General features: G+C 44.7%; 4 protein-coding genes and 1 long non-coding RNA gene across 9 annotated transcripts; 3 read left to right on the forward strand and 2 right to left on the reverse strand.

The window, feature by feature from the left end:
• The first annotated feature begins 1455 nt into the window (after positions 1–1455).
• Positions 1456–53878, forward strand: IRF2BP2 (interferon regulatory factor 2 binding protein 2). Its single transcript, XM_030198103.1, has 2 exons — positions 1456–2589; positions 51124–53878. Exons 1-2 carry the CDS (start codon positions 1761–1763, stop codon positions 51843–51845), a joined length of 1551 nt encoding a protein of 516 aa, XP_030053963.1. The 5' UTR covers positions 1456–1760; the 3' UTR covers positions 51846–53878.
• An 85542-nt stretch (positions 53879–139420) lies between these two features.
• On the forward strand, positions 139421–269005 carry EDARADD (EDAR associated death domain). Of its 5 annotated transcripts, XM_030198106.1 has the most exons (7): positions 139421–139500; positions 139911–140029; positions 200780–200841; positions 238236–238275; positions 246214–246311; positions 253637–253676; positions 268359–269005. In XM_030198106.1, exons 4-7 carry the CDS (start codon positions 238266–238268, stop codon positions 268757–268759), a joined length of 549 nt encoding a protein of 182 aa, XP_030053966.1. In that variant the 5' UTR covers positions 139421–139500; positions 139911–140029; positions 200780–200841; positions 238236–238265; the 3' UTR covers positions 268760–269005. The 5 variants fall into 5 exon arrangements, with proteins under 5 accessions (XP_030053966.1, XP_030053969.1, XP_030053964.1 ...); XM_030198109.1 differs by lacking the exon at positions 200780–200841; XM_030198104.1 differs by lacking the exons at positions 139421–139500; positions 139911–140029 and adding an exon at positions 150654–150793.
• On the reverse strand, positions 245856–308189 carry LOC115466691. The gene is made up of 3 exons (XR_003941581.1): positions 308112–308189; positions 247296–247593; positions 245856–246067 (listed from the first exon to the last, which is right to left on the reverse strand). It is a non-coding gene; the product is annotated as an uncharacterized LOC115466691 (long non-coding RNA).
• Positions 308190–310508: 2319 nt separating this feature from the next.
• Positions 310509–442732, forward strand: SLC30A6 (solute carrier family 30 member 6). The gene is made up of 14 exons (XM_030198110.1): positions 310509–310769; positions 320194–320280; positions 354283–354367; positions 356535–356577; positions 362944–363009; positions 364893–364973; positions 371737–371772; positions 379550–379644; positions 409760–409808; positions 423200–423319; positions 425902–426004; positions 435617–435664; positions 440114–440182; positions 442144–442732. Exons 1-14 carry the CDS (start codon positions 310740–310742, stop codon positions 442645–442647), a joined length of 1416 nt encoding a protein of 471 aa, XP_030053970.1. The 5' UTR covers positions 310509–310739; the 3' UTR covers positions 442648–442732.
• Positions 442733–461961: 19229 nt separating this feature from the next.
• TTL (tubulin tyrosine ligase) lies at positions 461962–560395 on the reverse strand. The gene is made up of 7 exons (XM_030198111.1): positions 559934–560395; positions 534791–534869; positions 529131–529363; positions 512125–512260; positions 502767–503036; positions 483748–483891; positions 461962–465654 (listed from the first exon to the last, which is right to left on the reverse strand). Exons 1-7 carry the CDS (start codon positions 560088–560090, stop codon positions 465540–465542), a joined length of 1134 nt encoding a protein of 377 aa, XP_030053971.1. The 5' UTR covers positions 560091–560395; the 3' UTR covers positions 461962–465539.
• Positions 560396–563567: the final 3172 nt, after the last annotated feature.

The following is a 563567-nucleotide window of genomic DNA, read 5'->3' on the forward strand; positions in this document are numbered from 1 at the left end:
CTTGATACTAGGGTTCACCTTGGGGGTCAGCACTCAAGAAAAAGATCTAGGTGTCACTGTAGATAATACGCTGAAATCTTCTGCTCAGTGTGGTGGCGGCCAAAAGAGCATACAGGATGCTAAGAAATATTAGAAAAGGGATGGTGAATAAAACCGAAAATACTATAATGCCTCTATATCACTCCATGGTGCGACCGCACCTTGAGTATTGAGTTGAGTTCTGGTCGCTGTATCTCAAAACAGATATAGCGGAATTAGAAAAGGTTCAAAGAAGATCAACCAAAATGATAAAGGAGATGGAACTCTTCTCATATGTGGAAAGGCTAAAGAGGCTAGGGCTCCTCAGTTTGGAAAAGAGATGGCTGAGGAGATATATGATTGAGGTCTACAAAATCCTGAGCGGTATAGTATGAGCAGAAGTAAATTAATTTTTTGCTCGTTCCAAAAGTACAAAGACTAGGGGACACTTGAGGAAGTTACAAGGAAATACTTTTAAATAAAATAGGAGGGAATATTTTTTCAGTCAACGAATAGTGAAGCTTTGGAACTCTTTGCTGGAGAATGTGGTAACAGCAGTTAGCGTATATGGGTTTAAAAAAGGTTTGTACACTTCCTGGAGGCCCAGCTGCTGAGAGACAGAGTCGGGCCCAGGAGAGAGCCATGCCTCCCTCCGCAGCTTAGGCTACTACCGGTCCCGCTCCCTTCACCCCACCTTTTCCCAAAGATGGTGGGCCTGAAAACTCATCTCTTCCCCGCCCTCTTTGGCTCCCCTCCGATATTCTCCCTGCTATCTTTGGCCCCCTCTGGTTCTCTTCCCCCCCAAACCTCAATCAAACCAAAAGAAATACCTGAGCTGGTGGGGATTCACAAGCCCCGCCATCTGAAGACCTCGTCCTGGCAGCAAGAACCCTTACACCTTGTGCAGCTGGTACCACTGACATGGCCGTCCTCTGAGCATGTGCGCAAACTGAAGCCCGAGGGGTAGGGCAGCAGTGGCTCTGGCTGACAGTGTGTAAGTGTTGTTTCTGCTGGGAGGAGATCTTAAGCTTGCAGATCTCCGCCAGCCAAGCCTATGGATCACTGATTTCAGGTGGGCCTGACCCCAAAGTCGGTCACCCAGACCATGACCCATCAATGGGTACCGAGCCTGACAGAGACAGACCCTCGGCACCTGGTGGAAAGGTCCATAGTCTGCTACTGAGACAGACATGGTGAAGCCACTTCTTGCCCTGGGACTGGTAGCATGGAATGTTACTACTATTTGGGTTTCTGTCAGGTACTTGTGATCTGGATTGGCCGCTGTTGGAAACAAGATACTGGGCTAGACGAGCCTGGCTATTCTTACGTTCTTATGCTCTCCATAAGAGTGCCGAATTAGTGCGCAGGCGCCGCCACCGCTGTTCTATAAAATGCGAGTCAGTCACCCAAACGGCATTATTTGTACCTCACTAGAAAATGACGTCACCGCTACGCCTCCAAGATTGCTGTGGTAGGACACACAGCGCATCTAGCTCATTGATCTCTCCCTAGCGGAATTAGGAAGCTTGGCTCTGACCTTGCTATCAAGTATGTTAGAGGTGTGGCAGTTGAGGCGTTAAACATTTCCGTTTGTTTTTGTTTTCGTCGTCCTCGTATGGCCAATATTCTCTGGTGACTGTAATTTTGGCCAATCAACGTGCTCGATCACCGACGCTGCCGTGATCCATGCTCCTACCTCGCTGCCCCGCCTCCCGCGCGAGCTGGGCTGCGAGCGCGCTGTCATGGCGTCGGCGGGCGCTGTGTGCAGGCGCCAGTCCTGTTATCTCTGTGATTTGCCGCGCATGCCATGGGCATTGCTCTGGGACTTTTCAGAGCCCGTCTGCCGGGGCTGCGTGAATTACGAAGGCGCGGACCGGATTGAGTCGGTGATCGAGGCTGCACGCCATCTGAAGCGAGCACACGGCTTTCCGGAAGGCCGCAGTGGAGGCTCAGGACAGCAGCAGCAAGTGGCGGGCAAGGAACCGCGCCCTCCGCCTCAGCAGCCATCCCTGGAGCGCTGTGTGACTGTGACTGCTGCCGCTACGGCTGCAGTGTCGTTACCCTACCAGCCCCGCCCGGGCTCCGAGTACGCGGCCGGCCCGCCGGGAAGCGGCCTGCTCTTTTCCAACGGCTTCCCCAAAACAGAGGAGACTTCAGAGCTCAACCGAGCGAGCCCCAGCCCGCGTGCCGTCAGGAGCGGTAGCAACAGCACCGCAGCCTCGACTTCTGGGCCTCTCGCTCATACTAGCAGCAGTAGTGGCGTATTACTGCCCGCGGCTGCCGCTCTGGGTTGCCGTGCGGCGGCTCTAGGGATCCCCCCGGCCTTGCTGACCACGGCAGCCGCAGTCGCCTCCTGTTCTTCGAGGCCTGAGACAGAGCGTGAGGCGAAGGAGAGGCAACGCGTGGAAGAGGGCGCACGGGCCCGGGCCGAGGAGTGGCTGAACAGGCCCCCGCGTACGGTCAGGGATACTCTGCTCGCGCTCCACCAGCATCAACCGCTGCAAGCTTTCAAGAAGGAGCCCGCGGCGGCGGCTAGCAGAGCCCCAAGCCTAGACAGTGTGTCCAAATCAGGTGAGAGGCAGCGCTGCGTATTCAATCTATGCTTTTAATGCTACTAAAGTTGGTGAAGGGGCGTTCTCTGCGAGCAAAATGTTGGCCCGCAGAGTTGAGCGAGGTGGGAGAGTTGGTTATACAAATAATCTCCCAAAGCTAAGCAAAAAATGTATGCTTTTCCAACAGCGTAACAAAGCAGATGTATGAAAGTGGAGCGGTTTCATATAGAGAATGGCATGGGCTCTGTCCTCATCTGCAGAAGCCTCAAACACTTTACACTTATGATTTTATATTTAAATGGTTTTTTTTAATTAAAGTATAAAAAGTAACAGTATGCTGTGAAACCGTTTATAAATCACAAATAAAAAAAAAACGGGGGAGAAATATGCCCTATGAAGAACTGCTATGATTTTTTTTTTTTAATCTGTGGATGAATGTCATCAACAATCTCGGGATTCAGTCTAACTTTCCTGTCTCCTACAGACCTTCCTGCAGTAGAAAATGTCTTCTTAGAAGATGTGCTGGTAGCAGAAATGTACAGGATCCCCCATACAGTGGCCAGCTGCTTGCTTTCCCAAAAACTCAAAATATCTGCATCACTGAAGCATAAACAGTCCAGTTCATTAATAGGCTTCAAAGTAGAAAATGACAAAGTTTGTCTCCAAGGGATCTATTACAGCAGGTCTCCATCCCTGTGTCATTCTCTAGTTTCTTAGAACCTTCTCTACTTAGAACCTTGCTAAAGTAGGAAGGCATTGGAGGGAGCTGAAGCTATACTTGTTACCTGGTCATTTTAACCTGGGGATTTATATATAGAACCATTGGTGCTAAGATATGGTATGCAGTTCTATAAGTGAGAATTTTAGAAAGTTAAAAAAAAAAACCTTTTTTGTACATTGTGATTATTTTACAGGTTTTTCTCCCCCTAATTTTTGAACTTAAATTTTTTTAAATTATTCATGTGGGTATAAATTGAGGTTTTTCTTATGTTCAAAATAGGCTAGAGAATTAGTGCTCCCCCCCCCCCCCCCTCATATTAACATTTAGGCCTTAGACCTCCATCCCATGTTTTGGTAATTGTTGAATTAATAATATTGAGCTCTCCCAACACCATTTCTTCCAGACTAATTCTGTAAACACATAATTGGACATCATATTTCTAAATATTCACCTTTATTTCATGTATCTGTATGTATCAGAAAACCCAAATATTTCCATTCTCTTCTATGAAGTGGAAGATTCTGGAGTTCCTGCTCCTAATCGTACTTGCCATGTAATAAGAGGTAATGGAGTTTGGTTAGTGAAGATAGGAGAAAATTCTGGGTCTTTCTTTATAGAGTAGGCAAGCTTGTCTCTAGGGTCAGAGGTTTTTCCTCTTCTTTCAGAGCAGTCAATACTAGGGAGAGGGGCTGCAGGAATCCAAGTGGATGCCATCAGTCTATACCAGGGGACAGTCTTCCTGATAACCAGCTAGGTCTTCGGTCTGGGAGAGTGGCTAGCTGGTTGGTTTAACACAGAAGGATGAGAAAAGAAGTTTGGCTAGACCTCAGAAAGTTTGGGTTGGAAGGCCAATAAAGAGTAGCCAAGCCTCAAAGGACTCGTGTGAAGAGTCCCAGAGCAGCAAAGCTGGATTGGGTTTTCAGGATATCTGAAAACCTAACCAAGCTTTTACTATATCTTGCCGTAGTACAGGCTTTGTACCAAAGAGAGCTTCCTTCTGGAGCTTATAGGTTGTAATCTGTGTAGGCAGCCGATTGATCTGTTCTTGCAAGCTGGGTTGGGTTTTCAGGATATCAGCATTGAGTGTTCATGGAGTGTTGTATTGCTCCCTTTGTTGTGTATGGATTTATCTCTGCATAATCATTATGAATATTTTGAAAACCTGATTGGCCAGGACACTGCTCTAGGAGATAAGTGAACTGGTAGGATTTTTCCTTTAAACTTAGAAACAGAGAAAAGTGAAGGCAGATAAACACCATGTGGCCTATCTGGTCTCCCCACTTTCCCTGTCTTCTCCCTTGGAGATCCTATGTACTTGTCTCAAGCTTTCTGGAATTCAGGTACTGTTTTAGTCTCCTCCATCTGGAGGTTGTTCTGTAAATTCACCACCAGTCCAGGCCATTTGATAGTATGAACTCTGAGGTGGAAAGGTGTGTTCTTTCACTATATCTTGCAGAGTTCACTGGGGCAATGTTTCCAAACAGGTTAGTTCTCTGCATACCGTGGCAGTAATAAACCTCATCCCTAAGGTGTGGGATATGTGGAGTATGATCTTAGTGATCTTAGTCTCAGATTTTATTTATTTATTTATTTTTTTTGTTACATTTGTACCCCGCGCTTTTCCCACTCATGGCAGGCTCAGTGCGGTTTACATGGGGCAATGGAGGGTTAAGTGACTTGCCCAGAGTCTCGAGGAGCTGCCTGTGCCTGAAGTGGGAATCGAACTCAGTTCCCCAGGACCAAAGTCCACCACCCTAACCACTAGGCACTTGCTTTAGTACAGACTTTGTACCAAAGAGAGCTTCCTTCTGGAGTTTATAGTTTGTAATCTGTTTAGGCAACTGATCAAGCTTGCAAGCTGCTTTTAATCTGGCCTGTGGCACCCAATTCAGAGTGAAATAATTTTTGTATCTTCACATTTTATTGGATCTCTGACAGCCAACTGAAAGAGTGTACGGTGCCCAGCTTGGGACTCTGAAGAAATCAAAAGAGGAGCATATTACAATAAGAACTGGGAAATTACAAAATTACAGTATACTTAAAATTTAAATATCTAAATAATGAGTAAAAAGAGATTCAATTTCTTTCTCAATCTTATATAATTTGCTTCTAATCTAACCCCATTTGGTAATAATTTTCAAATTTTATCTGACTGATAAGAATTTAGCAAAACATTTATTTTGTTTATAGTTCACCTGAGACATAGTTGAAAAATTCAGTCTTAACTAACTCAGCATGGAGACCTTTCCTTAATGATGAGCACAATAGCACAGACATAAATGGTGTAGGGGCCAAACCATAAATAACATTAAATATTAATACACAATTTAAACAGTACCCTTACTTCAGTAGGAAGCCAGTGCAACTGTTTAAGCAGAGGTGTCAGGCTATCACATTTTGTAACCTAAAAATCAGTCTTGTTGTATTTTGGAGTGTCTGCAGTCAGTGATAGAATAATTTAGAGCAGTGGTTCCCAAATTGTTTCAGTTCACGGCACCCTCCCCGGCCACACAGGTCTCCATCTTTTTCTCTGTACAAGTATAACAGTGCTAGGGTGTCCCTATAACCAGCCCCTCCAAATGACACACTGTTTACTTGGATGTAGTAGCTCTTAAGTTTGCTTTCGTTGTTTTGAATGGGAAGTGAAACAGAGGCTGACCTATTGGCTTCAACCTTTTGACTTCACTCCGTCTCCTGTTTTCATCCAGCCTCCTTGGCAGACGCCTTTGCGAGTCCTGAAAGCTGTCTGCTCCCTGTCCTCAGTGAAAGTGACAAAAAAAAAAGCACAGGGTCACAACAACCTTCAGGCATGTGTTGTTGGCTCTGCTGGTCCTCTGCCCCCGCTGATGTCAACTTCCAGTTCTGGGAGCAGAGGACCGACGGATCTGATAGCACATGCTTGATGGCTTCTGCTGCCCTGCGCTTTTTTGTTGTTGTTTTTCTGCCCTGCTGTCTGCAGTAGTAGTTCAGGCGGGAGGTCAGGATTTTCTGTTGCACCCCAGAGAGTTCGTTGCGGCGCACAGTTTGGGAAATGCTGATTTAGAGCATTCAGCATAAAGAAGATCTCAATAAGCAAGTTGACTTAATATAGGCGCTTTAACAACCAGCGCAAACTGTTCAAAAGAGGTATTTTATTATCCTTCTTGGTTGTCTCAACTTCCAAGAGATTCTTTTTGTTAATGTGTTTACCTGACTTGCAAAAGACATTTATTTAAAATATTTATAGACTGCACACTCTTTAATGCTGGTTCTAGATTTATGTGTGTGTGTGTATGTATGTATATATATATATATAAATTTATATTGTGGGAGGAGGGTCGCAGAATGGGAAATGGTGAGGGGGTTAGTAATCTAGGACGATCAGAGTCAAGGTATTAGATATTAATATTTACCTAGTATGGGCATAAGGACATAGGGGATGTTAGGTTGGGGGAATGGGGATATAGCTCTACCTAAAAGGTTTTATCCTGTAAATGGAATTGTGATTATTGAATCTTACTATATGTATTGCTGGTTTGTATTATTCAAAAAACTTTCAATAAACAGAACTTTTAATAACAACACCAAATGTCAATTCTCTTCTCATCTCCACTATCTATGATGTATTGTAAGCCACATTGAGCCTGCAAAGAGGTGGGATACAAATGCAATAAATAAATTAAATAATGCTGACTCATTTTCCAAACCAAGACTTTTAACCAGGGGTTAACCAGAAATTAAAAAAAAAAGTTCTGTAAGCTGGACTCCTTTCCTAATACTTACTCAAATCAGTACCTTCTTCTTTATTACAGACCTAAGTATTTACTTAAACTTTATTCTAGAACGCGGTTATTTTCCTATTGAAAAACGGCACCATTTTACTTCAATCCCAAAGTATTCCAGGAAAAAAAAGTGGTGACCTTACCAATTACCGCCCTATTGCATCAATCCCACTTTTTGTAAAACTGATGGAGAGCATGGTGACGAAACAACTTAATGATTACCTTGACAAGTTTTCTGTTCTTCACGAATCCCAATCTGGCTTCCGAGCCCTTCATAGCACAGAAACTGTGCTCATCACCTTACTTAATAAGTTTCGGCAGGAAATAGCGGTAGACAAAAGTATACTGTTACTACAGTTCGACATGTCGAACGCATTTGACATGGTCAATCACAACATTCTACTCAACCTCCTCGATAACATAGGGATCTGTGGAAATGTTCATAGCTGGATTAAGGGCTTCCTGTAGTCAAGATCTTACCAAGTAACCACCAACTCGGATTTATCACCTCCGTGGAAATCAACTTGTGGAGTACCTCAAGGCTCACCTCTATCTCCCACACTCTTCAATATAATGATGATTCCATTGGCCAAGATCTTAAGTAAGTTAGGACTTAACCTGTTCATATATGCTGATGATGTTACACTTTATATTCCCTTCAATTTATATTCCTGAGATCTCTAACGAAATCAGTCATGGTCTAAACACGATGTACTTTTGGGCAACCTCTTTCAAACTAAAACTGAATACTGAAAAAACGCACTGCCTTATCCTATCATCACAACACAAGTACAGACCTTCAACACCGTCACCCTTAACCTTCCCATCTTAGAGAGCCTAAAAATATTTTAAGTCACACTTGATCGCAACCTTTCACTTGAAAGCCAAATAAACTCCACTGTTCTTCTCGCTGTGGAAGCTAAAACGGTTAAATCTTCTTTCCCGAGAGAGGTATTTCGTCACCTAATACAGTCAATCGTTTTATGTCATTTGGATTATTGTATCTGAGTATATGCAGGTTGTAAAGAGCAACTTATTAAGAAAAACTGCAGACCGCCCAAAACACATTGGCAAGATTAATTTATGATAAAACCAAATTTGACAGTGCTAAACCGCTCTGAGAGAAATTGCATTGGTTTCCTGTCAAGGATCACATCACATTTAAAATCTGCTCCCTAGTACACGGAATTCTCTATAGTGAAGTCCCTGACTACATGATTGACCTAATCAGCCTGCCACCAAGGAATGCATTAAGACTATCCCATTCTTACCTTAACCGCATCATTGTAGTCTTTTCTGCATTTAGCTTAAGATATGTATAGGCCCACGCCTCTACTGTGTCGATACAGCTCAGAATCAGCAGTGTTGGAATAAACTCCTTACTCTCAGCCGGGATAAGAAGCGTAATGTCATCTGCGTAAATGTAATAATTCACTTTCAAAGTATACAAACAATTATTTAAATAACAGGTATTTAAATGTATGCACATTAATGTCTAAGGATTTCAAGCAAGGACTTTCTCTTTTAGACTTTATACTTTACACTTCGTTCTACAACAATAAAAATGTACGGAGTAAACATCAGTAAAGGTTTTAAGTTTAATGATACTTCAGTGGTGTGGATTAGTATTTTCCCAGGTTTTGAATTTTTATTTTGTTGTCATTCCAGCTTAGGCTTTGAAGGGAGTGCCTCTCCAAGTCTACAAAAATACTTAATACTTCTATTATACTGGTCACTTTTGCTGTTTAGTCCTCATCGTTCCATTTCATTTTATGTAATGCTTTCAGGCATGGCTGCTACTCATTCTCAGGGCTGGGGGGGGGGGGGGGGGCAGCATGAAGACACTACTTCTTGCAAATATATTCTCTACAAGTGTGCAGCACATGTGTGCAGCCTTCTGAGGAACTGTTGCTTTGGCACACCCTTGTTTGCAGTGGGCTTAGCAGTTCTACCCAACACCAGTGCCATTGTCCCCTTCCACTGCTGCTGAATTTTTTTTTCTTCTGCCCTCTCCAGTCTTCACCAGAAGACAGGCAATTTTCCAAAAGCTCTTTACAAGATGGGTGGTCTGTTTGAAAACTGTCCACTCTCCCCATAGGAGCCAACTTTTCAGAATTATTGGGGGTGCTAAGCCCAATGGAAATAACCCCTTCCTGGACATATAGAAGGAATTTTCTCAATATTGGGGGTGCTCAAGCACCCACAGAGTCGGCTCCTATGACTCTCCCTGCATGAAAAAGGCTATACTTATGGTTCTTTGAGTTTGTGTTGCTGTCAGAACCTATTGTTTTGACTTGCATGCTATTGTGGTAGCATTGCTTGTCTTTAATAACAAGGCATAATACCACAAGCAGTTTGTACAAAGTGACTCTTTAATGTAACCCCCTCCCCCCCATGCCACATACTAAGATACCAAATGGATCAGATAGAAATCAGATGAAGATTGATTTTTTGTGGGGGGGTGGGAGGTTGGTTCAGAGGAGGAATTAAAAAAACAAAAAAAAAGTATTGGAAACATGGCGGCTGCCAGATACATCCTCTCTATAGAGATGGGGTTGATGTAATAGGCTATGTCAGTGGTTCCCAAACTGTTTCAGTTTACGGCACCCTTGGTGTCTGAGATCTTTTTCGGCACCCCTCATCCTGGCCACACAGGCCTCTACTGCCTCCTCCCCCCCCACCGCTATACATCATATCCAATATTTCTCCCCCTCTTCCCCATGCACCATCTCTTCCACCCCTATGTCCCAACATTTCTTTCTTTCTCTCTCTCTCTCTCTGGTCCCTATACTCTCTCCATGCAGCATCTCCCCCTCCAACTCATGTCTAACAATTATGTTCCTCATTCCTCCTGCAGCATCTCTCCTTCTCTGCCCTACCCCACCCACAATTCTCCCTCAGCTGGAACTGGTCCCCGGCAGCGACAGTGATTCATGTATGGTGCCTGGCGTTAATCCAGGAGCCTCCCCTTGGTTTCGTGATTTTTTTTAACTTGCAGGATCAGGATTAATTGTGCTTACCTTTTGTTTATTTCTCTCTGCCAACTGTGTACAAAATCTTTCTCACTGATGGAGGACTGCTGTTTTCCTGCCTTACATGGCTGGGGCAAACTACCGATCACAGCTCAGCTGTGATTGGTCACGGAGCCTGTCTGGCCTAAAAGGGTGACCCTGATTTGGAAACAGAGCCTCACTCTTTGCTTCACAATCAGGATCACCCTATTAAGAGCCATACAGGCTCCATGACCAATCACAGCTGAGCTGTGAGCCATAGCTTGCCCCAGCCATGGTGTATGTAAGTTTCCTGAAACTCCATACAACTTTGTTTAGATATGTTGAAATTAGGTGATGTCCGGGAGCTTGGCTGTGAACCTCCCATCTGCCCCATGTCATCCCTGTGAGTTTGCTATGGCATACCGGGGTGCTGTGGCACACAGTTTGGGAAACGCTAGGCTATGTGTTAGATGAGCACTGAAGCCCAGCATGTGGTTTCCTAATGCATGTATAAATATTTTATGACAAAATGTGGACAAACATGAGCGCATGTAGGTTGTTATGGAAACATGCACGTTGGGTGTACTTTAGTAGAATCAGTGTTTTGTGTACACTTGTGTACATGTAACTCGTCCAGGTGCTGCTATGTTTTTTGTATGTCTAGTATGTTATGATAGTATTTAAATTTCACAGCCAGAGCATATCCACACTGCATTGATGATACAGTAATTCACAGTAATTCATCTTTCCTTGTCACCTGCAGCAGATGAGTCCAGGAACTGGTGGGTTAAGTCCGCCTACTAGCAGGTGGAGATAGAGATAAACAAACTGAAGACAGTGATGCCAGACGGCCGGCCCCTTTCTCAGTATGTCTCTATCTCCAGCAGGTGGTGGACGGCTTTTCTCCAGCTCCTGGATACAAGGCTGCTGAGGGTGCTCCTGGGCCGGTGGCCAGTTTGAGCGGGGGGTGGCGGACTGAAGGTGTCCCCTTTGGCAGCATGCCAAGGTTCTGGGTCCTTGCTGCACCTCAGATTTCCTCTGAACAGGCTTTTGCTGTTCTTTTATTTCCCTATTTGTTTCTGCCTCCTCACTAAAAAAAAAAAAAAAAAAAAAAGAGAACCATAAGATTTATTTTAACAAAAAAAAAAAAAAAGAGAGAGAGACAGAGGGGAGTTCGTTTTTTTGTGAGAGCAGGGCTGTGTTGCCTGCTTGTCTGAGCCCTGCCTGAGATTAGAGTAGCGTTTCTCCTGGACTCGTGTTGCAGGTCCCGTGCTTTCCTGGCTGTGGGTAAGTGCTGCAGGGTTTTTTGTGTACGGGGACAGATGGCAGCTGAGGCTGTTAAGTGGTGTTCCCGATGTGAGAGCGCGCTTCTCCGCCCGAGCCAGGTGATTCACGCGCCATTTTGCGGACTGCCGCGGAGACGGCTCCGGTAGCGGTTTTGGGCACAGTTCCTTCTCCGATGTTAGGGGAGTCTGGGGGACCGTCAGGCACTGCTGACAGTGGCTCAGGGACCATGGCTGCGGGTTCCTCCGCTTTGGGGGAGGGGCTTTCCCAGAGTTTGTTTTGCTCCTCCATCAGGCTTATTTGCTGAAGAGGACCTCCCCCCCCCCCCCCCCCCCCACGCTGCTGCTGCAGCTTCTGGCATTGAACCTCTTGGGGGGTCAGGGGGTAGTCAGGAGTTATTGGGCTTTTCCCCAGAGGATTTCTCCTCCCTTAAAAAGCATAGAGTTTCTTTGGGGTCTGATGAGGGGTCCTTAGTACAAGTGCCTGCAGCCTCCTCGGTGGTGGCTCTTTCTGAGCAGATGGCGCTAGAGGAAGTGGAGGATGGTGTCCTTAGTGACCAGGCAGAGGACTCTTCGGCTGTGAGGATTTTCCATAAGGAGGAGTTGTCCTCCTTTATTTCTCAGGCGTTGGAGGCCTTGAATATAGAGGAACCCGCAGGCCTCGGCTTCTCAGGCGGTCAACCCCAAGATGGCCAGTACCAGACGGCCTTCTAAGGCCTTTCTGGTGCATGAAGCTATAGAAGAGTTGATTTTGGCCCAGTGGATGGACCCGGATGGGGGGCTGAAAGTGGCCAGGACTATGTCCCGGCTGTATCCGGTTTCAGCGGACCGGTTGGAGCAGTTTGCTCTACCTAAGGTGGATTTCCTTGTGATGGCGGTCATTAAGAAGACTACTCTTCCGGTGGAGGGTGGTGTGGCACTCAAGGATATGGGACAGGCGTCTAGAAGCCTCTTTAAAACGTGCCTTTGAGGTGGCCGCTTTGACTCTTCAGGCTTCTGTTTGTAGTTCTTATGCGGCTAGAGCTTGTCTCAGTTGGCTGCACTCTGTCATGGATTCGGTTTCGGAGTCCGATATGCCAGGAGCGCCCCAAATTTCGCAGATGGATATAGGCCTGGCGTACTTGGCGGATGCCTTGTATGGTTTGGTCCGTGCTTTGACCAAGCTCATGGCTTTGGCGGTCTCCTCTACGCGTCTTCATGGTTCCGTCATTGGGCCACAGATATGGCCTCTAAGCAGCGGTTTATTAAATTGCCTTTCTGGGGGAAATTGCTTTTCAGGGAGGACCTAGAAAAGATTAAGGATTTGGGGGATTCCAAATCTCAGTGTCTCTTGGAGGATAGGCCCAGATCTGGTTCCAGGCAGGGAGCTTCGAGGTCGCGTTTCAGAGAGAAGCAACGGTATCGCCCAGCACGGTCTAACTCTGCCTTTCAGCGTCCTCGTTTTGGGCAGTGTTCTTCCTTTTGCAACGAGAAGCGTCCGGCCGGACCCCCCCCCCCCCCCTTCTCGTCAGGGGGTTCCTTCTCGAACCACCCAATGATGGGGTGCAGGTCCACTCGGGAGGAGAGCAGATTGGTGGTCGGCTTTCTTTATTTCTTCCAGGGTGGGCTAGAATTACTTTGGACCAGTGGGTCCTCGATATGGTGCGGGAAGACTAAAAGCTAGAATTCTTCTCTCCTGTCACAGACGTTTTTCTGGACTCCCGCTGTGTATCGTGGGCCAAGAGGACAGCACTTCTGCAATGTTTGCGAGACCTTCTGCACATAGGGGCTATTGTACCTGTCCCTCTCGAGTGGCGCAAAGGCCGCTACTCTATCTTCTTTGTGGTTCCAAAGAAAGGCGGGGCTTTTCGACCTATTCTCAGTCTCAGGAAAGTAAACCAGTTTTTATGAGTTCATAAGTACATACATAAGTATTGCCATACTGGGAAAGACCAAAGGTCCATCGAGCCCAGTATCCTGTTTCCAACAGTGGCCAATCCAGGTCACAAATACCCGGCAAGATCCCAAAAATGTACAAAACATTTTATACTTCTTATCCCAGAAATAGTGGATTTTCCCCAAGTCCATTTAATAACGGTCTATGGACTTTTCCTTTAGGAAGCCGTCCAAACCTTTTTTTAAACTCTGCTAAGCTAACCGCCTTTACCACATTCTCTGGCAACGAATTCCAGAGTTTAATTACACGTTGAGTGAAGAAACATTTTCTCCAATTAGTTTTAAATTTACTACATTGTAGCTTCATCGCATGCCCCCTAGTCCTAGTATTTTTGGAAAGCATGAACAGACGCTTCACATCTACCCATTAAACTCCACTCATTATTTTATAGACCTCTATCATATCTCCCCTCAGCTGCCTTTTCTCCAAGCTGGAGAGCCCTAGCCGCTTTAGCCTTTACTGATTGGGAAGTTGTCCCATCCCCTTTATCATTTTCATCACCCTTCTCTGCACTTTTTCTAATTCCACTATATCTTTTTTGAGATGCAGCGACCAGAATTGAACACAATGTTCGAGGTGCGGTCACACCATGGAGCGATACAAAGGCATTATAACATCCTCATTTTTGTTTTCCATTCCTTTCCTAATAAAACCTAACATTCTATTTGCTTTCTTAGCCGCAGCAGCAGCACACTGAGCAGAAGGTTTCAACGTATCGACGACGACACCTAGATCCCTTTCTTGGTCCATGACTCCTAATGTGGAACCTTGCATGACATAGCTATAATTCTCCGAGAACAAGCAGGCTGCTTGTTCTCACTGATGGTGACGTCCGCGGCAGCCCCTTCAATTGGAGATCTTCACTAGCAAAGGCGTTTACTAGCCCTCGCGCGCACACGCACACTGCGTGACCGTCTTCCCGCTCGAACTCGCTCGTGTTCGTCAGTCTTCTTTTTTCCGCGCTCGGGACGGCTGTGTTTATCGTTCTGTGCCCTGAGGAGACCCTCGTGCTTTTCTTGCATCCTTCAGCTTCGGAAGTCTTTTATTTTCTGGTTCGCGTGTTCTTAAAAAAAAAAAAAGAAAACCATTCCTTTATTTTCGAGTTTGTTTTTCCCGTACAAGTTTCCTTTTGCTTTCGAAAGTGGCCCGGTTTGCCATCATCATGAATTTTGACTTCGCCGGCATGATTTTTCCGCCCATATCATCGAAGCCTCCCAGCGGCTTCAAGAAGTGCACCCAGTGCAACTGGGCTATCTCGCTCACTGATAGGCACGCTTTGTGCCTTCAGTGTCTGGGGGCTGGGCACCGTCCTCAGGCCTGTACTCTCTGTTCTTTGTTAAAAAAGAGAACTCAGGCGGCGAGATTGGCCCAGTGGAACATTCTGTTCGAGGCCTCGCCTGGTGTTTCGACGGTATCAGTATCGAGGTCATCGGTCGGTGCATTGACGTCTGCGGTACCGAGGTCATCGACCGGTGCTCCAGCATCTACGGTACCGAGATCATCGTTGGTACTGATGTCAGAGGATGCTTCTTCGTCCGGAGTGCAGGTGAGGGCTGTCCATTCCCCTGCTGGTGGCGGTGAGCCCTCGAGTAGGTCTCCCCCTGCCTCGAGGGCTCCTGCGGTACAGCCCCCCCGGCCCCGAGGAAGAGGCGCTTGGATTCGATGTCCTCGTCGGTACCGGGAGGTTCCGGTGACGTGCTTTGTGTGAAGGCAAAGAAGCATCGGCACCGGTCACCTTCCCGACGTGGTACCGAGAGCTCTGGGTTGCTGAGGGAGTCGGCTCCCACTAGGCATCGACGCCGGGAGGACCGCTCATCCTCCGTTCAGGAGGTGTCAATGAGCTCTACCCTGGATAGCCCGGTACCGCCTCCGTGCCCCGAGCAGATTCTGAGTTCGTTGCCTGTACCGGACTCCCAGCCTTCCTCGACAGCCGCTCTAAACGAAAGCCTTGGGGCCATCCTTCCAGGGATCCTGGAGGAGCTGTTGAGCCCTTCTCCAGTACCGGGGGTGCTTGCGCCGCCGGTGCCGTCGAGTGAGGCGATTGCTGGTCCCTTGCCTGTTGTGAGGTCTCAGGTGCCGATACCGCTTACGGTGCCCGCGTCGGCTGCCTCCCAGGCAGACTCTGACGACGTCGATGGAGGGAGCTTCATCTCCTCCGATATGGGAGTCTACTTCTCAACGTTCCCACCGTGGCCACGTGTCTACGGAGTTGAGGCAGGCACGGCTTCGGACAGAGGTTCATGAACTAGTGTCCGACACCGATGGTGAGGCCTCGTGGGAGGCAGAGGAAGACGTCAGATATTTCTCAGATGAGGAGTCTGACAGTCTTCCTTCTGATCCCAGTCCCTCCCCTGAAGGACAGCTTTCTCCTCCCGAGAGTCTATCTTTCGCGGCCTTTGTCCAGGAAATGTCTCTGGCAGTTCCCTTCCCTGTGGTTACGGAGGATGAGCCAAGGGCTGAAATGTTTGAGCTTTTGGACTATCCTTCGCCACCTAAGGAATCGTCCACAGTACCCATGCATCATGTCTTCAAAAAGACACTGCTGGAGAACTGGGCGAAGCCGCTAACTAATCCCCACATTCTCAAGAAGATTGAGTCCCAGTATCGGATCCATGGGGACCCTGAGTTGATGCGGACTCAGTTGCTTCACGACTCTGGGGTTGTGGATCTGGCCCTTAAGAAGGTCAAGAGCTCTAGAGAGTATGCTTCGGCGCCCCCGGGCAAAGACTCGAAAACCTTGGATTCTTTTGGGAGGAAGGCCTACCATTCCTCTATACTCGTGGCCAAAATCCAATCTTACCAGCTCTACACGAGCATACATATGAGGAACAATGTGCGGCAGTTGGCGGACTTGGTGGATAAGCTCCCTTTTGAGCAAGTCAAGCCTTTTCAGCAGGTGGTCAGGCAGCTGAAGGCGTGTCGTAAACTCCTGGCCAGGGGTGTTTACGATACTTTTGATTTCGCGTCCAGGGCCGCTGCTCAAGGTGTGGTGATGCGCAGACTCTCATGGCTGCATACCTCCGACCTAGAGAATAGGATTCAGCAGCGGATTGCGAATTCTCCTTGCCGGGGGGATAATATTTTTGGTGAAAAAGTCAAACAGGTGGTAGAGCAACTCCACCAGCGGGACACCGCATTCGACAAATTCTCCCGCCGGGCGCCTTCAGTATCTAGACGTTTTTATGGTGGCCGAAGGACTGTTACCTATTCATCTAATGGGCGTAGGTACATGCTGCCCAGGCCAAGCCCCAGCGAGCTCGTTCTCGTCAACAGCGTGCAACTCAGCAGGCCCCTGCGGCTCCCCAGCAAAAGCAAGGGACGGGCTTTTGACTGACTCCAGCAGAGCATAGCTGGAATCAAAGTATCTGTGCCAGACGATCTGCCGGTTGGGGGGAGGTTAAAATTTTTTCTCCAAAGGTGGCCTCTTATAACCTCCGACCAGTGGGTTCTTCAAATAGTCAGGCTAGGATACTCCCTCAATTTGATCACAAAACCTCCAAATTGCCCACCGGGAGCTCAATCCTTCAGCTTCCAGCACAAGCAGGTACTTGCAGAGGAACTCTCCGCCCTTCTCAGCGCCAATGCGGTCGAGCCCATGCCACCGGGGCAGGAAGGGCTGGGATTCTATTCCAGGTACTTCCTTGTGGAAAAGAAAACAGGGGGGGGATGCGTCCCATCCTAGACCTAAGGGCCCTGAACAAATATCTGGTCCGAGAAAAGTTCAGGATGCTTTCCCTGGGCACCCTTCTTCCCATGATTCAGGAAAACGATTGGCTATGCTCTCTGGACTTAAAGGATGCTTACACTCACATCCCAATACTGCCAGCTCACAGACAGTATCTTCGATTCCGTCTGGGAACACGGCATTTTCAGTATTGTGTGCTATCCTTTGGTCTCGCCTCTGCGCCCAGGGTGTTCACAAAGTGCCTGGCTGTAGTAGTGGCGTCTCTACGCAGACTGGGAGTGTATGTGTTCCCTTACCTCGATGATTGGTTGGTGAAGAACACCTCCGAGGCAGGAGCTGTACAGTCCATGCAGATGACTATTCGACTCCTGGAGCTACTAGGGTTTGTGATAAATTATCCAAAGTCCCACTTTCTTCCTGTTCAAAAACTCGAATTCATAGGGGCTCTGCTGGATTCTCAGACAGCTTGTGCCTACCTCCCGGAAGCGAGGGCCAACAATCTTCTGTCCCTTGTTTCTTGGGTACGAGCGTCTCAGCAGATCGCAGCTTGGCAGATGTTGAGATTGCTCGGCCACATGGCCTCCACAGTGCATGTGACTCCCATGGCCCGCCTCCACATGAGATCAGCTCAATGGACCCTAGCGTCTCAGTGGTACCAAGCTGCTGGGGACCTAGAGGACGTAGCCTTGCTGTCCACGAGTTTTCTTCAGTCCCTCCATTGGTGGACAATTCGGTCCAATTTGACTCTGGGATGTCCTTTCCAAATTCCTCAGCCTCAAAAGGTGCTGACGATGGATGCGTCTTTCCTGGGGTTGGTAGCTCATGTCGATGGGCTTCACACCCAAGGGAGTTGGTCCCTCCAGGAACAAGGTCTACTGATCAACCTCCTGGAGTTACGAGCGGTCTGGAATGCTCTAAAGGCCTTCAGAGATCGGCTGTCCCATCAAATTATTCAAATTCAGACAATCAGGTTGCCATGTATTACATCAACAAGCAGGGGGGCACCGAATCTCGCCCCCTGTGTCAGGAGGCCATCAGAATGTGGCTTTGGGCTCGCCGGAACGGCATGTTTCTTCAAGCCACGTATCTGGCAGGCGTAAACAACAGTCTGGCTGACAGATTGAGCAGGATCATGCAACCTCACGAGTGGTCACTCAATTCCCGAGTGATACGCGAGATCTTCCAAGTGTGGGGCACCCCCTTGGTGGATCTCTTCGCCGCTCAAGTCAATCACAAGGTCCCTCAATTCTGTTCCAGACTTCAGGCCCACGGCAGACTAGCGTCGGATGCCTTCCTCCTGCATTGGGGGGGAGGGCCTCCTGTATGCCTATCCTCCCATACCTTTGGTGGGGAAGACTTTGCTGAAACTCAAGCGGGATCGAGGCACCATGATCCTGATCGCTCCCTTTTGGCTGCATCAGATATGGTTCCCTCTTCTTCTGGAATTGTATTCCGAAGAACCGTGGAGATTGGAGTGTTTTCTGACCCTCATTACTCAGAACGAGGGGGCGCTTCTGCATCCCAACCTCCGGTCACTGGCTCTCACGGCCTGGATGTTGAGAGCGTAGATTTTGCCTCCTTGGGTCTCTCAGAGGGTGTCTCCAGAGTCTGTCTTGCTTCCAGGAAAGATTCCACTAAGAAGAGTTACTTCTTTCTATGGAGGAGGTTTGCCGTCTGGTATGACAGCAAGGCCCTGATCCTCACTCTTGTCCTACACAGACCCTGCTTGAATACCTTCTCCACTTGTCTGAGTCTGGTCTTAAAACCAACTCTGTAAGGGTTCATCTTAGTGCGATTAGTGCATACCATTACCATGTGGAAGGTAAGCCGATTTCTGGACAGCCTTTAGTTGTTCGCTTCGTGAGAGGTTTGCTTTTGTCGAAGCCCCCCATCAAACCTACAGTGTCATGGGATCTCAATGTCGTCCTCACCCAGCTGATGAAACCCCCTTTCAAGCCACTGAATTCCTGCCATCTGAAGTACTTGACCTGGAAGGTCATTTTCTTGGTGGCAGTCACTTCAGCTCGTAGGGTCAGTGAGCTTCAAGCCCTGGTAGCTCATGCTCCTTATACCAAATTTCATCATAATAGAGTAGTCCTCCGCACTCACCCTAAGTTTTTGCCAAAGGTGGTGTCTGAGTTCCATCTGAACCAGTCAATTGTCTTCCCAACATTCTTCCCCCGTCCACATACCCGCCCTGCTGAACGTCAACTGCACACATTGGACTGCAAGAGAGCATTGACCTTCTATCTGGAGCGGACACAGCCCCACAGACAGTCCGCCCAAATGTTTGTTTCTTTTGATCCCAACAGAAGGGGAGTGGCTGTCGGGAAACGCACCATCTCTAATTGGCTAGTAGATTGCATCTCCTTCGCTTACGCCCAGTCTGGGCTGACTCTTGAGGCTCATGTCACGGCTCATAGTGTTAGAGCCATAGCAGCGTCAGTGGCCCACTTGAAGTCAGCCACTATCGAAGAGATTTGCAAGGCTGTGACGTGGTCATCTGTCCACATATTCACATTGCATTACTGCCTTCAGCAGGATATCCTTCGCGACAGTCGGTTCGGGCAGTCGATGCTACAGAATCTGTTCGGGGTTTAGAATCCAACTCCACCCCCCTAGGCCCATTTTCATTCTGTTCCAGGCTTCACTCTCAGTTGGTTGTTAAGTCAATCTCAGTGATGTCCTCGCCGTTGTGAGGCCCAATTGACCTTGTTTGTTGTTTTGAGTGAGCCTGTGGGCTAGGGATACCCCATCAGTGAGAGAGAAGCAGCCTGCTTGTCTTCGGAGAAAGCGAAAGCTACATACTTGTAGAAGGTATTCTCCGAGGACAGCAGGCTGATTGTTCTCACCAACCCACCCGCCTCCCCTTTGGAGTTGTGTCTTCCCTTGTCTTTGCTATTTACTGGACTGACGAACACGAGCGAGTTCGGGCGGGAAGACGGTCGCACATGCGCGGTGTGTGCGCGTGCGCTAGGGCTAGCAAACGTCTTTGCTAGTGAAGATCTCCGATTGAAGAGGCTGCCGCGGACGTCACCATCAGAACAATCAGCCTGCTGTCCTCGGAGAATACCTTCTACAGGTATGTAGCTTTCGGGTTCCTCTTTCCCACATGCATCACTTTGCACTTGCTCACATTAAATGTCATCAGCCATTTAGACGCCCAGTCTCGTAAGATCCTCTTGTAATTTTTCACAATCCTCCCGCGATTTGACTTTGAATAACTGTGTCATCAGCAAATTTAATTACCTCACTAGTTACTCCCATCTCTAGGTCATTTATAAATGTTAAAAAGCAGCGGTCTCAGCACAGACCCCTGGGGAACCCCACTAACTACCCTTCTCCATTGAGAATACTGACCATTTAACCCTACTTTCTGTTTTCTTTTAACCAGTTCTTAAACCACATTAGGACACTACCTCCTATCCTTTGACTCTCCAATTTTCTCTGGTCTTTCATGAGGTACTTTGTCAAACGCCTTCTGAAAATCCAGATACACAATATCAACCGGTTCACCTTTATGCACATGTTTGTTCACCCCTTCAAAGAAATATAGTAAATTGGTGAGGCAAGATTTCCCTTCACTAAATCCATGTTGACTTTGTCTCATTAATCCATGCTTTTGAATATGCTCTGTAATTTTGTTCGTAATAATGGTCTCTACCATTTTGCCTGGCACCGACGTTGGATTTACCGGTCTATAATTTCCTGGATCTCATCTGGAACCTTTTTTTAAAAATTGGCGTTACATTGACCACACTCCAATGTTCTGGTACCAAGCTCGATTTTAAGAATAAATTACATATTTCTAACAGTAGCTCCGCAAGCTCATTTTTCAGTTCTATCAGTACTCTGGGATGAATACCATCCAGTCCAGGAGATTTGATACGAAGCAGGGGAGGGTGTTTCTCCCCGAGGGTCGGAGGACCAAGTTATTTTTCCAAGTCCGGGCCTTGTTGAGTCATCGCTCTCCTCGAGTGTGGGACTATGTTCAGCTCCTCGGTTCCATGACAGCGACCTTAGAGGTCATTCCATGGGTGAGGGCTCACATGCGGCCTCTTCAGGTCTTCCTTTTGAGCAAATGTTTGCCGACATCGATGGATCATCAGCGGCGCCTTCTTTGGTTGAGCCGAGCCAGGGACTGTCTTGCGTGGCTCCGGCCGGCCAATTTACAGAAAGGCGTTCCTCTGGCTTCTCCCAATTGGGTGGTGGTCGTGACGGATGCCAGACTTGTTGTTTGTGGGGGGGGGGGGGGGCATTGTATACGTCGGGTAGCCCAGGGATCTTGGACCCCACTCGAAGCGACTTGGCCAATAAATTGCCTGGAGTTGCGAGCAGTCGCAAATGCGCTGTGGTGTTTTCAAGACCTTCTGCAAGGTCAGGAAGTTCGTGTGTTCTCGGACAACACCATGAAGGTGGCCTACATCAATCGGCAGGGAGGCACTCACAGTCTTCCCCGGGCAGAGGATGCGTCTCGTCTTCTGGTGTGGGTGGAAGCACGTGTTCTGTGTCTGTCGGCAGTGCACATTGCGGGTCAGGACAATATTTAGGCGGATTTTCTCAGCCAGAATCTTTTGGACGCAGCTGAGTGGACGCTGTCGGACTCGGTGTTTCAGTTGATCTGTCAGCATTGGGGAATGCCAGTGATGGATCTCATGGCCATGGCTTGCAATGCCAAAGTTCCCCAGTTCTTCAGTCGCAAAAGACAGCACGGAACCGCAGGATTGGACACACTTTCTCCAGCTCTGGCCGGAACAGCAGCTGCTATATGTTTTTCCTCCGTGGCCTCTGATAGGATTCTTTTCCGCATAGGCCGGCATCGGGAGCTGGTTGTTCTAGTGTCTCTAGATTGGCCCTGGTGTCCGTGGTATGCGGATCTCGTTCGGGTGCTCTCAGAGCCCCCGTTGTGTCTTCTGGTGACTCCAGATCTTCTGCATCAAGGACCAGTCCAGATGGAAAATCCCTCCCGCTTTGTTCTTATGGCCTGGCTATTGAGAGGTGGCAGCTGAGGAAGAAGGGATTTTCAGGACCAATCATTGCCACTCTTTTGCAGGCACGGGAGCTGTCTACTTCGACAGCGTACGCGCGAGTGTGGAAAGCTTTCTCAGCGTGGTGTGGTCTGCGTGCCGAGTCACGTTTTTGGGCATCCATTCCGGTTATTTTGGCGTTCCTTCAGGACGGTGTTCAAAGGGATTGGCATATAATTCCCTTCGAGTTCAGGTGGCCACGCGCTAGCCTGTTTTTGAGGCAAACTGGACAGCTCCTCATTGGCAGCTCACTCAGATGTGGTTCGCTTCCTGCGCGGGGCTCTTCGTCTTCGGCCTCCTGTGCGACAGCCGTGCCTGTCTTGGCATTTGATCATGGTGCTGCAAGCCCTGCAGGCCCCGCCCTTTGAGCCTTTGAACAAAGTCTCCGAGAAGGATCTTACGTTTAAGACTGTTTTTGGTGGCCATAGCTTTGGCTAGGAGGATTTCAGAGATTCAAGCTTTGTCTTGCCGAGATCCTTTTTTGCAGTTTTCTGAAGCAGGAGTGTTAATTCGGACGGTGCTGTCGTTTCTGCCAAAAGTTGTTTTGGCCTTTCATGTCAATCAGGCGGTTTATCTTCCTTCCTTTCGAAGAGAGGATTATCCGGAGGAGTTTGCGTTGCTTCGTTTCCTGGACGTGCGGAGAGCCTTGTTTAGGTACCTGCAGGTTTCTAACGCGTTTCGTCACTCGGATCATCTCTTTGTGCTCTTGGCTGGCTCAAAGAGAGGTGAGGCGGCTTCTAAGGCTTCCATTGCTCGCCGGATTAAGGAGGCCATCGGGGCGGTGTATGTGTTACACAGTCGGTCGCCTCCAGTGGCCCTGAAGGCCCATTCTACTCGAGCACAGGCAGCTTGTTGGGCGGAGGCGTCTGCCTTATCTCTGGAAGAGATTTGTCAGGCGGCTACTTGGGCATCCCGTCATACTTCTGTGAAGCATTACAGATTAGACATGTCCGGGAAGATGTGAGTTTTGGGGCGGGAGTGTTAGCGTGGGGAGCGTTGGCTTCCCACCCTACTTAGGGATTGCTTTGGTACATCCCACCAGTTCCTGGATTCATCTGCTGCCGGTGACAAGGAAGGTAAAATTTGTCTTATATGATGTTCTTTCGTTTAACCGCAGCAGATGAATCCAGGATCCCTCCCTTGCTCAGCTGACTGGTTTAGTTTTCCGTGTGGAGTAGATGGTTTTCCTTCCGGGTTCTTTTTTGCAGAGTTCAGACAGATATGGGAACACGGAAAGGATTCCGATTTGTGGAACAAACGGAAGTTGTTTCAAGTTTGTTGTTTGATTCTCTGTTTTTAAGAGTGAGGATGGTTTCTTGTTCTTTGTTTCGTGTTCTTGCTTGGTTACTGCTTACGAATGGCATACTAACTGAGAAAGAGGCTGGCCGTCTGGCATCACTGCCTTCAGTTTGTTTATCTCTATCTTCACCTGCTGGTAGGTGGACTTAACCCACCAGTTCCTGGATTCATCTGCTGCGGTTAAAGGAAAGAAAATTATCAGGTAAGACATAATTTTACCTTCTGCCTCTTTAACAAAAGAAGAAAAAAACGTTGTGGGTATTTCATGCTTGCACAGAGGATAGGAAACATGCATAAAAACCTCAGTATTGCTAGCCACAGAGGAATGAGCTAACATTTTACACAGACTACACACTAAAGCCCTGGCAGAAGAGAGAGAGAAGATCTGTGAGTCCAGCCTAAGTACATAACTATTACCATCAAGCCCAGTATCCTGTTTCCAATATCCCAAAACAGTACAATATATTTTATGCTGCTTATCCTAGAAATAAGAAATGGATTTTCCCAAGTCCATTTTAATAACGGCTTATGGACTTTTCTTTTAGGAAGCCATCCAAACCTTTTTTAAACCCCCACTCTGCTTTTACCACATTCTCTGGCAATGAATTCCAGAGTTTAATTACACGTTGAGTGAAGAAAGGAGGTAAGTAGTGCTGGGGGAAAACACTGTTGACACTTCATTATTTTGTTCCAAGCTGCAGTCACTCGGTTGTACATAATTTTGGGTTAATCTGTGTTATGCCCTTGCCGTTGCGAGGCCCAATTAACCAATGTTTGTTGTTTTGAGTAAGCCCGGATACTGGGGATTCCCGACTTGTGAAAAGATAGACTGCTTGTCCTCAGAGAAAGTGAATATACTTACCTGTAGCAGGTATTCTCTGAAGACAGCAGGCTTCATATTCTCACAATCCCGCCCACCTCCCATTGGAGTTGTCCTTGGTTATTTTTACTTTGTTTTTTTGCTTTTAATATTGAACTGAGGAGACGGCGTTCACATGACGGATGGGAAGGCACTCGTGCATGTGCAGTGGAGCGCAGCTCACGCTTCACAAAGCTCTACTTCCTTGTCATCTATACCAGACCAGTCCAGACTAATGGGTTGTGTCCATCTACCAGCGGAAGGAGACAGAGAAAATAGTTCCAAGTAAACTGCCCCGTCCTTGTCATCAAGCAGATGAAGCCATTACGTATGGGTTGTGCCCATCAACCAGCAGGGGGAGATAGAGAGCACTCAACTTTTCACAGTGCCTCATGGCCAGCCAGCTCCACTGCCTCTCCAGTATTCTCTATCTCCCCAAGCAGGGTGGCTGCAGCTTCTTCAAGCCCCATCAAAAATCTGCCTGGGTGTGGCTCCTGGCTTGCCAGTTGTTAGCCGGGGTGTTAGAGGCTATAGCAGCTTCACTTTGAAGGCACATAGGTTAGCCCTTTCCCTGCCTTACCCATGCCCCCGTGGATGTGGACATATTAGCTTGCTTTTCCCTGTCCTTTCCCACTCAGTGGATGCAGGCACATTGGTTTGCCTTTCCCTGCCTTTCCCACTCATCTGAGCCTCCGGAGTTCTAATTACCTCTGCTTTCCTCACAGCGTTAAAAAAAAAAATGGAACAGAGGTTTTCCTTTGATTCTTCTATGGGACCGGAGCTGTGATACTTGGTCCGGTGAGGTAAGAGTGTTTTCTAACTCCGGGGTGGGCCCGCGATCGGGGAGTTTTTGGCGTGAAACCGCCATTTTGAATTTTCCCACCGTTTTTGGCGATGGCTGCAGAGAATGTAAAGCGCTGTTCCCGGTGTGGCATGCGCAAATCAGCAGCGGGGCTCTGTAAATTGTGCTTTACAGGTTATCAATAGAAATCAAACAAAATAAAACATGGAAAAGAAAATAAGATACCTTATTGGACATAACTTAATACATTTCTTGATTAGCTGTACAGGTGTAAGAGCCGGCCCGAGCATGGCGAGCGATGATTCTTCCCGCTCAGAGCTGGCAGCGGACGCCATTTTGAATTCTCCGCATGGCGCGGCCTCCGTAGAGACGGAGAGCCCTGGGGGCGGGGGGGACCTCGAATTGAGGCTGTTCAGGGAGCGGCTAGTCCTGGACGGGATCTGGGTGCCCAGGGTGAGTTTTTCTCCCCTGATTTTGTGTTATTGCATAAAGCATACATGCTGAAAAGAGCTCTCCGTCAAGGGTGTCTCCCCCCCCCCCCCCCGGTGGATTCTGGCCTGGGACTTCCCGCTGAGGCTATTTTCCCTGATAATTGGCATAAAGAAAAGCGTAGAAGGGCTAATTCCCCTTCAGATTGTGGTGCACCTCCTTTTCCCCCCCATGGTCGGGCTGTGAGGATTCGGAGAGTTCTGGCAGGCCTTCGTGGTCTGAGGAGCCAGAGTCAGGTGCAGAATTACCACAGGATCTGGATGATCCCTCCGTGGTGAGGATTTTCCACCGTGATGAGCTGCCGGTGCTTATTTCAGATGCCCTACAGGTCCTTTCTATTGAAGAGCCTGCCAGTGGCACGGCCTCCTCTGTGAATCCTAGGATGGCTAGTACCAAAAAGCCTGCTCGAGCCTTTCCTTTGCATGACTCCATCCAAGAGCTTATTTCCGCTCAGTGGGCTGACCCCGAGGGACCTTTGAAAGTTTCCAGGGCTATGGGGCAATTATACCCTCTGCGTGAGGAGCATTTGGCTCGCTTTGCAATGCCTAAAGTAGATGCCCTAGTCACTGCGGTGACAAAGAGAACTACCCTCCCTGTGGAAGGAGGAGTTGCCCTGAAGGATATACAAGACCGTAGGCTGGAAGCAGCACTTAAGCGGTCCTTTGAAATTGCAGGTCTTACTGTTTGGGTGTCTGCATGCAGTTGTTATGCTGCTAGAGTCTGCCTGGCGTGGTTGCAACAGGCAGTGGAACAGCCCGGAGATGGAGCGGAGCCCTTCTCGGATGTGGCTCCGCAGCTGGAGTCGGGCTTCTCCTTTTTGGCTGATGCCCTTTATGATATTGTCAGAGCTTCGGCTAAACAAATGGCAGTAGCAGTGGCGGCTCGCCGTCTTATTTGGCTACGACATTGGGCAGCGGACCTGGCCTCTAAGCAAAGGTTGGTGAAGTTGCCCTTTCAAGGCCTTCTCCTATTTGGTGAGGAGTTGGAAAAAAAAATTGTTAAAGGCCTGGGAGATCCTAAACTCCAGCGCTTGCCCCAAGATAGGCCGAGGCCTTCCTCCAAGGGCCAGGTGGTCCACTTCTCTTATAGACCTTGCTTCTGTGAAGCTAGAAGGTACCGCCCGGGGCGTTCTGCTGGGTTCACTTCTCATGCCCGTTTTTCAGCAGAGGAACTCCTTTTGCCCGGACAAGCGTTCCGCAGCCACCGGCTGTAGGCCTGGAGTTCAGGGGCGACCCTCTCAATGATGGTGCGCCGACCCCCTCCTCACTTCCTGTCATCGGAGGATGTCTTTCCCTCTTTGCCGAGGAGTGGGCTAATATTTCCTCAGATCAGTGGTTTCTGGACCTGATCAGAGATGGCTACAGAACAGAATTCAACGCCCCAGTAAGAGACGTGTTTGTGGAGTCCCGATGCGGTTCTGCCGCCAAACGGGTGGCGGTAGAGGAGACTTTGCAAGGTTTGATTCAGTTAGGGGCCGTGTCCCTGGTACCTCCCGCCGAACACGGCTACGGCCGATACTCCATCTACTTTGTGGTGCCTCGAAAAGGTGGGTCTTTTCGCCCTATTCTGGACTTAAAAGAATTAAACAAGTCCCTGAGAGTGCGGCATTTCCACATGGAAACCCTGTGCGCCGTCATTGCTGTGGTACAGCCAGGAGAGTTTCTCACGTCTCTAGACCTGAAAGAAGCTTACTTGGCCCCCACACCAGAAGTTTCTGAGGTTTGCGGTGTTCGGAAAACATTTCCAGTTCCGGGCCTTGCCTTTTGGCCTTGCCACAGCTCCCCGAACCTTTTCGAAGGTAATGGTGGTAGTAGCTGCTTTGCTCAGGCGAGAAGGTATCAGGGTTCACTCGTACCTAGAGCAGACTCTGTAACAAAGAGCTATCAAGCTACAGCCAGAGTGGTCTCAGTACTTCAATCTACTACTACTACTACTACTACTACTTAACATTTCTAGAGCGCTACTAGGGTTACGCAGCGCTGTACAAATTAACAATTAAGGACGGTCCCTGCTCGGAAGAGCTTACAATCTAAAGGACGAAATGTCAAGTTGGGGTAGATAAGTTTTCCTGAGAAGAGGTGAAGTGGTTAGGTGCCGAAGGCGATATTGAAGAGGTGGGCTTTGAGCATTGATTTGAAGATGGGTAGGGAGGGGGCACGGCGTATGGGCTCAGGGAGTTTGTTCCAGGCGTGGGGTGAGGCGAGACAGAAGGGGCGGAGCCTGGAGTTGGAGGTGGTGGAGAAGGGTACTGAAAGGAGGGATTTGTCTTGAGAGCGGAGGTTACGGGTAGGGACGTAAGGGGAGATGAGGGTAGAGAGGTACGGAGGGGCCGCAGATCGAGTGCATTTATAGGTGAGTAAGAGAAGTTTGAACTGTATGCGGTATCCGATTGGAAGCCAGTGAAGTGACTTGAGGAGAGGGGTGACATGAGTATATCGGTTAAGGCGGAAGATAAGACGTGCGGCAGAGTTCTGGATGGACTGAAGGGGAGATAGATGGCTACGTGGGAGGCCAGTCAGGAGTAGGTTGCAGTAATCAAGGCGAGAGGTAATGAGAGAGTGGATGAGAGTTCGGGTGGTGTGCTCGGAGAGGAAGGGGCGAATTTTGCTAATGTTGTAGAGGAAGAAGCGACAGGTCTTGGCTATTTGCTGGATGTGCGCAGAAAAGGAGAGGGAGGAGTCGAAGATGACACCAAGGTTGCGGGCAGATGAGACGGGGATGATGAGGGTGTTATCAACTGAGATAGAGAGTGAAGGGAGAGGGGAAGTGGGTTTGGGTGGGAAAACAATAAGTTCAGTCTTAGACATATTCAGTTTCAGGTGGCGGTTGGACATCCAGGCAGCAATGTCGGATAAGCAGGCCGAGACTTTGGCCTGGGTATCCGCAGTGATTTGTGGTGTGGAGAGATAAAGCTGGGTGTCGTCGGCATAAAGATGATAGTGGAAACCATGAGAAGAAATCAGGGAGCCTAGGGAAGAGGTGTAGATTGAGAAAAGAAGGGGCCCAAGGACAGATCCCTGAGGAACTCCAACAGAGAGCGGGATAGGGGAGGAGGACGCACCATGAGAGTGTACTCTGAAGGTACGATGGGAGAGATAAGAGGAGAACCAGGAGAGGACAGAGCCCTGGAACCCAAGGGAGGACAGTGTGTCAAGAAGTAGGTTGTGATTGACAGTGTCGAAGGCGGCGGAGAGGTCGAGGAGGATGAGGATGGAGTAGTGACCTTTGGATTTGGCGAGGAATAGGTCATTGCAGACTTTAGATAGTGCTGTTTCTGTTGAGTGTAGGGGGCGAAAGCCGGATTGAAGCGGATCAAGGATGGCATGAGAGGAGAGAAAATCAATACAGCGGCTGTGAACGGCGCGTTCAAGTATCTTGGAGAGGAAGGGTAGGAGGGAAATGGGGCGGTAGTTGGAGGGACAGGTAGGGTCAAGTGATGGTTTTTTGAGGAGTGGAGTGACCACAGCATGCTTGAAGGTGTCCGGGACCGATGCAGTGGCGAGTGAGAGGTTAAGGATATAACAGATGGTGGGGGTGATGGTAGGAATGATGGTGTTGAGTAGGTTGGTGGGGATGGGGTCAGAGGAACAAGTGGTGGCTTTCGAGGAGGAGAGGAGATGGGTGATTTCCTCTTCGGTGATAGCAGGAAAGGAGGAGAAGGAGGCCTGGGTAGGTTGGATGACAGAGTGAGATATAGGCTGAAGAGGAGGAGAGGGAGTAGTGGAGAATTCGAGGTTGATCTTCTGGACCTTGTCACGGAAGTAGTGGGCTAGAGATTGAGGAGAGAGTGAAGGTGGGGTGGGAGCAGAGGGCACTTTGAGGAGGGAGTTGAGGGTGGCGAAAAGACGACGAGGGTTAGAGCTGAGGGAATTGGTCAATTGGATATAGTAGTCCTGCTTAGCGAGGAATAGGGAGGATTGGAAGGAGGATAGCATGAATTTGAAGTGAATGAAGTCAGTAAGGGTGCGAGATTTCCTCCAGAGGCGTTCAGCCGAACGGGCGCAGGAGCGGAGGTATCGGGTGCAAGGGGTCAGCCAGGGCTGGGGATTGGTACGTCTTGTGGGCCGGGGGGTGGACGGTGCAAGGGTGTCAAGAGCAGAGGAAAGAGTGGCATTGTAAGTGGAGACAGCTTTGTCAACGGATGTGGAGGACAAGATGGAAGGGAGGAGATCAGAGATAGTAGAGGATAAGGTGGGGGGGTCGACAGCCTGGAGATTTCTGGACGTAGTAGTTAGTGTTGGGCGAGATTGAGGGGGAGGGTGCTGAAGTGTGAATGTGATAAGGTGGTGGTCGGAGAGGGGAAGAGGTGAGACGCAGAAAGTGGAGGGTGAGCAAGTAGAAGAGAGGACGAGATCGAGACAGTGGCCAGATTTGTGAGTAGGGGTGGTGGGGCTCAGTTGGAGGTTGAAGGAGGAGGTAAGAGTGAGGAACTGAGAAACATACGAATCGGAAGGGTTGTCAATGTGGATGTTGAAGTCACCGAGAATGAGGGATGGGGATGAGGGCTCAAGAAAGACGGAGAGCCAGGCATCGAAGTCGGTAAGGAAGGAAGGAAGGGATTTCTCAGGGGGGCGGTAAATGACTGCAACTCTGAGTGGCAGTGGGTGGAATAGACGGATGGAGTGAATTTCAAAGGATGAGAAGCTGTGAGACTGAGGTAAGTGGAGAGGTTGGAAGCTGCAGGCGGGCGAAAGTAGTAGTCCGACGCCGCCACCGCGGCCGACTGGGCGGGGCGAATGGGAGAAAAGATAACCTCCGTGGCATAGGGCTGCGATTGAGGCAGAGTTGTCCGGGGTGAGCCAGGTTTCAGTTAGGGCGAGCAGGTGAAGGGAATGGGAGATGAAGAGATCGTGGGTGAAGGGAAGTTTGTTGCAGATTGAGTGGGCGTTCCATAGGGCACATGAGAAAGGGAGGGAGGAGGGGGGGAGGAGGGGAATAGGGATGAGATTGGAGATATCACGGGATCGTTTGCATAAATGAGATGAGGATGAGGACAGGTGTGGGGGACCTGGGTTGGGATTGATGTCACCCGCTGATAGCAGGAGAAGGAGCAAGAGAGTGCGGAGAAGGGTGGGTGATGAAGGGTGACGAAGGCGGCGAAGACGGGATGCGCTTAGGAGGAAAGGGGAAGGGTTCATGGCAGGAAGGAGGTGTTGAAGGTTGAGAGCTAGGAAGGAGGAGGAAGACAGTAGGGATGGTGAGGTGGTGGGTAGGTAGAGGAGGGTGGAAGAGGATAGGGATGGGTAGTGAGATCGTGTGGAAGACAGCGGTGAGAGGAGGAAAAGATTAGGGAGGGACAGGGCAAGGAATAGAATGTGAATGGGGGCCATGGGTAGTGACTGAGGTGCTCAAAGGGAAAGGTGGGCTGGGAAACAGGCAGGTGAGGCTAAGCAGTCGGGCAGGAGAGTGATGAGCTGGTAGGAAGATGGGCTGGGAGGCAGGGGGGTGGTAGACAGTCAGGTGATTGGTAGAAAGTCAATGATTGGCTAGTAGTCAGGTTGAGAGGCAGGCTGGAGTGGTTTTAGGCGGGTTGGAACAGCAGGAGCAGAAGTCTGGAGAGCTGGATCAGGCTGACTGGTGCAAGCTGGATTAGGCTGGAGTAGGCGGGCTGGAACAGCCGGAGCAGGTGGCAGGAACAAGCAGGAAGCGCTGGAACCGACGGAGGCTGGAGTAGATGGACTGGGATGAGTAGGAAGAGCTGGATCCGACGGAGCAGGGACGAGCAGGGGGAGCTGGATCAGGTGGGCTGGAGCAAGCTGGATTAGGCGGGCTGGAACGCGCAGGGGGAAGCTGGATCAGGCTGGAGCAAGCTGGGTTAGGCGGGCTGGAACAGCTGGAGCAGGTGGCTGGAACAAGGAGGAAGATGCTGGATCCGACGGACTGGGACGAGCAGGGCTGGATCAGGCGGAGTGGAACAGGGTGGCGAGCTGGATTAGGCGGGCTGGATCAAGCAGTAGCATGTTGGAAGAAGCTGGAATCGATGGAGCTGGAGTAGGCGGGCTGGATCAAGCTGTAGCATGCAGGAAGAAGCTGGAATCGATGGACTGGTACAGGGTGGTGGAGATGGGCTGGAGCGAGCAGGGAGAAGCTGGAGTGGTACAGGCTGGACGAGCTGGGTCAAGCTGGAGCAGAAGGCTGTGATAAGTAGGCAGGTGGACTGGAACAACAGGCATGGAAGCAGGAAGAAGCTGGATCATGCGCATGCAGGCAGATGGAGCAGATGAGGCAGAGCAGGCAGGCAGGGAAGCTGGGCCAGCAGACTGGTCAGGGACGAGGTGTGGCTGATGGATTGTTTCCCACGGTCTCCCCATTGAAAGGTGTTTACTGGCAAGATACCATCACCTGCACCCGGCAGATGGCGCAGGTGTCACACTCCACGTCCCAGCTCCACATGGCCACGGCGTTCCACTTCTTCAGAGAGAACATCTTGTCGACGCCCCCGGCTTTGGCGCTAGAAGAGCCAGCAAAAACGTGAGACTCTCTAGGCTGGGTTGTCAATATGGCCAAAAGTCACCTGACCCTCTCGCAATCTCTAGAATATTTGGGGGCCAGGTTCAACACAGACTCGAGCTATGTATACCTACCCGAGCTAAGGCGGTGCAAGCTTCAGAATCAGGTCCGTCTGCTCCTGAGGATGCCCCACTCGCGAGCTTGGGACATTGTCCAGCTGCTGGGATCGATGACAGCCACATTGGAAGTGGTGCCCTGGGCGAGAGCGCACCTGAGACCTCTACAGTATTCCCTACTTCAAAGATGGTCACCAGTTTCTCAGGATTATCAATGCAGACTTTCTTGGCTCCCTGGGGCCTGACTCAGCATGGAGTGGTGGCTCTTGGACAGCATGCTGCGGCGAGGGATGCCGCTGGCGCTCCCCGATTGGTGTCTAGTAGTGACAGATGCCAGCCTGAAGGGCTGGGGCGCACATTGCAAGGGGAAGCATGCCCAGGGTCTATGGACTCCCGAGGAGTCGGAGTGGTCCATCAACCGCCTGGAGTTGAAAGCGGTGTTTCAGGCGCTTCTGGCGTTTCAAGTGACCCTGGAAGGATTGGCTGTCAGTAATGTCGGACAAGACGACAGCAGTGGCCTACATAAGGCGGCACTCAGTGCAGAGCACTGGCCGCGCAGGCCGAACAGATTTGCCACTGGGCCGAGCTGCATCTTCAGTTTCTGTCGGCAGCTCACATTGCAGGTCAGAGCAACGTGCAAGCCGATTATCTAAGCAGGCATCAGATCGATCCAGCAGAATGGGAACTAGCAGACGAAGTATTCCTGCAGATATGTGCCAAATGGGGCAAGCCCGTGATGGATCTTATGGCGACAAGTTCAAATGCCAAAGTCCCGTGCTTCTTCAGCAGACGGAGAGATCCTCGCTCGGCAGAGTTGGATGCCTTGACTCAGCCCTGGCCTCCAGGCCTACTATATGTGTTCCCTCCGTGGCCCTTGATAGGGCGCGTACTCCTGCGGATTCGGCTGCACCCAGGAGATGTGGTCCTCATCGCCCTGGATTGGCCCAGGAGTCCTTGGTATGCGGACCTCCGACAGATGCTAGTGGAGGCTCCCCTTCCTTTACCTCTGGTACCGAACCTGTTGTCACAGGGCCCGGTAGCCATGGAGGAAGCCTGCCGCATTGGTCTTATGGCGATTGAGAGGGCGCAATTTAGGGACAAAGGCTATTCAAACACAGTCATTTCCACTCTCCTGCAGGCCCGCAAGCGTTCCACTTCCGTGGCTTATGCCAGGATTTGGCGCCAGTTTGAGTCTTGGTGTGTTTCAAAAGCGATCACACCCATGCGGGCTCCTGTCTCGCCGATTCTGGACTTTTTGCAGGATGGTGTACAAATAGGCTTGGCCTATAATTCTCTGTGGGTGCAAGTGGCAGCGTTGGCCTCCCTTTGTGGTAAGGTTGAAGGTGTGTCTTTAGCTGCTCATCCAGATGTGGCACGGTTTCTTAGTGGGGTGCTTCGGCTCCGGCCTTCCGTGTGAGCAACCTGTCCAGCTTGGAACCTGGGGCTAGTTTTGAAGGCCCTGCAGGCTTCTCCTGTTGAGCCGCTTCGGCGAACATCGGAGAAAGATTTGACACTAAAGGCCGTTTTTCTTGTGGCCATTACTTCGGCCAGACGGGTGTCAGAGCTCCAGGCGCTGTCCTGTAGAGACCCATTTCTGCAATTCTCAGAGTTCGGGGTCACGGTTCGGACCATGCCTTCCTTCATGCCTAAGGTGGTTTCAGCGTTTCACCTAAACCAGCCTATTTTCTTGCCCTCCTTTGATAAGGAGGAGTTTCCAGAATCTTTTGGGCAGTTGCACCTGTTGGATGTGCGCAGGACTCTGCTGCAGTGTCTGTGAGTTACTATCTCTTTCAGGATCTATGATCATCTGTTTGTTTTGCTATCAGGTCCTCGCAGAGGGTCTCCAGCGTCTAAAGCCACTATTGCCCACTGGCTCAAAGAAACTATCTTTTCAGCTTATCTGCTTGTCGGCCGGTCTCCGCCTGTAGCCTTTAAGGCGCATTCTACCAGAGCGATTTCTTCCTCTTGGGCTGAAACTGGAGCACTCTCTCGTCAAGAGATATGCAGTGCAGCAACATGGGCTTCTAAGCTCTGTTTTGCCCGACATTACAGGCTGGATGTGGCTGCTAGGAGGGATGCACGTTTTGGAGCACAAGTGCTAGCGCGTGGTGTGACCTGTTCCCACCCTATATAGGGATTGCTTTGTTACATCCCATACGTAATGGCTTCATTTGCTTGATGACAAGGAAGGGAAAATTAGGTTCTTACCTTGGTAATTTTCTTTCCTTTAGTCATAGCAGATGAAGCCATGAGCCCTCCCTGTATGATTGTCTGTGTGCTGTGAATCTGTTTCAGGTTCTGTTCTTGTTTCTTGAAGTTCCTTCCTTGGGAGAAAGTTGGAAAACAGTCTTCAGGATTCATGTTCACTTATAGGAGGATGAGTCCATTCCCTCCAGTTTATGTTTTGGAGGATGAGTTTATTCCCTCCAGGAGGTTGCGTGTATCCCCTCCAGTTATACAATAAGGAGGACGAGTTTATTCCCTCCAGGAGGATGTGTTCATTCCCTCCTTTTGAGTTCATGCCCTTGTTAAGGGGCCATCGTTCGCTGTGAGGAAAGTTCATGTTATTCCCATTGCGGTTTGCCATACTGCTTTGGAAGCTTCAAATACTGAAGAGGCAGTGGAGCTAGCTGGCCATGAGGCACTGTGAAAAGTTGAGTGCTCTCTATCTCCCCCTGCTGGTTGATGTACACAACCCATACGTAATGGCTTCATCTGCTATGACTAAAGGAAAGAAAATTACCAAGGTAAGAACCTAATTTTCCCATTTTCCAGCAATATGCCAGCAGAGTCATAAACCTCTACAGTTTTCCAGCAATATAAAGCCTGGATCTTTCAGGGGTGAGAACACAGACCCTGCATAGGCCATGTTTCGACTTGATGCCTTCTTCAGGGATCATCAAATGAAAAGGACTATATAAATGTATGTGTTCCAGACGAAATCAAAGTCAAACTCCAAAATTGCAGGAGAACTGAAATTGATGTGTCTCCAGCAGAAGGCCAAACAAATGTGGTCCAAGAGCAGTGAGGAAAGCATGCAGAGTATGGCTCTTGGAATTCTTTAATTGCATATGTTTGTGTCTGTGCATGTATTCATATCTGTTCTCTGTATTTGTGATTGGCAGTGGAGATGATAGGAAATGGCAGTTTTGATACGTGTTATTCCATTGCTATGTTATTGTGAATTGGTATTTGTATGTTGTAGCTGTTGGAGTTTCTTTTCCCATTTGAGGGCTGGCTTCATATCTTCCACCACATGCAGAAATTTCATTTCTGTATCACAAGGTTCGCCATCTCTCTGTGACTAGAGCTGTCCTCTAGCATGCTAACCCCCTCCTCCCCCCCCCCCCCCACCCTCCTAGCTTTATCATTGGTTGGATCCTATCCATACTGTCTGCTTCTAGTTACTCTGGAAACATTGAGACCAGGCGCACTCATAGGATTGGAGATCTACAGATAGAGTTGTTAAACATAGAAAAAGCCCAGATGTTAGCCAACCTTCTAGCTTCTGAACATGAATATAAAAATCAGAATCTAGAAAAGACACTGTTGCCAATTAGGGATGTGCATTTGTTTGAAAGATTTCCCCATGTCATTTCATGGTCTAATCTGAAATAACAGAAACCCATTCCCCATGTCATCTTTTTTTTTTTTTTCTGCTAGTGGTACATGCTGTCTTTTAAATAGTCCATACTGTTTGAGCATAAGCGTGCACTGTTTTAAAATAGGGCATGTTAATTATATCACCCTGAAACAAAATATATTCCACCTCCCTATTTTAACCCCATTGGTTCTTTTATATTCCATTCAAAGATTCATTTTTGTTCTTTTTTCCATAAACATTTCTTCTGATCTCCACCCCTCGGAAATTTAGGAGCTTCCAAAATCACAAAATACAAATCTTCCAACGCATGTTGATGAGTAATCCAACGTTGAGTAAGAGAGGCTTCTAATACCACTGTCCTAATACTGCCTAAATGTTCAATAATCCGTGACTGGATGGGTTGCATAGTATGGCCAATTTACATTTTAGAACAAGGGCATCGTATCATATATACTGATCCTTGGGTGGAACAGTCGGTTTTGCCCGTAGTTTGAATTGGAAATTGGATGGTGTACATCCAAAATTGAACTAGTTATATTTACAAACATTACAGTGGCCACAGCAAATGTGTCCATTAGGTGTATCTCATTTGTTATGTTTAATGACCAAAAACTGGAGCTTGTAAGGTGGTCTTGCAAATTCAATCCCCTTGAGAAAGCAAAACGTGGCAAATCTTTAAAAACATCCAATTGATGTCAAATGAACCAATTGTCTTTAATAATGTGCTTAATCTGAAACCCCCAAATCTGAATAGGGTAACACACATACTAAACCTGTATCACCTGATTTCCATGGTGATTGCAATAATAAATCCCTATTGGCAAAATAAATCTTCCACTGTGAAAAGTCAAACCTTCAAATCGAGTGGTTTTTAATCAAAAATACTATCTAGGAATTGTTGAAGGAAGGAAAGCCTCAGAGCCACAGACAAAAATTCTTTGCCCATCAAGCCAGATGATTTGAATGTTCATCTCAGCATAAAAAACCTCACAACTTAACGACATAAAAACACAACACAGTATACTATCTTGAATAGAGGTATCAAACTTATTTGAATACAACTGCAGTTGTAAGCTATGAGTCAGAGTAGGGTCCCACTGACTGTGGTCAGTGTACTATGAAGCTGCATCACGGAGTATAGGACTGAATTTTGAATGACAGCAAGCAAAACTTCTGTACTCACCTACGCAGAGTGGGTGGCTTTCATCGTGGATGTGAGTCTCCTTGGTTGGGGAGCTCATTGTCCGAATCATGTAGCTAAGGGGTTGGCCTGGTCCATCAATTGCCTAGAGACTGGGGTGATCGACCTGGCCCTACTGGAAATCCTGCCTCTCCTTTGTTTTCTTCCACCTTAGGGGATAAGCACTGATACATCCTGCTAGTCTGGTCTAGTAAGATGGTAAGGAAGGTGAAAGGTTTTACTTTTTTGGCAACATATTTTAACACTTTCACATTGAACATAACTATAATTATTTTTAAAAATAAAATTAAATCAGAAGTTTCATTCTGTAAAAACAGTATGCACCTTAAGAAAATACTAAAGGTAAACCAAACTTGAGCACATTAAAGGAAGCAATAGGTAAAACCTACTCTTACCTGATAATTTCCTTTGATTCCCTGTAGACCAGTCCAGGATCCACACTGGAAAACTGAGAGTTTTTGGATGTTCGTGTTCTTTGCCTTCCACTGGTTTGGAATGGTGTGGGAATTTTATCTGTTTCTACTATTACTTTCATCTTTGGCATTAGCATACTGAGAGGATACTGGCTACCATTTGCTATATTGGTGATGTCATTAAAATCTGCCTTCATCTGCTAAGGGGATATTGTCACGTCTGTGGCTGTGACCACCCTCAGACTTACCTTATTTCTGGGGGTCAGCTTCTAAGCTGGCTTCTGCCTATCCTTTCTGGAGTAGTTTTCCTTCTGTGTGCTGGCTGCTTCCAGCATGGCTCTAATTACTCCACTGTACTGTACCTGGGGGTGCTGCCTGAGTTAGCTCTACCTCTGTCTCCAGCCTGGCTCTGTGCTGCACCTAGGTATTCTAAGTCTCTCTATGTTCTTTGTGTGCTCTGCCTGCTCCTTGGTTTGTGCTCCTCTCACCCGCTGGTGATCAGAGCCAGCGGCTGCCATAGTTTGTCTTGCTGTTCCTACCCGTTCCAGACTTTAGCCGAGTCTGGTCCGGTTCTTCCAGGCTGCTGGACTTGTCTCTTTTGTTTGTGCCTAGACAGCCTCCGTAGTTGCTTACTGATGGCTGCAGCTGCTCCTCAGGTGTTGAAGGGCTTTATTAATCACTTAGAGACTGCAGCCTTGGCCTTTTCATCATCTAAGGTCCCTGGTATGTTAGAGTGCTCTGTGCACTGCTACCTTGTCCAGTTCAGTGTGAGTTCCTAGCGTGTGACTAGTTAGCTTGGGCATAGCTTTGCTTGTTAGCTTGTGTACAGCTTTACTAGTTTTCTTGTGTTTAGCTTTCTGGTTTTCCGGTGTGTGTTTTCCTTTGCTTCTGGAGCTTCAGCCCTAGTCCTGTCCGCTGCCAGTACTCCTTGCTACTGGAGCTCCAGCCATATCCTTGCTACTTGACCTGACCATTGCCTGAATCTGACTACTCTCTGCCTGCTGCCTGACCCGACTACTGCATGAACCCCGATACTTGCTGCCTGCTGCTTGACCTGACTACTGCCTGAACCCCGATACTTGCTGCCTGACCCGACTACTGCCTGAACCCGGATATTCTCTGCCTGTGGCCAGACCTGACTATTGCCGGAACATGGACATTCCCTGCCTTTCGCCTAGGTGCCTGGGGGCACTTCTGTATCCTGATTCCTGTTGTTCCTGCTTGCTAGTTCCAGTTCCGATATTCCTGTAAGCCCTGCCGGCTGCCTGAACCTGAGGGCTCAACCCTCGGGAAACGGTGGCTAAGCGTAGGTGAAGCCTAGATCCAGTGTGTTCCTGTCCAGCGGGTTCCGGTCCCGTGTGCTCCAGGCCAGTGGGCTCCACTCCAGTGTGTACCAGTCCAGTGCGCACCCGTCCGGTGCATTCCAGTCCTGTGTATTCCAGTGCAGAACTCCAGTCCGGGGTTCCAGTCCAGCCTTGCCTTGTCTCTGCTTTGATGGTGACCTTGCCTGCCACTGCCGTTCCACGGTACTGGCCCAAGGGCTCACAAACCCAGTGCTTCCAGGGAAGAAGCCCGACAGATATAACCAGCTAGTCTGGACAGGTCTGTCAGTGGTGGGGCCCGCTTGGGTGATCTGGGGTAAAGTGCAGCACTTTACTTCCATAACCTTTTCCTCCACCCTGAGCTGGTGTAGAGATTCACTGCTAAATTAAGTGTTTTTTTTTTTTTTAAACTTTGACTAATTGTTTTTCACCATTTTGCATGCTAGACTTCAATACAGTAGATTACTGCTGCTTTTCTCTTACTGCATGGGGAGTAAGTTTAGCATAGGAAAGCCGAAAATAATGTGTTTTAAGGGACAGCACAGCTTACTGCATTAAGGCATTTGTGTTTCCCTCTGATTTGGATTGGCACTACTTTTTTTTTTTTTTTAATCCTGCCCACAGTGCTGAAAGATCTCAGATAAGTCTGCTTTGGTAGTAATTGTTTTTGGGCACTATTTGTTTTTTGGGTATTTCTGGTGCATTATTTGGTTTTCTGGGTACAGCTTTAGATAGATTTTACAGGAAACACAGTCCACTAGTTTTAAGTTTAGGCCCACCCGCCCCAGGGTTGACACTTCTTAAATAGTGACTGGGTAGCCTTACTAACTATCTCACTACTCACAAATTTATTCCTGTTTCTGAAAGTAAACAATTCAGCTACTACTCATACTTATCCCAGCTACAACTCATGTCTCCAGTACATCTTGGCACTGTCTCTGCCTAACCTCAGTCACTACATATGAACCCATAAACACCTCAGTCACTACCTATGGCCCCTATACACATTCTCTTCCTTGCCCTGTCCCTTCCTAATCTTTTCCCCCTCCCTTTATCGCTGTCTACTGCAGGAACTCACTGCCCATCCATGTCCTCTCCCGTCCACTATTGCAATACCATATCCACCCCCGTCCCCCACCACCTCACCATCTCTCCTGTCCTCCTCCTCCTTCCTAGCTCTCAACCTTCAACATCTCCTTCCTGCCATTAACCCTTCGCCATTCCTCCTAAGCGCATCCTGCCTTTGTTGCCCTACCTCCCCCACCCCCCTCCGCACTCTCTTGCTCCTTCTCCTGCTATCCGCAGGAGACATCAATCACAACCCAGGTCCCCCACACCTGACCTTGTCTTATCCATGCAAACGATTCCGCAATGTCTCCAATCTCATCTCTATTCCCATCCTCCCCCCCTCTTCCCTCCCCTTCTCGTGTGCCCTGTGGAATGCCCGCTCGGTCTGCAACGAACTTTCCTTCACTCATGATCTCTTCATCTCCCGTTCCCTTCAACTGCTCGCCCTAACTGAAACCTGGCTCACCCCCGACGACTCTGCCTCAGTCGCGGCCCTATGCCATGGAGGTTATCTTTTCTCCCACTCTTCCCGTCCATTTGGCCGCGGAGGAGGCGTCGGGTTACTACTTTCGCCCTCTTGTAGTTTTCAACCCCTCCTCCTACCGCAGTCTCACTGCTTCTCATCCTTTGAAGTTCACTCCATCCATCTATTCTACCCGCTGCCACTCAGAGTTGCAGTCATCTACCACCCCCCTGATAAATCCCTCTCTTCCTTCCTTACCAACTTCGATGAGTGGCTCTCCGTTTTTCTTGAACCCTCATCCCCGTCCCTCATTCTTGGAGACTTTAACATACACGCTGATGACCCATCCGACTCTTACGCTTCTCAGTTCCTCACTCTGACCTCCTCCTTCAACCTCCAACTGAGCTCCACAACCCCTACTCACCAAACTGGCCATTGTCTTGACCTCGTCCTCTTCTCTACCTGCTCACCCTCCAATTTCTGCACCTCAGCTCTTCCTCTCTGACCATCACCTGATCACCTTCACACTTCATCACCCTCCCCCTCAGTCCCGCCCAACACTAACCACTACTTCCAGGAATCTCCAGGCTGTCGACCCCCCCCCCCCCACCCTATCCTCTAGTATTTCTAATCTCCTCCCTTCCATCATGTCCTCTGAGTCTGTAGACGAGGCCGTCTCCGCTTACAGTGCCACTCTGTCCTCTGCTCTGGACACCCTTGCACCATCCATCTCCTGTCCCACAAGGTGTACTAATCCCCAGCCCTGGCTGACCCCTTGCATCCGATACCTTCGCTCCTGCGCCTGATCGGTTGAATGCCTCTGGAGGAAATATCGCACCCATACCGATTTCATTCATTATAAATTCATGCTATCCTTCTTCCAGTCCTCCCTATTCTTTACCAAACAGGACTGTTACACCCAATTGACTAATTCTGTCAGTTGTAACCCTCGTCGTCTCTTCGCCACCCCCCCTCACTCCTCAATCGCTGGCTGACTACTTCTGCGACAAGGTGCAGAAGATCAGCCTCGAATTCACCACCAAGCCACCTCCTCCTCTCCACCCTTTAACCCACTCCCTCAACCAACCAACCCAGGCCTCCTTCTCCTCTTTTCCTGATATCACCGAAGAGGAAACTGCCCACCTTCTTTCCTCTTCGAAATGCACCACCTGTTCCTCTGATCCCATCCCCACCAACTTAACACCATCTCTCCTACTGTCACCCCCCCATCTGTCATATCCTCAACCTCTCTCTCTCCACTGCAACTGTCCCTGACACCTTCAAGCATGCTGTAGTCACACCACTCCTCAAAAAACCATCACTAGACCCTACCTGTCCCTCCAACTACCGCCCCATTTCCCTCCTACCCTTCCTCTCCAAGATACTTGAACGCGCCTGTTCACAGCTGTTGCCTTGACTTTCTCTCCTCTCATGCCGTCCTTGATCCGCTTCAATCCGGCTTTCGCCCTCTACACTCGACAGAAACGGCACTATCTAAAGTCTGTAATGACCTGTTCCTTGCCAAATCCAAAGGTCACTACTCCATCCTCATCCTCCTTGACCTATCTGCCGCTTTTGACACTGTCAATCATGATTTACTTCTTGCCACACTGTCCTCCCACTGTCCACCACCGGCTCCCGCATTGGGCTTACTGCCGCTTTGTAAAAGGGCCCCTTAGTAAATAAACATTTGCTTCTGTTTCTTTTGAATCTTTCTACCTGCAACTTAAATGTGATATAGTTGAATTTTCTTTTTCCTTTTAATTGGAAAATTTCAGCATCCCAAATAGTTAATTCTATAGCGTCCCACAGATCAATCCAGAGACTTGTGGGCTATGTTCCTCTACCAGCAGGTGGAGATAGAGAACTTCAGAGGTTTACTATATGTGGTCATGTGCAGTCACCTTAACTTCAGTATTCTCTCTATCTAGCAGGTGGATGGTCATATCTGTGCAGCTCTGGATTGCTTGGCTCCTGGTCTAGTCCCCTGGGTCTAGTCAAGCTTCTGGGGTCTGAGGTGGGTGCACACCTGATGGTGCCATGTCCCTCCCTTCCTCCCCATCAACCCCTCCTCTCTGCCTGATTGGGGTTTGTGGTTCTCACTCTCCTGACTTAAAAAAAAGTTTGAGGTTTCTTTTGCTTCGGTGCCCTCTCCTGCCTTAAAAAAAAAAAAAAAAAAAAACTGTCTAATTTGTCCAGCTTGGTGAACTAATGCCGGTTTGCAGTACTGGCTGAGGGGTGTGAGGGCCAACTTTACATGTGACAGCGATTCCTGAGGGGGTGAGTAGTCACCCTATCTGTGCTGGTGGGGCAGAGCAAAAGCGGCTTCCAGTGTGGGAGCCACTGGGCTGCTGCAGTTGCCCGTGCAGGAGATCCACTGTACAGTCCAACTCTGTGGAGTGGTGTGCTCCTTCCTGGCTCGTTTTGGCTGGTGCAGGGCAGTTTTCTTCTTGGGTGTGCATGCGCGCTTGAGAGCGCCATCTTTCTTGCCATGCCACATGGCAATGCTGAAGCACTGGCGCTTCCCTGGGGCCTGATTTGCTTGCAGTTCAGTCAGTTTTATATGTAGACTTTTCAGAAGATGGACTGGGGAACTGGGGTGGATCACTCCCGGTTTCTTTATATTTGGTATTTAAGGGCTTCTGAGAAAGGAGGCCTGGGGTGGTTTGCAGACTCCTGTGGGAGTCTTCAGGTCTCCCAAAGCTTTGAGTCTCCCGCAGCTTTCCAGGGGTGAGGTCAGAGACCCATTAGTTCCCTGCAGCTGTTCTGTGGCAGCGAGAGCCTTCAGCTGCAGCTTGGAAAGTACTGACTATCTGAAGGTCGTCTGGTAGAGATGCCTGTGCTTTAGTAGGTGATTTACACTTAAGAATATTTCTGGACCCTTCTTGAGGAGGTTAAGGGTGTGTGTACATCATTAATGGAGGGCAGAAAGGGATCAGGATTAGGGATCCTGCTCTAGGTTTTTCACTCTTTCCCTCTTCCTCTTTCTCAGAGCATGGCAGTACAGTTTGTATAGTTGGTCAGGCTTAGGGCTGTTGACTCCATGTTTCTGTGAGAAATGTTACATTTTGAGACTAGTGCAGGCCTCTCAGGTTTCTCTCAGTTTCTATGGTAATCCTTCACCCTCTGCTGCCCTGGTGGCATTTGCTGTGTGTGTACTGTTTACATCAAACTAGTTTTATTCAGGAGGGTGCCTGGCCTTTCAGCCTGAAAGTTACAGGTTCAAGGTTGGTTTTATCCATTCTATTAGAAACTGTGGGCTCAGCTAGGTTTTCCAATGGGGCATATTTTATTTCATTGGCTCTTACTGCTTGCCTGTCCAAGCAGTTCTTACATGACTGGAACAGTTATCACTACACTACTGTACTAAGGATTGCCCTCCTCTCTCTTTTTGCACACTGATACTGGCCGCACGTTTGCATACTATCCCCAGTTACCCCGGTATCTGCAGCGTACTTGGTACCTCTAGTTGCTTCTATAGCATTTTTGGCACCTTTTCATGGTATGGGGCACCTAGATTTCATGGAGTGGTCCAGGAACTACTTCAGTGTAGAGGTAGCTTAATAGTTGTTGCAGTCAGCTGAGAGTATGCACAGAGCTCTAGGGGTGCTGCTTCACGACCCACTGCAGCTTGCTATTTGTAGTGCACAATGGTGCAACAGCCATATTCTGCTACGCCATCTGGCTCTGGTTCTCAGCTGCACTTGTTAGCTCCAATGCGCAGCAGTTATAGTGCACAGTCACACCAGCCAATTCTTGTCCCTATCTGCAAGAAGTTAGCGCGAGCTTAGGCATCTGATGTGGCTTCCAAGTCACATTTGGCAACCTGCCTTTTGGAAGTAATCTTGGGCCTGGAGAAGATCTAAGGCAGTTGGGTAAAGACCTGAGGGACTTCCAAGTCTTGGAGATTGCCAGGGGACGAGTTTAAGGATGATTTTTAATCCTCTTGGTTTTGTCGTAGGTTTTGTGGGGCCAGGAAAACCACTTTCAGGGTTTCCACTTCCACTACGACAAGCCACCTGGCTGCTGATAGAATGAGCTCTGTTTCAATTCCAGGTCTACCTATGCCTGCTGCATCTTCCAATGATGGAGTCTCAGTTCACTCCTCAGGCAGGACTCCTGTACTGGTTTCAGGAGGAGTGGCCCAAGATTACCTCAGCTCAAATGTATCTTGTGTTTGAGCTTGCATGTAGACTCCAAGAAAAATCTGTAGTGAAGTCCAGGTTGTAACTGTGCAATAGAAAAACTGTCAGGCAGTTCTTGCCACCTTGCCAACGTTTCTTCCTGTAGGCACAGTTGAGACTGTCCCCAGTTGTATTTGGGGAATGGGAAGTTGTTCCCTTTGCTTTGTAGTTCTAACCAGGGAGCTTCCAATTCAATTTGGACGTCATAAGAGTCTAGGGTGTTTACGGTTCAACTTTTCACAATGGGAACCTTGCAGTATGTAATAGTTCTGTCTGGTGGGGAGAGTTTCTAGCCTCCCTGGACCTCAAGGAAACGTACTTTCATATTCCCAGTGCTACTTGCTGCAGAGGGATCTTAGTGATTTATAACCATGTCATTCAGCCTTGCCATTTTTGCAAGGTAATGATGGTAGTGTCAGCGTTCCTTTGTGAGGATGGATTGCAGGTTCATCCGTACCTCGTGACTGACTGATTTGCAGCTCTATCAAGAGACTCTGCAAATTTCGTCCAAGATACCTACTTGTCTTCAGTTCATAGGATTGGTAATCAGTGTTACCAAGAGTCAGTTGTTTCCAGCACGAATCTTGGCTTATCGGGGAGTGCTGTTCCATATAGGCTTGGGAAGTTTTCATCCTTTTGCTCCTCAGCAACAGGTGCCAACCCAAGTCAGGTTTTACTTTCCCTACCAGGTCCAGGATATGGGAATAGGTTCAAGTTATGGGCACAAGGTTCTCGTTCTTGGACATTCCCCCATGGGCCTGATTCCGTATCAGACCACTTCAGGGGTTCCTTCTCTGCTTTAGTCCCCATCTCTATGGTTCCCTTCAAGCCAGCTTAGTCTCAATGGGTGATTTCAACACAGCTTTCCGCTGATATTCAGAAGCTTTCTCTCCCTGGAGGTGGCTATCTGCAGCTTGTAGGCTGCTAGGGTGTGCCGTATCTGGCAGCAACAGAGTTCGGATCCCTTCCAGAAGGCAGGCAATTGACCGCCTCCTCACTTGCCAGAGGTAGAGTCGAGGCTGGCTTAGTTGCCAGTTTTCTTATATGATTTGTTTCAGGCATCAAATAAGCAGACGTTTTTGGCAGTCACAGCCTGTCGTTTGATGTGGTTGCGCTGCTGGGCGGTCAGTGCAACTTCTGATGACGTCTGGTTCATCTCCCTTTTCAGGGCAAGCTATTGTTTGAGGGAAGTTGGTGGAAGATCTGGGTGACTTATTGACTCAGCGTCTTACTGAGGGCATGTCTACAAGTTCTTTTCGGTTGGGTCAGGCTCGCCCTTATCTTTGACACCAGGACTATTGTCCGGGGCAGCCTAGTTTTCTTTAGCAATCCAGTCCAGGCAGGTTCTTGGAACTCCCGACTTCATCCGTTTGAGATCCTCTGGATTTCTACTGGTGATGGGGCGCACAGTCCTGTCTTTTCTGCATATGGTGGTTTCTGCCTTCCATCCCATTCCACCTTTGTCTCTTCCCACTTCTTGGATGTTCATCATATACTCCTATGCTATTTGGAAGTGACCAGCGAATTCCGTTGGTCAACTCTTCTTGCTTTGCTCAGGACCATAGGACGGTAATGCCCTTTCCAAAGCCACGCTGGCTCATCATTTTTAGATTGGCAGGTGTGGACATAGCAGTTCTGCTCCCCTTTCACCCCACCTAGCTACGCCTCTGCATAGTGGAGCAGTGTCTGGGATGACCCACTGAGCAGAAGTGACTCCTACATAGCCTTATGCACTGCTAAAGACTGTAGCGGTCTTCTAGTGCTCACCATTTTAAGATTAGATGCAGCGGTGGCAGGATCAGAAGCAGACATATTCAGAACCTGGAAAACCTTACGTATATAGGAGGGTGGCGACTCCTTACGAAACACCCACACTGCATTAGGATCATCAATTCCTGACCCGCTGAGCAGAAATGCCTCCTGACATACCCTCATGCTGTCCTCTGGCTGGTCACAAGGGGATCTGGCTTCAAGAGCCATAAGTAAGTACATAAGTAATGCAATACTGGGAAAAGACCAAGGGTCCATTGAGCCCAGCATCTTGTCCACGACAGCGGCCAATCCAGGCCAAGGGCACCTGGCAAGCTTCCCAAACGTACAAACATTCTATACATGTTATTCCTGGGATTTTGGATTTTTCCAAGTCCGTTTAGTAGCGGTTTATGGACTTGTCCTTTAGGAAACCGTCCAACCCCTTTTTAAACTGCTAAGCTAACCGCCTTCACCACATTTTTCGGCAATGAATTCCAGAGTTTAATTAAACGTTGGGTGAAGAAACATTTTCTCCTATTTGTTTTAAATTTACTACACTGTAGTTTAATCGCATGCCCCCTAGTCCTAGTATTTTTGGAAAGCGTGAACAGACGCTCACATCCACCTGTTCCACTCCACTCATTATTTTATATACCACAATGGCCGTTGACCGAGAGAAGCAATTTCTTCAGCTGGCCTCTGTATGGGATAGTCTCTCCCGTTGCGGTTGGCAGCACTTTCTTCCAGAGCGCAGTTGACTTCCTTTTCCGAGTCCTGTCTGGCTTCCGTGGCTGCCTTTTGCAGGTTGGCCACTTGGTCCTCTGTCCTGCTGTGGATGGCTTTTGCAAATCACCCACTTGATCTGCTGTCTTTCCCTTGTCAGGCTTTGCAGGCTTGGTGTGGCAGCGCTAGGCATTCCAGATTTGACGTGGCAGCGCATGTAACCATGGCCTGTGGAGAATTGCTCCAGTCTGCTGAGGTTGTAGTACCCCACCCCACTTGAGGACTTCTTTGGTACATCCCACAAGTCTCTGGATTAATCTGTGGGACGCTATGGAAGGTAAAATTAGTCCTTACCTGATAATTTTCTGTACATTAGTCAGAACAGATCAGTCCAGAGGCCTGCCCTTTGTTCTGGGTTGAGTGTTTTCTTCTAGTTGCCTCAGTTTCATCAGATTCCTTCATTTAATATTTGGTTACAAAAAAAAAACAAAAGGGAAAACAAGATAAATCAAACCTCTGGAATTCGTTGCCAGAGAATGTGGTAAAGGCGGTTAGCTTAGCGGAGTTTAAAACAGGTTTGGACAGCTTCCTAAAGGAAAAGTTCATAGACCATTATTAAATGGACTTGGGGAAAATCCACTATTTCTGGGATAAGAAGTATAAAATGTTTTGTACTTTTTGGGGGATCTTGCCAGGTATTTGTGACCTGGATTGGCCACTGTTGGAAACAGGATGCTGGGCTTGATGGACCTTTGTTCTGTCCCAGTATGGAAATACTTATGTACTTATGTAAAACATAAAGAAAACCTTTTGTTACCCTCCCGCAGTAGTGGTTGAGGAGCTTACATGGGCTTTATGCAGGCAGGAGAGGACTTCCTCTTTCGTCTTCGACTGCTTTGGTATTGACAATACTGAAGTTAAGGTGACTGCACATGACTACATATAGTAACCCTCTGAAGTTCTCTCTATCTCCATTTGCTGGTAGAGGGACATAACCCACAAGTCTCTGGATTGATCTGTTAGGACTAATGGAAAGAAAATTATCAGGTAAGTAATTTTGCCATGTTTACCCGATCCTTTCTTCTCCGGCACTTACATTCTTGTCAGTTTTAACCTTTTGCTGCAAGTTATGTATTGTCTGTCCTTTTCTGAGCTGGTTCCACCTGAGTTCCTGGAGGTCAATCCTACTTAACCACAGTACTGAGTTGGGGTCTCACTAGTGTCCTACATAAGTACTGTTTTACTTCATTTTATTGCAGACACCTCTACTTATATAACCAAGCATAATTTTCCTTGTTGCTTTATCAAAACTGATTGGCTACCTTGAGGTCATCTTTACCTTTACCTTTACCTTTAGATTGTAAGCTCTCTTGAGCAGGGACTGTCCTTCCCCATGTTTAAACTTGTACAGCGCTGCGTAACCCTGGCAGCGCTATAGAAATGCTAAGTAGTAGTAGTAGTAGTTTGATCAGTGATCTTCATTATTTTTCCAGTTGAGACCATTTTGGCAAAAATAATTTTGGTATGAGAATCAAGATCGTCAGGCAAAAGTGAACAGCACACCGGACACAAGGGATATTCCCCCTACAATGAGACACAACTAGCCTGGTGGCTTCCCCTTCTAATGTAGTCAGCCTGGATGCATGTATTTAGAGTGACTGACTCATGTAAATAAAACAAAATATTCCCTCACACTTTTTCTTTCCCTGGTCTTTCACCTGCCACATTTTCTTTCTAGCTGCTCTCCACTACGCATTCTTAATTGAACCCCAACCAGTCTCAGCCTTCACTATCCTGTTGCTACCCTTGACCTCTTCATGCTGGTCCTCGTACCATTTTTTTAAAATTCCCCCTCCCTTTATTTTCTTTAAAAACTTGGTGGTGTCCAGAACATCTCCTATCTTTTCTTCCAATACCACATGATTCTTCAGAGAGTTTGAACTTGCTGGTGCCCTGATTACCTCACTTCTCTTTTAGTCTCATGAGAATGATGTGAGAGTTGGGCGTTTGGGATGTACATAGCTCAATCTTGGAGCTATATGGCACAGACAGGGCAACTGTTATGCATGTAGTGCCAGCAGCAAGTCTTGGGACAAGGGGGAGCCTTTGTATGGGGGAAAAGTCACGTGACCACATTTGGACCCCAAGTCCTAGGCTCAATGGGGGCACCACTTTCCCCTGGACTTACAATAAAGAACACTCTTAGGTGGTTACTCCTAGATTATTTTTGTGTGCGACAGATCTGTATTTTCTCTTTCTGATATGTGGCTAGTACTGAAACTCCTCTCAAACACAACCATTCTTGCAACTTAATTATTAATTATTATTTTTTTCATTTTTGTTCTGTTGGAGATCTTTATTTACACAAGCATGTCCCCCCCCCCTTAATTTCCTTATCTTTGTTGCTAATTGAAACATTGAAGTGCCAATCCTAATACGAAGCTGTAGATTATCAAGTGGACATCATTTACCATTGATGGTTTCTGCCTTTCAACCATTTTTTCATCCAATATTTTGCTCTAGTTCCATACTACCAAGCTTGCTGGACAGTTTTACAGATTGAACAGTTTTGAAGCTTTAATTGCACTTCTCAAAGTTTATTTTGAGATATTGTAAGTTTGACATGTTGTCTTACTGTATCTCACTTTAGGCTGTGGATAGGAGAGCCATAAATTGAATTGAAAAGAAATGGGCATGGTATTGAAGCTCCAATCTGGATGTCAGTATGGCAACAGTGTCTTCAGCCCTGATCAGGAGGCAACAGCAGGCAGGCATTTTGGATGTCCACAATGAATATGGAAATTGCATGCACTGCCTCCATAGAATCTCTCTCATGTATATGTTGTGGGAGGTATTCCAGATCAACTTGAGAAATACTGCTTTAATTTGTGTTTGAAGGCAAAGCACTATTTCCCTTTTAATAGGGTATCCTCCATAGTTTTGCACACTATTTGAGGTTAAAGTGATAGGTATATAGTTTTCCATTACCCTTAGTTTGAAGGAAAACTTGGACAGTGTTGTGAGGGGTGTGTGGTGGCCTTATCTTATTTGTGTTTACACACCCCCATATTTCCCAGCTCCCGTCCCTAGTGCCTTAAACTTCCATACCAATCTCCATGCCAGTTTCCCTTCTTGCCCGCTCCCCGTCCCAATCTCACCCCCACCTCCACTCACATAATAATTCCCATTTGTATAACTACAGACTTTTCAGGCTCACCTCTCATTCTTCCTTGATTTCTAGGTTCCTTTATTTTTTTTTCTCTTCCTCTGTTCATATTTGTGGTTTCTTTTCCCCATTCCTTACCAGGGTGGCCAAACCTGCAGACAAAACCTGCAACATAGCAACACCATTGATTGTGTGTTACTGGCTCCTGTTGCTACGCCTCTCCTTGCAATTCTACATGATGTCCGGAAAAAAGGAGACCCTTTACATAGTTGCAAAATACTTTGCAATTGTTTAAGCATTTAGTATAACCTTAGAAAATACATTATTATAATGGTGTGTTTTTTTTTCTTCTTAATTTGTATTCAAAGTGTCCTCCTTCAACCTTGACACATTCATGAAGTCTTCGACACAACTGAGTTGTTGGCTTGATGAATTCTGAGGTTTCATTAATTATGAGCTCAATTTTTTTGTGAACTCGATGCACTGTGAGCTCGATCCTGTTGAAAAATAAAGTACTCAATTTCAGGCCAAAGGTTCTGCTGCAGTAGGATGTTTTTGGAATATTTGAAAAAAAAATGTTGTAGGTCCCTTTTTTTTTGGACACACAGTATAATTTGGCACCACTGAGGTCATGTGGTAAGAGCCTTTTCTATAGAAGAGCCAAGACACTTAAGATCTGTTATAGAATAAGTAGCATAACCCGTTATTGGCACACCTAATGTATACAACCACGCTCAAACCAGCCATAGATCTGACGTAAGTGCAGGTGCCTAAATGTGGCAGTGGCATGTCTAACTTACAGAATATTGTAAATTACACAGGTAAGTGGGATCCCTGCCTATGTCCTACCCATGCTTCACCACTGTGTATGCCCTCTTGCAAATATGTGCTGTGCAAGTTAAGCAGGTATTTGCAAAATATCACTTTGGCGAATTATTGGTATTTACGCTCATATATGCCACTATTGTGAATATTTACATACATAATGGTGTGTGAGAGAGTACCTAGTTTATAGAATTGTCCTTTCAGTGTTTGAGGTGTATAGGGGGCCTGAAGCACATATCTTTTGTGTAACCTTGTTGCCAGCTTGCTTTCTGCTAGTGCTACTGACTTTCACAAGAAATTGAAAGGAAGGATGGAGCAGCAGTTTTGTTTTAGTGACAGAATGTACAATCAGTATTTACTGAAAATGACCAGAATAACTTAAGCTTATGGTGTTATTTTCTTTTCTTTTAGGTGCTCGATCAGTAAAGAAAAGAAAAGCTTCTCCTGAGCCAGAATGTGAAGTTGGACCTCTTAAGATCAGTGGCGAAGCACAATCATGGTTGCCAGTGGTTGATGGCTTAAAAGTTCCCACCATGACTAGTGCATCTTTTGTGTCACCACCATCAACAGTTTCGCCACACTCCAGTCGTACCACACCACAGGAAGTCACGCAAAATGGCCAGTCTCCAATGGCAGCTTTGATTTTAGTAGCAGATAATGCTGGTGGTAATCTTGTATCCAAAGATGCTAACCAGGTCCATTGTACAGCCAGAAGAAATAGTAACAGTTCGCCATCTCCATCATCTGTGAGCCAAAGAAAGATTGGTCTTAGGGATGTGCCAAGCCAGGTTCAAAGTGGAGGAATGACACCACTTCCAGTAATGGAACAAGTCCATCCTCAAAGCATTCCAGACTCCTCCATTCCAAACAGTATACCATTATGTTGTACACTTTGCCATGAGCGCCTAGAGGACACACATTTTGTACAATGCCCTTCAGTACCATCACACAAGTTTTGTTTCCCTTGCTCAAGGCAAAGTATCAAACAGCAAGGATCCTCTGGGGAAGTATATTGTCCAAGTGGGGAAAAATGTCCTTTGGTTGGTTCTGGTGTACCCTGGGCTTTCATGCTGGGTGAAATTGCAACAATTCTTGCAGGTGATGTTAAAGTGAAAAAAGAGAGAGACTCTTGACTTCTTTTCTATTTTTTTAAACTTCCTTCATCTTGAAATAAAATGGCTTGAATTGTAAATATGTTCAAGAGATGGGAAGCATAGACGTCATAAACATGGCTGTATAATTTTCAGTTTCTGGAAACATTGTGTGTCTGTTTTTGAAGACACAGGGGAATCGTATTCTAAAGGCATTTTCTCTTGTTAATGTGTTATTTCAAGTACATTTTCTCTTGGCAACTGTTGTTTGGTGTAGTCTTAATTAAAATGCTTTGTAGACTGGTGAATAAAATGCTTTTAGCTGTATTGGTATTCACTTGTTCAAAATGCCAAATACATTTTCTCATATCTGTAAATATGCTTTGCAGTCTTATTTTTTGGTTATTCATTAGGTTCCCTAGGGATTAGCTATCTCAAGGCATTAAAATGGACAAACTTGTTAAAGAATCCAGATGAGGGGGTCAGTCAGCAATATCGATATACATTGTTATATTTTTCATTTATATTTTATAACAGATTTGTAGCAGTATTAATTTAACACTTCTAGGATCCATTTTTCTTTTGGAACCAATGACTTCTCATGAACATTGTTCAGTGCAGTAGATCACATAATGTTGCAAAACAATCATCCTTTCGTTACTATTAATAGAACTGTGACTTTGATACTCATTCACACAAGACAGTAATTGTAAGCTGTTGGAAACCTAGAATGTTATGTGGATTCTGTTAAAAGCACCTTAACCACATAAAATTTGTAAATGCTTGGCACTGTTGACATGGAAGTAAACAATTCATAGTGAAATGTCAACAGAGCTCCAGAAGTAGCAGTATACACTTAGAATGGTTTTAAGAGTAATTAACTTACATACTTGTGATCTGTTGGTTGTATACATACAAAATAGGATATTGCAGGTAACTAAATGATATTGATCCAGAATTTTAGCAACATTTTTCAGAACCCCAGTGATTGTGGTTGTCCTTATTACTGTATTCTTGCTGAGTTACTTTGTCATTATGGGAACCTTCAAGCTTTTGTGTTATACTGTCTGTGGACTTTGGCTTATCAGATCTGTATAGTAAATTTAGTATTGTAGTGGTCATGGATGCCCACATTTTCATGCATAGGTTAGTATGGAGATAACTGATTTTGTCAGGATTATTTTAAGGCCCATCAGTGGCATGTTGGGCATGGATGTAGGGAGTCCATAATTTCCATCAATAAGAAATACAATATGGTATTATATGAAAGTTATATGAAACTTGGAAACTCATTCGATTGGGATAGATATTAACCTGTAAAGGAGGATTCTTTATATCAAATTTTATAATACAGTCTTTAATAACTGGTATAGCCATTTCTTCAGGACATTTTTAAAATTGCTATTTGGGCATGATATGTTTTAAAGTAGGGAGGATGTAACCTGATGATTAGAGTATTAAACTGTAAGTCATCCTGGGTTCTGTAACCTTGGAGCTGTGTTTTGCCAGCTGCAATTGATTAGTAGAAATCTCCTCCTCTTCATCCTTTGAAAGTTTTATGTTATCCAGGTAGAGGAAATGTGCTGTTACGCCCCTCTAGTAGTGGAGACCTTGACTGCACGTTTCTGACGTATGAAATTGTAAAGTTTGTTGGAATTTTGTTTGAACAAAGCACATTAATAAATTCAAGTTGTGAGATAGGTTAAATGAACCATAAAAAAAGTTAAATCTCCAGTTACAACTTTTGTGGTGGATTTTTTTTAACCTATCTTTTTCTTCCCATCCAGAGTTGTAGTAGATAATCATCATGATATATCCCACTGAAGTGTAGTAACAATGGCTGTGTAAATATATCTTCTGTTTTCAGTATGACCATGTGACTTCTTAATATGTACATCTTTTTTGAATCCTGTTACTTGACTGTGCAATCTCAAAGTTTGTCATGCTCCTTTTGGCCCTATTCAAATCTAGACTAAAACCTCACCTTTTTGAGTCTGCTTTTAACTCTTAATCCCTTATTCACCTGTTTAATACCTATGTTTAATCACTCCCATAATAAATGAAACACTCTATCCCTTATTTGTCCTGTTTGTCTCTCTTGAATAGATTGTAAGCTCTGCTGAGCAGGAATTGTCTCTTATGTGTTTGTATACTGCGCTGCATAAGTCCAGTAGTGGCATATAAATAATTGATAGTACTATCAGGAATACAATTTGAGCTTGAATTCCAGTTTTGTATTGGAGCGCATTTGTTCAACTGATGGCAGGGATTCAGAAATTCATACAGGATTTACTCAAAATGGCTGAAATGTACTTACCCTGAAGCTTAGAGGGAAGGGGTAAGGGACAAAGGCAGCAAAAGAAACATGAAGAATGCATGTCCCTTATCTCAGTGAAGTACCCTTTCTCTTTTCCTTTTCCCCTGTTCCCTTCTACTCTTGTAATCCCCTCCCCTTTTCAATTCAGCCTTTCTTCTCCCAGTCCACTGATGGCATTAAATTTATTTCTTCTCATATTTCTACCTTTTATATTGAGTTGAATTCTCTTCAGTTACTGAGGTTTTTAAATATTATCCACATTTAAGTTGCAGCTTACTTATGTAAAACAACAAACTATATTTAGCAAAGCATAACTAGGTTCTCTAATGTCATGCCATTGTAAAAATAAGAGGCTAACATTTTTTTTCCTGTCAAATTTATTCTGTTTGCCAGGTTTTTCAGTGTTGGCTACTGCATTTTTAGCCAAGATGAGGAAAATCAAGCTATGTTCTAACTTTACTTGCTTAGTATCTGGGGGTGAACTATCCTTAACAGGTGGGTGTTATCCCTTCCTGCCAGCAGATGGAGGTAGAGAAACAGAACTTTCCCAATGACATCACAGGTATAACCTGTTGATGCTTAGGGGAAAGCTCCAGTATTTCTCTACTTCCAATAGATGGTGGGAGGTTCAGACTGGTGGTGCGTGTGATCCGTGCCCTAGCTTTCAGCAGGTGGAGGCAGATGAACAGCTTGGTCATGTCTAACTGCAGGCTTCCAGGTGGCTGGATCCATGGACCTGCTGCCCCCAGTCAGTCTGATGGCGACCACTGGGTGAGAAATACTGCTCAGAGGGTTTGGGTCGCCATCTTCCCCCTCCGCTGCCCTTGCATCTTTTTGGGTAGCTGCTTCCTCTCACTTCTCAAACATGCTCACCTTCTGCACTCAAGGCAGTCAAAATTGGACTGATCGTGCGTGGTTTACCTTTAGTTTAAATCATTTTTTATTGGTTGTAACAGACAAATAAAACAGTTTTGTGCCACAGAGTAACATTATACATGAACTTGTCAACCAGCAGGCTGAATCAGCCGATCAAGCTATAACAAAGTATTTTACATTTTCTCCCCTCCCTTCCCCTTCCCTTTCTAATGACCCTATAATTCACCCTATCGGTCACATGTTATTACTGCATATATAACAAAACAATAATTGACATACATCTGTCTAGATCATTCCAAAATAACCTCCTTCGTTCGATGTCAATTTATGTAGGGCATTTAGCATTATTAATCCTGAAGGGTCCCCCTCCCTACCCCCCTGTTTTATCTGTCCCCACGTGGTTTACCTTTATTCCCTGGCATACAGAATATAGCTTAAGTTAAAAATAAATATTTAAAAAAATAAATAAAAGCTTGTTGAAGGGGGCAGATGGGAACACAGCACACTCAACAGAGCTGGACAGATGATGGTGAGATTGCCAGGGTCCCAGGCTGCAGTTCGCTTTGGAAGGACCTGTATGCCTCTGCACTAGCCATGTGACTGGGTGTGCCAGCAGACTGACACTGTAAGGCCTGTATGAGTACAGCACTGTTTTCCTTCTTCCCCTGAAAAGGGAGGGTTCCTTATGAAGTAGTAAACATAGTGCAGTTAGACTTGTTCAAGAAAAAAAAAAGTGGGATATGTTTGTTCAGTATTTACTTTTCAAGATGGTCTTTGCTGTTTTGAAAATTGATATTGAAATTGAAGCATTCACTGGGTAACCAGACTTGTTTTGACCAGACTTTTTAAATTGGTACATATTTATATTTCAAGTTTAGCTATTGTGCATATTTTCCCTGTTACCTTCTTGAGTATGACACCTTTTAATGATGTAAGTGCCTCTTCACTTTCACTGGTGAGTATTAAATCAGTGCTAATGACATCTTTGTCAGACAGTTGCAGCTCATTTTAATCATAAGCTTAATTATATAATTTGGTGGGGGGTTAAAACTGTCCCTCATGGTGGAATTCACATGTAATCAGTAAAATGTGAAAAGGGTGCCAGTTTGCTGCAGTGACCTGTATAGTATGTGTGATTTTCTTTTTCTCGACAAGCAGGATTGAGTCTAGTACACAAGTGATGTCATTGGATGGCACTGAAATGCACAGCTATCCTGAAGTTGAGTATGTTTGATCTTTCCTGTGCTCAGCTTATCCCCTCTGTTATGTATGTTCTGCCATGTCAAACAGATGCAAAATAAAAGTCCTCCTGAAAATTTTTCTGGTGTTTACATTTACAGTCTTCTGGTGAAAATTCTATTTATGTTCCTTGTTAGAACCCTGAACTATTGTGCAGGTAAAACCAAGCTTCTAACCCTGCACAGCATCTAAAACAGAGGTTTTCAACCCAGTCATCGGGGCACACAGCCAGTTGGGGTTTTCAGGATATCCCTACTGAATGAGGATATCTTGAAAACCCCAACTAGCTAGGTGTGCCCTGAGGCCTGGGTTGAAAACCCCTGCTCTAAAAGAAAGATTGCAGACTTTAGTACTCATGTAAGTTGTCTCATCTGTTTGGTTTCAGAACATAAGCAGTAGGAGAGAACACTGTGGATGTATGTCCTCGTGAGCCAGGAGCTTCAGACTTGACAATCACTGGGTCCAATGACCCAGAAAAGAAGCTTTAACTTAGGAAGCAGAGCTTAGAAATCCATTCTGTGCACTTGAGCAAGTCCTCTTGGCTTGCTTCTGTTCATGCAGTGGCTTCAAATCTGAAAGGTCAGTGCTATACGTCCCTCTTTTGATTTAAATTTCACTTGCAACTTAACATAAAGCACAGGTGTTTTTATAGTATCACAGGTTTAAAGGGAGGGGGGGGGGGGAAAGGAATGGGACTTAATATACTGTCTTTCTGTGGTTTTTGCAACTACATTCAAAGTGGTTTACATAGTATATACAGGTACTTATTTGTACCTGGGGCAATGGAGGGTTAAGTGACTTGCCTATAGTCACAAGGCGATGCAGTGGGACTAGAACCCAGTTCCCCAGGATCAAGTCTGCTGCACTGACCACTAGGCTACTCCTCCATTCCCAAACAGTTTGTAGGTGGTTGAAAAGCACCATCATCTTGGCATAGGCCACCATAACAATGGCACTATCTTGAAGTGCAAACACCTCCATGCTCTTTGTGTTACCAGCACTGACTAAAGTCCTTACAAACTTCTGATGCAAATTTACTCTGGCACCAGTAGCACAGAAATGGAAGATGTGTTGACATCCTGATGCTGACCTAATCCACAATGCCTCAGACACTTCTGTGCGATGATGCTTTTGTGCAGCTGTCGTTTTGTTCACAGACTCAGGTACATAAGTACATAAGTACATAAGTAGTGCCATACTGGGAAAGACCAAAGGTCCATCTAGCCCAGCATCCTGTCACCGACAGTGGCCAATCCAGGTCAAGGGCACCTGGCACGCTCCCCAAACGTAAAAACATTCCAGACAAGTTATACCTAAAAATGCGGAATTTTTCCAAGTCCATTTAATAGCGGTCTATGGACTTGTCCTTTAGGAATCTATCTAACCCCTTTTTAAACTCCGTCAAGCTAACCGCCCGTACCACGTTCTCCGGCAACGAATTCCAGAGTCTAATTACACGTTGGGTGAAGAAAAATTTTCTCCGATTCGTTTTAAATTTACCACACTGTAGCTTCAACTCATGCCCTCTAGTCCTAGTATTTTTGGATAGCGTGAACAGTCGCTTCACATCCACCCGATCCATTCCACTCATTATTTTATACACTTCTATCATATCTCCCCTCAGCCGTCTCTTCTCCAAGCTGAAAAGCCCTAGCCTTCTCAGCCTCTCTTCATAGGAAAGCCGTCCCATCCCCACTATCATTTTCGTCGCCCTTCGCTGTACCTTTTCCAATTCTACTATATCTTTTTTGAGATACGGAGACCAGTACTGAACACAATACTCCAGGTGCGGTCGCACCATGGAGCGATACAACGGCATTATAACATCCGCACACCTGGACTCCATACCCTTCCTAATAACACCCAACATTCTATTCGCTTTCCTAGCCGCAGCAGCACACTGAGCAGAAGGTTTCAGCGTATCATCGACGACGACACCCAGATCCCTTTCTTGATCCGTAACTCCTAACGCGGAACCTTGCAAGACGTAGCTATAATTCGGGTTCCTCTTACCCACATGCATCACTTTGCACTTGTCAACATTGAACTTCATCTGCCACTTGCACGCCCATTCTCCCAGTCTCGCAAGGTCCTCCTGTAATCGTTCACATTCCTCCTGCGACTTGATGACCCTGAATAATTTTGTGTCATCGGCGAATTTAATTACCTCACTAGTTATTCCCATCTCTAGGTCATTTATAAATACATTAAAAAGCAACGGACCCAGCACAGACCCCTGCGGGACCCCACTAACTACCCTCCTCCACTGAGAATACAGGTGTTGGATTCTTTTTTTTTTTTGTAAATATTTTTATTGTAAGTGTGAAAGGCATATAACAGAACATTGAAATTTTCATACTTTGCAGCAAACATAACAGAACAGCAACTTCTGTCCATTAACTCTAGAACAAGGACATCTCCTTTATCCAGTATGATAAATAACTTTAAGCCACAGACAAATGCACATCCTATGTATACATGACAAAGATCACAACAGCTATTATCACACCTAACCTTCCACCTCATTTTTTGTTTTAATGTTTCCCCTCCCTCCCCGCCCCCCCCTTGCCCCCTGCCCTCCCCCCCTGCTCCTGGAGAAACCTGAGACCCAAAGTACAACATCTCAAAGCGTTGCCATAAATGCCCAAATCCCCGTCCACGCGGACCCAAAGACTTAGAGCGCTCCTGTTCCCAGCAAGCCATCTGCTTCATTCTGGCTAACCAGAGATTGACAACTGGGGGCTCTACTAGTGTCCATTGGGCCAATATTGTTTTCCGTGCCACCATAAGAGCGACACCCACAAACCGAACCTGAGAATATTGCAGGCCTTGATCACTTAATTCAGACTCATCTCCCAGCAGCAGTATCTTGTAAGACCACTCTATGGGGACTCCCAATGTGCACTCCAGCGATTCCACCACTGTGCTCCAGAACTGGGCTAACTTTGTGCACTCCAAAAAAGTGTGTATCAATGTTCCTTCTCTATGTTTGCACTTCAGACATGTACTATCCTCCCATAAGCCCATATGCTTACCCTTCTCCCGTGTTATGAACGCCCCATGTAACAACTTAAATTGCATTTCTTGCAAATTCGCACTAGGAGTTGATTTAAATGCCCATGTAAAATAATTGGAAAGCATATCCACTGTGATCTCTTCTCCCAACTGCTCCCCCCACCAACTCGCCAAGCCAGCAAAAAAAGTAGCATCTTTGTGTTCCTTTCCCAGTGCATACCACACCGCCAACCTATTCGCTGACTTCGGAACTTGACAAAACATCTTATCTAATCGGGTAAAGGTAGGCCCTTGCGATGCTGAAGTAGTCAAGGTGGCACAGTAGTGCCTCCACTGTAGGAAAGGAAAGAAGTCCACCCTTCCTAAGTTCCACTTAGCCTGTGCCTGTTCAAACGATGGGAGTAAACCCTCCTCAGATGTAATAAATTCCCCCACATACCGACAACCATTTCTTGCCCATACCTGGAACCGCGACACCCCCTGTCCCGCTGGAAAAGCAGGGTTATCCACTGCAGCCAGGAATGGAGATGCACCCGTCGCCTTACCCAAATATCCTCTTCACCACTCCCAAGCCCTCTGCAGCGGTTGAAGCAGAAACTGCGATTCTCCCTTCCTACCCATCCTCAGTTGTATCATGTTAAATGCAGAATATGATAAAGATTCGTCCTGCCAGATGGATTGCGGTGCATACCTAGCCGATCCCTCATGCAATTCATGAATCCACCTAAGTATAGCTGCCACGTTGTACAAGCGAAGGTCTGGAAAGTTTAATCCACCTTTAGTTCTGGGCAATGTTAGCTTGGCAAAACTGATTCTAGCCCTGCGCCCGGCCCAAATAAAAGTGCCTATAAAACCTTTGTAATACAGCTCATCCTTTTTTGTGATCCAAAGTGGCAACATTTGCAGAGAATACAGTATTTTTGGTAACATGACCATTTTAACGAGGGCTACTCTGCCTAGCAGAGAAAGCGGTAAGTCCTTCCATCGCTGACACAACGCCTTAAGGCTATCCAGCTTATCCTGGACATTCCTCCTGTAGATCACTCGCATATCTTTATGTAGATATACTCCCAGGTATTTCAACGTGCCCGTTGACCACGCCAAAGGGAAAGTAGGCAACTGCCTGCATGCACACGGGACAGACACCGGCAAAGCCTCAGACTTGTCAAAGTTTATCCGCAAGCCTGAAAACGATCCAAATTGTACGAGCAAAGCTACTAAGTGGGGGACACTTGCCGAGGCGTTGTCTAGGTAGATAAGCATGTCATCAGCAAATAAATTAATTTTAATTTCCTGGGACCCCAATCTAATCCCTTCTACATTTTTAGTCTGGCGAATTTTAATAGCAAAGGGCTCTAATGACAGTACAAATAGCATAGGTGATAGTGGGCATCCCTGCCGGGTGCCCCTTTCCAATGAGAAAGCTTGAGACATTGCCCCATTTATTAATATCTGGGCTGTAGGGTTACTATATAAAGCTCTAATTCCGCCCAAAAATTCTCCCATTATGCCGAATTGGGGCAGGACCCAGAACAGATAATCCCATAAGATCTTGTCAAAAGCCTTCTCAGCGTCCAAACTTGATTATTGCATCCCCCGGAGCCTTTCCCTTTCTTTGCAAAACTGTCAACGCTCTCATAATATTGGAAGAGGCGTACCTCCCTGGCACAAACCCTGCCTGATCCGTATGTACTAACTCAGGCAAGACCCTCCCCAGTCTACTCGCCATTATATTTGCAAAAAGCTTAATATCTTGATTCAAAAGCGAAATTGGCCTATAAGAGCCCAACTTCTCCTCATCCCTTCCGGGTTTAGGAAGTACTACTATATGGGCGTATATGAGACCTCCTCCCGCCCTTCCGGTTGTACATAAATGATGGCAGAGTTCCTGAAAAGGGGGGCAAATCTTGGCTCCCAAAATTTTGTAAAATTCAGGCCCTAGCCCATCCGGGCCCGGTGCTTTGGCTAACTTTAATCTCTTGATTGCCTGTCTAACCTCCTCACCCACTACTGGCTCATTCAGTTTATCTCTCTGCTCATTAGATAGCTGTGGTAGAGAAATATCCTTGAAAAATACCTCTCTCTGCACCCCGTCCACCTCTCCTTTATTGTACAGTGCTTTGTAAAATCTCACAAACTCCTCCTGTATACCTACATTCGTTGACACTATCTCCCCGCTAGGCGACTTTATCTTTGTTATGATCTTCCTGGCTCCTCTACTTTTCACCAGTGACGACATCAATTTCCCTGCTTTATTCCCCCAACGAAACAAATTGTATTTATATATACTGATGTCTTGGGCCGCTCTTTCATTCAAAATATCACTGATGCATCTTCTTGTCGCCCAGTACTCTTTCTTCGCTTCCTCATCTCTCTGACGGGCACATCTCCCCCTTAGCTGCTGCAGTTGATTGGACAGGGTCACCAATCTCTCATTCCTCTCCCTGTTCTTTTTTGCTGTGTACGCCAAAATGTGTCCCCTTAGTACAGCCTTCCCCGCTTCCCAGTACACAACAGGGTCTACTGTTTCCGGATCATTTTCCGTCATGTAATTACCCCACATTTGCAATAAGAAGGTATGAAATTCCAAGTCCAAATACAAGGTAGGGTTCATTCGCCACATCCTTGTCTCGCTTTCCTGCCTCCATTGTATATCCACCCATACTAAACAGTGGTCGGACACCGCCCCATCTACTATCTCCGCTGCACGCACCTTCGAAAGTAGGGAGGAATCCACCAATAAATAGTCTAACCTTGCATACACCCCATGCACCTGTGAGAAAAAAGTATAGTCGTAATCCTCTGGGTGCAGCACGCGCCATATGTCCAATAATCCTAGCTCCTTCATTAGAAAGTTTACCCCTTTATCCTGCCACCTTGAGGAACGTGGTTTTGCTGGCTTGCAGTCTATCAGGGGATCTGCAGTAATATTAAGATCTCCCCCGACTATCAATTTGTATCCGCTTATCGACACCAATTGCGCCAGTACCCCCGAAAAGAAAGAGTGAGAGTATATATTGGGTGCATATATAGAGCAAAGGGCTACTCTGTGACCCGCTACCTCTCCCAGCCAAAGAACATACCGTCCTTCCGGATCCTGAACTGTCTTATGTGTAGTAATGTGGTGCTTTTTATGAAACAGAATAACTACACCCCTTTGCCTATTGTTGAAGGATGAGGATACTATTTCTCCCACCCATCCTCGTTGTAATTTTCTGTGCTCCTGCTGCGAGAGATGAGTCTCCTGCATGAAAAGCACATCAAGTTTCATCCTGACACAATAGGACAGAATCTTAGAACGTTTAACTGGGGAATGGATTCCATCCACATTTAGAGACCCGAATCTCAAACTACCCATGTGGCTGTATGGGCCTAGTAAGCCTGCTATCTTTCCGAAATCCAGAGGTGGTGTCCCAGCTCACCACTTCCCACACAAAAATGGGCTTTGCCCTCTGCCTCCTCCGCCCTGCACATCTAGCCATGGTCCCTCGTCTTCCAGGAATAACTTTCCCTCCCCCCCCCTATTCTACTGCCCAACTCCTCACCCCCCTCCCCCCTCCCCTTCTCCCCTTCCCCTTCCCCTCCCCCACAGCCACCTTTCTTATGCCATTCACACACCCCATCCATATCCCATGCTCCCCCTCCACTCATATTCCCTTGCGCTTCCTCCCCCCTCCCCATCCCTACCCTTCTTCCCAGAACACCCAGTGTTACAATCCCTTCTCAAAGAAGCTGCTCCCCTCTCATTTCCCTCCCCCCAACCCTCCCTCTACCATGAACGCTAAACTTACAAGAGCACTGCTCAACAGCTGCTCCTCCACTCTCTAAACAAGTGTAAGATTACATCATCTAACAGTAAAAAGTAAAAAAAAAAAAAAACCATATCAGGTTAGATGCAACATTAGACTACATATAACAAGAAAACGAAGAATAAGAAGAAGGGAGAAAAGGCAAATTCATTCCACAGATGTTTCTTTCTCTTTCCTTTTCCCCTCCTCCCCCTTTTATATATAAGGTCCCCGAGTATCCAAGCAATACTGTCCTAAATTGCTCACACATCTCTACACCTCTGCTTCTCCTGGCAAACTTCTTGCACCCTACTTAAAGCAGTCTTCCGCTCCAATTGTAGCCTCTCCTGCTCCTCAGGGCAACTTATCCACGAAGGCTCCAAGTTCTTTTGGATCCGTAAAGAATAAGGTTTTGTTGTCATGAGTGAGCCTCACCTTGGCAGGGTAAAGGAGGGCAAATCGCAGTCCCTTGTCATACAAACGCTTGCAATGGAGGCCCATTTTCTTCCTTTGGTCGGATACTGACGCAGAGTAGTCCTGAAACAACAAAATCTGATGACCTCCACACGCCACTTTCTTCTTTCCCCGGAACGCCTGCATGATCTTATCTTTATCCGCATAGTTGAGGATTCGCGCCAGAACGGCTCGCGGTCGCTGGTCTCCCTCGCGGAGCGCTCCCACACGGTGTATTCTTTCAGCACGTAGTGTTTTCTCTTGGAGTTGTATATTCAGCTGCTCTGGGATCCCCTTTTCTACAAACTCCCATAGCTCTGTGTCCTTTACTGTTTCAGGTAATCCGATAATGCGAATGTTATTGCGCCTGCTGCGGTTCTCGTGGTCATCGACCTGCTGAGCCAGCTGCTTGCACTGGCCCTCCAACGCAGCTATCCGCGCCTCCGTTGTCTCCGCTCTGTCTTCTTGTCTAGAAATGCGTTCTTCAGCCAATTGCAGCCTCACATTCTGTCCCTCCAATGCCTCCGTGATATGATCCATCCCTGCCTGTAGTTTGGTCAATTTCTCATCCAACGCTGCAGTAATCTGATGGGTCAGGTCCCGGATCGTCTCTGCTGGCATCACGAGCTGCTGAGGAGTGCTATTTGCCGCCACCACCGCCATTTTAGGTCTCTCCTTCAATGCACTGTGTTTCCTCGCCCGCGGGGCCCTAGATGGCATACCCCCTCGCAAGCACTCCACCAGATTCCGTTTCCACCTCAAAAGAAGCGCTGCTTATTGCTGAAATCGCCAATGGTAGAGGGAAGATCACTCCGGTGAGTTTACAACATTAAATTAGCAGGTTTTTAACCGATGGGAGCGGAGCCAGCCTTCGGGACGTCCGTTCAGCTCCTCCACATCACGTGACCCCCACAGGTGTTGGATTCTAATCTATTTGATGTCTTCCTGGGCTGGATACTTTGGATTAGTCACTGTGTATTTAAAAACACTTTTATCAATGCCAGTTTCTTGGCATGGTGGGAAAGGGTCCTTGTGTTGGCTCTGCTGGATCAGCTCCTTGTATTCCTGCAGAAGCAGTTCAGTGACTTTGGGCTAGTATAGCAGGGTCATCTGATCCTTGAGCCTCTCATGTACCGGTAAAGCTCCTCAGCTTCATCTCTGTTCTTCCTAGCATCATAATAGTACCTGTTTACCTCTTATTCTGAACAACAAAACAGTTGCTCTTTTTTTCTCTCGTCTTTCCCATGATCAGAACGGTTTCAGGCTTGGTTTGAAAGTTATATGGATACTTTTGGGAAAAAAAAATGAAGATTTTCACTTGAGGGAGATAAAGATTTTGCTGGTATCCTAATCCCCTTTCTCTGATGAGGAATTCATGGTCTTCTGCAGCCTTATTATCCTCACTTGTACAGCACAGGGCAAGTGTTATTTCCTATTCCTCTACAATAAGAGGTGGAAATCTAGAACTAATGTGTCTTGGTCCATTGAAATTCTTGGAAGTGCTAAAGGCAATAGTTAGAGGTCCAGTACGTGGCCTACTGCAGATAAAGCAATTGAATGTACTTTTTAAAACTTCAATTTCAAAATATTACAGACCAAGTACACATGTCAGGAAAATGGCTCATGAACAAAAACAAGCTATATAAGAAGAATAGAAACACATAATAACAATATCACTATGTTATTCAGTCCCCTACCAATGGCAAACAAACCCACTTACAGGAAATATATTTATAAAGAAAACAGATGACAAAGATACATCCAGCACCTATACAATCTGACTAGCTATTACGTCTTGAAGTAGAAGCAGAAAGAGGAGGAGACTTTGAGAAAGGAACCTTCCTGGCCAAACAGCAGGACAGATGCTGGTGTTTGAAAACATTTAGTCCCCTGTTATTTAGTTATGCATTTACAGGGGCAATTAAGCCACATTTGTGCTCCCAGCTGCAAAAGTCTAGGTATCATTAACAGAAATTCTTTTTGCCTCTTTTGTGAGGTTCTTGCAATGTACATACAGTAACATTTTTTCATAGTGTGGTGGGTGCCTGAAACACCCCTCCAGGAGAGCTGGTAGAGTCAAAAATGGTGAGCAAATTCAAAAATGCCTGGGCTAGACACAGGGGCTGCCTAAATAGAGGATAGAAACACAACATGGCTGTTGAGCTGTTATGTTGGGCAAGAGTAATGGGAATTAAAGCTGAAAGCCAGACTACTATGGTCTATGTCCTGCAAATGGCAAAAGAGAGGTGAAGCTTTGCCAAATCCAGTGTTGTAGGTCACTTTGTCATGTGTTGTGAGTGAGGGTACGGTGCAGCTGAGTGGGGAGGGGAAGACATCTTGGCTGGTAAGCTGAATTTTGTCAGCAATACTTGGGGATGATATATGGTTATAACCAAGACTTCCATCGTGTTTGGCTGCCTATATGGTTGGCATGCTGGAGCCTTGACAACCAAGTGTTTAAGCATGGGTGGCTGTCACCTTGTTGGGCAGACTGGGTGGACATAAGGGTCTTTATTTGCTGATGCTTGTGTTACTGTGGTGACTTAGGAACATTTATAAATCTCAAAGTACATGTTCTCTGGATATTTTCCTAACTTTAAGTTTTTCATTTAGTTCAGAAATTTGCTGAACTTTAGACTATAATTACCTGCTTGTCTTCCTGAGTCCTCTGGTTTTCCAAAACACTAACTTGCTAAATTAATGGCAAGTATTGCTAGTTGTAATTTGTTGACAATTGAACACTGATCTGTTTTTGATTTTTCCTAACATCGCAAGAACCTTCCATATGTTTTGTAAGAGAAAAGATTTTGCTGTAATCAAAATAGGTTATAAACATTTAAACTTAACAGAAAAGGCTCCTGAAGTTTTAGGAAATCTGGGGCTAAAGCAGTCTCCTTCAATTCTTTTCTCACTTGCTCCACCATCCTCCCAACATGATCAGCTGATTTTGCAGTGTCTTGACTGAATAGAGATCCTGATACTTGCATAGCAATAGTGCTGTCCCCCACACTAATAACAGTAATGATGTCTTCTATGTGTGCCACATTTGGGAAGTATAGCCCATTGCACCAGGCTGTTACAGCTAATCAGGGCAAGTCTGCTCCGGATTCAAAGATGTGTCACCAGAGGGAAACAGGCAAATTTTCCCCCATCCCAACACCCAGTGCTGTTCTGGACTCTTGAGGCCTCAATATCTTGGAGTATAACCTTGGCACACCAATCACCTGAAGTCTCTATTATTTGTATGAAGTCTCTTTTATTGAATAAATCACAGTTAATTTATTCACAGACGTGTTCAGAGGTGCTGCTCCAGGATACAGAGACTCCTTAATCTGAGAGTTGTTGGGTTGGGGGTGGAGATCTGAGGAGAGGTAGTGATATTGCAGGGGTGGGGGGGGGGGAGGATAGTTGAACAGGTAGAAATGGTTCAAAGCTGGGTGACTGGGATGTGTGATATCTCATTAGGGAGGAGATATTTTCAACGTAAAAAACCAGGTTCGTTACAGGGAGTTTCAGCAGGACAGAGCTGTCTGGAATAAGATGGTGCATGCTCCATGTCTCTGGCTAGGTGGAGGAATGCCTCATGGCTGAAGGGACAAAGAGGTGTTGAGGCTTCACACGGGTTCAGGGAGGAGCAGATAGAGACCAATGGGGACAGAGCCTGCTATTGGGTAGCAAGGGGTGGGCCTAGAGGATGGCTCTTAATTGGAGGGAAAGGTCATACCTGGCTGACCTCCCAGGACAGAGATAGTGAGAATGACCAGGAAATGACAGCAGGAAGACGAAAGAGCCAAGCTTGGCAGAGAGAGAGAGGCGGTCTGGGCAGCCTCACAACCAGTGGTAACAGTTCTTACACAGCCAAGCAAGTGTGGTTGCACTGCCTGTGAACTACATTGCCCATGTATCTTTGCAGTGAGAAACTGCAGCAATGATAGTCCTCAGAACTGAGAATAACAGTAAAAGCATTACACACATTTTAGGATCACGTTATAAACTAGTGCGAGGCTGTCGGAGGACAGAACAAGCAGTTCCAGCAGCTTACCTAGTTGGCAAAGATGGAAGTCCATTGGATCATCACTAGAAGTTTGGGGGTGGGGGTGGGGGTGAGGAGACCCAGCTCCTACCTTACCGTTGCCCGTAAGCTAAAGAAATTTAGAAAAGAAGCAAGAGCTCAGAATGCTGCCCTCACACTGCCACTGTTAGGCACATCCGTTCTGGATTTTATGATTTAGCTCTACCTTTTTCAGTAGTAGCTCAAGGTGAGTTATGTTCAGGTACACTGGGCATTTCCTTATACCCAGAGAGCTGACAATCTAACCTTGTACTTGAGGCAATGAAGAGTTAAGTTGACTTTCCCAAGATCACAGGGAGTAGCAGCTGAAGCTGAACTGGTCCTGGTTTCTAATAGTTGAATGTTAAGTTTCAACCAACCCCTAAATTTCAACAGGGAGTACTCACATTAATTTGGTTCTGGAAAAGGTACAGAAAGGAAAGGACTTCTCCAGCATGTCAGTGGGACAAGATCCCAAGCACTTACACCCATTAGAATTGTTTCTTGGAATGTGCTTGCCTATCTACATGATACAATATATGCATACTATCCTGCTAAAGATCCAAGGATTTTCTTCTCATAAAAGTGAATCTACTCAATAATCATTCTCCGAGGACAAGCAGGCTGCTTGTTCTCACTGATGACGTCCGCGGCAGCCCCTCCAATCGGAATCTTCACTAGCAAAAGCCTTTGCTAGCCCTCGCGCGCCGATGCGCGCATGCGCGGCCGTCTTCCCGCCCGAACCGGCTCGTGCCGGCCAGTCTTCTTTTCTCCGCGCTCGGTACGGTTGTGCTTTGCCGTTCGTGCCCCGAAAAGTCGACCTCGCGTGTCGTTTTCGACTTGTTTCTGTTAGAAACTCTAAAAATTGTTTTGGAAAGACCTCTTGTGGTTTTTCCCTTCCTCAAGTTCGAGTTTTTTTTGCCCCGGTAAGTTTTCTTTCGTCGTCGGGGTAGGCCTTACTTAGGCCCCAGTCGAAATTTCCTTCCTCTAATTTTCTGGTGCCAAATTCCGCCATTTCGACTTTTGATTTCGCTGGCGTGATTTTTCCGCCCATGACATCGAAGCCTTCCAGCGGCTTCAAGAAGTGCACCCAGTGCGCCCGGGTAATCTCGCTCACTGACAGGCACGCTTCGTGTCTTCGGTGTCTGGGGGCCGGGCACCGCCCTCAGGCCTGTAGTCTGTGTTCCCTTTTACAGAAGCGGACTCAGGTAGCGAGGTTAGCCCAGTGGAACTTTTTGTTCTCGGGCTCTTCGTTGGCATCAGCACCGGAGGTATCGAGTGCATCGACGTCTTCAGCGTCCAGACCTTCATCCTCGGCCGCCAGTGCATCGAGTGCATCGAGGCATCGACCCTCTGCATTGGCGCTGAGACATCGGACGACTGTATCGACGTCGGTGGTACCGGGACCTCGTCTGCTGATGTCGGACGGTGGTGCTTCGTCTGGAGTGCAGGTGAGGGCTGTCCATTCCCCTGCTGGTGGCGGTGAGCCTTCGGGTGGGTCTCCCCCTACCCTGAGGGCTCCTGCGGTACAGCCCCCCCGAGATCGACCCTCTTCGGTCTCGGCCCCGAGGGAGAGACGGCTGGATTCTACGTCCTCGTCGGTGCCGGGAAGCGCCGGTGACGTGCTTCGCAAAAAATCTAAGAAGCATCGACACCGGTCCCCTTCCCGTGTCGGCACCGAGAGCTCTGGATCGCCGAGGGAGTCGGCACCCAGCAGGCATCGGCACCGAAAGGACCGCTCACCTTCTGTCCAAGAGGTGTCGATGCGCTCCACTCTGGACAGGCTGGAACAGCCTCCACGCCCGGAACAGGTTCTGACGTCGACGCCTGCATCGACTTCCATGCCTTTTTCTGCAGCCGCTCTGAACGAGAGCCTCCGGGCCGTTCTCCCAGAGATTCTGGGAGAGCTGTTGCGCCCTACCCTTCCGGTACCGGCGGTGCTTGCGCCACCGGTACCGTCGAGCGTGGCGCTGGCTGGTCCATCGCCCGGGGTGAGGTCTCCGGCGTCGGTGCCGCGTGCAGTACCGACTGCGGTCGCCTCCCCGACTACGTCGGCGGAGGGAGCTTCGCCGATGCGGGCGAGGGAGTCTACCTCTCGACGCCCCCATCGTGGACGTGGCTCCACGGAGTCGAGCCGGGCGCGGTTGCAGACACAGGTTCGTGACCTTGTGTCTGACACCGAGGGTGAGGCCTCGTGGGAAGAAGAGGAAGACATCAGATATTTCTCTGACGAGGAGTCTGAGGGTCTTCCTTCTGATCCCACTCCCTCTCCTGAAAGGCAGCTTTCTCCTCCTGAGAGTCTGTCTTTCGCTTCCTTTGTCCGGGAGATGTCTACAGCCATCCCCTTCCCGGTGGTTGTGGAGGACGAGCCCAGGGCTGAAATGTTTGAGCTCCTGGACTATCCTTCTCCACCTAAGGAAGCGTCCACAGTACCCATGCACCATGTCCTGAAAAAGACATTGCTGGCGAACTGGACAAAACCTCTAACTAATCCCCACATTCCCAAGAAGATCGAGTCCCAGTACCGGATCCATGGGGACCCAGAGCTGATGCGCACCCAGTTGCCTCATGACTCTGGAGTTGTGGATTTGGCCCTAAAGAAGGCTAAGAGTTCTAGGGAGCATGCTTCGGCGCCCCCGGGCAAAGACTCTAGAACCTTAGACTCCTTTGGGAGGAAGGCCTACCATTCTTCTATGCTCGTGGCCAAAATTCAGTCCTACCAGCTCTACACGAGCATACATATGCGGAACAATGTGCGGCAGTTGGTGGGCTTGGTGGATGCGCTCCCCCCTGAGCAAGCCAAGCCTTTTCAGGAGGTGGTCAGGCAGCTGAAGGCGTGCAGAAAATTCCTGGCCAGAGGGGTGTATGACACCTTTGATGTTGCGTCCAGGGCCGCTGCTCAAGGTGTGGTGATGCGCAGGCTCTCATGGCTGCGTGCCTCCGACCTGGAGAACAGACTCCAGCAGCGGATTGCGGACTCGCCTTGCCGTGCGGATAACATTTTTGGAGAGAAGGTCGAACAGGTGGTAGAGCAGCTCCACCAGCGGGATACCGCATTCGACAAGTTCTCCCGCTGGCAGCCTTCAGCATCTACCTCTACAGGTAGAAGATTTTTCGGGGGAAGGAAGACTGTTCCCTACTCTTCTGGCAAGCGTAGGTACAATCCTCCTTCTCGACAGCCTGTGGCCCAGGCTAAGCCCCAGCGCTCTCGCTCTCGTCAGCAGCGTGCGACTCAGCAAGGCCCCTCGGCTCCCCAGCAGAAGCAAGGGACGACTTTTGACTGGCTCCAGCAGAGCATAGCCGACATCCAAGTGTCAGTGCCGGGCGACTTGCCAGTCGGAGGGAGGTTGAAAGCTTTTCACCAAAGGTGGCCTCTCATAACCTCCGATCAGTGGGTTCTTCAAATAGTCCGGCAAGGATACACCCTCAATTTGGCCTCCATACCTCCAAATTGTCCACCAGGAGCTCAGTCTTACAGCTTCCAGCACAAGCAGGTACTTGCAGAGGAACTCTCCGCCCTTCTCAGCGCCAATGCGGTCGAGCCCGTGCCATCCGGGCAGGAAGGGCTGGGATTCTATTCCAGGTACTTCCTTGTGGAAAAGAAAACAGGGGGGATGCGTCCCATCCTAGACCTAAGGGCCCTGAACAAACACCTCGTAAAAGAAAAGTTCAGGATGCTTTCCCTGGGCACCCTCCTTCCCATGATTCAGGAAAACGATTGGCTATGCTCTCTGGACTTAAAGGACGCCTACACGCACATCCCGATACTGCCAGCTCACAGACAGTATCTGCGATTTCAGCTGGGCACACGTCACTTCCAGTACTGTGTGCTACCCTTTGGGCTCGCCTCTGCGCCCAGGGTGTTCACAAAGTGCTTGGCTGTAGTAGCAGCGGCACTTCGCAGGCTGGGGGTGCACGTGTTCCCATATCTCGACGATTGGCTGGTGAAGAACACATCCGAGGCAGGAGCCCTGCAGTCCATGCAGATGACTATTCGCCTCCTGGAGCTACTGGGGTTTGTGATAAATTATCCAAAGTCCCACCTTCTCCCAGTGCAGAGACTCGAATTCATAGGAGCTCTGCTGGACTCTCGGACGGCTCGTGCCTATCTCCCAGAGACGAGAGCCAACAACTTGTTGTCCCTCGTCTCGCGGGTGCGAGCGTCCCAGCAGATCACAGCTCGGCAGATGTTGAGATTGCTGGGCCACATGGCCTCCACAGTTCATGTGACTCCCATGGCCCGCCTTCACATGAGATCTGCTCAATGGACCCTAGCTTCCCAGTGGTTTCAGGCTGCGGGGGATCTAGAAGACGTGATCCACCTGTCCACGAGTTTTCTCAAATCCCTGCATTGGTGGACGATTTGGTCCAATTTGACTCTGGGACGTCCTTTCCAAATTCCTCAGCCACAAAAAGTGCTGACCACGGATGCGTCTCTCCTGGGGTGGGGAGCTCATGTCGATGGGCTTCACACCCAAGGAAGCTGGTCCCTCCAGGAACGCGATCTGCAGATCAATCTTCTGGAGTTACGAGCGATCTGGAACGCTCTGAAGGCTTTCAGAGATCGGCTGTCCCACCAAATTATCCAAATTCAGACAGACAACCAGGTTGCCATGTATTACGTCAACAAGCAGGGGGGCACCGGATCTCGCCCCCTGTGTCAGGAAGCCGTCAGCATGTGGCTCTGGGCTCGCCGTTACGGCATGGTGCTCCAAGCCACATATCTGGCAGGCGTAAACAACAGTCTGGCCGACAGGTTGAGCAGGATTATGCAACCTCACGAGTGGTCGCTCAATTCCCGTGTGGTGCGACAGATCTTCCAGATGTGGGGCACCCCCTTGGTAGATCTCTTTGCATCTCGAGCCAACCACAAAGTCCCTCAGTTCTGTTCCAGGCTTCAGGCCCACGGCAGACTGGCATCGGATGCCTTCCTCCTGGACTGGGGGGAGGGTCTGCTGTATGCTTATCCTCCCATACCTCTGGTGGGGAAGACTCTGCTGAAACTCAAGCAAGACCGAGGCACCATGATTCTGATTGCACCTTTTTGGCCGCGTCAGATCTGGTTCCCTCTTCTTCTGGAGTTATCCTCCGAAGAACCGTGGAGATTGGAGTGTTTTCCGACCCTCATCACACAGAACGAGGGGGCGCTTCTGCATCCCAGCCTCCAGTCTCTGGCTCTCACGGCCTGGATGTTGAGAGCGTAGACTTTGCCTCTTTGGGTCTGTCAGAGGGTGTCTCCCGCATCTTGCTTGCTTCCAGGAAAGATTCCACTAAGAGGAGTTACTTCTTTCTATGGAGGAGGTTTGCCTTCTGGTGTGACAGCAAGGCCCTAGATCCTCGCTCTTGTCCTACACAGACCCTGCTTGAATACCTTCTGCACCTGTCTGAGTCTGGTCTCAAGACCAACTCTGTAAGGGTTCACCTTAGCGCAATCAGTGCATACCATTACCGTGTGGAAGGTAAGCCAATCTCAGGACAGCCTTTAGTTGTTCGCTTCATGAGAGGTTTGCTTTTGTCAAAGCCCCCTGTCAAGCCTCCTACAGTGTCATGGGATCTCAATGTCGTTCTCACCCAGCTGATGAAACCTCCTTTTGAGCCACTGAACTCCTGCCATCTGAAGTACTTGACCTGGAAGGTCATTTTCTTGGTGGCAGTTACTTCAGCTCGTAGAGTCAGTGAGCTTCAGGCCCTGGTAGCCCAGGCCCCTTACACCAAATTTCATCATAACAGAGTAGTCCTCCGCACTCACCCTAAGTTCTTGCCGAAGGCTGTGTCGGAGTTCCATCTGAACCAGTCAATTGTCTTGCCAACATTTTTTCCCTGTCCCCATTCCTGCCCTGCTGAACGTCAGCTGCACACATTGGACTGCAAAAGAGCATTGGCCTTCTATTTGGAGCGGACACAGCCCAACAGACAGTCCGCCCAATTGTTTGTTTCTTTTGATCCCAACAGGAGGGGAGTGGCTGTAGGAAAACGCACCATATCCAATTGGCTAGCAGATTGCATTTCCTTCACTTACGCCCAGGCTGGGCTGGCTCTTGAGGGTCATGTCACGGCTCATAATGTTAGAGCCATGGCAGCGTCGGTAGCCCACTTGAAGTCAGCCTCTATTGAAGAAATTTGCAAAGCTGCGACGTGGTCATCTGTCCACACATTCACATCTCATTACTGCCTGCAACAGGATACCCGACGCGACAGTCGGTTCGGGCAGTCAGTTCTTCAGAACCTGTTTGGGCTTTAGGATCCAACTCTACCCCCCGAGGGCCCTGTTTGTTCTGTTGCAGGCTGCACTCTCAGTTGGTAAATTTTTTTAGGTCAATCTCAGTTATGTCCTCGCCGTTGCGAGGCCCAATTGACCATGGTTGTTGTTTTGAGTGAGCCTGGGGGCTAGGGATACCCCATCAGTGAGAACAAGCAGCCTGCTTGTCCTCGGAGAAAGCGAATGCTACATACCTGTAGAAGGTATTCTCCGAGGACAGCAGGCTGATTGTTCTCACAAACCCGCCCGCCTCCCCTTTGGAGTTGTGTCTTCCCTTCTCGTTGTCTTGCTACATATGAGACTGGCCGGCACGAGCCGGTTCGGGCGGGAAGACGGCCGCGCATTGGCGCGCGAGGGCTAGCAAAGGCTTTTGCTAGTGAAGATTCCGATTGGAGGGGCTGCCGCAGATGTCACCATCAGTGAGAACAATCAGCCTGCTGTCCTCTGAGAATACCTTCTACAGGTATGTAGCATTCGCTAAACTTACTGCCATTTTATCTGAAGCAGGTTACTGTGAAACTCATCCAGTCAGTTTAGAATGGTTTTTACACTTTAGAATATCAGCATCAGCCATTTTTGCCAAACATCTTACATGTTTAAGGGCATCTGGTCTGCAAGAGACTATCAGGTGAATTTTTGAAAGAGAAGGACGCCCATCTTCCGACACAAATTGGAAACAGGAAATGAGGGCGGGACCAGAGCTGAGAGACAGAGAAGGGAAAACTGAAGTAAGGGCCGAGCCTGCACGCTTTTTACCGTGCGAGGTAAGTCAGGATGACTTTTAAAATTCGAAGGGAGGGGGCCTGGATCTGGAAGGGGGGAGGGGGGACGCTGGAACTTCCCTTAAAAACATTAATGGCAGAAGGTGATTACCTTGCTAGCGCCCGTTTCATTTCAATGAGAAACGGACTTTTTTTTTTTTTTTACTAGTATATACTAAATGAGCTGATATGCCTGGACACTCCAGTCTCTTTTAGATAGGAAGCCACCAGCCTGCCTGATCAGTCTGGGAACTCTGCCAGTGCATGTATTCGAAGTTCAGTTAGCTGATAGGCACTGGCAGGCAGATAATCAGAAGACCCGCGCTGTTCCATACAGCGCTCTAAAAATAGTAATGGTACAGTGCAGGGCTATACTGCCCCTGTGATCAGAGATAATAGCATGCAAATTTAAGCACAGTATTATTTCTGATCATGGGGTAAAAGTGAGGGAGGATTGTGCCTGAGCTAGAGGTCTGCACGGGAACAGGGTTCACGGGAATCCCGCGGGTTTCCCCCTTGTCTGTGGGAGTGCTGCGGGAATGGAACCCTGGTCAGCGGGAGTGCCGCAGGGACGGAACAGTACATGCGGGATTCCTGCGGGGATTGAGGCCGGCCAAAAAAATGGAGGCTGGCCAAAAAAAAAGCCGCCCAAAATCCAGCAACCCGCACACGGCATGAAAAAGCTGCAGCGGGTCACGGAAAGGGGCCCACTAGCCAGCCACTACTAGCCTGGTAATATCAGTAGAGCGGCAGAATTTCAAATTTCAAACAAAGCATGGTTACACGAAGATTCAAAAAGAATGGCATGGTTACACTTTCTATGCTGCTGGTTTGCCCCTTCTTCTTTTAGTGGGCGGAGACACCAAGCTCTCCTCCAATGAGGCGCCACTCAGAGAGCAGGAGAATGAAATTTCTTGTCTTTTTTTGCCAGCCAGTTGGACTTCATTAATGATGACATACTACTGAGAACAGCAGGCTCCAGCCAGCGCTACCAGTGAATAAAGGCAGACTCTGACCATGCTTAGAATCAGACTCGTCATCAATCATCTCCGAGGAGGAAGCACTTGGATCAAGCAAATGGGCAGCACAGCAGCAGTGCTGTAGGAGGAGAGAGAGGAGGACAGCAGCAAGCAGCAGGAGGAGCACTGCAGGAGGAGAGGAGGAGGACTTCTCTCAGAGGTAGTAGGAGCAGATCAGCTGTGCCACAGAGGAGAGAGGGAGGGAGCAAGAGGGAGTAACTGGCACTGAAGGAGAGAGAACTGAAGGCAGCAGAAGTTCAGCAGCTGTGGTACTGTGACCAGAGCCAGACCAGAAGAGAAGGGGCAGTGAGTACTACTAGTGACTGTGAGTGACTGACTGAGTCATCCACAGAAGAGAACTGCACAGAGGTGAGCTCAGCTGACTACTTTTATTTTTTACTAGTAAAAAAGGCCCATTTCTGAAAGCAAGGAAACGGGCCCTAGGCAGGCAATTTCTCCCCCGTCCCCTCGACCCCCTCCCCATGCCGGCGAAAACTGCCCCCTGCTGCGGCGGCGCCATTGTGGACTACCTGTGGTGACGGGGGACCCAAACCCCCGACAGCCGAAGTGCTGTTGTGCCCTTCGCGTTGTTCATCTTCTTTGGAAGTTCCTCTGCGTGCGTCTGACGTCAGACGTACGCAGAGAAAACTTGCAGAGAAGATGAACAACGCGAAGGGCACAACAGCACTTCGGCTGTCGGGGGTTTGGGTCCCCCGTCACCACAGGTAGTCCACAACAGCGGTGGGGGGCGGTTTTCGGCGGGCCGGGGGGGGTTTGAGGGGGCCGTAGCGTGGGGGGTGACAGATGATTCCGAGGCAGGAATCAACTGTCCTGACATCAGTGCGTGTCTAACTAGCAGACCACCACCTCCAGGAAGCCACGGTCCCAAGCACAGAACGTTGGAGGTGAGAATTATTATATAGGATATGTATAGGCAGTTTATTTCTCTCATGGTGGAAATTGGCTGTTTGTGAGCTGTTTTACTGCAGCTAAAGCATTAGCATACCCACTTGTTTCTTCACTCATTAATATACTGAATCTTAGAAAAAGAGCAATAAATGCATAAAACAAACTGAGAATTATTGGTCACCCAAACAGCACAATGCCCTCAACAAAGACTATTTAAAATTTAGAAATACATACTTTCTTTTTTTATGGGGACGGGTGGGGACGGAGGAGATTACTCACGGGGACAGGTGGGGACGGGTTAGATTCTGGCGGGGATGAGCGGGGACGGGTTTGATTCCGGTGGGGATGGGTTGCATTTCTGTCCCCGTGCAACTGTCTAGCCTGAGCACATCCTCCCACACTTGTTTGACAGGTCCAGGCTGTCAAAAAACCCGACCTGTCAAATGGGCTGGAGGTCTGTGGGACCTACGGACTCCCCTCTAAAAAAAAATGAGGCCCTGGTGGCCTAGTGCTCTCCAAAGCCTACAACCCCCCCCCCCCCAATAGTGAGACGGGGGATTTGACATCCAGTGGACCTTCAAACCCCCTGAACCCCCCCCCCCCCCCCGACACGAGGGCACAGCGGGCTGGAGGGCCTCTAGTACTCACATTTACCTTTGATCATCAGGCCAAGGATGAGGAGGAGTAAAAAAAAAGTCAGCTTATTTCATTTAGAATACAGGGGTTCTGCAAGAGTTGATTTGTACTCCTACAAACCAACCTGGGATTCTGCCCTATCATTCCCAGGCTTCCTGCAAGCCTCTCTGTAGCTGCTTCCTAGCATAGCTGTACCAGCTGTTCCCTAAGTTCCAGCTACCCCGCTGAGAGACAAAGCCTGGCCCGGGGCAAATGTGTGCCGCCCCCCCTTCCATGCCTGCGCGTCCCCACCCCACCCCCAGGGCCTGCTTGCTTGTCTTCTCTCCTAGCTCCGCTCTGCTGCACAAGTCCTCTGTGGTTGGCAGAACAGAGTTAACGTGATAACTCTGCTCTATGGCACACGAGCAGGAGAGTCATGATAGCGTCATGTGGGCGCTGGGTCCCCCTTGCAGGCTGGGCCCTGGAGAATTTTGCCCCCTGCCCCTCCTGTCAGCGTCCCTGACCCCCTCTCTCAGCTCCATTTTATAATGTTTAAGCTTCATGTAATTGCCTGCGCAAACAGATAAGCTTCCCTCCTGATCTCTAGAACGAGTCAACAACCCTGGACTGAGAGAGTGGCCTAGTGTTTAGGGTGGTGGACTTTGGTCCTGGGGAACTGAGGAACTGAGTTCAATTCCCACTTCAGGCACAGGCAGCTCCTTGTGACTCTGGGCAAGTCACTTAACCCTCCATTGCCCCAGGTACAAATAAGTACCTGTATATAATATGTAAGCCGCATTGAGCCTGCCATGAGTGGGAAAGCGCGGGGTACAAATGTAACAAAAATAAATAAAATAAACTCTGCCCCAGAACTCTGGTAAAGGTGGTGGTGGAGGGGCTGTAAGTAAACAAACAGACTGGTAAATTACATTCAAAAGAATAAATCCTAACACCTCACTGTCTATACTATTCTATTATACCAATTAATTAAAAATCCACCCCAGTACCTGTCCATACACTTCCCCTTTTCACATCCCAAAACATCCAAACAAAGTGCAGCAGTTTTGGATGGATGTGATAAGGCCTAGTGGTTAGAGTACCGGTCTTGCAATCCAGAGGTGGCCAGTTCAAATCCCACTGCTGCGCCTTGTGATCTTGGGCAAGTCACTTAACCCTCCATTGCCTCAGGTACAAACGTAGATTGTGAACCCTCCTGGGACAGAGAAATATCCAGAGTACCTGAATGTAACTCACCTTGAGCTACTACTGAAAAAGGTGTGAGCAAAATCTAAATAAATAAATAAGGAATAAGACAGAAGAACACAATACAGCTGAAGGCATGCAAACTGTAGAGTACCAGCTATGATTTATTTTGAATGAAATACTCTAAAACAAACAAAGGTTACATCAGTAAAATACATCAATTAAAAGCTCATAAATCAGAACACAATAATTCCAAAGAGAAATCATATAGAGAGGCATTTTCGATATGACGTCTAAGTCAGACTTTAGATGTTTTGCAAAACATGTCCAAATCTGAATTAAAGTCTATCTTTTGTTTTCAAAAATATTGTTTCTAACAAGATTTTGTGTTTTGGATGTTTTGTTTTTTGGTCTATTAAAAAAAAAATGTCCAAGTGAAAAACGTAGAAAAGCCATTGGGCTGTTGTCAGGTTCTCAGGTTCAGAGCCCGCGGGGCCGGGCTCTGGAGCAAACGTGAGCCCTTGGGCTGCTGACGAGGAGCGACAGCAGCAGGCAAAACCCACCAACCAACACTGGGTAAGCACACCGGCAGGGACTGCAGGCACTGCCCAGCGAACCGGAACACCTGGACTGGAATCCCCCGGACTGGAGGACACAGGACTGGAACACTGGACTGCAATCCCCCGGACTGGAACACACACCGGACCGGAACACACTGGACTGGAGCTCACCAGACTGGAACACACACCGGACTGGAGCACACTGGACTGGTCCCCCGGACTGGAGGACACAGGACTGGAACACAGGACTGGAGCACGCTGGACTGGTCCGCACAGCTTCACCTGTACTTAGCTACTAAGCCCCCCAGGAGTTGAGCTTCTGGGTTCGAGTAGCCGACAGGACTTACTGGATACCGGGTGACATAGGGACCAGGACTGGAAACAGAAGTGCTCCTAACCCTAAACTGATCTACGTGCTCCCAAGCCCTAAACCAGCAGGAGTGTTCCTAACAGTAAACTGACAAAAGGACTTCCTAAGCCCTATACTAAACAGGAGCTCCTAATCCCTGCTCAAGAAAGGAACTTCCTAAGCCCTAAACTAACAGAGCAGGGAACTAAACACAAAGCTAACACAGGTGCTACTAAGCACCAAGCTACAAGCAGAGCTTTACACTAATAAGCTGAACACAGAACTAACCAGCTACCTAAGCACTGCTCTAGCAAGCTAGATACAACTAACAAGGTGCTTCCCAAGCACTACTCTGGCAAGCAACCAGAAGAGCTCCTAGCACTAAAAGGGAAGACAGGGGAGCCACAAGGAGGGAAGCTAACACATAAGCCAAAAGTGCTTCTAAAGCACCAAACACCAACAGCAAAGACTGCAATGCTCCTAATAGCACAAACACCAGAAGTACTTCTAACAGCAAACTCTGCAGTGTTCCTAACAACACCAAACCCTGAAGTACTTCTATCAACAACAGAGCTTCCAAAGCCCTACACACAGCAATGCTACCAAAACCAAGAGGGAACAGAAGGGAACCAAAAGGGAAAAGCAGGAAAGCTAAACACACAGTCACCAGTGCACACTGCACTAACACTAACCTGGCCCTTAGCAAAAGCAAGCAGGGAAACTAGACACAACGTCAGAAGTGCACACTGCACCACCCTACCTACAGCAAACACCACTGTTGCAAAGGCCCTGAAGGAAAGAACCCACTTCCTTATCAAGGCCCTCCCTGATGATGTCACACTCCCTAGACCTAGGCAAAAGCACACTGACCCAGAGAGGCCCAACCCACACCAATGCAAAACCGTGAAACACTTGAAGCCAGTACACCCAAAGAGAGTTAGAGCAACTCAGACTACACCCACAGCTGCAGTGAAGAGACAATTAGAGCCTTGCTGCTGGAAGCTGCCAGCACAGAGAGACAGAGCCAGCTCAGAAAGGACAGAGAAAAGAAACAGAAGCCAGCTAAGAAGCTGACCCCCAGGAAAGAGGTATGTTTGAGAGGGGTTCAGACCCCAATCATAACAGCACCTCCCCCTCAAGGCTCCCGTGTCCCCACGGGAGCTCCAGGTCTCAAAAGACAATTTAGGTCTCCATGGGTAGCTGTGATGAAATCTCCCAATGGGTTTCACAACATAAATCTGGGCGGCTGGGCAGGACGTGACAAGTACATCTGGAACTAGGAAACCAGAATGGCTTTGGCCGCCACGAGGCTCTTTAGAACGGCTGCTAGGCAGGATCAGAGTCTTGGATGCAACAAGTGGAGTCCTATTCAACAGGAACCATCTCTTGAAGGAGTCCACAACTTCCTTGACTTCCTGGCACTCCACTGTAGCAGCCAGAACTGGGCTAGAGCCTACACCCATCCTGGAATCTAAAGCCGGACAGGAACTCGAACAGGACTTCAGACTGGACCTTGCCTCTTGGCTGGAGCTGGAACTCAGGAGGGGTTCAACATCTTGGTTGAAGTGGGAACTCAGAGTAGACTCAGCATCTTGCCTGAGACTGCAATCTGATCCGGCCTCAGCATCTTGGCAGGAACTGCCACTCAACTCGGACTCAGCATCTTGACCGGAGTTGCAACTTGACCCGGACTCAGCCTCTTGCCTGGGACTGGAACAACTTGACCTGGACTCAGCATCTTGACCGGGACGGCAACTCTCACCGGACTCAGCATCTTGGCCAGGACTGTAACTTGACCCGGACTCAGCATCTTGCCCGGGACTGTAACTCAATTCTGATTCGGCATCTCGGCTGAACTCTGCACTCGGTGCAGACTCAGCACTCATCGTGGACTCGTCATCTTGGCTGGGCTCTGCACTCGGTGTAGACTCAGCACTCATCGTGGACTCATTATCTTGGCTGGACTCTGTACTCAGTGCAGACTCAGCACTCATCGTGGACTCATTGTCTTGGCTGGGCTCTGTACTCAGTGCAGACTCAGCACTCATCGTGGACTCAGTACCTCGGCTGGCCTCTACACTCAGTGCAGACAGCACTCATCGTGGACTCATCACTCGGTGTAGACTCAGCATCCCGGCTGGGACTGCAACTCGCTCCAGACTCAGCATCTTGACTGGAACCACCACTCGCTCCAGACTCAGCATCTTGACTGGAACTACCACTCGCTCCAGACTCAGCATCTTGACTGGAACTGCAACTCGCTCCAGACTCAGCATCTTGACTGGAACTGCAACTCAATCCAGACTCAGCATCTTGACTGGAACTGCAACTCGATCCAGACTCAGCATCTTGACTGGAACTACAACTCAATCCAGACTCAGCATCTTGACTGGGACTACAACTCGCTCCAGCCTCAGCATCTTGACTGGAACTACAACTCAATCCAGACTCAGCATCTTGACTGGAACTGCAACTCAATCCAGACTCAGCATCTTGACTGGAACTACAACTCGATCCAGACTCAGCATCTTGACTGGAACTACAACTCGATCCAGACTCAGCATTTTGGCTGGAACTCCAACTCGATCCAGACTCAGCATCTTGACTGTCAATGCTGCAACTCACTCCAGACTCAGCATCTCGGCTGCCACTGCTGCCACTCGATCCAGACTCAGCATCTTGGCAGGCAAAGCCCTTCAGGCTGGACTCAGAAGTTTGGCGGGAAAAATCAGGAAGCCACCTTCTTTCAGCTTGGGCTTCCGGAGTATCTCGTAGGGTTGGCTCCGAGAGGAGTTGGAAGCGGTAAAAGAACAGCTTGGTAGAGGGATCAATAGCAGAAACTGGGTTTTCTTCGAACCCTAGCCAGGAGACACGCCTTCTTTCCGCTGCAGCTTCAGGAGTATTCTTCAGGGCTGGATCAGACAAAAGTGCAACCCGGTAATCCTGGAGTGTCAGAAACGGATCCAGATCAAAAATGGGGTTGGAACCGGGATCCAAACTTGTACTAGGAGGCTTGGTTTGAAGCGCCACTTGAACTGGACTCCGAGGCTTGCGTGGAGGCTGGACTGGCACCGGAGGCTCGGTGAGAAGCCCCTCTCGGACTGGAATCGGAGGCTCGGGCCAGCAGCTTCCCACGGACTGCACTCTGAAGCTTGAGTGGAAGCGCCACTTGAACTGGCATCGGAGGCTCGGTCAGAAGCGTCCCTCGGACCGGACTCTGAAGCTTCGCTGGACGTGCTGCTCGGACTGGATTCAGAGGCTTGTCTGGGCGCGCTGCTGGGACTGGACTGGACTCCAGCTGAGCCCATAGCGTAGAATTCCCCAGACGTCTCCTCTCAGCGACCGCTTCAGGAGTATCCCACAAAGCTGGATTCAAGACAAGGCTGCGGCGATACTCAGCGAGCGTGATAAAAGGGTCCATATCTGAAACTGGGTTTTCAGTGATTCCAAGCCACCGGACACGTTTTCTCTCAGCTGCCGCTTCAGGGGTCTTCTTCAAAACAGGATGAGGACAAAAGCTTCCCACGATACTGACGAAGAGTCATAGAAGGATCAAGAACAACGATGGAGCTGGACCCCAGCTGGGTCAGCTGGGCGGGGGGTTCTTGCCGGGCTCATGGCCTTTGCAATCTGTCAGGTTCTCAGGTTCAGAGCCCGCGGGGCCGGGCTCTGGAGCAAACGTGAGCCCTTGGGCTGCTGACGAGGAGCGACAGCAGCAGGCAAAACCCACCAACCAACACTGGGTAAGCACACCGGCAGGGACTGCAGGCACTGCCCAGCGAACCGGAACACCTGGACTGGAATCCCCCGGACTGGAGGACACAGGACTGGAACACTGGACTGCAATCCCCCGGACTGGAACACACACCGGACCGGAACACACTGGACTGGAGCTCACCAGACTGGAACACACACCGGACTGGAGCACACTGGACTGGTCCCCCGGACTGGAGGACACAGGACTGGAACACAGGACTGGAGCACGCTGGACTGGTCCGCACAGCTTCACCTGTACTTAGCTACTAAGCCCCCCAGGAGTTGAGCTTCTGGGTTCGAGTAGCCGACAGGACTTACTGGATACCGGGTGACATAGGGACCAGGACTGGAAACAGAAGTGCTCCTAACCCTAAACTGATCTACGTGCTCCCAAGCCCTAAACCAGCAGGAGTGTTCCTAACAGTAAACTGACAAAAGGACTTCCTAAGCCCTATACTAAACAGGAGCTCCTAATCCCTGCTCAAGAAAGGAACTTCCTAAGCCCTAAACTAACAGAGCAGGGAACTAAACACAAAGCTAACACAGGTGCTACTAAGCACCAAGCTACAAGCAGAGCTTTACACTAATAAGCTGAACACAGAACTAACCAGCTACCTAAGCACTGCTCTAGCAAGCTAGATACAACTAACAAGGTGCTTCCCAAGCACTACTCTGGCAAGCAACCAGAAGAGCTCCTAGCACTAAAAGGGAAGACAGGGGAGCCACAAGGAGGGAAGCTAACACATAAGCCAAAAGTGCTTCTAAAGCACCAAACACCAACAGCAAAGACTGCAATGCTCCTAATAGCACAAACACCAGAAGTACTTCTAACAGCAAACTCTGCAGTGTTCCTAACAACACCAAACCCTGAAGTACTTCTATCAACAACAGAGCTTCCAAAGCCCTACACACAGCAATGCTACCAAAACCAAGAGGGAACAGAAGGGAACCAAAAGGGAAAAGCAGGAAAGCTAAACACACAGTCACCAGTGCACACTGCACTAACACTAACCTGGCCCTTAGCAAAAGCAAGCAGGGAAACTAGACACAACGTCAGAAGTGCACACTGCACCACCCTACCCACAGCAAACACCACTGTTGCAAAGGCCCTGAAGGAAAGAACCCACTTCCTTATCAAGGCCCTCCCTGATGATGTCACACTCCCTAGACCTAGGCAAAAGCACACTGACCCAGAGAGGCCCAACCCACACCAATGCAAAACCGTGAAACACTTGAAGCCAGTACACCCAAAGAGAGTTAGAGCAACTCAGACTACACCCACAGCTGCAGTGAAGAGACAATTAGAGCCTTGCTGCTGGAAGCTGCCAGCACAGAGAGACAGAGCCAGCTCAGAAAGGACAGAGAAAAGAAACAGAAGCCAGCTAAGAAGCTGACCCCCAGGAAAGAGGTATGTTTGAGAGGGGTTCAGACCCCAATCATAACAGCTGTAGGAGGGGCCAGCATTTTTAATAGACTGGTCTCACAGACATCCCAGGAGATAAATGGGGCACCCTAGTGGACTTCAAAAACATGCTCCAAGGTACACATTTCACCGTTGCTCCCTTATCTTGTCTGCTGAGTCCTCCAAAATCCACCCAAAACCCACTGCCCACAGCTGTATACAATAGCCCTTATGGGTGAAGGGGGCACCTATATGTGGGTACAGTGGGCTTCTGATGAGTTTTGGAGGGCTCACAGTTTCCACCACAAATTTGTATTCAGATTTGTGGGGGTGGGGGGGTGGGGGTGGGAGGGCGTCAGTGACCACTGGGGGGGGGGGTATGGGGGGGTCACCTTTGATTCCCTCCAGTGATCATCTGGTCATTTAGGATACCCTTTTGTGCCTTATTTGTTATAAAAACTGGTCTAGCTCAAAATGTCTTGGTTGTAGTCCTGGACACTTTTGTTTCATTATGGCTGAAAAACGTCCAAGTGTTAGGAACACCCAGATCCCACCTTTAACACACTCCTGATATGCCCCCCTTGTGATTTGAACGCACTTCTGACGGACTTCATAGAAAAATGTCTAAAAATTGGTTTTGAAAATACCAATTTGGATGTATTTATTTATTTATTTGTTACATTTGTACCCCGCGCTTTCCCACTCATGGCAGGTTCAATGCGGCTTACATAGTAGTAGGATTACAAAGTGTAGTACAGAGAGAGCAGGCTAAGCTTGGCAGAGTAATGGGGATGTGTAGATAGGTAATATTGTAAGGGAGAGGGGGTAAAGGAGATAGGAGGAGGTGCTAGTTTTAGGCTAGATTAAGATAATCAGGAAATAGGGTCAGGGTAAGCATAGGGAAAAGTTAGAGGAGACATGGTCTGAGTCATTGTCGTTGTCACAGGATCAGGTGATGAAAAGGTAGGTTTGTAGGGTTAGGTCGTGGCGTTTGGATAAGCTTCCTTGAATAGATGGGTTTTCAGCGATTTTCTGAAGGGTAGATAGTCTTTTATAGAACGAATGGGTCCGGGTAAGGCATTCTAGAGTTGACTGCCTTTGAAGGAGAAAAATGTCCAAATGCAGATTTATGCCACATTTTGGACGTTTTTTCTCTTCTAAAATGAGCTCCATAGCCTATTTGAAACCAAATATGTAAGAATTCAATCGGGATGACTAATATAAGTATCATAATCACACTTTTAAGAAAATAATGTATATACTAAGCTAATAAATACTTCTGTAAAACATCAGAAGTTTGTATCCTTGGTTTCTGCTGTCAGCAGGGATGTTTTATGGTTGAGGCCTCTGGGCCAGCCAGTACTTCGCAGCATCAACCTGTTTCTGGATCTACACTATCTGTTGAGTTTTACTGAAAGAAATCTGATCACAATGAGCAGAATAATAATGCTCACAAAGACAACTAGCTGGGGGATACAGAGCAAAATAACTGGGTGTCTCATAGAATTCAGGTACCCTCTAGCAGATGGGGAATATGCAAAAAGCAATTCTCACCGGCTTAAGACCACTGCCTCTCTCATGTGATCCTCTACATTATGGGCCCTGTTTACTAAGCTGTGCTGTAGGCATGCAAACCTTTTAGTGCCTGCTAAAAATTAGCGCGTGCTAACTGTAGAGACACCCATAGGAATATAATGGGTGTCTCTATCAGTGCGTGCTATTTTTCAGAATGTGCAAAGTAGCCATAAAATTTGATCCTGCAAGTTGTATGTCCCTAGGAGTTTTAGTCACTACATCTGTTTGGTTAGATGTGCATATTTTGCTGACTGCATTTACATATTGGACTTCTGGACTAAGCATGATTCTTATTGACAACAGTTATACATTGACCACGTTTCCCATTATCCTTTTTGCTACCCTATATCCATTCCTTTTCATCTTTCTACGCCTACCTCCCAATGCTCATTTCCTTCTAAACTCGAGTCCTCCTATGTTCAACTTACTTATCCGTTAACCCCATTAATTTTGCGTTTACCACAAACTGTATATTTTTCTTTGACTTTGTAATTCTTTATATTGTTACTATGTAAGCCGCATTGAGCCTGCCATGTGTGGGAAAGCGTGGGTTTCAAATGTAATAAATAAATAACAGCATGAAAGCCAAGACTGAATAATATGTAATTGGACAAGAATAATTTCTCTCTCACTCAGTTTCAAGAGTACAATTAATATGCAATATGCATTGGGACACACATTCTACATTGGTATTATCCCAAGTAATAGTTACTGGCACAGATGATTGTATAATGTACGGTCCATCCAGTCTGCCTAACAAGATATACTCATAGCATAAGGTATGATGTGATTTTACACTTAATCTTGATTTGTCTTTGCTATTTTCAGGGCACAGACTGTAGAAGTCTGCCTAGCACTGGACTTGCTCTCCACTTCTAAGATGTCATCGAAGCCCCACTCCAGCCCAGGGGTGTGCTGGTAAATTTTTAACAACAGGCTCTTTCTCCGAACGTAGCCAGCTCTGCAGTTGGAAGGGCCAGGGGTGGCCGGGGGGGGGGGGGGGGGGTGGGGGGTGGGGAGGGAGCAACACTTGCCTCTCTCTCCTCCCTCCCTTCGTGCAGGCACGCTAGGCATACCTTTGCTAGCAGCCAATAAATGGACTGCCATCACGCCCAACGTCTTGCTCTGAGCAGCATGCTGGAACTTCTCTCACATTCTCGAGAAGTCCCAGCGTGCTGCCCAGAGCTGGAAACAAGGAGCGGGGAGCAGCAGTAGTCTATTTACTTGGCTGGCAGGGCTCAGCATCCCCACCAGCAAAGTAAAAGATAATTCAGCAGGGGGCCCAAGCCCACATTTTGGGAGCCAGTTGTTAAAGTAGCCATGGAGGGCCCTACTTTAACAACCGGCTCTTGCGAACCTGTGAGAGCCTGCTCCAGCACACCATTGCTCCAGCCCATCTAAGCCTGTTCAGCCATGATCAAGGCACAGACCATAGAAATCTGTTTTGTTATCCAGCTACTGAATCTGAATCTGTTCAGGCACAATTAGGGCACAGACCGTAGAAATCTGCCTAGCACTGGCTTTGCTTCCCAATTACTGGTGTTGCCATCTAATCACCACTAAGTTTGTTTGTTTCCATGCCTTCTATACAGGATTCCTTTGTGTTTATTCCATGGAATTCAGAAATTTAGCAGCCTGCTGAACTCTGTATAATATTCTTTTAATTCCTGGATATCCCTGAGACTGTGCTATATATAGCGCTATAGAAATGTTTAATAGTAGTAGTAGTACTGTGCTTTCTTTTTTTTTTTAAATCAGTTTCCACTGTAACGGTAAGTGTCTGCTCATTAGAATCCTGTCTGGATTTCTGTCTCTTCTCTTTTTGCTCTTCAGTCTCCAGATAGTCTTCCCTATCTGTTCTGTAACTAACCCAGATCTAGTTACTACTGCAACTCATCTACTTCTCTATTTAAATCATGCACCACTGATCTTATGTTTGTGTGTGCTGGTACGTACATGACACTAGGTGGCAATCTTGCATCTCTTAATATCTCTCAACTCCTTACAACTTTTGTAATACCTATTGGTGAATGGAACAGCATTTGTCTTACTTCCCAATGGGGGTATTAACTGTTTATGCACCCAAAAAGCAGACTGCCAGTTACCACAGATTCGAAATATCTGGACTCAGTGATAAGCAATGAAGGTTCTAAAAAAAAATAAATAATTTTGTTTCATGTACTTTAGTACCAGCAGCAAAAGCTTCTAACTCTGCTTTCTGAGCAGAAGTGCTTGCTAGCAAATCTGTATTAGTGAGACATTTCCCTTGAGCTGAAACTGCTGCAGAAGCGGCTTTTCTGGTTTTCAAATATACCGTCAATGTACCATCAATGGCCCAAATCTGGGAAGGAGAAATTTCTTTTTCCTTGTCATTTGCCTCTTCGAGGAGTGGCCTAGTGGTTAGGGTGGTGGACTTTGGTCCTGGAGAACTGAGGAACTGAGTTCAATTCCCACTTCAGGCACAGGCAGCTCCTTGTGACTCTGGGCAAGTCACTTAACCCTCCATTGCCACATGTAAGCCGCATTGAGCCTGCCATGAGTGGGAAAGCGCGGGGTACAAATGTAACAAAAAAAAAACCCATAGGTAATATAAAAGGAGATTTCATCTTACCATGAGATGATTCACAGATATAGATAGCTCCTTCTGTGATCACTGATGATAACAGCTCACTAATGGGATCTGGTCAGCAGTCTGGGTCTATTTGTACCCCTCTACTAGAACAGTATAAAGTCCATTTCATTAAACGATTGCCAGAAATAGTCGAGGAATTAAATATCCCTGTCCGCAAACTTCATAGGGGAGACTGGGCGGCTAAATGGTAGATGACGTTTAATGTGAGCAAGTGCAAGGTGATGCATGTGGGAAAAAAGAACCCGAATTATAGCTATGTCATGCAAGGTTCCACGTTAGGAGTTACGGACCAAGAAAGGGATCTGGGTGTCGTCGTCGATAACACGCTGAAACCTTCTGCTCAGTGTGCTGCTGCGGCTAGGAAAGCGAATAGAATGTTGGGTATTATTAGGAAAGGTATGGAAAACAGGTATGAGGATGTTATAATGCCGTTGTATCGCTCCATTGTGCGACCGCACCTTGAGTATTGTATTCAATTCTGGTCGCCGCATCTCAAGAAAGATATAGTACAATTGGAAAAGGTGCAGCGAAGGGCGACTAAAATGATAGCGGGGATGGGACGACTTCCCTATGAAGAAAGACTAAGGAGGCTAGGGCTATTCAGCTTGGAGAAGAGACGGCTGAGGGGAGACATGATAGAGGTATATAAAATAATGAGTGGAGTGGAACAGGTGGATGTGAAGCGTCTGTTCACGCTTTCCAAAAATACTAGGACTAGGGGGCATGCGATTAAACTACAGTGTGGTAAATTTAAAACAAATTGGAGAAAATGTTTCTTCACCCAACGTGTAATTAAACTCTGGAATTCATTGCCGGAAAATGTGGTGAAGGCGGTTAGCTTAGCAGAGTTTAAAAAGGGGTTGGACGGTTTCCTAAAGGATAAGTCCATAAACCGCTACTAAACGGACTTGGAAAAATCCAAAATAACATGTATAGAATGTTTGTACGCTTGGGAAGCTTGCCAGGTGCCCTTGGCCTGGATTAGCAGCTGTCGTGGACAAGATGCTGGGCTCAATGGACCCTTGGTCTTTTCCCAGTATGGCATTACTTATGTACTTATGAGAATGTGGTCATTGGATTACAAGGGGAGCCATCCCCATTATGAGTTGGATTCTTCTAATGTCCTTACAGTAGCCCCATAAATCTGTTCATATGGACTCCATCCACTTTCTGTCAGGTCCTGTAATCTTGATCCAATTGCCACTAATGCCAATGACTTTATTCCTGGTGGCTTCTACTGCTACAAAGTGTATGAAAAAGCATTAGCTGTGCATCTGGGTCTAAGAATGAATGGCTGAGTAGGCTAAAATCTAAAGCATTATATTTAATTATAGGATAGATAGGCACATTAAAAGTGGATACTTCTTCCTTAATAACTCCTACATCCAGTAATCCTTTTATTATAGGATCTATACCCCTTTCTGCAGCTAAAAAATACTTATACTGTGCCATGTGAAAACTGGAAGTTGCATCAGAAGGGGTGGGACAGGTCAGAAGAAAAGCTCCGGGTCAGGCCCCCAGGCAGCATTTGTCTATTGGTAAGAAATTGGGGGGGGGGGGGGGGGGGACGGGATGCCCCCAATTGCCCCCTTCCCTAGGCCCATGATCTTTTTAGGTAAAAAGGGGTAATGATTACACTGTTTTGCTGACAATAAGAACCCCCCCCCCCCCCCACACACACATTTTCCCCTTGACTTAATTGCTGCCATGTTCAGAAGGCAATGGGGAGAAGAAAGCATGGTCAGCACTACCCAAGAAGGGTAAAACAATATTTCAACCTGATTCACCAAGAGCCGGAGATTCAGGCAGCCATTCCTTGTGATCTTACAAGTACATCTCCCTTACCCTATATTCTTTTTCTAATTACAAGCAACAAACCTCATAGCCAAAAGGAAATATAACAGTCCTCAGTCTTTGGAAAGAATTATATTTATTATTATAGATTTCTGCATAATTATATGAAATGAGAGCCATACTAGAATATAATCAAACAGATCTTATCTCATATGGCTGAATGATAGAGCATATGAGGGAGAATGCCTATAATGCTACTAGTGTTAGTAAACTTGGCAACTTTCCCAGGGGTTCATAGTCCTTGTCGAGCAATGAAAAATGATGATGTGTAAGTGAGGCAGGCAAGGAAATATGAAGTAGTTTACCCCAAAACTATTCCTGTTGTTTTTCCCAGAGTATCCTCCTTCTAAAGAGCCCCCTGAAAGAATCCCATCCCAGAGAACCCTTACCAGAGCATCCACCTCCCAAGGATCTCAGAAAGCACATTACTCCTGAATAATTCCTTGAAATCCTCCTCCCAAAGACCCCCCAGAATACCCTCTTCTAAAAATCCCCCTGAAAGAACCTTAGATCTCATCCCCCCAAATCTGCTTCCCACACCACCTCTGTTCCCACACTACCACAGCAAGAATTTAATACCAAACAGTTATAGAACTGAAATGCAGGATTTGTTGATAATGATAATACAATTTGGTGAGAGATATTTTCCAGTTTTTATGAATCAAAAAAGCTACCCTAGGTCAGTATCTGAATATTTAATGGTGTATCATTGGAATCAGCAAAAGTATTGGTTAGTTTAAAGACTGAACTTGTCCTGGACCACCGTGAATTTTAAAGCTTGAATTATTATTAACTTTTAAAGATTCCAAATACTTTTTTTAATTTGAAAATTCAAAATTATAGATCCATATAAGAATCATGCAAAGAAAAATCAGTGTTATACATTGTGTCAGCAAACAGAGCCTGCCACAGGACAGGCATGGAGCCAAAGGGGAGAAAGTCCTGGCTCAGCTGATTTTTAAAGGAAGAATCTGTATGTCCCTTTAAAGGCTGGGATGAGAGAAAAATGTGGTATGGATCCCCGGGACGGACGGAATTAGACTAAAAGCAGCCCAGGAAGCCTCTATGTTGTAGGAAGGCCTGGGGAAGGGGGAAAACCTAGGCCAGAATCCCAATAAACTGGAATGCTTGGAGGGGGAAAAAGCCTATAGGAAAGGTGTGAACCAGGAGGGGATGTGGCAAAGACAGGCACCATTCCAGAAACTTCTTGCCCAGGGTATAAAAACCCTAGTCAGACCAGGGAAGGAGAAGGAGAGAGAGAGAGGACCCAGAGCCTGAGAGGAAGGACCAAGGGCAAAGGCAGAAGCCGAGACCTGAAACATTATGGCAGAGTAGCTCCATGAAGAAGCCTGTTTTTCCAGAACCTCAGTGGATTTTTGTATAGTGAACTGATAAATGGGAAAGACCAAGGTACTGTTCTGTTTCAATTTAAAGGTTACCTTGGTGAGGGAAGCCAGCAATGGGAATTGGCATGCATTTGTTTTTGCTATTTGATTATTTTGTTTAACATCTGGTGTTGGAGGATAGGACAAAAATCATGTTGAGTGATGTTCTATCTAGGGTGTTTTAAAGCTGTGTTCATATTGATAAAACAAAGGAGCCAGCCTTAGTTTTTGAGTGTGATAGTGAACCTCCCCAACCGAGCTCAGCTGTCTCAGTTGCTGAGTGATTGCTGAAGAGACTTAAGTTACATATTTTCTAGCTTTGGCCAGAGAAGGTGCATACCCCACTGTATGCTGGGAAAGCTGGGTTTTTTTGTTCTAAGAAGTGGGGGAATATACTTAATCCACATATAAAGTGCATGAAAAAGAAATGGTTGTGGAGAAAGGACCTGGTCAGTATTGGGATTTGTTTATATGGATTGCTACACATGTAAAAGTGTCGTGGAGTTTTCTGCTCATTTCTCAAATTCTCACTTGATGCCTCAGCCTGCCAAATGATGTTCTGACTCTGCATAACACCTTCCTGGAAGCTTCAGTGTGACAACGTTCAAAGTGCTAAGTACAATAAAGATACAACCATATATAGAAAACTAAACCACTAATCTTATATAGTTCATCAAATATAAAGGGGGGAGGGAGCATAATACCACCACTGTATATTATTCCAAACTCAACCCCCAATAGGGAAAAATTAGGGTAATATTAAGTAGAAGAAATATCTGAAAATGAATGCAGTTATAATGGATCTATATATATATATATGGATACAGTGCATGTTGGATAAGCGCATGCTCTGTTTATCTGCATGCTGTACTTTGGTCCTGTTTTTGGGGCCATCAATTTCTATGGGGACAAACTGGTTTAGTGCACCACTGATTGCAAGATTCACTTATATGCATGGTTTAAGACTGCTCCTCTGCAGGAAAGACTCTGCATAAGCGTGTGCATGGAATATGGAAGCTGATTGGCATGTGACAACCAATGAGATTGCAAATTTACTGCCCCTTTATTTATTTATTTAGATTTTGCTCACACCTTTTTCAATAGTAGCTCAAGGTGAGTTACATTCAGGTACACTGGATATTTCTCTGTCCCAGGAGAGCTCACAATCTAAGTTTGTACCTGAGGCAATGGAGGGTTAAGTGCCCAAGATCACAAGGAGCAGCAGTGGGGTTTGAACCAGCCACCTCTGGATTGCAAGACTGGTGCTCTAGCCACTAGGCCACTCCTCCACTTCCATATTAATTTACACTGCATTGAACCCTATTAACGTAGATGTCCTGGCTGACTTAGGAATCACAACTATAAAATAATGAGATTTGAGTTAGCAATAGAAATCAAACAAAATAAAACATGGAAAAGAAAATAAGATGATACCTTTTTTATTGGACATAACTTAATACATTTCTTGATTAGCTTTCGAAGGTTGCCCAGTGTTGAGTTATAAACTGCATTGTTGAACCCGTAACAAGATGGTATATTAAGAAGCGTATTCTCAAAGCACAGACTTACAAAGTTCCACAGTAACCTATGGAACTTTGTAAGTCTACCCCCCCCCCCCCCCCCCCCCCCACTTACAAAGCCACTCTTTAACTGCCACAGGCAGAATAAGAGAAAGAATGTTGTTAGCGTGTACACTGGAGTCGTCGTCATGCAACTGTAAGACTTTAACACTGGCTGAACGAATAGAAGTTCTTTAAAAATTAGAAAACAAAGAAAGTCAAGCATCTATTGCTAAAGACTACGGTGTCAATCCCAGTCAAATTTCACGTATCTTGAAGCAGAAAGACCAGCTTCTGGAAGACTGGCAAAACAATACAAATTCACACTGGAAACGAAAATGGGCGGGAAAAGCTGAGGAGGTAGAAGATGCTCTTCTTCGGTGGTTTTCTCAAGTCAGGAGGAGACAGTTTCCTGTCAGTGGTCCACTGCAGTGGTGTACCAAGGGGGGGGGGTGGTGGGGGCGGTCCGCCCCGGGTGCATGCCGCTGGGGGGTGCTGCGGTGCGCGCCTGCTCTGAGTCACTGACTTCGCGCGTTCGCTGCAGCTCCCTCTGCCCTGGAACAGGTTACTTCCTGTTCCGGGTCAGAGGGAGCTGCAGCGAACGCGCGAAGTCAGGGAACTCTGAGCAGGCGTGCGCTGCGGCACCCCTCCAGTGGCGTGCACCCGGGGGGGGTTCCGCACTGCATCGGGGGGGTGCTGCATCCAGGGGGGGGTCCGTGCTGCATCGGGGGGGGGGGTGCTGCACCCGGGGGGGCGGGATGCCGCCCCGGGTGTCCGCCCCCCTAGGAACGCCACTAGTCCACTGCTTATGGAGAAAGCTAATCAGCTAGCTGAAAGTCTTGGACTAACTGAATTCAAAGCCACTGTTGGATGGTTGGAAAGATGGAAGGAGAGGAACAACATAAAATTCAAGAAACAGCATGGTGAAAAACAAGACGCTGATGACTTTGATTCTGAAAATTGGGTTGTTTTAGTTCTTCCTACCATCTTGTTTGCACCTCGTGACATTTTCAATGCTGACGAAAACGGTTTCTACTGGCGAGTGATTCCTGATGGAACACTTGCATTCAAACAAGCCGAAACTACAGGAGGTAAAACGTCGAAGGACTGACTGATGATCCTCCTTTGCTGCAATATGGATGGGAGTGAGAAGTTGGAACCACTCGTCATTGGAAAGAGCAAACAGTCCTGTTACTTCAAGAATGTTAAGCAACTTCCTGTGTCATATAAGGCTAATGCAAATTCATGGATGACGGGAAATTTGGAAGCAGTGGCTAAAGAAGTTAGACACTAGAATGCGGGCACAAAAGCGTCAGATTTTGTTGCTTTGTGATAATTGCACTGCACACAGTGATGATGTCAGGCTGTCTAACATCAAGGTGGTCTTCCTGCCACCAAACACTACCTCTCTGATCCAACCTATGGATCAGGGCATAATAGCCAATTTCAATCAACATTATTGGGCTCTTGTGCTACGTCGTCTGATGAGCATTATGGATGACCAGACTGGCAAGGATAAACGTGCTGTTGAACTGGCTCTTAATCTATCACTGTTGGATTCCCTACATATGCAGAAAGAAGACTGGAATCATGTTACACAGGCAACCATTGTGTACTGCTACAAGCGGGCAAGCTTTGTTAGGGATATGGAGAGGGATGAAACAGATGCAGCTGTTGCAAACGTGTCAGATGAACAGGCTATTGACATCCCAGCCTGTGTTACTGAAGAGGAGTTTCATCACTATGTAGGTGTTGATTATGATCTACAAACAGCTGACGACAGCACTGATGTCCAGATATGCGCCTACACGCAGGCAACGGCTGATGATGAAACACATGATGAAATGAGCAGCGAGGCACATGCTGATGAAATTAAACAACCTCCTCCTGTCACTTTTGCAAGAGCGCCCAGAAGCTAATAAAACACCTAATAACTTCATAATATGATGTACAGGTAATTTAACCCCTGAAGGGACAAAAAAGTGAGCCAACACTCCTGCATTATTTTCCTAACAATCATCATCTCAGACTTTTCAACATTCAGCAACAAACCATGTTGACGCATTCATACATTAATCTTATCCATATACCACTGTAATTGAGCTTTAAGAACAATACCCGCAAGAGGAAATAGGGAAAAAGAATTGGATATCATCCACATATAGACAATAGCCAACACTCAATCTTTGAAAAACATCCCTCAAGGAAGACATGTCGATATTAAATAATAATGCTAACAGGGCCAAACCTTGAGGAAAGAAAAATACAAAAATACATGTTCCCCACTATGTACATTCAATCTACATCCCTCTAAGTAGGTTGAAAACCAATTGAACACTGATTCACCCATCCCTAAACCAGCCAATTTTGTCAAAAGTAACTGAATATCTACCTAATCATATGCCTCAGAGATGTCCAATGAGACTACACAAAAACAAACATTCCAATCAAACCCTTTCCTCAATTCATCAACAGTTGAAAGCAATAGTGATGCTACCCCATGAACCTTCCAAAATCCATACTGGTTCAAGTCCAAAAAAACAGCTTCATCCACAAACTTCTCCAATTGCCCCAACACAACCTTTTGTAATACCTTACCCAAGAAGGGTATCAGAGAAATCGGCCTATAATTAGTCCTTAGTGGTGCTCATGATCTAGTGCAGGGGGTAACGATACGAGGGCCGCTTGATAACAGTGATCATAATATGATCGGTTTTGATATTGGCATTGAAGGAAGTGAAACTAGGAAATCAAGTACGCTAGCGTTTAACTATAGAAAAGGTGATTACGACAAAATGAGAAAAATGGTGAAAAAAAGACTGAAAGGAGCAGCTCGCAGAGTAAAAAACTTGCATCAGGCGTGGATGCTGTTTAAAAACACCATCCTGGAGGTTCAGGACAAATATATTCCACGTATTAGAAAAAAGGGAAAAAAGACTAAACGTCAGCCGGCGTGGCTAAACAGTAAGATAAAGGAAATCATTAGAGCCAAAAAACAATCCTTCAGAAAGTGGAGAAGAGAACCAACTGAAAGTAACAGGATAGATCATAAGGAATGCCAAGCCAAATGCAAAGCGGAGATAAGGAGGGCAAAAAAGGACTTTGAGAAGAAATTAGCGTTGGAAGCAAAAATACATAGTAAAAACTTTTTTAGATACATTAAAAGCAGGAAACCGGCCAAAGAGTCGGTTGGGCCGCTGGACGAAAATGGTGTTAAAGGGGCGATCAAGGAGGACAAAGCCGTAGCGGAGAAATTAAATGAATTCTTTGCTTCGGTCTTCACCGAGGAGGATTTGGGGGGGACACCGGTGCCGGAAAGAATATTTGAAGCGGGGGAGTCGGAGAAACTAAACAAATTCTCTGTAACCTTGGAGGATGTAATGGGTCAGTTCAGCAAGCTGAAGAGTAGTAAATCACCGGGACCTGATGGTATTCATCCCAGAGTATTAATAGAACTAAAAAATGAACTTGCGGAGCTACTGTTAGAAATATGCAATCTGTCCCTAAAATCGAGTGTAATACCGGAAGACTGGAGGGTAGCCAATGTTACTCCGATTTTTAAGAAAGGTTCCAGAGGAGATCCGGGAAATTATAGACCGGTGAGTCTGACGTCGGTGCCGGGCAAGATGGTGGAGGCTATTATTAAGAATAAAATTGCAGAGCATATACAAAAACATGGACTGATGAGACAAAGTCAGCACGGATTTAGTGAAGGGAAGTCTTGCCTCACCAATCTAATGCATTTTTTTGAGGGGGTAAGCAAACATGTGGACAATGGGGAGCCGGTTGATATTGTATATCTGGATTTTCAGAAGGCGTTTGACAAAGTGCCGCACGAAAGACTCCTGAAGAAATTGCAGAGTCATGGAATCGGAGGTAGGGTATTATTATGGATTAAGAACTGGTTGAAAGATAGGAAGCAGAGAGTAGGATTGCGTGGCCAGTATTCTCAGTGGAGGAGGGTAGTTAGTGGGGTCCCGCAGGGGTCTGTGCTGGGTCCGTTGCTTTTTAATGTATTTATAAATGACCTAGAGATGGGAATAACTAGTGAGGTAATTAAATTCGCCGATGACACAAAATTATTCAGGGTCGTCAAGTCGCAGGAGGAATGTGAACGATTACAGGAGGACCTTGCGAGACTGGGAGAATGGGCGTGCAAGTGGCAGATGAAGTTCAATGTTGACAAGTGCAAAGTGATGCATGTGGGTAAGAGGAACCCGAATTATAGCTACGTCTTGCAAGGTTCCGCGTTAGGAGTTACGGATCAAGAAAGGGATCTGGGTGTCGTCGTCGATGATACGCTGAAACCTTCTGCTCAGTGTGCTGCTGCGGCTAGGAAAGCGAATAGAATGTTGGGTGTTATTAAGAAGGGTATGGAGTCCAGGTGTGCGGATGTTATAATGCCGTTGTATCGCTCCATGGTGCGACCGCACCTGGAGTATTGTGTTCAGTACTGGTCTCCGTATCTCAAAAAAGATATAGTAGAATTGGAAAAGGTACAGCGAAGGGCGACGAAAATGATAGTGGGGATGGGACGACTTTCCTATGAAGAGAGGCTGAGAAGGCTAGGGCTTTTCAGCTTGGAGAAGAGACGGCTGAGGGGAGATATGATAGAAGTGTATAAAATAATGAGTGGAATGGATCGGGTGGATGTGAAGCGACTGTTCACGCTATCCAAAAATACTAGGACTAGAGGGCATGAGTTGAAGCTACAGTGTGGTAAATTTAAAACGAATCGGAGAAAATTTTTCTTCACCCAACGTGTAATTAGACTCTGGAATTCATTGCCGGAGAACGTGGTACGGGCGGTTAGCTTGACGGAGTTTAAAAAGGGGTTAGATAGATTCCTAAAGGACAAGTCCATAGACCGCTATTAAATGGACTGGAAAAATTCCTCATTTTAGGTATAACTTGTCTGGAATGTTTTTACGTTTGGGGAGCGTGCCAGGTGCCCTTGACCTGGATTGGCCACTGTCGGTGACAGGATGCTGGGCTAGATGGACCTTTGGTCTTTCCCAGTATGGCACTACTTATGTACTTATGTACTTATAATTACTCATTACTGAAACATCAAGACCCTCTTTCTTCAACAAGGGTTTAACAGTCGCTTGCTTACAACTATCTGGACAAATGCCAGCATCTAAAGATTTATTAACAATCTGCCTCACCACTGGCACAACCACATCTGCCAGCTGTCTAATAACACCTGACAAACAAGGGTCTAACAATGATCTTGTAGAAGTCACCTTAGCAATCACATTTCTCACCTCCTCCACCATAACATCAACAAACACAGACCATACCTCACTAGTAGCCCTTACGGTGTCCCCACAATTCCCATCAATATCCAAACACTGCACACTCAAAGATTGTAACTTATTTTCCAAATAATCTGCATACTGATCAGCACTTGGTCCAGCATCTACGTTTAACATTCTTATAACCATCAAATAAAAACCGTACATTTTCATACAGCTCTTTAGGTCTATTCAAAACATTCCCAATTTTCTTTTGGAAATAGGTATTTATTTATTTATGTAAGCATTCTTGTATCTCACTACTATTTAAAAACAAGTTTCGGTTCAAAGTGGCTAACAATTTACATTTTGGTGGAGTTACGATAGTGTTGTGCAATGTGGAGCGGGTATCCATAGTTTGTGTGGTTATTCATAGAATTTTTGAAGAGATAGATTTGAACTGGAAAAGGTAGTGGTAGCTTTTGTGTTCAATTGTAGAGTTCTGGTGATATTCATTCATACAGTTTTTGAAAAGGTAGATTTGAAAGGAAGTTGATGATATCTTTGTGATTAGTGTAGAATTTTTTGAAGAGGTAGGTTTTCATTTCTTTTCTGAATTGAAGAAGATTTGTGATGCTTCTTATGTTTTTTGGTATCGAGTTCCACCATTTGGAACCCAGGTAGCTAAATCTTGCTGTGTAGATAGTTTTTGTTTTTGCAGTTGGGTAGCTGTAGGAATAGATAGTTTCTGTTTTCTGGGCTGGCATTTCTTGAGGATAGTTCAATCATGTTAAGCATATATTTGGGTGCCATTCCGAATAGTATCTTAAAGATTAGGGTGATCGCTATGAAAAATATTCTTGCATTGACTGGTAGCTAATGTAGTGTTTCAAGTAGTGGGGTTGATCTTTCATATTTCAATTTCTTGCTGCCGTGTTTTGGACTGTTTGCAATGATTTTAGTGTGTTTTCCTTGCACCCTATGCTGCATTACAGTAGTCTAGTTGCGATAGTATTGTTGATTGATCAGTATTCAGAAAGATTGTCTAGGGAAATAGTCTCTTATTCTTCTCAGTTTCCATAGTGTTCTGAAGCATTTTGATATTACTGCTGATATTTGATTGTCCAGGGTTAGGTGTTTGTCGAGAATGATTCCTTGTATTGTGTTGTGTTTTGATGTGGTATGTTTGTTGGTTGATTATGAATTTTTGGTAGGATGTGGGGTTGTGTGGGATGGACAGTACTACGAATTTGGTTTTGCCTCTGTTCAGTGTGAGTTTGAAAGTTGTTGCCCATTCTTCCATGACGTCCAATCCATTTTTTATGTTGTCCTGTATGTTTGTGATATTGTTTTGGAAAGGTATGAAGATGGTGATGTCATCTGCATATATAAATGGGTTGAAACCCATTAACTCCAGTTTTTTTCTGATTGGCGTCATCATTACATTGAAAAGTATTGGTGATATTGGCAATCCCTGTGATATTGGCAATCCCACACTCAGAGATCCATGAGGCTGATGTTTGGTTGGACATCTTTAGAATGTATTTTATTTATTTACTAGTAAAAAAGGCCCGTTTCTGACACAAATGAAACGGGCGCTAGCAAGGTTTTCCTCGGAGTGTGTATGTTTGGGAGAGTGTATGTGAGAGTGACTGTTTGAGAGTCAGAGTGAAAGTGTGAGTGTGTGAGAGAGAGAGTGAGTCTGGGTGTGAGTGTGTTTGTGAGAGAGTGTGTGTGTGAGAATGAGAGTGTGTGCAAGTGTGTATGTGAGACACAGTGTGATAGAGAGTGTGTGTGTGTGTGGCCATCCATGCTCCTCTGTCCCCTGCCCCCTCCATTCATCCCTTTCCAGCATTTCCCCTCTTTGCCTGAGGCCTGCCCTGCAATCCATATCCATCCATGCCCATCTGTCCCCTCCATTCATCCCTATCCAGCAATTCCCCTTTCCCTGAGCTCTGCCGTCCCAATCCATGGCCATCCATGTTACTCTGTCACCTGCCCCCTCCATTCATCCCTATCCAGCATTTCCCCTCTCTGCCTGAGGCCTGCCCTGCAATCCATGCTCCTCTGTCCCCTGCCCCCTCCATTCATCCCTTTCCAGCATTTCCCCTCTCTGCCTGAGGCCTGTCCTGCAATCCATATCCATCCATGCCCATCTGTCCCTTTCATTCATCCCTATCCAGCAATTCCCCTTTCCCTGAGCCCTGCCCTCCCAATCCATGGCCATCCATGTTACTCTGTCCCCTGCCCCCTCCATTCATCCCTTTCCAGCATTTCCCCTCTGTGCCTGAGGCCTGCCCTGCAATCCATATCCATCCATGCCCATCTGTCCCCTCCATTCATCCCTATCCAGCAATTCCCCTTTCCCTGAGCCCTGCCGTCCCAATCCATGGCCATCCATGTTACTCTGTCACCTGCCCCCTCCATTCATCCCTATCCAGCATTTCCCCTCTCTGCCTGAGGCCTGCCCTGCAATCCATGCTCCTCTGTCCCCTGCCGCCTTCATTCATCCTTTTCCAGCAAGTCCCCTCTCTCCCTTCCATGACCCCCCCTCGCATCCATGCTCCTCTCTCTCCCATGTCCCAGCCTGGCCCGCCCTCTTCTCCTCCCCCCCTTCGCATCCATGCATCGGGTTTTTTTTTTTTTTCTTCTTCTTTTAAAATTTACCTCCGTGGCGGTTCTGGCAGCGAAGCGTCAGGGAAGGAGGCGGCGCTCCCGACGTCTAGGTTTCCCTTCGCTGTGTTCCGCCTTCTTTTGACGTCATCCTTGACGTCAGAAGAAGGCGGAACACAGCGAAGGGAAGGCTAGACGTCGAGAGCGCCGCCTCCTTCCCTGACGCTTCGCTGCCGAGCGATGCGATTGGTTGAGTGTCATTGCTCCGCCCTCGACGTCATCACGTTTGACGCGTGGGCGGGGCAGACACAATGCGATCTCACCCCCTTCACTTTTGGCTAAAAGAGGCTTCATAGAACGTTGGAGGTGCATTTTATATAGAGAGATTTGTTGCATTTGTACCCCACATTTCCCACCTATTTGCAGGCTCAATGTGGCTTACATAGTACCGTCAAAGGCGTTTGCCCAGTTGGTGGATAACAAATACAAAGTTGTATAGTGATTGTATGAGGTATAAGTGGAGGGTCGGAATGGATGAAGATTGTGTGATGTCCTGTTCGATCATAGTCATGCTGTGTTGGTAGGTGAAGAGGGTTACGTGGGGTCGTTGGGGTAGGCCTTTTTGAAGAGGTAGGTTTTTAGTGATTTCCTGAAGTTCAAGTGGACGTGGATTGTTTTCACAGCTTTTGGGAGCCCATTCCATAGTTGTGCGCTTATGTAGGAGAAGTCGGCTGCGTAAGTTGTTTTGTATTTCAGTCCTTTGCAATTTGGGTAGTGTAGGTTTAGGTAGGATCTTGACGATCTGACTTTGTTTCTTATTGGTAAGTCTATAAGGTCTGTCATGTATCCTGGGACTACGCCGTACATGATTTTGTGGACTAAGGTGCAGATTTTGAAGATGATCCGTTCTTTGATTGGGAGCCAATGCAACTTTTCTCGGAGGGATTTGGCACTTTTGAAGCGTGTTTTGCTGATCTTTAGGAAGCCATTGAACCATGTTGCTACTGCACCGCTGATTTCTATGTTGTTGAGCAGTGTCATTAGTGTGGTGTGGTCTACTAGGTCAAACGCACTTGACATGTCGAATTGTAGTAGTAATACATTTTGTCCTTGGCATATTATGCTTCTGAATTTTGTTATCATGGTGGTTATGACTGTTTCAGTGCTGTGTTGTGGTCTGAAACCTGATTGGGATTTATGAAGAATTGAGAATTTTGTCAAGTATTTCATTAGTTGCTGTTTTACTAGACCTTCCATCGTTTTGGTCAGTAATGGTATTGAGGCTACTGGTCTGTAATTTGTGATATTGCTGATCTCGCTGGTAGTGTTTTGGGGGATAGGTGTGAATACTAGTCTCCTTTGTCTGTTGGAAATTGACCTCTTTCAAACTTGTATGTGATGTGTTTGGTGAGATACTTGATGAACCAGTCTGGTGGGTTTTTCATCATGTTGTTGGGGCATTTGTCAAGTAGGCAGTATGCATGCACATATTTTGTCAATAGTGTCTTTACTGTGCCTAGTTAGGGTGGTTTGAACATGGTCCATATTCTGTCTGCTGCAGTGTGGTTGTTGTGTTTCACAGTCCTGTAGGTAGTCTGTGATGTTTATTTGTGCTTTTGCAAGGTTTGATCTTATGTTTGTTATTTTGTTTTTTGAAGTATTGTGCAAGCTTGTCTGCAGTCAGTGGTGTTTCAGTTGTCACCAATATGTTCTGGGGTTTCAGTAGTTTGTTCATGAGTTCAAATACTTTTTTTGTATTGGTCTGGCCAAGGTTCGTATACGTGCTGTAGTGTTCTCCTTTCGCTTTCTTTATGTTGTTTGTGCATGTTCTTATGGCTGGTCTCCATATGGTTTTGTTTGCGTCTGTTTTGTTTTTGGCCCATGCTCTTTCAGGTTTCCTACAGAGTTTCTTCATGTGTAGTAGTTTGTCATTAAACCAGTGACATAGTTGTTTTGTGATTTTTGTTTTCAGTAGTGCTGTTTTATTTAGTGTACTTTTGTTTCATCCCAGTTTCTCATGAAGTGTTTATCCTTAAGTGGTATGTCATTGAGTTCATTTATTGCTGTTGTCCAGAATATGTGGTTGTCTACTTTTCCTCTGGTTGTGAATGTGTGTTGGGTTCTTGGCTCTCTTTTCTTGCCGTTTTCTTTTCATTGTAGTGTGGAAGTGAGCTTGTTGTGGTCTGACCATGGTGCCTCTTCCCATGTGTGGTTTGTGAATATGTGGTTGTTACTGATTGAGAATCTGTGGGCTAGTATGTCTAATTGGTGTCCTTTTGTCTTTGATGAGATTCCTTGTGCTGTTGTGAAGTTCCATTGGTTTATGAAGTTCATTAGTGTTCTGGTGTTTGTGTCATTTTGTTTTTCTAGGTGCAGGTTTATGTCACCTATTAGTAGGACATTTGGGTGATTGGTGCAGATGTTTGATATAAAGTCCGTGAAATCATCTTGGGCATTTGTCCAGCTTCCTGGAGGGCAGTAGAATAATGTGATGCATAGTTGGTCAGTTAGTATTTTGTCGGTGATTTTGCATGCTAGGATTTCAATTATTGAGGATGTGTGTTTAGCGACAGGTTCTGCTGTGAAGAAGGATTTGTATATTATTGCAATGCCTCCTCCCCTTCTTTTGGTTCTGTTGACATATATTATTTTGTATCCTGGTGGGTATAGGTCTAGTAGTGCAGGGTCATATTCAAGGTGCAGTCATGTTTCAGTTATGAGCAGTAGTCCGAGTTGTTCCGTTTCTATCCAGTCTCTTAGTAGTGTTCTTATTTTTGCCAATCTCACATTTATGTAACCTATTTATATTGGGACATACTTGTTGTGTTTAATGTTGGTGTTTTTAACAGTTTGTAGTTGTCTGTGTGGTCTGCCTGTTTTGCTGTTGTAGTTTTGTTGGGTGTTGTTCATGTTTGGTTTCATGTTGTTGGTTGTTTGGCCACTGCGTTGTTGTTTAGGTGGCGATTGGGCTCTTCCAGTTGTTGGAGTGGACATCTTCTTCCTGTGATGCGTACTGGTATTTTGTTCCGTTCTATTGGAGTCATTGCTGGTATCCCCATTATCCATATTGTTATTGTATAGTAGAAGATCCATGCCCTTAAGTTGGTCATTTTTGAGGGTTACTTCTGGCTTAGTGGTGTTTGCATGTGACTATGTGTGTGTTTGGGCTCTGACGTGCTTGTGTTCATGTGTTGCATGGAGCTGTTTTTTGTTTTTTTCATTTACCTTGGCTGGGAGTTTGTCTGCATCAGTGAGAATGATCATAGAAGACAGGTAGATAGTACATACAAAACTATACCCACATCAGTGAAAAAAGTTCTGTTACAGTCACATCTAAAAGATAAATGAGCAGTGGAAGTTCTTGCTCAGAGAGTGGAGGATGCTGTGGCTAATCATGGCAGCCAAGAGGAGCAGCATAGAGGGTACATACTTGCCACATCATCCCTAGGTGAGAGGTCTTGGTTCTGAGCTGCTGTTCTTCAATGATGGGTCATGCAGCTCCGAATAGGGTGCCTGCAACTTCGTGTAGGGTGCCTGCAGTACAGGTGGTTGGCCATCCAGAACTGGGCTCTTGCAGGGCGTGGACCCTGACCCTGAATAGCAGCTCACCTTTTGTGGTTCATCTGTATCCAGTATTCCCGTGCTGCTGTATCCAGGTAGTTCCTTGTATCCAGGAGTGTGCTGCTGTGCTGACTCCTCGGCTGATTGTCGCCAAGCGTGGTGAGGATGAGACTACGCTGTCCTTCTGGGCTGGAGTGCGCTTTGGTGTGCCAATGTTCGATTGCACTGCCGATCTGCTTCTGCCTGCTCTGGGTTGCCGACACCGGACTGCTCTGTCGAGCCATGTGGCCTAGTTGATCCACGGGATGAGGATGGCTTCCATGCTAATTTTGCTCCTAGGTTATTCCGGACAGGTTATAGCAGTGCTCTCTGTCTGATTTGACAAGTTCATTTGTTTGCTGTTTGAAAGAAGGTTACAAACTCTGTTCTCTTTTTCTTTGCCAGTTTGGAATTACTGCAGGCAATGGAGAGGGGAGAGCGGGGGGAGATGAGCTGAATAGAACAGTTATTTTGAGACAGGAGAGTAATTGACCTTAAGCACTTCTTGGAATGCAACTATGAGAAAAGCTTCCACAATGCTTGTTTTAAATCTCCTTTATTTAAGTCAGAAACATTGTTTTTCTTGAGGCTGTATGAAGATCTTCTTTCAACCTCACATAAACTAAGATATTCACACAACTGAATCTGATAACTTTCCAAATCATCACCATCCGTAGACTTCCAAAGTCTCTCAGCCTGTTGTAGTTTACATCTCACCTGTACAATAGCAGCAGATCTCCAAGGACAAGCCTTATACCCACTCTTAAGGACAATCACCTTCACAGGTGCCACCACATCCAATGCTTCACTTAAAGTAGTATTCCAAACTACTTTAAGTGAAGCCTCATTCAATGAACAAATTTCAGAAACAATTAAATTGGCTACACACTACCAAGATCTCTATGTCAAAAAATGCGGCTGAATACTCAATTTACAATCATAACTCTTTTTTTGCACCACAGCATCAACAAAGTTGTAACTGAAAGTCAACATATAGTGATCAGTCCAATGGACAGGATTAATATCCACAGAATCACTCAAATTCACTAAAACATCTCGGGCTACAAAAATAAGTCAAGTACATGCCCAGCTTGATGGGTAGGTACAGAAACCAATTGTTTCACATAAAAAGCTGACAAACAATGAAACAACACATGACCTCCACAGTCATAAATAAGTGCTGTTTTGTTCTTAACAGACTTAACATTAAATTCCCTACTTTCTTGGCAGAAAAACAAATGTCATCACATTTTAATACCTGCACATTTTTCAATGATAGTCACTCCTGGAATCTCCCTTCTACAACTTCTAACCAATCGTAATGCCTCGTACCTCCCCCTCCTCATAAAAAAACTCAATTACAGCTATCCCCCAAATCCACCACCTGAAACCAATGCTACAAAGTTCCTCAAAATCAGCCCAAAGGAGTGTGACTAAGGAACAGTCACGCTCCTTTGTCAATGTGACAAAGACGGCGCCTGCTTCTCTGGCACGTTGCACCTCCATCGCCAACCTGGTTGATATAAACCTGGTGCCCTGGGATGATGTCATCAGCGTGGGCAGGGCAAGTTGGAGTCCCAACCAGGCCTGGCTCAAACAGATGGAACAAACTGAGGGGCTTCCGCAGAGATGACCCTGGAAGCAGCAAGTATGGCAAAGCAGCTCTCTCTACTACTTTAAGGCTTAAGCTGTAAAAAGGTCTTTCTCTTGGCCTGAGTAGCCTTAGCTATATCTGGGAACATCAATACTTTTTGACCACAGAAGAAACATTCCTTATATTAGAAACAGTTCTTAAACAAAAGTGTCTTATTTACTTCACTACTACTACTACTATTAAACATTTCTATAGTGCTACTAGACTTACGCAGCGCTGTACAAATTAACATGAAAAGACAGACCCTGCTCAGCAGAGCTTACAATCTAAATTGGACAGAGCAGTCCCTGCTCAACAGAGCTTACAATCTAAATTGGACAGACGAACAGACAGCTAGGGGTGGGGAAATTGCAGTGGTAGGGGTGATAAGTGAGGGTGTTGAGTAAGAGAGTCATGGTTAGGAGTCGAAAGCAGTAGCAAAGCGGTGGGCTTTAAGCCTAGACTTGAAGACAGCCAGAGACTGAGCCTGACATCTTCAGACCCCAAAACCACAATCAGAGTAGCTCTTGTGGGTATATTATCCATTGATGATTCCAAAAGAGTTGAAATATCCAAGCTGTCTGTTGATGCAATAGTATCATATTCACCCTCCATTTGCTCTTCCCACCTATCAGTGAGCACATAAAACATATTTGTGGTCACAATCTAGATTGTAAGCTCTGTCGAGCAGGGACTATCTTTTCATGTTCAAGTGTACAGCGCTGCGTACATCTAGTAGCGCTATAGACATGATAAGTAGTAGTAAATAATGAGGGCAGAGCTACCTTCCTGCAGAAGTCCAGAGTCAGTCTAAATGTGCCAACATTTTCCAGTTCTGTGATATATATTTATTTCTTCAAGTCAATTTTCAACAGCATTTTCTCAGTTATTACCCAAATGTGAACACACTTATAATGTTAATTAATAAATTTTGGATGTTACTGAATTCTGTTATTCTGTCTCACATATTTCCAGTTATGGCACAGTATAAGTAATCACAAGGATAAAATATAAGAAATGGACTCCATTAGGGGCGTATAGCCCAAATAGTTATGTTTAAACAAATGAGAGATCTGCATGAAAGAAAATATTTATTTTTATTATTTTGACTTATGAAAACCACTTGTCCCTGAAGCATGCTGAAAACAGATCTTCTCCCACCAGATCTCAGCGTTATGTAAAACAGGTTTTTCGAGAGGTCACGTGACGTTATGGTGGAGAGAAGACGTGTGTGAGCTTTTCTCCGTGGCCTGACTGCTCTTATCAGACTCAGTAATAGTATCGGAGCCCGGAACGGAATGTTTCCCGAGTTAACATTCGGCAGTGAATGAGTTATTACAAGTTTGTAACTTTAAAATAACAGGATGGCAGCGAAATCTGCACAAAAAGAGAAGCTCCGAGGAAAGGTAACCGAATACAAAATGGCGGCCTCTCCTCCAGAGGCAGGATCGTCGGTGTCGTCCGCGTGGATGAGCGAAATTACAACGGAGATGACGGTGGTGATGGAGGAATTGTTGGAACGACGCCTCGCCCCGCTTGATAAAAAATTAGACAACAAACTGGAACAACTAAGTTTGAAACTGGAGGAGCTGACCAAAGAATGCGGAGCATACCAAACTAGAACCAGCGAAGTGGAGGAAAAAATAACTGTAATAGAAAACCGCCAAACAGATTTAACAAACCAATGTAAGATAATGGAAGCTAAATTAGAAGACTTGGAAAATCGTTCCAGGCGGAACAATATTCGTCTGGTTGGATTACCGGAAGCTCTTGGGGGCCGCTCGTTGGAACGAGTACTTGAGCAATGGCTTACAAAAACAATTGACTTTCCCGCTGAATTGGGTCCCTTACGCATAGAGAGAGCTCATAGATTGGGAGTGCGACAAGAGGAGAAAAATAAACCAAGAGTGGTGATATGCAGAGTTTTAAATTTTGCACATAAGCAATTGATTCTACAGGCAGCGAGATCTGATAAAGCTCTGTACTTTGAGGAATCAAAGATCCTGTGCTTCCAGGATTACTCGGCCGCCATAGCGACAAAGAGGCGCGCTTTCTCGGCAGTGTGCTCCCAGCTGTTTAACATGAAGGTACGATTCTCACTTCAATATCCTGCTACTCTGAAAATTATATATAAAGGTACTACTAGATCATTTGTGTCTGATAAAGAGGCGAGAAAATACGTGGAACAACTGACGAAAACGGAGGGACGAGCACTGGCAGATGGCGGGCAAACTTGAGAGAGTACAAAAGTGCACTCCTAAAGGATTACAAAGTAAAATGGCATAAGCAACAAAGATTTGGTGCCGAGTTTAAAGTTGGAGATCTTTTGGAATAGCTGTGCAGCAGCTGTTTTATATCTAAAGTAAAGTTGAAACTTAAGTGTTAAAAGTTATAGTGTTAACGTTCTTCAGCCAGCAGCACATGCCAACTTACTGGATATAGGTTCTGAAGGAACCCACGGAGGATATCTTGGAAGATAAGGGCAAACTGCGAGACTTTTTGATTGGGAGGGTCCACAATTGGGGGTCTTAACCTATGGGAACATGTCAGACCCCTACAATTGGATAATAAATCCAGTGTGTATGCTTAAAGTCCGGAACCCTCACGTGGAAAGAGGGGAATCAGCGGCAAGTATTGAACTTAATACTGGAGCTAGGATATGGATTCGCTGTAAGGATCTTCCTTTAAATTTAAAAAGCAATAACTCTGGGATACAGGGGGAAAGAGGCTGTCGTTGAAATAATGTTTTAATGGACCTTAGCTAAAGATAACCAAGAACGTTAAATTGCAGGTTGCAACAAGTTCAAATTTGTTAATCACTGTATTACTGCAAGCAGAATTTGTAAAGAATAAGTTGACCCTATTAGGGTATTGTTGGGGGTGGGGAGACAATGGTTGTTATAAATGTGAGCTGGTTACTGGAATGAAGAAGGGGAGTAGAAGTATTGCATAGAAAAGGGTTAAAAAAGGGTTTAAGGGGAATAGGGTATTAGGGACTAGGAATGCCATAGAGTAGTGGGGTAAACGTTAAACGTGACGACTTCCTCTAGGGAAGTACAGAAGGAGGGGAAATTTGGGATTGGGATGGAAGGGGGGGAAGGGGGGGAAGGGGACATAGGGGGAGAACTAAAAGAGATGGAAAAACAGAAGGATAACAATCATTTTACTGGAGGAATTACAAGAGTGGTTGGAAAGACAGATCATATTTGGGATATGATGTGGTTGGATGAATGGTTTAAAAAATTAGAGTCAGAACAACAAAAGCATTATAAGACAGAGTGGAGCTATAGGCTGGGATGGCTCCACTTGATCACTACAATTGATCATCAGACATTAAGCAATGAACTAGGAGATGGGGGGGATTAAAGTAGTGACTTGGAATGTAGGGGGAATTCATTCGCCTATTAAAAGGTCAAAAATTCTACAATACCTTCAAAGAATTAAGGCAGACGTGGCCCTTTTACAAGAAACACACCTAACAGACCTAGAACATGCAAAGTTGGCCAGATGGTGGGTAGGAGATTGCATAGCTTCCGCAGCAGCGGGGCGGAAAGGGGGGGTAGCTATTTTATTTAGAAAAGGGATTGCCTCACAGATTCACCAGCTGCAGAAAGACCCGGAGGGACGATTTGTTTTTTGTAACGTAACTATTGCAAGAAGAAAACTTAGGTTAGGAAATATCTATGCGCCAAACACATTAGATATGAAATTTTACAAGAAATTGACTATGATTCTTAGTGCGAATAGCTCATTGCCTATGATGATAGGTGGCGACTTTAATGTGGCCTGGGACCCGCAGATGGACAGATCACACCCCTCGGTAGCAGGAGGACGTAACAGAACAAGGGGGTTACCAGACATGTGCAACACTTTAGATCTTATAGATGTATGGCGCACGTTACATCCTGGGGATAAGGAATACACTCATCAATCAAGGGCACACCATACACATTCTAGGATTGATTATCTGTTAGTCTCGAGAACATTTTTTACCCATATTAGAGAAGCTGTCATAGGTCCTTGTGTAATCTCTGACCATGCAGCAGTTTGGATGACTTGGCAGATAGAAAACTCAGATAATGATACAAGGGGGTGGTCGTTTCCCAGTTATCTATATGGCAATGAAAAATTCAGTGAATTCTTAGGTAAAAAGTGGGAGGAATACAAGCTATTTAATGAAGGAACAGTACAAAGTGCCTCGATTTACTGGGAAGCAGCTAAAGTGGTACTGAGAGGGCACATAATTAGTTTTGCTAGCCATTATAAAAAGTCTCGAGATAGAGAGATATTACGATTAGAGAAACGATTGGCTAAATTAAGGCAACAATTTGGGAGGGCACCAGGTGTTGGAGTGCGGAAAGACTTGGAAGCTGATCAAATAGCATTGAACTCATTACTCCATGAGCGAGCAGTAAAATCCCAAACATACTATAAATATCAGCTATACAAACATGGGGATAAGGGAGGCAAACTATTGGCAAGATTAGTGGCACCGCAGTATACATCAAAGCACATCCTAGGTATCAAAGATAGGGAAGGTAGAGTGGTGCGCACTGATAAAAAAATTCAAGAGGTCTTTCGCGATTTCTTTCAAAATCTTTACAAAGCAGGAGATTCGCAGGGTCTACAGGGAGAGGTATATCTGCAAAATGTGGTGACTCCTATATTAACGCAGAGAGAACGCTTAAAATTGAACACTCCTATTAGTAGAGATGAAGTTTATTGGGCCATTGGCCAAAGTAAGTTGGGGAAAGCCCCTGGACCTGATGGATTTAAGGCCGAATTTTATAAAATACTGGGTGAGCATATAACCTCCGCTCTAACTGGAGCTTTTAATGAATGGGTGGAGGAAGGGCACTTGCCTGATCGTTTAAACCTGGCTCAAATTATAATACTACCCAAACCTAATCAAGACCCATTGTTAGCATCTTCCTATAGGCCTATATCGTTGTTAAATAATGAAGTGAAGCTATTCGCAAAGATATTGGCTAACCGTTTAAACAAAGTATTGCCAAGGTTAGCCAACGAAGCGCAAGTAGGCTTTGTCCAAGACCGGTCTGTTACCAAGAACTTACGGTGTATACTAACGGCCTTGGAGAAGCTTAAGCAAGACCCGGAACCAGCCATATTGATTAGTTTTGATGCCGAAAAGGCCTCTGACCGGGTGGAGTGGGCATTTTTGTTCAATGTCTTGGATAGTTATGGATTCCAGGGTTGGTTTATACAAGCGATTAAGGCGCTATATTCTTCACCTAGAGCCAGAATAATGGTGAATGGAGGGAGATCTGAGGACTTTGAGATTAATAGGGGGACTAGACAAGGTTGCCCTTTATCTCCGTTGCTGTTTGCTCTTTATTTAGACCCCATGATCAGAGACATCCAAGACTGCCAGGCTATAAAAGGAGTGCAGATAGGTCGGCAGGAATTCAAGATTGCGGCATTTGCCGATGACCTGTTGGTCATAATAACAAAACCGAAATCATCCTTGGAAAATTTACTAGAGCTTATTCATGAATATGGGGATTATTCAGGCTTTAAACTGAATCTGGATAAATCAGAAGCTATAGCAGTAACATCAGATGCTCGTAAGCAGTGGACTGAGGGATTCCCTTTGACATGGGCGGAAAAAGCATTCCGATATCTGGGGATTCTTCTGGCAGCTAACACTGCAGAGATATACAAACTAAATATTAATAGACTCTTAGAGCAGACAGAAAGACAATTAGAAGCTTGGAATGTAGTGATGATGCCTTTGGGAGGTCGCATTAGTCTCATCCGGATGGTGATACTGCCTAGGTGGCTATATGTGTTGCAAATATTACCATTGCGACTCCTTAAAAAGGACATTAGGCAATTTTATAAAGCAGTGATGAGATTTTGCTGGGCAAAAAAGAAGGCAAAACTTAAGTTACAGTTTTTGATGGGTAATTGGAGTCAGGGAGGATTTGGCCTACCCCATCTAAGGTATTATAATATGGCCTGCTTGCTAAGATCCTTGAGAGATTGGCTGTTTGGGACTAGTATAAATGTGCCGCGTGAATTGGAGAGGGCCTTTTTTCAGCCTTTTGATTTAATTGCGTTATTGCATACCAGAAAACAGATGATACCAAAAGCTTTTAGACATAGCATTTTATTAGCGCCCCTCTGGGATGCATGGCAGTTTTTGGGGAGAAGTTTAGGGGGAGACCCGAAGATATCGGAATTAATCACGATCAAAGGGAATCCAGAATTCTTACCAGGACTTGAAAACTCGGTTTTTCAGCAATGGGCAACCAGAGGATATTGTAACTTAAAAAATATTCTGGATGCCTCTGGAGAAATCAAACCCTTAGGCCAATTACTTTCACGTGATGAACAGGGATGGGGGGATATTTTTGCATATAACCAGATCCGACATTATGTTCAATCCTTGGGTAAGGAGAATCTTGCAGCCATCTATTTCGGGAATACATAGAAAATTGTGGGTCTTGATTCCGAGAGAAGGGCTGGAGCATCTTCGGCAGCGATGGGAAGCAGATCTAAATCTAGACTTAACCAATTGGGATATTGACAAACACATTAAGAGGATACCTAAATTAGTTACAGGTGCCAGGTATAGGGAATGCGCTTTTAGGACAACCCATAGGGCATACTTTACACAAACACAATTGTTCCGATCAGGAGGGATTCACTCTCCAGTGTGTTTGAAATGTGGCCAACAGGAGAACACATTATATCATGCCTTTTGGGATTGTGTTAGAACACAGAGATTTTGGAGGGGAGTAGTGAAATTTTTATCTGATATTTTATCAACACAGATAACAGGTACCCCATGTCAGTTAATATTAGACTGTTTAGGATCATTTGGGGATTTGACCGCGGCTAAGATATTATTGTGCCGTAAATTGAGCTTAGTTGCTAGGAAATGTATATTACAGGTCTGGGTGTCAGAAAACCCACCAGAATATTGGCACTGGCGTAATCAGGCGCATCAATTGATGGCTTGGGAAGCGCGAGAAGCAAGAGGATCCTGCAAACGTAAAAAGCGATTCCTTAGCATTTGGGGCCCCCTTTTGGGGACTCTAACTCAGAAAGGTAGAAGTCATATTCTTAATTCGATGTGAACTCGTTAGGTTCTGGCACATGAAATGAGGGAATATTCTGTGAATTACAACCACACTCACATAAAACTATACAGTTGTTTTCCACGATAGGTAAGATAGGATAAATTAAAGGGTTAGGGAGGGGGGGGGGACAAAGGAAGGGAGGGGGGGGTATAAATATGTTCAATGGTGATTGGCAGCATAAAAGCATATGATCAGAAATGGGACGGAGAATCGATTAAGGAGAGTCACAAAGGTGCGGGGATTTACATGTTAGAGATGGCTCCAAAATCAATGATTGACATATATCATGAAGATGAAAATATGGGGCTACTTCTAATTATGAGGCATGATGGCTTCTTCTATAAGACACGGTTAGAGATAGGTTTAGTTTGATTTTTGTATAGTTAATTAAGAAGATATGAAAAGTTGTGTGGTCACCATTGGAACTGAAGACAGAGTACATCTAATGGAACAAGGGGGGGAGGGGGAGGGGGAACATAACTTGTTAAAAACTTAGGGATGGAATATAGTTATTGCAGAAAATCAAATGCTTTAGAGAATTATAGATGACCCTTGGTGCAGTAATACTAAGAATGTTGTAAATAATAAAATTGGTGGTGGTGGGGGGGGGGGGGAAATAAAAACAATACAATGGTGGGGGGGGGGGGGTAAAAATGTAAAACGTTTGATGACAGTAAGTAGAGATGTTTATTTGTTATGTAAACACCGAGCATGTTGCAATATTGAATTGAGGTTACTGTATTGAGGTAGATTTGTCTTTCTTGACTTGTCATCAATAAAAACTGTTGAAAAATAAAACAGGTTTTTCATTCTTAGTCAGCTCTGCTGAGTTTGAAAGTATTTTGATCATGATACTTTTCATTCTTTGGATCTCTCTCTTCTTGTCACCAGAATTGACTATTTTAATATTGCCTATCTTGGCTGTTCCCACTCAGATCTTAGGAGACTGCAAACACTTCAAAACACCACTATTAAACTACTATAGTTCACTCAAAGATAAGTACATAAATATTGCCATACTGGGAAAGACCAAAGGTCCATCAAGCCCAGCATCCTGTTTCCAGTGGCCAATCCAGGTCACAAATACCTGGCAAGATCCCAAAAAAGTACAAAACATTCTATTCTGCTTATCCCAGAAATAGTGGATTTTCCCCAAGTCCATTTAATAATGGTCTATGGACTTTTTCTTTAGGAAGCCGTCCAAACCTTTTTAAAACTCTGCTAAGCTAAACACCTTTACCACATTCTCTGGCAACATATTCCAGAGTTTAATCACACGTTAAGTGAAGAAACATTTTCTCCAATTCGTTTTAAATGTACTACATTGTAGCTTCATCGCATGCCCCCTAGTCCTATTATTTTTAGAAAGCGTAAACAGATGCTTCACATCTACCCGTTCCACTCCACTCTTTATTTTATAGACCTCTATCATATCTCCCCTCAGCCACCTTTTCTCTAAGCTGAAGAGCCCTAGCCGCATTAGCCTTTCCTCATAGGGAAGTTGTCCCATCCCCTTTATCATTTTTGTTGCCCTTCTCTGCACCTTTTCTAATTCCACTATATCTTTTTTGAGATACGGCGACCAGAATTGAACACAATATTCAAGGTGCGGCCGCACCATGGTGCGATACAAAGACATTATAACATTCTCATTTTTGTTTTCCATTCCTTTCCTAATAATACCTAACATTCTATTTGCTTTCTTAGCCGCAGCAGCACACTGAGCAGAAGGTTTCAACGTATCATCGACGACACCTAGATCCCTTTCTTGGTCTTTGACTCCTAATGTGGAACGTTGCATGACGTAGCTATAATTCGGGTTCCTCTTTCCCACATGCATCACTTTGCACTTGTTTATTTATTTTATTTATTTGCTACATTTGTACCCCACATTTCCCACCTATTTGCAGGCTCAATGTGGCTTACATTACATTATATTGTTCACATTAAACGTCATCTGCCATTTAGAAGCCCAGTCTCCCAGTCTCGTAAGGTCCTCTTGTAATTTTTCACAATCCTCCCGCGATTTAGCGACTTTGAATAACTTTGTGTCATCAGCAAATTTAATTACCTCACTAGTTACTCCCATCTCTAGGTCATTTATAAATATGTTAAAAAGCAGCAGTCCCAGCACAGACCCCTGGGGAACCCCACTAACTACCCTTCTCCATTGAAAATACTGACCATTTAACCCTACTCTCTGTTTTCTATCTTTTAACCAGTTTTTAATCCACAATAGAACACTACCTCCTATCCCATGACTCTCCAATTTCCTCTGGAGTCTTTCATGAGGTACTTTGTCAAACGCCTTCTGAAAATCCAGATACACAATATCAACTGGCTCACCTTTAACCACATGTTTGTTCACTCATTCAAAGAAATGTAGTAGATTGGTGAGGCAAGATTTCCCTTCACTAAATCCATGTTGACTTTGTCTCATTAATCCATGCTTTTGAATATGCTGTGTAATTTTGTTCTTAATAATAGTCTCTACCATTTTGCCCAGGACCTATGTCAGACTCACCAGTCTATAATTTCCCGGATCTCCTCTGGAACTTTTTTTTTTTAAATCGGCGTTACATTGGCCACCCTCCAATCTTCTGGTACCATGCTCGATTTTAAGAATAAATTACATATTACTAACAATAACTCCGCAAGTTCATTTTTCAGTTCTATCAGTACTCTGTGATGAATACCATCCGGTCCAGGAGATTTACTACTCTTCAGTTTATAGAACTGACCCATTACATTCTCCAGGTTTACAGTGAATTCATTAAGTTTCTCTGACTCGTCAGCTTTGAATACCATTTCTGGCACCGGTATCCCACCCAAATCTTCCTCAGTGAAGACTGAAGCAAAGAATTCATTTAATCTCTCCGTGTCACAACTGTCAGGAATGGTGAGCCCTTGGACCAAAGCTGGAGCGTTGGCAGACAAATCACCTGGGCTGACACAGGCAGGAATCCGAACAGACTGGACTAGGATAAACTAACAGACTCAACAAGGCAGGACAGAGGCAACCAAACACACTGGACAACACAAGAACCGGATCCAGACGAGGCAAGGAAAAGAAGGCAAAACTATGCCAAAACATTTCGCAGGACCCCCACGGTCATTCACAAAGGAAAAATATTCAACATTATGGAATCTTTCACATGTTCATCTTCCAATGTGGTATTTATCATTCAGTGTAAAAAATGCAATAAAGGCTGCTACATTGGAGAAACCAGTCAGATGCTAAAGAAGAAATTTAATTTACATAGACACCAAATAAATGCCAGTACCAATAAAGATGTCACGCCTGTGGGGCAGCACTTTACAAAACCAGAACACTGTACCAGTGACTTCATGGTAAGAATCTTAAAAGGGAACTTTAAAACAATACAGGAACGTAAGACCTTTGAAGTCAGAATGATTAAATATTTTGACACCCACCAGACAGGACAACAAAGATCTGGGTTTTCTAGCGCATTATAAACCATAAAATTGTACTGCTTTGTCACCCTCATGTCTCCATGCATATCTCCCTACCCCTCTTCCTGTCTCCCACCCCCATCCTGTTACACTGGGATGCTTTGATGTTTCACTTATATATACTGTCATCTACCAGCATTTGCTTATTTCCGATCTGATGAAGAAGGGCAACCTTCGAAAGCTAATCAAGAAATGTATTAAGTTATGTCCAATAACTGACTATAAATGAAGAGTTGTCCTAGGGGTGGGCAGGTGTTGGTGAGGGTGGGTGGGAAGACTAAACTAGATCCTGCATTGCCTGCTAGAGTCTATCTGTTAATGCTGTGGTACAAAGTTTTTAAAACTAAGGGGAAAAGACTATGGAGATTAGTTGATAAAATTTGCTTTTTTATATTTTTATTTTGTCTATCACTAACCTACAATTCCTCCTTTAGACCCCAATCTTTAAGTTCCCAAAGCACAAAGCAAAATAGTGTTCACTTACCAGAGAAATGTCCTCTTCTCTCATAACTTCTCAGAAAGTTAAGATGCATAGATAAACTGTCCTTAATGAAAGTGCTCCCATCTACTGTGATTTAATAGAATTCACACCTATGTTAGCTACAGATTGTTTAGTAAAGTCTGAGGTAGCAGCAATTCAATCAAGATAATCTCAGTCCTTCTCAACACACTATTTCACACATTCTCCAGTCCCACTGGCTTTGCTCTACCATGCTGAGCAGACATATTGGCAGGACCTAGAACAGCCTTCAGGAGGGGAATTGAAGATCTAGGTATTGAATATATTTCTCGAACTTGGCCTGCAGCTAGGTTTCCTACAGATGCTTGAGCCCCATTGCACAATGATTTAGTAATAGGAGCATCTACTTTAGTTCTGTCTGTGTAGAAAGGGTGCAGTGAAAAAGAAGGCACAGCATCTAGTCTGTTCATGTTGTGCTACTCTCAGTCCAGGTTTGTTTATTAAGCAAAGTGTATGAGAAGGGGTATAAGGTATACTAAGGCTAGCTAAAATAGGGTGGAGCTCCATTCAGAATGCCTTAAAGGCCAGTAGGAAAATTTTGTACTTGTTCCAATAAGGAATTGGTAACCAATGGTGGGCTTTCAACAGGGGGGTGTTTGTTCTATTTTGCAAGCATGGCAGAGGAGCTGGATGGCTGTGCTTTGAAGAGTTTGTAATTTATTTAGGGCAGACTAGGGGAAGCCTGAATAAATAATATTACAATAATTGAGCCATGTGATGAGTAGAGACAATAGAAGGGCATGAAATTGTATGACTGACCTTAATTGTCTCAGGACAAAATATCTAGATTTGAGCACTGTAGATATTTGGGGAAAGAGAAAAAATTGGGAATCTAGTGTAATGCCCAAATACCAAAAAGATTCTGCTGGAATGATCGAAGTACCCATGAGGTCTGTAGGTACTTCTATATCAGATAATCACACACAAAAGCAATTATTCTGGACTTGTTTGCTCAGGGATAGGACAGTACCTAATTGGCCTTTAGTTCTGCTAACTAGCTGTACCAATGAAAGAAACAATGCCACAGATGGAATCAATTATTATTTATTAGATATAAAAAAAATAATGTATGTGGCAAATTGCAAAGCAAGTTACAAAAATAAACTTGTACTACCAAAAATAGATTATCACCCATATATATATATATATATATATATATATAAAGAAATCTGATCAGCTGAATAACTCTCTGACAGATTACAGGAGTTTCAGGCCATGTTTCAGGCAGAGCTTGAGAGAAATGTCTTCCACCCTCCCCGAAATCCAAACATCTTCAGTGCGCATCACCTCACAGATCTGAGGTTTAGTCAGGTCATACTTCAGGCTGGCACTCATATTCTGGAACTCCACAGGGAAACCTTTCATTCCATCCTCAAGGACGTGACTCACCAACTCCACAGAAACTCCCTGTTTGACGAGGCAATCTGAACCCAAACAAGAGGGCTGTTGTAGGCCTCGGACAATAGAGATGTGGTGGGTGAGAGTCTTCATATCCAAGGTCAAGGGTAAGCTGCAAATTCCCACGAAAGGCATGGCACCTTGCCCAGGTACCTGCACAAGAGTGGAAGGACACTTGCCAGATGCAATCTGCATAAACTTCTCCAGACAGCAGTAAAATGGTTCTCCAATCACTGAGATGTCACTGAGTAACAACAAAGATGTCTGAAGTGGCTGAGTACTATTCAACTGGACTGTGACTATCAATTCATCATACTCCTGATTCAAAATGGCACATATGCCAGGATGGGACATAGCAGGATTGGAAAGAGAAGAAGAGGTTACCTGTGATACATCCTTGGAAGCATTCAGTTGATCACATGCAGCAGGCGAGTCTGTTAGAACAATCTCCAAATTATCAGCATTAAGAACAATGCCAGGCATCAGATCATTCTTGGCTCTGATTAACTTCAGCACGCTCCTGCCCACCCCCACCCCCCAGAGCTGTCTCCAAATGGAGCTCCAAAAGGCGTGGGTTTGCCGAACACTGGAAACTTATTCGAATGGAAGTATCTCTCAGCTCTATGGAGATGGAACTTCTGACTCTGCTCACGCACTTAACTCTCCCATAAGGAATTGGCCAGTTAACTTGTGACCAGATCACTTCCTGGACATATTCCAAAGTAGGCCTTAGCCTCTTCAAGGAATCATTTCCAAAGAAAAGGTACTTGTGAAGATGATGACAGGGTATGTGACAGTCCTTGTCTCAAGCTATAAAGGAAGCCAAACCTGCAGAGGTGTACCTAGGGTATTTGACACCCGGGGCTGGTCATTTTTTAAACCCCCCCCTCCAAAATCCAGTACTACGCATACAGAGAATACAAAACACTCAGGACCTATAGAGCAATTCTACCATACCATAATCAGTAATTTCTACGAGTCACACAAGGGTGTACCTAGGAAAAGGAAGCATCTTAAACAATGCAGTGAGCACTAGAACATCAATTCACCTATTGTAAAACGAAGATCGTTGATCCTGCACAGTCAATGCCAACTGAAAGCCATGTCTTTTTCACAGACACAGATACACCCTAATTCACTATAGAATAAGTAACCATAAACTTTCAATTTAGACAAAAATCAAACTGAACCCCCAAGAAGCCAGATTCTGCATACAATGCACACAGAAACAGAAAATGTCCCCTAGTACTGTGCAAAATATAAAGATAGCAGATGTAAATTTCACCGCTTTACAAATGAACAAATAGAAATAAATGGAAATGGGACTTGATATACTGCCTTTCTGAGGTTTTTGCAACTACATTCAAAGCAGTTTACATATATTCAGGTACTTATTTTGTACCAGGGGCAATGGAGGGTTAAGTGACTTGCCCAGAGTCACAAGGAGCTGCAGTGGGAATTGAATTCAGGATCAAAGTCCACTGCACTAACCACTAATACATTTAGCTTTCAGAGGCCAAAACCTCCTTCCTCAGGTCATTACAGTATACTATTGTTACAGTATCCTATCCTGACCTAAGGGGGGGGGGGGGGGTTCTTCTCTGAAAATTAGTCAAAATGTATTAAAATTAGTCCAATAAAAATATTACCTTATTTCCATGTTCTATTTATAAACATTTATTAACACAGCTACAATATTACTTTATCCTAAAGCAAAAAAAAGAAAAAAAATTATTTACAGTTTGTTGTCTCTGGTTTCTGCTTTCCTCATCTTCTCTTCACTCTCTCCCTTCCATCCAGCATCTGCCTTCTCTCTCTTCCTGCCATCCAGTGTCTGCCTTCTCTCTCTCCCTGCCCCTGCCATCCAGTTTCTGCCCTCTCTCTCCCTTCTATCTACCATCTGCCCTCTCTCTCCCTTCCATCTAGTGTCTGCCCTCTCCATCCACTATCGGCCCCTGTCTGCCCTCTCTCTCTCTCCCTTCCATCCACTATCTGCCCTTTCTCTCTGCCCCTTCCATCCGTCCAGGGTCTGCCCTCCCTCTCTTTCCCTTCCATCCAGGTTCTGTCCTCTTTCTCTCTCTCTGCCCCCCCCCTTTTCAGACCCCAGTTCCAGCCCCATTATCCCACCAGTTCCCAGTTTAAGCTTAGTTTCAGCCCCATCCCTTTTCTCCCACCAGTCCCTGAGCTTCAGCCCCAGCCACCTTTTCCCTGTCCCCTTTTCAGACCCCAGTCCCCACAGTTTTAGCCCCTGCTCCTTTTCAGCTCCAGTTCCAGAACTAGCCCCCTTATCCCACCTACCCTCCTTTTCAGCCCCCAGTTCCAGTCCCCTTCATCCACCTGCCTTGCATTATAGCCCCCCCTTTCCAGCCCCAGCCCCATTCTCCCCCCTGTCCCAGGCATGACCCCAATTCCAGCCCCAGCCCCCTTCTCCCATCTGAGCCCCCCCAACCCAGTCCCCACCTGTCTACCCTCAGCTCCCTCAACAGCCCCCTTCTCTCTGCCACCCAGCCCTCTGCAATGCATTTTAAAAACATCTGAATCAGCAGCACAGCGCCAGCGTGCAGCGCCTCGCATCCACCTGTGAAAGAAGCAGATTGCCTCAGGCCTTCACTGTGTCCCGCCCTCCTCTGATGTAATTTCCTATTTCCACGAGGGCGGGACACAGTGAGGGAAGGACCAAGGAAATCTGCTTCTTTCACAGGCAGATGCAAGGTGGTGCACGCTGGTGCTACAATGCTGATTCAGATGTTTTAAAAATGCATTACAGGGGATCAGTTGGCAGAGAGAAGGGGGCTGTCGAGGGAGCTGAGGGTAGGCAGGTGGAGACTGAGGACTGCGGCGCCAGCAGCATGAATAAAAAAACAGGATGGGGTGGGAGTGGAGCACTCCCCTTTATGCTTACACCTGGGGTGGACCGCCCCCACCACCCCACCCTTAGTATGCTACTGACCGGGGAGACCAAAGTTCATTATGGAAGATATCCAAAGACATGGCCACGGGATTACTGAGTCCACCATGCTGCTGGAGTACCTCTGTTTGGCAACAGGAATTTTGGACCTTTCAGTCCCCACCGAGTTGGCCAGGGATTGGGTGGTGAAGAGTGTGAAGGTGGATCACCTGTTCCAAGCTGCTGGAGTGAACTTGGAGGATCCAGAGAGTGTCAAGGGAGGGCTGGACATCCCCCCTGCTGGTAGAACACCTTTGTGAGCCTTGGATCATCCCAGGAAGAGCTGGTGGGGAGAAGCTCCCGAAGCTCAGCAGAGCAGATCGATACTTGGAGCAGATAGTCTGAAACATGTGACATCTTGGATATCCTATGTCCCTCTACATGTGATGAGCATGGTGGAGGTGCTGCATGAGAAATGGATCAGGGAGGCCATTTTTTTTTGTTTCAATTTGTTTATTGATTTTAACTTTTAACAAGAATACACTTGTTATGAAATACAGCCATAATACATTACATAGAAATTAAACCATATATTTTAAAGGAAATAACTCATAGAAGTAATAAATGCTTCTCAATATAGTCCAAATACATTGCAACATAAAATTATTTGCTTCCTTAGACCCCATAAATTGAGGAGGCAAAAAGAGTAAGAGAAGAATATATACAATAATTCATCAAAAAAATAACAAGTGGCGTAATATTCCCATAATTTACATTATTACAGCTGTTTAGAATCCAGAAAAGACTTTAGGCTATCAGGTGAATAAAAGGTGTATTTAACCTGACCCAATCTAATAAGGCATTTGCACGGATAGGCAAGGAAAAACGTCCCTCCTATCTCAGCAGTTCTTGATTTTAATGCCAAGAAGGCTTTCCTTCTCTGTTGAGTCGATTTCGTAACATCAGGAAAAATCTGTACTCTAATACCACCAAAACAGGTTCTTAAGTTCTTAAAATAAAGCTTCATTATGTTGTTTAAATCCTGTTATATAAGACAAAAAAGTGAGGAGAATGAGTGAGGATACCAAGAAAAATGTTTATTCACATAAAAAATGACCCGACACGGCCGTGTTTCGGCCCAAAGGCCTGCCTCAGGGGTCTTTATAACCTCAGGTAGTCTGATGTGAAACGTGCACTCTGAGAAAAATAGTGTGGGTGAACCCTTTTGGGTCTCCTCTCCTCTAGACAAATTTTTAGATATTAACCAGGAACTAGCCTGTTATACTCCTCTCGTAAAAGCGGTTTGCGATTACAAGAATGCTATAAGAAATGGCACCTCCTTTTTGTTTTTCCTTCGTTTAAATCCTGTTCAAATATTAAGGACACAATCAAAGTGGACCGTTCTGTTGACTCATCCAGTGATTGCTCAAGCATAGCTGAAATATTAGCAAGATCCAAATTAGCATGATGAATTTCTTGATTTTTCCCACTCTCTCCTTTAGGAGTAGAAATATAATATAATTTGTTAACTGGTGGAATTGCTTCCATAGGCATTTTCAATACTTCAGTCAAGTATCTTTTAAGCAAATCTAGCGGAGTAATCCCTAGGAGTTTTGGAAAGTTCAATAGACGTAAGTTGAATCTTCTATTAAAGTTTTAAATATATTCCATTCTTCTCCGAATATCATGATTATCTTTCACCACATTTATTTTAAATTATTGGAGAGAGTCTACATTTTTTTTTGAATATCAACTACTTTCCCAGCTATTTCTTCTTTTATCCGGTCCACCTTTGAATTTAGCTCTTGAAATTTATTATTAAAGTTACTGACTTCACCCGATGTTTGCTGTAAAGTCACATCCATCTCATTCAACTTTGCCCAAATCATTTAAAGATTTACCTCCTTCGTTCTCACCAAGGCTCCTGCCTCTAGACTCAGTGTCTTCCTTAGTGTTTCCTGACCCTCACTGTGTGTTCCACCCGCAACACTTCCGGTAGGGCGGTGCATCACATCGGGATCCGTCATCAATGCTGGGCAGGGAGGTGAAGAGAGAGATGTTTCCTCTCCCAGCAGGGCCTCCGCTTCCCCAGAGAGCCCCGCTATGGGATCCTCATCTCTATTTGGTTGGGAAACCGGCGCAAAAAAGCGGTCAAGGAGGGAGTCGAGGTAGGTGGGGGAACTAACCGCGTTGATCCCTTCCGTTTGGTATGGGGCATTATATCAACAGGAATTATTTCTCCAGTTCGATCCTCGGAGACGCTTCTCCACGCAACCTGTTACGCCGCCATCTTGAATCGCCCAGGGAGGCCATTTTTAACAGGATGCGTCCTAACCCCACTTACCCAGTCCACAGGCCAGAAGACCCCATTTTTAGACATTATATTGACTCTACTACTGAGACTGGCAGATTGGGAGATCTATCCATAAACATTATGTAGAGGTTATAAATCCATACTATATGAGTAAATACTACAGTATAACTAGTACCTTGCCAGGTGGGGCCTTGGAACACAAGCTAGATCCCAAGTGGTAGGGTTAAGGGACTGAGTGACTGAGCGGACTCAGTGTCTGATATTGCTTTGAATTAAAGTAATTAAATGGCTTCTGTATTGGTTCTGAGTTAGTATTGGTTATGTAATAATGTGATTCAATTCTGGAAGCAGCTTAAAACACAACTGTTTGTAGCAGCCTTTTATTGGCTGTGGGGTGTCACACTCTCTATTTTACTAAAGTTCAGCTGGATGTTTATTTGATGAAATTTGATTGTATGTTTGGTATTGTTATGATTTTTATTATGTATGTATTTTTGGAAACCACTTAGATGATTATCCAGCTTATAATCGAAAGAGAAAAACGCCTTTATTTCGACCCAAATCGGGAGATGGGCGTTTTTCTTTCAAAGGCGCCCAAATCGGTATAATCAAAAGCCGATTTTGGGCGTTTCCAACTGCACTCCGTCGCGGAAACATATAAAGTTGACGGGGGCGTGTCGGAGGCGGGACTGGGGCATGGTTATCAGCCGAGGAGAGATGGGCGTCTTTAGCTGATAATGGAAAAAAAAGGCGTTTTTACCGCGATTTTGGATCACTTTTTTTGGACCCTTTTTTTTCACGAACAAGTCCCAAAAAAGTGCCCCAACTGCCCAGATGACCCAAAAAAAACCCCACTTTAAAAACTTTTTTCCAAGCCTGTATGCCAGCCTCAAATGCCGTACCCACCTCCATGACAACAGAATGTGTTCGATCCTCTCACAGCCTTTCCCTGGGTCAGATGTGGCTCTCGGGTGCACTACAGGGTCACATCAGTATTGCATTGTGGTGGGTGTAGGGTATTGGGCTCCGTGATTTCATTAGCTTGTGTTACAGTCTCACGATGTTGGTAGTTGGTAGGCTCTTCTCCCATGGTGCTTTTCCCCCTGCCTACTGGGTCAGAGTGTGCCCTGTTGTGTTTCCTGTTGTAGTCCATGTGGTAGTGGCCATTTTTGTAAGCCAGTTTTAGTTCCCTCTCCTGTGTTAGCCACGTTAGACAACTTAGTTCTTACCTTGAATGTGGCTGAAAGAGGGCATTGTACAGCATTCTGCCAGCTCTGACCTACTGCTAATCTCAGTACCAGGGAGACTCATTGCCAGTGGGGCACAACCTCTGCAGTTAACTGTGAGTAAACGTGCTTATTCCAATAAAGGACGTTTTCGGAGAGATTAGTCTTCAGGTGTCAACTGGTGTGCCAATGTTATACAGCAGCAACAAGTCCTAGAGGCCTGCGTGTATGCAGGTCTCTGGAGCACTTTTAGTGGGTACCGCAGTGCACTTCAGCCAGGTGGCCCCAGGCCCATCCCCCCCACCTGTAACACGTGCTGGTAAATGGGAGGCTTCCAAAACCCACTGTACCCACATGTAGGTACCCCCTTCACCCCTAAGAGCTATGGTAGTGTTGTACATTTGTGGGTAGTGGGTTTTGGGGGAGGGGGGTTGGGAGCTCAGCACCCATGGTAAGGGAGCTATGCATGTGGGAGCTTTTTCTAAAGTCCACCGCACTGACCTAGGGTGCCCAGTTGGTGTCCTGGCATATCAGGGGGGCCAGTGTACTACCAATCCTGGCCCCTCCCACGACCAAATGGCTTGGATTAGGACGTTATTGAGCTGGGCATTTTTAGTTTCCATTATCGCTAAAAAAAAACAAACGCTCAGCTCAAAAACGTCCATTTTTTCGAAAATACAGTTCGGTCCGCCCCTTCATGGACCCGTTCTCGGAGATAAACGCCTATGGAGATAGGCGTTCGCGTTCGATTATGCCCCTCCACGTGGTATATACATTTTAAAATAAATAAATAAATACCTAGTGGAAAGAATGTTATATGGAATGTGAAGAAAAATGGTGGGTGTTCAAAAGGGAAGAAGATTTTTTTTTTTTTAATGTTGATGGGGAAAAACAATATGTTAAGTTGTTTGCAAGTATTAAAGCAAAGTTTTTGTGTTTAGATAAGGGATTATATTGAATAAAACTGGTTATTAGTAACGATGCTTGCTCTTCGATCACCAAGGGGTAAAGGAGAGTACAATGGGAAAAAGGGAGGTGGGGTTGATAAAATGTATTTCCCTGGAATAAATGGTGAATGATAACTCTTTGTTGGGAAAAGAAAAGAGAACATAAAATGGCTGTTGGGATATGGATTGTATAATGTAAAACGAAGGAAACAGTGGATCCAAAAAAGTCCTCAATCACGTGGTGTCTTCTTAAACAAGGTCTTTATTTGTGTTATTGATTTCAAATAAAGACCTTGTTTAAGAAGACACCACATGATTGAGGACTTTTTTGGATCCACTGTTTCCTTCGTTTTGTGTTTCTCCTGTGGAGAGGACACCTTCTGTGTGTGTTGGTTGTATAATGTAAACTCAGGGTGATTTGGTAAAACATATGGATAAATGTTTGCAGGAAACAAGAGAAGGTTTTGGGGAAAAATGATTATGTTTGATTAATAACTACTGATGTTACCCAGTTTTATTATTACTCCTAAGGAAAAAGGGGGGAGTAAAGTTGCCCTTGAGGTCAAGGGAAGATGAGTGCCTTTGATGGAACCAGAGAAATCATCTTTTCTTTACTGGGGGGGGGGGGGGGGGGGGGGGGGGAGAGTGTAATCACCCAATATATTGGAGATTACTAGAATTTATGAGAATCCTCACCAGAATTACTGGGGTGGGGGAGAAGCCCAATGCAAGGGGAGTATTTATGGGAAAGTTGTTGAGGGAAACGTTTGTGGGTTTAGATGAATAGGAGATGTCACATAGGAGTGGAGTTAAGAGTTAATAAAAGTTGTTGTTGTGCACAGCACATGGTCTTTGGTTGCTTTTACCCCCGCCAGGACCCGTGAGGAAGAGGGGTATCCTGGATAGTCCCAATAACCTAAGGCTGAATTAAGAAGAGGTTTTTGCCAACAAAAGCATTAATTGGATTGTGAGGAGTGCTCCGGGTGGGTAGAAGGGTTAACCTAACTCTGGAGCAGAATAGGAAAGAGCCTGTTTGGTGCCAGAGGTAGCAGCTCGTTGAAGTGTACCTTTGCAGGAGAGGACAGACAGGGAGGTCTGATCCTAACTGGGTAGGGCAGCTGGATAAAGCCCAGTGGGACATCTTGTTACAGAAAGCACTGCAAGCACAGCCTTGGCTTATTCTGTCTAAAAGGATGGGTTTTGGACTGGTGGAGCTGTAAATATGTAAATACCCTAGGATTTATAAATAGATAAGAATTAGAACTCTTACACCAAGAGTCTTGGACTGCACTTAAACCTCTTTCAGCAAATTAACTGATTTGGATACAAATTGAACTGTTTTGATATTGAGTGAACTGTTACCAGAAAAAATGAAGTTTGGATATCTGCCTGTGGTAGCATTGAAGTACAGTTTTGCATTTGTTTCATAAAACCTGGATTTGAGAATTTCTTTGGAGTGAGAGTGAAGTTTATTTGCTCCTAGACTAATAAAGAAAATAAGAGTAACAGTGTGGCTTACAACCCTATGGCCTTCTGGAGTAAGTCTAGCCCTGGCCTGTGCCCAGCTCAGAAACTACAACTTTTGAAGTGACCCTGTTTTGGGTGCTGACCTGAAGAGCTAGCTGGTGCCCAGAACTATATGGTGAGACCAGGGTTACACCTACAACATGCTGGAATGACCCCAAAGTTAAGAACTGCAGGGTGCACAGTAGTTTAACAAGTCATGGGACAGCATGTGGGAGAATCAATACCACATTTTGATAGTTTCATACAGAGCCAAACTAACAGTTCTGTTCAAAACGGTACATGTCCTCCACCTGTCTATCATGCATCTCCTCCAAAGACATGCTTGTGTGATATACACGCTGTCGAGGTCTGTTTGGGGGCCTTAAAACCTGGGGTCCCTCTGTCCTCCTTGTCTGTTCTTCATCCTCTCCTCTGGGTTGTGCCACTGCATGGGTGGCAGACAATTATGCAAGCATCAAGGGGAGACCGCCGTCTGAAGACATTTTGTTGAGAAGACATGCTCAACAAACCTCTGGAAACATGCTGAGAAGACACACTCAACAAACCTCTGGAAACATGCTGAGAAGACACGCTCAACAAACCTCTGGAAACACACCAATAAGATACGCTTAATAAAGTTTTGAAAGTACGCTGAGATGTGGTCAAGAAACCTCTGGAAACATGCTAAGAAGACTCACTCAACAAAGAAAGAAGCACTTCTCTTCCAGGATTTGTTCTTTCCGGCGTACTACTTCTGATTGGATAGAGAACATGGTGGTGGTGGTGGTGGGGGGGGGGGGGGGCTTATTTTCCCACTTGCCCTTTGGTAAAATGTTTTATCCTTTTTTTTGTTAGATTATTATACTTTTAAACAACACAAGCAGCACTTGTATGCTTTTCAAGTCGTATGCTGACATACATTGTCGCAAGGCATATATACATACACACTGCAAGCAAAAGGATCAAACACACTTTTGTTTTCGGTTTCGCTCACACACCATTTATTTTTCAATTTGTAAAACAAGACAAATCTACAGTTGTTAAATGGTGAAAGTTCAGTAACAGTCTTCTCCTGAACCCTACTGCCAGCCTGGACCTGGAGTTAATTTTCAGCATTAATTTTCATCTAAAGCCATCAAATCCCTCTGCACACGGTAGTGCTATTTTCTGAGTATTAGGAAGGAATGCCATATTATCTCATTTATATCCATTTGACTACATTAGAACGCCAGTTGCACAAATCTTTGGTGCGTTCGTTGCTTCTTGTGCTAGAACTGGTCCAGTGCTAATGGCCTCTAGTGCTTCTGAGCATTGGGGCCTGAGAAAAATGATCAGGCTTTGCACAAGGATATGTTCTTAGGCGCTGTGAAAAGCAGGATTCACACAATTCTGAAAACTACACCTCACACATTAGGAACAGGGGTTAGGGCATGGGCTTAACTTTAATGGACTTTTGTAGCTTTTTTAAATCATGAGGTAGCCAGAAAGAGGAGGTGGGGAAGGGGGGGATGTGTCTTTGACCTAGCAACAGGGATTGGTCGGGAATGAGAGTTTGCACATTTCAAATCACTCTAAACTAGGGGCTCTCAACCCCGTCCTCCGGACACATCAATAGGTTTTCAAGGTATCCACAACGAATACATATGAGATAAATTTGCATGCACTGCCTCAATTATATGCCAATCTACCTCATGCATATTCATTGTGGATATCCTGAAACTCTGACTGGCTAGGTGTGTCCCAAAGATTGGGTTGAAATCCCTCTGCTCTAAGCAGTCACACTTATGAATGAATGGCTAGAAATGTAAGGAGGGGTGGCAAAATTTTCTTCAGGTATATAAGTGAAAGGAGAATGACTAAAAAGGGAATTGTGAGACTAAAAGATACTGCGAACTGCTATGTGGATAATGATGAAGAAAAAGCAAATTTGCTAAATAGATACTTCTGTTCTGTTTTCACAGAAGAAAATCCTGGAGAAGGACTGCGAGGGACTGCAAAAAGTACAAATGAGATTGAAGTGGATAGAGCACTGTTCACGGAAGAGAGTGTGTATGAACAACTTGAAAAGCTAAAGGAGGACAAAGCCATGGGGCCGGATGGGATCCACCCTAGGATATTGAGGGAGCTCAGAGAGGTTCTGGCGGGTCCTCTTAAAGATTTGTTTAATAAATCCTTGGAGACGGGAGAGGTTCCGAGGGATTGGAGATCGGCGGATGTGGTCCCTCTTCGCAAAAGTGGTGATAGGGAAGAAGCTGGAAACTACAGGCCGGTAAGCCTCACTTCGGTTATTGGAAAAGGATAGTGAATTTCTTGGAAGCCAATAAGTTGCAAGATCCGAGACAACATGGATTTACCAAAGGGAAATCATGCCAAACGAACCTTATTGAGTTCTTTGATTGGGTGACAGGAGAATTGAATCAGGGACGAGCTATGGACGTAATCTACTTAGATTTCAGCAAAGCTTTTGACACGGTTCCCCACAGGAGGCTCTTAAATAAACTGGATGGGCTGAAGATAGGACCCGAAGTGGTGAACTGGATTAGGAACTGGTTGACGGACAGACGCCAGAGAGTGGTGGTGAATGGAATTCGCTCGGAGGAGTGAAAGGTAAGTAGTGGAGTGCCTCAAGGATCGGTGCTGGGGCCGATTCTGTTCAATATATTTGTGAGTGACATTGCCGAAGGGTTAGAAGGTAAAGTTTGCCTATTTGCGGATGATACTAAGATCTGTAACAGAGTGGACACCCCGGAGGGAGTGGAAAACATGAAAAAGGACATACGGAAGCTAGAAGAATGGTCTAAGGTTTGGCAATTAAAATTCAATGCGAAGAAATGCAAAGTGATGCAGTTAGGAAGTAGAAATCCACGGGAGACGTATGTGTTAGGCGGGGAGAGTCTGATAGGTACGGGCGGAGAGAGGGATCTTGGGGTGATAGTATCTGAGGATTTGAAGGCGACGAAACAGTGTGACAAGGCGGTGGCAGTAGCTAGAAGGTTGTTATTCTGTATAAAGAGAGGTGTGACCAGCAGAAGAAAGGGGGTGTTGATGCCTCTGTATAAGTCGTTGGTGAGGCCCCACCTGGAGTATTGTGTTCAGTTTTGGAGGCCGTATCTTGTTAAGGATGTAAAAAGAATTGAAGCGGTGCAAAGAAAAGCTACGAGAATGGTATGGGATTTGCGTTACAAGACGTATGAGGAGAGACTTGCTGAACTAAACATGTATACTCTGGAGGAAAGGAGAAACAGGGGTGATATGATACAGACGTTCAAATATTTGAAAGGTATTAATCCGCAAACGAATCTTTTCCGGAGATGGGAAGGTGGTAGAAAGAGAGGACATGAAATGAGATTGAAGGGGGGCAGACTCAAGAAAAATGTCAGGAAGTATTTTTTCACGGAGAGAGTAGTGGATGCTTGGAATGCCCTCCCGCGGGAGGTGGTGGAAATGAAAACGGTAACGGAATTCAAACATGCATGGGATAAGCATAAAGGAATCCTGTGCCGAAGGAATGGATCCTCAGGAGCTTAGTCAAGATCGGGAGGCGGGGCTGGTGGTTGGGAGGCGGGGATAGTGCAGGGCAGACTTATACGGTCTGTGCCCTGAAGAGCACAGGTACAAATCAAAGTAGGGTATACACAAAAAGCAGCAAATATGAGTTATCTTGTTGGGCAGACTGGATGGATCGTGCAGGTCTTTTTCTGCCGTCATCTACTATGTTACTATGTTACTATGAATGAGGGGTCATTAAAATGATCATAAATCACTGGAAGAATAATTCATCTCTCTCTTACCAAATGTGGTGGAATTGGATTATTTTAAAGAACTATGAATCTAACCTTTGATGTCATACATTCCCAAACTCTAGGAAATTATTAAAATGGAAAACGTTAGATACATATATTTCTAACTTATAACTTGCTAGATCAGCCTACTACACCTTTGTCTTTAGATTAATTCTTATTACTCATGCTTGTTTTTTGTGCTTTATTTGGTTATATTGTTCTCACAAATGTGACATTTATGTAATTCATATTTCATGAACGTTATTTATATTGTTAATATTTGAAACTACAATAAAATATTTAAAACAAAATGAGAGAGAAGTTGAAAAAACAGCACCTCACACTGTAGGAGTAGCAGTTCCCAAACCAGAGGGGGGAGGGGCTGCCTATTTGAGCATTCCATTAAATTCACTCTATAGAAGCAGCAGCAGCACCCAAATAAGCTGTATTTCACAGCTTGTAGACACACTCAAAAGGGAGGGGTGCTGGGGAGAGGAGGGACTGCCTGCTGCTTTTTTTTCATCAGGAAATCTGCTACAAAGCCTTGAAAGATGAGAAGTGAGAGGGGAACAGCACCAGTTGGTCAGTGCTTTGTTAAAAGCCTTATAAGACTATCACACATTGACAGGCTGTGCTTACTTTTACAAAACACAAAAAAGGTTGTTTAGTTTTTTCCCCCCTCAGTCTGAAATCATTTCGCTCCTGAGATAATGAGCAGTCAACCGTAAAAAACACAGCTAATTTAAAAGCTGGGGAAAAAAAATAAAACGAAACTGACTGAGCATACTCACTACCTGTAGTGTCTGCACAAACTGCATGCTCCTCCGAGAATGTAAGGGGCGGTGCCTGGTGACAGACATCATTTCCCATCACCTGACTCATCCAAGAACGCGGTGAGTACTGTACAATAGGAAGTGACCTTATGGACACTGCAATCTTGGATTTGTGCATCTCATACTTGCTGCCATCTTTAAAAGGGGTGTGACCTGGGCAGAGTTATGACATCACTTTCTGTGACAAAAAAACAGCACCACATGCCTTTAAAAATGGAACATAGTTCTTTAATGAATGAGCCTTGACAAAAAGACCCGACACGGGCCGTGTTTCGGTGACTAGCACCTGCGTCAGGGGTCACAGTGATGACGTGGAAAACTTGGGGAATAACTCGAATATATTCCTCTACAATATATTATTCCTTACCCCACGTCTCATATAGTAAAAGCTACAAAGCAACAAGGCAGAGCCTTTTGAGAGCACAGCTTTTCATCCGTTTGGATACAGAAAGTGAAAGTGCCTTGTTGCTTTGTAGCTTTTACTATATGAGACATGGGGTAAGGAATAATATATTGTAAAGGAATATATTCGAGTTATTCCCCAAGTTTTCCACGTCATCACTGTGACCCCTGATGCAAGTGCTAGTCACCGAAACACCGCCCGTGTCAGGTCTTTTTGTCAAGGCTCATTCATTAAAGAACTGTGTTCCATTTTTAAAGACCCGTGGTGCTGTTTTTTTGTTTGGACTTTAGTTTGTACTTCGTTCCCTCTCTTTTGTTATAACCTACTAGCCGTTGAGCCCGTGTAAACGGGCTAGTTTTGGAATGGGGGGGATCCGAGGCCCCCCCCCGAGGTCGCTGCTGCTCCGCCCCCCCCCCCCCCGGCCCGAGCACTGTCTGTTATTGAACTTGTTGGAATGTAATTGTATTTTACATGCATTGCCTGTCACCTATTATTTCTCTGTGATTACTCTGTGACCTCTGATGTGAATTACTTAGAGAGGTCACACAGCTATGCAACTTCCTGTTGGGGGTTAGATGCAGCAGATGCAGCACATGGAGCACATGGAGCTCATGATCTCTCCTAACCTGAGAGGATCTATGGTGGTGTGAGCATCCATTACCATCTAAGCACATGGAAGGAGCTGATAATACAAATGTATAGTAATATGTATATATAAGCCTGTCTGATTATAATCTAACTGCAAACTGTGAGTAAACAGATGTTTTGTTACTTCAACTTTAAAGTGACTCAGCAGTGAATTATTCAGGGGTGAATGAGAGAGAGATGAAGAAAGAAATTAACATTTCTAAAGCTGAAGCTGTGTGTACTAAAATCTGCTAATTATTTACTACAAATAATCCAACAAAAGGGTTATGGGCCCAGGCGGCGGGAATTGAGAAAGAAGAGAAATATTACCAGGCAGAAAAAAAGGCCACATTTTTCTCTTAAGTTTTAAAGGAAAGATTCAGTCTGTCTCTCTCTCCCCCCACACAGCAGACAGAAGGCTAAGAAAATGGCTGAGGGAAGAAATTCACCATTGTTCTATTCTCTCAAGGTGCCTAAATTAAATGAGTTTAATTATCAGCAGTGGGAACTAAGACTCATATGTCTCCTTCGAGCAAAAAGATTAAATATATGCTTAGACCAAGACAGAACAGCTGAAAATATGGCTGAATGGGACAATGCAAACTATTATGTGAAGTGCATGTTTTTTGAAGCTCTCTCAGAGAAACAAGCCATATTGCTGGAGGGAAAAGATACAGTGAAGGACATTTTATATAAACTGAGAACTATGTATGCAACTACATATGCAAAGCAGCAACCAATTTGGTTAGCAGAGTTGAATGAAACCAAATTAAGGGATAAAAGTAAATGTAATGATCACATTATGCATCTTATGTCTTCATTTCAAAAGTTAGAACTTTCAGGAATTCCCATGTGTGATGCATTGAAAAGAGCATTTCTTTTTACCTCACTATCAAAGAAGTTTGATGTTTTTAGGTCTGTAAATGAGGCCATTGAAGGGCAATCTTTTGAACAGACAACATCAAAACTAAGGCAGGAATGCATAATAAATGATTCTGAGGAGATGTGTTCTCAAAGTCAGTCAGAGAGAAATGAAACAAATTTCTTGGCAAAGAACAGAGGAAGGCGGAGCTATGGGAAAACTCCACCCAAGGGCAAGCTGATTTGCTACTCATGTGGAAAGGAGGGACATGTATCTAAATGGTGTAAGGAAACACAAAACACTCCCTCTAGCTCACCTAAGCCAATGGAACTAAAGAATTTTCAAACCAGGAAATGTATGAAGGACAAAGATAAACACAAGGGTTTTCTAATGGCAGAAAAATCTTTGACTATGGTAAATAATAATTCAAATGAAAGTACTTGGATTTTGGATTCAGGGAGCACATGCCATTTAACCAATTGTAAGGATTTCTTTCAGGAAATGTGTCCAGAGGAAGGTATTCTTAAAACTGCAAACGCAGGGACTGCTAAGATCCAAGCAAAAGGTATTGGATTCTTAAAATGCAAAGTGTCTAATGAAGTTAAAGAAATTCCTGTAAGTGATGTCTTGTATATTCCCCAAGCAGTTTGTAATATGCTTAGTGTATCTACATTAGATAAGAAGGGATTTGCGATTCATTTTGAAAACAGTAAGTGCACAATCTCTAAAAATGATGAAGTGTATGCTGAAGCTTTTATGCATAATGATGTTTATAAACTGAGCATTTCAGGTGAAGCCTCACATATGGCGCAAGTAAGGAAGAATGATGGTAAATGTAGTCTGGAAATCTGGCATCGCCGCCTGGGACATCGTGATTCTAAGGTGATCCAGGATCTTTACAGTAAGCAACTGGCCACCGGCATTCAGATAAGTGCAGATGCTGGTAAAATGGAGAAATGCATAGACTGTGTTACTCAAAAAGGTGTGAGACCCTCATTTCCTGCATACACAGGAAATAGGAGTAATAAAGTGCTGGACTTAATACACAGTGACTTATGTGGACCGTTTAATATCCCATCATTGGGAAATAACAGATTTGTGCTAATATTCTTGGATGATTTCTCTAGATATTGTGTGGCCTATTTGCTGAAAGAAAGGAGTCAAGTCACAGACATGCTGAAGAAATACGTAGCCATGGTGAGCAATAAATTTGAAAGAAAACCAAAGGTTCTTCAGACCGACAATGGTGGTGAGTTCACTTCACAAAGCATGCGCACATTTCTAGAACAAGAAGGCATTCAACATATCACAACAGTAGCTTATACACCAGAGCAAAATTCTGTTGCAGAGAGAAAATTTAGGTCAATTGTGGAAATGACCAGATGTATGCTGTCAGATAGCAATCTCCCTAAAAGACTATGGGGGGAAGCCATTCTCACAGCAGTGTACCTACAAAACAGAATGCCAACTAAAGGCGCTGAGCGCACACCACATGAGACATGGCATGGTAGGAAGCCAAACCTGTCACACATAAGAACATTTGGAAGTACAGCATATGCTCATGTACCAAAGCAAAGAAGGCATAAGCTGGATTCCACAACAGAAAGCGGCATTTTAGTTGGCTATGCTCCAGGACACAAAGGATATAGAATTTTGAATCTGAAAACTGGAATTGTTGGCATAAGACATGTTACATATTTTGATGAAAACAAAAGGGTTGATAAAGGCTGGATTATCCCAGATGAGCCTTATCATCCAGAATATGAAACTAGAACCATAATAGACATGCCAGTGTATATAAATGCCATACCAAGGCAGATGTCTGAAAGCAACTCATCTGTATCTAACGAGGAACAGGCAGAGGAAGCAGACACAGAAAGGATCATTGAAGAAGACAGTACAGTTGGAGAAGGGGAATCAATTGGAGAAGAACTCTCAGATTTAGAGGATGCGGAAAGGTCAGACCAACCTGTTGTCAGACGCTCATCCAGGGAAAACAAAGGTGTTCCACCCCCAAGACTGTCTTACCTAACAAAGTCAGCAGAAGCTCAAGAGCCCTTAACATGGGATGAGATTGAGAAAATGCCAGCAGAAGAAGCTGCTGAATGGCATAAAGCTGCACAAGAAGAAATTGATGCATTGGATAAAAATAATACTTGGATTCTTACAAAATTACCTCCTGGCAAGAAAGCTATAGGATGCAAATGGGTATTCAAGTTAAAAAGGAATGCACAAGGAAAAGTGGAAAGGTATAAAGCAAGATTAGTGGCAAAGGGATATCTTCAAAAATATGGAGAAGATTTTGATGAAGTGTTTGCACCTGTAGTGAAACACACGACAATCAGAACACTTCTGAGCATTGCAGTCTCAAAAGGCATGCAAGTCAAACACATTGATGTGAAAACAGCGTTTCTTCATGGAGATATAACTGAAGACTTGTACATGGAACAACCAACAGGTTTCATAAATACAAAACAAAGACAGCTAGTGTGTAAATTGAACAAAGGTCTTTATGGATTAAAGCAAAGTGCAAAATGTTGGAATGAAAAATTGCATGAAATATTGACAAATTTAGGATTTAAGCAAGGTGAAGCAGATAAATGCTTGTACACTAGGTGCACAAATGGACAATATGCATACATTTTAGCTTTTGTTGATGATCTGCTCATTGCAAGCAAAAGTGAGCAAGAGTACAAGGACATTGTAAAGTGTTTAAACCTCAATGTTGAGATAAAAGAACTTGGTAATGTGTCATACTATCTTGGTATAGAAATTGAGAAACAAAATGATGGTTCTTATCTTCTAAGCCAGAAGCAGAAAATAAATGAGCTTATTGAAAGTTTAGCTATGCAAGATGCCCAAGTTGTAAGCACTCCCATGATCACTGATTTTCTGAAGGATGAAACAGTAAGAGAACCTTTACCAGATAACATCCAATATAGATCAGCCATAGGTAAGCTTTTATATCTAGCTACCACATACAGGGCTGATATAGCAAATGCAGTAGGAATTTTGAGCAGAAGGGTCAGCTCACCTACCAAATCAGATTGGACTGCAGTTAAAAGGATGGTAAGGTATTTAAAGGGTACCATTGATTGTAAATTAAAGATTTCAGCCAATAGTAATCCAAAACTAATATGTTACTGTGATTCAGATTGGGCAGGGGATCATTCTGATTATAAATCCACAAGTGGATATGTGTTTATGTATGGAAATGTACAAATTTCATGGGCCAGTCATAAACAAAGTATTGTGAGTTTGTCTTCTACAGAAGCTGAATACGTGGCCGTATCGGAAGCGTGCAGAGAACTGATGTGGATTGAAAAACTTTTGCTGGATTTTGGAATAGCTGAACAGAAACCAATCCAGATAATGGAAGATAATCAGAGCTGCATCCGACTGTCACAGAATGACAAGGTTCAGTCATGCACCAAGCACATCGCAACGAAATACCACAACGTGCGAGAGTTGGCGAAAGAAGGGGTCATCAGTCTACACTATTGTCACACCAGTGAGATGACAGCTGACATCATGACCAAACCGTTACCCAGAGAACATTTTGTGAATCTGCGTATAAAGCTTGGACTTTGTATGAATAAATAATTGCATGACAGTTATGCATGAGAAGGGGTTTGTTGGAATGTAATTGTATTTTACATGCATTGCCTGTCACCTATTATTTCTCTGTGATTACTCTGTGACCTCTGATGTGAATTACTTAGAGAGGTCACACAGCTATGCAACTTCCTGTTGGGGGTTAGATGCAGCAGATGCAGCACATGGAGCACATGGAGCTCATGATCTCTCCTAACCTGAGAGGATCTATGGTGGTGTGAGCATCCATTACCATCTAAGCACATGGAAGGAGCTGATAATACAAATGTATAGTAATATGTATATATAAGCCTGTCTGATTATAATCTAACTGCAAACTGTGAGTAAACAGATGTTTTGTTACTTCAACTTTAAAGTGACTCAGCAGTGAATTATTCAGGGGTGAATGAGAGAGAGATGAAGAAAGAAATTAACATTTCTAAAGCTGAAGCTGTGTGTACTAAAATCTGCTAATTATTTACTACAAATAATCCAACAGAACTTACATTGCACCACGCAGACGCAGCAGGCACATCAGCAAAGCTGCCATCGGGACGGGCTTCAATCACTTTCTGTGACATCACCAAACGTGTGGCTTGGGTGGGGCTATGATGTCACTTAAGGCAATGTCATCAAAAGGGATGGGGTGGGGTGGGGTTTGGGCAGAGGATGGGCATGGCTTGGGCAGAGAGTGGGTGGAGCTAAGGCATATCCTTGATTCTGATTGACTGACAACTCAGAAGTGGGTATGGTAGCTTTCAAAATCAATTATGCCAAATAGCTTTGACAAAAGATATTGAAGTTTACTACTTTCTTATACTGTTGATGGTGAGGCATTGAGTTCTTTATGTTTAGATAAAAAGCACCGAGAGATGTGAAGGAAGTAATAATATTAAATTACTTTTAATTTAGGGTAGAGTACCAAGGTTTAAAATTTTGTCTAGTCTTCTAAATATCTTTAAAGGAGCGAGCTGATCTAAAACCCAAGTAATGGAGAAATTTCAAGACTGTACTAGTGAGATTTGTAAAATTAGTGGTAGAGGAAATAGAAGTGCAGACTTGAAATCCTCAATATGAACATTGCCTCTAATATGGCAAGAAGTGGAAGCAATCTCATTGCAGGTTAGCTTGAAGTGCTTGTTTGGAAACACAGCCTTAAAGGCGATGGTGAAATGGTTATGAGCAAGGAATGTGGGTGATAAGCAGATCCTGCAGGCAGCCTGCTCAATGGCAGTTTCATGGAAAAAGACAGTCCTATGTTTGAGCCTTGAAACGAGTGGGAACTTCCATCAGCCAAATAAATTCTTACCGTGGATGTGGCTGCAAGGAAATTGTCAGCAACTAGAGAGTAAGAAGTACTATTAATACGTAAACTGAAATCACCCAGGACAAAAATTCTGGATATGCTGCAAGTAGTGGTTAAGTCTACATAACAAATCACTTTTTGGCCTATCTCTCTCTCTCTTTTTTTTTTAGGTTTCAACAGTTTTTATTCATGAAGCACAAAAATGGTGTTTACATAATGTAAATATCACTACAATCAAACAACACACAGCAAGTACGGAAATTGTACGATATTACTCATCTCCATTAATCTTTTAACTTTATCCCCCCCCCCTTTGTACTATTAGCTAACATTTATTCAACAAAGTCTATTAACAGCAATTTCCCAACAACCCTTTCCCCCCATCTTTTCCCTTCTACCAATTGACACCATATGTTCAAATGCTTTGACCCCCAAAATCTCTCTTTTTTTTAAAATTAATGCCATGATATTTCATATTCAAATATATCCTTTATGTGTACATTAGATGAATGGTGGAATTCACTCTCTTTTCTAATGGCTTATTTTGTCTTATTTTAATGGGAATGTACCCTGTTTGTTTGTGAATGGATGGATTGTTCTTACTCATTAATGGGGTCTAGGGTGTTGTTGCTAAAAATCTCATCCTTGCATTTATCCTGCAGACCCTGTTGTCATAGAGGAGACGATGATGGAGCTGAATGCTTTGTTGGCTCATAAGAACAGTCGCCTGCAGGAGCTAACGGATCTGCTGCAGGAGAAGCATAAGAGCATGTAACAGGAGGTACTGGAATCCAGCTAGACTTTTTCCACCTATTTGCCATGTTAATTCTAGACTTGCTAGAACAATTAGGTTAACTTTTCATTTATTACCAGTAAGAGGCAGAGTAATACCTGATGAATAAGCGGGATTTATATAGTGTTTCCATGTCATTCCATAGACCAACCCAGAAAAACCTGGTGGTGCTATGTCCCTCCCCTCCCCTCTCTTTCATTGGCTTGCTGGTACTGGTCCAGTAATCTCCTGCCTCTAATATTTAAAAAAAAAATAAAAAAGGTTGAGAGGGCTCCAGTGTTTTCTAGACATCTGAACCAGAAATAACTTTGAGGGATTCCAGCAACAGCTTTTCTGTAAGTGCTTTTTTCTTTTAGCTCAGCCTTGTTATGACTGCCCCTGCTGAGCCCATTAAATGCTGTATCTGGTGCAGACACAGGCGGTCAACATTGGGACAATGGGACCGTTGTGTTCAGGGCCCTTCTGTTTCTCCCTTGTGTAACCCAGTGGTGAAATGTTTTTGTTTACCTGGGGTCCGGGGGGGGGGGGGGCTGCTGGCACAGGCAGAGTCATTGGTGACCAGCTCAGTGTCCCATTTTGACTCTGGAGGCAGTTCAGGGCTTCTGGAGGGGAACCACGCTTTCCTGTTGCTTTCCCAACACTGCCTGGCTGGATTGTGATGTTTCCCGGCCAGGCGCAAGCTGGAAAATGGATGGTTTTGGCCAGGGGTGTGCTGGTAAATTTTTAACAACAGGCTCTTTCTCCGGATGTAGCCAGCTCTGCAGTTGGAAGGGCCAGGGGTGGCCTGGGGGTGGGGTGGGGAGGTGGGGAGAGCAACACTTGCCTCTCTCTTCTCCCTCCCTTCGTGCGGGCACGCTATGCATACCTTTGCTGGCAGCCAATAAATGGACTGCCACCACTCCCAACATCTTGCTCTGACCAGCATGCTGGAACTTCTCTCACATGCTCAAGAAGTCCCAGCCTGCTGCCCAGAGCTGGAAACAAGGAGCAGGGAGAGGCAGTATTCTATTTACTCGGCTTGCAGGGCTTAGCATCCCCACCAGCAAAGTAAAAGATAATTCAGCAGGGGGCCCAAGCCCACATTTTGGGAGCCAGTTTTAAAGAAGCCATGGAGGGCCCTGCTTTAACAACCGGCTCCCAAAATTCTTAAAAACTTAACAACCGGCTCTCGCGAGCTTGTGAGAGCCTGCTCCAGCACACCACTGGTTTTGACCTTTGCAGGAGGCTCCAAGTGTGCGTGCCTTTTTGCTCGTGCATGGTAGCACTTCTGGGCTGGCACTAGGCCCAAAGTGAAGCTGGGGCCTAGATTTTTGAGGCATTCTGGCTGGGTACTGCGGTTACTGAGGTAAATCATAGTGTTTTACTGCTGCCATGGAGGGACCTCGGACCCAGATTGGAGGTGGAGGTCGAGTGTGGACCCTTCTGGGGACCAGGTAAGGGTTCTGGTGATAAATATGTTTTTTGTGTCGGGTATGCTGGCACATAAGGGGTTAACTTTTTTTAGTTTTATTTGTAGTTATGGGTTCCTGAGAACTTCTTTAGGTGAATTAGTGGGGTGGCTTTAAAAAAATATATATTTTTTTTTAATTTTTAGAAGTCTTTATTGAGCATTGAGAAACATAACATACAAAAAGTATACACTTAGGAAAAAGCGCATCAGAATACAAATGGGCAATTTAAGAACATGAACACACTGTTCCTATAACAAGCTGAAAGTGTTCTCAATGAAAGTTGGAGCACAACCTGATATGTACTTCTAACATTTTTGAAAAGGATTTAACTGTATAGTTCCCCCCCATCAAACTGTATTCCACCCTCATCCCTCCCCCCACCCAAACAGTAAACCCAACCCACCCTTATTCAAAATAAGAATGTTCCAGATAGGACCTCTGAGGCCAAAGTACCTTGACACTGTTCTTCTTGCTGCCTGCCTGAACCCATGCCTGGACCTTGACACTGTTCTTCTGTTTGCCACTTGCCTGAACTCATGCCTGGACTTTAATGCTGTTCTTCTGCTTGCTGACTGCCTGAACCCATGCCTGGACCTTGACCTGTTCTTCTGCTTGCTGCCTGCCTGAACCCACGCCTGGACCTTGACGCTGTTCTTCTGCTTGCTGCCTGCCTGAACCCACGCCTGGACCTTGACGCTGTTCTTCTGCTTGCTGCCTGCCTGAACCCACACCTGGACCTTGACGCTGTTTTTTTGCTTGCTGCCTGCCTGAACCCATGCCTGGACCTTGACACTGTTCTTCTGTTTGCCTCCTGCCTGGGCCATCCTCTGGTCTCCCACCTTGTCCTGAGCCTTGACCTCATCCTTGCCTTTGTTCTCTATTTAAGCCCTACCTACAGCCCGCATCCAGGGGCTCAACCGCTGGGGAATGGTGGTCACCGCAGGTGAAGCACAGAGCTTGTCGACTACTTCTCCCATCTCGGGATCAGCACAAGGGCTCACAACACGTGACAAAAGGGGAGCTAGCGACTTATGGAGATGAGGGCCCTTACTGGACTGTCGGGCAGAGTGGCGTTCTCCATCCTTCTGAAGCGAAGATAAAGCCTTACTCATTGCAACCAGGCTTTCAGGTATAACAAGTGATGAAAAAGGAAGCCAATTGTAAATCGGATGATAGCGGATTCTGCTATTGAAGGCAGGGAAGTGCGAGAACTATTGACTTAGGTGGACATCTAGCACCGTGACGTCACTTCCTCCTCTTAAGTGAAGAAAACCTGACGTTGGAGTTTGGGGTGATGTTAGGGTCTATGATGGGTCTTTTTGGAAAATTCTTGACAGAGGATATGTAGGGAAATTATTATTAATTTTCTTGAGTTGTTTCTGTGGAATTTGTGAAATGTAAATTAATTTTATTAAGAAAATTGAGGAGATGTCCTTAAATAGAGGGTCTTTCTAAAAACTGAAAGCATATGTCATTGAGTAAAGATGTGCTTGGCTGGAAATGTAAATTTGGACTTGTTTGACTTTGATTTACCTATAAAATTTTGTAAAAATTTCATTTTCTCATTATATCCTATGGGAAGTTTTAAAACTAAAATGGAGATTTCAACGAGGAGCAGGAGAGAACCCCCCCCCCCCCCCCTTTTAGCTCTATAAGCTATCTGATTTGTTAATGTTGGTTTGGTGGTGCAGCCAAGTCAAGGTTTCTATAGCAACATTATCTGTGAGTGACTCAGAAGTGCCCTGGAAGATGAAAGATGCAGACATGCTGAAGGCAGAAATGTAGCCAGGTTGAGGGTGCAGGGGGAGTGGAGAGCAGACTGCTGATGGCACCAGCGCTTAATTTAAAAGCAACAGATCGCATCAAAAATAGGTGCCGGCACTGTCGGAAGTCCGTTTGGGGGAGCGGCTGCTCCCCTGGTGACCCACCTACCTACGCCTCTGGCTGAAGGATTTCTGATTCTTCAGTGTGTGTAAGGTCTTGAATTGGTGACTGTGGGGAAAGAAATTGGTCTTAAATAGTATGATGTGACATGACATTAATGGTGAGAGAGTGCTTTTGCATGGTATTTGATAGAAGTGGATGAGAATATCAGTTCTGTGTAGGAAAATAGAGATACAGCTTATACAAGAGCAATTGTTTTTTTTAATACTGTGTATGTTATTATGTGCTGAGAGAAGTACAGGATGTATGGAGTCCAAGTATAGGCATACCACTAATGTTGGTTTGGTGAAAGTGAGTGGAGTTTAAAGTTTGTGCGGGTTCCAGAGTAAGCCAGGAAAAGAACACACATGGCTCTTCATTAGTGATAGGGAAAAGTGTCAACAGGATAGGTCCTGGAAATTTAGGGCTATAAAAATGATTATTTTCTTTCCCTATAGCTAGATAGGCCACAGTTATTTTAATTGTAAGTCCCTATGAGGTATTCTGCTTAAACAGGTAAGACAGGGTTTTGTTCCTTTTCAGTTGTTTAAGTTAGATGAGCTCTGCAGCCCAGCTGGGCGAAGGAATCATTAATGCTGTGCAAAGATCGTCACTGCCGATTCTGAGTTCCAACGTACAAGAAAGACCAAAGTGCTCCAGCCAAGAAAGATTACAGCGAAGTGAATCAAACACAAGCACTAGGAACAAGTTTAAAACAAGAGAAGGACAACAGAGTGGTATACAGTGGGAAGTACCTGAACCTAAAAGAAAATACATTTACACAAAGGATCAATTCTTATCACCAAGAGAGGATTTGAATTCTAGTATAAATTTGGTTAAAATTGAAAGTTATAGAGAACAACATAGCAATACTTATCTGATATTCTACTGAAGACCCATCTCTTTAACAAGGCATACAACAATGATCAACAAATATGAACTCCTGTACACATATCCAGAACTGCCTCTACAATATTTGCTTGCCAAACTATTATCATGTTTTTTGCTATCATGTTACCAACATCCTTCTGCTATTACTAAATGTATATTTCTTATATAATTCATATATATTTCTTAAATATTTCTTACTATGTTTGCTTGTTAAAATACTATCATGTTTTATCATTATCATGTTACCCAAAATCCTTCTGTTATCACTAAATGTATACTTTCTCATGTATTTCCACTATTCATGATGTATTGTAAGCCACATTGAGCCTGCAAAGAGGTGGGAAAATGTGGGATACAAATGCAACAAATAAATAAATAAATAAATAAATATTCTGCTGAATCCAAGGATTCAGAGGGTGCAAATTTCTGTAAGTGAGGAAATAACACATTTGTAAAGTTCAGGTGAACTAGCACTGCATTTGTACTTTTGTCAAAGTTTTGGGTGTTTAACTTGGAGAAGAATTTGTCATATTCAAATGAAATTGTTACATTCAAAAGAAATTGTTACATTCCAACTACAGCTATAAATAAAAATATTATTTATTGACAACTTACCTTTTTTGCGGCTAACTTTCCAACCTAAAGGCAAATCCTAAACTTTAGGGTTTTTTTCCTCCTTGCAGCTTTGAGCTGTGTGGATGTGGTTAGTTTATATTGCTTACCCTTTTTCTGAAACTCAGCTTCAGGTATCCGCCCACGACTACTAACATCAGGAACAGTAGAGCTGAGCTCCCTCTGGAACAGGGTAACGGCAATGCTAGGCTGATCCACAGCTGGGATTGAGTTTGGTGGCTGTTGGTGGTGTGCATTCTGAAACTTTGGCAGGCTCTGCACCTCTTCCCTTGTGCCACTAGCCATCTTGAATTTAGGTGCTCAGGCTCCTATGGCTATTGTGCTGCCATCTGTCCCTCACTCCTTGCCCTTTGGGCATGGTTTTTCTTCCTGTGAGCCTCGACATGGCTCTGACCTCGAGTAGGCTTCTGGTGCTGGAACAACCTCTTTCTCTCTGGTTTGTGCTCCTAATGCACCAGGTTTGTTTGTTTTTTTTTATTGAAGAGGGCAGAACCTCCTCAGGATGTTTTCCCTGCCCAGGTGAATATCCCTGGTCAGCCTCAGAAAAAGAGGCATTTGGAACCTCTTTGGGATGTAGATGAAGTCTCTCTGCCCTCCCATCAGGACTCTGAGGCAGCACTGTCAGTAGCTTCTGACTAATCCCTGCCTGACCATTTGGAGGAAGGTAAATTGTCTCCTTTGGAGAGGGATTATTTCACATCAGCTAGGTTCTTCCATAAGGAAGAGCTTTTTTTCCCTTTATCTCCAGGGTTCTGGAAGCTTTGAACATCTTTCCTCCAGAGCCGCAGAATACAGTGGCTAACTCCAATCCTATTATGTTAAGGACTAAGAAGCCCCTAAGACCTTCCATATCCATGCTGCAATGCAAAAATTCATTTCTGCTCAGTGGGACACTCCTGATGGGGGTCTTATGGTGGCCAGGGCTATTGCCCATCTATATCCCTTGCCTTCTAGACTGCTTGAAATTCACTTTGGTCATAGCAGTCACTAAGAAAACCATCCTTCCCATGGAAGGGGGTATTGCCCTGTAGGATGTTCAGAACTGCAGGCTGGAATCCGCTTTAAAGAGTGCCTTTGAAGTGGCGGCAGTCTCCTGCGCCTTCTACTGCCAATGGTATGGGACTACATGCAGGTTCTGGGGCTCATGCTGGATGTGGTGCCATGGGCCTAGTCACACATGAGGACTCTGCAACACTGTCTTCTCAGTCAGTGATCTGTTGCTACTTTGGATTACAGTCTACATGTCCCATGGCTGTCCAGGTGAGGGATAGCCTCTGTTGGTGGTTCTCAGAGGTGAATCTGCAGAAAGGCCTGCCTCTGTCTCCACTGGATTGGGTGGTCATTATCACAGATGTGAGTCTAACAGAATGGGGAACCCATTGCTGCCATCAAATGGCTCAGAGACTCTGGTCTCTAGAAGAATCTTCCTGGTTAATCAATCGCCTAGAATTGAGTGTGATCAGGAGGGTGCTACAAGCGTTCTCCTCACTGATCTTGGGCAAACCTGCTCACATTTTTTCAAACAACTCAACTGCTGTCTCTTACATTGCCTGCCGGGGGTGGGGATGAAGAGTGTGTTGGAAGCACAGGAGGCACAGCTTCTCTGCTGTTGGGCGGAATGCTGGATCCCACTTCTGTCCACTGCTCATATCACGGGTCTCTAGAATGTGCAGGCAGACTATCTCAGCAGAGGGCATATATGCCCTGCTTCAGGAGTGGCTGACCGATGTTCTCCTATATGCCTTCCCTTCCTGGCTTCTGATAGACAGAATTCAGGGCAGGATAGCTTGTCATTCAGGTCCAGTCATCCTGGTGGCCCTGGATTGGCCCAGAAGTCCATGGTATGCGGACTTCTTCGGATTCAGATCAATGATCCACTGCTCTTTCCTCAGCGAAGTGGACTCCTGACTCAGGGTTCCATTCAGATAGACGACCCATCTCCCTTTGGTCTTACAGTCTGGCTCTTGAGAGGAGATGGCTGAGGTGCAAGGGTTACCCGGAAAGACATTATTTCTATGCTCCTTCAGGTAAGGAAGTGTTCTATGTCAGTGGCTTATGCTAAGGTACAGAGGCCCTTCAAGTCTTGGTGCTCCTACAGAAATCTAGATCCTTTTCAGGTGACTCTCTCCCACAACCTGGCCTTTTTACAAAAGTGCTTCAAGAAGAGGCTGGCAATGAATACTCTGAAGGTACAAATTGCAGCATTAACTTGCATTAGAGGTTGCCTCCAGAATTCTTCCTTGGTGAAACATCCGGATACGGTGCATTTCCTAAAGGGAGTTAACTATCTACAGGGACTATATCTCTTCCACATACATGCTTGTGGGGTAAAATCCGCCCTTGGCCTTGTATGCGCACTCGACGGAGGCCCTGGCTACTTTGGTGGCCAAAGCTCAGTTTGTTTCCATTGAAGACATATGCAGATTAACAACGTGGTCCTCAACTCATACCTTTGCAAAGCATTATCGGCTGGGCATCCTGGGGAGGAGTGATGCAGCCTTTGGCATATATATTCTTTTGATTGGGCTGTCGTTGAACCTCCCAACTTGAGGACACTGAGATGTCCATTAACTTCCTATGGGTGTCTCAGTGTTTAGCACTAGCTGATTTGTAGCATTAGCTAAAAACACTAGCACTGCTTTGTAAAAGACCCCCTAAGTTTGTACCTGAAGCAATGGAGGGATAAGTGATTTGCCCAAGATTACAGGGAGCAGCAGTGGGATTTGAACCTTGGTTTCCCTGGTTCTCAGCCTGCAACTCTAATGACTAGGCTATTCTTCCTGAATGTAGATGCAAATGTTTAGTGGACTCACAAGCCTGTTTGCAGGCTTGTGTTGAGATTGAATACGCAGATGTGAGGGGATTGCTGAATTGTGAGAAGTGTAAGGGAAAATGATTTTTGAATTATAGTTTCTGAGGAAACCAGTATTTTGTGTTGAGCCCCTTGGTCTTAGCTCCATGCTGTTTGATCATGTTACTTTCCCCTTGTCTTAGTTCTTATTGGCAGTGGGGAAAGTTGTAGCTGTTGTGCACTATAAGTTACTTTCCCCATCTCTTTATTTTTGGTGAGATGTACCTGCTGCATAGTGCAGGTTATTTTCCCTTTGATTTTATTGGGGGTGGGGGAGTTGTAGCTGTTATACACTGTAAGTTACTTTCCCTATGTCTTTATTTTTGTAGCGTTGTACCTGCTGCATAGTGTGAGTTACTTTCCCTATGTCTTTATTTTTGTAGTGTTGTACCTGCTGCATAGTGTGGGTTATTTTCCTTTGTCTTTATTTTTGTAGCATTGTACCTGCCGCACAGTGCAGGTTGCTTTCCCTTCTCTTTATTTTTGTAGCGTTGTAACTGCTGCATAGTGTGAGTTGCTTTCCCTGTGTCTTTATTTTTGTAGCGTTGTACCTGCCGCATAGTGCAGGTTGCTTTCCCTTCTCTTTATTTTTGTAGCATTGTACCTGCTGCATAGTGTGAGTTACTTTCCCTGTGTCTTTATTTTTGTAGCGTTGTACCTGCTGCATAGTGTGGGTTATTTTCCTTTGTCTTTATTTTTGTAGCGTTGTACCTGCCGCATAGTGTGAGTTACTTTCCCTGTGTCTTTATTTTTGTAGCGTTGTACCTGCTGCATAGTGTGAGTTGCTTTCCCTGTGTCTTTATTTTTGTAGCGTTGTACCTGCCGCATAGTGTGAGTTACTTTCCCTGTGTCTTTATTTTTGTAGCGTTGTACCTGCTGCATAGTGTGAGTTGCTTTCCCTGTGTCTTTATTTTTGTAGCGTTGTACCTGCTGCATAGTGTGAGTTGCTTTCCCTGTGTCTTTATTTTTGTAGCGTTGTACCTGCCGCATAGTGCAGGTTGCTTTCCCTTCTCTTTATTTTTGTAGCATTGTACCTGCTGCATAGTGTGAGTTACTTTCCCTGTGTCTTTATTTTTGTAGCGTTGTACCTGCTGCATAGTGCAGGTTGCTTTCCCTTCTCTTTATTTTTGTAGCGTTGTACCTGCTGCATAGTGTGGGTTATTTTCCTTTGTCTTTATTTTTGTAGCGTTGTACCTGCCGCATAGTGTGAGTTACTTTCCCTGTGTCTTTATTTTTGTAGCGTTGTACATGCTGTATAGTGTGGGTTATTTTCCTTTGTCTTTATTTTTGTAGCGTTGTACCTGCCGCATAGTGCATGTTGCTTTCCCTTCTATTTTTGTAGCGTTGTACCTGCAGCATAGTGTGAGTTACTTTCCTTTGTCTTTATTTCTGTAGTGTTGTACCTGCCACATAGTGTGGGTTACTTTCCTTTGTCTTTATTTTTGTAGCATTGTACCTGCAGCATAGTGTGGGTTACTTTCCTTTGTCTTTATTTTTGTGGCATTGTACCTGCTGCATAGTGTGGGTTACTTTCCTTATGGTTTCTTAGGGTAGGCACAACAGTAATTTCAAAGCTGTTTGGAGTTGAGGTGTTCCATTTTTGGTTTCCATCCTCTTGCTCTTTTGTGGCTCCACTGTATTTATCCCATTCATTTTTGAATTCCAGTTCAATGTTTGCTTCCACAACTTCTTTCAGCAGAGAATTCACCATTTAAGGCTTATTTATGTATTTATTTTTGCAATAAACTTACATACAAATAACTTTGTAGCAAAGGAATGAATACCCGTCCACATCACTGGGGACAGAGAAGAGAAGAAACAAGGAATAGACCCCCATAGTGTGGATCTCGCCCCTAACTTTGGGTGTGAGCATGTACATCTGCTAAAACCTGGTGTAAATGCTGGTGTGCAACAAATGGTGGCTGGGCATGTGAATAACACTATTCTATAACATTGCGCCTAAATTCTGGGAATGCCCCTGATCTGCCCATGCCCTGCCCATGATAGAGGTATATAAAATACTGAGTGGAATGGAATGGGTAGATGTGAATCACTTGTTTATTCTTTCCAAATATACTAGGACCAGGGGGCACACAAAGAAGCTAGTAAGTAGAAAATTTAAAACAAATCGTAGAAAATATTTCTTCACTCAATGAGTAATTAAACATTGGAATTCATTGCCAGAGAATGTGGTAAAAGCAGTTAGCTTAGCAGGGTTTAAAAAAGGCTTGGCTAATTTCCTAAAAGTCTGTAAGCCATTATTAAGATGGACTTGGGAAAATCCATGCACATTCTAGGATAAGCAGCATAAAATCTGTTTTGCTGTTCTGGCATCTTGCCAGGTATTTGTGATCTAAATTGGCCACTGTTGAAAACAGGATACTGGGCTTGATGGACCTTCGGTCTGTCCTAGTATGGCAATGCTTATGTTCTTATAATGACTATCAAGTAAGGCCAATTATTGATTGCTAATTAGCTTGTGCACAGATCTGGGATCTGCGCCCACATTTGAGTGACCTACATAGTATCTGGGGGGGTGAATGCCTAGGTTCATGATCTTACATGATATTATTTGGAAAGATTTTCATAATTCCAAATATACACTAAAATTCAAAGCTATCTAACATAGAGGGGATGCAGGAGAAAATTATGAACACAGGTGTTGATAGTAAAGAATCTAGCTCAGCATTTTGTGATAAAAAGAAAGCACTTATACATTTTGATTGGGAAACTGGATAGATATACAGTATTCTTTTTAAGCAGGAAAGGGGGAATGTGTTAAAGATTTTAAACACACCCAGTAGGTGGTGTAAAGAAGCCTTTTTTCAAAGTTAAACCATCATTTAAAGAAAAGAATGCATAACTAGCGTATCACAAAACCAGGAAGTAAAGACCACAGAACAAGAAAGAACTTGAGGCTTATTGACTGCATTGTTTAATATTGTGAGCAAGAGTTCCTGGAACTTGAAATCCACATGGCTTCGGAGGATCCACCGTCTGAAAGTAAGGGTTTGGTAGAACATTACCTATGTTTGCAATGCCTCTTGAAAGCTGTAGGAATTTTCTACACTGTGGAAGCAGGGCATTTACAATGAGGATGTTTCAGCTAAATCAAAATAAAAGAGCTGTCACTAGCAAAATGAACAAGCTATGTTTCAAGAATATTTTAAAGGAGTCCTAACTTGAGTCTTGGCAAACTTCTCCTTCAAAAAAATGCCACTCTATACACATCTTTTACAATAAGCTTGCTGATATTATTTTCAAGGACCCATTTAAATCCGAATTCTAGTCTCAGCTTCTTCTAGTTATAGTCCACGTATGCTGTAAATTAGTTTAGTTTATTAGATTCTTGTTACACCGCCTTTCAAATCAAATCAGAGCGGCGTACAGGCTAAAAGCAAAAAGCAAAGGACCACCAGTATATTAAAAGACAGGAAAGTATTTGACATACTTGTCGAAGAAATGTGAGCTTTCTTTTTTAAAAACAAAGGCCTGTTGATGCATGAAGCAGTGATTGAGGTATAATGTTTAAATGTGCCATATGTTTAGTCTCTCACTGTTCATAGTCTAAGGGGTGTGAGGGGGAACATTATCAATGTGGGCTACTGCTAAGATGGGTTATTTTACCACAACTCTTGCTATTTTAGCACAGGCCCCATTTTATGTAATGAGACCTAGTTACTAATAACAGGGGTTAACAGTAAAATAACACATCTTAATGGTAGCTCACGTTGGTAGCTCTCATAGGGGTCCTTTAAGCTGCGGTATAAAGTGGCCTGCGGTAGTGTGGGCACATGAAATTGTCGCATACCGAGGCCACTTTTTAACCGCAGCCAGAATTTCCGTTAATTGAAATGGAAGTTGTAAATGAATGTGCGTTAATAAAAATATTGGCGTGCGGCAATTTACTGCCCAAGCCCTTACCGCCACATATTTAGCAGGCAGTAAGGGTTCATGGGCTAACCTGCAGTCATTGGAGAGCACACGGTGAAGGCCGATTACCGCCGGGCAAGCCTACACTGCATCTCCACACTAGAAAATGGAAAAATATTTTCTGGTGCGGGAAATTCTGCGTAGCAAACACAAAACTACCGCAGGGTGACTGGTGCAATCCATGGTAGTGCTGTTTTGCGGCCTACTGCATCTTAGTAAAAGTGCCCCTTAATGTTAAAGTCCCAAATTCTGCTCAGTTGCCTTTTCGAGGGTTAGTTTATAGGCATATATAAAGCCCTGTTGTTTTGGTGAAGCTTGCATTTATGCAGGACTCCAAACAAAAGAATTTAGTGGGAAAAGGCTGCTGTTTGTACATAAGTACATAAGTAGTGCCATACTGGGAAAGACCAAAGGTCCATCTAGCCCAGCATCCTGTCACCGACAGTGGCCAATCCAGGTCAAGGGCACCTGGCACGCTCCCCAAACGTAAAAACATTCCAGACAAGTTATACCTAAAAATGCGGAATTTTTCCAAGTCCATTTAATAGCGGTCTATGGACTTGTCCTTTAGGAATCTATCTAACCCCTTTTTAATCTGTCTTGTATAAAGATGAGGAAAGTATTGTGGTTGCTGTGTGAGTCCACTGAAATATGGGGAACTAAGGGTTAACAAACAATCAGCCAGTCATACTATTTTAATAGACAGACTTTGGAGAGCTAATTTCCCTTCATCAAGCCAGTGACAATACAATGCAACTACACTGCATTTAAACTGTGAACACATGCAAGTCAAGTCTTTTCATCTTCAGTTAGGTTAATAAGGCCTTTTTACTAAAGGACTTTAGAATTTGGGCTTAGAGTATCTTAATGCAGGACTTTCCCACATGCTAAACCCAGATTCAATTAGTAAAAGGGTCCCTAAATACAGCCTGTATGGTAATGAATGACATTATAGGAAATTCAGATTTGTTTTTTCAAAAACAATTCTATGCATCTAATTTTGATGCAAAGGACTTGTTATGGCATCCTTTAGGTATCCAGATATTACTTGTTAAAAATGGTTGAATATTTAAATGAGATGCCATTTACATGTCATTCATTACTCAAAATACTTATGTGTAAATGTACGTAGGTGCTTTATTTAGAAATATTAGTTGTTTTAATTTTATAGCAACAACTTATACAGCTGACATAAAATTGTTTATATTGTTTGAATGTCTAGATTTTTAAATGGTGGCCCATTTAAAAAAATGTTTTTAGTGGCTCAAAGAAATTGTTTTGTTAATTTTAACATAATCCCTGCTATTGTCGTGATAATTAAATGTTCTGCACGATGTGCCTTATTTTATTTTCCTAATAATCATATATCTTGATTCAGGTTCTAACCAGTGTGCTGTATTTTTAACTCAGACCTTGCCTTGGCTGTATTCTGGTTCTTTGCCATCATGTATCTACTGTGCCTGAATGTAGCTCCTCTTGAGCTACTACTGAAAAGGCGTGAGCTAAATGCAAATTCAATTATGGGCTTGATTAACCCTTGTTTCTTTTGTTCTCTAGTTTAATAGTGTCATATGTTTGCGGTTTCCTAAATATCAAGTGTTGTAAAATGATTTATTTGGGGCCTTTTGAATCATACAGGAGATAGACCCATTAGTACACCACTTCACCCTGACCTGGTCCATCAGGAGTTAGTCACCAATGGGCCCTTTTACTAAAGGGTTGGCACAAGGCAACAGGCTTGCCTTGCGCCAATCTGGAACTACTGCTGGGCTACTGCAGAAGCCAAGTGGTAGGTCCCACCCCCAGTATGTGCCATTTCTGGTGCTACAAAAATATTTTCGATGCTTACCTGGTGGTACTGCTGTCTTATCGCGGGAGCCCTTATTGCCACCTCAATGGGTCAGCAGTAAGTGCTTTCCTCCCCAAAAGGTTCACTTACTGCACAGCCATTTCTTTTCCTGAAAAAGGACAGCCTTTACCCACTGCAGTAAAAGGGGGCCTCAGCGCGCGCCAAAAACACGTGTTGACAATAGCACAGGTCACCTTTTACCACAGCTTAGTAAAAGGACCCCCCAACATTTGACAAAGTACCTCATGAAAGACTCCAGAGGAAACTGGAGAGTCAAGGGATAGGAGGTAGTGTCCTATTGTGGATTAAAAATTGGTTAAAAGATAGAAAACAGAGAGTAGGGTTAAATGGTCAATATTCTCAATAGAGAAGGGTAGTTAGGGGGTTCCCCATGGGTCTCTGCTGGGACCGCTGTTTTTTAACATATTTAAAAATGGTCTAGAGATGGGAGTAACTAGTGAGGTAATTACATTTGCTGACGACACAAAGTTATTCAAAGTTGTTAAATCTCGAGAGGATTGTGAAAACTTACAAGAGGACCTTATGAGACTGGGAGACTGGGCATCCAAATGGCAGATGATGTTTAATGTGAGCAAGTGCAAAGTGATGCATGTGGGAAAGAGGAACCCAAACTATAGTTACTTGATGCAAGGTTCTACATTAGGAGTCACTGTTATCGTTGCTGATACATTGAAACCCTCTGCTCAGTGTGCGGCAGCGGCTAAGAAAGTAAACAGAATGTTAGATATTATTAGGAAAGTAATGGAAAACTAAAATGAGGATGTTATAATGCCTTTGTATCACTCCATGGTGCGACCGCACCTCGAATATTGTGTGCAGTTCTGGTCACTGCATCTCAAAAAAGATATAGTGGAATTAGAAAAGGTACAGAGAAGGGCAACAAAAACGATAAAGAGGATGGGACAACTTCCCTGTGAGGAAAGGCTAAAGCGGCTAGGTCTCTTCAGCTTGGAGAAAACATGGCTGAGGGGAGATATGATAGAGGTCTATAAAATAATGAGTGGAGTGGAGTGGAGCGGGTAGATGTGAATCGCATGTTTACTCTTTCCAAAAAAACTAGGACTAGAGGCACACAATGAAGCTACAAAGTAGTAAATTTAAAACAAATCGAAGAAAATATTTCTTCACTCAACATGTAATTAAATTCTGGAATTTGTTGCCAGAGAATGTAGTAAAATAGCTTAGCGGGGTTTAAAAAAGGTTTGAATAGCTTCCTAAAAAAAGAAATCCATAAGCCATTATTAAGATGGACTTGGGGAAAATCCACTGCTTATTTCTAGGATAAACAGCATAAAATGTATTGAACTGCTTTGGGATCTTGCCAGGTACTTGTAACCTGGATTGGCCACTGTTGGAAACAGGATGCTGGGCTTGATGGACCTTCAGACTGTCCGCAAATAGCAAAACCTATGTTCTTAACATACTTACTAGGGATATTTACAGACAAACGATTTTCAGTTGTTTTCAGAATTTTTCCAATTTGGGGGATTTATATGATTACTTTCAAAAATTCAATTTAATAATATTTTTAGAATTAGCATCAGAAATGTTTAATGTATTTAAATTAATGGTAAATACGTTAACACCCCTGTCATGGGCGTAGTTTGGGAGGGGGGACTAGGGGGAGCAATACCCCCCCCCCCAACGAGCTGCCACCCCATTTTTCTGCCTGGCATCCCCAAGTGGTGCAGCTGCAACAGCATCTTTCTTTTTCTCCTTCCTCTGCCATCACAGCACTGGAGTCTTCCATTTCTTTCTCTCCTTCCAGCTCTGCGGCACCCGGTACCGCTTCTCCCCCTGTTCCCGCATAGGCAGGAAGTTGTAGGAGAGAGAAGGGCTTCCAGGAAAGGTCTAAAGCAGCGTGCATATTGCTTTCTAGCTGAGGCTGCCAGCGGCTTGGGGGATTGGAAGATTGGGGGGGGGGGCATACCGGGAGCCACGGGGCTGGAAGGAGATAAAGAACTGGAAGACTCCAGTGCTGTGGTGGTAGTGGTGGTGGCAGCAGCAGTGGGGGCTGGAACAAGAACGAGACAGGGGTGGTCCCGGGCGGTGAAGGGTAAAACAAATGAGATCATGGGGGGGGGGGGGGGAGATGGAACAGAAGATGGATGCAACTAGGGATGTGGGGGGAAGGGGAACACAGCAGAAGATGAGTGGGACTTGGTGATAGAATGGGAAAGGAAGAGGAGAGAGAAGAAATGAAAAAGTCAATCTGGACAAGAATTTGGAAGCCTGACACATGGAAAGTGGAAGAGAGTGAGACCAGCCCAACCAGAAAAACAATGTGCCCACATAACAAAGGTAGAAAAGAAAAAAAAATATTTTTATTTAATATTTTTTAAAGAATGAGATGTGCCTGCTTTGTGAAATGTACATTTATTTATGTATTTTTAGTTTTGTATTTTGCAGAGTACAGGAGAAAAAAAACATTTCTGTTTCTCTCTTACCAGTATTGCCCTGCTTGTAGAGTCTGGCTTTCTTGGGTGGAGGAGGGGAGGTTTCCATTTCAGTTTTTGTCTGAATGTTTTTTTTGTGGCTGTGTGTGTGTGTGTGTGTATATATATATATAATTTTATATATACACTAGTAAAACATACCCGTTTCTGGAGCAAATGAAACGGGCGCTAGCAAGGTTTTCCTCTCGAACCCCCCCTTCCCTACCCACCCCTTTGGCGTTGTGAAGCCACTGACCGCCATTGCTCCGCACCTTGTCAACGCACGCCACCTTCATCTCCTGAGTCATGAAGCCACTGATGCCATTGCTCTGCCCTCGCTCTGTGACGCCATTGCTACGCCCTCGACATCATCACGTTTGACGCGAGGGCGGGGCCCAGAGACAGTGATTTCGGTGGCTTCACCACCATGAACCCTTCGAACCCGAAGGAAGTGCCCGAAGGTCGTGACACTGACGTCAGTGTCCTCAGAACGTTGAGGGTGAGTTTTATTATATAGGATATATATACATACACATATGCTGGTTTCATATTCAGTGTTTTAGGCTTGTGTGTGTTTTGAATAACTATAATGAATATGTATAAGATGTATGTATGCAAATTAACATGCTAATGTGCCACACCCCATCATTTGCCCCCTCCCCCCAAATGAAACTGTCAAACTACGCCCATGACCCCTGTTTACAAAGCTGCATGACACTGCCAACACAGTCCATTCAAACTGAATGGGTTGTGACAACATTACCGCATCGGCAGCCACTAGCGCAGCTTTGTAAATAGGAGCCTCAATTTGTAGGTGGCTTCATGTATTATAATGCAAAATATTTACCAAGTGCTAAGCCTAGATTAATGTGGCACTTTTTGGGTGTGTTCCTTCTATTTTTTATTATAGGTTGTGCATTAATGTAACCATTAGTGCGCAGTACATGGAGGATGTTAACATGGGACCACTTATTGCCTCCTATTTAGGAGACGTTAAGTGCTCTTTTGTTATCTCTGTGTTAGCCAGTTAGCGTGCTATGGGTATGTCTACTAAAGGGCATTAAGCCCTAACATGAGCTTAGTACATATGAACACGCTTACTACAATGTATATTAAAGTGTTCTGCAGTAAGTACTTGTTTGCGTGTGCTAAACATGCAATATTTATTTTTTTGTATTTATTTTCTGGAGGGGACATGTCAGGGTTGAAGAATGGGCATGTATGTGATATCCAGCTAGTGCATTCCAGTTACTGCACGCTAACCAGTTAACGCGTTCATAATGCAGGAGCTCTTACTGCCTGCTAAAGAGGAGGCGGTAAGTACTCCCCTGTCAATTCTTTCGGGTTACACGTGCTAATGCCAACATTAGCGCATGACCTGAAAGACAAATACTGGAAATTGCGCTATTTCCTGGGCACACATGCTAAGTCCATTTAACGCCCTTTAGTAAAAAGGTCCCTAAAGTTTTTACGGTATGCTAATGAATACACATTGCTAACATTTACCTTCCCATTTATTCTTTAGCTTTGTGCTGGATGTTATTTAATAAATTCAGGGGTGCAGCCACAGGTGGGCTTTGGAGGGCCCTGGCCCACCCTCTTTGGGCTCAGGCCTACCCACAGCTATACACCCTTGACAGCGTTGGTGCTGCTGGCATGGGGGAGCAAGCTGAACTCCATGGTCCTGCATCTCCCTCCCCTCCTTCCCTTAACAAGCCTGTCTCAAAGGGTTGCCGATAGTGAATTTCACACACTGCCTGTGGCTGACCTGGAAACCTCCCCTCTACTGCATCCCCCCCCCCCCCCCCCCCCCCGATACAATTTCCTGTTTTTGCCTGGTTTGAATGTGACAGAGGGGAGGTTTCCAGGTCAGCTTCAGGCAGCATATAAGATTTGCTGCCTGTTGGATCTAGGAGCAGAAGGGAGTGAAGGAGAGATGCTGGACAATGGGAAGGAGGGAAGAAGGGAAGAAAGAAGGGACGAGAAGATGCTGGAGAGGGGGGAGTGGAAGGAACAGGAAGATGTCAGGCTATGAGGGTGGGGAGGGGAGCAGGTGCTGGGCTAGAAGGGTGGAGGGAGGAAGATACTGAGAATGGTGGAACCATGTCAAAGAGGCCAGGGAGGAGGGAGGTGGCAAGGAAATGAATGGGAAGAGGATAGTGATTACAGGGGGTAGAAATATGTTAATGGGAAGTAGATTACAGATGAAAGGGAATGGAAGGATGGTGAATGGGAGAGCTAGTGGGTGAAAGAAGGAGATGGAATTTGTTAGGTAGCTAAAAAGTAATAATAATAAGAAGGGTGATAAGGTGAAACTTGAGTGAACAGATAGGTAGTAAAGAAAAGAAAGAGCTAAACAGGAAAGATCAATATATCAGAGGCAGATGTAGTGAGTACAGGTGAGAGGAGAAAAGACAAATAGCAGATGTTTGAAGAAGAATTAGGAGAAGACAGACAGGAAAGCAGAAAAAAGAAATTGAAACCCACATGTTGGAAAATTAAAATGTTCAGATAACAAAGATAGATAAAAGCATTTTATTTTGAATTCATTAAATGGAATATGGTTTATGGTTTATTATGGTTTACTACTATCTTTGATATACGACTCTTCCTTAAACTAATAGCAAAGCAGTTCACAATATAATATCAAAACAGGTAAAATCATTATCAAAGGAATGCCATTTAATAACAGAAAAATGCAAATAGAGTATAGTTATTAGAACATAAAATATGATAGTAATGACATCAAGTAACAGATAGCTAATACACTAGACAGAGAGACTCACAAAGATCAGTGAATTCCAGGAGGCATAGACCCGTATAAGTTGTAGGCTTTCTCAATTAACACTTTCATTTCGGGAAAGGTGCATAGCAGATGTCTGTTTTGTGTTCAATAGAAAAGGAAATGCATTTCTATTTTTATTTCTCCAGTATTGCTATTTTTGTGATCCCTTGTTCTGTATTTTGTGAGGATCTGTCAGTATGATATTAATGGCAGACGGGGAGATCAAAGGGGAGACAGGGAGGAAAGGGGATTGGGAGGAGCCCTACATCAGCCCTGACCCTTGCTGTAGCTGGTAGGGATCTCCAAGCATTGAAGGTGCTGGCACTGAATACTGCCAGCACCTGCATAACAATCAGATCCTCCCCTTCAACGCCACCTGTACCACCCATGACCAGCCCTGCATTGAATTTTTTGATGGCTGATCATAGCTTATACTCACTAGCACTGCCCTGTTAAGTGCCATTGAATTGTGCCAGTTGGGTGGCCCTGAGTGATTTAAGCAGGCAGGAGATGCTCCCGCCTGCTTCAATCACTTTGAATATCGGTCCAAACTTCTTTTCCATGGCCAGAAACTGATGACTTTTTCCTGATGTTGCCTCTTCCACTCAGATGTGAATCCTAAGAGTGGTTGAAAATTAGGTATAAACTGTGTTGTTTCTGATTTTACATATTTTGGACTGCTTTGGGTCCTGCTGATCTGTACATCTGCTGTCTGAAATTTTGGAAGATGGAAATTAGAAAATAAAAATACAATTTTGGATGTACTCTGTAGAAGTTGTTGTTAACTTTTGAAATGTGTGTATCACTGGAGTCATGTGATGTACTGCATGATTTGTGCTTAAAAGACTGCAGGAAGTTTAGGGGATTAGAAGGCTTGTTGAAGTACAGTATTCATGATACTTAATTGTAACATAGTAACACGGAGGGGCATAATCGAACGGGGGCGCCCATCTATAAGGGCGCCCATCTCTAATGACGGCCCCGTAAATTGGCGTACCCGACCGTATTATCGAAACAATATGGGCGGCCTTCTTTTGTTTTGATAATACGGTCGGCGCCAACCAAATCTCAACATTTGGGCTGCCCTTAGAGATAGCCGGCATTGGTTTTCGCCGATAATAGAAACTAATGGCGGCCATCTCAAAACTGGCCAAATCCAAGCCATTTGGTCATGGGAGGAGCCAGCATTTGTAGTGCACTGGTCCCCCTCACATGCCAGGACACCAACCAGGTACCCTAGGGGGCATTGCAGTGGACTTCACAAATTGCTCCCAGGTGCATAGCTCCCTTACCTTGGGTGCTGAGCCCCCCAAATCCCTCCTAATCCCCACTCCCCACAAATGTACACCACTACCATAGCCCTTAAAGGATAATGGGGGGCACCTAGATGTGGTTACAGTGGGTTTCAGGTGGGTTTTGGAGGGCTCACATTTACCACCACAAGTGTAACAGGGGTGGGCCTGGGTCCGCCTGCCTGAAGTGCACTGCAGTACCCACTAAAAACTGCTCCAGGGACCTGCATAGTGCTGTGATGGAGCTGGGTATGACATCTGAGGCTGGCAAAAAATGTTTTTTATTTTTATTTTTTGGGAGGGAGGGGGTTGGTGACCACTGGGGGAGTAAGGGGAGGTGATCCCTGATTCCCTCCGGTGGTCATCTGGTCAGTTTGGGCACCTTTTCAAGGCTTGGTCGTGAACAAAAAGGGACCAAGTAAAGTCGGCCAAATACTCGTCAGGGCCGGCCTTCTTTTTTTACATTATTGGCCGAGGATGGCCATCTTTTAACCACGCCCTCTTGAACTTTGGCCAGCCCTGCGACGGAAAGCAGTTGAAGCCGGCCAAAATCGGCTTTCGATTATACCAATTTGGCCGGCCATCTCACGATTTGTGTCGGAAGATGGTGCCCTTCTCCTTCGAAAATAAGCAGGATAGTAACATAGTAGGTGACGGCATAAAAAGACCTGTACGATCCATCCAGACTGCCCAACAAGATAAACTCATATGCGCTACTTTATATGTATACCTGGCCTTGATTTGTATCTACCATTTTCAGGGCACAGACCATAGATGTTTGCCCAGTACTAGCCCCGCTTCCAACCACCAGTGCTGTCACCCAATCTCTGCTTAGCTTCTGAGGATCCATTCCTTTTGAACAGGATTCCTTTATGTTTATCCCACGCATTTTTGAATTCCGTTACCGTTTTCATCTCTACCACCTCCCGCAGGAGGGCATTCCAAGCATCCACCACTCTCCGCGAAAAAATACTTCCTGACATTTGTCCTCTAGTTCTACTACTTTCCCATCTCCGGAACAGGTTTGTTTGCGGATTAATACCTTTCAAATATTTGAACGTCTGTATCATTTCACCCCTGTTTCTCCTTTCCTCCAGGGTACACATGTTCAGGTCAGCAAGTCTCTCCTCATACGTTTTGTAACGCAAATCCCATACCATTTTTGTAGCTTTTCTATGCACTGCTTCAAGTCTTTTTTACATTCTTAGCAAGATATGGCCTCCAAAACTGAACACAATACTCTAGGTGGGGCCTCACCAACGACCTGTACAGGGGCATCAACACCTCCTTTCTTTGGCTGGTCACACCTCTCTCAATACAGCCTAGCAACCTTCTGGCTACGGCCACCACCTTGTCATACTGTTTCGATGCCTTCAGATCCTCAGATACTATCACCCCAAGATCCCTGTCCCCGTCTGTACACATCAGACTCTTACCGCCTAACACATATGTCTCCTGCAGATTTCTACTCCCTAAGTGCATCACTTTGCATTTCTTCGCATTGAATTTTAATTGCCAAACATTAGACCATTCTTCGAGCTTCTGCAGATCTTTTTTTATGTTTTCCACTCCCTCCGGGGTGTCCACTCTATTACAAATCTTGGTGTCATCCGCAAAAAGGCAGACTTTACCTTGTAAGCCTTTGGCAATGTCACTCACAAATATATTGAACAGAATCAGCCCCAGCACCGATCCCTGAGGCACTCCACTACTCACCTTTCCCTCATCCGAGCAAATTCTATTTACCACCACCCTCTGGCATCTGTCTGTCAACCAGTTCCTAATCCAGTCCACTACGTCGGGTCCTATCTTCAGCCTGTCAAGTTTATTCAAGAGCCTCCTGTGGGGAACCGTGTCAAAAGCTTTGCTGAAATCTCTAGTTTCCAGCTTCTTCCCTATCACCACTTTTGTGAAGATGGACCACATCCGCTGTTCTCCAATCCCATGGAACCTCTCCCATCTCCAAGGATTTATTAAACAAATCTTTAAGAGGACCCGCCAGAACCTCTCTGAGCTCCCTCAGTATCCTGGGGTGGATCCCGTCTGGTCCCATAGCTTTGTCCACCTTTAGATTTTCAAGTTGTTCATACACACTCCCTTCCGTGAACGGTCCTATATCCACTCCATTCTCATATGTACTTTTGCCAATCAATCGTGGTCCTTCTCCAGGATTTTCTTCAGTGAAAACAGAACAAAAGTATTTGTTTAGCAAATTTGCTTTTCCTTCATCATTATCCACTTAGCGGTTTGCAGCTTTTGGAGGGCAATTTGCCAGCCGTCTGCACTGGTGCAAAACTAGTGGGTGCTTGTTAGCTGTAGTCCTTCAAATAGTTTTCAAATGGAAAATGGAGTGGAGGAGTGGCCTAGTGGTTAGGGTGGTGGACTTTGGTCCTGGGGAACTGAGGAACTGAGTTCAGTTCCCACTTCAGGCACAGGCAGCTCCTTGTGACTCTGGGCAAGTCACTTAACCCTCCATTTCCCCATGTAAGCCGCATTGAGCCTGCCATGAGTGGGAAAGCGTGGGGTACAAATGTAACAAAAAAAAATACTTTGAAGATTGCCCAAAGAAGCAATACCCACTAGGGCTGTACCAAATATTCATGAGAAGTCCCAACATGCTGCTCAGAGCCAGAAACAAGCAGTGGGGAGCGGCAGAATCAGTGAAAGGAGATCCGGGGTGACAGTGAAGAGCTTGGCAAGACTTGAGGAAAGTCAACTGTGGAAGACCCGATGAGTCTAATGCATAATTTTGAAACATATAATTCAGGTACTTAGCTATGGGGGTGCCGACACTGAACATCTGGCACCCGCATAATTTTGAAAAAGGTTTCCCAGCCCTCCAAACCCTTTCAATTCCTTCCCCCTCAAAACATGTCCCCTTCCAATTCCCCTCCTCCCGAAACAGTCTCTTTTATGACCTGTCAGATTCTTGCATGCAGATTGTTGGTGGTCTTGTCACACATGGAGTGGCATTTTAGAAAGGACATACAAAGTAGGGCTCTTCAGCTTGGAGAGAAGATGCCTGAGGGGAGATATGATAGAGGTCTATAAAATAATGAGTGGAGTGAAGCAGGTAGACGTGAATAGCTTGTTTACTCTTTCCAAAAATACTAGGACTAGTAGGCACACAATAAAGCTACAAAATAGTAAATTTAAAACAAATCAGAGAAACTATTTCTTTACTCAACGTGTACTTAAACTCTGGAATTCTTTGCCAGAGAATGTAATAAAAGCAGTTAGCTTAGCGGGGTTTAAAAAAGATTTGGCTAGCTTCCTAAAAGAAAAGGCCATAAGCTATTATTAAAGTAGACTTGGGGAAAGTCCATTGCTTATTTCTAGGATAAGCAGCATATTGTACTGTTTTGGGATCTTGCCAGGTACTTGTGACCTGGATTGTCCACTGTTGGAAACAGGATGCTGGGCTTGATGGGACCTTCAGTCTGTCCCAGTATGGCAATACTTATGTACTTATGTAGAATTGTTAAAGGTCAGGATGCCTCAAGTTTCACTAGTATTTTAGAACAGGATCTGCCAAATAGAGCACCTTCTAAAATATATCCAGGAATAGACATGTATGCACTGGTTACATGTAGCCAGAGCATCCGTTTCACAAGCACCAGTATTGACAATACCAATGGGTACAGCACAACAACATAAAAGTCTATCTTATTGAAGCTGTCAGAGAGCCTGATATCCTTTGCTGGTCATTTTTGGGAGGGACAAGAAACACTGGGAGATTAAGGGGTATTGCACATACAGAATACTTTTCTAAAACCTAGTCATCCTGAGAAGCAGGTGTATATTGCAACATTGAAGTTTTTGGAAATAGATGTGAATCTACCTTCTGAAACGGGGAATATGCATGTATTTTTTTTGACCTTCTCTAGTCTCACTCAAAATATGCCCAAATCATGTCCCCTTGCTCTATGCACATTTTTGGATTTGTGTGTATATCCCATTTTTAAAAAATTAGAAGTAATATTCAGCCCGCAGCGGTCAGAGTTTTAAAAAATGTGACAGCTACCCCAGATATTTAGTGCCGGGCCGTGTCTGGGCACCAGCACCAAACATCTGGGACTAATTTAAGTAGGGGAGGCCGCCGGAGCTTATGCTGGTCCCGGGCAATATTCAGCATAAGGCAGTTGTGTGGGTCCCCGCTGAATATCAGCGGGGAACTGCATAACTATTGAAAAGATCTATGGAGCACTTGAAGCTGCTCCTGGCCCCTGAAACAACCCCCTGCTTCCCTTCCCCCTCCCCAGCTGATGACAGTCAGAACATCATTCTGCCTCCTGGAACAGCCCCCAACCTCCCCCCCCCCCCCCACAGTTTCGAGGCTCTCCTGGGCCTACCTTAGCACTCTAGTAGTCCAGCGGGGGCAGGAGCAAAGCCCATTCATACCTGCCTCCTGTGGCTTCTTGTAGAAAACAGCTGCCGTGACTTGTCCTAATTTCAGCTGCTTAGCTCTGCGGGTCCCAGCACTGAATATTGCTGGCAGCTGCATAACTACCAGCTCCTCTCCAGCACCACCCTCTGTACTGCCCCTTATCTGCCCACTATTTTTTGGGCTGGTTAGAACCAATATTCAGTGGCAGTGCCCATTAAGTGACGCTGAATATTGGCGGTCCAAGGTGATTTAAGCAATCATGAAACTCTCCTGTCTGCTTAAATCACTTTGAATATTGGATGGTTAAGATTTAAACATGTATGCAACTAACGCATACATCTGTAAGTCTAGAAAATGTAACATAGCAAATTGACAAATTCAAGATCAACAAATCACTAGGATCAGATGGCATTCATCCCAGAAGCCTAAAAAAGCTCGTGAAATTACTAACCAGTTATTGATCAAAATCCACAATATGCAAATAAATCTAACTTTCTATCATCAGGAATATGGGGAGGAAAAGACTTCAGGCACTCGATAGCCACTAATTCTCATTTAATAGTGGGTATCATGCTGCTCAACCTTTACTTTTGAAAATTGGCCAGGTTGTGGTTGAATTTGATTTATATCTCTGAGGCATATATCTCTAAAGCAAATACCAGGTTGTGGTTGAATTTAACCTGTTGTTGGCAATCTGTAACTTATCATTCAAAATGGCCACAATACCTGATGATTGAAGGGTAGACAATGTAACAGTTTTTAAAAAGGGCTTCTCAAGTGATCCAGGAAACTATAGACCTGTAAGCCTGATGTTGGTTTAGGGAAAAATGGTTGAAGCTATATGAAGAAAATAAAATTATTGACCATATAGATATACATGACTTGATAGGAATGAATCAGCATGGGTTTAGCAACAGGAAGTCTTGCCTTACCAATTTATTAGTTTTTTTGAAGGTATAACAAACAAGTGAATAATAGTGAGCAGGTTAATGTTCAGTATATTTGGATTTTCAGAATATGTGTGACGTCTTTTATGAGAGGCTCCTTAGGAAATTAAAAAGTCAAGAGATAGGAGGCAATGCCCTATTATGGACTGGAGATGGCTAGAACACAGGAAGGAGTAAGACTGAATGGTCAATGTAACATATTATAAATGATCTGTAGATGGGAGTGATGAGTGAAGTGACCAAATTTACAGATGATATAAAATTATTCAAAGTTGTTAAAACAGATGAGGATTGTGAAGAATTGCAGAAGGACCTTCTGAGACTAGGAGGCTGGACATCTAAATGGCAGATGACATTTAAAGAGCAATTCTATTAGCTAGGTGCCAGCATTTATGTACCCCCCCTCCCCAAATTGTATATATGGCACCTTAAAATTGGCACTGTAAAACCAAGTGGTTATCACTATTCTATAAACTACACCTAAAGTTAGGCATAGTTTATAGAATACGCTCACAAGCTGTTCTTGCACCTAAAATGTAGGCGCACCCAATTAGGCCACCTAAAACCAGGCCTAAATACCTGTGTCTAAGTTAGGCACAGATCGGGTGTATTCTATAATAGTGCGCATAGTTGTTTTTGAAATGCCGATGACCCACCCATTCCATGCCCATGGCCATGCCCCCTTTTCAACTGTGCACATTAGAATTTACGTGTACCACGTTATAGGATACACCTAGAAAGTTGTGCATATAAATTCTAATTAAAGCCAATTAGTGCTGCTAATTGGTTGTTAAGTCCCCATTATTGGTACTGGTTAGCTTGTTAATTAAATGTGCGTGAAATTTGGCCATGCAGGCAAATTAGCGCGTACAACTTAAGGTGCCATATATAATATTTGGGTGTTTGTGCACATAAATGTGTAGAATACTAGCACTTACAGACATAAGTGTACACTCACCCACAAAAATGCCAGCAGGGCAACTTAGCACTATTTTAAAAGGGCAAGCATAAGTGACATAGAGGGGCATAATTGAACGAAAACGCCTATCTCCATGGGCATTTATCTCCGAGAACGGGTCCGTGAAGGGGTGGACCGAACCGTATTTTGGGAAAAAATAGACGCCCATGTTTTATTCAACAATGTGTGAGCTGGGCGTTTTTGTTTTTCAGCGATAATGGAAAATGAAAGCGCCCAGCTCAAAAACGAATAAATCCAAGACATTTATTCGTGGGAGGGGCCAGGATTCGTAGTGAACTGGTCCCCCTCACATGCCAGGACATCAACCGGGCACCCTAGGGGGCACTTTTACAAAACCAAAAAAACAGGTAAAAGAGCTCCCAGGTGCATAGCACCCTTCCCTTGTGTGTTGAGCCCCCCAAATCCCCCTCAAAACCCACTGCCCACAAGTCTACACCATTACTATAGCCCTAAGGGGTGAAGGGGGGCACCTACATGTGGGTACAGTGGGTTTGGGGGGGTTGGACGACTAATAGCATTAAGCAGCACAATTGTAACAGGTAGGGGGGATGGGCCTGGGTCCACCTGCCTGAAGTCCACTGCACCCCCTAACAACTCCTCCAGTGACCTGCATACTGCTGCCAGGGAGCTGGGTATGACATTTGAGGGTGAAAATAAAAAGTTGTGAAACATCATTTTTTTGTGGTGGGAGGGGGTTAGTGACCACTGGGGGAGTCAGGGGAGGTCATCCCCGATTCCCTCCAGTGGTCATCTGGTCATTTAGGGCACTTTTGGGGGCCTTATTCGTGAAAAAACAGGGTCCAGGAAAAGTGTCCTAAATTCTAGCTAAAAACGCATACTTTTTTCCCATTATCGGTGAAATGCGCCCATCTTTGTTCGGCAGATAACCACGCCCCAGTTCCGCTTTCGCCACACCTCTGACACGCCCCCATCAACTTTGTCTGCATCCGCGACGGAGTGCAGTTGAAAACGTCCAAAAATCGGCTTTCGATTATACCGCTTTATTCGTTTTTGTGAGATAAACGTCCATCTCCCGATTTAGGTCGGAACTTGGGCGTTTTTCTCGTTCGATTATAAGCAGGATAGAGTGTAAATGCAAGGTGATCTTGAGTGAAGCATGGGTAGGACGTGGGTATGGCTATCAGTTACATATGTGCTTGCCACATTTACATAATCACAATTACTCTATGATTATAACTGGTTTAACTGCAGGTGTGTAAAGATTAGAAGTGCTGATACTGTGTTACGCTAGCGGCCTAAAACAGAACAGAGAATATGAATCAACAAAGTTAGACAATAAAATAAAATATTACAAAATCTTGCCACTCCATGGCTTGATTGAAACCAGAGAGGTCCATGAAGTTTGTTTTAAAAATTCATTGTTGCTATAATCTAATCTAATCTAATATAGGTATTTATATTCTGCTTAACCAAGTTGCAGCTCATGGCGGATCACAAAAAAATAAGAGATTGGCCTATAGTCCCAAGAACACATTGGTCATATAAAAATATAAAACATTAAAATCCTAAAAGTTAACTACTTAATAAGTACTGTTCAAACAAATAAGATTTCAGGAGGCATCTAAACGTATACCGACCGTCAACTGCTCTTAAGGTGCATAGTAACTTTTCCATAATTCTGTTCCTCTAACAACAATCGATCTTTGTCTTGTAGATTTCCAGCACAAAGAATTTGATGGAATTGTTAATTGAGTTTCCTGTGACGAATGCAAGGACTTAGTTGATGAATAGAGAGAGATTGCTGTGCAAAGATAGTTGAGTGCCAAACTATATAACATTAAAAAAATTTAATTAATTAATTAATTTATTTATTTATGGTTCATTTGTAACCCACATTTACCCACACATGCAGGCACAATGTGGCTTACAGAAAAATTAGGAAAAATTACAAACTGAGAAAATACAGTTAAACTTGACAAAGGATAGACAAGGGGAGCAGTAGCTAACAATGGGGAATTAAGCAGGATGGGGGAGTGCGGTGGGAATATTAATCAGCAGAGGAACTAGGGGAGTACGTTTTTAACAAAGTAAGTTCTCAGCAATTTTTTGAAGAGGATGTGGTCCATTTGTGTTTTGAGGTGCTGCGGAAGAGCATTCCAGTATTTAGGGCTCCAGTAGCGGAAAGAAGAGGTGAAAATCAGCTTATATTTGACGCCCTTGCAGTTTTGGAAGTGTAGTTGGAGATATGACCGTGCTGCAGGCGTGGCATTCCTTGGTGTAATAAAAGCTTAAACTGAATTCTAGATTTTATAGGAAGCCAATGTAATCTTAAAAGAAACAGGGTGGCATGGTCAGTGGACTTACCCCAAAGTACCAGCTTAGCCACCACATTCTGCATAATTTGAAGTCTGTGTAGCTGAGAATCAATCAGGAAGACCCAATAGGACAATATTGCAATAGTCCAGTGGACTCATAATAATTGCCAGCAATACCGTTTGCAATTGGGATGGATCCAAAAATGGTTTAATTCTATGTAATAGTTTTAAATTGGCAAATATTGTACTGAGAATTCCATTTATATGTTTTTCCATGTTTAAATTTCAGTCTAATATTTATTTATTTATTACATTTGTATCCCACATTTTCCCGCATAGCAGTAGGCTCAATGTGGCTTACAGGTTCCAGAGAGGAGAATACCAACTCCGGGAACATATACAAAGTGGAAAATAGAGTAACAGTAGGTGCAAGGAAGCTGATAAGGTTCTGGAAAAGAGAATACAACTCTGGGACGAATATATAGTAGCATATAGAGAAAAGTAATCCCAATGAGGCTGATAACAGGATTTTAATATCTGAATGGAAAGAGATTTCAGAGGACATAAATCTTTCCTTATGCATCTTTCTCTAGTTTGTGTGAACTTGGTCTCTGATAGTATGGTCAAATAATGGGGTCTCAACTGTCTATGTATGAATTCAGTTCCAGTGTTTCTCCATTCAACCACAAATGGTTATCCTGTTCTTACTGATACCCACATGGGCACATGACAAACTAGACATAAGAACATAAATGTTGCCATATTGGGACAGATGGAAGGTCTATCAAGCCCAAAATTCTGTTTCCAGCAGTGACCAATCCAGGTCACAAGTACCTGGCAAGATCACAGAACAATAAAACAGATTTTATGCTGCTTATCCTAGAAATAAGCAGTGGATTTTCCCAAGTCCATCTTAACAATGACTTATGGATTTTTCTTTTAGGAAATTATCCAAACCTTTTTTAAACCTGGCTAAGCTAACTGCTTTTACCATATTATCTGACAATGAATTCCAAAGATTAATTACATGTTGAGTGAAGAAATATTTTCTCTGGCTTGTTTTAAATTTACTACTTTGTAGCTTCATTGCATGCCTCCTAGTCCTAGTATTTTTGGAAAGAGTAAACAAGCGATTCAGGTCTACCCGTTCCACTCTACTCATTATTTTATAGACAACAAATGTGGTGTTCAAGTGAGTGAAACAGCATAGCCATAAGTTCTTCCCTGTGAATGGAGCATATGGAGACCTTTTCTATATCAGTGCACCTATATGTAGGTGTCTAGAGGATGTCTATGTGGTGCCTATTCTATAAAAGAAAGGTTTCATTGGTTCTCTGATGACCTGAAGAATAAGAAGCAACTTCTACATAGGAAGAAGCACCAGTGGTTTAAAATTGTATCAGAATATTTCTTCTCAAAAGTTGTATCTTTGATGTATACTTGAAATGCACAATAAAAAATTATATCAGAAACAGTTTCTTCTTGTGAAGAAGAAATGCTTCAACAAGACCATCCTTACAGTGTCATCAAGTTCTAAAGAATTGATTTTTATAATTAAGAAACTACCTGTTACTCCTGTTTTAGTATTAAACTGCACATTAACTAATGTTTCTTGTCAGCAATTTGCAGATGCTTCTGCAGCAAAGTAAAAAGGTTGTGGTTTCTTAAAACAAAACCAATCTTACTTTCTCCAGTGGATCATTGGTTGCACCTTCTGTGAAATGGATGGAGTTTTCTGCAGTTACAGTTAAATAAGTGATTGAAGTATTTATTTATACTTCTATACCAGAATTATCCAAAAACGAGTTTTGATTCAATGTGACTTACATTTAACAGTTGTTAGAGATTACATTGAATCAATTACATTTACAAGGTTGTATGATGCCGTGTTTTACAGTGGTTGGCAAGATAATTATTAGTGCTCATGGAACAGTCATTGGGTTTCTTGAGAAGATATGTCTTAGTTTATTTCTTAAAAGAAAAGATGCGTAACAGTTAGAGGTTCTGTTGTGTACTGTTATTCCAGAATGATTAGTTCATACCTAATAGAATTTCCTGAAGAGGTAGATATTTAGGTCTTTTCTGAACTGGAGTTTGTTCGTGATGCTTCTTATGACTATGGGGTCCTTTTACTAAGCTACGTAAGGCTCTACACATGCCCAATGTGCTCCAAAATGGAGTTCCTTCCCGGCTACCATGTGGCTCTTGCAGTAATTTCATTTTTGGCGCACGTCCAATACGCACGGCTGAAAAATAATTTTTATTTTTGGGCGTATCTGATGTGCGCCAAGTGGCATTTGGTGCGCGTAGGTCATTCTCCGAGGACAAGCAGGCTGCTTGTTCTCACTGATGGGGGTGACGTCCACGGCAGCCCCTCCAATCGGAAACTTCACTAGCAAAGTCCTTTGCTAGCCCTCGCGTGCCCGCGCGCACCGCGCATGCGCGGCCGTCTTCCCGCCCGAAACCGGCTCGAGCCGGCCAGTCTTCTTTTGTCCGCACTCGGTACGGTCGTGTTTCGCCGTGTCGGGCCCCGGAAAGTTGACCTCGCGCGTCCAAATTGTTTTTTGAGCGTGTTTTTCTCTTAGGAAAAGCTTTTCTAAAGTCGGGAAGTGTTCCGGAAACCCTCCACCGGGTTTCGTGTCAATCCTCCCCGTACTTCCAGCTTTTTGCCCCGGTAAGTTTTCTTTCGTCGTCGGGGTAGGCCTCTTTTTGGCCTCGGTCGAGATTTTTCTCCCTCTAAATTTTGGTGCTTCAATTTTCGCCATTTCGGCTTTTGATTTCGCCGGCGTGATTTTTCCGCCCATGACATCGAAGCCTTCCAGCGGCTTCAAGAAGTGCACCCAGTGCGCCCGGGTTATCTCGCTCACTGATCGACACTCGTCGTGTCTTCAGTGTCTGGGGGCCGAGCACCGCCCTCAGAACTGCAGTCTGTGTTCCCTGCTTCAAAGGCGGACTCAGGTAGCGAGACTAGCCCAGTGGAACGTGTTGTTCTCGGGCTCTTCGTCGGCATCGGCACCGGGATCTTCGAGTGCATCGACGTCGTCAGCGTCCAGACCATCCTCCTCGGCCGCCCTTGCATCGAGTGCATCGAGGCATCGGGCCTCTGCATCGGCGCCGAGACATCGGATAGCTGCATCGACGTCGGTGGTACCAGGACCTTGTCTGCTGATGTCGTCGGACGGTGGTGCATCGGGTGGAGTGCAGGTGAGGGCTGTCCATTCCCCTGCTGGTGGCGGTGAGCCCTCGGGTGGGTCTCCTCCTACCCTGAGGGCTCCTGCGGTACAGCCCCCCCGAGATCGACCCTCGTCGGTCTCGGCCCCGAGGAAGCGACGGGTGGATTCGACGTCCTCCTCGTCGGTGCCGGGGAGCTCCGGTGACATGCTTCGGAAGAAGTCGAAGAAGCATCGACACCGGTCCCCTCCCCGCGTCGGCACCGAGAGCTCTGGGTCGCCGAGGGAGTCGGCACCCAGCAGGCATCGGCACCGAGAGGACCGCTCACCCTCTGTTCAGGAGGTGTCGATGCGCTCCGCTCTGGACAGCCCGGAACAGCCTCCACGCCCGGAACAGGTACTGACGTCGACGCCTGCATCGACCTCCATGCCTTTCTCTGCAGCCGCTCTGAACGAGAGCCTCCGGGCCGTTCTCCCAGAGATTCTGGGGGAGCTGTTGCGCCCTACCCCTCCGGTACCGGCGGTGCTTGCGCCTCCGGTACCGTCGAGCGTGGCGCCGGCTGGCCCATCGCCCGGGGTGAGGTCCCCGACGTCGGTACCGCGTGCGGTGCCGACTGCGGCCACCTCCCAGGAGGGCTCCCCGACTACGTCGGCGGAGGGAGCTTCGCCGATGCGGGCGAGGGAGTCTACCTCTCGACGCCCCCATCGTGGACGTGGCTCCACGGAGTCGAGCCGGGCCCGGTTGCAGACGCAGGTCCGTGAACTTGTGTCTGACACCGAGGGTGAGGCCTCGTGGGAAGAAGAAGAAGATCCCAGATATTTCTCTGACGAGGAGTCTGAGGGTCTTCCTTCTGATCCCACTCCCTCTCCTGAAAGACAGCTTTCTCCTCCCGAGAGTCTGTCTTTTGCTTCCTTTGTCCGGGAGATGTCTACGGCCATCCCCTTCCCGGTGGTTGTGGAGGACGAGCCCAGGGCTGAAATGTTTGAGCTCCTGGACTATCCTTCTCCACCTAAGGAAGCGTCCACTGTTCCCCTGCATCATGTCCTCAAAAAGACATTGCTGGCGAACTGGACCAAGCCTTTAACTAATCCCCACATCCCCAAGAAGATCGAGTCCCAGTACCGGATCCATGGGGACCCAGAGCTGATGCGCACCCAGTTGCCTCACGACTCTGGAGTTGTGGATCTGGCCCTAAAGAAGGCTAAGAGTTCTAGAGAGCATGCTTCGGCGCCCCCGGGCAAAGACTCTAGAACCTTAGACTCCTTTGGGAGGAAGGCCTACCATTCCTCTATGCTCGTGTCCAAGATCCAGTCTTACCAGCTCTACACGAGCATCCACATGCGGAACAATGTGCGGCAGTTGGCGGGCTTGGTTGATGCTCTTCCCCCTGAGCAAGCCAAGCCTTTTCAGGAGGTGGTCAGGCAGCTGAAGGCGTGCAGAAAATTCCTGGCCAGAGGAGTTTATGACACTTTTGATGTTGCGTCCAGGGCCGCTGCTCAAGGTGTGGTGATGCGCAGGCTCTCATGGCTGCGTGCCGCCGACCTGGAGAATAGAATCCAGCAGCGGATTGCGGACTCGCCTTGCCGTGCGGATAACATTTTTGGCGAAAAGGTCGAACAGGTGGTAGAGTCTCTCCACCAGCGGGACACCGCATTCGACAAATTCGCCCGCCGGCAGCCTTCAGCTTCTACCTCTACAGGTAGACGATTTTTCGGGGGAAGGAAGACTGTTCCCTATACTTCTGGCAAGCGTAGGTACAATCCTCCTTCCCGACAGCCTGCGGCCCAGGCTAAGCCCCAGCGCGCTCGCTCTCGTCAGCAGCGTGCGCCTCAGCAAGGCCCCGCGGCTCCCCAGCAAAAGCAAGGGGCGAGCTTTTGACTGGCTCCAGCAGAGCATAGCCGACATCAAAGTGTCAGTGCCGGGCGACCTGCCAGTCGGGGGGAGGTTGAAAGCTTTTCACCAAAGGTGGCCTCTCATAACCTCCGATCAGTGGGTTCTCCAAATAGTCCGGCAAGGATACACCCTCAATTTGGCCTCAAAACCTCCAAATTGTCCACCGGGAGCTCAGTCTTACAGCTTCCAGCACAAGCAGGTACTTGCAGAGGAACTCTCCGCCCTTCTCAGCGCCAATGCGGTCGAGCCCGTGCCATCCGGGCAAGAAGGGCTGGGATTCTATTCCAGGTACTTCCTTGTGGAAAAGAAAACAGGGGGGATGCGTCCCATCCTAGACCTAAGGGCCCTGAACAAGTATCTCGTAAAAGAAAAGTTCAGGATGCTTTCCCTGGGCACCCTTCTCCCCATGATTCAGCAAAACGATTGGCTATGCTCTCTGGACTTGAAGGATGCCTACACACACATCCCGATACTGCCAGCTCACAGACAGTATCTGCGATTTCAGCTGGGCACACGCCACTTCCAGTACTGTGTGCTACCCTTTGGGCTCGCCTCTGCACCCAGGGTGTTCACAAAGTGCCTAGCTGTGGTAGCAGCGGCGCTTCGCAGGCTGGGGGTGCACGTGTTCCCATATCTCGACGATTGGCTGGTGAAGAACACATCCGAGGCAGGAGCCCTGCAGTCCATGCAGATGACTATTCGCCTCCTGGAGCTACTGGGGTTTGTGATAAATTACCCAAAGTCCCATCTTCTCCCAGTGCAGAAACTCGAATTCATCGGAGCCCTGCTGGATTCTCGGACGGCTCGCGCCTATCTCCCAGAGACGAGAGCCAACAACTTGTTGTCCCTCGTCTCGCGGGTGCGAACGTCCCAGCAGATCACAGCTCGGCAGATGTTGAGATTGCTGGGCCACATGGCCTCCACAGTTCATGTGACTCCCATGGCCCGCCTTCACATGAGATCTGCTCAATGGACCCTAGCCTCCCAGTGGTATCAGGCCGCTGGGGGTCTAGAGGACGTGATCCACCTGTCCATGAGTTTTCTCGAATCCCTGTTTTGGTGGACGATTTGCTCCAATTTGACTCTGGGACGTCCCTTCCAAATTCCTCAGCCACAAAAAGTGCTGACCACGGATGCGTCTCTCCTGGGATGGGGAGCTCATGTCGATGGGCTTCACACCCAAGGAAGTTGGTCCCTCCAAGAACGCGATCTACAGATCAATCTTCTGGAGTTGCGAGCGATCTGGAACGCTCTGAAGGCTTTCAGAGATCGGCTGTCCCACCAAATTATCCAAATTCAGACAGACAATCAGGTTGCCATGTACTATGTCAACAAGCAGGGGGGCACCGGATCTCGCCCCCTGTGTCAGGAAGCCGTCAGCATGTGGCTCTGGGCTCGCCGTCAGGGCATGGTGCTCCAAGCCACATATCTGGCAGGCGTAAACAACAGTCTGGCCGACAGGTTGAGCAGGATTATGCAACCTCACGAGTGGTCGCTCAATTCCCGTGTGGTGCGACAGATCTTCCAGGCGTGGGGCACCCCCCTGGTGGATCTCTTCGCATCTCAAGTGAACCACAAGGTCCCTCAGTTCTGTTCCAGGCTTCAGGCCCACGGCAGACTGGCGTCGGATGCCTTCCTCCTGGATTGGGGGGAAGGTCTGCTGTATGCTTATCCTCCCATACCTCTGGTGGGGAAGACTTTGTTGAAACTCAAGCAAGACCGAGGCACCATGATTCTGATTGCTCCCTTTTGGCCGCATCAGATCTGGTTCCCTCTTCTTCTGGAGTTATCCTCCGAAGAACCGTGGAGATTGGAGTGTTTTCCGACCCTCATCACGCAGGACGACGGGGCTCTTCTGCATCCCAACCTCCAGTCCCTGGCTCTCACGGCCTGGATGTTGAGGGCGTAGACTTTGCCTCTTTGGGTCTGCCAGAGGGTGTCTCCCGCATCTTGCTTGCTTCCAGGAAAGACTCCACTAAGAGAAGTTACTTCTTTCATTGGAGGAGGTTTGCCGTCTGGTGTGACAGCAAGGCCCTAGATCCTCGCTCTTGTCCTACACAGACCCTGCTTGAATACCTTCTGCACTTGTCTGAGTCTGGTCTCAAGACCAACTCCGTAAGGGTTCACCTTAGTGCAATCAGTGCATACCATTACCAAGTGGAAGGTAAGCCGATCTCAGGACAGCCTTTAGTTGTTCGCTTCATGAGAGGTTTGCTTTTGTCAAAGCCCCCTGTCAAGCCTCCTACAGTGTCATGGGATCTCAATGTCGTTCTCACCCAGCTGATGAAACCTCCTTTTGAGCCACTGAATTCCTGCCATCCGAAGTACTTGACCTGGAAGGTCATTTTCTTGGTGGCAGTTACTTCGGCTCGTAGAGTCAGTGAGCTTCAGGCCCTGGTAGCCCAGGCCCCTTACACCAAATTTCATCACAACAGAGTAGTCCTCCGCACTCACCCTAAGTTTCTGCCAAAGGTCGTGTCGGAGTTCCATCTGAACCAGTCAATTGTCTTGCCAACATTCTTTCCCCGTCCTCATTCCTGCCCTGCTGAACGTCAGCTGCACACATTGGACTGCAAGAGAGCATTGGCCTTCTACCTGGAGCGGACACAGCCCACCAGACAGTCCGCCCAATTGTTTGTTTCTTTTGACCCCAATAGGAGGGGAGTGGCTGTAGGGAAACGCACCATATCCAATTGGCTAGCAGATTGCATTTCCTTCACTTACGCCCAGGCGGGGCTGGCTCTTGAGGGTCATGTCACGGCTCATAATGTTAGAGCCATGGCTGCGTCGGTAGCCCACTTGAAGTCAGCCTCCATTGAAGAAATTTGCAAAGCTGCGACGTGGTCATCTGTCCACACATTCACATCTCATTACTGCCTGCAGCAGGATACCCGACGCGACAGTCGGTTCGGGCAGTCAGTTCTTCAGAACCTGTTTGGGCTTTAGGATCCAACTCCACCCCCCGAGGGCCCTGTTTGTTCTGTTCCAGGCTACACTCTCAGTTAGTTGGTAAATTTTTTTAGGTCAATCTCAGTTATGTCCTCGCCGTTGCGAGGCCCAATTGACCAATGTTATTGTTTTGAGTGAGCCTGGGGGCTAGGGATACCCCATCAGTGAGAACAAGCAGCCTGCTTGTCCTCGGAGAAAGCGAATGCTACATACCTGTAGAAGGTATTCTCCGAGGACAGCAGGCTGATTGTTCTCACAAACCCGCCCGCCTCCCCTTTGGAGTTGTGTCTTCCCTTGAAGTGTATTGTCTTGCTACATACTGGACTGGCCGGCTCGAGCCGGTTTCGGGCGGGAAGACGGCCGCGCGGGCGCGCGAGGGCTAGCAAAGGACTTTGCTAGTGAAGTTTCCGATTGGAGGGGCTGCCGTGGACGTCACCCCCATCAGTGAGAACAATCAGCCTGCTGTCCTCGGAGAATACCTTCTACAGGTATGTAGCATTCGCTTTACTGCTCAGTTACCGCATGAGACTTTACCACTAGGTCAATGGCTGGCGGTAAGGTCGCAGACCCAAAATGGACACGCGGCAATTTTGATTTTGCTGCATGTCCATTTTCGGCAAAAATTTTAGAAAGGCCTTTTTTACAGGCAAGCTGAACAATGGATCGGCGCATTCCCAAAATCTGCACCAACACTACCGCAAGCCATTTTCAGCACACCTTAGTAAAAGGACCCCTATGAGACTTGTGTTCCGCCATTTTGAGTCCAGGTAGCTAAATCCGGCCTTGAAGGTGGGCTTATATAGTACATTTTTGCTGTTGGGCAGGTGAAGTAGTAGGTAACATCTGGTTTCTCGGTTTGTATTTCATGGTGATAGTTTGATCATGTCTAGCATGTAGTCCGGTGACATGCCAAACAGTATTTTGAAGATGATTGTGCTGGTTTTGAAAAATAGTCTGACCTTGATTGGGAGCCAGTGTAGCATTATGAGCAGTGGGATAGCTCTATCATATTTTGACTTTTTGAATATCAATCTTGCTGCTATGTTTTGGATGGTCTGCAATGATTGTAGTAGTTTTTCTTTGCAGCCTACATATGCTGCATTACAGTAGTCTAGATGGGACAATATCAGCGTCTGTACTATAAGACAGAATGACTGTCTGGGGACATAGTCATTGATTCAGTGCTATAGCATTGTCTGAAGCCTGATTGAGAGCTGTGAAGGACTAAGTAGTGCATTAAGTATTCCATTAATTAATTTTTAAAAAATTGCTTTACCAGCGTGCACCTCAAATTTGGAGCATCTTTAAATTCTAGAGTCTTTTTAAAGACTGCCTTAGAGAAGCTCATGTTCAGATTTACAAGCTACTCCACAATTACCTACAAATACATGAGACTCCTGATGCAGGCACACTAGCCGAAACACAATGGCGTGTCAAGACCTTTTATGCAATAAAGCTTGAATTTGATACATTATCATCACCCACATGTTTTTTCTGGAAGAGGTCTGTTAACTGTGCTACTCCATTCTTCTTTTTCAGTGCTATAGCATGGTCTGAAGCCTGATTGAGAGCTGTGAAGGACGGAGTAGTGCGTTAGGTATTCCATTAATTGTTGTGCTACTAGTCCCTCCATTGTTTTTGTCAGCAGTGGTATTGATGCCACTGGTCTGTAATTAGTGATCTTTCTGGTAGCATCTTTAGGGATTGGAATGAGTATGATGTTTCCCTTGTCAGAAGGGAAATGGCCTTTCGAGAACATGTAATCTATGTGTTCAGTTAAGTGTTTGATGAACTAATCTGGTGGGTTTTTGATCATGTAGTTTAGACAGCTGTCTAGTAGGCGATTGGTGTGTGAATATTTTGTCAGTAGTCCTTTAATTGTGCTGGTTGTTGGTATCTTAAAGGAGGACCAGATCTGTCTGCCTTGATGTGGTCCTCATTGATTTCACATTTGTGTAGGAAATATATGAATGTTGTTTGTGTTGCAGCTAGGTTTGATCTTATTTTTATTATTTTTTTCTTCAAAATATTGTTGCATTGGAACAAAACAAAAACATCCAGGGCTATAAGTTGGACATTTTGGTCTAGACCTGTTTTATTAATGAATAAGCCACAAAAAAGTGCCCTAAAAGACCAGATAACCACTGGAGGGAATTAGGCATGACTTCCCCTCACTCCCCCCATGGTCACTAACCTCACCCCCCACCCCAAAATGTGATTAAAAACCCATTATTTACCAGCTTCTATGCCAGCCTCAGATGTTATACTTAGGTCCATTAGAGCAGCAGACAGGTCCCTGGAGTAGTCTACTGGTGGGTAAAGTGCATTGCAGACAACTGGACCCAGACCCATACCTCCCCCTACCTGTTACACTTGTGGTGGAAATGGTGAGCCCTTCAAAACTCACCAGAAACCCACTGTATCCACATGTAGGTGCAGTTGGGGGTGGGATCAATGGTGAGATGTGTACCTGGAAGCATTTATCTGAAGTCCACTGCAGTGCCCCCTAGGGTGCCCCATTGCTCTCCTGGGATGTCTTTGTGGCCATACTAAGAATGCTGGGTCCTCCTACATCCCAATGGCTTGATTTTGTGCATTTTTCACTTGGACCTTTTTTTTAATAGACCAAAAAGATAACCACATAGAACACAGAAACATCTAGAGCTCCCCTGCCCGCTTAACTAGCTTCCCAGTGCCTAACTGGGGATATTCAGCAGCACTTAATCGGACAGTGCCACTGAATATCCCCTGAAACCACCCAAACAAAAAGTGGGCAGGTCAGGAGTGGCGCTGGGCTCAGCCGACACCCGCATAGCTAAGCGGCTTCATTTAGAAGAGCTCTAGATCTGTCCTACTTAGCTATGCAAGTGTTGGCTTTGAATATCGGGGCGGCATGTGCATAATTTTTTTTCATTGTTAAAGAAAACCCAAAAAAGCCCCTGAACCCCCGAGCCCCCTGCCATCCCAATGTCCTCTTCTTCTTTCCCTCCCCTTCGCACATTAAGACCCTCCCCCTGCAAGACCCTCCACCCCCTGCCTCCCCCCAATGATGAAGGTAAGCCCCCCCTGGGCTTACCTACATTCCAGGTGATCCAGCAGGGTCGTTGGGGACAGGTGTGCAGCTCCCTCACTCCTGTCCCTTGCAGTGCCTGGGTAAAATGGCTGCTGCGACCTATTGCATGCAGACACCAGAAATGCAGATGTGGGGTGACAATTGAAGCATATTAGCTACATGTACTATAGCTTATTCTAGAGTGGCCCTTTCCACATTCCTAAATAATCATTTATTTTTGAGATATTGCAGCATTTGAAATCATTTGTTCATTGAATGTGTTTGGTAATTCACTTCACAGAGACATCTTCTTTATTTACTGTAATCTGCCTTGAATACTTTAGGATAACAGTGAAATGTCATATTCAGTATAAAATATCACACATTATAATACAGCTAACAACTATCCTGTTGTTATCTGTGAAGGTATATATAATAAATATAATAAGCTGAAAATTTCACTGTGTTGTATATCTCTTGTTTAAAGCATATTCAATATAATATTCAAATTCCACTGAATGTGATCTCTCATGGAGGAAAAAGACATCAAATGTCCCGGCTAAATGGTTTTGAATATTGGGGAGAGTTCAAATGCAAAGTACTTTGAAATCCAACCTGATCTCTTCTTATCATGATGCCCAAAAAGGATATCACTTCTGTATGGCTCTCTCAAGAAAAGCTGAACTGCAACCAAATATGAAACAAAACCAGATACACAATGTAGCATATGTTCTGCAACTTTTAACCTATCAGTAATGTGGAAACATTTTAAAGCACTGACTTTGGAAAATGCAGTATTTGTTTTTGATTGTGAAATTTCTTTTTGCATAGTGGACTTCCCTGAAACATAAAAATTCATTCCAAGCATTCTTGTGTAGACAGGAAAAAAATCTAGCACTGGCAGAGTTCATGTAACAACATAACAAGGGCGAATACTGGATATATTAACTTCTACCGATAGAGATTTTCTATTTTCGTTTGGAAAAATATGGTTATCCAGTTAGATGTCTACAGGCCCATAATGCTTAGTGTGTGATAACATTGTTATTGTGTGCAATCTGCTGCTTAGCAAATTCATAAAATGAGCTATGCAGCAGGCAAAAGGCAATTTATAACAAGGTGCCTGGTCAAAGCTCCATTCTGTCAAGGAACCTAGATGCCTACTTTCCTAACTAGGCTCTGGAATCTTCTCCAGAAGTTCTGGGAGGTGTGCAGGCCAGTCCTCTGGTGCACAAGATAGACTTGCTGATCATGGCGGAGGACTAGCCTGCACAATTCCAGAACCTTTGCTCTGTTAAAGTTGGGCAATGTCTTCCCAGTGATGTTCCTAGGTTGGCTGCCACCTGAGGCGAATCACTGCTGTGCCCCCTCCCAGTGCATCACACGCCCGGTGCATCACCCCCCCAAGTGATCAGCCCACCCCCCATGAACCACAACACTCCCCCGGCTCATCACTCGCCCAAGTGCATCGCTATTACCTCCTGGAGGTGCAGGGAGCAGTCATGTGGCTGTTGGCTCTGCCGGTTCCCTGCCCCGGAACAGGAAGTAACGTCAGAGGGAGCATGGAACTGGAGGAGCCGACAGGGAGCAGCTGCTTCCTGCACCCCCTTGCAGCATGCACTCATTTGAGCATGGAGACTTATGCTAACCATTGACCATGTGTAACTGTGAGCTTCTAAATGCCGAATATACATGCATACTGTATAATATTCTATTAGATACAACCATTTATGTCCTGCCCAAGCTCCACCCATGTGTATGTCCCCCTTGCAAATACAAGATATGCAAGATAAGCTCTATTCTTTAAAGATGCACCTGGGTGTAAATTTGGCATATAGACATGTATATGCGTTAGCATCTATTTTATAGGCTTGCCCCTCTTCCCGCATTAAGTTCAAACTCATGTTACTGATTTAGAAGTGCATTCACTCTGCAGCTCCTCCGTACCTCTCCACTCTTATCACTCCCTACGCTCCTCCCTGGGAACTCCGTTCATCCGCTAAATCTCACTTATTTGTACACTTCTCCTCCATTGCCAACTCCAGACTCCTTTCCTTTTATCTTGCTGCACCGTATGCCTGGAATAGATTTCCTGAGCCAGTACATCAAGCTCCAGCTCTGGCCATCTTCAAATCTAGGCTAAAAGCCCACCTTTTTGAGGCTGCTTTTAAATCCTATCTCTTATTTACTTGTTTGGCAACCATGTCTATTTTATCATTCCCACCTTAAGTAATTTCCTTATCCTTTATTTGTCCTGTATGTCTGCCTTGTTTAGATTGTAAGCTTTGTTGAGAAGGACTGTCTCGTCATGTTCAAGTATACAGCGCTGCGTATGTCTAATAGCACTATAGAAATGATAAGTAGTAGTAGTAATGATAATGGCATTATCAGGAACAAAGCGTTAGTACATTGTGACCCCTATTTCCTATCAGAATTAGGAAGAACTTGGGATACTGTTCTTAAAAGTATATATTTCTAAAAGCTTATACACAATGCTAGTGAACAAGTCAACTTACTTAAATTACTAGTAATCTTTTCTGTGTGCCATTTATCTTTTACAGCAATTAAAAACATACTGCTATTAAATTACGTATCTTATGGCAATCATTTTCCTTTTTTTTTTTTTTTTTTTTTACTGTGGATACAATTTTATTTTCATTTCAGTGTTAGAAGTTTAGGTAGCTGTTTTCCAACAATTTCAAGACAGCAGTTACATGTAGAAACATGAACTGACTGTCAATGGTGCATCCTAATCCTACATTTGTTGCAACATGAATTATATCAGTTTTCACTTGCTGAAGACATTTCAAGTTTAGCTAACAGTTCAATGTTTAAGCAAGCTTGCTGCCTGCTGTTGGATTAAAGGTCACAATTATTCATTGGCTGAGCTAATTACTTTTGATTTCTGTCTGGGTGTGAGACCCCGGCGAGGGTTATGGGGGTGACTCTTGGAATAACTCAGCTAGACAAGGTATACAAACGTGAAAATAAATGTTTTATTCACCTGAGCCCTAGGACCTGTTACCTCACAGGCCAGGAACCTCAGATGCAACAGTTTCTCTAGTTTAGTAACAGTCTTTGAGTAGGCTTCTGGCTAGTAGGCCAAGCAGTCTGTGGCTGGTGGGAATACCCCCGCCCTAAACACGGCCCACTAGTTCTCAGGTCTTCTGAGAACTTAGGTCTGGCTCCAGCCAGACCTCAGCATGGCTTGCACTCTTAACAAGAAGAAAAAGTTTGCTTACCTCAGCCAGGTTACAGCAGCTAAACGTATTCTGTACAGGCGTAGACTTATGCTTCAGCTCTTCTTTCCCTGGGCCTCCTTAACCTCAGCCTGGCCCTGTCTTTTAAACTCCCAGGTATTGACTCCGCCCCTCCCAGCTCACTTCCTCCTGGGGCAGGAACAGTGCTCTTAAGTGGCCCAGGCTAGTTAGAGAGGGACTTTTCTTAAGTGTGAGGGGCAAAGGTGTAACCAGGTTTTGACATCAGGGAGAACAGACTTTTCTAAAGTAGGTGCCAGTCAGTGTCAGCCAGGCAGCAGGCTGATGCTTTTGCTCAGGTGCAATGGTTGTGGCCAGCAATGATTAACACAGGCTGCCTCTGCTGCATCCTGCCTACGAGGAAACAAAGTTACATCAGGAGGCAGGATACAGCAGAGGTCCTGTGACTGGCTGGAGCAGGCAACCTGTCTTTTTAACTGCAATGGAAAAGTATTCAGATTGTGACCATCACCTCAGGAACAGTATATACACTCCTTCCACTACTAGATACTTTGTTTAAATCAAATGGGCTTTTGTTTGTGTGGTGACTCTACAGGATGTGGAGACCACTTGTCCTGAGCATTTTTAATTTGGGTGATGAGCCGCCAAATGCGGCCCTTGCCCCAGAGCCTGTTTTCAAATAGGGCCAGACACTATGAAGTAACACAAAACCCTGCAAAAAGGCACTTAAAACCTATGCAGAAAACTTACCACACTGTAACAGCCCTAACCCACCTATGAAAAAACAGTGCTATGCAAATATTACGCTGAGTCCTAGAGCACCAAACTTTCCAAACCATAACTGCCCTAACCCATCTATGAAAAGACAGTGCTATAAATATTAACTGGGCCCTAGAACACCAATATACCTGCTACTGGGAAACTGGAACAAGCTGGACTGTTACAGATTCCTACACAAACACTACATGCTAGCAGAATCCTTCACTTCAGTTGGAGGACATAAACAGAAAATCATCTGATACAGAATAGGGAACCACAAAAAAAAACAACAATGTAGACAAAAGCTGAAATGGAGACCGTCTCTATAAACAGTACAACACTAGTAAAAGAGAAACAGAAATGTATTTTCTCCTGTACTTTGCAAAATAAAAATAGAAAAAAATATACATTTCACAAAGCAGGTACATCTCAGTCCTTAAAAAGTATTAAATAAATATAATTGTTTTCTTTTCTACCTTTGTTGTCTGGGCATTTTATTTCTACAGTTAGGCTGGTCTCAGTCTCTTTTCCATCAGTCTTCTAAATTCTTTTCTGGGTTGGCCTTTCCATTTTTTTCTCTCGCCTCTTGTCTTCTTCCTTTCTTTCTCTACAGCTGTTTGACACTGATCTTTCATTTTATGTTTTTTTCCCTTGCTTTTCTCTTCTCTGCATGTGTCCATCCATTTGATTTTACTCTCATTACCCCTTTCTCTCACCTTCTAGTCCTTAGTCTCCTTTTCACTTTTTATCTACCCAATGGCTTTCCCCATCTCCCTCCCATTGCCCCCTCTGTCTCTCTCCTTTTCTAGTCTCACATCCCCTTCCTCATCTTTTATCCACACTCATAGTCTCCCATTCCCATCCTCTGTACTCATTCTCTTTCCCCTCATTTACCCTCCACTGCCTTTCATCCCTTCACCAACCTCAGCTCCATCTCCATCCCTGTTTCTCCTTCCTTCTCTTGCCTCCAGGCCGTTCTTCTATCTTTTACCCTATACCTCATGTCCTACTGCCTCTTCTGACAACCAACAGCAGCAGCAGCGATCCAAGAAAGGACAAACACTGCAAGAGTTTATCCAAATGTCAACTTCAATGGAAACAGGACTCAACCTTGCCAAGTTAAAAAAAAAACCTTTGTCAGGGGTCACATAGGTTTCCACAATACATTCACAGATCCAATGCTTGTACTGCAATATCTGCATAGAAAAAGCTCTTCTCCAATTCCAAAAGTCAATAACCAATCTTACTACCATCTTTTTAACCCCATTTCTACCCTCACACAATCCTTTCAGAGACCCATCCCCTTCCTCCCATACCCCTCTCTAGTACCCCCATCCCTTTTCATTGCCTCTCATCCTCTCCAATCTTCCAGTTCATTCACATTATGTCTCAAACTTCCCCCAACTTCATCCCCTTTTTTGCCCCTTCTCTTCTCCATTTCACACCCTCACTCATTCCCCCAACCCATCATCATATCCCCACTCATACTTGCCAATGCCAAATACGAGCATCCCTCAAGATGCCCATGCTATCTGTCCTATGCATAATTCCCTGCTCTGCTCCCCAACATGGTCTCTTCAATCACCAAGGCCTAGTCATTTTGTGATCTGTCCCCCTTCTATCCTCATCCCACCCATCTTCTGAACTGTCCCCCTTCTCCCCTAGTCCCATCCATCTTCTGCTTTCCAACATCTCTTGTCCATTTGACATTTCTTCTTTCTTCATGTCTACCATCATTCCCTCTGTGTTCTTATCTGTCATGCCTAGCACCTCCCCTCTGTGTCCCTGTCCCTATTTCCCTCATGTTTAGTACCTGCCCTCTTTGTCATCATCCCTACCCTGTACAGTTTCTACTCTCCTCCTCTCTTCCTTTTCTTCTGTACTCCTCCCCCTCCAGCCAGCACTTCCACTCTCTCCCCTGATCCTCTTCATGGTACCACATCTCTCTCTCTCAGGCTCCAGCATCTCTCCCTTTCTCCTCATGGATTCAGCTTCTCTTCATCCAAGCTCTTTCATGTTCCCCCTTCTCCCTGCCTGTGGTCTGGTGACATCTTTTTCCCTACCGCCTATGTGATGTAGCATCTCTTTTATCTTCCTCCCCATCTCCCTCCCTTTCCTGCATTACCCCCAGTGTCCCCATCTACCCCCTTTTCAGCATTACCCCTCATGTCCCCATTTTCCCTCCCTTTCAAGCATACCCCCCAGGTCCCCATCTTCCCCCTATTCCAGCACTATCCCCTCATGTCCTCATCTCCTTCCCTTTCAAGCATAACCCCCTCCCCTGGGTCCCCATCTTCTTCCTATTCCAGCATTATCTCCCCATGTTCCCATCTCTCACCCTTTTCAACATAATCCCCCAAGTCCCTATCTTCTTCCTTTTCCAGCATTGACCCTGTATCTCTATCTTCCCTCCTTTTTTAGTAGTGTCCCTCTGTGTCTCTATCTCCCCCTTTTCTAGCATTACCTCCCTTGTGTTCCCATCTCCCTTCCTTTCCAACATAATCCCCCATGTCCCCATCTCTCCCACAATTTTTCAGTAGTGTCCCTCTGTGTCCCTATCTCCCCCACCATTTTCCAGTAGTGTCCCTATCTCCCCCTTTTCCAATACCTCCTTCTTCCTTCAACCCCCCTGTCCAGTACTTCCTTATTCTTTCACCCCAATCCCAAAAGATACTAAGAAAAAAACATCTGAACTCGCCAACTACTGCCCAGTTGCATCTATCCCACTAGTAGTCAAACTGATGGAGAGCATGGTAACCAAACAGATCACTGACTACACGGACAAGTTCTCAATACTACATGAATCACAATCGGGATTTTGCCTCCTCCACAGTACCAAAACCGTGCTAGTCACTCTCCTGGCTAAATTCAAACAGGAAATAAGCTATTGACACATCCAAGGACATGGATTACTGAGACCAAGTCAGCACGGCTTTTGTGTGGGGAAATCTTGCCTGACCAATTTACTTAATTTCTTTGAAGGAGTAAACAAACATGTGGACAAAGGGGGTTGATATTGTGTATCTGGATTTTTAAAAGGCGTTTGACAAGGTACCTCATGAAAGGCTACAGAGTGAGATAGCCATGAAAAAGAATTTATTTTTGACAGCAAGGTGTTTCAGCAGAAATCAGGGATAGCAATGGGCGCGACATTTGCCCCTACAGTTGCTAATCTTTTCATGGCAGCATTCGAAGAGAAATGGATCTACACTTCAAGGCACTTCCAGCATGTTAAACGCTGGAAGCGCTTTATAGATGATGTTTTTTGCATTTGGTCCGGCACCACTATTACAAAAATTGAGGAAGCAATAGTTGCTAAACGATAAGAGGAATATTTTGATCACCATTAGATCCAATGCAGTCTGGCTTTATCAAATCAAATCAATTCTTGTGTACCGCTAATATCAAGGTGAGACAAAAGTCGAAAATGTTAGTGTGAGGTATGAGAACAATTAGAGACCATTGGTGCAATGCACGAGACCAAAAACATTATAGGAAAGGATAATGGATGATACTAGGAGGTAGAAGTCAGTGGATTGTTATGAAGCAGTCTTTGGGGTTTTTATCCTCTTCTTGAAGCTGAGATAGCTTTAGACCACAATTTAGTATGGAAACAGTTTTGGGAGTAGTTTTAACTGAAACTGATTCTGGACACTGGTACTGAAATTTTATTAATGCAACTGGATGTTGGACATGTCCACTGCATTTGATCTAGTTCATCATGATAGTTTGTTGAATAAACTGGTGGAGTTTGGAATCTCTGGTGAAGTGCTAAATTGGTTTTCTGGCTTTAAAAAAAAATAGAGTGGTTCAGGTTAATTGGCAAGGTGAACAGTCAACAGAATGGAACCTGAACCAAAGTGTCCCCCAGGGATCTCCCCTCTCCCCTATCTTATTCAATGTATATCTTAGTGGTCTGGGGAAGGTTCTTCAAACTTTCAGTATTCAATACTTTTCATTTGCAGATAATATTGTTCTTCTAATCCCTGTTCATGTGGATGTGGTTTCAATTTACACTTTGATGAGTAATGTCTTTGATGTCATCTACACTTGCATGTCTTGGAATCATCTTAAAATCAAGCCTGACAAGACTAATATTTTTATAGGTAGGAAAATCGCAAGAGCTGATGCCTCAAACTAATCCAAAATTGGCTGGAGTGGAAGTATTATTGAAATCTGATATTAAACTGCTGGGTGTTATTTTAGACTCCTGTTTAATCGATGGAGTTATAAGTCAATTCAGTGATTCGGAAATGTTTTATCAAATTAAAATTGTTAAGGTGACTCAAGCGTTATTTAGAACAAGATCAGTTTCAAAGTATTATCCAATACCTGGTTCTTTCTGCATTAGACTATTGTAATGTAATTTATATGGGTCTCCCTCAAAAAGTTATGTAGACTGCAAGCTGTCCAAAATGCTGCAGCGAAATTGATCATGGGTGGGAGGAGGATTGAACATGTGACTCCATATCTGATTCGATTGCATTGGTTACCACTGCAAGCTAGAATTGAATTTAAATTTCAGCCTGCTTGTCCGACATTGCTGATTGGATGTCTCAACGTCATCTAAAGCTGAACATGACCAAAACAGAACTTCTCATTTTTCCCCCTAAACCCACCTCCCCTCTTCCCCCTTTCTCTATCTCTGTTAATGGCTCTCACATCCTCCCTGTCTCCTCGGCTCGTAACCTTGGAGTCATCTTTGATTCCTCTCTCTCCTTCTCTGCACATATTCAACAGGTCGCCAAAACCTGTTGTTTCTTTATCTACAACATTAGCAAAATTCGGCCCTTCCTTTCTGAATATGCTACCAGAACCCTTATCCACACCCTTGTTGCCTCTCGCTTGGACTATTGCAATTTACTTCTCACTGGTCTTCCGCTCAGCCACCTCTCTCCTCTCCAGTCTGTCCAAAATTCTGCGGCACAACTTATTTTCCGTCAGAATCGTTTTACCCACACTAGCCCACTCCTCAAATCACTTCACTGGCTCCCTGTCCACTTCCGCATACAGTTTAAACTTCTCTTACTGACCTTTAAATGCATCCACTCTGCAGCCCCCCATTACCTTTCCACTCTTATCTCTCTCTACATTCCTCCCCGTGAATTCCGCTCACTGGACAAATCTCTCTTATCGTCCCCCTTCTCCTCCACTGCTAACTCCAGGCTTTGTTCCTTTTCTCTCGAGGCACCTTATGCCTGGAATAGACTTCCTGAACCTATACGTTTAGCTCCATCTCTACCTGTTTTCAAATCTATGCTGAAAACCCACCTTTTCACTGCTGCTTTTAACTCCTAGCTACTACTCAATTGCCCTCCCCTTGTCCCTTCCTTCCTTCTCACCCATTACTCTTCATCACCTATTACTTCATTACCCATTACTTTTCATCCCCCGTATCTGTCTTGTCTGTCTGTATTATTTAGATTGTAAGCTCTTTTGAGCAGGGACTCTCTCTTTGTGTCAGATGTTCAGCGCTGCGTGCGTCTGGTAGCGCTATACAAATGCTAATAATAATAATAATTTTTAAAATTCTGTATGGCTTTGCCCCGAGTTATTTATATGATTTTGTAATGCTAGATATTCCTTCCAGATGCCTCTGTTGAGAAAATGATATTACACTGACAAATTGTACTAAGGCTCATTGATTGTTGTGGGCCACAGAGCAATGTATAAGTGAGTGTGGGATGTTTGACCACAGAAATTCAAATCCTGGAGACAAGAATCTTAAAAAGCTTGTTTATTGATGAAAAGACTCGACACAACTGTTGTGTTTCGGCCGTCAGGCCTGCATCAGGAGTCTCAGATGCCAGGAAGAACAGCTGATATGTGCAGTAGGTAGCACGTGATGTGATGATCTGTTGTACGGGTCTTTAGCAGGGGCGTAGCCACGGGTGGGCCTGGGTGGGCCCAGGCCCACCCAGTTTTGGTTCAGGCCCACCCAGCAGTGGAGGCAGCGGAGCGGAGGGAGCAGGCTGAGCTCCGATACCGCATCTGCCTCCCCAGCCCGCCACTGCCCCGCCCCCCGCCGTACCTTTAAATATTACAGTTTATCTGGAGTCGCGGGCAGCCGGCATTGAAGACATCGGCAGGCTTACGCCGGTTCCAGCAGCCTTCCCTTCCCTCGTTGCAAGTCGCATGATGGCTCCGCCCTCTTCTGATGTATTTCCTGTATCTACGAGGGCGGAGCCATCATCCGACTTGCAACGAGGGAAGGGAAGGCTGCTGGAACCGGCGTAAGCCTGCCGATGTCTTCAATGCCGGCTGCCCGCGACTCCAGCAAAACTATAATATTTAAAGGTACGGGGGGGGGGGCAGGAAGGAAACAGGGCAGACGGGAGAGGAGAGGAGGGTTGCTGCACATGGTGGAAGAAGGGGAGAGGAGGGTTGCTGGATGGAGGGAAGGGGAGAGGAGGGTTGCTGGACATGGTGGAAGAAGGGGAGAGGAGGGTTGCTGGATGGAGGGAAGGGGAGAGGAGGGTTGCTGGACATGGTGGAAGAAGGGGAGAGGAGAGGGCAGGAGAGAGGAGGGTTGCTGGATGGAGGGAAGGGGAGAGGAGGGTTGCTGGACATGGTGGAAGAAGGGGAGAGGAGAGGGCAGGGGAGAGGAGGGTTGCTGGATGAAGGGAAGGAGAGAGGAGGGTTGCTGGACATGGTGGAAGAAGGGGAGAGGAGAGGGCAGGGGAGAGGAGGGTTGCTGGATGAAGGGAAGGAGAGAGGAGGGTTGCTGGACATGGTGGAAGAAGGGGAGAGGAGGGTTGCTGGATGGAGGGAAGGGGAGAGGAGGGTTGCTGGACATGGTGGAAGAAGGGGAGAGGAGAGGGCAGAGGAGAGGAGGGTTGCTGGATGGAGGGAAGGGGAGAGGAGGGTTGCTGGACATGGTGGAAGAAGGGGAGAGGAGAGGGCAGGGGAGAGGAGGGTTGCTGGACATGGTGGAAGAAGGGGAGAGGAGGGTTGCTGGACATGGTGGAAGAAGGGGAGAGGAGAGGGCAGGAGAGAGGAGGGTTGCTGGATGGAGGGAAGGGGAGAGGAGGGGTTGCTGGACATGGTGGAAGAAGGGGAGAGGAGATGGCAGGGGAGAGGAGGGTTGCTGGATGAAGGGAAGGAGAGAGGAGGGTTGCTGGACATGGTGGAAGAAGGGGAGAGGAGGGTTGCTGGATGGAGGGAAGGGGAGAGGAGGGTTGCTGGACATGGTGGAAGAAGGGGAGAGGAGGGTTGCTGGATATGGTGGAAGAAGGGGAGAGGAGGGTTGCTGGATGGAGGGAAGGGGAGAGGAGGGTTGCTGGACATGGTGGAAGAAGGGGAGAGGAGGGATGCTGGATGGAGGGAAGGGGAGAGGAGGGTTGCTGGACATGGATGGAAGAGAGGGAAGGGAGAGAGAAGAAATGCTGGACATGGATGGAGGGGATGGAAGAATGAGGAAGGAGATGAGATGAGGGAAAAGGAAGAGAGGAGAAAAACTGCACATGGATGAAGAAAATAGGCAGAAGCTGAGGACCAGAAATGAAGAAGAAAGGAAAGGAAGCCCTGGAAACGGAGTTAAGAGGACAGATAGCAGCAGAATCGGATACTGGGCCAGCATGATCAGAAAAACAGTCACCAGACAACAAAGGTAGAAAAAAATCATTTTATTTTCATTATAGTGTTTGGAATATGTCCACTTTGAGAATCAGGTGCTCAACATTAAAAGTTTATATTTATTTACTTATTTATGGCATTTTATCCCACATTAAACATGAATTAAATTGGAACCTGGAATCATTTAATTTTTTTTTCCTGGAGACAGTAATGCATTGCCCCCCCCCCCCCCCCCAGGCTCTCTCCCCGGTTATAGCCAGCTCTGCAATTTTGAGGGGAGGTGCGCACAGGTGGATGGGGGGGGGGGGGGGTGCAGAGGTGGACCGGGGAGAGAGCCTGTTGTTAAACATTTACCAGCACACCACTGTCTAGTGCCCACCCATCCAACCTGTTGGCCCACCCAAAAATTGACTTCTGGCTACGCCACTGGTCTTTAGAAAGACCTTTGGTGATGAGCTTGCTAGTAGACAAATCGAGTGTCGTAAAAAGCATGCTCATTAGTTGGTAAGGGAGCCAAACTATGGAATTATCTCCCAATGTATATCAGAAATATTAAGAACTATATGCTGTTTTGCTATAATTTGAAGACCTGGCTTTTTAGGAAATATCTGACTGGAGGTGCATGATGTTGTCTGCATTACGTTTTCTTGCTTCTATGAATAATGCAGTGTTATTTTATTGTAGGCTTTTCTTTTAAAGGATATATCTGTTTGGAAATCTTTGATTTTATTAATTTGTATATCGTGTAAGTGGGGTATGGCAGTGCTTGGATGGCTACTCCAGCTGTAAAGAACTAAGGCCGGTGCCAGGCAGATTTGTAGGTCTGTGTCTGTATATGGCAATCCGGTTTAGGATAAGGTGGAAAGGGTTTCAATGACAACTTCAGTAGCTAGAACCGAGGACAGTACTGGGCAGACTTTTATGGTCTGGGTTCCAGAAATGACAAGACAGATTTGGATAGACTGGAGTGGGCTTTGACGGCAACTCCAGTAGGTGGAACATAAGGATAGAGCCGGGCGGACTTCTATGGTCTATGTCCCAGAAATGTCAAAGAAAGACTCGTGATAAAGTAATATCACATTCATTGTTAATTTAATCATAAATTGATAATGAGTGTGACTGTTGAGCACACTGGATGGACTGTTCAGGTCTTTATCTGCTGACACTTACTATGTTATTATGTTACTATATGTATAATGTATTATGAATGCATTTTTCTTTCATACTGTAATCCGCTCTGAACTAAGAGCCGAGCGGAATATAAATGTGTTGAAATTAAATTAAATCTGCTTTACTGTACAAGTGTTCTTTGCTTGATTGTTAAAATTGATAATCTTACATAAATAATGTTCAAAAAACTTTTGGACAGGCTAGCTGGGTATGTGTGGCTCCCCACTTTCCAATGCTTCTAAGTCTCTAGTGTTCCCCTCAGGCAAGTGCCCGGGGGCCATGGCCTCCCATTCTCCCCTCAGTATGACACTGAAATCTCTCCTAGATATGGGTGGTAGAAGGGTCATTATACAGCTGGATCATTCTTCTGCCTTTAATTTATTATATTGCTTGCAACTTTTGAAAAGATTAAGGAATTTAGGTTTGAAGGAACAGTTTTGGCTTGGTTCACATCTTTCTTGGGAAATAGAAGACAGGAGGGCCTGTTTACTAAAGTCATTATCAATTCAAGATTCAATCAACAATGAACATGATATTATATACTTGATCATGGTCTTTCTTTGGTGTTTCAGGGACATAGACCGTAGAAGTGCGCTTGGCTCTGTTTTTATGTTCCAACTAGTGGAGTTACCGTGAAAGCTCACTCCAGCCTATCTGAATCCATTTTGTCATTTGCGGGACGCAGACCGTAAAGTCTGCCCAGTACTGTCCTCACATTCTAAATTACTGGAGTTCCATCAAAGCTCTCTACAACCCATCCTACAACCAGATTGCTGTATGCGGGACTCAGCCCATACAAGCCAGCCCAGCACTGGCCTTAATCGATACAGCCAGAGTTACTATCTATGCACCACTTGACATGCAAACACATATGCAACCCTTTACGTTTTATTTTTTATACCATTCATTTTCTAATTAGAGATCCTCTGTGTTCATCCCACACCTTTTTGAGTTCTGCCAGATTTTTTTCTCCACCACCTCCCTCAGGAGGGCATTCCAGGCGTCAAACACCCTCTCCGTGAAAAATAATTTTCTGATGTTACTCCTAAGTCTACCACTCCGCAACCACAATTCAAGTTCTCTGGAAAATATTTGTATCTATTTTAATACCTTTCAAGTATTTAAATGTCTATATCATATCTCCCCTGTCCCTCCTCTCCTCTAGTGTATACATATTCAGGTCTTACAGTCATATGTCTTTTGGCGCAAGCCCCATATCATTTTTGTCGCTTTCCTCTGGACCACTTTGAGACTTCTTTTATCTTTAGCAAGATATGGCCTCCAAAACTGAACACAATACTCCAGGTGGGGCCTTACCAATGACTTGTACAGGGGCATGAACACCTCCTTTCTTCTGCTAGTCACACCTCTCTCTATACAGCCTAGCAACCTTCTGGCTATGGCCACCACCTTGTCATACTGTTTCATCGCCTTCAGATCCTCAAATACTATCACTCCAAGATCCCTCTCCCTGTCTGTGCATATCAGCCTCTCACCACCTAACACATACATTTTCCTTGGATTTCTACTCTCTAAGTGCATCAATCTGCACTTCTTTGCATTGAATTTTAATTGCCAAACATTAGACCATTCTTCTAACGTTTGTAGATCCTTTTTCATGTTTTCCACTCCCTCTGGGGTGTCTACTCTGTTACAAATCTTGGTATCATCTGCAAAAAGGCAAACCTTACCTTCTAACCCTTCAGCAATGTCGCTCACAAATATATTGAACAGAATTGGCCCCAGCACCGATCCTTGAGGCACTCCACTACTCACCTTTCCTTCCTCTGAGTGAATTCCATTAACCACCATCCTCTGTCATCTGTCTGTCAACCAGTTCCTAATCCAGTTCACCACTTTGGGTCCTAACTTCAGCCTATTAAGTTTATTCAAGAGCCTCCTATGAGGAACCGTGTCAAAGGCTTCACTGAAATCTAAGTAGATTACATCTAGTGCATTTCTTCGATCCAATTCTCTGGTAACCCAGTCAAAGAATTCAATCAGATTCATTTGGCACAATTTTCCTTTCGTAAAACCATGTTGTCTCGGATCTTGTAACCTACTGGATTCCAGGAAATTTACTATCCTTTCCTTCAGTATTGCTTCCATTACTTTTCCAATCACCAAAATGAGGCTTAACGGCCTGTAGTTTCCAACTTCTTCTCTGTCACCACTTTTGTGAAGAGGGACCACATTCACTCTTCTCCAATCCCATGGAACCTCTCTCGTCTCCAAGGTTTTATTAAACAAATTAAAAGGATCCACCAGAACCTTTCTGAGCTCCCTCAAAATCCTGGTATGAATCCTGTCCAGTCCCATGGCTTTGTCCACCTTCAAATTTTCAAGTTCGTATACACTTCCGTGAATGGTGTTATATCCACTCCATTCTCATATGTACCTTTGCCAGTCAACCGTGGTCCTTCTCCAGGATTTTCTTCTGCGAACACAAAGCAGAAGTATTTGTTTAGCACATTTGCTTTTTCCTCATCATTTTCTACTGTCACATCTTATCTTTAGCTGGGGGTGACCAATGGAAATGACCTGCCTCTGGGGACCTTTGTGCATCGGGCCCTCAGTGGCTGAAGAGAGGTATGTGTGTGGAATGGCTATCTGAGCATGAATGTTGGTAGGTATGAATGTGGGTGGGTGTCCTTCTCCTATGATTGTGCAGGGCCGTGCCAACACAGTAAGCGGGGTAAGCACCGCAGGGGGGCACCGACCTCTGGAGGGCGCCATCACGGTGCTTACCCTTGCCGCTTACCTCAGCTCCGCCATGCAAGCAGTGCTCACTTTTCCTCCAGGCCCGCCCAGCGCGCCAGCCCCAGCTCCCATTGCCGACCACTGCTGCTTTTCCTGTTGAGCAGCAGGGCCAGTTCTACAAAAAGAAGAGTGCTCAGCTGACTGAGCTGAGCGCTAACATCAAAAAATGTTAAAAAAAAAAGTGCGGCACCACAGGCAGCCTTGAGGCATTGGCTGCTGGCTCTGCAGGCTCCTCCCGTCTCTTACGTCACTGCCCCTGGAGCGAAGCAGGGGCAGTGACGTAAGAGATGGGAGGAGCCTGCAGAACCAGCAGCCAATGCCTCAAGGCTGCCTGCGGTGCCGCACTTTTTTTTAAAAACATTTTTTGTCATTAGCGCTCAGCTCAGTCAGCTGAGTGCTTCTTCTTTTTGTAGCGCCGGCCCTGCTACTCAACAGGAAAAGCAGCAGTGGCCAGTAATGGGGGCTGGGGCTGGCGCTGGCGCACTGGGCGGGCCTGGAGGAAAAGACCAGGTACTAATAACAGAGAAAGACACTGGATGGAAGAATTGGGAGAGGGAAAACAGATGGAAGGATGGGGAGAGAAAGAGGGAAAACAGATGGAAGGATGGGGAGAGAAAGAGGGAAAACAGATGGAAGGATGGCAGAGAAAGAGGGAAAACAGATGGAAGGATGGGGAGAGAAAGAGGGAAAACAGATGGAAGGATGGGGAGAGAAAGAGGGAAAACAGATGGAAGGATGGGGAGAGAAAGAGGGAAAACAGATGGAAGGATGGGAGAGAAAGAGGGAAAACGGATGGATGGGGAGAGAGACACTGGATGGAAGGATGGGGAGAGAAAGAGGGGAGATGGATGAAAGGATGCAGAGAGAAAGGGGAGAGACTGGAAGGATGTGGAGAGAGAAGGGACACTGAACAGAAAAGGGTAGAGAGATAGAGAGACACTGGTTAGAAGGAGGGAGAGAGAGACATTAGATGGAAGGATCAGGAGAGAGGGTAGATGGGTGGAAGGATGGGGAGAGAAAGAGGGAAGACGCTGGATGGAAGGGTAGGGAGAAAGAGATGACACTGGATGGAAGGATGCAGAAAGAAAGAAGGGAAGACTACTGGAAGGATGGGGAGAGAGAGGGGAGAGCTGCTGCATGGAAAAGGGGAGTAGTGAAAGACTGGAGAATAAGAGGAAGGAGCATGGGGAGAACAAGGGTGAGAAAAAGATGAAAAGCCATAAGTAGATGAAGGAAATTAAAGAATGGATAGTAAGAATGAATTAAATCTGGACAGAGAGAAGCAGAAAAATATTGAAGAAAGCAAAGGAAAAGGAGAGCAAAATGACAAATGGCCAGGAAACCCTGGCAGAAGAGTTAAGCGAAAACGAGGGAAGCAGAATCTAGAGACTGGGAACAACACAATGTGAAAAAGTAAATGGCCATACAACAAAGGTAAAGAAAATAATTTTATTTTTAAATTTAGGATAAAGAGACCAATACTTCCTTCCTTAGGTCAGGAGAGGATACCGTAACAGCATTATACTGACCTGAGGCAGGAGGTTTTGGCCTCTGAAAGCTCACTGAAAAGGGTGTTAGGCTATTAAATACATTTTCTGATATCTGATGCACTGAAAAGCAGCACTTTACCCTGTGTGACAAATGCATCTGATTAGTGTGACTAAAGTTTGCTGGGGGAGGGGGGTAGAGAGAAAATTTTGTGCCCACCCACTTTGGGTTCAGGCCCATCCAAAATTGGCAGTCTGGCTACGCCACTGGCATGGCTATGACAAAAGCAATATAATGTACACTGTTCACACTCTTCCATGCGCCTTGGAGCCAGGCAGGTCCAGGGGGGGGGGGGGGTGCCAACTGATAGTCTGCAGGGGGCCGCCAGAGACCCTTGGCACGGCCCTGTGATTGTGTGTCCAAATGTGTGGCTATCTGAAGGTGTATGTGTGTGTATGTCTTCTTCATGTCTATGTTTGTCCCTCCTTGGGATTATATACTTTAATTATCTCTTTTCCAGCACCTTCCTGTGTCATAATTTGGTTTGTTTGATCTGATGTGTCCTGGTTACCAAGGAGGTGTGTATTCCTTTGAAGACCCAGTTCTCAAAGATAGCCTGCCTGGCTTCTCTTGTTAATCCCATCAGGGAGAGGGAGAGAGAGAGAGAGAGAGAGATCTTGTCTACTTACAATGACATCACCAGGGGTTTAGACTAGGGGAGGGGGGGTTCAGAGTTGTTGGCACTATCTTCCAGAGGCCTAGTTAGGCTAACTTTCAGGGTAGACCCTAAACAGCACAATGTCATGCTGACAAGGGTGACTGGGGTAGATGAGTTATATGGGATTAGGATGGGGGGAGCTGGATGGGTGGGGTGGAGAGTCTTTTTTATTATTATTATTTATTTATGCAATTACATTTACAAAGATAAAATAATCTTTGAAAGAAATAACACCAAGATTTTAAGGAAAATGAAATAAAGATAATATTTACAAAAACACAACCGAAAACTTGGTTAAGTAATCCATATTCTCCTACATAAGCATATAACTATGGAACTCACTACCAAACATTATGAAAACAAATCACGACCTAACAATCTTTCGGAAATTATTAAAAACCAATTTGTTCAAAAAGGCATACCATAATGACCCAACCTAAACACTGGAACCACACAGCACAACGAAACTCAAACAAGAACTGGACAAAACTTAACCCTTCCTCCTGATTACCCAATGTACTCATCACTTATTGATCCTTAATGCAATTACCACTCTGTATTTCTCATACCGGAACTGGCGATCGCCATTACGGTATCATGTAAGCCACATTGAGCCTGCAAATAGGTGGGAAAAATGCAATCAATCAATCAATCAATAAATAAATAATTAGGAGGGTCCATGATGAAATTCCAAAGGAAGTTGGACTAAAAGAAAATCATAGAAAGGAAAATACAGGTAGTCTTCCCTATTTTTTATCTTGGTCAGCTAAACAACTGGATCTACACCCATGCTACCCTGAGAGTTCAGAAAACTGCGCATTTGGAGATGTTCATAAAACACATATTTTTATCTATAAATAGAAGAATACATTTACAGGGAAAACATAGTTGAAAGCGAGCATTTAATGATAACACCTCTTGTCTCATTCCTATAAATGTCTTTCTCCTTTCCTGAGTCCATTTAGAAATGTTGGGGGAAATCTGAATTTTTCCTCCTAGAAAGGTAGGTTGAGATTTTTGAAAATATAGTCTCCAATAAAGCTCAATTAACTTGTAAGAACACAAAGGAAACCAAGAGTGTAGCTCTAGTTTTAACTTCCTCCTCTGCCTGTTCTATCAATGTAGAAAGATCCAAATTCTCCAGTGGAGTTTCCTGTGGAGATTGTTCATCCTGTTTTTCTTGAACTTTCTCTAATTTCGATGGTATTATCATATAGTATAATTTTTGAACAGGTGGAAGAGAGTTCTCTGGATAGTTAAAATTCTCCTTTAAGAATTTTTGAAACATGTCTCAAGGTGAAACAAATCTGAATATGGAAAATTAAGTATTCGTACATTTAAATTTCTCAATGAGTTCTCCAAATTTTCCACTTTATGATGAAGTAAAAGTCTATCTCCTGCAAACTGAGCTTGATTTTCTTGTATTTTAGTCATCTCAGCTTCCAGCTTAGTTTGTTTGGTAGTAGTAGTTTCAATAACTTTCTTAACCTCTCTAATTTGCAAAGCATTATTTAAGGCAACAGAAACAAAAGAAGTACAAATCTTATGCAGGGTTTCAAGGGCTGTCCATATTGATTCCAGCGAAATTTCTTGTGGTCTCACTAATGGCTGAATTGCAGAAGCACAAAGAGCAATTTCGTCCTTAGTATACGCTATAGAAATAACTTCCTTCCTCTGTTGCTTCCTCCGACACCATATCTAAAGAATGCTGGATCCCTAAGGGCTGTGGGGTTAAAGCGACAGAAGCAATCTTTCTCAGTGCTTCTGAAGATGAAGTATGCTTCCCCTTCAAGTCTTCATTTAAGTGAAGTCTCGGCACATTAGCTTCATCCGGTTACAGAAGTGGAGGGGTTGCTGGCCCTGCCGGGCTAAGTGACGACACACTTTCCAATCCGGGACTCTTCCTAGTCTTGGAAACAGAGGTGCCCGATATCGGGGAAGAAACCGCAAAGGCTGTTTTAGAAGTCTGACGAATGTGAGGAGTTTCTGGCTTCGGGCGAGGAAGTCCCTTTAGCTTTCCCTTCCTCTTCGGTAAACTCAAACAAGAATGAGAGGAAATGTTCAAATGTTAGAAAACTCAGTAGGAGAGCGTTCTTAACAGCCAACCTGTACAGACGCCATCTTGGATCCCCCAATCCGGTGGAGAGTCTTTATGATATTTTATTGATATTTGTAACATAGCTCAAACTTTTTGATGAGGCATGTCATCAATTTTTGCTAAATAAAATGAGGATTTACAAGCATTTTGAAAACTTGGTTCTCTGAATTTTTAGTGACAGGTTGAAGTTATTCATTATTTTTAACCTTTATTTATTTATTTCATCTATCGTGTGTTAAGTTGATATTTGTACAGTGATTGTTTTACATATTATAGGTATGTTAACTATGTTCTGATTATTTCGTTTTATTATATTTTATTTTGTGATCATGATGTAGACATTTTATAACTTGCCCTGAACTTGGCTGCCCATGTAAAAGCAGAACATAAATGCCTTTTTAAATTAAATCATGAATATTTAGCTCACACCTTTTCATTGGTACCTCAAGGCATGTTATGTAGTAGGTATTTTCCTATCCCCAGACAGCTTACAGTTTAAGAGGCCTATATATTAGCATTTGTGAGCTATTTTACAGCATATACATATTTTCTCAAGCATATTCATTGTGATTATCCTATAAACCTGATAAGCTATGAGGTCACCAGGACAAGTTTGAGAAGCCATAATTTATACATTCCAGGAGGAAGTTATCAACATGGGCTACGGTTAAGACATTTTATTTTACTGTTAACCCCAGTTATTAATAATTAGATCTCATTGCATAAAATGGGACCAGAGCTAAAATAGCACGAGTTAAACACGTAGTTACTAACATGGGCTACCATTAAGATGTGATATTTCACTTTAGCTTGTTGGGCATACTGGATGGACTGTACAGGTTTATCTGCCATCATCTACTATGTTACTGTTAACCCCAACTAGGCCTTATTGCATAAAATGGGACCTGTGATAAAATAGCACAAGTTAACAGGAGCACATGTTAGTAACTACACTCCTTAGCGGTATAAATAACGCATCTTAACAAGCACATGTTGATAACTTCACCCCTCCGTGTCATAAAGAAAACTGAATTAGGAAGCATGTGTGAATTTTTGCATTAGTATTATTTAGCACCCTCTGAAATATAAAAGATTATGAATATTTATGCATTATTGTCTCAGAGCTATACTATTTACCTTGAGCAAAGGATACGTATACATAGATTTGGTTATTTTAGTTTATTTAGAATATATTGTACTTTTCATGAAATCATATAACTGCATTTCCTCACAGCAATTTACGCAGCAAAAGAACCAGTGGAAGACACAGATCCTAGCAGTTTACCTTTACAAGTGGTATGTTTATTTGTATTCTTTAAACGTTGCATGTGCTTAGTTTAAAAATAATTGTTGCATAGATACAAAACAGAAATCGTTTTAAAATGGTGCAGTGGTTATTTGCTACTCAGCTTGTATGAATACTGTAAAGGTGATGCTGATTTATCATGTATATGTCTTTAAATGCTACAAATTTAAGTACAATTTTCCTTCATCACTATTATAGTAATTGACTTACTGTATAACTAATTTTTTTCCATATGGAAGAGTAAAATACTTCTTATTTCCAATAAAGCAATCAGAAAAATATTATCAGGTCAATATTTTATCTGTAGAGCAGCAGCCACTATACCGATAAGTGCCCTATACATTAATTTTCAGTAGCATTGACCCCAGGACACATATTGTGATGAGATTTCCGCACAGAAATCGAAGCGTATTCCATAACAATATGCATAACTTAATTAGTTAAACTAATTACTGCAGATAATTGGATGTTAGCAAACAATTATCAGCACTAATTGGCATCAATTAGAATTTTCGCATACTACTTGCTAAGCATATTCTATAACGTGGTGCACGTAAATATCAGTTGCATAGTTGAAATGCGGGTGTGGTTATGGGCATGGAATGGGCAGGACATGGGCGTTTCTAAAATCTATGTGCATTGTTATAGAATACACCCTCAGCTAACTTAGATGTTGGGATCTACACCAGGTTTTACTTAGTGTAACTGACCATGACTAAATATGGTCATATGGACCGGTGCTCAGTGTATTCTATAAACCGTGCAGAAATGTAGGCTTATTATATGAAGTATGTATATAAAGTATGCCTAATTTAAAACGTACCTTATAGACTATGCCTAAACGAATTTCATTTTGGTGCCAAATTTTTAGGCGTGATATATTGTAAAGAGGAGGTGGAACGATCTAGGGGACAAGAAGAGAAAAGGAGAGAAAGAGACTACAAATCCCAACATGCACTAAAGGAACCCAGTGGTAGGAGAGGGTACGTGCATTCCCGAGAGTCACCAGAGGAGGGCTGCAGGGAAAGGAGTAAGGCCGAGTCTCCAACCTGGTGGAGGAGGTGGTGGGACAGGGGGGCGGAGAAAGAAAAGATACAAAAGATCCTTAATGAAGAAAAGGGGAGGCAGCTGAGGGAAGGGCGGGGTGAGGAGAATATGGACTGGGCTCCTGAAAAGGGGGAGGAGGAGGCGGACCCATGCCCTATGGAACTGACTGAACCGGAGAACGCCCAGGAAGAGCCGATGGACTTTTCAGCGCTGGCTCAGCGAAAGCCCGGGAGATAACGGATGCCAAAGTGGGTCCAAGCGGGAGGAGGTCAGGTGAGAGTGTGACTGACCAAGAGGGTGGAGGCCCTTGGCTTTGTTCCCGCGCAGACCCAGAGCAAGAGAGAGAGAGAGGTACGGCGTGAAGGACTTGTTACGTGTTTGAAAAGCTAAAGAAGGACTGGGCTGCGGCTCATTGGGTTTTTGTTTCACAAGAGACACTTACCTGTGAAGAGAGAACAGGCCAGAAGTTTAATGTGGGGTGTTTTTTTTTTACTACAACTCTCCAGGAGAGGGAGAGGGGAAGCAGCCGAGAAACCCGGGACTGTATTATTGATTTGTTTTTTTGTGGCAAAGTTTTTCCTCTTCTAAGAGGTAGAGGGGAAGTAGCTGCTGAAGCCTGGGCTGTGTATCGCCCGGCTTGAAGAGAGTAAAAGTGTTGAGGACTGGGACTTGAATAAAAAGCCAGACCAAACGAGAGACTCTCTTTCTATCCCCTAAACAGTTTTCTTTGTGTTTTTTTTTTAATTGAACTGTACCTGAATTTGTTTGTGATTTTTGGAGCTGCGACGGATGAGTTAAGGAGGAGCGAGCTTACAATATAGAATCCAGAATATAGCTAATGCCACTGAAAATGATTACAGACCTGGCAGTAACTGGATAGTAGTGGGATGAATCAAGGGCGGAGCATGGGCATTCCATGCAATGGCACAGATAGTGTCAATATTCAGTCCACTATTTCTACAGCTATGCTGTCCTAAATTTATACGGACAGCTTTCCAGATACCCCCTCATTCTGTAACTTTAGCACCTAAACCTAAGCACCATTTGTACACTAAAATTATACTGGCCAATATTCAAAGTGATTTAGCTGGCTGCTGACCAGTTAAATTGCTTGGAGGTGGCTAGCCGCTAATTTTCAACAGCACTTAACTGGCTAGGTGCCACTGAAATTCATGGTTAGCGACTAATTCAAAACTGGCAATGTTGGGGGCTTTCCAGAGACGGAGTCAGCATGGCCACTTAAGTGGTAATATTCAGTCCTTCAGTGGCCAGGTTAAGTGCATAAATGGGACCGCATAAAAGTCTGTCCTATATTTTTACCCCAAGCTTCTCTCAGAGATTAAGCTGGATCTGGAATGCTGGTCTTTATTATCCCTGTTCTGATTTGGGAAAATAGCTAGAGTGCTCGTGAATATATTGCTGAGGCTGCTCTATCTTTTTCAAGTTTTGCCCATTCTGCTACCAAAAGCGTTTTTGCAGGCAGCCCTAGTCTCCTCTGGTTTATCTGGGGCAGTCGTTCTCCTAGGCTGGCAAAATGGATGTTCTATGAAGACAGGGAAATTTATTTTTTTATTTATTAGGATTTATTTACCGCCTTTTTGAAGGAATTCATTCAATTGGTGGTCTAGGAGTACCTAATCTTTCTCTTTACTACAAGGCTGCCCAAGCTAAAGTTGCAGTGAAGTGGCATCAGGATCTAGACTATAAGTAGTGGATCAAGTTAGAGCAGCATCAAGTGGGCACAATGAAACTGTCACACTTGTTCTGGCTTCCTCCTTGTTGTACTTTATCAGCTACAGCTAGTCCAATGATTCTTTGCACCTTTAAAATTTGGGACACCCTGGGTGGTAGGTCTGATTCTCAACTCTCTAGACATAAACCTATTGCTCAAAACCCTCTTTTCCCTCAGGGTTTAACTACTAGTGTGTTTGGGAATGGGAGCGGTTAGGCTTAGCACTTGGGGTCAATTATGCGATGAAGATCAATGGTGTCTCCCAACACCACCTGTTTGCCTATCTCTCTATATAAAACGCACCTCCAACGTTCTAATGAAGCCTCACTTACCCAACGTTCTAAAAGTGAAGGGGGTGAGATCGCTTTTTGTCTGCCCCGCCCACGCGTCAAACGTGATGACGTCGAGGGCGGAGCAATGACATTCAACCAATCGCATCGCTCTGCCCTCAACGTCATCAAGTTTGACGCGAGGGACGAGCACACATCGAACACACACGTTGCTAGGGACTTTTGGAGGCTTCAAAACAAGTACGCAGCTTCCCCTCGCCACCCCCCTCAAGGTCGCCTATTCAGTTTGACGCTTCCACTCTCTAAACGCCTGCGAGCGAGGTCGCTGCTTCCCCCATTCCCCCCCCAAAGGTCGCCTCTTTCAAACACAACCCCCCCAAATTCGCAGCTTCCTCTCTCAAGCCCCCCCCCCGAGGTTGCCGTTTCACATATCCACCCTCCCCCTTCAAAGATCGCCGCTAATCTTAACAACAACAACAAAAAAAAAAGAAACACAGACAGCCTTCAGCCATTGGCTGTCTGCGCTGCAGCCACTCATCTCTCACTGGCCCTGGAGCACAGGAACATGAACTTCAAAACAACTTCCTGGTACCTGCGCTCCTACGGAGACAGAAAGAGGAGAGAGGAGCAGCAGCACAGCACACAAATCAATGCATGAATGCTGCATGCACTGCCTGGGAGGCAGCACAGAAAAGAGGGAGGAGGGCTTTGGATGAAGAGGGGGGCTTGGGGGAGGGACAGCAGACTGGAATGTTGACGGTGAACACAGGGGGAGGAAGAGGAGCACAGAATGGGAAGGGGAATGCACCACCTGCTTAAAACACTCACACACACACACACACACACACACACACACACACACACACACACACTCTCTTTCAAACACATACACTCACTCTGAGGGGGGGGGGGGGACGGTGGCCTGGAACTTGGAGGGTGACTGGGGCGGTGAGAGGAGGGGAAAGAACAGCAGCACGGTAGGGGGAGGGGAATGCACCACCTGCTTAAAACACTCACACATACACAGAAACACACACACACTCTCTCCTTCAATCACTCACACACAAAGTCTACATATATCAAATGCACACTCACATTCTTACACACACACTCATTCTCACACACACAGCCTCACACAGTCACACACACTCGCACATTCACTCAGTCTCTCTCACACACACACTCTCACGATGAAAACCATGCTAGCGCCCGTTTCATTGGTCTCAGAAACGGGCCTTTTTTACTAGTTGTCAAATAATGCACCTTCTTTCCAAATGTGATTTTAAGGAGCGTTTGACTCAAGAGAGCAGGGCCGCCGAGAGCCGGGCCCGGGACAAGGCCGCCCCCGCTGAGGTCGCCAGGCCCCCCCTCCACCCGCTGAGGTCGCGTCGTGCCCCCCCACCCGAGGTCGCCGGGCCCCCTGATCTAATCTGAAGCGTTCGAAGCAAGCAGCAGCGGCAGCAGGGCAGACCTCTCTTTCCTTCCCTGCCCCGCCATCACGGACGTTACGTCAGGTGAGGGCAGGACATGGAAGGAAGGAGTGGCCTGTCCTGCTGCTGCTTGCTTCAAAGATGAAGGCGTTTCAGGTTAGTTCTGGCCGGAGCGACGGAGGGCGGGCGGGCCAGACTGCGGCGGCGCCAGGCCCCCCCCCCCCCCGGAGGACCGGGGACCTTTGTCCCCCCTTCTCAGCGGCCCTGCAAGAGAGCACTGCCTTGGAAGATCTTTGTGAGAGTACTACTAGGGGCTCTAAAGGGCTTATCTCTACAGTTTATAAATATCTCAGGAAGTTCACTCCTCAAGCTCTCACTCACCATAATTGGTGGGAAGCAGACTTTGGAGTGACTTATGACGAGTGGGATTGGTCTAAGATGGAGGGGGCTTTAGTTAAGTGTTCGGTAGTTGTTAATATCTAAGAGAGTAGTGTTATGGTTCTCTATTGCTGGTACTTGACACAGGTGCAGTTCCATAAATGTTTTCCCACAGTTTCACTCCTTTGTTGAAGGAAATGTGGGGAACGGGATACTATGGGGCACATTTGGTGGTCCTGCCTTAAAGTGCTTGCCTATTGGAAAGCCATACTTGGATGGGTTGGAAGATTCCATGGGATCCAGGTGTTTTTCTTTTTGGTAAACTGTACTGTAACCGGACTGATCAGCAAGTAAATCAGGAGGCTGTGATGCTGACTTCCAAAGCAAGGCAACTTTTATTAGCTAGCTGACACAGTACTAAGTTCAGACTCAGGATACTGCGCGCCAAGCATCATCTGACACTCATTCTTATACATCATTAGTGCTCATGCGCATAACGCATGTCATGCATCACACAAGCACATGCGCAATACAAGTACATGCGCAGTACAAGTACAGTTTAGTAGTTCTGTAGTTCTCACAGAGAAAGAATACGTCAGTTTCACAGAAAATGTTACTTTGAGAGAAAATGCAACTTATTATATTGTTTCAACACATCCACATATACAGCCTCTGTGTATTGATCACGAGGCTGCGCTGACAGAGCCAGCTGTCTCCCTTACAAGCCCTAAGTGCTGACTACTACAAATTGTTATCTTAGCTGCTGGTTAACAAATAGGTTTTACTATTAACAAGTTCAAGCTATCAGGTTTCTAGTTTAGACTCATTAGAGGAACTGTGATTCTTTTGGTTAAAACATAAAAGTATATTCAAAGTCCAATTCAAAGTCCAGGTATAAAAGATACATCAGTTCAACTAGTGCACCTCACCCCTACAGTACTGCATCTAACTTTGCCCCAAAATGCTCTATTTAGATATTGTTTTGTGAATGGGAAAGTGGTTTTGGCTAGAGCTTGGAAAACAGAAGAGGCACACTCCCACCCACAGTGGCTTAAATAAATTATGGTATCTTTATGAATGGAGGAGTGGCCTAGTGGTTAGGATGGTGGACTTTGGTTTTGGGGAACTGAGGAACTGAGTTCAATTCCCGGCACCGGCAGCTCCTTGTGAACTCTGGGCAAGTCACTTAACCCTCCATTGCCTGCCGCATAGAGCCTGCCATGAGTGGGAAAGCACAGGGTACAAATGTAACAAAAATAAAATAAAAATATAGAGCAATTGCTAGCACAGTATAAAAAAGCTCAGCAAAAGTAGAAGATCTGGGGGTCCCTTGGTCAAGTTACAATTTGTCTGATGTCCTTTTTTCTTTTTTGAGCTCTTTTGCTATGACCCTGTTTTTATGATTTGAGATTCTATTGGGCATCTGTAAATGCATGTACTTGGCGGGGTTTGTCCAGTGGGGGAAAGTAGTTTTGTCCAGTGGGGAAAAGTGTTGACTGGGTAGGTGAAAGGGTGGGTTGGAGTACATAAGTATTGCCATACTGGGAAAGACCAAAGGTCCATCGAGCCCAGCATCCTGTTTCCAACAGTGGCCAATCCAGGTCACAAATACCCAGCAAGATCCCAAAAATGTTTTTATATATGTATTTTTTTGGGCAGGGGGTATATTTCTCTTTGTTTAGAGGGTTGTAAAAATTCCTACAAAAATGAAAGTTGCAGAGTTCTGTACTTTGTCTCAAAGATCAGACTGCTGGTTCTGTTGCTTAATGTAAATTTGTTTGCTTTTCAATTCTTTTTGGATTTAATAAAAGACTTTCATAAATTTTAAAAAGTCTGTCCTATTTTTATGTGTTACCCCGTGGCCACTTACGTGCTGAATATCAACTTAAGCAGCTCTGTGTTGGCTGGCTCAAAAATAACCAGATATTCAAAGCTGAAAATCGGACAGGACCCAGCTTTGAATATCCGGGAATAACTCTGTTGGCGGTGAGCAAAACGCTCACTGCCGCCAGCTGAATATCAAGCCATAGAATACAAAATTTATATCCTTACACATGCAAGTGCTAGTTGGGCATTAAGAGCTATTTTTTAAATTGACATGCGGAATGTGCCTAGAGCATAAGTGCAAGGGGGTGTACATGTGGTCAGAGCATGGGCAAGGCATAGGCACAGCTCCCACTTACACATGTAACTTACATGCTAAAGTGAAAGAAACATTCACATGAGCTCAAATAGAAAAACAACAGTGGAGATGACAACTCGTCCAGATGTAATCAATGTCTTTTATTGAAAACCTTCATGCAGTTCGACTCAACACGGACATCAGGAGTCTGAACTAATGATGATTCCAAAATGAAAACAAAGTGCAAGCGTGCTGAATGACACAAAATCTATAATTGTGGCAAAACGTTTGAAGGCGCAAGACCACACAGTACATACTGTCAGCATAAACTTGAATTATATCAGCAACTACAAAAGATATAAATGGGAATGCAATCGACACGTCGTGAAATTCTCATGCAACAACCATAGCTGAGAATTTCACAACGTGTCAATTTCATTCCCATTTATCTCTGGCTTAGTTGCTGATATAGTTCAAGTTTATGCTGACTCCCGATGTAGGCTTCTTAGCCGAAACAGGCCCATGTGGAATCTAACTGCATGGTTTTCAATAAAAGACATTGATTACGTGCTAAAGTGATGCATTTAGGCATGCGGATTTACACCTCCTATTGACATGATGTAAGTGGGCATAGCTGCTGATTTATGCCAGTATTCTATAACAGAATCTAGTTGTCCAGATGCCGTTATAGAATTCACACAGCATGCTGCATCTAAGGACCAAACTTTGGTGCCCAGTTATAGAACTGCCCTCATAGTGTATTGAATATTTCTGATATCTGTACAGCAGCAGCTCTCACTGCTCCATAGCTATGTTCAATGCCACTTATTATCTGGATACTGGCACTGAAAAGAGGTATTACATTTAAAAGCCACAGCTTTACAATATTGACCCATATGACATTTTCCTTTCCACTAATTGGACCTGAAGTTAAGTTTAAAATAAATAAAATTTAATAATATTCAAACTTAACTTCAGGTCCATTTATTGGATAGCCTAGCTCATATTCCCACCTTTTTGTTTACACTTTACGTGCCGTGGGATCTATTGAGTTCTCCATGTACGTGGATTCTCTTTAGATTTTCCTCTCCACCAAACTGAAGAGGAGATTGGGTTTCACATTCCCCTTTTTTCACTATTTTCAATTCAGAATGAGGTCAGAGCACACTAAACATATATTTCAAACATTACACCATTTAGATGTTTGCATCTTTGGAAATGAGTTGGAGGGGGAGGAAGAGGTGAAATATTGTATATGGGGTCGAGGGAAGGGTGAGATGCTGCATGGAGAGGGGAGAGGGAGAAATATTGGACATAGGGATGGAGGGAAGGGAAAGATAGTACATGGGGAGAGAGGGAGAAATACTGTACATGATGTGTAGCGTGAGGGGGGGCAGTAGAGACCTATGTGGTCAGGGGCGGGGGGGGGGGGTGTGCCACAAAAAGATTCTCGGATTCTAAGGGTGCCTTCAACCGAAAAAGTTTGGGAACCACTGATCTATGCAATTGCTTCACAGAAATTCCTAATATTACAGTAATCAAGAGTTGTGAGAATAACTGCCTGGATGATCACCTGAAAAATAACTCTCTCCAAAAAACATTGTAGGGTATGTAATCATTTCAGCTTATACATAATCTTTTGAACCAAATGAGTAACGTGTGTTTCCATAGTCAAATTAGAATTGAACCCCACACCCAGAAGTTTAATTTCTGATGTAATAAGTATGTCAGAATTGTGAAGCTGTACAACCTCAGAAAAGTATATTTCTGATGTCCCATATCTTGTATCTTAGTTACATTACTAAAAAAGACACCTTTAAAACATTTGTTTTATCTGGATTAATCTTTAAAAAGCGCTGGGGCATCCAATCACATATTTCCAGAAAAATATCATTCAACTTAACCTTCATCGTATTAAGGTCTGTCGGTACTGGAAAAATCAAAACATCATCTGCATATAAAAATATTTAAATGTTTCATCTCCCTAGCAATAAACCCAATTCACTCATGTACACATTAAAATAATAGAGGATAAAAGAGATCCCTGAGGTACACCTTGGGTCATATGCCAAGGGTCAGAAAATTTATTCTGTCAACAAACCTTCAGATGTCTCCTTTCCAAGAAACCTTGGAGCCAGTGCATCGGGCACAAGGATCCAAAAATGCAGTATCCTTTAGCAAATCTATTCACAGTGGCTTTAACATACTCTTTATCCACTAATCAGAAAGAAGTCCATAAATGATCAACAGGTACATCTCTCAAAGAAACTCCAACGTTGAAAGGAGAAACAACAGGCGCAAAATCCACATGTGGGATAGAAGACAAAATCTTTTTTATTTCAAATTGAAAAAAATTTGCAAGGCCCTGAACTGAAAATGTATTAAACTTAAGATGATGAACCAATTAAAGAAGTTCTCTACTAGGATTTACACTTCTGCAAATACGTTCTGAATAAAACTTTCCTTTAGCTAACTTTATCTGCCCCTTGTAGGAGTAAAGGTAGGCTTTTCAAGTTTGGTATTCCTCCTCTCCCTGAGACTTTAGCCAACTCTTTCTGATTGCCTACGTTTGCATTTCAACAGTTAAATTTGGCGAAAACCAGGGATCTTGAACTTCCCTAATCCGCTTCAACCTTACAGGAGCAACTGCATCTAATACACTCCGAACAGCATTATCCCAAGTCTGAAATTTTTAACTTTGGTGAACATTCCTCTAAAGATAAAGAAGATAATTGAGAATCTACACCCCTTCACAAATGTGCAGCATCAATATGCCGTCTCATCAGAATACATTTCTCCTTCTTTGAGACTAGTGCAGATACTGTCATGAAATAGATGTTAAACTCTTGCAACATATGATCTGACCTTGGAACCCTTTGGGAGATCCAGTCTCCTACTACTAATTTACCCAACTCAAGACAAGAGGATACTATTATATCTAGCACATGTCCTGCTATATGAGTTCCCCCTTGATTAATCACAAAGAGCCCCAGATCACGAATTATCTCAGAGAAATAACATCTCCATTAGAGGTGAATTCAAAATGAAGGTTAAAATCCCTTAAAAGGACCAAATATCCCACTTTCAATTTTGCCTGCAAAACAAACGTGCAAAACTCTTCTGTCATGACCGACCATACACCTGTTGCTCTATAAACCAGAATAAATCCGACACTTGTAGAAGAAGGTAAAAATTTAATAAGAACCAACATACATTCCAACTCAGGGAGTTGAAGACAATCCACCATTTCTAATTCTAAAACATTGCTATAGCAATGCCCACTCCCCGCTTTCCCATCCTAGATGAAGAACAAAAAGCATAACCCCGAGGACATAAAAAGTTCTGAACTACAACATCCTCATAACATAGTAACATAGTAAATGATGGTAGATAAAGACTCGTACGGTCCATAAGTACATAAGTAATGCCATACTGGGAAAAGACCAAAGGTCCATCGAGCCCAGCATCCTGTCCCCGACAGCGGCCAATCCAGGTCAAGGGCACCTGGCAAGCTACCCAAACGTACAAACATTTTATACATGTTATTCCCGAAATTGTGGATTTTTCCCAAGTCCATTTTGTTTCAGTCTATGGACTTGTCCTTTAGGAAACCATCCAATCCCTTTTAAACTCTGCCAAGCTAGCCGCCTTCACTATGTTCTCCGGCAACGAATTCCAGAGTTTAATTATGCGTTGGGTGAAGAAACCTTTTCTCCTATTTGTTTTAAATTTACTACACTGTAGTTTCATCGCATGCCCCCTAGTCCTAGCATTTTTGGACACCGGTTTTGCTTCCCAATTACTAATCTCCGCTAAGGTTCCGTGGATCCATTCCTTCTAAACAGGATTCCTTTGTGTTTATCCCACACATGTTTGAATTCCATTACCGTTTTTATCTCTACCACCTCCCATGGGAGGGCATTCCACATATCCACCTGTGAAAAAATACTTCCTGACATTACTCCTGAGTCTGCCCCCTTTCAACCTCAATTCATGTCCTCTAGTTCTACTGCCTTTCCGTCTCCAGAAAAGGTTTGTTTGCAGATTAACACCTTTCAAATATTTGAATGTTTGCATCATGTCACCCGTTTCCCCTTTCCTCCAAGGTATACATGTTCAGGTCAGCAAGTCACTCCTCGTACGGTTTGCAAAGCAAATCCCATACCACTTTTTGTAGCTTTTCTTTGCACTGCTTCCAGTCTTTTTATATCTTTAGCAAGATACATCCTCCAAAACTGAACACAATGCCTGCCCGTGTTATCAATCCTGCACAGTGCATGTGGGTCATTCATTTACAATGTACTAGTTGACCTCACTTGATTGCATGAGGTCATGCACTGCTCCCTTTTCCAGATCATTCATGAGCGTAATTTTCTCAGTCTGTGTATGCTAAAACAGCCATGATCCAGTGTTAAGCTTAACTTTAACAGGATAGAGGTTCTTGTCACTGTAAGGATTCAGCTTAGATGTAAGCTATCTTCAAGCATGGCTTACAACACATAGAAGTTCAGGAAGAATTCCAAGTATTTTTAGTTCCGTTCTCAGGTAATTCACATCAGAAAACAGCTACTCAAGACTCAGGCCGACTCCAGTTACAACTCTGATTCTTCTGAGTCTCTTTAACTGAATTCTGCAGCATGGTTAAGCAGCTTTCCAGTAGCTGGGAACAACTGTTGTCTACTAGAGGTAGGATGCTGCTGTCCTTTGAACTTAAGTTTGGCCAAGAATTTATTGTATTGGTGAGATATAAATGATTTTAATAAAAACATAAAGGAGGGGTCACATGATGCCATGCACAACACTGCTCCAAAGCCTTCTGCTTAAACCCCCACACTCCCATTGCAAAATCAGTTACCCTTACTTCAAGGCTGGTGTGAAAAGGGCTGAGGATCATGATGGAGTATGTGGCGAGTGCCTGACTAGAGAAATGTATGGGAAAACTGTGTGTAAACACAAAGGGGAAACCTGATGGTATGAACCCAAGATATGGAGGAATCAGGGCCTGCAAGCTCCACAGTAAGTTTGGTCTCAGCAGCGGAGAGCACCAGTAAGGTAACAGCGGTTGTGGAGATGGTGATCGGGAAAAAAATTACAACAGATCTGTGATAAATTGGAGGCAGTAAGTTAAATCTTAGATAAATTGGGAAGTGATCTTGGAGGCTATCAACAATGCCTGGCTGAACTGAAAGACAAAGTGCAAAATACATCAGACAGAAGGGTGGTTAAAAGGTGAAACTGCACACTTGGAAGAAAAAATATAAGATTTAGAAAACTGCTCTATGTAGAGCAATCACTGCGTGGATGGACTGCCAGAGAATATTGCAGATGCAGAATTACAGAGCTTCCTGGAGAACTGGCTCATGCAGTCTCCAAAAATAAATACACAAGTAGGCCCGCTATGTATATAGCGACTGCATTGATTGAGGGTGAAATGCCCTAAGAAGACAAGGCCCAGGAATGTAATATTTAAGCTATTTAAATATATCCATGAACAGGCAATACTGAAAGCCCTCCAAGCAGGAGGTGCCCTCTCACATAATGGAAAAAAAATCCTATGTGTTCAGGATTATTCTGCTAAAGACACAGTGCTAGAAAACAGAGTGTAGGGTTAAATGGCCAGTGTTCTCAATGTAGAAGGGTAGATATTGGGGTTCCATGGGGGTCTGTGCTGGGACCGCTGTTTTTTTAAACATATTTATAAATGATCTAGAGATGGAAGTAACTTGTGAGGTAATTAAATTTGCTGATGACACAAAAGTTATTCAAAGTTGTTAAATCACAAGATGATTATGAAAAATTACAAGAGGACCTTATGAGACTGGGAGATTGGGCATCCAAATGGCAGATGATGTTTAATGTAAACAAGTGCAAAATGATGCATGTGGGAAAGAGGAACCTGAACTATAGTTACGTGATGCAAGGTTCCATATTAGGAGTCACCGACCAGAAAAGGGATCTAGGTGTTATCGTTGATGGTACGTTGAAATCCTCTGCTCAGTGTGCAGTGGCGGCTAAGAAAGCAAATACAATGTTAAGTATTATTAGGAAAGGAATGGAAAACAAAAATGAGGATCTTATACTGCCTTTGTATCACTTCATGGTGCGACCGCACCTCAAATACTATCTGCAATTCTGGCCACCGCATCTCAAAAAACATATAGTGGAATTAGAATAGGTACAGAGAAGGATGATGAAAATGATAAAGGGGATGGGTTGACTTCCCTATGATAAAAGGCTAAAGTAGCTAGGGCTCTTCAGCTCTGAGAAAACACGGCTGAGGAGAGAGGTCTATAAAATAATGAGTGGAGTGGAACGGGTAGATGTGAATTGCTTGCTTACTCTTTCCAAAAATACTAGGACTAGGGGGCATGCAATAAAGCTAGAAAGTAGTGAATTTAAAACAAATCAGAGAAAATATTTCTACACTCAATGTGTAATTAAACTCTGAAATTCATTGCCAGAGAATGTAGTAAAAGCAGTTAGCTTAGTAGGGTTTAAAAAAGGTTTGGATATCTTCCTAAAAGAAAAGTCCATAAGCCATTATTAAAATGGCCTTGGGGAAAATCTACTGCTTATTTCTAAGCTAAGCAGCATAAAATGTATTGTACTGATTTGGGATCTTGCCAGGTACTTGTAATCTGGATTGGCTACTGTTAGAAACAGGATGTTGGGCTTGATTGACCTTCGGTCTGTCCCAGTATCGCAACACTTACGTAATTATGTACTTATTTATTTATTTATTTATTGTACTTGTATCCTACATTTTCCCACCTATTTGCAGGCTCAATGTGGCTTACAAAGACCTGTTATGGTATCGCCATACCAGGGTCCAGAATACAATTGGTTTTAGAAAGAGTCAAGGAAAACAGGAGGATTTGGTCAAGCAGTAATAGAAGGATACATTCTGAATAAAGGTGGATAGGTGTTGTATTATAGTTGGTTATGGGTTTTCGTGGTAGGCTTTGTTAAAGAGATAGGTTTTCAGAGATTTGCGGAAGTTACTTAATTCGTTGATCGATTTCAAGTGAGATGGAAGTGTATTCCACAGCTGCGTACTCATATAAGAAAAGCTGGCCGTGCGTGTTAGTTTGTATTTTAGACCTTTACAACTGGGGAAGTGTAGGTTAAGAAAGGTGCGGGAAGATCTTTTAGCATTTCTGGGTGGTAGGTCCATGAGGTCTAGCATGTAGGTCGGGGCATCTCCGTGAATGATTCTGTGAGCAATCGTGCAGATCTTGAACATGACACGTTCTTTAAGAGGGAGCCAGTGTAGTTTCTTTCTTAGGGGTTTTGCACTTTCATATTTTGTTTTTCCAAATATGAGTCTGGCTGCGGTATTCTGGGCTGTTTGGTCTGTTCTTTACAGCCAGCGTAAAGTACATTGCAATAGTCCAGGTGACTTAATACCATTGACTGAACCAGGTTCCGAAAGATAGCTCTTGGGAAGAAAGGTTTTACTCTTTTAAGTTTCCACATGGAGTGGAACATTTTCTTGGTTGTATTCTTCACGTGATTTTCAAGTGGAGTTCATACCAACTTGTGCTCAACTATTTGCTAAAAAGATCTGGTTTGCTCTCTTGCACCCAGCCTGCTTGCATGTGAATTATGAAGGCACTGTACATATATTTGGGACAGCGAAGGCAGCAAGGAACTTTTTTCACCGCATCACTGCAGTTGCCTCTGAAAAATAGTGCTAAGCCCTTCTGGAAGCTTGCCGAGCTGGCGGACACTGGGCTGACTAGATGCACCAACTGACACTGAATTTCCTGAACAACTGGCAATGCTAGTGAGATGGCTGGTATGTTTAGTTTTTAAAGGTTCTATAAGTTCAGTGAATTTTTTTAACAGTTCTCAGTTTGATTAAAATACTGTCTCAGTGGTCTGTTTCTATGGGCTGTGGAGGAATGAAGCTCTGACGCAAGACATCACACAGTAACTCATTTATGGACAGAGAAAAGATTAAGTTATGTCAGTTTGGTGCTGGAGGATTAACAATAAGTCCTGGAAAGCAGATGCTCTTGAAGTTGGAAGGCTAACTTCCCCTTGGGAAGAGTTTCAATACAATTGTTTGATGGTTATTGGATCTCTACTTACCAACAATTGCTCTATGGAGATAAAAATGGATATTGGAGTGGAGCATGCTTTGCAACATGTAGTCTCTCTATAGCTTTTAATGTCTGAGTTTGGTTGATGGGGGATGGTGTCATCTTGGGAAAGTTATATGACTACCCACTAACAGTGCCAAAGAGATTGAATAAGAATTCATGGATATTGAAATGGAAATTGAGCACTAATATTGCCAGTTGAGATATTAATATCCAATTGTATGGTAGAGAGTTATGACTTCAGGTTGAATGCAACTATTTGGGATTCAAGCTCGATATAAGAACTTGTGTAGATGTGCTATGAATGTATGGATCAAATGAGCACCTGGACCTTTGATGGAAGGATGAATAAATGGCTGTGGTTACATGAAGTACAGGAACAGTGGAGGAATGTAAAGGGGGGGGGGGGGGGGGAGTTGAATGGGTGGGGATAGGTATGAGGAGAGACGTGGCTAGTATAACATGCAATTTGTTTGCCAAGAAAAGGGTATAAACAGTTTTATACATAAATAAATAAATATGCTTAGATGGATGGCAAAGAGGGAATGTGGTTGACTTGATACTTATTCCTAAGAACCATTCTCAGTTTCAAGGTTGCATAAGGCCTTACAGACCATAAGTCCCATTAGGGACTATCGAGATTTATTAACTTGATGGGAATGAGATTTAAAATGCTTAGTGGGTGCCTTGAATATTAAAGGATAAGTAGTAGCAATCCCCTCTTTAGTGCACAGTGCAGAATTGAAGACATGCTAGTTTAGGATCTTACATAAAGCTTACTTTTCTTAAGTACATGCCTATAGGTTGGCAGAAAAAAGTGAGCAGACCAGAAAAAAGACTAATAAGTCCAAAATATAGTCCAAAGAAGCAATTTTATTGAACAACAGCAGCAAAGGGGTGAAAACTGTGCCTGACTTAGCTAAGTTTTGCCCTTCTGGTCTGCATCAGAGCTGGTAAACATGTTGGTTAAGGGACAGAAACATTTTTACCAGCTCTGGTACAAGTTTTTATGGTTGCCCTGGGATTGGTAGCATGGAATGTTGCCATGATTTGGGTTTCTGCCAAGTACTTGTGACCTGGCTTGGCTAGATGGACCAGTGGTCTGACCCAGTATGGCTACTCTTATGTTCTTATCCTTCTTATTTCTCCATGATTGTGCAGGAGCAGTTTGGCTTGGGCTAGCCAAACTAACCAAATTCTGTCCCTGTCCTCCATCTCCTTTGTTGCTGATGCTGTGGGGAGCAAAAATTTGGTAGGGCCATAACCTCTGTGGCCCACCCTGTTCTACTGTCTATATAGTATTTTAAATGTGAAAGAGGATTATGCTTCTGTTTTTTTAAAGTCCTTCCTACATCCCCTGCTCCAGCTTTGGCTTTCCCTACCATCACCTCTCGCTCTCTCTCTCTCTCTCTCTCTGTCATTCATCAATGCTGGCAACCAGCTCTACTGTTGCATGTGTACTAGGCGCTCTTGAGGCTACTTCTTTGAAAAAGTTCAAACCTGAAGAAAATCTAGCCTGAACAGTTTTGGCATGGAGCCACAGTTTTCTGTTACTCTAGGTTGTGGAAAATTCTCACATTGATCAAAGATATTCCTTTGTCAGTTGTAATATTTTGCATAGCTGCAACCAAACTAAACTCCAAACAGCAACCTCTGTATGTCAAAGCAGCATGCACTGTCCTCTTTTCCTCATGGCTCAGCCCCCTTGCTGCAAAACTATAAAAGTAAGCTGGACACATGGGGGCCCTCTTATTAAAGTGTGTTAGGCTGTTAATGTAACCCCTTAAGGGGTTAAATAAATTAAATTACCTGGGTGGTCCGGTTGGAGTGGTGGGGCTGAGCAGCAGTTTTGGCATCACAATAGTGCTGGAGTGAGCTGCCGTGGTCCTGCATTGGCTGTGTCGGCATCTGGGCCCTTTGCGGAGCTCAGGTAGAGGGGAAGGCGTTGGGAAATCTGGCATTTGCGGGCGGCGTTTCTGGGGGGTGCTGTGGAGTGGAGTGACTTCTGGGCGGCGGTGGAGGACTGAGGGCGGTGACAGTGGCAGTGTTGGCAGCATCTGCGGTATTTGAGTGCCGCTGTGTGAGGAGCCGGCATTGTTGGCTGATGTGGGAAGGGTTTGTTTTGGGTGCGAGTTAGAGTGGCGATTATGGAGGCAGGGGGAAAGCCCAGGAGAGCCCTACTTGGCGTATGTCAGCATCTGATGTCATTGATGATGTCAGATGGCTGCGCACGCATCTGGGACTGGAATTTTCAGGCTTAAAGGAACCGGCTCAATTTACTGGGCACAGCCAGTTCCAAAGAAAAAGAGAGACCGGCATGGGACCAGGGCAAATGGGAGAAGTGCTCCAGTGCACTCTCCCTGCATTTTTTATTTTGTATTATGCTGGTGGGAACGTGGTGGCTGGCACTGGGCATGCATCAGAGTAGGACCGGGAGGAGCAGTGAGCATGAGACAGATGCCGGCTCATGACAGAGGTGTTCAGCGGCCGAAGATCAAAAAGGTATCAAAATTTGTATTATTTTAAATGCTGTTTTAAGATATCTGTGGGTAAACATGTTTATTATGTTTTAAAGGTGTATTGTGGAGGGGTTTTAGGATATTTTGTGGTGTGAGCTCATGGCTTAGAGCTCGAGCTCAGGACTGCTGCTGAAAATCCTAAACGGCACTTTTGTTCAGTTGGGAGGTGAGTTTGGTGCTGAACAGACCTCTTTTGGTGGTCTCAGTTCAGTAAAGTAAAAAAAATCTGTTTAAAAACAGATTGAGTTGATATTTCAGTTGATTGAGAAGTGTGAGAATGTCTGGGCTTATTTAATTAATTTAAGAAGCCTTGCGGGTTGTTTTAGGCTTCTGTGTACAGCGCTGCGTATGCCTTGTAGCGCTATAGAAATGATAAGTAGTAGTAGTAGTAGTGGTGTGTTTGACAGCTGAGGTGAGAAGCTCCTGATTTTAGAGTAAAACAACTTAATACTTCAAACAATATAATTATTTGTTTGTTCATTTGGTGTGGCATAGCAAGTTAACTTGTCACGCTAAGAGTTAATGTCAATTGAGTAATCTTATGTTCACACCTATACTTGGTCTTTCTGAAGTATGCTCTGTGAGGAATAATTGATTGATATATCTCTACAGAGAACCTAAATAAATTACTTTGGGAAATGTAATTAAATTGAGTTGGTATTTATTATAGCTGAGTGCTGGTTCTTGTCAGAGAACTTTAAAGTCTCTGAGTTTTTTATCATAAGCCCAGAAGTTGTATGTTAATGATAAATAAACTGAAATTTAAAATTTCTTTGGGAAGTTATTTGTGGGTGAGTTACCGAAGGGCTTAAAAATTATAAGTTCTTTTTATTGGGATACCTAATTAGGGAAGTAATATAAAATTGTGAAAAGAGTTCTTTGGTTTACTAAATTAGATAGGGAACAGGTTTCTCTTCCTTTGAGTTTTTAAAGGAAAGAGTAGTAGGTACAACCCGACCTGGTTCCAGTTATTTCAACACATCTAAGGTACCCAATGTTAAAAGAAAGACCAAGAACAAAAGAGACTCAAGAAAGCTTGAAGAAAAAGCTAAGCTCATTATTCAACTAGACAAGAACACAGAAAACTGAGATACTTAAGAGTCTACAGTTAAAGAATATTTAATACTTACCTGCATGATCGGTGAGAAACCTGTAAAACAAACAGCACACAAAGAATCAATTTCTACAAATTAAAATAGTTTAGAGGAAAATGGAAATGTTGAATCTATGTTAGAATACAAATTTTTTTAATTAAAGAAAAATACTTATCTGACAAATTTTCTGTGAGAGTTCTGAAGAGCAAAGTAATGGTAATCTATAGAATAAGAAAAACATTGTTAAGGATAATTATTATTATTTATTATTATTTGTTACTTTTGTATCCCACATTTTCCCACACATTTGCAGGCTCAATGTGACTTACATAACACCGTGAAGGCATTCGCCAAATCCGGTACAGGATAGGTACAAAATGTTGTATTGGGATAGGGAAGATATGTTGTATTGGGATAGGGAAGATAAGATTCAATCAAGTTGGGTTGAGGTAAAAGAGTTCATTAATGTCCAATACAATCTTTAATAGTGAAGTGTTGCAGGGTTGAGTCATTTAAGTTGGGTCATTTGGATATGCCCTTCCGAATAGGTGAGTCTTTAATGACTTTCTGAATTTTAGGTAATCATAAATTGTTTTCACCACTTGTGGCAATGCGTTCCACAGGCGCGTGCCTATGTAAGAGAAGTTGGACACATGAGGTGTCTTGTATTTTAGTCCTTTGCAATTTGGGTAATGAAGATTCAGGTAAGACCGTGATGAACTGGTACTATTTCTGATTGGGAGATTGATTAGGTCAATCATGTAATCTGGGACTTACATCCTGCACAGATTCCATTGCAGTAATCAATGTGGCTTAATACCATTGATTGAATTAGATTGCGGAAAACATCTCTTGGGAAGAAAGGTTTTAAACGCTTGAGTTTCCACATTGAATGAAACATTTTCTTTACGGTGGAGTTGACTTGGGACTCAAGTGTAAGATTTCTATCAATAATGACACCTAGTATTTTGAGACTATCACAGATGGGAAAGGAATGCTCTGGAGTGAAGTTGTGGGTTTAAAATTGTTGTATTGGGATGAGAGGATAAGGCAATGTGTTTTATCGGTTTTCAGCTTCAATTGAAATGAGTTGGCCCAAGAGTGCATGATGTTCAATCCATTTTTGATATCGTTGAAGATTTCTGATAAATCATGTTTAAAAGGGATATAGATTGTAACATCATCAGCATAGATGAATGGATGGAGACCAATATTCGATAGGGACTTGGCCAATGGGATCATTAAAATGTTGAAGAGTATTGGTGATAGAGGTGAACCTTGGGGAACTCCACAGTCTGATTTCCATTATGAAGATATATTTGTATTAGATTTAACTTGGTGGTGGTCAGAAAGCCTTTAAACCAGTCAAGTACATTTCCACCAATTCCAAAGTGATCTAAAAGTCGAAGAAGTATGCTGTGGTTGACTATATCGAATGTACTCGACATGTCATTGAAGTAGGAGAATGCTATGTTTGGTCACTAAATTCTCTATCAATTTAACTACAAGTGGGATAGATGCAACTGGTCGATAGTTTGTGATGTCATTTGTTTTTTTCTTTGCATCCTTTGGTATAGGGGTGAGTAAGATGTTGCCATATTCTTCAGGAAAATGACCTTGTTGGAGCACGTAGTTTAAGTGCGATGAGAGGTCATTTAAGAATTGATTGGGAGCAGATTTGGGGCAAGTGTCCAGTTTGCAATGTTTGTTGGAGAATTTGTGAAGAGCTAGAGTTACTGAGTTGGTGGTGAGAGGAGAAAATTTGATCCAGCTACGGTCAGTTGGGCATGAGCCAGAGTTAGAATCCATATCATTGATGAAATTTTCAATGTCGTTGCTATGTTGGGGAAGTGTATTGCGTAATTTTATTATTTTATCACAGAAGTATTTAGCGAGACTGTCTGCAGATGGGGTGTCTGAATTGTTGGCGATAATTGGAGTGGTATCCAATAGCTTATTCACGAGTTGAAATAGTTTCTTCGAATCATTGTATCCTGGGCCTATTTTGGATTTGTAATAAGATCTTTTGGATTGTCTTATTGCATATTTATATTTCTTATGTGCTTGTTTCCAAGCATTGAGTAAGATCTCATCCTTTAGTTTTCCCCATGCTCATTCCAATTTCCTAGTTTGTGTTTTGAGTTTTTTTAGTTCATTATTAAACCAAGGGATTGAATTTTGTCTTCTTGTTACTCTTGATCTTAAGGGTGCCGTTTCATCTAGTACGTGTTTGCATCTGACATCCCAATCATGGAGGAAATGAATGGAGTCTGTTTGTGGTTTCCACTTCTGATTGTATATCTGTAGCCAGAATACTTCTGGGTCTATTTGGCCTCTTGTGCTGTAAGTTGTGGTTTCTCGTGTATGGTGTGATACCTTCTTCCTCCAGGTCATGGATATGTTTAGTCGGTAATGGTCAGACCATGGAATCTCTGTCCATTTGGTATTATTAACTAATATGTTATTTTCTGTGGATAGTTTGTAGGAGAAGAGATCCAATGCGTGACCTTTAATGTGGGTAGGTTGCATTAGTGGCCACATGAGATCACATGAATGTAGGAATTCCACAAAGTCACGTGCATGAGTGGAGTTTGGGTCTTCTAGATGGAGATTTATATCACCCAGTATTAGTACATTTGAGTTGGTTACACTAACATTTGAAATGAAGTCCATTAAATTTGATTGGCATTCAATCCAGTTACCGGGTGGTCTGTAGAACAAGACACAATTCAGATGGTTGTGCAGGGATTTGTTGCAAATCCTGATTGAAGCAATTTCTAACTGGGTTCTTATTGATTCGGTAATAATTTCAGTGGTAAAGTTGGAACGGTAAATGAGCGCTATACCTCCCCCTCTCCTTTCATTCCTGGTCCAGTGACTAATTTTGTATCCCGGGGGACATAGATCGAGAATAATAGGATCTTTTTGATCATGAATCCATGCAGTGGTGTGCTGATAAATTTTTAACAATAGGCTCTCTCTCCGGTCCACCTCGGTGCCCCCCCCCCGTCCACCACTGCGCCCCCCCCCGTCCACCTCTGTGCCCCCCCGGTCCACCTCTGTGCCCCCCATCCACCTCTGCGCCCCCCAAAATTGCAGAGCTGGCTATAGCCAGTGGGTGGGGGGGGGCAATGCATTACTCTCTCCAGGAAAAAAAAATTAAATGATCCCAGGTTCCAATCTAATTCAAGTTTAATGTGGGATAAAATGCCATAAATAAGTAAATAAATATAAACTTTTAATGTTGAGCACCTGATTCTCAAAGGGAACATATTCCAAACACTATAATGAAAATAAAATGATTTTTTCTACCTTTGTTGTCTGGTGACTGTTTTTCTGATCATGCTGGCCCAGTATCCGATTCTGCTGCTATCTGTCCTCTTAACTCCGTTTCCAGGGCTTCCTTTCCATTTATTTCTTTCCTTTCCTCCTTTCTTCTTCATTTCTGGTCCTCAGTTCTGCCTATTTTCATCATCCATGTGCAGTTTTTCTCCTCTCTTCCTTTTCCCTTATCTTATCTCCTTCCTCACTCTTCCCTCCCCTCCATCCATGTCCAGCATTTATTCTCTCTCCCCTCCTCTCCCCCTGCCCTCCATCCACCCATGGCCAGCAGTGACCCTCCTCTCCCCTGCCCAGCATGCACCCATACCCAGCGACCCTTCTCTCCCCTGCCCTCCATCCACCCATGTCCAGCAGTGACCCTCCTCTCCCCTGCCCTCCATCCACCCATGCCCAGCAGTGACCCTCCTTTCCCCTGTCCTCCATCCACCCATGCCCAGCAGTGACCCTCCTCTCCCCTGCCCTCCATCCACCCATGTCCAGCAGTGACCCTCCTCTCCCCTGCCCTGCATGCACCCATGGCCAGCGACCCTTCTCTCCCCTGCCCTCCATCCACCCATGGCCAGCGACCCTTATCTCCCCTGCCCTCCATCCACCCATGTCCAGCACTGACCCTCCTCTCCCCTGCCCTCCATCCACACATGCCCAGCTGTGACCCTCCTTTCCCCTGTCCTCCATCCACCCATGCCCAGCAGTGACCCTCCTCTCCCGTGCCCTCCATCCACCCATGCCCAGCAGTGACCCTCCTTTCCCCTGTCCTCCATCCACCCATGCCCAGCAGTGACCCTTCTCTCCCCTGCCCTCCATCCACCCATGTCCAGCAGCTCCCTTCTCTCCCCTGCCACCCCCTCCCGACTTGTTTCACAAATTCTCCTGCTTCCTCCCTCCCTCCCGATCCGGTCCCTCACCGACCCTACCTTAGCCATCAAATTCTTCGGGGCAGGCAGTGTTGCCTGCCCGCTGTCATCGCTGACTTTCCTCCGCCGCCCGATCGCGCTTCAAAATGGCCGCCGAGACTTACAGAAGTCTCGCGAGGCCGCCTCTGGAAGTCTCAGCGGCCATTTTTAAAGCGCAAACAGGCGGCGGAGGAAAGTCAGCGATAGCAGCGGGCAGGCAACACTGCCTGCCCCGAAGAATTCGATAGTCAAGGTAGGATCTGTGAGGGACCGGATCCGGAGGGCAGAGGGAGGGAGAGCCGGCTCGCCCTTTCCAACAACCGGCTCGCAAGTCCGGCCAAAATTTAACAACCGGATCTTGCGAGCCGGAGCGAGCCGGCTCCAGCACACCACTGGATCCATGTTTTGCTGATGAAAAGTAGATCTAGATTTCCAGAGGTGATCCAGTCTGTTATAGATGTTCTTTTGTTTACTACTGATCTTGCATTAATATAACCCACTTTAATAGTTTGGTATGGGATTCTGTAGTTGGAGATATGTGGATATCCATTAATTGTTGCTCCTTAGTAAATGAATGTTTGTTATGATCAGTGCTTTTTTTGTGCCGGTACACAATGGTATGGCGTACCGGCACCTTTCTCTCCTCCTGTCCTCCCCTCTCATGATATCCAGTGATTCTCCACCTCTCCCCTGCCCTCCCATCGATGTGCAGCAATTCTCCGTCTCTCCCCTGCCCTCACCTATCCCATATCCAGCGATTCTTCATCCCCCAGCCGTCCTCCTTCACTGCCTGCCAGCCACCGTCGGACTCAGAAGCGAATGGTGCAGGCAGTGATTGGCTGGCAGCGCCATAGCTTCCCTCTGCGAGTCCCACCTATGCGGAAACAGGAAGTTGTAGGGGGACTTGCAGAGGAAAGCTACGATGCTGCCAGCTAATCGCTGCCTGCACTGTTCACTTCTGAGTCTGACGCTGGCTGGCAGGCAGTGAAGAAGGATGGCTGGGGGATGAATAGCTGGATATGGGAGAGGTGAGGGCAGGGGAGAGACGGAGAATTGCTGTACATCGATGGGAGGGCAGGGGAGAGGTGGAGAATCGCTGGAAATCATGAGAGGGAAGGACAGGGGAGAGAGAATTGCTGGACATCGATGGGATGGGAGGGAAGGGCAGGGGAGAGAGAATTGCTGGACATCGATGGGAGGGCAGGGATGAGATAATTGCTGGACATAGAGGGAGAGGAGAATCGCTGGATGGGGAGGGGAGGATAGGGAAGAGAGAATTGCTGGACATGGAGGGGAGGGCAGGGAAGAGAGAATTGCTGGACATGGAGGAGAGAGAGAAGAATCACTGGATGGGGAGGGGAGGACAGGGATGAGAGAATTGCTGGACATGGAGGGGAGAGAGGAGAATCACTGGACGGGGAGGGGAGGACAGGGATAAGAGAATTGCTGGACATGGAGGGGAGGGCAGGGAAGAGAGAATTGCTGGACATGGAGGGGAGAGAGAAGAATCGCTGGATGGGGAGGGGAGGACAGGGATGAGAGAATTGCTGGACATGGAGGGAAGAGAGGAGAATTGCTGGAAGGGGAGGGGAGGACAGAGAAGAGAGAATTGCTGGACATGGAGGGGAGAGAGGAGAATCACTGGATGGGGAGGGGAGGACAGGGATGAGAGAATTGCTGGACATGGATGAGAGGGGAGAGCAGGGGAGAGAGGAGAAATGCTAGAAATGGATGGAGAGGAGAGCAGAAGATAGAGGAGAATTACTGGACACGGATGGATGGATGGAGGAGTTGGCTAGGAGAGAGGAGAAATGGATGGAGGAGAGGGGAGAGAGATTTATTGCTTTATATTTATTTTTTATTTTTGTTACATTTGTATCCCGTGCTTATGGATACAGAGGAGGGAAGAGAGATGAGAAATGCTGGACATGGATGGAAGGGAGGAGAGAGGAGAAGTGCTGGACATGGATGGAGAGGAGGAAAGAAAAAAGAAGCTGCACATGGATGAAGATGAGGGAAAAGGAAGAGAGGAGAAAAACTGCACATGGATGGACAAAATAGGCTGGATCCACGTTATACCTCCTCCAGTCAGTTCCATGGAGGAGGACCCAGCTTTTACTTATGGATGCAGGGTAAGAAATGAAGACGAAAGGAGGAAAGTAAAGAAATAAATGGAAAGGAAGCCCTGGAAATGGAGTTAAGAGAACAGATAGAGAGCAGCAGAATCAGAGACTGGGACCAATATGGATAGAAAAACAAAGTCACCAGACAACAAAGGTAGAAAAAATCATTAAAAAATATCTTTAGTGTATCAAAAGTGTATTTACAGATCCCAACAAAATCATTTTATTTTCATTTTAGTGTTTGGAATTTGTCTTATTTTGCACTGGGTATACTGGAGCTGTAACAGCTTACAGAAATTATTTATAATGAAAAAAAAATCACATTATTTTTTCTCCTATACTAGTATAATATTTTCAATGATGTCTGTTTATATGCGCCATGGCTGGTATAAGGGGTGTGGCTAATGTGGGTGTGGCTATAATAGGGGTGGATATGAGAACAGCAGATACCACTGCAAACTGGCAGCTTAAGCAGGATGGCAGAGTGGATTGCTGCTACCTCCAGAAGGGGAGATCCTCTATGAGTTGTTTGTTCAAAGGCTAATTTGCTTTCTCCCAACAGAGTCACTGGTCCCACCCACTAAGTTTAAAACAACTGTTAGGTGGGGGAAGGGAGGAATTAGCTATTTTTGATGAACAAGAGAGAAATCTGATGGCAAATAAGTTTATCAATTTTGTGCTGAGAACAGCAGATACCACTTCAAATTGGCAAGTGGCAAGCTTGCTGTTATGATCGTGGTCAGAACCCCTCTCAAACTTACCTTTTTCCTGGGGGTCAGCTTCTCAGCTGGCTTCTGTTTCTTTTGTCTGTCCTTTCTGAGCTAGCTCTCTCTCTCTCTCTCTATGCTGGTAGCTTCCAGCAGCATGACTCTAATTGTTTCACTTTACTACAGCTGTGTGTGTGGACTGAGTTAGCTCTACCTCTCTTTGGGTGTACTGGCTTCAAGTGCTTCACGGTGCTGCATTGGTGTGGGTTGGGCCTCTCTGGGTTTCAGTGTGCTGTCTGCCTGGGTCTAGGGAGTGTGACATCATCAGGGAAGGCCTTGATAAGGAAGTGGTGTTCTTCCCTTCAGGGCCTTTGCAACGTTTGCTTGAGGTAGGGTGGTGCAGTGTGCACTTCTGACTTTGTGTCTAGTTTCCCTGCTTGCTTTTGCTAAAGGTCCAGGTTAGTGTTAGTGCAGTGTGCACTTTGATTCGTGTTTAGCTTCCCTGCTTGTTTCCTTGTGGCTCCCTGGTGTCCCTTTTAGTGCTAGGAGCACTTCGGGTTGTTTGGTGCATAGGAGCACCTTAGTTAGTTTGGAGTTGTAGAGCACTGCTTATACCTTGGTGCTTAGTAGCACCTGTGTTAGCTTTGTGTTTAGTTCCCTGCTCTGTTAGTTTAGGGCTTAGGAAGTCCCTTTGTTGAGCAGGGCTTAGGAGCTCCTGTTAGTTTAGGGCTTAGGAAGTCCCTTTGTTGTGCAGGGCTTAGGAGCACCCCTGGTAGGATAGGGCTTAGGATTGTCAGTTTAAGATTTAGGAGCACTTCAGTTAGTTGAGTACCTGGAGCACTCCTGCTTCAGCTTGTTCTAGTCCTGGTCCCTGTGTCATCCGGTATCCGGTAAGTCCTGCTGGCCACTTGAACCCAGGGGCTCAACCCTTGGGGGGCAGTGGCTAAGTGCAGGTGAAGCTGTATGGACCAGTCCAGTGTGCTCCAGTCCAGTGTTCCAGTCCTGTGTTCTCCAGTCTGGGGGATTCCAGTCCAGTGTTCCAGTCCTGTGTCCTCCAGTCCGGGGGATTCCAGTCCGTGTGTTCTGGCTCACTAGGTGGTGCCTGCAGTCCCTGCTGGTGCCGGTGTGCTTGCCCAGCGTTGGTTGGTGGGTTTTGCCTGCTGCTGTCGCTCCTCATCAGCAGCCCAAGGGCTCACGTTTGCTCCAGAGCCCGGCCCCGCGGGCTCTGAACCTGAGAACTGACACTTAAGCAGGAGGGCAGAGTGGATTGCTGCCTATCTCCAGAAGGGGAGATCCTCTATAATTAAAGTTTGATAATAAATAATAATAAATGTATTTTATCTTAAAAGTACAACACTTGCCTATTTGGGTTACTCACTTTAGATCTCTTCCCCTCCTATTTTGAAATAGGATGGAATGGTTAGTGTCAATATTTGGGCCTTTACTTCCATTTTGGTGAAAGTATAACTGAGGTATTAAATTGGATATAGTAGGATATACTAATCACTCTTGAAGATGGGGCCACATTAACATGAGGCTTAGCACACAATCACAGCTAATGCACAAACACGGTAACCGCCTTTGTAGTATTTGTAAGGTTACTGCACGATAAGTTAAGGGAATTTCGTGTTGGGGCAGATCTAGGCAGGGCATGGGTGAAGAATGGGTGCGGAGAATGTACAGCAGTTAGCACGCTGCACTTACTGTGCATTAACATTTGAACATTTGTCTTCTTTGATGCGGCAATTGCGCTGGCTTTCTGTGGTGCAAAGAGTTAAGTTTAAACTGCTGTTGTTAGTTTATTTGGGACTTCATCAAAACTCTTCCTGTTACCTAAGTGATGCATTGCACCCGGTTGCACATTTTACCCCACCTCCCCTCTGCTCTCCAGCCCTGCTGCAACTCCACAAACCTGGGATGGCAGGGGTCCCCAAGCCTTGACAGCAGAAGCCTTCGTGTGGCGATATTTGCCACCATGCTGCCTTCCCTGCTTTCCTCTCCCTCATACACATGCTCAGTTTTATCTAAACTGAGCATGCATGCCGGGGCTGGAAATCAGGGCAGGCAGCGCAGCGCTGAGTATTGCCACAGGAAGGCTTCTGCTGGCTGGGCTTGGGGACCTCTGGCAGCCCAGGTATTTGGAGTTGTGTTGGAGGGCAGAGAGTGGCGGGGAGGTGGGGCACAATATGCACACTTTTCTGACTTAGTTGTGATAAAAACAGGTCAAGACCAAAACACTTAAATTGTAGCCCAGGACATTTCTGTTTTGTTCCATTATGGTGAGAAAAATTTCCAAGTCTTAGGAACACCTGAATCCCGCCCCAACACACCCCTTTGTGATTTGAATGCGCTGCTGACAAACTGTATCAGATGGAGCCCTGTGGCACTCACTCCAGCAGGATATGCATGCATTGTGCACTGATGCACACTGACACACTCCCTAGTATCAACAGAGACACCATTTTCCAGGGCTAAGTGTATTATAGTTATAGATTTTTGGCTTTGACTCCTCTTCATTCAGAGATTGCGTTGTGTATGTTAACTGTACTCACTTCATTTTATGATATTCAGCGCTATTTAACCAACCAGGAAGGTTGCAAAAGAGACCGTAGTAGATCAGGTGTCCTTAAATAAAAATAAAAATCAGACAAAAGATTGCAAATTAATACTGTCAAGTACTAAGCATCATGTAAATAGGAACAACAAACATAGTTTGAAATGTCTATATGCGAATGCCAGGAGCCTAAGAAATAAGATGGGAGAGTTAGAATATATTGCACTAAATGAAAAATTAGATATAATAGGCATCTCCGAGACCTGGTGGAAGAAGGATAACCAGTGGGACACTGTCATACTGGGGTACAAATTATATCGTAGTGATAGGGTGGATCGATTTGGTGGAGGGGTACCATTGAGTGGCATAATCGAATGGGGCTGGCCATCTATAAGGGCGGCCATCTTCAAGGCCGGCCCCATAAAGCGGCGTCCCGACCGTATTATCAAAACAAGATGGCCGGCCATCTTTCGTTTCGATAATACAGTTGGAGCTGGCCAAATCTCAACATTTGGGCCGGCTTTAGAGATGGCTGGCATTGGTTTTCAGTGATAATGGAAACTAATGGCAGCCATCTCAAACCCGGCCAAATCCAAGGCATTTGGTCATGGGAGGAGCCAGCATTTGTAGTGCACTGGTCCCCCTGACATGCCAGGACACCAACCGGGCACCCTAGGGGGCACTGCAGTGGACTTCAAAAATAGCTCCCAGGTGCATACCTCCCTTACCTTGTGTGCTGAGCCCCCCAAATCCCTCCCAAAACCCACTTCCCACAACTGTATACCACTACCATAGCCCTTAAGGATGAAGGGGGGCACCTACATGTGGGTACAGTGGGTTTTAGGGGGGTTTGGAGGGCTCCCATTTACTACCACAAGTGTAACAGGTAGGGGGACTGCACCCACTAAAAACTGCTCCAGGGACCTGCATACTGCTGTCATGGAGCTGGGTATGACATTTGAGGCTGGCAAAAAATGTTTTTTTAATTTTTTTTAAGGTGGGAGGGGGTTGGTGACCACTGGGGGAGTAAGGGAGGTGATCCCTGATTCCCTCCGGTGGTCATCTGGTCAGTTTGGGCACCTTTTTGAGGTTTGGTCGTGAACAAAAAGGGACCAAGTGAAGTCTGCCAAATGCTCGTCAGGGCCGGCTTTCTTTTTTCCATTATCAGGCAAAGCCGGCCATCTCGTAACCACGCCCTATCCCGCCTTCTGTACCCTGCTGACAGGCCCCCTTGAACTTTGGCTGGCTCCGCGACGGAAAGCAATTGAAGCCAGCCAAAATCGGCTTTCGATTATACCGATTTGGCCGGTTTAGGAGATGGCCGGACATCTCCCAATTTGTGTCGGAAGATGGCTGACCTTCTCGTTCGAAAATAAGCAGGATTGTATATTAACGAGAGCCTTGAATAAAATAGATTGAAAATTCTGCAGGAAACAAAACACTTCTTGGAATCACTGTGGATTGAAATTCCATGTGTAAAGGGGAAAACGATAGTGATAGGAGTGTACTACCGTTCGCCTGTCCAGGATGAGCAGACGGATGCAGAAATGTTAAAGGAAATTAGGGACGCGAACAAACTGGGCAACACAGTAATAATGGGTGATTTCAATTACCCTGATATTGACTGGGTAAATGTAACATCGGGGCACGCTAGGGAGGTAAAATTCCTTGATGAAATCAAGGACAGCTTTATGGAGCAGCTGGTACAGGAGCCGAAGAGAGAAGGAAAAATTCTAGACCTAGTCCTTAGTGGAGCGCATGATCTAGTGCGGGAGGTATTGGTGCTGGGACCTCTTGATAACAGTGATCATAATATGATCGGATTTGATATTAGCTTTGAAGTAAGTATACATAGGAAATCAAATACATTAGCCTTTAACTTCAAAAAAGGAGACTATGATAAAATGAGAAGAACAGTGAAAATAAAACTTAGAGGAGCGACTGCGAGGGTCAAAAATTTACATCAGGTGTGGATGCATTTCAAAAACACCATCCTGGAAGCCCAGGCCAAATATATTCCACGTATTAAAAAAGGAGGACGGAAGACCAAACGACAGCCGGCGTGGTTAAAAAGTGAGGTGAAGGTTGCAAACTGCTGATTCAAGATGGCATCCGTGAGAGGAGGAGTGTTGTGAATGCTCTTGCTCCTCCACCGGCCTTCGCTTAGCTTTCTTTCGTATTCCCTAATCTATGGGAAAAGAAAGGGGAAGACAGGGGCTAAAGCCTCCTCTAGCCCAGGTAACATCCCAGCTATGCGACAGACAACGATGGAGGCGTTTTGCGCTCTAACGCAAGGAACACCATCACCGACCTTGGTTGGGTCTTCTGGATTTCCAGGAGACATTAGCTTCAAGACGGTGTCTTTGAGCCCGCCTCAACAAACGGCACCGCCGAGGCCCGCTGGAGGGATCATTCCGCTTGGAGAAGCGCTGCTAGCATTGGTTACGCCTACAGGAGGACCAGCGGGATCATCCATGCTGGAAAATTTAATATCAGGACAAAGCCTGGATGAGGTTGTTTCCCCGGCTTCTCCTATCTTGGCAACTCCCGCGATGACCTCTGGTGGATTTTTGAGACCTGCCGTGGTTACACTGGAAACCCTGTCAGATGCAATCCAGGCTGTTAGTTTGACTGTGCAACAACCCACTAACTCTTTTAAAGCTGAAGTGGCCGAAATTAAGTTGCAACATCAGGCGTTGGACGAGAGGGTGAAGATACAAGAAGAGAAAAGTGAGTTAAACCATTCTGAGATTAAAAAACTACAAGTATGTTCTGGAACATTATTGGCAGATACTGATAAGGTGAGTATTTAGAGAGCCAGTTAAAACGGAATAACCTGAGATTTTTGAATTTCCCAAAGTCACCCACGGTATCCGCAATAGAAATGTTGTGAAAGTATTTTCTAGATGTCTTGGGAATACCAACAGATTTATTTCCTCCAATTGTAACAGCGTATTATATAACGGGGTTAAAATTGCCTTCTGCCCCAACAGTATCACAAAATTTAACTGAATTATTGGAAACCTCGTTGGAGATCATTACTGAACGCACTACTTTTTTGGTAACCTTCGCCTTCAAGTCTGATAGAAATAATGCTTTGAGGCTTTACTTCAGAAATATTTCCCAACAATTTTTCGGGGCGAGGATACAAGTTTTTCTGGATTTGATTAGATCCACACAGAAACAGAGAAAAGAATTCCTGGCGCTGAGGTCACGGACTCTAGCACTAGGAGGAACTTTTATCCTAAAATTTTCCTGTACATGTTTAATTTCTTTAAATTCAGTTAACTATCCAGCTCATTTTCGAAAGTGATCGCTGGCCATCTTCTGACACAAATCGGGAGATGGCCGGCGATCTCGCAAAAGCGGCCAAATCGGTATAATCGAAAGCCGCTATTTTGACACCATCGCCGCTTTCCGGTCGCAGAGCCGGCGAACGTTCAAGGGGGTGTGTTGGCAGCAATGCGAAGGCGGGACATGGGCGGGGTTACGAAATGGCCGGCTTTAGCCCATAATGGAAAAAAAACCCGGTGATGAAGAGCATTTGGCCGCTTTTACTTGGTCCCTTTTTTTTCAGGTCCAAGCTTCAAAAAGGTGGCCGAACTGACCACATGACTACCAGAAGGAATCGGGGATGACCTCCCTGTACTCCCCCAGTGATCACCAACCCCCTCCCAACATAAAAAACAGGTTACAAATACTTTTTTGCCAGCCTCTATGCCAGCCTCAAATGCCGTACCCACCTCCATGACAGCAGAATGTGTTCTGTCCTCCGACAGCCTTTGCCTGCTTGTGATGTGGCTCTGGGGTGAGTGTGGCACCTTTTCTGTTATTTGCACTGCAGAGTCACATCAGCAATGCATTGTGGTGGGCATAGGTATTGGTAGTTGGTAGGCTCTGCTTTTCCCCCTGCTTACTGGGTCAGAGTGTGCCCTGTTTTGTTTCCTGTTGTAGTCCATGCAGTAGTGGCCATTTTTGTAAGACAGTTTTAGATCCCTTTCCTGTGTTACCCACGTCAGAGAACGTAGTTCTTACCTTGAATGGTGCTGAAAGAGGGTATTGTACACCATTGTGCCAGCTCTGACCTACTGCTAATTTTAGTACCAGGGGACTCTTTGCCAGTGGGGCACAACCTCTGATCTGCAGTTAACTGTGAGTAAACATGGTTATTTCAAGAAAGGACGTTTTCAGAGAGATTAGTCTTCAGGTGTGAACTGGTGTATCAAAGTTATACAGCAGCAATAAGTCCTAGAGGCTGTATGCAGGTCCCTGGAGCAGTTTTAGTGGGTAGTGGGTTTTGGGGGGGGGGGGGGACTCAGCTCCCAAAGTAAGGGAGCTATGCACGTGGGAGCTTTTCTGAAGTCCACCGCAGTGACCCCTAGGGAGCCCGGTTGATGTCCTGGCATGTCAGGGGGGCCAGTGCACTAAAAATGCTGGCTCCTCCCACGACCAAATGCCTTGAATTTGGCCGGGGTTTGAGATGGCCGATATAACTTTCCATTATCGCTAAAAAACGAAGCCGGCCATCTCAAACCCCGGCCAAATCCAATGCATTTGGCTGGCCGGAACCTTATTATCGAAACAAAAGATGGACGGCTATCTTTTTCAAAAAAACGGGTCTGGCCAGCTGTTTGCGGCGCTGCCAAAATACATCGCCGGCCATGTATTTCGCTGGCGCCGTTCGATTATTCCTCTCTATGTGTTCTTTGACCCGGCTAAATTGATGCAATTTATCTCCCTTAAGGAAAGTGACACAGTTGAGCAGTCCTTGACTGCTCCAATGGGTAGCTGAAACCACTGGTTGGGAATGTGTTCTATCCTCTCATAATATTTCTATTTGCCTGTAATGGGATTATTCTCTTTCAAGTATTTCCTTATATCTTGAATCTATACTTGTGGACTAATTTAAAAGTCATTGTTTTTCCTGTTATTTACTTAAGGATGTATAATTTATTATTTCATATTCCTGGCATTTATTTAATGTAAATGTATATTTGAAATCTAATAAAGAAAGAAAAAAAGTGAGGTGAAGGAAGCTATTAGAGCTAAAACACGACAGCTAGGCTTATCTTTGGAAAAACACGATTTGAAAGCACAAAACCTCTTCGTGAAAAACTACACTGGCTCCCAATCAAAGAATGCATTGCTTTCAAAATCTGCACTCTGGTTCACAAAATTATCTATGGTGAAGCCCCGGGACACATGACAGACTTGATCAACCTACCAACTAGAAACCCATCCGAATCAACAGAAACGTACCTAAATCTGCACTACCCAAGCTGCAAAGGACTCAAATACAAATCAACCTACATTAGCACACAACTGTGGAACGCATTACCAAAAGACTTGAAAACTACATACGATCACCTAAACTTCCGGAAAACACTAAAATCTAACCTGTTTAAAAAGGCATACTCGGCCAATCCAACATAAATGCCTGATATCTGCAACACAACAAAACTAAAGTACATAATGGACATACCACAACTCTTCCGTTATACGATGCCCTAATGTGGCTGTGCCACATGAACTTTATCTTACCACAACATCACTTTGTATTTGTTCACACCGGAGTCTGCAAACGCCCTCTCCGGTACTATGTAAGCCACATTGAGCCTACAAATAGGTGGGGAAATGTGGGATACAAATGTAACAAATAAATAAAAATAAATAAAAGAAAATTCTTCAGAAAATGGAAGAAGGAACTGAATGAAAATAATAAGAAACAGCATAAGGAATGTCAAGTCAAATGCAAAGCGCTGATAAGGAAGGCTAAGAGGGACTTCGAAAAAAAAGATTGCGTTGGAGGCAAAAACAAGTACATTTTTTTAAGGTATATTAAAAACAGGAAGCCGGCAAAAGAATCAGTTGGATCGCTAGATGACCGAGGAGTAAAAGGGGCGATCAGGGAAGACAAAGCCGTAGCGGAGAGATTAAATGAATTCTTTGTTTTGGTCTTCACCGAGGAAGATTTGGGTGGGATACCAGTGCCGGAAATGGTATTCGAAGCTGATGAGTTGGAGAAACTTAATGAATTCTCTCTAAACCTGGAGGATGTAATGGGGCAGTTCTACAAACTGAAGAGTAGCAAATATCCTGGACCGGATGGTATTCATCTCAGAGTACTGATAGAACTGAAAAATGAGCTTGCGGAGCTATTGTTAGTAATATGTAATTTATCCTTAAAATCAAGCATGGTACCGGAAGATTGGAGGGTGGCCAATGTAACGCCGACTTTTAAAAAAGGTTCCAGAGGAGATCCGGGAAATTATAGACCGGTGAGTCTGACGTCAGTGCCAGGCAAAATGGTAGAGACTATTATTAAAAACAAAATTACAGAGCATATTCAAAAGCATGGATTAATGAGACAAAGTCAACATGGATTTAGTGAAGGGAAATCTTGCCTCGCCAATTTACTACATTTCTTTGAAGGGATGAACAAACATGTGGATAAAGGTGAGCCGGTTGATATTGTGTATCTGGATTTTCAGAAGGCGTTTGACAAAGTACCTCATGAAAGACTCCAGAGGAAATTGGAGAGTCATGGGATAGGAGGTAGTGTTCTATTGTGGATTAAAAACTGGTTAAAAGATAGAAAACAGAGAGTAGGGTTAAATGGTCAGTATTCTCAATGGAGAAGGGTAGTTAGTGGAGTTCCCCAGGGGTCTGTGCTGGGACCGCTGCTTTTTAATATATTTATAAATGACCTAGAGATGGGAGTAACTAGTGAGGTAATTACATTTGTTGACAACACAAAGTTATTCAAAGTCGTTAAATCGTGGGAGGATTGTGAAAAATTACAAGAAGACCTTATGTTACTGAGAGACTGGGCATCTAATTGGCAGATGACGTTTAATGTGAGCAAGTGCAAAGTGATGCATGTGGTAAAGAGGAACCTGAATTATAGATATGTCATGCAAGGTTCCACGTTAGGAATCAAAGACCAAGAAAGGGATCTAGGTGTCGTCGTTGATGATGCGTTGAAACCTTCTGCTCAGTGTGCTGCTGTGGCTAAGAAAGCAAATAGAATGTTAGGTATTATTAGGAAAGAAATGGAAAACAAAAATAAGGATGTTATAATGCCTTTCTATCGCTCCATGGTGCGACCACACCTCGAATATTGTGTTCAATTCTGGTCGCCGCATCTCTAAAAAGATATAATGGAATTAGAAAAGGTGTAGAGAAGGGCGACCAAAATGATAAAGGGGATGGGACGACTTCCCTATGAGGAAAGGCTAAAGCGGTAAGGGCTCTTCAACTTGGAGAAAAGGTGACTGAGGGGAGATATGATAGAGGTCTATAAAATAATGAGTGGAGTTGAACGGGTAGATGTGAAGCATCTGTTTACGCTTTCCAAATATACTAGGACTAGGGGGCATGCGATGAAGCTACAATGTAGTAAATTTAAAACGAATCAGAGAAAATCTTTCTTCACTGAACATGTAATTGGGCTCGGGAATTCGTTACCAGAGAATGTGGTAGGGGTGGTTAGCTTAGCAGAGTTTTAAAAAGGTTTGGACGGCTTCCTAAAGGAAAAGTCCATTATTAAATGGACTTGGGAAAATACACTGTTTGTGGGATAAGCAGTATAAAATGTTTTGTACTTTTTTGGGATCTTGCCAGGCAGTGGCGTACCAAGGGGGGGGGGGCGGTGGGGGCAGCCCGCCCCGGGTGCATGCCGCGCCCCTGCTCTGAGTTCGCTGACTTCGCGCGTTTGCTGCAGCTCCCCCTGCCCTGGAACAGGTTACTCCCTGTTCCGGGTCACAGGGAGCTCCAGCAAACGTGCAAAGTCAGGGAACTCTGAGCAGGCGCGCGCTGCGGCACCCCCCCCCCAGCAGCGTGCACACAGGGGGGGGGTTCCGCGTTGCATCGGGGGGGGGTGCTGCACCCGGGGGGGGGGGCGGGGTGCCGCCCCGGGTGTCCGCCCCCCTAGGAACGCCACTGTTGCCAGGTATTTGTGACCTGGATTAGCCACTGCTGGAAACAGGATGCTGGGCTTGATGGACCTTTGGTCTTTCCCAGGATGGCAATACTTATGTACTTATGTAGGAATGGCTCCTGGCCAGTTAAATAGCACAACTGTCTATCATGAATATACTGCAGGAGATAGCCGGTTATCTCCCGCTGAATATTCATGGTCACTGCTTAATGGCTAACTGGTTGTATCTCGTGATATAACCGAGCTATCCACAAATATTCAGCACATCGCTGGCTACGTTTGGTGGCCAAATCGGACCTTCCAAATAGCAAACCTATCTTTTGCTGCTATAAACTTAACTGGCAAGCACTGAATATTGGCTTAGCCGGTTAAGTTTAAACTGATCAAAAATAAACCGGATATTCAATGCCAGTCATTGGAAACAGCCCAGAAACAATCTCTCACTGCTAACCACTGGCGTACCAAGGGGGGGGCGGTGGGGGCGGTCCGCCCCGGGTGAACGCCGCTGGGGGGTGCCGGGCCGCGTGCCTGTCGGCTGCGAGTTCGCTACGCTAAATTCTCTCGTTCACTGCAGCTCCCTCCCTCTGCCCCGGAACAGGTTACTTCCTGTTCCGGGGCAGAGGGAGGGAGCTGCAGCGAACGAGAGAATTTAGCGTAGCGAACTCACAGCCGACAGGCGCGTGCCGCGGCACCCCCCCCCCCACAGCGGCTTGCACCCGGGGGGGGGGGGGGCGCAACGGCGATCCGCCCCGGGTGTCGTCGAGGCTAGGAACGCCACTGCTGCTAACTGCGGGAGTTAGCCAAAATGCCGTCTGTGGTCTGAATATTGGCCCCCTAGGTATTTAATGAGCTGGATAAAGAGAGCATCTTTATCTCCTTACATGGAACTTACCTATCATTTCCCTTAGTGCTCTCACATAGTGACATTACACAGTGGTTAGATGAGTCCACGATCATTCCACCACAGAAAATTCCAGAAATTTTGCTAAACATTTCATTATATGGACTGTGATCAATTTTTTGATAATGTCTTTTTAACATGCCTAAATTGATAAAACCTTAGCTAATACCAATAAAATAAAAAGGCTTCATTTCTTTCTTTTTAACAGACAGAGAGGTACCCTGTTCAAAACACAGAAATGCCTAAAGGTATAGTATATTCTGGTTTTCGCTATTATAGACCTTTACATATTGAAGGAAAAAAGGAGTAAAGCTAATAGGAAAAGAAAGCTATATGATAGTTTGCATTAGTTTCTAGTTGCAGCTCAATCTGTTTTTAAAAAGGAGGGCTAGTTTATAACTTATGTGCTTCACAAGAGAAAACAAAGTTCAGAAGGATTCCTGGATGTTCTCTCAATGCTATTAGTGCACAGAAAATTTACTTTTTAAAATTCTCATCTGGTGTTTGGAAGAAAAGGAAGAACATGAGGATACAAACAGCTATGAGCAAGAAGGTATACCTAAGGAGAGAAAACTAGAGAGGTTTGGAGAAAGTGAACAAAAGGTGTTAGTCATTGTACATGGATATCTGAATCTGACTTTGGATGTTTTGCTGAAAATGTCCAAAAATCAAGTGGTGAATATGGCCATTTTCGAACCTGAAACAGATCTTTTTGTTTCAAAAATGGCCATTTCCTAGACATTTTCTAGATGTTTTGTGCTTAGTGAAAGTTGTGAAAAAATTGTATAGTCCCATTCTACTGACTCTATAGTACACAAAACTTTCAAAAAGGTTGCCCCTCCAAACTTTTATAGCCTTTATCTCTGTTATTTGTAACCCCACTTTTGCTACCTTTTCACTCAGTGGATCGCATTTATATACTTATGGATGTCCTCCAAAAATTTGAATCCTTTTTGGCTCATTCATTTCAACCCTATTAAAGTCAATAGGTGAAGCAAAGCAATGCATTTTGAATACTTCATGCCAAGACTCAGCAGAGCTGGTTGGGGTGAGACAAGCAAAGAGAGATGCTTGGAGTAAAGGTACATAAATCTCTAGTTAGACTGTGAAGTACAAAGAGTCACTCTAACCCCAGAGCACTATATACAAAGACACATGGCACATACAACCTGATGTAGTCCTTCAGTTACTAATATTACTACTTAACATTTCTAGAGCGCTACTAGGGTTACGCAGCGCTGTACAAATTAACAAAGAAGGACAGTCCCTGCTCAAAGGAGCTTACAATCTTCCTCAGTCCAGTCCAATATAGATCTTTCACTTCGGATGTGATGTTGACACACAGCCCCCTAGGTCTGATGAGAGCTCTCTTTTATAGAGAGATGAGGAGCCTTATCTATACTGCTGACATATGTTTCTATCAGTACTCTGGGATGAATACCATCCGGGCCAGGCGATTAGATACTCTTCAGTTTTTCAAATTGCACCATTACATTTTCCTGGTTTACAGAGATTTCTTTCAGTTTCTCTGACTTGGCAGCTTTGACTACCATTTCTGACACTGGTATCTTTCCCAAATCTTCCTTGGTGAAGACCGAAGCAAAGATTTCATTCAATCTCTCCGCTATAGCTTTGTCTTCCCCGAGTGCCCCTTTTACTCCTTGGTTCAACTGATTCTTTTGTCGGTTTCTTGCTTTTAATATACCTAAAAAAATTTACTAGGTGATTTTGCCTCCAACGCAATCTTTTTATCTAAGTCCCTCTTTGCCTTCCTTATCAGCGCTTTGCATTTGACTTGCCATTCCTTATGCTATTTCTTATTATTTTCAGTTGGATCCCTCTTCCATTTTCTGAAGGATTTTCTTTTAGCTCTAATAGCTTCCTTCACTTTTTAACCATGCCAGCTGTCATTTGGCCTGCCTTCCTCCTTTTTTAATACATGGAATATAACTGGCCTGGGTTTCCAGGATGGTATTTTTGAACAGTATCCACATCTGATGTAAATTTTTGATCCTAGCAGCTGCTCCTCTAAATTGTTTTCCACTGTTACCTGTCCCTCCAACTACCGCCCCATCTCCCTCCTACCCTTCCTCTCCAAGATACTTGAGCGCGCAGTCCGCAGCCGCTGCCTTGATTTTCTCTCCTCTCATGCCATCCTCAATCCCCTTCAATCTGGTTTTCGCCCTCTTCACTCGACAGAAACAGCACTCTCTAAAGTCTGTAATGACCTGTTCCTTGCCAAATACAGAGGCCACTACTCCATCCTCATCCTCCTCGATCTATCCGCCGCTTTTGACACTGTCAATCATGACTTACTTCTTGCCACACTGTCCTCATTTGGGTTCCAGGGCTCTGTCCTCTCCTGGTTCTCCTCCTATCTCTCCCACCGCACCTTCAAAGTTCACTCTCATGGATCTTCCTCCACCCCCATCCCCTTATCTGTTGGTGTTCCCCAGGGATCTGTCCTTGGACCCCTTCTCTTCTCAATCTACACCTCTTCCCTGGGCTCCCTGATCTCATCTCATGGTTTTCAGTATCATCTCTATGCTGATGACACCCAACTGTATCTCTCCACACCAGACATCACCGCGGAGACCCAGGCAAAGGTATCGGTCTGCTTATCCGACATTGCTGCCTGGATGTCCAACCGCCACCTGAAACTGAACATGTCCAAGACCTAGCTTATCGTCTTTCCACCAAAACCCACTTCTCCTCTTCCTCCGCTTTCTATCTCAGTTGATAACACCCTCATCCTCCCCGTCTCATCTGCCCGCAACCTCGGAGTCATCTTTGACTCCTCTCTCTCCTTCTCTGCGCATATCCAGCAGATAGCCAAGACCTGTCGCTTCTTCCTCTTTAACATCAGCAAAATTCACCCTTTCCTCTCTGAACAAACCACCCGAACTCTCATCCACGCTCTCATTACCTCTCGCCTGGACTACTGCAACTTACTCTTCACTGGCCTCCCACTTAGCCATCTATCCCCCCTTCAATCTGTTCAGAACTCTGCTGCACGTCTCATATTCCGCCAGAACAGATATACTCATAACACCCCTCTCCTCAAGTCACTTCACTGGCTTCCGATCAGATACCGCATTCAATTCAAGCTTCTCCTTCTTACCTACAAATGCACTCAGTCTGCTGCCCCTCACTATCTTTCTACCCTCATCTCCCCTTACGTTCCCACCCGTAACCTCCGTTCACAGGATAAATCCCTCCTCTCAGTACCCTTCTCCACCACCGCCAACTCCAGGCTCCGCTCATTCTGCCTCGCCTCACCCTATGCTTGGAACAACCTTCCTGAGCCCTTACGCCAAGCCCCCTCCCTGCCCGTCTTCAAGTCTTTGCTTAAAGCCCACCTCTTCAATGCTGCATTCGGCACCTAACCCTTACCGTTCAGTGAATCCAGACTGCCCCAATTTGACTGCCCCTATCGGACCGACCGTTCACTTGTCTATTAGATTGTAAGCTCTTTGAGCAGGGACTGTCTCTCTTTGTTAAATTGTACAGCGCTGCGTAACCCTAGTAGCGCTCTAGAAATGTTAAGTAGTAGTAGTTCTTCTCATTTTATCATAGTCTCCTTTTTGAAAGTTAAATGCTAACATATTGGATTTCCTGTGTATACTTACTCCAGAGCTGTTATCAAATCTGATCATATTATGATCACTGTTATCAGGCAGCCCCAGCACTATTACCTCCTGCACCAGATCATGCGCTCCACTAATGACTAGGTCTAGAATATTTCCTCCTCTTGTTGACTCCTGTACCAGCTGCTCCATAAAGCAGTCCTTAATTTTGTCAAGGAATTTTACCTCCCTAGTATTCCCTGATGTTATATTTACCCAGTCAATATCGGGGTAATTGAAATCACCCATTATTACTGTGCTGCCCAGTTTGTTAGCCTCCCTAATTTCTGTTAACATTTCTACATCTGTCTGTTCATCCTGGCCAGATGAACAGTAGTACCATCCTATCACTGCCCTTTTTCCCTTTACATATGGAATTTCAATCCATAGGGATTCCAAGATATATTTTGTGTCCTGCAGAATTTTCAATCTATTTGATTCAAGGCATTCCTTAAGATACAATGTTACCCTTCCACCAATTCGATCAACCCTATCACTATAATTTGTACCCTGGTATGACAGTGTCCCATTGGTTATCCTCCTTCCACCAGGTCTCAGAGATGCCTATTATATCTAATTTTTCATTTAGTGCAATATATTCTAACTCTCCCTTCTTATTTCTTAGGCTTGTGGCATTTGCATATAGACATTTCAAACTGTTTGTTGCTCTTATTTACATCTTGCTCAGTTGACAGTGATAATTTGCAATTTTTTGTCTGCTTTTTATTTAAAAAGACCTGATCTACTATGGTCTCTTTTGCAACCTCGCTATCGGGATACCCTATCTTCCCTGTTTTGGTGATATCTTTAAAGATACCTTGTTTTGAACCATGCACTTTTGATTGACTGTCGGCCTTCCCCCAGTTTCTAGTTTAAAAGCTGCTCTATCTCCATTTTAAATGCCAATGCCAGCAGCCTGGTCCCACCCTGGATAAGGTGGAACCCATCATTCTCGAATAGGCTCCCCCTTCCCCAGAGTGTTGCCCAGTTCCTTACAAATCTAAACCCTCCTCCCTGCACCATTGCCTCATCCACACATTGAGACTCCAGAGCTCTGCCTGTCTCTTGGGTCCTGCATGTGGAACGGGGAGTACTTACTGAAAATGCTAATCTAGAGGTTCTGGATTTGAGCTTTCTACCTAAGAGCCTAAATTTGGCTTCCAGAACCTCCCTCCCACATTTTCCTATGTGATTGGTACCCACATGTACCAAGACAGCTGGCTCCTCCCCAGCACTATCTAATAGCCTATCTAGGTGATGCATGAGGTGCGCCACCTTTGCACCAGGCAGGCAAGTGACTAGGCAAGTGACCAGGCAAGCCTCATATCCACCAGCCATCCAGCTATCTACACGCCTAATAATTGAATCACCAACTACAACAGCCATCCTAACCCTTCCCTCCTGGGTAGAATCTCCTGGAGACATGTCATCAGTGCGAGAGGATATTGCATCCCCTGGTGGGTTGGTCCTGTCTACAGGATTACTTCCAGCTTCACCAGGGTGATGCTCTCATTTTAGACCTCCCTCCTCCAAGGCAGCACAGGGGCTGCCAGACTGGAGGTGGGACTTCTCTACAACGTCCCTGTAGGCCTTCTCTATGTATCTGTCTGTCTCCCTCAGCAACTCCAAGTCTGCTACTCTAGCCTCAAGAGAATGGACTCGAACTCTGAGAGCTAGCAGCTCTTTGCATCGAGCACACAGATATAACCTCTCACCAACTGGAAGATAATCATACATGTGACACTCATTGCAAAAGACTGGATAGCACCCCTCTTGCTACTGAACTGCTGTCTGCATCTTAGTATTATAGAGTTATTTAATTAAAACTTCTTAAGTTACTAGGGATATCAGATGAACATAAAGAGCCTTAAGATTATATGGTGTAATATGTAATTTATTTAGTGTTTGCTTCTCAGAAACTATTAAAACTCTAATGAAAACTCTTCTCTTGTTCTAATTAGAATAATTGACTATAAATGAAGAGTTGAGCTAGAGGTGGGTGGGAGCTGTTCAGGGGATGGGAATGAGGACTGAAAAAGGCCCTGCTGTGCCTTCTAGAGTCCATCTGTTAATGCTGTAGCAGAAAATTAAAGTTTTAAAACTATGCAGAAAAGGGTATGGAGACTAGTTAATAAAATTTGCTTATTTTTTTTAAATTCTAACTATGTTTATCAATATCCTACAACTTCTCTTTTAACCCCAATCTTTAAGTTACCAAGCACAGAGCAAAATAATGTCACTTGACATTGTTTTGCCTCCTTGAGATCCTCAGATACTATCATCCTAAGGTCCCTCTCCTAAATTGTGTTTATCAGTCGCTCACCTCCAATCTGGTACATCTCCTTTGGATTTCTGCATCCCAAGTGCATTACTTTATACTTTTCGCATTAAATTTCAACTGCCAGTCCTTAGGCCATTCTCCTAATTTTTTATAGATCTCTTCTCATGTTTTCTATTCTCACCAGGGTATTCACTCTGTTTGTAATCTTCATGTCATCTGCCAAAAGGCAAACTTTTCCTCCTAACCCTTTGGCAATGTCACTCACAAATATATTAAATGAAATGGCCCCAGTAATAGTCCTTGAGGCACTCCACTACTCACCTTCTTTTCCTCTGAGCAGATTCCATTTACCACCACCCTCTGTCATCTGGCAGTCAACCAATTTCCAATCCAGTTTACCACTTTGAGTCCTAACTTCATACTGCTCAGCTTACTCATGAGCCTTCTGTAGAATTTGCTAAAATCCAACTAGATTACATCTAGAGCCACTGTCCCCTCTAAACTGAGTGGTAGTCCTCCACTTTTAGTCCTGCCAGTGGGGGGTGCTGTTCTACTATCACATTTTTAAGAACACTGTTTAGCGCATGTCCATTTTACAGTTCTCTGGTTTCCCAGTCAAAGAAATCAATTAGATTCATTTGATAGGATTTTACTTTGGTAAAAACCATGCAGTCTCGGATCTTGCAGCCTGTTAGATTGTATGTGGGATGGGTAATTGGATACAAAGCATTTTACATCCAAAACATCCTTTATAAAATTATTTTGGGGGCAATGTCTCCAAATAGGTTAATTTTGTGCTTATCATCAAGGTAATGAACCTCACTCCTAAGCCAGAGTATGTGGAGTATGGCCAATGGCGTACCAAGGGGGGGCGGTCCGCCCCTGGTGCACGCCGCTGGGGGGGTGCCGCGCACCTGTTGGCTGAGTCTGCTCGTTCCCTCCCTGCTGCTCCCTCTGCGCGCAACAGGTTACTTCCTGTTCCGGGGCAGAGGGAGCAGCAGGGAACGAGCGGACTCGGAGCCGACAGGCGCACGGCACCCCCCCCCCCCAGCAGGTAAAAATGCACCCAGGGGGGGTCGTGCTGCACCCGGGGGTGGGTGTAATTTTGCTGGGGGGGGGGCCCGCGCTGCACCCGGGGGGGGCGCATCGGCGATCCGCCCCGGGTGTCAGCCAGCCTAGGAACGCCACTGAGTACGGCATGTGCTACCTGTTGCTGGGGAAGTATTCCTGGTTGTGAGTTGGGGTGGCAGTTGTCACTACATGCATACTTTTGAATTTTTACTCAGAAAATGCACAAATTATCAGGCATAATATGTGCAGGTACTTTTTCCTGGGATAATTTTCATAGTGAAAAAATGCACATATTTTTACTATGGAAATCCTATCAAGTCCCTACCAAGTCTACTGCTAGGGTTCAAACTTCCATGTGCATACTTTTCTCTCAAGTATGCACATGGAAGTTTGAACCCTAGCAGTAGTACTATGAGAATACCAGAGTGATATTTTGATAGCAATGGGGCAGGCCATCCATTAGATGCTGGGGGCTATCTGAAAGGGGGAGGCAGTTATTTGAGGAATAACAGGGGGTTGGGGTGCTGATGAATGGATTCCACCCTGCTTGTTAAGTCATAATATAGGGATTCTACCCTACTTATGACTTAACATGACTAGGCTGTTCCTTATAATACAAATTCAACTAGTGACCCTAAGGGAGTGTCTAAAGCAGCAGACACCCTTTTTTCCCCCAGTACATTTCCTAAATCTAACCACAAGTCTTTTCTTTGCCTAGGAAGCAAGGCGCTACAGAAATCTCTAGCTTCCCTCTATGAGGCTCCAGCTGAAAAATAACTGAACAAAATAGTCACTGATCAAAATGTTCTTTATTTTATTTTCAATTAAAAAACAAAATTATGGAGTCAATATTGAAAAGCACTTATCTGGGTAAGAGAATCTTCTACCTGGACAAGTGTCAGTGAAAGGGATATCCAACAGCACTAACCAGATTATGTCACCAATGATTTCCTCTGACTGCCTCGGCAGTATCCAGAATCATGCCCAGCAAAGTCATAGTGCCATCAACAAAACGTTCGTAATCTAGGCAATTGCCTAGTCTGGCTAATGGAAGAATTGGCTCTGAGAGGGAACAAAAATGCACCAGAAAAGTTGCTCCAGTAACAATGGTTTAATTTCAGGGAATTGCTCTAGAAATGTCTCAAAAATGCTGATTCTGTTTCATGAACAGTATGTCACAATGTGCTAACTGTAACATTATGTTTTAGAGAATGAAAAATATTTATGTCCAACAGATCCAGTTACACTTCAAGTAACATCTGTTGCCATCAAGCCTCTTACTTCTGATTTTGGGAGAATAATGCAGGTAAGAAATGTATTATTAAAGTCTAAGGTATTATTCTGATCTTTTGGCCAGTGTTAACATAAAACAGAGTACCATATACTGAATGATTTAAACAATATAAACAAGATATGTACAAAACTCTAGAATTCTCAATTTTAATCAAGATTGCAATCCTATTCTTTTGTTATATTTACACTATATACTAAAAATACTTTACATGTTATTCTTCATAATAAATGTATTTCCTCTAAAGCAGTAGCCAGGGTATCTAAGTGAGGGCTGACACTCTACACACCATACCTCTGAGGCTCAGTTGGATAGGGGGAAAGGCAAACTATTAGGGTTACCATAATATTTCGTTGTAGCAAATGTGTCAGTGGCTTTTAGGAGGTCCTTTACAAAGCCACGCTAGTGTTTTTAGCTCACAGTAAAAATCAGCTGGTGGTAAACGCTGAGACACCTGGATGTCTCGGCGTTTACTGCCAGCTTATTTTTACTGCAAGCTAAAAATGGTAGTGCAGCTTTGTAAAAGCCCCCCTTAGTTAATGAACACATATCAAACAGTGTCTGACTTATGGTACTTTTCAAAAACTTCCAAATCTGAGCTTGACTAAGTCTGAGCCCAAGTACGCTTATCCCTAAACAACTTTCACTGGCTTCTGAGATACGTGTGAAAGTCTTTGCATGGCATATGCTTAAAGTTGTGCTGCATGAACAAAACTCCTGTGATAGATTCAAGCAGCAGGGAAACACCCCCCCCCCCCCTCCCACTGTGTCCAGATTGACTAATAGGCCAGAGATGGTTTCTCTCATTATGTGGGTAGGTGTTTTGGTCTTAGGCACATAAAAGAGGATATTATCCTAAAAATTAAAAAACCTGGAGAACATATCTGAAGAAGTCCAAAAGGAGGACATGTCTTCTAAAAAGAGAATGTATGGTAACCCTAATTAAGGCCCTACCTCTGTGACATCTTCTCTCTCACTGAGACAATGTCAGTCACTCACCAGAAACCCAATATTTCCTCCTCTTGTTGGCTGAGTGGCTGTTCAAATAAAAACAGAGTTTAAATGCTGAATTCTGTAAGTCAGCTGACAGTAGATTTCTGATACATTCCAGAAATTAAATAGGTTAGGCCAAAGAAGTATAAAATACTCAGATCCATCAACTTCTTCTTTCTTCTCCTCCTCTTGGGTTCCTGTGGCTAGTGGCCAGTCCTAAACTACCAGCCTTTGACACTTCCAGTTCATTCTCCTTTTCTCCTTGGTTCCTCAAACCTCTCCAGTACTGTAGCTTCTGAGGAATCTGTGGAAGACAAAACCCATATCAACATACACCAAAGTAAACATTCGCCTTGAGCACTGGCACTGCCAAGAAAGAGGGGAAAAGAAGGACCCAGTCCCATCCCTTACAAATGGTTTTATACTCACTATTTCACTGTTTAGATACCTCCCACATAGAACAATGTCAAATTATGTACCTTCCACCAAAACTCACTACTACTAAAACCTGTTAAACTTCCCAAATCATTAATAGTTAGAAGAATGAATTACCCCCTTACATAAATAGATAAGTCAAAAACCTTTCCTTTGCTGCAACAGCATTTAATCACATTTTTCTTTGCTCACAAGTGATCAGGATAAACCCCAAATAGGGACTATACAAGTTACTGTGAAAGTTTTACGTCAGATGTTAGCAGTAATTGAGAGACTAGCTTAGGAGTGAAGTTCATTCCTGTCCTGGTATGTGCAAAGCTAACATTTTTTAAGAAATTGCCCCCAAGGGGCTATACTTGGTAGGGAATCCTTTCTGGAGGTATAGATGGCTACTGTGGTAGGGACTAGACTCGCCTAAAGTATGTCAACCTTCAAAAGTGAGTCCAAAACAAATAGGCAAACATGCATTACTGAAACCAAGGAACACAACAAGATGCAAAATTCCTGAGGCATCAAGAAGCAAAACAAGACATGAACCAATGCAGGGCCTCAGGAAGACGAAGTGACAGGTCTCAGAGAGTGAAGATGCAACGAGTGATACAAGAAAGCTTGAAAATGGTTGACTTCTTCACAGCTAAGTTTCAATTTTAGAAAATCATGCAGAGTAAGAATGCACATTGCAAATTTTTTGGTTAAATTTGAAACCAGATCAATTGGCTTTATGATTTGTTTCAGATTTTGAAAAAATGATTTCCTTTTATTAAATTTCAGTCTATTCAAGTCAATGTCAATCTCTTCTAAAAGGCCTACAAGGAAAATACATAGCCTACAAAACTACTTCAACAATCCACACAGTTACCGCAGCTCACCTCTAACTTACCTAACACTTTCCGTCTATCCTCCCTTATCTAATCTTTAAACAGTAATAATTGTACTTGTTATCATGAAACGACTATGCCTATCTTCTCTTACCAACATTCAAACTATAAGAATCGTACCTGTTATCACGAAATAATTATGTCATAACCACACTCTGTAAGCCACTTTGAGCCTGCAAATAGGTGGGAAAAGGTGGGATGCAAATGCAATAAATATAATGAGGCAAGCAAATTTGCAATTTTACAGTAAAGTTTTACATCCATTTTTTACTGAAACTTTCCTAAAACTTGGTGGTAGGCATCTGCCATAGAGGCAACAGCACTCCAGGATATTACAAATAGCATGAAGACTCAATGAAACAAATAAAGGGAAAAGGGTACTAACAGTGGCATGAATATACCAAGCAATTTTGAGAGAGGCAGAGCAGCACAAACAGTGGAATTAAGACCACAAAGTGTGGGGAGATGGGCAAAACAGCACCGTACAGGAAAACCTAAAAGCACTGAAGAGAGATAAAGGGGCACCAACATTAGCAGGAATATTCCAAAACACTAGGAGAGGGGTAAAGTAGCATCAACATTGCCATGGAGACCTCAAATCCTTTCTGCACAGAAGCACCAAGAGGAGTTGCTCAGGTTGGAGTGTGCTGGGAGAAGAAGCTCATTTGAGGAGTGCATGAAGATTCGAAGTCTCTATAGACAGGTTTAGCCTACTTTCTGTCGCATTTAACAGAAGAATTACATGAAAGAGCTGCACTGTTGAATGGAAGAGAGGTCGCAGCAGCCATTTGCAAAGGCCAGCCACAAGGGGCAGGAGTGAGGGGGATTCACTCCTGCTCCCAATGACCCTTGCAGATCACCAGAGATATCAGGCAAGCCCATGGGGTGGCCTACCTAGACTTCATTGAAAGTTGGGGTAAATGGGCAGGAAGGGCCTTTGATGCCGGTGGACTGGGGAGAAAGGGTAGAAAAGAGGGGGGTTATTTTGGAGGTCTGGAAGGGGATCAGGGAAGTTTTAAAGATGAAAGAGAGATATGCAGGTCCCAACCAATATTTAGCCGTGTGGAGGGGCATAATCGAACGTCACCGGCCAAATAGGTCGCCGGCGATCTATTGTGGCGGCGGCGCTACAGCTGGCCAGAACCGTATTATTGAAAAAGATGACCAGCCATTTTTTTTTTCAATAGTACGGTTTAGCCCGGCCAAATGGCTTGGATTTTGCCGGGTTTGAGATGGCCGGGTTTGTTTTTCAGCGATAATGGAAAAAAATACCGGCGATCTCCAACCCGGCGAAATCCAAGCCATTTGGTCATGGGAGGAGCCAGCATTTGTAGCACACTGGTCCCCCTGACATGCCAGGACACCAACTGGGCACCCTAGACATGTGGGTACAGTGGGTTTTGGAGGGTTCCCATTACCAGCACAAGTGTTACAGGTGGGGGGGGGGGGATGGGTCTGGATCCGCCTGCCTTAAGTGCACTGCGGTACCCTCTAAAAGTGCTCCAGGGACAGAACTTGTTGCTGCTGTATAAGCTTGCCACACCAGTTGACACCTGAAGACTAATCTCTTTGAAAAAGTCCTTTATTTGAATAAGCACGTTTACTCACAGTTAACTGCAGATCAGAGGTTGTGCCCCACTGGCAAAGAGTCTCCCTGGTACTGAGATTAGCAGTAGGTCAGAGATGGCAGAATGCTGTACAATGCCCTCTTTTAGCCACATTCAAGGTAATAACTAAGTTCTCTAATGTGGCTAACACATGAAAGGGATCTAAAACTGTCTTACAAAAATGGCCACTACCTCATGGACTAACGGAAGTAAAACAGGGCACACTCTGACCCAGTTAGCAGGGGGAAAAGCAGCATGGGAGTACAGCCCAGTACGCTACACCCACCACAATGCATTGCTGATGTGACTCTGCAGTGCACCTAACAGAAAAGGTGTCACACTCACAACCAGGGAAAGGCTGTCGGAGAATAGAACACATTCTGCTGTCATGGAGGTGGGTACAGCATTTGAGGCTGGCATACAGGCTGGCAAAAAAGGTTTTTAATTTTATTTTTTTAGTGTGGGAGGGGGTTGGTGACCACTGGGGGAGTATGGGGAGGTCATCCCCCATTCCCTCCAGTGGTCATCTGGTCAGTTGGGGCACCTTTTTGAGGCTTGGTCGTGAAAATAAAAGGACCAAGTAAACCCGGCGAAATACTGCTTATCGCCGTTTTTGTTTTCCATTATCGGTGAAAGCCGGCCATCTGGTAGCCACGCCCATGCCCGCCCATGTCCCGCCTTCGCTTCACCGCCGACACGCCCCTTTGAACTTTCGCCGGCGAGGTGACGGGAAAGCGGCGATGCTGTCAAAAATGCAGCTTTCGATTATACCGATTTCGCCGCTTTTCCGAGATCGCCGGCCATCTCCTGATTTATGTCGGGAAATGGCCGGCGATCACTTTCGATTAAAAGCTGGATAGGTTCCGGTGGCCATCCCCATCACATTTAGCCCCGAACATTCAGTGCCGGTGCCTGGACATGGCTCATCACTGAATACTGGGTGTAATCTAGCTGGCAATGGTAGGCATTTAAAAAAATGTTGACCTCACCTAAAAGTCATTACATAGTAACATAGTAGATGACGGCAGAAAAAGACCTGCATGGTCCACCCAGTCTGCCCAACAAGATAAGCTCACATGTGCCATTTTTTGTGTATACCTTACCTTGATTTGTACCTGTCTTTTTCAGGGCACAGACCGTATAAGTCTGTCCAGCACTATCCCCGCCTCCCAACCACCAGCCCTGCCTCCCACCACCGGCTCTGGCACAGACCGTATAAGTCTGCCCAGCACTATCCCCACCTCCCAACCACCAGCCCTGCCTCCCACCACCGGCTAAGCTTCTGGGGATCCCTTCCTTCTGAGGAGGATTCCTTTATGTTTATCCCACGCATGTTTGAATTCCGTTACCGTTTTCCTCTCCACCACCTCCCGCGGGAGGCCATTCCAAGCATCCACCACTCTCTCCATGAAAAAATACTTCCTGACATTTTTCTTGAGTCTGCCCCCCTTCAATCTCATTTCATGTCCTCTAGTTCTACCGCCTTCCCCTCTCCGGAAAAGGTTCGTTTGCAGATTAATACCTTTCAAATATTTGAACGTCTGTATCATATCACCCCTGTTTCTCCTTTCCTCCAGGGTATACATGTTCAGGTCAACAAGTCTCTCTCCTCATACGTCTTGTAACACAAATCCCATACCATTCTCGTAGCTTTTCTTTGCACCGCTTCCATTTTTTAAACATCCTTCACAAGATACGGCCTCCAAAACTGAACACAATACTCCAGGTGGGGCCTCACCAATGTCTTATACAGGGGTATTAAAACCTCTTTTCTTCTGCTGGTCACACCTCTCTCTATACATTACTCCTCAGTCTTACACAGGCAATCTTACAGACTGTTAACCCAATCATAATACACTTGTTCATACCCATTGCAACCAATCAAAATGACTTTGATTCTGTGTAATAATTGTGGTGCTTTAGTTCCTAGGTACATCGTCTGGAAGCTTAAAGCTTGTCCTATCTGTCTTCAGCTTGCTAGTATAAAACAGGAGCTCAGCAAAATAATGAAGGAATTGGATGCAATTAGAGCAGCTTCTATCACTGCACAGAACCATACCAATTTCTCACCACTGCCTCAAAGAATAAAACCACCTAAGAATAGATAGATCACTGTAGGCTCAGGTAGACTTCAACATGTGGCACAGAAGCATCCACCCTCACAATTGTTGCCCCTACAGAATTCATTTGCTCCATTACAGCACTAAGATGCTGCAGAAACTAGAAGTAGAACTAAAAGCAATAAAGGTGTCCCAAGAGAAAAGACACCCCCTAAGCACTAATAATGAATCTCAAACCAGAAAACTTGCTGCTAGGTGATTCTATTATCAGAGGCATTAACTTTGAAACACAGCTCAAAGAGCCCAGCAAAATGAAATGCCTTCCATGCTTCTCAGCTACTAGGAGTACCAGACAAATACTGACCATAATCAGAGAAGAAACTAAGGAGTCTAACATTAATGTTGTTCAATAGTAGGAAAAATCTTTTCAGTTAAATGCATACAAGTCTGATGCAATTACACAACAAAATATGAAAAGCTTTCAAGGGAGTGTAGAAATTGAAGAGCCACTGTATGTTACCTTTCTAAGATAAGCATAGCCGCAGACCAGATTTTTGTAACATAGGATTTGATTGTTTATTTTTAGGTTCTACATTTAACAAATAATTCTTGTCTGTACAGTTTCCTTATGACCCAGATTTGAGTAAATCAAGATGTGTTTTCTATCGACAATATGTAGGCATCCACATTCTACATCCTGGATTTTAACATACAGTCACATTATGTAATTAGACCAGTTATTATGCCCAATTTATCCTTAACATGATCACAGTAATCCATCCATTCTCTCCATGTCCCAACAAGGTTATTCACAATAACTTCCCAAATTCACAGGAGGCGAGCCTCTTTCAATTGAAAAAAAGTTCTGGAATGAGGGGGGTCACTAGATGAAGGTGAAAGGGGATAGGAATAATCTAAGAAAATATTTCTTTACAGAAAGGGTGTTGCATGCATCTGCATGTGCAGGGTGAATCTCTTCATAAAGGCGGTTAATAATCCCAGTAAATAAAAAAACAATAAATAAATAAGTGCATGGAACAGCCTTCCAGTGTAGGAGATGATAAGGATTGTATCTGAATTCAAGAAGCCACTGGTCAAGCACAGAGGATCTCTGAGGGACAGGAATAGATATAGAGCTTAGTAGGTGATTATGGATAGGCAGACTAGGTAGGCCATGTGGTCTTTATCTGCCATGGTTTTATATACAACTTTGATAAAACCTACTATACTTCTAAGCAAGAGTTAAGAATACAAATTGATTTGATAAATTTGAGATAATGCTTATTTTGTTCAATACAGTATTTTGGATTATTTTGTTCAATTCAATGTTTTGGATCATTAAAGGCTTACTATCTTTACATTTTTAGCCAGAAGAGAATGATAGTCCTAGAAACACTGGAGAATCAGGTACACTATTTGCTTTTAACAATATCAGTGATAATGCTATTTAAGGAACTTATACATAAAAATGACTTTGTTATGATAGTGTGACATGGTTATGTTAATAATCACTACTACTAACTAACATTTCTAAAGTGCTACTAGGGTTACGCAGCGCTGTACAATTTAAACATAGAAGGACAGTCCCTGCTCAAAGAGCTTATAATCTAATCACTCTCAAAAGACTTGCCGACCAATATTCAAAATGAATTTACTAGCTGAAAATGGCCGCTGACTGGTTAAATCGCTTTTCCGCAGCTCTCTGGTCATTTTCAGCGGCACAGGGGCCCTTTTACAAAGGCGTGGTAGGGCTACCGTGTGGGTAGCGCATGCCAAATCGATTCTACTGCCGGTTCCCACAGTAGATAATAATTTTCTATTTTCTACTGCAGGGAGGCATTCCCTGCAGTAATGGGCAGCATAGTCACATTTTCATGCACTGCCCAATTACCACAGGGTTAGCGTGTGATCCCTTACCGCCTACTACATAGGTGGTGGTAAGGGCTCAGGCAGTAAATAGCCGCAGATTAATTTTAATATTAATGCATGGCCATTTACTGCCCCAATTTTAAAAAGGCCTTTTTCCTGCTGCGGTAAAAAGTGGTCCAGTGCATGCCAATTTCATGCACCAAAACTAGCACAGGCCACTTTTTACCACAGCTTAGTAAAAGGGTCCCTTAACTGGTTATCAATGCTGAAAATGGCTGGTTAGCGCCAAATTCAAAAGCGGCTAAGTTGTAGATGTTCCGTGACGGAGTTGGGTTAAGTGCCAATATTCAGCCCTTCACTATATATGTAAACCCCTTAAATCAGGCCACATAAATAGCAGTCCTATTTTTAAGCAGTTTGGCTTCTGCGCTCATAAGCTATTTATTTATTTATTAGAATTTAATATACCGCTCGCACTAACTAGCAGACCTAAGTGGTGTACAAACAAAATGATACCAAATCAAAACAAAAGTAAGAAAGGAACTACATTTTTAGGCAGAAAAGGTATACCCCATTCATGCTATGCATGCAAGGATCAACGTGTACAAACTATAAAAATCAGGAGGGGGAAGGACACAATCGGGAAGAAGGGAGGAGACAGAGGAAGGGAAAGAGAAGATAAAGGGTAAAATGGTTAAAGGTCAGTAAGCAACCACCCCCTCATCTTATTCAGAAAGGTAAACTTATGTTCTTACCTGATAATTTTCTTTGCTTTAGCTGCAGCAGATGTATCCATCAACTGGTGGGTTGTATCCATCTACCAGCAGGTGGAGATAGAGATCACTGACTTAAGTGAGTGGTATTGGACGACCAGCCCCTCTGTAAGCTAGTATATGGCTCATCACAAAGCAAAGGTAGGTCCATGCAAGTAGAAAACCTTCCTCACCATAAGGAGAGAAACAACAACAGAAGAAGAGTATAATCAAATAAAGATGAAACTCTTTCCAAACTCTTTTGAAACTTGTGTTTGAAACTGCAAGACACAAAAGAACTGGAACAAACAGGAACAACAAACACAAAGTGAATAGAGAAAAAGCGGCGGTAAGCTAGGGAGGGATGCTGGATTCATCTGCTGCAGCTAAAGGAAAGAAAATTATCAGGTAAGAACATAATTTTACCTTCCTTAGCGCAGGCAGCAGATGAATCCATCAACTGGTGGGATGTACCAAAGCAGTCTCTAGATAGGGAGGGACACCGTCACCCCCTTTGACAAGGCCGCTGTACCACAAGAAGCATCAGATCTGGCTGCTACGTCCACTCTATAATGCTTGGTAAAGGAATGAACGGAGGCCCAAGTAGCCGCCTGACAAATTTCTTGTAAGGACAAGACTGAAGACTCCGCCCACGAGGTCGACTGCGCTCTAGTAGAATGAGCACATAAAGGTTCTGACAAGCTCTGATCAGCCAACAAGTACGCTGAAGAAATAGTTTCCTTAAGCCATCTTGCAATAGTCGGTTTTGAAGCCGCTTGGCCACGACGAGAACCTTGAAGAAGCACAAACAAATGATCTGTCTTTCGGAAGTTGTTAGACATCGCCAAATAGCGAAGAAGGACGCAGCGCACATCCAAAAGATGAAGACTCCAAAAAATCATGGGAAAATCCTCTTCCCTAAATTCCAGAGATCATAAATTCCAGAGTCACACAGACCCATTCCATAGTGCATGACTGAGCTCATAATTCTACACTGGTTTGGGTAGCACTACAATTTGAGCATGAGTCAGCCTGACAGTAGTAAAAAGGTGGTGGCACAAAGCCTGAAAAGGGGGTGCTATTTTCCTGCCATAAATGTTATAAAATTCAGCTCTGAGTCCATTAGGGCCTGGAGCTTTTGCCAACTTAGGGCACTTAATAGCTTGGGATATCGCCAGGCCCTCAATAGGAGTGTTTAAAGCATCCCTTTGAAGCTGGGTTAACTGAGACAGGCCCAATCCCTAAAAAAGGAGTCCTGCTGAGTGCGGTCACTGGTGCTCTCATTGTAAAGAGCCTTATAAAAATCCACAAAGGCCTCCTGTACCTCTCACACAGCAGAGACCGGTTACCCTGCCAATGTCTGCTCCCCTGGGATCAAACTAATGTAAATAGCAATTTCACAGTTTTATTACCCCATCTGTGAAGATTGTACTTATATAAATGGATATCCTGAGCAGCCCTACTATTCAGGTTTAATGATCTGCTTGCGAAGTTCAATATATTCCCGCTTTACTGCAGCATCCGGAGTCAAAATATGAACACTACGCACCCTGTGCAGTTGTGCAGTCAAAGATAACAGGTGACTGTCCCGTGCCTTTCATACTCGTGTTGTATAAGCTAAGATTTTCCCTCTTAGCACCGCCTTGCTTGCTTCACAAAAATTATAGGATCAACGTCCTCTGAGTCATTTTCAAGCAAATAATGATCCCAAGCCTGATGGAAGAAGGCTCGAAATTGAGAATCCACCTAACGTCCACCCACACTAAACAATGGTCTGAAATAGCCCCATCTTCCATGCCAGCAGCTGTTACCTAGGGAAGAAAAGAGGGGTCCAAAGTACATAATCTAGTCGAGCATGTACCTGTGCACATGAGAAAAAAAGGTATAATCATGGTCCTCAGGGTGAAGAACACGCCATATATCCAGCAATCCAAGCTCATGCATTAAAAGACTGGCTCCATTATCCTCCCAATCAGAGGGCCGTGGTTTTGGAGGGCGGCAATCTATCAAGAGATCTAATGTAACATTAAAATCCCCCCCTACAATAAGTTGATACCCACCCACTGACGCTAACTGCACTAACAAGCAGGAGAAAAAAGGATGAGAATAGACATTAGGGGCGTATATCAAGCACAAAGCCACTCAGGCCCCCACAAGTTCCCCCGCCCATATGACTTACTGTCCATCAGGATCTGTAGAAGTTTATGCAGCTCCACATGATACTTTTTGTTGATTAGAATAGCCACACCCCTCTGTCTCCCATTGAAGGAGGAATAGGCCAACTCGCCCACCAAAGTGCATCGCAATTTTAAATGTTCCATGCTAGATAAATAGGTCTCCTGTAAAAACAAGGCATCTAGCTTCATTCTGGAACAATAGGATAAAACAAGACATCTAGCTTCATTTTGAAATAATAGGATAAAACATTTGTGTGTTTAATCGGGGAGTAGATGCCATCTACATTCAAGGATGCATATCTCAGACTACTACTACTACTACTTATCACTTCTATAGCGCTACCAAACATGAAAATACAGTCCCTGCTCAAAGAGCTTACAATCTAAATAAGACAGGTAAACAGACAGAACAGTTAAGAGGTAAGGGAATTAAAGAGGTGGAGTACAGGGCAAGTGAGTAGTGGCTAGGAGTCAAAAGCAGTGTCAAAGAGGTGGGCTTTTAGCCTGGACTTGAAAACGGCCAAAGACGGGGCTAGACGTACAGGCTCAGGAAGTCTATTCCAGGTGTGAGGTGCAGCGAGATAAAAGGAATGGAGTAGTAGAGGAGAAGGGGACAGACAAGAGAGATCTATCTGCAAAGCGGAGTGCCCGGGGGGAAGGGGGCGTAGGGAGAGACAAGAGTGGAGAGGCACTGGGGAGCAATAAGCCACGCCAGTCTAGGGTTACCATATGAAAGCAATGGAAGTAAAACCCAGACTGGCTCAATCTGTCCTCCTTTTTCTGGAGCCATATGGTAACCCTATGCCAGTCCAATACGCCAAGCAGTGCAGAAAAACAGTGAGGACAGTGTCCCAGCCGCACCATTTCTGCTAGACTCTTCAGAGTACAAAGTATACAAACATAAGCATAGCAAATTCCCAGACATCCCGAAAACCTGTCCAAACTCAACTTCTCCACCCCTTCACTACCCAACCACCCCCTATCACTCTTTTCCCCCCACAGACACTCAAACAGAGAAACCCACATACACAACCATCTCCACATTCTTGACCTACAAACCCACTAAAAGACCCTGATCTACCCCAAGAGCACCCCCAGAAACACTAAGTGCTTCACAGCCACTTCTATATCATCTCCTCCCCTCCCCTCCTCAATGGAACAAACCAATGTATACATACAACAATAGCAACTAGGCAAACCAAAAATATATATTTTTTCTTTTCCTTTTTGGCGAAGTGGATAAAGAAGGGCACATCATTCCCATGGGCCAGACAGACACGAAGAACATTTCAAAAAGAGTGTCCAAAACTCAAAAAATGTCCAAAATTCAGGCCCTCCAGTATTCTATCAGACATAACTCATACCCTGGTTCCATGAAGTAGTGACCCAAAGGAAGAAAAACACAAGTTCCAACATCCCCCACAGGGAGGGAGCAAAAGCGAAATGCGGCCTATGAACACATGTAGACAGACCAAATAGCCCATCCTAGACCAGTCAACGTTGCCATTCCAAGAAGGCCTTTAACTTCTCCGGCCTTTCCAAAAACAAGGTCTTACTGTTGTGCACTATGCTGACCTGCGTAGGATAGTGCAAAGAAAATTTAATCCCTTTATCAAACAGCTGGGAGCAGTAAGGAGAGAGACGCTTGCCTTGCGCAGCTCCGATACTTGCAGGGAAAAGTCCTGGACCAATAGATGCCTCAAACCCTGGAACATCACCTCCTTGCATTGTCAGTACTTTGCTATATGCTGGGCCTTCTCCACATAGATGAGGATGGGGGCAACAACCAGGTGGGGTCGAGCACACCAACATGATGGACCTGCTCAATCCGCAGCCTCTGCTCATCTAAATCCAGGCCAAGCTCTCGAGGGAGACTCTACCAAATTCCAGAGCTCTTGCTCCTTTACACCCTCAGGCAGGCCAACAATGCAGATATTATTGCTGTGGTTCTGGTTTTCCTGGTCATCAACCCGCTCCTCTAAAAGCTTGCAGCGGCTCTCCAGGGTGGTGAGTTTGGAAGTCATCTCAGAGGTGATATCCTCCTGCTGGGAGACTCGGTCCTCTGCCTGCTGGTTGTATGCTGCATGCACAGTCATACTCTCTTTATGTTTGTCCATAGTCAGATGCAACTTAGAAAGTTTATCATCTAGGATATCAGCCATATTCTTTATTTCTTTTATTGCCTCCTCCTGCAGCGCTATCAGCGGTGGGTCCTGAGTTCCCTTAGGCGATCTTCCATCTGTCACCATCTTGGCCATGTGGATGCCCACACACTCTGTAGCAGGCCACAGGGTCTTGGAGGGCATACCCACAAAGCACTCCCCAAACACCACCAGAATGCGCCTGCCGACAATGCATACTTAGAGGCGCCGACTCAAGCTCACTAGGGTTCAGCATGGTAAGAAAATGCAGGCAATATAGCAGATTTAGCAAGGTGGGAGGGAAGAGAGGTGTCTGCTCTGGTCACAGCCATCATGTGACCCCCCCCCCATAATCTAGTCTTGAGACAAGAAGTGACAAGACCAAGGAGGACAAGAAGTGACAAGACCAAGGAGTGAAAAGTATTCTGGTCAAAGTAACGACGTATAGTGCGTAATTGATGAAGCACGAAAAAAACTAGTTTTAGATAGGTACGATACATTCATTTATTTATTGCATTTGTATCCCACCTCTTTGCAGGCTCAATGTGGCTTACAATTCATCATGGATACTGGAAGTAGAAGAGAATATACATTTGGTTTACAGAGGGTTATGTGTTACATGGTGGTGAAATACATAATAGTATTAAAGCAGCAGACATTATAAGACAATACTGGAAGTTTTAAAGATTATACAGTTACACATGTTGATCTTTGTGATATATCTTGTCGAAGAGATAGGTTTTCAGTAGTTTTTGGAAATTGGTCAGTTCATAAGTCGTTTTCAGGTTCCGTGTCAACGCGTTCCAGAGCTGCGTGCTCGTATAGGAAAAGGTAGATGCGTGCATCAATTTGTATTTCAGACCTTTACACTTGGGAGGATGAAGATTAAGGAAAGTGCGAGAAGATTTTTTTGCGTTCCTTGGTGGTAATTCTATTAGGTCTGACATGTAGGCTGGGGCGTTACCATGGATTATTTTATGGACTAGGGTGCAGAGTTTGAATGTGATGCGTTCTTTTAGTGGAAGCCAGTGTAGTTTTTCTCGTAGGGGTTTCGCGCTTTCGTATTTTGATGAGCCGAATATTAGTCTGGCTGCCGTGTTCTGGGCCGTTTGGAGTTTTTTTAAGTATTTGCTCTTTGCAACCGGCGTAGAGTGAGTTACAGTAGTCCAGATGACTGAGTACCAATGATTGTACCAGATTGCAGAAGACAGTCCTTGGAAAAAATGCTCTAACTCTTTTTAGTTTCCACATTGAATGAAACATCTTTTTAGTTATGTTTTTCGCATGATTCTCAAGTGTTAGGTGTCGATCAATGGTGACTCCAAGAATTTTTAGGGTGTCCGACACTGGTAGATTTAGTTTCGGTGTGTTAATAGTAGTAAATTTATTCTTATTGTATTGCGAGGTGAGTACTAGACATTGGGTTTTCTCTGCATTAAGTTTAAACTGAAATGCATCTGCCCAGGAATTCATGATGTGCAGGCTTTGCATGATTTCATTGGAGATTTCTCTTAGATCCTGTTTGAATGAGATGAAGATCGTTACATCATCAGCGTATATATATATGGGTTTAGGTTCTGATTCGATAGTAGTTTGGCCAAGGGTGTCATCATTAGGTTGAATATGGTTGGTGAGAGGGGGGGATCCCTGTGGAACTCCGCATTCAGGTGTCCATGTAGCTGATGTGGTCAAATTTGATGTCACTTGATATGAGCGTGAGGTTAGGAACCCCTTGAACCAATTGAGAACGTTACCTCCGATTCCGAATTATTCGAGGATGTGTAGTAAAATTCCATGGTCAACCATGTCAAATGCGCTTGACATGTCGAATTGTAACAGTAGAATATTATTGCCGTTTGCTATCAGTTGTTTGAGTTTCGGTCATGAGCGTGACTAGTACGGTTTCGGTGCTGTGATTAGAGCGAAATCCTGACTGGGAGTCATGTAAAATTGAGAACTTGTCTAGATAATCCATAAGTTGATTAGTTACCAAGCCTTCTGTTATTTTGGTAATTAAGGGAATAGATGCTACTGGTATGTAGTTCGTTAGTTCATTAGCATTTTTCTTTGCATCCTTGGGTATAGGGGTGAGTAAAATATTACCTTTCTCTCTTTCTTATAACAGAAATTGTAAATGTTATATGAATTGAAATAAAATACATGAGAGGAGAAGGTCAAGTGAGAGTCTAAAATGACTCCTATATACTGAAAGGAATCAACTGGAAAGATGGTTGTACCAAAGAGACAAAGAGAAGAAGTAGGAACAGTCAAGCCACCAGTCAAGCTATGTGTTAGCCAGCTGAACAAAATCTGGATATTCAATGCTGAAACCCAGACAGGGCCCAGCACTCAATATCCAGGAATAACGCCAGTGGTAGGCAGCAAAATGCTCACCACCACCAGCTGAATATCAGGGGTTGGTTCTTGAAATGCAGTAACCTTATAACAGAAATTGTAAATGTTATATAAATTAAAATAAAAAATATGCCAGAGAGAATGCTTGCATACATATCTGAGTTAATACTTGCCAGTGGAGATGAGATGGTCATTGTAGTTACCAGTTCTATAGGCAGCAAAATGTCGTGGACACAACCAATATTTTGCCCAACACAGTATCCACGACTAGAGAACTTAGAAAAAGATATTCTGCTACCTCTAGGCAATTACAGTCATTAAGAATGCAGATAGCTGAGTGACTGGTGGATAAGAATTGCTTGGTAGTGTCTTTGCTTGTTACAAGGTGGTAGGCCCCACTGAAGACTTTGGTCAAAGAGTTTATAAATTATTATTTTCCATGTCTGGTGGAAAAGCATATAGAGTGTAAATGTAGGATAGAAAGGTGAGATGATGCAAGCTTCAAACAACATTTCAGACACAACAAACTGTGACTCAATACTTCAGCTGAGTCCTAGAAGCTAGATGTATGAGTCACAAGGATCATGCAGCTCATACTGTGAGACTGATCCTATGCCGAAAAAGAAACTGTGCTCTTAAGTGTCTTCTTTCCTGTCAGCTATGGGGGCTGAGACTCCAGGGTATGTGCTGGGGTAGGGTCTCAGGAAGGGCAAAAACCGGGAAGAAATTTAAAATACCTATCCACTGCTTTTTGTTGCCCCCCAGACTTCTGGCAATTTGCTGACTCTCCTTCAGTTTGATATCTCAGCAGCATTGGATGCTGTAGATCATCCAAAGTTATTACATAGACTTAGTGAGTTGGGTGTGTCAAGTTCCTTGTTAAATTGGTTTAGTGAATTTTTAACTAAGCAGGTATATTGAGTTAGGAAGAACAGTGTTACCTTTGCACCTTGACGCTCTATGGGGGTCTTTTACTAAGCCATGATAGCATTTTTAGCTTGCTGTAGAAATCAGCTGGTGGTAAATGCAGAGACACCCATGGGTGTCTTGGTGTTTACCACCAGCTGATTTCTACTGTGAGCTAAAAATGCTACCGTGGCTTAGTAAAAGACCCCCTATATGTGGAATCTCCCAGGGTTCACCACTTTCTCCCTTGCTGTTCAACATTTTTCTTAGCCCCTTAGGTCTGATCTTGGGGTATTCTGTTTATCATATGCAGATGATATTTTTTGCAGTGTCAAGAATTGACAAAATATCTCTTTGGTCTTGTGCAAATTTTTAAAAATTGAACAAAATAAAAACCCAAATGTTATGGTTCGGTAATTTTGACTTTCTGCCAACAAGAGAATTAGTCTTGGACATGGGCGAAATATTAAACTTTGAAAAAGAAACAAGGGTACTAGCAGTTATTTTGGACTCCAAATTGACCCTTTGAATCCCAGAAAAACTGCCTCACGAAAAAGTTATTTTTAAAACTGTGTTACAAGTCATCCCAGAGCAGGAAAGCTTTAAAAATATTACACAATCTATACTCCTTCTGCAGCTAGATTATTGCAATTCCTTGTACTGTACAGTGTCATCTAAGTTGCAGAAGAAGCTGCAGCTGTTGCAGAATACGGCTGCTAGGCTCATTTTTAATCCGGGCAGATCTGAAAGAGCAACACTCCTACTGGATTCTTTACACTGGCTTCCAGTCAATGTGAGAATAGCTTTTAAAATGGGCTGTTTTTTGATTTTTAAATAATTTTATGGGTTGAACTAAAGAGGTTACTAGGATTTTACATTTTCCTAGTACTCAGCCAGCAGTACGTATGATTCATAAGATGAAACAGTTTTCCTTCCCTGAAAGGAGTTAAATATAAAACACAGGCTGAACTGTCTTTTCCCTTTCAGGGAGCTAGGTTATGGAATAGTTTCCCTGGGCAACTTAGGGGCCCTTGTACTAAAGGTTTGCCGCGCAGCAACCCAGAACTACTGTCGGCCCAAAGCGGGTGCTGGCGGTAGTTCCACCCCCAGTGTGCACCATTTCTGGTGCTACAGAAAATCAGGTCTGATTTTCTAGTGCAGGGATTACTTGGCAGTAATGGGCCAATGCCAAGCCCTGCCTGGTTACTGCCAGGATAGTGCGGGAGCCCTTACCACGGCCTCAATGGGTAGCAGTAAGTGCTCCCCCCAAAATGGCCATGCAGCAAGTGCGAACTTACCGCATGACCATTTCTTTTTTTTGGCCTTTTTACCTGCTGTGGTAAAAAGGGCCCTGGAGTGTGTTAAAAATGGCTACCGCTGCTAGCGCAGGACCCCTTTTACCACAGCTTAGTAAAAGGGCCCCTTAGAGAACTATCATCCTATCTCTTATTTTGAAAATCTCTTAAAACATACCTTTATTCTTTATGATGTTAATTATGCTTTATTAATGGTGTATTATTATGCTTTGTAGCTTCCCTCTATTGTTGAGGTTTATTCTTTTTGTTATCGGTGTAGAACCCTGTGAAATATGTGGAATATAAGATCATTGATGGTATGGTATGGTAATTCTTGGAAGAAGAAGAAAGTCACAGATGGGAACTTCCTTCGTATGTTTGGCAGAAGAAAGGGATCATAGAGACAGCATGTAAATGGAATATGGATGGGAGGTGGTGGGACCATAACTGACTATTTCTAAGCCCAGTGGTCATTAGGGTTGTTGGTGAAAGTGGTCCATGCCATCTGGATATGTATCTCCAACAATTTCTGGTCCCCTTTCATGCGTATGACCAACTGCAACCTGACTAAATCCTAGTGCAGACATCTGAGTCAAGCAGTCATCCACTGCAGGTGCTGATAGTATCTACTTAATAGGGAGGTTAAAATCTAACACAATCAAGCAGAAAAGATCCACCTTCAAGTCTAATAGGAAACAATCCTAGAAAGGCCAGGGTCTAAGATACCAGGCAACTGGTTACTAACACAAAATAGTTTGCAGATTTAATTTTAAAAGCTTAAAATTCTCTAGCAAATCTACATACATTGCTGGCCCTGCTGTACAACTGTTATAACATCACCACCTGTACCCTAAATGCATGGTTGATGGGTAGTTGAATATGAAGGTGGGTACAACTGATTTACAACACTATCCCCCGTTTACTAAGCTGTCTAGCGGCTGCCTCCTGGCAATGCTGACACAGCCCATTCAAAGTGAATGGGCTATGTCGGCATTAGTGCACAGCAGCTGCTAGCGCGGCTTAATAAACAGGGGGGGGGGGATGCCTTTGGACATAAGCTAGATTTGAAGAATGAGAATGCCAAGCTGGTTTAAGATGAAAAGCAACACTGTAATTATCACATTGGCTTCTTCCCCATACAACTGGATTTGGTTTAGATTATGGGGGACATGTTAAAAACTAAACCAGCAGGAAAAATCAAAACCCAGACTACAAAAGGTAGTATAGATAAATAAAAAAAACCCCACCTCAGCAGGAAGAAAGACATCACTATCACCACACTGAGAAGTGCACCAAGAAGCACATACCTTTGATAAGAACATAAGCATCGCCATACTGGGACAGACCCAAGGTCCATCAAGCCCAGTATCCTATTTCCAATAGTGGCCAATTCAGGTCACAAGTACCTGGCAAGATCCCAAAAGCCTGAAACAGATTTTATGCTGCTTATCCTAGAAAAAGCAGTGGATTTTCCCAAGTCCATCTTAATGGCTTATAGACTTATCTTATAGGAAATTATCCAGACCTTTTTTTTTTTTAAAAGCCAACTGCTTTTACCACATTCTCTGGCAATGAATTCCAGAGTTTAATTACACATTGAGTGAAGAAATATTTTCTTCAGTTTGTTTTAAATTTACTACTTAGTAGCTTCATTGCATGCCCCCTATACCAATGTTCTACAGTTGCTATATTTCATGAAGCTAACAGAAGAAGATAATGACAATAGTAAGGGAGCAAAGAAATGTCAATCCTACACTTGTTGACCGCAGCTTTCCCATAACTTAGGTTCAACGCAGTATACAAAAGGAGCAGTATCTAAATTATACAGATACTTAAAACAACACAGCAAAAATAAGAATTATTATTTAAACCTGACCAAAAAGAGGAGTTTTGAGCATTTTGCAAAATGTCAGATAATTCCATTCCAAATGAATTATTGACGGAAGAGAATTCCATTCAGGAATTATAATAACCTAAAAAATTGAGTTAATCATCTTCAAAAAATGTAAGTTTCTAAAAGATGACGGACAGAGAATAAGCTGATTCCTTAAATGAGATGAGTGACCAAACAGTGAATTGGAGATCATATTAATTAATAAATGTGATGTAGAACCGTAAATAATTTGAAACAACAAGCAAAACGCCTTAAACAATATCCTTTCAGCCTCCGGGAGCCAATGTAGTTGAGCCATAAATCCTGATACACTGGTGAACTTTTGTAATCTAAAAATTAGCCTCACAACACTCTTCTGGATAAGTTGAAGATTTTAAAGATATTTACTGTTTAACCCAAAATAGAGTACATTACAATAGTCCAGATGCGGCAATATCAACATCTGGACTAAGAATAAAAATGCTTCTTGAGTAAAAAAGAAGACCGAATTAACCATAACTGCCTTATTCTCTCTCAGGTCATAGGGCAGATTAAGCAGCAATCAAATTTAGGGGGAACTTATAAACATGGGCTACTGTTAAGATGTGTTATTTTATCACTAGCTTATGCTATTTTAGCACAGATCCCATTTTATGCAATGAGATCTAGTTACTAATAACCCCAGGTTATCAGTAAAATAATCCATCTTAACAGTAGCCCACAGTGATAACTTCCCCCCTTAAACTGTTGTCACTACTGAAAGCATGGTTAGGGTAGGTTTCTGACTTGGAAGGGGCGTTATCAATCTGAAGGTGCTAAGTGCTCCCACATTAATATTTTTGCAGGTCTTGCATGCTAATGGACAAATTAGCAAGGAGCCTGGAAAGGGATAAAAGAAAAAAAAGCCCTATTTTAGGGATGTGTTAGAAATGAGCTTAGCTTATGGAAAATTCGTGCATTAAAATGAACTAAGCCCATTTCTTAGCACATCTTAGTAAAAAGGCCCTTAAGTTAGTGTTTTGACCTGGTTTTACAGCCTGCCTCATTGACACAGACTACTCAGTAATTACTATGGAATCTTTTGGATTTGTATTAGGTAAATGAGACTTTTATTAGAGGTTCATTATTGTCTAAGATACACAATGATTAAGATAAAAACCTAAAAAGAAAAAATACCTATCTATAGTTAAAAAGAAACAACCATTACATCACTGGTCACTACATCCAAGCAAAGCTAGGAGTTTCTAGACCAGGAAAAGAAGCAATAATAAACTATACATACATCACTGGTCCTTACATCACCCAGGCTTTTTACATCAGCTGAGAGAAGCCACTTTTTTAGCGAAGCCAGAGTCTCGTGACCAGGAGCGGACTTTCTCTGTGATATGTCCATCCATAGATGAGCTTCCCATTTCACTGGCAAAATTTTCCCTTTTTATTAGGCTTAGAACTCATGTTCAGAGCTAAGGAAAATTACAGAATGCTTGAGAGTTTCTCTGTTTTGGTAAACAAGCCATACTGTGGGAATGTGGGCACATTTTTCTCAGTCCAGGTGGCCAGTCTGAACTCGAAACAGGCTCCACCTTTCCCTTCACATACCAAATTAATTAGAGCTGTGTCTTATTTTCTTACACATTCCAAATCATTTTCACACAAACAGAATTATACACTTTAATGAGAAAGTGCACTGTCAGTCACTCTGATAGAGTTTGAAAGTAATTTTTAAAATCCTTCCATTACAGTTAGGTGTTCTGGCCTTAAAAAAAAAAAAGCTGACCCCTTTGTGTTCAAGAACTACAATCAGGAGTGGTCCAAGACAATCTGCCGCCTGAGGCAGAAAATAAGCTGTCGTGTTGACTCCTCCACCGCTGCCCTGCCCTTCCCTCTGTTCCCTTCCCTTCCCAACCCCCTTCCCCGAAATTACCTTTTACTTTTCTTGTATTTCAAAAGAAGCTGGTGACAATAACTCCCTTAGGCTGCCCTGCCGCTGGTCCTGGCTCCTTCTCTTTACTGCGGGCAGCCTGGCTCTCTGATGTAATTTCTTCTTTCCTCAGAAGCAGGCCGCCCGCAGTAGAGTGAAAGGGCCAGGACCGGCGGCAGGGCAGCCTATGGGAGTCGCTGCTGCCGCCTTCTTTTGAAAAACAAGAAAAGAAAAAGGTAATTTGGGAGAAAGGAGTTGGGGATGGCAGGGCGTGGGGAGAAGCCACCTCATGAGAGTGCTGCCTGAGGCCCCTACCTCAGGTGGCTTAATGGTAGGGATGCCACTGACTACAATTGTTTGTTTGTTTGTTTGTTTGTTTTTCAAGCACCAGATATCTATTATGTTGAAGTTTAAAATAAGATCACTAGGTAACAAAGATAGTTGCATAATGGCTATTATTAAAGTACGCATTTTATATAAACCAAGTGGTACGGGCGGTTAGCTTGACGGAGTTTAAAAAGGGGTTAGATAGATTCCTAAAGGACAAGTCCATAGACCGCTATTAAATGGACTTGGAAAAATTCCGCATTTTTAGGTATAACTTGTCTGGAATGTTTTTACGTTTGGGGAGCGTGCCAGGTGCCCTTGACCTGGATTGGCCACTGTCGGTGACAGGATGCTGGGCTAGATGGACCTTTGGTCTTTCCCAGTATGGCACTACTTATGTACTTATGTACTTATGTAAGCATGAAAATAAAGAAAAAAATTCACAATGTTTTAAATATATGTATTAATTTTAGATCTGATAACGATGAAGCCCTGCCAGGACACATCCTATCAAAACTGCAAATGTCCTATCGCCTTGCTCTCCACTCCAGCCATCAGTGATTTGTTGAATGATGAGGACATGCTATACCTGCTAAGGATTAAGCTGGATCCATGCCATTCCACTGTAAAAAACTGGAGAAATTTTGCTAGCAAATGGGGGATGACGTACGATGAACTCTGTTTCCTAGAGCAGAGACAACAAAGCCCTACCCTGGAGTTCTTGCTACGGTACAGTGACAGGACTGTGGAAGAACTGATTGAGCTGTGTAAGCTCTATAACAGGGTTGATGTCCAAAAAGTACTGCTGAAATGGATAGAGGAGGACTGGCCAAAAAGGAAGCATGCAAGCTGTAAAAAAAAATTTCCAATTTAAAGGACATGACAATTTTGTGAATTTGATTATTTGTAAGATCTACATTTAAAAAACAAAAGAACAAATACGTTTGCTATTATCTATGGAACACAAACATGATTTATGGCCTATAAGGATGTGCACATCTGCATGAAAACACTGAAGGGGGGGGGGGGGCGCTAGTGGAAGAAGTACAGTTTGTAATTTTTGAGGCAAGCTCTGTGAAATCACTTTTGGGTTCTGTGTAATTTTGGGGAATAAAATTAATTCTATTAGCTCTCTTGGGTGTGTGATGTGCCTCTGTTTAGATTTTCATAGCCGATATTGTTCCAGTGGTGTAGTCACAGGTGAGCCCGGGTGGGCTAAGGCACTTTGAATTCAGGCCCACCCAGCAGTGGCACAACTGTGATGTGGTTGGTGGGGATCCCCAACCCTGCCAGCTGAAGACTTGCGGCATCTCTCCCTCCCCTGACCTCCAGGTGATCAATGATCTCTTAACACTGCTCCCTCAACCTCCTGGTACCTTTTAAATCCTTCAGTTCATCACCAGCAGTGAACTCAACTCATACCCATTGGTAGCACTGGCCTTGAGCCTTCCATCTGATACAACTTCCTAGACCAAAACGTTGCATCAGAGGGAAGGCTTGGGGCCAGCGAGACCAGCAGGTATGAGTCACTGCTTGCTTCCAGCAAGGGAACTAAAAGGCATGGTTGGGAAAGTGGAGTTAAGAGATCCCTGATCACCTGGGGGGCAAGGGAGGAAGAGATGCCGGACGGGATGCAGATTTCTTGTGCCCAGCCACTTTGGGCTCAGGCCCACCCAAAATTAGGTGTCTGGCTACACCCCTGAGTTGTTTGTCATTTACATATGATCTCCTGAGTGATATGAATGGCTTAAAAGAAAGTTTACCCTGCCTGGTGCTATGATTAATCTACACTACACAGTAATCCACTGATATTTCAAATACCTTCTACCCTCAGTGCCCAACTGTTTCTTAAATATTTCAGGCTGAATATTCAAAGGAACTTATCTGTTTAGCAGCCGCCTCTGTATGGAAAGTCCCCTATCTGAATTTTCAGCCACACTAAATGATAATACTGCTGAAAATTCTATCTAACTGCACGGCACTATCCATGTAGAGGGTAAAGTATTGAAGGGGTGGAACGCCGGATACTACTCGAATACTATGAATACTAATGACCACCAGAACAACCTCATGTTTTGTGCCTACTGATGGACTTATACTTATGGACTCTAACTCTGCTTTTGGTCTTTTTAGCCATACTTTACTGATGCTCTGGACCTTTTGTGCCTTACATATAATAAGCCTAGACTAAGACTAGAACCTGTGCAGTTTAGACTTTTACTAGTAGCATGTATTTGTTAACCAGCAGCTAGATAACAAATTGTAGTAGTCAGCAATTTAGGGCAGCTGGCTCTGCCAGCCCAGTCTCGTGATCCCTGCATAGAGGCTGTATTGTGTAAATGTGCTGGAACACTGAAATAAGTTACTGTTTCGCTGCAGTTTATACTAGAAGTTAGATTTTGCAGAAACCAGCTGGAACTTGTACTGCTTATCAGTATATTGCCTTATATGGTATATGCAATGCCAAATAACTGTGAATAGACTAGAGGCCAGTGTTGGGAATAGAGGGTTGTGTGCAAAGCCAAAGATAAGTTTCGTTTCCTGGGTTCTGTGTAAGATCCTCTGTCTGTAACTGCGCATGACTACTGATAAGAGTGTATAAGAACGGGTGTCAGGTGACGCTCGGGGAGCAGTATCCCGAGATTACTCAGTGCTGTTCAATTGCTAGCAATAAAGCTGTCCTGCCTTTGGAACCAAATTTGTCTTTCGTCTCCTGATTTCCGAGCCTGTTTCATTGACGAGCCCAGCCAGGAGTACAAAAGGGAAATGGATTATATTCTTTCCCCTCCCCCACTGCACGGTTGTGCCAGGGAGGTCAGCTCCTCCGAACCGGGCGGTAAGTGGCCACCACTGAGTTCAGTGTCCACCCGGACGGAGGACTGGCCGACACTGGCTGGCTGGCAGTGGGGCTGTGAGGTTCCGGCAAGACACCTTTTTCTATTTCAGGGAGAAGCGTACGACGGCGCGGCCTGCGACCCCGGCGGACAGGCGAGTATACTCTACGTAGTGACCGGCCCAGTAAGGACCGAAGAAGAGGCGTGATCACCCTCTTTTAGCCAGTGACTAATACGGACTATTGGTAATACGGACTAGGTCCTGAAACTCACTAGGCTCCGACGACGAAACCGAACGGCGAATGGGAGGGTTTCTTGTGGCATATGAAAATGTAGACTCTCAGGCTTCTCTGAACTGCAGATTCCATGACCTTGTGTACACGAGCTGCATGAGCTGTAGAATGGAATGTGTTTAGATAACGTGCTTGAGAACCAGATAAACTGTTCAGCAGCTGAGGAGTGCAGGTTTTTTGTTGTCTTAGGCTGCTATAGCGTAAAAGCAGTCCAGGGTTTGGGACCCACTCATAAGACCACAGCCGGTGGTGGGAGTGGGCTCGAGGAAATAATTACTCCGGGTGCATGTTAACAGAGTGATATGAGCCTTTGAACTTAACCGTTGCATCATGTTAGAAGTTATTATAAGATACTAGAAAAAAAAAAAATGCCCGTTTCTGAGTGCAATGAAACGGACGCTAGCAAGGGGCCCCCTCCCTCCGTCCCTCGGAGCTACTTGCGTTACTTGTTTGGGGTTCGCGTTTGCCTCGCATTTCGGCCCTCGAGTGTTATAGCTCCGCCCTCGACGTCATGACGTTTTGACGTGTTGCCTTTTACATAGAGAGATAAGATTTTGTTTCTCTGAAACAGGAGAACTATGTATTCTACAGCAGACGGTGCAAGCTTTGTATATGCAGCACCAGGATTTCGTTGCTGGGGATAATGTTGTTTATCTTTCTTGAATCTGGTTGTTAAAAAGGGTATGACAATTCATGCTTTTCTTTAAGTCTTATGGGTATAGTATTACGGAGGTTAAATGTAAAGCCTCCCTTCAGGAATGCAGCCTTGATTTTCCTCCAGCTGTTTTTGTCACGCTATGTTAACTTTCAACTTTGTGATTTACTGAAAGGTGCATGACGGCATTTTCTGAGGTTTAAAATAAATAAATAGGAATTATTTAGCTGAGTTTTGGATTGTGTAGTTATTACAAATTTTATATACCTTGTATACCAGGATTTTGTGCTATCCCAGTGCCCTTCTAGGCAACTGCCTGGGTTGCCTCACTTTGTTTCTCTTTTATTACATTAGATTTAATATTTGTATTCTTATAGCTCCATGCTGCACTTGGGTTCAAAGCACGGTGCATCTGTTGTAATTTACTGTGAGATTTATGGTATCGTGTTCATTTACTGACCATAGTCCCTAAAGAATGTAAAGAAAACTACAGAAGGTATCCCACACCCCAAAAGCTAAAACATTGGATTTTAAAACTCAGATTTGTAGCTTATGTCAAAGTTACCGAGAGAGCTTGTGGCAGCTTGTTTACATTCAGTTTAAACAAACCCTGCATTTGGGAAAAAAAAAAAAAAAAAAAGGGGTCCAGTTTGTGCTTTTCTTCAGGGACATATCAGCTGCCTGTAGCCATGAGCAGTTGCCTTTTATGCAAACCTTATGAGTCTCGTAGGCAGTGCAAATCACAGCTGCTTAATTGTATTGCACTAAATTTGTTTTCCTCCACTGCAGAGGAGGGATGCAAATTCCTAAGTTATTCATGAGACTTGCAGACTATTTCTTGCCTATGCTCTGTACATACCTCAGTAGGATTTGTACAATAAATGTTTGTCTGGTGAAATATCCCACGTGTATGTTCTGTACCCCAGGTAATTGAGATTTCAGAGAGATAAGGTTTCATGTGGATTTTCAGTGTTCAGTTGTTTGCTTATGACGTCACTCTTCTTTCTTTTATTGATGACTTGCTCCCTCTGCTGATCTTTGTGTGTATTACATGCACAAGTTGCTTTGGGAAAGAAAGAAAGGAAAAAAAAAAAAAAAAAAAAAAGAAGACAGTCCCTGCCCAGAGGAGCTTGCGGTCTAGACTAGGGCAGATAGATAAGACTCACAATTACAGACTTTTGTTTTAATAATGTGATTTATGCAAGGAACCGTTTGTCTACTAACCTACTTAATGTGTTTAATTCATCATGCTTGTGATAAATATATCTGTGTTACTTTACCTTGGGCAATTGTGACTCCAGAGATATTGCCCCCTCCAGGGTAAAGGAATTTAGCTGAATGTTCAGATTAAGAAGTTGTTAATGTACCTTGAATGAGAATGCTTTGTGCTGCTATAGAACATTTCTAGGCACCTGCCTACGTGCTGACATCATCCTTGTTCTAACTTTTCTCCATAAATCATATGTCTCATGATTTTAGCTGGACGCTTAAACCAGGTTGTCCAGAGAGGTGAGGTGTACCATGATAAAGATCTAAATGTAAGTTTTAAATCATAGGGCATCACATTGTGAAGAAGATGGAAGCAAGTTCCCAGTCATTGACAGGTTACTGAGATGTTTGAAGCTTGTAAAAGATATACTGCCAATGTGCAAGTTGTGTGAATAGTGTGAATAACCACATGGCAGGAGTACATGATTATGTGCTATGAAAGTACACTTGTAAGTCAGATAGAAGGGTTGTGGAAGTGGATATATGTGGGAGTGTTTCAACAGGACTATACTGTTTGGGGATAGGCCACAGAATAGCAATTCATTTTATTCTGTATTACCTATCAAAAGAAGCATGAAATTTGAGTATAGAAGTAAGCTAATGGCATTTTGTTAAGGGTTTGACCAGATATTGAGTGAATTATTATCATTTATGCCCTGAGGCCTACATAGAGGCCCTGTATCGTTTGGAGTCCTCTTTCTTGTTTTTCAGGTTCATCAAATTGTCCTCTCACCTTAGTTGGCAGGCAGGACGTGACATCATTTGACTGTGATCCCTGATGGCACCAGTCTGTGTTAAGGCCTGCTGTCCACCATTCCTGAAACAGACCTGGCCACCGCATTCTCCTCTGTTCTCCGGGTTGTTGCCTATTACTGCAATGAACTTTCTAGAATTGTAACCTTTATATCCCAAAACAACTCTGTTAAGGTTGCACCAATGCTGGAAGGGGATTTTGGTTGAACTCATTTTGTTAGATAGACTGCTAAACTCTAGGCCAGCATTTGAACTGGTGGTCCATATAGGAATATTGCTATACATTCTCAATTGTAATGATTTCTTTTTGCTTACTTGGTATAGGCATCATCAGTAACGCCTCTGAAGCCACTGACTGTTTCCTGTATGATATTGTTTCAGGATCGCATGTATTGTCTCATGTTGCGAACACAAGATCCTAAAGTTCATCCAGTCCCACACACAGTATACCCTATGCAGCTCGACATAGCAACCCGCCAGAGATCTGATGATGTGCCAGATCAAATATGGACCGGGTGTCCAGTACGTTGGTGACCTGTTGATTGTGTAGTGTTCGCCTGAAGGTTCTTGACAGCGGGCTGCAAATGCCCCTGAAATCTGTCACCTGCTTGAAGCTGTGTGGAAGCCAAGAAAAGTCGCTGTGATGCACTGTAGGGCCCACACAGGGAAGACAGATTCCATAGCCCGGGGCAACCGACGTGCGGACGAGGCAGCCAAGAAAGCCTGTCAAGAACCCTACCCTCCTGAACCTACTCCTCATCCATCTCCCTGAAGAAACCCCCGCATTTACAGAAACTCCCCCAACAGGGAGTCTTGAAATTTACCAGAAGTCAGGAACCCCCGAGTACAGGCCCGTCCAAGACTTAAGGAAAGTCAACAACCAGGTAGCCTACATAGTTGCCCTCGTACCAAACCCATACTCCATCCTAGCCCAAGTGCCATCCCAGACCAAGTGGTACAGTGTCATTGATTTGAAGGACGCCTTCTTTTCCATCCCTCTTGCTGTCGACAGCCAAAAGTTGTTTGCCTTCACGTGGGAAGACTTACAGACTGGAAATAAACAGCAACTCACATGGACCCGGCTTCCCCAGGGGTTCAAGAACTCACCTACCCTCTTCGGTGACCAACTCGCCTAGGACCTGAAGACGTATCAGGACGAGTATGGGCCGGTCGGCCAATACGTGGATGACCTGTTGCTGGCCCGTGAAATGTTCACCGAATGTGCTGAAGCTACCCTCTACCTCTTGAAGACCCTGGAAGCCCAGGGGTACCGAGCCAGCCAGAAAAAGGCCCAGATATGCGAGATCGAAGTCGAATACCTGGGTTTTCGCCTACGAGAAGGAACCCGAAGGCTCGGTACCCCCCCCGAACCCAAGCTATCCGCAACCAACCCACTCCTGCAAATAAGAAGGAACTGCGGGCACTCCTCGGAGCCGCTGGATATTGCCGCATTTGGATCATCAATTTTGCTATCCTGACCCACAGTTTGTATGCCAAACTGAAGGGGCCTGAACTCGAGGGCCAAGATCTCCGGTGGGAGAAAAGCGAACTGACAGCCCTTCAGGACCTCAAGGATGCCCTTGCGGCCCCACCAGCGCTCGGACTGCCAGATGTGACTAAGCCGTTCCACTTGTTCATCGACGAAAAGAAGGGATTGGCACTTGGAGTCCTCACCCAACTGGTCGGCACCTGGCAACGCCCTGTAGCATACCTCTCCAAGGGCATGGACAACGTGGCAAGAGGATGGCCGATGGCGAAACAAGTCACTTCCTTATTGATCCATCACCTCCTGCTGAGATACGGCCTTCCCAGACAGATAAACTCCGACAACGGTCCTGCATTCGCCAGCGAAGTAACACAACAACTCAGTACAAGGCTGGGTCTCGATTGGAAGTTGCATTGTGCATGGAGACCCCAGAGCAGTGGAATAGTGGAGAGAGCTAACCGATCCCTCTTTAACCAACTGGCTACCGACCTCTGGGAGCCTCAAGAGTATCCTCGTCAGGGGGGGGGGCCTGTTCTTGTTGTCCTGCTTATTAATACCCTTGTCTCTCCCCTTAGTTTTCAGGTGTCTCCGCTCCACCATGGAAAGCATCGCTGACCGCCGTGCTGCTGCCCAACTTATGGCTCTCCAGATGTACTCCCCCATTCCCCAGTCTGATGAAGCTGACGATGAAGCACCTTGTGGCTGACGTGCACCTTTCACCTCCTGAGTCACTTAAGGGGCCAGTACCCTTGTGTCAGCATAAGACCGGATACAAAGGGGGGGGGATTCCACTAGGGGCCCTCCGTCTCAACCCCGGCGAAGCAACCAACGGCTGCGCAAGGGCTTAGGGCTCGCTTGTTGCCTCCCTCTCTAACTATCCTTGTCCTTTCTTTCCTTTTTCAGGGTTCATGGAAGTGATACTTTCCACCAGATGGATGTTCAAGTATCAAAAGGGGGGAATGAAGGGGTGGAACGCCGGATACTACTCGAATACTATGAATACTAATGACCACCAGAACAACCTCATGTTTTGTGCCTACTGATGGACTTATACTTATGGACTCTAACTCTGCTTTTGGTCTTTTAGCCATACTTTACTGATGCTCTGGACCTTTTGTGCCTTACATATAATAAGCCTAGACTAAGACTAGAACCTGTGCAGTTTAGACTTTTACTAGTAGCATGTATTTGTTAACCAGCAGCTAGATAACAAATTGTAGTAGTCAGCAATTTAGGGCAGCTGGCTCTGCCAGCCCAGTCTCGTGATCCCTGCATAGAGGCTGTATTGTGTAAATGTGCTGGAACACTGAAATAAGTTACTGTTTCGCTGCAGTTTATACTAGAAGTTAGATTTTGCAGAAACCAGCTGGAACTTGTACTGCTTATCAGTATATTGCCTTATATGGTATATGCAATGCCAAATAACTGTGAATAGACTAGAGGCCAGTGTTGGGAATAGAGGGTTGTGTGCAAAGCCAAAGATAAGTTTCGTTTCCTGGGTTCTGTGTAAGATCCTCTGTCTGTAACTGCGCATGACTACTGATAAGAGTGTATAAGAACGGGTGTCAGGTGACGCTCGGGGAGCAGTATCCCGAGATTACTCAGTGCTGTTCAATTGCTAGCAATAAAGCTGTCCTGCCTTTGGAACCAAATTTGTCTTTCGTCTCCTGATTTCCGAGCCTGTTTCAGTATGAAAAGTATTTGAGCATAAAGACCTTTTTTGTATATGTAAAAGGGATTTATAACATCACCCGAGTGGTTATGTGCAGTGACAAGGAGGTGCATGTTTTTATGCAGTCCATGTATAGACATGTTAAGGAGTGGAGTTTGGGTGAAGCACAGTCAGAATTGCAATTTACATGTAATATTTATGTGTAATCATTTTTATTGTCAACATATGCTGCATAGTACATCACAAGCACAAAATAAGACAGTACAGCATATAACAGCCATGTTGAGTTTCCATTAACCAAAAAACTTTACAACCCCAAAACCTAAACAAATAACTCCCCCCCTCTCCCCATGTCCCCCCCCCCCTTGTGAGTCAGTCAGATGTTCAAGATATAGCTTCTCGCTCGTGAGGGCATGGTCAGCCACAAAGGTTCCCATAGTTTACGGAACGCCTCCCCTTCCTCACTGTCCAGTGTCCGCACCCTGCATCTATCAAGCTTCATTTGCTGAATCATCAGGGCACGCCAGAGTGGCATAGGTGGTCTCAACTCCGACCGCCAGGTTTTCAGAATTGTGGAAATCCCAAATAGCATCGCCCACTGTACATATCTCTTAAACCCGGGTGGCGGTCTCTCTGTAAATTTGTAGATGTAAAATAGAATCAGAGGGTCACACACTAATGAGCACCCCCACTGTGAGTGCAGAGAGTGAAGAATATCCCCCCAGAATTGCTGCACCGAAGGACAGAGCCAGAACATATGTCCCAGTGAGGCTGACCCACTCCCACACCTGGTACAGGTCCCATCACAAGCTTCAGTTATACGAGCTACTCTCTTTGGTGCCAAGTATGTCCTCAAAAGGAATCTATATAACTTTTCACACTGTGGGACTGACAGGTGTTGTAAGTGAATTTTCCTAATGAAGTTCTTGCAATTCTCCAGAGTAAGCGTACACCCCAAGTCCTCTGACCAGCTTGCAGCCAGCCGCATATAATCTATTTCTTGGGTGGAGTCCTTTAGCTGCTGAAGATGAAACCGCAGGGGGACAGATTCTTGTGCCCCAAGCGAATAATTCTCTGTAAGAATATCTACTACATCTTCTGTGAGGTCAGACCACGTGAGAGAGGACACATAGTGCTTTAATTGTGTGTGCGCAAAATAGTGTGTGCCAGGAATGCCAAACTCTTCTGTGAGAGCAGCCAGTGTTTTGAGTTGCCCCTCTTCATTAACTACTTGAGACAAATAAACAACCCCTCTGTTCCTCCACCGGCCAAAGACACTAGCACCCAGCCCCGGAGGAAACTCTGGATTGTTACATATAGAAAGCAACGGTGTGACTTTGGCATTGAAATTGTGTCTCCTACACACCCACCTCCAAGTAGCTCTGAGTGAATACAATAAGGGATGGCGGTGGTATGCTAAGGGCGGTAAGCGAGAACCCGTGTGCAGGAGATAACTAAAATGTGTCCCAGGGAAGATTGTCGTCTCAGCCACCGTGTTGGAAAACTCAGCCGTTCCCCGAAACCAATCGTTGACATGCCTCATAGCGCATGTGATCGAAAGGTACCTTAAACTCAAAAGCCCCATCCCACCCTGTTCTTTGGGGGTGAAGACTACTGATAAGGGCAATCTAGGACGTTTCCCCCGCCAGAGAAAATTTTTCAACAGCCTGTTTAAAACCCGTTCTTCTTTCCCTTTCAAAAACAGTGGGAGCTGTTGGAAAAGGTAAAGCCACCTCGGGGCCATAAGCATGTTAAAGAGTGCAATCCGCCCCCACAGGGAGAGCGGGAGAGCCTGCCACAATGCCAATTTTAGTTTCATACTTTCCATCATTGGGCCAATATTGAGTTTGTATAGGGTCGACAGATCCCGAGGGATTATTATCCCCAAATATTTTAGTTTTGTATCTACCCAGCGTAGCGGGAAGCTCCCCTGCCATGTGTGTTGTAGCCCTACATCTAAGGCGAGTGCGCATGACTTCTGGAGGTTCAGCGAAAACCCCGAAAGAGCCCCATATCGCCTCACAACTTCCAAGGCATGTCGCAAAGACGCCTGAGGCTCCCGCAAGACCAGCAGAATGTCATCCGCATAAGCCAAGGTTTTCACCTCTTCACCAGCAATGTTCACCCCCCTAATTTCATCGGCACCATTCAGCGCCCATATCAGGGCCTCCAAGGAAAGATCGAACAAGAAGGGTGACAGGGGGCACCCCTGCCTTGTTCCCCTGCAAACCGGGAACCAATCAGATCTCTCCTCATTTGCTACCACTTGTGCACCTAGTCCTTCATATAAGGCTCTTATAGGGCGAACAAATCCTTCTGGGAACCCCATCCACTCCAACACCCTGAACAGATAACTCCAGTCCACATGATCAAAAGCCTTCGCTGCGTCTAGACTTACTAGCATACCAGGTTCTTTTTGACCATTGCAAAGGGCCATGGCTAAGAGAATTCTCCGCACGTGTCGGACAGAATGACGTTTGGGAATGAACCCCACCTGTGCTGGGCTTATGAGATCTGAGATATTCGCTGCTAATCTATTAGCCAGTATCTTTGCTAGTAGTTTGACGTCTACATTGATTAGAGAAATGGGGCGATAGGAGTCAGGATCCCCCGCCGGCTTGCCCTGTTTAAGTAAGATTGTAATCAGTGCCGTGTTTTCATGCTGTGGGAGCCTCCCATCGTCTATCACTGCCTGGTAGTACTCCATTAAAGGTGCGACTATGGACAACTGTAATGTTTTGTAAAATTCCCCCGAGAATCCATCTATCCCCGGGCCGACCCCAGCTTAAGGCTACGAATAGCATTTTGAAGTTCTTTTAGCTGCAGGGGCAATTCCAAGGCAGCTCGGGTCCCCTCATCTAACCTGGGCAACCCTGATCTGGACAGAAACCTATCCACCTCCGCCATGGGGGCCGGGCCCGCAGCTGTATACAAGTTTCTAAAATATTCTTGCAACAGCCTCAGTATCTCATTAGTTTTATTATGGATGTTCCCCTGCGGGTCCTTCAGTGTAGTGATAGTGCGATTTCCAGTCGGGGGGCTAACCATCTTGGCCAACAGACCTCCCTGCCTATTCCCATACTTATGCAATCTAAATTTGTGATAGGTAATATTCTTTTGTGTTTGTTCTTGTATTAAGGAATTTATGGTAACTTGCAGCGCTTCATAATTGTCCCTGTGTGTCTGTGAGGGGGAGGTAATGAATTTGCGCTTGGCGTCGCTCAGTTGCGCTGTCAGATTAATGATACTAGCGGCCACTTTTTTCTTTCTGGCCGCCATGTAAGAGATCACTTCTCCCCTCATCACTACCTTTGCCGTGCACCAATACAAGACTGGGTCCCCCCTGTGCTGCTGGTTGTGGAGAGAGAACTCCTCCCATTTTTTTTTTAAGGAAACTGGTGAAATCCACGTCCTTCACCAGGTAGCCCGGAAACCTCCAGTGCTTCGTTGTGTGAGTCCCCGCCCCCAAATTCTATGGTAATCTTCATCGGGGAGTGGTCAGAGATTATAATTTGTTCTATGGAGGCCTCCGTAGTACCTGGGAACAAAGATGCTGACACAAAAATGTAATCTAAGCGTGCTCAAGTCCCGTGTGCGCGGGATCTGTGTGTGAAGTCTTTGCCCTCTGGGTGTAGAGCTCTCCATGTGTCTATTAACCCAAGAGATGTCACGAAAGAGGATAGTAAGTCCTTCCCCCTACTATTATCTGCCCTCATGTTCCTCCTCCCCGTGCAATCCACCTCATTGTCCATGATTGCATTCATATCCCCTGCAAGAATTATCTCCTGGTCTCTAAACGGGAGGAGAGCCCGCATCAACTCAGGAAAAAAATCAGGTGTTTGGGGGGTGGGAGCATATATTGACAACAAGTACAGTTCTTTGCCCTGAATATTCAACCTGACCATCAGATAACGCCCCTCCTCGTCTTTAAACACAATTTCTGATGAGTACACTAAATGCTTGCGATATAAAATTGCCACCCCCCCTCTTCTCTGACCCGAGGATACATAGTCTACTTGGCCCACCCACATTTTCTTGAGCTTTTCGTGTTCTTCAGCGGACAATCTGGTCTCTTGAAGACAAGCTATGTCAGCATTAAGCCGCTTTAAGTGTGTAAGGACCTTCTTACGTTTTATGGGGGAGGAAATCCCCCCCACGTTCCAGGTTATAAATTTATAGGAAGCAATCCCTTATGAGTATGTAATCTTGCCACTGACATCCTGTGGACCGACTCTACGGGTATGGGAGCCCAGCCCCTCCCCCACACCCAGATGCCATCTTTGGCCCTGGTCACAGTAAACAAAACCTGCTGTGTTCCCTGCCCTCTGAGAATGTTGTGGTATGGCTCACAAGGTTCCTCTATCCCCTTTCTAAACCCAGCCCCCTCTGCCCCTCCCACCCCCCCTCCCTGCCCCGAACATCCCATTGCCCTTGGCGATGATTTTGCATGCATCGCTGGGATTCACTTTAATGCAAAGGGTCCCCTCCCCCATTAAAGTACCTACACATCCCTTACTTCTACTTATACCTAATGCCTCAAAAACCAAGACAGCATAGAAATGTGTAAACAAATAAATTCCCCTCTCGTTCACTGTCCCAAAACAGTCCAGTTTTATCACTCTTGTACAGTTACCGCCTCGTTGTCCTCCTTTGTGTCTGGGCTCACTCAAGTCTCACTGTTAAGGTCGGACTGTTGTTTATTAATGTATTCCATCGCAGCCTTGTCTGAGTCAAAGTTGTTCCACTTGCCACCAAGATAAATCTTTAAGGTTGCGGGAAAGGCTAGTGTGAAGCGGATCTTTTTCTCCACTAACTTCGAGCACACTGGGTGGAAGCGTCGTCTTTTTTCCTGGACGCCCGCTGGGTAATCCGGAAAGATCAATATCGGTACTCCGTTATATCTTAAGGAGTCTCTTTTAGCTCTGTATCCTTGCATTATTTCTTCCTTGTGTATGTAATTGTGAATTTTCACAATTACAACTCTTGGTTTCAAGGTCTCTTTTTGGAATCTGCCCAAGCGGTGCGCCCGTTCAATACAAAAGGCCCCGCGACTATCTGAGAGCGCGAACTCCTGTTGCAGCCATGTTTCAAGGAGGGCCCCCAGATTCTTTTCTGGGGTCGATTCTGGTATCCCCACTATTCTTATATTTGAGCGGCGGGCCCTACTCTCCAAATCTTCAAGCTTTTCGCCTTGCGTTCTTACTTTCTCTTCCAGAACTTTGAGCGCCGGCGTGCTTTTGTTCCATGTGTCTTCCGCCTCCGACACGCGGTTCTCTAGTTCTGTTGTCCGCCTCACCGTCTCCGTGATTCGCGCCTCCATCTGGCCCAGCTGCCCCGCAAGGGACTCAAATCGGGGCTCCAGGGCCGCCTCAACCGCTTTTGTGATTTGGGTAAGCTGTTTCACTGAAAACTCTGGTTGCGCCTCGTTCGTAGGGTCCGCCATCTTGGATTCAGCCGAGGCCGATGGCGACTTTCCTTTCTCGCCTTTAACACTTCTTTTTGCGGATCCGGGCGGCATCGGCACCAAATAGGCTTCCATACACTTCTCGCGCACCCGATCGCCGGATCAGTATAGCCCCAGAGGAGATTTCGAACAGTCTGCACTGCGATTATGGAGAGGGGACCCCGGAGCACAGCCTAAACGCTGCTGTTGCTCTCAGTGCATCACGTGATCCTCCACATGTAATATTTATAAAATATGCACTAGCATATGGACTCTACACAGGTATTTTATGCACTAACATTGACGCCTGCTTCTAAGCACGTATAAATGTTTGCATCTTCAGTTTAGATGCAATTTCTGCAACTTTGCCTCAAGCATTTTTTAACAAAATGTGGGTGTCTCATGTATCTTTGTAAAAATAGGATAGAAATAGGTACCTACTTGGCCTTTACACATGGACAACTTATATAATTACCCTCACCATGCTGGGATGGAGTGTGGGTGTTTGGAATACTGGGCTGACAACCAGGGAAGCACAGTTCAAATCTTACTGCTGCTGCTTGTGATCTTCAGCAAGTCACTTAACCCTCCATTGCCTCATCTACAAACATATGGGGCATATTTGCTAAGGTGTGCTAAGCAGTTAGCATAGGTTAATACACCGAAACCTGTGCTAATACCTAGCATGCAATCAAACAGCCACTACAGTAAAAGACCAGCGCTAGAGGGTTTGCAAAGAACTGGCCAGCTGTTTGAAGAACCAACAGGTGTTGGTTTGGGTGGGAAGAAGCGGGGAGGGGGAGGAGGCATGGCAGGGGACTGGGAGGGATATAGAAAATGCATGAGATAGATTTGCATATCAAGGGGGAAGTTCATGCCAGTGGCGTAGCAAGGAGGGCTGCCACCCGGGGCAGTTCGCCGTTGCACCCCCCCCCCCGGGTGCAGCACGATGACACCCTCCCTTGGCGCATCAACACCCCCCCAGACCCAGTGCCTACCCTCCTCACCTCCCTCCAACCAGCTCCCACACCCTACCTTTAAAGAAATTTTGGAAGCCGTGGAGAGGCGAGGCGCAGCGCCTCGCGCCTGCATGTAAAAGAAGCGTGGATCGTCATCGGGCCTTCCCTCACGCTGTCCATCCCGCCCTTGCGGAAATAGGAAGTTGCGTCAGCGGAGGGCGGGACGGACAGTGTGAGGGAAGGCCCGATGACGATCCATGCTTCTTTTATATGCAGGCGCGAGGCGCTGCGCCTCGCCTCTCCACGGCTTCCAAAATTTCTTTAAAGGTAGGGTGCGGGAGCTAGTTGGAGCTGAGGAGGGTAGGCACTGGTCGGGGGAGGGGGTGTTGATGCGCCGAGGGGGGGGTGTCATCGTGCTGCACCCGGGGGGGGGAGCTGGCAGGGAGCACCCCCCCCCCCCCGAGCTGACACTCGGGGCGTACCGCCCCTCCCGCCCCCCTTGCTACGCCACTGGTTCATGCCAATCTATCTCATGCATATTCATTGTGGATATCCTGAAAACCCAATGGGACTTGGTGTGCCCCGAGGACTGGGTTGAGAAGCCCTGTCAAGTCAAGGGAGAAGATTGGTGTTAAGACGAATGGGAAGTTGTGATTGTTTAGAGAGTTGTTTTTTTTTATAAATGTCTTTGGTTGTGCTTTAAAAAAAATTTCAATCAACAGTACTTATACAAAAAAAAAAAACTGCTTAGTGTGAGATGCAGCGAGGTATGGCAAAAATTGGTTGTGGCCTGCACATTGCACTAAGCATGTGGTAGGTAGTGTGTGCTGTCAAATGTGCAATAAACACAGGATAACATAACACCACCTCAGAAGGTGCATTTGTGCTCTTAGCACCTGAAAGTAAAGAACTTGTCTGCGTGGAAACTGTAGCAGGAATACTGGACAAAGCCCCAACAGTTACCACAGAGCCTTTGCGCGTAATAAGGTTGATATTCAGCCTACGGCAATCTGCATTTTCCTGACTGCTGCAGGCACTAAAGCTGGAAATTCGGTGCCAAGCCACGTCTGGGCACTGGCATTGAGTTTCTAGGTTTGCGGAGCCAGCTAACACATAGTGAGATATTCAGCATGTAGGGCTTGATTCTATGATGCCTGAAAAACCAGCGTGGAAACAAATACGCCTAGGTGTATTCTATAAGGTAGGCCTAAATTTAGGCTTACTTTATAGAATAGGTCAAAATTTCCATGTGGTTCATAGAATACGCTGATTGCCTGTCTGTGTGATTAAATTTAGTAGCAGGCAGTTGCGCCAAGCAAAATTTGGTTTAAATCCCAACACCTAAATTAGGCACGGATAAGGTTTATTCTATAACGCACATAGATTTGAGAAACACCCATGGCCCACCCATTTCACGGCCATGGTCACACCCCCTTTTCAACTATGTTACTTAGAATTTATGCACATCACATTGCAGAATTTATGCACATCACATTGTGAGCATAAATTCTAATTAATGCCAATTATTGTAAATAATTGCTTGTTAAGTGCCAATTATCAGCGCTGAGTGGCCTGTTAACTAAATAAGTTGTATGTGCAAATCTGGAATATGACTGGATTTGCGTGCGCAACTTAAGTTGTGTTATATAAAATCCAGGGGTAATGGCTATGGGGCACTGCATAAAGACAGGACTGACTTTTATGAGGTCCTGTTTGTGCAATTAACTTGGCTGGTTAAGTTCTGAATATCAGCACTTAACCAGCCAAGTGCTGACTCCGCCCGCAAAATAGCAGGTTTTGAGTTTGGCATTAGCCAGCTATTTTCAGCAGCGTTTACTGGTTAAGTGCCACTGAAAATGACCGGTTGGCCCCAAACAAGTGATTTAACCAGCCAGGAGCCATTTCTGGTTGGTTAAATCATGTTGAATAGCAATCCCAACATACCTTACTTTTGGCTGTTCAGTCGTTTAAGTGCAAACAACTAATGCTCTTTAGTAAAGATGCCCCTTAGATTGTAAGCCCTGTGAGAACACGGAAATACCAAGAGGGGCATAATCGAACGCGGACGCCCATCTCCATGGGTGACTATCTCCAAGGACGGGTCCGCGAAGGGGCGTGGCAGACTGTATTTTTGAAAAAGATGGGCGTCCATCTTTTGTTTTGATAATACGATTGGTGCCGGGCAAATGCATCGGATTTGTGCAGATTTGAGCTGGGTGGTATCGGTTTTCAGCGATAATGGAAACCGAAGCCGCCCAGCTCAAAAACGAACAACTCCAAGGCATTTGGTCATGGGAGGGGCCAGGATTCGTAGTGCACTGGTCCCCCTCACATGCTAGGACACCAACCGGGCACCCTAGGGGGCACTTGTAAAAAGTAAAAAAAAAATTAAAATACCTCCAAAATCCCTTACCTTGGGTGCTGAGCCCCCCAAATCCCCCCCAAAACCCACTCCCCACAACTCTACACCATTACCATAGCACGTATGGGTGAAGGGGGGCACCTAGATGCATTGGAGCCGACTCTGTGGGTGCTGTGGGTGCTTGAGCACCCCCAATATTGAGAAAATTCCTTGTATGTGTCCACGGAGGGGTTATTTTCATTGGGCTTAGCACCCCCAATAATTTTGAAAAGTTGGCTCCTATGCCTAGATGTGGGTACAGTGGGTTTTGGGGGCGGTTTGGAGGGCTCCCATTTACCAGCACAAGTGTAACATGTAGGAGGGGGATGGGCCTGGGTTCACCTGCTTGAAGTCCTTTGCACCCACTAACAACTGCTCCAGGGACCTGCATACTGTTGTGATGGAGCTGGGTATGACATTTGAGGCTGGCATACAGGCTGGCAAAAAAAAGTTTTTTAAGTTCTTTTTTTTTGGTGGGAGGGGGTTAGTGACCACTGGGGGAGTCAGGGGAGGTCATCCCCGATTCCCTCCGGTGGTCATCTGGGCAGTTGGGGCACTTTTTGGGGACTTGTTCGTGAAAAAAAAGGGTCCAAAAAAAGCGGCCCAAATTCTCGCTACTGCCGCTCTTCTTTTTTCCATTATCGGCCGAGGGCGCCCAGCTCTCCTCGGCCGATAAACATGCCCCAGTCCCGCCTTCACCATGCCTCCAACACTCCCCCGTCAACTTTGTTCGTTCCCGCGACAGACTGCAGTTGGAGGCGCCCAAAATCGGCTTTCGATTATACCGATTTGGGCGCCCATGAGAGAAAGGTGCCCATCTCCCGATTTGGGTCGAAATATGGGCTTCTTTCTCTTTCGAAAATAAGCCTGCAAGTGTACCTGAATGTAACTCACTTTGAGCTATGTGAGAGAGAGAGTGGTACAGCAGCAGGTTTCCCTACGAACACTCCCTCACCAATCCCCCCTGTTTACTAAGCCGCGTGGCAATGCCGACACAGCCCATTCAAAGTGAATGGGCTGTGTCAGCATTAGCGCATCGCAGCTGCTAGTGAGGCTTAGTAAATAGGGGGGTAGGGTTGCAGTTTAGTCACCTTATGGCAGGTGACATTAACCTCAAAACAGAAAAAAAACATTTTGCTAATAAGAAGTATGACACTAACCTGCCACGTCAGAGACTCAGTCAGAGGGGTGGTTAATGCAGAGCAGATCAGGGAGGCCCCAAGGATAGAGGTCTCTAGGATAGAGATACCAAGTGCAGAGGTCTCCTGGAAGGAGGCTCCAAGTGAAGGAATTCTCCCTAAAGTGTTGGCTGGGCTGCAGTACCTGGGGAGGAGTTCCAGGGAAGTAAGGAATGGCTCTAGCTTAGAGGTTTGCACCCTGTAGAAGCCCAGGGATTGCATGAGAAGGAGCAGAAGACTGCAAAGGTAAAGAAAGGCCTTTATTTTTCTGTGAAGACCCAGGTCCTGAATGTCCTAGTTGGAGCCAAGCTTGGATTTATGTATGAGTAACTGGAACTGTGCTGAAGAAGATAGAACTGTTGAGAAGGAAGTGTTAATGTGGTTGTTGCCCAGGGTGGAAATGAGTCTGTAACAGGCACACACTGTCTTGCTTTGATTACTTGTTCATCAACAAAAGCTTTTCCTTTGACTGTAAACTGTCCTTTGCCTGTGTCTGTGAGGTCCTGCAGCCAGCCACAAGCCACGTACCACAAGCTACTACTGAATAAAAAGGCTGTGAGCTAAATTCAAATAAATAGTTAGCGGTGATACTGAAATCCATACATCTAAATGGTTCAAGATAGGCCAAAAAACTTTCTGGTCTAGCTTAAACCCCTCTGCTAAACGGACAGTGGCTGAATATCATTGCTGTCCATATAACAGCAGTGGTTGGTGCTGTCCACAAATATTCAGGGTTGCCATCTATCTGGATAGCAGCATCAAATATACGTGGACTATTTAAATGGCGTAGCTGACATTTGAAACAAATGCTCACCACAGTGTTTAAATATTGACCTGTTCATTTTCACTTATACATTGTACATTTTCAGAAGTACATTATCAGAGCCAGTGGCCTAGCCAGAAGGCAATTTTTGAGTGGGCCAACAGGTTGGATGGGTGGGCACTACAACTTTTTTGAAAGAGAAAAAAAAGAAACCTGATGCACCCATGCTCTGTCCCTACCATGCTCCCCATAACTTCAATGAGGGTAGCAGTGCAGGTTTCAGTGGCTGCAGGCCAATTGAGAGCTAAGGGCAGTACAATAGACTGCACGTCAGCCCCATTGAGCCATGGTCCTCCAACACACATATGGTATTGAAGCCAAACACATTCTGCATCCAGAGGACCTCCTGGCCCTCCACCAACAATGGATACAGAGCACAGCAAGGACATTTCCCCATAAAACTCATCATATAAAGAAATTTTGGTTTCTAGTGTAATCTCAATAACAGACATATTATAAATTAATTTTTAAAAAATCTATAAAACAAAAGTCACTGAGAACCCACAGCAAATCTACAATGCCAACACTAACTTCCAAAAACAAGGATCCTACCTAAGAAAAGGAAGTGCATTAAATATTATAGTGGGGCCCTAAAATACAAATACATTTATCAGGAAAGCTGAACAAGCCACATTACTACAGAATGCTACATAGAAACGTCATACTAACAGAATACTTCACTCACACACAGAGAACACAAATGTCAAATACAGAATGTGACCACAAACTCTAGAAATATAAATTAAACAGAAACCCCAAGAAACCAGACCTTGCATGTAGTACAACACCAGAGAAACATGAAAGAAATGCATTTCCTCCTGGGCAAAATATAAAGACAGCACATGCCAGGGATGGTGTTAGGGGTTGCAACTAAGGCAATTGTGTCTGGTTCCCTGGCCAGAGAAAGCCCGCTTGCTGGAAGCTAAAGATGCAGCCTGGTAGTGGACTTTGGGGTCCTTTCCTAGATTTCTGTCCTGGACCCCAGCCATGTTTAAAATCAACTCTGGCAAGATGTACATTCCAAATTCAACATATTATATTCACAACATTGAAAATAAAATAATTTTTGTACCTTTTTGCTGTCTTGGTCATTTTATTTTTCAAATCATGTTGGTCTCAGTCTCTGGTTTCTGCTTCCCTCTGTCTTCTCTGAACTCACTTGCCAGGGTCTCCTGTCTATTTGACATTTCTTCTTTATCCATGTCCATCATCCATCTCTGTTTTCCTATATTTCCTTGTTCAGTATCTCCCCTGTGTTCATATCCCCTCATCCATCATCATTCCTCTGTGCACCTATGTACCCCATGCCCAGCATATCCCTTCTGTGTTCCTATTCTCCCCCTTGTCTGGTATCTCCCCCCCCCCTCTCTGTGCCCATATACCCCCTTCTCCAGTGTCCAGCATTATATCTTTATTCCATATCCACCCCCTTGTCAGGCATTGCCCCTATGTGCCTATATACCATTGCCATCCCCATACAGCATCTCACATTCGTGTGCCTGTCCCCATGCTCCCACCTAATGCCTATCATCTCCCTTCTGTATCTGTATACCTCCCTAGGTCCCTTTTCTCCGTCCTCCACACCAATGTGTCCCTCTCCTCTCTGATCCCACCCCAACCAGCTTCTCTTCCTCTCTCTTTCCTTCCACTTATGCATCTGGCTCTTTCTTCCACTATGGGTTCAGCATTTGACTCCCTCTTCCTTTATCCCCTTGTCCAGCATCTCTCTCCCTTCCCTCTAACCCCTCCCATAGGTCCAGCACCTTTCTCTCTTTGCTCCAGCCCTCTTTGCAGGTCCACACCTCTCCTTTCCCTTCAGCCATCCCCTGCATATCCAGCACCTCTCCTCCAGCCCCCCCCCCCCCCCACATGTCCAGCACCTCTCTCCCTTTTATCCAGCCCCCTACGTGTCCAGCTGTAAAAAAAAATTTCCAATTTAAAGGACATGACAATTTTGTGAATTTGATTATTTGTAAGATCTACATTTAAAAAACAAAAGAACAAATACGTTTGCTATTATCTATGGAACACAAACATGATTTATGGCCTATAAGGATGTGCACATCTGCATGAAAACACTGAAGGGGGGGGGGGGCGCTAGTGGAAGAAGTACAGTTTGTAATTTTTGAGGCAAGCTCTGTGAAATCACTTTTGGGTTCTGTGTAATTTTGGGGAATAAAATTAATTCTATTAGCTCTCTTGGGTGTGTGATGTGCCTCTGTTTAGATTTTCATAGCCGATATTGTTCCAGTGGTGTAGTCACAGGTGAGCCCGGGTGGGCTAAGGCACTTTGAATTCAGGCCCACCCAGCAGTGGCACAACTGTGATGTGGTTGGTGGGGATCCCCAACCCTGCCAGCTGAAGACTTGCGGCATCTCTCCCTCCCCTGACCTCCAGGTGATCAATGATCTCTTAACACTGCTCCCTCAACCTCCTGGTACCTTTTAAATCCTTCAGTTCATCACCAGCAGTGAACTCGACTCATACCCATTGGTAGCACTGGCCTTGAGCCTTCCATCTGATACAACTTCCTAGACCAAAACGTTGCATCAGAGGGAAGGCTTGGGGCCAGCGAGACCAGCAGGTATGAGTCACTGCTTGCTTCCAGCAAGGGAACTAAAAGACTTGGCATGGTTGGGAAAGTGGAGTTAAGAGATCCCTGATCACCTGGGGGGCAAGGGAGGGAGAGATGCCGGACGGGATGCAGATTTCTTGTGCCCAGCCACTTTGGGCTCAGGCCCACCCAAAATTAGGTGTCTGGCTACACCCCTGAGTTGTTTGTCATTTACATATGATCTCCTGAGTGATATGAATGGCTTAAAAGAAAGTTTACCCTGCCTGGTGCTATGATTAATCTACACTACACAGTAATCCACTGATATTTCAAATACCTTCTACCCTCAGTGCCCAACTGTTTCTTAAATATTTCAGGCTGAATATTCAAAGGAACTTATCTGTTTAGCAGCCGCCTCTGTATGGAAAGTCCCCTATCTGAATTTTCAGCCACACTAAATGATAATACTGCTGAAAATTCTATCTAACTGCACGGCACTATCCATGTAGAGGGTAAAGTATGAAAAGTATTTGAGCATAAAGACCTTTTTTGTATATGTAAAAGGGATTTATAACATCACCCGAGTGGTTATGTGCAGTGACAAGGAGGTGCATGTTTTTATGCAGTCCATGTATAGACATGTTAAGGAGTGGAGTTTGGGTGAAGCACAGTCAGAATTGCAATTTACATGTAATATTTATGTGTAATCATTTTTATTGTCAACATATGCTGCATAGTACATCACAAGCACAAAATAAGACAGTACAGCATATAACAGCCATGTTGAGTTTCCATTAACCAAAAAACTTTACAACCCCAAAACCTAAACAAATAACTCCCCCCCTCTCCCCATGTCCCCCCCCCCCTTGTGAGTCAGTCAGATGTTCAAGATATAGCTTCTCGCTCGTGAGGGCATGGTCAGCCACAAAGGTTCCCATAGTTTACGGAACGCCTCCCCTTCCTCACTGTCCAGTGTCCGCACCCTGCATCTATCAAGCTTCATTTGCTGAATCATCAGGGCACGCCAGAGTGGCATAGGTGGTCTCAACTCCGACCGCCAGGTTTTCAGAATTGTGGAAATCCCAAATAGCATCGCCCACTGTACATATCTCTTAAACCCGGGTGGCGGTCTCTCTGTAAATTTGTAGATGTAAAATAGAATCAGAGGGTCACACACTAATGAGCACCCCCACTGTGAGTGCAGAGAGTGAAGAATATCCCCCCAGAATTGCTGCACCGAAGGACAGAGCCAGAACATATGTCCCAGTGAGGCTGACCCACTCCCACACCTGGTACAGGTCCCATCACAAGCTTCAGTTATACGAGCTACTCTCTTTGGTGCCAAGTATGTCCTCAAAAGGAATCTATATAACTTTTCACACTGTGGGACTGACAGGTGTTGTAAGTGAATTTTCCTAATGAAGTTCTTGCAATTCTCCAGAGTAAGCGTACACCCCAAGTCCTCTGACCAGCTTGCAGCCAGCCGCATATAATCTATTTCTTGGGTGGAGTCCTTTAGCTGCTGAAGATGAAACCGCAGGGGGACAGATTCTTGTGCCCCAAGCGAATAATTCTCTGTAAGAATATCTACTACATCTTCTGTGAGGTCAGACCACGTGAGAGAGGACACATAGTGCTTTAATTGTGTGTGCGCAAAATAGTGTGTGCCAGGAATGCCAAACTCTTCTGTGAGAGCAGCCAGTGTTTTGAGTTGCCCCTCTTCATTAACTACTTGAGACAAATAAACAACCCCTCTGTTCCTCCACCGGCCAAAGACACTAGCACCCAGCCCCGGAGGAAACTCTGGATTGTTACATATAGAAAGCAACGGTGTGACTTTGGCATTGAAATTGTGTCTCCTACACACCCACCTCCAAGTAGCTCTGAGTGAATACAATAAGGGATGGCGGTGGTATGCTAAGGGCGGTAAGCGAGAACCCGTGTGCAGGAGATAACTAAAATGTGTCCCAGGGAAGATTGTCGTCTCAGCCACCGTGTTGGAAAACTCAGCCGTTCCCCGAAACCAATCGTTGACATGCCTCATAGCGCATGTGATCGAAAGGTACCTTAAACTCAAAAGCCCCATCCCACCCTGTTCTTTGGGGGTGAAGACTACTGATAAGGGCAATCTAGGACGTTTCCCCCGCCAGAGAAAATTTTTCAACAGCCTGTTTAAAACCCGTTCTTCTTTCCCTTTCAAAAACAGTGGGAGCTGTTGGAAAAGGTAAAGCCACCTCGGGGCCATAAGCATGTTAAAGAGTGCAATCCGCCCCCACAGGGAGAGCGGGAGAGCCTGCCACAATGCCAATTTTAGTTTCATACTTTCCATCATTGGGCCAATATTGAGTTTGTATAGGGTCGACAGATCCCGAGGGATTATTATCCCCAAATATTTTAGTTTTGTATCTACCCAGCGTAGCGGGAAGCTCCCCTGCCATGTGTGTTGTAGCCCTACATCTAAGGCGAGTGCGCATGACTTCTGGAGGTTCAGCGAAAACCCCGAAAGAGCCCCATATCGCCTCACAACTTCCAAGGCATGTCGCAAAGACGCCTGAGGCTCCCGCAAGACCAGCAGAATGTCATCCGCATAAGCCAAGGTTTTCACCTCTTCACCAGCAATGTTCACCCCCCTAATTTCATCGGCACCATTCAGCGCCCATATCAGGGCCTCCAAGGAAAGATCGAACAAGAAGGGTGACAGGGGGCACCCCTGCCTTGTTCCCCTGCAAACCGGGAACCAATCAGATCTCTCCTCATTTGCTACCACTTGTGCACCTAGTCCTTCATATAAGGCTCTTATAGGGCGAACAAATCCTTCTGGGAACCCCATCCACTCCAACACCCTGAACAGATAACTCCAGTCCACATGATCAAAAGCCTTCGCTGCGTCTAGACTTACTAGCATACCAGGTTCTTTTTGACCATTGCAAAGGGCCATGGCTAAGAGAATTCTCCGCACGTGTCGGACAGAATGACGTTTGGGAATGAACCCCACCTGTGCTGGGCTTATGAGATCTGAGATATTCGCTGCTAATCTATTAGCCAGTATCTTTGCTAGTAGTTTGACGTCTACATTGATTAGAGAAATGGGGCGATAGGAGTCAGGATCCCCCGCCGGCTTGCCCTGTTTAAGTAAGATTGTAATCAGTGCCGTGTTTTCATGCTGTGGGAGCCTCCATCGTCTATCACTGCCTGGTAGTACTCCATTAAAGGTGCGACTATGGACAACTGTAATGTTTTGTAAAATTCCCCCGAGAATCCATCTATCCCCGGGCCGACCCCAGCTTAAGGCTACGAATAGCATTTTGAAGTTCTTTTAGCTGCAGGGGCAATTCCAAGGCAGCTCGGGTCCCCTCATCTAACCTGGGCAACCCTGATCTGGACAGAAACCTATCCACCTCCGCCATGGGGGCCGGGCCCGCAGCTGTATACAAGTTTCTAAAATATTCTTGCAACAGCCTCAGTATCTCATTAGTTTTATTATGGATGTTCCCCTGCGGGTCCTTCAGTGTAGTGATAGTGCGATTTCCAGTCGGGGGGCTAACCATCTTGGCCAACAGACCTCCCTGCCTATTCCCATACTTATGCAATCTAAATTTGTGATAGGTAATATTCTTTTGTGTTTGTTCTTGTATTAAGGAATTTATGGTAACTTGCAGCGCTTCATAATTGTCCCTGTGTGTCTGTGAGGGGGAGGTAATGAATTTGCGCTTGGCGTCGCTCAGTTGCGCTGTCAGATTAATGATACTAGCGGCCACTTTTTTCTTTCTGGCCGCCATGTAAGAGATCACTTCTCCCCTCATCACTACCTTTGCCGTGCACCAATACAAGACTGGGTCCCCCCTGTGCTGCTGGTTGTGGAGAGAGAACTCCTCCCATTTTTTTTTTAAGGAAACTGGTGAAATCCACGTCCTTCACCAGGTAGCCCGGAAACCTCCAGTGCTTCGTTGTGTGAGTCCCCGCCCCCAAATTCTATGGTAATCTTCATCGGGGAGTGGTCAGAGATTATAATTTGTTCTATGGAGGCCTCCGTAGTACCTGGGAACAAAGATGCTGACACAAAAATGTAATCTAAGCGTGCTCAAGTCCCGTGTGCGCGGGATCTGTGTGTGAAGTCTTTGCCCTCTGGGTGTAGAGCTCTCCATGTGTCTATTAACCCAAGAGATGTCACGAAAGAGGATAGTAAGTCCTTCCCCCTACTATTATCTGCCCTCATGTTCCTCCTCCCCGTGCAATCCACCTCATTGTCCATGATTGCATTCATATCCCCTGCAAGAATTATCTCCTGGTCTCTAAACGGGAGGAGAGCCCGCATCAACTCAGGAAAAAAATCAGGTGTTTGGGGGGTGGGAGCATATATTGACAACAAGTACAGTTCTTTGCCCTGAATATTCAACCTGACCATCAGATAACGCCCCTCCTCGTCTTTAAACACAATTTCTGATGAGTACACTAAATGCTTGCGATATAAAATTGCCACCCCCCCTCTTCTCTGACCCGAGGATACATAGTCTACTTGGCCCACCCACATTTTCTTGAGCTTTTCGTGTTCTTCAGCGGACAATCTGGTCTCTTGAAGACAAGCTATGTCAGCATTAAGCCGCTTTAAGTGTGTAAGGACCTTCTTACGTTTATGGGGGAGGAAATCCCCCCCACGTTCCAGGTTATAAATTTATAGGAAGCAATCCCTTATGAGTATGTAATCTTGCCACTGACATCCTGTGGACCGACTCTACGGGTATGGGAGCCCAGCCCCTCCCCCACACCCAGATGCCATCTTTGGCCCTGGTCACAGTAAACAAAACCTGCTGTGTTCCCTGCCCTCTGAGAATGTTGTGGTATGGCTCACAAGGTTCCTCTATCCCCTTTCTAAACCCAGCCCCCTCTGCCCCTCCCACCCCCCCTCCCTGCCCCGAACATCCCATTGCCCTTGGCGATGATTTTGCATGCATCGCTGGGATTCACTTTAATGCAAAGGGTCCCCTCCCCCATTAAAGTACCTACACATCCCTTACTTCTACTTATACCTAATGCCTCAAAAACCAAGACAGCATAGAAATGTGTAAACAAATAAATTCCCCTCTCGTTCACTGTCCCAAAACAGTCCAGTTTTATCACTCTTGTACAGTTACCGCCTCGTTGTCCTCCTTTGTGTCTGGGCTCACTCAAGTCTCACTGTTAAGGTCGGACTGTTGTTTATTAATGTATTCCATCGCAGCCTTGTCTGAGTCAAAGTTGTTCCACTTGCCACCAAGATAAATCTTTAAGGTTGCGGGAAAGGCTAGTGTGAAGCGGATCTTTTTCTCCACTAACTTCGAGCACACTGGGTGGAAGCGTCGTCTTTTTTCCTGGACGCCCGCTGGGTAATCCGGAAAGATCAATATCGGTACTCCGTTATATCTTAAGGAGTCTCTTTTAGCTCTGTATCCTTGCATTATTTCTTCCTTGTGTATGTAATTGTGAATTTTCACAATTACAACTCTTGGTTTCAAGGTCTCTTTTTTGGAATCTGCCCAAGCGGTGCGCCCGTTCAATACAAAAGGCCCCGCGACTATCTGAGAGCGCGAACTCCTGTTGCAGCCATGTTTCAAGGAGGGCCCCCAGATTCTTTTCTGGGGTCGATTCTGGTATCCCCACTATTCTTATATTTGAGCGGCGGGCCCTACTCTCCAAATCTTCAAGCTTTTCGCCTTGCGTTCTTACTTTCTCTTCCAGAACTTTGAGCGCCGGCGTGCTTTTGTTCCATGTGTCTTCCGCCTCCGACACGCGGTTCTCTAGTTCTGTTGTCCGCCTCACCGTCTCCGTGATTCGCGCCTCCATCTGGCCCAGCTGCCCCGCAAGGGACTCAAATCGGGGCTCCAGGGCCGCCTCAACCGCTTTTGTGATTTGGGTAAGCTGTTTCACTGAAAACTCTGGTTGCGCCTCGTTCGTAGGGTCCGCCATCTTGGATTCAGCCGAGGCCGATGGCGACTTTCCTTTCTCGCCTTTAACACTTCTTTTTGCGGATCCGGGCGGCATCGGCACCAAATAGGCTTCCATACACTTCTCGCGCACCCGATCGCCGGATCAGTATAGCCCCAGAGGAGATTTCGAACAGTCTGCACTGCGATTATGGAGAGGGGACCCCGGAGCACAGCCTAAACGCTGCTGTTGCTCTCAGTGCATCACGTGATCCTCCACATGTAATATTTATAAAATATGCACTAGCATATGGACTCTACACAGGTATTTTATGCACTAACATTGACGCCTGCTCCTCAGCACGTATAAATGTTTGCATCTTCAGTTTAGATGCAATTTCTGCAACTTTGCCTCAAGCATTTTTTAACAAAATGTGGGTGTCTCATGTATCTTTGTAAAATTAGGATAGAAATAGGTACCTACTTGGCCTTTACACATGGACAACTTATATAATTACCCTCACCATGCTGGGATGGAGTGTGGGTGTTTGGAATACTGGGCTGACAACCAGGGAAGCACAGTTCAAATCTTACTGCTGCTGCTTGTGATCTTCAGCAAGTCACTTAACCCTCCATTGCCTCATCTACAAACATATGGGGCATATTTGCTAAGGTGTGCTAAGCAGTTAGCATAGGTTAATACACCGAAACCTGTGCTAATACCTAGCATGCAATCAAACAGCCACTACAGTAAAAGACCAGCGCTAGAGGGTTTGCAAAGAACTGGCCAGCTGTTTGAAGAACCAACAGGTGTTGGTTTGGGTGGGAAGAAGCGGGGAGGGGGAGGAGGCATGGCAGGGGACTGGGAGGGATATAGAAAATGCATGAGATAGATTTGCATATCAAGGGGGAAGTTCATGCCAGTGGCGTAGCAAGGAGGGCTGCCACCCGGGGCAGTTCGCCGTTGCACCCCCCCCCCCCCGGGTGCAGCACGATGACACCCTCCCTTGGCGCATCAACACCCCCCCAGACCCAGTGCCTACCCTCCTCACCTCCCTCCAACCAGCTCCCACACCCTACCTTTAAAGAAATTTTGGAAGCCGTGGAGAGGCGAGGCGCAGCGCCTCGCGCCTGCATGTAAAAGAAGCGTGGATCGTCATCGGGCCTTCCCTCACGCTGTCCATCCCGCCCTTGCGGAAATAGGAAGTTGCGTCAGCGGAGGGCGGGACGGACAGTGTGAGGGAAGGCCCGATGACGATCCACGCTTCTTTTATATGCAGGCGCAAGGCGCTGCGCCTCGCCTCTCCACGGCTTCCAAAATTTCTTTAAAGGTAGGGTGCGGGAGCTGGTTGGAGCTGAGGAGGGTAGGCACTGGTCGGGGGGGGGGGTGTTGATGCGCCGAGGGGGGGGGTGTCATCGTGCTGCACCCGGGGGGGGGAGCTGGCAGGGAGCACCCCCCCCCCGAGCTGACACCCGGGGCGTACCGCCCCTCCCGCCCCCCTTGCTACGCCACTGGTTCATGCCAATCTATCTCATGCATATTCATTGTGGATATCCTGAAAACCCAATGGGACTTGGTGTGCCCCGAGGACTGGGTTGAGAAGCCCTGTCAAGTCAAGGGAGAAGATTGGTGTTAAGACGAATGGGAAGTTGTGATTGTTTAGAGAGTTGTTTTTTTTGATAAATGTCTTTGGTTGTGCTTTAAAAAAATTTCAATCAACAGTACTTATACAAAAAAAAAACACTGCTTAGTGTGAGATGCAGCGAGGTATGGCAAAAATTGGTTGTGGCCTGCACATTGCACTAAGCATGTGGTAGGTAGTGTGTGCTGTCAAATGTGCAATAAACACAGGATAACATAACACCACCTCAGAAGGTGCATTTGTGCTCTTAGCACCTGAAAGTAAAGAACTTGTCTGCGTGGAAACTGTAGCAGGAATACTGGACAAAGCCCCAACAGTTACCACAGAGCCTTTGCGCGTAATAAGGTTGATATTCAGCCTACGGCAATCTGCATTTTCCTGACTGCTGCAGGCACTAAAGCTGGAAATTCGGTGCTAAGCCACGTCTGGGCACTGGCATTGAGTTTCTAGGTTTGCGGAGCCAGCTAACACATAGTGAGATATTCAGCATGTAGGGCTTGATTCTATGATGCCTGAAAAACCAGCGTGGAAACAAATACGCCTAGGTGTATTCTATAAGGTAGGCCTAAATTTAGGCTTACTTTATAGAATAGGTCAAAATTTCCACGTGGTTCATAGAATACGCTGATTGCCTGTCTGTGTGATTAAATTTAGTAGCAGGCAGTTGCGCCAAGCAAAATTTGGTTTAAATCCCAACACCTAAATTAGGCACGGATAAGGTTTATTCTATAACGCACATAGATTTGAGAAACACCCATGGCCCACCCATTTCACGGCCATGGTCACACCCCCTTTTCAACTATGTTACTTAGAATTTATGCACATCACATTGCAGAATTTATGCACATCACATTGTGAGCATAAATTCTAATTAATGCCAATTATTGTAAATAATTGCTTGTTAAGTGCCAATTATCAGCGCTGAGTGGCCTGTTAACTAAATAAGTTGTATGTGCAAATCTGGAATACGACTGGATTTGCGTGCGCAACTTAAGTTGTGTTATATAAAATCCAGGGGTAATGGCTATGGGGCACTGCATAAAGACAGGACTGACTTTTATGAGGTCCTGTTTGTGCAATTAACTTGGCTGGTTAAGTTCTGAATATCAGCACTTAACCAGCCAAGTGCTGACTCCGCCCGCAAAATAGCAGGTTTTGAGTTTGGCATTAGCCAGCTATTTTCAGCAGCGTTTACTGGTTAAGTGCCACTGAAAATGACCGGTTGGCCCCAAACAAGTGATTTAACCAGCCAGGAGCCATTTCTGGTTGGTTAAATCATGTTGAATAGCAACCCCAACATACCTTACTTTTGGCTGTTCAGTCGTTTAAGTGCAAACAACTAATGCTCTTTAGTAAAGATGCCCCTTAGATTGTAAGCCCTGTGAGAACACGGAAATACCAAGAGGGGCATAATCGAACGCGGACGCCCATCTCCATGGGTGACTATCTCCAAGGACGGGTCCGCGAAGGGGCGTGGCAGACTGTATTTTTGAAAAAGATGGGCGTCCATCTTTTGTTTTGATAATACGATTGGTGCCGGGCAAATGCATCGGATTTGTGCAGATTTGAGCTGGGTGGTATCGGTTTTCAGCGATAATGGAAACCGAAGCCGCCCAGCTCAAAAACGAACAACTCCAAGGCATTTGGTCATGGGAGGGGCCAGGATTCGTAGTGCACTGGTCCCCCTCACATGCTAGGACACCAACCGGGCACCCTAGGGGGCACTTGTAAAAAGTAAAAAAAAAATTAAAATACCTCCAAAATCCCTTACCTTGGGTGCTGAGCCCCCCAAATCCCCCCCAAAACCCACTCCCCACAACTCTACACCATTACCATAGCACGTATGGGTGAAGGGGGGCACCTAGATGCATTGGAGCCGACTCTGTGGGTGCTGTGGGTGCTTGAGCACCCCCAATATTGAGAAAATTCCTTGTATGTGTCCACGGAGGGGTTATTTTCATTGGGCTTAGCACCCCCAATAATTTTGAAAAGTTGGCTCCTATGCCTAGATGTGGGTACAGTGGGTTTTGGGGGCGGTTTGGAGGGCTCCCATTTACCAGCACAAGTGTAACATGTAGGAGGGGGATGGGCCTGGGCTCACCTGCTTGAAGTCCTTTGCACCCACTAACAACTGCTCCAGGGACCTGCATACTGTTGTGATGGAGCTGGGTATGACATTTGAGGCTGGCATACAGGCTGGCAAAAAAAAGTTTTTTAAGTTCTTTTTTTTGGTGGGAGGGGGTTAGTGACCACTGGGGGAGTCAGGGGAGGTCATCCCCGATTCCCTCCGGTGGTCATCTGGGCAGTTGGGGCACTTTTTGGGGACTTGTTCGTGAAAAAAAAGGGTCCAAAAAAAGCGGCCCAAATTCTCGCTACTGCCGCTCTTCTTTTTTCCATTATCGGCCGAGGGCGCCCAGCTCTCCTCGGCCGATAAACATGCCCCAGTCCCGCCTTCACCATGCCTCCAACACTCCCCCGTCAACTTTGTTCGTTCCCACGACAGACTGCAGTTGGAGGCGCCCAAAATCGGCTTTCGATTATACCGATTTGGGCGCCCATGAGAGAAAGGTGCCCATCTCCTGATTTGGGTCGAAATATGGGCTTCTTTCTCTTTCGAAAATAAGCCTGCAAGTGTACCTGAATGTAACTCACTTTGAGCTATGTGAGAGAGAGAGTGGTACAGCAGCAGGTTTCCCTACGAACACTCCCTCACCAATCCCCCCTGTTTACTAAGCCGCGTGGCAATGCTGACACAGCCCATTCAAAGTGAATGGGCTGTGTCAGCATTAGCGCATCGCAGCTGCTAGTGAGGCTTAGTAAATAGGGGGGTAGGGTTGCAGTTTAGTCACCTTATGGCAGGTGACATTAACCTCAAAACAGAAAAAAAACATTTTGCTAATAAGAAGTATGACACTAACCTGCCACGTCAGAGACTCAGTCAGAGGGGTGGTTAATGCAGAGCAGATCAGGGAGGCCCCAAGGATAGAGGTCTCTAGGATAGAGATACCAAGTGCAGAGGTCTCCTGGAAGGAGGCTCCAAGTGAAGGAATTCTCCCTAAAGTGTTGGCTGGGCTGCAGTATCTGGGGAGGAGTTCCAGGGAAGTAAGGAATGGCTCTAGCTTAGAGGTTTGCACCCTGTAGAAGCCCAGGGATTGCATGAGAAGGAGCAGAAGACTGCAAAGGTAAAGAAAGGCCTTTATTTTTCTGTGAAGACCCAGGTCCTGAATGTCCTAGTTGGAGCCAAGCTTGGATTTATGTATGAGTAACTGGAACTGTGCTGAAGAAGATAGAACTGTTGAGAAGGAAGTGTTAATGTGGTTGTTGCCCAGGGTGGAAATGAGTCTGTAACAGGCACACACTGTCTTGCTTTGATTACTTGTTCATCAACAAAAGCTTTTCCTTTGACTGTAAACTGTCCTTTGCCTGTGTCTGTGAGGTCCTGCAGCCAGTCACAAGCCACGTACCACAAGCTACTACTGAATAAAAAGGCTGTGAGCTAAATTCAAATAAATAGTTAGCGGTGATACTGAAATCCATACATCTAAATGGTTCAAGATAGGCCAAAAAACTTTCTGGTCTAGCTTAAACCCCTCTGCTAAACGGACAGTGGCTGAATATCATTGCTGTCCATATAACAGCAGTGGTTGGTGCTGTCCACAAATATTCAGGGTTGCCATCTATCTGGATAGCAGCATCAAATATATGTGGACTATTTAAATGGCGTAGCTGACATTTGAAACAAATGCTCACCACAGTGTTTAAATATTGACCTGTTCATTTTCACTTATACATTGTACATTTTCAGAAGTACATTATCAGAGCCAGTGGCCTAGCCAGAAGGCAATTTTTGAGTGGGCCAACAGGTTGGATGGGTGGTCACTACAACTTTTTTGAAAGAGAAAAAAACAGAAACCTGATGCACCCATGCTCTGTCCCTACCATGCTCCCCATAACTTCAATGAGGGTAGCAGTGCAGGTTTCAGTGGCTGCAGGCCAATTGAGAGCTAAGGGCAGTACAATAGACTGCACGTCAGCCCCATTGAGCCATGGTCCTCCAACACACATATGGTATTGAAGCCAAACACATTCTGCATCCAGAGGACCTCCTGGCCCTCCACCAACAATGGATACAGAGCACAGCAAGGACATTTCCCCATAAAACTCATCATATAAAGAAATTTTGGTTTCTAGTGTAATCTCAATAACAGACATATTATAAATTAATTTTTAAAAAATCTATAAAACAAAAGTCACTGAGAACCCACAGCAAATCTACAATGCCAACACTAACTTCCAAAAACAAGGATCCTACCTAAGAAAAGGAAGTGCATTAAATATTATAGTGGGGCCCTAAAATGCAAATACATTTATCAGGAAAGCTGAACAAGCCACATTACTACAGAATGCTACATAGAAACGTCATACTAACAGAATACTTCACTCACACACAGAGAACACAAATGTCAAATACAGAATGTGACCACAAACTCTAGAAATATAAATTAAACAGAAACCCCAAGAAACCAGACCTTGCATGTAGTACAACACCAGAGAAACATGAAAGAAATGCATTTCCTCCTGGGCAAAATATAAAGACAGCACATGCCAGGGATGGTGTTAGGGGTTGCAACTAAGGCAATTGTGTCTGGTTCCCTGGCCAGAGAAAGCCCGCTTGCTGGAAGCTAAAGACGCAGCCTGGTAGTGGACTTTGGGGTCCTTTCCTAGATTTCTGTCCTGGACCCCAGCCATGTTTAAAATCAACTCTGGCAAGATGTACATTCCAAATTCAACATATTATATTCACAACATTGAAAATAAAATAATTTTTGTACCTTTTTGCTGTCTTGGTCATTTTATTTTTCAAATCATGTTGGTCTCAGTCTCTGGTTTCTGCTTCCCTCTGTCTTCTCTGAACTCACTTGCCAGGGTCTCCTGTCTATTTGACATTTCTTCTTTACTACTACTACTATTTAACATTTCTAGAGCGCTACAAAGTGTACGCAGCGCTGTACAAACACAGAAGAAAGACAGTCCCTGCTCAAAGAGCTTACAATCTAATAGACAAAAAGTAAAGCATTTAAATTTAAAATATTTAAGCAGTCAAGCACAAGAGAACAGTCACAGAAGGACAGAAGATGTCCATGTCCATCATCCATCTCTGTTTTCCTATATTTCCTTGTTCAGTATCTCCCCTGTGTTCATATCCCCTCATCCATCATCATTCCTCTGTGCACCTATGTACCCCATGCCCAGCATATCCCTTCTGTGTTCCTATTCTCCCCCTTGTCTGGTATCTCCCCCCCCCCTCTCTGTGCCCATATACCCCCTTCTCCAGTGTCCAGCATTATATCTTTATTCCATATCCACCCCCTTGTCAGGCATTGCCCCTATGTGCCTATATGCCATTGCCATCCCCATACAGCATCTCACATTCGTGTGCCTGTCCCCATGCTCCCACCTAATGCCTATCATCTCCCTTCTGTATCTGTATACCTCCCTATGTCCCTTTTCTCCGTCCTCCACACCAATGTGTCCCTCTCCTCTCTGATCCCACCCCAACCAGCTTCTCTTCCTCTCTCTTTCCTTCCACTTATGCATCTGGCTCTTTCTTCCACTATGGGTTCAGCATTTGACTCCCTCTTCCTTTATCCCCTTGTCCAGCATCTCTCTCCCTTCCCTCTAACCCCTCCCATAGGTCCAGCACCTTTCTCTCTTTGCTCCAGCCCTCTTTGCAGGTCCACACCTCTCCTTTCCCTTCAGCCATCCCCTGCATATCCAGCACCTCTCCTCCAGCCCCCCCCCCACATGTCCAGCACCTCTCTCCCTTTTATCCAGCCCCCTACGTGTCCAGCACTTCTTCTCTCCCCTTCATTTCAACCCTCTGCATATCCAGCATATCTCCCCTTTCCCTCCAACCCCCCATATCCATCTCCTCTCCCCTTCCCTCCACCCCCCTGCAAATCCAGCACCTCTCCCCTTCCCTCAAACCTCCCCCCTGCAAGTCCAGTACCTCTCTCCCTTCCGTTATCTCCAACCCCCTGCCCCTCACAAGTCTAGCACCTTTCGCTTCCCTTCAAGCCCCTCCCCTCCAAGGGCCAGCACCTCCTTATCTTCCTTCCCCCCCAAAAAAAGTCCAGCACCTCTCCCTTCCCTTCAGCCCACTCCCCTTGCAGAGCCCGCTCCCCTTTGTCTTCCTCACCCCCCCCCCAAGTTGCATCATTGTGCTTTATTTAAGTAACAAGCAGCAAAATGGCTTCAAGAACAAATTGAGGAGGTCTTTTACTGAGGTGCACTAGCATTTTTAGCTCCCGCTAAAAATCAGCTGGTGCTAAATGCTAAGACGTCCAAATGGGTGTTTAGCGCCAGCTGATTTTTAGCACAAGCTAAAAATGCTAGCGCACCTTAGTAAAAGACTCCATTAATTTGATAGACCTAGATGGTGCTTGTTGGAAAAAAGTACTGGTGGATCCAGTGCTATTATATTTGTTTTTTCAGGCATATAATTGCCACAAGTAGTCAGGAAAAAATCTGGTAAGAAATAGAACTGTTTAAATGATTAAGAAAGTCCTAATAGTGACAGTCACCTTCTCAAAAATTGTTAAAATTGCTTATATGGTGTAATCTACCTTTCAAAATCCTTTAAAAAAATCCTATAAATTGGAGAAACTGGCATGACTGAGATATCAGTCCATACCAATTGGAAGACTTATTCCAAGTTTTGCATAAATATAATTAAAATCCACATACCAAGCTATTTTCAATTGTTTGGTCTTAGGGACACTTTTACTAATCTGTGTTATGCGCTAAGACGTGCAGCTTAAAATAGTATGCCGTGGGACGAGCTCAGCAGATCACCAGGAGTGGATAAGAAAGTTGCTTTATTAAAATTACATAAAAGACTCGACATGGCATTGGAAAAACTGGCACAAGATCACGCTAAACCCTTTTTTGCTACAGCTTAGCAAAAGAACCCTTAACAAATTTAAACTTGAACAAGCGTGTACTCAGCTACTTTCCTCCTGAAAGATTTGAATCTCAGATTCATAAACTAATTAAAGTAAAGGTACAGTAGATCACAGGTGTGAAGGCACAGAAAAGTATGGAAGAATGATTTTAAAACCAGCATGACTTTGGCAAATTAAGCAAGATTTTTGTCCAAGTCCATACTTGTTTCTTTGTCAGCTGCAGTCACTATACTTCATAGCTCACAGGGCAATCTAAACTCCTTCCAAAACTGCAGAGCACCCAGGTACAGACTCAATTAAATATTGGCCTTGTAATAATGTTTCATTTTATTTCACAAGCTACTTTACTGAACACACTTATCTCAAACTGGGCTTAGGTATAGGAGCATGTTTATTTATTTTAATTTTGGATTTAGCTCACATTTTCAATAATAGTTCATGTTTGTATAATTCTAAATATTAAGTACAAAGTATTATATAAAATCATCATGTGGAAATCATTAGCCTTAGCGGATGTATAACTGATATTAAAATTCTAAAGTCTCAGTTCTTGAAGATAGTTCTGAACCTTTGAAAGAATAACACTGTATTGACAAATGCGTACATTGATGAGCAATATATGTATTTTTCATAAATATATGATTGCACGGAGGAATACTACTACTACTACTACTACTACATTTCTAGAGCGCTACTAGGGTTACGCAGCGCTGTACAAATTAACAATTAAGGACGGTCCCTGCTCGGAAGAGCTTACAATCTAAAGGACGAAATGTCAAGTTGGGGTAGATAAGTTTTCCTGAGAAGAGGTGTAGTGATTAGGTGCCGAAGGCGACATTGAAGAGGTGGGCTTTGAGCATTGATTTGAAGATGGGTAGGGAGGGGGCACGGCGTATGGGCTCAGGGAGTTTGTTCCAGGCATGGGGTGAGGCGAGACAGAAGGGGCGGAGCCTGGAGTTGGAGGTGGTGGAGAAGGGTACTGAAAGGAGGGATTTGTCTTGAGAGCGGAGGTTACGGGTAGGGACGTAAGGGGAGATGAGGGTAGAGAGGTACGGAGGGGCCGCAGATCGAGTGCATTTGTAGGTGAGTAAGAGAAGCTTGAACTGTATGCGGTATCTGATTGGGAGCCAGTGAAGTGACTTGAGGAGAGGGGTGATATGAGTATATCGGTTAAGGCAGAAAATAATCTTTGAAAAGGTTCAAAAGATTAAAAAAAAACTTTTTTTTTGTCCAGCCATTTGCATTGCTGGGAATTCAAAGGAGTTAAGAATAATTAAAGGGTATCTGTGTGATAGTTTTCAGTTGTGTTGTACTACTATGTATGCTCGATATGTCTATTGTATCATTATTTAGAAAACAGAAAGGAATGCCAAATATTGTTTTGTGACAAGGCTAACATTCTGTATTCCCTAAAGAAGCAGTCAGGTCCTGAACTACAGGTCCCAGAAGCCCTTGTAAGAGGAGGAGAGGAGGGGAGGCCGGAAAATAGGGAATGGAACTCCCTTCCCACTAGGGGCAGCCTGGGCTCGAGGCGAGGTGAGCAAGGTACTCCTTTCTCCACTAGGGGGAGATGGAAGGTTGAAGCTCAGTTTCCCTGGCTTCACTGTCAATATATAATTCCCCCCCAGCTGTGATAAGGGAAGGGCAGATTTCCTGGAGGCTTTGGATCACCAGGGGAGAGAGGAGATGAATGAAGGGAGAGAGGTCATGGAGTATGTGGAGGAAGGAAGCAGCCTGGCCCTAGAGCAGCCTAAGGAGGAAGAGCCGGCTTCCATGGAATGGGAGTCTGCCAAGGTTGCTTGTTGTAGTCCCTGAAGGTACAGAAGGCCCTGAGAGTTGGAAGGGGGAGAAACTGCCAGCCCGGCCCCCACCTAGAGGTATAACCAGTTGGGAGAGGAGAAGGCAGGTGGCTGGCTATTACTGACAGGGCAGAGCCATTGGAAAATGATGTATTGTTTTGAGTTATGGGGCGGTAGGAGAGACCTGCTGGGCCCTATGGAACGGTGACTTACCCTTTTGAATAGGGAAGAATTAAAACCCCCATAGGGGGCCTGAACACGAGTGGAAGGTGGCTGAAGGATTCCTTTGGGCCTGGTAAATCCTGAGTGAGTAGAAAGACTGTGTTCCAAGGACTGTGTTTATTTTGGAGAAGAAGCTATCCTGAGGATTGTTGTTCTATGTTTTGTTTTGTACTTTTTTTTTTCTCTGAACAAGGATAAGGCCTGGGGGACACTATAACAGGGTTTATGGATTTGCAAACCCCCTGCTAATAAAACTTTCTTGATCCTGAGTTCCAGTGTTTGCAGTGTTGCTCCAGGAATCCAGGAGCAGTGAGCCTGCGGGCTCCCTTCCCCACGCGATAGAAGAGCGCCCCCTTCACTGTTTGACATCGTAAACTGCCGTGATCACCAAAAGCCTGGTAGTATAGCACATTTGATTTATTTATTAGAATTTATTTACTGCCTTTTTGAAGGAATTCACTCAAGAGGGTATACAGCAAGAATTAACATAAGCAACAGACAATTACAGCAGAAAAATATTCAAATAAAAATACAAAGTATGACATATTATACTAACAATGTCAACAATCCTATATAATAATTTGGACCTCTGCACTTCTGTCTGGCTGCCTGGGTTTGTAACATAGTTCCTATTGGTCCGCCCTGGGGATGATGTCATAGGGCTGACCAATGCACAGTTGCCAGGTGGGCGGTTTTACCGCCCAATTGGGCGGTTTTCCGCAACCCGCCGTGGGAAATTTTTGCCCGCGGCGGGTTGCGGTTTTTTGGGCTGGTTTTTGTGCTTCGGGCGGTTTTTTTAGGTGGCTTTTTCGGCCGCGGTGGGCGGGGTTAGTGACGTTTTTGGGCGGGGTTAGTGACGTTTTTGGGCGGGGTTAGTGACGTGGGAGGCGGGGTTAGTGACGTGGGAGGCGGGGTTAGTGACGGGGAAGGCGGGGCCGATGACGGCGGGGGCGGGGTTGATGACGGCGGGGGCAGGGGTGATGACGCGGGGGCGGGGGTGTCAGGGGCGGGGTTTGAGTTTGGGCGGGTTTTGGGCTGGATTTTGGGCTCCTTTAGGCTGGAAAAATATTTTCCACCTGGCAACCCTGGACCAATGGGAAGTGAGAGGGAAGGGAACCCAGCAGCAGCCACCGGAGGTGAGTAACGAAACGCTCCCCGAGTTCCATGATCCCCAACCTCCCTCCCTCCGCTCCCGTCGTCCGAGTTCCACGGGCCGCAACAGCCCCACTGCCGCTCGAATTCCGCGCCCCCCCTCTCCTCCCATTTCCACCGCCCAGCGCCTTCCTCCTCCTGTCTCTGTGGCCTCTGAGTGCAAGGAGGACGTGAGCGGGTGCCCCAGCCCTTCGTACGTGGCAGCTGCTGTTTAAAAAGTTTTACCTCCTGCTCGGCCGACAACACTCAAGTCCAGCAAGTACAGATGCCGCTTCAGACAGGCTGTGATTTGCTGTTCCTCTGGTCCCGCCCTCATTTCCTGTTTGCAGAAGGGCGGGACCAGAGGAACAGCGAGTATAGACGCCGCTTCAGACAGGCTGTGGTTTGCTGTTCCTCTGGTCCCGCCCTCATTTCCTGTTTGCAAAAGGGCGGGACCAGAGGAACAGCGAGTATAGACGCCGCTTCAGACAGGCTGTGGTTTGCTGTTCCTCTGGTCCCGCCCTCATTTCCTGTTTGCAAAAGGGCGGGACCAGAGGAACAGCAAACCACAGCTGGACGAAAATGGTGTTAAAGGGGCGATCAAGGAGGACAAAGCCGTAGCGGAGAAATTAAATGAATTCTTTGCTTCGGTCTTCACCGAGGAGGATTTGGGGGGGACACCGGTGCCGGAAAGAATATTTGAAGCGGGGGAGTCGGAGAAACTAAACAAATTCTCTGTAACCTTGGAGGATGTAATGGGTCAGTTCAGCAAGCTGAAGAGTAGTAAATCACCGGGACCTGATGGTATTCATCCCAGAGTATTAATAGAACTAAAAAATGAACTTGCGGAGCTACTGTTAGAAATATGCAATCTGTCCCTATCGAGTGTAATACCGGAAGACTGGAGGGTAGCCAATGTTACTCCGATTTTTAAGAAAGGTTCCAGAGGAGATCCGGGAAATTATAGACCGGTGAGTCTGACGTCGGTGCCGGGCAAGATGGTGGAGGCTATTATTAAGAATAAAATTGCAGAGCATATACAAAAACATGGACTGATGAGACAAAGTCAGCACGGATTTAGTGAAGGGAAGTCTTGCCTCACCAATCTAATGCATTTTTTTGAGGGGGTAAGCAAACATGTGGACAATGGGGAGCTGGTTGATATTGTATATCTGGATTTTCAGAAGGCGTTTGACAAAGTGCCGCACGAAAGACTCCTGAAGAAATTGCAGAGTCATGGAATCGGAGGTAGGGTATTATTATGGATTAAGAACTGGTTGAAAGATAGGAAGCAGAGAGTAGGATTGCGTGGCCAGTATTCTCAGTGGAGGAGGGTAGTTAGTGGGGTCCCGCAGGGGTCTGTGCTGGGTCCGTTGCTTTTTAATGTATTTATAAATGACCTAGAGATGGGAATAACTAGTGAGGTAATTAAATTCGCCGATGACACAAAATTATTCAGGGTCGTCAAGTCGCAGGAGGAATGTGAACGATTACAGGAGGACCTTGCGAGACTGGGAGAATGGGCGTGCAAGTGGCAGATGAAGTTCAATGTTGACAAGTGCAAAGTGATGCATGTGGGTAAGAGGAACCCGAATTATAGCTACGTCTTGCAAGGTTCCGCGTTAGGAGTTACGGATCAAGAAAGGGATCTGGGTGTCGTCGTCGATGATACGCTGAAACCTTCTGCTCAGTGTGCTGCTGCGGCTAGGAAAGCGAATAGAATGTTGGGTGTTATTAGGAAGGGTATGGAGTCCAGGTGTGCGGATGTTATAATGCCGTTGTATCGCTCCATGGTGCGACCGCACCTGGAGTATTGTGTTCAGTACTGGTCTCCGTATCTCAAAAAAGATATAGTAGAATTGGAAAAGGTACAGCGAAGGGCGACGAAAATGATAGTGGGGATGGGACGACTTTCCTATGAAGAGAGGCTGAGAAGGCTAGGGCTTTTCAGCTTGGAGAAGAGACGGCTGAGGGGAGATATGATAGAAGTGTATAAAATAATGAGTGGAATGGATCGGGTGGATGTGAAGCGACTGTTCACGCTATCCAAAAATACTAGGACTAGAGGGCATGAGTTGAAGCTACAGTGTGGTAAATTTAAAACGAATCGGAGAAAATTTTTCTTCACCCAACGTGTAATTAGACTCTGGAATTCGTTGCCAGAGAACGTGGTATGGGCGGTTAGCTTGACGGAGTTTAAAAAGGGGTTAGATAGATTCCTAAAGGACAAGTCCATAGACCGCTATTAAATGGACTGGAAAAATTCCTCATTTTTAGGTATAACTTGTCTGGAATGTTTTTACGTTTGGGGAGCGTGCCAGGTGCCCTTGACCTGGATTGGCCACTGTCGGTGACAGGATGCTGGGCTAGATGGACCTTTGGTCTTTCCCAGTATGGCACTACTTATGTACTTATGTACTTATGCTCTAAAAACTTGCAGCTGCAGCAAATCGCACAAATGAACACATCTGGCAAACTCAGCTGCAATAGTGCATCCTTTAAGGGGCAGTGGCGTGCCTTTGCTGTCGACAATGTAAATTTCATTGTCTCTTTCAAGCGGCAGGTGGCGCTAGAGCCACCTTGGGCAGCGCAGACCAGAAGGCTGTGGCCTTTCTAGCCAACAATTGTCTCGCTGGCAGTGCCTTTTTCCCTTGCTTTCCACGTATAGTCCTTGGCAGTAGATTGGGCTGCAACCTGCAGCGCAGAACGTCCCGGATCTTCTTTTCTCTCTCTGGTTTGTTTTCCTGTCGGGTCGTGGTTAAGGCTTCTGATTGGTTGACCCCGAGAGTCCGTCTAAGCTGTTCGTCACAGAGTAATGAGGAAGCCGGAAGTAGGTTTGGGTCTGCCCCCGGGAGGTGGGCGCCGGTTTGGAAGATGCTGCGGATTCCTGTTCCCGAAAGCCAGGTAGAGCTGTCAGACAATGAGGGATGCATGGACGAGGGCTGAGGATTCCTCATGTTCTTTTTGTGCCTGCCTTTTTGTCTCGTATAGGCTGGAAAGTTTGTTCTTGCTGTGCTAAGAGACGAGTCTCTTTCCCAGCCGTGTGTACTGTTACAGCAATATGTGCATGTGCCTCTTTATGTTGTTTTTCTATCTTTATTTTTTTAGTTCACCTAATTTTATTGAATTTGCAAATATAAGAACAATATAATCAATATTGAAACATAGTAACAGTGGAGACCAAATGGAACATATCGTTCAATATTTAGAAAAAACAATTTTTTTTTTTTTGGGGGGGGGGGGGGGAGAAGGGCACAAGCCCCACCAGCAGAAGCCCTCCTCTATCTGAAGCCTGGCAGTTAGCTGTGCTTCTCCTGGGATGCTAATGCACTGGCCACTTGCCTTCCCATGCTTAGGTGTCCCCCCCCCCCCCCCCAAGGCGTAGCCAGACTTGGTATTTTGGATGGGCCCTTCCACTTTAAAGTGCCCCCTCCTCCCCCGCCACACATATCTTCCTGGAGATATTCTTTAAAAACATAAGAGGGGTTTTTTCCACCTACCCCACATCTTCTCCCGCTCCTCTGTGGCATCCCAACATCTGCTCTCCTGTCTCTGAACTCCGTCTCTGCTTGATGTTGGTACTCCAGGCGTCCTCAGCACCTGCAGCAATTCATTCTTGCTGCTTGCGCCTGCCCTGCAGGTTTCCATCTGTCATGTCCTGCCCTTGCTGACGTCATTGCCCGTTTCCTGTCTGGCGGAACGCAGCAGATGGAAGCCTGTGGGGCCAGCGCAAGCAGCAAGAATGAATCGCTGCAGGTGCCAAGGACACCTGTACCATGAATCACTGCAGGCACCGAGGACGCCTGTCCTGACACTGGGGAGGTAAGGGGTTCAGAGACCAGAGTGCAGATGCCGCGACACCGCAGAGGAGAAGGAGGGAAGAGAGCAGTATGGCAGGTGGGTGGGCTTGTGCCCACCTAGGCCCATCTCTAGCTGCTCAACTGCCTCCCCCCCCCCCCCCCCCCCCGTGCATGCTCTGTTTTTGAGCATTCATGCGGGGTGGGCCTCCCTCATCCATACTCAAGTTTCCCAAAAAACGAGCATGTGTGAGGGGAGTTGCCAGCACGTCAACAGCCCAGGAAAAGCGCTGCCAACTGCTAGACCTCCCTAGCTTTTCACAGAGTAGGGCTTCTGCTGGTGAGGCTTGGACTTCTGCCAGCACCTCAGTTTGGGGGAGGCGGGTGAACTCAAACTGACTATGCTACTGTTTTTTTATTTTTAATTTTTTTTTTTACTACAATTTCAAAATTACATCAAACTCAACATTTGAATAGTAATTAGAATACAAACATAGGGAAAAAAAACTCCTTCCATAAAAAAATAGCACATATATAGGCAACAGACAATTTGCATTGTATTTTAGCACACAAAAAATGGAGATATCCAAGTGGTAAGGCTATAAGAGGAGTCAACAAAAATAAAACAAAACACATTTTCTGAAAAATACCTGTCTCATTAAACAGTACAAGCACTAAACTCAACTATATACTACCTCTACCAGTTACATTGCCTCGGTAGTTCCAACAGGTAGCTCTGTCTGATACATCTTCCAACGTTGTTTCTAGAATAGTCGTAACGTCCAGGTCTAATCCAAGAGCCTCCACTAGTTGTTGCTCCTTTTCCTGATGAGTTCTAAATGTCAGAAAGTAGCATTTAGCTACTGGTGGAAAAGCTTCTTGTGGAATGCTCAAAATAGTCCTAAAATATTTTTTTTAAAGTATCTCTTGGTAGTTCATAAGGAACCCTTGGAAAGTTCACAAACCTTAACCCTTTAGTGTCCAATGTTCCCATCAATCTGTTGTATAGCAGAGAGAGGGAACAAAGTACAAACGAAAGTCCAAATAGCAAAAGAAAAAGTGCCAGGAGCCTTCAAAAAAGGGACATAAGACCTTTAATCATATGCGTTGGTTAAACAATCTTTGGGTGGACCCGACACAGTCTGTGTTTCGGCGCACAGCGCCTGTGTCAGGGGTCTTTACAAAAAAACAGGTAGAGAAATACTTTAATGGAAAGACGCACTCTTTCAATCACGGAGTCAGTAAAGCATCAGATAACTATGATTCTGATTATTCTTTCCAATGTGCACCACCTTAAATTTCCTCTGCCATTTGGATGCCCGGTCTTCCAATTTCCTAAGGTCTTCCTGCAATATTTCACAGTCCGCTCATGTTTTAACAACCTTGAATAGTTTTGTTTCATCTGCAAATTTATTCACCTCACTCGTCGTCCCAATTTCCATATCATTTATAAATACGTTAAATATCAGTTGATTTCTACCGCAAGCTAAAAACGCCACTGTTACTTAGTAAAAGACCTCCTATGTGAGATAGCACAAGCAGGTTCATCAAGGCCCTTGATGTGGTTAAGTAGATCATGAAAAGTTATTGCATTATCCCCAATATATTTGCCTTTCATGAATCCAGCTTGATTTGTATGTATCAAATATGCAATACTTTTGCCATTATCTTTTCAGTCTAAATGTAATAATGAAATAGAATGATAGTTTTGCACTTTTGTATGATCTATTCCAGTTTTAGATAAAACCACAACTTTGAGCTTCAGCAAAACAGCCCTGATCTGTAGAATGTTCCCAGAGATAACGATATAGAGAACAATGTTTTGGAGTAATATTTTTAGAAAAAAACATGATAGAACTGCAGTGTATCTGTCAGGACCGAGTATTCGTAGCAAGGGATTTTATAGCCAAGGCTATTTATCTTCAAATATAAGAGCTCCCAAATTTTAAGCTTGAGAGGTAACGTGGAGGGGCATAATCGATCGTCGCCGGCGAAATAGATTGCCGGTGGTGCTACAGCTGGCCGGAACCGTATTATTGAAAAAGATGGCTGGCCATCTTTTTTTTTCGATAATACGGTTTAGCCTGGCCAAATGCCAGAGTTCGCCGGGGTTGAGATCGCCGGTTTTGTTTTTCAGCGATAATGGAAAAAAATGCTGGCGATCTCCAACCCGGAGACATCCAAAGCATTTGGTCATGGGAGGAGTCAGCATTTGTAGTGCACTGGTCCCCCTCACATGCCAGGACACCAACTGGGCACTCTAGGGGCCAGTGCGGTGGACTTCAGAAAAGGCTCCCACATGCATAGCTCCCTTGCTTTGGGTGCTGAGCCCCCCAACCCCCCCCCCCCCAAAAAAAAAACCCCACTACCCACAAATGTACAACACTACCCTAGCTCTTAGGGGTGAAGGGGGCAACTACATGTGGGTACAGTGGGTTTTGGAGGGCTCCCATTACCAGCACAAGTGTTACAGGTGGGGGTGGGCCTGGATCTGCCTGCCTTAGTGCACTGCAGTACCCACTAAAAGTGCTCCAGGGACCGGCATATACGCAGGCCTCTAGGACTTGTTACTGCTGTATAATCTTGGCACACCAGTTGACACATGAAGACTAATCTCTTTGAAAGAGTCTTTTATTTGAATAAGCACGTTTACTCACAGTTAACTGCAGATCAGAGGTTGTGCCCCACTGGCAAAGAGTCTCCCTGGTACTGAGATTAGCAGTAGGTCAAAGCTGGCAGAATGGTGTACAATGCCCTCTTTCAGCCACATTCAAGGTAATAACTAAGTTCTCTAACGTGGGTAACACATGAAAGGGATCTAAAACTGGCTTACAAAAATAGCCACTACCTCATGGACTACCGGAAACAAAACAGGGCACACTGACCCAGTTAGCAGGGGGGAAAAGCAGCATGGGAGTAGAGCCCAGTACCCTACACCCACCACAATGCATTGCTGATGTGACTCTGCAGTGCACCTAACAGAAAAGGTGTCGCACTCACCCAAGAGCCACATCACAACCAGGGAAAGGCTGTCAAAGGATAGAACACATTCTGCTGTCACAGAGTGGGTACGGCATTTGAGGCTGGCAAAAAAGGTTTTTATTTTTATTTTTTTAGTGTGCGAGGGGGTTGGTGACCACTGGGGAAGTGCGGGGAGGTCATCCCCGATTCCTTCCGGTGGTCATCTGGTCAGTTGGGGCACCTTTTTGAGGCTTGGTCGTGAAACTAAAAGGACCAAGTAAACCCGGCCAAGTACTGCTTAACGCCACTTTTTTTTGTTCCATTATCGGCGAAAGCCGGCCATCTGGTAGCCACGCCCATGCCCGCCCATGTCCCGCCTTCGCTAAGCTACCGACACGCCCCCTTGAACTTTCGCCGGCGATGCTGTCAAAAATGCCGCTTTCGATTATACCGATTTCGCCGCTTTTAAGAAATAGCCGGCCATCTCCCGATTTATGTTGGGAAATGGCCGGCGATCACTTTCAAAAATAAGCTGTTTAGTAACATAGTAGATGACAGTAGAGAAAGACCTGCAGGGTCCATCCAGTCTGCCCAACAAGATAAACTAATATGTGTTACAAATCAAGTTCAGGTAACACAAAAAAGTATCTGCCATTTTCAGGGCACAGACCGTAGAAGTCTGCCCAGCACTATCCCCGCCTCCCCCCATTGGCTCTGCCACCCAATCTCTGCTAAGCTTCTGAGGATCCATTCCTTCTGAACAGGATTCCTTTATGTTTATCCCACGCATTTTTGAATTCTGTTACCGTTTTCATCTCCACCACCTCCTGCGGGAGAGCATTCTAAGTATCCACCACTCTCTCCGTGAAAAAATGGTTCCTGACATTTTTCTTGAGTCTGCCCCCCTTCAATCTCATTTCATGTCCTCTAGTTCTACCGCTGTTCTCCTTTCCTCCAGTGTATACATGTTCAGGTCAGCAAGTCTCTCTGCATATCTCTTGTAAAGCAAATCCCATACCATTCTTGTAGCTTTTCTTTGCACCGCTTCAATTCTTTTTACATCCTTAGCAAAATACAGCCTCCAAAACTGAACACAATACTCCAGGCGGGACCTCACCAACGACTTATACAGGGGCATCAACACCTCCTTTCTTCTGCTGGTCACACCTCTCTCTATACAGCCTAGCAACCTTCTAGCTACGGCCACCGCCTTGTCGCACTGTTTCGTCGCCTTCAGATCCTCAGATACTATCACCTCAAGATCCCTCTCCCCTTCTGTACATATCAGACTCTCACCTCCTAACACATACATCTCCGTTGGATTTCTATTCCCTAAGTGCATCACTTTGCATTTCTTCGCATTGAATTTTAATTGCAAAACCTTAGACCATTCTTCTAGCTTCTGCAGATCCTTTTTTTTGTTTTCCACCCTCCCGGGTGTCCACTCTGTTACAAATCTTAGTATCATCCACAAAAAGGCAAACATTACCTTCTAACCCTTTGGCAATGTCACTCACAAATATATTGAACAGAATCGGCCCTAGCACCGATCCCTGAGGCACTCCACTGCTCACCTTTCCCTCATCCGATCAAATTCCATTTACCACCACCCTCTGGCGTCTGTCCGTCAACCAGTTCCTAATCCAGTTCACCACTTCGGGTCCTATCTTCAGCCCGTCTAGTTTATTCAAGAGCCTCCTGTGGGGAACCGTGTCAAAAGCTTTGCTGAAATCTAATTAGATTACGTCTATAGCACGTCCCTGATTCAATTCTCCGGTCACCCAGTCAAAGAATTCAATGAGATTCGTTTGGCAAGATTTACCCTTGGTGAAACCATGTTGTCTCGGATCTTGCAACTTATTGGCTTCCAGGAAATTTACTATCCTTTCCTTCAGCATCGCTTCCATTACTTTTCCAATAATCGAAGTGAGGCTTACCGGCCTGTAGTTTCCAGCTTCTTCCCTATCACCACTTTTGTGAAGAGGGACCACATCCGCCGTTCTCCAATCCCACTGAAGCTATCCCGTCTCCAAGGATTTATTAAACAAATCTTTAAGAGGACCCGCCAGAACCTCTCTGAGCTCCTTCAATATCCTGGGGTGGATCCCGTCCGGTCCCATGACTTTGTCCACCTTTTAGCTTTTCAAGTTGTTCATACACACTTTTCTGTGAACGGTGCTATATCCACTCCATTCTTATTTGTACTTTTGCCAGTCAATCGCGGTCCTTCTCCAGGATTTTCTTCTGTGAAAATTATCTACATAGCGGTTCGCATCATCTTTCAGTCTCACAATCAATCCTCTTTTTAGTCTTCCTCCTTTCACTAATATACCTGAAGAAAGTTTTGTCACCCCTCCTTACATTTCTACCCATTTTTTCTTCCGCTTTCGCCAGACGTATCTCTCTCTTGGCTTCTTTCAGTTTCATCCGGTATTCCTCTCCGTGTTCCTCTTCTTGAGTTTTTGTATATTTCAGGAATGCCAACTCTGTGGCCTTTATTTCTCGGCCACTTGCTTGGAGAATGGCTACTTAATGGTGGCATTGCAAAACAAAAACATATCAGTGTTGTAGAGCACAATTTCTCTTTCAGATGATACTGTTCACAAGCTGATTCAGGCAGACTCTTTTTTAATAATTGGCTTTGAACTTTGGTACATTTTACCATTAGCGCTGTCAGTGCCAACTTTGAAGAGACCCTGCAGGGCGGTTATAGATGCTTTAGTTGCAAATCTGGCAGTATTATGTCCAGCACAAGCATAATGCTTGTTCAAAATTTCAAGTCCGTATCTTTGTTTGCATGGAAGTTGTTGTGGTCTGAATATTGGTCCAAATATGTTCCGATGAGTCGCAACCAATTTTGATGCACACTTTGAGTCAACTTGTTTGACTGGATTTTGCATCCATAATGTTAAAATGTATTTCATCGGAATTAGCATCAAAAACTCTACAGGATTTGAATTTTTTTAGCCATTCTTATAAATGTGTTTTGGATTTTATTAGACCCCAAAAATGGCATTTTGGTAAATGTCGCGCGCTCATGGACTGACAACCTTTCAGAAAAGGGGGTCTAGATCTGCAACTATTGCAGTTAGAGACCTCAAATTTTGGGAAACTTTGTTAACACCTGACTCGCGCAACAGATAAAATTTGAACAAAATTGGAGACATAATGGTGGGAAGATTTAGACCACTTGGCAAGGAATGACCTAGTAGGGATCTGCAAACTGTACTCAAAAATGTAACTCACCTTGAGCCAGGGCTTGACAAATCCCAGGTGCCAGGTCACCATAGTGCCTACAAATTACCCTCTGGCTTTGGGAATTTCTTAGCGTCACTGAAGATTTACTGATAGGGCACGACTACATTTAGGGCCTTGTTTATTAAGGTGCGCTAGTGTTTTTAGCGTGAGCTAAACACTAGAGACACCCATATATTCCTATGGGTGTCTCTAGTCTTAGCACACATTAAAAACGCTAGCTCGCCTATAGTGTGGCTTAGTAAACAGGGCCTTTGGTGACAGCCACTAAATATATAAGTGCTTGTGAATATTCTGTGTGCTATGAAAGTTCATGAGTGCCTGAGTAGAAATATGAAGGGATATGTTGGTTTTCTGAATGATTGATTGTGCTGTTTTGTATTCCAGAATATATTATGAACTATGTATGGAAAGCTTCAAATGGGCCTTGTTATATTGATTTTTCCATCTGTTTGCAATGTTGTCTTCCTCTAAGGTAGAAGAGATAGCAACAGGCGCATAGGATCTCTGAGAGAGGAAAGGATAGTAGATGGTGTGGATGGACAGACAGGATACGCCATATGGTGTTTACCTGCTATCATTTTCTTTGTTTATCTGTAAATGGAACCAAGGCAATGTACAGCAGAAACAAAGAAAAACCAACACACTCCCATGTTGAAACCACAGGGAACAAAAGACAGGTGGAAATGACCACTCAATTAGACCAGGATGATGGTAGCAAAAGTCTTTATTGGGTTACAAACAAGGTCAAAAGTAGTCAGCGGACTCAACACAGGCCATGTTTTGGCAAATAAGCTTTTCTCAGTATTAAGTGGTTCAAGCTTACTTCTGTGACAGTTCAATAGCTGCTAAAGGCACATTTAAGTGCTCAGCTGTATGAAAAGAAGCAGTCAGCAGTGTGTGATCTGTAAGGACTACAGGGCAACTGAATCAGCACACTTGCTAATAAGTGTTTCAGCCAGGAAAATGTTGGCCATGGACCACCACTAAATTCAACCCCTGTTGCTGCTGATAGATTTTATTTATTTATATAAACTGCTTCCCAAAATAATTGTCCAAAGCAGTGTATGTTAAAAGAACCATGTAAAACAACCAGGTCTGTGTAATCAGCTTCGGTATAAATGTAATGACTCCAGTTTCAAAATAAAAACATACAACATATGGCAAATTTATCATTTTATTCTTATATATATTTTTGTCCACAAATGGAGAACTGCCACCAAAAAAGTGTGACTCTGCCATAATTTCTGCTGTCACGCCTGTTCTACATCTTTTACTGTCGGAAGCACTAAGAAGTGCCCTTGACTAGAATAAAGACATATACTTGTAAGGTACCCACTGTAAAGGCAGGACCCGATCTGAATGAAGTCTTGGAACTCATAGACAGAGGATGTAAAACTACTGTGAAGATGCCCTGATACGTATCTATCACAGTCGCAACTGTATATTTTAACAGCGGGAGATGATGAGCAGCAGCTATGAATATGTGGAGGGTGATTTTGTAACAGTGGGTCTATATTTAAGTGCCAAGAATTCATGCCAATGACCAGAATATCAGCATATACACACATGTGCACAGTAATTCGGGTAAGTGCTATTCTGTAAACTAGTGCCTAAATGCAATGGCTTGTAGCTTGAGGGTGGGCGTACACATGAGCAGAGTGTGTTTGTGTGTGGGGGGGGGACAGTTGTGTGTAAATTCATATGTTTGTTTATTAAGAGATTTGATATACTGCTTAGCCCATTAGCATATCAGTGATGTACAATAAAATAAATATATAATGAATAAACTTAGACATGCCAACCCCCACCTCCCCCGTAAAGCAAAAAAAATTGATTAAAACAAGTAATGTTAACACCGACGTGTTGGTAAGAAGGTGGCTTCAGACATATAATATGATATCCACAAGCCAATTGCAAGTCATGGGTTCTTTAATAGTGACTTAAATTATAGAATAGTATAATTTATGCCTATTTTGGAAATGAAGGCACAACCTTTACACCATCTTGATGACTGGTCTAAGTGTTTATGTCTAAAATATACACATGTATTTTGTTCTTCTATGCTAGGATTCTATAAAGCAAAGTAGCACCTATTTTCCTCTACAGAATAGGCTTCAAATAGGTGCCTTTTTGACACCTAAAAATAGGTTTAGAGAATTATCCCCAAAATGTCTAAGCCTCAGCTAGGAAAATAATAAGGACTTCATAAATATTTTGTTTTCCCAGGGCTCATTTGGGTAGTCCTCCCCAAAATAAACTTTGAACAACCAAGAAACTAACACATGTTTAATTGTTTGTGTGTATTTTTTTAGGGTACAATCCATCTTTTTCGAAAGTCACAAAGATCATTATTTGGCAAAGCGGTACAGGAATTTAGACTGGTAGCAGCTGACCGAAGGGTAAGCTCTTTTTTGGTTCTTTAATTAAGTAGTATTCTAAGATCAGGGAACATAATGCACAATATTGCTTGTGAGTAGAGCTCTGATCCATACTGCATAGCTTTGTTACCTTACCCTGACTCTGTCATCTAATCTCTGTGGAAATGCACAGCAGTGCAAATTGGTGAAAATATTGCTAAACTGTATTGTTCAGAATCTTTATTCCAGCGGCAGATGAGAAGTGATGGTAGGTGAAAAGCAATTCCTTATCAGGCCTCAACATCAAGTGATGTTACTGCTTTTGTTTTTTGTCTTTAAAAAAATATATATCTATATCATACATGCAAAAAAAACAAAACCCAAGGCATAAGAAATAAAAAGATACACAAAAACATATTTAGTTATCTTTAGCCCACAACTAGGAAACCAAGAGTTAAGCCATACAGATCAGCATATTACAAGAACATTACCAAAGCATTACAGGCAGAAAACATCAATTTAATATACCGTATTTTTACACGAATAACGTGCAAATTGTGTGCTTGTGTAAAAATAAACTTGTATAATCCACATGCATATAACGTTACACTAGTTTAGTTTTCTAAAGATTTCTAATTGCAAAATTATCACATTTGTTTTTAAGGGCTTTTCTTCTTAGGCATTATTAGCACATGAACCCTGCAAAAAAACTAAAAAGAAAAGGCTTTAAAAACTAATGCACTAATTTTGCAATTAGCGTGTCGCTTGTTCGAAGAGACTTATAATAAAAATCCTCCTTAATGACTTGATTCCATTCTGTATCTAAACCAACTAATACTGATCCCTCTAAATTGATTATGTTAATCACATTATCAGTATTGGTCATTATATCTTACCTGTTTTTATTTTGTGTTATGTAAATCATTCTACAGACCTACCTACCTAATTTCTTACACAGTAATATGTTAAATTAGACCAAACCTCTTACTCTGTTTATGATTATACCTTTTGCAACATAATGTAAGCCACATTGAGCCTGCAAATAGGTGGGAAAATGTGGGGTACAAATGCAGCAAATAAATAATAAAAATACACTGGTATAGTGTGCTCACGCATATGTGGTCCCTTTTATCAAGGTGTGGTAAAAGGGGGCCTGCAGTAGTGTTGGTGTGTGTTTTTGACGTGCGCTGATGCCCCCTTTTACCACAGTGGAAAAAAGGCTATTTTTTTTTTTTTAAGGAAATGACCCTTCGCTAATCACAGGGATTGGTGCATGGCCATTTCTGGGGGGAGCCCTTACCACCACCTGTTTAGGTGACGGTAAGGGCTCCTTTGCTAACTCAGCAGTAACTGGGCAGCACACGGCGCTACCTGATTACCGCTGTGTAAGCCCTGGCACTATAAAAGTACAAAATATTTTTGTAGTGCCAGGGCTTACACAGCGGTAATCAGGTAGCACCATTTTTGTAGCACCAGAAATGGCGTGCACTAGGGGTGGAGACTACCGCCAGACTCCTGTGGTAGCCCGGCAGTAGTTATGAATTTGCGTGTGACAACCCCAATGGCACGCAGCAAGCCCATTGTAAAAGGGCCCCACAGTGTGCAAGGGGTATGTGCAGTGTGTAAAAACTCATATAATGTGTGCATATAATTACTTCTCTCAACCTACAAGCTAAGGAAGCCTTTTACTGAGCTGTGTTAGGCGCTAACGCGTGCCTAATGCAGGAAAAAATGGAGTACCGTAGAATGTGCTACACTATCACTTGGTAGTTTTGTAATGTGCATGCACTAAAAAATGTTTCCCTTTTTTTTTTTCTGTGGAGGCATGTCAGGGGCGTAAAGTGGGCTAACCAGTTAGCGCATTCACATTACTGCATGCTGACTGGTTAGCACACAGATAATGCAGGAGCCCTTACTGCCTACAAAATAGGTGGTAGTAAGTGCTCCTGTGGTAATTTTTAAAAATGATCACATGCTAATGTCAACATTAGTGTTGTAGCTGGGTCCCCCTTCCAGAACCCAGCCAGGCTCGACCCTGCTTAGCTTCCTTCTTCACCCGACTGTTGCCTCGCTCCACACCACCTTGGCCTGTTCTGGGAACTCAGCGCTAGACCCCCTGAGAGCTTGCAGGACTTCCTCCTCTCTCTATTGTTTCCACAGAGGCTCAATCAAGGCAAAACGTTTATAAAAAAAACAACTTTATTTTCTTGCTTCCATTCAGCATAGACACAAAAGGAAAACACCTTACTCCCAGGTTGTTAAGGTTTGCTGCCAAAGTCTCATTCAGGGTTTAAACAGTCCATATAACTTCACTTTAGCCAAAATTACTTCTTTTAGGGAACAGTACATTATCAGAAAGAAAACCCAATAGCTTGGTAGGTTGCAGGCCCAGACCTTTTCAGTATGAAACAGTTTACACAGTCTTTCTTACAGCACAGCTACACAGCTTTGGTCCCACCTGGTTCAGACTGGGGTTTCAATTGTGCCCAGCCCTCTTTCTCTCCCAGGGGCTGCACCTGTTTCCTCTTTAGTAGAGATCTCCCCCAGCGCCTCAGTCTCTCTCCTCTGGTCTTCCACCAGTCTCTCCAAGGCACAGCTAGCCACCCTCTTACAGCAGCTTTTCGGGTTTGAGCCAGAGCTCCAATCTCCATCTGTTCCTCCCCTAGTCCTTCAGTAACCTCCATTTTATCCTCCTCTTCAACCTCTCCAGCTGGCCCTCATCACCTTCCTCAGAGACCATTTCCCAATCTTCTATCTCCTCCCCTAACTCTTGCACAGCTGGGTGGGGAAGAGAGGGATTCTGGGACTGGTAGTTCCTCCTCTTCTTCCTTAACCCGGCCAACCTCTCTGCCTCCGGTAGCACAGCTTTCTGAATGTGGGTGTTGTGCACATGAAGTCTGCCCCGTTGGGGTTCCCCGGCTGCCTGCACCCCCCTTCTGCGTGCCTTCCCGGATCCCCTTTCACCTACCCTCTCACAGTGTATATCCATTAATGCAAAAAAAAAAATCGGGGTTCTTACTGCCATGGTAAAAATAGGCCTTTAGCAACTAGGAAAGACCTATTGCTTCTCAACCTTTTGGCTAAGATCATGTAGCAACTAGGAAAGAGCTATATAAGGGTGCGCTAAGCCATGTTTTTATTACAGCTTAGTAAAAGAACCCCTGAATAATATGTTCCTGCAAAACAGGTTTATTCAAAAGAAAAGTAGGATCTAAAAAAGCATACTTTTTATTAGTATACATCACCAGACATTTGTCCTAAAATTTAAGGAAGAGATTCGCCCCCCCACAATTAAAACCTTGGGCTTCAGCTGCAGGAATGACTTCTTTGACGTCACAGATGAGTTTTGCCGATACGGCGTTCTGCAGCATAGAGGTTTTTTTTTTTTAATAAACCTGTTTAGTCATTCAAAATAAAGAACAGTACATGCGCTTAACAATTATTTCTCATTTCACAGACAGCGTAATCCGCATAACATGAAAGAATAACAACTTTTATATTTTTAAAGATTCCCTCCCCCCTCTTCAGGAATTTAGTACCCTGCTCCGAGCCACTGGAGTTAACATGTCCCAAAAGGGAGCCCATATTTTGCAGAACAGATCTCCCTTTACAGAAGCCAAATCCGTAATGCCTCTTCATTCCAATGAGCATACGTGAATCATAGTAGAACACCACTGTCCCACCGACGGGCACTCCGAGCCAAGCCAGTGCAGGAGAATCACCTTTTTCCCCATCAAGGTTGCCCTTTGAAGAAACGCTTCTAGACCAGATCGTGATTGCCCCTTTATACCAAAGTTACCGAACAGTTGCTTTGGGGAAGCTTGCCACCGGACTTTCCACATGTCAGATACATGAGTTGCCATAACATTCCAAAAATTTTGTATGTCCAGACACATCCAAAACATATGTCCCAGATTTGCGTCTCCACATCCACACTTAGGGCAATTATCTGTGCTTCGCAGGGTGGCGTGGAATGCCCGCCGGGGTGAAATGTGCAGTCTACGGGCAAATTTGTACTGAATTTCCCACCAGCACATGTTCACTGTCATTTGATAGGTTCGTGAAAGACAGGATTGGATTTGTTCCAGGGTTATCTGCTTTCCCAATTCTGCACTCCATTTCTGCGCCACCTGGGCCAAGTCATTAGGATTCACATGTTCTCTTAGATGAGCATGGAAATATTTCAACGGAATCCGCAATTGTTCATCCAGTCCCAACATAGCATTCCAGCAGTCCCAAGAATCCCCCGTTAGGGACTCCCTGGGTAAAGAGTTCACATAATGGCTTAATTGTATGTATGCAAATATGTCTCGTTCTTTCAGTTGAAATTCCTGACAGTTCATGATAACGTTTCATAACCCCTCGTTTATCTACCACCTGACTCAGATATAACATCCCCCTATCAGTCCAGTCTCTGAAGGTCTTAGAAGTGTCCCCCACCGGGAACTCCGGGTTGCCCCTGATGGGCAGCAATGGAGATACCGACTTACTCAGATGAAAGAATTTACAATGCCACCTCCAGGTTTGTCTCAAGGGCCGGAAAACCGGCGACACTGCACCTAAATTTTGTGTTCTGCCTACCGGGGCCTGGAGCCAGCTAGCAAAATGCATGGGCCCTATCCATTGAGTTTCGGTGGTCGTGTGGGAAAAGAACTGGGTACCCCGGAACCAATCTGACAGATGGCGCATCCCACTCACCACCGAGAAAAGCCGGAGATCCAACAGACCGAGCCCCCCTCCCTTATCTCTGGTGCACATTACTTTAGCTATGGGCATCCTTGCTCTCTTCTCCTGCCATAAAAATTGATTTAATTGCTTATGCAACCATCGTTCATCCTTAAAGGTCAGAAACAAGGGGATTGTTTGATATGTGTAGATCCAAACTGGGAATAACACCATATTATCTATCCTCCCTAGCAAAGAAATAGGGAGGGCCTGCCATCCTCTTAAGGCCTTCATAACACGTCCCTTCCGGTAGGCCATGTTACTCGCTTAAAGCGATTTTAATTTTATTGGGATTCTCACCCCTAGATATATCACCTCCTCCTTCGCCCACTGCAACCCCAAGGGCCCCACCCAATTTTCCCTTATCTCTGGATTATTTTGGAGAGCTACAGATTTCTGAAGATTCAACGCTAACCCAGAGTAATAACCAAATTCTTGTATGGCCGAAAGTGCTCTGCTCAGAGACTGTTGTGGCTGGGTTAACAGCAGGAACATATAATCCGCGTATGCCAATACCTTTACTGGCAGATGTGAGAGTTGTACTCCGGCAATATCCGGGTCCACCTCTATAGTACGAAGCAATGGCTCTAAATATAACAAAAATAATAATGGGGAGAGGGGGCACCCCTGTCTCGTTCCCACCCGAATGTCCAGTGGCGATGATTTTATTTCGTTTACTAGTATCCTCGCAGTAGGGCTCGTGTACAGCACCTTTATTGCCTCCCCAAACCAGCCCCCTATACCTACATAGTTTAGTACTTGGAACAAGTATTCCCACCTCACCCTGTCAAATGCCTTTTCGGCATCTAGGCTGACCAGCAATAAGTCTGCTTCCGTGTCTTTACAGTGTGCTATTGACAGGAGCACTTTCCTTACATTAAGTACGGAATGTCTACCTTTAAGAAATCCCACTTGATGTGGTCCAATCAGCGTGTCCATTCATTGTGTCAGGCATTCTGCTAACACTCGTGCCAGAATCTTTAGATCCACGTTAATTAGGGAGATGGGTCGATAGGAGTCTACTCTATCACTAGGTTTTCCGGGCTTGGGAATGAGAGTGATCAATGCCTCATTCTCACGAGCCAACAGAGACCCCCTCTCCACCGTTGCTTCGTAATACTCTATTAAGGCTGCACATGCATGTTCCGGCAACGTTTTGTAATATTCCGCCGAGAACCCATCAGGTCCTGGTGCAGAGCCTAAAGGAAGGGACTTGATGACCCGCTGAATCTCTTATGCTCGCAATGGTACCGAAAGGCGTTCCCTGCCTCCTTGCGGAAGTCGGGGAAGGCCTGCGTCCTCCAGATAGTCGTCAACGGACATGTCTGTGTACTAACCCCCCCCCCCCCCCCCAATACACCTCAGAGAAATAATTGAAAAATGCCTTTGCTATCTCGTTCGAGTCTCGCACCTGAGCCCCCTGTGGCGAGGTAATAGATGTGATCAGTTTCCTTTGAGTGCGTGTACGGGCCATTTGGGCTAACAACTTTCCTGGCTTGTTCCCATATCTTTGGAAGTTTAAGCCTCTCGTCAGCAATCGCTTTTTGGTCTGTTCATGAATCAGTGAATTTAAGGCCGCCCCCGTGGCAGCCCATGTCTCTCGAGTCGGAAAAACTTACTGACTTCACGGTAAACCTGGAGGCCGTAATGGGGCAGTTCAGCAAACTGAAGAGTAGCAAATCTCCTGGACCGGATGGTATTCATCCTAGAGTACTGATAGAACTGAAAAATGAGCTTGCGGAGCTACTGCTAGTGATATGCAACTTAGCCTTACATAGTAACATAGTAACATAGTAGATGACGGCAGAAGAAGACCTGCACGGTCCATCTAGTCTGCCCACGATAAACTCATACAGTATGTGTATACCTTACCTTGATTTGTACCTGTCTTTTTCAGGCACAGACCGTATAAATCTGTGCAGCAGTATTTCCCGCCTCCCAACCACCAGTCCCGCCTCCCATCACCGGCTCCGGCACAGACCCCGTATAAAAATCTGCCCTCCCCCATCCTAGCCTCTCAACCACCAACCCCTCTTCCCCCTGCCACCCAATTTCAGCTAAGCTTCTGTGGATCCATTCCTTCTGCACAGGATTCCTTTATGCCTGTCCCACGCATGCTTGAATTCCGTTACCGTTTTCATCTCCACCACCTCCCGCGGGAGGGCATTCCAAGCGTTCACCACCCTCTCCGTGAAGAAATACTTCCTGACATCTTTCCTGAGTCTGCCCCCCTTCAATCTCATTTCATGTCCTCTCGTTCTACTGCATTCCCATCTCCGGAAAAGATTCGTTTGCGGATTAATACCTTTCAAATATTTGAACGTCTGTATCATATCACCCCTGTTCCTCCTTTCCTCCAGAGTATACATGTTCAGGTCAGCAAGTCTCTCTTCATACGTCTTGGAACGCAACTCCCATACCATCCTCGTAGCTTTTCTTTGTACCGCTTCCATTTTTTTAACATCCTTCGCAAGGTACGGCCTCCAAAACTGAACACAATACTCCAGGTGGGGCCTCACCAACGTCTTATACAGGGGCATTAAAACCTCCTTTTTTCTGCTGGTCACACCTCTCTGTATACAGCCTAGCAACCTTCTCGCTACGGCCACCGCCTTGTCGCACTGTTTCATTGCCTTCAGGTCCTCAGATACTATCACCCCAAGATCCCTCTCCCCGTCCGTGCCTATCAGGCTCTCCCCACCTAACACATACGCCTCCCTTGGATTTCTACTCCCTAAGTGCATCACTTTGCATTTCTTCGCATTGAATTTTAATTGCCAAACGTTAGACCATTCTTCCAGCTTCTTCAGATCTTTTTTCATGCTTTCCACTCCCTCCGGGGTGTCCACTCTGTTGCAAATCTTGGTGTCATCCGCAAAAAGGCAAACTTTACCTTGTAACTCTTCTGCAATGTCACTCACAAATATATTGAACAGAATGGGCCCCAGCACCGATCCCTGAGGCACTCCACTACTCACCTTTCCCTCCTCCGAGCGAACTCCATTCACTACCACCCTCTGGCGTCTGCCCGTCAACCAGTTCCTAATCCAGTTCACCACTTCGGGTCCTACCTTCAGCCCTTCTAGTTTATTCAAGAGCCTCCTGTGGGGAACTGTGTCAAAAGCCTTGCTGAAATCTAAGTAGATGACGTCCATAGCACGTCCTTGATTTAATTCTCCCGTCACCCAGTCAAAGAATTCAATGAGATTCGTTTGGCACGACTTCCCTTTGGTGAAACCATGTTGTCTCGGATCTTGCAACTTATTGGCTTCCAGGAAATTCACTATCCTTTCCTTCAGCATGGCTTCCATTACTTTTCCAATAACCGAAGTGAGGCTTACCGGCCTGTAGTTTCCAGCTTCTTCCCTATCACCACTTTTGTGAAGAGGGACCACCTCCGCCGTTCTCCAATCCCTCGGAACCTCTCCCGTCTCCAAGGATTTATTAAACAAATCTTTAAGAGGACCCGCCAGAACCTCTCTGAGTTCCCTCAGTATTCTGGGGTGGATCCCGTCCGGCCCCATGGCTTTATCCACCTTTAGCTTTCCAAGTTGTTCATAGACACTCTCTTCCGTGAACGGTGCTCTATCCAGTTCGTTTTCAGGTGTACTTTTGCCAGTCCCTCTCGGTCCTTCCCCAGGATTTTCTTCAGTAAAAACAGAACAAAAGTATTTATTTAGCAAATCGGCTTTTTCTTCATCATTTTCTACATAGCGTTTTGCTGTATCTTTTAGTCTCACAATCCCCTTTTTAGTCTTTCTCCTTTCACTAATATACCTGAAGAAGTTTTTGTCTCCCCTCCGTACATTTCTAGCCATTTGTTCTTCCGCTTGCGCCTTCGCCAGACGTACCTCTCTCTTGGCTTCTTTCAGTTTCATCCGGTATTCCTCCCTGTGTTCCTCTACTTGAGATTTTTTGTATTTCTGGAACGCTAACTCTTTAGCCTTTATTTTCTCTTGCTTTTATTTACCCTCCTTACATAAAGGTCTGTGGCCCTGTTTATTACTTCTTTTAGCCTGGACCACTGTCCTTCCACTTCTCGTACGTCCTCCCAGCCCATCAGCTCCTTCCTTAGGTATTCTTCCATTTTGTTAAAGTCAGCTCGCTTGAAATCCAGGACTTTGAGTTTAGAGTGGCCGCCATCCACATGAGCCGTTACATCAAAACAAACCGTTTGATGGTCACTGTTTCCCAGGTGCGCAGCCACTCGGACATTTGACACACTATCCCCATTTGTGAGCGTGGTACCGGAAGATTGGAGGGTGGCCAATGTAACGCCGATTTTTAAAAAAGGCTCCAGGGGAGATCCGGGAAATTATAGACCGGGGAAAATGGTAGAGGCTATTATTAAAAACAAAATTACAGAGCACATCCGAGGACATGGATTACTGAGACAGAGTCAGCACGGCTTTTGTGTGGGGAAATCTTGCCTGACCAATTTACTTCAATTCTTTGAAGGAGTAAACAAACATGTGGACAAAGGGGAACCGGTTGATATTGTGTATCTGGATTTTCAAAAGGCGTTTGACAAGGTACCTCTTGAAAGGCTGCAGAGGAAATTGGAGGGTCATGGGATAGGAGGAAATGTCCTATTGTGGATTAAAAACTGGTTGAAGGATAGGAAACAGAGAGTGGGGTTAAATGGGCAGTATTCACAATGGAGAAGGGTAGTTAGTGGGGTTCCTCAGGGGTCTATGCTAGGACCGCTGCTTTTTAATATATTTATAAATGATTTAAAGATGGGAATAACTAGCGAGGTAATTAAATTTGCTGATGACACAAAGTTATTCAAAGTTGTTAAATCGCGATAGGATTGTGAAAAATTACAAGAGGACCTTACGAGACTGGGAGACTGGACGGCTAAATGGCAGATGACGTTTAATGTGAGCAAGTGCAAGGTGATGCATGTGGGAAAAAAGAACCCGAATTATAGCTACGTTATGCAAGGTTCCACGTTAGGAGTTACGGACCAAGAAAGGTGTTGTCGTCGATAATACGCTGAAACCTTCTGCTCAGTGTGCTGCTGCGACTAGGAAAGTGAATAGAATGTTGGGTATTATTAGGAAAGGTATGGAAAACAGGTGTGAGGATGTTATAATGCCGTTGTATCGCTCCATGGTGCGACCGCACCTTGAGTATTGTGTTCAATTCTGGTCGCCGCATCTCAAGAAAGATATAGTAGAATTGGAAAAGGTGCAGCGAAGGGAGACTAAAATGATAGCGGGGATGGGACGACTTCCCTATGAAGAAAGATTAAGGAGGCTAGGGCTATTCAGCTTGGAGAAGAGACGGCTGAGGGGAGACATGATAGAGGTATATAAAATAATGAGTGGAGTGAAACAGATGGATGTGAAGCGTCTGTTCACGCTTTCCAAAAATACTAGGACTGGGGGCATGCGATGAAACTACAGTGTAGTAAATTTAAAACAAATCGGAGAAAAAGTTTCTTCACCCAGTGTATAATTAAACTCTGGAATTCGTTGCCGGAGAAAGTGGTGAAGGCGGTTAGCTTAGCAGAGTTTAAAAAGGGGTTGGACGGTTTCCTAAAGGACAAGTCCATAAACCGCTACTAAATGGACTTGGGGAAAAATCCACAATTCCAGGAATAACATGTATAGAATGTTTGTAAGTTTGGGAAGCTTGCCAGGTGCCCTTGGCCTGGATTGGCCGCTGTCGTGGACAGGATGCTGGGCTCGATGGACCCTTGGTCTTTTCCCAGTGTGGCATTACTTATGTACTTATGAGTCTCTGGGGAGGGCTTCTCTATGTATCTTTTTTTCGCTAATCTGAGGGCCTGCTCCAATCGTATTATCCCTGCCGAGAGCCTCTTCACCCTGGCATTCATATATGCTGTTATCCCTCCCCGAATGTCTGCCTTCGAGGCTTCCCAAAAGACTATGGATGAATCACAGGAACCTTGGTTGTTCACCACATACTGGTTCCATTGTTCCTGCACATACTCTCTAATCGCCTGACGTTATACAAGAAAAAGGGGAACCTCCATGAGTAACTAGAGTCCCCTAGAGTTGTAAACGTAAAATCTGTCCATACCAATGCATGATCTGAGATTTCTAAAGGGCCGATCTCTGCTTGAGTGACTCCATAGAAAAAGGACTGCTGCATCAGGATATAATCTAGCCGGGACCAAGACTGGTGAACCCTCGACTGATGAGTATAATCTATCGTAGATGGATGAAATAAGCGCCATGGGTCCACCAGCCCTAGTGCCCTGCAAAAGACCCCCAGGCCCCTCTCTCCGCCCCTCCCCGCTGACCTATCCATTGAGGGGTTCATGGTCTGATTAAAGTCACCCGCCCACACCCACGGGGCGTCTGAATGTTGGAGCCCCAGCTTAATTAGGGATTGGAAGAAAGAGGGGGAATGCACATTTGGCCCATATATCGTGCATAAATAAAATTTACTCCCCCCACTCTCAGCTGTATCAATACTATTCTCCCTTCCCTATCTTTGAATATCAGCTTAGATTCGCATAGTAAGCCCTTCTTAAGCAAAATGGCCACTCCACTGCGCTTAGCTCCTGATGACGAATAATAACACTCCCCCACCCATTATTCAATTTTTCATGTTCCGAATCAGTCAATTTTGTTTCCTGTAAACATGCTATGGAGGCTTTATGATGGGTTAATTGAGCTAATATCTGGGAACGTTTTATGGGTGAGGAGATTCCCGCTACATTCCAAGATATCACCCGAATTGGCACCTTATTCACCGCAACCAACCAGTAAGACCCCCAGAGATTTTAACATATTTATACTCCCGGTGAGCCCAGCCCTCCTCCCCAGGAGGCCTATTTCTCCAGTGGCTCGTGATGTACCCTTCACTTTCTTTTTACCCTGCATTCCCAAAGAGACCCCACCCACCCCTCTTAACAAACTACCCCTCTTCATATTTAACGAGACACTACCATGCATGAGGCCCCCCCCCACCCCCACCCCTTTACACAGCGATATAATCATGTTTAAACCCACATATACTTGCAAGAACCAATCAGTTCTGATCTCTCTGGTTCTCCGAGTTACAAATGGATGCACACTTGCAGCACTCAGGTGCCTGATTGTTCAGATTCTCCTACGTTCATCGCTTGCTCCATCTTTACTACATAGTCTTTTGCTGCTGTTACAGAGTCAAAGGAGCTCCATCTACCACCATGGCGTATCTTCAAAACCGCTGGATACAGCAGCATAAACTTCGCCTTTAGCTCCGCCAGGCGCTGACAGACGGGATTGAACTGCTGTCTTTTTTCTTGCAATTGCGCCGAGTAGTCCTGGAATATGCGAATAAGGTGCCCTCAAATTTCGTCTCGTTTCTTTTCAGCCGGTAGCCATTGAGGATTTCAGACTTGTGCATGTAGTTATGCACTTTCAAGATCACTGCTCACGGGGTCTGGCGGCCATTTTGAATCCGACCCACGCGGTGTGCTCTCTCCAGACAGAGAGGCCCCGCCGAGTCAGACAGCGCGAACTCTGAGGTTAGCCAGCGCTCCAGCGTTGCAATCAGTACTCGGTCCCCCACTGTCTCCGGGAGACCTATGATTCTCAGGTTAGATCTTCGTGACCTGTTTTCCAGGTCATCCACCTTTGCCACCAACTTCTCCATTGACTCTGTTAACTTTTGGAGCTGCTGTGCCGCCGGGGCAGAGGTGTCTTCCATCTCTGACACTTGCCTCTCCAGCTCTCCCGTTCTCTGTGTAATCTCCGCGAGTGAAGTCTCGAATTGTGCTAGCTGGCCGGATAATTTGTCGAACTTTGGGTCCAGCGCTTTCGCTACTGCTTCTGTAAGCTGGGTCAGCTGTTCCACAGAGAACGCCGGCCCTGCCTGCGTCGGCCCTTTTTCGGCGGGTACCTCTGCCGCCTTCGATTTCTCCTTCTCTTTTTTAGCTCCTCTGCTCGCCATCGCTCATGCTGGGGATTCCAAAAACTTGTCCATAGACTTCCCTCACTGCAATCCGTCAGCTGGATGTTTTCGCCAGGTTTATTGGGTTATATTTAACCTTTTAGGGTGTTGGGGCCTCGGACAGAGCGGAGACACGTCTCACTCTCTCATCACATCACGTGCCTCTTCCACAGAGTTTTTTTTTAATCTACGGAAGCTACACAGCTATACCCCTCTTGGTTAAGCTATCAGCCACAACATGAGAGATTCAATAGACCCCTAATGCAGGCCTTTGTGCCGAAACACGGCCGTGTCGGGTCGGTTTTTAGCTGTTGATATTAAAGACTTCCTGACATCCTCTTTGAACTGTCCTCACTTCTTTTCCATTGCACTAAACAGACATCCATGTTTTAAACCACAGTGTATTGCAAGCTACTTATAATGGAGAAAATTTTGTTCGGTCACCAGAAGCATTCATTTTGCTCTAATAGCATCAGTCAAAGCTATCAGTGTGTTTTCCACACCTGAAGTGGATATGTTGACATCAGCCCAAAATGAATACTCCCAACAGCAGGGAGACATTCTCACAGTGTATGGGTCTTAAACATAACATGAGAATTGTTTATGGTGTAGTAAGGGGGTTACTTAAGAAGAGTAGCCAAGTGGCCATAGCAGTAGACTGAGATTCAGGGTTCCACTCCCCCCACTTACATTTCTTGTGACCTAGGGCAAGTCAGTTTGATGCAGGTACCAATTACATTGTAAGCTTTTTAGGGATTTCTTGTATCTGAATTCAAATAATGCCTTGTACATCATTTGGAAAGGTGGCCTAATAAAAGCCAAACCCCCCCCCCCCCCCCCCCCCAAAATTCATTCTAGATCAGTTCATACCAATGGTTATGGCCTCCTCCCAGCAGATGGAGACAGAACAAAACTGCTCATCTTCGCTTTATACGCCGATCAGTATTGCTCTGTCTCCAGCAGAGGAGATATCTGGACTGATGCAGCAAGGAAGATCCATGAATAAGCTTTAGTAGTAGAGGCCCTCATTGATCTGTTTCTACTACTACTACTTATCAATTCTATAGCGCTACAAGGCATATGCAACGCTGTACACCAAACATGAAAAAGACAGTCCCTGCTCAAAGAGCTCACAATCTAAATAAGACAAACATACAGACAGACAGACAACTAAGAAGTAAGGGAATTAAAGAGAGGTGGGGATAAAGGGACAGGGCAAGTGAGTAGTGGTTAGGAGTCAAAAGCAACATTAAAGAGGTGGGCTTTTAGTCTGGATTTGAAAACGGCCAAAGACGGGGCTAGACGTAGAGGCTCGGGAAGTCTGTTCCGGCCTGAGGTGCAGCGAGATAAAAGGAATGGAGCCTGGAATTAGCAGTAGAGGAGAAGAGGACAGACAAGAGAGATTTATCCACAGAACGGAGTACCCGAGGCGGGGCGTAGGGAGAGACAAGAGAGGAGAGGTACTGGGGAGTGGTAGAGTGAATGCACTTATATGTCAGTAAGAGAAGTTTGAATTGAATGCGGAAACGGATTGAAGTGACTTCAAGAGAGGGCTAATGTGAGCAGAATTTTGGACTGATTGAAGAGGAGAGAGATGGCTAAGTGGGAGACCGGTGAGAAGCAGGTTGCAATAGTCTAGGCGAGAGGTGAGAAGAGTGTGGATAAGGGTTCTGACAGAGTGTTCAGAGAGGAAGGGACGGATTTTGCTGATGTTATAGAGAAAGAAACGACAGGTTTTGGCAATCTGCTGAATGTGAGCAGAGAAGGAGAGAGAGGAGTCTAAGATGACCCCAAGGTTACGAGCTGATGAGATAGGGAGAATGAGAGTGCCATCCACAGAAATAGAGAGAGAGAGGGGGAAGAGGAGAGATGGGTTTAGGGGAAAAGATGAGAAGCTCGGTTTTGGCCATGTTAAGTTTCAGATGACGTTGAGACATCCAGGCAGCAATATCAGATAGGCAGGCTGATACATTGGTCTGGATGCTGGTTGAGATTTTGGGGGTAGAGAGGTAGATCTGGGAGTCATCAGCATAGAGATGGTATTGAAAACCATGGGATGATATCAGAGAGCCAAGGGAAGAAGTGTAGATGGAGAACAGAACTAGGGGTTAGTTTCTGGGAATTAGCCATGTTAGATTGTTCCTCCTTCTCAGGAACAAGTAGCTTGCTTCTTTTGAGGTCAAACAGTGTTTTTTTTGGCTGCTACAAGGCTGTTGCATAAAGTTGACTGGAGCCCTCAAAAGGCAGTGGCAGGACTGCCTGTCGAGAAGCTGCAGGGCCACTGCTGGAACATAGCAAGAGAATGACCAAAGGAGTGCCAGTGCAGCAGGACTACTGGAAAGGAGGTGGGTTGAAGCATAACACAGCCACAGTCTCAGGAACACTGCCCGCAGATATCTTGGAAGTGGCATGGCAGGACCACAGCAGTGCTGTTGCTGAAATCTTAAAGATGCTATAATAAAGCGATCAAGAGCTGCGGGGCACTAAAGAGCAGGAAGGCCGGTGGGTGGCAGCTTTGTTTCGTAATTCCACCCCCCCCCCCCCCATACAAGTTTTATGTAGGCTTTGGCTGAGGGGAAGGGGGCACATTTCTTGCTATATGTTTTCAATGCATGGGGATACTCTGTGGAAGCAGTGCTAAAAAAAAAAAAAGGGAATGGAAAGTTGTGCACAGACATTACTGTGGTTTTAACCCAGTTTTACGCAGGTTTTAGTGGCTGAGCAATGCTCAAATGGAAATGGTTTCAGCATGGGTATTAACTCACGCAGGAACTATTACTGCAGATTGCATTAACATGCATTATATTTCAACTGTTTTTTATTGATGGCATGACACAAACAAACATATTATAGTCCAGATACAACATCAAAAACTATCAACAGTTATAAATGCAAAGACAGTTATCAAAGTGTGCTTTTCATAGAATTTTCTCCCTCTTACTCTATCCGTTAACTCAATTCTGTTATTGTATAATAGATACAGCAATAAAAGATAAATTTTTTGTTTTATGAAAATGTGTTCATTCAGTGCAAACTACTGTACCAACAAATCCCCCCCCAGCCTCCCGTAAAACTGGTAAATACTGTTCTCGTCCATAAGTATTGCCATACTGGGAAAGACCAAAGGTCCATCGAGCCCAGTATCCTGTTTCCAACAGTGGCCAATCCAGGTCACAAATACCCAGCAAGATCCCAAAAATGTACAAAACATTTTATACTGCTTATCCCAGAAATAGTGGATTTCCCCCATTTAATAACGGTCTATGGACTTTTCCTTTAGGAAGCCGTCCAAACTTTTTTAAAACTCCGCTAAGCTAACTGCATTTATCACATTCTCTGGCAACGAATTCCAGAGTTTAATTACACGTTGAGTGAAGAAAACTTTTCTCCGATTTGTTTTAAATTTACTACATTGTAGTTTCATCGCTTTCCCCCTAGTCCTAGTATTTTTGGAAACCGTGAACAGACGCTTCATATCTACCCGTTCAACTCCACTCATTATTTTATAGACCTCTATCATATCTCCCCTCAGCCGCCTTTTCTCCAAGCTGAAGAGCCCTAGCCGCTTTAGCCTTTCCTCATAGGGAAGTCGTTCCATCCGCTTTATCATTTTCGCCGCCCTTCTCTTCACCTTTTCTAATGCCACTATATCGTTTAATTTTTAACACATGTAAGAGAAGTCAAAACATTTTAAGCATGCTGCAGCATTAATACTTAGAGTAAACAGATTTATACTGTCTATAATCTTATTTCAACCCCTCCCCAAAATCTCAATTCCCCGTTCTTATGGCCCTCCCAAGTTAATGAAGGCAGGTTAACTTTTATCAACAATGCAACCCCATTCCCTTCCAATGCCCCCCCCCCCACCCCTGAACCCCACCTTTACTCAAGGTAAGGATAGAAAACCCTCTAGGGAAAAAGAACCAAACAAGGATACCTCACAGTGCATTAAGAATAAGGCTCCTTCCCCGCTGAGACAGAGTGGCCAGGTAAGCGCCCCAAATTTTTATAAATCGCGCTTTGCGTTTGCAAGAACCTCTGGCCTCTCTCGCCTCCCAAGACAACAGCAAGTGCACAAGATTATGCCAGTGCCAAAAGTCGGGCAAACACGCCGACGTCCAAGTCTGCAAGATACATTTCCTCGCCGGCAGACACAATTTATGGAACAGTAAAGTGCCCTCCGCCATGGGCCCTCTAAAGGACCTAGGACAGTCAAGCAGCAACTGGATCGGGGTACCTTCAATTCTGCACGAGAGGATAGATATTCAGTGACTCACCGCCAGAAACGTTGGATCACTCCACAGCCCCAAAAGGCATGGAAAAAGGTATTATCTGCCAATTGACATTTAGGAGAAAGAGGTGACTGCAAGCCCCCCACCCTGAATAATTGAACTTGCATAAAATAGGCTTGATGTACCGTATTTTTCGGACTATAAGACGCACTTTTTTCCCCCCAAATTTGGGAGGAAAATGGGGGGTGCGTCTTATAGTCCGAAGGTAGAGATTTCCCTCCCTCCCTCCCTCAGAGTTCGGGATCGCCTGCCCGCCCGCCCTCCCTCCCTCCGAGTTCGGGATCGCCCTCCCCCCTGACCCTGTCACCACTTCTCCCTACTCACGCGATCTTTCCTGGTGGTGTAGTGACGTCGGGGCAGGAAAGATCCCCCTCTTTCCTGCCCAGCGCGCTGCTCTCCATCCTCCTGTATGCAGCCTGACGGTCTCGGCGAGATTCAAAATGGCTGCCGAGACTTCAATTCTCGGCGGCCATTTTCAATCTCGCCGAGACCGTCAGGCAGCATACAGGAGGACGGAGAGCAGCGCGCTGGGCAGGAAAGAGGGGGCTCTTTCCTGCCCCGACGTCACTAGACCACCAGGGAAGATCGCGTGACGTGAGTAGGGAGAAGTGGTGACAGGGCCGGGGGGAGGGCGATCCCGAACTCGGAGGGAGGGATTCGGACAAGACGCACCGGAGCACCTAGGTTTTAGAGGAGGGAAAAAGGAAAAAATTTTTTTCCTATTTCCCTCCTCTAAAACCTAGGTGCATCTTATAGTCTGAAAAATACGGTAACACTCGGAATGCGCATTCTCTATAACTTGCACTACTAAGAAGCTGCGTGATACTCCTAAGAGAAGCCAAAACATCCCAGGAAGCCAGAGTCACCCCCATATCCTGTTCCCACTTAGACCTAAGCAGATCTAATCTCCCAGACCTCCCAAAAGTCCACAAGGCTTTATGAATGCCAGATACAGCCGGGGCACTCTCTGAGATAGTATCAAAGAATTTAAGTAACAGAGCCCCAGTCTGAAAATGCAGCGCCTCCATATCTAAGGATCTAATGTAGTGTTTTAACTTACAATGCGCAAATGTATCCCACCATTGAATATTCTCTGGACCCTTCAATCGGTCCATCGACTTCAACCCTCCGTCGGCATCCAAAACACTTTCTAAGCCTCTAAGACCCAGCTCCTCCCACTTAACAAAAACTAGATTGTCCAAACCAGGCAAAAAAGCTGGATTACCCCTTAGAGACAACAACTCCGTGATTCGTGGGTTCCCTTCTAATCCTTTCACCAAGAACTGCCATGCCTCTCTTAGTGGACCCAACAGGACACTATTCCTCAAACGTCCGGGAATCAGAGATCTATCCATATGCAGAAGGGAAAGTAATTTATATGGAGCAAAGTACGCTGACTCAGAATTCAAAGGCATATGATAGAAGAATATAGCCAATCTCGGACATGTCTTAGAAGGCAAGCAATGTTATAAAGCCTTAAGTTATGGAGACCCAGCCCCCCTGGGCCTAACCCCCCAAAAGAAATGGACTTTTCACCCATGCCTTCTTCTTAGCCCAGCAAAAACGTGTAACCACCTGATTAAAACGCCTCAAATCTCTCTGTAATAGTCGCAGTGGTAAAGTTTGTAGCAGATACAACCACCTAGAGAGTACTGCCATTCTAATGATGCAGATTCAGCCTACCAGAGGCACAGGTAATGCATGCCATAGCTCTAGCCGTTGTTCAATCTTAAGCATCATCTGAGACACATTAAGATGGTACAGGTCTGCAACATTTGATGTCAGAAGAACCCTCAGATATCTAAAGGACCGATCTGCCCAGTGCAGAGGGAAAGGCCCCATCCAGGAAAGCCTGACTGCTGGTAACGTAGACAAAGCCTCTAATTTTATCCAAATTTAAGCAAAAACCAGTCCTGCAGATCAGTAAGCAGCACTAAAAGGTCATCAGCGAATGCTGCTACTTTAAAATACTCCCTGCCAGGACTTCCGGTGGAGCGGCGAGCCAAGATGGCCGCTGTAAGGTGAGCTCCTGCAGGCAACGACCAGGGATCATACCGATTAAAACAGCCCAAGCCCCCAGAACAAGACAGAGAAGACGGGTTAGTGCGGAGGAGAGTCCCAGGCTCATAATTGGGAACCGCGAAGCCGCTTGGTGAAGACGGAGCGGCGAAAAATGGCGATCGCGCACCCGGCTGCAACCACGTGGAGCCGGGGCCGGAGGAGGCCGGCGAGACGCGGGGAGCGGAACACCTAGCTCGACGCGGGCGGGAAACTTGGAGGCTCAAAGACAGAAAGGTCTCGCCGATGTTGCTGATGTGCTCGGGAGCGGGCGATTGAGACCGCAGCTAAGAGCAGCCAGATGAGAGCACGGCGGAGGACGGACAAGAACGTGGGGCAAAAGGAGCATAAGGTACCGTGCTATCAGGAGAAGATGGCGGAGAGATAGTGGGAAGAGAAGCGTGGGGAAACAAGAGCAAGGAATACAGCACCAATCCCTGTAAATGAACATGTGGCAATTGAAAAATAAAGAGACAGAGGAATACTTAGCATAGAGACCAAGAATAATAAAACAGTATCCAGCACAAATAACAAGCCGAGTTAACTCACTGCAGCTGAGAAACGGGGACAAAAACAGTATTAAATCAGTGGAATAGACTGTAGTTGCCCCGTGCATTGCTGTATGGCTACCAGAAGCTCCAGGAGAGAGCCGGAGAAGAATAAGAACGGGGGTACAAAGATGGCGGACAAAAATTCCCCACCGTCACCAACAGTGAGCTCTGTTTGGGCCACGGAAATTGTCACGGAGGTAAAAATGGCGGTGGAGGAAACCATGAACAATAAATTGCAGCAAATAATTGACAAGCTTGAAGGAATGGACCAAAGAATCACCACGTTTACCAACGAGTTCCAGGAGGTTCAACAGCGACTGGGAGAGGTGGAAACCTCCACGCAGGAGGCATCAAAATCCATCGAGCATTTACAAGCAATGGTGACAACCTTGGAAGACAAAGTGGACGACCTGGAGAATCGATCTCGAAGGAATAATCTTCGGCTGGTAGGCATACCAGAATCAATACCAGAGGCGGAACTGAGAGGTTTTTTGGAGCCATGGCTCACCAAGCTTTTGACTAACCAGAGTACCGCGGGACCAATTAAGATAGAACGAGCACACCGGTTGGGTCCAAGAAGAGAGAATAATACACGGCCAAGAGTGGTCATATTGCGAATGCTACACTATCAACATAAGATGGATGTGTTGATAGCTATACGGAAAGGAGGGAAGCTGGAGGTGGATGGACATAAGATACTGTGTTTTCAGGACTATTCTACCAAAGTGTCCCTCCAGCGCAAGCAATATTCGCAAATATGTGGGAGACTGCACAAAATGCAGATAAGGTTCAGTCTACTATATCCAGCAAAATTGAGAATCCAGCACAATGGTTCAGTCAGATTTTGTGACACGGTGGAAGCCGCTCAAGCATTCGTGGACCGGCTGGAGGAAGAAAGGCCGGGAACGTCGAGTAAAACCTGAGTAGTGCGGTGACAAGAAAAGAGAGACTGGTACAATAGTAAGAGGAAGAGCAGAAGTGGTGAGGAAACCAGAGACTATTTGATGCAGAGTTACAAAGTTTTGAAGATGTTGATACTGTTTGTAAAGTTAATAAGGTAAACTGAGGGGGGAGGGGATAAATGACACACAAGTAAGGATTGGTCTAGAGGGATCCCTGGTCGGAAGCACGGAAGTACAGCACTATAGGTGCCAATAAGAATATGGGGGAGATGGGTAGTAGGGGGGAGGGTGGGGGAGGGAGGGGGAGAGGGTTAATGTGGAACAAAATCTTCATGGTAACAGAAGAACAGGGGAATACAGGCAATATGGTAGGGGACACACGAGTTGAACATCCATGTAGGAACAGGATCAACTACAGGGGGTGGGGGTATAGGCTGGGATGCCCTCCCCACTTAATCAGAGAAAGAATCAAGGTAGTAATACAGCAAACTTACGATATCACTTAATGGCCCTTAAAGTAGTGACATGGAATGTGGGAGGTATTTCTTCACCGATAAAAAGGCAGAAGATACTCCGGGCACTCCACAGGCAAAAGGTGTCAATAGCATTACTTCAAGAAACACATTTAAATGCCAAGGAACATGAGAAACTATGCCGTTGGTGGGTGGGCTCATATTATGAATCCCCAGCGCAAGCAAAAAAAGCGGGAGTCATAATTCTAATCAAGAAAGGGGTGCAAATAACTACACACAAAGTAATAGCTGATGATGCGGGAAGATTTGTAATTGTACATTTAACTGTAGAACGTCAACCAGTGGTTCTGTGTAATGTATATGCTCCTAACACGTATAACAAAGCTTTCTACAAACAACTTTTACGTCAGTTAACAAGTTTTGAAGGAACACCCATGCTAGTTGGGGGAGATTTCAATGCAGTAGTGGATCCCACACTGGACAGATCACAGGGGGGAAGAAGAGGAGCAGGGATGGAATCAAGAGGACTGGAGGTGTTAAGTGAGGTCCTGGACCTGGTGGATGTGTGGCGAACACTGCATCCCGTAGAGCGTGACTATACTCACTTGTCTCGCGCACATGCCACCATGTCGAGGATTGATTTCATATTTATATCTCGATCAATATTTACTAAAATATGTAGTGCAGAAATAGGCCCCATTAAAATATCAGATCATGCAATGGTAATGACCGTATGGGAGCCTATGGAGAGAGAGATTAGACAGTTCCAGTGGAAGTTCCCTATTTGGTTATACAAAGATCAGGGATTCCGAGATTTTATAATTAAAAAATATAAGCAGTTCCAAGACACCAATCAGGCACATACAACAACTCCTATACTTTATTGGGACACGGCAAAGGCTGTGCTTAGGGGAGAGATAATCGCGTATACTAGCCATCAAAAAAAGGCAAGGGAGAAGGAACAGATTTGGCTAGAGAAGGAAATAACAAGGGTAAGACGGGAGTATGGACGCCAACATACTGTTACACTAAAAGCCCAACTCTTGGAACTGCAGCAGACCCTTAATGAGAGACTTCATAGAAAGGCCCAACACAACTATGGCTCTTATAAATATAAATTATATAAATATGCTAACAGAGGGGGAAAGATGTTGGCTAGGTTAGCAAATCCAAGGCAAGGACCCCCAAAAATTAACGCATTATATTCGGCCAATGGAACTTTAGAAAACAAAGATACCCAAATAAACAGAATTTTGCAAGGTTATTACAGGCAGCTGTATGATGTCCCTGATCCACCCCCGATGGATAGCGAAATGTATCTGGAGGGACAAAATCTTCCGAGAATAAATATAGAGAGCCAAGACATGTTAAATGCCCCCATAATGGAAGATGAAGTAGCATGGGCAATACAGCAGGGGCCTTTGGGGAAAGCCCCGGGTCCAGATGGGTATAGAGGAGAATTCTATAAAATGATGAGGGATGAAGTGGTGGTACCCATCACATTGATGTTTAATGCCATAGTGAAAGAAAAACAAATGCCTATCTCCTTGAGAACAGCTCAGATCATTGTGCTCCCAAAACCAGGAAGGGACACACAGAAACCAGAATCTTATAGGCCAATTTCGCTACTTAATTATGAGGCTAAACTATTTGCCAAGGTTTTGGCAAATCGTTTATCGCGAATTCTGCCAGATATTATTGAAGATTCACAGGTGGGATTTGTACAGGGGCGAAATATCACAAAAAATGTGAGAAAGATATTGGTAACTTTGGAGGCGGTAGCGGAGCGGGCCACGCCGTCGGTGCTGGTCAGCTTCGATGCTGAAAAGGCATTCGACAGAGTAGTATGGGACTTTATGTTCGGAATATTGGATGTGTATGGAATAACAGGGTTCTTTCAGGAGGCAATTAGAGCATTATACTATCTTCCACAAGCCCAGGTGTGGGCGAATGGAATATTGTCCCCTCCCTTTCCCATTTGTCGGGGAACAAGGCAGGGATGCCCACTATCACCTGTACTATTTGTATTAACTTTAGACCCATTGATTAGGAATATCCAACAAACACCCGATGTAAAGGGAGTTAGGATGGGCACGGAAACTTTTAAAATAGCAGCATTTGCTGATGATTTATTAGCACATGTGACTCAGCCAGAGGAATCACTACCAGCCCTCATCGAGTGTATGGCAGAGTACGGCGACTTCTCAGGCTTTAAGCTCAATCTAGAGAAGTCTGAAGCTATGCAGAGGGAGGGAGCCCAAGTTAGAGACTGGCAAAGACAATTACCATTAAAATGGGCGGCGGAATCGTTCCGATATTTGGGAGTGCGCTTAACTATGGATATAACTAATCTATATAAGATCAACATAGAAAAGCTGTTACAAGACACCAGCAGCTCTTTAGAGAGTTGGAATCATTTGCCTCTGTCATTAATAGGAAGAATCAATATGTTCAAAATGATTATATTCCCAAGGTGGCTCTGCATATTGCAGGTATTGCCATTGCATATCCTGGGTAAGGACATTAGAAAGTTAAATAGAATAATCCGAAAGTTCCTTTGGGGGGGGAAGAAATCAAAAGTTCGCTTTGAATATTTGTATGATGGATGGACACAGGGGGGAGTGGGATTACCCTGTATAAAACGATACAATCAAGCATGCCTGTTGAGACATCTTAGGGATTGGCTGCTCAATACCAACCAGTATACCCCGACTAGCTGGGAGAGAACACTATTTGAGCCCTGGCACTTGAATTTTATATTGCAGGCCAAAACAAAAAACTTACCATTAAACCTCCGTAAAAGTATATTGTTAAGGCCAATGAGAAGCATATGGCGATTGCTCATGCAGATATGGAAGCAAAACCCCAATGTTAGCGATCAGCTACCAATCAAAGGAAATGGGGACTTTCCACCCGGTCTGGAGAAAGGTATATTTGACAGGTGGTCAAGGGCGGGGATTACCTTACTCGAACATCTAGTTAATGAGGAGGGAGGGTTGTATGGCTTTCAGGATCTGCAGCAAAGAATGTCTTTAGCAAACCAGGATCATTGCTCATACAGACAACTACATCATTACTGGGGCAGTATGGACCAAGAAGCAATAGGCGCGAGGCTTGGTTGTAGACTTCGTGAATTCTTAAAGGGAGATGCACACGGGCAGGTATCAATATCGAGTTTACATAGAGCTTTAGTAGCACTGAGTCCCCCCCGTACCTATGAGATACTTAAAGAGGCATGGAGTAAGGATTTGGGATACGAATTGAAAGGAATAAATTTTGCAAAACTGATAAACGATATACCACATCAAGTAGGTGGGGCAGAGTTACAGGAGAGTCAATATAGGGTAATACACAGGGGATACATAACACAAAACCAAGCAGCAAGAGCGGGTTGGATAGGCGAAGCTCAATGCTCCAAATGTAATAGAGAAAATAATACCTTTTTGCATGCATTCTGGAAATGTGCTCGAATAAAAATATTCTGGAGAGCTATACAGAAGTATATCGAGCAGATCATAGGGCAAAGATTACTCCCCTCCTGGAGAGGAGTGTTGTTGAACAAAAGGGATGCATATGGGATAACAGACAGCTATATAGGGCTATTTTTATGCAAGGCATATGCAGTGGGGAAAAAATGCATACTTAAACACTGGATGCAGGAAGATCCACTTTCCTTTTGGTACTGGAGAAATAGGATGCATGAATTAATGCTTTGGGAGGCTAGGACGGCCTTTGGTAACTCAAAGAAAAGAAAGGAGTTTATTAAAATATGGAGTAAGTACTTGCAAAACATATCCCATAAAGCACGAAGTGCGGTACTAAATAGACTTGGAACGCCTTAGCCAGTGGGGTGTTTGGGAGATTAGCATTTCAGGATGTAAATGGGTATAGTCCTGTAATAGATATTGAAAAAGATTAGGTGCTATGAAGTTAAAAACGATCACTGTAAAGATGTCAACCCCCCGGGGGGGGGGGGGGGGGAGAAAAAAGGGGGAGGGGGAGGGGGAGGGGGGGGGGAGAAAATGATGATGGAAAATATTGATGAAGCAGTTATGATGTATGTATGCAACAGTGACCTGTTCTTAGGTTAATGAACTGTTTGAATTTATGAACCATGTTTATAATGTTTATTGTCATCAATAAAAACTGTTGAAACATAAAATACTCCCTGCCTACGGTGACCCCTTGAATAGCTGGATTAGAATAGATATCCTGAATGAGAGGATCGAGGTATAAAACAAAGAGCAACAGCGATAAGGGACACCCCTGCTGAGTCCCACGCCTAATCAGAAAATCCTCTGAGACTTGACCATTGACCATCACCCTTGCGCGGGGCAAAGCATGCAAGGTATGGACCACTGCCACAAACCAACCCTCAAAACCACAGGCTCCCAACACCACAAATAAAAAAAAAATCCCACTGGACACGGTCGAAAGCTTTCTCAGCATCAAAACTTACAAGTAAGGAAGGCTTCCGACATGCGCCCACAAACTCCAGAGAAGCTAGTATGCGCCTAATATGTTTTGCTACTGAGTGGTTTTGAACAAATCCAACCTGTGATTTATGAATGAGGGAGAGCAGGACCCGACCCATACGATTAGCCAGTATTTTAGCAAACAGTTTACCCTCATGGTTCAAGAGGGATATAGGTCTATACGACGCCGGCAAGGTTGGATCTTTATCTGATTTTGGCAACACTATAATTTGTGGTAAGTTTATTTGCCCTGGTAGAATTTGTGCATCCACCCAAGCTATGAACACCTTAGTTAAAGGCCCTACAATGGCATCACCCAGCAACTTGTAGAATTCAGCCCGGAGGCCATCCGGCCCCAGGGTCTTGCCCAACTGACAATGACTTATCGTCCAATAGACCTCATCGGGGTGAATAGGCGTGTTCAAAGCCTCGCGATCTGAGTGAGATAGCCAAGGAAGATCCAAGCTGTTCAAATAAAGATTACCGGGAAGGCCATCAGTTTCCTGTGGTGTGTACAAAGTTTGATAAGTTCTGAAAGCATCCCAAATTTCGTTATCTGTGTGAAGGAATCTCCCCGAGTGGTTCCTAATGGAAACAATGGCTCTAGATGCCTGCTTTCTTGCCATCAATCTAGCTAGCAACTTACCCCCTTTGTTACCATGTTTGTATAGTTGATATCTATAAAAGGTTTGAGATTTAACAGCTCGTTCATGTATTAAGGAATTTAGGCTGTCTGCACAGACAACAGTTCCTGCTTAAGAGATGTGTTTGGATGAGCGCCAAACCTCCTCCGCAAAGCCTTCACCTGCCTCTCCAGTCTCAATATTTCTCTATCTCTAGCCCTCTTAAGGTGACTTGAGTAACTAATGACTTCCCCTCTCAAAACCGCTTTTGCTGCTTCCCTAAAAAGTATTACTGTCACGGTCTCAGGCTCTCGGACACTGGAATAACGTGAGCCCTTGGGCTACTGTTGAGCGGCAGCAGCAGGCAAAATTCCCCAACCAAGACTAGGCAAACAAGCAAGGCAGGAGAAGCTGTAGACAGGCAAAGCTGGAACAACCAAACTGGAACCACAGGACAAGAACTAAAGCAGTAGGCAAGCAGGGAATAAGCAGGACAGAGCAACCGGTCTTCAGCTGCGCTTGACCACCGTTCCCCAGGGGTTGAGCCCCCAGGTGCAGGCGGCCGGCAGGACTTACGGGACTGAGCTACAGACAGACTGGACCAACAGGATTCTCACACCGGACACAGGATTCTAAGCAAGCTTAACTAAAACAGGGTTCAGTACTTCAGGGTTCAGGAGACTCAGACAGGGTATAGGATACAGAAACAAGCTCGACTGAAACAAGGTTCAGGATTCTCACACAGGATACAAGGTACAGAAACAAGCAAGGCAGAAGTGCTCCTATCAGCACCAAAAGGGTAAAGCAGGGAAGCATACAAGCTTAACTACATACAGACCAAACAAGAACAAGGCAAGAAACAAAGCAAGGCAGAAGTGCTCTTAACAGCATACCAAGGCAGAAGTGCTCCTATCAGCACCAAAAGGTAAAGCAGGGAAGCCACACGGGTAAAGCAAGGCAGAAGTGCTTCTAACAGCACACCAAGGCAGAAGTGCTCCTATCAGCACCAAAAGGGTAAAGCAAGGCAGAAATGCTTCTAACAGCACACCAACTAACCTCGACTTTTGGCGTTGCAAAGGCCCAGCTGAAAGGGCCAGGTGCAATTACAAGTGAGGTCACAGGTAAGGGTGCTGCTTAGTTCCAAACAACCCAACAAGTTTGGCAAGCAGGAAGATCCGAACCAGACTGGAATGACTTCTGAAACATGCTTGGGAAACAGCAAGAAAACAGTCTATAGCAGCCACAGGGTCCGACCACCAGGGGGCAAAGTGAGCACAGACATGGAAAATAGTCACAATCGTGACAATTATATCAGGTGCAGAAGACTCATTAAAGTGTATATATTGGCCTCCAGGGTGCCAATTCATCCAGACTGCAGCATGGTCTGAGATTGCGTAGGGGCCGATCTGGGCATCCACCACATTTGTAAAAAGCGAACAGGAGGTCAACAAATAATCAGTCCTTGACTGAGTTGCGTGCGCTCTCGACAGATGTGTGTAATCCTCTCTATCCAGCGGATGTAACACCTGCCACATATCTAAAAGGTCTAATAGAAAGCAAAGGTGCGGCAAGCCCCTTGCAGTCCATGACCTCAACCCCGACGGAGGATGCGAGGGTCCCATGCCATATTAAAATCCTCCCCCCACCCCCCAGAATCATAGGAAGCGAGTCTTCTCTAGCCAGAATTCCCACTAACCTCTTATAAAAAGCCTTGCCCAGCTGATTAGGGGCATAGATACTTCCCACTACAACCTCTTGACGTGCTATCTTGGCATTACACATAATAAAACGTCCCTCAGGATCCTTAACCATTTTGTTTACTTGAGTTAAAACACCCTTCCTAAAAAGAATGGCAACTCCCCCGCTTCTTTCCCAGTGCAGATACAGCCACACAATCTCCCACCCACCACTTCACCAATTTGGCATGTTCAGAGAAAGGTGTGTTTCCTGTAATAAGGCGATATCTGCTTTAACATGCTGTAGGTATTGCAGAATTTTTGAATGTAACTATTTTTACCATAGTGGTAGACAAGTAAATAGCAGATGCCAAAAAACCCATAGTCAAGCGAGAAAGAGGCCATCCTAGCCCTCGACCTCTCCTCCTCATATACCCATCCCACTAAAATAAGAGCCTTAAAACTGTCATCATCATTTCACCCACCCATATGATACTACCAAGGTTTTCCCTTCCTTGAGTAAACCCTTACCCTTCCCAAAGGTCCCCCCTCTCCCTTCTCACCCATACCCCTCCCACTATTCCCAGTACCTAGTCCTAAAATAGAACGAGCCACACCCAAGGCCCCCCCACAAATCCCTTTATAACAAAATTTTAAAAGAACCTTAATCCTAGTTAACCTCATTATACAGCAGTAACCCCACCAGCATACCCTCACAGACCCTCCCAAAATAATAGCCTCGTATACCAATTACACAACCTGCAGTCCCCTCTCATATCCCTTACTACCACAATACCAAAAGGGTCTACTCAAAAGCGAGTTATTCAGTTCAAAGATGAAGAGAGTGAAAGAAAAAAAAAAACATGCACACAGTTATCACAACTTCAGCATTCAAACTAAAAAAAAAAAAAAGGGAGAGTCACAAGCTGCTCCCTTAAGTCTCCAAATCTCAGTAGTCAACTCGCTGTTTGCTGCCAAGTAGATCTAGTAGCAGACCTATCAAGAAATCACTCGACCGAATTCTTTCCACGTGTCCTCACCGGGCCAAATGACTCACAAAGCTCTGTGCTTCTTCCACCAAAACGAAGGACTTTGTGGTTGATTGGTAAGTTTATTCTTAGTTTATTGGGGTAGAGGAGAGCAAATTTAATCTTGGGATCAGCCAACTGCGAACAAATAGGTGAGAAACTCCGTCGTTGAGCCACCATGGATGCAGCGTAATCCTGGAAGCAGAGAACTCTGTGATTATCATAGTGAAGTTCTTTTCCTCCCCTCAAAGCTTGCGGGATTGCCACTTTGTGATTAAAGTTCAGGAGCTGGCAGATAACCACACGAGGCTGAGTGGAACTAGGCTGTTCAGGACCCACCCTGTGCGCTCACTCTATCTGCAGCAGTCCCATCGAGGTCGGAATCGCCAGCTCCTTCTCCAACCAAGTTTCAAGGAAATCCCGAAGGTCTCTGTCACCCAGCAGTTCAGATAGACCCACAAAACACAGATTGTTCTTCCTAGATCTGTTCTCTAGATCTTCTAGCTTCTCAGCATAGGAATCTATCAGCTTTTGCATCTGAGAGTGCACCTCCTCAACTTTTGTAACTCGGTCCTCCAAGTCCCCTGTACGCTGCTGGAACATCGCTAAGTCTTGACTTAATTGTTCCACATTGCTATGTAGGCGCTCCAGCTTGGAATCTATAGAGCTTAGCATCTTATCTAAAATCAACTCCATCGCCCTGGTCACTTCAGCAACAATTTCCGCTGCCCAAGCCAATCCAACATAGCTCGCAGGATTCGCCAGCGCCGCCATCTTGTTTTCGAGTAGCCGATTTTTCTCTTTTTCTTTCCTCAGCACTTTAGATGCCATACTTCACTACAATCCAATCAGATTAGAGGAGAGACTTTGAGTTTTGAGGTGCTATGAATGTGGGATTATGGCAGGAGCAGAGCAGCTAGCAACCGCTCCGGATCATAGTGTCACGTGACTCCGCATTAACATGCATTCAAATACTTGTTAATGCGGTCATTAGGTATTCTGCAGCCATGTCTGGGGCAGCATAGAAGGGTTAGTTGAGAAAAAGCCCTCCTCCTGACTCAACCCCCTTCCCTGTGGTCTAGTGCCCCCCCCCCCAATTTCCTGGTAGTCTAGTAATCCCTTCCCTCCCCCCTCCCCAAAAAACATCCATGGTAATCTAGTGGAACCCCACTAACTACCCTTCTCCATTGTGAATACTGCCCATTTAACCCCACTCTCTGTTTCCTATCCTTCAACCAGTTTTTAATCCACAATAGGACATTTCCTCCTATCCCATGACCCTCCAATTTCCTCTGTAGCCTTTCATGAGGTACTTTGTCATACGCCTTTTGAAAATCCAGATACACAATATCAACTGGCTCCCCTTTGGTCAAATGTTTGTTTACTCCTTCAAAGAATTGAAGTAAATTGGTCAGGCAAGATTTCCCCACACAAAAGCCATGCTGACTTGGTCTCAGTAATCCATGTCCTTAGATTTGCTCTGTAATTTTGTTTTTGATAATAGCCTCTACCATTTTCCCCAGCACCGACGTCAGACTCACCGGTCTATAATTTCCCGGATCTCCCCTGGCACCTTTTTAAAAAATCGGCGTGAGGGGAGGGTTCTGAGTTGTGGGTGGTAAAGGATCCAGCCCAAGCAGGTGGGTTCCTGGGAAGTTACAGAAGGAAATATTCCTGGTTGTCGAATAACAGTAGGGGAGGTGTTTAGAGTTGATAAATGCTGTTGGAGAGAGCACAAGGTCTCTCGTTGCCTGTACCCCTGACAGGACCCTTATGGAGATGGGGGTGTCCTGGATGGGTTCAAGAAACTAAGGCTAATCAAAGAAGAAGGTTTCTTCCAGTAAAGCATTGACCGTTAAGTGAAGGAGTGCTCCAAGTGGGAAATGGGGGATCCCAGCCTGGGAGCAGGAACAGAAAAGAGCCTGTTTGGAGCCAAAGGTGGTAGCGTGGAGAGGTGCTTCTTTGGGAGAGGAATTGGACAGACAGGAAGGTCTGATCCAAAGGAAAATCTGCTTGCTGCACAAGTGCTGCAGGCACAGCCGTAGGTTGTTACACCCAGAAGGGATGGGTAAATGGACAGGAGGAGCTGTAAATGTGTACATATTGTAGGGTCCAAGAAAATACTCCTCAAGGCCTTTAAAATAATGTATTGTATCACACAGTGCAGGGACCAAATGAGTATATACAGCCTACCAAATATGTGAAGAAAGGGAATAGAGTCTGCGGTATGGCACAAGAGCACACACCTGTGCCAAACCATAAAAGCAATAAGGGGCAACAAAGCCTCCTCTGCCGTAGGGCTTCTTAAATCGCTGCAGTTAATTGCCCAATTATCCCTCAAATGTGCACAAAAATAACATATGAATCAGCCCAAGCTAATACAAAAAACGATAGCGCCAAATAGCATTTATCTTAGTGACACAACAGTTTATCAAATGGCTCAGCAGTTCACTTTCATACGGCTCAACAAGGAGCCTTGTTTCGCTTCTTCGTCAGGAGCCAGTTGCAAATTGTATCTGCTGCCAAAATTCTCATTCCTCCATTCCGGGTAAGTGAATGTTCAGCGCTGGCTGGTTAAGTTTATGGCAGGCAAAGATAGGACTGCTATTTATGTGGTCCAAATTTCCTGATAAGTTTAGCTGGCCAGCACTTGAATATTCGCTGATTGCTAGCTATATTGCGCGATATAGCTGGTTAGCTGCTATGCACTAAGCACTAATATTCAGCGGAGGTAACTGGCTATCTCGTGGTGATTACTAGCGCTTAACCAGCCAGGAGCTTTCCTGGTCAGTTAAATAATGCTGAATATCAGGGAGACTGCGGACCTTAAGGGCTTCCTTATAGTATCTATAGATACACCAATGCTAACTGGGGACAATTTAGAAATATCAAATTAAGTCTTTTGGTGTTGTGTGTAAGACTTCCATGCTATGGTGTATTCTTAACCAGAATAGCATCAGTTTCCTGAAGGTTCTTCATCTGCTGCTTTATCCAGTGACGTAGCCAGAACCTTTTTTTTTTTTTGGTGTGGTGGTGCAGCCCTAGGCTTGTCCCCTTCACCCATCATGCCACTCATCCATGATGGTATCCACTGATAGTAGCGGCAAGAGTCTGCCACTCCACTCCCCTAATATGCATGCACCTCGCACACTGAAATCTCGCAGGCTATATGCCCCACCCATGATCTCGCAAAATCATGAATAAGAAAGTGACTGTGAGGTGCAAAACGGATACAGTGAAGACTCTGAGACTGAGAGCTAGCTGACTACTAGTTAGTAGCAGTGATTAATGCTACCATCACAGGCAGTGGGCGAACAGCACTACTACCTACTGGCTGCACATAGAAGTCTCTGGAAAATTCACTCAGCTGCACGTGGAGGTCCCCACACACATGCACCAGTAGTTATGTGACCTCTGATGCTTTTAGCCCATTTTGTTTGTCAGACGTGAGCCCTCATCAGCCCGGAGAGAGAGGACTTAGTTCTGGGGAGACTTTCCCTGCAGACTGATTGCAGACTTGCAGAGCAGTGCCAGCCCATCTCTGCCAAGGAGCTGCACCAAGTCCTGCCGCCCTGGCAGCTGAAGATAAGTGAGCAGCACTAACGGAGGGGCTATTGGCAATTTGGTCAGGCTGCAGGAGCAGGAGTTCGCTGAACACAACATACACATGTGATGACTTCAGCACATAAGTACTTTCTCCTCCGAGTCCTCGCTTCAATCAGCGCAGCCGCACTAGTTTGTTGCTAAATTAGGAGGAGACGGGAGTGGGGGGGCCGCCTCAGAGGACTCTGGATAGGTTAAAGGCTGATGGTACAGCTCCACAGCCAATCATACTCCGGGGTGGGAGGCAAGACTAGGGTTTCCAAGTGATGTCAGATGCTGGCTTGCATTTGATTGGGCCCTGCTCAGCTGTTTTTGGGACTGGAAGTTCGGGCCCAATCAGTTGCAATCCGGGTCTGACATCTCCTGTAGAGGGAGAGAAATAGAGGTGTGGAAATAGTTTTTTTTTTTTCTAATACTTTCTAAACTTGTACTTTGTTATTAATTACCGAAATACAGTTTCCTTGTAATGTTACATGTAAAAAGTATGGTAAAAAAAAACCCGTACATCATTACAAGTAAAAGTACTGCTACTTTTACTTAAGTATTGTAACAAAGTTCAAGTACTTCATTACTACCCATCTCTGCTCTGGAACGATTCAGTTGGGGGGACCTTGAGCAGGGCTAGGCTGTATAGTAGCCACCCTAGAGGAGTCTGTTGCATGTCTCAGCCTGGATGAGCCCTCTCTCCCTCTTAGGCAGGGAGGGATCAGCAGTAAAGAACATCAATTGTGATTATTTAAAATTTAGGAAATTTCTAAAATCCTGGCTGTTTAACAAATATCTTTAATAGATTCTAGGAAGAAGTCCTAGTTGAATAGGGATCACTTATAATTGGGAAAAGCTTATTCTTAAGATATTCTATCAACATTTCTATTGTTTATTGAAATTAATTAGGAACAAATCTAATGCCAATTTGGGTTGTTTTTTTTAAATCAATGTTATGATAAGATAAGTATTGTTTGATGTAACTTGTTCTGTTTGAACTTATTAGTTTCTTTGCTTGTGAGCCATCTAAAGCTCATGGTCATAACAGTATGTAAAACTTTATTATTATGATTATTATAAACAGCATTTCTTTTGCAGACTGACTCAGGTGGTCCAGGGCTAGAAAACTCTTGTTTGATGAGACAGAGGGATAAGTTCTACCCCCACCCTTATGCTTGCCCATGATCTCAGAATGGTTCAACCAGACCCCCGTCCCCCATGTAGAGTCAGCCATTTCCCAACCCAAAGGAGAAAGAAACTGTGGATTACTGGTAAAACAGCTAGAAAAGTAGATGAAGAAATCCTCATGTGCCCATAAGGGCTCCCAAAGCATGTGCATCTTAGGTAGTACACGGATTGCATCGTGCCGCTGTCTAGGGAATGAATTTTAAACCAAGTGCTGACCTGCTCTGATGATGTCACCTGAGGGGCAGAATCACCAGTACCAACTGGGGGTTAGCCCCTCTCCTTGCTGGTATTTTGTTATGCTGAGGCCTTGTGCCACTATCAGTTTGAGTTCATAAGAAAGAACCTTGGAAAACAAACTCTGAAAGGACCATACCCTAAACTGCATTCTGGAGGTTATGGTTAGTACAGTACAAGGATGGCTGAAGCACCAATTAGAGGAACTACTGCTCAAGTTCTGGAATAGAACTCTCTACTTCGGATATGTTTATGCCCATTAATGGTATTTTTTTTTACACAGACTTTAAACCTGACTTTTTTTTTTAATTTCACAGTCTTGGAAGATTTTGATGTTTGGTGCCATAAATCTATTATGTATTGGTTTCCTGCTCATGTGGTGCAGTTCCACCAACAGCATGGGTATGTTAATAATTCTTTTAAAATGTTTAACAGGTCTCAATTTATCAGTGTTTAAACTTATAGATTGTTAATTGAATAAAAATAATGATTTATGATAACCAATGTGCTGACACTTGAGAATCTTTGGCCTGGAAGTTCTTCCTTTTCTCCTTTAACTTCCAGCTCAAATGGAACCACAGCTGCACTTCTGGTGCCATGAGCCTTTTTTCACCACCATCTAGCAATTTCTGCCTCTTTTTTTTCTTAACTAGACTCTCCCTCTCACTATGTATAGTCTGGTCATTACAGTGCTGATTCTGAAGCTGGAAACCATGCACCAGGGCTACATCCTTAAAATGACCGATTTCTTCTCTCCCCCCCCCCCCCCCAGGCAGTAAATGCTGTCTCTGCAGCACCCCAGCTGATCAGAGTGTGGCTGCCTGATCCAGGACCCTTTATGGAAGTGAGGAACTGAGATGCCCCAAATTGAGAATCTTCAGAAAAGGGTCACAAATTTTGATTTAATAGCCACTTGACTAATAAACTGAGTTGGCATTTCAGACTTTTCTTCTCTGTTCATTTGTACCCAGTAGAAATCCCATTAAGTAAGTATGATTGTGGTACTGGTATTGTTAAGCTTGGGATTGGAAGATAGGGAAGTGAATATCAGAAGTGTCTCAGTGATGGAAACAGAGTATGAAAGATGTGGCAGTGTTTGAACTACAGATATATAAGGCAAATCCTAAAAACATCTGTAATATGGCAACAGGTGGTGATAAAGTAACCTATGATAATTGAGAGACCCATGACATTAAGGAAGCAACCAAATTAAGAATTAGAATTCTAAGTGGCTGGAAAAAGGATTATGGGAAAGACTGGGGTGAAGTCTGAATGTATGAGAAGTGCAGGGAATGAATGAACAACAGGAAGAGGTAAGGAGTAGTAATGGATGTGTGAATGGAAGGGGGATATGTATAAGGGGTGAGTTCATTACTTTATTATTCTGTACTAAAGGTTAGTGGCAATATTACTTTGATTGTGTTAAGAGAACTAGCTATGACCTTACCTTGGTTTAATCAGATGTGTTATGAAGTCTTAAGGAATTAGAACCTCTGTTTGTTTCACTATAATAAGAATAATAAAAGTGGGTTCTTTCTGCCCCTGGTCATGGAAGAGGAGAGATGAAGAGAAGGTGCAGCAGATGGTACAGGGTTTTATATTTGGAGATGTCTACATTTGGCTTCACAATCCATTACAGTAGGAGTGTCTCTGTATGCTCACAGCCTGATATCTCTTATGACCTATATGTTTACCTTGATTAGACTGTAAGCTCTACTGAGCAGGTTCTGTTCCTTGTGAGCAGTTGTGCAATGCCGCATACACCAAGTAGTGCTATAGAAGTGATAACTAGTAGTAGTAATAGTGGTGATAGTTCTTTAATACTAGGTCTTAATCTTTAAAATGGCAATGCTGTTCTTTAAGTTACAGATGTCAGTTGAAGATACCTCCCCTTCCCCCATATTTACATGCAAGACACTACGTTATAGAATAGCACCTAGTGGACATTCACGCATAACAAGCAATTACTGATGCCTATAACTCACACAAGTGGCACGTATGCCTAGGTACGAATTTATAGAATTACCTCCTTAATATATTCTAATGAGTAGAGCTACCTCCCCACATCCCAGGTGAAGCTTGACTCCATAGGATTATGCCAGAGCACATGCCAGTGGAGAATAGTGGCCAGCACCCATTAATGAGTGGCATGCACCACTTTCATAGCAGGTCCCAGTGGCCTACAAAAGGATACAAAATAATCCAATATTGGCCATATGGATCCAGGTATTCTGCTTCTTCCTAGCAGCATCAGCATGAGCATCTTCATGCCAAACTTGCCCCCCCCCCCCCCAACAAGAGATAAATATGTATATTAAATAATATCAGCTGGAGTATGGATTGAATCTGGATTCGTTGTGATAGTAGTCTTGCTCAGTATGAAAGGAACATTTGGTTGACATTTTGGTTTATGTGCTTGTATGGACTGAATCATCATTGCTGTATCTATATGCAAATTTACAAATCTTTGAGTAAAGAAAAGTAAAAATGTTTATAAGTTCATCATAGTTTGTTGCCTGGTTTTTTTTTTTTTTGAATCAACTAATCCAAATTTTTTTTTTTTTTTTAGCTTTAACAGCATATACGTACCTCACAGTGTTTGATCTCTTCACGTAAGTACTTGAATGTAAATATTTTTAATGGCTATTGTTAAGATCCTAGATGGTACTTTTAGGTTATTTGCTTTTTAGGGGTATCTGCTGCCAGACTGGAGTCTCATGAAGACTGTGCAATATTGAATGACAATTGTTCTATTGTGTGTTTCAGGATTGTTGCGCACGTTGCTCTTAAAGAGAAATGCCCAGAGGGTCATGTGACGCTGTGCTCAGGAGCAGTAGCTAGTTTCTCTGCTCCTGCCACCTCTCCGTAAAACCTCTAATTTTAACATTGCAGACCCTCAGACTTTTGGGGTTTTCTTGCTTTATAAAGATCTCTGAGGGATGAGTTTTATGGAATTGGCGATTAACAGCTAATGGTGACCAAACATCTCTGGAAAGATAGACAAACAGAAATTACGTGGTGACAAGATGGTGGTGCCTGCTAGCCTGCTCAACTCTACTGTCGGCTCCGCGTGGGTAGCGGAGGTAACAACAGAAGTAATTGGAGCGATGGAGCATGTTTTGGATACTCTGTTGGGCCCCATGGACTCGAAGTTAGAACAACTTCAAAGTAATCTAGATCGCATTGCTGCGGAGTTAGCGACATATTGACACCGCACTGGGAAGCTGGAAGACATGATGACGAAAGTGGAGGAGGCCCAGATCTGCATGCAGAAAGTGTTGGATACTTATGAAGACAAGCTGGAGGATCTGGAAAATAGATCTCGCAGAAATAACTTGTGATTTGTGGGTTTGACAGAATCAGTCAATGAGAGAGATCTTCGTGGCTTTTTGGAATGCTGGCTACCGCAGCAATTGTCTCTCTCAGATTTTGTGGGCCCACTGTTGGTGGAGCAGGCCCATCGGATAGGCCTACGACAAGAGGGGTCCTCCGGCCCAGAGTGGTGATATGCTGCCTCCTTAAATTTGCTCATAAAACTGCAATATTACAAGCGATATGAAGTGGTAAAGAGTTAAGCTACGAGAGTCAATATTGTTTCCAAGATTATTCTTCAGCTGTAGCCACGCTAAGACGCAATTTCTCACCAATTTGCCTTCAATTATACAATTGGAAGATCAGATTTGCTCTCCTATATCCTGCCAAACTGTGCGTCTCACACCAAGGCGAGACAAAACCTATCTTTCTGTGGTGGAAGCCCAAAACTTTCTCCAACTACTGGGCTCTTTGGAGCAGAATGGGGGAAGCCCTAAGCTGTGATTTGCCTTCAGGAAAGAGCTGACAGTGAGTCAGTTGGAGGAATATGCAGCTTTTGGGATCTTATGCTTGTTTTGACGCAGCTATTGTTTCTAGCTGAACACAGGTTTTGGCAGTTAACCTGTCTCACAATGGAGCTGTTGACTGCTGTCTTTGACTACTAGACTGCTGATTTGGGCCTGGTTGCTATCTATTATGGGCGCTTCAAATCCGGCGTTGGACCTTGGGACGCTTTAAGAATTTTCAAGAAGATTGGTGGTGTTTTTGGTGTTTGTATTATTATTTTTTTTTTTTTGTTACATTTGTACCCCGCGCTTTCCCACTCATGGCAGGCTCAATGCGGCTTACATGGGGCAATGGAGGGTTAAGTGACTTGCCCAGAGTCACAAGGAGCTGCCTGTGCCGGGAATCGAACTCAGTTCCTCAGTTCCCCAGGACCAAAGTCCACCACCCTAACCACTAGGTCACTCCTCCACTCCATTATGAATAATGGAATATAAGTTTCAGCTATGGAGTCTTTTTTTTTTTTTTTTTTTTCTTTCTTCTCGTTAAAAGGACACGTTTGTACTTCAGGAGTTTGGGTTCATTGTTATTCTTATTAGCTTATGATCTTCAGCATGGTAGTTATTCTTCGCCTTGCACAGGTTAGACAAATCGTAGTTGATGGGGTAACCTGCGCTGTGTCTGGGCTTTTTGTTTATATATTATTGTACCCATTTGTACGTTGCTCGTTGCGCATAATTCAACTGTGTATCATTGTATGTGTTGCTGACTAGAATATGGTTTGGGAGTTGGGATCGGTTGGATATGAGAGCAGGTGCTGTACTAGGCTGCACATTTGGTTTGCTATTCTCTAAACATGTTACGAAATATTACAAAATATTATAAAATATTATAGAAAAATTGGACAGGAATCAGAGAATTAAAAGTCCTTTATTACTCACCCACCAGCACAGCATCGGATAGTTGTAACAAAGAAGTTGATTAAAGGAACATAAGGGATTGGATTGAACTTTGTTTGTTTATTTGCTATCCCCTCTTCCTAGAAACTAATTCTCTATATCTAAGAATCTTTCTTTCATCTAAAACTTATAGACAGTACTTTCACTGATGATGGTTTGGATTGGGAAGTGCGCGGGTGGTGTATGAATGACTTTTGTTTTTAATCTTCTCGTTAAAAGGATGTGTTTGTATTGGATTTTGTACTTAGTGCGGGAGTCTGGGTGGAGGGGATGTGAGTGGGTTCATTGTTATCCTTATTAGCTGTCATGATGAACCTCTTCTCTTTCTTTCTTTTGCTGGACCGAGTATGAGATCAGCTCTCCCAGTCACCCTCGGGCAGTAAGTTCCCAGAACAAACAAACAAACAAAGTTCAATCCAATCCCTTATGTTCCTTTAATCAACTTCTTTCACCATTCACTTTAGCTAAGTTTCAAAACACAGTTCAATTTAGCCAGGCTTCAAAATACAGTCCACTTTAGCCAGGCTTCATAGATCCACCAACATCATCTGTCAGCATTTACCTCCTGACATCCACCCACCGGATCTCTGTTGGCCACTGTGATTTCCCCTCGTGTACTTCTAGCAGTCACTCTCCTCCCCCAGTACTCCCTGCTGAAACTTCCATCTCCTCCAACTCATCTTCCTCTACTTGTTCTGATTCCTCCCACTTCATACTCTCATTCTCCCCACCCTTTTCCAGGTGTTCCACACTCTTCTCATCTGATTCCATTTCCCAATCAAGCTCCTCCCCTCCCTCCTTTTGAACCTGGTGGTTTTCCCTGTCCTGATTCCGCCTGTCTTGCAATGTTCTCTGGGACCTGTAGTTTCCCTGTTCTGTATTCCTCCTGTCTCGCAATGCCCTCTGGGACCTGTAGTTTTCCGGTTCCTCACATAGCTTATTATGATCCTCAGCATGGCATTTATTTTTCACCTTGCACTGGTTGGATAAGTTGCAGTTGATGGGGGAACATGTGCTGTGTCTGGGTTTTTTTTGTTTATATATTACTAGCCGTTAAGCCTGTAACAACGGGCTAGTTTTTTGTTTTCCTATGGCCTCCCCCCGTCCACCAACCCTGCTCTCTCCCCTGCCCTCCCCCCAGCGTCTGTTTCCCTCAGTTCCGCCCCCTCCTTCCCTCCCTGCTCCCTCTTCCTCCGATTTCCACGCCCATGTCCAAGCCCTCCTCCCTATTGGGCTGTACTGCTGGTGGAGGCGGGGCTTGGACTTCTACACTCTCAGCGTTCCGACTCTACTGCGCATTTGCAGGTGAGTCGGTCACTTGGCGTTTATATGTTTGATTGTACCCATTTGTACAGTATTCATGCATAATTCAACTGTGTATCATTGTATGGGTTGCTGACTAGAATATGGTTTGGGAGTTGGGATCGGTTGGCTACTTTCATGGATAATGGGATGGATCAGGAAGTGCACGGATGGTGTATGAATGACTGGGTTTTTTTGTTTTTTTTTTACAACAAATGGAAGCAGTGAAAGAAGATAAACTGATAAGTGTGATTTGTAAGGTTGGAGTTAGGAATATTTGGCTGTTAAGGGGTTAGATGGGGCGTTTAACAATGACTAGTTCCCTAGGGAACGGTGTGGAAGGGGGTAGTGGGGCAAGTAGGGTGGGGTCTTTTGGGTCATGGAGGGGTGGGATCAGGTACCATTTTTGTCTTGCAGTGGAGTTGTAGCTTAGGAGATTCGATATTATGTCTTCAGCAAATATAATATTGGGATATTATTTACCAAACATGGAGTAATATATGTGGAGAGAGGCCGTGAGCTGGGGTGGTCTCTCTACAAAACTAAATTGCTTATCTGTGAGCTTATCTTTACGATTTCTGCTTGGAATGTTGGGGGCATTCACTCTCCTATTAAGCGCTCAATTTTGCAGTATCTGCAGCGTATCAAAGCTGATGTAGTTTTTCTACATGAGCGTCACTACAAATCAATCACTGGAGGTTGGTGAGAAAGTGACCAGTGATTGATTTGTAGTGACTCTCATGTAGAGCACGACTTGTTCAGCATTATTGCTGTATGTCACTTATCTGAGGTCCTTTCCACTTTTCCTTATCACTATTTTTGAACAGGGTTCCCATTCATACAAACCCGCTCTTTTCTTGTTTGATATATTGCTAGATTGTAGCAATACAGCATAGGGGGGAGGGATAAGGGTGAAGGGTGTTAAACGAGAAATACTTGTTGACGACCCATTTTAGTGGCTTCATGTCTCTGCATTATATTGAGTGGTTTAAACATTTTATATCATGAAAGAGTTGTATTGGTTATGCATAAGTCAATAAAAATTGATGAAAGTAAAGAAATGTCCATTCTTACTTGTGCAGCTAGTATTTTTCATGCTTTGGCCATGTACCATATCACTTTGATTTCAGAAGAAATAACCTTGGAGAACAACAAATTCAGGAAAATTGCATTCTGGAGGTTAATATGATTAGTGCAGTGGAAGGATGGCTAAAGCACAAGACTTCTCCGAGGACAATCAGGCCTTCTTATTCTCACATCTGGGTGACGTCATCTGACCGAGTCCAGTGCGGACGTCGACTAGTAAGATAGAAAATTCTAGCAGCGTCCCACCGCACATGCGCTGGTGGCTTCCTGTCCGAAGCACAAGAGTGGGTCTTCCAGTCTTAGTTTTTCCATGGAGCTGACAGGATGCATTTTCGTGTTCTCTCCATCACGCTGTTTCTTATTCTCGTGAGTGCCTTCCCATGCGGGTCGCTTTTTGCCTATTCCCTTTATTTATTAAGTTATTTTTCAGCTGTTTTTCCTTTATTTTCACATGTGGCTGCGTAATTAGGCTGCAGCCCTATGCTCAATTTTGAACACTGCCCCTTTTTACTCAGTTCAAGATTGAGGAGTTTAATTTGCCCTGAGTATGGTGAAGAGTCTGATTGGGACCGCTCATGGGAGTCAGATGAGGATCCAGATTACTTCTCGGAGGAGGAGTAATTTGGAATTCCATCTGATCCCTCTTCTCCTCAAGAAAGACAAAAATCTCCAACAGAGGCGCTCTCTTTCACCAGTTTTGTAAGGGAGATAGCTGCGGCCATTCCATTTAAATTAGAGACCGAAGAGGAGCCCAGAGCACAGATGTTGTCTGTTCTGGGCTATAAGCCACCTCCCAAAGAAGAGGTCACAATACATTGCACCCTGTCCTTAAGGATGCCATTATTGAAGAATTGGGACCGCATCTAAGAAGGTGGATACACAGTATCGTATCCAGAAGACTCCCGGATTCAAGAAGGCACAATTGCCGCATAACTCCATGGTGGTCAATTCTGCTCTCAAATGGGCCAAGAGTTCTTGGTCTCATGCCTTAGTGCCCCTGGGACGAGAGGCTAGGACTTTGGATTTGTTTGGGAGGAAAACTTTTCAGGCCTTGATGCTCATTGCCTACATCCAATCCTACCAGCTGTACATCAGCCTTTACTTGGAGTCTGGTGAACAGTACATTAACTCTGGTGGACTCTCTCCCTTTGGAGCAGGCCGCATAGCTTCGCCAGCTGGCCAACAAGCAGATTGAGTGTAGGCATTATCTGGCCAGGGATGCGTATGATACTTTTGATGTTGTGTCCAGACTCTCTGGCATGGGTGTGGGTTTCACAGACTTTCATAGCTGCATGTCTATGATGTTGAACCAGCAGTTAAGGTGAGGCTATCAGATATACCTTGTTGAGAAAGTGGAGGAGATCGCTGACCTAAATTAAGAATGAATCTGATCCACATTCTCGGCGTACTCCTGCATTTTCTTCAGCTAGAAGATTTTTGACTGGGCCTTTTTCTCAAAGGCTAAGGTTCCTGCCTCCCGCTCATTTCACTCAGGCCCAGTGTCCCAGGCCTCACCAACCACGTCTTCAGAAGTCACAGCCAGCTTCCCAGTCAAAGCAGAGATTGAAATTGAGTGGAAACATTTACAGATTTTCTTTATCTATAACCTCATCTCTATCACCATCTTCCTGCACTGATATAACCTTTCTGAATTGGTGCATAATACCCTTTTGTTGGCCATTTTAAGTCCTGCCTAAAACTGCATATATTTGAGGTTGCACTTAAATCATTTGTATCATTATAGAATAGATGATTGCAATGTTGTCCAATTGGTAATAACTAGAGCTAATACAAATTTCACAATTTTTTTAACAGCCTTATAACTTGTTTGATTAGTTACTGGGTGATGATGAAGAAACCCAGCCAATTTTATTCATTCGGGTAAGTAACATTTCCTCTGGCTTAAAATTCTCATCATTTTTTTTCTCTATCTCTTCATTCCCAACCAGCACCTTCCTTGCTCCTTTTGTTTCTTTCCTTACACCACACGTTGTGCTGCCTTCTTTCTGCTGTCAACCTCTATTTCTGCCTCTTAATTTCTCATAACCCCTCTCCCCCAACTCAGTTCTTTAGTCCAAGTATTCCTGATGCTACTATATTGTGTCTCAGCCTCTGGCAGCTTACAAATCAGCACATGAAGCAAGTTAGTGCTATATGGCTTATTATGGGAACATTGGACACTAATGGGTTAATGAAAGTGCAGTGAGAACAGTACACGAGCAGCTGGTGCTATGCAGCCTGACAGGGGTTCTCAGCGTACAACTGATGGGCCGATGATCAAATTCCCATTTTGCTCTGAACAGCACTGTAAAATTAGCGTCGGAACAGCATAGGGAAATAAAGCCTCAATGATCAAAACTAATAGCATTCAAATTTATGTATGCTATTAGTTTTGATCTTCGGCGGCTTCTGCCAGGAGGATTGTGCCTGAGCATGCGCCATTTTGAGGTGGTGCCATGAGGAGGAGGAAGTGCTGGTCCCTCCTTCAACGTTTGAGGTACTGGTGAGGGGGTTGGGGGGCCCACCACTAGCCTTTGGCAGAGACCCTGACCTGACCATCCCTTGTTGCTCCGGGGCAAGGGGTGGTCCCACTGGACCACCGGGGTGTTTTTGTTATTTATGGGGGGTCCAGGGGTCTACTGGACCCCTGAGGCCTTACCCATTGGGGGGTTGAGGGGTCCCGGAGTCCACTGGATGCCCAGAACTGATGGTAACAGCCTGGGCTGCCTGCTTGCTTGGCCTGGATGGGGGGAAGGAGGAAGAGGGAGCCTTAACCCTAATGCTAGCTTCAAGCTGGCTTAGGTGTTAGGAGTGCCATTGTATCAGAGCGTAGTTCTCTGGTCCTGTGGGTGGAGTACCTATGAGCTCTGCGGAATTCCTTGGCATGCTTATTGTTTACCGTGCTAGAGCCCGCTGATCATTCAGCGCAGGTAAATGTCAATGCTGGTGGCCTCTAGCGCCCGCATTTACCTTTGATCATCTGCCCATGAGTGAGCTCTTTTATTCCCTCATTTGATTTCTTGGATCTTCCAAGAAAACCCTGAGATCTTTGCAGGTGGCACAAAACTGTGCAGTACATGTCCTAAATGACCTATCAAGATTTGACTGTGTTTCTACTTCTTTAGCATGTTTACACTGGTTACCCATAGAATTTAGAATTCAGTATAAGGTTTTATTGTGGGTTTTTCAAATGTTAATTAACACTATATGAAAGGTAATCTCCTCAAAGTTGCATTTGTATCAACCAACTAGCACTTTACGACCAACTGATTCAAATTTACTTTCTATGCCCTCCTTTTCATCTAATTTGGATAGATGAATCTAGGAATGTAATTTTTTATATTGCTGGCCCTAAATGTGGAATTCTTTGCCATCCTCTCTATGATATATTAAGAATCTGGAACTGTTTAAGAAACATAAAAACTGTGTTATTTCAGAGATCTTTTGGTGTGATCTCAGAGACCAAAATAGATAAATTTTACTGCTTAGTGAGATGGTTGAAATTTTTTGAGATGAAAGAGTTGCTTTTAATTTAATTCATGTGTACTAATTTGGTGTATTGATGTATCTCTGTTTATTTGTTTCATTTTAAGATGTAACTTTTTAATATTCTATTTTGTATGTTTTAACTGCTGAGAATTTCAGATCGTGCTGTCTGTGAATTTATAGATTAAGAAAAAAGCATTAACATTGTAGATATCAAAAGACTGGAATGCTATAAGCTCGGTATTTATATCTTTCAGAATTTGATTTTCCTGTTTCAGGTTTGAGAGATTTGAAGTGTTAGCAGTATTTGCTTCTACAGTTCTGGCACAGCTTGGAGCTTTATTTATACTGAAAGAAAGGTAGGATCACCGACACATTTGTGCATGAAAGATATTCCATGTTTAGTACAATAAAACTGTAATTAAAATTTAGGTCTTTTTACCACCATCCCAATAATCATACATATCCAAGTAAAAGATTGGAATGATAAAAGACCAGGCCACTTATGAGAAAAGCAATTTATTAACTTACCAATAGACACAACAAAAAGCACCAAGGGCCTCCAAAGAAAAGGGATCAAGTCTTTAATGGTATACGTTGATGAAACAATACTTAAATGGATCCGACACGTTCCGTGTTTTGGCGCCCAGCGCCTGCATCGGGTCTTAACACAAAATTGATAGATATTCTGATTGAGCAAACGCAGTCCTTCAGTCCAAAATCCTGACTTTGGCGTTATGTCTTAATCTTCAAATGAAGAAGTAAGGCAAACACGATAATAAATGGCTTCAAAAACAATGGGTGAGCTTAATTTCACGGGTGTTCAGCTAAGCAATAAAAAACAAAACTGAAGAGCTGAGGAGACTGCTGCATATTTATTAGACTTTCCTTACACCTTTTTCAGTAGTCAAGACCAGTGCTGTAACCACTAGGCCACTCCTCCAGTCCATGAAAGGGCCATGCATGCTCAGATCTTTACACTTAAGGTCCAAGCTCTTGGAGAGCAGTTCCACCCCTGCATCATCAGATGATGCCACCTACTTTTGTGCCTGACTGAATCCTGCTTATAATCAGAAAGTCTAGAATATGGTAATGACTTGTAGTGATTACCCTATAGATAGACTGCTGGAAAAACTAAATCATTTTATAATTAGTTTCCAAGTTTTATATATTTGTTAATACCACATGATTAGTTAGCCGCCTAAGCAGCTTGCAATATTTAACATTTTTTTTTTAAACTGTGGTTAAGATTTTATGATTTAGTTATTTTTATAACTCTTTTAAACAGTTTTCAATATTAAGGGATCCTTTTACAAAGCTGCAGTAAAAAGTTGCCTTAGCATGCCCTCATTTATTTATTTGGATTTTGTTCACACCCTTTTCAGTAGAAGCTCAAGGTGAGTTACATTTAGGTACACTGAGTATTTCTCTGTCCCTAGAGGCTTGTACCTGAAGCAATGGAGGGTTAAGAGATTTGCCCAAGATCACAAGGAGCAGCAGTGGGATTTGAGCTGGCCACCTCTGGATGTCTAGACTGGTGCTCTAACCACTTGGCTACTCCACTCCATGCACTAAGACCATTTTTACTGCAGCTGGAAAATGGCCTACTTTCCAAATTGACCATGTGAAATGTTGCCATGAGCATGTGGCCATTAACAAAAATTAGTGCATGAGCCCTTACCACTATCTATTTTTCTAGTCATAAGGGCTCATACGTTAATCCCATGCAATAATGCGTCTGCGTTGACTGATATGTGCTGTCATGCCCACTCTTCATCCCTCCAGACACACCCCCTCAGAAAATTTTTTGGGCGTGATTTGCACGTGCATGATGCCTCAGTGCCTTCCACAGTAAGACCTTTTAAGCTGCGGTAAGCGCACACTAGCATTTACTGCAGCTTAGTAAAAGGAGCCTTAAGAGATCCAAAACCCCATTTTGCATATAGCTTCGATACAGGAAATGGAATATCCAGGTCAGGACGTTCACAATTCCTTTATCGTTTTACATAAGACTCTGTTCTTTTATAAAATATGTATAAGGATGACAGCAAATGCACATTTTTAACTGGCATGTACAACAAAAGCATTGATTTCACAAAGACCATGGGGGGGGGGGGGGGGGGGAGAGGTGGCATCACTCGGGGTTTTACACATCTAAGTGCCAGTCTAGTAACATATTTATTTGTTGATACTTATATGTTCAGGGACTGTCTTTCTTCTATGTTTGTGCAGCGCTGCGTACGCCTTGTAGCGCTATAGAAATGCTAAATAGTAGTAGTAGTAGTAGTAGTTCTACATTTTCCAATACAGCAAGAGCCAGTTAAGAAGCTGAGTGAAGTAACTTTTTTTGTTTGAAGGTAGTGTTTAGGTACCACAGAACTAAGCACAGTTGCCCCCTCTGTCACTGTTAGAGACCCCAGGTTATGAGGTAGCTAACACTTAAGCGTGCCTCCAAGCAGGTGTAAATACCAGTGGGGAAACTTTTAAAAATATACATGTACTCCTTTTTATTTTTTTTTTATTTTTTTTTAATTTTTATTATTTATTTTTTCAAAATTTTCCATTATACAATATTCAATCAATCTTGAATATAACACGATACATGCAATAATAATATCATCTTTACTTACAAAATCAAAATTCTAAGAAAAAAAAGGGGTATAGTAACTATCGTCCACAAATAAAATGTAATTGACCCAAGAGGGAAAGAATATATATTTATAAGCTAATTTAACAAAGCTCAATCAAAATATTAATCAACAGATTGCGTCATATTCAGAATGACCTACTCCAAGCTGCTATACAGTGTTTCATTTGGTTCTAAATTCTCACAATCACACCCTCTTTGCTTTTCAAAAAGTCCTCCAATTGACTAGGCTCAAAAAACTGAAATTGTTTTGTTTGGTATAAAATTCTACAAACACAAGGAAACTTTAATTGAAAATTTGCACCAATTGCTACTACCCTTGAACGGAGTAGTAAGAATAACTTTCGTCTCTTCTGGGTTTCCCTGGCAAGATCCGGGAAAACCCTTACTTTGGAGCCCAAAAATAAAGAATTAAGATGTCTCAAGGACAGCCTAAGCACTGCATCTCTATCTATCTCTAGAGCGAATGTCACCAACAAAGTTAGCCTTTGGGTGACCACCTCCAAAGAAGATTCTAGGAACTCAGTTAGATTCATTCCACCTGTAGGATTTAAGTTATCAAGTACTTTACCAGTACTCTGTAAATAATATGCTCTTGTAATAGGTGGTAGTGAACTATCAGTCATTCCCAGAACCTCCACTAAATATTTCTTAACCATTTGTACTGAAGTAATAAGTGGCGATTTTGGAAAGTTTATAATACGCAGGTTAAGTTTCTTTGACTGGTTCTCCAAATACTCCAAGCGCTTAGAGGCAAAACACCTGTCCTTAATCAAAGATTGTTCCACAAGTTCCATTTTTGCAAATTTTTCGGAAAGAGTTTTAACCTCCTTGGCTTGGTAATCATTAATTTGTAACTGTTTTAATGCAGTTTCGGCTATAACCTTGATACTTTCAGTATTCTTTGCTATCAAAGTCTGTAAAGCATTGAGAGTGGAAGAATTCAGTTCCCAAAGTGACTCTAATGTCACTACAGCAGGTTTTTCTTTTCCCTCAAAAAACAGTTGGGGTGCTCTAGCAGTTTGTTCCAGGATACTCACAAGTGTAGTAGAAACTACAGGAGCAGAACTATCCTCTGGAATACTCAAGCTGGCAGCGTTTGTTCCAATTTCGTGTAGGTTCCCTCCCTGAATGCTCTCTTCTCCGAACGGGGTTTGAGCAGCAGGACTCATCACGAAGCGCTCACTTCCTGGTTGAGGGGGCGCTGCACGCAAAACAGGGCTCAAGGAAGCCCCGTTAACACTGTCGGCCAGCTCTGATACGCTGGCTCCAACAGCAGGGGTAGAAGTCACTTCTGAACCGGAGGCAATTCCAAACCGCTCGAGCGTCGGCTGTTGGAGCGAGGGTCTACTTCCAGGGAGAGAGGGAGTCTCCCTGACCTTCCCCCGTCTCTTACCCATCGTAATCGGCAGGCAAGAGTCTCGTTCCAGCGTTTGCTAGAGGTAGGTTGCAACGCGCCCGCTGACGCCGATCATACCGCGGCCATCTTGGATCGTCCGTAACTGACATGTACTCCTTTTTAAAGTGGAAATTACATATACATTGTTTTGGACTGCCCAAACCACATGCAGAAAACTCTCCCTTTGAATCTGTGTATCCTTCAGCTTATGCAGTCTACCTGTGGCATAGTCATTGGGGACCTGGGCCCCCCCCCCCAATTTGGGGTTTGGGCCCCCAAGGTCTGCTGGTTTGGCCACTGGGGGTCCCCAATCCCCTCCATCAGAAGCTTTCCTATGGTGGTATTCTGTGCAGTCTGTCCTTTCCCCCTCCCCCGCACACATGCTCAGTTTTAGTGAAACTGAGCGTATGCGAGCTTCGTGCATGTTTAATTAAAACCAAGCATAAGTGTGGAGTGTTTAAGCGGGGCATGCAGTGTGGCATCGAATATCACTCTCAACCCCCGCCAGCTGTGGTATGTGGGGTTGCGGCGGAGGTTGAGAGTAACAGGAAGGTGGGGCAAAATGTCCCCCCCCCCACACACATACTTTGGCTCAGCCCCCCCCCCCCCCCCCCCAAAAAAAAAAAAAAAAAAACCAACCCAAGGTCTGGCTACGCCTCTGCAGTCTACATGGAATTTATGTGTAGAATTGCCTTGCAAGGCTTCTAAAAAACCAAACAACTCGCCGATTATATACACAAATTCTCAATACTACATGAATCACAATCAGGATTCTGCCCCCGCCACAGCACCGGAACAGCACTAACCACCCTCCTGAACAAATTCGAGCAAGAAATAGCAATAGGTAAAAGCATACTCCTCCTCCAATTCAACAAGTCCAGTGCATTCAACATGGTAAACCATAATATACTACTAAGACTTCTAGACTACTTTGGGATTGGTGGAAATGTACTCAGTTGGATCAAAGGTTTCCTAACCACCAGAACCTACCAAGTGAAATCAAACTCAAACATATCATCACCATGGAAAGCAGACTGCGGAGTACCTCAAGGATCACCAGTATCACCGATCCTTTTCAACCTAATGATGACCCCATTAGCCAAGTCCTTATCCACCCAAAGCATCAACCCACACATCTATGCAGACGACGTTATAATATACATTCCTTTCAAACATGATCTGACAGAAATTACCAATGAAATCAAGCTCAGCTTGAATACCATGAACTCTTGGGCAAATGCATTCCAACTAAAACTCAATACAGAAAAAACACACTGTCTCATCCTCTCATCCCAATACAATACGAGCATACCCACAATCTTAGATACCCCGGATTACACCCTCCCTATTTCAGACAGCTTGAAAATCCTCAGTGTTACAGTCGACCGTCACCTTACACTTGAGAGCCAAGTCAACTCCACAATCAAGAAAACGTTCCACTTAATGTGGAAACTCAAGCGCCTGAAACCATTCTTCCCGAGGGCAACATTCTGCATGCTGACTACTGCAATGGAATCTATGCGGGCTGCAAAGAGCAACTCATAAAGACACTTCAGACCGCTCAAAACACAGCAGCCAGGCTTATATTAGGAAAATCGTGATACGAAAGCACCAAACCCCTTCGAGAAAAACTGCACTGGCTCCCAATCAAAGAACGGAGTGCATTCAAAATCTGCACCCTAGTCCACAAAATCATCTAAGGCGAAGCCCCGGGATATATGACTGACCTCATAGACCTACCAACTAGAAACACAATCCGATCAACACAAACATACTTAAACCTTCATTACCCTAGCTGCAAAGGACTCAAGTACAAATCAACTTACGCATCCAGCTTCTCCTATATAAGCACACAACTGTGGAATGCACTACCAAAAGCCGTGAAAACAACGTACGACCACCTCAACTCCCGTAAATCACTAAAGACCAACCTGTTTGAAAAGGCATACCCTACCGTCCCAACCTAAGTTCCTGAATCAGGCAATACAGCAAAACCAAAGCCCGTAATGAACAATATAACTCCTCTACGATTCCCTAATGTGTCTGTAACACATGACTCTTATTCGACCATAACATCACTTTGTATTTGTTTCATCACTGGAGTTGGCTAATGCCTCCACGGTACTATGTAAGCCACATTGAACCTGTAAATAGGTGGGAAAATGTGGGATACAAATGTAACAAATAAATAAAATGACCTCTTAAAGTTGTCATCCATGAGTTCTGCTGGTGATAGGTGGGTTAGGGGTGGAGAAGGGAATCCAGGCTAGCTGGATTTGCTCTTTCCTTGTCCTAGAGAGGATATCTGTGGGTTGGTGCTGAATGCTGTCTTTTCTGTGGACTTAACAGCCGATCTTCACTGGGGAAGCTGCTACATAGTCCTGTGAAGGGCAGTTTTCAAACAGCCCTTACACTTGTAAACTTCCTGGGCACAGTTAATGTGTGTACTCTATTCCAGTTACCAAAGAGAGAGTACAAGGGTTAAGAATATATGAATAGAAATTTAACAGTGGCCTCTCAAGGTTTTGTTACTACTACTATTTAGCATTTCTATAGCGCTACAAGGCATACGCACCCCCTTCCTCTCACCCTATAGCCCATTCAGCATCTTACTCTGTAAGAAGCTCTTTCCACTCAATGCCATGTGGGAGCCACTTTCACAGTAATGCCTGTTATAGATGCTGTTATGTTTTTGAAAAAATATTTTAGGGGATATTGTGTTACAGAAAGAGATATCTGAGAACTGCCACATTTTAAATTCCTAAGAAAGCTGGGAATTTACTTATTTAAAATGTTTATAGGCCACCTATTGCTAGCCATACTAGCTGGGTTACTGGAAAACATCTGAATCAATGAAACATGACATAAAATACACAAACATAAACAAAAGACAACACATCACCATCTTACTGACATTCCTAAGCATCCACTCTGAAGGTGTGTATTTTCTGTTAGTGTATAGATTAAGATATGATTCGTAAATTATTTGCAAATCTTTTTAAATACAGTTAAGAATGAGATTATTCATGATATTTATCTGAGCCCTTGACAGTTTTCTTGTTTCCTGGTTTTGTAGTGCAGAAAGGTTTTTGGAACAGCCTGAGATACACACGTGAGTACACATTCATAGTATTAAATGTCAGCTTTTGCATGTTTATTGATGTAGTTCTAGCTTTATATACTACATAAATGATTGAAGTGTTAATAATGGATAATTCATTGCATATTGTTACAGTGGTGGAAATAAGTATTTGATCCCTTGCTGATTTTGTAAGTTTGCCCACTGACAAAGACATGAGCAGCCCATAATTGAAGGGTAGGTTATTGGTAACAGTGAGAGATAGCACATCACAAATTAAATCCGGAAAATCACATTGTGGAAAGTATATGAATTTATTTGCATTCTGCAGAGGGAAATAAGTATTTGATCCCCCACCAACCAGTAAGAGATCTGGCCCCTACAGACCAGGTAGATGCTCCAAATCAACTCGTTACCTGCATGACAGACAGCTGTCGGCAATGGTCACCTGTATGAAAGACACCTGTCCACAGACTCAGTGAATCAGTCAGACTCTAACCTCTACAAAATGGCCAAGAGCAAGGAGCTGTCTAAGGATGTCAGGGACAAGATCATACACCTGCACAAGGCTGGAATGGGCTACAAAACCATCAGTAAGACGCTGGGCGAGAAGGAGACAACTGTTGGTGCCATAGTAAGAAAATGGAAGAAGTACAAAATGACTGTCAATCGACAAAGATCTGGGGCTCCACGCAAAATCTCACCTCGTAGGGTATCCTTGATCATGAGGAAGGTTAGAAATCAGCCTACAACTACAAGGGGGGAACTTGTCAATGATCTCAAGGCAGCTGGGACCACTGTCACCACGAAAACCATTGGTAACACATTACGACATAACGGATTGCAATCCTGCAGTGCCCGCAAGGTCCCCCTGCTCCGGAAGGCACATGTGACGGCCCGTCTGAAGTTTGCCAGTGAACACCTGGATGATGCCGAGAGTGATTGGGAGAAGGTGCTGTGGTCAGATGAGACAAAAATTGAGCTCTTTGGCATGAACTCAACTCGCCGTGTTTGGAGGAAGAGAAATGCTGCCTATGACCCAAAGAACACCGTCCCCACTGTCAAGCATGGAGGTGGAAATGTTATGTTTTGGGGGTGTTTCTCTGCTAAGGGCACAGGACTACTTCACCGCATCAATGGGAGAATGGATGGGGCCATGTACCGTACAATTCTGAGTGACAACCTCCTTCCCTCCGCCAGGGCCTTAAAAATAGGTCGTGGCTGGGTCTTCCAGCACGACAATGACCCAAAACATACAGCCAAGGCAACAAAGGAGTGGCTCAGGAAGAAGCACATTAGGGTCATGGAGTGGCCTAGCCAGTCACCAGACCTTAATCCCATTGAAAACTTATGGAGGGAGCTGAAGCTGCGAGTTGCCAAGCGACAGCCCAGAACTCTTAATGATTTAGAGATGATCTGCAAAGAGGAGTGGACCAAAATTCCTCCTGACATGTGTGCAAACCTCATCATCAACTACAGAAGACGTCTGACCGCTGTGCTTGCCAACAAGGGTTTTGCCACCAAGTATTAGGTCTTGTTTGCCAGAGGGATTAAATACTTATTTCCCTCTGCAGAATGCAAATAAATTCATATACTTTCCACAATGTGATTTTCCGGATTTAATTTGTGATGTGCTATCTCTCACTGTTACCAATAACCTACCCTTCAATTATGGGCTGCTCATGTCTTTGTCAGTGGGCAAACTTACAAAATCAGCAAGGGATCAAATACTTATTTCCACCACTGTATGTAGTGTTTTAATATTTTTCTGATTCATAAGTATTTTAGAATGGCAGTCCATTTATCATTTTTAAAATTAAATTAGTATAATATGAAATTGACTTGTATATGCATTCTTGACCATCATTTAAATAACCCATTATTACATTACATAGCTTAGTTCACAATGTGTGGGAAAGCGCGGGGTAAAAATGTAATAAATAATAATAAAGGAAATATCCCAAGCTTTTAGGTCACCTAGGAGCTTATTTTCAAAGCACAGACTTACAAAGTTCCATAGGTTACTATGGGGCTCATTTTCAAAAGAGAAAAATGTCTAAAAAGTATCATAAAGTAGTATTTGAATGAATTTCTTCTCAAAAGTCTATATCGGTATTTTCAAAACCTATTTTGCAGATGTTTATACAGTTTGCAGTGCGTCCAAATCACAAGGGGGTGTGTTAGGGGTGGGATTAGGATGTTTTAGGACATTTTACAACCATAATGGAACAAAACAAAAACGTCTAGGGCTAAAACTTCAACATTTTGGTCTAGACCTGTTTTTAGAATGAATAAGGCACAAAAGGTATCCAAATGACCAATTGACTAATGGAGGGAATCAGGGATGACCTTCCTCCCCCCCCCCCCAGGGGTCACTGGTCCTGTCCCCACCTCCCCCCCCCCCCCCCCCCCCCCCCACCAGTGGTCAGTGCAGTGCACTTTAGAGAGGAGGACTCAGGCTCATATTCCAGAGCCTATCTTCTACGCTTGTGATGGAAAGTGTGAGCCCTCCCACACTCACCAGAAGCCTACTGTACCTACATGTAAGTGACCCTTCACCGATAAGTGTATTGTAGTGATGTACAGTTGGAAGTGGTGGGTTTTGGAGGGCTCAGCAGACAGTATAAGGGCATAACATTGATGTGTACCTGGGAACTTTTATATGAGGTCCACAGCAGTGCTTCCTAGGGTACCTCATTTCTATCCTGGGATGCCTGTGTGGCCAGTCTACTAAGAATGCTGTTTCCTCCTATATCCCAATGACTTGATTTTGTGTGTTTTTCACTTGTATGTTTTTTTTTTCCCAAAAATAGACCAAAAGGATAAACGCACAGAGCACAAAAGCTTCTTGCATGTGGCCATTTTGGAAAAAAAGAAGATATATGTATTTCGAAAATGGCTATATTCACTATTTGGATTCTGGACATTTAGCGCAAAACGTCCAAAGTCCGACTTAGATGTGATATTGAAAATACCCCTCTACGTAACTTTGTAAGTCTTAAGTGCTTTGAAAATACACCTCCTACTCTCCCAGTAAACTAAGATTCACATACCCAGAGAGACTTCATCTCTCAGAATTCAGAACATGGCATTTACCAGCTCCTTATAGAATTACGCACTTACTGCTCATTCTGTAACTGGGTGCCTAAATTAAGCAGCTCTTGCATACTAAAATTTATAGAATACAAGTATTCACGCAGGTAATTGCAAATTTAAATGCATAAATGGCAATGCTGCACCTAAGCACTGTTCTGTAATTATGCTCTAAAATGTCTTAATGCGTATTTGTTAGGAGGCATTCACAGGGGAGGGGCATGTAGCTAATAGAACACTGTGAATTACATGTGTCAGTGTTGCAGTTAGGCATTTGCTTTTACTCTAGCCCAGTGGTTCTCAAACCTGGTCCTGGAGGCACCCCCCAGCTAGTCAGGTTTTCAGGTTATCCACAATGAATATTCATGAGAGAGATCTGCATTCAGTGGAGGCAGTGCATGCAGATCTCTCTCATGAATATTCATTGTGGATATCCTGAAAACCTGACTGGCAGGGGGGGATGCCTCCAGGACCAGGTTTGGGAACCACTGCTGTAGCCATAGATTTGGCACAACTGTTAGCATCTAACTGTATTCATGTTGATGTTGACTTATGCCAGTATTCTATAACGAAAATGACACACACGAGTGCTGTTAAAGAATAGGTACACTATACACTTAATCATAGTGCTCAATGGTAGCACCCAGTTATAGAATTACCCCCATACATATGGTGAGTGCTGTTTAATATCGCATGCATGTATATGTGTAAGCTGCATGGGGAATCAGCAAATATTGGTTCCTATAGGGGCTATCAGTACTTATATGTAAAGAATGTACATATTTATTTATTGAGCTTGATAGTGTATACCAAGCATATACCTATACAGTTTACAATAAAATATGTATTTGTAGCCTCATATAAAAACTCCCTAGCCCTACCCTCTCCAATATGGTTATAGGCCTATATAAGTATAGTGGAATACATGTATAACACTGAATTTATAAAGTTGCTGGATTAAAAAAAAGAAAACCATATATACGATGTACTAACTGTGGGGCATTTAGCCTTTAGAAGGGGTTCTAGATTTGCTGTATCTGATTGCAGCTTTCGAGAATTTTGAAATGATCTACTGCCAGGGAACTGTTTTCTTCATAGTAATGATGAAGGGACAGAAAGTTCTGAAGTATGTAAAAATATTAACTTGCATAGAATTAGTAGTTATCTGTAGAGAGATAAATAACAGACACCTTCTGCTCCTTGGAGCTTACAGGCTTGCCAAAATAGAGAAGATGCACACAGACAAAAACCAAATACATTATAATAGTGAGAGACTATTGGGAAGAACCAAACCAGATGTGTTAAGGTTGTTCTCCGAGGACAAGCAGGCTGCTTGTTCTCAAATATGGGGTCGACGTCCGCATCAGCCCAGGAATCGGCATTTTGCAAGCCAAATTTAAACAAAGTTTTGCCAGTCTTCTGGTGCGCACGCAACGCGCGTGCACGGATGATTTCCCGCCCATCGCGTGAGCGTACCTCAGTTTTCTTTTTTCCGCATTGAGGTGCGGTAGGATTTTTTCTCCGCTCCTCAGGCCCAGGGAAGAGTCTTCGCGAGTAATCTCTATTTTCTCCTATTTTTTCTTTATTTTATGTTTAAAAAAAAAAAGAGCTCCCGTAGTGTATTTTTAGTTTTGTCCCTTTTTAAAAGTTTCCTTTGTTTTTTCGACGTGGTAGGGTTATTCCCTCATATTTTTTTGTGCCCCTTTTCTTTAACAGGCACAATCGTGTCTTTTAATTTCGCCGAAGCCGTTTTCCCTTCCATGTCATCGAAGACACCCAGTGGCTTCAAACGTTGTACTCGGTGCAACTGGACCATCTCAGGTACCGATACCCATTCCTGGTGTATCCAGTGCCTTGGGCCCGACCATAGCCCAGCCGCTTGTAGTCTGTGTCTTCGTATGAAGAAACGGACCCAAGCGTCTCGAGAAGCCCAACGAGAGAAGCTTTTTGAGGCTTGGTCCAGTCCTTCGACATAGACATCGGTAACGAGGTCGGCGGTGTTGACATCGAAAGGAGCATCGACGTCGGTAAGAGAGGTAATGGCTGCTGAGAGGCCAAATCACACTGGGAGCAGTGAGGCGTTGAGCAGGTCTCCACCTGTTTTGAGGCCTCCTGTTATGCAGGCCCCCCGGGACCGACCTTCATCGGACCCGGCCCCGAGGAGACGTGAGGATTCCATGTCCTCTTCGTCGGTACCAAGGAGTTTCGATGACGGGTGTCGAGCGAAGGCGAAGAAGCACCATCATCATTCTCCTTCGATACACGGTACTGGGAGCTCCGGGGCGTCGAGAGAGTTGGCACCAAGAGAAACGCTCCCCCTCGATACAGGAGGTGCCGATGCGTCGGTCTCCTAGTAGCCCGGTGCCTGCTACTGAGCCTCCACCAATTCTGACACCGCCTGTTCCATCGACCCCGCATCCTTCTCCGATGGCGGCTTTCGACGAGCTCATCCGGGCCTTGTTTGCAGAACTTCTGAAAGGATTGCTGCACCAGTCAGCTTCGGTGTTGGAGGTGCTTGCGCCTTCTGTACCATCTGCTACGGTGTCTGGCCCTTCACCTGTGGTGAGGTGCCCGATAGCGGTGCTGCCTGCGGCATCGGCTGCCACCCAGGTCAACTCTCATTCGACGTCGGTGGAGGGAGCTTTGCCACAGTCGGACCGGGCGTCGGCCTCTCGACATCGCCATAGAGAACTTCGTTCCTTGGCGTCGAGGCAGGTTCAGTGTCGAAGCACCTTAACACAGGCTTTATCCAATACTGAGCAGGAGCGCTCGTGGGAGTCAGAGGAAGATCACCTTGCACTTGCTCACATTAAACGTTTAATGGAAGAAGTAACTAACTTGTTAGTCTCACTCACACAGACAAGGATTGACTCGGGATGCACATACTGCAGCAGGACATGTTTATCCACGCCTACCCTAGCTGAGATAATATTTAACCATCTTTCTGACCTCACGTGCAACTTTCTTCAAATCAATCACCTTACTTTCTAATTCTTCCTACTGTCTTACTCATCTATATGTTACAACTTTGCCTTACCCTTCACTACCAATTATAATGTTCTAGTACATATTGTGTTGTCATTGCAAGTAGTATACCATGCCATACTTTGTATTGTTGTTCGAATATTTTTACTGCTCTAATTGCCTATTGCTCATGTTTGATCTATTCTTACTGTACACCGCCTTGAGTGAATTCCTGCAAAAAGGCGGTAAATAAATCCTAATAAATAAATAAATGTTAATATTGTCTAAGGAGTTTAGAAATATCACCACCTAATGAATTGTTGGGTAAATGATCCAAGATCATACAGCTCAAATCTGCAAACTGATGGCCCTTCTGGTCACAGTGTTGTACCATAGGTGCTTGTTGTTTATTGTGTTTCAGTGTTTATTCTCTGTCATTCTTGTTCTTAATTGTCGTTTAGTTTGACCAATATAAATGAGATCACAAGGACAAACAGTGCAATATATGACTCTACTAGTATGTTTCAACTGAATATTTTTATTGCCTAAAGGCCACCAAAGCTCCTTCCCTTCATTCATGATGTCACAAAAGGAACAATGACCACACTTGTAGTGGCCAGCAGCTTGAGTAACAGGATTTGTCCATATGTCAGAATAAGAAATACATTTTTGAATGTTATGTTTTTTTTGGAACACGGGTAAAAGAGCATCGCGTCTTTTGAATTGTTTTTGACAGATGACCAGATTATTAGCTTTTTTCATTAGTGTTTTTTCTTTCTCTCTAGCATTGAGAGTTGTTTTCCACTGATGTTTTTGCAATCTACTGATCAGATCCTGTGATAGAAGCCCCTAGATGAGCTGTACAAGTTTTGGGCTTGTTGCCAGCTCAGGGTAGTTGAGGCTCATTTGGTTAATAGTTATTCTATTTCATTATGTGGTGCCCTTTTCCTGATGTGCATTTAGGCACCTGTCAAACCTTGGGTCTCCCTCATTCCTCCTTCGCTAGCAAACCCTAGCGCCAGCTCAGAGCTGGCGTAAGGTTTGCAGTGGTAGCAGCGCCCTTGTTTGGCGCGCTGCCCACAGATCATGAGGGATGAATGTGGGAGACCTTTGTTTGCATGCATTTGCATGCAATTAGCATTCAGAGACTTGCTGTTATTACATGCGTTATTACATGCGTTCACCGGCTCTGATCATCGGGCGGGAGTAAACACAGGCGCTAGTATGGTGCTGTTGGCCTCTAGCGCCCGTGTTTGCTTCTAATCATCGGCCCATATATGCTCAGCATAGTGCTACTACTAATACTTATCATTTCTATAGCGCTACTAGACGTACGCAGCGCTGTGCACTGAATATAAGAATAATTTGGAATCTCTAGATTAGATGCTTTAAATTTATTTCCTGGACATTTTGCTGAAAATGGACCTTCTTGTGTTTTAGACTAAATCTAAAAATAGAAAATATCTTTCTGATTGCATAGCCTTGCTGCTGTTATCTTCAGCAACCCACATTATTACATCTTGATTTGACAGCAGTTTACTTTTAATACATTCTTTCCTCTATTTTTATGAAAAATGTTTTGTGTATACCAAGGAACTGTTAGTTAGAGAAAATGAAAAATTTAATAAAGCAATTAAAAATATGGTTCCTAAATTGTAATTACCTAGTACTTATATTACTGATTCTGAATGTGTTGAATGAAATTACATGTGTACAATATGAAACCATGAAGTTTTTTTCTTTCTTTCTTTAGGGGGCGCCTCTTGGTTGGTACTTTTGTGGGTCTGTTTTTCAACCTAATTACAATGCTTTCAATTAGGAATAAACCATTTGCTTATGTCTCTGAAGGTATGTTATTAATCTAGTTGCAAGAATCTTGCTGAAATAATTTTAATCAGCCTGAATGTTTTTTTTTAATATATCTAAAAGAGAAGGAAAGGTGAATATTTATTTGAAATTTATCATTTACTAGTTTACAAAGAAAAATAACACTACAGATGTCTCTTGTCTGGTGGAGTCATATAGCTAGTGGCATACTCCTATACTCTAGAGCAAGGGTGGGCAGACTTTTTACATAGAGCTGCATTAGAAAAGCACTAGTGAACTGTGGTCTAGTGTCTCCTCTGCACTTCTGTCAAGCAAGCGGGGGTCTACCTTGGTGCTCTGGTTAGGGGGATGGGGTGGAATCCCACAGCGAGAGAGAATGAAGTGGTTTCTGGTGATCCAAAAAAGGCAGGTGACTGTATAAAATAGGCTTTCCAATTTAAAAAAAATTAAAAATAAGCCTAGATAACAACATAAGTTATTTTCCATAAGGCAAATAAACCCCAGACAGATTTTACAATGCTTGCGAAGAAGAAAAAGAAAAACGTGGAAGGGAAAGGAGAAATGCAAGTTCATTTATTGATTAATTGATCGATTGCCTGAGTTTCTTTTTTTGTTTTAATGTTGGAATGTCTCAATTTTTATATTATTCTCCCAGTTTAACTAACAAAACAAAAAGAGAGGCTTTGCAATGCTTAAAAAGTTCACATTGCAAAACCACTTTTTTTGTGGCCTAGAAATATAAAATAACAAAATTAAGGTTTTCCAATGATAAAATAAAATAACCCAGATGACAAAAATTATCCTTCATATTTCTCATTTCTCTTCTATAACTCTTTCAGCAAGGTTTATAGTAGATACTACTCTACAGTGGATTTTCATGAAAAGATTTTGCTTCTTTATTCTCAGACCATAATCTCATGCCTCATCTTGCAGGCAAGAATATGGGAAAGGAGTTATGGAAGAGCAATAGTGAGAGTAGTGTGCTAGTCAGTTACAAAAGGCGGAATTCAGTAAATGGTGCCCAATTGTTAGGTCTTTCAGGCAAAACTAGGTTTGTGAGCCCTTGGACCACTGCCGAAGAGCGGCAGCGGCAGGCAAAACCACCCCACACCCAGAGGCAAGGCAGAACTCTGACAGGGACAGCTAGACTTCACCTGCATTTGACCACCGTTCCTCAGGAGTTGAGCCCCTGAGTGCAGGTGGCTGGCAGGACTTACCGGACAGGGCAGGAACTGAATACCCACTAGGTTGAACAGGGACTGAGGGTCAGAGGGGAAAGGAATGAATATGGGCAGCAAGGCAGGAAACTGGGCTAGAACACACAGGCAGACAATACTACACAAAGCAGGGAAAGGATAAGCTAAAGGACGGGAACTGAAAGCTGCCAAGCAGCCACTGAACAGGGTACAAATACTGACAGACAAGAGACAGAACTGAAAGCTGCCAGGCAGCCACAAGTAAGAAACACAGAAAACCAAGAACTAGACACAGAAATGCAAGCAAGAAACCTAAACTAAACTACACACAGACTAACTAGAATCAGGTAAGAATCTCAGAGCAAACACTGGACAAGGCAGAAGTGCACATACCAGGGCCTTAGGCGATGCAAAGGCAAAGCAGAGAGTTTCAAAATGGCTAATAAGCCCAGCAGCAGCTGAGGCTCAGATGCAGCAATCACCAGGCAACTACGGGTGCTATGTAGGTTCAAACCAACCAAACAAGCAAGTCTGGCAGCCCAGAAGATCCGGACCGGACTGGGCTGAAATCTGGAAGGGGAAACAACACACAGACAATCCAATGCAGCCTCCAGGTCTGGCCGCCAGGTGGCGAGATAACTGAGAGCCTGAAACATGGGCAGAATCGTAACACCAATATAGGTGCCGGGAAGATCTGTGTTAAGTTAGTATTCTGCAAACTACTACTACTACTTAGCATTTCTATAGCGCTGCCAGGGTTACGCAGCGCTGTACAAGTTTAAACATGGGGAAGGACAGTCCCTGCTCAAGAGAGCTTACAATCTAAAGGTAAAAACTATGTAGTCAGTGTAGGTATCAGGAATGGGAAGGTGGTTAGGCACCAAAAGCAAGGGAGAAGAGATGGGCCTTGAGTAAGGACTTGAAAATGGGCAGGGAGGGCGCATGGCGTATGGGCTCAGGAAGTCTGTTCCAGGCATAAGGTGATGCGAGGCAGAAGGGGCGGAGTCTGGAGTTAGCGATGGTGTAGAAGGGTACAGAAAGGAGTGATTTGTCCTGAGAGCGGAGGTTACGGGTGGGAACATATGGGGAGAGGAGGGTAGAGAGGTAATGGGGGGCTGCAGATTGAGTGCACTTGAAGGTCAATAGGAGAAGCTTGAACTGTATACGGTAGCGGATCGGGAGCCAGTGAAGCGACTTGAGGAGAGGGGTGATATGAGTGTATCGGTTCATGTGGTAGATAAGATGTGCGGCGGAATTTTGGACAGATTGAAGGGGGGATAGGTGGCTAAGCGGGAGGCCAGCGAGGAGAAGGTTGCAATAGTCAAGACGAGAGGTAACGAGCGAGTGGACGAGGGTTTGGGTGGTCTGTTCAGAGAGGAATGGGCGAATTTCGCTAATATTATAGAGGAAGAAGCGACAGGTCTTAGCTGTCTGCTGGATATGGGCAGAGAAGGAGAGGGAGGAGTCAAAAATGACTCCGAGATTGCGGGCTGAAGAGACAGGGAGGATGAGGGCGTTGTCAACAGAGACAGAAAGTGGGGGAAGAGGAGAAGAGGGTTTGGGTGGAAAGACAAGGAGCTCAGTCTTTGCCATGTTCAGTTTCAGATGCCGGTTGGACATCCAGGCAGCGATGTCTGAAAGGCAGGCCGAAACTTTGACCTGGGTTTCAACTGTGATGTCGGGAGTGGAGAGGTAAAGCTGGGTATCATCAGCATAGAGATGGTACTGGAAACCATGTGATGAGATCAACGAGCCCAGGGAAGAGGTGTATATCGAGAAAAGAAGCGGTCCAAGGACAGATCCTTGAGGGACCCCAACAGAGAGCAAAGGGTGCTCTGCATGGCATGCCCTTTACAGAATGCTAGCTTTGTGCGGATCTTGTGCCTAACTTTGGGTGCAGCACTTACACCTACCAAAACTTGGTGTAAATGCTGGTGCCCCACTAGTGGAATTTGGGCATGCAAATGACATATAACATCGTGCCTAAATCGTGGGAATGCCCCTGACCCACCCATGCCCCTTCCATGGCCACACCCCCTTTTGAGTTGCGCCTTCTAAATTTTAGGCATGATGTTACAAAATTGGGTAAGGAGCAGATCTGCGTGTAATTTCCAATTCTCCGAGGACAAGCAGGCTGCTTGTTCTCACTGATGGGTGACGTCCACGGCAGCCCCTCCAATCGGAAACTTCTCTAGCAAAGTCCTTTGCTAGTCCTCGCGCGCCCGCGCAGCAGTCTTCCCGCCCGAAACCGGCTCGAGCCGGCCAGTCTTCTTTTGTCCGCACTTGGTACGGTCGTGTTTCGCCGTGTCGAGCCCCGGAAAGTCGACCTCGCGCGTCCAAATTTATTTTTGACGTGTTTTTTCTTCGGAAAAAGTCTTTTAAGTGTCGGGAAGTGCTTTGGAAACCCCCGGGTTTCAGACCACCCCTTCCCGTACTTCCAGCTTTTTGCCCCCGATAAGTTTTCTTTCGTCGTCGGGGTAGGCCTCTTTTCGGCCTCGGTCGAGATTTTCTCCCTTCTAAATTTTTTTGTGCTCTTTTTCCGTCATTTCGGATTTTGATTTCGCCGGCGTGATTTTTCCGCCCATGACATCGAAGCCTTCCAGCGGCTTCAAGAAGTGCACCCAGTGCGCCCGGGTAATCTCGCTCACTGATAGACACTCGTCGTGTCTTCAGTGTCTGGGGGCCGAGCACCGCCCTCAGAACTGTAGTCTGTGTTCCCTGCTTCAAAGGCGGACTCAGGTAGCGAGATTAGCCCAGTGGAACGTGTTGTTCTCGGGCTCTTCGTCGGCATCGGCACCGGGATCTTCGAGTGCATCGACGTCGTCAGCGTCCAGACCATCTTCCTCGGCCGCCACTGTATCGAGTGCATCGAGGCATCGGGCCTCTGCATCGGCGCCAAGGTATCGGGCGACTGCATCGACGTCGGTGGTACCGGGACCTCGTCTGCTGATGTCGTCGGATGGTGGTGCATCGTCAGGAGTGCAGGTGAGGGCTGTCCATTCCCCTGCTGGTGGCGGTGAGCCTTCGGGTGGGTCTCCTCCTACCCTGAGGGCTCCTGCGGTACAGCCCCCCCGAGACCGACCTCCTTCGGCCTCGGTCCCGAGGAAGCGACGGCTGGATTCTACGTCCTCCTCGTCGGTGCCGGGGAGCTCCGGTGACATGCTTCGGAAGAAGTCGAAGAAGCATCGACACCGGTCGCCTCCCCGCGTCGGCACCGAGAGCTCTGGGTCGCCGAGGGAGTCGGCACCCAGCAGGCATCGGCACCGAGAGGACCGCTCACCCTCTGTTCAGGAGGTGTCGATGCGCTCCACTCTGGACAGCCCGGAACAGCCTCCTCGCCCGGAACAGGTTCTGACGTCGACGCCTGCATCGACCTCTTTGCCTTTCTCTGCAGCCGCTCTGAACGAGAGCCTCCGGGCCGTTCTCCCAGAGATTCTGGGAGAGCTGTTGCGCCCTTCCCCTCCGGTACCGGCGGTGCTTGCGCCTCCGGTACCGTCGAGCGTGGTGCCGGCTGGCCCATCGCCCGGGGTGAGGTCCCCGACGTCGGTACCGCGTGCGGTGCCGACTGCGGCCACCTCCCAGGAGGGCTCCCCGACTACGTCGGCGGAGGGAGCTTCGCCGATGCGGGCGAGGGAGTCTACCTCTCGACGCCCCCATCGTGGACGTGGCTCCACGGAGTCGAGCCGGGCGAGGTTGCAGACACAGGTTCGTGAACTTGTGTCTGACACCGAGGGTGAGGCCTCGTGGGAGGAAGAGGAAGACCCCAGATATTTCTCGGACGAGGAGTCTGAGGGTCTTCCTTCTGATCCTACTCCCTCTCCTGAAAGGCAGCTTTCTCCTCCTGAGAGTCTGTCTTTCGCTTCCTTTGTCCGGGAGATGTCTACGGCCATCCCCTTCCCGGTGGTTGTGGAGGACGAGCCCAGGGCTGAAATGTTTGAGCTCCTGGACTATCCTTCTCCACCTAAGGAAGCGTCCACTGTTCCCTTGCACCATGTCCTAAAAAAGACATTGCTTGCGAACTGGACCAAGCCACTAAGTAATCCCCACATTCCCAAGAAGATCGAGTCCCAGTACCGGATCCATGGGGACCCAGAGCTGATGCGCACCCAGTTGCCTCATGACTCTGGAGTTGTGGATTTGGCCCTAAAGAAGGCTAAGAGTTCTAGGGAGCATGCTTCGGCGCCCCCGGGCAAAGACCCTAGAACCTTAGACTCCTTTGGGAGGAAGGCCTACCATTCTTCTATGCTCGTGGCCAAAATTCAGTCGTACCAGCTCTACACGAGCATACATATGCGGAACAATGTGCGGCAGTTGGCGGGCTTGGTTGATGCTCTCCCCCTGAGCAGGCCAAGCCTTTTCAGGAGGTGGTCAGGCAGCTGAAGGCGTGCAGAAAATTCCTGGCCAGAGGGGTGTATGACACCTTTGATGTTGCGTCCAGGGCCGCTGCTCAAGGTGTGGTGATGCGCAGGCTCTCATGGCTGCGTGCCGCCGACCTGGAGAATAGACTCCAGCAACGGATTGCGGACTCGCCTTGCCGTGCGGATAACATTTTTGGAGAGAAGGTCGAACAGGTGGTAGAGCATCTCCACCAGCGGGACACCGCATTCGACAAGTTCTCCCGCCGGCAGCCTTCAGCATCTACCTCTACAGGTAGAAGATTTTTTTGGGGAAGGAAGACTGTTCCCTATGCTTCTGGTAAGCGTAGGTACAATCCTCCTTCTCGACAGCCTGCGGCCCAGGCTAAGCCCCAGCGCGCTCGCTCTCGTCAGCAGCGTGCGCCTCAGCAAGGCCCCGCGGCTCCCCAGCAAAAGCAAGGGCCGAGCTTTTGACTGGCTCCAGCAGAGCATAGCCGACATCCAAGTGTCAGTGCCGGGCGACCTGCCAGTCGGGGGGAGGTTGAAAGCTTTTCACCAAAGGTGGCCTCTCATAACCTCCGACCAGTGGGTTCTTCAAATAGTCCGGCAAGGATACACCCTCAATTTGGCCTCAAAACCTCCAAATTGTCCACCGGGAGCTCAGTCTTACAGCTTCCAGCACAGGCAGGTACTTGCAGAGGAACTCTCCGCCCTTCTCAGCGCCAATGCGGTCGAGCCCGTGCCATCCGGGCAAGAAGGGCTGGGATTCTATTCCAGGTACTTCCTTGTGGAAAAGAAAACAGGGGGGATGCGTCCCATCCTAGACCTAAGGGCCCTGAACAAATATCTCGTAAAAGAAAAGTTCAGGATGCTTTCCCTGGGCACCCTTCTCCCCATGATTCAGCAAAACGATTGGCTATGATCTCTGGACTTGAAGGATACCTACACACACATCCCGATACTGCCAGCTCACAGACAGTATCTGCGATTTCAGTTGGGCACACGCCACTTCCAGTACTGTGTGCTACCCTTTGGGCTCGCCTCTGCGCCCAGGGTGTTCACAAAGTGCCTAGCTGTGGTAGCAGCGGCACTTCGCAGGCTGGGGGTGCACGTGTTCCCATATCTCGACGATTGGCTGGTGAAGAACACATCCGAGGCAGGAGCCCTGCAGTCCATGCAGATGACTATTCGCCTCCTGGAGCTACTGGGGTTTGTGATAAATTATCCAAAGTCCCATCTTCTCCCAGTGCAGAAACTCGAATTCATAGGAGCTCTGCTGGATTCTCGGACGGCTCGCGCCTATCTCCCAGAGACGAGGGCCAACAACTTGTTGTCCCTCGTCTCGCGGGTGCGAGCGTCCCAGCAGATCACAGCTCGGCAGATGTTGAGATTGCTGGGCCACATGGCCTCCACAGTTCATGTGACTCCCATGGCCCGTCTTCACATGAGATCTGCTCAATGGACCCTAGCCTCTCAGTGGTATCAGGCTGCTGGGGGTCTAGAAGACGTGATCCACCTGTCCTCGAGTTTTCTCGAATCCCTGTATTGGTGGACAATCTGGTCCAATTTGACTCTGGGACGTCCTTTCCAAATTCCTCAGCCACAAAAAGTGCTGACAACGGATGCGTCTCTCCTGGGATGGGGAGCTCATGTCGATGGGCTTCACACCCAAGGAAGCTGGTCCCTCCAGGAAAGCGGTCTACAGATCAATCTCCTGGAGTTGCGAGCGATCTGGAACGCTCTGAAGGCTTTCAGAGATCGGCTGTCCCATCAAATTATCCAAATTCAGACAGACAACCAGGTTGCCATGTACTATGTCAACAAGCAGGGGGGCACCGGATCTCGCCCCCTGTGTCAGGAAGCCGTCAGCATGTGGCTCTGGGCTCGCCGTCTCGGCATGGTGCTCCAAGCCACATATCTGGCAGGCGTAAACAACAGTCTGGCCGACAGACTGAGCCGGATTATGCAACCTCACGAGTGGTCGCTCAACTCCAGAGTGGTGCGCCAGATCTTCCAAGCGTGGGGCACCCCCTTGGTGGATCTCTTCGCATCTCGAGTGAACCACAAAGTCCCTCAGTTCTGTTCCAGGCTTCAGGCCCCCGGCAGACTGGCATCGGATGCCTTCCTCCTGGATTGGGGGGAGGGCCTGCTGTATGCTTATCCTCCCATTCCTCTGGTGGGGAAGACTTTGTTGAAACTCAAACAAGACCGAGGCACCATGATTCTGATTGCTCCTTTTTGGCCGCGTCAGATCTGGTTCCCTCTTCTTCTGGAGTTATCCTCCGAAGAACCGTGGAGATTGGAGTGTTTTCCGACCCTCATCACGCAGGACGAAGGGGCTCTTCTGCATCCCAGCCTCCGGTCCCTGGCTCTCACGGCCTGGATGTTGAGAGCGTAGACTTTGCCTCTTTGGGTCTGTCAGAGGGTGTCTCCCGCGTCTTGCTTGCTTCCAGGAAAGATTCCACTAAGAGGAGTTACTTCTTTCTGTGGAGGAGGTTTGCCGTCTGGTGTGACAGCAAGGCCCTAGCTCCTCGCTCTTGTCCTACACAGACCCTGCTTGAATACCTTCTGCACTTGTCTGAGTCTGGTCTCAAGACCAACTCTGTAAGAGTTCACCTTAGCGCAATCAGTGCATACCATTACCATGTGGAAGGTAAGCCGATCTCAGGACAGCCTTTAGTTGTTCGTTTCATGAGAGGTTTGCTTTTGTCAAAGCCCCCTGTCAAGCCTCCTACAGTGTCATGGGATCTCAATGTCGTTCTCACCCAGCTGATGAAACCTCCTTTTGAGCCACTGAATTCCTGCCATCTGAAGTACTTGACCTGGAAGGTCATTTTCTTGGTGGCAGTCACTTCAGCTCGTAGAGTCAGTGAGCTTCAGGCCCTGGTAGCCCAGGCCCCTTACACCAAATTTCATCATAACAGAGAAGTCCTCCGCACTCACCCTAAGTTCTTGCCAAAGGTCGTGTCGGAGTTCCATCTGAACCAGTCAGTTGTCTTGCCAACATTCTTTCCCCGTCCTCATTCCTGCCCTGCTGAACGTCAGCTGCACACATTGGACTGCAAGAGAGCATTGGCCTTCTACCTGGAGCGGACACAGCCCCACAGACAGTCCGCCCAATTGTTTGTTTCTTTTGATCCCAATAGGAGGGGAGTGGCTGTAGGGAAACGCACCATATCCAATTGGCTAGCAGATTGCATTTCCTTCACTTACGCCCAGGCGGGGCTGGCTCTTGAGGGTCATGTCACGGCTCATAATGTTAGAGCCATGGCTGCGTCGGTAGCCCACTTGAAGTCAGCCTCCATTGAAGAAATTTGCAAAGCTGCGACGTGGTCATCTGTCCACACATTCACATCTCATTACTGCCTGCAGCAGGATACCCGACGCGACAGTCGGTTCGGGCAGTCAGTTCTTCAGAACCTGTTTGGGCTTTAGGATCCAACTCCACCCCCCGAGGGCCCTGTTTGTTCTGTTCCAGGCTGCACTCTCAGTTAGTTGGTAAATTTTTTAGGTCAATCTCAGTTATGTCCTCGCCGTTGCGAGGCCCAATTGACCATGGTTGTTGTTTTGAGTGAGCCTGGGGGCTAGGGATACCCCATCAGTGAGAACAAGCAGCCTGCTTGTCCTCGGAGAAAGCGAATGCTACATACCTGTAGAGGGTATTCTCCGAGGACAGCAGGCTGATTGTTCTCACAAACCCGCCCGCCTCCCCTTTGGAGTTGTGTCTTCCCTTGAAGTGTATTGTCTTGCTACATACTGGACTGGCCGGCTCGAGCCGGTTTCGGGCGGGAAGACGGGCGCGCGAGGACTAGCAAAGGACTTTGCTAGAGAAGTTTCCGATTGGAGGGGCTGCCGTGGACGTCACCCATCAGTGAGAACAATCAGCTTGCTGTCCTCGGAGAATACCCTCTACAGGTATGTAGCATTCGCTTTATTGCCAATTAAGTGTCTGTTAACTCTAATTATTAACATCTAATTCACCATTTAATTGGATATTGTTTGTGCTGATGTTCCTGTTACCTCTGTCATTCCTGTGTCCTCTGCCCTCCACAGGTTCCCTACTTGCTTTACTGCTCTCCCTCTGTCTCCTCCCGCTGAAGGTTCCCTGTTGACTCTGCTGCTCTCTTTTTACCTGCTCTCGACTCTCTGCCTTCTCCCGCTGAAAGTGATGTCACTTCCTAATGGTTATATCTGCAATCAAGCTTCTAGACAAGAACTTGAGCCTGCCATGAGTGGGAAAGCGCGGGGTACAAATGTAACAAAACAAAACAAACAAAAAAAAAACTTCATTCGATTGTACATCAAATAGCAAACCCTGAAGCATCATGCAACTGGCCCAGGCTCTTTCTTTATTCTTTATAGCTAAGATTCGTGATTTTCAAAAATCATTTTCATCCTTTACTCCCTCAGCTGCAGTCCTGGCTCATCCTGATAATATAGCCAGTTCATCTGTATGGTCTTCGTTTCAGTTGCAACCTTTAACATCTCTTCGAAAAACATTGACTACAATTAAGACTACTTATGGATCCTTTGATCCTTTCCCTTCAATCTGGTTTAATTTACCAGAGTTGGATGTCCTGCCCACGACTTTACTTCTAGTTTGTCTACAGGTCAGTTCCTACCATATGGAAAACAGTTGTTGTTCGCCCTATCCTAGAAATCAAATCTTGATCCTTCGATCCCTATGTACTATCGTCCTTTATCTAACTTGTGTTATATCTCTAAAATCCTTGAAAAGATGGTTCTTACTCAATTATCATCATTTGTTGAAAAAAATCTTAGGGCCCTGTTTACTAAGCCACTCTGTAGGCACGTAAACTTTTTAGTGCATGCTAAAAATTAGCATGCGTAAACGCTAGAGACACCCATAGGAATATAATGGGTGTCTCTATTGTTAGTGCGTGCTAAACTAAAACGTTAGCACGCCTATAGCGTGGCTTAGTAAACAAGGTCCTTTGTGCTTCATCCTTAGACAATCAGGTTTTAGATCCCATTTTAGTACAGAGACAGTTATGGCAGCGAGATCCGCTCCTATTTAGATAAAGATTCCATAGTTTTAGCAGTATCACTTAATCTTTCTGCTGTTTTTGATTTAGAGGATCATTCATTGCTTCTCTCTCAATTGTCTGCCCTTGGTATTTCTGGCACAGTACTTAGTTGGTTCGCCTTCTTTCTGTCAAACCATACTTTCAAGGTCAGTCACTCAAGAATCAACTTCAGAAACTTAATTACTGCACTGTGGGGTCTCACAGGGCTCATTTTTTTTCTTGCATTCTTTTTCATTTATTTTTGTGTCCACTGGCTTCACTTATCCAAACTAAAGGAATATCTGCATATTTTTATTCAGATGATATCCTCCTGATCTATTCTACAAACCGGTTTTCCCCATCCATTTGTCCTCTCCAAGATTGTTTGAATTCAGTGGCTGAATGGCTTTTCCAAAATAGATTAGATTTAATTAAAGAAAAAAAATACTGTGGCCTGTTGTCAGTGGTTTGCTGTTGAATGTTTAAGAGCAGGCTCTATCTCCTCCTCCCCCTCCCCCCAAAAAGGCAATATATATGTATGCAAATTTATTATAAGTTTTATTGGTGCAAAGGTACAGTTTAGCAACCAATTTACAAAAAATATACAATATTCCTTACTATAAATTCCATATGGCCATGCAACCCCAAGACCCTGTCTTCTCTGGTACTCCCCTCCTTTCCTATAAGTCCACCCGGTTTTTTCCACTCAGTAAAATAACACAAAAGATGTACAGTTTTTCTGTTTTTTGTCAGTTGCGTTCTATTAGACACTTATTTGACCACGATCACTTTCATGCTCTTTTATGCTCTTTTTGTGTCAAGGTTAGATTATTGTAATATTGTTTATGCCGGTCTTGCACACTCAACTTTGGAAATACTTCAAACTCTGCAAAATATGTCGTTTAGACTTCTTTTCCACTTTCATCATTTTGAAAATATTAGTTATTTATAAAACATCATTGGTTACCGGTTGAACAAAGAATTATGTGTAAAGTTTTGTTGCTTACCTTCAAAGTGTTTAGAAGAGGCTTGCTAGATTTGTCATCGCTTACTATCCTTTACTCACCTAGCAGGGTTTTGCATTCTCTAAACGACCAACGTTTGGTACTTCAAGGATCCAAGACCGCACAACTTATTATGACGCAGTGCTTTTTATTTTTTTATCCTCTTTACCTGGAATAACCATCCTCAGTCTTTCCGCAGTGAGCTCTTCTTTAAAATCTTTAAATCCGCAATTAAGACCTGGTTATTCCATCAAGTGTTTAATAATTGGTAGGTTTAGGGTCTCTCATTATGGTCACTGTACTTGTCTTTGCCTTAATTTTTTTTTTTAATTTGAATTGTTTTTATTGACAAACTCAGTGTTTCACAAATAACCAAATACAGAGATATTTACCCCTCACTCCCCTCCCATCCCCCATCCCCCCTCCCTCCCTCGAAGCATGAATTAGTGTTCTTAAGTCAATTGGGTTACCTCTCAAATCTGAGTCCAAAGTTCCGAAGTAGTACTGTATCGACCTCTTCTCTTGTCTGTAAGTGTCTCCATTTCTCCAATCAAGGATAACTGCAAAATCCAGTCTACCTCAGTGGGACCCTCCGTCTGTTTCCACTGTCTGGCTATGACACACTTCGCTGCCGCCAGACACATTCTCTTAAAACGTCTTTGCCACATTACCCCTCATTTATTACCCAAACCAAGCAGGCACCACTGTGGTTCACAAGGGAATGGTTTGCCCGTGTGCACTGCTATCTTAGCAGCAACCTTTCTCCAAAATTCTTGTATTTTATTACAGGACCACCAAATATGTATGAAGGTGCCCTCCTCCTCACCACACCTCCAGCAACATTGAGACACCCCCGGGAACATAGCATGCAGTCGATGTGGAGTATTATACCACCTCGAAAGAACCTTAAAAGCATTTTCCTTTAACAATACACAATTAGAAGCTTTTTTGACTTCCAATACTATCACCATCCATTCTTTATCTGTAAACTCTTGTTGTAAGTCTTGTTCCCATTTAAACATATATGTACATTTCTCAAATACTCGTCCCCTAATATATTTATAAAAAATGGATATAGTACCTTTCATTTTCCCTAGTGATCCCCACATGTTTTCCAACCCCTCATATTACTACTACTACTACTACTTAGCATTTCTATAGCGCTACCAGGGTTACGCAGCGCTGTACAAGTTTAAACATGGGGAAGGACAGTCCCTGCTCAAGAGAGCTTACAATCTAAAGGTAAAAACTATGTAGTCAGTGTAGGTATCATGAATGGGGAAGGCGGTTAGGCGCCAAAAGCAAGGGAGAAGAGATGGGCTTTGAGTAAGGAATTGAAAATGGGCAGGGAGGGCGCATGGCGTATGGGCTCGGGAAGTCTGTTCCAGGCATAAGGTGATGCGAGGCAGAAGGGGCGGAGTAATCCCGCATCTCCATCCCTTCAGGATGCGGAGATTACAGGCCTTCTTCAACCAACCTTGTTGAGACATATAATGCTTAACTTGTAGATAGAAAAAAATTATCTGTATCTATTATCCCATTTTGTTCCTTCAGCTCTGCAAACTCCTTTAATTGGCCATCATCCAATAGGTCTCTAAAACAAAGCAAACCCCTCTCCGCCCATCTCCTCGCCACTGAATGTCCCATTCCTACTTGAAAACCTGGCTCCCCCCCTAACTGTGCATATGTGGAGTTGTTTCTGGACTGCCAAAATCTAGTCCAAAGTTTGGCCCATAGTATCAGGAGATGTCGCACAAAAGGATTAGAAGTCAAGCTACGATATGTGTTAGATGGGTAAGACCACCAAAGGATAGAATGCAAACTGTGGTGATGTACCATAACTGATCAAGGCGTGTCACCACTGAAGGACTTTCGCGGCTCCATGCCGAAATAAACTTTAGCTGTGCAGCCCAATAATAACATTCTAAATTTGGAACTCCCCATCCCCCCTAATTCAACCGACTTCCACAGCAACTTCCTGCTCTGTCTCGGCGCTTTGCCACCCCAGATAAACTGCATAACATAAGTACATATAAGTAATGCCATACTGGGAAAAGACCAAGAGTCCATCGAGCCCAGCATCCTGTCCACGACAGCGGCCAATCCAGGCCAAGGGCACCTGGCAAGCTTCCCAAACGTACAAACATTCTATACATGTTATTCCTGGAATTTTGGATTTTTCCAAGTCCGTTTAGTAGCAGTTTATGGACTTGTCCTTTAGGAAACCGTCCAACCCCTTTTTAAACTCTGCTAAGCTAACCGCCTTCACCACTTTCTCCGGCAACGAATTCCAGAGTTTAATTATACGCTGGGTGAAGAAAAATTTTCTCTGATTTGTTTTAAATTTACTACACTGTAGTTTCATCGCATGCCCCCTAGTCCTAGTATTTTTGGAAAGCGTGAACAGATGCTTCACATCCACCTGTTCCACTCCACTCATTATTTTATATACCTCTATCATGTCTCCCCTCAGCCGTCTCTTCTCCAAGCTGTATAGCCCTAGCCTCCTTAGTCTTTCTTCATAGGGAAGTCGTCCCATCCCCGCTATCATTTTAGTCGCCCTTCGCTGCACCTTTTCCAATTCTACTATATCTTTCTTGAGATGCGGCGACCAGAATTGAACACAATATTCAAGGTGCGGTCGCACCATGGAGCGATACAACGGCATTATAACATCCTCACACCTGTTTTCCATACCTTTCCTAATAATACCCAACATTCTATTCACTTTCTTAGCCGCAGCAGCACACTGAGCAGAATGTTTCAGTGTGTTATCGACGACGACACCCAGATCCCTTTATTGGTCCGTAACTCCTAACGTGGAACCTTGCATGACGTAGCTATAATTCGGGTTCTTTTTTCCCACATGCATCACCTTGCACTTGCTCACATTAAACATCATCTGCCATTTAGCCGCCCAGTCTCCCAGTCTCGTAAGGTCCTCTTGTAATTTTTCACAATCCTGTCGCGATTTAACGACTTTGAATAACTTTGTGTCATCAGCAAATTTAATTACCTCGCTAGTTACTCCCATCTCTAAATCATTTATAAATATATTAAAAAGCAGCGGTCCTAGCACGGACTCCTGAGGAACCCCACTAACTACCCTTCTCCATTGTGAATACTGCCCATTTAACCCCACTCTCTGTTTCCTATCCTTCAACCAGTTTTTAATCCACAGTAGGACATTTCCTCCTATCCCATGACCCTCCAATTTCCTCTGTAGCCTTTCATGAGGTACCTTGTCAAACGCCTTTTGAAAATCCAGATACACAATATCAACCGACTCCCCTTTGTCCACATGTTTGTTCACTCCTTCAAAGAATTGAAGTAAATTGGTCAGGTAAGATTTCCCCACACAAAAGCCATGCTGACTTGGTCTCAGTAATCCATCTCGTTGAATTTTTCTCAACTCTCCCCTAGGTACCTGAATTGGAACAGAAATAATATTCGAGGTAAGATATTCATTTGAATGACTGCTATTCTTCCCCACCAAGATATCCATTTACCAGCCCAACTGCCCAAATCTTTCCGTATTTGTTGATATAGCGGCTGATGGTTTAGGTGATACAACAGTTGGATCTGTACAGGTATCCTAACCCCCAAATACTTAATATCCCCTGTCCTCAACCTAAATGGGAATCCCTGCAAGAGCTCTACCATCCGGGACTGTGTTATAGATACCCCTAACAGCTCTGATTTATCATAATTTATTTTAAATCCAGATAGCCTCCCAAAGGCATTTAGCTCTGCCAGCACTATTGGCAGAGTAAAATTAGGACTTCGCACATCGTCGGCAAACAAAGCTAATTTATGTTCAAAATCACCTATTACTATACCTTTAATATCCACTGCCTCCCTGATCCCCTGCACCAAAGGTTCTATGTAGAGCGCGAAGAGCAGCGGGGACGTATAACCCCCATTTATTTTTAACCGTGCTGTGGGGTTTTCATATAATCTACTTAGCCACCCTAGGAAGCTAGACCTCACCCCCATGTGCTCCATTACCTTCCAGAGATAGGGACATTTTTTGTGCAGAAGGTTAAATACAAAAAAAAGTGCAGTCTGCTCTGGTGAGGAGTTACTTCCTCAGGAACACCAGCTGGCAGTTAGGAGTCCAGCTCAGTCACGGGGTGGGGGGCAGGGGGTAGGGGGCTGGTTGTGGGATCATGGAACGTCAATGGGTTGAATTCTCGAAATAAACTTAGTTTAGTGTACAGAGAGTTGCAGAGGAAGCACTGGGACATCATACTATTACAGGAGACTCACAATAGGTGCAGAGACGCCTGCTTACTTAAACACAGGGCTTATCAGGAAGGTATTGTGCACTTTGACAAACGAGGGGGCAAAGTTGGTGGTCTGGTTATCTATATCCGCAAGGGGATACCATTTATAACAGATGAGGTTTACAGGGATGAATTGGGAAGGTGTTTAGTGGTAAGGGGAATTCTTTGTGGGAGGGCGATGACCATAGTGAATATATACGCTCCAAACTAGGGCCAGGGAGACTTCTTTGACCATTTCTCAGAGGAGCTTTTTCGGTTTCAGAAGGGAGGAATGATTCTCGGGGGTGATTTTAGCACTTCCTTAACCTCAATGGATCACTCAAAAGGAGGGAACAGTATCAATGTAGCCTGTAGCAAGCAGTTGAGGACATTGGCCTCCAAACTAGACCTAGTAGAGGTCTGGTGGCTTAGACATCCAGGTCAACGGACATATACATTTTTTCCCACTCTCAGAATACCTATACTAGAATAGACATTGTATGGTGCAGCCGCACACTTTGGGACAATGTCATCGACTCAGAGATTGGCTCTATTACTATCTCAGACCACGGGCCGGTTGAGCTTGGGCTGAAGAGTTTGCGAGAGGAGGACCGTCTCCTTTTCTGGAGGTTGAAAGAGCTAGTGCTGGGTGACCAGAAAGTCTGTGGGGAAATTCGCAAAGTGATTCAGAGCTATTGTGCAATAAATGACACGGGTGAGGTTTCTGATTGAACCCTGTGGGACCCACTGAAAGCAGTAGTGCGCGGACACCTCATAAAGTGGGGAGCGCGTAAAAAACAGGAACGCGATACAAAAGGACTTGAGTTATGTTCTCGGCTTGTCTATTTGGAGCAGTTGCACCAGGCGGGAGGGTCTGTGGTGGAGCTACAAGAATTACGGCAGTGCCGTATGGAACTTGAGAAGCTCCAGGTTGAGAAAGTGGAATTCATGAGGAAAATACTCCAACATAAATTTTTTGAACATAGCAATAAATCGGGGAAGATGCTGGCCAATCTCCTTAGAAATCGACAGCGCTCTCTCACCATCACAAAAATTAAAGGCCCAGGAGATCAGATGTAACATGGGGATAGAGAGATCAGAGAGCACTTTGTAAAATTCTATAAGGATTTATATAGCAGGGAACTGAGAGCGGGGACAGAAGAGGCTTGCAAGAGTCTGGAGGGTTTGAGACTGCCTAAGTTATCCAGTGAAGAGAGCAGGAAGCTAGAAGCCCCATTCCAGTTAGAAGAAATTCAGTGTGCGATAAAAGGCCTCAAAGGGGGAAAGGCGCCCGGGTTAGATGGCTATTCGTGGAAATTTTATAAACTTTTTATGGGGGAAGTAGGTTCTTTGCTCACCAGAGTGGGTAATGCTTGCTGTGGGGGATAGTCGCTGCCGCCTAGTATGCATGAGGCGGGGGATATCCTTAATATTGAAGCCGGAAAGGGACCCAGCACTCTGTGGTTCTTATAGACCAATTTCATTAATAAATCTGGATATAAAAATATTAAATTAATTCACATTGACCAATCTGGATTTGTTAAGGGTCGACAGGTGGCTGATAACATTCGCCGGACGCTACATGTAATGTGGGAGGCCCAGCAGCAAGCATTGCCGGTAGACCTCCTGAGTACAGATGCTGAAAAGGTAATTGCCTGATGTAAGCCTGCCTTTAACATGCAAAGCAGTAAACAATGGAAATGTTAAGAGCAGTAGCACTTAAATTAACTGGGGCTCTTTTCAGCACTGTTTCTCTTCTGAGGTTTCAAGCTGCTGACAAGTTTCCTGCTTTTTGTTGTTTTTTGAGTGAAGGACGTCCGTAAAGGTCATCCTTGGCATGCACAGAGCAGCCAGCATAACGCTTGGCTGCTCTGCGCACGCTCGACTGGCTTCCAAGGGAATAGAGAATGCAAGTAAGCTACAACGAGCAGCTCATTTGCATTCCCTTTCCTTGATGCATGGCCGTTCCCTAACGATTCGCTATGGAATCGGTAAGGGAATGGCTCTTCCGAGGACTTTAGTGCATCTAGCCCTAGGTGCTTGCACAAGGGGTGACAACAAAGGAGCGTGATCAAAGAGCAGGTCGTGCTCCTTGGGGCACCTCCAGGGTGCACCCTCTGCCTTTATTCATCGTATTCTAGTTCTTCTTTTATTAACTTGCAAGTCATTTTTCCTTGTCTTGCTCCCTCCTGCTGTTCTATGTCCGCAGCTTCGATTGCCATCCTTATTTGTCCCCACTCTTTTCATCTTCCACATCCTCTGCCTGATGGCCACTGCCTAGTCCCCCTTTACCCCTCGTCCCACTCCCGAAACCTTGTTCCCTCGTCTGCTGTGTGTTGACCTGCTTAACGCCCGCTTGGTTTACCACAAAGGTTCCCTTGTCTCCAACCTTGTGGTACAGCACTCCTTTGACATACTGTATGTCACACAGACATGGCTCCGCCTAGATGACATCACAGCGTTACTCGACTCCTGTCCCCCTAATTATCTGCCCACTCTAAATGTGGGCCTTTCATATTAACTCCAAATAATCAATTACCCCCTAACAATTTTGATGTAGCCATTTTTCTCACAGTACATAAACACTGTTGAATCTTCAACAAGGTAAAAAGTTGATTATATTATGGTACAAGCAGGGGGGTGGAGGTACAGTGATGGCATCAGGTGGCTTCTTTGCTATTTTATTTCTATGTTAGTTAAACCCCTGAAAATGCACTTGGTGAAACGCGACTGCGTCGGGTTTGACGCCAGATTTGAGAAATGGTAGATTCAAGATGGAAGCCGAAAAGTGAAGATACATACCTGTAGCAGGTATTCGAGGACAGCAGGCTGATTGTTCTCACGATTGGTTCATCGTCCGCAACGGCCCAGGAGACTGGCAAAAACTTGCATAGCAAAACAAAGAATTCTTGAGAACGCTCCGTCGTGCGGGCCGAAAACACCGCGCATGCGTGAACGGCTTCCCTCTCGCGATGCAAGCGTGCGCTCTTCAGTTTAATAAAAAGCAAAATAGAGACCTGGAACAACTTCAAAGGAGAGGAGGATGGGTTTGTGAGAACAATCAGCCTGCTTGGCCTCTGAAAATACCTGCTACAGGTATGTATCTTCACTTTCTCCGAGGACAAGCTTATTCTCACGATTGGGGTATCCATAGCCCCCAGGCTCACTCAAAATGATGAACATTGTGAATTGGGCCTGGTAAATGGTGAAGACATAACAGAGGTTGACCTAAAAAGAAACACAACTAAGTGAGAGTGCAGCCTGGAACAGAACAGAAATGGGCCTAGGAGGGTGGAGTTGGATTCTAAACCCCGAAAAGATTCTGCAGCACCGACTGCCCAGACTGACTGTCGCGTCGGGTATCCTGCTGAAGGCAGTAGTGAGATGTGAATGTGTGGACTGATGACCACGTTGCAGCCTTGCAAATCTCTTCAATAGAAGCTGACTTCAAGTGAGCCACTGATGCAGCCATGGCTCTGACATTATGAGCCGTGACATGGCCCTCTAGAGTCAGCCCAGCTTGAGCATAAGTAAAGGATATGCAATCCGCTAACTAATTAGAGATTGTGCGTTTTCCGATGGCAACTCCCCTCCTGTTGGGATTGAAAGAAACAAACAATTGGGCGGACTGTCTGTAGGGCTTTGTCGCTCCACGTAAAAGGCCAATGCTGTCTTACAGTCCAAGGTGTGCAACTTGTCTTTACCAGGGCGGGTATGTGGACGGGGAAAAAATGTTGGCAAGACAAATTGACTGGTTGAGATGGAACTCCGACACCATCGTCGGCAAGAAGATGAGGGTGAATGCGGAGGACTACTCTGTTATGATGAAACTTGATATAAGGTGCATGCACTACCAGGGCTTGGAGCTCACTGACTCTATGAGCTGAAGTAACAGTCACCAAGAAAATGACCTTCCAGGTCAAGTACTTCAGATGGCTGGAATTCAGTAGCTCAAAAGGAGCTTTCATCAGCTGGGTGAGAACGACGTTGAGATCCCATGACACTGGTGGAGGCTTGACAGGGGGCTTTGACAAAAGCAAACCTCTCATGAAGCGAACAGCTAAAGGCTGTCCAGAGATGGGCTTACCCTCTACACATTGATGATAACTACTACTACTACTACTATTTAGCATTTCTATAACGCTACAAGGTGTACGCAGCGCTGCACAAACATAGAAGAAAGACAGTCCCTGCTCAAAGAGCTTACAGTCTAATAGACAAAAAATAAAGTAATCAAATCAATTAATGTGTACAGGAAGGAGGAGAGGGAGGGTAGGTGGAGGCGAGTGGTTACAAGTGGTTACGAGTCAAAAGCAATGTTAAAGAGGTGGGCTTTCAGTCTAGATTTAAAGGTGGCCAAGGATGGGGCAAGACGTAGGGGCTCAGGAAGTTTATTCCAGGCGTAGGGTGCAGCGAGACAGAAGGCGCGAAGTCTGGAGTTGGCAGTAGTGGAGAAGGGAACAGATAAGAAGGATTTATCCATGGAGCGGAGTGCACGGGAAGGGGTGTAGGGAAGGACGAGTGTGGAGAGATACTGGGGAGCAGCAGAGTGAATACATTTATAGGTTAGTAGAAGAAGTTTGAACAGGATGCGAAAACGGGTAGGGAGCCAGTGAAACGACTTGAGGAGAGGGGTAGTATGAGTAAAGCGACCCTGGCGGAAGACGAGACGGGCAGCAGAGTTTTGAACTGATTGGAGAGGGGAGAGGTGACTAAGTGGGAGGCCAGCAAGAAGCAGATTGCAGTAGTCTAAATGAGAGGTGACAAGGGTGTGGATGAGGGTTTTGGTAGAGTGCTCAGAAAGAAAGGGGCGGATTTTATGGATGTTGTAAAGAAAGAAACGACAGGTCTGATAAGTGTAGAAGGTATTCAAGCAGGGTCCGTGTAGGACAAGAAAAAGGATCTAGGGCCTTGTTGTCACACATAGTAACATAGTAGATGACGGCAGAAAAAGACCTGCATGGTCCATCTAGTCTGCCCAAGATAAACTCATATCTTGAATTTGTACCTGTCTTTTTCAGGGCACAGACCGTATAAGTCTGCCCAGCAGTATTTCCCGCCTCCCAACCACCAGTCCCGTCTCCCATCACCGGCTCTGGTACAGACCGTATAAGTCTGCCCTCCCCTATCCTAGCCTCCCAACCACCAACCCCTCTTCCCCCCACCTGCTCCGCCACCCAATTTCAGCTAAGCTTCTGAGGATCCATTCCTGCTGCACAGGATTCCTTTATGCATATCCCACGCATGTTTGAATTCCGTTACCGTTTTCATCTCCACCACCTCCCGCGGGAGGGCATTCCAAGCATCCACCACCCTCTCCGTGAAAAAATACTTCCTGACATCTTTTTTGAGTCTGCCCCCCTTCAATCTCATTTCATGTCCTCTCGTTCTACCGCCTTCCCATCTCCGGAAAAGATTTTTTTGCGGATTAATACCTTTCAAGTATTTGAACGTCTGTATCATATCACCCCTGTTCCTCCTTTCCTCCAGGGTATACATGTTCAGGTCAGCAAGTCTTTGGTCATACGTCTTGGAACGCAAATCCCATACCAGACGGCATACCTGCTCCATTTGAAAGAATAACACTTTTTTGTGGAATCTTTCCTTGAAGCAAGCAAGACTCGGGAGACACCCTCTGAAAGACCCAATGAGGCAATGTCTAAGCTCTCAACATCCAGGCCATGAGAGCCAGAGACTGGAGGTTGGCGGCCGACGCTGATGCCACAAGCGGCACCGAGGACGGGGACCTCACCACAGGCGAAGGCCCAGATGCCGCTTCCACAGCCAATGCAGAAGGTGCAAGCACCCCTGGCACCGAAGCAGACTGGCGCAACAATCCCTCCAGAAGCTCTGGAAGAAGGACCCTGATGCACTTGTCGAGAGCATCCATCGGAAAAGGCTGCGGGGCCGATGTAGGAGCCGGTGGTAGAATCTGAGGGGGCTTGAGATCCGGTACCAAGCTGCCAGAAGACCGACACATTGGCACCTCCTGTATAGAGGGTGAGCGGTCCTCTCGGCGCCAACGCTTCTCTGGTGCCACATCCCTTGGCTCCCCGGAGCTCTCGGTACCGTGCATGGAAGGAGAACGATGACGGTGCTTGTTAGCCTTCGCTCGACGCCCGTCATCGAGACTCCTTGGTACCGAAGAGGACGTGGAATCCTCACGCCTCCTCGGGGCCAGGTCCGACAAAGGTCGGTCCCGGGGGGCCTGCATAGCAGTAGGCCTCGAGACAGGTGGAGACCTACTCGATGCCTCGCTCCCAGCGCGATGTCGTTCGGCAGCCATTACCTGCGCTCTCGAAGTCAATGCTTCCCTCGATGTCGATGCCGACATCGAAGGACCGGACCGATCAGCAAAAAGTCTTTCACGTTGAGCCTCCCGAGACACTTTGGTCTGTTTCTTCATTAAAGAGCACAGCTTACAAACAGCAGGCAAATGTTCGGGCCCAAGGCACTGGAGAACACCACGCGTGGGGGTCGATACTCGAGATGGTCCGGTTGCAGCGAGTACAATGCTTGAAGCCGCTGGGAGTCCTTGATGACATGGATGGAAAAACAGCGGCTGCGAAATTAAAGGACTCGATCGTGCCAAATAAAAAGGCACAAAAAAGGAACAAAAGACTCGGCCAAGCAGCCCAAAAGGTGGCTGCGATGAAAAAGGAAACTTGAAGAAATGACGAAAACTAAGAAATTAGATGAAAAAATAAACTTTGTGTGTGTGTGTGTAATATTAAGTCAGAAGAAAAAAAGAAAAAAACGGAGAAGTGGTAAACGCTAAACCGAGTCTCCTGAGCCGAAAAGCTTGAGCAGAGTCGGGAATTCGTGACTGTCAAAAAAACTGAAAAAAGAAACTGAAGAAGGCACGCTCACGTCGCGGGCGGGAAGCCGTTTGCGCATGTGCGGTGTGTTCAGCCCGTGCGACGGAGCGTTCTCTAGAATTCTTTGTTTTTTGCCGGTCTCTTGGGCCATTGCGGACGACGACCCAATCTTGAGAACAAGCAGCCTGCTTGTCCTCGGAGAAAGGATGCTATAATTACGAATCACAATAGCAATGGATATAAATTTATGGATATAAGTTCATCACTCACCTACTGAAGGAACTGATGTTACTAGATTTTTATATGGACAAGCAAGTTATTATGAATGCCATATGGTCAAGCAAGTTACTGTTAATATTCATCTATGTTAATGCCAGCCGAGGATGGTTTAAAAATGGAGTTTATATATGGAAAGTGGTGTAAGGCTGTAGAGGAAAATTGTCTGTTGGTAACCTGAGTGTAGCTTGCATTTTTGTAAACATCATAACTTCAGGAGAAAGAGTGAGAAACCATTTTTTAATGTTAGTATGGTGTGAATGTGTATGAGTTTATATGCTAAAAGTAGCAAGGGGAAGTATAGTTAGGTCTAACTTAGAATTTTTTTGAAATATTTTGTAAGAAAATAAAGCTGAATATTAAAATATTACATGTAGCTACTTTTTGGATAGGTATTAATTTATGTAATTAGGTTGAAATTGATTTACTCATTAAGAAGGAACAATGAATATATGAGATCTATTTGCACTCACTGCTTCCATTGCATTAAAATAGATCTCTTACATATTCATTGTGGAAATCCTGAAAACCAGACTGAGTTGTGGACCTCAAAGACTAGATTTGAAGACCCCTGCTTTAAAGTGAGACTAGGGTCCAGATAAATGAACAACCCCTTCTAAGAGGCTTTGGGCTTCAAAGTGCTCAAAACCCATGAGACAAGAGTGAACACAGCATAACATAGTAACATAGTAGATGACGGCAGAAAAAGACCTGCACGGTCCATCCAGTCTGCCCAAGATAAACTCATGTGTATACCTTACCTTGATTTGTACCTGTCTTTCTCAGGGCACAGACCGTATAAGTCTGCCCAGCAGTTTTTCCTGCCTCCCAACCACCTGTCCCGCCTTCCATCACCGGCTCTGGCACAGACCGTATAAGTCTGCCCTCCCCTATCCTCACCTCCCAACCACCAACCCCTCTTCCCCCCACCTGCTCTGCCACCCAATTGTAGCTAAGCTTCTGAGGATCCATTCCTTCTGCACAGGATTCCTTTATGCACATCCCACGCATGTTTGAATTCCGTTACCGTTTTCATCGCCACCACCTCCCGCGGGAGGGCATTCCAAGCATCCACCACCCTCTCCGTGAAAAAATACTTCCTGACATCTTTCCTGAGTCTGCCCCCCTTCAATCTCATTTCATGTCCTCTCGTTCTACCGCCTTCCCATCTCCGGAAAAGATTTGTTTGCGGATTAATACCTTTCAAATATTTGAACGTCTGTATCATATCACCCCTGTTCCTCCTTTCCTCCAGGGTATACATGTTCAGGTCAGCAAGTCTCTCTTCATACGTTTTGGAACGCAAATCCCATACCATCCTCGTAGCTTTTCTTTGCACCGCTTCCATAGTTTTGACATCCTTCGCAAGGTACGGCCTCCAAAACTGAACACAGTACTCCAGGTGGGGCCTCACCAGTGTCTTATACAGGGGCATTAAAACCTCCCTTCTTCTGCTGGTCACACCTCTACCTATACAGCCTAGCAATCTTCTAGCTACGGCCACCGCCTTGTCACACTGTTTCGTCGCCTTCAGGTCCTTGGATACTATCACCCCAAGATCCCTCTCCCCGTCCGTGCCAATCAGACTCTCCCCGCCTAACACATACGTCTCCCTTGGATTTCTACTCCCTAAGTGCATCACTTTGCATTTCTTCGCATTGAATTTTAATTGCCAAATGTTAGACCATTCTTCTAGCTTCTTCAGATCTTTTTTCATGTTTTCCACTCCCTCCGGGGTGTCCAGTCTGTTGCAAATCTTGGTGTCATCCGCAAAAAGGCAAACTTTACCTCGTAACCCTTCGGCAATGTCACTCACAAATATATTGAACAGAATCGGCCCCAGCACCGATCCTTGAGGCACTCCACTACTCACCTTTCCCTCCTCTGAGCAAACTCCATTCACCACCACCCTCTGGCGTCTGCCCGTCAACCAGTTCCTAATCCAGTTCACCACTTCGGGTCCTATCTTCAGCCCATCTAGTTTATTCAAGAGCCTCCTGTGGGGAACCGTGTCGAAAGCTTTGCTGAAATCTAAATAGATTACGTCCATAGCACGTCCTTGATTTAATTCTCCCATCACCCAGTCAAAGAATTCAATGAGATTCGTTTGGCACGATTTCCCTTTGGTGAAACCATGTTGTCTCGGATCCTGCAACTTATTTGCTTCCAGGAAATTCACTATCCTTTCCTTCAGCATCGCTTCCATTACTTTACCAATAACCGAAGTGAGGCTTACCGGCCTGTAGTTTCCAGCCTCTTCCCTATCACCACTTTTGTGAAGAGGGACCACCTCCGCCGTTCTCCAGTCCCTCGGAACCTCTCCCGTCTCCAAGGATTTATTAAACAAATCTTTAAGAGGACCCGCCAGAACCTCTCTGAGCTCCCTCAATATCCTGGGGTGGATCCTGTCTGGTCCCATGGCTTTGTCCACCTTTAGCTTTCCAAGTTGTTGATAAACACTCTCTTCTGTGAACGGTGCTCTATCCACTCCATTCTCAGGTGTACTTTTGCCAGTCCCTAGCGGTCCTTCTCCAGGATTTTCTTCTGTGAAAACAGAGCAAAGGTATCTATTTAGCAAATTGGCTTTTTCTTCATCATTTTCTACATAGCGTTTTGTTGTATCTTTTAGTCTCACAATTCCGTTTTTAGTCTTTCTCCTTTCACTAATATACCTGAAGAAGTTTTTGTCTCCCCTTCTTACATTTCTAGCCATTTGTTCTTCCGCTTGTGTCTTCGCCAGACGTACCTCTCTCTTGGCTTCTTTCAGTTTCATCCGGTATTTCTCCCCGTGTTCCTGCTCTTGAGATTTTCTATATTTCTGGAACGCCAACTCTTTAGCCTTTATTTTCTCAGCCACTTGCTTGGAGAACCATATTGGTTTTCTTTTTCTTTTGCTTTTAGTTACTCTCCTTATATAAAGGTCTGTGGCCCTATTTATTACTTCTTTCAGCCTGGACCACTGTCCTTCCACTTCTCGTACGTCCTCCCAGCCCATCAGCTCCTTCCTCAGGTATTCCCCCATTTTACTAAAGTCAGCACTCTTGAAATCCAGGACTTTGAGTTTAGAGTGTCCGCCCTGCACTTCAGCCGTCATATCAAACCAAACCGTTTGATGGTCACTGCTTTCCAGGTGTGCACCCACTCTGACATTTGACACACTATTCCCATTTGTGAGCACCAGATCCAACGTTGCTCCCTCCCTCGTGGGTTCCGTCACCATTTGTCTGAGCAGAGCACTTTGGAAAGCATCCACAATCTGTCTACTTCTTTCAGATTTGGCAGATGGAACCTTCCAATCTACATCTGGCAGATTAAAATCTCCCAACAACAGCACCTCTCTTTTCTTCGCCAACTTATTAATATCAGCGATCAGATCTTTATCTAGTTCCTCCAATTGTGTCGGGGGTCTGTAGACAACGCCCACGTGGACAGAGGTTCCATCCTCTCTTTTTAAGGTGATCCATATCGCTTCTTCCTTTCCCCAGTTTCCTGTCATTTCAGTTGCTGCGATATCATTTCTCACATACAGAGCTACTCCTCCACCTTTACGCCCCTCTCTATCCTTCCTAAAAAGATTATAGCCTGGTATGTTTACATCCCATTCATGGAAACCATTGAGCCATGTCTCTGTGACTGCAACTATGTCCAAGTCTGCCTCCAACATCAGAGCTTGAAGGTCATGAATTTTATTGTTTAGACTATGAGCATTTGTGGTCATCGCTTTCCATCTACAGTGGGGGAAATAAGTATTTGATCCCTTGCTGATTTTGTAAGTTTGCCCACTGACAAAAACATGAGCAGCCCATAATTGAAGGGTAGGTTATTGGTAACAGTGAGAGATAGCACATCACAAATTAAATCCGGAAAATCACATTGTGGAAAGTATATGAATTTATTTGCATTCTGCAGAGGGAAATAAGTATTTGATCCCCCACCAACCAGTAAGAGATCTGGCCCCTACAGACCAGGTAGATGCTCCAAATCAACTCGTTACCTGCATGACAGACAGCTGTCAGCAATGGTCACCTGTATGAAAGACACCTGTCCACAGACTCAGTGAATCAGTCAGACTCTAACCTCTACAAAATGGCCAAGAGCAAGGAGCTGTCTAAGGATGTCAGGGACAAGATCATACACCTGCACAAGGCTGGAATGGGCTACAAAACCATCAGTAAGACGCTGGGCGAGAAGGAGACAACTGTTGGTGCCATAGTAAGAAAATGGAAGAAGTACAAAATGACTGTCAATCGACAAAGATCTGGGGCTCCACGCAAAATCTCACCTCGTGGGGTATCCTTGATCATGAGGAAGGTTAGAAATCAGCCTACAACTACAAGGGGGGAACTTGTCAATGATCTCAAGGCAGCTGGGACCACTGTCACCACGAAAACCATTGGTAACACATTACGACATAACGGATTGCAATCCTGCAGTGCCCGCAAGGTCCCCCTGCTCCGGAAGGCACATGTGACGGCCCGTCTGAAGTTTGCCAGTGAACACCTGGATGATGCCGAGAGTGATTGGGAGAAGGTGCTGTGGTCAGATGAGACAAAAATTGAGCTCTTTGGCATGAACTCAACTCGCCGTGTTTGGAGGAAGAGAAATGCTGCCTATGACCCAAAGAACACCGTCCCCACTGTCAAGCATGGAGGTGGAAATGTTATGTTTTGGGGGTGTTTCTCTGCTAAGGGCACAGGACTACTTCACCGCATCAATGGGAGAATGGATGGGGCCATGTACCGTACAATTCTGAGTGACAACCTCCTTCCCTCCGCCAGGGCCTTAAAAATGGGTCGTGACTGGGTCTTCCAGCACGACAATGACCCAAAACATACAGCCAAGGCAACAAAGGAGTGGCTCAGGAAGAAGCACATTAGGGTCATGGAGTGGCCTAGCCAGTCACCAGACCTTAATCCCATTGAAAACCTATGGAGGGAGCTGAAGCTGCGAGTTGCCAAGCGACAGCCCAGAACTCTTAATGATTTAGAGATGATCTGCAAAGAGGAGTGGACCAAAATTCCTCCTGACATGTGTGCAAACCTCATCATCAACTACAGAAGACGTCTGACCGCTGTGCTTGCCAACAAGGGTTTTGCCACCAAGTATTAGGTCTTGTTTGCCAGAGGGATTAAATACTTATTTCCCTCTGCAGAATGCAAATAAATTCATATACTTTCCACAATGTGATTTTCCGGATTTAATTTGTGATGTGCTATCTCTCACTGTTACCAATAACCTACCCTTCAATTATGGGCTGCTCATGTCTTTGTCAGTGGGCAAACTTACAAAATCAGCAAGGGATCAAATACTTATTTCCCCCACTGTACATTTCCTAGTATGTGTTTTGGTTTTAGTGATTTGGGGGTGTCTTTTCTCTTTGGGTACCTTCTTATCTTTTTGTTCCACCTTCCTTGCTTTTTCTTCCGCCTCAGTTTTATTTTCAGGAACATCGCGATGCTGTAGTGGAGCAAAAGAATTTTGTAGTGGCAACACTTGTGCTGGTGGATGCTTTTGTGTCACATGATGAAGTCTGCCTGAGCCTACTGTGAACCATCTGTTCTTATGTGGTTTTATTCTTTGAGGCAGTGGTGAGAAGTTATGATTCTGCACAGTCCTATAAGTTGCTTTAATTGCATCTAATTCTTGCATTACTTTACAGAGCTCTTGTTTTAAAGTAGATAGCTGAAGACAGATAGGACAAGCTTTCAGTCTCCAGATGATTTGCCTTGAAACTAAAGCACCACAATTATTGCAAAGAATAAAAGTCATCCTGATTGGTTGAAATGGGTATGAACAGGTGTACTATGTTGGAGTTAGCAGGCTGCAAGACTGCCTGTGTATGATTGAGGAGTAAAGTTAATGAGGTTTGGTTTGGCTATAAATGAGTGGCAAACCCTGGGGTGGGTGGGTTGTGGGGAGGGTGGGTGGGATTATAAGTCCCCAAGTGTCAGCTAACTGCTGTTGTCCTGACAGTCATGAATGCTTACCACTAGCACGTGATTTAAGTGATTGAACATGGGTGCAGTCTCCCAGGCATCTGTAAATGACAGGATTTGCTCAGATATTTCGAATCTGCTTTTTTGTGCAGGTGGATGAGAGGGAGGAGAATAGCGATATTCTTTTAAAAATAAATATGTCCCTTTTTGTCCTCCCCTAAACATACCCAAAGGTACACCATTTTTCAATATCACTAAAATACATACATTGTGAACTCTGCATATGCTTTTAGTTGCTCTGGGGAAAGCAGTTTTCAACAGACTAAATTTATCTATGATAAATCATTTTGAAAATCACCCTCGGGGTCTTTTACTAAAGCTTAGCACGAGTTATCTGCAGCAGGGCCCATAGGAATAAAATGGGCCCTGCTGCAGAAAACTCAAGCTAAGCTGTAGTAAAAGACTCCCTAAATGACTTGCTGTCATGGAATTTTAATACAAGCTGAGAGTGCATGCTACTTGGAGAGCTGTCAGGTAAAGGGTAACTTTGAAGCAGGAGTGAATAATCCGTGCACAGCACTATCCATGTGTTGGAATTATGGTTTACGGTTTATTAAACTTGCTATACTGCTTTACTTTTTCTAGAACAAAGTGGTGTACAATATAAATAAGTGAGAAAAGAAAATAGGAAAGATCACACCAATAAGATCAGACATCCAGAAAAAGGTGCCTAGGACTAAAAACTTGACTAATCCCCCTGGGAAGAGGTCCCAAAGGCAACAGTAAAGTAGTAAGACTTTAACATCTGCTTGAATCTAATTACGAATCCCTTGGCGGTCAATGCCTTAGGAAATGGTTCACCATCAATTTTCTCAAATCCAAACTGAAAGCACCTCAATTCGTAGAGGCTGAAGTAGGCATGACAACAAGCAAAGAATCACAGATCTTCTGTCTGAAATATGGGAAGTTAGTCAACAGAATTAGTTAATGGTGCTGGGCCTTTTGGCTTAAAGGGTTCATTTAATTTCCCTGGCACATTTCCACCAGGGACTCAATGAATTTTGAAGTCCCAATGGAATCAGACCACTCTGGTGGGCTCTCCTCAGGCCACTGCTAAATTAAAATTGAATTGTAATGATTTTTTGTTTTAACTATGGCAGAATGATTATTTTCGTTTTCCAGTATTTTAGAAATAATTAAAAAAATGTTTTAATATACATACATACTGGTATTTGAACAAATGTTTCTGTTTTGTGCAGCTGCCAGCACAAGTTGGCTTCAGGAGCATGTGGCAGATCTCAGTAGAAGGTAAGAACATAAGAATAGCCATACTGAGGACTTCATGATCAAAAGCAAACTCTGGCGCTAGAGGCTGTTAATGCCATACTAGCGCCAGAGTTTGCAGCCGACCCATGATCAGAGCCCTCGAGCGCCTGAAACACCGCACTCGAGGGCTCTCAGCTCAAGTAGCATGCAAATGCATGCTAAACAGGGCTTCTAGCGCAATAAGCTTGCAAATGCATGCTAATTGGCGCTTAATGCATTCATCCCCAATGATCAGCGACCAGCGCGCCAAAGATTGGTCGCTGGCCGCAGCAAAATCAACGCCAGCTCCGAGCTGGCGTTAGATTTTGCAGATCATTGGGGAGGAATGGTGAGCCCTGTCCAGCATGCAGTTGCATTCTGGCAGGCCCCCCTTCCCCCCCAAGGCAAACGTGAACGGGGGGGCTGGAGGTCCGGTGGACCTCTGGTCCCCCCGACGATCCCCCCCCCATGTTCACGGAGGGCTGGAGATCCGGTGGGTCTCCAGCCTCCGAAACCCCCAGAAATCGTTGATTGGTCGCCTCCGGCCAAAGGATCTCCCACTGTGATCCATCGACGGGGGTGGGGTGGGGGCTGGAGGTCCAGTGGACCTCCAGCCCACCCCAAATCCTCCCCCCAGCGTTGTCCTTAGATTCCCTGGTGGTCCGTGGTGTGCTGTGGTGTCGTGCCGGCCCCCCTCCTGGCCCCCCTACCTTTTGTTGGAGGAGGGACGCAGCCTGCCTGCCTCCCTCTTCCAGTCAGTCGACGCCCAAAATGGTGGCGCCCAGCCCCGCCAATTGCATCCTGGGATGCACTGGGCGGGGCTACAGACCATGTAAGGGAAGCACTCCCTTACATGGTCTGTAGCCCCGCCCAGTGCATCCCAGGATGCAATTGGCGGGGCTGGGCGCCACCATTTTGGGCGTCGACTGACTGGAATAGGGAGGCAGGCAGGCTGCGTCCCTCCTCCAACAAAAGGTAGGGGGGCCGGGAGGGGGGCCGGCACGACACCACAGCACACCACGGACCACCAGGGAATCTAAGGACAACGCTGGGGGGAGGATTTGGGGTGGGCTGGAGGTCCACTGGACTGGATCACAGTGGGAGATCCTTTGGCCGGAGGCGGCCAATCAACAATTTCTGGGGGTTTCGGGGGCTGGAGACCCACCAATCCTCCAGCCCCCCCCCCCCACCCCCCCCCCCATCCCGTCGGTGGGTGGGAGGGTGGGAGAGGGTTTGGCTGGCGGCGGCCACAACGTTTTCTGGGGGTTTGGGGGGGGGTGCTCGTTGTTCGGGCCTCGGGGCAGGCTGTTTGACAGGTTTGGGCTTTTGACAGCCCAGACCTGTCAAACAAGTGCGGGAGGATTGTGCTGAGCGCATGCTCCGCACAATTCTCCCGCACTTTAAACATGATAATCAAAGATAATAGCGCTGCTTAGATTTGCATGCATTATCTTTGATCATCGATGCAGAAAAGCCCTGCGCTGTCCCGGCGCTATTTTTAGGGCGCTGTTTGGAACAGTGCAGGGCTTTTGATCATCTGGGCCTGTAGCAGCATTCCATGCTACCAATTCCAAGGCAAGCAGTGGCTTCCCCTTGACTGTCTCAATAGCAAACTATGGACTTTTTCTCCAGGAACTTGTCCAAAACGTTTTTTAAACCCAGATATGCTAACCACTGTTACCACATTCTCTGGCAAGGGGTTCCAGAGGTTAACTATTCTTTGAGTGAAAACTATTTGTTTTATAAGTATTTCCATATAACTTCATTGAGTGTCCTCTAGTATTTTTGAAAAAGTAAAAAAATTCAATTCACTTTTACCCATTCTACACAACTCAGGATTTTGTAAATTTTATCTCCCCTCAGCTGTCTCTTTTCCAAGCTGAAGAGCTCTAACCTCTTTAGCCTTTCCTTATATGAGAGGAGTTCATCCCCTTTTTCATTTTGGTCGCTCTTCTTTGAACCTTTTCTAATTCCGCTGTATCTTTTTTGAGATACTGCGATCAGAATTGAACACAATACTCAAATCGAGGTTGCATCATGGAGCGATACAGAGGCATTATAATATTCTTGGTCTTATTTTCCATCCTCTTCCTAATAATTTCTAACACCCTGTGTGGTTTTGGGGTTTGTTTGTTTGTTTTTTTTGCTGCCGCCGCCACCGCACACTGGGTAGAAGATTTCAGTGTATTGTCTACAGTGACACCTAGATCTTTTTCTTGAGCGCTGACTCCCAAGATGGACCGTAGCATCAGGTAACTGTGATTTGGATTATTCTTCCAAATGTGCATCAGTTTGTATTTTTCCCTCGCGGCACCTTGTGCCTGGAATAGACTTCCTGAGCCTGTACATCTAGCTCCATCTCTACCTGTTTTCAAATCTATGCTGAAAACCCACCTTTTCACCACTGCTTTTGGCTCCTAGCCACTACTCAATTGCCCTCCCCTTGTTCCTTCTTACCCAGTACTTCCCTCGCCCTTAATTGTCTTGTCTGTCTGTATTTTTAGATTGTAAGCTCTTTTGAGCAGGGACTGTCTCTCTGTGTCAGTTGTTCAGTGCTGCGTGCGTCTGGTAGTGCTACACAAATGCTAATAATAATATTTGTCCTCATTAAATTTCATCTGCCATTTGAATGCGCAGCCTTCCAATTTCCTAAGGTGTTCCTGCAATTATTCACAGTCCGCATATGTTTTACCAACTTTGAATAGTTTTGTGTCATCTGCAAATTTAATCACCTCACTTGTTCTGATTTCCAGATCATTTATAAATATATTAAATAGCACCGGTCCCAGTACAGATCCCTGCAGCACTCCACTATTCACCCTCCCCCATTGAGAAAAATGGTTACTTAACCCTACCCTGTTTTCTGTCTAATAACCAATTCCTAATCCACAGAAGGATATTGCCTCCTATCCCATGACTGTTTAATTTTCTCATGAGGAATTTTGTCAAAATATTTCTGAAAATCTAGATACACTACATCAAGAGGCTCACCTTTGTCAACATGTTTATTCACGCCTTCAAAGAAATGAAGCAAATTGGTAAGGCAAAACTTCCCATGGCTGAATCCATGCTGACTCTGGCCCATTAAACCATTTTTATTATGTGTTCCATAATTTTATTTTTTACAATAGTTTCCACTATTTTGCCCAGCATTGAAGTCAGGCTTACTGGTCTATAATTTCCCAGCTCATCAATCAGCGTTACATTGGCCACCTTCCAATCTTCAGGTATTACAAATGATTTTAATGATAGATTACAGATTACTAACAGCAGATCAGCAATTTCATGTTTGAGTTTTTTCAGTACCCTATAGTTTATAGTTTATTTGTACTTGCTAAACCGCTCTAACTGGCGAGCAGAGCAGTGTACAGGCTAAATGAAAACAGAGAGGAAAAGGGAATGGATCTGTAATTTAGATAGGACAGTGTACCATATATACAAGAAAGGTGTATGGGGGAGAGGGTCTGGGATAATGGGTACCATACAGGGAAGGAAATCTAAGCTTCGTCTGGCGATCTCAGTCAGTTTGTACCTCTGTATACCCGCCCAAAGTGCCAGGTGTTTAAGTCAATTTAAAATATTTTAAATGAAAGGTTGCTGCAAAAAGAGAGAGGAGCCCATTCCAAATGAAAGGTGAGAGAAAGGAGAAGGCCGTGCATCTAGTAGTCTCCAACTGTGCATGCCATCCAAGTGATTTACTACTCTTTAATTTGTCGATTTGGCTCCCTACATCTTCCAGATTCATTGAGATTTATTTCAGTTCTTCCACATTGTCACCATTTCTGGTACAGGTAGATCTCTAACATCATCTTCCATAAAGATTGAAGAAAATAATTAATTCAGTCTCTCCGCTGTGGCCTTGTCCTCCCTGGGTGCCCCTTTTTTGCTATTTAATGATTTAACAGTCCCACGGATTCCCTCGCAGGCTTTCTGCTTATGATCTATCTGAAAAAGTTGTTACTGTGAATTTTTACCTCTGCAGCAAGTGTCTCCATCATATTGCCTTTTAGCCTTCTTTATCAATGCTTTGCACCTAAGTTGCCAGTGCTTATGTTGCTTCTTATTTTCTTCATTTGGGTCCTTTTTCTGTTCTTTGAAAGATGTTCTTTTGGCTCTAATATCCTCTTTCACTTCACCTTTTAACCATGCTGGCTGTTGTTTTCCCTTCTTTCTATCTTTGTAAATACGTGGAATACATCTGGTCTGTGCTTCCAAGGTGGTATTTTTACACAACGTCCTTTCCTGTTTTAAAGGCCTAACCTTTGCAGTTGATCCTTTTAGCTTCTATTTAATCATGTTACTCATTTTATCATAGTCACTCTTGAAAATTAAATGCTGCTACAGTAGATTTCCGTTCTGACTTTACTCCAGATATTAGCTCAAATTTGATCATGTTATGATCATTGTTTCCCAGCAGACCCAACACCATTACGTCTCATACTATACCCTGCTTTCCACTATGAACTAGATCTAAAATAGCAGTCCCTCTTTTTGGTTCCTGGATGAGATGCTCAAGAAGCAATCATTTATTACGTCTAGGAGTTTTACCTCCCTAGGTCTCCTTGATGTAACAGTTATCCAGTCATCATTGGGGTAATTGAAATCGCCCATTGTTATATTATTGTCCAGTTTGCCAGCTTTCTCAATTTCTGTAAACCTTTCTCCATCTGTCCATTCTGTCCTGGCGAGCGGTAGTGCAGCCCTACCAGAATACATAAGTGGAATTTCTATCCATAAGGATTCCACGCTGCTGTCTGTTTCATTTAGAATTTTTATTTTGTTTAACTCAATTCCTTTTTTTCTTTTTTTTAAACCAAAGGTACATTTAAAGTCCACTTTAAACAAGCAGGTATGTCTCCTCACTCAGCCCTGTTACTAATCTCTGGCTGTACTTTGCTAAAAATCTACAAATTACAATAAGTTGCAAGATCTAAACTATAATTTACTGCAGGGTTGTCAAACCTATGGCAAATGGGCTGCTTCTTCTTTGATGGGCCCCTTCATCCAACCTGCACATTATTGACTGTAACACCTTTAGCAACTTCTGAGGGACATGCAAATGTAGAAATATCTACTTTAAAATGAGTAGTTAACTCTAAATTAATTGTATATGAGGAAAAGAATATTGATGAAGCAATTAGCTTCTGGAACTCGTAGTGACTGATACACTGGCTGAGATTGCTCCATTGAAAATATGTGTAGTTCGGTGTTCTTGTTCAATGCATTGGTTCAATGATGAGTTGAGGATATTGACGCAGGGAGCTCATAGAGCCATGCGTTCCTGGAGGAAGTCAGAAACTGAATGAAATCTCTATACACCTGGAGGAAGTAATGGTGCAATTTGACAAATTGAAGAGTAACAAATCTCCTGGACCCAGATGGGGTTCATCCCGGAGTACTGATAGAATTAAAAAATGAACTTGCGGAACTATTTTTAGTAATATGTAATTTATCTTTAAAATCAAGCATGGTACCAGAAGATTGGAGGGTGGCCACTGTAACGCCGATTTTTAAAAGGTTTCCAGAGGAGATCTGGGAAAATATATACCGGTGAGCCTGACGTTGGTGCCGGGTAAAAGGGTAGAGACTATTATAAAGAACAAAATTACAGAGCATATTCAAAAGCATGGATTAATGAGACAAAGGCAACATGGATTTAGTGAAGGGAAATCTTGCTTCACCAATCTATTACATTTCTTTGAAGGGGTGAGCAAACGTGGATAAAGGTGAGCCGGTCGATATTGTGTATCTGGATTTTCAAAAGGTGTTTGACAAAGTATCTCATGAAAGACTCCAGAGGAAATTGGAAAGTCATGGGATAGGAGGTAGTGTTCTGTTGTGGATTAAAAACTGGTTAAAAGATAGAAAACAAGAGAGTAGGGTTAAATAGTCAGTATTCTTGATGGAGAAGATAGTGGGGTTCCCCAGGGATCTGTGTTAGGACGACTGCTTTTTAATATATTTATAAATGATCTAGAGATGGGAGTAACTATTGAGATAATTAAATTTGCTGACACATTCAAAGTTGTTAAATCACAAGAGGGTTATGAAAAATTATAAGAGGACCGTACAAGACTGGGAGACTGGGCATCCAAATGGCAGATGACATTTAATGTGTACAAGTGCAAAGTGATGGGAAAGAGGAACCTAAATTATAGCTAGGTAATGCAAGGTTCCACATTAGGATTCACCGACCAGGAAAGGGATCTAGGCGTCGTCGATGATACATTGAAACCCTCTGCCCAGTGTGCTTCGGCGGCTAAGAAAGCAAATAGAATGTTCCATATCATCATGCTGATCAATCCATAGACTGGTGGGTTGTGTCCATCTACCAGCAGGTGGAGATAGAGAGCAATCCTTTTGCCTCCCTATATGTGGTCATGTGCTGCCGGAAACTCCTCAGTATGTTCTCTATCTCAGCAGGTGGTGGTCACACACAGCAGCAGCTCTGGCTAGGCCTCCAAGCCTAATTTTTAGGTTTTGTTGAGTGCCTGGGGTTGAGGGCTGTTCTTGAGCAAGTGCAAACCTGGTGGCGCCAGGTCCCTCCTTTTCTCCCCCCTCCCGCTGGCTCCGTTAAAAAAAAAAAAAAAAATTTTGAACGTCCTTAAGGGCGTTTATTTCGACGTTTATTTAAACGTTTATTGCAGCTACTCACTGGGACACCAGGTCGTTACAGCTCGGAGCGAGAAGCAGGTAATTTTTACCTTTTTATAGCGGGCAGGGGGTTCCCTGATTGATCTCCACGTGGCCTATGGCGTCGGAGGGCGAGGGCGCGAAGAATCGCTCCCCGGACCGCGTGTGCGCTTCTAGCGGGGATGCGGGGGTTTTAAAGTCTGATTCGCCCTTGTTGGGTGTCAGTTTGGAGGCCGGTCAGTATCCCGGGTCTTCCTCCAGCGCGGTGGTTTTTCCCGCCATAAACGCCCATCCCCCGCTGCTCGCCTCCGCCATCTTGGCCGGCCACTCTGCTCGGACGGCTTCTTCTTGGGCCGCCCTTGAGCTGGGAGACGTTCATGCCATGGCCGCCCTTGATTTGGGCGACGGCAAAAAAGCGGCTAAAGTTAAGCGCCGTTCTTCCCGCGTGGCTCCTTCGCGGAGTGTCGCGCCGGACGCCATCTTGGATGCGCAGCATGGTTCTCCCCTGCTCTTGCGAGCGCCGGTTGAGGGTGCGTCTAGGGCTGTGGCCCAGGCTGCTGAATTGCACAGTTTGGGGGGTTTCTCCCCCGAGTTTATTTTGCTGCTGCATCAGGCCTTCCTTATGCAGAACGCTGCCCCTTCTCCCTTGTCCGATAAAGGGGTTGAGGCCCCCGGAAGTAAACGCCCTCGGGTGGATGCCCAGGCCTTAGAGGACGCTGTTTCCTCTGATGTAGATGAGGGCAGCGTATCTGAGTTCTCCCAACGGTCCTTTGGGGATTCCTTGGAGGAGACGGATTCCCGCTCGGATGGAGCGGATGACCCCTCTGCAGCACGGATCTTTCGCTCAGAGGATTTGCCCAACCTGTTAATGCAGGCCATGAGCATTTTGAAGATTTCCTCTCCGGAGGACGTCTATCCCTCAGCCCCTGTTGGCTCCACCATTATGCTGGGGACGAAGCGCCCGCCTAGAACCTTCCACGTGCATGATGCCATGCACACCTTAATTTCGGCTCAATGGGATGTCCCGGAAGCGAGCCTCAAAGTGGCTAGGGCTATGTCCCGCCTCTTTCCTTTGCCTGAAAGTGAGCGTGAGGCCTTTATTTGGCCTACCGTGGATTCTTTAATCACTGCGGTGACTAAGAAAACGGCGTTGCCGGTGGAAGGTGGCACGGCCCTAAAGGACGCCCAAGACAGAAGATTGGAAGCGGCTTTAAAGTCGTTCTTCGAGGCGGCTGCCTTAAGTTTGCAGGCCTCAGTTTGCGGCTCCTATGTGGCCAGGGCGTGCCTGACGATGGTGCAGCGGGCTTCCCCCTCGGATCCTTCCTTGAGGGCTGACTGGCCGGCCCTGGAATCGGGCTTGGCTTATTTGGCAGACTTACTGTATGATGTCTTGAGAGCCTCGGCTAAAGGCATGGCTCAGACAGTCTCTGCGCGGCGCTGGCTTTGGCTGAAACATTGGTCTGCAGACCACGCCTCTAAGTCCCGCCTGGCTAAGTTGCCTTTTAAAGGCAAGCTGCTCTTTGGGGTCGAGCTGGACAAAATCGTGACCGATCTCGGCACGTCTAAGGGCAAGAGGTTACCAGAGGTCAGGGCTCGGGCCAGTGCTCGCCCCGGTATCTCCAGAGGACGGTTTCAAGAAGCCCGTCGGTACCGCCCGGGCAAGTCGGGCTCCTCTGCCCCCTCTTCCTTCAAAAGGAACTTCTCCCCCAAGCAGCATTCCTTTTGCAGAGACCGCCGTCCCGGAGATACGCCCTCCGGTCCTCCCCCAGGGTCTCGTACCCAATGACGGGGTCCTGGTCCATGGCCCAGTGCAGATTGGAGGACGCCTGTTCTCGTTTCTGGGCGAGTGGACCAAAGTAACTTCAGACGCTTGGGTGCTGGAAGTCATCAGAGACGGCTACAAGTTAGAGTTCTGCCGACCCTTAAGAGACGGGTTTGTACTCTCTCCCTGCAAGTCTCCGGTCAAAGCTGTGGCAGTGCAGCAGACCTTGGACAACCTGATCCGCCTGGGTGCGGTCGTTCCGGTGCCAGAAAATCAGCTTGGCAAGGGACGTTACTCCATTTACTTTGTGGTACCAAAGAAAGGAGGTTCTGTTCGGCCTATCCTCGACCTCAAAGGGGTCAATCGGGCCTTGAAAGTGCGGCACTTTCGCATGGAGACTCTCCGCTCTGTTATAGCGGCAGTGAAGGCAGGAGAGTTCTTGGCTTCCTTGGACATCAAGGAAGCGTACCTGCATATTCCCATCTGGCCTCCTCATCAACGCTTTCTGCGTTTTGCAGTCCTGGGCCGACACTTCCAGTTCAGAGCCCTCCCTTTCGGGTTGGCTACTGCTCCGCGGACCTTCTCCAAAGTAATGGTGGTCATCGCGGCCTTCCTGCGAAAGGAAGGAGTACAAGTCCATCCTTATCTGGACGACTGGTTGATCCGAGCCCCCTCTTATGCAGAGTGCGGCAAAGCTGTGGACCGGGTGGTTGCTCTTTTGAGCTCCCTGGGGTGGATCATCAACTGGGAGAAGAGCCAGCTGCGCCCGACTCAGTCCCTGGAGTATCTGGGAGTTCGATTCGACACCCAAGTGGGCAGAGTGTTCCTGCCAGACAATCGGATTGTCAAGCTTCAGGCTCAGGTGGACCAGTTCCTAGTAGCCTCTCCTCTTCGGGTTTGGGACTATGTGCAGCTGTTGGGCTCTATGCCGGCCACGATGGAAGTAGTGCCCTGGGCCAGGGCTCATATGAGACCACTACAACACTCTCTGCTGCAGCGCTGGACTCCGATGTCGGAGGATTATGCTGTACGCCTTCCCTTGGACCCAGCAGTGCGCAAGGCACTGAGCTGGTGGATGCAAACAGACAAGTTGTCTGCGGGAATGCCTCTGGTGACCCCGGAGTGGATTGTCGTCACGACGGACGCCTCTTTGTCGGGCTGGGGAGCCCACTGCTTGGGAAGGACAGCGCAGGGGCTCTGGTCTCCTGCAGAGGCAAAGTGGTCTATCAACCTCCTGGAACTCAGAGCCATTCGGTTGGCGCTTTTGGAGTTCCTCCCGGTACTGGCGTTGAAGCCAGTACGGGTCCTGTCGGACAATGCCACGGCTGTGGCCTATGTCAACCGCCAGGGAGGTACCAAGAGCGCCCCTCTAGCCAAGGAGGCCATGAATCTATGCCAGTGGGCGGAAGCGAACCTGGAACAGCTGTCAGCGGCCCACATTGCCGGAGTCATGAATGTCAAGGCGGACTTTCTCAGTCGCCATACCTTGGAGCCCGGAGAGTGGCAGCTATCTGCTCAGGCGTTCTTGGACATCACGAAGCGCTGGGGCCAGCCGAGCCTAGATCTGATGGCGTCATCAGCCAATTGCCAAGTGCCGCGCTTTTTCAGCAGAGGACGGGACCCTCGATCCCTGGGAGTAGATGCTCTTCTCCAACAGTGGCCGACAAGAGCTTCTCTATGTGTTCCCGCCCTGGCCCATGTTGGGCAGGGTGCTAGACCGGGTGGCAAAGCATCCGGGCCGGATAATCCTGGTGGGTCTGGACTGGCCCAGACGTCCCTGGTATGCGGACTTGATCAGGCTCTCAGTCGACGATCCTCTGCGGCTGCCAGTGGAGCAGGGCCTGTTACATCAGGGTCCCGTGGTGATGGAGGATCCCTCCCCCTTTGGTCTTACGGCCTGGCTATTGAGCGGCAGCGTCTGAGAAAGAAGGGCTTCTCAGACAAGGTCATCGCCACTATGCTGAGAGCGAGGAAGCGCTCTACTTCTACTGCTTACGCCAGGGTTTGGCGTATCTTTGCAGCGTGGTGTGAAGCAGGCTCACTTTCTCCCTTCACTGCTCCAATTTCTTCAGTGTTGGCGTTCCTGCAAGAAGGTCTGGAGAAAGGCCTGTCGTTCAGTTCCCTTAAAGTCCAGGTAGCGGCTCTGGCTTGCTTCAGGGGCCGCCTGAAGGGTGTTTCCCTGGCTTCGCAGCCAGATGTGGTGCGCTTTCTCAAGGGAGTTAATCACCTGCGCCCTCCTCTGCACTCAGTGGTGCCTGCGTGGAATCTCAACCTGGTGCTAAGAGCATTGCAGAAGCCGCCTTTTGAACCCTTGTCGAGGGCATCTCTGAAAGACCTGACGTTGAAAGCAGTCTTTTTGGTGGCTATCACTTCAGCCAGAAGAGTTTCCGAGCTCCAGGCACTCTCATGTCGAGAGCCTTTTCTGCAGTTCACTGAGGCAGGAGTGACTATTCGCACAGTGCCTTCCTTCCTGCCCAAGATTGTTTCTCGCTTCCATGTGAATCAGCAGCTCTGTCTCCCTTCCTTTCGTAGGGAGGACTACCCAGAGGAATACTCTGCTCTCAAATATCTGGATGTGAGACGTGTCATCATCAGATACTTGGAAGTGACCAATGATTTCCGGAAATCGGATCATCTGTTTGTCCTGTTTGCAGGTCCTCGTAAGGGTCTGCAGGCTGCTAAGCCTACAGTGGCAAGATGGGTCAAGGAAGCCATTGCAGCGGCTTATGTGGCCGCGGGGAAGGTGCCGCCTATCCAGCTGAAGGCTCACTCCACTAGAGCTCAGGCGGCCTCGATGGCAGAGGCCGGGTCCGTCTCCTTGGAAGAGATTTGCAAGGCGGCAACTTGGGCTTCGGCCCATACCTTCTCCAGGCATTACCGCTTGACTGTGGCTGCTCGGGCGGAGGCCCGGTTTGGAGCTTCAGTGTTGCGGTCAGGGATTTCAATGTCCCGCCCTGGGTGAGTACTGCTTCGGTACATCCCACCAGTCTATGGATTGATCAGCATGATGATATGGAAGGTAAAATTATGTATCATACCTGATAATTTTCTTTCCATTAATCATAGCTGATCAATCCATAGTCCCTCCCAGATATCTGTATTGGTTATATTCTGGTTGCATTTCAGGTTCAAGTTTAGTCTTCAGTTCCTGTTCAGGAGGACTTCGTGTTCAAGTTTTTCAATGGATTCTTCAAGAGTTGAGACGAGTTTGTGTTACAGTGAGCTGCTGCATTCCTCTCCCCTCCGTTTTACGGGGCTGGATTGAGACTTAAATTCTGACGGCGCTCCCTCCCGCTTCGTGCGGCAGTAGGGCAGCTTTGTACCCCTCCCGCTTCGGCGGTGTTGGGGTCAGTCAGCTCCTCCCGCGGTTGTGGTTGCAGGATAAGCCAGATCCCCCCGCATCGGCGGGTGTGGTGTCCCTCCCCCGCTCCGCGGGGATGAGCTGGACGGATTCCCCTCCCCCACTTGTGTGGGGATGAGCTGGGTTAATTCCCCTCCCCCGTTTCGGCGGTGGTGAGCTGGGCAGAGTGTCCCTTTGTGGGTGTAATTCTCTAAGTGCTGAGTCCTGCGGATGGAGCTTGGATATCGACATACTGAGGAGTTTCCGGCAGCACATGACCACATATAGGGAGGCAAAAGGATTGCTCTCTATCTCCACCTGCTGGTAGATGGACACAACCCACCAGTCTATGGATTGATTAATTATGATTAATGGAAAGAAAATTATCAGGTATGATACATAATTTTACCTTAGGTATTATTAGGAAAGGAATGGAAAACCAAAGTGAGGATTTTATAATTCCTTTGTATCGGTCCATGGTGCGACTGCACCTCGAATATTGTGTTCAATTCTGTTCACAGCGTCTCTGATCTCACTGCATTGGTTAGCTGTGAATTCAGGATCCAGTACAAGATTTTATTTTTATTGGTCTTTAAAATTTTGACGAATAGGATTTTTCCAATGTTATTGCTTCCACTCTACATTTACAACAACCTGTAAGGGCTTTAAGATCAGCATCTATTAATATTTTGTATGTTCCTTCATTTAAATTGATTTATCTAGATGAGTACAGGAGCTCAAGTTTTTATGTAGCAGGGCCAAAGCTTTGGAATACCTTTAGAAGCAAGATCTATGAAGACTGTCTGTTTTTTTAAAATGTTTTTAAAACTGTTTTATTTCAAAAGGCATTTTCAGCTCCTTAATTTAGGATTTCTGTATTTGAAATGTTATCTTTGATTGTTTCTGGGTAGATTGATGATGACTTTGTTATGTTTATATAAATAAATATGTAAATTTTGGTTTTATGTTTATAATTATGATTGTGTTCTGTTACCCGCTCAGAATCGTAGATGAAAATAAGGGGATTGGAAGAGGTGCAGGAAGGTGGGGAGAGAGGGGGGAGTTCTGAGACTGGATGTGTTGCAGCGTGTGAGTGAGGGAATCAGAGGTGGGAGGAACGGTAAAGAGTGAATGAGGGTATCACAGGCATTATAAGGAATAAGAGGATCATGTGGAAATTCAAGGTGCCACAGAATGTGAATGAGTGGATCAGAGTAGCTGGGGACGTGAGGAAAGCATCCCTTCTCCTAAACCCAAAACCCCTCCATGATTTAGTATCCTCTTTTTCCTCTCCTTCCTTCCTCTGCTTCCTGATTTCCCCATCTATCTCTCTTTATGCACATCTGTCCCCTATCCCTTCCTCCCTGAGATCTCCTATCCCTCCCTTGAGATTGTCTCCCTTCCCTTTTCTTCCCAGTACCAATCACTAAGATCCCTTTACTGGTAAAAATGGACTACATAAATTAACTGGATACACAGAAAATGTCAGATTTTATTTTAAACAAAGTAAAACAAACATTATATCTTTCCCCTTTCCTTGCCTGCCTACTTTCTGTACATTTTTTTCCAGTGTGATCCCCCACACTGAAATGAGCTTGACACTCCTTGTTTATTGTGTCCTTTTGTAACAAATGAGCTTAAAAAATTTTTTTCCTATAGCTTGTGTGGAATAATTCCAGGACTCAGTAGCATCTTTCTTCCACGGATGAATCCTTTTGTCTTGATTGACCTTGCAGGGGCTTTCGCTCTCTGCATCACTTATATGCTAATTGAGATAAAGTAAGTATAATACATTTTTCTAGGAGAAGTTTCCAATGTATGTCTAATTCATATCTAGTGATCGTTATTCTAAAATAACTGGCGTCAGATATCCAATATGCCATGGATTCCTTATTTACTTTGCTAAAATACTTTGTTGTTGCTGGCTATGACTGTGACTGTTGTGAAATTCGCTAAAAATTGTACATAGAAAAATATGTTACCAGAAGTAGCCTTCCTTTACTTACTTAGAACATGAATTATCCCAAAACAAGAGAAAACAGCCCAAATATTTAAATACTAGTGTATTTAAGAGCCAAGCTGCTGCTGCTTTTATGTACTACCTTTTAACTTAGGTTTTATTCTATTATTTATATAAGCAACAATCCTTTGACATGACACTACATTGAATACTAGTACTCTTATTATATAATATTACTTTCCTTAGCGTCCCCACCAGACTAGTCTAGAACCAGTATGTTGTGTCCAACGAATGGAGACAGAAAAACAAAATAGTTTCATGTACATATGCTACCATGTTAGCATGCATTGGGGTCCTTTTACTAAGCTGTAGTAGACAGTGGCCTTAGTGTGCCCTTACACGGGTTTTCCCACATGTAAGGCCATTTATGCTACAGCAGTAAAATGACAGATTTTCTGTTTTTGGTATTAATGGCCATGTGCTAATGTTATTAGCACCCAACCATTAAAAACAATTACCGCGTGATCACTTACTGCCACCCATTTTGTAGGTAGTAAGGAATCAGGCAGTAATCGATTAGCCCATTGTAATGTATATGTGCAGATGCACCCACTCTCCACCCCCCCCCCCCCCCCCCCACGACTTGCCCCTCAACTAAAAAATGAAAGACTTTTTAAAAAATTTTTATTTATAACCATTTACATTTTTACAAGCGATAAAACAACTTGCTGGAAATACAGAGAAAGTAATATGTAGGAATTATTTCAGTCAGGTAATTCTATTCTCTTCCTTAGACCTCTAAATAGAGAGAGTGAAACAAGATAAGGAGATCAATTAAACAGTAAACAGAAAAAAAACCTGTGGTATTAACTTGATTATCCCCAGATATTACTCGTCTAATTCATTATTCCACATTGATCATCTGGTTGGCTTCTTCAAGGCCAGTATGGTGTATAGTCAAATCATTTCATTGAAAAACATACTTATTGTCCAATATTAGTTAGAAATAATACATCTGATTACATTCTTTCTCTTTTAAAAACCAGAAGTTATTTAACAATACATATACTTAAGTCTCTAATTCAAATCCCACTGATTAAAGTAATCCCAGTTTTCACAGGCTTCACTCCTTTTAAAGTAATAATTTGAGGAAATACTTCTGAGGAAAACTTTAGGAGTCATACCCGGAACTCTGGGAAAAACAATAATCTCGATATTAATCATCTATAATGATATTCATTTTATTATTCAAAATTTCTGGTCTATTATCATAACCACTTCTTGCTCATGCAGAATCATTTGTTATATCAATTTTTTACTCTCAAAGGGTTCAGTTGAATTGTCCATGTAACTCTCTAATAAAATTATATCTGAAACAAAATTATTTACTGCCACCGTTAGGTCCCGAAGCGCCTTCCAGATGGTATTCAATGTAACCTCCACGGGAGCCAAAAACTCCAAGTTGATTTCTCATAGGTGTTTAGCAGTGGTTCCGCCGATTCGGGTTCTACTGTAAACGTCCTCTGTTTCAGCATATACCTCTAACTCACTCCTCCACTCCTTTGGACATGGTGGTTGAATAATTCGGGAGCGATGGAGTTGTTTTTTCCAGGTCCAAGAGCGTCGACGCTCCTTCACCGGCGCTAATCAAAGGACTCGCCAACCCTTTCATCTGTGGGCAGTTCGTCACGCAGCGGTCCCGCACTTGCTGCTCAGGGGATAAAATGCTGGCCATCGGCAGCTGACCGCCGGTTGTCCCCTTCCTCTTAGTTAACTGCAATTGCAGAGAGGAAATTTACGTAAAGAAAACGAAACTTCAGAGGGCAGCTGGGCCGTTGAGCATACGAACTAATAAAAGACTTTTTAGTGCATGGGTAGTGCGCATCAATTTGGAACTTATTTCAGGAAACCTGAGTGTGTCTCATGGTAAGCCCTTTTACGCTGTTCTGGTGGACAGGGTGGGGTTGGGGAGCAGGGAGTGAGGTTAAACTGAACTTTATTTTTGTAAGATTACACTGTTTTACGTTCACTGTATTTCTTGGATCTGTGTGGCCATAAGAGATCTGTTCATGATTGCTTATTTGTTTACTGGTTCCTAGTATTGTAATATTCATCCTGCACTTTTTTCAATAAAAGACCTTGTTAAATTAAAAATAATAATAATAATAATAATGCAAGCTAATGGTATTAGAGTGGGTTGACATGGTAATTGCAAATTGGTTACTGGCATTTATTTTGTAACCCTGCTTTTTTTTTTTCCTATATCCTGGGGGGGTGGGGCCCAGTCATAAGTAACCTTATAAATGAATTATTGATATAAAGAAATACAATCCACTAATATTGGGGAAGGGAAATGCACAATAACTTAATTTATATTTAAAGCGAACTTTTCCCCCCACAGTAACTATTTTGCTGTAGATACTGCTTCTGCGATAGCTATTGCTGTGATGACCTTTGGTACAATGTATCCAATGAGTGTCTACAGTGGAAAGGTGTTACTTCAGGTGAGAAATTTCTGTATAGCTAGTATATTTATATTTTTAATAACATTTTCAAATACAATGCTCCTACTGTTCATATAAATTATTTTTTAACTTGTTTTCACTCAAATGAAATGAATCCCATATTAATTCTTGCTAATTATTCCCCTCCCGTCTGTATATACAGCCATCATTTATCATAGCTTCAATGTACCCTTAACCTGCCAGTCATACATGTGCAGAAACATATGAATACTCAGTCTGTATAATAATTCCACAATTACAGTAGGGCATTTTCAATTTGATATTCAGTAATTTTATTTAGGTATTTATTTCATTTTTATGATTTTAGAACCAAGCAGAGTACAGAAAAAGATAAATCATTTAATCTAACATTCTGAAAAGTATAAAAATAACCAAATTTAAAAAAAAATCATAAAATTAAAGTTACAAAAGCAAAACGCGGGCCCAGTTTTACATAGAATGTGACAGTACATCAGAACCTTCTAGAACATTAATACCCTCTCTAGCCACTATAAATTCAATCAGTTGTTTAGGCTCAAAGAAAAAGAAAATTCCTAGATTGATACATAATACAACATTTAGCAGGAAATTTCAAAATAAATGTGGCACCTAAAGCCAGAACTCTAGGCCAAAAGGCCAAGAATTCTTTCCTACTCTTTTGTGTAATTTCAGATAAATCATGAAATGTACGAATATTAGAACCTAAGAACTGGTCATTAATATTTCGAAAATACAACTTCAAACATAATCTCTATGATGTTCCAATGCAAATGTCACTAGGAGAGTCATTCTAGCTGTTATAAACTCCAAGGAGCACTCCAAAATAAGCTAAGTCAAGTCCAATTCAACTGGCCCATCTACCTTTGGGTTGAACTTCCAGGCTTTCCTCCTAACATCAAGTATTGAGTTCTCACCAAAGGTGGAATGTTTTCAGGTGGTATTAACAAAACTTCACAGACGTATCGCCTCACCATTTCTATAGGAGAAACAATCGGGGACCTGGGAAAGTTCAGAAACCTCAGGTTGTTCTTTCTTGATTGATTCTCCATATACTCTTACTTCCGAGCTGTGTTCTTCAGGAAGGATAACTCATTTTGTTTCAATTCCACCAATTGCTCAGCCTGTCTCTCCAATTGTTCTCCATGTAAGGTTAACAACTCCCCATGCTTCTCCACCTTGGAAGAGAGATTCCCAGAATCTGTTTTAATAACATTCATTGCTTTTTTGAGATTGGTGTCCATGGCTTTAATGGCCTGCCAAAGAACCTTAAGGGTTACTACGACCAGCTTCTCAATCTCCCCCAACAGCAAGAAATTACCTGCAGAAGTGACTACCTCCTCTCCTTCAGCTTGCAGCAGAGATCTCCCAGCAGTCGGGTCGGCTCCCACAGGCCTCCTGCATAGCTGCTCCTCCTTGAATGTAGTTCCCACCAACCTCCTGAGAATGGGAATCTACATTGAATACTTCTGTAAAATCACTTCTAGGCTGTGGGTGGTTGGCCTTTGATCCAGGCTCGATGATGCCTGATCTACACTAAGATCTGCCAAAGTATTCAGTATTCTTCCTAAAGCAGGTACCGCTGTTACAGCATGCTGTGACACAGTCCCTCCAGCGTGGTCTGAACCAGGTGCCTTAGAGCTGCAGAAACTGGAAGACGAAGCTCCTTTCCGCTTTCCCATGCTGTCTCACCAACTGGTACAGTTGAAAGCGTCTGTAGACCACGAAGGTAAGAAGGAGCAATTCGGTCATGCATCTGCTCCTGACCCCATCTTGACCCCTGTTTGTGTTTTTAATATAATCTATACATAAAATAAAAGCTGTAATGTTGAACTAATCATAAAATTAAAATGTATAAAAATTGCAAATATAAACTAAAAATACAGTAGAATCCAGTGTTCTGAGGAACTGCTCTAATAATTGAGGTTCAAAACACATTTGAAAATGAACAAGCTCTCAGCAGCTTCCTAAAGACCTGATAGTCATTAACCTAGCACATTTCCAATTGTGTTGTATTTTAATTGCAAGGAGCCACCATGAAAAGGCACTGTCCCTGCATCTTAACGACTTCTTCTCCTTCATGGCTGGCAACTTAATACCCTTAGACTGTCATTTTGATTCATACACAGACAAATGATTACAGAGATACTCCAGACCCAAACCCCTCAAAACATTGAAAGTCAGGGGCAATAATGTAAATTTGGCTCGTTGACTGTTGGAAGCCAGTGTAACGCTGCCAGCAGGGTTGAAACTCTTTCCCAGCATGGAAGACCAAAAAATTTAAATCACTCTGTTTATTTGTTTCTTACTTTCTCCGAGGACAAGCAGGCTGCTTGTTCTCACTGATGGGTGACGTCCACGGCAGCACTGAGGTCCGGAAATCTTCCTAGCAACAAACGTTTGCTAGAGCCTTCGGTCTGGCACGGGCACGCGCACCGTGCATGTGCGGCCACCTTCCTGCCCATCGCGCAGGGGACATCAGTTTCTTTTTGTCTGCGATTGAGAGTGACAGTGTTTTTGATCCATCTCAGTGTGTCTTTTTTCATTGCGTTTTCGCGTTTTTTTCTTCTCTCTTTACTTCTTCTTTGGCTCCGTTGAGCCGTTCTTTAAAAAAAAAAAAAAAAAAAGTAGTTTCCTTAAACTTTTAGTTTTGGGCCGGCTAAGTTTCGTTTCGCCGCCAGATCTCGCCCTCTGTGTGAGGAAGCCGTCCAGCTGTGGCTTTGGGCTTGCCATCACGGCATGTTTCTCCAAGCCATTTATCTGGCAGGCATAAACAACAGTCTGGCCGACAGATTGAGCAGGATAATGCAACCTCACGAGTGGTCACTGAACATGGGCGTAGTCCGCAAGATCTTCTGAGCGAGGAGCACCCCCTTGGTAGATGTTTTTGCCACTCAGATCAATCACAAGGTCCCTCAGTTCTGTTCAAGGCTTCAGGCCCACGGCAGACTAGCGTCGGATGCCTTTCTCCTACATTGGGGGCAGGCCTTCTGTATGCGTATCCTCCCATAACTCTAGTAGGGAAGACTTTGCTGAAGCTCAAGCAAGACTGCGTAACCATGATCCTGATTGCACTCTTCTAACCGCATCAGATTTGGTTCCCTCTTCTTCTGGAGTTGTCCTCCGAAGAACCGTGGAGATTGGACTGTTTCCTCATCACTCAGAACGAGGGGTCACTTCTACATCCCAACCTCCAGTCTCTGGCTCTCACGGCCTGGATGTTGAGAGCTTAGAATTTGCTTCCTTGGGTCTTTCAGAGGGTGTCTCCCGAGTCTTGCTTGCTTCCAGAAGAGATTCCTCGAAGAGGTGTTACTCTTTCAAATGGAGGAGGTTTGCCGTCTGGTGTGAAAGCAAGGCCTTAGATCCTCTTTCTTGTCCTACACAGACTCTGCTTGAATACCTTCTACACTTGTCAGAGTCTGGTCTTAAGACCAACTCCGTAAGAGTTCACCTTAGTGCGATTAGTGCTTTCCATCGCCGTGTAGAGCCTATCTATGGACAGCCTTTAGTTGTTCGCTTCATGAGAGGTTTGCTTTTGTCAAAGTCCCCTGTCAAACCTCCACCAGTGTCATGGGATCTCAACGTCGTTCTCACCCAGCTGATGAAAGCTCCTTTTGAGCCACTGAGTTCCTGTCATCTGAACTACTTGACCTGGAAGGTCATTTTCTTGGTGGCTGTTACTTCAGCTCGTAGGGTCAGTGAGCTTCAGGCCTTGGTAGTACATGCACCTTATATCAAATTTCATCACAACAGAGTAGTCCTCCGCACGCATCCTAAGTTCCTACCAAAGGTGGTGTCTGAGTTCCATCTGAACCAGTCAGTTGTCTTGCCAACATTCTTTCCCCGTCCTGGCGAAAGCAGTTTGCATACCTTGGACTGCAAGAGAGCATTGGCCTTTTACGTGGAGCAGACAAAGCCCTTCAGACAGTCCGCCCAGTTGTTTGTTTCTTTCAATCCCAACAGGAGGGGAGTCAGCATCGGGAAAACGCACAATCTCCAATTGGCTAGCAGATTGCATTTCCTTCACTTATGCCCAAGCTGGGCTGTCTTTAGAGGGCCATGTCACGGCTCATAATGTTAGAGCCATGGCTGCGTCACTGGCTCACTTAAAGTCAGCCTCCATTGAGGAGATTTGCAAGGCTGCAACGTGGTCATCAGTCCACACATAAACATCTTACTACTGCCTTCAGCAGGATACCCGACGCGACAGTCGGTTTGGGCAGTCGGTGCTGCAGAATCTGTTCGGGTTTTAGAATCCAACTCCACCCCCCTAGATCCAATTTTGTTCTGTTCCAGGCTGCACTCTCAGTTAGTTGTTTATGGTTTCAGGTCAATCTATGTTATGTCCTCGCCGTTGCGAGGCCCAATTGACCAATGTTCATTGTTTTGAATGAGCCTGGTTGCTAGGGATACCCCCACATGTGAGAACAAGCAGCCTGCTTGTCCTAGGAGAAAGCGAAGGTACTTACCTGTAGCAGGTATTTTCCGAGGACATCAGGCTGCATGTTCTCACTTGTATCTTCGCTTTATCCTCAAACCAGGCCATAAAAAGGTTGGCAGGGAGAGAGCAAAAGATGCACTCATTGCCATACCTTTTTTTTGCATATAAAAAGGTCCATCGAGCCAAAAAATAATTATGAGATGTGGAGGGAACTTTGGATGTTTTGCACTAAACATACCAAATCTGAATAGGAAATATACCCATTTTTGGGAAAAAAAAAAGTCTTTTTTTTTTTTTTTTTCAAATACCATTTTGAGCAAAGTTTTTTGTGTTTATCTTTTTAGGCCATTTTTGGGTAAAAACTCACAAGTTAAAAACACACATAATCAAACCAGTGGGATGTAGAAGGGGCCAGATTTTTTAGCAGACCCAGGAGAGCAATGGGGCATCCTAGGGGGCACTGCTGTAGACTTCATATAAATGCTTCCAGGTACACATCTCAGCGTTGCTCCCTTATCGTCTGCTGAGCCCTCCAAAACTCACTACCCCCAATTGTACACTATTATAATAGTCCTTATGGATGAAGGGGGCACCTGTATATGGGTACAGTGGATTTCTGGTGTTTGCACTGCACCCACCACTACATTACTCCAGAGACCTGCATGCTGCTGTAATGGACCTGGTTACAACATCGGAGGCTGACATAGTGGCTGGTGAGTACTATTTTTATTCACATTTTTGGGGGTGGGGATGGGAGGGGATCAGTGACCACTGGGGGGAGTAAGGGGGGGTCATCCCTGAATCTCTCCAGTGGTCATCTTGTCATTTTAGGTACATTTTTGTGTCTTATTTGTTAGAAAAACAGGTCTAAACCCAAAATTTTAAGTTTTCACCAGGGGCGGACTGACAGTGACCTGGGCCCCCCGGGCAGTGAAGGTCATTGCCCCCCCCCCACATACTATAGTCTCCCGAGCCTCAGTGGGCCTTCCCACTCCTACTTTGAAGGGCCCTGGTGATAAAGTAGCTTCGGGGGCAGAAAAGAATCCCACTCTTTCCTGCCCACTACCGCTATTCTGTTTTTTAAATGGGTACCAAGACTTCCCTCGCAAGACTGCTGCAGGGATTCTCGGCAGCCATTTTTAAAACAAGCCAGCACCATGTGGGCAGAATAGCAGCAGCGGGCAGGAAAGAGTGTTGTTCTTTCCTGCCCCCGCAGAACCCTCTAGACCACCAGGGCCCTTCAAGGTGGGACCAAGGAGAGACCACTGAGGCTCGGGGGGGGGGGGGGGGGGGTGGCTATAGTATGCGGTGGCAGCAAAGGGAGAGAGCCTAGACATTTTGGTTTTGTTCCTTTATGGCTGTAAAATGTCCAAGTGTTAGGCACGCACTAATCCTACCTTTGAAATGCCTCTGACATGCCCCCTTGTGATTTTTGTAGGAGGGTGAATAGTGGAGTGCCCCAGGGATGTGTACTGGGACCAGTGCTATTTAACATATACATTAATTATTCTGGAAATGGGAACAATGAATGAGGTGATTAAATTTTCAGATGACACAAAACTATTCAAACACATGCGGATTGTGAAAAATTGCAGGAAGACCTTAGGAAGTTGGAAGACTGGGCATCCAGATGGCAGATGGGATGTAATGTGGACAAGTGCAAAGTGATACACATTGGGAAGAATAATTCAAATCATAGTTATTTGATGCTAGGTTCCACACTAGGAGTCAGCGCCTAAGAAAAAGATCTAGGTGTTATTGTGCACAATACACTGTTATCTTCTGCCCACTGCGTGGGCAGCAGACAAAAAAGCAAACAGAATGCTAGGAATTATTAGGAATGGGATAGAAAATAAGACAATATTATAATGCCTCTGTATCGTTCCATGGTGTGACCACACCTTCTCTGCTGGGACTTCAGCTACTCCATCAGCCATTGAGCAAGTACTGCAGCTTGGAGGGGGCCTGAGCCTATTCTTTCTCTCATATGTACACCCCGCCATCACCTATTCTTTCTCATATGTGCCCCCCTATGTCTTCACCCAATCTCTCTCATATGCCCACAGTATCTTCACATTCTCTCTCTCTCTCTCTCTGTGCCCCCCCGTGCCTTCACCCATTCTCTCCCTCTTTTATATGTGCCCACCTTGTGCCTTCACCCATTCTCTCTCATTTGTACCCCTCTGTGCCTTCACCCGTTTTCTCTCTCTCATATGTGCCCCTCTGTGCCTTCACCCATTCTCTGTCTTATCTGTGCCCCTCTGTGCCTTCACCCATTCTCTCTCTTATGTTTCCCCGTGTGCCTTCACCTATTGTCTCTGGTGCCCCCCATGCCTCAACCCAGTCTCTCTCTCTTTCAAATGTGCTATGCCGTGCCAACTCTCCCCTTCCGTAGTTCTCTCTTGATGCCTCTCCCACCTGCACGGTCTATCCAGTATCTTCCCCTCCCAGACCACCGGCATCTCTCTCCCCCCCTTCCCTTCCAGTTTACCTTTTCTTTTTCGGTAAGTCTTCTCTCTGTAGCAGTAACTGTATTGAAACGCTTCCTCGGCCTGCACCAGGCCTTTCCCTCTGACCCATCCCTCCCCCCTTCTGATGCAGCTTCCAGTTTTCAGAAGGGGGCGGGATGGGTCAGAATGAAAGGCCAGGTGCAGGCTGAGGCAGCGTTTCAATACAGTTACTGGAAAAGAAAAGGTAAACTGGGAGGGGAGAGCCGCTGGTGGTCTGGAAAGGAGGGAGATATGCTGGACCAACCATGCAGGCAGGCAGTGGAGGAAGGGCAGACAATTATTAATTGTGATCAAATTTTTTAATCACAACAATTAACGTGTTAATTGCAGCGTTAATCGCAATTAACGTACCGCCCTAATTCTTACACTTACTCTGAAAGCACTTCATACAGCTTGGTTAGACTGTTCGGCTAGATTAACAATCCCCTATGTTCCAGCCTGCCTTCTTTGTTCTCACAATGATCACTGGCTAAGTTTTCCTAATCCATCTCAAGCTTATTATGAAGTAGCATCAATCCCACTAGCAGCCAAACTGATGGAAAGCATGGTAACTAAACAACTAACTGACTACATAAACAAATTCACAATCAGGATTCCGCTCTAACCATAGCACCAAAACAGTTCTAATTACTCTCTTAGCCAAATTCAAACAAGAGATTGCAACAGGCAAAAGCATACTTCTCCTACAATTCGACATGTCTAGTGCATTCGACATGGTAAATCACAACATACTACTAAGCATCCTAGAATATTTCAGGATTGGTGGAAGTGTACTTAGCTGGATCAATGGTTTCCTAAGCAATAGAACATATCAAGTGAAATCAAATTTGAACATATCACCACCATGGAAAGCAGACTGTGGAGTACCTCTATCACCACTCCTTTTCAACCTAATGATGACCCCACTAGCAAGTCTTTATCCAATCAAGGCCTCAACCCTTTCATATACGCAGACGATGTCACAATTTACATCCCATACAAACATGACCTTACAGAAATCACCAAAGAAATCAGTCTTAGCCTAAAAATCATGAACTCATGGGCAAATGCATTTCAACTAAAACTTAATGCAGAAAAAACACACAGTCTCAGCCTCTCATCCCAATATAACACGAACAAACCCACCAACATAACCACCTCAGACTACACCCTCCCCATTTCAGACAGCCTGAAAATTCTCAGTCATAATCGACCGAAACCTCACACTAGAGAGCCGAGTGAAAACTACAACGAAGATAATGTTCCACTCAATGTGGAAGCTCAAACGAGTGAAACCTTTTTTCCTGAGATTTTGTAACTTCGTTCAATCTATGGTACTAAGCCATCTAGACTACCGTAACAGTATCTATGCGGGATGCAAAGAACAAAATCATAAAGAAACTCCAAACTGCTCAAAACACAGCAGCCAGACTTTTATTTGGAAAAACGAAGTTCCAAAGAGCCAAACCCCTACGAGAAAAACTGCACTGGCTCCCAATCAAAGAACGCATCGCGTTCAAAATCTGCACCCTGGTTCACAAAATCATTTACGGAGAAGCCCTGGGATACATGACAGACCTCATAGACCTACCAACCAGAAACACATCAACATCAACACGAACATACCTAAATCATCATCCAAGCTGCAAAGGACTCAAATACAAATCAACCTACAACTTATGCATCCAGCTTCTCCTATATAAGCACACAACTATGGGAATGCAGTACCAAAAGCCGCGAGAACAACATTTAACCACCTGAAATTCCGGAAATTACTAAAAACTAACTTGTTCAAAAAGGCATACCCTAACGATCCAACTTAAATGCCTTAACCCAGCAACACAACAAAACCAAAGCTCATACTGGACATTACCTAACTCTTCTTATGATTCTCCAGTGTGTCTGTCACACATGAACTTTACTTTACCACAACCTCACTTTGTATTTGTTATAACCAGTATTGGCGATCGCCTCTACGGTACTATGTAATCCACATTGAGCCTGCAAATAGGTGGGAAAATGTGGGATACAAATGTAACAAATAAATGAACCAGAAAGAGTGCTTTTTATTTCTTGGTGCCATTTCTTTGGCATAATCTCCCTCTCTCTTTGTGTTCAGAATCTTCATTTCAAAAGTTTAAGATCAGTTTGAAAACTTTTTTTTTTAATGATCACAGGGTTCTGAGATGGTGAGTCTTATGAATGATTAATATCCTTACAGGAAACCTGCTGCTATTGTTTAAATAACTATGAATGCTTCTAATTGTGTGACTGTCTTCCCTGTCCTGTTTTTAATGGAGTTCCTTTCCTGTTAAAGCTCTTTTTTTGTACATCACCTTGATTTACAGGTTAAAAAAAGGTGATTTTATCAAATAGTAATAAACATATTATAATATATGATTTTGACAATAAAAAGCATTAAAAAATAAGAAAAGAAAACCATAGTGAATTGGGGCCTAAGTCTTGCACATCTGGTCAAAATCAAGGGACTTCTGATTAGATTACTCTGAAAGAGAGAATAAGTAGAGATACAAGACATATCAGCCATGCCCTATACCATGTACCTCAGTCTTAATAGCACTGAACTGAAAACATGTTTACTTAAACTGAAATGTTGTGTTATGTATGCAGTTTGACCAAGGCCGCTTTGTTAATTTTGTTATTTTTATTGTGATTTCTGTCTAGACAACACCACCTCACGTGATTGGCCAGTTGGATAAACTAATCAGAGAGGTAAGATCATGATCAAGAAAATTTTCACATGTTCTCATAAATGTTTGTTTATTAAAATTTGTTATACCGTCCTTTCTGAGCAAGCAAACAAGGCTAATATAACATATATAAAACAAAGAAAGGAATTCCATTGTGATAGGAAAGACACAGGCAGACCAAGAACACTCAAATTATAAATAATATCAGTTGAACCCTGGACACAAGAAAAAATCACTGTTGTAATATTCCAAAAGCTAAGGAAAAATAATGGGACTTGAGTAAGGATTTAAATTTCTTAAATGAGGGCTCATACTGAATAAAAGGGGGAAATTGTTCCAAACTTTTGGGGTGTTTGGGCCTGTTGGTGCTGCATCTCAGAACCAAAAACTCAAACACCTCACCCATACAAATTCCCCAACTGGTTTCTTAGCATCACCGGCCTGGTAAGTACCAAAAACTATAAACAAAAGAAGCTTCTTACATTACTAAAGTTTATTCTAATCCAAGAACAGGAAAAATAAGAAATAATAAAAAGTTTAGGAACCGCACACAAGAAACAGGATGGTGAGGGAGCATAGACAAAAGGGAAATTCCATGGAAATGGTGTTATATTCCTTAGCCCTAATAGAGGCTGGGGAAGATTTTCATCGACCCCCCTCGCCTTCCAGACCAGGCATTTATATAGGGTTACCAGCCGGAAGTACAAAGAACTGACTTCTTCAAGGAACACACCACACAGGAATACGTCATGCGGGATATGTCATTTGTTTGTTACAACTGCCAACAGGCACATATTGCATTTCCCTAAAAGATACATCCTCAGTAAAACAATCTTTATCTTACTTCAAAGGATTCAGGATTCCGTTCCCACCGACTCCCCTGCAATAAGCCATTCTCCTATCATGTCCTGAATTGCAGGATTTTTGTCTCTCTCCTCTGCCAGAACCCTGCCCCTGTCACCTGGAAATTAGTTCTGCAATCTTAAAGTCTCTAGAGGCTCTTTGAACACACTCATCGTAAACAGTGGATGGCATGACTCATTGTCTTTCAATTACCTGCCCAGAGGAAGTAGGGAAGGGTGAGGTGCTTGCTTGACACCAAATGGCCTTGCTTAATATCATAGTAATCCACAGAAAAAAAGAAGTCTTCACCACTTATGGTCTGTAGATTAATTCTTTATATTAGATATTTAGCAGCACTGAGACTTCATAAGTACACCTCCACCAACAGGGCCAAGAAAATAAAAGGCAATGTGATGCGCAGATTCAGGGTGAGCTATTTTGGGTGCAAGGAGAACTAGATGGTGAGAATTCAGGGAACACAAGAGTCTGGAGGGAGTGTATGGGATAATTGAGGAAGACAGAAAAGCAGGAAGACCAGTTTTGTGGACCAGACAGAATTTTAAAGAAAAACCTATACGGAAAAGGCAACCAGTGAAGGTGTAGAAACAGTGGAGTGACACAGTCAAAGCGCATGGCTGAACAAAGAAAACAGGCAGCAGAGTTATGAAGTGTTCTGAGTCTTTTCAACTGAGAGTTAGGAAGGCAGACGAAAAGAGTTACGGTAATCTAACTTAGAAATAATGAAAGCGTGGACCAAAGTGCGTAGGGAGGTGAAATCAAAGTAACAGATGGAGCAAAGCTTGTGAAGGGAACAGAAGCCTGACTTAACAACAGAAGAAATATGTTGGGCAAAAGGTAGTTCTGAGTCCAGTGTGATACCCAGATACTGAAAAGACTGTACAGGTTGAATAATCTGATCAAAGAAGAGAAGGGGAATTGTGGGACTTGAAAGAGATCCAGGGATCCAACAGGCAATGGTCTTATTTGTGTTTTAATTAAGAGCTTATGAGCAATAAGCCAGGACTAAATTGAACGAAGACAGTGTTGAACATGGGGAAGATTGATCTGGTACAGGGAAAACCAGAAGGATATCATCTGCATAAATAAGGAACTATTTATTTATTTATATTCCACATTAGCCCAAATAGAACTCAGGTTCAATGTGGCTTACATAACAGTTAGAAAAGCAATAAAACTATGCATCAAGAACAATTAAATTATCTGAGTGCTCATTGGATGTCCTTTCTGTTTTGGAGTAGGAGAAGGTATATGAACCTATTACTGTTGTCTCCTCTTTTTGAGGAAAATTTACTTCTTCAACTCAGTTTTCACAGATCATTCCAAACATTTTTAGTGCTGTACACCTGCTAAAAGCATAGGTGAGAATTTTTGTAGCTCTGCTCTGAAGAACGTATTCCATGTCTGCAGGTCAATTTTACTATGGAAGACAATGGATTATTTGCTGATCCCTATGGAGTTAAGTGGATGAAAATAGTTTTAAAAGATTTCAGAGGGCCAGCTGGTAGCACAGACAGCAAGTGTTTTTCACTGCTGTTTGGAATATACCCAGTTCAATCCTTGAGGCATATCTTAAGCTGGGAAGTTATAGCCATTGATTATGGATTGCACCTATGGGGTATTTCTATAACGGTGCCTACATGCTGAATTTCCATCCAAATGCTCCTCCTCTCGCCTCCACGTCACTGCCCCTGGAGTAAGACCCCGGAGGAGCGCAGCGACGTAACAGGCGAGAGGAGGAGTGGCTGCAGAGACTGCGTTTTAAGACTCGGGCATTTGCGAATGATTTGGACTGGGTTTAAAAACATTTATCGCTTTTTTTTTTCTTTTTGTACTGGCCACTGCTGCTCAACAGGAGAAGCAGCAGCGGCCGGACAGCGTTACCACTGGCAGCTGCGGGTGGCGAGGGGTTTTGATGCGCCGGGGGAGGGGAGGGTTGCTGGACATGGGTAGCTGGAGGGAGGGGGAGGGGAGGGTTGCTGGACATGGGTGACTGCAGGGGGAGAGGAGGGTTGCTGGACATGGATGGCTGGAGGGGGGGCAGGGGAGAGGGAGGGGGTCCTGAGACCAGAGAGGTGGGGGTGGGAGGGGGGGCCCTGTGAGAGGGTGGGGGTGGGGGCTCACACTCACTCACTGTCTCTCACATACACTCTCTCTGACACACTCCCTCTCTATCACACACACACAGTCTCACACACACAGACACTCTGTCTCTCACACACTCTCTCTCACACAAACACGCACACACGCTGTCTCCGTCTCTCTCTCTGACACACACACTCCATCTCTCACACACACACACACTCTCTCTCTCTCTCTCTCTCTCTCTCTCAAACATACACACTCTGAGGAAAACCTTGCTAGCGCCCGTTTCATTTGTGCCAGAAACAGGCCTTTTTTAACTAGTTTTCTATAAAGTAATACCCAGTTCCACCACATATAAACTGTAAGATGAGAATTATCCTTCCAGTGACCGATGATTAGTTTTATAAAGCTTTATCTTTGTTGAGAAAAATGGTATTGATTTCCAAATGATATGTTTCAATGTAAGATATTCAGAAATATTGAAGATTTTTTGTATTTTGTCCCAAATGTCCGACCAAAATAGTTGGAGATTGCCACGTTCAAAGATTTGGCGAACAAGTGATCCAGTTTCTTTGTGACATGAGCAGCAAAGGTCTATGTTAGAGGAACCACTTAATTTAGATTTTCTGAGAGGCCACGAGGCTCAGTGTTGAAGAAAAAACATTGATTAATTAAAGATGACATAGTGGCTCTAAGGGCCATGAGTCTAAAGTAAACGCCACACATCTTGAGAAAGCTGGTTGTTAGTGTCCTGTTCCCATACTTTCTGGATGCCTATACAAAAGTTCCTTTTGATCGATTGAAAAGCTTTGTAGAATATTGAGGCATGATAAGATATTGTGTGTTTTTACAACAAAAAAAGTCAGTTAAACTTTTAGTATGTAGTAAAGAGAAATTCCGATGGTTACGTTTCAAAATGTGATACAGCAGTAAAACTGTGAACTAGGAAGATTTATACGCCTTTTGTATTTGGGCAACAGATTTGAGAGACTTATCAGCAAACATAGGGCCGTGTTTACTAAGCTGTGTTGTAGGCGCGCTAACTTTTTAGTGCACTCTAAAAATTAGCGTGCACTAATGCTAGAGACACCCATATTTGAACATCCATCATTTGAACTTTAGCGCATTACTGCTTTAATTGTTATTCCAATTGTGTTCTCTTTTTACTTGATGCTTCATTCCACTATGTTACCCATATTCTAATGTAATTACTAATTGTATCTTTTACTCTGGTATGGCGACATCCATGGCGGAACAATGGTAAGCCACATTGAGCCTTGCAAATAGGTGGGAAAATGTGGGATACAAATGCAACAAATAAATAAATATATTCCTATGGTTGTGTCTAGCATTAGTGTGTGCTAATTTTTAGTGTGCGCTAAAAAGTTAGTGTAGCTTAGTAAATAGGACCCATACATAGCCTTTTTGAAGAACAACCAATATTGATAGTGAACAGCTGTATATGGCCAATGTACTATAGATATGTACTATTAATCATGTTTCAAACTTGTGTTTCTTGATGTAGGTTTCTACTCTGGATGGAGTCTTGGAAGTTCGAAATGAGCATTTCTGGATGCTGGGTTTTGGTACTTTGGTATGACATTTACTCTGCTTTCTGTTTATATCCCCCTTTTTTTAATGACACCATCATCCTTTGCCTCTATTTATTAATATATAAATTGGGAGGATATCAAACATATAAACGGCGAGTGACCGTACTCACTCGCAAATGCGCAGTAGAGACTTCCCTGTCTGTCCCGCCCCCGCGTCAATACGTGATGACGGGGGCGGGACAGAGAGGGAAGCTGCGCGAAGGGGAGGGAACCGCCGAGGTCACCACCGCAACCCCCCCCCCCCCCCCCCCCCCCGGAGTCGCCGCTGCCCCTCCACCTGGCCCGTCTCTTCGTTATTAAACTTACATCTCCGCAGCAGGCAGATCAGCTGAGCTGCCGTTGGCCTTCCTTCCCTGCCTGTTACGTCACACGAGGGCGGGACACAGGCAGAGAAGGAAGGCCGACGGGAGCTCAGCTGATCTCTGCCTGCTGCGGAGATGTAAGTTGAATAGCAAAGAGACGGGCCGGGTGGAGGGGCGGCGACCCACCAGCCCGTTTTAACGGGCTCAACTGCTAGTGTTGTGTATAAATGGACAGAAGTGTACCAATTTATATAAAACAATAAAAGTGCTTTACAAGTGTCTTGGCAGAATCTAATATGATATGAGTTGTGTGAGCTAAATTCTTAAAGGTTGATGTAATAAGCTATGTGTTAGAATGATGCACTAAGCTTCAACACACAGCACTGTTAAGTACACACTCAAAAAGTCTATTACTCCAGATGCAGTAAACTAATGGCATGGAAATTAGCATAGTGTTAAAAAATGTGCACTGGCAGGTAACACAGCACACTCTCCTCAGTAATCTGCAGCAATTTGCTGCATCAGGAATAAATATGTTCCTTCCTATCAATGTTTGAGGGGGGAATTGGCTGATACACTGACAGGAAGGGAGACATTATGAAAAACAAAATGGGCTGGGCTCTCAGATTTCTAACCCAACCCCTAATCCTACCTTGTAAAAATTCCCCAGTGGCCCCCAGGCCCTTCCACAGACCTCTCTGATCCTCTCCCCTGTTAAACTTCCCTGCTGGCCCGGTGGGCCCCAAACCTTGCCCACACCCTATCTAGTCAAGAACACCCGTGAACCAAGCACCCATCACAGGGACATAGTTGACCAGAGACCCTCTATACTGCTGGACCCACTTGAACCAGTAATATTTACCTGGTCCAGGGAGGCATCCAGCAATATCCTCCTCATTTCACCACCATCTTGGAAGATGGCAGTGCCTTTCCCCTTGCCTGTCTTACTTGGCAGATGGACCCCTAGAAATGTATTGCAACACTTGAGGTGAGGCACTGCTGTTTTCCAAAATTAATGCAATGTGTCAAGGAATACTGTGATATCTGGATAAATTGTCAGTTTTTCTCTATTTTTTAAAGCTGTTTTATGCAAATAACACAGGCAATTTTCAAAAGCTAGTTAGCCAGGTAAACTCTGATTTACTGTGGTGAAATGGCTTTTGAAAATTGCCTGCCCTTCCCTCGGCTAAAAGCATGTACATTATGGAACATGTGTACATGTGGGTGCATTGTTTGGAAGGGGGTATACTTTCAAACCTATTCCTGTTATTTTGCACAGGAAAACTAGCTGCAGAAAAAGTAAGCACAAGTTTCTTTGGTGGCTAAAAGTACCTGTGGACCACACAGATATGAGCAGTTCTGAAACTTACCTCCGTTATCTTGAAATACTTCCTCCAGTTGTCTTAAACTGAACTCTTCTTTATATTTTACAATATTTAGGTTGCGGGGGGGGGGGGGGGGTAGTTATCAAAGTGGGCTACCGTTAGGATGAGTTATTTTGCTACAGGTCTCTTTTTATGCAGTGAGACCAAGTTACTTGTAACCATGTCTAAGCATTTTAAAGTAATAGCATCTTCACCTAAATAAGTTCAGCTCTTTTTTTATGTATATTTTAAATTTATTTTTAATATATATTTTAGGCTGGATCAGTACATGTGCGAATCCGAAGAGATGCCAGTGAGCAGATGGTACTAGCTCACGTGACTAATCGCCTGTGCACTTTAGTTTCTACCTTGACCGTTCAGATTTTCAAAGACGATTGGCTCAAGCCTGCTTTAACCTCTGGGCCTATTCCATCTAATGTGCTGAACCTTTCAGACCATCACGTTGCTCCAGTACTGCCTTTAAAGATTGATGATGTAAATCCCTGTACATCTACTCCTGCTAAATACAGTAGACCACCTCCAGAATTTTCTTTCAACACCCCGGGTAAAAATGTGAATCCAGTCATCCTATCAAATGCTCACACAAGGCCTCCTGGTGTGTTCCTTAATTATGGAGCTTTGCCTTATGGCAGTACATTCAATCAAGGATTTAGAATGCCAGCAATTGGAGCAAATCAAGGACTTAGATCTGCTTTTGTAAATGTGCCAAGCAGATATGGAACAGATACTCAAGGCCAGTTTACCCAGTTTAGACCATAATTTCCTGCACTTGCCAGCATTTATTTTTGTTTCCTACCTGTTTAACACACGTTATCCATATTAAAAGAGACACATTTTTCCATGATATGGTTGCTATTTTATTGTACATTCCATGTCTTTCTTTGAGCAGTAAACCCAGTGAGGTATGCTTGTATTGATCACAAAGCAAAGATGGAGGAACCTCTTCAGAAACTGTTCTTGAGCCTTTTAAAGGTCAACCTATTGTTCATGATGATGCACGAACCTTTCCTTGGCGGTGACTCAATGTGGAAGCTAGCATCAAATAGCTGTAGTTTGGATTATTCTTCTCTATATGCCTCACTTTGCACTTGTCCATATTAAAATTTCATGTGTCATCATAGTCCCACAAGGTCCTCCTGCAATTTCTTCACAATGGGAGGTAAAAAAGTGGGTAATAAACAATGACCACAAAAGTGCACCACAAAAACTTGATGCAAGCAGTGCTTAATCAGCCACCAAGTACTGCCTCTATTCTAATTCTATATATGAATTCAAATTGCTTTACAAACTGTGGACAATTCTGTATAAGGCGTACCTGCATTTAAGTGCATCTGAAGCATGTAAATAAGAGCATGCAAATAAGTACATAATGCCACACTGGGAAAAGACCAAGGGTCCATCGAGCCCAGCATCCTGTCCCTGACAGCGGCCAATCCAGGCCAAGGGCACCTGGCAAGCTTCCCAAGTGTACAAACATTCTATACATGTTATTCCTGGAATTGTGGAATTTTCCCAAGTCCATTTAGTAGTGGTTTATGGACTTGTCCTTTAGGAAACCATCTAACCCCTTTTTAAACTCTGCCAAGCTAACTGCCTTCACCACGGTCTCCAGCAACGAATTCCAGAGTTTAATTATGCGTTGGGTGAAGAAAACTTTTCTCCGATTTGTTTTAAATGAACTACACTGTAGTTTCATCGCATGCCCCCTAGTCCTAGTATTTTTGGAAAGCGTGAACAGACGCTTCACATCTACCTGTTCCACTCCACTCATTATTTTATATACCTCTATCATGTCTCCCGAAACGCTATTCTGAGTGGAATGGAACAGGTAGATGTGAATTGTTTGTTTACTCTTTCCAAAAATACTAGGATTGGGGGCACACAATGAAGCTACTAAGTAGTAAATGTAAAACAACCTGGAGAAAATATTTCTTCATCCAACTTGTAATTAAACTCTGGCATTTGTTGCCAGATAATGTGGTAAAAGCAGTTATCTTAGTAGGGTTTAAAAACATAAAGGTTTGGATAATTTCCTAGAAGAAAAGTCCTTAAGCCATATTAAGATGGACTTGAGGAAAATCCATTGCTTATTTCTAGGATAAGCAGCATAAAATCTGGATTGGCCATTGCTGGAAAAAGGATACTGGGCTTGATGGACCTTCAGTCTGTCCCAGTATAGCAAAGCTTATGTTTTTATGTAAGCTTGCCCATAAGTGGCAGAGTGTGCAATTGAGAAGGTGGGTGTATATGTGGGCAGAGTATGAGCAGAATGTGGGAGTATCACCCATCAACCTGCACAAGACAGATCTAGATGTGCTCTCTTACACCTACCATTGACTTTTCATAAGTGGGCGTGCCTTCTTTTTGGCACACCGATGCAGGTTTGCACTAGTATTCTGTAATGGCATCAGAACACTCCCTGTGCTGTATTGGGGTGCCAAAAAGGAAGCATCAATTTATAGAATTGCCTCCAATGTTTTATAAAGTACAAAAGACTACATTTACTCCATCAGAGTTTTTGAAGCAGGAGTTCTATCTCAAGTGGGATTCTGATAGTGCTATTTCCTTTCTGTGCTAAGAAATTTCTAATTCAAATCCTTTTTATTGTGCAGAGGTCATCAGATCAATTGGCACAGTACTATGATATGTATATTTCATATGAAAATGACCCTTACATGCTGAGTGTGGGTGCTGTGTATCTCACTGGGGGACAGCAAGACACCTTAAGTTTGAAATTTAAAGAGTAAATAATTGTTAGCAATATTATTGGTTTAATTATATATTGATAATGAATTTAGCAATGCTGTGGCCATAATAATAATGTGGCTTTAACCGCCTTGTTGGGCAGACTAGATGAACCTTGCAGGTCTTTATGCACTCTCATGTACTATGTTACCTTCTACAGTCTTGTTGCTCATGTACCAAAGGCTGAGTACAGATGTTTTCTTTTGTAATAATAAATAGTTCTGAGTCATTTCAGCTGCAAAGATGTGATGCCTGCCCAATTCTGGAGGAAGATTTTCTACCAGTTCTCAATTTTTCACTCTTACCTCCTGCAGTGTAGTACATGAGACGCTGTTAGGATTGAACAAACGCTCAGTGGTGGCTGGCAATTTACTCTGTCTGAACATTCCTGCTCATATATTGTGAAGACACACTTTGACCCCTGAGGCAGGCGCTTGTGCACCGAAACATGGCCCGTGTCAACTATGTATCTTACTGCCATTTTTTAAATTCCTGGATACCTAAAGGCTTGGAGCTACTGCTAAAACATATTGTTCTTAAACAGCCCAATTGGAGTAGTTCAGGATCATTATTATACAATAATATGCATTATTAGTGAATGATCTCCATTAGAATTAATGAAAACTGTGGTAAATAATGCATTGATGTGTACACTTTGTGAATCTGGAAGATGTAGTTTTTATTTAGTTCATGGTCAGTTGGGGACAGTATTTTGGGAAAACTTGATGTTTTGTTTATGTATCTTGGGCTTTCTGATATTCCAAACATGGTTTGTTCATTCATTTAAGTATTTATACACCACTTAGACTGTATATTATCATCATAGCTATGAGCTTTGGTTCAAGGCCTGACTTTGGTTCAGGATCTAAAAATGACAGAGAAGCTACAGGCCTGTAACTATCCATAGCACTCAAACAATATTATTTGCGTTGTAGAGCAGACTGTGAATCACAGCAGGTAATTTATGGCATATGTTGCCTGTGCAAATAAATGGTATGTTGGGCAGACTAAAAGACCAGCTAAATTATGTACAGCTCAACATTTGAGTAATCTTAGAGTTCAGTGAGTAGGTTCGCCTCTATTAAATCATTGATTATGCTTCAAATATGAAAGCAATGAATTAAGATTTAATGTGATTAGGCATGTCAGATCACCAAGAGGAGGTAATATTACAGAGATATTGGTTAGAATAGAATAGCGAATGATTTTTATGTGGCAAACAATAGAACCACAGGGATTGAATAAAGAGGTGGAGGGGATTTAGGCATAGGTATGAGTGGCCTAGTGGTTAGGGTGGTGGACTTTGGTCCTGAGGAACTGAGTTCAATTCCCGGCACAGGCAGCTCCTTGTGACTCTGGGCAAGTCACTTAACCCTCCATTGCCTGCCATGTGTGGGAAAGTGCGGGGTACAAATGTAACAAAAAAAAAAATGATTGATGTGCTACAGCTGCACAGGTTGGTCAGTCTCAGTTGTGAGGCTGCTATTCTGGGGGTGTTTACCCTGGTTTAGTGGTTGTGAAGAAAATTTCTAGTATATATTTGAATTATCGTTTGTGCTTTTTTTTTTTTTAAGAGTGGTATTATGGTGATATGTGCATATGTTTTTCAGCTTGGACTCCTGATGATGCTATATTTTAGCAAAACATAGATCTGTATCAAGTCCAGTCCTTTTGGAATTCAGTTGAGGACACTCTCTCCTTGGACTATGAAGATTTTATTGTGATGCACCAGGGACATTGGAAACTGGGACATTTTTCTGGAAACTAGCTGTTCACTGAATGATGTGCTGCTCTGTTTGTCTTAACAGGGCTTCTGTAAGCTTAGCTTCCCTCAGGCCTAAAGGTTTTCTGATATTACAATAATAACACGACACATGGTATTTTCTTAACATGGCACAACTCGGCCGCAGCTTTATTTAGATACAAAACAACTTAACCCTAGGTATACCCAAGCCGATCCAGCCTCTGGCGCATTATCCAACCCAGGCTGCCGTCATTAGCAATTATTATTATATATAATAATTATTATTAATTATATATATATATATAATTAGCATTAGCAATTGTAAACAGAGCTTCCCGCTGCACAGCAAGTGAGCTCAACCGTAAGCGCGGCTATCCCAGCTGCCTAGCTTACACCATCAGGCTTGGGTACCCCGCCACCAGGCCGGGGTAGCAAAGCTTGCCCTGGGCCACCAACAGCTGCGGCCTGTTGTGCCAAAATTACATCCTCTAGCACATTCTGTAAATCATTGTTAAATAGGTCATTTCCAATGGCAGATAGGTGGGTGCCATCCTTTCAGAAGAATCCTTCACACATGTCATCTGCCCAATTGTGTGCGATCTGCCATCCGCCCCCGCCCATAACCCAAGCTGCAATTTGCCTGTTCACTTTCTTTCTGGGCCTGCCCCATATTTTCCAGTGTCTGTGCCGCCATCTAGGGAGTATGTCGGACCAGACTATGTCAGTATGGGGAAAAAGGTGAGAAATTATTGACAGATCGCTCTTAGCTGCCCGTACCACTTCAATGCAGGAAAGAGTTCTGATGTCATTCCCGCCTAGGTGTATGACAATTGCTACAGGGGCGGCCAAGTTGTCTGCTTGGCGCTGGAGTAATGGGACCAGCTGGGGCCATTTCATCCCTCCAACTCCTATCCAGTGTATTCTCACTCCTCTTGTAGCCAGGCCTAAATGGGAGCTGCCGGGTCTTGCAGCAGCTCTGCGCGCAGCCCACTTAATGAACGAGTGGCCGACAATCCACACAGTTTGTGACCCTACAATATAGAATAATGTGGATATTACATAGTTAAAAGGGGCCCTGATGTATCCCCTGTAAGCCTCTGACTTCCATCTACCCAACTCTTTAATGGATGGTGGTGGAAAACCTAAAGCTGCAGCGCATGTGGCGGCTCCTATGCTAAAGGAATGCGTTCCAAAGTTCCCCGGGTCGCGTCCTGCCTTCAACAAGCATTTGCGTAACACCGCAGAGAATTGGAAGAGGGTCAGAGGGGATCTATCCAGGTGCACCAGAAGAGCCTCACTACGCGGAGGCCTCAACGCTAGGTACTCTCTGATGTTTGCTACGGGGCAAGTCAGGAGCGAGTCTACCTGTGGTAGGGTGATTGCCCCTTGCCAAGTTGGTCCATTTTAGATCTGTGGATTACAAGCCGCAGTGTATTACCCGACAGCGTGACCCCGTTGAGCTTAAGACCGACCCTTGCCGGGTTTTCTTGGATGGAGCTACCAATTCGCATACCCTCAATGCCCCAAAGAAGGCCAGAGTAAATGCTGCCTGGAAAAGTTGGGTCTCGTATTTTGATTTGCACACATTCTCCAGAGCATGCCAAATTTCTAGCAACAAGTCATGCATGATTGGTAGTCTCCAATCCAGTCTGGCTCCGCGTTCCCACCACCAACCTTCTAATAACTTTCTGACCATAAACCTATTTTTTGGGTCTCCCCATCCCGCTATCTTCGTAAAAAATGAGAATGTGGTCAGATGTCTGGATACTGAGCTGTGGGCACTCCCTCTTGTTTTGCATGTATGATGTAGTCTGCAATTGCGCTGTCTGGCACCGGAAGGAGCAGACTCTCTGGTAACCGGCTGTATAAGTCGTCCATGTTCGCGGCGCCAGTGCCTATTTCAGCAGTCGCCAGGCCTCGGGGCTCTGAGCCTCCATAGGTAACCGGGTACAGGCTCTCCTTCCGCTGCAGCTTGTGGTGCCAATTTCCGGAAAACTTCCTACCTTGAACGAGAAAGAGCATCAGCAATTGGGTTGCTTGCGCCGGGAACATGCTTTGCGCGCAACAATATATTGTTGAATAGACACAGCATTACTAGCTCGCGCACCAAGTCGACCACGCGGGGACATCGTGCAGTTTGCCTATTTATTATGTCTACCACTGCCCTGTTGTCCGACCAAAAGACTACCCGCCTGTTGCTTAGTCTCTCTTTCCAGATGGCCACTGCTACTACGATCGGGCAAAGTTCTAGGAATGTGATATTTCTTGTGATGAGCTGTTCTTTCCAACTCGGCGGCCATACGTCCGCACACCATTCTCCCTGGAAGTAAATCCCAAAACCGATACCGCTGGCTGCATCAGTATAAAGCTGCAAGTCGGCGTTGGATATCGGGGCGTCTAGCCATACTATTCTGCCATTGAAGTTGCTCAGAAACATGTCCCACACCCTGAGGTCATCCTTCATGGCCCTCGTCATCCTGATATGATGGGAAGGTTTCAGCATCCCTGACATTGAGCTGGATAACGTGCGCAGGAACGTCCAACCCATGACGATAACTCTGCATGCAAAATTGAGGTTGCCCACCAATGACTGCATTTCTCACAGTGTGACCTTTTCTCTACTCAAAGCCCCTGCTACTAATGTTTTCAGCTTTTCAATTTTATCAAGGAGGAGTCGAGACACCATGTTGCGGGAATCCAGCTCAATGCCCAAGAACTGCGGTCGCGTGCATGGGTCCCACGTTTTCTCTTTTGCTAAGGGGATACCAAAGGACTCTGCTACCGCGCGGAAATGGGTAAGCGTGGACTGGCACGCTGGACTGGCTGCTGGACCAACAAACAGGAAGTCGTCCAAGTAGTGTATGATATTCTTGCTCCCCGAGGCTCTTTCTACTACCCAGTGCAGAAATGTGCTGAAACACTCGAATATGGAGCAGGACACTGAACAATCCATGGGCATGCACTTATCGTAGTAGTATTGCCCTTCAAACTTGAAATCCAATATGAGGAAGTTGTCCGGGTGCACCAGCAGGAGTCGAAATGCAGACTCGATGTCTGCTTTGGCCATGAGGGATCTTTGTTCTGCTCGCCTCAGTAACTGTACTGCCATGTCAAACGTGGTGTATTGTACTGAGCTTGCCTCGGGGGGGGGGGGGGGGGGGGGGGGGGGAAATCATTCACAGAGTCGCCAGCCAATAGGATAAATTATGTATGAGCCTGTATTTCCAGGGTTCTTTCTTGGGGATGATTGCTAACGGGGACACGATGAACCTTTCGAAAGGCTGATAATGGAAAGGGCCTGCTACTCTCCCTAAGCTCACTTCCTTAGTGATGTGCGCCCTAGCTTGCAGGCGCATCACTGAAGGGGAGTTCCGAGCTGCATGCCGTAATATAGAATTCTGAAACCTTGTGCAAAACCTTCTTCAATTGTGCCTGCATCCTTCCTGCGCGGGTAATGCGCCAACCACAGCCACATAGCGGTCAGGTTGACTGGGGAAGGTTCTTTAACTCTGTTATCTATGTTAGAGTTGGGCGGCTGTTCTGTCAGGGGCTTTCTTAACGCACTTGCTGGCGGGATATGAGGCTCCGCAAGTGGCACACACGTTTGAATTTACAGCTCAGCAAGGGAGACACAGCTCTGTTGAATCGCCAACAAATCCCCTCTTGTGACCCAGGCGCCCTCCCAGCGCCGTGTAACCCCCCAGGCCAAAAGGACCTGCCCTGGGTGCCGACTGCCGCCCTTCTATTTGTCATGGTGTACAACCACAGGTCAACATCCTTCCATCACCACCCTAATGTGGTGTCCTCGTCATATTTCAACCATCTGTATCCCTCGTAATCCCTGTAAGCCTGCATTATGCTGTGGGCATATGCTAGAATCGGGCGGGGCCGGTGTGGCATCTATCACCCTGAGGAAGGCCCACAGCCAGTTAAATAAAGATCTTGGTGTGCCTTTAGCTCGTGCATTTGTATTTTCTTTTGTGTCTTTACTCCTTTTCTTACCCCTCTTCCTCCCTTCAAGCACCTGAAACATGTCAAAATATTTTTTATTTTTTCGGGTGGATTTGGGAACTAGCCTCCATATGCGAGGTAGGGCCGCCAGGGGCGGGGGACATTCATGTCGGGCACCCTCTACCGCTCCTTCAGCGTTCTGCGTTTCATCATCATCATCCTACGAGGAGGTGGAAGATGAAGATGATGAATCTGAACTGCTCTCGCTGTAGAGTCTCTCCGCCTACTCTTTTTCTTTCCTTTCCCTGTCTCTTTCTTGTCTTTCGTGGGCCTCACCTCATTGGCTGGCGTGTGTGGGCCCTGTTCTCCCCCAATCGCAGCACTGCTCCCTTCTAAACAGCCTGCTCTCTCCCCCACCTTCATATCAACATTAATAGTCTCGTGTCTGTGCATTCCACTGGACGTACCTGCAGCCTCAGGCGGTGGTGGACTGTCTCTTTGAGCGGGTTCCTGCATGTAACTAGGGTCTGGGGTGCCCAAGGCCTTTGTGTGTGATGGGTGTTGGGCAGCACATGCCGTTGGCCATGAATGGCAAGGGGGGGGGGGGGACCAAATCCTGGCCATGCCCCATAGTATGGAGGTTGCTGAGGGTAGCCCCAGCCTCATGCCATACGGCCACGGGGGTGCGACTGGGTGCTGCCCCTGGCCCGCCACTGGCCCCGGACTGTCCGTCACCTGAGTTATGGCACCCTGCAACGTTGAATGCGGTGGTGTCCATCCTGCGCATGTCGGTGGGTGCGGCCAGCATCCTGTTGTGCCCGGCCTCGGTTGTAAGGGGAGGCTCTCCGAAATGTCAGCTGTGTCGCTCGCCGACCCGGGGACACCTTCTCCTCCTGTCTGTGCATGTAGGGCAGCCTCCGCAGTTTGACGTCCTGTGGCCTTCTTCTTGTTTCCTTAATCGAGATTGTGTCTACTGCTGCGGGGGCGGCTTGTCCGGCTGCTTTCTTGTTGGCTTGCTTTCTTTGGCCTTTTCCTTTGTCTGAAATGCTCGCCGGTCGCGTCTTCACAGCTGCGTTGATCAAGTCTTCCTCGTATGCTGCTGCCACGTCTGACTGCATGTGTGATGTGCTGTGTCCCTCTTCTGCTCCAATTTCTAGGGTTGGGCACGCTTCCACGACATCCATACTTGCTGCCGCTTCCATTCTGAGCGAGGGAGGGGAAGATAATAGTGTCGACATACAAAGGAATCTAAATAGACTTAAAAGATAGCCAGTTAATATCTCATCATAAAAGGAGACAAGCAATTTAAAACCCCCCTTATATTAAAGTTTTTTTTGTTTTGTTTTTTTTGCTAGGACATACCCATCATACCATTCCTAAGTTAAACCGGTGGCATCCACTGGCGTGATGTATTTCAAATGGTTGTTTTGAGCAACTGTAAAAAAAAAATTTTTTGTGTGTGCCTGAATACAATTTCTTTATTTCATACCCAGATGGCCGCCACCTTCCTCTTGTGCCTGCAAACTGATTCCTGCCCTCGCCAACAAGGCTGCCTCTCTCCCATAATCCCCTGCCAGAAGACTATAATTCAATCTGCACCCTCTAAGATGGCCACCCCCTGTGTTGATCATATAGAATCTGCTCTATCCAAGATTGCTGCCTCCTGTCTTGCAATAGGGCCACCCTGTTTTTGTTTTTTTTTGTGGTCCCGCCCGGAATCGCTCTCGCACCCGAGCTAACGCCCTGCAAGCTCCTCATCAGGCTTTACCCTATGGGGGATGGACGGTGCAATGGAGAAGTATAGGGAGTGACCCCCGAACTTCACCGCGTTACACCACCAGGGTGGGGACCTGAGGATCCCGACCCGATGCTTCCCACGACCCGAGAAATAAACCTACAGTGAGACTTGAACCGACATCACCTTGTTCAAAATCAACTTACTGCCTGCTCGGCACTGGATCAGACGACGATGCCCCCGTGGACTGTGATGTGCGCTCGGGGGCGGGACCTTGCTTGCAGCTCCGATGCGCCACTTCCTACGAGGTCAGTCCCAAAAAGAATCTGACCAAAGGGGCCAGCGAACAGGCCGAGAGCCGCGGTGTGGTCCAGTTTGTTCTGGCGAGGAGGACGCTGCAGGCTGATGCCGGATGCCTGAAGAGGTCGTCCGGGCTCCGCCCAGGAGTGTTTAAACCCCTTTTAGCTCTCTACCCTTACCAGCGGGGTGCCCTTGGGCGGTGGGGACCTGCCTGCCATGCCTCGCTCGCCCCCCGCTGGCACCGGCACGCATGCCCGTCGGGGCACGGCGCCATGTTATAGGTGGCTCCATGCACCCTGTGGGGCACTGCGCCTTGCTTTTGTATAAGTATGTTACCTTTGAAAGAAGACAGCTGAATGTTTACTGTTTCCTTTTTCAACTCATGTTGGTGCTAAGATAAGTACTGGAGTTATAGTGTATTTTTGCTTCTATTGGACTGAGGGCATGTAGTTGGGGTAATCTGTATTTTATGCAATACCTGTTTTTATAAGTTTTTTTTGTATTAAATAATGCATTTAATATAAGAAAATGTTTTTGATTGGTATATAAGTTTGAGGTTAAAAATTATTCTAGTGTTAAACTCAGTATAGGTAGTAGTAGCCCTTTTCTCCAAAGAAAGCACTGGCTACTTATCACTTTGTGTTTGGAATTCAAGATGCTGGTTCTGGTGCATAAGGCCTACTATACTCAGATCCTTACGTATTAATACCGTATACTCTGCCTTATTTTCTTCTCTCCTCTTAGGCTGGCCTATGGTTACTCCCTTCACCATACATCATCATGTTATAAGAGAATCCGCCTTTTCTCTTCCAACCCACATAGAAGCTGAACATTCACACTCCAATTTTTTTAAAAAGTCCTATTAAGAGGACTTCTAGTGGCGCTATGATCTCCCTCTGGAATTCCTCCTCTCCCCCCCCCCCCCCCTTGCTCAGCACATTAAAAATGCTACTATAGTCTTATGTATAGCACACTATAAACTTCTGCAGAGTGGGCAGAGTCTGAATCAGGTTTATTTGAATGGAGAATGTCATCGCTGACCCACTGTCCTATCTCTCTGTGCTGTGGACCAGTTGACGCCTTTCCTTTGATTTGGGTGCTGTGCGAATCCTCAGCCAAAGGTCCTGAAAGGAAGGAAATAAATTGAGACTGTATACCCAGCAGGAATGCATGTAAGGAGAACCTGTCTGCTGCCTGAGGTTTTGGCTCACACTGACTGGCCTAAGGGACAGGCAAGGAAAGCCATGATTTTATCTGGAGTGTAAGCTCTGGAAATCCTTTTTTTGAAAGTACCAGAATCTGACCAACGAGGGAAGTCCTTATTGCTGCTGGACTATTTGCAACTTTCAGACCCAGGTGAGTAGCAGTAGGTCTTGCTGAGGATTCTTGGCCCAAGATCTCTTCGCATGAGCACTGCTCCTAGAATGGTACCTTCTCTTCTTTGGCTGCTCAGACACACAGCAGGTGGTTCCTTGGGCTTTGAGCCCCTCTCAGTTACTGATTCTCTGCCTGTACCTCTTCATCTGGTTATTGTTACCCTAACCCCTTAAGTAATAAGAATAGTGTATTATACATCAGTTATTATCTCAAAATCTATTTGTTGCTATAGTGCATTCATCTCACAAGTATTTTAACATTCAAACATATGTATCATTCTCCACAATGCTATAAAAACGATGTTATTAGGAGTATAATTACTAATAAATCTTATATCCTCCTAATCCATTGTTGTTCACATCTTCTTCTATTATACAAAACCATAATTCTTAATATCAATAGTCCATGTGGACCAATGAATGGAAAAATCCCTATTGGGCTCTGTTATATTTGTCCACAACTCTCTTTCACAATCCAAACATGATAATGTTAAGTTCTTACGATATTTGTAGTTTCCTGTGTATTAGTCTATGAAGATATTTATGCAACAGTTCTTATAGCTCTACACAGGGCTGTGTTTCGCCTTTGGCATCTTCAGAAGCTGTTTATAAATCACTGTAATCCAGCGACATTCCACAAAATTTCCAACTGTTACTCATTACGCAGTAGCATGGCTGTTAATTATAACACAATCACAACGCTGTTTACAATCCATACATGTTATAGAAGAAGCTACTCTGCTTATATCTAAATAAATCTCACATTTTATAACTTGTTCATCATTTCACGTTTAAGCGTGATCCCTCAGATAGGAGACCGGTCTGATTGAACCGTCTTTCCCCACTTGTAAACTATCAGGGATGCCTTCACATGCGCAATAGGAGCCCTCTATATTTAAAGAACCTCCTATCTTGCTGGGTGTCATCACTATTAATGCCACCGGTGTTTAATTGTCAACCCTAATTCTGATTACCCTCATATTCATGGGCGTAGACTGGGGGGGCATTGTCCCCCCAAATGACGCCTTATTCTTCCTACCCGAAGTCGCAGCAGCGAACTGGCAGGGCGCCAGCAGTAAAAGCAGCAAGCAGGCAGGCTCGACTCTGTCCTTCACTTCCCTGCCCTCTCAGCATCCCGCCCGCCCAAAAGGAAATGACATCAGAGGAAAGCAGGACACAGAGAGGGCAGGGAAGCGAAGGACAGAGTCGAGCCTGCCTGATTGCTGTTATTACTACTGCCACCTGCCCGTTCGCCGCTGCAACTTCGGTACTAGAGAGTGGAGTGGATTGGAAGTGAGCCAGCCTATCTAGTCCACTGTAAGTAAGGAAGCAGCCATTTGGTAAATCTCTCTGTTTCCACTCCCCCGCGCAGCCGTCGCCATTCACTCAAAACACAGCAAGCAAACCTGTGAGCTGCTGCCTTTGTCGTTCTTTATTGTTGGTCCATCTTTAACAAGTCTAACACTGTTTTTGTTGGGTAGGCAGTGCCTTACAAGGTGGAGGAGAAAATAAATAACTGAATATCACTAAAACAAGGGAAGGGAGAGAGGAGAAATGCTGGACTTGAATGGAGGAGAGGGAAGACAGAGAAAGGAGATGCACAAGGATGGTGGGAGGGGAGAGAGCTGAAATGCTGGACATGCATGGAGAGGAGGGAAGAGAGAGGAAATGAGATGAACATGGATGGAGGGGAGGGGGAGAGGAAAAATGCTGTACATGGATGGAGGGGACGGAAGACAGAGGAGGGAAGCCGGCAGCGGCGCATGCAACAGGAGTACGGCCCCATGCACGTTTGTATTATGCTTTGCCAGGGAGGGGGAGGGAGAGAGTGATCGAGCGAGAGAACGAGAGGCAGAGAAGGAAAGGGAAGTGCATGCAAGTTCATGGTTCCTCCAGGCTGCCAGTAGGAGAGAGAAAGAAAGAGAGAGAGATGGGAGGTGCTGCGAAGGGGAAGATGCTGGATAGAATGTGGAAGGGGATGGAAAGAAACGGGATGGGCAGGGGAGAGAGGAGAATTGCTGGACAACAGGGATTGATGGAGGGGACAGGGGAGAGAGGAAATTTGCTGGAGATGGAGGAGAAAGCAGGGGAGAATGGAGAGTTGCTGGACATGGATGGAGAGGAGGACAGGGGAGAGAATAGAAATCGCTGGATATGGAGTGAAGGGCAGGGGAAGGAGGAGAAATGCTGGACATGGATGGATGGAGGGGAAAGGGGAGAGAGGAAATTTGCTGGAAATGGATGGATGGAGGGGAGGGCAGGGGAGAGAGGAAAATTGCTGGATATGGGTGGATGGAAGAGAGGGCAGGGGAGAATGGAGAGTTGCTGGACGGATGGATGGAGGGGAGTGAGGAGAAATGCTGGATATGGATGGAGGGCGGAGAAACTGCTGAGTTTAAGGGCTGGTTTGGAACACGTTGAGGGCAGATACTGAAACTCGAGGAAGGATAGGGACAGGGCTACAGATGGTAGACAGGATGCATAAAGACACAGGAGGATGGTGGACATAGCGTTTTGCAGTAGAGAGATTGTGTGTTGGCCTTACTGAGGTGGCACCAAAACATCAGAAAGGGTGTAGAGCCTAAATCATGACACACTATCTCTTGAAGGATCTACATATAGAGCCTATGCATTTCTAAGGTCAACACTGGCATGGTATGGGAAAGGGGGTGGGGAAATACTACTGGAGAGGAAGAGGGGTGCTGGGTAAGGAGGAGAGGAAGGAAGGGAGAAAGAGCTGGCTTGATATCTCATACATATTCATTATGGTTATTCACAAAAAAAGCCAGCTCTTTTTCCCTTCCTTCCTTCCTCCATATTAGCATATTCATTCATATTATATATATATATATATATATATATATATATATATATATATAAACACATGCAAATGAATATGCTAATATGCTCCTTTGCCCCCCCCCCAAAAAAATGAAACAGTCAAACTACACCCATGCTCATATTATATTATTTCTTTTTTTGCCTCCTCCAAACGTGGATGCCTTAGTGCTGGGCGTGGGTGGTTGTAGATTGGGTAGGGAAGTCTTAGTCATGGAAGTGGGCGAGCTAGGGGTGGATAGGGACCTAGTGCTGGTTTCTCCTATTTCCCTTCTCTGGTCCCTCCCCAGCCTTCCCCAATGCTGAGACTCCATATAACACTCTAGGCCAGAAATGGCCTCCTCCAAAGTTCTATACCCCCTTATCACCACTAATACCCTTATGTCTTGGCAAGGCCTGTAAGAATTGTTCCATCACCAGTTCTTGCAGGATATCAGCAGTGGTTCACCGCTCGGGCTCTAACCACTTCTTTGCCAGATCCATCAGTTTATTCGCGGGGGATTCTCCCTTGTCCCATTGCATCGCCCTAAACTATCTCCGATAGGCCTAGGCACTCAAACCATATCTATCCCAAATGGCCTCTTTCAGCTTCACATAATTGGCAGCATCCGCCGGAAACAAGTCTCTGAAGGCCACCAAGGCTTCCCCGGAGAGGGACGGAGCCAACCGAAGGGACTACTGCTCCAGGGGCCACCTCGCGGTCCCCGCCACCCTTTCAAAGGCGCACAAAAAGTAATCAATACTGTCTTTTTCTGACAACTTACCCCAGGGTTAGCCAGTTCATAGAGAAAGGACCTACCGCACCACCTCCCTCCAGGTGCCGGCCCAGATCTCCAGCTCCACTCGAGCCTCCCGAAAAGGTGGGCCCTCTCCGCAGAAAGTCTTGGAATAGGTCCAACACTGGCTGCTGCTTGGCCCTAGTTGCCACCAAGGAATCCCCGATCATTTTCTCCGCCAGCTCTTGCTGTTCTGGGAACTGCATCGTCATCCATGTAAAATTTTCTTTGGGATCTATCTCACTCTTCCGCACCGTCACCTGCAGGGAACACAGAGACCTCCAAGTGCAGCACCACACTACTCGTAAGCCCCGGCCACCACTCACCATTTCCCCCACCCCTGCTCCTGATTCTGCTTACCAGAAACAGATATGGGTCTGCACTTCTCTTTGCGTTGGCCCCACCTCCTGGGGCTACTCCCTCCGGCTCTGGCTCCCCCTTCCAGGAAGTCACTACTCGGGCGTCTCTCCTCACCCATGTGGAAGATTGCGGTTGGTCCCACCACTGCCACCACTTGTAAAGCTTCCCTGCCACGGAGCAACTTGGAACAGGTGCTCCTCCGCTGGCCAGACCCCCGGAAGCTTTTCAGTACCTTTGCTGTCCTCCTGGACCAAGCTGTGTATTGTAATCCACCAGAGAGACAGGATATGATAATCTGCTGTGGCCACCCCTTTGGGAAAAGGGTATTCCAGCACTGTCAGCTCCCCAAACAGAGCAGCTCTGACTGAGCTGCTCCAAACAACAACAACAAAAGAAAATGCAGAAGTCCCAAACTGGCTACAAAAAAAACACATGCCAATTCAAAGCTTGAATAGTTTAAACAAAAACACAGCTGTTCAAAGTTTGAGCAGCTTCAAACAAACCATACAGCAGTTTAAAGGTTGATCAGTTTCACTCAAAACCCAGCAGTTCAAAGCTGGAACAGTTTTCAACCCAAACCTAGCAGTTCAAAAGAAAACACAGCAGTTCAGACCTCTCTCTCCTGTCCCGCTCTCCTGCTGTACTCCAAGTGACTTCAGCCTCCTCATTCCCCTCTTTCTCCCCTGGAATAACCACCTCCTTCCAGTCTACTACTACTACTACTACTATTTAGCATTTCTATAGCACTACAAGGCGTATGCAGCACTGCACAAACATAGAAGAAAGACAGTCTCTGCTCAAAGAGTTTACAATCTAATAGACAAGAAATAAAGTAAGCAAATCAAATCAATTAATGTGTACAGGAAGGAGGAGAGGAGGGTAGGTGGAGGCGAGTGGTTACAAGTGGTTACAAGTCAAAAGCAATGTTAAAGAGGTGGGCTTTCAGTCTAGATTTAAAGGTGGCCAAGGATGGGGCAAGACATAGGGGCTCAGGAAGTTTATTCCAGGCGTAGGGTGCAGCGAGACAGAAGGCGCGAAGTCTAGAGTTGGCAGTAGTGGAGAAGGGAACAGATAAGAAGGATTTATCCATGGAGCAGAGTGCACGGGAAGGGGTGTAGGGAAGGACAAGTGTGGAGAGATACAGGGGAGCAGCAGAGTGAGTACATTTATAGGTTAGTAGAAGAAGCTTGAACAGGATGCGAAAACGGATAGGGAGCCAGTGAAGCGACTTGAGGAGAGGGGTAGTATGAGTAAAGCGACCCTGGCGGAAGACGAGACAGGCAGCAGAGTTTTGAACCGATTGGAGAGGGGAGAGGTGACTAAGTGGGAGGCCAGCAAGAAGCAGATTGCAGTAGTCTAAACGAGAAGTGACAAGGGTGTGGACGAGGGTTTTGGTAGAGTGCTCAGAAAGAAAGGGACGGATTTTACGGATGTTGTAAAGAAAGAAACGACAGGTCTTGGCGATCTGCTGGATATGAGCAGAGAAGGAGAGAGAAGAGTCAAAGATGACCCCAAGGTTTCGAGCTGAGGAGACAGGGAGAATGAGAGAGCCATCAACAGAAATAGAAAACGGGGGGAAAAATGAGAAGCTCGGTTTTGGTCATGTTTAATTTCAGGTGGCGTTGAGACATCCAGACAGCAATGTCAGACAAGCACTTTGTTTTGGATGCAAGGTGAGATATCAGGGGTAGAAAGGTAGATTTGGGAGTCATCAGCATAGAGATGGTAGGAAAAGCCATGGGATGAGATTAATGAACCAAGGGAAGAAGTGTAGATAGAAAAGAGGAGGGGACCAAGAACAGAACCCTGAGGTACGCCGACAGGCAGAGGGATAGAAGTAGAACAGGATCCACCAGAGTGAACACTGAAGGTGCGGAGGGAGAGGTAGGAAGAGAACCAGGAAAGGACAGAGCCCTGGAATCCAAGTGAGGACAGGGTATCGAGGAGTACGCTGTGATCGACAGTGTCAAAAGCGGCGGAAAGATCAAGAAGAATGAGGATGGAATAGAGACCTCTGGATTTAGCCAGTAATAGGTCATTGGAGACTTTAGTAAGTGCAGTTTCGGTTGAGTGGAGAGGGCGAAAACCAGACTGTAGTGGGTCAAGAATAGCATGTGAGGAGAGAAAATCAAGGCAGTCTTTGCCAAACCCTTACACCAGGCTATCACCTGCTGGGCCAATCCCCCTTTTCTGCCAATCCATCAGCTCCTCCTGTTCCTCCACCCCTTGACATTCCATGGACTGTTCCCCCCCACACCCGTTCCTCCTTTCCCACATTAGAGCTGTTCCCTTCCTCTTCCCTGTCACTCCAGGACTGGTATTGCAACTCACCCGCCCCTGTCCTTCCCCGGATCTCCTCTGGGGGCTGCTGGGAAGGGAAGTCCCTAACTCTGTGGTATGGCCTCCTCAGGACTCGCTGGGGATCATCATCCTTGCTCCAAGCGGGTGTCTCCCTCCACGTCCTATTCCTCTCTCGCCCAGTTCTCACTCCCCTAGTCCTCGTCCTCATCACACAACACAATCTCTCTTGATAAATGGGAGATATGTTAAGCCAGAACGCAGTACTGTATTAGTTTTGGTCATGAATTACATCATGGGGATTTATTCAACAATATCAGTTTCTGTGTTTTGGCTTTTCAGGGCAGTATGCACGAGAGAGATCTGAATGCCTATTTATTAGGGATATCCTGAAAACCTGGCATGTTGGTGGCCCATGAGGACTGGGAGTGATGACAACTACACGAGTAGCTCGTCTGACTTGAACACACAAGTTAATTGTAAAATGATTTTTAAAAATCAAAAGCTATGCTACTACTTATCATTTCTATAGCACTACTAGACTTATGCAGCACTGTACACTTGAACATGTAATAGACAGTCCCTGCTCGACAGAGCTTACACTCTACTTAGGTCAGGCAAACAGGACAAAAAAGAGATAAGGGAATTACTGAGGTGAGGATGATAAAATAAGGGTACTGAACAAGTGAGTAAGGGTTAGGCGTTAGAAGCAGGGAGAAATAAAATCCCACTGCTCAATGTACCACCATTTCCTATGCAAGAACAGCTTGTGGCTGGCCGGGGCGAGCCTCAACAAAATCCTAGATCGAGTTGAAACAGATTTATCTGTGCATGCACAACGTATCCCCTCTCTCCCCCCCCCCCCCCCCACACCCTCCTTAGATGATGGCAGCCCAGTGACAAGAGACAGGTTTTTCATTTCAACTTTCCTGTATGTATGTGAATAGAATTCCTCCCTACCGTATTATAAACATTCAATTATTTTTATTTATCTCCTATGAACACAAAAGTGAGACAGAATGATCTCCAAAAGTTAGTTTTATGGTGGTTCAAAAAAAAAAAAATCTGACAAGATGCCATTGATTTTTGCAGTTTTTTTATGTTTTTGCTTTTTTAAGTACTAACTCAGTCTCCGTGCTATTTTTTTTTTTTTAAAGGAACCCTGTTATGGGAGCGAGGTGGTTTCCACGTATGACAGCAAGCTGGAGACCGTGTGACTCTGTTTGAGCTGTTTGTTTACCCCTGAAGCAGCCCCTGTGTGGGTGAAACGTGGTTCACATCAGGCCATTATCAATAAAGACAGTATTATTAATATTACTCCTTCACCTACTGTTTGTGTCTTCTACTCTGGTGAGGATCCAGTAAGCCTTGCTGTTGTGTGTCCTCGTTTAGAGCTTTACATTTGAAGGGAGAATCTAATAAATAATTTGAACATCTGGACAGATGAGGCTAAACAGCACTGAAATGCCTGCTGTTCAGCTGTGGATAGACAGACACCTGCGTATATAGAACTATTCTTAATATAGAAAACCTTCCAAAACATTAAACACACTTAAATAAGCATTTACCAATTACAGATTTTATTTTATTTTTTTTTAATTGAGTGAAGTCTCAAAACTATGCAATTACAACAGATTCTCTCGACACATATGCACATGACACTAAGCATTATATCTGTACATATACTACAATGATTGTTTCCAAATACTTTCAAGCTCTACACTGTTTCCACATTAAGCATCAATTTTTTCACTTTCAGAGAGCAGTGCTTAGAAAAGAAGTGCATTCACCACAAATATCATCCCATCTGCTCAATTTGACAGCAGTGCCATGTGGACAAAGAGGCCCATAAACTATAGCAGCAACACAGCCACAATTCCAGGAATAACATGTATAGAATGTTTGTACGTTTGGGAAGCTTGCCAGTTGCCCTTGGCCTGGATTGGCCGCTGTCGTGGATAGGATGCTGGGCTCGATGGACCCTTGGTCTTTTCCCAGTGTGGCATTACTTATGTACTTATGAACATGAGAACACAATTCTTTGAGTGGGGAAAGAATACAGCAGTCACTGTGAATCACAATTCATTTTGAGCCCAAACTAGACTTTTTTTTTGAACTAGTGGTATGCTAAAGAGGAGCAGCCTGTTGGAAGCTGATGTCATACATACCAGGTACACACAAGTACACTAAAACAGGTGTAACTGTGTGCAAGTCTGGTGTTGACATCTACGCACTACTGGGGCTGGTTCTGGCTGCCTATGTCATCTTTAGATTTAATATATGTGCCCCTCTGGACTCCCCACATACCCTTGAAAGATGTTCTATAACAAGGATCCTCAAATCCAGTCCCTGAAGTCCACAACCCTGCCTGGTTTTCAGGATTTCCACAATGAATATGTATGAGATCAATCTGCATTCACTGTGGAAATTCTGAAAACCAGGCGGGGTGGAGGGCCTTGAGGACTGGATTTAAGGACCCCTGTTCTATAAAGTGCCCAAGTCAAACTATTCTCATGGTCAATAGCTGGGTTTGATACACCAGAAAAGTCCAAGCTGCACAATGACGTAGATAATGTGCTGGGTATGGTAATTTTTCTGGTGTAAAAAGCCCTGTTAAACATCCATGAGTCTGAACTGAGTTCACTAGCAACTATGCTGTATGTTAGTAATGGAAATCCTTTAGATTAAGTAAATGAATGCAATGTCCATCTGAAGATGTGATCCAACAAATCAGGCCAGCAACTCAGTTACCAAGCCTGATAATGTGCAAGTCCTTTTCTAATTAACTCAATCTCATTAACAGCAAATACACTCTCTGATTTCAACAGTTTCTATATAGAGAAAACCTTTTAAAAAATAGGGACAAGGGATCTTTTTGGGGAAAGGAGGACACTAGACCATCAAGGACTTTTGTGTAGATGTTGGGGTTGGGGGTAGGGGAATTAGGTGGGAGACCCACTGGAGTATCATTTTTTTTTAATTTAACTGTTGGGAAGGTATGTCAAGTCGGGGAGAGGAAGGGAGGGAAGGAGTTTGCTAGACTTGGGGCAGGTGATCGGGTTGGAGAGAGAGAGAGGGGGGTGCCACTGGACACCCACTCCTCAACCAACCCTTCTACGCTGCCACAGACAACCAGTGGGGAAAAACTTTTTTTTCTCCTGCATGGCCATGGGATAGCTAAGAACCATATTAACATGCATTTTAATGCAGTCTGCAGAAATAATTTTTGCACAAGTTAATACCCATGCTACAACCCTTCAAGCATTGCTATCCTGCGCTCCTGGGCCTTACAGTGAAGAACACTGCAAGGAAGATAAAAAATTTAGTTTTCTATAGCTGCCTAACCATAGGTCAAGTCACTTAACCCTCCATTGCCCCATGTAAGCCGCATTGAGCCTGCCATGAGTGGGAAAGCGTGGGGTACAAATGTAACAAAAAAAAAAAAAAATATATATATATATATATGTAGGAGCCAAAGGGTTGGCCCAGCTATCAAGATTATTAGGCCGTTTAGTTTCGTAAGTTTAATATTTAAAAAGCATGATGGTCCATGATATGTGTTTTTATAGGACTGTTCTGAGAGACAGAGTGTTTGACATGATCATAATTGTTGAGCCTATCAAAATCTTGGGGGTGGGGGGCTGGGGTCTAAAAGTTTGCAAAGGTGGGACACAGCTGAAGGTTTGCTTGGGCACCTAGTACCTTGCGGCAGCCCTTAGGAGCCATTAACAGGACAGCCAGGTGTCTCCACTTTGCTGAACTGGAGAGGAATGGTCAGACAGCCAGAAAGTGGAAGCGTCTCTCCTGATGCTAAAGCTTTTCCCAAAATCAGGGGGTTCTCAACACAGCTCTTAGGACACACCTAGCCAATGAAAATTTCAGGATACCCGCAATGAATATGCATGAGATAGATTTTCATGATTATCCATGTATATGCGGATCTAATTAATACAAGGACTTCTAGTCCACTGAGAAAGTTCAAGGTACTGTAAGAGAGTTAAATAGTCCTAAAATATTATAAACCCATATAGATCATCCATGATCTAACAATAAAACTTGAGATTTAAGAAATGTTTTAAGTAAATACAAAAAAAGTCTTCAAACACACTGGAATAATAGATAATCAGAAGAATTCCTTAAGGCAGAGTATTCCAGATTTGGGATGCATGATATACAAAACTCAAAGTCAAAAAAATAGCTGGGTGTGTCCTGAAGACTAGGTAGAGAAACTCTGCCCCAAAGGAAGAAGGGTAGAAGTTTGGATTACATCTGTATACCTTGAGCTTCAAGGGCAAGACATACCTTTAACTACTTCAAACTGATACAGTATAGCTCTCAGTTTATGAATGTTATTGTCTGTGTGCCATTGCACCCTTAGCAACCTGTCACAGACAAGGGAGGAAGTCACAAATGTACAAATCAAATAATATTTCTTTATAAAAATGTGACTACTCAGATATTCAGAACCTGTGTTGAGTTCTATGTACCGCATGCACTACATAAGTCCCTTCAAGCCAGATCCGCACAAAGCTTGGGCTTTAGGTGTTAGGTAGTGGCTGGTAGAAACAGGGTGTAGGGGATAAGTACACTAAAATTCTCAACTAATTCTAAGCTGAAAATGATTCATGATTATAGAAGGAAAAAGTGGCACAAAATGGTAAAGCTGACATCTATAAAGAATCCAAGCTATCAATGCACCTGAATCTAGGACCTCTGCATTTTGTCTGCGAGGACCCCATTTTTACAGACTGCGAAGGCCGAGCTTAGGCACATCTTCCCATAGATGGCAGTTTCGTAGGGCTGAGAAAACCAGCAGCTGGCTGGGTCCTTATGACGGATGAAGAAAATAACTTTCCTTTAAAATACCGAGATTACCCAATTCACTCCACCGATTGTGGCATCTCTTGCACCTTACTGCTGAACATAACATGAGAAAAACAGAAAATGGAACCCTTTGTAAGAGCAGTAAACAAACAGAGCAGAAGAATGTTGCAGATAGACAAATAAAAAGGAGGTAATAAAGAGGAATTAACCTAAGGCACAAATATTGTGACCCACTATATAAGCATCAAGAAAGTAAAGGCCTCTTTCAACGTTATGATCTCACTGCAATAGTGCTAGGTCTGCTGCCCATTTAATAAATATAGCATTTTCATCCAAACATGATAGCAAAGTAAAATTGTTTTCTTGGGTATTTTTTTCTTCTCAATGACTGTCACCTTTCTCTGTGTCCTGTCCTTTAGGCATTTTGTCTTCCCACATGCCAAAAATCAAACACAGTTCCATCAAAAGTGAAAATAAGCTTAAAAAAAAAAATCCACAGGCTGTGTCTGAACAACTTTGGCTCATCTCAAAGTCTGATTTTTTTTTTTTAATTTCTGTGAGAATCTCCACTTATCTTGCTATCCACTCTTGCCATGATGCTGTAGGAAATGCAAACAATCGATTGGCCATCACCGTCACACCAGCAGGTGGCAGCGACTTTTCCCTGCCCCCAGCACGGGCTGCTCAGGAGACCTCCTTTGTTGTCAGAGCTTGAGGAACACGGATTGCCGACTCTGCTTTTGCACTGTATCATCGAGAGGAAAGAGACTAGAAATGGCTACGTCCACTATACCTTGGCAAAGCTCTGCATAAAGCTTCCTGCAAAAAAAAAAAAAAAAAAAGTGGGGTGCAGATGTTAAAAGCGGACTTCTTCTTTAGATGGCGATTTTGGATAATTGTAGAAGCTAGCATTAATTGTTTTTTCCCAGATCAACACAATCATATATTCATCATTTTGTTTGAATTCTTAAATATTATCAGCATATAATATAAAAAGATTGTTTACAATTATGTATTGTATTTTTATATATTTTTTTATTCATTTAACCGATTTTGTAAAATTGTAATTTCTTCGCTGCATGTTTTTAATGTAACTATGTAAAGTGCTTTGGTGACTTTAGGTGTAAGGTGGTATATAAAGCCAAATAAATCAAATGAACTCTGTATTGCACATTAGGGACTAGATTCTAAATATGATGCCTGTAAAATTGGCGCCGAAAAAATTTCTGTCAAGGCATATTCTATAAACCGTGCCTAAAAGTTAGGCACAATGTAGGTGTATTCTATAACCCTGCGTGTAAATTTTTGGAACGCCCATGGCCCGCCAATTCCATGTCTCTCTTTTGGCAGCACTTTACAGAATACGCTTAGCAAGTTGTGCATGTAAATTCTAATTAATACCAATTAGTGTCAATAATTGCTTGTTAAGTGGCAATTATCAGTGCTGCTTGGCTTGTTAATTAAATTGCACATGCAAATCCAGAATATGACCGGATTTGTGCATGCAATTTTTATCACGCTATATAGAATTCAGGGGTAGGAGTATTAGTCATAGTAGTTTATTTCCAGCTATAATTAGAGCAGAAAATAAAATACAAAATTTAGACAGAGCTGCCCGACTGTTGGCTGTACCATTTGGATTATACCCCTTACCTTCTGCACCCTTCTGAGCAGAATTAGATTTTATGTTTTTCAATTTTTTTTCCTAACTCTCTGCTCACTCTGCATTCAGCAATTTAATACTAAAAACAAGGACTAAGTTTGGCTGAACAGTTCTGTAGGTGTGCAATAACCCTCAAAATAGGAACTACAATCCACTAATGTATACTGCTGTGTATAAAAACTACATTATTGAATCATAACTTAGAAAAAGACAGTCTATATGGACAATAAAAATGTGCCGGTTGAATAAACAAGCGGAATGCTGGTTAAAAATACCGGTTAAAATAAAAGAAATGACCATAAGTTATCAAGTGCCCACCCCTAGGAATATGTGGGTGTTTCTAGCATTAGCACATGCTAAAAACGCTATCGTGCCTTAGTAAACAGGGCCCTAAGACACTTGACTGTACCTGAATCTAAAGAGACAGATGAATATGTCAGTAACTTACCACAGATTCCAAATGTGTGCAAAAAAATGCCTTGGTACCAAAATCGCTACTACTGCAGTTGCAAAAGAAAGGAAGTGCATCAGACTATCAATCTATATGCATGCCACAAAACGAATAAACATGAAGATAAAATAAATAAAACATGATGTGCATCATAGAGCAGGCGGGGAGCGGAAAAACAAAACCGGGTGAAATATAAAACCATTTAAGAATAAACTGGTTATGAAATAACTGGATAAAAAGGTCAAATTAAAGAAAAAATATATAAGGAGGGATATATATATATATATATATATAAAAGTAAAAATGGAAATGTATAGAAACTGAGAACACATTCAAAATGTGCAGCGAACCAAAATGAAAATGCAAAATGAAACAACACTAGTGTGTTACCTTTGGTAATAAAAGAAACTATAGAAATGGTGTTAAGTCAAAGTCATTAGGTGTTAGTGTCTAACTGAAAAATAATCTTCTGCTGTTCTCTTAAAAGTTGTCTTTCAATGTCTCCACCTCTCCATGAATTTTTTAAATACTTTGTATACAAAACATTATAAATCTTCAATGGTATGGTTGGTTATAGTCCAGTGTTAACATAGTAACAAAGTAAATGATAGCAGATAAAGACCTGAACAAGATAAACTCATTTTACATGGTATGTGCTACTTTAGATGTGTACCTGAGTTTGATTTGTCCCTGCCTTGCTCAGGGCACAGACTGTAAAAGTCCACCCAGCACTGTTCCTGTACTAAAAGTTCTGAAGTTAATGTCAAAGCTCCTTAAAATTTAAACTCCAGCCCATCCATATCTATTCAGCCATGATCAGGGCGCAGACCGTAGAAGTCCACCCAGCATTGGTTTTACTCTCCAATTACCAGCATCGCCACCCAATCTCTGCTAAGATTCCGTAGATCCATTCCTTTTACACAGGATTCCTTTGTGTTTATTCCATGCATGTTTGAATTCCATTACCGTTTTCATCTCCACCACCTCCCGCGGGAGGGCATTCCACTATCTACCACCCTTTCCGTGAAAACATACTTCTTGACATTACTCCTGAGCCTGCCCCTTCCAACCTCAATTCATGTCCTCTAGTTCTACCACCTTCCCGTCTCCGGGAAAGGTTCATTTGCGGATTAATACCTTTCAAATATTTGAATGTCTGTATCATGTCACCCGTTTCTCCTTTCCTCCAAGGTATACATGTTCAGGCCGGCAAGTCTCTCCTCGTACGGTTTGCAACGCAAATCCCAAACCATTTTTGTAGCTTTTCTTTGCACCGCTTCCAGTCTTTTTACATCTTTAGCAAGATACGGCCTCCAAAACTGAACACAATACTCCAAGTGGGGCCTCACCAACGACTTGTAGAGGGGCATCAACATCTCCTTTTTTCGCAGCCTAGCATCCTTCTGGCCACGGCCATCTCCTTGTCACAATTTTTCTTCACCTTCAGATCCTCGGACACCAACACCCCAAGGTCTCTCTCCTGAGTCGAGCTTACTAAACTCTTCTCTCCTATCCAGTATCTCTTTTGGGTTTCTCACCCCAAATGCATCACTCTGCACTTCTTGGTATTACATTTTAACTATTAATGACAACTAGACTCCAGTGTGTTCATCATATCAAAAATATCTTTATTACCAAACACACGCCTTTATCAATTGACACATCTACTATATAAAACACTCTATACCCCCATACACTCACCAATCACTCCTAGTACCTGTCTAACTTTTCATTCTGTTTGAACGCACTAAAATATATATTAAACATTGCCATTCACAGGTATTACAATTTTAATTCCTTTACATTGATGTTTTAACTTCAAATTTGGCTTATTGCCCCAGTCTTCCACTCGGGCATTGTGTTCAAACTAAGTTGCACTGGCTTCACCTCCAATCCACTTAGTTATTATTACACGATAGTCCACCTTAGCCAATGTAATATCTTTTAGATCCCGTGTGCAGGTACACAGTGAAAGGTGGCCTCTCCACTATTCACCATAAGTTGTTCCTCATACGCATGCCGGCACACAACAGTATCATGGGATGTATCTCATCCGCCCCATCGCTTTGTCCACCTTCAGATTCTCCAGCTGTTTATAAACTCTTTCTTCCGTAAACGGCGCAGTATCCACTCCATTCCCAGATATTCCCTTGGCAGCCAACTGCGATCCTTCTCCAAGATCTCCTTCTGTTGGACTAGAGGCGCAGAGCAAACACTGTGACTTATGCATTCCTGTTTTCAGTTAGCCTAGCTTTTACATCACGTTTGGTCTTACTCACATAGAGCAAATTGCATGGGCATTTGATTATATAAATGACTTTTGTGGTATTACAAGCAGAAGTGTGATGTAGAATGTATTTTCTGTTGGTCTGTGGATGAGTGAAAATGTCAGTTTCAATTGCATGACAGCAGATGCTGCACCTACCACAAACTCTGTGGCCACGATTGAAGATGAGTGATGTTGGATCTTCTAACGAAACAAGGAGAGCTAAAGGAACCAGTCTCTCTTTTAAATTTCTATCTCTGGAGTAGGCAGTAACAAGACTTATGTCTCTGAAACAATCGTGAACTTCTAAAATCAGCATGTTTTCTAATGATCTTGCTGATTTTGTTGGATACGTGGGAATGTCTCAATTGTACACACAACGTCTGAGGCTTGTCTCACAGGTCCAGTGCCCAAGAAATTACTGCAGGATTTCATACTAGCCTTGGTGTAACCTTCAGTGACACATTGCTGTGGATATTCTCTTCTCCCAAATCTGTCTTTCCTGATTGTGGCTTGTTGTAGTCTTTATGATCAGAATATACCTTTTTGAGCCTCAAAAATTAGTTAAGAGGTAGATTCATTTTTAAGGAAGAGTTATAGAAACTGCAGAAATGTAGAAATGCATTTTTATCAGTTGGTTTCTGATATAATGTAATGTTGAAACCATAGTCATGTTTCTTGATTTCCTGTGGCTCATATTGCAACTTGAAGGTGAGATGTGGGTCTAATTGATTAATCCAAGTGAGAAAGGCTTCCAATGAAGAACTGTCTCCACACCAAAAAATAAAATCTATATAACGCTTATACATAACCACATTAGACTTAAAGGTACGGTCTTCCAGATAAATCTTTTCAAAGTTGCCCACATAAAGATTTGACATCAGGAGCCATGGTTGAGCCCATTGCTATTCCACAAATTTGTAAATCAAAACAGCAAGCAAAAAGGATTTAGTTAGAGCTATGGTCGCTAATGTTGTAATAAACCAATTGGGAATTTACCAGCATTTGTGCAGTCTTGTAAGGCTGCTTCAATGATGCAGATAGCTTCCAGTTGGGGAATGTTGGTATGTAAACTGTCTATGTCCATAGTAACAAGCAAGGTATCTAAAAGATCACCATCAAATTCTTCGCGTAGACTGATCATTTGACCTGAATCTCTCAGATATGATGGAATCTTGTGTACCAATGGCCTGAGAAACTGATCAACAAAAATGGAGAGTGGTTCCAATACTGATCCTTTTCCTGAGACGACAGGTCTGCCTGGTGGAGAACTTGTGTATCTTTGGGAGTGTGTAACTAGTTGGAATGACTGGGTTTTTTCCACCATCGAGAATTCTCTCTCTTGTGGGTAGAAAGCCCCATTGGGAAGCCAATTGTATAACTTCCTCTATATTCTTTTGCAGAGCTGGTGTAAGATCGGATTCTAAAGGGGTATAGTAATTTTTATCACCAAGTTGTCTATGAAGTTCCTTAATATAATAAGTCTTGTCCCGTAGAACAATACCACCCCATTTGTCGGCAGGCTTTATCACCATCGAGTAGTTGTTGGCAAGTGATAGAAATGCCTGTTCTTCTGCCTTAGAAAGGTTGTAGAAACATTGTTTTTCTTTTTTCTCAAGAAGATGTACTTCACAAAGAACAAACTGGTTTAAAGTATGGATGGCTCGGTTGATGGTACCTGGAGAGATCCATGTTAAAGGCCTTTTGACAATAGAAAAAAATCAATGTGTGATGGTGCATTAGTACAGAAGACCTGCATGATCTGCAACTTCCTTTAGAACTTAAAAAAGTCAACCCTGGTCTGAAAAGCATTACAGTGAACTGTAGAAACAAAAGAAAGACCCTTTCTTAAAACTTGTATCTATGTTTCTGTAAGTGTAGTACTAGATAAATTGAAAACCGGAATATCTACTTCCAGCTGACTTTCCTGTGACGTTGATGTTGGTGATATGGATGCATTCTGTCTTGGTGGGATCTGTAGTTGCTCCTCCCTCTCCCTCTCCCCCTACCTCTGTATTGAAATGGGCGTGATGGGAGGCGCCCTTGCCTCTGCTGTATGGCTGGTGGGCCCCCTTTCCCATATTTGATCTAAAAACAAATGGCGAGAAGGTTCTGTCTGAGGTGGTGATACAGGATTAGTGAGTGGCGAGGTGCATGACTCACCAGAGTCACTCCTCATGCATTTCCTCCATCTATCTACTATAACTGCATGGAGATGTGAAGATACTTGTGAATTAGTATGCGCTGGCACTGCATTGGAGTGTGTTGCCTTATGTGTTCTCTTCTCATTGGAAACATGTTTTTTGTTTTCTGTATGTTCTTGCTAACTGGTATAGGATACATGAATCCCTTTTTGGAATCTGATTTTCATATTACATATATTGTGTCTAAAATCAATGCATCTGTTTACACCTAACAATACAGCGTCATAATGTTTGTCATTATCTTTTAAAAACTGTAATTTCTCAGCAACCTTTGATTTGAGCTCTTTGCTTGTTTGTCTAGCAGTTTCTGCTAAAAGTACCATAAGATGTGAGGAACATTTATTTAAAATAGCAGTCCACTGATTCAAAAAAGATTGACAATCTAAAAACATAGTTGGAGCTTTGTTTACTCTAAGTCCTCTTGGTATCATCTTTGCTCTGCAATAATTAATCAGTGCTATAAAATATTGATCATATCTGACAATGTCATTTGGATACCAATTCAGACAAAATATCCATTAGAGAAGTGGGTTCTATCTTATCACTAGCTTCATCTTGTGATATATAGCGTTCCATCAGACATTGTAAACATTTTGCTGAACTACTGAGGATGTTCTCCCGTGGTTGGAAGCTCATGATCATTCCTGGCTAAAGAACCAGAATAATGTAGTTTTTATATGCAGCAGTATACATTAGTGGAATATAGTTCCTATTTTTAGGGTTATTGCATCTTGCAGAACCACTTATTTCTGGTTTTAATTATCCGTTTTTTGTCATCAGTTTTTTTTGGTTTTATAATCCGTTTTTATCAGCCATCTTGTCTTTTCTTTTAAAGTTATTTTCATTTTATTGTATCAGCAGTGTTTTTACATGGCACACTGGTGTTTATATTGTTGTAATAATTTAGTAGTTTAGTGTTCTCTCTCATTTCATATTTATCCTTGTATTACAGTATTCAACAGATTTCCTTTTTGGCACCATTGGAATTCTAATTCATTCAGCAACAGGTTAGTTGGTCCTATTCATTTTCAACTGTTCTCCTTCTATGCCCTTTATACATGCAGATTCCCAACTACATTAATATGATACCACACTGCAGACAAATGTTTGACTTTATAATGTATGTTAATGCCTTTTTTTATTCATCTATAAGATATTCTTTGGTTTTTTAAATGTATATGCAGTCCACTTTTTAGTCATTTATAGTTATACGTTTCTTTTTTAATATGTTTATTATATTCAATCATGTTTACTGTATATATATATTTTTTCCACAGATATTGTATTTTTCAGCCCTGAGGCAGGAGGTTCTTACTGCCGAAACACAGCCCTGTGTCAGATCTTTGTTTGGTGCAAAAAAGGAATCATGGCAGACACTACCTATGTTGAAGCTTGTGTTGCACTCTCTACTTCTTCCTGGACTTCACGGAGTGGTGTTTCCATGTTTTGCTGTGTATTGTGTGCTAAAAGAGCACCAAGAACGATTTGGAAGCTGATTTACGACTTCCCTAACACGGAACATCCAGCTGCCTTTCAGGGCAGGGACATGGACTGAACCCTGATAATAGGGGCTCGCTGGAATAGCTGAGCTCAAGAGGATCCACATTATCACCATCTACAAAATAGACTGCAAACTACTGAGTGTGAGAGACAAACGGTTATTCCTCTATTGCTCAGGGTTAGTGTCTGGTCATTGCTTGTGAAGGACTGGTTGTCTCAAGAACCTGTGGTCATTAGCCTACCTTTGCAGCTAAATTGGTAGTTTCTTCTCAGGATACATTACAGTGGTGTAATTATATATATAATTTATCTATTCATATATCTATTGGTGTAAATTTTAGTATTTGTTGCATAATATATTTTTGTATTTGCTTAACATAATTGCTATTATATAATAAATATTTCCACCTTTGCATTATTCTTTTATTGTGGATAGCGTAGCTAGAACCTAAGGCCAAAACTTTAGGCACTGTCATATCCCTAGCCAAACTTGTCCAGTGTAATTGCTATCTGAGTGATTAACTGTCTAGTAGTGCCTACAGTTCATTCCCCATATGCCCCTTCCCACCAGCTGCTTACTGCCAGTGGGGCAGAAATAAAGGTTTTGTCTTCTGTGACAACGTGTTACTCTGCCCAATGCCACCCATGTATGGTTTTATTCAGTATTATTTCCCCACTCATTGACCTTCTAACGCCCAGGTCACATTGAGGACTTTTTTTGAGCCACTCCACTATCTTGCAGTTGACTTCTATAAGACATCTGTTCAGTTCCAGCCATTTTCTCCTTTACTCACAAGAAATCACACCTTTTTTTTTATCTCAACTTATCCCAACCCTTTTTAATCATTTGAATAAAAATTCTCCATCTAGGTAACATAAAATATCAATCCTCCAATCTCCATCTCCAAAGAATTCCTGTTGTAAGTCAGAAAATATTTGTGTTTAACTGATTAAGGCTCCTGATATAAGACATTAAACAGCTGTTGGAGCCTGGTTCCCTCCCTGGCTAGCTCTGAGGTACTGAACATGGCCTGCCTCACCTCCCGTTGAGGCCCAAGGAGCCACAGAAAGTCCGCCTCACTTCTGTCCACCTCCTTTACTATATACTGCAACACAACAAAACCAAAGCTCGTACTGGACATAACTTAACTCTTCCCCCTTACGATTCCCTAATGTGTCTGTAACATATGTACCGTCTTCTACTACAACATCACTCTCTATTTATTCATACCGATATTGGCGATCCCCTGTTCGGTACATTGTAAGCCACACTGAGCCTGCAAATAGGTGGGAAAATGTGGGATACAAATGTAATAAATAAAATAAAAATAAAAATCATTCTAGCCAGTGAAACCATTTTATGATATTTAAGACTATACATGTGAAAGGGTGTAATTTTATAACAGAGCACTTAGGATACATAGGGATATATAAGAACATAATAGCCATATTGGGTCAGACCAATGGGTCCATCTAGCCTAGTATCATGCTTCCAACAGTAGCTAATCTGGGTCACAAGTACTTGGCAGAAACCCAAATAATAGCAACATTCCATATTACCAATCCCAGGGCAAGCAGTAGCTTCCCCCATGTCTACTTCAATAACGGACTATGGACTTTTCCTCCAGGAGCTTGTCCAAACCTTTTTTTAAACCCCGATATGCTAACTGCTTTTACCAAATCCTCCTGCAGCGAGTTCCAGAATGTAACTAATTCTTTGAGTGAAAAAATATTTCCTCCTATTTGTTTTAAAAGTATTTCCATGTAAATTCATTGAGTGTCCCCTGGTCTTTGTACTTTATGAAAGAGTAAAAAATTGATTCACTTTTACCCGTTCTACACCACTCAGGATTTTGTAGACATCAATCATATCCTCCCTTAGCTGTCTCTCTTGCAAACTGAAGAGCCCCAACCTCTTTATGTAGCCTTTCCATTCCCTTTACCAGTCTGGTCGCACCTCTTTGAACCTTTTCTAATTCCGCTATATCTTTTTTGAGATACAGCAACCAGACCTGAACAGACTACTCAAGGTGAGGTTGCACCATGGAGCGATACAGAGGCACTCTAGTATTTTTGGTCTTATTCACCATCCCTTTCCTAATAATTCCTAGCATACTGTTGCTTTTTTGGCCACTGCCACACACTGGGCAGAAGATTTCAGCGTAGTCTATGACATCTAGATCTTTTACTTGGGTGCTGACTCCTAAGGTGGACCCTAGCATGAGGTAACTATGATTCAGATTATTCTTCCAAAAGTGCATCACTTTGCATTTGTCCACACTAAATTTAATCTGCCATTTGGATGGCCAGTCTTCCAATTTTCTAAGGGCTTCCTGCAATTTTTCAGGTAATCAATAGAAATAAAACATGGAAAAGAAAATATACCACCTTTTTTATTGGACATAACTTAATACATTTCTTGATTAGCTTTCGAAGGTTGCCCTTCTTCATCAGATCGGAAATAAGCAAATGTTGGTAGATGACAGTATATATAAGTGAAACATCAAAGCATTTCAGTGACAGTCTAACAGGATGGGGGTGGATGGGTGAGAGACAGGTAGATATGCACAGAGACAAACAGCTAATCAATGAATGTATTAAGTTATGCCCAATAAAAAAGGTATCATCTTATTTTCTTTTCCATGTTTTATTTTGTTTTATTTCTATTGATTACCTTTAAAAGTGGACTAACACGGCTACCGCACCTCTCTACTACAATTTTTCACAATTCGCATGTGTAAGAAGGTGCCCACCTAAGCACTATCTTATAACCAAAAGTAGGTACCAACATTTTTTTAATAAAATTCTATTAGTAGAATTGGGAGGTGTAGACAAATATCTGTGCTAATATTTATCATGAATATGCATAAATTATAATCTACAAGTGTACATGTGTCCTCCACCCAAATTCCACTTCTGTACATACCCACTGGCAAAGTATGCACCATTTATTTATTTGTTGCATTTGTATCCCACATTTTCCCACCTATTTGCAAGCTCAATGTGGCTTAAAATGTTCCGTCATGGCTTTCGCCGTTCCAGAGTAGAAGATACAAGTACAGGCTCATTTTCAAAGCACTTAGCCTCCCAAAGTTCCATAGAAACCTATGGAACTTAGCCTCCCAAAGTGCTTTGAAAATATGCCTCTTGGTGTTACATAGAGAACACAAATGACATAATTGAATTAAGCAAACAGATATAGTAAGAAAACATTCGGATTATAAGGTAGAGTGGTAAAGTGTTACGATTTCAGTTACTGATCATTGTGATCAAGTCACGGGAAGTACGTTACAACTAGTTGGTATCTGTAAGGGGCCATTTACATGTGGAAGTTGCCAGATCTGCATGTAAATGATTTTAAAAAACCCACCAAACTGGGCATGTATTTTACTGCTTAAAGTATGTACCTTTTTATAGGATTACCCCCTTGAATGAGACCATGTGTACACTGTTTTGCCTGCTTTAAACAAATATTCCACTACTACTACTACTACTACTTAGCATTTCTATAGCGCTGCTAGGGTTACGCAGCGCTGTACAAGTTTAGCATGGGGAAGGACAGTCCCTGCTCAAGAGAGCTTACAATCTAAAGGTTACAAACTAAGAAAGTTTTCTGCATGTTTCTTAACATATAGACACGTATGTGCAGTTACAAACAGAATTAGCAATTTTTCAGAACTTATCTACACCCCAAAAACCCCAAAACAAAATTAAAAAATACCCAACCCTCTAGCACAGCTCCTTATATGCAGCATATGTGTCAGCCACATGCTGGCGAGTATAGAGAATTAACTGATGGACTGGGAGTTGCTGATGGCTTGTAAGACTCTGCTCTAGAAAGCAGCTGAGAGGAAGGAAGGGGATGCAGAAAGACTGATCAGAAGAATATCTCAGGCGGATATACTTTCTGCTGCTGTAATTCCTTTCAGTGTTCAGTGGGTTCATGTCAACCTTATTAAATACTGGAGGACATTTTAGAAGCATCTATATATGTAAATTTTTTCCAAGGGAACACATATAATATTTAAAAAATTAGGACAGTGACCCAGCATTAGGTGGTCACAAGCACAAATGGGCGGTGGCCCAGCACAGCAGGAATAGGAGGGGGGGAGGGTGATGAGAAGTATAGAAGAGCTGCAAGCACAGGCAAGTTAGGAAAGGGATAAGTAAGGGGGAGGCAGTAAAGAATAGAGGACCTATAGGCAGGCAGGTAACAAGATAGGGAGGTGGGGAAAGAGGTGACTGACTGGGAGCAAGAAGGGCAGTGCCTGCAAGGTGCATTCACCTTTTTAGCCTGCTGCTCAAACAGCTCTGCTCCATTCCACTGAAACATTTGGTCAATTCTGTTTAAGCCCTCTCTCTTCTTGCCTTTTGGGTTGTTTGGTACAGGGTGCCTTCTCTATGGGCCGTTGGTTGTAGCCAGGAAGGGAACACAGGGGTTGCAGTGGGCTGCTCAGGCGCAGGTCAGCCGTTTGACTATTTACAGTGCTACTACTACTAACTTATCACTTCTATAGCACTACAAGGCATACGCAGCGCTGTACACCATACATGAAAAGACAGTCCCCAGGTATGGGGGTCCTCACTGCTTGGCTTGCCCTTCTTTTCAGGACATGTGTCTTCTGGATAGGGTGTAATGTGCCCACAGAGAGGCAGAGTGCTGGTGAGCGTGCCAGCGGCCATGGTGAGAACAGCATGGTTCCATTTTATAGAATGGTGCTGCTGGATTGGTTGGGAATCAGTATGCATCTGTGGCTCTGGCAGACGCGATTCAGCTCCTGCATGTGCGGAGCAAACCATGGTCGTGGGTAAAATGACTGTGCTGCTGTGATGGGCGGGGTCTGCAAAATCATGATGAGCCATCAGCGGTGCACTTTGGGGGCACAATTAATGGCATTGTCTGAGGGCGGATTGCAGGCAAGTTTCAATTTTAAAATGTGTTTGTGCCAGTGGCCTGGATTTACTATATAATTTAGGGTTCATGGCCCCTGAGTGTCGAGCAGCATCTGGATAAGGGAGGCCCCCTTCTCTGTGAACCATCAGGTCATGGGTTGCGGATGGTCACATCTGGGAATGTGGACTATTTTTAGGCCTTCGAGTTGTGCCGTGGTCCTCCTGAACAGGCAGGTGTGTTTTTCCCTTGCACGCATGTGATTGTGAATGTGCCGCTTCGATGCACAAATTGCAGTGTCAGGGTGGGGGACATGTGTCAGCTCATAGTGCCCCTGATCAGTCTGTGGGTTGATTGTGAGTTGCTGCGTATAGGGCCATTCTGTGCAAGCCGGGCTGCAGAGAGGGGGTTCCAGGTGAATCACTACAGCACCTGGCGGTCATCTTAGGAGGGGTTATAATACTGCGCAATTCAGTTATTGTGGCAGCCATACTGGTGAGGTCTTAGGACACTCAGTACGCAGGTGGCTATTTTATGTCCCCCCTCCCCACCACAAAATACTCATTCCACCTATAGCATAACAGGAAAGAACTCCTTTTCAAATCCATCCGCCAGCAAGTTGGTTGTACTTAAGTGTTACAGATCAATAATTAATGTTTTTGTATTTATATATATAAAAAAAAAATTCCTCCTCTTGTATGAAGAAAGGCTAAAGAGGTTAGGGCTCTTCAGCTTGGAAAAGAGACAGATGAGGGGAGATATGATTGAGCTCTACAAAATCCTGAGTAGTGTAGAACGAGTAGAAGTAAATCAAATTTTACTCATCCAAAAGTACAAAAACTAGGGGACATTTGAGGAAGTTACATGAAATACTTTTAAAACAAATAAGATGAAGTATTTTTTCACTCAACAAATAGTTAAGCTCTGGAACTCTTTGCCGGAGGAGGTGGTAACAGTAGTTAGCGTATCTGGGTTTAAAAAAAGGTTTGGACAAATTCCTGGAGGAAAAGTCCAGTCTGGTGTTAAGACAGACATAAGAAGCAACTGCTTGCCTTGGGATCTGTAGTATGGAATGATTCCACGATCTGGGTTTCTGCCAGGTACTTGTGACCTGTCTTGGCCACTGTTTGGAAAACAGGATACTGGGCTAGATGGTCTGACCGAGTAAGGGTACTCTTAGGTTCTTATGTTGTATGCTATGAAAGATACATTGGATAAATATGTTTCCCATATATATAGTACTCTCTCTGTCTATACATAGGCTTTAGAACATCCAGCAACTTTATAGAGGCCTTATTCCATTACTATAAATTGAAAGACATACTAAAGGACAAAACCAGGGCTGCAATGAGATATGCACTCCAAACGAACACAGGGAGCATACAGGCGGCCAAGCTACACCACCCAAGCAAAACATTGCCAAGGAACTATATTATTGTAAGGTTACAAAGGACTGCTCATTAGAAGGCACATTAAGGTCAAGCTGACATCATACGATATCTATGCCTATGGAATGTTTGTGCTATTCAATGGATATATCATACTGCTCCCTGTTGTTTCATTATTAAGAGGTAACTGTTAGCTCCTAGTTTGTTCAATGCAATTTTTTGTATTCATTCCCTTCTTCACTAAATGTGCCCTCCTGGCACTGAACTTATGACCACTTGGACCCACTTAGTTCCTCTGCTTTGGAACTTTTAGAATATCTGTGTTGGTGCTGAGGGTAGAGGCTACTTGTTTACATGATTGAGAGTATTACACTCACTAATTTACATCCTTTTCAGTATGGTTTTTCAGGTATGCCTCCACTCACGGAATACTCTGAAGCAGCAGGCAGAGACACAACACCAGCTTAGTGCCAGCAAATAATGGCATAGATGTGAAGTTTTCCTGGCCTTCCAGGGCACAATACATTTGCCTTAGTATAGGTATGTAATCAATAGAAATCAAACAAAATAAAACATGGAAAAGAAAATAAGATGATACCTTTTTTATTGGACATAACTTAATACATTTCTTGATTAGCTTTCGAAGGTTGCCCTTCTTCATCAGATCGGAAATAAGCAAATGTGGTAGCAGGTAGTATATATAAGAGAAACATCAAAGCATTACTTTGACAGTCTGACAGAGTGGGAGGGTGGGAGTATGCATGGGGACATCAAAGCATTTCATTGATATAGAATGGGTGTTGGTAGGTGAGAGGAGGGTAATAAACAGAGAAATAAACAGAGAAATACAGCTTTATGCTTTATAATGGGTTAGAAAACCCAGATCCTTATTAAGTCCTGTTTGTTGTGTGTCAAAATATTCAATCATTCTTATTTCAAAGGTCTCACGTTCCTGTATTGTTTTAAAATTACCTTTCAGTATTCTTACTGTGAAATCACTGGTGCAGTGTTCTGGTCTTGTGAAGTGTTGGCCCACAGGGGTGGGGGCTTGACTGGCACCGGCTATTTTCATGTGATGTCTGTGCAGATTGAATGTCAGCAGGTACTGCCGTGCCTGCACACATTCAGTCTACCATTTGGAAGACATGTAGCACTATGGTTACTCCTAGCTTTCCTACTCATAATCACTAAGTATATTATCTCATGCTTATTGTTGACTTAAACTTGAATAGATAATGAAAGTGACTGCTGGGTAGATGGGATGGATCGTTCAGAACTTTATCTCCTGGCACTCACTATGTTACTATGCTATGTTACTAGCATTCGGACTCATGGGGCACGGTACATCTACACATATTTTACATACCAACATATACAGCCTTTTCCGAATGGTGCCTGCAGGAGGGCGCTTAATCTGACTAAAGAGTATCCATGGCTTGGATCATGACAGATGGCACTCTACACCAGCATGGCACACCAGCAACTAGCCACTGAATAACGCTCAGATCATTCTACATCTTCACAATTCAGTTTTGACATGCACGCACTCACATGTAACTCTGGGCCCCAGTTCAGATCCTTGGTGTTACACCTCAATTGATACGCTGTGGTGCGCATATAACTAGCTTTACACTTGGAAACCTGCTGCGGTTAACTGGAATGTACATCAAGAAATCAGTGGTTAACCAGCATTCAGTACGTGGTAGTTAGGGCTGAGGTCGACAATGCTTAGCGATTAGCATGAGGCTATTGACAAAGGGCTTCGGGAACATAATTCATGACAGCAATTCTTACCTTTCTATCAGTACAGAGTCTCCATTCGCTTTGATGTTCAACTTGGTGTCACTTTAGGTTCCCCAGCTAAGAACATACCTGACTGCTAGATAGGGTAACTACATCTACACTGTAGGTAGTCTCAGGCATAACAGATTTACCTTGAATGCTAGTACTTACAATGGTAAAACCAGCATATAATTGAGGCTGGGTAGGGTAATTACATAAACACTGGAGGTTGCAGTGTAGTAACAACACACATTAGTTTTACATCTACCGGCTCTCAGGCTTGTTAACTATCGAAGGGGTCACACCACTACCTTTCCTATGACCTTCGATTTGACACACCGAAGTGCATCTAAGTAAGTGGCTTGGGCTCTATGGAGAGTGCAATATCAACTGCACATGCAAGCAACCCTTTTGTCTTAACACTATATGGTGCATAGTGAAACGTCATGAGTCAACTGTGATAGATTACTTGAATGTAAGTCCTTCAATAATTAACCAGCCTGATCGTATGTTATGTGTAATCTGCTGTGTTGGTATAATAACCTTACCTAGCATCAATTATGTGCCTAATGATGACCTCCTGTGCTGGTGACAGTACTTGGTGTAGCAGCAATGTATATTTTTAGTATAAGAAACCAAACTGAAAAGTGAGAACTATTGCCATGACTTATGTTCATAAAGCCCTTTGTCTACCCCAAGCGAAATGCGAGCAAAATACAAATAACCAGTGTGTTAATCATTCTTGCCATGAATACCCCGTAAAGAATACTGATGATGTAAATGCAAGAAAACACTCTTATGTATAGGGATGTGCTGTAGAGAAGATGGATGTGTCACCCCCTTTTCCTGTTTCTCATGAGTCAATATGACAGTGACGGCTCAGTTTATGATCCCATCAGGCTATAGCGTTTTTTGCATTGCGCCTTCTTTTTATCATAGGCTATCAGTGGGGCAAGTTTAGGGCACACGTGGAGGGATTACACACAGAATTTCTTCTCCAGGCAATAGTGGGTATAGTAATTTCGTCCACGTATTCTTGGTTGGGTGAGTATAGAATAAGACACGGGTAGCAAAACTACTATCCTATTGTTCTGGACAGTGCAAGTTGGGTCCCAATGGCATCCTAATGTATTGTCGGGCCACCATTATAGATTTAACTGCCCACTATGCCGGTATGAGACGAGGTGCCCAAATCAGATGAGCATGACCCTTTGAGCGGAAGCGCTCTGCATCACAGGACCGCACTGCTCAGATTTAAGATGCATTACAGATGTCAAATCAAGCGCTGCTTACGTTTAAGATACAAATCAACTACAATTGTCAGATACTCTTCACATATTTGAAATGGCTGGAATTATAGGTGCCAGCTTTGGCTGACAGGTGCACATACATGCATACATAAGGGATGCTGGTCCATGCATAAGTTCCTACTAGAGGGAATGCGCTCCTTATGCCGGAAGGTTCCGACGAGCCTCAGTAGAACATATGGTGTCACGAGTGGGAGAGAGACATGGGCATGGAAGCAAGTGTGAATTAAAACTGTTTGGTTTGGGCCACAGAAATGCACACCAATTATTACCACTGATTATTGGTTTAGGGCACAGAAAGGCCCACTGGTGAGGTGTGGTGCCAGTTGTAACATTACCTGTGTTGGCAGTCATGACGAGCTGCAAAAGTCTCTCATGGCAGCAGCCTAACAGGGGGCAAGGAGTGAATTGGATGCAGTAGTGCGCATAGTTTGGACATCAGCGCAAGATCTAGCGAGGCTCTACCAGGGAATTATTTGCAGTCCAGCCTTAAGTGTCAGAGTGAATGTGGCCGCAGATAGGATGGATTATGGTGGGGGACCGCGATAAGCGAGGTTTCGCTGTCCTGGTCTGTGGCGGTGGGTCCTAGCCTTAAAGAGTATACAGCACTATGTTTCAGACCAAAGCAAGGGCAAAGGTCATTTGGTTGTTGTCCCATGCTAGCAGTGGCATGGATGATGTCTAAGATCAAGGGCAGTTCCCCTCTTGTACGGAGGGGGGCCAGTGTCAGATTAGCAGATGATCAGCGGAGCCTACCTCAGATTTGGACGGAATGGGGAGGCTGAAGGCTTCAAAAAAGAGAGTCAACGGGTATGAGAGGGAAGATACTTTTACGGCCATCCCTTGAGCAAAGCTGTGATGTTAGCGCCTGGGCATGTCAGCGGTATATGCCCCAGGTGGAGCAAAAAGCTACAGAGTGATTATGGCAGAAAGAGAGAACTGTGTGACTCAAAAAGGCTAGGCCACTTGCCATTCTGGCACTTTTAGACACTTCTCGAACGTTCTGGTTATATACCTGGCATCGCCTGTCACGAAAGAAAAACCTTCAGTACTCATTTTGAGTGCTAAACCACACTAAATGAGCCCAGTTTAATGATAACAGGATCTGTATAAATTTCCCCAACTTCAACAAGGAGAGAAGTTTTCTTTTCAGCCAGCATGGACACTGACTTATGAAGTATATGGCACATCAAAATCTGTTTCCGCTCTGCTCCTATCTATAACCAAGAGCCTGCATGTCACTTCTGCCTTGCCAAGCTCGTCTGACAGAATTCTTCAGAGCAACATGTCCTGGAAGTCTCATCACCGATAAGGATAACAGAATTCCAGTTCACGCTCAAACTAGACGTGTCAAACCACAAAGCAAAAAAGACAGGAGAGAGAGGGAATGGTTTTTTCATCCACTAAGAGCTTTGAAGATGTATTAAAAGTGGAATGTGTCATAGAAATAAGAGGCTTACTGTGCACAGGCAGGAGCACCATTGACTTCAATCAGCCAGACCTTCAGCGCCTTGTCCACCATGAAGTCAAAGCCAAGGAGTTGGAAACTCTGGTAGGGGAGGTGTTTGGTGCTGATGGCAGGCTCAATACATGTAAGGCAGCTTCTGTGAAAGCAGAAAACTCATAGTATTATGGCTGGAAGCCAAAGTTACAGACTTAGACAAAAGTACAGTGGCAGAAACTCAAGTGAGTGTATATATAGTACAACAGGATACAGAGTCAAAATGTTCCACACAGGGATTTCTGCATATACAACTGGAAATGGCCTTTAACAACTGTCCATTGGATATATAATATTAACTACTACTACTACTCATCATTTCTATAGCGCTACAAGGCATACGCGGCGTTGTACACCATACACAAAAAGACAGTCCCTGCTCAAAGAGCTTACAATCTAGATAAGACTCTCTCTCACAATATGCTAATAAATCAACCTATAAGCATTTATTGTACTTCTGTATTATGTACTAGATTTCTACAAATCTAAATTTTGTAACCGCCTTTTTAACAATATGTAAGCCACATTGAACCTGCCATATGGTGGGAAAATATGGGATACAAGTGCATAAATATAACATTATATATATATATATATATATATATATACTGCAATGTCATGTGCATTTTATTTATTTATTTGTAGCATTTGTATCCCACATTTTCCCAACAATTTGCAGGCTCAATGTGGCTTACATTTGCCGTAATGGTGGTTGCCATTTCCGGGTAACAGAATTACAAATGGTAATGTGTTAAGTTGCATACATACATAACATATGTGAACAGATCATGGTATAGATATATATCATGTGCATATATATGTTAAGGAAGAATAAATTATGGTAATACATGAACGTTCCTGAGTACGAAATTGGGTTGTATCATTCTTTAGGTCATCGACTATGGAGAGAGCATATTCGACATAGAGATTGAAGTGGTTATGCTTATTCATTAGTGGTAAAGAGGTTGATCAGTCAAGTGATAAGATTTCAATTATGTCTATGTCGTGTAAAGTCTTATTTTTTGGTGTTTAAGATGGGTGGTTATGGTATGCCTTCTTGAACAGATCCGTTTTCAGTAGCCTTCGGAAGATAGTTAGGTCTTGCGTTATTTTTATGGCCTTTGGTAGTGCGTTCCATAGCTGCGTGCAGATGTATGAGAAACTGGTCGCCTATGTGGATTTATATTTTAGTCCTTTGCAGTTAGGGTAATGGAGATTGAGGAATGTGCGTGCTGATCTCTTTGCATTCCTGGTAGGTAAGTCTATAAGGTCTGACATATAGGTCTGGGCTTCCCTGTGAACGATTTTTGCAGCAAGCAAAAGTATTCTCAGGTGTGGGGTTGAGGACTCTCAGAAACTTGTGCTGCAATAGTCATGAAAAAAACAAACAAACCCCTAAACATAAATTAGTTTTGTTAGCATAATTTTCAAAGGCAATATTACTCTGCCTTTGAAAATCATTGTGAAGGACATGGGTAATGGCAATCAAATCTAACCAGGCTATTACAAAATTAGCTCATTCTACCAGGCAATTTGAAGAAGGCAGACGTGCAACTTTAAATGAAGCACAACAAATACAGAAGTTATGAAAAGAAAGACTTTGCCAACTAATGTCACACCTGCTCTTCATGTCTAATTTTACACTTTCCTAATCACATCCTTGCTGCTGGAAATGAAAAGACCCAGTGTGCTGGCTAACATCTACTGCAGGGGCTTCATCACAGCACGATACTCTCCAAGAGCAATCTGGAACCAAACTAAATTTGTCTGCACTTCAGGGGGGCGGGGGTTCTTTACTCACTTTTTATGTTGTATTCAGAACGACTGATTGTGAACTAGCTGACAGAAGTTTTCAGTATAAAGGAGCACCATTTATGACAACCCAAATTCTCCCCAGACACACTCTCAATAAACAGGTGCTGCTAGTTGGTCTCCCACTCTCCTCCTCTGCTAGCAGGGCATAATATTTCATTTTTAAGCAGCAACCCAAAACTGCAGTTTCTCAGTTTTCACTGGGAACATCAAGTGACTGAATTGTTGTTTCCTTGCTAGTTAATTGTTTTGTAGTTAGCAGAATCAATACCTTAATGTTTTATTCATTTGTATCATAACAAGCAGACAAGAGTCCACACTTCACACACAGCGAACAAGCAAAAAATAAAAACAGCAGCAGCGAAGGCGACAAAGATGGAATTCCTCAATCTGACTCAACATGGCCATGTTTTGGCAATATGGCCTGTGTCAGGAGTCTGCTACTCTCATGAGAATATAGGTTTGAGATCAGAATGGTCCCTTTAACAATCAGGTAGTCAATCTATCTTCCAACACAAATATCAATTGCCAAGTGGAAGCCGCAGCTGTCATAATAAATAAAACATATGCAATTTATCCCTAAAATCAGGTGTGGTACCGGAAGATTGGAGGGTGGCCAATGTAACGCCGATTTTTAAAAAAGGGTTCCAGAGGAGATCCAGGAAATTATAGACCGCTGAGTCTGACGGTCGGTGCCGGGAAAAATGGTGGAGGCTATTATTAAGAATAAAATTACAGCGCACATACAAAAGCATGGGCTACTGAGACAATTAAAAACTTCTCTCTTTGACAAGATATATCACAATGAGCAACACATGTAACTGTACAACTTTAATACATCCAGCATTATCTTATAATGCCTTTTGCTCTTACACTATCATGTATTTCATCTTCATGTAACCCAAAACACTCTGTAAAGCCAAATGTATACTCTCTTCTATTTCAGTATCCATGACGAATTGTAAGCCACATTGAGCCTGCAAAGAGGTGGGATAATGTGGGATACAAATGTAACAAAATAAATAAATAAATAAAGTCAGCACGGATTTAGTGAAGGGAAGTCTTGCCTCACAAATCTACTGCATTTTTTCGAGGGGGTGAACAAACATGTGGACAAAGGGGAGCCGGTCGATATTGTATATCTAGATTTTCAGAAGGCGTTTGACAAAGTGCCTCATGACAGACTCCAAAGGAAACTGGAGAGTCATGGGATCAGAGGCAGTGTATTATTATGGATTAAGAGCTGGTTAAAAGATAGGAAGCAGAGAGTAGGGTTGAATAGTCATTATTCTCAATGAAGGGTATTTAGTGGGGTCCCTCAGGGGTCTGTGCTGGGACCGCTGCTTTTTAACATATTTATAAATGACCTTGAGATGGGAGTAACTAGTGAGGTAATTAAATTTGCACATGACACAAAGTTATCCAGGGTCGTCTCGTCACGGGAGGAGTGTGAAAGATTACAAGAGGACCTCGTGAGACTGGGGGATTGGGCGTCCAAATGGCACATGAAGTTCAACGTTGACAAGTGCAAACTGATGCACGTGGGAAGGAGGAACCCGAATTACGGCTTTGTCATGCAAGGTTCCGCTTTAGGAGTTACAGACCGAGAAAGGGATCTGGGAGTCATCATGGATAGGACGTTGAAATCTTCCACTCAGTGTGCTGCGGCGGCTAAGAAGGCAAACAGAATGTTGAGTATTATTAGAAAAGGGATGGAAAACAGGCATGAGGATGTTATAATGCCGTTATATCGCTCCATGGTGCGACCGCACCTGGAGTATTGTGTTCAGTTCTGGTCGCCTCATCTCAAAAAAGATATAAAGGAATTGGAGAAGGTGCAGAGAAGGGTGATGAAAATGATAAAAGGGATGGGAAGACTACCTTATGAGGAGAGGTTAAGAAGGCTAGGACTCTTTAGCCTGGAGAAAAGGCGGCTGAGGGGTGATATGATAGAGGTGTATAAAATAATGAGTGGGGTAGAGCGGACAGATGTGAAGCGTTTGTTTACGCTTTCTAACAATAATAGATCCAGGGGACACAAGATGAAATTAGAATGTGGTAGGTTTAAAACAAATTGGAGAAAGTTTTTCTTTACTCAGCGTGTGGTTAGACTCTGGAACTCATTGCCGGAGAAGGTAGTGATGGCAGCTGGCCTTGCTGAGTTTAAAGGGGGTCTGGACAGATTCCTGAAGGAAAAGTCCATTGATCGTTATTAAATTTTGGGGTTTTGCCAGGTTCTTGGGGCCTGGATTGGCCGCTGTCAGAGACGGAGTGCTGGGCTTGATGGACCTTTGGTCTTTTCCCAGCGTGGCAGTGCTTATGTACTTAACATTGTCACAGAAATAATGGAGGAGTGGCCTAGTGGTTAGGGTGGTGGACTTTGGTCCTGGGGAACTGAGGAACTGAGTTCGATTCCCGGCACAGGCAGCTCCTTGTGACTCTGGGTAAGTCACTTAACCCTCCATTGCCTGCCGCATTGAGCCTGCCATGAGTGGGAAAGCGCGGAGTACAAATGTAACAAAAATAAAATAAATAATTCTTCCGGAATTGTCATTATGAGATCTCCAACTACCTTCATCACCTTTACTGTTCTTTTTTCGCTTATTAATTTGTATAGAAACATAGAATCATGATGGCAGATAAAGGCCAAATGGCCGATCCAGTCTGCCCTTCCTCAGTAACCACTAACTCCTCCTTTTCCTAAGGGATCCCATGTGCCTGTCCCACGCTTTCTTAAATTCCGACACAGTACTTGTCTTTATGACCTCCACCGGGAGGCCATTCCACGCATCCAGCACCCTTTCCATGAAATAATATTTTTCTCAGATTCCTACTAAGTCTATTTTCTCTTAACTTCGTCCTATGCCATCTAATTCCAGAGTTTTTCTTCATTTGGGAAAGGCTCACCTCCTGTACATTAACGGCACTGAGGTATTTAAATGTCACTGAGGTATTAAAACGTCACTATCATATCTCCTCTCTCCCGCCTCTCTTCTAGCGTAAACATGTTGAGGTCCATAAGCCTGTCCCTATACATTTTATGACACAGACTGTTTACACTTTGTGCTGAAAACTCAGTACAGTTACTTAGTAAAAGAAATATTACTGACGAAGAAAGAGCAGTTTATTCCTCTTCTGAATGCATCCTTCAGAAATTATCCCACAAGCTCCACTGGAATGCAAAGAGATCGACTTAATCCACCTCTCTGTTCCTGAGCCCAGCAGCTGTTAATGTACATTGGGTCCAATAAAATGCCTCAGGATGAAGTTTGCTAAGCACTGCACTTCCTCTTATCTATATGAGTCACTCTCATCAGAGCCACAGCACTCTTGCTAGCTTCAGTGCACAAGTGAACAGCTCTGGCTGTGCTGAAGTTGCTTGAGAGGATACAACCAGTGCAATATATGTCCCTGGTGTGGGAAGAACTCTAAATTCAGGGTGAGCTTGAACAGTGTTCAAATTAAATGTTTGAATGGAGGCATGCAAGTGAGACTGGGGAGTGATAAAAATAAATAGTAGTGATTATTTAAAATCTGTAAATCTTTGATCTGGGTGGATGTCAGTGATGGGATTGGGCCTTTGGTGTAGAAATTACCTTTGAACCTATATGGTGATGCTAAGTTTTCTGACTCTCTCTTAGAATGCTGGCACAATTATAAGACCAATGTTGAGCACGAGAATAACCCTAGCCTATTATGGGAGGCGGTGAAGGTGGTACTTCAGGGAGATATAATCTGTTATTCAAGTTTTAAAAAGAAATCTAGAGATCAGGACATTATCTGTCTCGAATGACAAGTCAGGGCCGCCTGCCAGAGCCATGGGTCCTTAACCATTGAGGTCACTCAGCAAAATTTATTAACTCTGCAGACAGCTTTAAATGAACTGCTGCACCAAAGAGCAAAAAGTCACTAACTTATTAAAAATATCACTTATAAACATGGTAATAAAGAGGGAAGATCATTGGCCCAACTGGTGTCTACTTACGAAGGGCCTCGACGGGTGGGAGGGAACATAGTAAATGACGGCAGATAAAGACCTGTACGGTCCATCTAGTCTGCCCAACAAAATAAACTCATTTTACATGGTATGTGATACTTTATACAGTGGTGGAAATAAGTATTTGATCCCTTGCTGATTTTGTAAGTTTGCCCACTGACAAAGACATGAGCAGCCCATAATTGAAGGGTAGGTTATTAGTAACAGTGAGAGATAGCACATCACAAATTAAATCCGGAAAATCACATTGTGGAAAGTATATGAATTTATTTGCATTCTGCAGAGGGAAATAAGTATTTAATCCCTCTGGCAAACAAGACCTAATACTTGGTGGCAAAACCCTTGTTGGCAAGCACAGCGGTCAGACGTCTTCTGTAGTTGATGATGAGGTTTGCACACATGTCAGGAGGAATTTTGGTCCACTCCTCTTTGCAGATCATCTCTAAATCATTAAGAGTTCTGGGCTGTCGCTTGGCAACTCGCAGCTTCAGCTCCCTCCATAAGTTTTCAATGGGATTAAGGTCTGGTGACTGGCTAGGCCACGTGAAGATGAAACAAAAAAGTGAGGAGAATGGATGAGGATACCAACTGTTTTATATTTATTCACTTAAAAAATTCACTTAAAAAATTACATGTGCATAAACAGCGACCCGACACGGCCGTGTTTCGGCACAATGGCCTGCTTCAGGGGTCTTTATAACCTTGAATGATGTAGTTTAGAATGTTTGTTCCAAGGGAAATAACAGGAAACAAATCTCTCTGGTCTCCTCTCTTCAAAAATAATATATATGAGATATATATATTTTTTTAAAAACGAGCATCTAAATACTCCTCTCCTAAGAGTTATCGGCAAATTGTGAAAAAGCTTTTTCACAATTTGCCGATAACTCTTAGGAGAGGAGTATTTAGATGCTCGTTTTTAAAAAATATATATATCTCATATATATTATTTTTGAAGAGAGGAGACCAGAGAGATTTGTTTCCTGTTATTTCCCTTGGAACAAACATTCTAAACTACATCATTCAAGGTTATAAAGACCCCTGAAGCAGGCCATTGTGCCGAAACACGGCCGTGTCGGGTCGCTGTTTATGCACATGTAATTTTTTAAGTGAATTTTTTAAGTGAATAAATATAAAACAGTTGGTATCCTCATCCATTCTCCTCACTTTTTTGTTTCATCTTCACGGTGTCGTGAGGATTTTTTACCTCCTTTTTTGCCTTCGCGACTGGCTAGGCCACTCCATGACCCTAATGTGCTTCTTCCTGAGCCACTCCTTTGTTGCCTTGGCTGTATGTTTTGGGTCATTGTCGTGCTGGAAGACCCAGCCACGACCCATTTTTAAGGCCCTGGCGGAGGGAAGGAGGTTGTCACTCAGAATTGTACGGTACATGGCCCCATCCATTCTCCCATTGATGCGGTGAAGTAGTCCTGTGCCCTTAGCAGAGAAACACCCCCAAAACATTACATTTCCACCTCCATGCTTGACAGTGGGGACGGTGTTCTTTGGGTCATAGGCAGCATTTCTCTTCCTCCAAACACGGCGAGTTGAGTTCATGCCAAAGAGCTCAATTTTTGTCTCATCTGACCACAGCACCTTCTCCCAATCACTCTCGGCATCATCCAGGTGTTCACTGGCAAACTTCAGACGGGCCGTCACATGTGCCTTCCGGAGCAGGGGGACCTTGCGGGCACTGCAGGATTGCAGTCCGTTATGTCGTAATGTGTTACCAATGGTTTTCGTGGTGACAGTGGTCCCAGCTGCCTTGAGATCATTGACAAGTTCCCCCCTTGTAGTTGTAGGCTGATTTCTAACCTTCCTCATGATCAAGGATACCCCACGAGGTGAGATTTTGCGTGGAGCCCCAGATCTTTGTCGATTGACAGTCATTTTGTACTTCTTCCATTTTCTTACTATGGCACCAACAGTTGTCTCCTTCTCGCCCAGCGTCTTACTGATGGTTTTGTAGCCCATTCCAGCCTTGTGCAGGTGTATGATCTTGTCCCTGACATCCTTAGACAGCTCCTTGCTCTTGGCCATTTTGTAGAGGTTAGAGTCTGACTGATTCACTGAGTCTGTGGACAGGTGTCTTTCATACAGGTGACCATTGCCGACAGCTGTCTGTCATGCAGGTAACGAGTTGATTTGGAGCATCTACCTGGTCTGTAGGGGCCAGATCTCTTACTGGTTGGTGGGGGATCAAATACTTATTTCCCTCTGCAGAATGCAAATAAATTCATATACTTTCCACAATGTGATTTTCCGGATTTAATTTGTGATGTGCTATCTCTCACTGTTACCAATAACCTACCCTTCAATTATGGGCTGCTCATGTCTTTGTCAGTGGGCAAACTTACAAAATCAGCAAGGGATCAAATACTTATTTCCACCACTGTATGTATACCCGAGTTTGATTTGTCCTTGCCTTTCTCAGGGCACAGATCGTAGAAGTCTGCCCAGTACTGTTCTTGTACTAAGTTCTCAAGCTAACATCGAAGACCTTAAAATTTACACTCCAGCCCATCCCTAGCTATTCAGTCACGATCAGGGCGTAGACCATAGAAGTGTGCCCAGCTCCTGTTTTGTTTCCAATTACTGGCGTCGCCACCCAATCTCCGCTAAGATTCCATGGAACCATTCCTTCTAAACAGGATTCCTTTGTGTTTATCACACACGTTTGAATTCCATTACCGTTTTCATCTCCACCACCTCACGCGGGAGGGCATTCCACATATCCATCACCCTCACCATGAAAAAAATACTTCCTGCCATTAGTCCCGAGTCTGCCCCCCTTCAACCTCAATTCATGACCTCTAGTTCTACCGCCTTCCCGGAAAAGGTTCGTTTGCGGATTAATACCTTTCAAATATTTGAACGTCTGTATCATATCACCCCTGTTTCTCCTTTTTTCCAAGGTATACATGTTCAGGTCAGCAAGTCTCTCCTCGTACTGTTTGCAACGCAAATCCCATACCATTTTCGTAGCTTTTCATTGCACCACTTCCAGTCTTTTTATATCTTTAGCAAGATACGGCCTCCAAAACTGAACACAATACTCCAAGTGGGGCCTCACTAATGACTTGTAGAGGGGCATCAACACATCCTTTCTTCTGCTGGTTATGCCCCTTTCTACGCAGCCTAGCATCCTTCTGGCCACAGCCGTCGCCTTGTTTCTTCACCTTCAGATCCTCCGAAACCAACACCCCAAGGTCTCTCTCCTGAGTCGAGCTTACTAATCTCTCCCCTCCTATCCAGTATCTCTCTTTTGGGTTTCCTCATCCCAAGTGTATCACTCTCTACACTCCTTGGCATTAAATTTTAACTCCTATTCATGCAAGGGGATATAGCTTTATATCAGAGTATGATCAATACATACAATTTACCATAGAGTACTCCAATAGATACTTCTGATAAGCATAAACACTTTTATTGTTACCTATATATGTACATATATTATCAACAATATTCCTCAGTTTTCATGGGACTCACTTCCGTAACCCTTTCACAGCGTCATCCACAACGTCAAAGCGTACTCATACATTACCAACCACACATTACATCACACTAAGATTACATTGCAATATTTGCACTTAGAGTCCAAATATAATATCTTTCCTTGACTTTTGATATTTACTACTACTACTATTTAGCATTTCTATAGCGCTACAAGGCATACGCAGCACTGCACAAACATAGAAGAAAGACAGTCCCTGCTCAAAAAGCTTACAATCTAATAGACAAAAAATAAATAAAGTAAGCAAATCAAATCAATTAATGTGAACGGGAAGGAAGAGAGGAGGGTAGGTGGAGGCGAGTGGTACGAGTCAAAAGCAAATGTTAAAGAGGTGGCCTTTCAGTCTAGATTTAAAGGTGGCCAAGGATGGGGCAAGACGTAGGGGCTCAGGAAGTTTATTCCAGGCGTAGGGTGCAGCGAGACAGAAGGCGCGAAGTCTGGAGTTGGCAGTAGTGGAGAAGGGAACAGATAAGAAGGATTTATCCATGGAGCGGAGTGCACGGGAAGGGGTGTAGGGAAGGACGAGTGTGGAGAGATACTGGGGAGCAGCAGAGTAAGTACATTTATAGGTTAGTAGAAGAAGTTTGAACAGGATGCGAAACGGATAGGGAGCCAGTGAAGGGTCTTGAGGAGAGGGGTAGTATGAGTAAAGCGACCCTGGCGGAAGATGAGACGGGCAGCAGAGTTTTGAACTGACTGGAGAGGGGAGAGGTGACTAAGTGGGAGGCCAGCAAGAAGCAGATTGCAGTAGTCTAAACGAGAGGTGACAAGGGTGTGGATAAGGGTTTTGGTAGAGTTCTCGGAAAGAAAGAGGCGGATTTTACGGATGTTGTAAAGAAAGAAACGACAGGTCTTGGTAATCTGCTGGATATGAGAAGAGAAGGAGAGAGAAGAGTCAAAGATGACCCCAAGGTTTCGAGCTGAGGAGACAGGGAGAATGAGAGAGCCATCAACAGAAATAGAAAACGGGGGGAGCGGGGAGGTGGGTTTGGGGGGGAAAATGAGAAGCTCGGTTTTGGTCATATTTAATTTCAGGTGGGGTTGAGACATCCAGACAGCAATGTCAGACAAGCACGCTGAAACTTTGGTTTGGATGCAAGGTGAGATAACAGGGGTAGAAAGGTAGATTTGGGAGTCATCAGCATAGAGATGGTAGGAAAAGCCATGGGATGAGATTAATGAACCAAGGGAAGAAGTGTAGATAGAAAAGAGGAGGGGACCAAGAACAGAACCCTGAGGTACGCCGACAGGCAGAGGGATAGAAGTAGAAGAGGATCCACCAGAGTGAACACTAAAGGTGCGGAGGGAGAAGTAGGAAGAGAACCAGGAAAGGACAGAGCCCTGGAATCCAGGGAAAAATGTTCCTTCCACACACTTGAATCAGAAAGTTCCAAAGTAGATAACACAAGGCGCTTTTACATTGCAGCCCGCGTTGTTGTAATCCCAGAGTCAAAGTGACTGTTGTTCCTAATAAATAGGACTCCAATTGTATAGCAGCCAACCCTCGGCAGCCAACTGCGGTCCTTCTCCAGGATTTTCCTCCGTGAACACCGAAGAGAAATAATTGTTTAGCACGTTCGCTTTATCTTCATCACTCTCCACATAGCATTTTCATTATCTTTCAGTCTCGCAATTCCATTCCTATCTCTTCTCCTTTCTCCAATATATCTGAAAAAAGTCTTGGCACCTCTCTTTACATCTTTAGCCATTTTTCCTTCCGCTCGCGCTTTTGCTAGCCGTATTTCCCTCTTTGCTTCTTTCAGTTTAATCCGATAATCTTTTCTGTGATCCTCTCGTTGCGTTCTTTTGTATTTCTCGAACAAAACCTCTTTTGCTCTTACTTTTTCAGCTACTTGTTTGGAGAACCATATAGGCTTCCTGCTTCTCTTGTTTTTGTTTACTTTCCTCACAAAAAGATCAGTCACTATATTTATAGCAGCCTTTAGCTTGGACCACTGTTTTTCCACTTCTCCTACACCTTCCCTCACCAACAGCTCCTTCTTCAGGTATTCCCCCATTTTATCAAAATCAGTATGTCAGAAATCCAGTACTTTGAGTTTTGTGCGTCCGCACTCAGCCCTTATATCAAACCATACGGTGTGATGATCACTATTTCATAGGTGGGCACCTACCCGGATATCGGAAACACTATCTCCATTAGTGAGCACTAGATCCAGCATCGACCCTTCCCTCGTGGATTCCGTCACCATTTGTCTGAGCAAGGCACTTTGACAGGCATCCACAATCTCCCTACTTCTTTCAGATTCTGCAGACGGGACGTTCCAATCCACGTCAGACAAATTGAAATCTCCCAACAGTAGCACCTCCCCTTTCATACCAATCTTTTGAATATCTTCTATCAGATCCTTGTCTAACTTCTCCGTTTGCACAGGAGGTCTGTAGATAACTCCCGTGTGGATACAGGTTCTGTCTTCTCTTTCCAGGATGATCCATAAAGCTTCTTCTTTTCCCCAGGTTCCCTGCATTTCAGCCGCTCTGATGCTGAGATGTGTCACACTTTTCGAGGATACTATGCTACACTGTATGATACCCCTGGGGAGAAGGGACTTTAGAATTCCATTTATTTATTATATAGCCACTCCTAAACTGAGTCAGATAAAGACTTTCTAAACTCCAGATGGAATAGCTTGGGCAATTAACCAGAGTCCATTGATAAAGGCCCTGGGCTCCAACGGCTATAGGGCAGAATTTATAAATTCTTATGGAGAAGCCTGTTATACTGCCCCTTACTGCCATATATAGAACGTGTTTGGACTCCCAGATGCTTCCGGCAGAGCTAAATCTGGCCGAAATTGTGGTTCTCCCTAAAGCTAGCAAAGGATCGTACTGCTCTCTCTCGTTGTTAAACTTGAAACCAAACTACTGGCGAAGGTGATGGTAAACAGATTAGCTAGAGTGCTCCCCACACTACAGGTGGGCTTCATCTGGGGTCAGTACATAGCCAAGAACATTAGGAAAATATTGGCCTCTCTTGAACTTAGAAAGTACTACAGTTCCATCGCTCTTGATCAGTTTTGATGCCAAAAAGGCATTCGACAGGGTTAAATTGGACTTTATGTACGACACATTACTTCACTATGGTTTTGAGGGTTGTTTTTTGGATACAATCTACACTCTTTATTCAGCTTTGAGCTAGAGTGTGGGAAACAAAACAGGAGCTGGGCAGACTTCTACGGTCTACACCCTGATCGTGACTGAATAGATAAGGGAGGGGCTTCGATGTTAGCTTTAGAACTTAGTACAAGAACAGTACTGGGTAGACTTCTATGGTCTGTGCCCTGAGAAAGGCAAGGACAAATCAAACTCGGGTATACATATAAAGTATCACATACCATGTAAAATGAGTTTATCTTGTTGGGCAGACTAAATGGACCGTACAGGTCTTTATCTGCCATCATTTACTATGTTCCTAATAATACCTAACATTCTATTTGCTTTCTTAGCCGCAGCAGCACACTGAGCAGAAAGTTTCAACGTACCATCAACGACAACACCTTGATCCCTTTCTAGGTCTGTGACTCCTAACTTGGAATCTTGCATTACGTAGCTATGGATCAGGTTCATCTTTCCCACATGCATCACTTTGCACTTGCTCACATTAAATGTCATCTACCATTTAGGCTCCCAGTCTCATAAGGACCTCTTGTAATTTTTCATAATCCTCCTGCGATTTAACGACTTTGAATAACTTTGTGTCATCAGCAAATTTAATTACCTCACTAGTTACTCCCATCTCTAGATCATTTATAAATATGTTAAAAAGCAGCGGTCCCAGCACAGACCCCTGGGGAACCCCACTAACTACCCTTCTCCATTGAGAATACTGACCATTTAACCCTACTCTGTTTTCTATCTTTTAACCAGTTTTTAATCCACAATAGAACACTACCTCCTATCCCATGACTCTCCAATTTCCTGTGAAGTCTTTCATGAGGTACTTTGTCAAATGCCTTTTGAAAATCCAGAAACACAATGTCAACTGGCTCACCTTTAGCCACATGTTTGTTCACCCCTTCAAAGAAATGTAGTAGATTGGTGAGGCAAGATTTTCCTTCACTAAATCCATGTTGGCTTTGTCTCATTAATCCATGCTTTTGAATATAATTCTGTAATTTTGTTTTTTATAATAGTCTCTACCATTTTGCCCGGCACCGATGTCAGACTCACCGGTCTATAATTTCCCAGATCTACCCTGGAACCTTTTAAAAAAATTGGAGTTACATTGGCCACCCTCCAATCTTCCGGTACCACACCCGATTTTAAGGATAAATTACATATTACAAACAATAGCTCCGCAAGTTCATTTTTCAGTTCTATCAGTACTCTGGGATGAACACCATCCGGTCCTGTAGATTTGCTACTCTTCAGTTTGTAGAACTGTCCCATTACATCCTCCAGGTTTATAGAGAATTCATTCAGTTCCTCCGACTCGTCAGCTTCGAATACCATTTCTGGCACCGGTATCTCACCCAAATCTTCCTCGGTGAAGACCGAAGCAAAGAATTCATTTAATCTCTCCACTACGGCTTTGTCTTTCCCGATTGCCCCTTTTACTCCTCAATCATCTAGCGGTCCAACCGATTCTTTTGCCGGCTTCCTGCTTTTAATATACCTAGCTAGTTGCTAGAAAATATTGTAGGTGCTAGAAAATATTGATTCCTGAATACAATATTCTCCTTGGATAGGAAGGCTTTGTGATTTGTGAAAATACATTTTGCTTTTTATTTAATTAATTTGTTACAGTTGTAGCCCACATTTTCCCACCTTTTTGCAGGCTCAATGTGGCTTACATGGTACCGTAATTTCGGTATGAACAAATACAAGTTGCGATTAATATCAAGGTGATATAGAGGGGCATAATTGAACGAAAACGTCTATCTCCATGGGCGTTTATCTCCGAGAACAGGTCCATGAAGGGGCGGACCGAACCGTATTTTCGAAAAAAATAGACGTCCATGTTTTATTCGACAATTTGTGAGCTGGGCGTTTTTGTTTTTCAGTGATAATGGAAAATGAAAGCGCCCAGCTCAAAAACGAATAAATGCAAGGCATTTGTTCGTGGGAGGGGCCAGGAGTCGTAGTGCACTGGTCCCCCTCACATGCCAGGACACCAACCAGGCACCCTAGGGGGCACTTTTACAAAAACAAAAAAAAAGGTAAAAGAGCTCCCAGGTGCATAGCACCCTTCCCTTGTGTGTTGAGCCCCCCAAATCCCCCTCAAAACCCACTGCCCACAAGTCTACACCATTACTATAGCCCTAAGGGGTGAAGGGGGGCACCTACATGTGGGTACAGTGGGTTTGGGAGGGTTGGACGACTAAGCATTAAGCAGCACAATTGTAACAGGTAGGGGGGGGGGGATGGGCCTGGGTCCACCTGCCTGAAGTCCACTGCACCCCCTAACAACTGCTCCAGGGACCTGCATACTGCTGCCAGGAAGGTGGGTATGACATTTGAGGGTGAAAATAAAAAGTTGTGAAACATCATTTTTTGTGGTGGGAGGGGGTTAGTGACCACTGGGGGAGTCAGGGGAGGTCATCCCCGATTCCCTCTGGTGGTAATCTGGTCATTTAGGGCACTTTTTGGGGCCTTATTCGTCAAAAAACAGGGTCCAGGAAAAGTGCCCTAAATTCTAGCTACAAATGCATACTTTTTTTCCATTATCGGCAAAAGGTGCCCATCTCTGTTCGGGTGATAACCACGCCCCAGTCCCGCCTTCACCACGCCTCTGACATGCCCCCGTCAACTTTGTACGCTTCCGCGATGGAGTGCAGTTGAAAATGTCCAAGTTCGGCTTTCGATTATACCGCGTTATTCATTTTTGGGAGATAAACGCCTATCTCCCGATTTAGGTTGCAATATAGGCGTTTTTGTCTTTCGATTATAAGCTGGATTATGGTACAGTGAGATACATGTATCATAAAGACAATTGGGGAAAACTTAGAGGGGGAAAGGTTTACCATGACGTCAGTAAGTTTCTCCGACTCGTCCGCTTGAAATATCATTTCCGACACCGGTATCCCACCCAAATCTTCCTCGGTGAAGACTGAAGCAAAGAATTCATTCAATCTCTCCGCTACGTCTTTGTCTTCCTTGATCGCCCCTTTTACCCCTCGGTCATCCAGCGGCCCAACCGATTCTTTTGCCGGCTTCCTGCTTTTAATATAGCGACCCATCCGACTCTTACGCTGCCCAGTTCCTCACTCTGACATCCTCCTTCAACCTCCAGCTGTGCCCCACCACCCCTACTCACCAAACTGGCCATTGTCTTAACCTCGTCCTCTCCTCTACCTGCTCACCCTCCAATTTCTACGCCTCAGCTCTTCCTCTCTCTGATCATCACCTAATCACCTTCACACTTCATCACCACCCCCCCTCAACCCCGCCCAACACTAACCACTACTTCCAGGAATCTCCAGGCTATCGACCCTCCCACCTTATCCTCTAGTATTTCTAATCTCCTCCCCTCCATCATGTCCTCCAGTCTGTCGACAAGGCTGTCTCTGCTTACAATACCACTCTCTCCTCTGCTCTGGACACCCTCGCACCATCCACCCCCCCATCCCCGTACTAATCCCCAGCCCTGGCTGACCCCTTGCATCCAATACCTTCTCTCCTGCGCCCGATCTGCTGAACGCCTCTAGAGGAAATCTCGCACCCATACCGATTTCCTTCATTACAAATTCATGCTTTCCTCCTTCCAGTCCTCCCTATTCTTTGCCAAACAGGACTATTACACCCATTTGACTAAATCTCTCAGCTCCAACCCCCGTCGTCTCTTCGCCACCCTTAACTCACTCCTCAAAGTGCCCTCCGCTCCCACCTCCCCTCACTCTCTCCTCAAGCACTGGCTGACTACTTCCGCAACAAGCTGCAGAAGATCAACCTTGAGTTCACTACCAAGCCACCTCCTCCTCTTCACCCTTCAACCCACTCCCTCAACCAACCAACCCAGGCCTCCTTCTCCTCTTTTCCTGATATCACTGAAGAGGAAACTGCCTACCTTCTCTCCACCTCGAAATGCACCAGTTGTTCTTCTGACCCCATCCCCACCAACTTACTTAACACCATCTCTCCCACTGTCACCCCCCCATCATCTGTCATATCCTCAACCTCTCTCTCTCCACTGCAACTGTCCCTGACACTTTCAAGCACGCTGTAGTCACACCACTCCTCAAAAAAACATCACTTGACCCTACCTGTCCCTTCAACTACCGCCCCATCTCCCTCCTACCCTTCCTCTCCAAGATACTTGAACGTGCCGTTCACAGCCGCTGCCTTGATTTTCTCTTCTCTCCTGCCACTCTCGATCCGCTTCAATCCGGTTTTCGCCCTCTACACTCGACAGAAACGGCACTCTCTAAAGTCTGTAATGACCTGTTCCTTGCCAAATCCAAAGGTCACTACTCCATCCTCATCCTCCTCGACCTATCCGCCGCTTTTGACACTGTCAACCATGAGTTACTTCTTGCCACACTGTCCTCATTTGGGTTCCAGGGCTCTGTTCTCTCCTGGTTCTCCTCTTATCTCTCCCACAGTACCTTCAGAGTACATTCTCAGGGATCTTCCTCCACCCCCATCCCACTCTCTGTTGGAGTTCCTCAGGGATCTGTCCTTGGACCCCTTCTTTTTTCAATCTACACCTCTTCCCTGGGCTCGCTGATCTCATCGCATGGTTTCCAATATCATCTTTATGCTGACGACACCCAGCTTTATCTATCCACACCAGACATCACTGCGGAAACCCAGGCCAAAGTATCGGCCTGCTTATCCGACATTGCTGCCTGGATGTCCAACCGCCACCAGAAACTGAACATGGCCAAGACCGAGCTTATCGTCTTTCCACCAAAACCCTCTTCTCTTCCTCCACTCTCTCAGTCGATAACACCCTCATCCTCCCCGTCTCATCTGCCTGCAACCTCGGAGTCATCTTCGACTCCTCCCTCTCCTTCTCTGAGCATATCCAGCAGATAGCCAAAGCCTGTCGCTTCTCTCTCTTTAACATCAGCAAAATTCGCCCTTTCCTCTCTGAGCACACCACCCGAACTCTCGTCCACTCTCTCATTACCTCTCGCCTTGACTACTGTAACCTACTCCTCACTGGCCTCCCACTTAACCATCTATCCCCCCTTCAATCCGTGCAGAACTCTGCTGCACGTCTTATATTCCGCCTGGACCGATATGCTCATATCACCCCTCTCCTCAAGTCACTTCACTGGCTTCCGATCAGGTACCGCATATAGTTCAAGCTTCTCCTTCTAACCTACAAATGTACTCAGTCCACAGCCCCTCATTACCTCTCTGCCCTCATCTCCCCTTACGTTCCCACCCGAAACCTCCACTCACAGGACAAATCCCTCCTCTCAGTACTCTTCTCCACCACCGCCAACTCCAGGCTCCGCTCTTTCTGCCTCGCCTCACCCTACGCTTGGAATAAACGTCCTGAGCCCATTCGCCAAGCCCCCTCCCTGCCCATCTTCAAATCTTTGCTCAAAGCCCACCTCTTCAATGTCGCCTTCGGCACCTAACCCTTATGCCTCTATTCAGGAAATCTAGACTGCCCCAATTTGACTGCCATATTTGACTGACTGTACACTTGTCCTTTAGATTGTAAGCTCCTTGAGCAGGGACTGTCCTTCTCTGTTAAACTGTACAGTGCTGCGTAACCCTAGTAGCGATTTAGAAATGTTAAGTAGTAGTAGTAAAGGGGAAACAAAGCCAGTACCCGGCAGGCTTCTACAGTGTGTGCCCTGAAAATGGCAAGGACAAATCAAGAAAAAGTATGCATATGTAGTACCACATCATATCTTATGCTGATTTGATCTTGTTTGGGCAGACTAAATGGACCCTATAGGTCTATCTGCTGTCATCTATTATGCTACAAGGAGGAGGTGATTCACCAAGGTGGATGAACACTAACTCCCACTAGAAATCAACAGATAAAGGGAAGTGGGAAATGGACCAATGACTCCAGGGAGACGGGATACTGATGTACAAAGTACCACTTTATTCACAGACTCGACACAGTACCGTGTTTCGGCCACAGGCCTGCCTCAAGAGTCTTAAATGATTCTGGTACTAGGAATCGATCTGGAGGTTAGGAAGTGAGAATCAGTCAGAAGGTTAAATGGTCTTTAAAAAGACCCTTAGAGATTTGATACATTACTCTGTAGTCTGTTTTTTTTGTTTTGTTTACAACTGACCAGCAGTTCACACGCTGTTCCGTTTTCAAACAGACTACAGAGTAATGTATCAAATCTCTAAGGGTCTTTTTAAAGACCATTTAACCTGACTGATTCTCACTTCCTAACCTCCAGATTGATTCCTAGTACCAGAATCATTTAAGACTCCTGAGGCAGGATTGTGGCCGAAACACGGTACTGTGTCGAGTCTGTGAATAAAGTGGTACTTTGTACATCAGTATCCCGTCTCCCTGGAGTCATTGGTCCACTTCCCTTTATCTATCTATTATGCTACTCCAGGACCAGCATAAAATAGTGCAACATATCTAGGAGTACTTAATACATTGGTGCACAAGTAAGAATATTCCAACATTTCAACAGAGAATCAAATAAAAAAAAATACAGATGTCCAATCTGTTACTTCTGAAAACATAAAAACAGCAGTACATTACCTTATTATGTGCTTTATTTGCTGTAGAATGCTACTTTCCAGCGTGATATTTAAAGAGCTCATCAGATACTGATTAAACTCATCAAAGAACATTTCGTTCCCTTCTTCATATCTGCCATAGTTTTTGGAGTATTCTTTCTGAATGCAGTGATTGGTCAAATGGCAAGTTTTGTCTTGTAGGTCCATGCTGTTGTATGGTTCAGAGGAGGTCCGCAGTACTCCCTCTCTGTAGAGGTAGATATTATACTGGTGATCCAGTAGCACCCAGCTCCTGTAAAGCACAGGCCAAATCAGTCTTCAGAACAAGGCAATAAGGAAGTCAAAGAAGGTTTCTCTTCTCCCTCCTTCTTCCCATTTTACATCATGCAGTGAAAGCTACCGTAAATCAGACAAGAGGAGAAAAAAAAGATCTGGTTGGATTTCACTCATACACACTTTGGCACTTATTTTCGAAGCAGATGGACGTTTCAAAAGGGCCAAAAAACGCCCATCTACTGATAAAACATCTACATAGCACTTTTGGAAAGACAGAATTAGGGCATTTTATACTGCAGCGCATCCAATGTATTGGAGGCATGTTTTGGGTGGACTAGGGTGGGCCCAAAGTTAAGACGTCCAACAGCAATAATGGAATGGGAATAAACATCCAAGGGGAAAAACAGCATCATCATCATCTAGAACGGTTTCATTGACATCCAAGTTATAAAAATGTGCTCTGATTGAGCAAATAATTGCTATCCCCCTCTCTCTCACCTAAAAATGAAACCAGAAAGGAATACCAGGCTGTATAACAGCATCAAATAGGCATTCTAAGCCAAGCAGGCCTGAGGAGTAGCCTAGTGGTTTCATTCCACTTCAGCTCTTTTTTTTTCCTTTAAATTGTAAGCCCTCCAAACACAGACATTTTTACTGTAGTAACTGTACCTAAATATTTATGATACCTACAAGCCTGAGGACTCTTTGAAATGAGGACTAGGAGGACAAACCCAATCTCAAACTCTACACTCACTATCAAAACCTTTATCAGGAAAAGGTTTCTGTACACTTGACCCAGTACCACCTTCTTGGTTGAAAATACCTGAGGCTCCAACTATTGCCTAAGATCCTTTCAGTGATCAACATCAGACTTTCAATGGGGCAGGTACCAGCTTCCTGGAAGTCCGCCGTAGTGCGCCCTATTCTAAAAAAAAAAAAAAAGCTTCACTTGATCCACAAATTCCTGCTCATTACTACCCAGTACCAAATCTATGTAGTATATATCCAGCTGTCCACTTTTTAAGAAAAATCCCTTGCCTTACACCCTAAGCAGTCTGGCTTTAGAGCCCATTTCAGTACTGAAACAGTTCTTGCAGCTTTACTCAATGAAATTTATTCCCATCTTGACAAACATTCTATTGTTCTTACAGTTTCTTTGGACCTTTCTGCAGCTTTTGACCTGGTCAATCATTCATTGCTACTATCTTGTATTTCTTCACTTGGGTTAACTGGCTCGGTTTCTTTTTAGTATCTTCTTGTCATGTACTTAACTGAATTTCATCTGATGGACAATATGAAAAGCAGATAGATCATGCAGCAATTGGAGAAAGATGGATCAGATCACTGCACAAATGCCAGATCCTAGAGAGGAGCTGATATACACAGAGATTACTATGGGACTGGGACTTGATATACCACCTTTCTGTGGATTTTGCAACTACATTCAAAGCAGTTTACATAGTATATACAGGTACTTATTTGTGCCTGGGGCAATGGAAAATTAAGTGACTGGTCCAGAGTCACAAGGAGCTGAAGTGGGAATCAAACCAAGTTCCCCAGGATCAAAGTTCGCTGCACTAACCACCAGGCTACTCCTCCAGATCAAGCATATGAGCACATAAATCAAAGGACATTATCAAATGCAACACTAGTAAGATGTAGGACCATCAAAATGCAGAGGAGTTCCAAATGTTTATGTCAAACCCAAGTGAAGCTATAGCAGATAAATATTCATACAACGAACCAGATTGTGGAAAATGTTCAAAGAGGAACAACATGACATTTGCCCGGATACACTGAGTCAGGCAAAAAAGGAAATAGAAAAAAAAAAAAAGTAGTGAAGAAACTTAGAAATGTGTAAGGAAGAGAAAAGAAATTCAGTTAAGTACATCACAAGAAGATACTAAAAAGAAACAAGTTATATAATACTACAGCAATAGTCAGCTAGATCGAGAAGTGAAAAGAGATGCAAGATGAGCTGAGAGGCTAAAGAAAATGCTCAAACAGCAGTGGCAGCAGCACAAAAAAAAAAAAAATAAAAAAGAGTTGAAAACACTGCATCACAATCAATCAGTTAACAGGATCAGAAGAAAAAACACACAACCTGTTGAAGATGAAAGGCAGCAAAGTCATCACAGTTGAAAAATAAAAAGTGCCAGGCAAAATAGTAGAAACTGTTATAAAAATTAAATTATGGAACACATAGACAAACATGGCTTAATGGGACAGAGTCAGCATGGGTTCAGCCTTGGAAAGTCTTGCCTCGCCAATCTGCTTCATTTCATTGAAGATGTGAATAAACATGTGGATAAAGGTGAGCCAGTTGATCTAGTGTGTCTAGATTTTTAGAAAGCGTTTGTAACTTTCTCAGGAGTCTCTCATGAGAAACTTTTATCAGAGTCATGGGATAGGAGGCAAGGTTCTGGTGTGGATTAGGAATTGGTTATTGGACAGAAAACAGAGGGTAGGGTTAAATGGTCATTTCTTTCAATGGAGGAGGGTGAACAGTGGAGTGCCGCAGGGACTGGTGCTATTTAACATATTTATAAATGATATGGAAACTGAAACGATGAGCGAGGTACTTAAATTTGCACACGACACAAAACTATTCAAGGTTGTGAAAACATGTATGGATTGTGAAATATTGCAGGAAGACTGGGCATCCAAATGGCAGAGGAAATTTAATGTGGACAAATGTAACGTGATGCATATTGGAAAGAATAATTCAAATTATAGTTACCTGATGCTACGGTCCACCTTGAGGGTGTGTGTGTGTGTGTGTGTGGGGGGGGGGGGGGGGGGGGGGGGTCAGCACTCAAGAAAAAGATCTAAGTGTCACTGTAGATAATACGCTGAAATCTTCTGTTCAATGTGTGGCAGCGGCCAAAAAATCAAACCGGATGCTAGGAATTATTAGGAAAGGGATGGTGAATAAGACTGAAAATACTATAATGACTCTGTATCGCTCCATGGTGCAACCGCACCTTCAGTATTGCGTTCAGTTCTGGTGCCATATGTCAAGAAAGATATGGAATTCCTCTCGTACGAGGAAAAGCTAAAGAGGTTAGGGCTTTTCAGCTTGGAAAAGAGACGGATGAGGGGAGATATAATTGAGGCCTACAAAATTCTGACTGCTGTAGAATGAGTAGAAGTTTACTGATTTTTTTACTCATTACAAAAGTACAAAGACTAGGGGACACTCGAGGAAGTTACATGGAAATACTTTTAAAACATTAAAACAAATAGGAGGAAATATTTTTTTCACTCAATGAATAGTTAAGCTCTGGAACTGTCTCTGACACCTTCAAACACGCTGTTGTCACACCTCTCCTAAAAAAACCTTCACTTGACCCTACCTGCCCCTCTAACTACCGCCCCATCTCTCTTCTACCCTTCCTTTCCAAATTACTTGAGCGCGCCGTTCACAGCCGCTGCCTTGACTTTCTCTCCTCTCATGACATCCTCGATCCACTTCAATCCGGTTTTCGCCCTCTGCACTCAACAGAAACAGCACTCTCTAAAGTTTGCAATGACCTGCTCCTGGCCAAATCTAGAGGTCATTACTCCATCCTCATCCTCCTCGATCTTTCCGCCGCGTTTGACACTGTCAACCATGATTTACTTCTTGCCACGCTATCCTCTTTTGGATTCCAAGGCCCTGTCCTCTCCTGGTTCTCCTCTTATCTCTCCCACCGCACCTTCAGGGTACACTCCCATGGATCTTCCTCCACTCCCATCCCACTATCTGTTGGAGTTCCCCAGGGATCTGTCCTTGGACCCCTTCTCTTCTCAATCTACACCTCTTCCCTGGGCTCGCTGATCTCGTCTCATGGTTTCCAGTATCATCTTTATGCTGATGACACTCAGCTATACCTCTCCACACCTGACATCACTGCGGTGACCCAGGCCAAGGTATCGGCCTGTTTATCCGACATCGCGGCATGGATGTCCAACCGCCATCTGAAGCTGAACATGTCCAAGACCGAGCTCCTCGTCTTTCCTCCCAAACCCACTTCTCCTCTTCCTCCACTCTCTATCTCTGTTGATAACACCCTCATCCTCCCCGTCCCATCTGCCCGCAACCTCGGAGTCATCTTCGACTCCTCCCTCTCCTTCTCTGCGCATATCCAACAGACTGCCAAGACCTGTCGCTTCTTCCTCTTCAACATCAGCAAAATTCGCCCTTTCCTCTCTGAGCACACCACCAGAACTCTCGTCCACGCTCTCATTACCTCTCGCCTTGATTACTGCAACTTACTCCTCACCGGCCTCCCACTCAACCATCTATTCCCCCTTCAATCAGTTCAGTACGCTGCTGCACGTCTTATATTCCGCCAAAACCGATATACTCATATCACCCCTCTCCTCAAATCACTTCATTGGCTTCCAATCAGATATCGCATACAATTCAAGCTCCTCCTCCTCACCTACAAGTGCACTCAGTCTGCGGCTCCTCACTACCTCTCCACCCTCATCTCCCCCTATGTTCCCGCTCGTAACCTCCGCTCACAGGAGAAAGCCCTTCTCTCAGTACCCTTCTCCACCACTGCCAACTCCAGGCTCCGCTCATTCTGCCTTGCTTCACCCTATGCCTGGAACAATCTTCCTTTACCCATACGCCATGCCCCCTCCCTACCCATCTTCAAATCTCTGCTTAAAACTCACCTCTTCTATGCTGCCTTCGGCGCCTAACCGCTCTAGATAGACAGAATGCCCCAATCTATCCCCTCTATTAGATTAACTGCTCACTCGTCCTCTAGATTGTTCACTTGTCTTTAGATTGTTCTCTTGTCTTTTAGATTGTAAGCTCTTTGAGCCGGGACCGTCCTTCTATGTTTAAATTGTACAGCGCTGCGTAACCCTAGTAGCGCTTTAGAAATGCTAGTTAGTAGTAGTAGTAGTAGGAACTCTTTGCCGGCGGATGCGATAACAGTGATTAGAGTATCTGGGTTTAAAAAAGGTTTGGGAGGAAAAGTGCATAGTCTGCTATTCAGACAGACAAGGGGAAGCAAATGCTTGCCCTGGGATTGGTAGCATGGAATGTTGCCACAATTTTGGTTTCAGCCAGGTACTTGTGACCTGGCTTGGCCACTGTTGGAAACAGGATACTGGGCTAGAAGAATCATTGGTCTGACTACTTAAAAAAAAACAACAACTTTTTAAAAGAAATATTTAAGTGCCCAAAGCCTGAAACAGCATTAGACCAGCTGATTGCTAAAACATCAGCACACCTGCAGATAGACACCAAGCCATTTGCAATGGATGAGATAATCAAAGCTATTAAGGGAGTAAGGAATGGAAAACTAAACATTAGGGAAAATCTGTGTAGAACTCTTGAAGAAAGCCATTCTATCATTTGATTTGATCCTACTACAATTGTGTACTGTTGCACAGAAAAGGGAAAAAGCAACAGATATCTGGAAGAAAAAAACGAGACATAATTGAAGAGGAATTGTTCTATTATCTGTACTTTAAAAAGTTTACAGTCAAATGATTCTTAGCCGGAGACACCCATAAGAATATAATGGGTGGGGGATCCAAGATGGCCGCAAGCTGTTAGGTTGCTGCGACTCACGTTCCCAAAAAAAAAAAAAAAAAAAGAAATGCCGAAACAAAGAGGGAGATTAGCGGGTAGGGCTTCCCCGCTAACTCCCTCATTACCTGGTCCGATGGACCGATATTTGAGATCGCAGGGAGTTGACCGTGACGGCGGTTTGCTTCCAGAGGTGCACGCCGGCGAAACAGAGACTTCGGCGCTCTCTGGCTTTGAAGTTACTCTCAGCCCCGCCGAACGCACTCCCCCTCCCCAGCCGATTGGCACCAGTTCTTTCTTCCTGGATTCGACGGGGTCCACTCCCGCAGAGGTCAGGAGCCCTGAAGATCGTCGAATCGAAGCCTCCCTTACTACAGAGGTGGGACTGGAAAGCAGTTTGCCCGTGGAAACGTTGCAAACTGAGGGGAGAGGAGCAGAGGGGCAGAGTGAGGACCGAGACTTGCCTGTAAGGTTTGAACTTCCTAAAGAATTTATGATTAGACCAAAGGATGTGACATTAGAAGCTTTGTGGGACCTGGTTTCCAACCTAGGACAAGTTTTCCTTAAGCAGATAAATGATGTCCAGCCTAAAATTAAATCTCTGGAAAGTAATCTGGTGGTACAAGAGGAACAGATTAAAGATTTGAATGGGAAATTTGTTAACTTGGATCAGAGAATTATGAAGCTTGAAACGGTACAACCTACTATGATGAAAGATTTGACGAGTCTTAGAGACAAAATGGAAACCTTTGATAATTACACTAAAAATCATAACCTAAGATTTGTCAACTTTCCTAGACTTCAAAATGTTGCTCCTATGGACATGTTGAAATGCTATATGCGTGAAAATTTATTAATTCCTGAACAGAATTTACCACCAATGACTATGGTTTACTATATTCCTGGGAAAGGAACCTCTCAACCCGAAGCTCCGATAAATGTCTCTCTTTTGCTTGAGACTTCTGACTCCGAATTGGCAACTGCAGCTACATTGGTGGCTACAGTTGCACTACTACCAGACAAGAATTGGATCTTTCGTCTGTTTTTCCGAAATAAAGATAAACCCTTTTTGGGTTTAAAAGTTCTACTTTTTCCTGATGTCTCTAAGGAGACACGTCGACGAAGGAAACAATTCCTGCTCCTTAGGCCTGAAGTTTTACACTTGGGGGGTACCTTCTTTTTAAGATACCCCTGCAAGTGTATAATAAGGTTTAAGGAGAAAAAAATATGTATTTACAGAGCCGTCTCACGTATCTTCACTCATAACCTCAGTGAAAATGGATAAGCGTTAATTATAAGTGTTTGCTCTACTTAACAGTATTTGTATAATTTCTTTTTTCTGATTAACCTTTAGATAATTTGTCTCCAGTATTTTCCTGAAATCTTGGATCACATGTATGGACTTGAGTATAGTTTTCCTGTTAATGTGAAACTTAGCTTCACTTTGTTTTTTTTTTTCCAGTTTGTTTTATTATTTCTACATAATTTGTAGATTATCAGATACTTTTCCTGAACAAGAGGATTGTCTTGTAAAATATTGGATAATACTAATAAATATATATTAAAAAAATGATTCTTAGCCACCTAAGGCTCAAGTGGACAACTTATTATTGAAAAGAACAAGCAGGGCTCAGGCCCAACAGATCCTTTATAGACCAAATTTTCACACTGCATAGAATATTAGTCTCTAAGTTTATTAAACAGCTTGATATACCACTCTAGGGACAATCCATCAGAGAGGTTTATAACATCTAACAATGAGAAGCAAAGAAGGATGGGAGGAACTCCATACAGAACAGAAAAAAATGAGGTACAGAAGAGAGAAGGAAGAGTAAGAAGCATCAGAAGGTTCTTCAGTATATAAAATCCCAATAGTTATAACATTTTGTAGATTCTGAAAAAGCATTCAACATCATCGACAGATAGTTTGTGGAGTATTATGAAATCAAATGTAGTATCTGACAAGTTCATCAGTTCACTCTGATGAACTTGAGTTATTGAAAGACTGTGTGAGAACAGTGAATGCTGTGTCAGAGTGGAAGATGGTTACACAAATAGGTTTAAACTAGTAACTGGAGTAAAGCAAAGTTGTGTATTGTCACCATTATTATTCAGCTTAATCATGGACTGGTTAATACAGGAGGAACAAAATATATAGGAATCACATGGATTGAAAACATGCAGTTGGAGGATTTGGATTTTGTGGATGATGTAGCCTTGTTGGCGAGTTTTCTTCAGGCAATGAAGACCAAGACAGATAGAATAATGCATTTTGGTAACCAGATTCGGTTAAAAATATCTAGCAGAAAGGCAAAATTTGACTATAAATGTAGCAGATAACACAGCAATCAAATTAAAAGAAGTTGAGCTAGAAGAATTCTATTTAGGAAGTCTGGAAACAGAAGACAACACTGAAAAGGGAATGAAAATTAGAAATAGTAACACGGCATCAGTTATGAACAGATTGGGTAAGATCTGGAACAGTAAGAAGCTCAAAACTGTAACAACGATTCAAATGTATAATAGTACTATGATACCAACTCAGATATCTACTTTTATCAAGTTACTTCATTTATTGTATTTATGTTCATTCTTGGTTATTTTACTATTGTTATGCTGTTAACAAAATTGTAGGTTTTATGTTAAACTGTACACTGCCTTGGGTGACTCTCTTCATAAAGGCAGTTAATAAATCCCGATAAAATAAAATAAAAATAAATACAGTGTACAAACCTATCCAGTAGCAAAAACTTTCCAGAACACACTAGACAGCTTTGACTCATGCGGTCTAAAGAACCAAAGCAATAAGAGAGACAATTTAACAACCTCAAATTAATAATGGCAACTCAGATGGTTTGAGCACCTACAAAGGATGGATGCGCAGCACACACCAAAGGCAAGCCATAAACTGGAAACCAGAAGAGAAAATAAGTCCAGGAAGGAAAAGATAGACATGATGTCAAACAGGTGAAAAGGACCTCTCTGAGCTGGATATCGATTGGTCAGAAGCAGCTGATGAAACAAAAAAAACAACAAGTGTGGAAGTTGCACCGATAGGCTCAAGATTACATAATAAAATATAATAATGCAACCCTGTTGGGGTGTCTTTTCTGACGCCAGAGGAAATCCAAGTTAATTTTCTTCATGTACTTGTTTTTTTAGAATTTAGCTCACATTTCCAGTGATAGTTCAGAGTGAATTACATTCAGGTGCAATAGATATTCCCCTCTCCCCAGAGGTATTACAATCTAAGTTTGTACCTGAGGCAATGGAGGGTTGTGACTTGCCCATGGCCACAAAGAACAGCTGTGGGATTGAAATCCTGGCCTCTTTGATCACAGCCAGCTGCTCTAACCACTAGTCTACTCCTCCACTCCAGTTACATATGTAAAGCCCTATCAAGTCATGTCACAGGTTTTCTGAACATCTATTCCCAGTAAGAATGTCGTTAATCAGTACCTCATTGCTGATTTTAGTATATCACTATCTCTGAAGGTTAGGAAGCCATATACATTACACTCTCTCTTAAAAGCCATCTCCCAGACCTTCAGAAAAGGACAGAATACATCACCTGATGTCAAACTTGCGGTGGCCTGGCTCCAGCAGAAGTGGGACTTCCAGATACTTCTGGATCACATGCACCTGGCCCTGGTTATCTATAAACTCCAGGAGCTGGTTCGCATCTGAAGAAATGAGAATCCCTTCACCTAACATGGGTGGAAAAAACAAGCACAGGCAATTACTACAGAGTACTAGATATTCAATACAAATCCACTTGTAGCAAGTAAAGTTCTCCGTTAAATATCTTACTTTAAATGAGGAAAAGACTTCAGATACTCTGTTCTAGAGGATATGACTGCCGCTTAAACCGGGTTGCTCAGCGTTACCTTGAAAGATATTTTACAGAGAACTTTACTTGCTACAAGTGGATTTATATTGAATATTCTGTTAGCAAGCACCGGGTATAATATTAAAGAGTACTAAATATGCAATAAATGGCTCAATTTTCAAAGGCAATTATCTGGGTAAGTGCCTTAGCTGGAATGATCCATTGATTTATAGTGAAACTATACAGATAGGGCTGGATTCTATAAATTGCTTTCAAAAATAAGCGCCGGAAAATATTGGCGCCGAATGCGATTCTATAAAGGGCACACGCCCTTTATAGAATCATGCTTAGTGCTAATTCCTGCACCCAAACTTTTAAGCGCCAGACTTATGCCTGCTGAAACCACATGTAAACTATGGCACCCAAGTTGAGTGTGCCGAGTCAGTATTCTGTAACTATGTGCACAATGTTTTGGAACGCCCCCTTTTGAGATACGCGCGATGGGAGTTAGGCACACGCCTTATAGAAAAGCACGCAGCCAGATGCACATGCAAATTCTAATGGCGCCAATTAACAACCAATTATTGATGGCCAACATTATCAATTAATTTGCACTCACAACTCAGAAGCACACCCAAATTTAGGTGCGCAAATCTGGGCACCATATATAGAATCCAGGGGATAGTGTCACGGTAGTCCACAATGATTTACAGTGGTTCTATCTGGAAAGTGCTGGGTTGCAGAGTGAATGTTTCATTTAGGTATCTAGAGCAGGGGTACTCAATCCAGTCCTCGGGAACACCCAGCCAGTCAGGGTTTCAGGACATCCACAATGAATATACATGAGAAAGATTTGCATACAATGGGGACAGTGCATGCCAATTTATCTCATGCATATTCATTGTGGATATTCTGAAACCCTGTTTGTGTGTACCGAGGACTGGGCTGAGAACCTTGATCTAGAGAGTAACGATATTCAGCTCGTTATGCGTATCACTATTGAATGTCACAGCTCCAAGCGGTGCTCAGCACTCCATTCATATGTTCAGTGCTGCTGCATATATGTGCTTTATTTAAACACTGAGAGCAGAATTTAAAAATATTGACCAAAATGCTTAAGAAGCCATGAATACCTCATCATAATCGAGCAATGTCAAACTAATTTCTTTTTCATTGTAATACTGTAAATGTTATGCGATTCCTGTATACACTAGCAGAACAAAGACTTGCCATGTGTCTGCTCAGGTATTACCCATCTATCAAATCATCATAGTGCCTCAGGCACACAAGCACAATTGTTCAAAATTATTTGCTTCACACAGTGTTTCTGTTTCTAGCCTTCAGAAACATTGAGCCTGCAAATAGGTGGGAAAATGTAGGATACAAATGTAACAAATAAAATAAATAAATAAAAATGTATGTGAGAGCAAAGCCTCTCTTCCTTAACCCTGCAGTGCCACTTCACTTATTTCTGTGATGCCTCTGTGGGTTACAAACTACAAGAAATGGTGCTGCATTCCATCCCAGAGCTCCACTGGTATCTGCCAATTTACAGGCAGCAGAGCCCCTCCACACCAATAAAAATGCAGGGGAGGGGGAGCCAACCTTGTGACAAGTGTCATGCACCAATATGTGCGAGATCCCCAGTTCCATCCCCTACTGGGTCTTCTGCTCCCCACATCACCAGAGATGATATGGAGGCAGCAATCAGAGCCCCTAGGGCTCACAGCTTAAGTTGGACATCTAGTGACCAGATTCAGGGCCCAGTCCTGCAGTGTTCCAGAAAGAGCTGTGGTGCATGGCCCCTGACCCTGCTATGACCAGACTAGGCATGCTGAGGTGATATGAAATGCCCCTCCACACAAAAAATAAATACATAAACACCAGGCAGTTGTCAATGAAGGTTCATGGCACCAGATCTCAGCCCTGTTTCCTGTTGATCTGGAAGATAAAAGAGTAGGAGGAAAACTACCACGTCAACATGTGCTCCTCTCCCTCCAAAAAACAATGCAGGTAACAGTCAGAGTAGTGTCAGCAGGGCTGCATTAACTACCCATAGGGCCCTGGGCAAACTTTTGTGGATGGCCCAACCCGCACTTCCCGGCAGCATAAAGTCTATTCTTCAGAAACAGGAAGTGATGTCAGGAGTGGGAGTGTCTGGCATAGACTGACAGTAACTCCATTCCTTTATGCTGCTTTTTTATCCCTACGAAACTGATGGATTGGAGAAGGAGAACGTAGAAGAAGGGGGAAAGGGAAAGGGGACTTGATATACTGCCTGAGGTTTTTGCAACTACATTCAAAGCGGTTTACATATATTTAGGTAGTTATTTTGTACCAGGGGCAATGGAGGATTAAGTGACTTGCCCTGAGTCACAAGGAGCTGCAGTGGGAATCGAACTCAGTTCCCCAGAATCAAAGTCCACTGCACTAACCACTAGGCTACTCCTCCACTCCAAGAAGATGCTGGACCTATTTTGCACCAACTAAACATTTCAGGAACCTCATGTGGATCTCTGGAATAAATGGGAAGGACTAAGGGAAGAGCTAATAGAAAGAAAATTATCAGGAAAGATCTAATTTCTCCTTCCATTATGTAGCTTACCACTATTCCAGAACCTGTGGGATGTTTAAAAGCAATCCCTAGAGTGGGTGGAAACCTGGTGCTGCCGCCCTGAGGATCGAAGCCTCAAAACTGGCTTCCAAGCACGTCGCAATGTCCACCCTGTTGTGCTTGGCAAAGATATACAGCATCAACCATGTTGCCGCTTTGCAAATATCCGCCGGAGGCAATAAGGTAGTCTCTGTCCAGGAGGTCGCTGTACTCCTGGTAGAATGAGCCTGCAAGGCCTGAGGAGTCTGCTTCCCTTAAAGCAAATAAGCTGACGCAATAGTCTCCTTCTGTCATCTAGCAATTGTGGGTTTAGAAGCCATGAGGCCAAGCCTCTGCCTACCAAAAAGCACAGTCTGATAGATTTGCAAAAGTCATTCGTAACTTCCAGATAGCTAATGGGGACCCTACGCACATTGAGAAGCTTCAAGGAAGAATACTGAGCCTCTTTGTCATATCTGCAAAAGGACAGAAGCTCCACAGATTGGTAAAGATGAAATACTTATATCACTCGGAAGAAAGGAAGAACAGTGCACAGGGAGACCCCCGCCTCTGAAAAACGGAGAAAAAGATCCCAACAAGAGAGTCTGAAACCCTACATGCTGATTCAACAGCCACTAAGAATTCTGTCTTTAGCATAAGATCTTTCAAGGAGGCCTTCCGAATTAGCTCAAAAGGAGGCTTCTGAAGAGCTTAAAGTACTAAATTAAGGTTCCACTCTCAACACAGTACACAAAAGGAAGGCCGCAAATGGCCTGCTCCCCACAAGAATTGGACATAGGTGAGCAGCAAGAGAAGACTTATGTAGTCGGCCCCTGAAACAGGCCAAAGCCACAACCTGACGTTTTAAAGAACCTAATGCCAATCCTTTCTGAAGTCCTACCTAGAGAAACACCAGGATACGCACACTCTGAGCAGAAAAGGGAGAAAGTCCACATTTAGAACACCAGCCCTAACATCCTCCATACCCTCACATACACCATGGATGTACAGCGTTTCCGAGCCTAAAGCAAGGTAGCAATGATCGAATTAGAATAACGTTTTCATCTCAACTGAGTCCTTTCAATGGCCAATGTAAGGCCCAAATGGGCATGGATCCTCAAAGAGCACCGGACCTTGCTTCAGTAGGCCGTGTACCTGTGGAAGACAGAGATGACCCCCGTCAAGGAGTTGTAGCAGGTCCACATACCATGGCCTCCACAGGCAATCTGGGCTATGAGAATTACTCTATCCTGGTGCAATATGATCCTTTTCAACACACAGCCTACCATGGGCCAAGCAGGGAAGACATACAATAGATGAGTTTCTGGCCAGGGCTACAGTAGGGAATCGATCTCCATTGAGACCGTTTTTCCCCCTGATGGCTGAAGAACTTAGGCACAACAGCATTCCTTTCGGTTGCCCTCTAGAAGTGGAGAACCCCATCGGTCTACTATCAGCTGAAAACCCTGGCTGAATAGTTGCCATTCTCCCAGATCCAAGAAGTTCCTGCTAAGAAAGTCCACCTCCACATTCAAGGACCCAGCAATGTGAGCTGCCAAACAGCAGAGAAGATTTTTCTCTGCCCAACTCATAAGGGAAACCACTTCCACTGCCACTGGATGGCTGCAGGTTCCACCTGCTTGTTAATAAGCCATCGCATTAACATTGTTGGAGAAAACTTGGACTGGGGTCCCTGCCTGAAAGGAAGCACAGTTGTGTAAGGCATTCCACACTGCCCTGAGCTCCAAGCTATTTATTGACCACTGAGACTCCATGCTCTGTGCCAGATGGAACTTGTAATGAGCTCCCCAATCCAACCTGCTGGCATCTGATGTCACCACTTCCCATTGTGTTATCGGAAAGGGAGCGTCCAACAGTCAAATTTCTGGGCAACCACCACCACTGCATAATTGGCCTGCAGCCAGCATCCAAGGAAGATGAAGGTTGTACTTCCGTAACACTGGAGACCAGCAGCTGAGAATAGACTCCTGTAATGGGTGCATATGAGCCTTTGTCCATAGCACCACTTCCATCGCTGCTGTCACTGACCCTAATACCTGGACATAGCTGCAGACCCTGAGCCTGTCTTGACTAAGGAGAAGACAAATCTGTTGAACCAGCTTCGACCTCTTGCGTTCTGAGAGGAAGATCCTCTCCCTTACTGTGTTCAATAGAACACCCAGATGCTCCAGCTTCTGTGATGGAGTTAGTCTGCTCTTCTCAAAATTGATCACCAAACCCAATGACTGCAGAAGATGGACAACTTTATCCATTGCTGTCACGCTGTCCAAATAGGACGAAGCACGAATGAGCCACTCTTCGAGATACGGGTAAACTCCGATTTGTGAGGGTCAGAACCGAACCACCAACCCCTTGGTGATCCGCCCTCACCGACTTGGTGAGTCAGTACCCTACACCTATGAAAAATCTTACATGTTACTTCAAAGAATAAAAAAAGAAGTTTATCACAGATGTGAAAAAAAGTCAAATAATTACGCAGCATCGCAAGCTCAATGCAAATATGAAATACAAAAGAGGAATCGTTAGAGAGGCATCCCACATCTCTCTTCACCTCTGCGATGGGGAAGGCTTACCCAAAAACTTCTCACACAACCGACTGTCACTTCAGCAGAATTTTCTTTATTTTTTCTTTACTTCAAACAGGAGACAATCACCAAAGCAAAAGCAAAGTGCAAGCAGCTTACTGGAATATAAAAGAAGAAAGTTAGGACTACCTTTCCTAGTCAACTACTCAGCCAGAGAAGGTAAACTCCCCAGAACTAAGAGTAGTTCCTTTTTTTATAGGTTTCTATCTTTCTATCTGCCCCAACCCTCTCATATGCTTATCTATCTCTTACTACCAAATCATTGCTCATCTGATCACTAATTTCACCCATATTCCAGAATATTCTATCCCACCCTGCACCTTATTCCTGTGTCACATAGACCCAGGGCTTTTTTTGAGGGGGTACTTGGGGGTACTGAGTAATGGCACCTTTTCCACTGTCTGCTAAAATTGACCAGTGGTCCCCATGTTTTTAAATGAAAGAGCTCAGGCTCTATACACCAATTCTGCCTTGTCATAGATTCTGTGACCAGTTCCAGGGGGCTTGGCTATTGTGGGGTGGGCCCCTGAATGATCACCCCACCCCTGAAGGGTGGCCTAGCACTTGAGTACCGACACCTTTTTTGCTAGGAAAAACGCACAGGCTATTTTCCTGATATCCTGGCTTTTTGTGGTCAGCCAGTTACATCCTGTCATTTGACTATCACCAAGTTGTAATTTCTGCCTTTTGCAAACTTGAAGCTTAACAACCTTGAAATAAGTTACTTTCAGTCAACCCTGACACAAGCTAAGAGACTGTGGGACAAAGGTGAACAGCAAGTTATATATATTCTATACAAATTTCCCTTTAATATATGTTATTTATTTCACATATATGCAGGTCCCCCTCAGAGAATCCTATAATATTGCCATTGCAATGCTCAGTGCATCAGTCTTCTGTATACTTCACTAACAGTCGCGCAGTTCACCCATGCCGATATAAAAATAATTCTTCCTTTTACCATGTCTCTAGTATTCATAATTATATGACAGCCATGATCTGCAAAACTCTCCATTCAGTTCTTCATTATTAAAAAGCAAGTCTCTGGTCTGGAGGCTGGCTAACATTATGGCCGCTACAGATTCCCTGGCGCCAAAATAAGGCTGCCACCACTACCTTGGTTAACGTTCTTAGTGCCATAGCAAGATTGAAGGGCAAAGCCTGAATGTGAAGTGACGGCCTAGCACCGCAAGATATAGAAACCTCTGATGTGGCTGTCATATGGGTATATGGAAGTACGCTTCCATGATATCAAGGGCAGTGAGAGATTCTCTTGCTTGAACTGAGGCTAGGAGAGCTCTTAGCATTTCCATGCGCAAGCAGGACACTCAGAGGCAATGGCTTAGACCTTTGAGATCTAAGACCAGACAAAAGGTGCCTTCCATCTTTGGGACAGTGAAGCAGACGGAATATCTGCCTTGTCTCTGTTCAGCCTGGAGAACTGGAACAATGGTCTGGAGTGCCAGCAAGGAACCTACAATGGCCTGAACCTTGACCACCTTGGTTCCCTTTCAACAAGGGGACTTCAAGAAGAGAGAAGCGGCCAGGCGGAAGAACTCCCAACTTGTATCCTTCTGTAAGAATATCTAGAACCCAAGTATGACATGGCTTTGGCCCACAACTCCTGAAACTCCCAAAGACATCCTCCCACTGGAGGAAGAGATGAGTGGATTAGCCTCGCATCACTGCGGAGTTCAGGTGGTACTGGGTACCCAAGCTGACTGAGCCCGCACGAAAGGAAGATTGGCATGCCTCAAAGCAGGACTTGACCATATTGCTGATAACCAGGCCCGAACAGTATGCCGTCACGAAATCAAGATGAGAGCCCCCAAAGATGGACGACCAGAGGCTTCTGGTGTATAATCTGGCATCCACTGTGGCTTAGTTTCCCCCAGTTCTTTCACCAAGTTACTGAGATCTTATCCAAACAACCATTTCCCTGAAAAGCGCAATTTAACTAGACATGACTGACCCTGCATCCGCACTCCAATGCTGCAACCAGAGTTGCCGACATGCCGTGACAGCCAAAAACAAATTGGTTATGGCCTGCAGTAACATGTCATAAATAGCATCCACCAAGTAGGCGGATCTCACTTCCAGATAGGCATTATGGTGCCCATCTTGTGTTGAAGACTGATGATGCCACTTCAGGCATGCTCTAGCCATGAACAAGCTGCACACTGCCACTTGAAGGACCACAGAGGCTACTTCAAAGGCTTGTTTCAGCAACCTTTCAAGCTTCCTATCCTGTAGGTCATTTAGGAAAATTCTCTCTTCTCTTCTTAGTCACTGCCATAACAAGGGAGTCTAACCTGGAAGCTCCAATTTCTCTCTCCCCTCCGGAACTAACAGGTTGGTGAGCAATGGCTCTTTCCACTCTCAGCCTCGCACCGGTGAGACCTATTCTGCTGTAATCAGATCTTGAATGTAAGGATGCATTGGGAAGGCCTTAGCAGGACCTCTAAGCCCACTCATGATCCACGAAGATGGAACTCCTGATGCCGAAACAGAAGGCTCCTCAATGGAAAGCTCTTCTAGCTCTCTGCACAACACTGTACTGCTCTCATTAGGCCTCCTTAATTGTTGCTATTTCCGCTCTACTGCAAGACCACATCCTGTCTTGACTTACTGTATCTCACGGAGACATGGCCCTATGATGGGGAAGAAGTCTACCTTTATCAAAGTCTCCCCCCTCTTTTCTGCCCTGCATGTTGCTAGGTCATCTAAAAAGGGCAGTGGAGTGGCATTATGTTTCCCTTCCTCCTATTCGTGCTTTCAGAATCCAGTAGACAGTTTCTCTTATACTGATCTGCTGGTAGTCCAACTTGTAGACCCACTTAAGCTCACAATTCTAATTTACTACACCCCACTGGGACTCCCCAAATCTAACTGGGACACTCTTTTGCAATCACTAGCTGATATCACACTAAATTTACACTAGCTGATGCCACCGCTAAACTGTAGGAAGCACACGACAAAGTACCGCCAAGCCTTAACAGCAACCAAAAAACAACATTTCTCTCAATGCATTGAATAGGCTGCTAATTCAACCAAGCAGTTGCTCAAGCAGCCTACTGCAACCCCCACAACAGAACCAGTATGATTTTGCTGCATACTTTGCCAACAAAATTAAAAGTCTCCACCAGGATTTACAGGCAATCCTACTCAGTCTCCAATCAGTTAACCAGGAGTGCACAAACTCACCTCCTCCTGACAGAGACAGATAGGACACTTTTAACCCAATGACAGAGGAGAGCCTTGACAAAATCATAAGAGACCTTTGACCAACTACCTGCTCCCTCGACCCCTGCCCATCAAGGATAGTGCAGCAGGCAAGTATGGGCCTCATAGAAGGCACCACAAAAATTGTGAACACCTCTCTTTCTAATGGACAACTACCAACATCAAAAAGGGCAGTGGTTCACCCTTTCCTAAAGAAAAACAACCTTGATCAGAACAAACTTGAAAGTTACCCGCCAGTATCCAACATCCCATTTCTAGGGAAACATATAGAACAAACAGTCTACGTTCAACTAAGTGATTGGCTAGAAGAGAAAAACTGGCTAGATCCTTGTCAATCTGTTTACAGACCTGGTTATGGAACAGAAAAGGTCCTCGTATCCCTACTAGATGATCTTCACAGAAACCGAGACAGGGTATTCACCTCGGTGTTAGTACTGCTAGATTTCTCAGCAGCTTTTGACACTGTGGATCATGATATCATGCTAACACGACTGACAGCTTGGTTCAGATCCTATCAGACAGGCAACAATCCATAATGTCTGGCAGCAACTCATCGCCACCATGGGCACTGACCTGTGGGGTATCACAAGGATTGACACTGTAACCTATTCTGCTCAATATCTACCTCAAGCCACTAGCTGAGCCAATTTGGTCAATGAACATGCAGTTTTACATCTATGCGGATGATGTGCAGCTACTCATACCCACTGAACCTGACTTACCTACAGCCCCGAATAAATTGACAAGGTACCTCATGAAAGGCTACAGAGGAAATTGGAGGGTCATGGGATAGGAGGAAATGTCCTATTGTGGATTAAAAACTGGTTGAAGGATAGGAAACAGAGAGTGGGGTTAAATGGGCATTATTCACAATGGAGAAGGGTAGTTAGTGGGGTTCCTCAGGGGTCCGTGCTAGGACCGCTGCTTTTTAATATATTTATAAATGATTTAGAGATGGGAGTAACTAGTAAGGTAATTAAATTTGCTGATGACACAAAGTTATTCAAAGTCGTTAAATCACGACAGGATTGTGAAAAATTACAAGAGGACCTTACGAGACTGGGAGACTGGGCGGCTAAATGGCAGATGATGTTTAATGTGAGCAAGTGCAAGGTGATGCATGTGGGAAAAAAGAACCCGAATTATAGCTACGTCATGCAAGGTTCCACGTTAGGAGTTACGGACCAAGAAAGGGATCTGGGTGTCGTCGTCGATAACACGCTGAAACCTTCTGCTCAGTGTGCTGCTGCGGCTAAGAAAGCGAATAGAATGTTGGGTATTATCAGGAAAGGTATGGAAAACAGGTGCGAGGATGTTATAATGCCGTTGTATCGCTCCATGGTGCGACCGCACCTTGAGTATTGTGTTCAATTCTGGTCACCGCATCTCAAGAAAGATATAGTAGAATTGGAAAAGGTGCAGCGAAGGGCGACTAAAATGATAGCGGGGATGGGACGACTTCCCTATGAAGAAAGACTAAGGAGGCTAGGGCTATACAGCTTGGAGAAGAGACGGCTAAGGGGAGACATGATAGAGGTATATAAAATAATGAGTGGAGTGGAACAGGTGGATGTGAAGCGTCTGTTCACGCTTTCCAAAAATACTAGGACTAGGGGGCATGCGATGAAACTAGTGTAGTAAATTTAAAACAAATTGGAGAAAATTTTTCTTCACCCAACGTGTAATTAAACTCTGGAATTCGTTGCCGGAGAAAGTGGTGAAGGCGGTTAGCTTAGCAGAGTTTAAAAAGGGGTTGGACGGTTTCCTAAAGGACAAGTCCATAAACCGCTACTAAACGGACTTGGAAAACTCCAAAATTCCAGGAATAACATGTATAGAATGTTTGTACGTTTGGGAAGCTTGCCAGGTGCCCTTGGCCTGGATTGGCCGCTGTCGTGGACAGGATGCTGGGCTCGATGGACCCTTGGTCTTTTCCCAGTATGGCATTACTTATGTACTTATCAATTCAACAATGGGCTAAACACAACAAATTTTGCCTGAACCCAAGTAAAACCAAACTTCTCTGGGTCCCTAATACAAGTTGATACATACCTGAAATCAAAATCTCTTTTGGGAAGTATGAACTCCCCCTCAAATCACAAATCAAGAATCTTGAAATACAGTTAGATTCAACACTTATTCCCAAATACCAGCAATCTTTAAGAGCTGATGCTACTATCTGCAACAGCTGCGCTGCCTCTCCTTACATCAAGAAGGTAAATCTTATCCAAGTTGTGCATGCCATGATAACGTCAAGACTGGATTACTGTAATGCACTCTACAACGGTCTGACTACAAAGGGCCTGTACCAGCTCCAATTGATTCAGAATGCTGCAGCAAGACTAATAGATGGTTGCAAGTGACGTGACCACATCATACCATTTTTGCAAAAACTTCATTGGCTACCAGTACAATACAGGGCTAAATTTAAAACTATGTCTGATCTTCAAGGAAATGGCCCCGAGTACTTGAAGAATAGGATAATCCTTGACACACCTCCAAAGAAACTAAGGTCCTCTCAAGGACCGTCACTAACTACACTCTCTCCAAAAGACATTACACAATGTGATACCGATGAGCAAGCTTTCTCAAGAGTAGCCCCCATACTCTGGAACGCACAGCCTGAAAGGCTCCACAACACAAGATTATCTCTACTTCAGGAAGCAGGTGAAAGACTGGCTCTTCAACCAGGCCTTTAATGGAAGAAGTAACTAACTTGTTAGTCTCACTCACACAAGGAGTGACACAGGCTGCACATACTTCAGCAGAACATGTTTATCCACCCCTACTCTACCTGTGATAATATTTAATCATCTCTCTGACCTCGTGCACACCTTTCTTTAGTCACCTTCCAGCTTATTTTCGAAAGAGAAGGCGAGCCATATTCCGACACAAATTGTGAGATGGCCGGCCATCTCTCAAGTCCGGTGAAATCGGCATAATCGAAAGCCGATTTTGGCCGGCCTCAACTGCAGTCCATCGCAGAGCCGGCCAAACTTCAAGGGGGCATGTTGGCAGGGTACAGAAGGCGGCACGGGGGCGTGCTTAAGAGATGGCCAGCTTCACCCGATAATGGGAAAAAGAAAGCCGGCCCTGATCAGCATTTGGCCAACTTTACTTGGTCCCTTTTTTTTCACGACCAAGCCTCGAAAAGGTGCCCCAACTGACCAGATGACCACCGGAGCGAATGGGGGATGACCTCCCCTTACGCCCCCAGTGGTCACCAACCCCCTCCCACCCAAAAAATAAAAAACATTTTTTTGCCAGCCTCTAATGTCATACCCAGCTCCATGACAGCAGTATGCAGGTCCCTGGAGCAGGTTTAGTTGGTGCAGTGCACTTCAGCCAGGCGGACCCAGGTCCATCCCTCCCCCTACCTGTTACCACCACAAGTGTGTTGAACCCTCCAACCCCCCCCAAAACCCACTGTACCCACATGTAGGTGCCCCCCTTCACCCATAAGGGCTATGGTAATGGTGTAGAGTTGTGGGGAGCGGGTTTTGGGGGGGGGATTTGGGGGGCTCAGCACCCAAAGTAAGGGAGGTATGCACCTGGGAGCTATTTTTATTATTATTATTTTTTTTAATTTTTAGAAGTGCCCCCTAGGGTGCCCGGTTGGTGTCCTGGCATGTCAGGGGGACCAGAGCACTACAAAATGCTGGCTCCTCCCACGACCAAATGCCTTGGATTTGGCCGGGTTTGAGATGGCCGGCCTCGGTTTCCATTATCGGTGAAAACCGATGCCGGACATCTCAAACATTTGGCCGGCCACAACCGTATTATCGAAATGAAAGATGGCCGGCCATCTTTTTTGATAATACTGTTTGGGACCGCCTTTTGCGGCTGGCTGGCGCCATTCGATTATGCCCCTCCTTATTTTCTAACTCCTCTTACCTATCTATGTGTTCCATCTTTGCTTATACCCTATTCTATTACGTATTGTGTTGACATTTAAGTAGTATACTCTACCATACCTTGTATTATTTGAATATTTTTACTGCTGTAATTGTCCATTGCCCATGTTTGATTTATTCTTACTGTACACCACTTTCAGTGAATTCTTTCAAAAAGGCGGTAGATAAATCCTTATAAATAAATAACTTACCGTATTTTTCGGACTATAAGACGCACTTTTTTCCCCCAAAATTTGGGAGGAAAATGGGGGGTGCGTCTTATAGTCCGAAGGTAGATTTGGCTGGCTGGCTGGCCGCCCACCCTCCGAGTTCGGGATCGCCCTCCCCCCGGCCCTGTCACCACTTCTCCCTACTCACGTCACGCGATCTTCCCTGGTGGTCTAGTGACGTCGGGGCAGGAAAGAGCCCCCTCTTTCCTGCCCAGCGCGCTGCTCTCCATCCTCCTGTATGCAGCTTGACGGTCTCGGCGAGATTCAAAATGGCCGCCGAGAATTGAAGTCTCGGCGGCCATTTTGAATCTTGCCGAGACCGTCAGGCTGCATACAGGAGGATGGAGAGCAGCGCGCTGGGCAGGAAAGAGGGGGCTCTTTCCTGCCCCGACGTCACTAGACCACCAGGGAAGATCGCGTGACGTGAGTAGGGAGAAGTGGTGACAGGGCCGGGGGGAAGGCGATCCCGAACTCGGAGGGAGGGATTCGGACAAGACGCACCGGAGCACCTAGGTTTTAGAGGAGGGAAAAAGGAAAAAATTTTTTTTCCTATTTCCCTCCTCTAAAACCTAGGTGCGTCTTATGGTCCGGTGCGTCTTATAGTCCGAAAAATAAGGTAATTACAGTTGGTGACTTCAATCTCCATGTTGATAACCCTTCATCCCCCAGGTCTCTTGGTTCCAAACATTCCTTGACAATAATTGGTCTGACCCATTTCCTTACCCGTGAAGCTGGCCGTATGCTCGATCTGATCCCGACTCAGGTGGTCTCCCTGATACCAGTTTCTAAATTTGTTTCCTCTCCGTCCCTTGGTCTGACCACTCTCTCATTTCCTTTCGTCTATCCCGCCTGGTCGACGACCTACTGACACCATCCTCCTCCATGCTCTCCCAGAGTCCCTACATGACCCTATCACTATAATCTAATTTGTACTCATTTATGATGGTTGTTACATTTTGTTTGATGCCTTTAATGCGAGAAATGAATCACAAAAAATAGGTATAGATATATGTACATAGATATTTGTACAAACAGAAATAGAACACACAGGCGTAGATAAATATTAAATACTAGTAAAAAAGGCCCGTTTCCGAAACCAATGAAACGGGTGCTAGCATGTGGCTTTTTTTGTGTGTGTGTGTGTGTGTATGTGTCACAGAGTTATTTTGTGTGTGTGTGTGAGTGTGTGAGGGTGCGGTGTGTGTGCAGGTTGTTGATGTGTGTCTTTTTTTGTTTTGTTTTTTGCTTGGGGGTTGGGGGATGTGCTGTGCTGTCCTTGGTCGCTGTTTGCTGCTGGCTGGGTCGCGGGTAATCCTTCCAGCTGGGCCGCAGCTTGTCCTGTTCGCCCACGTCCCAGATGGTGACGGGCACGTTGTTTTCCAGCTCCTCTGACTCCATGTCAAGCGATCCCAAACATAGTCTGTGCTATAGGCCTTCTGGCACTCTTCAGTACTGGCATTAGGCATTTAAAAATTTCTCCCCCCCCCCCCCCCCCCGGTCTATTTTTGCACATACACACGGCAGGAATATTCTTCTCTCGTTCCAGCGGTGGTTCTGTGCTCTCCGTGCTGCACAGATAATGAGCCATTATGCTGGGGAATGCTCCTCCCTTATTGTCACGTAGTTTCCTCTGATTGGTCCGTCTTACGTTGCCTAGTGTTGCCTGGGAACGGTGTTGTGATGGTCCTTTGTGTTTCAGAATGTTGAGGGTGTTTTTTCTGATTGGTCCGTCATGCGAGGGCGGGGCAGAGAGACATGATCAGTGTTCTGGCTTCACCACCATGAATCCATGAACCCTTCAGGGAGTGACTGAGTGACTTCAGAACGTTGTCTTCAGAACGTTGAGGGTGAGTTTTATTATAGTAGATGAGAACTTACTACAAATTATATTAAACATTCAACCAGATTTTGATAGACAACATTTTTTTGTTTTTCAATTTGTATAAAGACTTGAGACAACTTGTGAACAGGTGACATAATTGGCGATGTGAAAAAAATGGGTTTTGTAAGTTGACACCTGTGACTTTTAACGTTTGACCTTGAGCCTTATTTATCGACATTGCAAAGGCTAGTTGAACTGGAGAGTGCAGTCTTTTGAACTGTATCTGATAATCAGATGAAATAAAAGGAATTTTAGGTATAAAAATGTTCTGTCCTTTGGCACAACCTGTCAAGATTGTAGCTTCAATAACGTGTGGCATTAGAGTTTTTAAAGAGCTAAACGTGTGCCATGACATAGCTTTGGAGCATTTAGATTTCGTAGAAGTATGATTGGCGAACCAATTTTTAAATGTAGTCTCAACTACCCTGGATATAAAACAAACTATTTAGTATCTGGATCCATGACTGGCCAAGAAACTAGGGTCTGCTTTAAATATATTCTACTTTACGTGAGCCTTAAACATTGACAGTGTTGAGGGGTGTATGAAAATGGTTGAGTGGGGGTGTACTGCTGAGTGTGAATCGTTATGTTAGAATGGTGAGTTTGAGTGAGGGTGAAGTTGTGCTACTGAGGAGTTGTACTGATGAAGGGAAGTGTGAGAATGGGTGTGAATGGGGGTGTTGTACTGAGAGGGGGTGAGAATGTTTGAGTGGGGATGTACTGCTGAGGGGTGAGAGAGAGAGAATGAATGAATGAGTGTGAATGGGGGTGTACTGGTGAAGAGGGTTTGAGTGGGGGGTTTCTTCTGAGAAGTGTGTGAAAATGGGTGAGTATGAGTGTGAGTGTTTTGTTGAGCGGTGTGAGAGAACGGGTGAGTGTGAGTGTTTTGCTGAGGATTGTGTAAGAGGGGGTGTTTAGCTGAGGGGTGTGTGAGAATGGATGAATGTGAGTAGGGGTGTGCTATTCTGTGGTTTGTGAGTGGATGTGTACTGCTGAGGGGTGAGTATGTGTGGAGGTGTGCTACTCTGATATGTGTGAGAACAGGTGAGTGTCAGTGGGGGTGTGGTACTGAGGGGTGAGTGTGAGTGGGATGTGTTATTCTGGGGTGTGTGATTGGGGTCGTTTTGCTGAGGGATGTGCGAGAACAGGTGAGTGTGAATGGGATGTTTTGCTGAGCGCTGTATTAGAATGGGTGTGAGTGGGGTGTGAGAATGGCTGAGTGTGACTGGGGTGTTTTGCTGAGGGGTGTGTGAGAAAGGGTGACACTGACACAGTTTAATACTCCCTTAAATCAGAAAATGTGGAAACTAGATCCCTACCTAGCACTAACTTTTCTTTTCCAATCAATTTGCTTAGGTTGATTTTTTTGATTAGTTGTTTCTTTCAATCTAGCAAGTGCCTGCTGCTTGGCTTTCACCGTTTTCCTGATAAAACACAGCCTTCTTTTCAAGGACATATTGAAATTCAGCATCCTGTCCTTTTCGAGGAGCGTTCCCCTGGCGAGGTAGTGAATTCATGCACACACAGACACTTCCCAGTCTGACCTCAATACTTTCTCCCACCAGTCTCTGAACCTCCCTTGTACTGAAATTGTTAGGGAAGATGGTATTAGAGAATGAGAGAGGGACAACTGCACAGCTGCTTTTCGTGTTTCTCTCCAACAGTCTCTGAGCCCTCACCCTATACCAAACAGTTTGTTGCTTACCAATAGCAAGAAAAAAAAACTTTCTGACCTGCAGCCTACTCATTTAATGGATGGAGATATTGCTCCCCCTCCCGAGTGCCCCTGTGAATAAAATCACTTCAAACTACATAATAACCTCAGCAACGGCAGATAGAGTCTGCATGCCGGGTTTGGTGGCTGTAGCTCTTCGGGGGCCGGAGAGTTCGGACACGGACAAACAAACACACTCTATATAGTTTAACAGCTTCTCAGCAACACAGAGAACAGTTTTCCAACATAGCAATACGTTTTGCTTCTGCTGCATCAGGGAAGTCATTCAATTTAATATCAACTTCTGTCACGTTATCTTCATGTAACACCCTTTTACACCATTTTTGTAGCAGGTGTAAATCTGCGTGTAAGCACCTGCATGCTATTGGACTGATTCTGCAAAAATATTTTATAAAGAGGCACACAGATGTCTACATGTTGCTTTTATAAAATATGCTTAAAATTAGGCACTTTTTTTTATCTTCTCACATAGGCATCTTGTTATAAAATCAGCCCCAAAGTAAACCCAACAAATCCTTATTTACCCATTGAATAAATGGAGTGGAATAAAAAAAAAAAAGACTGACCTTTGGCACCTGCTGAGGACTTGGCTATCCACACATTGTCTTCCTCATTCTCTTCCCGTCTGTTGTACGAAGCCAAGAACACTTCCCTCTCATCTGTCTTGGAGTTGTTCATCAGATGAGCAATTCCATTCTGGACTGGAGCCACAGGAGTCTTGAGGTTGGTTGGATAGATCACGTGAGATTCAGGGAACCATGTACATGATTCAGACAATTCAAGATTTGTCTTGATCAACCTAGGTGGGGAAACAAAACAAAACAAAACAAACAAAAAAAAGATGGTCAGTTAACCTCTTCACAAAACTTTTAGAATCCACAACCCAATGAGATACTCTACTTGGTAAATGCTGTCCTCCCTGGGGGTAGGGATAGCAGTCGATCATAGTGCCTGCACTTAGAGAGCTTTCTGCACTGAAAACCCCCAGTATAGTGTATTTGTAGAAAAAATATCTTCAGGTTTTAGTATGCTAGCTCTCATTTGGAAAAACAATGGGGTATTGAGCAACATTTTGAACAAGTATGACTAATAAACTACATTATTACAAAAGAGTAAAACACAGGTCTCAGGCATCAGTGATTTCATTAATTGAGCTGCATGTCGGTGAAACCAGAATATTAACGGGCTATGGGTAGAAAGCAAAGGTTTTACATACCAAAATGAAAAACAGAAGAAAGAACAGGAATTACACCAGACAGGCTATCTTTGGGAAATGGGCCTTCAAAGGAATACATACCTCCTTGGTAATCATAAGATGATCAAACAAACCAAATTATGACACAAGAAGGTGCTGGAAATGAGATAATTCAGGTAAATAAACCCAAAGAGGGACAAACACAGACAGTAGGGGGACACACACACATACCCCTTCATATATACACACATTTGGACACAAACACAGGAGAGGGACACCCACCTACATTCATACTTCCAGACATTCATTACACATACCCACCCCTCCTCAGCCACCGAGGGAAAGATAGACACACATTCACTTAAACACACATACATACCCAGAAGCAGCTCTGTAACAAACTTCCTGTTCTAAGTGCTGTGCATTTGTAAATATGTTTATTTTCTATATAAAATACCCTTTTCCAAGCCTCTCCCGTTTGTTGTCTTATTGTGCCACAACCCCACTGACTCTGAGAAGTGGACCCGGGACCACAAAGAAAGAAACCAAGAACAAGACTAGAAATGAAGCTTACAAAGACAAGAACAAAATGGAGAAAATGACAACAAACAGAGACCTATCTTGCCTATCCATCCACACCAACTGCAAGCTCTACAACCCCTGCCTCTCCAATACTCTGTACTCATTTTCAGATTCCACCTCTGCTGAAAAGCCATTCCACATGTCCACCACTTTCTGCAAAGAAATATTTCCTCAGGTTATTCCTGAGTTTGTCCCCTTCCACCTTCATGATATGTTCCCTTGTTCCAAAACTTCCTTTCAATCGAAAGAGACTCTCCTCCTGTGCATTTATACCTTGGAGATATTTAAATGTCTCTATCATATCTTTCCATAGTTCCTACTTGGTGCTTACAAATGAGGAGCGTGCCTCTGATGTCACAGTGGGTGATCATCTGGCATCTGGAGATCACTGGATGGTGTGATACAGTATTAGAGCACAGGTGGAGATAGTTCATTCAAAGGCCTGGGTCCTAGACATCAGGAAAACGAGGTTCAGGTGGGGAAGTATGTTAAGGAGTAATTAGCTGCATGGAAAAATCCAAAAGTAAAACTGAAAGCAATGAAACCTTATGCTAGGGTAGGAAATAAAAGTAAGAGGAAAGGAGAACACTGAGGAAAAAAGGTGAGCATTCATAAACTGCAGGAGACCACAAAAAGAGGAAGGCGTATCTGGCGATGGCAGGAAAAACTGGGAAACGTCAGGCAAGCAAAGATGAAAATGGAAAAAAAAATAGCTGAAAATGGTAAAACAGGGGGACTTTTTTTTTTTTTAAATATATGTTAGTGAGAGGAAGAAGTGAAAAGTGCCATGGTCTGACTCCATGGTGAAGGGGAGGATGTAGAGGCTGGTGAGAAAAAAGTAAAATTGCTTTGCAAATACTTCTGTTCAATGTTCACTAAGGAAGGGCTGGGAATAAGATCTCAGACCCACTAGCAGGCTGACAACTGAACATAAAGCAATCTGTATATCCATACTCAACTGGTTGGAACACTGTACCCCCTAAATCACTAGTTTAGGCTTTGGCACTACATTTAATATTGTAATTGAGGACAGCTGACCTGTGCCTTCTAGTAAAACTAGCTGGATACAAACAGCAAAAAAATGGAACTCTATCCTACAATCCTGAATCAAGGACACCTGCAAAGCTACATACAGAAGAGGAAATAGGTCCCTGAGGAATTCCAAACTTGCAAAAAAGAGGACTAAAATGTGAGAGGATTGAAGTTTGTAATAAAAATGGGGTGGAACAGTTTAACAGTGAACGACCAAGAGGCATGTAACCTATTTCCGTGTTCACATGTTTGCTGTTCTGCTGGGATTATAATAGGGGAGCATTACAGTACCAAATTACACTGGAGTGGAAGATGAAAAGCCTTCTCTCTCTTAGTGTCCACTAGCAGGCTAGTGATTGAATCTTGAAGAACAAACTAGTTTCAAGTTTATTTTTCATTTACTATCCTGTCCTACTGAAGACCTTCTGGGAAGCTTACAATCTAAAAATAAAGGAGAAACAAGAAAATAGAATAGGGTTTAGACATGACTTACAAGATAGATAGAGGGTAGATCTAAAGACAGGACATGAGGGAAAGGGGAAAAACAAGAGGGAATGCCACAACTATTTTTGAGATTCTCCATACATAGATTAGTGGTATGATTCATTGAAAAAAATGGGTCTTTAGGTCTGTTTTAAATTTATTGAGTGATGTCTATAAGTGAAGAGAGATGGCGAGACAGTTCCAAAGTTGGGGCCCTTGTACGCTAAAAATAGTGTGTCTGTGTTCATGGATTATTTCGTGTTCATGCTGGGCAGTAAGGAATGAGGTGACGGAAGAGAAAAAAAAAAAAAAGGAGGTTGTTCAACTTGCAAAGTTTTAAAAATGAGCAGTAGAATTTTATAGGTAATATGATGGGTGACAGGGAGCCAATGAGCCTCTACAAGATATGGGGTGATGATCATATTTACGTGAGTTAGAAATTAGACGAATAGCAACGCTTTGAATATTCTGTAGGCAAACATATTTGACCTGAAGGCCTTTGTAGAGAGAGTTACAGTAATCTAGTTAGGAAATAACTAATGAATGAACCAGCATATCCAATACTGTTGGGAAAATCAGAGCATGGATGAAGCAAATAAGTTGTAGTTTGGGGAATAAAAAAGTGTATAATGACCTGAGAGATTTGTGGAAGAAATACTGTTTTATATAAGCTGCCAGGGAACACTGAGTAGATTGGACCCTCTGAAGAAAACAGAGAAAAAGCAAAAGACAGCTGGAAAATTCCTAGTGATGTCAGCAGGCCAGTATGGGGGCTTCCACCATTATTATATAAAGGGCAATTCTATAACAAAGCGCGAATGGCTATGCACCCCTTTGTGCATATTAACCTCCTAATTCTATAAAAGTCGCCAAAAACTTAATGTGCAGTTTAAATAATGAGCTTTTTAAAAGCAACTATAGGAACTAATTAGATTTCATTGGAATTTATGTGCATTAATTTAGGCACAGGATCCGCGCCTAAATTTTATACACAAGTAAAAATAAGGGGGCACGCAAATGGGTCACGGGCAGAATGGGGGCATTCCTAGCATTTATGCGTGTTATAGAATAAGAGGGGATATGCGCCTAATTTAGGAGCACACATCTGCGCTACGTTTCAGATTCCCGGGTGTAAGTGCTATTGTATAAACCACACCTAACTTTAAGCACAGCTTACAGAATAGCACTTTTTTTGGTGCCATGTATAAAATTCACCCCTAAGTATAGAGAAAATTAGCACTTGTGTGTAAGTGACCTAAGTACTTGTCTGTAAGAATGCAAGCTAAGTGCTACAGAGTGCAATTGCAAGAGGACATGCATATGGCTGGGGCTCCAAATTACATATAATAATGTGGAATGAATTACTGACTCATATACATTCCTTGAGGAGTTTGAAGGAGTTTAAAATTGCTTTAAAAACAATTTTATTTCAGTAGGCGTTTGGTGAAAGTTTACATGAATCTGTTTAATCCTACTGATGCAAATTATCTCTCATTGCTGTAAGCTTGAAGCATCTAGATGATTTGAAGCAGGGCTAGTCTACTTATGTTTATGTTGTTATATATGTAGTTTTCGTAATGTTAATGATTTTATTTTATGAATACGAGTTGTAATCCGCCTCGAATTTTTAAGATAGTGTGGCATATAAATTTTTAAAATAAATAACACTAAATTACATGTGCCCTTACCGCATTAAGGTGCCAATAGTTACACCAGATATATATTGCAGTTCTCAGTTTGGTTTGAACTCTGCAGTAATGGGTTTCTTTGTTTTTCCCTCTTTTTTTGAATTTGGAGGCAGCCTGTATGCCAGGTTGTTGTGGCTGCTGTAACTGCTGCTTGTAAAAGCAAATCTCTTGCTAGTTTCTAGTGCTGTATTGCATTAACCAGACAGGGAAAACATTGGACTGCTCCTGCTGGTTGGTTGTTTAGCCCCTGATGCAGCCCTTGTAGGGCGACTGAAGGAAACTGTTTGCTGTTTTGATGACTTTGAAATAAACATTTTAATTTTTATGTGGTCTGATCTTTTTTCTGCTATCCTTCCACTATTCTATCAATGTAGTTCCTTTCAATTTTCTTTGCATTGTGAACCCCTTTGACTCTCGTCTGAAAGGTGATATATATCTTCAATAAACAAACATACTGCACATTCGCAGGAGTTAAAGATGGCTAAAAGCATGGCTAACACATTGTCCAGCAACAAAGGAGGTTCAGTTGCCTCAGCTAGCTCCTGAGAGTTCCTACGCTGGCCTGAAGGAGCCTCCAGCAGCATGTGAATGATCTTCCCACACTCACAGAAGAGTCCTTTAGGGAAACTGCTCTCTAGTGCCTAAAGAGGTGACTCACATCATGTGTTACTGGAACAGCAATAGATTCTTTCTAGACACACATACCAGCTGCTCAGTACTTGCACAGAGAAGCTCATTATCTGACTGGCACACAACCAACTCCTCTAGCCACAGTGTTGTACTAACTGTTCATTATGAAAAGAGCCATTGCATTTCCTCAATGAAGTGAGCGCTTGGCTGTTCCTGCTGTACTCAACATATACAAATCCTTGTAATTTCGTCATCACAAGAAAAAAAAAAAATTTACATAAAGCATGGGTGAAACAGAGAACATCTCAGTTCATCGCATCATAAAATGGGAAGGGCCAGATTTAATATTTTGGTGTCCACAGGCAAGACCAGAGATGGGTTCAGAGATCCCAAAAATTGGAGAGCTAGGAGAGGAGCAGAAGGCGGCTATGGTGCATCAGTTGTCCCTCTTAAACAGCACATGCACATGACCTCAAAGTAAGCTGGAACAGGCTCCTCTTAAGCATAGGTATTTGGCATCTTCAAAATGCGCTGCCCTAGGCAGTGGCCTGTGTTGTATATTCCTAAATCCAAATCTGGAAAGGGGGCATGTTAAGGTAAAATATGAGCTTCTTACTTAACTAAGGAAGCTTTGCGACACAGCTTGTCAGCACCTCTGTAATAGTTCACTAGCTGCACCAGTCCAGGTTCATGGCCTGAAATAAGAAAGAGAAAGTTACTGTTAGCTTCCTTCTTATTAGAAAAGAAAACACTATTAACTGAAAATAACCCCCCCCCCCATAAAGTTAGCTTTTTGATATACTAAACAGTGAGAAGTAATAACGCAGTAAAAAGATGGTCTGATACATTCAGAAATGACACGCACACAAAAAAAAAAAAAGAGGAAGAAACCTCCCCCCCCCCCCCAAAAAAAAAGTAAAGGCAAACAAGATTGGCAAGCAAAGGAAAACAATAGCAAAAGATTATTAAAAATAAATGCATGGTCTATCTGTAAAAAGTCTAAATCTATTCATGTTGGATAGGCAGTGCCTTAAAAAGGTGGAGGAGAAAAGATTCAGCTTTTTTTTGTTCACTTATTTGACAGCTTTTTACATTTGAAAGCTTCCCATATCTAGATATAAATATCATGAAATAAAAATTGAATATCACTAAAACAGCTTCAAAAATTGTAGCTGGTGGAAACAGCACTAATAAAGGCTGTAATTTGTGCTCATTTTTCTACACTGTTCTATACAATACAGATGGCGAGATTTCAGTGAGGCTATCCTGTTTCTTGATGGGTTCATCTTAACTGTTGTAATCTGCCTTGGGAAGCCTGGTGTTATAAAGATGGAATATATTGAAATTAAATGGATGTAAAATGAAAACTCTCCTTTCATTGGAGCACATGGAATCACATCTTCAATTTATTTGTTTTGTAGACGTTTACATGTTTGATACTCAAATGGATTATTCTGTTTTTAGATATGCATCAGGGACACGTGGTTTTGTAAGTCAAAATAAAAATCTTTTGTTTCATGCAGATCTCTTTTGTTTAAACATAACTAAATGGACTATATGCCCCTAATGCAGTCCATTGGTTTTCCTATATTTTGTTCTTGTAATGATACTGCGCCAAAACTGAAAACAAAACCTTCTATCTAGTCGATAAAAGCTCATTGTGAACACTAAAAGGTTGTTTTCTAGCTGAACATGAGGAATTGTGATATTGAATAAGTAAATGTATGATTGTGTCCCTAGTCATGCATTCAAAAGGTTATATAATCCTTTCAAGATAGACAGTTAATCATTTATTTATTTATTGCATTTGTACCCCACATTTTCCCACCTGTTTGCAGGCTCAATGTGGCTTACATAGTACCGTCAAAGGCGTTTGCCCAGTCGGTGGATAACAAATACAAAGTTGTATAGTGATCGTATGAGATATAAGTGGAGGGTCAAAATGGATGAAGATTTAACTTATTAGTAGAACATAACCATAGAGGCATTGTATGGTTGCATTTTTTAATGTGGTAATACTAGGGCCCAGCTAAGGAACAGGTTATTTTGAGTTAGTTTTCACTGGACCAAACTTGCTTTCATTGTGCCATCACCATCCAGCTGGATAGGCAGTGTCTTAAAAGGTGGAGGATATAGCATTTTTTTTAACATTAATATCCCACATTACCCAAGCAAACTTGGGTTCAATGTGGCTTACATTTGGAAATACAGTGAGACAGAATAATAGAATTCAGTTATATCATGGGAGCAAGTACATGAATACTTCTGAAACACTTAAAGATGAGTTTACCATATATACCCAGTTGGGCATTTAAAAGTCTGTACTTTAATGATGTCGCATGTTCAGAAATCATAGCCATAAGTATTGACAGTTATTCAAATATCACAACAACAGAACAGACATCCACACAAACGTCTACAGAGTACATCCAAAATTTAATTTTTTATTTTCTAAATTTCCATCTTCCAAAATTCCAGACAGCAGATGTGCAGATCAGCAGGAGCCAAAGCAGTCCAAAACAAGTAAAAAACAAAAACAAAAACAAAAAAACAGAACAAAGTTTATACCTAATTGTTCAACCACCTTTAGGATTCACCTTTGGGTTTAAAAAGCAAAACTAACATGTAAGGAATGGATAAATGAATTAAAACAAAGTTTACAGCAAATGCCCTTAATATGTAATACTTGGTAACAAAAACAAACAGTGATGGAATATTCACATAGCAAGCAGCCTGACCCGACAGATTTATTTTCTATTGAACATAATTAACTTTGTATGAACGGCAGCTAATAGTTGGCACATTTAGACTGCCTCTAGACAGAACTTCTGCATGAAGGAAGCCTCTCCTCTACCTTATTATTCAATACACATCTGTGAAATAGTAGTAATAATAAAAAAATAAAAAAAAAAAAAAAAGATTATAATATACCACTGCATTCCACAAAACAAAAAGGAGCAAGTTCCCACATACTATTTTTCTTTTGATGTAGGCACAGGAAAAAAAAATAAAAGAGGTTAAATGCTTCCATTTTTAAATTGTACCTACAAAGAATAAGTCTGATTCTCATAACATAATGTCTGTTTTGGTGGCCCTTTACTAGGTGAAAACATATCTGCACGAATACAGGGAGTCCCTATAGCCAGCCCCTCCAAATGACATGATTTTGAACATATTGGTACTCTAACCAATGAAACCATTACTTCCTCTGTGTACTCCGCATGCTGCACAAATCAGCATGTTTGAAAAAATAAGAGAGATTAAATAAAAATGCTACCAACAATAAAGACGACGAGGATGCAGCAGCTCATAGGTTTGCTTGCTTTGTTTTTGAGTGTACTAGATGACGACTGTGCAGGAAAGGGGAAACAGACTAAGTTAAGTGGCTTCAACTTTTTGACATCATCCCATCTCCTGTTTTTTCCAACCTCCTTACTCACGAGACTGCTACAGGAAGTCCCGGCAGCCATTTTAAGACAAACTGCCATGGGCGGGAGTGACTTGGAATTGCTCCTGCCCATGCTGATTCTAATCTCAAAATGGATACAAGGACCTCCCTGTGGCAGTCTTGTGAGGCTGCTGCAGGAAGTTGCGAGAGTCATTTCGACCGAGGGGCAGAAGCAACTATGGATTGCTTCTACCTAGACCACTAGGGCATTTAAAGGTAGGGCAGTATGGATTATGTTCAGGGGGGCACGCTGGGAGGACCCAGGAGGATCTGCTTTCTGCTGGGGGGGGGGGGGAATGCAAGGTTTCAGCTTCAGTCAAACTGAAAACAGCAAATTTCGGCTGCTTGATTTGGTTTTGGCCAACTTCTAGAAGCAATTTTGGGTGGAGCTGGTAAAAATGTACTGGTTTATATACCACATAATCCAGAAAATGTCCTAGGTGGTTTAACAAAATTGACCATACAAAGAAAACATATTGTGCAAAAGAATAAACTACCTCCAAGTAACAAAAGAAAAAGAAAATTACTAAGTCACAAAATGTATGAAGTCAGCATGGGTATGAGATTTCAACTAAATGCGTTTGGCAGAGCGGGTACAGGAACGTAGGTAGTGGATTCTAGAGGTCAGCCAAGGCTGGGGTTTGGCACGCCTTACAGAACGAGGAATGGGAGGAGTGATAGTATCCAGAGCAGAGAATAGTATTATCGGAAGAGACAGCCTCATTGACAGACATGGATAGCATAGTGGTTGAGAAGAGATTTGAAAACACTGGAGGACAGAGTAGAAGAGTCAATAGCCTGAAGATTCCTAAATGTATTGGTTGAGATTGGACGGGACTGGGGAGGAGGGTGTTATCAGATGATGGTCAGAGGGGAAGAGCTGAGGCACAGAAACTGGAGAGTGAGCAGTTTAAGAAGAAGATAAGATAAAGACAGTGACCATTCAGGTGAGTGGGGGCAGTGGAACACAGTTGAAGATTGAAAAGAGGATGTTAAAGCAAGAAACTGCGAAGAGTCAGAGGGATCATTAGCATGAATGTTAAAATCCCCAAGAATGAGGGAAGTAGATGAAGGTTCAAGAAAGAAGGAAAGCCAAGCGTCAAAGTCAGTGAGAGAGGAAGAAAGGGACTTATGGGGGGGGGGGGGGGGGGGGGGAGTTCGATAAATGACTGCTACTCGGAGAAGCAGAGGAGTGATGGAGTGGACTTCAAAGGAATAAAAGCAGTGAGACTGAGGTGGAAAAAGAGGTTGAAATCTACAGGAGGGTGAAAGTAGTAGCCAAACAACACTTCCGCTGCCAACCAGGTGAGGAGAATGGGAGAAAAAGATAACCTCCATGGCATAGGGCCGCAAATGAAGCAGAGTCTTCAGGGCAAAGCCAAGTTTCAGTTAGGGCAAGCAAATGGAGAGTACAAGAGATAAAAGAGGTCATGCATGTGGGAAAGTTTGTTACAGACAACAGCGGGCATTCCACAGAGCACACAAGAAAGGCAATGACGAAGGGGGGAGGAGAGGAACAGAAATTAGCTTGGAGACATCACTGTGTGACCTGCATGAATAGGAAGAGAGATGATGTGAAAGACCAGGATTGGGATTGATGTCCCCAGTGGAGAGCAGGAGAAGGAGCAAGAGAGTACGGAGAAGAGTAGGAGAGGCATGACGACAGCGACAAAGGTGAGATGTACTCAGATAGAATGGAGATGGTTGAAAGGAGGGAAGGAAATGTTGAAGGTTGAGAGCTGAGAAGAAGGAAGAGGACAAAAGAGATGGTGAGATGATGAAAGCAGAGGGTGGGCAATGTGTTCCTGCAATGTACAGTGGTTTCAGATGGAGAAACAGATTAGGAAGGGACAGTACCAAGAAGAGAGTGTACTGGAGCCATAAGCAGTAACTGTGAGAAAATATAAAATGTATAGAGAAAATGCTCACCTGGAGCAGAGGCCCTGGGAGGATCAGGGTGGACCTGGCAGTCACCCCGGTGAAAGCTGTGAGGATATGCAGATGAGCTGCAAGTCCTCCACAGCACCTGAAAGGCAGCCAGTGGGAAAGCTGGGCACCTCTCAGCCAAGGAAAGGCTTACCAGGGGTTACGCCGAAGCCAGCATTCCTCCCCCTGTGGGTCACCTGATATCTGACATAATACAAATACAGCATTGCACAGTAAAAACATACAACAGTCAAACATTGTGGTGGTAGTGTGATGGTGTGGTGATACTTTGCTGCTTGAGGACCTATAAAACTTGCCATTATTAAAGGAACCATAAAATCTGCACCATACCAGACATAATGACATAAAGACGTGTCATGTACATGGGAGGAGTTTGCGCAGAGTGGATGGGGTTCACAAGTATGATCATGGATTATAAAGGGGTCCTTTTACTAAGCTGCAGTAAACACTGGCCTTACCGCGTACTTATGCGAGTCTTTTCTACACCTTATGAACATTTTACCACAGCTATAAAATGGTTGATTTTCTATTTCTGGAATTAATGGCTATGTGCTGTTGCCATTAGCGTGCGGTCATTAACATCAATTACCATGTGAGCACTTACCACCTACAAAATGGGTGACAGTAAGAGCTCATGTGCTAATCCTGCACTAATCAGCACACTGTAATGTAGATGCACTAAATTAGCTCAGAAACACCCACTTTGCCTCCCAGACAAAACCCTCCGCAGAGAGGGGGGGGGGGGGGGTAGGGGAGCTTGTTCTCAGAGAAAAGCCAATAGGAGAGAACTTAAGGTATTAAGTATTTGAGGGTATGGGCTTTAACTCCACCTTCACCTTGAACCTCCAGTGTTAAGGAGATTTGAACCGAGCCTATAATACTGTGCACAAGATCCTGTTTCAAAAACTCTCTTACTGAGTTCATCACGACCCACTCATATTCTATAATTAAAATAAGATCTCACTGGTCAACAATGACACAGCAAAGCTATAAATAAAACACTTTTCAAAGAACTGTAACAGGAACTGTGATCCACTCCAGCCTCAAATTTATGAGTGTAGTTCCGGAAGTTCATGAGTGTCATGAAATGAGGTTTTCAAGCCTGTGAACTATATTAATCTTTTCATGCAGTGTATTTCTCTTATTTGGTGTTTGCTTACTGTTTTAAAGCTGTTGCAGAAAAGACTGTTTTCTTTTCAGTTTAAGCCCTGTGGGAAGGCAACCTGCAGTGCCATTCGACAGACACTTTCAAAGTTGGTGCTCTGGGCTCTGATTGACCCTGGAGTTCAAATACAGCCAGAAGATACTGGATTTTCCCCAGTCTCAGGAAGGCCGTGCAGAAGGTAAGCATCTCTGCCCTGAGACCCTGTTCAGACCTATGAGCAGTTATTTTCCTGAAACCCCCTAGGTGTTACCCAGGTAGTGACAAAGTGTTTAGATAGTTTTAATATTGATCCTTATTCAGTTACCTGTTATTGCTTGTTGTTTTTCCACCTGTTTTATATTATCCACTGTTCTATTCCTGTGATAATAAACCCTTTGGTTTATTAGCTTTGTCTTGGACTAAGAATCCTGGTGTTTTGTGTTTTGGGTCTGTGAGTGCATTCTAGGAAGTGTGGGAACCCTGGGAGTGTGGCCCCAGTGTCCTAGAAATCACCGGGGAATAACCCGAGAGTGGGAAACTTGTCCAGAGGTAAGCGGGACCCAATCAGTGGGAGGAGGGTGGCAGTATACAGCACATGCACAGGTGCAGGTGGTCTGAGCAGTGCTGGGGACAGACCCTCTCAGTACCCGCAGAGTTAGCCCCAGGTGGGTGCTAGGTATTCTGTGATAAACCTTAGTCCTTTTTTTGTGGCAGCGAGGTGGGACTGTCGGGCTCAGTGCGTGGAGTGAGGGTCACCATCCAACGAGTGGTTCAGATTTTTTTTTTTTTTAATCTGTAACCTCCAGACACAGAGCACAGTGAATGAGTGTAGCAGTAACAGGGTCTCTTCCCCATTCAGGTTTTTTGATGGTGTTAGGAAATTAGCAGCAGGCTGATGGCTACTGGTAGCGGCCCTCAGACACTGGAAATGCCTGATCTAACACAAGAGCGACCGGATGACCTTAGTGAGGAGGCATGGCAGGACCTGCCTATGCAGAGTTCTCCGGGGGAGAGAGCAGATTCTTTGTGGGAAGAGGCTTGTGAGTTAGCAGGGCCAGAGGCCACACCAACTGAGATCCAGCTGATCTACATGGTACAACGACAGCAGCTGAACCAACAGCGGCAAGAGGAACAAGAACAGTAGTGCAAGAAGCGGGAATTTCAGCTGCAGAAACTGAAGTTGGAGATGGAAATGGCCCATATTCAAAGCTCCAGCCCATCCTCTGCGCCAAGGCCAGAGGCAGGATCCAAAGCCCAGATTGGGCCTAACTTTTTTGCACAGTTTGATGATGCCCAAGGTGACACTGATGGATAAGTAACTGCCTTTGAAAAACATTTGCAGCCTCAATGAGGTTCCCAAGAAAGACTGGGTGCACTATTTTGGAGGAGATTGTAAGCTCTTTGAGCAGGGACTGTCTTTCTTCTATGTTTGTGCAGCGCTGCGTATGCCTTGTAGCACTATAGAAATGCTAAATAGTAGTAGTAGTAGTAGTAGTAGTAGGAAAGCTCACTGGCAGAGCACTTGGAGGCATTCCAAGGCGTGCTCCAAGTTTGAGGAGGTGTGCAAAGCTTTGTTAAACCATTATACCATTACGCCCGATACCTACAGACTAAAGTTCCGGACTGAAAAAGGGGACGGATGATACTCGCTGTCTGTGATCCAGCCAAGACACCAGCACCAGAGGTGGCTCTGTGGAGCAGAGGTTGATACCCTGGAGGACTGCCAAAACCTGATGGTCCTGGAGCAGTTTCTTCAGCATTGTCATCCAGAAGTGAAGGAACATGTTCAAGATCACCAGCCCCATACTTCAGAGAAGGCAGCTGAGTTGGCTGATATCTTTGTGGCTAACTGTCCCTGACTGGCAAACAGAAGCCATCCATCCACAGCAGCCAAGATCTAAGGGCAGCCAGGGCCCTAAGCCAAGTATTCCTGTAACTTCAGAGACAGCAAACCCTCCAGTGTTCCCCAAAAACCCAAAGACTTTAGGCATGAATGTACTTGTTACCAGCGTGGGCGTATAGGACATTTCAAAGCGGATTGCCCAGATAATCCCAACTAAACAGCACTTCAGGCTTTCTTGGGTAGCTCCAGGTCCCATGGAGGCCCACGCAGTTTCCGTAGCACAAAACGTTACTGGCCATTCTTCAAGCAAGGAAGTAGATGGGTTTCCACAACACTATGGCACCCTAGTAACTGTAAATCAGACCCAAGTGGCTGGGCTTGTGGACACTGGATCTAGCATGACTATTACTACCAGAGCTAGTGCCGGAGGATACTATACTTCCAGGGTGCACTACAGATGTAGTGTTAGCCAATGGATCTAGAGAGACTGTACTCATTGCTTGAGTATTCCTGGATTGAGGTACCAAGCCTGGATACAGGGAAGTAGGAATAATGAAAAACATGCCTGTACCGACATGGGTCCAATGAACATTACCCTTGACAGCGGAAGCAGCATTTCCGACATGGTGACCCGTAGTCCAGCATAGGCGGCCCAACACACGGAAACAGCAGAGACCACCTCTCCAGTTCCAGATCCCGTCCAGGTAGAACCAGCTGGCCAAGCGACAGGAGGAGGCACTTCAGTGCTTCCAGTGAGCCAGCTCCTGAGGTGACCGAGGCCATTAGTATGGGACAGCATGACTTATCTGACACACCTAGGTGACCTGTAGTCAGGCATGGGTGACCCAACATGTGGAAACAGCAGAGACCACCTCTCCAGTTCCTGAGGTGACAGAGGCCATGAATATGGGACAACCTGACTTATTTGACACACCTATTGATCAGACTGTTGACCCTTCCAACTATGGATACTGATATAGGACATAGGACAGACACATACTTTTCCAGAAGCATAGCATTCTGACCCTGACCTGGAAGCCCTGTGGCAGAGGGCTGGTCAGCCAACTGAGACTCATAAAGACCATATCCTATGGAAAGGGTGCTTGCTATACAGAGAGCCTGATCCCGTTGATCCTAACAGGTCCTAGGCAGCAGGCAAACAGCTCATAGTGCCTAAAGCATACCAAGAACAGCTCCTGCAGATTGCACAACATTCCACTAGCAGGACATCAGGGGGTGACACACATACACACACTAGATTGACCCAGAACTTTAACTGGCTGGGAGTATTTCAAGACATAGCTGACTACTGTCGAACCTGTGATATGTGCCAGAGAGCGGGGAAGCCCCAAGATCACCCAGAGCATCCCTAAAACCTTTACCCATTATCAGTGAGCCATTTGAGAGGATAGCTGTGGATATAGTGGGGCCTCTAGCTGTCCCTAGCTGAACTGGGAAAAGATATATATTGACAATGGTGCACTTTGCTACCAGATATCCTGAAGCGGCAGCCCTATCCTCAATAGAAGCACAGAAAATTGCACTACTACTACTACTACTACTACTATTTAGCATTTCCCAGGTAGGATATCCACGAGACATACTCTCAGATTGAGGGATGCAGCTTATGTCTGAGCTGATCCAGAACCTGTGGACACACTGTGGCCTAGTGGTTAGAGTGGTGGACTTTGGTCCTGGGGAACTGGGTTCGATTCCCACTGCAGGCACAGGCAGCTCCTTGTTACTCTGGGCAAGTCACTTAACCCTCCATTGCCCCAGGTACAAATAAGTACCTGTATATAATATGTAAGCCGCATTGAACCTGCTATGAGTGGGAAAGCGCGGGGTACAAACCTAAGAAAAAAAAAAAAAATATATATATATATATATCACCCTGAAGCTAACGGGTTGGTGGAGAGATTTAATGGGACATTAAAGCATATGTTAAAGATCTTTGTGGAGTCGACCGGGACTGGGGAAAGTACTTGCCCTACTTACTATTTGCATACATAGAAGTACTCCAGAACTCTACCGGGTTCTCCCCATTCAAGCTGCTTTATGGCCAGAGGGTGAGAGGGCTCCTCGACCTAATAAGGGAACATTGGGAAGTGAGAGTTGACACCTCTGCCACCCCTGTAATTGAATATATAATCAATATGCAGCAGAAATTAGAGGGCCTTGTGGGCTTTGTCAGAGAATTTGAAGCCCAGACTAAGCAAAAGACTTGGTATGATCATAAAGCCCAAAACATACTGGGAAAGACCAAGGGTCCATCAAGCCCAGCATCCTGTCTCCGACAGCGGCCAATCCAGGCTTCAGAAACCCAGCAATCTCCCCACCCCCACCCCCACCCCAAAAAAAAAAAAAATGTTCAATGGACTTTTCCCTCAGGAATCTGTCCAAACCCCCTTTAAAGTAGATACCCAATTTAGTCCCAGTACATTAGAATAAACTTCAGGCTAATTAGGCGGGACCTTACAAAGTCATACGGTGCCTGAATGATACAAACTATGTTATATTGTGGACTCTCAAGACAGAAAGCAGCGTACCTTTCATGTAAATATGTTAAAAGCCTATGCAGATCATACAGCTATGGTGTTAACTGTATGTAGCCCACCAGAAGAGTGTCAGGATAGTGAACCCATACCTAACCTTCTAGCAGAGACATTACAAGAGGGATCTACACAAGTTGTAGTGGGACAGCAGTTAACCCCCACTCAGAAACAGCAGCTAGAAGCAGTACCGCAAACGTGTGTTGAAGTGTTGTCTACTAAACCAGGAATTATTCATTTGGCTAATCACAATGTAGACACTGGTGATCACACCACTGAAGCTGAGTGCCTATCTAATATCTGCTGAGGTGGAGAAGCAATGAAGGAGGAGATTATGACACCTAGGGCTAGTATCTCATCAAAGAAACCTCATAGTTCCTGGGCTTCTCCTTTAGTAGTTGTTCCTAAGAAAGATGGCACAACCCGCTTGTGTGGATTATAGGCAGCTTAATTAATATCCGACACCTATTGATGCCCCGGATGGATGAGTTGTTAGCTGGGGCCCAGTTCCTGACCACAATGGACCTTAGTTGAGGGTACTAGCAAATTCCCCTAACAGCTGCTGCTCAGAAGCGATCAGCATTCAATACCCCATTTGGTCTTTATGAATTTACTGTGATGCCTTTTGGAATAAAAAATGCCCCGGTACATTCCAATGCTTGATGAATCATCTGTTAGATGGACTTCAGGAGCATGCTAAGGCTTATCTCAATCACACTGCTGTGTACATTCAGACATGGGATGACCAACTGATCCATTTAAGTGGGGTGTTAGATCGGACCACGAAGACCCATCTGATCATCGAGCCCAGCAAATGTCAGATGGGGATGGCAGAAGTGTAATACTTAGGGCACAGAGTGGGAAGTGGACAACTAAAGCCTGAGCCAGCTAAGATGAAAGCTATACAGACTTGGCATACTCCCTAAACCAAAAAGCAAGTACTGGCCTTCCTTGGGACAGCAAAGTATTACAGAAAGTTTGTGTCTCACTATAGCACCATAGCCAAGCTCCTGACTGACTTGACAAAAAAAAAAAAAGAAAAGAGACTGCCCCGAATCATTACCTGGTCACCAGAATGTGAAGCGGCCTTCCAAGCATTAAAGATTACATTAGCTACAACCCCAGTACTCATTGTACCTGATTACCAGCAAAGATTTGTGGTACAGACTGATGCCTCGACATACGGCACTGGGGCTCTACTCAGTCAAATGAATAACAGAGGGGGGAGCACCCCATTGTTTACCTCAGTCGAAAGCTCCTTGACAGAGAGGTAGCCTATAACACTATTGAAAAAGAATGATTGGCCTTAAGTGTGCGTCCTTAAGAAACTGCAACCATACCTTTATGGGTGAGACTTTTACTGTCATCACAGATCACAATTCATTGTTCTGGCTTAAAAGAGTCTCAGGAGAGAATGGGAAGCTACTACGGTGGAGCACGTCTCTGCAGATGTACAACTTCACCATACAGCACCGAAAGGGCTGTGAACATTGCGATGCTGATGGACTCTCCAGGAAGGAAGAGCCAGGACTGCCCTGACACTGGACTATTGAGACCTGACCAGAGGCCTCAAGTGGCCGTAGTCCAGCATCTCTCAAAGTAGGGAGGTGTGGCAAAACAGGGGGTTTTCAAGCCTGTGAACTGTATTAATCTTTTCATGCAGTGTATCTCTATTGTTTGGCCAGCAGGTGGTGCTTGTTTTCTGTTTTAAAGCTGTTGCAAAAAAGACTAATTTCTTTTCGGTTTAAGACCTGCAGTGCCATTGGACAGATACTTTCAAAGTTTCAGAAAGGGACTGCAGAGGTTAAGCATCTCTGTCCCAAGACCCTGTTCAGACCTGTGAGCAGTTATTTTCCTGAAACTCCCTAGGTGTTACCCAGGTAGTGACAAAGTGTTTAGCTAGTTTTAATATTGATTCTTATTCAGTTACCTGTTATTGCTTGTTGTTTTCCACCTCTTTTATATTGTCCACTGTTCTACTTCTGCGATAATAAACCCATTAGTTTATTTGATATCTTGGACTGACTGAGAATCCTGGTGGTTTGTGTTTTGGGTCTGTGAGTGCTTTCTAGGAAGTGCGGGACCCCTGGGAGTGTGGCCCAAATGTCCTAGAAATCACCAGGGAATAACTTGAGAGTGGGAAACTTGCCCAGAGGCAAGCAGGACCCAATCAGTGGGAGGAGGGTGTTAGTATAGAGCGCAGGCCTGAGCAGTGCTAGAGACAGACCCTCTAAGTGGTCACAGGGTTAGCCCAAGGTGGGTGCTAGGTGTTCCATGACAATGAAGGAATCCAGGCCCATGGATACTTTCCCTTTGAAGGTTGTGCAGGGGCAAAGTCAGTGAGGCAACTAATGTGTAGGAGTTTCAACAATATAAATCCCAAATGTGTGTGTTCCAGTATATACCACCTTCAGTGCCCTCCCTTTACCCATTAAGGGAGGAATGGGATATCAGGTTTTCAGCCACTAAATATGTATATGAGGAAATCCCTTTGAAACCTATCTCCAGTGTTCTTTCTGAGGCTGGGAGGTTAGCATGGTTAGTTTTTTCACACTAAATCACAGGATAAAACTAAGGACGTCCAACATACAGCCTGCAGGCCAAATGCAGCCATTTGATCTCAGGAATGTAGCACACTTGGGATCTATTACAAAAAGCAATTTTTCACCTAAATACCTAGTACGCTTGCTTTTGAAGCTATTTGAAGGACATAAAGTCACAATTTCAGAAGAGATTCACAGATTTTGAGGAGTATAAATGTTAGGATAACAGGGGAATACACAGTGACAGGCCACAGGATACAGAGTGTAGCCGATTCCGTTAGTCAACCTTTGGATGTTATTTTTAAGTCATGCTATTTGAGTTGGACCATAAAGGCTCACCTATACAGGAAAAACTGAGGCCAATGTTTGCATATGGGCAGCCATGTTTACAGATGTTCTGATGGGCCTGATATTCTCTTTGAGTGGGATCATGTCACCCCAAATAAGCTCATGAGAGTAATGAAATGGACTAATGGAAGGTTCTGAAAAGGGGACTGCAACAATGAACCCATTGGAAGTGAGCAATGGTAAACTGACATCAGAATAAACTTTCCTCCCTGGACATTCCCTGACACATCATCAAAGGCCTTAGGACACAAAGGAACAGGGATGGAGCTTCCTATTGAGGTCCATAATCTACAGTTATTATAAAAAGATGAGAACTAGGAAGGTTTTTTTTTTCTCTTTCTTTCTTTCTTTGAATGCTGAGATCCTGTGTGATGGTGAGTAGATGAGGGAAGAAAGTCTAAACTAACTGACTTCTCTCACATTCAGTGAAAAGCAGATAAGCTCTCATTCCTGTGTTATTGGCTTGCACTGTGTCCTTATCTGACTGTAACAGGCTTAGAGTGTGTATGGTTAGCTAAGTAAACAATCAGTATGATGGAGAAACTGATGTTCTCTTTAGTTTAACAAGGACTAATTATTTTAACAATTATCAGGGACCCCACGCTTAGAGAAATTATGATTTTTTTTTTTTACTGATCTAGACATGCTTCCTACTGTATTGCAAACCTTCATTCTTGTATCAATAATGTTACATTGTGATTTCTAACTGATGTCTAAATAAAATAACTTAATTTTCAGAGAACAGTTTCTTTTATATTACTTCTGGAAAAAGCATAGCTTTGGGGAAAAAGGGTTAGACATATCATAGGCACTTTTCCCTATATAAACAGGCTAAAATATTCATGCAGCCCACACATATGGATTTATGATCATGTGGCCTGGGACCAAAATAATTTGGATGCCCTCGAGATAAACAAAGACCTCACTTGAATCTTCACATTTAGAGAAGGAACCGCATCCTTGTGATTCCATAGGATCCCCCTCACTGATAGACTGACTGAAGCCTTATTCCTCTAGATCAGGGGTTCTCAACCCAGTCCTTGGAACACACCAAGCCTGTCAGGGTTTCAGGATACCCACAATGAGAAGCATAAATTTGTATACAATGGAGGCAGTGCATGCAAATTTCTCTCATGTATATTCATTGTGGATACTGTGAAAACCAGAGTGGCTTCGCGTGTCCCAAGGACTGGGTTGAGAACCCCTGCTCCTAGATCAAACACATGAAAAATATTGGCTGTTTCAGGGCTTTCCTTTGAGGTGAAATGTTAGAAGGGATCACTGTTTTAACTCAGAAGGATAATATCTATGTACACCCATCTGCAGTTTCTTCTGAAGAGCAGAAACAGAGAGGTCAAGTGACCCAGCCCAAGAAAGGAGATTCAAGGCTGTCCTGAACTTCCAACATTTCCCCATTCTGGTGCATTATGACATCTGCAATAGAGTAGAAAAAGACTACAAACACCACAATGCACCAAGATTTCCATTCAAAACCCAGGACCAGCTAAAGCTCTTTCCTTCAGCTCAGTCAGTTGGCAGCTCTGAAGAAACCATCACCTGCATGAAAGCAAATAAGCACAAGGCACATCATCACATGGACATCACTGCAAGGCGCCCGTCCGTGAAAGCGTTACATTCTTGCACCTTTGTTACCATACACAGGATTTATTTGTAAGGGACTTGTGTCCATTTTTTTTATGTCTATGGAAAACAAATATTTAGCCTGCCTGATTATCTGGTGTCACCTCCAATGCTCACATTTCTTAACACCAAAAAACCTAAAAGTGCTAATTGAAAGTGCAAAAGAACACTTCCTAAATTTAGCAAAACAACACACTTGTAAGTTACAAGAGGCTGTCACAGCCGAAGTTTGCTTTAATTTGATCTTTTGTTACCCTCGGGCAGAATGGTTAATAGTTACAGTTGCAGACACTGATCCAGCTCTCATTCCCTTTAAAGGATACTGCAGTCATACAGCACATCAGACACCTATGGGCTGATGCTCAGAACTCCTGCAACGTAGGGAACAGCACTGGGAATTACCGCAGGAACAGCATAGAAAAAAAAAATCCCAATGCTCAACACTAATAGCATGGAACTTATATGTACTCTGTAAGCGCTGAGAATTGGGAAGTTAAAAGAAAGAAGGAATTCACTAACAGCTATGTTTCAGTATGGTGGTTATTTTAGAAGCTCTAGTCTTGGTTTGGACACCTGAAAATAGACATTTAAATCCCAATTATATAAAGCCAGGATATGGCAAGGGGCGTGGTTTGAGCATGGCATATATTCCCTTCACATCCCACATTACCTACTGTGCCTGAATATGTAAGAAGCCTGCAAGCCTGAAGGCTACTGAAGTTGTGTACATTCAGGTACCATAGGTACGTTTTTGTTCCTGGAGGGCTCACAATAAAAATAAAATAAAAATCACAAACAGCTTTAGTCCCCTGCTTTTCAACCCACTGCTCTAACCATTAGGCTACCCATTTGTGACACTCTGAATTGGACCTCCTTTTTAGGCATGTTTCACTTAAGCAATAGCACCTGTTGGGTGTGTCCATCCATATACATCTGACTGGGCTAGATTCTATATATGGCACCTGAAAAATTGGCGCCCCCCCCAAAAAAATACACCTAGGCCTAACTCTATAAACCATGCCTAAACTTAGGCACGATTTATGGGATGCACCTACTTCACTAGATTTGGTTGTGGGCAGTTACGCCAAGTAAAACTTGGTGTAAATATCTATGCATAAATTAGGTGCGGACTGGGTGTATTCTATAACACACATAGTTTTTAGAAAGACCTATGACCTGCCCATGTCCACACCCTCTTTTCTTCTACAACCTTAGAATTTATGCGCATTACTGTACAGAAAATGCTTAGACAACTGTGCCTGTACATTTTAATTAATGCCAATGTGTCAATTTCTTGTTAATTGGCAATTATCAGTGCTGACAAGCTAATTAAGTTGCGCACGCAATACAAAATACAACCAGAATTGAGTGTGCAACTCTAGTCACCATATACAGAATCTGGGGGGGATTAAGGGAAAACCATGACTCTGATTCAAGGAAAAGGACATGGCAAATGGAGGCAGGTTTGTCACTAGCTCAGCCAAAAAGAAGAGAGAAGTGAACTCCACAAGTTCTTCAACTTCAGGTTTCACCTACATCACTTGTGGTCTCATTTCTGGGTCACAAATTGGCCTTATACCACATCAGCTGGCACAAACAAATCTAGTCAAAGGGAGCTGATAACAAATACCTTATCCTCATCACTGACAGGAAATTCCCAACATCAGCCTCAATTACAATAATTCAGTCCACTGAAAAGGAGGCAAAACTGGCAACAAATCTTTTGTGAGACTATTGACTCGGCCATTTTAGCCACATTGAGCATGCCACATAGGTGGGAAAATGTGGGATACAAATGTAACAAATAAATAAAATAATCTGATACACCTCACCTACCATGTGGTTGCCAAACAGTATCACAAACCCTTTATTGTCCCACAGCTTTCATTTCTGCTCAGTAATGCTCCTTTACAACCCTTCCAAATGAGGTTAGTCTTCATTTGCAGCTGCTGGAATTGCTATGTCATCTCCTATCCCAGCCTGGCAGCTGCAACAACATTCCTCAGGCAACAGGCAAAGACTAGCACTCCTTTTGGAACCTGGTAAATACACCCAAGGCCAGGCGCCAAGTGTTATTACAAGAAAGCAACAGTCAAGATTATGTCTATCCTATAGGTTGTAAATGCTGCCTCTGCAACATCTCTAACCCTACCAGATCTGAATAGCAGGAGCCATGTCTAGAACTGAACTCTGGGTGCAGATGGGCCAAGAGACTGATGAGGCTCAATGTGCAGCCAAACATAATACTTAAGCTGTCAACACACGGTACAAAAGAAGTTCAAGCTACCTTCCAGGGTATTTTCAAATTTGCAATGCTATTAATCTGAACATATTCAGCACTTTGAACAGCTAGTTGGTTTTTAGCTTGGCAAGCAATTAAGCAGTTTTTTTTTTTTTTAATTTGTATTTTAGTTATCAGATAAATATTTACTTAAAGAACAAAGAAAACAAAACAACGGAGGAAGGTAACATGAGTCAGTACTTGGTATATTAGTCACTCACCCCCCCCCCCCAAACCCGCTTCTCCCTCCAAGGATCAGCTCTGCACCCAAACTTGGGTATGGCTCAATCTGCATTTGTCCCAGGCCTCGAATATCACCTGCCAGTAGATTCTCTCCACAGACTTAATTCATAATCCAACTGCTGGCTCTATACAGCATTGCACTACACATAGGTTTCCATACCTTTCAGGACTGTCACCACTGTTCTAGTAAGTGCCTGCCAAAAACTCTCAACTTCTCCAAAATTATTGTTTCATACAACAAACTGTGCCATTGAGTAATGGTTAGGAGGGTCTGGCTGTCTACAACACAACAGGATACATTTCCGGCCAACATAATCATACAATAAAGAAGTTCACATTCACTCTTATTTGTAGCTTGATCTAATACTGCAAAATCTGCAAACAAAACGCAGGAGACAATGGCACTTGCAAATGCAAAATCTGAGCAATATAAAGTGGTTACATCCTCTCAGAAGGGTCACATTTTGTAACAGGACCAAAATAAGTGGCCCAAGTGGGAACCCTCTCACCACATTTGATGAAAGCAGCTGAGGTCGAAACGAGCAGCGGTGATAGAAAGGCTTAAAATATAATTTCTAATTCCATTCTTGATTAGTAGGATTAAGAATTTTCACTGGTGGTATTGACAAAAAGGCGTTTAACTGATCTCTCATCCAAGTAGTTGCCCATTTTTGGAAATCCAAAGCGGGCAAATTCATTAACAACCTTTTGTACCAGAATTAAATTTAAGGCCTGCTCCCCACCTAGCTAGCAATAGATTCTTTTCAAATGTCTCAATTGTGTCATCCTGGAAAGATGTTACTGAAAGAGAATGAATACAATGAGCCACCTGCAAGTACACAAATTTCTCACCAAATGAGGCGCACTTTCAAAAAAAGCAAGAATGGATTTTACCATTGTCATCTACCAGGCATTTAAGCACTGCGAGCCCGCATTACTTCCACTGCTGAAGCAATCTAGTACATATCCCTATTGGGAACTCTGCATTATGCACTAGAGGCAAACAGTCTGAACAGTGCCAGTACATATTCTTTTCCTTACAGATCCATTTCCATGTTTTTTTGTAAAGGTCTGACCAAAACTTTAAAAAAACCTGAAAATGTTGTGCCAAATAAAACCAAGGGAAATATCAAATGAAAAATACCTCTTTAACAAATGACTTATAAGGTATTTTTTAAAAAAATGAATGTGTTAAGGATAATGTGTAAATATAAATATGAAAATGTGCTCAGTTCTCACATCAGTCATAAATGACTAGCTGAGTACAGAACCAGTTGTGCGATGATGGTTCTCTACTCAGCTAGTCATTTATGACAGATGTGTGAACTAGAGAATGACACGGGGACAAAGTTTGTCCCCGTCACGTGGGTTCTGTCTCTGTCCCCACAAGTTCTCTCTCTGTCCTCATCTGCAGAAGCCTAGAACAATTATGATTTTATATTTAAATCTTTTTATTAAAGTATAAAAAGGAACAATATGCTGTGCAACTATTGTGTATAAATTACAAATAGAAAATAATAATAACAGCGAGCAGCTATAATAACCCTCCTCACCACCATCCTCTACCCTTCCAACCCCAACAATAGCTGATTTCTACTACTCCACGGAATCCTAATCCACCCTGTTAAAATGTCCAGGGATACAAAATGCAACCCGTTCTGTATGCCCTAGAGGGGAGAAATGTGTCCTATAAAGCAATGTTATGATTTTTAAATCTGTGAATGAATAAGTAGTCATCAACAATCTCAGGATTCAGTCTAGATCGCCTTGTCTTCCACAGTACTTCCTGCAACAGAAGATGTCTTCTTAGAAGATATGCTGATAGCAGGATGTACAGGATCCCCCATGCAAATTTTGCTAGTCGTGGCCAGCATTTTTTTTTTCCAAAAAAATCAAAATATCATTGTCTGCATCACTCAAACATAAAGTGTCCAGTTCATTAACAGGCTTCAAAGTACAAAATGACACGGGGACAAAGTTTGTCCATATCCCCACCCCATCCCCGTGGGATCTGCTCCCCCCCCCCCCCCCGTGTCATTCTCTAGTGTGAACTGAGCACTTATTTTTATATTTACACATTATCCTTAACACATTAATTTTTGAATACCTTATTATAAGTCAAATGTTGTGCCAAAGCATGAAGAATGTAATCAAGTGTCAGAGAACTAGACAAACCCTGTTCTACTCCCACTGGGGTACAATAACCTGTGACCTTTAACCAGTCATAAATTTGCCTCAGATGATATGCTTTGGAATAGTAATCCAGATCTAGTACTGCCAAGCCCCCTCTCTAACAGTCATACTAAGGGAAAGAAACATTCCGTTTTCTGTGTACGCGCACGTTACTCTGGCCAGGCTCTACATTATTTGATTGGTTGTCCTGGCCAGGCTCTGATCTGTTTTGGATGGGGCAAAGAAAGATAATAACTGCACTATGTATTGGTATTTTTTAGGGGAACTTTTCTTTAGAGCTTTTTCTTTTTTTTCTTTAGCTTTTTGCTCTGATATTCCATTTCTGTGCACTGTGGAGATATACAGTAGCTGCAAGTCTCTGCATACCAGACTCTCCCCCTCCCTGTGCACAGGAGGCTAGAGATTGTCATGGATTCTATCTACTTGTTATCAAAAGCTGTGTGAGCTGATTATTCTACTGGCATCATATTAAAGTCATCTACTGTATCCTATTTCCTGGGTGAATATGTGAGTCTGTAGTCCATGCACATTTGTCATCTTAAAATACAAAAGAACTCACAAAGTACCAGCAGGAGTCACTGCTGTTCTAGATCACAGAGGTACATGGCTTAAGCATGGTTAAAAAATATATATAAAATACAGTTCCTCTCTCAGTTTAAACACTATGGTCAGCATTGCTTTAAAACACCGACTCCCCTGTTTATTAAGCCACACGAGAGTGCCAACACAACCCATTCAAAGTGAATGGGCTGTGTCGGTGCTAACACAGCCTAGTAAATGGTTGGGGGGGGGGGGGGGAGACTGTATAATTTAAGCTTATATCTTGATATTCAGTGTGAGGTCACACTTAATACTGGTGTGGAATATGTGGGTACCGCTGATATTTGGCGCTGGTGCCCATCTAACTGTCCACACAAGTTAAAACAACAAAATAGCTGCAACTGAATATCAATCTGCATTTTTATAAAGTTATGTCTGACCACTGAGATAGTTTTCTGGGCTGTGAGCTATAGAATAAGGTGGCTACAGTCAAAATGCTTTTCGCAATACTGCACTGAAAAAGGTATTGGGGGGGGGGGGGGGGCGGACTTGTCAGCCAATCCAGCTTCATCAAAAATTCAGTGAGCAGCACACACACGCTCAGTAAAGCAAACTTCACTTAAACTTACATTGGAATTTTGGGCCAGACATTAAAAAAAAAAAAAAAAACAGCTGAGCTCCCGAACATATGCTCCTAACTTGTGCCACATGCTTATAAATTTAGACTTGCCATTCACTTGCCTACATTTATGAGATTAGTGCTGCACTATATATGCCCTTGTTGCTACCCACTTTTTATGATCCTAAATTTTGAAGTTTTTAGGCACTCAGTCTAGCGTATTTTCAGAGAGGCCAATGTATAGGAGCATAATTCTCAAAGTTAGAAGCATAAATCCTTTCAGGCCCTTGTTTTACTGACAAATCCCAAGCACCAGGTCGCCATGGAACCTAAGAACTCTGACTTGGCGCCTAGGTTTTGCGCCTTGATCTGAACTTATATTTTTATCCCTGCCTACAGTCCCTCTATCTCACCCACCAGGTCAAGCCAGCATCTCTCCCTCTCCCCACCTCCATGCTCTGAATTCAATGTCCCTCTTACCCACCCTCCCCCATGAAACTTGCCTCACTTCTGTGTCGACAACGGTAGCCTTCAAGACATCCTGCTGTGGCCAGCATCAGAAGGAAGGCTCTGACGCTGACCAGAGTACCATGTCTTGAAGGCTGCTGCCCATGATGGAGGCAAGTTGAAGACCTGGAAGAGGTGTGCTTATGCAAGAGACACTAGATTCGGAGGGAGGGAAGAAAGGTATGTTGGACCCATCAGGGGGAGGAGAACAGTAAGATGTTCTGGACCCTGGGGTGGGGGTGGAGGGCTGGAGGAAGATGGAGATGTGCTGGACCAAGGAGGTGGGGATGGAGGGGCATGAAGATGTGCTGGACCTGCCAGGAAGAGGAGCACAAGAGGAGAGAGAGAATAAAAAGAGACTGGATCGGGAAATAGAACACAGGAGGAGAGATGTTGGACCCACAAATGAAGACAGGGAGTTATGCCAGACTATAATGTAGGAGCAGGGGAGAAAGAGGGAGAAATGCTGGACCCGGGGTTTGGGAGGAAGGGAAGAGAGGGGATGGAGAGGGCACAGACAAGAGATGTTGGGCATAGAGTAAGAATAGAGACAGGGACACAGGGCAGTGCTGGAAAAGGGGTGTGATTGGAACACAGAGGGGCACTGCTGATCACAGGGGGAAGGACAGGGACTAAGAGGGGCATTGTTGAACAAAAGGGAGGATAGAACACTAAAAGAGCAGATGCTGAATGGAAGAGGGGGGAGATAGGAACAGGGACAACAAGGAGAGATGCTAGACAGGACAGAAAATGGATGTCAGACATGGAGAGAGAAGAAATGTCAAATAGACAGGAGACCCTGGAAAGGCAGGAAAAACTGAGAAAAGCAGAAGAGGCAGACTAAATCAAACGGAAAAATAAAAAGCTCCGACTACAAAAGCAGAAAATGAGAATCTCTGATATCTTGCATTTGTTTTTCTAGCATTGCTGGGGGGTGGAGGGAGTTCACACTGGAGGGAGGCAGAGAACAAACTGGTGTCAGTGTGCTGGAGTGCAGGAACTAGAGAGGTATGTGCAGATGGAGATGGAGAGCAGTACTGAGAATTAGTTTGGGGGGGGGGGGGTCCATCATCATTAGGAGACAGCTACCGGGGGGGGGGGGAGTGTATGCTACAGGAGGGTATGGGGTGGTGACTGATAGATCTAAGAGTGTGAATGTGCGTTGGGGGGGGGGGGAGGATGGGTGTGGGTGTGTGTGCTGGGGGGAGGTAGAGAGAGAGCTATGGGGGGGGGGGGGGGTGCAAGCTTGTGCATGGGTGCCAACGCTGTGGATGCTTCAGCACGCCCAATATTGAGCAATTGTCTTCACTTTGTCAAAGGAGGGATAATTTGTGATGGGCTTAACACTCCCAGTTAGTTCCTATGTACGTGCTGAGGGGAGGCAGAGAAAGAATTATTGATGAGTCTGTGTGCTGGGGGAGGCAGAGAGAGCTGTGTGTGTACGCTGTGTGGGAGGCAGAGAAAGAAAAGTGGGGGTATCCACCTTGGAGAGGCAGCCCACATGGAGCCACTTTGATCAGGAAGATACTTGGAGCGCCAGCAACTGCAGAAACAGCTCTTAAGGAACATTGTTGCTGAGGAGGCGATTCTCCGGCAGCCCTATTGGTAGGATACATTTCAATTTTTTTAAGAATCTGGTTTTTTTGGTGGGCAGGAATGGGGATTGAGAGAAACTATTGTTTTGGGGTGGTGGTGGTAGAGATAGAGGTGAGATTTGGAAGTTGCTGCTGTGGATGAGAATGTGAGCTGGGTAGGTGATGAAGAGTGGCTGTGTTTGTTCAGAGTGGGTGGGACTTAGCAGTTGGGAAGGGTTAAAACTGCAGGTGGGCAATAGAAACTAAGGCTGCAACGTGAGGGTAGGCGCACCGTCCTACCCACTCTTAGTAGCTGCAGTTTTGGCTTCACTCCCATTGCCTCACCAACCACAGCATAAAGCAGAGAATGACACAGGGATGGGGACAAGGACAGAGCCAATGGGGACAGGGTGGGGACAGAGCCCATGAGGAAGAGGACAAACTTTGTCTCAGTGTCACTTTCTACTTTGAAGCCTGTTAATGAACTGGACTGTTATGTCTGATTGATGCAAACGACAATATTTTTATTTTTTTAAAAACAAGCAAACATGCTGGCCACAACTAGCAAAGTTTTCATTGGGGATGCTGTACATTCCTGCTACCAGCACATCTTCTAAGAAGACATCTTCTGTTGCAGGAAGGACTGTGGGAGAGCTAGACTGAATCCTGAGATCAATGATGACTTCTTATTCACCCACAGATTAAAAAATCATAACAGTGCTTCATAGGGCATATTTCTTCCCTCTAGGGCATACAGAACGGGTTGTATTCTATACCCCTGGACATTTTAACAGGCTCGATTAGGATTCCTTGGGGTAGCAGAAGTCAGCTATTGTTGGAAGGGTGGTGGTAGGAGAGTTTATTATAGTTGCTCATTGTTATTATTGTTTTTTATTTCTAATTTATACAAAACAGTTGCACAGCATACTTCCTTTTTATACTTTAATAAAAAGATTTAAATATAAAATTATAAGCGTTCAAGGCTTCTGCAGATGAGAACAGAACCTGCAGGGATGGGACGAGGACAGGGCCAGAACCTGCGGGGACGGGGTGTGGGCGGGGCCAGGGACAAATTTTTATCCCTGTGTCATTCTCTAGCATAAAGCCTCTCTCCACTGCCAATGGTAGGCTGTAAGTAGGTAGGTGTGTGGATGAATGGGAGAATAGTTGCCTCCTATCTGCTCTTTCTCTGCTACTGTGTTAAACAACTAGCTGTGCATCACCTTGAGCACATTATAAATATGCATAAATTAATAAACTAGATCCTAAAAAACTTTGTTGAACTGTATGTGTGTGTGTGTGTATATATATATATATATATATATATACACACACTTATTTTTTTAATATTAGTGCTGTACTGAATGGCATATTTTACTATTTGGTCAAATACAAATAATGAAAAATATTATTCGACTGAACACAAATAATGGGCATTGAGCTTTAACATAAGAAATAATAAAAATAGATCATTTTGCATTGCAAGTGTTTATTTCAGTAGGATTTAGCACAGTAAGGCCTCAGATTATTTGTATCTGAATTTAAATCGCTCATCTGCCGAATCGAATATTCAGTATGGGCCCAATTATCTACACACACACACAAAAAGCTTCCATTTTATCTGCAATTCAAGAATTATTTTCCCAAACTAAATATACTTTGAAAAAGTTGAACAAAAGAGTTTTTACTAGAAACATTTAAGAGCAAGATCAGTGGGCATATTTTGTCTTCAATAAATTCTGTTTGTTTTTAGATCATTTAGAATTATGCTGCAAAATAAAACCGTGAAACCTAACTTTCGAACCATTAGATCCTGAAAAGTAAAAAGGATGGCATCACATCGGCACGGAGAGATGCAGAAAATGCTCCTCCTGTAGACAAGTTAGTGGCAGGGAAGAGACTCTAGTATCCAGGTCCCTCCCTTGATGCAGCAGCCAGACAACACCCAAACCTGCTTTCTACAGCATCACTTGAAAACCATTCTATGCTGCTACCCGTCGGGACTAGTCAAGCAAAGGCACAATAAAAATAGCAAGGCTATCCCAAAATAAAATGCCATTCGCTCCAATGACTCAAGAGGGATCAGCTGGGCGTGACATATTAGCACAAATTACATTGATTCATATCAAGAAACTAATACTCAAGTGCCATACCAGGCAGCAGAATCGGGTGGGCCATAGGGGTCATGTCCCACCAATATTTTACCCATCCAGCATCAATAACTAGAGAGAATGGGGCTGGGGCGACAGATTAGTTTGTTTGACCCCCATCTAACTATAAAGCTGTTCTGCTACCCATGCCGGGTGCATTCTTGCTTGAAAATACTTTCCTCTTACCCAGCCTCCCGAAGGGCAGCCTGTTCCTTTCCCCCAGCATCAAGTTGAATCTCGGGTTGTCCCTCCTCAGCTTCTTCCATTGTCCCGTGGAGATGAGGATTTTGGCTACTTCGGAGTAGACACTACTATTTTCATCGCGAACCACAAACGTGTACATCCTCTTAAGACTTCTTAACGAAAGAACCCCCCCACTACCCGGGGATTCAGAATCAGATCTATAACTATTTAACAACCGATGCTGAGAGCATCCTGCCTTCAACTCCCCCTTCAGTAACCTGTGCAAGGCGGCAACATACCAAAAATAAAAAAACAAAATCAAGAGGGCCGGTCGCACTTCTTACACGCCGGCTACACTCTAGTCCCACCGGCGCTATTGCTTCAGTTTTACACCCGTTCAAGAGTAAATATACTGCGCATGAGCGGGAGGGCGGGATTCGCACTCAGTGCCTCCAGACCAGATTTTCTGCTTACAAAATTAAGTCTTCCAGCAGTGTGCTGTGCGGGAAGTCCGAACAGATTAGAAGGAGAAACAGGAAGCAGCAGCTACTTCTCTTAAGATCCCACACCTTAAAACAAACAAACCCAGAAGCATTCCCTCACTGACTGTCGCAGAATATTGCCAGTCTTTTACAACAAAGCCGCTCCCCCCACCCCTTCTATGCTTGCCGGGAGCGGCAATGTGGCATTCTGGGACTTGCAGTTGCTGATGCCCAAGCGGCCCCATGGCATTCTGGGACTCATAGTTTTCTCGGAAGGTGCTGCTTGGAGGACGAGGGTTGCGTGCGAGGGAAACAAGGACTACAAGTCCCAGTATTAGCAGCATCGATAGTGTCCTCCCTCTTGTCGCTCACACACTGGGTACGCGACTCGACTCCTGAGGTAGCAACTAGCAAGCATGGACACAGCGAAGAAGTGGTGGGACCTACCGAGTGGGCCGAGTCTGAAACATCTGACCAGGCCGGGCTATGGGGTGCCCAGGGAGAAGCAGCTGCAGACGCTGCAGGAACTTGCGCGGGCGCACGTAGAGTCCTTCAACTACGCGGTGGGAGAAGGGCTGAATCAGGCGGTGCAGGTAAGTATCTGGCCGCTTCCACGTGGGTGAGCACCAGGGAGGGTTGGGGGGAAGATTGGCAACAGCATGCTTTCCTAGCTCCCCTGGCCTTCTCCAGTGTTACCTGTCCCTATGTGCAGCATCGGTTTACTTTTTTAAAATAATTTATAAAAACGTATATTGATGAGACCAAAGAAAGCCAGCCCATTCACAGCACTTTAGTATGAAGAATTTACAGCAGATAAAGACTTATACAGTCCATCCAGTAAGCCCGAGTAGATAAACTCATTACGTAGCGGTATGAGGTGATACAACATATGCATACCTGATTGATTTTGCCCATGCTATTTTCAGGGCATAGAGGCAGATGCAGCAACCAAACGTAAAAAATCTAAATCGTTAAAGTCCCTAACGATTTTAAAATAACGAAACATGCACCAAAAAAAAAGTCACACATGCTGAGATCGGTAGTGAAACGTACAATGTATCAAAGAATACAATACACATCGTTAATCGGCCCCCAAATCATGCGCAGAGCAGCCAAGCGTTATGTTAGCTGCTCTGCGCATGCCACAAACAGTCAAACACAGTCAAATCGCAAGCACATGGCTCCCAAATAAAACAAAAATAAAAAAAAAGGGTCGGGAGGGGGCAAGGGCGCTCATCAGGAGCGTCCTGTACAGACGGCCTTGCCCCCCCCCCCCCCCGCTGCTCCCCACTTTCCGCCGCTCCCCCCACCCCGAAAAAGCAAAATTCTAGCAGCCCCTGCCCCCTCCCCACGCTCCGCCGCTCCCCCCACCCCGAAAAGCAAACTTCTAGAAGCCCCTGCCCCCCTCCCTTCCTCACTACTCTGTCACCTCAGCTCCGCCTCCGACATCCTCCGTCCGCGCCCCGCCCCTTTTGGGGTCGTCGCCGCCATTCCCCTCCTCCATCGGGCCCCCCTTCCTCTACCGGGCCCGTTGCAGCGCCTCTCTCCTCTGTCCGAAGGCGCTGCACGGGCAAGAAGAAAGCTGAATCAGCTGATGCCTGCCTTCGCCTAGCTTCGATAGAGCGTCTTTCTCCTCCTGGGCCCGCCCCTGTCTGACGTCAGTAACCTACGTAGGTTACTGACGTCAGCCAGGGGCGGGCCAGGAGGAGAAAGACGCCCATCGCGAAGGCAGGCATCAGCTGATTCAGCGTTCTTCTTGCCCGTGCAGCGCCTTCGGACAGAGGAGAGAGGCGCTGCACGGGCCCGGTAAGAGGCAGGGGGGCCCGATGGAGGAGGGGAATGGCGGCGACGACCCCAACAGGGGGCGGGGCGCGGACGGAGGATGTCGGGAGGCGGAGCTGAGGTGACAGAGTAGTGAGGAAGGGAGGGGGGCAGGGGCTTCTAGAAGTTTGCTTTTTCGGGGTGGGGGGGACGCGGCGGAAAGTGTGGGGGGGGGGCAAGGCCGTCCGTACAGGACGCTCCTGATGAGCGCCCTTGCCCCCTCCCGATCCTTTTTTTATTTTTATTTTTTATGTGTTTTCTGAGGTCCTTTGGACCAATCACAGCGCTTTTAGCTCTGCTAATGCGCTGGGATTGGCTCAAAGTTTGTTTATTTTTTCACTTAACACTTTTTCCTGCCACGGAGCTGTCCTAACGAGAGGTCCAGACCTCTCGTTAGTTTTCCTGCCTTTTTCCTGCGTAAAGGCAATCGGAAAAGGTTAGTGCATGTCGTTTCAATGGGGTTTTCACACTAATTGCTCATCTCCATTCCGTTTTCGTTAGCTGCTACTGTCGTCGGAAATAGGCTTAAGTGCATGGAAAGGATAGGAAATTCTTCCCTGAGGGCTCATTTAACGATGAAAAACGTTTAGTGCATCTACCTCATAGACCGTTACAGCACTGCCCTTGTTCTAAAACTTCTGAAGTTGTCATCCAGGCCCTTGAAAGCTGCAGTCTAGCCCATTCATATCTAGCTATGACCAGGGCAGAGACTGTAGAAGTCCACTTAGTGCTGGCTTTGCTTCTCAATTGCCAGTGTTGCCACCAGTTTTCGCTAAGCATCTTTGGATCAATTCCTTCTAAACAGGATTCCTGTGTGTTTATCCCATTCATTTTTGATTCTGTTACAGTGTTACATCTCCTCCACCTGCTGTGAGAGAGCATTCCAAGTATCCACCACCCTCTCTTTGAAAAAAATACTTCTTAATATATTTCTGAATCGGCTCCTCTTCAACCTCAATTAATGTCCTCTAGTTCTTCCACCTACCCGTTTCTGGAAAAGGTTTGTATGCTGATTAATAAACTCCCTGAGCCCATATGCCAGGCCCCCTCCCTGCCCATCTTCAAAGCCTTGCTGAAAGCCCACCTCTCAATGTCGCCTTCGGGACCTACCACCATACCTCTATTCAGGAAATCTAGACTGCCCCCACTGACACTTGACATTTCGCCCATTAGATTGTAAGCTCTTTTGAACAGGGACTGGCCTTTTTTGTAAACTGTACAGCGCTGCGTAACCCTAGTAGCGTTCTAGAATGTTAAGTAGTAGTAGTATTAATACCTTTCAAATATTTGAACCTCTGTATCATATCACCCCTGGTTCTCCTTTCCTCCGGGGT

Source organism: Microcaecilia unicolor, chromosome 3, assembly GCF_901765095.1.
Source record: "Microcaecilia unicolor chromosome 3, aMicUni1.1, whole genome shotgun sequence".
Classification (NCBI taxonomy): domain Eukaryota; kingdom Metazoa; phylum Chordata; class Amphibia; order Gymnophiona; family Siphonopidae; genus Microcaecilia; species Microcaecilia unicolor.

Excerpts from the sequence above, each read along its gene's own strand:
- IRF2BP2 (XM_030198103.1), top strand. The coding sequence starts at position 1,761 with ATGGCGTCGGCGGGCGCTGTGTGCAGGCGCCAGTCCTGTTATCTCTGT. Across the intron at positions 2,590-51,123 it reads AGACAGTGTGTCCAAATCAG|GTGCTCGATCAGTAAAGAAA; the intron begins GTGAGAGGCAGC and ends CTTTTCTTTTAG.
- EDARADD (XM_030198104.1), top strand. The coding sequence starts at position 150,766 with ATGGCTTCGGAGGATCCACCGTCTGAAA. Across the intron at positions 200,842-238,235 it reads GCAGTTTACCTTTACAAGTG|ACAGAGAGGTACCCTGTTCA; the intron begins GTATGTTTATTT and ends TCTTTTTAACAG. Across the intron at positions 246,312-253,636 it reads ATTTTGGGAGAATAATGCAG|CCAGAAGAGAATGATAGTCC; the intron begins GTAAGAAATGTA and ends TTACATTTTTAG.
- SLC30A6 (XM_030198110.1), top strand. The coding sequence starts at position 310,740 with ATGCTGCGGATTCCTGTTCCCGAAAGCCAG. Across the intron at positions 363,010-364,892 it reads AGCCAATTTTATTCATTCGG|GTTTGAGAGATTTGAAGTGT; the intron begins GTAAGTAACATT and ends TTCCTGTTTCAG. Across the intron at positions 371,773-379,549 it reads GAACAGCCTGAGATACACAC|GGGGCGCCTCTTGGTTGGTA; the intron begins GTGAGTACACAT and ends TTCTTTCTTTAG.
- TTL (XM_030198111.1), bottom strand. The coding sequence starts at position 560,090 with ATGTACACGTTTGTGGTTCGCGATGAAAATAGTAGTGTCTACTCCGAA. Across the intron at positions 534,870-559,933 it reads GCTGCCCTTCGGGAGGCTGG|GCCATGAACCTGGACTGGTG; the intron begins GTAAGAGGAAAG and ends TTCTTATTTCAG. Across the intron at positions 465,655-483,747 it reads GGTGCTCCTGCCTGTGCACA|GAAGCTTTATGCAGAGCTTT; the intron begins GTAAGCCTCTTA and ends TTTTTTTTGCAG.